The sequence below is a fragment of the Myotis nattereri genome (genome assembly GCF_964212035.1).
Source record: "Myotis nattereri genome assembly, chromosome: 11".
NCBI classification, from domain to species: domain Eukaryota; kingdom Metazoa; phylum Chordata; class Mammalia; order Chiroptera; family Vespertilionidae; genus Myotis; species Myotis nattereri.
The window spans coordinates 29906380-30478481 of NC_138086.1; the positions used below are offsets into that span (position 1 = coordinate 29906380).

Here is a 572102-nt window from a genome sequence, read left to right on the forward strand (position 1 = left end):
GGATCCCAGTAGGGGGCATGCAGGAAGCAGCTGATCAATGATTCTCATCATTGATGTTTCTATCTCCCTTCCACTCTGAAATCAATAAAAATACGTGTTGTTGTTTTTTTTTTTTAAAGACATTCAGTTGAGCTACATACTTGACATCACACAAGTGGAAATGTTACTTACATGAATTTAGATATTTTGGTCATGAATTGGCAGGTTGAGCACGACTATCTGTCTTCCCCCGGTGACTGCAGCCGAGGGGGAGCAGCCTCTAAAGCCAACCGTGACATACCACGGAAGGAGGGCGTGAGGGCGGGAAGGGAGTGGGGCTGAGACAGAGCCCCGAGGAGCACCGGGATGGACAGTATGGGGGGAGGAGAAAGGACCTCCTGTGAGGGCAGGGAGGGAGGGAGAAGGAAAACCTGGACAGAATGGTGCCTGGACACAGCAGGGCAAGGACACTGGGAAGGGAGGCGTGGTCAGCAGTGCTAGCTCTAATGGGAGGTCGCGTCACATAAAGCCAGTCAGGAGGCTTTACGTATTGAGCACCATGAATTATCCGTGAGTGACTCTGGTGGTACTAATTTGAGGGAAATGTGTTCTTAAATTCACCCTGAAAAAAATAAGCAGTGTTTGGAAGTTGGAGATGGGAGGGTGAGGAGGGTTAGGGAGGCACCAGAAGAGGGCACTAGAGAGTCTGCCCCCCCACCTTCCCCAACCTTCCCTGGATATTACTTCTGACATCTCAAAGGTGTGTTAACCTGTCCTAGATGCATAAGAACAATGGACAGGGATGACAAGAGAAAGAGAGAGCACAACATTTGGCTAGAAGTCGTATACATTGCATTTTATTTATTTATTTATTTATTTATTTATTTATTTAAAATATATATTTTTATTAATTTCAGAGAGGAAGGGAGAGGAAGAGATAGATAGATAGAAACATCACCGATGACAGAGGATCATTGATCTGCTGCCCTCTGCATGCCCCTCACTGGGGATCGAGCTTGTAACCCGGGCATGTGCCCTGACCTGGAATCGAATCATGCCCTCCTGGTTCATAGGTCGACGCTCAACCACTGAGCCATGCCGGCCGGGAGCATTTTATTTATTTAATACACCCAGTAGCCCTTAGTGTCCTGAGAAGTTTACAAATATCAACTCACTTAATAAATTCGATTTCTTGCACAACAAGGAGCTCTAGGTTGCCAAAGAACTTTTAACTGCAGTGTGCTGGAGAAACAGTAACAGAGGCAAGAGAACTGGAAACGGTTTAGTAACACCACCTACGCCAATCACCGCTTCTTAGTTGCCTTTCCCTAAAACGGCGTGAGTGGTGTGCTTCTCAGGGGTCGGGAGAGTAAGCACGGGGGAGTTCTTCCCTCGTTCCAAGTTCATTCTGCTTTCAGGACAAGTGACAGAGGGCCCCTCCTTCCTTTATGCCTGTAGTGGTGAAAATGCACAACACCAGTCTCTTCCAGGCCCCACGACGGGGGTCTTTCTCTCCGGGGAGCATGTCCTTATCACTCTCAAGGTGTTCACGGCACGACGGCTGTGCAGCTTGCATCTTATTTGGACTTGGCATGCGCTGCCCTCATTTTCCGGCCTGGCCCCTACTTCTGTGTTGGCGGATCCTGGGGTTTTGTCTTTGAAGGATGCGTCTGGGGGAGGCAGGTCCCTTTCCAGAATGTCTTTCGAGATCACACCCCTCTTTTGGTCTCTCCATCTATGTGTCGGTTTACATCTCTCTTTGTGACCATGATATATCTTTCTATCTCTTCCACACATGACTTCTCTGTCTCCTTTCCCCCCTTTACAATTCTGTTTCTTAACAAGTCATAATACAGACCTGTTTGTTTTAGTTGTTCCTAAGGAATTACTGCAAATTTCTGAATTAAACCTTTGATGGGCTTAAATGATGCATTTTAAAAATAGACCGTGTCAATTTCTTCAGGAACCCTTAAGTAGCAGCTGTAGGGGTAGAGTATTACACTGATGAGGGTGTGGATGAGAAAGCACTGCATTCAGATGAGGAGACCACTGCAGCTCTGGCTCTGAGGGCAGAGAGTAGAGGAGTGTGGCAGGTGGAGGGAGTCTGACTGTGGAAGAGGCAGCCTTTGAGAATTGCACTGGCAGGATGGGCGGGAGCGGGGGTGGGGGGGGGGCAGGGGAGAAGGGGCATAATTCATTGTCTGCTTCTAGTCCTGGAAGAAGAAAAAACAATCAGACGTCTGAACAGGGACACAGGAAAGGCAAAGGGAGGCCAGAATGGCACTCGGAGAAAGCCCCACAGTCAACCTATGAGTGTAAGAGGTGCAGAGGCTGGGAAGGTGGGGTGATTCGGTTGGAGGTTGGGGGAATGGGAGATGAGGATGGGTTTGCACGCGAGAAGCAGTTCAGAGAAGCATTCCAGCCCAGCAGAGAAATTTCCGTGATGCGGGGAGGTGGGTCATAGCCTGCTTTGCCTGACATGCAGTTCAGGCGGACCTTGGACACACGAGGCAGAAATGGCACAGAGAGAAGCTTTAGCCTGAGAGCGGGCGTAGAAAGGAAAGTAGACACAGGAGAAGTCTTTTATTTTTTTTTTTATTTAAATATATTTGTATTGATTTCAGAGAGGAAGGGAGAGGAAGAGAGAGATAGAAACATCAATGATGACAGATGCATGCCCCCTACTGGGTTCGAGCCCACAATCTCGGCCATGTGCCCTGAACAGGAATCAAAAGGTGACCTCCTGGTTCATAGGTTGATGGTCAACCACTGAGCCACACTGGCCGGGCCGGAGAACTCTTTTAAAAGTTAGTTAAGGCAAGTTAAGCCCAGCTCAGTGAAGAGGCGGCGGGCCTATCCATTTCTGCGCTGGGTACGTTTGTATCGTGAAGTTTCCTCCCTCTGGCCTGAGCAGCGGTTCTCAACCTGTGGGTCGCGACCCCTTTGGGGGTCGAACGACCCTTTCACCGGGGTCACCTAAGACCATCGGAAAACACATATTGAATATATAGTGCCATATTGTTTTTGTGATTAATCACTATGCTTTAATTATGTTCAATTTGTAACAATGAAAATACATCCTGCATATCAGATATTTACATGACGATTCATAACAGTAGCAAAATTACAGTGATGAAGTAGCAACGAAAATAATTTTATGGTTGGGGGTCACCACAACATGAGGAGCTGTACTAAAGGGTCGCGGCATTAGGAAGGTTGAGAACCACTGCCCTAGAGGGAAGTTAGGTGATGGCAGAAGGCTGTTCGCACTGACGCTTTGCTCTGACGTTGCCAGTGACCGCTTTGATGCCAAATCCAATGCCCTTTTTCAGTCCCTGCCCTGCCTGATCTCTAAACAAACATCAGTTAGACACTTAATCCCTTCATTCTTCTTGGATCAATCCCCTCCCTGGACTTTTCATAATGATGCACTTTTAAATTCCCCCTTCAGCGTCCCTGGTTATTGCTTCTCTCTTCCTTGTTTTCACCAAGAAATTCAATTCATCAAATGTTCATGACTGCTCCCTGCGTGTTCGATTCTACAGCAGGAACAGAGTGTAAAAGGGAATAAGCCACAGCCCCTGCTTTCAAGGAGCTCAAGTTCAAAGCCATCAGGTAGACTTTACCTGGTGAAGAGTACAGTTCAACCTGATGAGTGCAGCACTGAGGATGCACATGGTCAGAGCTGGCACAGAGCCCACTGACAAGGAGCATGATGGCAGGATGGAGGAGCAGGCACACCTGCGCCCAGAAGCATGAGGTCTGGCAGGGGGACAGAAGGGTAAGGCACGTGTCCAGGACCTGTAAGAAGTCATAATACTGCTAAACGCCAAGGACAAGGCTCAGGCAGTGTTCAGAGACGAGGCGGGGGATAGAGGTATGCCATGCCAAGGGATTTGTACTTATTCTGTACTAGAGGCCTGGTGCATGAATTGTGCACCAGCGGGGTCCCTTGACCTGGCCTGTGGGATTGGGCTGAAACTGGCTCTCTGACATCCCCTGAGGGGTCCCGGATTACAAGAGGGTGCAGGCCAGGCCAAGGGACCCTACTGGTGCATGATCAGGGCCAGGGAGGGATGGGGGAGGTTGGCCAACCAGAGGGACCAAGGGAGGGCTCCAGGGCATGTCTGACCCATCTCACTCAGTCCTGATTGGCCGGACCCCAGCAGCAAGCTAACCTACCAGTCAGAGCGTCTGCCCCCTGGTGGTCAGTACATGTCATAGCGACTGGTCGACTGGTTGACTGTCTGCCCCCTGGTGCTCAGTGCATGCCATAGTGAGCAGTTGAGCAGCCTTAGCATATGATTAGCATATTACTGTTTGATTGGTTGAATGGCCTACTGGTCAACTGGACACTTAGCATATTAGGCTTTTATTATATAGGATTCACCAGGTGTGAGGGATAAATAAGTTCAATTTAGTTTTTTGTTTGTGTGTGTGTTTTTTCTCTTTGTTAATCCTCACCCAAAGATTTTTTCCCATTTGATTATCAGAGAGAGAGAGAGAGTGGAAGGGAGGGGGAGAGACAGAGTGAGAGAGAAACATCAATGTGAGACAAACGCAGGACCCTTCAGTCCAAGGGCCGGCACTCTATCCACTGAGCCAAACTGGCTAGGGCAAATGAGTTCAGTTTTGAACCTGTTGAGTTCCTGATTCCTAAGAGATTGTCAGGCAGGGATGCTCATACGAAGAGTTTGGGTCCTGGGGTGATCTGTGTCAAACCCCTACAGGAACTTTCTAAAGATGCAGATTCCTCAGGCAGAACTCAAGCCCATCGACTCAGGGATCTCTGGGGGTGGTGCCTGGGAACATGCATTTAAGTGTACCCTCTAGTCTAGGGGATGGGATGGTTATAACAGAGAATGCCAACAGGCAGAGATTTGGGAACAGCCACTGGTGTGAGACGCTGAGGCTACAGGATGGGGCTGGGAAGGGGGAGACGCCATCATCTGAGATGCTGTGAGGTGTTCTGGAGTTAGAGGGGCCAAGCCAGGGTCCTGGCGCCTTGGAGACGAACTGACCTTGGAACCACGGACTTCCTGGCCTCTTGCTAACTGAGCGGAGCAAGGTCCTTATCAAGCCACCTGTAGCCGGGCATCCCATTGCTTACAGCTATCAGCATCTTAATTAATACAAGGAAGAATTTGATTTTGTGATTTCCAGATAGTGTTTTATCACAGTCCATGTGGAGATCTTTTACAAATATTTCAACAGCCTCTGCTGTACACCTAAAACCAATCATATTCAAAATCATATTAAAAAATACGTCAACAGCCTCAAAGAGCAATTTCTAAAAAACAAAGGCTCTTTTTGTCACAGAATTCTGGGGGTTTTCATTGTACGTGTGAGCTGAATTTGAATTTTTAAAGATTTTCTGCTGAAATATGGCAGCAGCTTCAGCTCACATCCCACTTGCCCTAGGTGGTACACTTAATCAACATCTGGGAACTGCTGATCTGCTTATCTTTTCTTTAGGAGACACACACTGCCTGGCAGATTTGAGCTAGTTTGTCTGGTTGAGTTAGATATTTAAATAGAAGACAGAACAACAGAAAGGAAGATTTAATATATAGTTTCGAATTTCCTTGCATTCTTTTGATATTGTTTTGTTGATCCTGAACTTCTGAATGTTAAATAACAGCCACTGAGAAAGGAAGGTGGTGAGCGGCAGGGAGGGGTCAGAGTTCTCTCATCAGAGAAGCAGGCTGGTCAACAACACAACAGCCTCACTGGACACCTGAGTCTGAGCTTTGGGCAAAGCTAGGGCCATGACAGGGGGTCGCTGAGGAGAGCATGTGCTAGGAACAGGTTCAACAGGGCATTCGTCATGAGACCAACGCTACCCACTTTATTTAGCACCAAAGGGGAAACGTTCTGAGATATACATCATTAGGCAATTGTGTTCCTGTGCAAACATCAAAGAGTGTTATGCACACCTGGATGCTGTAGCCTGCTACACACCTAGGCTGTACGGTACAGGCTATTGCTACTAGGCTACAAGCCTGTACAGCATATTAGTGTACGAATCAACATGAGATTAAATCAAGCACAAGAGAAAATGATGCAATCGAGAGATTGGTGAACATGAGATGGATGAGGCTGCTGCCAGTGTGACACAGCATACTGTTTTACAGCAAACCTTTTTTGTCATAAGTAGAAAGATTACATGCTAAAATAATGACAAAAATGATAGTATAGTAAATACATAAATCAGTAACATAGTCATTTACTATCATCGAATATTCTGTACTGTACGTAATTGTATGTGTTGTGCTTTTGTACAACTGGCAGTGCACCAGTTATGACGCCACTAAGTTATAGGAATTTTTCAGCCCCAGGATAGTCTTCTGGGCCCACTGTCCCAGGCTGAAACGTCCTCACGCAGCACATGACTGTACTGCAACTTGCTCTCCTACCTGCACTGTCCTGTTACTTAACATTCAGAAGTTCAGGATCAACAAAACAATATGAAAGAACGCAAGGCAGTCTTGTGGAACCTGGGAATCCCTTCCCAGAATAATGTTTCTAAATGCATTAAAAAAGGTATAGTGTTAACAACTTAACAAAAGGAAGATAAACAACCCAATAAAAAAAAAGGGCTAAGGACCTAAATAGACACTTTTTGAAAGAGGACATACAGAAGGCCAAGAGACATATGAAAACATGCTCAAAGTCACTAATCATCCAAGAGATGCAAATCAAAACAACAATGAGGTACCATCTCACACCTGTCAGAATGGCTATCATCAACAAGTCAACAAACGACAAGTGCTGGAGAGGATGTGGAGAAAAAGGAGCCCTTGTCCACTGCTGGTGGGAATGCAGACTGGTGCAGCCACTATGGAGAATAGTATTGGAATTTCCTCAAAAAACTAAAAATGGAACTCCCATTTGACCCAGTAATCCCACTTCTATGAAACCAGAAACACATATCAGAAAGGATATATGCACCCATATGTTCATAGCAGCATAATTCACCATAGCTAAGATTTGGAAACAGCCTAAGTGCCCATCAGCAGATGAGTGGATTAGAAAACTGTGGTACATCTACACAATGGAATACTACGCTGCTGTAAAAAATAAGGAACTTTTACCATTTGCAACAGCATGGATGGAACTGGAGAGCATTATGCTAAGTGAAATAAGCCAGTTGGAGAAAGATAAATATCACATGATCTCACTCACATGTGGGATATAATGAGCAACATAAACTGATGAATAAAAACAGAATCAGAGACAGAGAAACACTGAACAGACTGTCAAACCTCAGAGGGAAGGCAGGGGAGAGGTGGGGGTGGGGGATGGGGGGGAGCGGTCAACCAAAGGACTTGTATGCAAGCATATTAGCATAACCAATGGACATGGTGGCGGCTTGTCCTGGGTGGTGGGAGTGGCCGGGGAGGAGTCCATGGGGGGACAAGGAGACATATGTAATACTTTAAACAAACAAAAAAAAGTATAGTGTTATAAAAGAAACTATGTTTCTTTATTTTTTAAATCCTTACAGAAAGATATTTTTCCATTGGTTTTAGAGGGAGTGGAAGAGAGAGGGAAAGACAGAGAGAAACATCGATGTGAGAGAAACACATCGACCGGTTGCCTCCTGCACGTGTCCTGACCAGGGCCCGGGCCGGGAGGAGCCTGCAACTGAGGTACGTGCCCTTGGCCGGAATCAATCCCAGGACCCTTCTGTCTGCAGGCCAATGCTCTATCCACGAGTCAAACCAGCTAGGGCATGTGTTTCTTAAAAAAAAAAAAAAAAGAGTCCCTTCTTTTATCCTATTCTGCTATTATTGATTTCAGAGAGGAAGAGAGAGCTAGAAACATCAATGTTCAGAGAATTATTGATCAGCTGCCTCCTGCATGCCTTCTACTGGGCATTGAGAAAGCAACCCAGGCTTGTGCCCTGATGGCGAAGCGAACCATGACCTCCTGGTTTATAGGTCAATGCTCAACCACTGAGCTACACTAAGATCTAACTGCAGGTCTAATAGCTACAAAGTAGCGATGAATATAACCATACTTCAGTATACCAGCAACAACTCTCAATATGATATAAAAATACTTGTGACAAAGCCAGAGGCACTGCAATTATTCCCGTGGCTGGTTGCCTACAGTCAGATTTGAAGATTTAAGTTGAAAATAAAGAAGTCATTTCCCCCCATTCAAGTTCATAGATCCCCTGAATTCTAGCCACGAACCCCTTGTGGATATGGGACTCCAGCAGAAGGGTCCCTTCTTTTATCCTGTTCTGCTATTTTTGGGTAGTATTTAATTGTCTTCTAACATCGTATGTCCTGTATTCATCTTTTAAGTCGGTTTTTTATTGTCTGATACTCCCTACTGAAATGTAGGTTCCAAGAAGCCAGGATGCTTGCCTGTCTTGTTCACTAGTATCCAGAACAGGGCCTGGCACTTACCGGAGGCTCCTTAAATATTGGTCCATGAAAGTGCAGAAGGCACCAGCGCTGAGCCCAGGCAGAGTGGCATGGAGTTTTCTTGACTTCTCTTATTTCCCTCTCTCCTGTCTTCCTTCTCTGTTTTCTATCCTCTTTATTTTACCTTTACAATCTTTCTCCTCCCCCCCTCTTCTCCGTTTTTTTTTTTTTTTTTAAATCACATATTTTTCATTTCTCTCTCATTCAACAGGTATGTGCTGACAATACACTTGTGATAAGACAGACTCAGACCTGGGGCTCCTAGAGCTGGGCAGTGGCTAAGAACATGGCCTTCAGGCCAACCCAAGTCCAATGTCTGCCTCTCCATCATGATTGCCATCTGCCTATGGGTAAACCCCTTACCCAGTGGTTCTCAACCTTCCTAATGCCATGACCCTTTAATACAGTTCCTCATGTTGTGGTGACCCCCAAGCATAAAATTATTTTCGTTGCTACTTCATCACTGTAATTTTGCTACTGTTATGAATCGTCATGTAAATATCTGATATGCAGGATGTATTTTCATTGTTACAAATTGAACATAATTAAAGCATAGTGATTAATCACAAAAACAATATGTAATTATATATGTGTTTTCGGGTGGTCTTAGGCAACCCCTGTGAAAGGGTCGTTCGACCCCCAAAGGGGTCTCGACCCACAGGTTGAGAACCGCTGCTCTTACCTCTCTGTGACTCAGTTTCTTTTCCATCGTTCCCTCAATCATTAGGGGGCTGGCGGTGTGCCTGGCGCTCTGCTAGGTACTTGTGCTACTCTGGGGAGAGCGATGAGTCAACACAAGCATATGGTGTGACAAATGTGCTGATGGACAAGGGGCACGTGCTATAAGAGGGTAACTCTTGAAATCCCGAGCACCATGAAATTTGGTCTTAGAGCAAAGCCAAGGGCAGTCCATTAGCCCCAAATAATTTCAAATAAATTCCATTGAGTTTTCTGTATTTCTGGAACAACACTGAGGGGACTTCAAGTCCATAGTGCATGACAAGAATGATTAAACCTCTCTTTACTGCATCCAGACGCTTTCCTTCTCCCATTGGCTGAAACTCTCGCCTTCCTGTTGGGCGAAAGGAAGGGGGCGGGGCACAAATTTCAGGACCGGTGGTTTCAGGGTTCTCCTGGTAGATAGTGAAGAAAGGGCTACGGCTGCCCGCTTGGTGCTAATTGTGCTCAGACGCAGGAGCATATGAGATGGGGGGCATCCTGAAGAAAGTGATGTGTAAGCCAAACCACATCAGGAAGAGAGACGCGCATGCAGGTCTGGAGAACAGGAGATGCTGGCCCTTCGCTGGGGGAATCCAGTCTCCCACGAGCACAAGAGATGAAGAGGAGGCTAGCAAGAGACAATGATGAGACGGTGGAATGGAGAGAGGTCAGAGGGCTAAGTGGGGCCAAGTCACACAAGGCCTCTCAAAGGGTTGTGATTGTCCAGAGAAAACTGGGAATCAGGGAGTGACAAGATCAGGCAGAGGTGTTAGGAGCCCTCAGCGGCTACAGAGTGGGACTAGATCAGACGGCCACAAGACTAGGAGGCAGAGGATGAGAGAGCCCTGGGCCATGGCGATGGCAACAGGAGGAACCACTGGTTTCAGGAGACATTCCAGAGTTGGAACCGATAGGACTTAATGACTAAGTGTGGAGGGCAGGGGAAGTGTTAGGGGTTAAATGTGTCTCCCTCCCCCCAAAATATGTTGACGTCCTGATCTCCAAGGCTCAGAATGTGACCCTCTTGGGGGTTGGACCATGGCAGATGTAATTAGTTAACTTAAGATGAAGTCTATGGAGTGGGGTGGGCCCTGCTTCAATACAGCTGGTGTTTTCATAAGACGATGGTCGCGTGGGGACAGAGACATGGAGAATGCCGCATGAAGACAGAGCGGTGGAGTGGTGCACCTACAGGCCAGGAATCCCAGAAATTACCAGAAAACCGCCAGAAGCTAGGAAGAGGCAAGAAAAGATCCCCGAGTTTCAGAGGGATCGGGGTCCTGTGGACACCTTGATTTCAGACTTCTAGCCCCCAGGATGGTGAGGCAGTACGTTTATGTTACTTAGTTACAGCAGCTCAAGGAAACTGATATAAGGGGAGTTTAGCCACATCATTGTGGTGAACATTTAGGCTACTCTGAACTTTTATTATAAACATTAAGAGCAAGAGGAGCTGGAAAATATGAACAAAAATTAAAAGAAAGCTCTGGCTGGTGTTGCTCAGTGGCTAGAGGGTCTGCCCCCAGACTGAAGAATCTCTGGTTCTATTCCCGGTCTAGGGCACATACTTGGGTTATAGGTTCGATCCCCAGCCCTGATTTGGGTGTGTGCAGGAGGCAACCAATTGATGTCTCTCTCTCTCTCTCTCTCTCTCTCTCTCTCTCTCTCTCTCTCTCTCTCTTCTTCCTCTCTTCCTTTCTCCCTTCAACTCTCTCTAAAAATCAATGGAAAAAAATATCTCCGGGTGAGGATTAACAACAACAACAACAAATTATAAGGAAAACCAGAAAATGCTGTAAATTGATTCAGAGATGCCTCAAGACCCACAAGTGCTGCTGGAACTCAGCACCCTCGCTCCACAGGCTTGCTGCTCAGTTTAGAGGAGGTGATGCGTGTAGCATTGCTTTGTACACATAAAGCACTCTAGTTATGTTAAAGCGTTGTCTCCGTTTTAATTAAATAAAAACACAAGGCCATATGTCGGAGTTGCCTACACAAATAGTTCCCACCCACAGGCCTGGCAACATAACTTGTGGAGCTTAGTGCAAAATGAAACTGTGGGGCCCCTTGTTCAGAAATTATTAAAGAGTTTCAAGTCAGTGACACCAGAGCATCAGGCCAAGCACACAGACAGCCCTGTGACCTGCACGCTGAAGCCGTGCTGCCCTGGGGAGCCCAGGCAGACCTCTGTGGAGACCTTTGAATCCAGAGAACCATAGGGTTGGACACGTGGAGGGAAGAGGAGAGGTGAGGAGGAAGGGCTTAGGGCTGAGAACAAAGGAATGATCATGATGCAATGAGTAGAGACTGCCCCGCCCCAAGAGGGGCAGATGTTAGGTAATAGTGAATATACAATATATTTAGACTGTTAGATGGGCCTGGGTGGGGGAGGGCCTTTGGGGCCAAGCAGAAGTATTTGACTCTGTTTCAATAAGTGATAGAGGAGCACTGAAGGTTTTTGAGCAGGAGTTCAAGTTGGTAGAGAGTGGAAGGAAGGGTTGGAAAACAAAGCTATAAGGTTATAAATTTTTCTCCAAAGCAAAATATAGCCCCTCTCAAAAGAAGAAGACGAAGAAACCCCTTCTCCCCAGATCTGTATGTGTGACACCCAACTGTTTGCTGAATGGGTGGCCTTGATGTGATGATGTCTTTCCAACCTGGTTGCACCCAACCAGACATACAAACAGGATGGGGCAAAAAGGGACTACAGTTGTTCCTATGGAAAACAATACAATAATCTATACTAATAATAGAGGAATATGCAAATTGTTCAGGATGCCATCACGTAACGACCAATCAGGACAGGGGCGGGGCCGCAGCAGAGAGCTCCCGGCACACCTGTGCCGCCGGTCCGAAGGGTGTGGAGAGGAAAGGAGAGTATATAGGCAGTTAGGGGGGTCAGGCTGTCAGGGGAGCACAGTTAGGCAGTTAGGGGGATCAGGCCAGGAGGGGAGAGCAGTTAGGCAGTTAGGGGGATCAGGCCAGGAGGGGAGAGCAGTTAGGGATATCAGGTTGGCAGGGGAGCAGTTAGGAGCATCAGACAGGCAGGCAGGTGAGCAGTTACGAGCCAGTGGTTCCAGATTGTGAGAGGGATCCTGGATTGGAGAGGGTGCAGACCAGGCTGAGGGACACCGCCCCCCCCCCCCCCGCATGATTTTTATGCACCAGGCCTCTAGTTAATAAATAATAATGCAAGAATAAACTTTGTTTTGCATGTTCACAACTGTGAATACAACCATTCACCTTTTTGTTAATAATAATTTGAGAAATTGTAGGAACACCTATAATTTTAGTGTGCTTGATCTCTTTATTAGTGAAATATCTAACCCAGTGGCTAGGAACTGATGGCCGTTTTACTATGGTTTCAACTCACTGTGTTCCGTAAGTGTATTTTTTTCTAGAATATTTTTAGGCCTGAACATGTAATTCTAGGTCAACTCCTTCCTCGACCCACACGGAGCCCTAACTGCTGCTTTGTAATCTGAGCAACATGGTTAGTTAGGCTCACAGACGAAGTGCCAATCATCTGTTTATATGGTCCATCATTTCCTCTTCTCCATAAAGGATGCACATTGCTCTACCATCATTTCCTTTTATCCCACATAGCTGTGACCAAGTGGCAAGCATTCTATCCCAAAGTGCTGCACCAGGACAATTTGTCTTGGCTGTAAAGTCAATGTAGCTTTAGTTTAAAGTGCAAGTCGGGACCATAGGATCCTCTGGGTTTCATGTTTGAATGAAACACTCGAACGTCCCACCACTCCTACTGCCACGAACAGTCTTGTGATGATGTTTGAAAACTAAAACAACCCAAGTCCTGTTCATTTCCTTCAATTTTCTTTTCTTTCCCCAACTGTTTTCTATTTATTCTTTATCCCAACCATAAAGCAAGAAAAACTGAAATAATTACTTAGAAAATTTCCACTGCTGTCAAGATGACAAAAGCTATACAGTGTGGGTGATTAGGCAAGAACAATGGACAAAAAGACAGTGCTCAAAAAGAAAAATGATTTCTTAAACTCCTGGAGAAAAGAAAGCAAGTTGGCACTGTGATCAAACTAAATTAAGTTACATGGTAGTGAGGAAAAATTTGAATGTCAGACCATTCTTTTCTTGATCCTGTGTACTCATTCTCATGGAGAAGGTAGGTAGTGTGTGTGTGTGTGTGTGTGTGTGTGTTTAAAGATTTTATTATTTTTTAAATATTTTTATTGATTTTAGAGAGGAAAGGAGAGGGGAAAGTGAGATAGAAACATCAATGCTGAGGGAGAATCATTGATTGGCTGCTTCCTGCACATCCCCTGCTGGGGATCAAGCACACAACCCAGTCATGTACCCTTGACCAGAATCAAACTTGGGACCCTTCAGTCTGTAGGCTGACACTCTACCCACTGAGCCAAACCATCTAGGGCAAGGTAGGTGGTTCAGGACTTCATAGTAAATTTGTATGAGTTAGTGGACATTAAGAGAATGGGTAACAATGGCTGCATTATTAATTGGTATAGGTTCTGAATTTTATATCTGATCGTTCATAAAAATACAGAAACACTAATATAGTGGGAGCCCTTGCCTCCATGAAGTAACACAAGCTGTTGTAACAAATAAAAGCTGACAGTGGCCGAACACAACGGAAGGTGACTTTTCATTCTTACAACAGCCCAGGGCGGAGTTCAGCAGGAGGCCTTCCACACAGTGATTCAGGGACCTAGCCCCCTCCACCCCACCCCGCTCCGCCCGCCCCACTCCTCCACCACCTCCCCGCCCCGTGTGTGCGGGAGCTCCGAGTCCTTCGCTTCCCACTGGCAGGCAGGAGGAGAGAATGGATCCCCTGTGGGAGGTTGATGGGCCCTGTCTTCCATCCACACTCCAGTGGCAACAATTCAGCCACATGGCTACATGTAAGCCCAAGGGGGCTGGGCAATGGGTCTGAGCATCCACGAGGAAGAGGACAAGCCCTAGAGACTACCACACGGTCCCTGCCGCTATTGCATACAGCTGGACTGCCAACGGTCCAGTTCCCGCACGGGGCCACATTCAAAGACACCTAGGGTCAGCTGCAAGAAAGAAGTAAGATAAATCTAAATGGAAACCCCAGCTGCAGTCGCTCCAGAAAGCTTCAAAGAAGAATTACCTTTTCAATGGACAGGCAAACTTTGCGGATCTTCTCCCACCTCCCTCCTTCTATGCGTGTGTCCACTGCACAAGGCAGCCACCTACTCCTCAGGTCCTCTCCTCCCGCTCCTCTCCAGGCAGCATTCAAATCTCTGCAGCGTAGGCCCTTTCCTCCCCATTACCCCGATTGTGCCTGTTTAACCCTCTGGGCTTCAGTGTCCCCGTCTGTGAGTTGGGAAACTTGAACCAAATGACCCTCACGTATTGAACACTCTAGAATATTTATTGAGTGCCCACTGGGCTAGGCCAGCTCAAACATTCTCAAATGCTATGAAAAGGGCAACACGCTTAAATCGGGGACTTTATTCCACTGTGGCTGAAGTTTTATATGGTAAGAATCCACATCCCTTGCCTTGGCTGGTGTACTCAATGGTTAGGGCGTTGGGCTGAGCCCTGAAGAATCCTGGGTTTGAGTTGGTTTCCGGTTTGATTCCTGGTCAAGGGCATGTATTTAGGCTGTAGGTTCAATCCCCAGCCCTGGTTGGGGCACATGCAGGAGGCAACCAAATCGATTTTTTTCTCTCACAGTGATGTTTCTCTCCCTCTCTTTCCTTTCCTCTCTTCCTTCCACTCTATCTAAAAGCAATGGAGAAATATCCTCGGGTGAGGATTAACAAACCAACCAACCAAACAAACAAACAAAGAATCCACATCCCATGAGTGTAACAGTCCCTTCACATGAGTAGAAGGTACATCTTTTCTGACAAAAATAAGATCCTTATTTTTGTCAATGAAATTGACTGTAATTCATGAAAAACAGCTTATAGAACTGGAACTACCACTTCTGTTAAAAGGAATTGATTCACTTTGGGGAAATATTCATATCTAATAATATAGGCACAGGAGCATTTAATACTTTATTGTTTTTTAGTGGCCAAAAACTAGAATGAACCTGAGTAGGATGTTGGGGACATGCCATGGGGTATGATGCAGCTGTTAAAAATAACGAGCTTGCATTCTATCCACTGACCGAGGACAGTGGTTGGCAAACTCATTAGTCAACAGAGCCAAATATCAACAGTACAACGATTGAAATTTCTTTTGAGAGCCAAGTTTTTTAAACTTAAACTATATAGGTAGGTACATTGTTATTAACTTAATTAGGATACTCCTAAGCTGGCCTTTGCTAAAAACGTCCTCAATCTGATTGAGGTACGTTCGCTGAGGTCGACCCCTTCCAACTCTCCCATCCACACTTGTCTTGTATACTTGTTTCAGATAGATGAGTGTGGATGGGAAAGTTGGAAGGGGTCGACCTCAGCGAACACGTACCTCAAAACAATGTACCTCCCCCGCGCGCGTATCCCGCGGCCCCCCTGCGCTGGGTCTCCCGTCGCCGGACCAACTGACACCCCCTTCTTCTAACGCAACTTCTTCAAAATAGACTCGCCCACGCCGAAAACCGACTTCTGCGCATGGGCCACGAAGTTTCAATCGCACCGTACGTGCGCGCCTGCACGTGGTATTTTGTGGAAGAGCCACACTCAAGGGGCCAAAGAGCCGCATGTGGCTCGCGAGCCGCGGTTTGCCGACCACTGCCCTAGGGGAAGTGTCTGTGATGCATTAAGCAAGAAGAGTAAGTTTCAGAGTGAGGTGCATTGTATGACCCCACATTTGTAAAAGAAACTTGAGAACCTCTAACTGTGACACGGCGGAGAAGGCTGCATGACCCCGTCTCTCCACATCTATTGCTGCCAGGGCTGGGAATGGAGACCGTGGCAGAGACATGAGATAATTAGCTTTTTTTATACATCTTTAGAGTGCTTTTTAGTTTCTTGCAATGATCACAGGCTTTGGAATTAAAAGAATTTTAAGTATGATTTTAAAATATTGAAACAAAGAAGTATTGTATAATGATGCATGTTAATGGGTGGTAGTCCTCATGAAATTTAGAAGAAAAAAAAGAAGCCAAGAGGAAGAATGCGTCTATGTGTCTCCAACATCATGTTCTTTTCCCTGGGAAGATATTTCCCAAAGCAGGCAGGGCTGGCGGGTACATCAGGCTATGCTGTTGTCTATAGAAAGTGCACTCCGAGATGCTGATTTCAAGCTTAGCAAGCTGTCTCTTCATTAGAATGTAATTGATCAGTCTCATGTATATCAGAAGGTAAGTGCCCTGCACCTAAATATTTGGGTCTTAGAAGAATATTCAACTCTCACTCTAAATTAATACATTGTTTTTCTTATTTGGGGGAAAAACAAAAGCTAATCTGTGGTTTGGTTAGAATAGATCAACTCACCAGATCCTGAAAACCTTCGGGTAAACTGACAAAACAGAGTTACCAAAACCATAACGCTGAGACCCGGGCCCCATCTCCCCCGCCCACCCCGGCTCCACAGGATTCTTCAGAGATGCAATCCCTAGGAGGCTGAAAGTCAACCAGCCTGACCCATGATCTGCTTGGTGTTTATTTCAGGCCTGTGTGGGCACCCACTCTCTTGTCTATATTCTCTCTTTAGGTCCCAGAGGTTGAAGACCTTGACCTTTAAGTCAAATTTACTATAGAATATGCCTCAGCATCTGCGTATAGTTTATTGGCAATAAAAACAAATAAACAAGCAAAACAGAGATAGACATAGAGGCATTCTTTAGGAATCCCATGGAGCAGAGTTGGGTGAGTGGTTGGCCAGTCCCCTTCAGCACCAGGGATGTGGGGCAAAGAGAGGAATCCGATGCTTTGTCTCCTCAGACAGGCACAGGAGCCTGCGTTTGCTCTGAGCAAGGGCCTTGGTTACTAAGTTAACTCTGCTGCCAGGGAAGAATGAGGGAGGAGAGAAGGGATTGCTTTCGCGCCTGTCTTCTAAAAGATGCACTCCTTACGTTGTAAGCATCATTTGGTATCATTTGAGGCCCAGTTAAGAGAACATCAATAGGAAAAAAGGCAAAATGATAAATGGAAAGGACGATACGAAAATTTGGTGCAACATTATCTGACCTACACAAAGAAGGGTCTTTAGGTTGTTTGTCTGCAGCCTGCCTAATGCATGGCTACATGGGCAAGATGTTCAGATCAGACGAGTGGTTTCTAGAGATGTAATTGGATGATTATCTTTTATGTGGATGGCGTACTCTAAAACATTGTGAAGAAGAGAAATAGCATAAAACATCCCTGCAGGAATCCTATTAGTCATGAGTACATTTTTTTTTTAATCCTCACCTAAGGATATTTTTCCATTGATTTTTAGAGAGAGTGGAAGAGAGAGGGAAAAACAGAGAGAAATACCGATGTGAGAGAAACACATAGATTGATTGCCTCCTGCACGAGTCCCAACCAGGGCCCGTGATGGGGAGGAGCCTTGTAATCAAGGTATCTGCCCTTGACCGGAATAAAAACTGGGACCCTTTGGTCTGCAGGCCGACACTCCATCCACCGAGTCAAACCGGCCAGCAGTGGTCGGCAAACTGCGGCTCTTTGGCCCCTTGAGTGTGGCTCTTCCTAAGCCTTAGGAGTACCCTAATCTACACTAATAAAAGAGAAAAATGGTAATTGGCGTACGACAATACCCTTTTCATTGGCTAATCAGGGCTATATGCAAATTAACTGCCAACTATGATTGGCAGTTAACTGCCAACTATGATTGGCAGTTAACTGCCAACTAAGATTGGCAGTTAACTGCCAACAAGATGGCGGTTAATTTGCATATGTAGGCACAATGCAGGGAGGCGAAAGGGAAAGCAGGAAGAAGCCCCCTGCCACTGACAGTGATCGGAAACCCAGGGGGGAGCTAAGAGCTGGGGGGCAGGGCAAAGGTGGCCCTGGGGCCGCCTTTGCCCTGCCCCCCAGCCATGATCGGAGAATCAGGCGCCTTTGCCGCCCTGGCCAGTGATAGCAGGAAGTAGGGGTGGAGCCAGCGATGGGAGCTAGACACGGTCGAAGCTGGCAGTCCCGGGAGCTAGGGGTCCCTTGCCTGGGCCTAAAGCGAAGCCCAGGATCGCGGGGCTGCTGCAGCTGCGGGTCCCCGCTGCCCGAGCCGGACGCCTCAGCCAGAGGCGTTAGGCCTGGGCAGGGGTGGAGCCTGCAACCGCGGGAGCTGGGGGTCCCCTGCCCAGGCCTGACACCTCTGCCGGAGGCCTCAGGCCTGGTCAAGGGGCCGATCCGGTGATTGGTGATCGGAGGGTGATGAGGGTCAACTCCTCTGGCCGAGGCATCAGGCCTGGGCGGGGGGCTGAGCCGGGGATTGGGGGGATATGATTGTCCCCTTGCCCAGGCCTGAAGCCTGGGTCAGAGGCGTCAGGCCTGGGCTGGGGGCAGAAGCAGTGATGGGGGAAATGAGGGTCCCCTGCCCAGGCATGATTCCTGGGCCAGAGCCAGTGATCGGGGGGACATGGGGGTCCCCTGTCCAAGCCTGACACCTCTGGCGGAGGTGTCAGGCCTGGGCAAGGGGCCGATCAGGTGATCAGAGGGTGATGGGGGTCTACGCCTCTGGCCGAGGCATCAGGCCTGGGCAAGGGGCAGAGCCAGCAATCGGAGGGGTCTGGGGGTCCCCTGCCCAGGCCTGATGCCTGGGCCAGAGGCATCTGGCCTGGGCTGGGGGCAGAAGCAGTGATGGGGGGAAATGAGGGTCCCCTGCCCAGGCCTGGCACCTCTGTCAGAGGCGTCAGGCCTGGGCAAGGGGCCGATCCTGCGATTGGAGGGTGATGGGGGTCAACGCCTGAGGGCTCCCAGTATGTGAGAGGGGGCAGGCTGGGCTGAGGGACACTCCCCCCCCCCCAACACACACACACCCAGTGCACGAATTTCGTGCACCGGGCCCCTAGTTAAGTTAATAACAGTGTACCTACCTATATAGTTTAAGTTTAAAAAATTTTGGCTCTCAAAAGAAATTTCAATCGTTGTACTGTTGATATTTGGCTCTGTTGACTAATGAGTTTGCCGACCACTGGGCTAGGGCCATGAGTACATTTTAAAAGTATTTATTGAACATCTACTATGTGCCAGACGCCTCTTTAATGCATGGCATACATCAGGGAACACATTTGTCTCACAATCTTGTCATAAAAGACAAAACAGAGATTGTGGAAAAATGAGCAAACAAATAATAGAAGGGTGATATGTGGTACTGGCCAAATGAAAGACACTTATTATAAATTCTATTGACTTTTAGGGAATGGAAAGATCACAATGTGCAGAAATAGTCAGGGAAAGCTTAAATTTTGAGCCAGACACTTAGGGAGAGATTTGATTTGCAGAAGCAGAGGAGAAAAGGCAACATATTTCATAGGAGACGGGACAGCATAGTAACAGGAACACTGGCCAAGTGCTTTCCAGTTTGCAGGGCTTTTTCTCATCCAGGCTGCAGAGGTGAGATGAGCCATGCTTTTCGTGGCCACGTGCTGAGATCAACCTGACTTAGCAGAGGGAAGTCATCCTTCCTTCCTTCCCTTCTGACCTTGCTTCCCTCTCCAGATCAGGGCTCACGGTTTCATAATCACTTGCTAATCTAACGCCCCTTTACAGAAGTGGCAGAGAGTACCAGGAGGCTGTATTTCTTAAATTAAGAGGCAGCATTATTTCTGTATATCGTGTGTGTGTGTGTGTGTGTGTGTGTGTGTGTGTGTACACGCATATGTGCAGCATGAGACTCTACTTGGGGGAAACAAGACCTTTTGTAGGTTATAATTCTAAATTAAAGATCTCCTTGACTTGGGAGGACTTCCTTTCTTAGCCAACCTCAATTCCCATCGCTGAGTAAACTCATTCTTCCTCCCTGTTTCACAGCTCTCCCCCGCCAGCTTTCACATCTCTACTCTGGCTGTATGCTCCTTGCTGCACCCAGCCACGTCAAGCCACCTTCATCAGCTCTTTTCCAGCGGCAAATGCAACTGGTGGTTCTTCGCACCCCTCCTCATCTCTGGGGTTGGTAACATGGAGAGGAGGTATACTATCTCCCGGTGAGAATTTAATGACTGCCCTGGACCCTAGACACATATATACAACAAATATGTGTCTAATTTCAAGAGATTCACGTACCCCTGAAAATATCACTTTTCTAGATCACATTTATTTTGTGCAAACTATATACTTCAATGCTTTAAAATGTACTGGTACATTATTTTGTCTGGCATATGTCTTAGTTTCAGAATTAGATTAGCCTTGGAAATAAAGCTACTTTAGAACTTTTTGGCTAGCCCTGGGTAGAAGGTAGAGCACATGGGGGAGGAGGGTTAGTTCATTTAAAAAAATAATGTGTAAACAAACTGTGGTACATCCATACAATGCAATATCATTCAGTGATAAAAACAAATGAGCTGTTAAGTCATAAAAGGCGTGGAGGAACCTTAAATGTGTGCTACTAAATGGAAGAAGCCCATCTGAACAGGCTACATGCTGTACGATTCCAATGATACAACATTCTGGAATAGGCAAGACTATGGAGATATCAAAAAGATCAGTGGTTTCCAGGGATCTGAGGGGAGGGGGTTCTGACTAGGTAGAGCGAGGGAGACTTTTAAGGCAGTGAAACGATCCTGTTTAATACTGTACATTATACATTTGTCAAAACCCATAGAATGTGCAACACAGAGTGAACCCTAGTGTCAATGGTGGACTTTAGTTAAGAATAATGTATCAATAATGGCTCATCACTTGTAACAAATACTAGTATACCACATCATTATAAGATGGTAATAATAGAGGGAACTGGAGGGGTAGGGTGGGATGGGGTATATAGGATCTCTCTGTATTTTCTGCTCATTTTTCTATAAACCTAAAACTACTCTAAAAAAAAAAAAAAGTCTATTGCCCAGGCACTGTGGCTCAGTGGTTGAGAGTTGACCCATAAACCAGGAGGTCATGGCTCGATTCCTAGTCAGGGCACTTGCCCGTGTTGTGGGCTCAATCCCCAGTGCGGGGTGTGCCGGAGGCGGCCGATCAATGACTTTCTCTCATCCTTGATGTTTCTATCCCTCTTTCCCTCTTCCTTCCTCTCTGAAATCAATAAAAACATATTAAAAAATAAAGTCTATTAATTAAAAAAAGAAGAGTTTCAGATTTTGACTGTAGCCACTAATGACTTTTGGCATAAAGGATGTGAACTCAATACAATGTTTGCATTTTAGCCTTTTAAAGGTTGTATCTAGTGGTGCTGGACTCAGTTAAATTTGCTGCTTGATAAAATGTCGACACAATATCCAGAATTTTTTTTTTGTTTTTGTTAATCTTCACCTGAGGATATTTTTCCATTGATTTTTTTTTAGAGAGAATGGAAGGGAGGGAGAGAGAAAAACAGCAACATGAGAGAAACATCAATTGGTTGTCTCCTGCTGGTGCCCCGACCAGGCATGTGCCCTTGATCAGAGCGAACCTGGGACCCTTTAGTCTGAGGGCAGACACTCTATCCACTGAGCCTAACCAGCTAGGGCCAATATCCAGAATTGTTAAGTGAAGTAACTGAATTAGTGAGATATGCTCCCTTGACATAAATGCAGTCCAATTCTAATGTCCACGAAGACTCAACATTCAACACACACATTTCAAATTTCAGCATGAAAACAATCCATTAGAGCAGCGGTTCTCAACCTGTGGGTCGCAACCCCTTTGGGGGTCGTACGTCCCTTTCACAGGGGTCGCCTAAGACCAGCGGAAAACACATATATAATTATATATTGTTTTTGTGATTAATCACTATGCTTTAATTATGTTCAATTTGTAACAATGAAAATATATCCTGCATATCAGATATTTACTTTACGATTCATAGCAGTAGCAAAATTACAGTTATGAAGTAGCAATGAAAATAATTTTATGGTTGGGGGTCACCACAACATGAGGAACTGTATTAAAGGGTCGCGGCATTAGGAAGGTTGAGAACCACTGCATTAGAGCATATTCAGTGAGTCTTACACATCAATGGAAAGAAGGGCCACAAAGACATGGCTGTCACTTAAAACAGTTCTTTCTTCGTGATCTGTCTTTATATTCTGAACAGAAGCTTTGAGGAAAAACCGCATCTACCCGGACGAAATGAATATTTGGGGCCCCAGAAAATCAGTTCAGTGAGTGACGGGGCCAAAGTCAGTGCCTTGCTCTCAGCTCTGAAAGAACATAGTGAAGGGTGACGGACCCAGATGACTTCTCCCCCAGGTTATGCCGGAGCTGATTATTCTGGAGTCAGGCTAGGATTTTGGCCATCGTTTTAGCACTTTGCCCCATGTGGCTCCTGACATCATCCCATCTTGTTTGGTTATTAAAAAGGCTGAATTGACGGAGTGAGTCCTTCCTATTATTCTGTCCATTTGGACACATACATTCAGCCTATGGTGATTCGGCTGGTGGGGTAGAAAGTGCTTCATTCTGAGATGGGAGAAAAGGAAGGTTTCCTCCCCTCCTCTGCCACCCTTTCCTGTCACAAACAGATCGCCCAGCTCTCACGACACCTTACCTTCCTGTTTGGCTCTGGGTGGGGAAGGAGGGAAAGAGAGAAGAGTTAAGCAAAGGCTCAGCAGGCCAAGACTCCCAGGTCGCACATGGGTTCCTCTGAGGCCCCCCATGTCCCTCAAGTGTTCAAGCCTCAGACAAGGGGCCATGCTGCCTTTGAAGCAACTCCTCTGACCTCAGCCACTAGACATGTGATGCGTTCATTTGAGTCTATTTATTTCCTTCTCCAATGATTATAAAAACGATGCCTTCCAGATAAAACAGAGACTGCATGCTTCAACCCTTCTCCTTGGAACACACATGCCATGCATTCAAAGTGCAGAGCCTGGGGGTCGCCATTGTGTTCACACAATAAATCTTAGTTTATCTGGGATCCGGCAGTCACGAAGCTGCGATGACAAGAATTTTTTTCTTTAACAGACAGAAGTCAGGGAGGGCAGTCATTGCTCAGACAATGAGATTCCAGCAAGTGCTGTTCTGAATCCATGAGCCTTGCAGGGGAGAAGATGGATGAAGCAGGCAAACCGACACAGCCAGAAGGGAAAGGGAGACATCGGTGAAGCCGGAAGGGAAGAAGGCGTTAAAGGGGAGGAAGAGAAAAAATGGAAGCCAGCGGATGGGGGAGGAGTTGTCATCAGGGGAGGGAGCGGAGGGAGAGACCTGGGAGACCAGTGGGCGGGGCCAAGTTTTCCCTCTGCTATGAACAGGGGAAGCCAGGTATATTGTTCTGCAAACCACATGATTAGCTGCTGGCCATATGGTTTCCAGTTATGTGAGGACAGCAAAGGCAGAAAAGAAAATGTTAGTGAGTTGTGCTAACACTGAAAAAAGAAATCTGGCTCTGGCCGGTTTGGTTCAGTGGATAGAGTGTCGGCCTGCGGACTGAAGGGTCCCAGGTTCGATTCCGGTCAAGGGCATGTGCCTTGGTTGTGGGCACATCCCCGGTGGGAGGTGTGCAGGAGGTGGCTGATCGATGTTTCTCTCTCATCGATGTTTCTAGCTCTCCCTCCCTCTCCCTTCCTCTCTGTAAAAAAAAATCAATAAAATATATTTATAAAAAAAAGAGAAATCTGTGTTAATTCCCCTCACCCCCAAAAAAGTGAGAATAGAAACTTTCTAGACAGGAGATCAGCGTCTCTGTACGTTTCATATATCGAGGCTCCCGACCATGGTAGTTCTGATTCAAATTAGGTTGTTTCCTGTCCATGGTAATGTATGTTCCTAATGGTGAGCATGAAGCATGACAAGGACCTAAGGAAACTTCTGAATTTCCAAAGAAAGATTAATCGGGCCGAGTGCGGTTGGACCCCGAGTGCAGTTTGAATGTTAAGCGTGCGTTGCTGTGTTCTGATTTTTGGAAGGTTGTGAATCCAAGTGTGAAAGATAGAGTGACTCGCAAGTACCTGGGACTCGGCCCCCAGTCTGGACCTCAGACCTTCGTTCCAATTCTGTATCTGTAGTTACTGTCTAGGAGCCCTGTCATCATTTTAAAACATTTTCAGAAACAGCCTCATCCTTCCATCTGCCCTTTTCTCAGTCATCGGCACAATTCATCCCTCATCTCACCTTCTTTATATCCACGGGCTGCCACATTTTTCTGCAAATCTCTTGGTCTCCTCTCCATTCTCACTGCCCTGGATGAAGCCCAGGCCTCACTGACCAGCCTCCGTCTCCACTCCTTCTATTCAGCCAGCCCACATGTTCTAGAACAACTTCCTTAACATCACTTCCATTTAGAGGAGTCTCAGAGCCCAGGAGGTTTCCCTGGCAGCCAGCCCCGCCTGCCCTGCTGGATGCATTATTAGTGAGTTGTGCTAACACTGAAAAAAGAAATCGGTGTTAATTCCCCTTCCCGCAAAAAAAGAGTGAGAATAGAAACCTTTGGAGACAGGAGATCAGTGTTTCTGCACGTCACCCTCTAACCCAGGGGTGGGCAAACTTTTTTTTTTTTTAATATATTTTATTGATTTTTTACAGAGAGGAAGGGAGAGAGATAGTTAGAAACATCGATGAGAGAGAAACATCGATCAGCTGCCTCCTGCACATCTCCTACTGGGGATGTGCCCGCAACCCAGGCACATGCCCTTGACCGGAATCGAACCTGGGACCTTTCAGTCCTCAGGCCGATGCTCTGTCCACTGAGCCAAACCAGTTTCAGCAGGGGTGGGCAAACTTTTTGACTCGAGGGCCACAATGGGTTCTTAAACTGGACCGGAGGGCCGGAACAAAAGCATGGATGGAGTGTTTGTGTGAACTAATATAAATTCAAAGTAAACATCATTACGTAAAAGGGTACGGTCTTTTTTTTCAATAGTTTTATTCATTTCAAACGGGCCGGATCCGGCCCGTGGGCCGTAGTTTGCCCACGGCTGCTCTAGCCACATCTCTTTCTCCAGGTGGGGCTCCCACAACTGGGTGCCAAGCCAGAACCTGTGGATCTGGCCATCCTCCCTGTCCTTTTAACCGTCCATCAGCAAGTCCTGCAGATTTCACCCAACGCCGTGGCCCGGCTCCCTCCACGTTCACCACCCTCGTTCAGGTCAACGTCACTTCCTCCCGAGACCCCTGCCACCTCCTCACTTGTTGCTCTAGTCTCCTTTGACTCCCAATCCATCCTCCACACAGTGGCCTGGAAGTAATCTTTAAAAATGCAAATGAGATCATGCCATGCCTCCCGTGGCTTCTCACTGCACTTAGGATCAGGATCCAAAATCCTCGCTGTGGCCTCCGAGGTCGGGCAGGACTCCCCCCTGCCTCCCTCCCCCAGGCCTCTGCCCACAGCATGCAGGGGCCTCGCTACCCCTTCCACAGCCTTCTTCTCACCTCTGAGGCCTTGGCTTCAAATGACGTCTTTAGAGAAGACCTCTGGACCGCCCTCAGCACGCCATCCCCACCTCCCACCATGATTCTCATTACCATGTTTATTTCCTCCAAACCTTTTAAATCACAATTTGCAATGTTTTTGTTTGCTTGCTTGAGTTTTGCTTGTCTGCTCACTGGGCTCTGAATCCCACAAGGGCCTGGGACCCACCTTCTCTGCAGGTTCAGCACAGATGCTCAATACAGGAAAGCCATTATAATTACCATTTTGTTATTCATGTTAGTATTAATTATCCACTTATATTTTATTATCAATTATTATGATGTTTCTTGATGATTCCAGACTTTGTGGGTGGAATATTCTTCCTTCTAAGGGCATTGTTGCCCCTTTCCTACCCCCTCTTACCTCTTCTGGCACTCCCTCCAAAAAGCATCCTGACCGTCCTAAATTTTCAGTCTTTTCATGGCTGTTTAATTTTTTTTCTCTTGCTTACAAAAACTCTCCTATGACTCATTCCCATCTTTCTGCTCCTTCTTAGACAAACCTGCCCTGGAATAGTTTATACCTAACTATTTCCTTGCTTTCATTTATTCCTTTCCTTATATTCAACTTCTTCTAAGCAAATGTTTCTGTTATTCCAAATTAATTTTAGAAACAGTTTTTAGAAAGTTTCCAAAATAATCCCACTGGTGTTTTACTTGGGATTACACTGACTTTGGTTAGTTTAGTTAGTTTGAGGGAAGTCATTATCTTTGCAGTGGAATTCCTACCAATAAGGCCATTCGTGTATTTTTAAATAAAATGTTTCGTTGGTATTGGTCCGTTTTACATTATTGTTAAATTTCCCCTCAGGAGTCAACGGGATCAGTAGAATATGTCTAAATTTTGTTCCCTTTTTATTAATTTTGCCTGACACATCATGAGCTTTGACTTATGAATGCAGGTCTTGCTTCAACTTAAGATTTTTCTTTTCTAATATCTTTTTTATAATATTATTACTAGCAGAAGAAAATTTCCCTGGTCCGTTTTCCCCCTTCTCATTGAAAACTGGATTTTCATTGTCCATCCTCTAGACCTTGTATCTGATAATGTTGATCTGTTTGTCCTTTTCCTCTGTATTATGGAATAAAGTCCACAAGCTTGTCTTTCTTTTCACTGATTGCATTCTCTTCTGTATAATTTCTAACCATCGATTATGCTAAATTCATTTAAAATTCTGCTATGTTATGAAATTATTTCTTTCATTATTTTCTTAACTCTGACAACCCTCATCTCATATTGCTGTCTCACCTCACTTTCACCTTTTATTTCATTGAGTCTATGATTTTTATTTCCCCCTCCATCAAATGTAGTTTAAACGTTGCTTAAATTTACTTTTGTTGTCGATAGTAATTTTTAAAAATATGCAATTTTAACATTGCTCGAGTGCTATGTTTATCTTCGCTCATGTTACAGAATTATTACATAGGTCACATGTTGCTTTTTAATTTTCCTCTTAAATTGTTTTGGAAAGCAGAGAAGATCTATCTTAAGTATACATTCACCAAAAATTAATGTGAATAGATTTTTCACTCTTTACTGGAACTCTATTAACATATTTTTAAAAATCCTAAATTGGCCGAAACCGGTTTGGCTCAGTGGATAGAGCGTCGGCCTGCGGACTGAGAGGTCCCAGGTTCGATTCCGGTCAAGGGCATGTACCTGGGTTGCGGGCACATCCCCAGTGGGAGATGTGCAGGAGGCAGCTGATCGATGTTTCTCTCTCATCGATGTTTCTAACTCTCTATCTCTCTCCCTTTCTCTCTGTAAAAAATCAATAAAATATATTAAAAAAATAAAAAATAAAAAATAAATAAAAATCCTAAATTGGTACTTAGACTAAGAACTGGCCAATGACCCAATAGCCTGCTGGGTGTGGAAAGCAAGCAGCCTGGGGCTGTCCTACCAGAGAATCATAATCAATCATAATCATAGTCAATCATAATCATAATCATAATTGCTCCACCTAGATACCAGGCCTGGTTCTAAACATTTTACATGTATTTCTTTAATCCCCACAATAGTTCCTTGAGGTATAGTTGATCATTATCTCCGTTTTATAGATGAGGAAATTGAGGCTCGGTTACATTATCCAAACAAATAATTAGTGGAACTAGGTTTCAAACCCAAACAGTCTGGCTCAGGATCCCACATTCTTAACTTCTATTTTATATTGCCTCACTTCTGCAGACATGCCTGCTTCTTCTCTGTGTCTGTGGGTCTGCAACCTGCCCTCATACATGGAGGGCAGGGAGAGACTGAGGCCGATTGGTAGGAAGCCAGGAACTTAACACACGAGGCTTGTCTTGGGCTCCGCAAGCCGAGTCGATCCCCACCCCTTCCACCAGAGCCTCAGTTTATATAGAGGACTTAACGCAGTGGTTCTCAACCTAATGCCGCAACCCTTTAATACAGCTCCTCATGTTGTGGTGACACCCAACCATAAAATTATTTTCGTTGCTGTAATTTTGCTACTGTTATGAATCGTCATGTAAATATCTGATGTGCAGGATGTATTTTCATTGTTACAAATTGAACATAATTAAAGCATAGTGATTAATCACAAAAACAATATGTAATTATATATTCAATATGTGTTTTCGGACGGTCTTAGGCGACGCCTGTGAAAGGGTCATTCAACCCCCAAAGGGGTCGCGACCCACAGGTTGAGAACCGCTGCCTTAACGGTTCGGTCACATATTCAGTCCTATTGCTCTGAACACCACCTTATAATCTGAAGGTTGCGACCTTGAAAACATTCCCACTGGGTGCACGGTGGGCACACGGGCATTCACAGGGCAGGGAGGGGTGAGGAGCCCCTGATTGCTCTGGTCTGCTCTTGGGGCAACCAGTGGTCACGACCTCCTGATGACCTCCTTCAACAGTGTCTGTTGAAATTGTCAAGTCAGCTATCTCAGCTGGTTTTAGGGAGGACCCCTACCGCACGCCTGGGAGGGGCCCAGCTGCCCGAGGGCTTTCCTTCTGGGATGGCCAGGCCTCCTCCCTGGGTCTGAGATGCAAGCACTGCTGAGCACGGGGGTGGAAGGGTGCTTGCTTCTCTGGAGGCCTCATGCCATTGTCACCAGCTCCAGACCTGAGGGTCTTGTCTGTTCACTTCCATCCCCTGACACACACATTTTCTGGTGAGTCTAACTGTAGGTCTTCCTTCTCATTTTGGTTCCCTCTTACCTTAATACCTAGGATATATCCCTAGATTTTTTGACAGCCATGTGGCAGATGTTTGCACTTCTCTGCCACGAGCAGGATTTCCACTTATTTCTATTTAAAATAACCTTTGCCGGGCTTGGTGGTGTGGCCTGTAGTCCCTGCTACCCGGGAGGCTGAGGCTGGAGGATGGCTTGAGCCCAGGAGTTCTGGGCTGTCGTGTGCTATGCCGATCGGGTGTCCACACGAAGCTGGGCATCAATGTGGTGACCTCCCGGGAGCGGGGACCACCAGGTTGCCTAAGGAGGGGTGAACCGGCTCAGCTCGGAAACGGAGCAGGTCAGAGCTCCTGCGCTGACGAGCATTGGGATTGTGCCTGTGAGGAGCCACTGCGCTCCAGCCTGGGCAACACAGCGAGCCCCCGTCTTTAAAAAATCAAACAAACAAACAACAAAAAAACACCTTTGGTGCTCTCAGTGGTTCCTGGGGAGTGGGATTGAACACCTGTGTGCCGCTCCTCTTTCTAGATCTCTCTTCCTTCTCTCTTGCTCCTGCTTCCTGGCACCCTCTTCTCCTTTGTCCTGCATTACGCTCATTCTCACCTGAGGTTCTCTGGATGAGCCTCTTCCGTCGCCTCTTCCTTCTGCACCTGCTCTCCCCTTTCTTCACCTTTAGTCTTTAGCCTGCTGCCCTTTTCCCCCTGGGTGCTCTCCTTGGTGACCTCACGCCCTCCAAAGGCCTCCCTACCACCCACATGCTAACGGTCTCCAGTCCAGACCCCAGCCCAGTGCCTCAGAAGCTTCCTTTAAATAGTCAGCTGCCTGCTGGATCTCACAGACCGGACGCCACAAACTCAACAATACTTGTTGATTGGATCAACTGACCAAGTGGATGAGACCATTTGTCGGTATGAATAGTTCACTCACATATATTTGAGGTAGGAGGGTGTGTGCTCTCCTACCTACTCCCCAGACATAGGGTCCCCATGCCCATGACCGTCATGTCTCATGCTAACAGTCTAAGCAGCGTTTCTCAACCTGTGGGTCGCAACCCCTCTGGCGGTCGAACGACCCTTTCACAAGGGTTGCCTAAGACCATCCTGCATATCAGATATTTACGTTATGATTCATAACAGTAGCAACATTACAGTTAAGAAGTAGCAATGAAAATAATTTTATAGTTGGGTCACAACATGAGGAACTGTATTTAAAGGGCCAGAAGGTTGAGAACCACTGGTCTAGAGGATGCAAATTCATTACTTTGGGAAAGTGATCATTTAAGCAGATGTACATTTGATATACTTCAGGCCTCTATGCTCAGACCTGGTCTTTTTCATTGAGTGAAAAATAACATTCTAAACCATCACGTTGACTGACAGAGAACCAAACAGTCCACCAGGAAGTGTTACCTGAACTGAAGAGAACAGGGATTGAGCATCTGTTATGCAACAGGTGTTGTGTCAGCCATGGGCTGGATCAACAGAAAAGGAATGTGTAAATACACTGATGGTACTGGTAATATCTTTTCAGTTTTTCAACTGAATGCTTGTCATTTTAATGACATAGACTCTAATTTCTCAGGATCTTTAGAGTCACTCGTGTCTTTGTAGCTGATTGACCACAGAGGCTGCTATCTCTAGTCACCTAACTTACTGCACATGCAGCCTTCGCTCCAGCCTCACAGAGAAGGGGCAGCAGTGGATTCTCCAGAATTGCCATGTTATACATCACTAGGACGACTATCTTCACTAGGTTAATATATTTATATAAGTGACTCTTTTTGTTTTCCAAGAAGATTCAGCAGTTTCATGGAGCAACAGCGAAAGCAGTAGTCACCTCTCCAGAACAGACCTCAATCTTGGCAAGATTTATGCTTCACAAATAAATATTTAAAAGCAAACCATAACAGCACAAAAACAAAACCATGGCACACACCCAAACCACCCCCGTTAGCCTGGTCCGTTTCTCCTGGGAATTATGTGATTCTGAAACCTATGTCGATTTTACTCTCTCCCTAGAGAAAAGTTTGGTGTCTTTTAGATTCAATCTCCACACACATACTGTTCTGAAAAGCAAAATCACTAAAGACTGAGGCAAATAGAATTTGAAAGAACTTATTTTGTTTACTAGGTTCAACCAGAGAAACATTGAGATTTCTTAAAAATCTCCTTTTACAGGGGAACATTATTTCTTGCCTATGTGGGACAAATTTATATATGCTCTGCACATCGAGTCACTCTTTGTCACACTGGATGATGGGTCACATCTATGGCAAACAGATGATTCTCAAGAGTCTAAGGTTCATGAGCAAAGGTGTGCTGTGGCTGGGTGGTGAGCTATTCTCAGTAGATGTTTTCAAAGAGAGCTGTGCCCCATAATTAGCCTGAAAGCCAAGTTATCCCCACTGGAGAGGACAGAATGACGTGAGCACCCTCTGCCTGTCTTTGAAGACGAACATCCTAGGACAATTGATTCTGTTCTTGACGATTCTGGACTAGAAATGATTTGACGGCTTGATTGGGGCTTTTGGAAAGGGACTTTGTTGAACTTATCTCTGGAAGAAAAATCTAGACATAGTCTTTATTAAAAATCTAGACACAGACTGTATAACGAATTGTTGAAAGAAAAGAAAGGGGAAAGAAAAAAAGGAGAAGGACTTTTTTCACTCAGACAAGAGCCACAGGAGTAATTAACCCCAAAGACGGAAATAGCAAGTAACCTTTGGTGAGGATATTTTCTGAGCATTTCAAACAGGATCAGACTGCTTTATAATTCTTCCGATGGCATGGAAAGTACTCTATTGTGGGTGAGAAATACCCTGTTTAAAATGAGCAAAGCCTTAAATTAATCCACACACGACAGCGTCTCTGGCCAGGCAGAATATTTCAACCCTGCACTTCCTGGCCTGCACCCTTTAGAGCAATTGCATTTCATAAATTTCAGGAACGTGCCTGGTGCAGGTGGTTGAGACATGGGGATAGTCATAAATCCGGGGCTCAATGGCCTCCAGCCTCCACAGTTAAGGCTCCCACGTGCTGGCCTTGCCACAACTGGAATTCATGCCGTAGAACAGCCGTCCACAGGTGGCGATTCAACAGCTCAGGTTTATTTCTTATCGCCATCCTTGAGAAGCAGCAGTGTAGAGGAATGTTAAAAGAGCGCTCTTTTCCCAGCGGGCTCTAGGAGGCTGCATGGAAGCTGTTTCTGAAGCCAAGATAATTAGGTTGAAATGTTCTACATTTTGTGGCCAAGGATGAATTCTAACTGAGCAAATGTGCACGGGCGCGGGGAGATGATACTGAGCCCACATCCCTGGGCTGAGACGGAGAAGGAGGGAGCAAGCACCAAGCACGTTTATTCTCGTATCAGATGTCTGCAGCTCAAAACAAAATTTTCCCTGAACCTTTCCCCCTGTTACAAAACTGACCCATGTTCATCCTAGATTCTAGGACAGTGGTCGGCAAACCGTGGCTCGCGAGCCACATACGGCTCTTTGGCCCCTTGAGTGTGGCTCTTCCACAAAATACCACGTGCGGGCGCGCACGTACAGTGCGTTTGAGACTTCGTGGCCCATGCGCAGAAGTCGGTTTTCGGAAAGGAGATAGACCAAACAAGTATACAAGATGAGTGTGGATGGGAGCGTTGGAAGGGGTCGACCTCAGCGAAGGTACCTCAATCAGATTGAGGACGTTTTTAGCAAAGGCCAGCTTAGGAGTACCCTAATTAAGTTAATAACAATGTACCTACCTATGTAGTTTAAGTTTAAAAAATTTGGCTCTCAAAAGAAATTTCAATCATTGTACTGTTGATATTTGGCTCTGTTGACTAATGAGTTTGCCGACCACTGTTCTAGGAAGTCCAAACACAAGGAAGTGCATTTCCTTTGCTTTCTCCATGGGTATGCGGAAAAACATGTCTTTTGCCTTCTATTTCATTTTGTGGAAGAGGCCTAAATAAAGATAGTACTCTTCTTAGAGACTGGTTTCAAAATGAGTAGGAGGGACATGAACTGAGTGGAGGTGAAATACATCATTTATCCACATGCGCATCCCCATTCGGGGGTTGGGGGACGGACAGGGTGGAGAGCCCCAGTGCTCCTGTGTGATTAACCGTGGTGGACAGCCACTCGGCCGCACCTACAGTGCTTTGAATGTCCGCAAAGCATCACACAGGCCACTCCGTTCACCTTCCGAGGAGGAGCCTTTTGTTTGAAGACAATGAATGAAGAACATCTTGGGCATGGCCTGGTCCTTCCCATGTGCCGTTCCAGAGACCTCCCAGCTTTGGGCCAATGATGTCCTTCTGGGGTATGTTTAACTGCCCATGTCGGAGGGTAGTCACGTTGCCTTCATGCGTAAGTCCTTCCACACCACCACAGAAGCACTGGCTGCGCTCCGGCCAAGAAAACATGCTTCAGGTGAAGGGGCTGAGGAAAATTTATTGCCCACTGAACTGCTTATGGCTTCCTGAAAAGTCTTTGAGATGGAAGAATAAGTCCAGTGTTCCTTAGGGTTGTCCAAATGTTTAGTTATTTTATATCCTGCTTCTTTTAAATAGTAACGCCCATCATATACATATGGACCCTGGACTGGTTTCTTGAATCCCATGTGACTGTTTTTTTCCCTTTCTTTTTAATTATGTAATTGAAGTAACCTTACCTGTGTCAGGAACCCTAGAACTTAAGACTACGAGTTTTCCAGATCTCCTTTAAAACTGTTAACTGTTAACAAATACTAGGTTCAGTGATGATAGACATAGAATGTGCACCTTTTTCTGCCGAAAGCAGGTGTAAGTCAGACGTATGACATTTAGGACCCAGTCTCCAAGCCAGCTGGAATGAATGAGGTGAAGCAAAATGGGGACCTCCCAGGTCCTATGTCCTCTCTCCTCCACACAAGTGCAGTCTGGGATGCCCACCTGTTGGTTGGGTCTGGTCTCCATCTCGCTGTCTGGTCCCCTTGGATGGGTGTTTCCTCTGACTGTTCATGTGGCCTTGACTCTGTTCTCCACCAGCACCTCCTTCGCTTCCCGTCTCTCTCGGATGAAGCACTACAACATGGGATGTAGCATCCCTTCACACCAGAAAAACTCAGTAGGAAGAAATAGCCTCTGACCCCATATCTCTACCCAGTGCTGCAAAGGGCAGGCTGCCCTTTGACCCTCCGCTTCCTTTCCCATCACGTCAGCCCCCAGCTTGGGCAACTGCATCACCCTTCAATTCTGGAGCACACGGCTCCAACCCTCACCTCATTCAGGTTTGCCCGGAAGGTTAGCTGGTTGGTACATTTCAGCTTCAGGAAGCTGGATACAGGGCTGCTCTCAACATGACGGCAAAGCTGTTTGAAGAAAACACCATTGGGCCAGGACTTGAGCGGCCTGAGTTCTAGTCTCATCATTGCCAAGGTTCACTGAACCTGGCCGAGCCTGCGTGGAACGGCTGGTCCAGCGGGGGCTCTGTCACGACCAGATGAAGGGACAGATGCGGGATCCCTGGCACAGGCGGGAAAATCTGATGCAGGTTCTGGGGCTGTGCAACAGGAGACAGACTGCTTCACGAGGAAGTGAGCTTCCCAGAACTGGAGGAACTAAAGCAGAGACCAGGCAACGAGGTGCCAGGGACACTATGAAGGTAGAAGGCCAGACTAGGTGCCTGGAGTCTCGACTTGGTTTTCCAAAGACTGTGGTTTTCCAGACGGTTTCAAAGATAGTGATTCTTGGCACTGACCTGGAGTCCTCACCAGACTCTGCATCCGGTCATCTTGACCTGAGCCTGGTGTCACTGAGCACAGAGCACGTCTCTCGCCACCCTCCTCTCCAACCCCTGCACCTAAGCTTCTCACCTGGCTGGGCTCCGAGCGCTTCCTAAACGGGTGATGGTGTGAGGGTTCCTCTGACCCCAGCTCTGAGCCTAAGTCCTGTCTCAGATCCAAACTGGCTCCACCAATTTACAAAACTTGTTGGGGGAAGGGGAGGTGCCTACATGATACTGACAATGAATATGATTTGAATCTCAGTTTTGCCATCCAGGACTTTTGATGTCAGAGCATGCAAAGTTAAGGCGGACATCGAGACTATGAGTTTAAGACCCCTGGCCTTATTGTTTCAATGCTTCGAGAATAGCATAGGGAGCAGGACAGATGGAAAGACAAGACAGACATGAAAGAGAGAGACAGATAGACAGTGGGCAGAGGAGCCCCCATGTAGCTCCCAGGCCTGACCTTGGCAATTTCCCTAGTTTCTAGACAGTCTGACCAAACAGAATAATTTGGTCACTTCCATGAAGAGTTTGCCACTTTTGAGACGTAGTCCCCCCTTATTCATGAGGGATATATTCCAGCACCCCCAGTGGATGCTTGAAACTGTGGATAGTGCCAAACCCTGTATGTACTATGCTTTCCCCCTCTACATACATACCTTTTCACATATAGGAAGCACTTTATGGCTTTTCTTTGGAATATCCAAATTGCCAGCACCACTGCTCTTGAACTTTGGGGCCGTTATTCAGTACAATAAGGGTGACTTGTACGCAAACACTGCGATACTTCAATAGTTGAGCTGATAACTGAGGCGGCCACTAAGCCACTGACAGGCAGAGAGCGTGTACAGCGTGGAGACACTGGACGAAGGGTGATTCACGTCTGGGCAGGACAGAGCAGGAAGGCATGGGATTTCATCACACTGCTCAGAACAACATGCAATTTAAAACTTACGAGTTGTTTATTTCTGGAATTTTCCATTTATTTATTTTTTTTGGACTGCGCTTGACCACAGGTAACTGAAAATGCAGGAAGCAAAATCGCGGATAGAGGGGACTACTGTCTTCCAATTCATGGCTCATTTGAGAAAGAAAAAGCAGGGAGGAACAAGCCCCATACTGATTTTGTTGGTAAACATCAGCCAACTGTTTCCTTATTAATTTACCTTGGCAACACCTCTCTATTATGTAATTATGTGAAATTTCAGACCCATATTTACTTCTAGCCTACACATACCTTATGTTACCTCATGTTTTCACTACCATCTTGTGAGAAAGGACTCGCTTCTCTTAGTTCCTGCAGACGCTCAAATAATCCCATTGGGAGATAAGACATGTTGGCGCCGAACAGCTGGGTGGCCATGAGGTGCAGGGATGGGGCCAGGGCTGTGGTGGGAGGAGGTCATGTCAGAGAAGGGAGGCGGAGGGTAACAGGACTGCAGAAAGCTGCATGACCCACCCACGGGAAAGGCAGAAGAGGAACTGCTAAAATAAGAGCTAGAAAAAGCCAAGTGTCAAGTGCTTATTGGGAAAGAAGCAAATGTGAAATAAATGATCCTGGGAGGGAGACGGGACAGTTCTGACAAGTTTGGTACACATCTCGGAGCAAAAGGGGAAACTGAGGCCTCATCAGGGCAATCAGGAGGGGTGTTGGAGACAAAATGGTGAAAATTCATGAGCAGAAACCAGAGCATTTGCTAATACTCTTCAGCTCCCACACTGCAGCATCTTCAGCCCTGAGGTGCCCCCAGAGGTGCTGTCTTTGGAGGCGGAGGGAAGCCCTCCAGATGTTCTATGGATTCCGATCCAGGTGGGTTGGGACGGGCTCTGACTTGAGCATTTAGAAAAAACTTCCACTGTGCTTCTAATGCACAGCTGGGGGCGAGAAGCACCCTTCTCCACGCCTGGTCCCAAACTAGCAGGAGCATCACCTGGGAATTTGGTAGAAATGCAGATTCCCAGGCGCCAGCCCAGACCTACCAAATCAGAAACTCTGATGTAGGGCCTGGCAATCTGTGGGTTAATATCACCCCTCCCCTCCCCCAATGTGTATCTGACTCCCCTACAGTCTGAGAACCACAGCGCCAGAGACACCCAAAACTCAGGGTGCCGCTTCTCTTAAAAACAGCTGTCTGCCATCTTGCCCATTCCTCTCAGGAGTCCCTCCCATACCACCCTGTCTCCCTCACCCAGCCTGGGGCCTGGAGATGGCTCTGAGGGCTGCTGAGCAGCAGGGTGGGTGTGGAACGTCCAGGGACACTCTTCACCTAAGAGCGTTGTAAACAGCACGCTTTTCTGCAGGTAGAAGTCAAGTCCCTGGGAAAGACACATCTTTCTTTAATTTGCACAAAGTCAGGATTTAGCCTGAAGGTGGGCCTCCTTTCTAGGCTCTCTTCTCTCCCTCTTCTTCCCATCAGTTGATTTACCTACAGAGAGAGCATCCCCCGAAGCCGCCCGGATGTCCACCCTCCATGTCCTCCACGTGTCCCATGCCTCAGCCCTACCTCCTAGACGGCGGCAGAGATCTCCCAACATCTGTCCTTCTCGGCACCATTTAGCACATGTCCCTACTCCCATCGCTGGGCCCTTTCACTCTCGCACACACATGCGTGCCCACCTGCCTGCCCGCACATGCATGAACACGTGTGCATGACACCAGCATCCTTTCCAGCTACTCTGCCTCGTGGGGGTAAAGTCCACACTCCTCAGCCTGGTGTCCAGAGGCTTCCTCCCGCAGCCCCTCCCTGCTGCTCCAACCTTATCTCTCACCAGCCTTAGTAATGAACCCTCTGTTCTAGCCAAACTGGTCTACTGGTAAAACCCCGATAAGATAAACAAGTAAAATGAGAGCCAGTGAACCCGGAACAGGTACAGGCAGTCACCGGGGTGTCAGGCCGGGACAGCTTCAGACACATCAAGTGCTCAGGAATCTGAACGGATATTCTCGGGTCTTTGAGTTAAATAGTTCCGCCCTGAGGTCACGTGGAGAATGGTACCAAGGACTGGGGTGCTCAATGGAGCGTTCCCTCTCCCTCTTCCTTTCTTTATGGCATTTCATTGCTGTATTTTCCTTAGAGAGGCTAGCTTGAGAAATGATGTTGTGGTTATTTCAATGAACTGATACATTTCACAGAAGATTCCCCACATGCTTGGATTATGGGAACAAACCTCAGTTTACTTCAGGTGTTCTCTCAGAAAGAGCACCCACACCTACCTTCATAACCCAAAGAGCACTGTTGCCATCTGGTGGCTGCTACCTGAAGCACAGGCAGAACTGCATGTATTCATTCAACAAACGTTTCATGAACACCTACCAGTGCCAGGCAGGCTTTCTCCTGGCCACTGGGGGTACACTGCTGAGTCAGATACAGTTTCTGTAGACATACAATTGATTAGGCAACGTCAACAGAGAACGCTTGGGGTGCTATGGCAGAACATGGAGGTACGAGTCACATCATGGGTGGTCCTGGAGCCTTCCTGGAGGTGACATCTAGTCTGGGTGCTGGAAAGGCACAAGAAGGAATCTGGCCCATTAGGAGGGGGTCAGGTTGACCCAGGGCCTGTCATAACTCAGGTGGGCACAGGTATAAGCAGGCTGGGGCCTCAGTATACGGACCAGTGCAGATGGACAGGGAGCTAGGACCATTAAAGACAAAATGTTCAAGGTATAAGGCAGGGACAGCCAATATTTCTGATTCACATTGTCCAGTGGGGTGTGGAGAACTGAGGCTTGATTCAAGTAGCACTGCATCCTAGGAGGGTCTAGTTGGGAGGACCAGCCTTGTCTAGCAGGGTCTAGGTGAGCATCATACATGGATGGCTCTAATGGCTTCATGGAGCTGTGGGCAGGTTCTGAGCAGTGAACTTGGGGCAGAACCCAAGCTAGCAGCTAGGGCTACGGGAAGTAGGCTCAGCCTCCTGGGGAGAGAGTTGGGGAAACTGGGTCAGATGTCAGCTCCATCATCATAAAGGTTAGTTCCTCTTTATCCTTGATCCCTGAACTGACTACAGGGCTTTTGGGGACCTCCATGCCCCCCCCCCCATTCTAGTGGCTTGCTTCCTATGGTCGTATTGAGAATAAATTCCAGGCTGGGACCTACCTATGGCAGGAATGCTGTGTGTTTATCAAACTTGTTTCTTTTTCCTCCTGTGCCTGTCCATTCCCCAGCCTCCTTTCATGTGGGTGTGGCCAAGGAAATGAAATTGGGAGTGTTTACACCACTTCTAGGTCTGATCTGTAAAAACCTGGCCAGCTGGTTGCAGACGATCCAGCAAAGACATCTGAGGGGTGGAAGGAGGTGGGGTCACAAGACTGAAGGAGCCTGCGTTCCCAACTCACTGCATGGAAAGCTGCCCACGGAACACCCAGATTTGGACGGTCAGGTGAGCGAGAAAGAGACTTCTATATTGCCAAGCCCTTGAGATTGGGCTTTTATCCTATCCACTCTCCCCTCAGGACTCAATTTTCATTTCTACTCTGCCATTCTGGGGGCTGGGATCCTCCTACCCGCTCCTCCATACGTCGCCTTGAAAGCAGCTGCTGTTGAAAGTTCTGATTATCTTCTGCTTTGGGGGCCCCACGATTGGGCCCATGCATATGTCACAGAGCCCTCCTTCCTCTGTTGGGACTGCGGGGTGCTGACTTGCCTGGAATTCCACTGCAGTCTGCTGCCAGCCTCTGTGGATTCTGGATTCTGCTTCCTGTGCATGCAGCCGGTCTCCACAATCCCTTCCTTCCTCCCTCACCCGCACCCTGTGACTAGGAGGTGAAAAATGGCTGTTCCAAGCACTAGCTTGACTGAAAGCTCCAAGACTTGCCTGAAGGCAGTCAAGCCATCTGCTGACTCCCCATGTTCACCAGCAGAACTACGCCTCATCGTCAACATGTAGCCACATTCAGCCAGGAGGAGTGCCAGGAAAGATGCGATGACAATTTAGAAAGTGCTAATATCTGACAAGCTGAGATCATGGGTGACATAAATTGATAGAGGGGCTGAAATGTGCAGGAAATAGGATGGGCCATGTCTGGTCGCAATACTAAGCAAGAGCAGCCTGCCGTTGACAGGTTGCCCCGCCTTCTGATGAAACATACAGCCAGGGTCTGCATGGTAGCACTGCAGCAGAGCCCCCACTGTGTGACCGGGGCTCCTGCGTGATGCTGACGTACAGGTGTTAGACTATCATCTAAAGAGCTCCACACTCATTTTAATAAAACCAGGCGGGACAGAGTTGGCCTAGATACATCATGTCACTCCCCTGCTGAAAGGCCTTCCTTTAACGGCTTCCCTTTCCTTTTGGAAGGAGTGGTACACTTTTTAATGGCCCACCAGGGCTTAGGTGGTCTGACCCCTACCTACCCTCAAGTTTGGTTTCACCCAGTTTTACATTTCCCCTTGCTCAATGCTTCCAGGCCCTGCTAGTCTTCCCGACATTCTTCAGGCACACCCAGCACAGTGCTAGGCACTTAGCACAAACTCAACAAATCAATGTCGATGAATGAACGAGGGACAGGGATGCGGTTAGGAAACTGCTGCAATCTAGTGAGACAGAGCTGCACTTTGGGTGGATCCCTCTCTAGATACAAGCGCCGTGGGATCAGAAATCTAGCTTGTTTGTTGTCCCAGGGTATTCCCATGGCCGAGAACAGTATCTAACGCAGACTAGATGCCAATACATTTATGGAGTCAGTGGAATGAATGAGAACGAATGGCTAAAGGGAGAAGCGGCCAGAAGGAGAGAAATCAGTAGGCAGAGCCAACAGGGCCTGGCGATTAACTGGATGTGGAGGTTGGAGCTGGGAGAGAAGGAGGAGTCAAGGATGAGCCCAAGTTTCTGACTTGGGAGCCGAGTGGGAGGAGGTATCATTTACTGAGATGGGGAACATGGGATGAGGACAGGAGGTTAGTGGAGAAAGGAGGCTGCAATGATGAGTCTAGTTTTAGATATTTCAAGTCTGCAGCATCTGTGGAATATCTGTGAGAAGAGGTCCAGTGGGCAACTCGTTATATTAGTCAGAAACTCAGGGATGAGAACTGGGCTGGAGAGGATGGATTTGGGAATCACCAGCCTGTGGATGCTAATTAAAGCCAAGTGAGTATATAAGGTGGCAGCGTAACAGGTGGTGTGGTTGCCCAATGATATATAAAATGTGGTCTCTGCCCTTACAACCAATACACAAGTCAAGATTTGACATAGACCTGAAAACTGTTTACAAACCCATCCATGTCTCCATAGCAACCTTGAAGAGCAGAGACAGTTCTGCATTGTCACAGGGGCCGGGGGAGCACACAGGTGCTGCTGCCTCCCACAGGCCTCCTCACAGGAGATGTTCCCGCTTCACGTGGGTCCCACAGAGAGTGGCCCCCAGAGATTCTACTCTCGCTGGTCCAAACGTGTGCTTTCTCCCAGGTCTCCCCCGCGGGGCCAAAGAGAGAGAAGCAGAGGGTCATCAGTCCTTTCCAACCTCTTTTTCTCAACATCTGCCCCTTCACCAGAGCCTTTCTGGGTGGCAGCAATGGCCTACCTGCTAACTCCTAAGACGCTCTGCTGACCACTTCATTTGGCCTTTCTGCAACATTCCTCACCTTTCGGCATTTCATGCTTCTTTCAACTACCCTCCTGTGGCGCTGGCCAGCAGAACCACAGACCACACGTACAAGTGTCCACTCTGCGTCAGAGCCCCGCTAAGCATGCCACACGGCACCTCATTGTCCTCACAACCACCCTGTGCCGTATGTTCAGCTGTCGCCACTTTACAGATGGGCAGCTGCGGCGTGGAGAAGTTAAATAGCTTCTCAAGACCATCCACGCTGGAGAGCAGAAGTGGCTGGATTCAAACCCCGTTCTTCGGAAAACAGAAAGTGACTCCATTTAAGCACGGAAGTAGGGTGCTGTTCCCGCTCAGATCAGCCCTCCTCCATCTCTCCAGGGTCCCCTTTGCTTCTCCCCTGCAAGGCTGCTCTTGCTAATGTTGTTCCATGACCCACTTCTCAGCACTCTACCTATAATCTGTGGTTAATTTTATTCTCATGGCTTGATCCCATCCATATGCAGATGGCTCTTCAAACGCAAAATTCTTCTCTACCCCAGATTTCTCTCCTGACCTCTCCGGGGCTGGCTGCTTTCTGAGCATCTTTGCCTCCATGGCCACCAGAGGCCTCATGCTTCGCTGTCTCACCACTGAAGCCACAGTAATTTCCCTCCACTTGCTCCTTCTCCCAGGTCCTAACTGCTGTGTATGGCACCACATGACTCAATCAATAGAGCCAGAAATTGAGGAGTTATCCTCAACCACCCCCCGCTCCTTCACCCCCACACTCAACCAGTGACCAAACACTGGTGATTCTGCCTTCCCAGGCCTCTCTTCCCCACACCTAGGCCTACTGCTTTATTCAGACTGTCACCGCTTACCTGGATGACCAGGGGCCTCTTTGCTGGTGTCCCCATCTCAGGCATAACCCATCCAGTCTGCCTCCTGAGGGATACTTCTAAAAGCAAAGCTAAGCACACTGCCACTCAATTTTAGGTCCTACTCTGGCTCCCCACTGATCCCAGAATAAAGTGTAAACTCCTTGGCATGACCCACAGTGCCTTATGGGACCGGTCTCTGAGCATCTCTCCATCCTCCCTCTCACCCCAGCTTCCAATGCCTTTCGCAAAGGTTAGCTATGCTCCCACTGCCCAGCACATCTGTCCCCCCGCATCTGCTGGGTGAAGTCATCCGTCCAGTCTAAGCTCTGGCATCATTTGTTCAAACCTTCTTTTAAAAATATTTTTTTTTATTGATTTCAGAGAGAAAGGGAGAGATAGAAACATCAGTGATGAGAGAGAATCATTGATTGGCTGCCTCCTGCACGAGGGGATCGAGCCCCACAACCCAGGCATGTGCCCTGACAGGGAATGGAACCATGACCTCCTGATTCATAGATACACACTCAACCACTGAGCCACACCGCCGGGCTGTGCAAACCTTTTACAAGCACCTTCTTCCTACTATTGCCCCCTCTGTGCCCTACGTGTGTGTGTGTGTGTGTGTGTGTGTGTGTATGTGTATCACCGCACCTCTAGCACCGATGGCACTTGGGTGTTCACATGTCTGCTTCCCTCTCCTAGAAGCTGAGCTCCTTGGGGGCAAGCCCCGGACTTATCTATGGGGATTCTATGCCCAGTGCTGTGCCTAGCAATTGTTCAATAAATGTTTGTTGGCTGAAGAAATGAAGGAATGGATGAGCCCATCTCACCTGACCCCATGTTTTCAGAAACTGGACAGAGAGTCCCTAAGATATTGCATGGTGTTTAGGAGATGGGGCTGAATGGGGGCCAGCTGAGGTTTGTGCCTTCCAAAAGGGGTCCCAGTATCTCTGCACGGAGATAAAGCCTCCCGCAGGCACACACCATCCCCCCTCTTCCTTATCGGCAACTCTGCACACCAGGAGGTGAACATAGGAACACAGATATCACAGCCGCGGGCTGGCTTGGGGAACTACGGACATTTCAACCAAGAAGTGACTTTAGATTTAGTGGAAAAAACACTGGGTTTAAAGCCAGAGGCTGGGGCTTGAGCCTGGCCTCTAGAATGTGCTAAACGTATGATTTCAGGCAGACTTGGAACATCTCTGAGCTTGTTTTTTCTGCTTGGACCAGGAATGGAAAGTCCTGCTCACCTACTCCCCAGGCTGGCGCTGAGGCTGCAGTGGGGTTATGGTTACACGTAGACGTTCTCTGGATTTGCATGGTGCCCCGGTGTCCTTTATGTGGGGTTCTGCTTGGCAGAGAGAATGTGCCCCACTGTCTCGAACCTCACCAGACACCAGGCTCAGCTCGGCAGCTGGGGCCCGTCAGCAGAGGAGCCAGGCACCGCTCAGACATCTGCACGGGCAGCCTTCAAACACAGGGAACACGGGGGAAATACCACAGGATTTATGGAGTGAAAGCTTTAAAAAGAAACACCAGACTTAAGTCAAAACAGTTGACCCAACTCTGGGGGAGGTGTCTGCCTGGATGTAGGAGAAAAAAAGATAGACTTGGAGTAGGTTGAGGCGGAGGGGAAAAGTGCCGGGGGGTGTCTAACCAAGTGGGGTAACGGCGCACAGCTCGGGGGAGGAAACACTGCGGCTCCTTCACGGAGGGCGGCACCCCCCAGCATTTTGAAATGCACGTCTTTGGGCCCAGCGGTGCCACTTCTGAGAATGTCACGGGATATCCTCACACAAGGCCACAGTGATATGTACAAGGATGTTCACTGCAGCTTCATTGGCAGTTGGGAAAACTTGGAAACATCTTGAATACCATTCAGCAGAGGGCAGGGTAATTATGACACACCCACACGGTGGAATCCTAAGTACCAGAGATGCATATCTCTAGGAACGAGTGCAGAAAGACGGTCTTGACACAGTGAGGGGAAAAGCCATTTTCAGAATGGCATGGATAGGAAGACTTCGCTGTCATAAAAATAAAAAACATAGCCATGTTTATATATGCATAGAAAAAGAAATGGGACGATATACACTCATTCTTAACAGAGTTGGTCTCTGGGAGTTGGTATGTTTCATACAGTTCTGTAGAGTTGATTGTTTTGTTTTGTTTTTTGTTAATCCTCACCTGAGCATATTTTTTTCATTACTTTTCAGAGAGTGAGAGGAAGGGAGGGAGGAAGAAAGGGAGGGTGAGAGATAGATAGATAGATAGATAGATAGATAGATAGATAGAGAAACATCGATGCGAGAGAGACACATCAATTGGTTGCCTCTTGCACATACTCCAACTCGGGTGGGGAGCAAACCACAACCCTAGGTACGTGCCCTTGACTGGGAATTGAGCCCGAGAACCTTTGGTGCAAGGGCCGATGCTCTAACCACTGAGCAACTGGCCAGGACGAGTTGATTGTTTTTAATAGACATAGTATTTAACAGAAAATACCCAGAGAATAAAGGTATAATGTTTAATTATGGTAAATATCATTGCAACAGTTTGCCCTTCATCCTGAAAATATCTTGGCCAGAGAGTCCCTGCACTGTCTCATAGATATAAAAATTATAATACATCCTTAATTATGTTACTTTCCTGATGAAAATCCTTACTATCTCTCATATCCGACCTTTCTACTCCATCTTGGTTAGCTTACTTCCCACAATTCCCTGAGTAGTATCTCTGCTCTGAGGCAAGCATAGAAAGGGTGTGATGATCCCCCTACAAATCACAGGTCACATAGGAAGGGCTCCAAAAATACCAGCTGGAGGAATGAATGGGTGGCCTCGGTGCCACTAGGGGAGTGGACACCAACATTCAAAGGTGTCTCCAAGAACAGGGCAGGACCTGTGCCAGGTGTTTGGGTGACATGCCCACAGGGTGACGTGAAGAATATATTCTAGATGCAGAGCCTAAAAATCGAGATGAGAGACCTGGATTCTATCAGCTATGGGACTTGGTACCAGTCACACCCTTTCTGGGTTTCATTTCCTCCTCTGTAAATAAGACTTGGGCTTGGTCAACATTTTTCAAAGCATGTTCCTGAGGGATGTGTTGATAAATGTCTCTCAAGAGGGACTCTGTGGTCAAATGCACTTGGGAAATGCTGCTCTCGGCATCATACTCTTGCTACGACAAGCCTTTAGGTAAGTAAGCTTGCTTCTGGGTGCTTTACCAGCATTGCTCACATTTATTCACCTCCAAACTTCAGAAGAGAAAACTTTTTCTGAGCCTCTTTCTGGCACACACACTGCTCCCAGTCATACCTGAGGCCCTTCTGACTGAATCTGTGGCCGTGATGAGCTGGCTTCCCCCACACCCACAGCCTCATGTTCTGGGTGTCCCCTGTGGAGTGCAGCTCTGTTTTGTGAGTGGAGCACACAGATCCATTAACATCTCAGTACATACTGATGGGATGGGACGGGACAAAGGAGACTTTGTCTGAAAGGTCTGGGCTGGAGCATGGGGCACTGGGGTCCAGATGGGGTACAGCTGTTGGGGGACACCTAAGTAGGGATGCGAAACAGGGAAGCAGGGCAACTGGTCAGAGAAAAGGGAAGTACTTGGTACCTGAGTGGTTCACTCTCATTTGTGGCTGTAGCTCCATCTATGACTCTGGATTTAAATATTATTTGTATGTTGATGGTGCCCATGTTTGAATATAAACTGTTGTTCAGAGAATGGGCTTTGGAGGCCTACATCCCATGACTTTTCGATAAGATGGGATTAAATTTTACCTCATTGGATTGTCTGCGAGGATTAAGGGAGCAGACACATATGAACACTCTTAGGAGAGTAACTAACACATAGCAAGTACCCCATAAATGCACTATCATGACCCATCCTTGTTACATATATTTTCAGCCCAGATTGCTCTCTGACTTGACAGGGCCGCTCAGATGACTCCCAAGCATCTCAAACTTAACAAAACCCAAACTGAACTTCTTGATTTTCCCAACAAGACTCCACCTTCCCCATCTCAGTAAAGGACACCCTGTACCCCTGTAGATCAAGCCCGGAACCTGGTGGTCAGACATGTTCCCTCCTTCCCCTCCACGTCCCACCCCCCAGGAAACGCTGCGGTCTACCCCCAAATGCATTTCAAATTCACCTGCTTCTGTGCACCTCCCATCCCTGCTGCCGTCTCAGGAGCATCATCTCGGGAGGGAGGTCGCAGTCCTCTGCGTGGCCTCCCTGCACTTCCTCCTGCTCCCTGCCCGTGAATTCCTTACATGTAGCCACAATGACTTTAATAATCATAAGTACAACCACGTCAAAACCTCGGCGGCTGATAAAGTGAAGCCCAGGTTTCTTCCCTTGGCCTGTGCGGTCTGGCCTCTGTGGACGCCCCACCTCTTCCCGGCTGCTCCCTCAGCTGGCCCACGGATTCGGATACACCCGCCCCGTTACTAAAGGTGTTGTGCGATGACTAACAAGCAAAAAAGGATCCAGGCTCCACTAGTCAGATAAGCTCAGCACTAGGACAAAGGATCCATACACGCGGTTACCTATGGATACACTTTCAGACATTTAAGAAATCCTCGCATTCAGGACGAGAGCACTAATCTGGGGCAGGAGTTTTGGTCCATTGCAACAGCCAGTCACCAACAGCCAGCCCCCAGTCACCTCTGACCCCAGAGAGGTCATCAGGCCTGGGAACCAATGAACTTTGCTGGATGGATGCCCTCAGGGGAGCCAGCATTTTTCATCAGGCTGATGTCCACCCCAGGTTTTTCTGGGATATACAGAATCTCTTCACTTAATTCTAAATTAATTTTTTTTTTTTTTGAGAGGAGTCTTTCTTTAAGGACCCCTCGTCGTGGTTGAACCAATCTGTTTCTCAGCCAACATGGGGCCAGCTCTGCTGCCGGTTCCCCGGGGAATTTAACGTAAATGTTTATTGACGGTACAGTCATCAAGAAAATGAAGTTGCTGATTCATTGCCTTACACAGAAACCCTTTGTTTTTCCCTCCTCTTCCTTCCTCTTTATACGGAGACACCCTGAGAACGAGCACATTCTGGAGACCCACTCGAGGTGATGGTTTCTTGGTTGCCTCTTCCTTCTTCTGTCTGCAGAGCGTGATTCCTGTACCGGCAGGGCCATCCGCCGCCTCTCCCCCTGCAGGACAGCCCCGAGGGTCTCGGAGGACGCCGCCTCTCCCCCTGCAGGACAGCCCCGAGGGTCTCGGAGGAGCAGGAGCGATGGAAGGCTGGGGGTTCCTCAGCCTGGACGCCAGCGGCCCGGTGCTGACGGTGACCCTGTCAGTGGTCCTCTTGGCCCTCCTGACGTGGTAAGTGCGGCTCAGAGACGGCAGCCCGGGAGCCCGGGAGCCCTGCTGGAGCCAGGAGGGGGACGCAGGAGTATGTTTTCCTTCTTTCCTAATCTGGAGGGAGTTGAGTATTAACACAGCTTCAGAATGAAAGGCAAACAGCCGGGTTAATCTTTTGCTAAAATGCATGAGATTGAAGTGTCAGGAAAGGCTGGGGGGTCAGTCACTGAGAACGCTGCACATAATTAAGTCTGAGAGCGATGGAAAAAGAAACCAAGCGGAAAGGTTTGGGGAGCAGTATGTCCTCGCGCCCCGTCCTATCTTCTCACCTTGGGTTTCTAAGACCTTCTCCCCGCCTCGGCTGTACAGCACCATCGGCCCCTGGTTCATGTTACGCTAAACACAGAGAGGATGTGGGAGCTCTCTGGCATCGGGGGCTACCCTGCGGGCAGTCATGCCGGGGATTTCTGGAGGTTTAGGGACAAAGTGGTGGAGCTGATTTCCTTGTTTTCTAATATTTGATAAAAGGGAATGGGCATGTGAGCATAGCACACTCAGTGGCCACAAAGTCTGGGACCCTGCAAGGATCGCAAATGTGAACTGGGAGCAGCTCCCTGTGGCAGTGTTAGTTCAACAGGTTTTCCGACGTCTGGCTCAGTCCAAGGTCACACAACGGGCGGCACTTACGCACAGCCACCTGTCAGTCATAAGCACCTGGATTTAGGCCGCGCTGGGTTTGAGGGGAAGGTGGAAAAAATAATGGGGAACTTGAGTTTGAACAGAATTTCAATTGATGTTTCCGGTGGTAATAAAGCCTCCTCTAGATTAATAACTGGGAAAGCACTTTCAGAAGCATCAAACATTATGCAAATGTGAGGTATTATTCTTTTGGAATTTGCATAGCTGAAAATGGGATTCACGTTTGATGTTCTGTGATGATGAAATTATTTCTTGGAAACTGGCTCTGAAAGGCAGCTTCAGTCCACTGCTGTTTTGCCTTTTAACTGGCTTAATTATCTTTTGAACTTTTCTGTGGCAGTGTAGCTTATCTTGCCTCGGGACCAGCCACATGCAAATGGTAGCCCCCCCACCCCATTAATCCATCTTAACATCGTTCCACGCTCAGTGACGCACACAGCACAGCACCGCACCTGACACGTAGGAGGGTGCTTACTTAGTAGATGTCAGCCACTCTAATGACCTGACATTCATGTAACCTAAATGCAGAGGAAAGTAAGTGTTTGGTACTTTAGGCATATTTTTAAGTATTTATTAATATTAATTTCTCATCAAACAGCTAGGCTCTGACTGTGGCGCTCAAAGCATGTCCCACCTGAGTCCTCCAGGTGGTCTCATGGCATCAATGTTTATATTATACCAGAGGCCTGGTGCATGAATTCGTGCACAGGTGGGGTCTGGCTGGCCTGGCTTGATCGGGGTGGGGTGGGGGTTGGGGGGGATGATCAGGGGCGGGGCCGGCTGAGGGGAGGGGCTGTGGGCAGTTGACTGGCCGGCCCCGCCCCCTGGTTGAACTCCCGGTTGAACTCCCCATCAAAAGGACAATTTGCATATTAGCCTTTTATTATATAAGATACTTTCTTACATGTCTGTGTCTGTCGTTAGTGTGTTGTTTTCATTTCTGTATTCTTATGCCCAGCTCAGTGCCTCACCTAGGGCCTCGATAAATTAATGAATCGCATACATTAATGTTGCTCTGGTCACGGAAAGGGGCGTGCGTCCTGACCATAAGCTGCTGTAACTGTAATCAGCGTACATCAGAGTCACACGGTCAATAACACCGCACTGTCCAGCACGGCAGCTGTGCATGTGTAATCTATTCCCGGGGACAGATTAATAACCTGGGTCAGAGACAAGATTAGATAAAAGCATGAAGCAGAGGTGGTAAATGGGAAGGGAGAGCTGACTTCCACCTGTTATCACAAAAGCATTCATTGGTCTGTTCATGTGTGCCAGGCTGTTCATGTGTGCCAAGCTGTTCATGTGTGCCAGGCGTGGAGTGAGGCCCCAGGACAAGGTCAGGAAACAGGAAGTCTGGATCGGATCCCATGGGAGGGGGCATATGGAGGTCCTGGGGTAAACTCAACGTCTGGAGAGAATATTCCAGAAGGAGAGGAGCAGCAGGAGGGAGGAGCTGTGGCTGTGGCTCTGGTGTCCTTGAGTCTATCCCTTGATTCGGCTCCAGGAAAACACCTTGGCCTGTTGACCTTTCTCTTCCAGGCAAAGTTCTAGGTAGCCACTGAGCCACAAACATCATCTTGAATAAAGTGGGGTCTCCCCAGCTTCCTTTTCTTAGAAGGTTACATGTGAGAGAGATGCTCACAGCCATCTTGCCTGAGGAGAATTCGGGGAGGGTGGCACGTCCTGAATATTTCAACTCCTTAGTCTCTCCTTCCAGAGTGACACCTGCCATGAGCCAGGTAAGATCGCAATGGAGAACCTAAACTCAACTCTGAGAGGGTAAAATTATGAGGGACACCAGGATAGTTTCTTGCCTCTCAACCAGCCGGCGGGTTCCTCCCCGGTAGGGGTGGGGTCTCATATCTCATTACAGTTCTGGCAACTTCTGTCCATGGCACAGGTGTTCTGCTAGCATTTGGTTTAATGGGGGAAAGTTAAGAAGGACGCATGTATCAGCCCAGCGTCCAAGACTTAGGGCTTGGCTCTCGCGTCTTTCAGTGGCCTCAGCTGGTCTCTCCCCGACATCCTGTGCTGTTCATGGTTCTCTGAAGGGACACGCTGCAGCAGGGCCTTTGCCCTGGCCGGTCCCCGTGCTTGGATGCCCATCCTCTCTACTCTTCAATGCTAAGCTCAGGGGTGTCTCCTCAGGGAAGCCTTTCCTGGGGTTGCCCAAGGCACATACAAGCCCCCACTCAGTGCTGCCTTTATCGCCCCTCTCATCTCCTCTCTTCCACATGCCTGGCTGGAGCTTGGCACCTAATAAACGCTGGCTGAAGGCTAATTCCAGCCTCTAATCTCTGCTGGCATTTTCCTTGCTGGTTCAACTCTTAGCCCCCGCAGCTCAGTATAAATCTTTTGTCCACATGAACCAGCCCCTTTCCTGAAAGCCCACTGTACGTTCACTTCGTACCCACTTAGTGACCACTTGTCTAATTGTTGCAGGTGGAATGTCCTTGTAGCTCCCCCCACCCCACTCCCCCACACACCTTGTAGAGTAGAGACCATGGCATGTACTTACAAATGAACAAGTCTTAGTTGTTAAGTGTATGTGCAAATTTGAAAAGAGGCAGACAAAATAGTTCATTTCATTTAAAAAGAGTGCATTGTAAAATAGGCATCGTATATGTTGATAGTTTTCCCCAAACTGCGCTTGACATGATTTTTCAGCGAGGATCATTCACATTGGCAGGTAGGTGGCTGCCTGTGTGAATTGGGGTATACGGAGACCAGGGCCACTCCCCTGGGGTGGGAGACGGAGCTGGGGGTGGAGAATCTCTGAGCTAGAAGTACATGAGGCACAGCAAAGGTGATTAACACACGCGAGAAGCATTTTAAGATTTCTGTATAAAGCTGTTTTAAATTCTTACTCCTGGAAGAGATTTGATGTATAAGAAATAAGTTGCATGAGTTGAATATTGCTAGAGGCAGCCTTGACTCCTAGTGCTTTTAAACTCTCAAGCACACCTAAGAACTGGCAGCTGGATTCCTGTTATAAAGATTTCTTTATTCTTTGGAGTAATGGGAGAGTCTTGGCTGATGAGAAAGGTAAATGGAGGCTGTTCCACTAAGCAGCTAAGCAGTTAAAACAAGTGAATATATGCCTGTGGTGGAGGCTGAGAAGAGCCCTTGGGAAGATGGAAGAGCTTTTAGTGCTGAGCTGCATTTAAGGTTCAGGATCCCAAGACAACAGAGGTACAGATCAAACAGACATTAAACTAGGAACCAGGGTGAGTTAGTGTTCTGGTCAAGTCTTAGTCTAAGAGACCAGGTTAAAGTAAAATGTGCTGGGTGATTATTAAGACTTAAGACTTTAACGGAAATGCCTATCACTATATCTGAGAATTTCTTTCTCAGACAGCTTGCTCTACATGTGGGGGAACTGGATTCTGATTCTAGACCCACATCTGGTCCCAGAGCCTATTGAAAAGACACCATTGTTCCCTGGGGTGCAAAGATGGTTCAACATCCACAGATCAATAAATGTGACACACCACATTAACAGAACAAGTATAAAAATCACATGATCACCTCAATAGATGCAGTAAAGACATTTGACAAAAATTCAACTTCCTTTCATGATAAAAACGCTCAACCAACCAGGTATAGAAGGAATGTTCCTCAGCGTAATAAAGGCCATATGTGACAAGCCGACAGCGGACATCATACTCACAGTGAAAAGTTGAAAGCTTTTCTGCTAAGGTCAGGAACAAGACAAGGATGCCTGTTCTCACACGTTTATTTAACACAGCATTGGAAGTCCTAGTCGGAGCAATTAGGCAAGAAAAAGAAATACTAGCCCTCCAAACTGGAAAGGAAGAAGTAAAACTGTCTGTTTGCAGATCCCACGAGTGTGTGTGTGTGTGTGTGTGTACCCTATATAATAAAGAACTAATATGCTAATTAGACCAGATGGCAGAACGACCTTCTGGAGTGACCTTCTGGAATGACCAGTGGAGGTGGGTGGGGCATGGGGCTGCAAGGAAGTCAGGGCTGCTGCAAGGGCAGAGGCAGCCAGGGCTGCGAGGGCTGAGCCCCTTGCATAAATTTTGTGCATCGGGCCTCTAGACTAAAGACTCCATCAAAAAACTGTTAGAACTAATTAACAAATTCTATACAACGGCGGGATAAAAAATCAACATATAAAAATCAGTTACATTCCTATATACGTACAACAAACTATCTGAAAAAGAAATAAAGAAAACAATCCCATTTACAATAGCATCAAACAGAATAAAATAGGAATAGATTTAGCCAAGGAGGTAAAAGATTATAAAACACTGATGAAGCAGACACAAAGAAATAGAAAGATATCCTGTGTTCACGAATCAGAATTAATATTGTTAAAATGTCCACACTACGTAAAGTCATCTACAGATTCCATGCAATTCCTATCAAAATTTCAATGGCATATTCCACAGAAATAGAAAAGAAATCCTGAAATTTGTATGGAACCATAAAAGACTCCAAATGTACTCCACTTCCTGATTTCACACTACAGTATAAAGCTATAGTAGTCAAAACAGTCTGATATTGGCATTTAAAAAAAAAACATAGATCAGTGGAACAGAATAAAGCATTTAGAAATAAACTGATGGATATACAGTCAATTATTTTTTTACAAAAAAGCCAAGAATACACAATGGGGAAGGGAAACTCTCTTCAATAAATGATGCTGAGAAAAGTAGATAGACACATTCAAAGGAGTGAAATTGAACCCTTATCTTTGACCATACAGAAAAATTAACTTGCAGTCGATTACAGACTTAAATTTAAGACCTGAAACTGAAACTCCTAAAAAAAAAACATAGAGGAAAAGTCCCTTGGCAGTTGTCTTGGCAATCATTTTTTAAATGTGACACAAGAAGCACAGGTAGCAAAAGAAAAAAATAAGTGGGACTACAGCAAATCAAAGAGCTTCTGCACAGCAAAGGGAACAATCAACAAAATAAAAAGGCAAACTACAGCCTGGAAGAAACTATTTGCAAACCATATATCTCATAAGGGGTTAAAACCCAAATTACAGAAGGAACTCGTACAACTCAAAAGCAAACAGGCAAACAAAAAATAAAAAAATGGGTAAATGATCTCAACAGACATTTTCCCAAAGAAGATATACTAATGGCCAACAGTTATATTAAAAGGTGTTCAACATTACTAATCATCAGGGAAATGCAAATCAAAACCACAATAAGATATCACCTCCAACCTGTTAGGATGGCTGTCATCAAATGATAGGAGATAATAATTGTTGCCTAGGATGTAGAACAAAGGGAACCCTCATGCACTGTTGGTGGGAATATAAATTGGTGCAGCCATTATGGAAAACAGTATGGGAGGTCCTCAAAAAATTAAAACTAGAACTACCATATGATCCAGCAATTCCACCTCTTAGTATATATCCAAAGAAAATGAAATCAGGATCTTTAAGAGGTATCTGCACCCCTGTTCACTGCAGCATTATTCACAACTAGAGGCCCGGTGCATGAAATTAATGTACAGGTAGGGTCCCTAGGCTTGACCGGCAATCAGGGCTGATTGGGGCTTCAGGCTGCCAGTTGGGGCCTTCCTTTGTTCCACATCACCCCCTGGTGATCAGTGCACCTCATAGCAAGTGATCACACTTCTGGTCTCTCTGTTGAACTCCCAAGGGGACACTTTGCATATAAGCCTTTATTATATATAGATAGCCAAGATATGGAAACAACCTAAAGTGTCCATCAATGGATGAATGGATAAAGAGGTTGTGATATATATTTATATATATATAAATATTAGATTGATATACATATATATATCATGTGATATATATGTACATATATAATATATATGTGTAATATATAATCCTATCTAATAATAGACAAACACGGTAATTAACCATACCTCTGCTATGCTTCCCATTGGCTAATCAGGGTGATATGCAAATTAATTGCCAACCAAGATGGCGGCCGGCAGCCATGCCGCTGAAGCGAACATGAGGCTTGCTTGCTCCAGTGATGGAGGAAGCCAAGGTTTCCTGCCTGCTGTGGCTGGGCTCTGAGCTGCACTCTAAGCAACAATGTTGCAATTATAGAAGCTAAACAAATCCCAGGTACCTGCTTTCAGCCAGCAGGCCTCAGAGCTGGAGTTGCAACAAAGTTTCAATTACAGAAGGTAAATAAATCCCAGAATAAAAAAAAAAAAAGAAAAAAAGGAGAGACTGGGAGCTTCAATTGCAGGCTTGGCCTGCCTGAAAACAGCCCTCAGCCCCTCATCCAGTCTGGCCAGGCACCCCAGTGGGGACCCCCACCCTGAAGGGGGTGCAGGCAGCCTGAAAACAGCCCTTAGCCCCTCATCCAGGCTGGCCAGGCACTCCAGTGGGGACCCCCACCCTGAAGGGGGTGTGGGAAGCCTGAAAACAGCCATCAGCCCTTCACCCAGGCTGACCAGGCACCCAAGCGGGACCCCCACCCTGATCTGGGACACCATTCAGGGCAAACCAGCTGGCCCCCACCCGTGCACCAGGCCTCTATCCTATATAGTAAAAGGGTAATATGCAAACTGACCCTAACAGCAGAAAGACTGGGAATGACTGGTCACTATGACACACACTGACCACCAGGGGGTAGACGCTCAATGCAGGAGCTGCCCTCTGGTGGTCAGTGAGCTCCCACATGGAGGAGCTCTGCTCAGCCACAAGTCAGACTGATGGCTGCCAGTACAGTGGTGGTGGTGGGAGCCTCTCCCGCCTCCTCAGCAGCGCTAAGGATGTCCGACTGCAGCTTAGGTCTGCTCCCCGCTGGCAAGTGGACATACCCCGATGGCAGACGGGCTGCCAGAGGGATATCTGATTGCCACCTTAGGCCCAATCCCCTGGGGAGCAGGCCTCAGCCAGCAGATGGTTATCCCCCGAGGGGTCCCAGACTATGAGAGGGCACAGGCTGGGCTGAGGGACCTCCCCCCGCCCCCAAGTGCACAAATTTTTGTGCACCGGGCCTCTAGTATATATAATAATATATATTATTAGCATTATTTAGCCTTCAAAAAGAAGGATCTCCTGCCATTTATGACAATGTGGATGAACTTGGAGGACATTATGCTAAGTGAAACAAGCCAGACACAAATAGTGCATGATATCACTTATATGTGGAATCTAAAACAGTCAAACTCATTGAAGTAGAGAACAGAATGGTGGTTGTCAGGGGCTGGAAGGTGGGGGAAATGGGGAGATGTTGGTCAAAGGGTACAATTTTTCAGTTATAAGATAAATAAGTTCCAGAGATCTATTGTACAACATGATAACTATAATAAATAATAATATGTTATACTTGAAAGTTGCAAAGATTTGTAACTCGTACGTGTTCTTACCAACACACAGATGGTAGCTGGGTGAGGTGATGGATATCTAAATTAGCTTAGTTGTGATAATCATTACACAACGTATGTATATATGACAGCACCAAGTTGTGCACCTTAAATACATACAATTTCTATCTGTCAATCATACATCAGTGAAGCTGGGGAAACCCACTGGGATAGAACACGGGAGCCCAACTGAGAAACCTTGAGCTGGGCAGAGCAAGGCGGCCGCCGAGGGGTCCCCGGGATAATCAGAGGCAGAGGGAGGGACACCCAGCCACTGAGTGGGTATTGGCAGAGTGAAGATCAGTGCGATCACCGTTTCCCAAGTTCTGCTCCTAAAAATGTCTGGGGGGTTAAGTATAATGACGTGCAAGGCCTTTCTTGGTGATTCACAGCATGTCAGAGGCCCTGAAAGGTTCCATGGCAAAGAAATCTGTTTAACTTTATTTAACTCAGGGTTTCCTGAGCTTGTTTAATTAAGTAACGCCATGCACGACCATAGTGAGAAGGGCAGGAAAGACCGCTGCAGTGGTCGGCAAACTGTGGCTCGCGAGCCACAGGCGGCTCTTTGGTCCCTTGAGTGTGGCTCTTCCTAAGCCTTAGGAGTACCCTAATTAAGTTAATAACAATGTACCTAACTATATAGTTTAGGTTGAAAAAATTTGGCTCTCAAAAGAAATTTCAATCGTTGTACTGTTGCTATTTGGCTCTGTTGACTAATGAGTTTGCCGACCACTGGCTAGGGCGTTCCCTTGGAAAGGGTGGTCAGACGTGTCAGTAGTTAGGCAGCTGCCCAGCTGCTGTAAACAAGGGGCGGCTGGACAGAGGAATAAAACATGGAAATGATCCCTCTGCAAGCTCCCAGGCCCTGGGTTGATGATGTGGATGATGTTTTTCAGGGCACAGAGGGTACAGAGTCTAGAGGGCAAAGTAGGGCCAACGTGTGGGGCTGGCACCAGTTCAACATCAAAGGAAATGAATAACCGCAGCTATCCGGCAGCGGCCTGGGGACTTGTGAGTGCCCCTCGGCGTCCATCAGGAACGCCGCCAAAGCGCTCCTCGCGTGGCGTGGGCAGCTGGCCTAGATGACCACCGAGGCCGCGAGGTCTAGGCTGCAGGACTGTTTCACCTGTTGATGCTCTCACACGGGCAGGTCTGTGCTGAACCTATGTGCTGCCGGTGAAGCAAGTCAGAAAACACCCGTGATCTGCTGGTGTCTGCCCCCTCTCCTGCCTGGCTGCCCTACTCATCTCCAGTGGCATTTCCTGTGGCCCTGACAGTGTCCCAGGAGCCTGGAAACATGCCCACAAAGCAACTCCCATGGGCCTCGTTGCGGCTTCGTGCCTGACCTCTTGCTTCTTGCTTCCCTGTGCCAGTCCCTTGGCTGTTCTGTGTCGCCAGCCATGGGGGTGGCTTTGGAAAGCAGAAGGGCCTCAGGCTGGGTCCTGGAATGCAGGGAGGAATTGCCTTGGAGGAGAGTAGAGGGAGGCAGTTTCAGGTGGAGAAGTATCACAGGCGAAGGCAACACCAGGGCCTGTAACATTTGGTGGAACAAAGCATTCACAGTGTGAGTAGTGGACGCATTTTAGAAATAATGTTAAAGGCCGTGGGTAATTTCCAGTGCCCCAGCGCCTCCAGTGAAGGGCGCACGCTACTTCCCGTTTTTATGTTTTTGTACTTTTGTCTAGGCTGTGATGGGCACTTTGGTTTAATAACTCGGCGATGAGCTTGCAGATAAAATCGAGCCTGCTTATGAAAACGAGGTCTGTGCTTCCTCGAGGACCATTTTCACAGAATATTACTTTTTTTTTGTTTTCTCTCTTTTCAATAGTTATGCACAATATCCCTAGCCTCCCCCCTCGCTTTATTGATTTTCCACGACGAGCGTACGAGGTGTGACTATAAAGTAACGTGACTGATTATTTCAGTACACACACCAGAACGTACGCAGCCCAGTGGATTTTATGACCTGCCGAGGCACGTTCCTGGTGGGTGAACCTTCCTGCACCGGGGCCACTCTCGCAAAACGCGCTTAGCCCTTTTCCATGGGAAGGGCCCGTGGTGTCTGCATGCAGTCTTTTGACAGCTCTCTGGGCAACAAATCATCATCTCGGTTGAGAACAGATTGATTTTTAAAACAGCCCCGATTTGGGGAAATGGATGATCAGACTGGGGAACTATTTTAAATCCCAAACAAGCCCTGACCGGTTTGGCTCAGTGGATAAAGCATCAGCCTGCGACTGAAAGGTCCCAGGTTCCATTCCAGCTAAGGGCATGTACCTGGGTTGCGGGCACATCCCCAGTAAAAGGTGTGCAGGAGGCAGCTGATCAGTGTTTCTCTCTCATCGATGTTTCTAACTCTCTATCCCTCTCCCTTCCTCTCTGTGAAAAATCAATAAAATATAAATTTAAAAAATCCTAAACAAAACGTGATTGTAAAACAATAAGGCATCATTGTTGTTTCCTCAGAAGGTCTGGGAGCCTGGGGATTCTGTGGAAGGGCCACACTTACCGGGCATAGGAGTTGTTCTTAGGTTTTTTTTTTTTTGTTTTAAAGGAAAAATAGTAATAGTATAAATACTTAAGGTCATGCTTTCTCTAATCTGGTAAGGAATTTAGGCTGCTGGTAGCAGTTACTCGCTGGGCAGAGATGAAAGAAGAACCTCATTCCTCCTATAAACAAAGGCCACCATCAGCTTGATGGTGGAGCCTTACTGAGCCCCCTGAGTAAACGCTTGCGGCCGCTCTCCCTGGAGGACAGTGGCTCTTCCAGAAGCAGAGCAGTTGGATGAACCCTTCCCCCTACCCCACCCCCCGTGCCCCCCAACACCATCACCACCACCGAATGGCCGTCATTGGCTATGGAGGCCGAGTGCCCCGTTCTCGGGAACCTCAGCAGAGTAGCAGGAACTTGTTTCTGACTATAAACACCAAGTGCCTTTGAACATGGGATGAGACTCTGGGGACAGAGGGACAGGGGACAGGAGCTCACACTATTGTGGACTGGAATTTCAGTTAAGAGGCACCTTGTTCCTGGTTTGCCAGAAATATGTGATGTTGCACAACTTCCTGGGGGGTGGGCAGGGAGGTGTGTCAGCTGAGCGGGAGATCCCCAGAGCCCACGACTCAGTGTCCTGGGCCTCCTCGCAGGGCCTGTTCCTGGGCCACACTGCGGGGCCACCCTCAGCTGCGGCCTGTGCCCTCACAAAGGTGTGCTTCTTAGGTTTCACGGCGGCACAAGGCAATTCCTGAGTGTGGCCCCAGAAAGAAGACGGCCTTTTTAAAATCGTTATTTGTTCAAAGGTATCTGGAAAAATGGTGTCAGAGATGGTCTAAAAGCAAGGCCAACCTCTATAAACGGTGACTTCACCCAAATCCTGTTTTCTAAGCACTGCACCCAGACACCCGGGGAGGGCCAGCGTATGTACCCAAACCAGCCACTGCCTCCACATCGGGAGCTGAAAGGTGCCTAAAATCCTCCTGCCTTTCCCTCCTACCTGCACACCACAGGCCCCTTTTCTCTGCACACTGCATACCACTGTCCCTGCTGCCTGGATGCCCTCCCCTCTCTGCTGAATCCAATCCTACCCATCCTCCCTAACTCTGTCCAAACGTTGCTCTTCTTGAAGGTCTTCTTAACCAGGCCAGCCCTCCGTGATCTGCTCACTTTGAACTCCAGGAGCTCTTTCTGTCTCTGTTGCTATCTTGGCACTTACTGTATTTTTTAAATTGTTTCTGCATGTGTCCTCTCTTCCTGGCCTGACTATAAGCCCCGGAGGGCAGGGGCTGAATTTTAAGCCAATGAGTGCCTTGTGCACAGTAGCTGCTCAGTAGATGTTAATGATGATAATCCTGCCTCAGGTAACTGGGATAGCAGTCCTGCTTCCAAAAATGCTCGCTGTTACGTGGGTGCACGCATGCACACGGCACAGTGACAGGTAGGATCAATCTTCCTCCGACTGCACAGTAGTGGCTCCATGCCCTCATCGCCTGGCAGAATGCCTCGCACATGGCCCATTGAAGGAGTGGATAAATGACTTCTCCATTCACACACTCACTGAGTGCTGAAGGTTTTCTGGGTTGTGTGCTGGTTCCGCCTCCTTGATGTGCAGTGGATAACATCCCCATGAATTCAAACAGATTCGGGGATTATCACACTAGGAATTGAGGAGCAAGACTATGATGCAAAAGGAGGGGCTGGGACAGAATGCAGGACACAGCCGTTTAGAAGATGCACTCCCCAGAGCACTCGGGGGCTAAGCAGGGTGTCCTGACCACAGTGTGAGGGGGATAGGATGCATCCAAGCCCAGCAGAGAGGCTGCAAAGGACAACCACGTGCTCCTTCACTGTCCTACTGAACCCCAAGGCCCACAGCTTAAAGCAATGCTACCTACACGCTCACCACCTTCCACTGCTTCTAGCATTTCCCCATAGACCCCATGTTCCATTGTTCAAACAACAACATATATTTAAGCAATGATTGATTTATCTTCCCCTTTTAATTATTCAAAGACAAGCTGATGGAAGCTCCGCCAATGAGAACAGCTGATCAGTGAGATAACCAGCATTAGCGTACCGAGTTATAATTCCACTCCAAAGCAAAGAAGCTTGACATTTTAGTTAACCTGCACAATCTGATTGTCAATAAGTGCACAATTTACATTAGGCTCTTTGAAATGCTGAAAGTATCTCAGGTGCCCCCTACACGGATCAATAGGCATCTAGGGACCTCAGGCTGCAAGCATCATAAAGCAGTCGGTTATACATTTATGGGTTTGAACTCTGTCTGTATAAAGAGAGTGACCAAAATTTGTAGCAGCATCTTATGACATAAGGGATGGTTGAGAGAGATCATTGGGAGGTGTTAGGAGAAACACGGCGCTGTGGACATCAGCTAGGCCTTTACAGTTTAGGGTGGATACACCATAATGGGTGGCCTTGGGCAAGTCAGTCTATTCCTACCAGTTTCCTCATTGATAAGGGAGGACTGGCAATCCCTGCCTCTCTGCATGTGGCAGCCAGGCCAGCTCTTCCTCACCTTGACAGTCTACCGACCCCCAATGTTAGGAGGCTGTTTCCTAAGTGACCCTTGAATCGCTCCTTCCTCTCTATCGGCTCTCCTCTACTATACATAGTTCAGGATTTCAAGAGCATCCTTGGCTAGAAATAGCCTCCCAAATGATTTTCCTGCCTTCTGTCTCATGCTCCCCAAATTTGTCCTGCAGCTTTGCAGCTAGAATACCACCTCAGGAGCTTGCCACTCTGCTTCGTAACACCCTCCTCGGCCCTCCCACCAGAGAATGTCTCCCTGGCCGGGCACACCAGGCCCTCTCTGACCTGGCCCTGCCCACCTTGGCATGCTCATCTCCCATCAGGTCTCAGCTGGAACTCTGCTCTCTGGTGCTCATTTCCTGCCACATACCATCTGCTTACCACCCGTTCCCTTCCCTCGACTGGGGTGCCCTCCCCTTTCAGTCAAGAGAGGGTTTCTGCATCCCTGTGTTCCTGGCCTCACCGCACCTGGGACCCTCTCTCTCTCCTACCACGTCCCTGGCTCCTCCATTAGAAGGTGAGCATCTCAAGAGCAGGATTGGGTCTTACTCAGCTTTAGCCTTAAGCACCCAGGATTGTGCCTGGGGCACTCAGTGCTATATTTCTATCAGGTAACAAACACATAGGATTTCACGTGGCATGTGCTTGGCATCCCATGCGTGTTAGTTGTTCTTTGCTGCTATGACTATTATCATAGAGAATTTCCTTTCATTCCTGGAGGCATACCCACTGCAACCAGTTACCACCCTCACTTGTGATATAACAAAGTTTCATGGAATTGAACTCTGAATCTTAATAAAAGAGTTTGCCTTTAAAATTCAGGTTAGACTGGGCTGTGGGTGGAAGTTCATCTCTACACGATTTCTTAGGGAGGATTGCCAAACAAAGTCATAGTGCAGAGGTGGCTGTTGACCCCATTCAAGAAAATAAACTACTCTCAAGCACTTGAGCCACATGCTACTTCATCAACATTGCCTTTAAAAATGTTTTACCCTTGGCTGCCTTTCTCCACTTTCTGTAATAGTCCAGAGCTTGGACGTTCTAACCAGATTCAAATCCTGCCTAGCTTGGTGACCTTAAGCAAGTTTGTAAGGTTTCTGTGTCTCAGTTTGCCCATCTGTAAAATAGGAATAATAGTAGTATATACCTTGTAGCATGATGACAGGATTAAATGAATTAAAACACAGAGTAGACTTGGAGCAATGCTGGGACACTTTAGTGTTCAATAACCAGGCTTATTATCAGCCAATAACTGCAGGCTCATTCTCAGCAACGATTGCATAGATGCTAGGTGGGTAGATTGTGATTGTAATTTAATTTTAAAAACATCATTCAGAATTTTTGCATGATCTCCAGGAAAGCATAGAAGTGAATGTGAAGAGAGCTGCATTTCAAACAAGTGGTCCCATTTGAATGATATTGGGCTTATACACCTAGGTAGCTTTTGACCTTGAACAACTAAGACAAGGTTTAAAAAATACTATTTGAGTTAACTAAGACATCTTAGGTGATGCTGGAGATGGTCACTGATGGTGTGTGTGTGTGTGTGTGGGCGGGGGGGGGGGGGGGGGGCCGAGAACAGATGCCAGGACGCAGCAGGTTTAGAAGTGAGTGGGAAGGAGGGCAGTTGAGAAGAGCGGACTTTTCTTTCAAGAAGGTCGTCTAAGATGTTTCCAAAGATAAAGTGGAGGAAGTTACCCCTTCCCATCTCCTTGAAAGGGAGTACACGCACTTTGTGAACAGTACATTTTACATCAACTTATATTATTATTAGTCTATTGGCACAATTGTTTATCTCTTAGTTGTAGGTGTTTAAAAATAAAAGAAACCTATTTTTTGAAAAGTGCTCTATAAATCCAGCTTTAAACTCAATTTGCTTTCCAGAAATTTTTCTATGATAAACTTTACATTTATCCATTGAGCAGGAGAAGCCTGATTCTATGTTTCATTGGTTGCCAGTTGCCTAGCCCTAGGGTTTGAGAATTTGTAGTCTAAACGATGCATATCAAATCAGTAAGTAAATCCTGGCAAGCCTTATTCTACTCTCTCTCATAGACCAGACTTTTTGTTTCCTGTACACTCATGTCCGAGCCCTTATTTTCATTAGCCCTTAACTATGACACTGTTAAGGTTCCCTTGCAGGTTCAATTCTCTCCCATCTAAAAACATATAAGTAAGTCAGTCATTAGCTTGCCAACTACCCACCTCTTCTCTGTCTATATGTTCCACCCCAGCTACCACCCCATCTATCCTTCCCTCCCAGCCAAAGGGCTTGAAAGAAGATCCCACATACGCTCACTTTCTCACCTTCCAAGTACCCTTCAGCCACAAAATGGGGTTTTCACTCCATTCTCCACTGAGAGGGCTCTCTCTAAGGCCGCCAATAGACCTGCATTCCTAAACGGAACTCACTTCCCAATCCTTCTCTTTCTTTATTGCTTTGCGATATTTGAATCTGGTGTCACTGTTGGGTACATTCCAGAGCCCTCAGGTGTATAGAGGTAGAAAAAAGGTTGAGCACCTTGGTTATTGTCCAATGGCTTCATTTTAAAGGTAAGAAAATGAAGGTCCAGAGAAGTGAGTTGTTCTGTATCAGTCAGTTATTGGTGCAATAATGCTGTATAACAAACCACCCCCAATTCACCTGCAAACATTTATTCTTCTCACAGTCTATGAGTAGCTCTGTTCCAGGCTGTGAGTGGGGTTCAGATCTGCTCCAGAGGTGTTTGCAATGGGGCCCAGGCTGAAGAGGCTACGTCATAGATGTAGTTCCTAGAAATGCAAGAAATGCAAGAGGAATAAGCAAGAGGCCTCAGCCTGAAAATGGCTTGGCATCACTTCTGCCCATATTACTCTGATTAAGGCAAGTCACATGCCCATGCCTAACATTAACGGGGATGGGTGGGGCGGGGAAGAAGACTCCCCCTACTGCGGTGGGAGGCACTTCAAACTCACAGAACAAAGGGTGGTGATGTGGAATGTAGATACAGGGAGGACATTAGCTGGGAGCAGTGATTCAATCTACCACAGGCTCCAAGATGACACATCTGGGTTCTGATCTCTGGCAAAGCAGAAAGAGGCCGTGGATGAGAAGACAAGACAAAACAAGAAGCAATAATAAAAACAAAGAACAAGCAAACTAAAACTTGAGGCTAATGGACGTTTGGATTTTTATTGTAAATGAAAACAATGATCTCTGATAAAAGTACAGACACCGATGGAGCATTTGCCAGCAGAGACGCTGATGTGGTGGGTCAGGGTGGGTCTTGACCGTAGAGTGAGAACTAGCTTCTAGAATGCCAAAAGCAAGGGCTTGAGCTCAGTGTAGGGACTCAGCCTGGAGATGTACCCAGAATTTCTAGCTGAATAAGCAATGGAGGTCAGGGGCTGACTGATGATGGGCGAGTGTGTACTCTGAGAAGAGCAAATATTGATTCAGGAGATGGGGTGTGGAAGGGAGGAGCCGCTACCTGAAGGACCTAACTCCAGTCTGGAGAAGCAAAATTGAGGGGAAGCATTTCTGGGGTCCAGAAGACAAGAAATAGACCTTTGGATTTTGGAAAAAAGCCTGAATGCAGAAAGTAGTGTGTGCACCATATCCTGAATGACAACAACCAGGGGGCATCCTTGCAGATGGTGAGCTGCATCATTTAAGACAAATTCATTGTTCTACACTGGGCAGTAAATTTATGGCTGCTGCTATGCCAAGAAATGGCTGTGGATGTAAAGAGAAATAGCTACAGAATTCTTTAAATATTCTCATGGGTGCTAGAGCCCTACTGGGTTCTTGAAGAGAAAACAGGTTTTAGGATTATGTCTTGCCCTTCTAGAAACTACCCCTTGGTGCTGGCTAAAAGAAGAAAGGGTGACACCCAGCACCACAATGCCTGCTACACAGGGTGAGATCAACCTGGGCTTTCAAACAGAGAAAGTTACCTTATCTCCCTTCCCTGCTCCCCCACCGTATGCGTTTGTACCCTCTCCTCTATTGAGTGTGAACAGGGAAGTGCTCTTGCAATCCAAAATCAGCCACAGCATTTCATTTCCTTTTCTCTATAAAAAGGCTGTGCTGACTAAACTAGAATCTAGCTTAGTTAGTATAATAAAAATAAATAGCCAAAAAAGCCCCCCAAAAGCCCAACAGACAAAAGAAAAAACAGAGCACAATATTGAGAGTGAGTCAGGAAATGAAATGCTTTTAAAATCGTGTCTTCTTTCATTAGGGTTATTTTCTTCCCATCCCACCTCCTCTGACTCCAGGGGGTCAGGGAGAACCCTCGCCATCAACACAGCCCTGCAGATTATTCTCTGTGGGGCTGCTGACAGCTCTGGTGGTATTTTTCTTGGGTTGAGTAGTGTCCCCTCCAAAAATTCATGTCCACTCAGCACCTCAGCACGTGCCTTACTTGGGAATAGGGACTTTGCAGATATAACCAAGTTAAGATGAGTTCATACTGGTTTAGAGTGGGCTGTGATCCATGGCTGAGGCCCTAATAAGAAGAGGGAAGTCTGGACATAGAGACGCATGGAGTAAAGATGATTTGAAGATATAGACACACAGGGAGAGCACCATGTGATGAGGCAGAGACTGGAGGGATGTGGCTGCAAGCCAGGGGCAGGACTGCCAGCAACAACCAGAATCTAGGAAGAGTGAGGAAGACTCTTCCCCTAGAACCCCTGAGAGAGAGCATGGCCCTACCGACACCCTGATTTTAGACATCCGGCCTCTAGGACTGTGAGAGAATCAACTTCTGTTGTAAGCCCCCGGTTTGTTACGACAGCCCTAGGAGATGACTGTGGTCTCCTTCCTTTCACGAGCCTTGCTGAGCCAGGAGAGGCCCATCCGAGCCTCGCTAGGGGCTCAGGTCTTCAGTCAGACGTCCCTGGCCTGGGCTGCAGCCTGGCCACTGAGCAGGGGGCCAGACCCTGGGGCTGGTTTCTAAGTCTCATTTCCCCATCTATATAATAGACATAACAAGGATGTTGATGGAGATTAGAAGCCACAATGTTTATAATGTGTTGGTACACTGCCTGACCCAAAGCAAGTGCTTAGTAGATGTTAGCTATTATTAGCCAGATGGTTTCCTGAAGGCTTTAAATTCATTTTTCACCCAAGTTTGAAGTTTCCCAGATTTTACTTTTCCAGTAAAGCCAAGTAGATCCTATCCGTTCTCCCGGTGATATATGATGGCATCTGGCACCGTGCCTGGCACTGAGCAGGCACTGAATACGTCTTTATGAAGTGAAAAATGGCACAACTACATCTTGTTTCAATACCTCCTCACAGGAGGGAGCAGCTTACAGACCTAACACGGCTTAGTAACCAGCTTGAAAAACCCAAGGTGAAACTCTGGAGGAACGATGCACTTTAATGAAATTTGTTCACACTGGGGCACACGTGGTGTGGTAGGAGCCTCCAAAACGTCCCCTGAATGACCCCTGTGGCCCTCTCCCATTGTACCGGGGCCACTCATGTGACCAGTAGAATAACGCACGTGACAGTGTTTCACTTCCAAGGTTAGGTTATAAATGACTGAGCCTTCTGTAACCTAATCTTGGACTCTCCCTTGGACTGCTTGCTTAGGGGAAGCCACCTGGCCTGCGGAGTAGCCCTGCAGAGAGGCCCACATAGTGACGCCTGCTAACGCTTAACCTAAGTGGGCATGGAAGCAGATTCTCAGGCTCTGCATGCCTTAGATCAGTGGTTCTCAACCTCCCTAATGCCACGACCCTTTAATACAGTTCCTCATGTTGTGGTGACCCCCAACCATAAAATTATTTTTGTTGCTACTTCATAACTGTAATTTTTCTACTGTTATGAATCGTAATGTAAATATTTGATATGCAGAATGTATTTAGGCGACCCCTGTGAAAGGGTCGTTTGACCCCCAAAGGGGTTGCGACCCACAGGTTGAGAACCGCTGCCTTAGATCCTTGCAGCCCCAACGGAAAGCTTGACTGTAACCTCAGGGGAGACCCTGAGCCTCAACCACCAGCTAATCTGCTTCCAGATTCCTGACCCTTGGAAGCTGTGTGCGATAACAAATGTCTGTTGTTTTAAGCCACTTCAGTTCAAGAGTAATTTGTTACACAGCGATGAATAACTAGTGCAGGTGGTGAGAGAGGAGTGGTCAGGACGACCCAGGACTAGGACAAGGGACAGTAATCACACAAGCGATTATAAGGTTCAGGAGGGGGTCAAGACGCCAAATGCAGATGGGCCGGCCACGGGGAAGGCTGGGCAGGTTCCATGTGTCTGTGCATCCGGTCCAGAGCCCAGGGGGCCGAGAGCCAGAACCAACCACACCGGTGAGCAAAGGGCACGGAGACTCCTGGCGATCTTGGACTGGAGCTACTGCCTTTGGACCTTGTTTTGTGCAATTTCCAGTAGAACTTATAGTTGATGACTGTGGCTAAGAGGCGATCAAAAGCCATGAGTGAACTTGGCAAGAGTCAGGTCAACACAAAGATTTCAGGATTACAGTAACAAAAAAGATGCAATGGGATTAAAAATATTTTTGAAATGCTTACAATAATCTTTTGTTATTTTGATTGCCTAAGCTCTTTAAGTCATCCGCCAGGCTGGGAGACAGAGCTGGGTTTCCCAGGCCTGTTCCAGGCTTCTGAGCAGGTCACAGTGCAATAGAAAGACAGAGATACTGACTGGGTTTATGAAGGCATAATCAAATCCAATTGGCCAATATTTTTGAATGCCCACTAGGCTAGATACAAAGGAACTTGGGATCACTCTGTGCACCCACTACAAAGACCCAATGCCCTGAGTACCAACCTTGCCTACTAAGAGACCTAGTAACTCAAAGAAACAGCCCTCTATTCTCTACGCAGGCCAGATCTTCACTGTAAGTTTACTGTCCTTGTTTCAAGTCTCAGGGTCCTGCGGACTCATTAGCTAATCTGATCAATTGATTTGATCCCAGGGGTTAACAGAGCCCTGTGAATGGCATCTGTGAACAAAGGAGGGCTTTCTGCCCTCCTGCCTTGTAGATAGGTTTGGTTCTAGGCAACTTGCTGCTCTGCAGATGTAAAATGAGACACAGTACAGGCTGCTAGCCAAGAGCACAGACTCGAACCAGACAGCCTGGGGTCAAATGTCAGCTCTGCTACCTACTCGCTGTGTGACCTTGGGCAAGTTACTTGGTCTCTCTGAGCCTCTGTTTTGTCATCTGCCAAATGAAGATGAGCATAGCAGCACATTCTGTATGGGGAGGAATAAATGAGCTAACATGGGAGCACTGAGAGCAGCCCCCGGCCCTGCAAAACGTTCAGTAACTGTTCGATATTCTTAAGAAGCACACAGAGGCATGCTAATAGCAAACGGGTCGTTGCCCACTCTGTGCCAGGCACTGTGCACTCTCGGGCTCAAACTGTCATTGGAGTGCACCGAGGCAGATATCTCTTTCACAACAATATCTTAAGGGTTCTTTAAGGACTTCATGAAAACCAAAGGATTAACTACAGATGACTAAGCCCGCACGATGGAAACAGAACCGGGTCCAGTAAATAATGAACTGAAGCAGGATTATATCCCTACAAATAACACACCAAGTCTTCTATTCTTCGTTGGCAATCCCTCTGCATTAGGGAATCGGTGGCCAAGGAAACATCTCCATGTGCCTAGGACAGCCTGGGTGGGCCCCTGGAGAAATCGGAAGGACAATTAGGACCTGCCAGGTGGAGAAAGAGGGTGGACACATCAGGCAGGGAACAGAGTGTACTGGGAGAGGGTGAGGTAAGCAGGCATCTGGGGTGTAAGATTTAAGGAGGCACTTATGCTCAGGGTCATACAAGACTTGCAGGGGTGGGACTTGCATATCGTGGAGAGTAAGCGCTTCCTTAAATTTTGCACCCTTGGTGTCTCCCATGCCTTTTCTTCGACTTGGGACTTGGCCGTGGAGAAGAGCATGGGTTTAAACGCCTGGGAGGGTGAAATAAACTGACATAACTGTCAATGTCCAGGTGCTGCCAGATTGCTGGAGTCTAAAGGTGGGGGACAGCGACCACTTTGAGTTAGGCCAGGCCAGATCATCAAAGGCCCTTCGGGCCAAATAAAGGAGTTTACTGCTTGGTCTGAAAGTGACTGGGAGCCAATGAACTCCTGAAGCAGAGACAACGGTGCCCTGAGAAAGGGCGATGCCAGTTAGAAGGAAGGAAAGAACCCACTCGAGACGTTCTGAAAGCAGAATTGACAGTCCCTGGGGACTGATTGCAGATGAGGATTGACGGAAAGAATAAAAGATAGCACTGCGGTTTCTAATTGGAGACCAGCTTAGAAGCCATGGGAGTTACTAGGTAAAATAAGTACATGGAAGGCTGTTGTCGGGGTTTCCCCAAGTCCAAGGGAAATCGCCCTTTTCCCCATTTGTTTTCCTTAGGATACACTCTCTGGGGGTCCAGATGGTGTCTATACTCTGTAGGTATCGCTGAACTAAACTGAGTGACTTCCAGATCCCATCCCTTCATCTTGCTCTTTGGCTTCCAGGTGGCCTTGTGGTGTCAATGTCCTTTCAAAGGTGGCTGGGATCAGACCAACCTCCGGTTCTGGACCCATGAGATCCCATGGCTCTGACTTGGCCCCCATGACCTTGGTAGGGACCTGGAGAGCCACTGGGTGTCAGACAAGGCCAGACTGGCCCAGGGCTCTGGGTGGAGGGGGAGTAGGAGGGAACAGGTAAAGGGGAATGAGGGTCTGTTGGGAAACTGGGAAGCTTGCGTTGCCTGGTGAAGAGAGCCTTCTGAGACACAATTTGAGATCAGAGTCAGCCAGAGAGCAGGCTGGAGGGTGGTGGATCTGAGGTGCAGCCCGGAAGGGCTGAGGTGGCTACGCTGGGGGCAGGGGGAGGTGGCGGTGGCTTCCCAATGGCTGAGCCTGGGGCAGGGGAAGTGCTGAGACTGCAGGGCAGCCTTTGAGGCATACGTTGGGACTAACTTCCTCTGACCCAGGCACAACCACACACACTGACCTTGTGGTCAACTAAAGCCCCCAGATCCTTTTCTATGAACTTCAGTGAAGCAGGGCCTCACCTTCCTGCACTTGAGAAGTTTGGAAAATACCTGCTGTGCACGAATTTCCCCACATTCTCGTAAAAATAAAGCAGGTGAAAAAGCAAATCTGAGCTCTTTGAAACATTAATTAAAGGCACCAGAGTTTCCTTATTTAACTAAGGGTTGCTACCTCATTTGGGATTATTAGCAAAGCAAGACAGCCTTTGTTGTGCTTGACAAAGTGATTAATTCAGACTCTAGGTGAATTTTGGCTTTCTCAACATCTTTTGATGTGCTAAGATTCCCCAGGGAGGACAACACCATCAATTACTTAAACAAGCCATTACCTGGAGAGCACAATTATCAGGGAGGCCCAGTCTACTAATTGGCAGATGGAGAGATGGAAATGAACTCTTGCTCTGGCCTGGACCCCTACCTGTCTAGGAGGAGCAAGCGTCCCTTCACTTGTCTCATGACGATGCTCCCGCTGATGGGGGCGACCTAGTTATTTTCCCACCTCTGCAAAAATGCATCTCGGGTGACTGTGTCTCCACAACCCAGAAGCTGCCTGTGGCTCTCCGATGACAACTTCATTCTCCAGGGCAGGGCTGTAGAACTCAGCACTGGGGGAACTCAAAAGCGATGAGGCCACTGAAGCAAAATTCTTTTTTGAAAGGAATTTGTAAGAGATTCTTTGACTTGCTTTTTCCCTCTCAGGAGCCAAATTCTCCAGCTCCTGGGACAAGCAGGCTGAGGTGGGGCTTTGGAGATGCCATGTCTGGGTTTAAATCCCCTGACATGGAAGGAATTCAAGAGGCCGCTTTTCATTTTTAAACATAAACATATGAAATGACATTTAAATATATTTGTATTTAAATGCATAAATTAAAATATATTATAATGCATTTAAACATATTTTATTTTAAAATGTTTATTATGTATATATTTTTAAATGCACTAAGCCATTACTCCCCCCACCCAGAAGAGAGGTTTTGGGGGCAGGTTTGGGATTGCATTTATATATGTCACTGTTTTTTTCTGGTGGGGATTAGGGAAGCTTATTCTAGTTAAATTCAGTCGAATACTTTTAAAAAAAATCTAGGAGTGTTTCAAAAATACCAGCCACTTAACCCATTTTATGACTTAATTCAATTGCTTTGATCTATTTTTAAAACAGAAGGATGAGTTGCATGCACATTAATATTGTGAAACTACTCTTTTCTCTACCTTCATCCTTCTTCTCTAATTCTCACTGGCACGAAAGCTAAAGGCATGCTCCCAGCCTCCCTCTGTGACCAGCCCTGTGACGGGGCAGCAGAGACGGGAACAAGGCCGGGGCTAGCCTGGCTCCGGGCCTCACTCAGAGCCCCCTTCCTGCTTAACTACCCACTCCAACAGCATGTCATTTGCTGCCCTTCGTCCCAGAACGTATCAGTTGGTTTTCTTGAGGCGGACGGGCATTGGAAGGCACTGGGCTTAAGGCAGAGACAGCGTTTCCTCCCCCACAATGGCCCCAGCCCAGCCCAGTACCCCCTGGGCCACCAGCCCTTGCAAGGCCTCCCCCAGCGCCATCAGACGGCCATGGGCGATGCAGCCCTGTTTATCCCTCCAGCTTCAACTCCTCTGTCCTCAGTTTAGTGGTTTTCTGGAGATCGATTCTCTTTGAAAGGTCCTATTTTTTGAAAACTGGCCTTGGGGAGAAATAATAAGAGTCAGGACCACTTTCCCTTTTTTTGGATTCTATAAATCCCACCCAACGGTTGGACAGGAGAAGTGCTCCTAAGTGATCAAAATACAAAGTGTGCATTTCAACTGGCACGTTCCCATGATGCTTCTTTGCTGCAAGGATCGTAATGTAAACGCTGAATTAATTGCTTCTCATTAGCCGTTGAATGTCTGTCTGATCCACTAGGTTCCTGCCATGTCCCTGCAGCATTCCTGGCACCCAGTGCCATGCCTGGCACCCAGGAGATGGGCAATGAATATGTGTCGTTCCCATGATTCTCTTCATTGGTCACATGCCCATGAACGTCAGCCCTAACAGTGATAAAGAAGTTCACTATTAGGACCTCTGCCTCTTATGAGGGTAAACACCTATCACAGTTTGGAATAAACCCAGTGTCAAATGCAGAGCAGCTCTCTTTAGTTTTGAGAGAGGAAATACAAGACAATAGATTCATTTGATCTCATTCTCCACACGAATGTTGAACAAGGACTGAATTGTTCTCATTCTCTGGCCTTGGTATTAAACTATCAGCTGAGCCAGGGCGACCTCGATGGAGCACATTTTAAAATGTGGCCTGCTGGGCCCAGCCTTGGCCTGTGGACTTACCTTCAGCAGGTGAGATCTTCACGGGCTTTTGGAATTTTCCATTGTGAAGTATTTATTTTTCACATGAGTTTTTATTTATGGGAACGGTTTTTATTTGTGGTCACGACATAAAGTTTCCTTTGAAAACAAATGCATTTAAGTTAATTCAAAGGAAATAGGAAGTAAAATAGCACAAGTGATTTACAGATAATGGCAAAGACTCTAAAAATGCTATCCAAACAACTGAATTTAGAAGAATAACATCTTAATATCAATTAAGATTTATTGACTCAACTGACTCTCCTGCCCTGAAAAGTTGAGATAAACATGGAATAGTTAACTCTGCACTGCAATGACCATCAACTGGTCAATTGTAGTATTTTCTTTAAAATACTTCTGTAGCCCTGGCCAGTTTGGCTCCGTGGATAGAGCGTCAGCCTGGGAACTCAAGGGTCCCAGGTTCGATTCTGGTCAAGGGCATGTACCTTGGTTGCGGGCACATCCCCAGTGGGGAGTATGCAGGAGGCAGCTAATCGATGTTTCTCTCTCATCGATGTTTCTGACTCTCTATCCCTCTCCCTTTCTCTCTGTAAAAAATCAATAAAATATATTTAAAAAAATAAAAAAATAAAAAACATAAAATAAAATACTTCTGTTGCTCGTTTAGATGCCAGGGCTACCAAAGCCTGGTTCAGCGGTGCCAAAGGCAGAGGCTGAATGTCGTTGGAGCTCTGGGCTTGCCTCCTTTCCATCCTCCAGCAGCTGTGACACCCAGTTCTCCCTAAACAGGAAGCTCTGACAATCCGGACACCAGACACTTCTCCTTTACAGTCTAGGCACAGTTCAAAACTCCACCATAAAATCAGGATCTACACACAATATAAGTTGGTGTGGTAGCTAAATAGTGGCCCCAAAGATGTCCATGTCCTAATCCCTGGAACCTGTAGAGTACCACTTTCAATGGCAAAAGGGGCTTGAAAGATAGGATTGAGGATCTAGAGATGGGGCTAGTGTCTGGATTACCTGGGTGGGCCCTACATGTAACCTGAGGATCTTTATAAGGGGGACCCAGGAGGAGTTGGTCGCAGAAGGCGATGTGATGACTGGAAGCAGAGATGGGAGAGATGTAGCCATAAGTGGCAGAAATAAAGAATCGATAATTCTCTGAATCCTCCAGAAGGAATCGTCCCTACCTGATACCTCAACTTTAGGCTAGTGAGACTGATTTTAAGCTTCTGGCCCCCAGAACCATTAGGTAATAAGTTGTGTTGCTTTAAGCCACTAAGTTTGTGGTTATTTGTTATAACAGCAATAGGAAACAAGTACAGTCAGGAAAGATTAGTTTACGTAAAAGAATTCATTCACTTCTTGGTAGGATTCCCCATATTGATCTTTTAGGTGAGGTACCGCTATACATTTAAAATAATTTTAATTACAAAGGAGTCAATAAACAAGTTTCAAAATCTATTTACATTTTTGAACAGGCATTCACATGGTTGAAGAATCAAATATGGTGTCATGAAGTATCACTTGGAAATACAGTGAAAAGTCTTCCTCCTAGATGCCATTTTACATTAAAAGGAACCAGGGCTTCTTGGGGAAATGGCTGGTCCAGGTTTGGTGCAAGAAATGTGCAAGATAAACCTGAAACATCTTGTTATTTAAGAAAGTAAGGAAGCTGTTCTGTCAAAAGTACTCAGGAACACATTTACATGCACTCAACCAGCCGAAGATGGGATAATTTGATAAATGAAATAATAATTGCAATGGATCCAAACACATAAAAAATATTTAAATCCATGAATTCATCATGACACAAAAATATCATGTCACCACTGTAAGATGTTATGAAATGAACTCTTTAGTTTAGTATCTACACTAATAAAAGAGAAAAATGGTAATTGGCTTACGGCGATACCTTTTTCATTGGCTAATCAGGGCTATATGCAAATTAACTGCCAACTAAGATTGGCAGTTAACTGTCAACTAAGATTGGTAGTTAACTGCCAACAAGATGGCGGCTAATTTGCATATGTAGGCACAATGCAGGGAGGCGAAAGGGAAAGCAGGAAGAAGCCCCCTGCCACTGACAGTGATCGGAAACCCAGGGGGGAGCTAAGAGCTGGGGGGCAGGGCAAAGGCGGCCCCAGGGCCATGATCGGAGAATCAGGCGCCTTTGCCGCCCTGGCCAGTGATAGCAGGAAGTAGGGGTGGAGCCAGCGATGGGAGCTGGGCACAGTCGAAGCTGGCAGTCCCAGGAGCTAGGGGTCCCTTGCCTGGGCCTAAAGCGAAGCCCACGATCGCGGCGCCCCCCGCTGCCACTGCAGGTCCCCGCTGCCCGGGCTGGACGCCTTGGCCAGAGGCATTAGGCCTGGGCAGGGGTGGAGCCTGCAACCGCGGGGAGCTGGGGGTCCCCTGCCCAGGCCTGACACCTCTGCCGGAGGCCTCAGGCCTGATCAAGGGGCCGATCCGGTGATTGGTGATCGGAGGGTGATGAGGGTCAACTCCTCTGGCTGAGGCATCAGGCCTGGGCGGGGGGCGGAGCCGGGGATTGGGGGGATATGATGGTCCCCTTGCCCAGGCCTGAAGCCTGGGTCAGAGGCATCAGGCTTGGGCGGGGGGTGGAGCAAGCGATCAGAGGGAGATGGGGGTCCCCTGCCCAGGTATGATTCCTGGGCCAGAGGCCTCAGGCCTGGGTGGGGGCCAGAGCCAGTGATCGGGGGGAGATGGGGGTCCCCTGTCCAAGCCTGACACCTCTGGCGGAGGCGTCAGGCCTGGGCAAGGGGCCGATCAGGCGATCGGAGGGTGATGGGGGTCAACGCCTGAGGGCTCCCAGTATGTGAGAGGGGGCAGGCTGGGCTGAGGGACACTCTCCCCTCCCCCCCCCCCCACACACACACCCAGTGCACGAATTTCATGCACCGGGCCCCTAGTATTTTATATTCAGAAGTTCCCTAGTAGACTACAATAGATACTGAATGTACTACATTTAAAAATGTGTGAGATGCAACTAAAGACAATACTGAGAGAGAGATTTCAGTCTTAAATGCATTCATTAAAAATAAAATAACATTGAAAATAAGTGAGCTAAATTCTTAAGAAGTTAAAAAAAGAAACAAAAAGTAAAATCAAAGAAAACAGAAGGAAAATGATAATAAAAATATGAGCATAAATTAATGAAATAGAAGGCAAAAAAATAGAAATGATGAATAACAGCAAATGTTGGTTCTTTGAAAAGATTAATAAAATAGACAAAACCATGGCAAGACTAATAAGAAACACTTTTCTAAGTAGGAATAGAAGGAAATGTCCTTAACCCAATAAAGAATATCTATCAAAAATCTACAATAAAATCTCACACTTAATTTTGAAACATTAGATGCATTCCCATAGAGTCAGGAATATGAAAAGCGCACCCTCTTTTACGGCTTTTTAAAAATATTGTACTAGAGGTCCCAGCCACTGGAATAAGAAAAGAAAATGAAAAGTGAGACAAAGTATTAAAAGGAAATCAAGCTGATCCTATTTGCATAACATGTCATTGTCAGCATAAGAAATCAGAGAGATTCCATATGTAAACCAATAAGAAAGTTTAGAAGGCTCATTGATTACAAGATTAGCATAAAAAAAACAATTAGTGTTTCTACACATGAGCCATACCAATCCGTCAGATATACACCAGATGATTTCCAGCCCTGATGGCAAGTGAGAGCAAGGGCTTGAGCGGGTGAGTCATAGGAGAGGCCTTGAACACGAGCCAGAGGACGCTACAACAGAAATGAGGTGTTAAAGGGGAACTGAAATGACCTCCCATAGAAACTCTATATTTCCAAGGAACTCTTGCTTAATGCACAATTGAAGCAAGCTCTGTACTTACAGTTTCTCTATTATAGTGGTGGGGAAAGAGCGGGGAAAGAAAGAAGGATATAGAATTTAAATTTAGCTAATAAGGCTGTAGTTATTAAATGAAAACTGTTCAGACTACAACTGCTCATTTCTTCCCTTTGCCTAAATATGTGCTTGGAGTCAGCTTGCAGTCTCCCGTCAATAACTGTTCATTTTCCAACTAATGCTTTAATTGCTGTGACATAATTCCGCCTGACACCTACATAAACTGTAGTGGAAATGAGGTGGGGAGAAGAAAGAATAACTTCAAAGTTGGGAAATATTTTTGAAATTGGAGAAAAAAGGATGGCATAAATGTTCTCTCTCTTTAGTGATGAGAGAAATGCAAGCATCCAGATACACTGATGTGTCGATAAAAATAGGAAAACATTTTATGAGAGTATTTGGTGAAATGGACACTGACAGTGAGGCTGACTGGGACAAACTTTCTGGAAAGCACTTTGGCAAGTGTACCAACATTTAACACCAGGGACTCCATGGACTTCAGGTTTGGAAAAGCTTCATGTATAAAGTACTAGAGAAGTTTCATGCCCAGAGATGTTCGTTATAGGAGCATAAAAATTAGCAAAAATACTGAAGACACCCTAAATATTAAACAATAAGAATAGTTTAGTAAGTTATATGTGCATAAGAAGAATATATATTGCCATAAAAGTAATATCCATAATGGATTAATAACATGGACATACAGTATTCCTTATGTTAAATGAGAAAAATAGAAATAAAGGGAAATAGAAATAGAAAAAATATTATCCTATTTAATAGAAAGGTAATATACAAATTGACCGTCATGCCCTCGCACAAGATGGTCACCCCCATATGGTCACAAGATGGCTGGCAGGGGAGGGCAGTTGGGGGGACCAGGCCAGCAGGGGAGGGCAGTTAGGGGTGATCAGGCTGGCAGGGCAGCAGTTTGGCGTCAATCAGGCAGGCAGGCAGGCGAGCGTTGGGAGCCAGCAGTCATGGATTGTGAGAGGGATGTCCAACTGGCAGTCGGACAACACCCGAGGGGTCCCAGATTGGAGAGGGTGCAGGCTGGGCTGAGGGACACCTCCTCCCTCTCCCCCTCGGCCCCCGCCAGTGCACAAATTTTGTGCACCGGGCCTCTAGTAGAGAATATGATCTCAAACATATAAAAAATACTCAGAAGATAAAAACTATAAAGACTTACAATAAAATGACAGTAGGCTTTCTCCATGATTGTTCTAACTTTTTTGCTCAAATTTCTATAAAGTAATTCTTCTGGAGAGCTAGCAAACCTCACATCCTGTTCCCTTGTCATAAAACCTTTTGAAAAGGCAATGATTTAAGGCCTTTTTTCTAATGAAGATTTTGATGTGGTCCCAATTTTTTTATGAAAGTTCTGGCAAAGCCTTTGATGGCTATGCATGTGGCGAGAGTAGGGTAACCACGAGAAAGCAATTTTCTTCCCCACAGAGTAGCACAGGTGGGCTACCTGGCACCCCGGGCTTCACCTGTTCCTGGAGCATCATGACTTTTCATCCCAGGAGAAGTGTTATTTGCCAAAGAAATCTTTCACCATTTCAAAAACATCAATAGCCTCTGAAATTTCCAAAAGCAGCTCACCAAGCAGGAATTCTTTCTTTTTAAAAATATATTCTTATTGATTTCAGAGAGAAAGAGAGAGGAAGAGATAGAAACACCAACGATGAGGAAGAATTATTGATCGGCTGCCTCCTGCATGCCCCCTACTGAGGATCTAGCCTGCAACCCGGGCATGTGCCCTTGACCGGAATCGAACCTGGGTCCCTTCAGTCCACAGGCCGATGCTCTATCCACTGAGCCAAACTGGCTAGGCCAAGCAGGAATTCTTTGATAGTGACGGTGAGGATAATGAATGAGCCGAGGAGCTGCTGTTTCCAGAAGCACATAAGAGAAAAACCAACTCCTCTCTGACTGCTTATGATATGCAGAGGCAAATCGTAGAGGGTAGCTTCTCATTTGACTGGTTTTTTCTTTTGCTCCAAGCTCCAATCAGCTTGACCATCTCTTTAATATTCCACTCATCAAAATATTCCCCAATTTATCGTGGGTGTCTTCATTGGCTGAACAATGGGCTGACCACTCTTGTTGAATGCATCAAGAAAAGGCTTTGTCTTGGGGGAAACAGAATGTTGGGAAATTTCTAGGCTTTAAAAATGGAATCTTATTTTGAAAATGAGCCATTTGTCACAATTTATTTTGAAAATTGACAGTATAAGGTTCACCCTGGCATTTGCAAGATTGGGGTCCTGTAGCAATAAATCACTGCGTTATTTGTCACAGTAAAATCAAAGGATGTATCTGAAGCTACTACATACACTTTTTGTTGTCATTTTCCAACTAAGTATCCTTAATGTAAGCAATGATACATGTGCATAGGCATACTAGTAATTGTGAGATCCATTTGCATGCATGCCCATACAAAGGGAAGCTATTCTAAATATCACAGCACAGTTGTGTACCACCTGCTTTTCACAGCAGCATCCTCGGCCACCTGCACTTTTTTGATGACACAGGAATTAATGGCACATTTTAACATAAAAGAGCAAATTTCTCTCACAATGACAACGTTTAAAGTATCAGCAGGATATTTTTAAAAATCCTTTTTCATTCATGGGTATTCTGGTTTATCATTTTGCTAGGACCGCCATAACAAAGTACCACAAACTAGACTTAAAACAGTGGCATTTGCAAACCCCACAGTTCTGAAAGCTGCAAGTTTGAAATCAAGGCAGGTATAGGCCATGCTCCCTCTGAAACCTGGAGGGGAGAATCCTTCCCTGCCTCTTCCTAGCTTCCAGTGGCTTGCTGATGATCTTTGGCATTCCCTGGCTTGCCGCTGCATAACGCCAATCTCTGCCTTTGACATCACTTGACATTCTCCCCGTGCCTCCATTCACGCGGCCGTCCTCTTATAAGGACATCAGTCAAAATGGATTAGAGGTCCACTCTACTTTGGTAGGACCTAATTTTAACTAATTAAATTTGCAACACCCTATCACCAAATAAGGCTATACTCTGAGGTACTGGGAGTGGGGAGTTCCACTTATCTTTTTTGGGGTGACACAATTCAACCTCTAACTCCTGGGGTTCATAGATTCTGGGTTAAGAGCCTGTTGAGAGAGACAGAGGGGACCCAGGGACCAGGGAATATGAAACAAGTGTGCAGAGAAGGAAGAGGGAGGGAGACAAATGCAATTTTGCTCGGTAGTCTGGTGGCAGGGACCTCACCCTGCTGATTTTGGCGCAAGGACTCTAGTTACTCATGGCAACATTTGGCAATTCCTAGCTCAAGACCCTTAAGGTCTACACTTGAGTCTAGGCTGCAAGTGAAGTTGATGGCTGTGAATAGAACATTCTCTGCTGATGCCATCTCTTTGAAAATGTCTGAATTTTGTGCAGGGGCACACAAGCAGTATTTTCATAAGTGGAGTTACATAGTTAGGACATGGACTTGCATAATAATTAGCACGTGTAATTAGGCACAGACTTCTTGTCCTTTAATTAGACAATCAAGACATCTAATTACAAAATTAAGATGTAATTATGTGGCCCAAGATGACATATTTCCTTCTACCCATTAGAGATTATATTTCAAAAATAATTCACAAAAGCTGATGAAGACATGGACCTAGGAGCCAGATTTGAGACCCCAAGGGGAGTATTAAGTGGACTGGTATGCTGCCTTTGCTCTCTCCTCTTAGGTGTGTGGGGAGTTATTTAAACTATCATCTCCGACTTGAAAGAATAACTCTTGCACCCCGTGCTGTCAACCTTTGGTACACACGCTAATGAAGAGGGGTGTGGGCGTGACTGATCCATGTAATTCGCACATGGCCCTCGATTGTGGTTTGTAATTACACTTGCACAGGGACAGAAATGTGAGGTCCTGGGGATTCATTCAAACCCGGTAATGCAGCCATATGGTGGAAACCTGGGTCGGGGAGCTGGGAGCAGAACCCTCTTCCTTTTCTGCCCTGGCCTGGTTCTCCCCTGTGGCCACTTTAAAAGCAGACTCAGCCGGCTGGCGTGGCTCGGTTGAGTGTCAACCTATGAACCAGGAGGTCACGGTTTGATTCCCGGTCAGGGCACATGCCCAGGTTGTGGGCTCGATCCCCAGTGTGGGGCGTGCAGGAGGCAGCAAGTCGGTAATTCTCTCTCATCATTGATGTTTCTTTCTCTTTCTCCTTCTCCCTTCATCTCCAAAATCAATAAAAATATGCTTTGTTTTAACAAAGCAGACCCATTGCTCAGAATAACACAAATCAACCCTTAGGCTGGACTGGCCTTTGCTTGAATATCTGAATGTTCGATTAAAAGTTCTTATTTGAAGTGCTCCTCACTGGACTGTAAGTCGGAAGGTCAAAGACTCTAGCAAGCATTCCATTTTTCTAATAATAAGCCAGTGATTCTTCCAGCAGTGGGTTTGTTTTTCTTGAGTTCCAGGTCTGCTATGAAGCCCAGCTGTAGTGATACCCCATAGTTTTCCTTGCTCCTAAATTAAGATTTGGCTGATCTCTGCATGATGCTAAACACCCAGTTTGACTCATTAATTTTTCTGAACTAACTGAACTTTTGACCTAATTAGCTGGCTGATCAGGGATCACAGCCATATGTCCAGGGCTTTCAGAACCAGCGCTGACTTTCCCGGCGCTCTCCCTCTGTTCCCATAAACTGTTGAAACGTCCCAGTAACTCCAATGTTTTGACAGCCACATGCACTTCTCAGACTGCCGCTCTCTCCTGGAAAGTGGCATAGAAATCTGTCAGGCGGCATTTCCTGATTTTTGGTTAAGAAAATATGTTTCCCATATGGTTTCAGGCCGTGCAAACAAAGACATGAAGAGGTTGTTAGTGGTTGGTGATGAGGTCTCGTCTCCATGGGGTGTTCCTTCCGTCCCTATTTTTTATTTTTAGGGACGGAGAGAACACTCTGTCCCTAAACATGTGCTGTGGGACAAATTCTGTGCAGGGGTCAATTTTGACCAAGAAAATAGACAAATTTGCACAGGGAACTTATCTCTGCCATTGTGACTTTTTACCCCTTGCCTTTTGAAACAATTGTTCATGGTAGATTTAGAGCAGTGGTTCTCAACCTTCCTAATGCCGCGACCCTTTAATACAGTTCCTCATGTTGTGGTGACCCCCAATTTCATTGTTACAAATGGAACATAATTAAAGCATAGTGATTAATCACAAAAACAATATGTAATTATATATGTGTTTTCCGATCGTCTTAGGCGACCCGTGTGAAAGGGTCGTTCGACCCCCAAAGGGGTCGCGACTCACAGGTTGAGAACCACTGGTTTAGAGGCAAAGGGAGACATGTGTTTTAAAGAACAATTTATTGATGGGCATTTTAGGTGGGGAAGGGCATTTGGACATCATGTCTCAGGGGGTCACTCAATCCGGAGTAATTTACGGGGTTCTATGCCACTCACTCCCCTATAGGCTGCTACCTCTTCAATCCTTAGATATTGTCAATGGAAACGGCTTTTCCTACCATTACTTGCGGAGGACTCAATAATTCTGACACCTTATAAAGCCAAAAGCATGAATTCCAACTTCAGTTTCTCTGGTTTTTAATTTGCTTTTCCCCTCAGGTACTCCACTTCGGCATTTTCAAGACTGGAGAAGTTGGGCATCAGACATCCCAAGCCTTGTCCTTTTATTGGAAACCTGACGTTTTTCCGCCAGGTAAGGGCTGTTGTCCATGCCTTCCAGCATAAGACATGCTGAGCCCAGTGCAGCTTTGCCCTGAAGCACTGCTCCTGTCTAGGTCACCCACACCTGGAGTGGTTGGTATGGGAAGGTGCTATGTGATGACAATGACCTATTGCTTATCGCTGATCAATATGCACTGAGTCCTGTCATCCATTCACCCAAAAAAAATGAGTTAGTTAGTGTCTAAATGTGCCAGCCCTGGAGTGTGGAAGAAGTAGAAGTTACTTATGCCCTCAAGGGCACATACCAAATAGTGGTGGACATCACCAGATCAGATCTATCCTAGCGCTAGATGGGGTAGCTGTCCTTCAGAGGAGAGGGAGAGCCATCCTGGAGGACTTCCTAGAGAAAGGGGTCCTGCAGGGGCAATGGACACAAAGACAAGGACACACAAGCCAGATGCAGAGCGACAATGTGTGTGAAACACCTGCCTGAGAACCAGGGCACAGCTTGATGAGCAGCCTGGAAGCCAAAGACTGGGGACTCCTGAGGAATGCAGCTGGAGAGAGAGGGAGGGAAGGGAAGGTGGAACAATTTCCTGACAGTCTAGAAAGGCAAGTGAAGGACCATTCATGTGCTATCATTTGTGAGTAAGAGAGGGACAGCAAAGTGGGCGATTACTCTGTAAGGGAGAGAATTTAGGTCAGGACTGCAGAATCCGACTGTTGTTGAAGTCTAGGTGTGAAGTGAAGACTTGGCCCAGGGTGCTAATAACAGTGAAAAGAGAGGGGTGCTGGGGACAAAATTAGTACCTCGTGTGACTAATTAGGTGTAGAGAATTCAGAGCAAGATGAGTCAAATGTGCCTGTAACTTTGGAGCCAGGGAAACGGGGAAATGGCCATGAGTTGTTGGAAGGGAAGCTGGTTCAGTGAGATGCCTTTGACTTGTCAGAGTGACTGATTAGCAAGTGGAAATGTCTGCATTTGTAGATATAGGCCCAAGGCTCTATGTTCTAAACTCGATGTTTCCCTCTCATTGGGTTTTCTCAGAAGCCAATGGTCTATTCTGCCAACTCACGGGGGTGCTGCCACTAGACGCGACATCAGGAGCCAACAGATTCAGCGTGTGAGAACCACTAAGCCGAAGGCAGGAAGGACCCAATTTGGGCCAGTCCTGATAATAACCCTTTGAGGTCTTTTCAGAATCCCCCCAACCCCGCCCCCCAGAAAGGCAGGCCCTTGGTGCCAGATAGAAAATCACGCTAGCTATTTCTGTCCTGCTTCCTTCTCAGTTGCTCTCTCACATCAGTGTCTCTCTCCCTAAAAATTCAATAAAAAGATATTTTAAAAAAATACAATGACCAATGGTCAGGCCCTGGGAGCCTTCACCATCCCTCACAACAACGGGTGCGTGAAGGTGGGCTGCAATGGGACCAGTGGCCCTCCGTGCGTTGGTCTCATTTGTCTTCCTAACCCATAGCAGGTCTTTCTCCATGAACTTACCTGAAGCCTACATGGACCTGTGTACTGTAAAATATACTGTCAGCTGTATGACCATATCAGCTACCATCCATTCCTCTGTCCCCTTCTCTGTCCGACAGCCACTTTCACTCTTTACTGTTGCTGTTTCTCTCAGTGTTTTTTTAAAAAAACACTTCTCATCTCTATCTCAGGATGGCCAGTTCACAACGTTAAGCCCACAGCTACCTCATCCGGGCTCCGTGTGAAATTCCTGAAGCAAGTGTGAAGAAATTTCTCAGTGTCAAAATAGAACAACAGCCCAGATAGGAAATTTAATACATTCCACATATTTTGGTGTGTGTGTGTGTGTGTGTGTGTGTGTGTGTGTGTGTGGCGATCAGTTGCATTCAGTTGAGTAATTACTTTGGTATTAACATTTGGAGGGAAACAGTCTGACTGTCGATGTGAAGAGAACATTTTGCCCCTCCCTCTGGATAATTTCCAGGATGCTCTTCTTCAGCTCGTCAGCCTTGTATGTACGAACTCTGCCAAGCTCTTTGAGAACACAGCAATTTCAGTGACTGTTTTTATATTTATATATGATTTCCTTGATATATGGCAAACTTAGACCATGAAAGTCGATTTAATGAAAATGGAATGTATTTCCATCAAGGACACCCACCTCTTTGATCTCCCCAACTTTAAACTCTCACCCACCCATCCTGTGTCTGCCCAGATTCTTGTATTCTCCATTCCCACAATACAGGGCTAGCATTTTCCACCTCCATCCCAACCCATGCATGCTTTAATGTAAACTTCATTTCCACAATACAAAGGATCTAGCAATTTCTAACCCTTCACCCATACAATCCCTCTATGTGTGTGTGCACACATACTCCATCCCTATACACAACTCCATCTCTTCAACACAATGAGTTTAGCATTTTCTGAGCCTCCACCCCCATCCCCACACATACCTCCATATATAATCATTCCCCACTATGAAATGTGTCATGTTTTGTCCTATATAAAGTTGCTCTAAGGTTCTGAATATGTTGATTTTAGTTAAAATTGAACTTGGATGACGATAATTCAGAATTTGTGATAATTTGGATAGACCCAGCAGATGTTTACACATAGACTGGCTGTGAAAAGAAGCTTTGCCAAAAATAATAATAATATAAACCAAATTGCAGAGGGGAATGTTAACATAGTTGGGAAAGCAAACAGTTTTCAAATATTTTAGCAGCAATTATACACAAATAGTTTAAGTACAGATGATCTTTTCTGTCCATGAAAGCAGAGCTGATGGAGACTTTTCCTTGGCAACATATATATTTTTAAAGCTTTTAGTTTATTCTAATACTCCAAAGTACTTGAAAGCAATATCACTTCAATTCTTTTTTATTGTTTATGTAATTGCGTTCTCGCTGTTCCAGACTTCTTTTCTGAATACTAAGTTTGAACACTTGACATTTTGTTGAATAGTATTCTTACTCTAGTGTGTGTTTTCTGCAGGGTTCCTGGGAAAGCCAAATGGAGCTCAGAAGGCTGTATGGACGTCTGTGTGGGTAAGAGGGAAACTCCGTTCTTCTACCATTTTGATTTTTGTGTGGTGAATTGTTTGGAAGTAATAACAGGATGGGAAGGTATACGTGTTTCTATCTTTTGAGGATCCACAAAAAGGAGTGCCCAGCAGGTGAGACCCCTAGAAGAGACCACAGAGTTGGCCAAGGGGACATCAGTTAGCCTGAAACACCACCACTTCCCAGGCTTTAAGACCCTGACCATCCCTGGCTGGTGTGGCTCAGTTGGTTGAGCATCATCCCATGCACCAAAAGGTCACTGGTTCCATTCCTGGTCAAGGCACATGTCCGGGTTATGGGATTGATGATCCCCAGTAGGAACATGCAGAAGGCAGCTGATCGATGTTGTTCTTTCACATCAGTCTCTCTCTCTCTCTCTCTCTCTCTCTCTCTCTCTCTCTCTCTTTCTCTCTCTCTCTCTCTCTCTCCCTCTCTAAAAATTCAATAAAAACATATTTTGAAAAAAATACAATGACCAGTTGGTCAGGCCCTGGGTGCCTTCACCATCTCTCACAATAACGGGTGCATGAAGGTGGGCTGCAATGGGACCAGTGGCCCTCTATACATTGGTCTATTTTGCCTTCATAACCCATAGCAGGTCTTTCCCTATGAACTTATCTGAATCCTACATGGACCTGTATACTGTAAAATATACTGTCAGCTGTATGATCATATCATCTACCATCCATTCCAGTATACTTTTGAAAGTGAAAGGGGGTGTTATTAATAACTAGAGGCTTGGCGCATGAAAATTCATGCACTGGAGGGGGGTCCCTCAGCCTGGCCTGCCCCCTCTCACAGTCTGGGAGCCCTCAGAGGCCAGAGGCGACCTGGCAATCAGAGGAAGGTGATGCCCCATCACACCTCTGCTGCTGCCACTGACGGCAGCGCAAGCCTTGGCCAGCCCTGGTTACCTGTGCCTTGGGCCGGCCTTGGGCGGCTGGGCAGCCACCATCCAAAGCTTGCCTGCTCCTCAGGCCGGCCCTTGGTGGCTGGGGGGCTGAGGGGACTGGAGGCCTTGCAGCATGCCTGCCACCCTGGCGGGGCTGAAGGGACTGGGCGCCGCCATCTTTGAGAGCGGGGCAGTCAATTAACATATTCCCTCCTTATTAAATAGGATTACCCCAAGACAGCAGTGGAAATTAAGGTTGGCCAGTATGTACATAGGGTCACCCTAGTTCTCAACCAGGTAAAGTAATATAGACTTCCCTTTATTATTCCCGAATTTTCCCTTTTACACTTCAGAGTGTGCTCCCCACCAACTTTCTAAAAAAAAGAAAAAGAAAGAAAGAAATTCTGGAATCTAATGAACAAACCCATGCTCAGAGCATTTGCCCTATTCAAGATTTCAGACTCGAATCAATTGACTCTCAACATGTGTCTGTCCACAGTGGTGTCCTAATCATTTCAGGCTGTTGTCACACAGTTTATCCTTAGCCACTGGGTAATTTTAGTAGCTCTTTTCTAGACTTCCAGGTCAATGATAACTTTTCTGGGACAGTAAATTTCTGCTGTGTTCCTAATACACATCCTGATGGGGTCCAGTGTCTTGTGAGTCCTCCGGTCCCAGAATACGTGACGCTTGTTCTCCCAGCGATGATTTCTGAAAGGGATTGACTTGTATCCTGCGTGGACACAGCCCTACCCAGGAAACTCAAAGTCTGGCCAAGGTCTGCTTAACCACTCTTTAGTTGGCTATGTGACACCATGAAAGTAATAAATTAAGATGTTATACCCGTTGCTCTCTGTATGAGTTTGTTATTGCTGTATAACAAACTACTCTAGAATGACGTGACTTAAACAACAAATTATTATTTTTTTATCATGTGCCAGAGGGTTGTCTGGAATTGACTGATCTGAGCTACCCTTGGCTGGGAAGCTGAGATGAGCTTCCTGGTGCACCTCAGGTCAGCTGGGGAGGTGGCTCAGGTAGGTCAGGCTCAGCTGGGGCAGCTCTGCTCCACATGCCTCTCATCCTCCTGGGAACAGCAGAGCAGGCTCTTCTCACGGTAAAGGCAAAGCTTCAAGAGAGCAAACTCAATAGCACAAGAGTATTTTGAGTGTCTGCTGTACCATATCTGCTAACATCCTATTGGCCAAACCAAGCTATATGGCCAAACCCAGAGTCAGGGCAGGAAGTTATGTGGCCAACCATGACACTGATGGAGCGGGAAGGTGTATTCTTCTGATGGAAGGACAAGTAGATGTGCATATCTTTCAGTAATAAGCAACTCTACCTCACTCTCTAAGATCTCTTTCAGTTTAGTCTTTCTTTTCTTTCCTGTGTGTGTGTGTGTGTGTGTGTGTGTGTGTGTGTGTGTGTCGCTTCTTGCTTTTGGCATGATAGATACTCAATAGAGGCTCAAGGAATTGAACTGTTTACCTTTCTCTTTCTCCTGTGTGGTTCTATTGCTCTGTAAAGGTTCCCCTTCCACCTTTTCCTTTCCAATAGTCTCACTTTGCAGTTGATTTGACACTGACCTTGCAGACCGTCTCAAACATTTTTGAGGCATCGAACTGACTCAGAATGACAGTAGCTTCCCCAGAATTAGAAAAGGCCTCACTGAGCTTGAATTCTAGGAACTACTTCCCTGAGTACTTCTTGTACAGATTTTCAGAGTAGAGCCATTGGTATTTTAAAGTAATCTTAAAATTTCAGATGAAGAATTTAAAGGGCACTGTAATAACTGGTGGGTGGTGTGGTGCTGTGTGTGTGTGTGTGTGTGTGTGTGTGTGTGTGTGAGAGAGAGAGAGAGAGAGAGAGAGAATAAGAGAAAGAAAATTGGTTTCCTTGACAACAGGATGCCCAATCAACTTTTCCCCAACTTTAACTACTAGTAAGTTAGCACAATTTATCCTTTTCATTTCAAGAAAACTTAAATCAAAGAGAATGATTTTAAATGAGGTTGTAGAGATAGAAATTATAGTAGTATCTCCACTCTTTGTTCCCAGCTCTGGTGAAAAGGAGAGAGAGGGGAAAAAAGAAAGGTGTTGGTATAATTTCTTCACACAAAGATATCACCTTTCTCTCTTTTAGAAAAAAAACATGAACCACAAAATACTGACTTCTTTTGAAACGTGTCCACTCCTGCAGTTAGAGGCAGCGTGGTGGTGGGGTAAAGTCCTGTTTGAGCTCTATAATCTGGATGACACTCAATAGGCTCACCTTTTAAAACAGAAGTGTTGCCTACTTTCAGTCAAGATGGCAGCATAGGCAAATGCAGTACTTGAATCCTTCCACAATCAAATCAAAATCACAACTAAATTACAGAACAACCATCATTCATACTGTCTGAAATCTAGCTGAATGGAAGTCCTATGACTAGGGATTTAAAGAGGAAGAAACATTGAGACTGGTAGAGGGGCAGAGATGCAGAATGGTCTGGTCCCACACCCATGTGTGGCAGATAAAAATTGGGAAAAATATCTTGGCTGTGGAAGTCCTCTTGAGGACTAAGAGGTCCCAGCCTCACATCAGACCCTCAAGCCCAAAGCCAGGAAGAGAAGTCCTCATAACTTTGGGCTGTAAAACCAGTGGGGATTGTGACTGAGAGACACAGAGGCTGCTGGAATCCCAGGCAGTTACTCTTAAAGGGCCAGTGCATGGACTTACTCAAAACTCACTCCCTCTGAGCTTTAGTGCTACAGCAGCAGCTTGAAAGGAGCCATACGGGGAGCTGGGGATGGCAGCTTCCTATCAAAGAGAAGTGCTGGCAAAGGCCACTGTTCTTTTGCTGATCTCTCCTCCACAGAGCTGGCAGGTAGGCACCATATCTGAGTCTCCATGAACCTGGCTCACACTGTTTGCCCTACCCTGGTGATTCCCTGAGACCCAGCCCCACCCAACTTGCAGGCCTACACAAGCCATTTCCCGTGGCTTTTTCATACAAATGACCTCTCTTGCTTCATGCTTCAGATGTTCCTAAAGTCTCTCAAACAAGCAGCATCTGGTCTCTGCGTACCCTATACCTCTTGCTAAGTGGCCCCAGGCACGATATTACTGGAATCCAGCCTTGGTTCACAGCTTGGTCTCTCCTGGGCACCACTAAGCCAAGCACAGGTAGCAGCCATATGAAGATCACTCTGTAGCCTGTGCCAGGTGGCCCAGGCAGGGCACAGGCAGTGGCTGACCTTGCACCTCCTGGGAAGCTCCAAAGCCAGTGCACCCAGGGTAGACCATGCTGGATTACAACACATTCAAGGGGCAGACTCAGTGGGCACCAAAGTCCACTGAAAGTCCTGCTCCATTGGTTCAATTCCTGTACAGCAGCTTCTCCACTGTAGTCTCAGCCAGTCCTCACAGCTGATCAGCCTGGAGTTCAATCCCTCCCAGTGACACCAAGAGTAATCAAGGCTCAACTACAATTGGACAGTGCATACAGCCCACACAGGGGCACACCTGGAGCACCCAGCTTGGGTGAATGTGGAGGCTGTGCCACTGGGCCCAACAGGACATCTATTACACAAGGCCACTCTACCAAGTTATGGAGAAATAGCAGCTCTACCTAATACACAGATATGAGCATAGGGAAGCAGTGAAAATGCAGAGACAAAGAAACAGGTCCCAAAAGAAAAAACAGGAGAAATCTCCAGAAAAAGAACTAAACAAAATGGAGACAAGTAATCTACCAGATGCAGAGTTCAAAACGATGGTTATAACGATGCTCAAAGAACTTAGTGGGAACTTCCTAAGCTGCTGCCCCAGCACTAGAGTTTCATATCTTGAAACATGAAAAAGGACATAGAAACCATAAAAAAAAAAAAGAGCTAGTCATATGGCTTAGTGGTTGAGCGTCAACCCATGAACCAGGAGGTCAGGGCACAAGCCCAGGCTGTGGGCTCGATTCCCACTAGGGGGCAGGCTGGAGGCAGCCAATCAATGATTTTCTCTCATAAATGATGTTTCTGTTTCTCCCTCTTTGAAATCAATAGAAATATATTAAAAGAAAAGAACTAGTTAGGAATGAAGGCTACACTAAATGAAATGAAGAATAATTTATAGGGAATAAATATTAAAGTAGGTGAAACTGAGGATCAAATCAGCAATTTAGAGTACAAGGAAGCAAAACAACAACAACAACAACAATAAAAATATAAATCAGATAACAAAAAGAAAAAAGAATTTAAAAAAATGAAGATAGTTAAGGAGCCTCTGGGACAACTTTGAGTGTACCAACATTCACATCATGGGGGGTGCCAGAAGAAGAAGAAGGAGAGCAAGAAATTGAAACCTATTTGAAAAAATTAAAATAATAACAGAAAACTTCCCTAACCTGGTGAATAAAGTAGACATACAAGTCCAAGAAGCACAGAGAGTCCCAAACAAGATGAACTCAAAGAGCCCCATATCTAGACACATCATAATTAAAATGCCAAAGATTAAAGACAAAGAGAGAATAGTAAAAGCAGCAAGAGAAAAGCAATTAGTTACCTACAAGGGAGCTCCGATACGACTGTCAGCTTATTTCTCAACAGAAACTTTGCAGGCCAGAAGGGAGTGGCAAAAAATATTCAAAATGACCTACAACCAAGATTTACTCTACCCAGCAAAGCTATCAGTTAGAATTAAAGAAAAGATAAAGTGCTTCCCAAACAAGAAAAATATAAAGGAGTTCATCACCACTAAACCAGTATTACATGAAATGTTAAAGAGTCTTCTTCAAGAAGGAAAAGAAACAAAGATAAAAAATATGAACAATAAAATACCCAAAATACATATCTATCAACAGTTGAATCTAAAAAACAAAAAGAACAGAAACAGACTCATAGATACAGAGAACGTCTTGATTGTTGCCAGATGTGAGAGGGGTTGAGGAGAATGGGTAAAAAAGTTGAAGGGAGTAAGAAGTACAAATTTGTTGTTATAAAACAGTCACGGGAATATAGTGCAGCACAGGGAATCTAAACTAATAATAGAGGAATATGCAAATTGTATGGGACACCGTCACAGTAACAGTAACGACAGAACATCATGGGGTGACAAGGCCGGCAGGGGGAGGTTAGCAATGGACAACCAAACTGACTGAACAGCAGGCTGCATTGGGGCGACCAGGCTGGCAGCGGGGAGCAGTGAGGGGTGACCAGGCCAGCAGAAGGGGGCAGTTGGGGGTGACCAGGCCAGCAGGCAGAGGCGGTTAAGGGTGATCAGGCTGGTGGGGGGGAAGTGGGTGGAGGAGGAGGGCAGTTAGGGGCGATCAGGCAGGCAGGCAGGTGAGCAGTTAGGAGCCAACAGTCCCGGATTGTGAGAGGGATGTCCAAACTGGAGAGAGTGCGGGCTGGGCTGAGGGGACCCCCCCTGCTGTGCATGAATTTCATGCACTGGGCCTCTAGTATATTCAATAATATTCTAATAACTATGTATGCTGCCAGATGGGTATGCGATTTATCAAGATGATCACTTAGTAAGTTACGTAATGTCTAATCACTGGGTGTACACCTGAAACTAATATAATATTGCATGTCAACTTTAATTGAAAAATAAAAATGATTTAAAAATAAAATAAAACAAAGGGTTGGACTAGTCTATATTTAGGGTCCTTTCTAGCCCTAAAAATTATTTTGTTACTGCTTCAATTTTAGAAAAATGGGTTCACTGATTGGGAATATCAAGGATGAATTTTGTGGAATGAAAGACCTGTCCTTTAAGAAATGTTTTGGTTTAAATTATGTTAATTTTTAGACTGCTATCATTAGAAAGTATTATCAATCCCAGTCTGGTCTCTCTCACATTGATGTTTCTTTTTCTTTCTCTTTCTCTTCCTCTTTCTCTTCCTCTTTCTCTTTCTCTTTCTCTTTCTTTTTCTCTTTCTCCCTCCCTCCCTCCCTTCCACTCTCTAAAATCAATGGAAAAAATATACTCGAATGAGGATTAAAAACAAAACCAAACTGAAATAATTAACCGATTCACCATACGACAAGTGAAACCCCACACTGTTGCTTCCATACAGAGGTTCCCTGTGTTTTTAGATGACAGGACATAACAGGATATTGGGAGAAATTCAAACCTAAAAGCCAAATATGGTGATTATTTATGCTTATGACCTGGTTGTCATCATAGCAACTCAGTCAGAGTTTAGGTCCCAAAACTTGAAATCGGCTCCTTGCCCATTTTTCCTCTTACTCACTGCTATGGGGAAGATATTTCCAGAGAAAATTTCTGCCAAGAGGTGTTGAGAACATTAGTACTAGTGTTTATTCTCACCACCACTACCATCCCATCATCACTACCATTACTACCACCACCACTACCACCGCCATCATCATAACCACCACAGCCATCACCACCATCATCACCACCACCCACCACTACCACAAACAAAATGTCGTTACCAAATGTCTAATTATGTAGCCTGCTTTGCCAGGCCGTGTGCAGTAAAACTATTTTTATTTGCACACGTTGTCTCTGGCTTTTGTGAACTTGAATGTAAAGCGGGCGGACTGGCACAAACACCTATACTATTTTTACTTATAATACTTGATTAGAACTCTTGAATTACACAGTAGTACCCTTGGCAATATAATATGAAGAAAACAAGGCTTTATCGCCTTAGATAACCTTCAGTCAATTAATGATTACTGGTTATTTCCTTTAGTCTGAGAATGAGCCCTAAGTTGGATTTATATTCCTACCAAGCCTTAAAGGACCAATATCAACATAATCATCATACATTTGTGATTAAATATAAAGAAGAGAGAGATTACGTCCCCTTCAATTTGCAATTGACTTTGTAATCCAGTGGATGACAGCCTTTATTTTGCTGTTACTATTAATTACTTATAAATACTTACACAGCACCCTAAGTTCAGCTCATTAGAAACTTCTAAAGGCTCCAGTCAAAACCCCCTTTCTCCTTATCTCATCTATCTTTTAAGTAACAGCTCTAAAGCTATTCTTTTTTCTAGTTTCATCTCCATTTTTTCTCACGCCCACATCACTTTAGTCTTAATATCTAGTATAAACTGATCTCCCTTTTGTTAAATTTGGCTTTCATGCTTCCTGGTGCCCATCACCTATGCCCCTCCATTAGACTAATAGCACCTGATCCCTATATACCTTCATCAAGCCAAACTTGTTAAGTAACCTCATATACATCATGAGAACATTAAGTTGTAAGTAGGTAAACATGCACAATGCACATAAAGTACAAATAACTACACAGGTAAAAGTAAAACTGACTCCCACCTTGGACCCTTACACTCCTCAGAAACAACCTCTGTTCTCAATCTCTTAATACTCAAATGGATAATATATGATAGATGCCACCCTTTACCTGGCTTACTTCATTCATGATATTTGGGAAATTGTCCCGTTTTAATACGTTCATTCTTGTTAAATGCTATTCTGTTTTTTAAGAATTCCACTGTATGGATGTATCCTAATTTGAAAAAGAAGTTCTCAGTTGGTGAACACCTTTTACTTTTATAAACAGTACTACAGTGAATATTCTTCTATAGACATCATTGTGTCAGTATGTCTGTAGAATAAGTTCCTAGAAATAAAATTATTAGGTCAAAGAGTATCTACACTTTTATCTTGATAAATATTACTAAATGGCTCTCTTTATGGGTTATATCAATTTACACTCCCATTAATAGGTGTATGATAGCACCTGGTTCTCGCTGGTCACAATTACATTTACCTTTTGATGGTAGTTTTAAGTTTTTTACAATAAATTTTTTATTTTTATTGAATTTATTGGAGTGATATTGATTAATAAAATTAGAAAGGTTTCAGGTGTACAATTCTATAATACATCATCTGTATACTGTATTGTGTGTTCACCATGCCCCCCAAGTCAAGTCTCTTTCCATCACCATTTATACCTCCTATACCCTCTCCTACCTTCTCCTACCCCACTACTTTCCCTCTGGTAATCACCATACTGTTGTCTATGAGGTTTTTGTTTTATTTTTGCTTAATCCCTTCATCTTTTTCACCCAGCCTGCCTACCCACTCTGACAGCTGTCCATCTTTTCTCTGTATCTATGAGTCTGTTTCTATTTTGTTAGTTAGTTTATTTTGTTCATTAGATTCCACATATAAGTGAAATCATATGGTACTTGCCTTTCTCTGACTGGTTTATTTCACTTAGCATAACACACTACAGGTCCATCCATGCCATTGGAAAAGGTAAGATTTCCTTCTTTCCTATGGCTGAGTAAATTCCACTGTGTAAATGTACCACAGCTTTTTTATCCATTCATCTACTGATAGTCACTTGGGCTGCTTCCAAATCTTGGGTATTGTAAATAACATAGGGGTACATATATTGTTTTGAATTAGTGTTTCAGGTTTCTTTGGAAGTATTCTCGAAGTGGAATCACTGGGTCATAAGGCAGTTCCATTTTTAATTTTTTGAGGAAACTCCATACTGCTTTCCACAGTAGCTGCACCAATATGTGTCCCCACCAACAGTGTACTTTCCTCCATATCCTTGACAACACTCCTTTGTTGATTTATTGATGGTAGCCATTCTGACAGGTGTGAGGTGATATCTTATTGTGATTTTAATTTGCATCTCTCTGGTGATTAGTGATGGTGAACATTTTTTCATATATCTATTGGCCACCTGTATATCCTCTTTGGAGAAGTGTCTATTCAGGTCCTTTGCCCATTTTTTAATTGGAGTATTTGGTGTGTTTTGGGGGGAGGTTTCTTGGGGGGGGATGTTGAATTGTATAAGTTCTTTATAAATTTTGGATATTAACTCATTAGATGTATCATTGGGGAGCATGTTCTTCCATCCAGTGGGTTGTATTTCATTGTGTTGATTGTTTCCTTTGCTGTGCTAAACTTTTTGAGTTTGATGTAGACCTATTTGTTTATTTTTTCTTTTGCTTCCCTTGCCTGAGAAGATATGTCAGGAAAAAAATAGTGCTATGAGAAATGTCCAAGATTTTACTGCCTGTTTTCTTCTAGGATTTTTATGGTTTTGAGTCTTACATTTAAGTTTTTAATCTTGATGGCAGTTTTTAATTTGCATTTCTCTAAATATAAGCAAGTTTGAGCATCTTTTTATTTGTTTAAAATCCATTATATTTTGTTTTCTGAAGAATCCTTTGCTACTTTTCCATTGCGTTATTGATCTTTCCCTAATTTATTTGTAGAAGCTCTTTATATATTAAAGAAAATCACCCTTTATATTTAATATATGTTGCAAATATTTTCTCCTTTTTATCATCTGTCTTTTACTTTGCTTATTTTGTATTTTTTTTTTGAATCAGAAAACATTTGTTTTTGTGTTGTTGAATTTAATCAGTTTTAATGGAGTTTACATTTTGTATCTTTCTCAGAAAGGATTCCTCCATCAAAGATTTTTCTCATGTATTTTATTTCATTATAAAATGTAGGTATTTGATTTATTTGAGGGTAAAGGTAGGAGTAGGGATCTAGCCTTACTTTTTCCAGATGGTGGTGTTCCATCTGGAAATTCATCCTTTTCCAACTAACTTGAAATATCACTTTTATCATTTATTGATTCCCATATGTATCTCTGGCTTTTCTGCTCCATTCCTCTGCCTAATCACATGCCTCACTGGATGCCCTTCTTTGGATGTCATGCAGGGAGCACCTTCTTGTACCCAGCTGCCGTAGAGTATTCTAAGAACACTGTATCAGAATCTGAAGCAATTTATCTCCCAGGGAACCTGCGGTCTCTGCACTGAACAAATCAATTTAGCAAATAAATCATCTTTCAGCATAAAGGGCCTGCCACTTAGATGCAAGGTCCATGCCCAAAGGAGGTAGAGGTGTTCCGTATGCCTCCAACCTGGAGGTTGTTAGCACTGTTTTTATTTAAGTAGCTAGCACGCATGAACAAATAGCACCTTGTCACCAGGCAGTGAGGAAGCTGAGAAGGTGGGGACACATATGGAAGAGTATATGGCATCAGCAATGAAAACGATAAGGTCGTTTCAATGGTTTCTTAAAGCTCAGATTCCACTGTGCCATCCATTAACAGTGTGTGCTCCAGAAGTGACTAAGGTGTAAAAACTTCTCATTAAGCACCCTTCACCATCATCCTTATGTACTACATAGATAAGGTTGAAGAAGTAGAGACGGTCTACTTTAATGTGGTCAGACGGCTCGGTTGTCAACCCGTGGGAGATTTGCTGGCCTATTTCCATAGAATCAAGGACTCTGGGAATTAATGGGCTCTGAGGGACTCAGCCTGTTGCCTCCCAGTGTCACATGATTATTCGTTAACTTGCAAGACACAAGACACCCGAACACACTGGACTTGAAAAATGTGGCAGAGGATGGGGTGCTTTGTGTAAGAAAATAAAGTATTCAGACCCACATTGGGCAGCTGACACGGGGAGGCTGCTCTTGCTTTTGAATTGGCCTGAATTCAATAGAGTCCTAGATGTGTAAAAACGGCAGGACTCTTAGGTGGAAATATAGCCCAGTGGCAGCAGAGCCTCACAGACACTGATGCACAGGAATTGAACTTGAAGTTTCTGCTGGTGATCTGAAGTTTATGCTTCAGAATGAGACTCATTTACTAAGTATCTGAGCTAAAAATGCAATTCGGTTGAAGAGGAATTGATGAAAATAAAAACACACTATGGTCATTGAGAGAATACAGTATCCTTGAAACTATGGAATTCTGCATGGAAATCCTAAATTATCCTAACATTTCTATGAGGCCTGACTTGGAGCAATATTTGCGCCCCCTACCTGAGTAAAAGTTGAGTCTTTCATAAAAGTGTTGAAAGCAAAACTTAGAATCACAGGTTCAAGTAATATAAATATGAAACCAAAATTAATATGAGACCTGATGTTATAATTACTGAGAAGTAGTCAGTGAATTCAATATCCATATTCTCACAGGTCAAAAACAAACCACAATCACTAATACTTGGCCTGTAAAGGCACAAGTTAAAATGAGTGTTTGTTAAACTATTATTGCATTTTGAAGGGCACATTATTTTATAAAGGCCAATACCCTGACATAATGAGCTGATTTGTTTAGTCCTTTAGGAATAGGAAGAAGGTTGTCAGCAGGAACACACGACAATTATCACCAATCCAGATGTGTAGCCCAATAGGTAGAATTATCAAAGGACCAATTGTGCTCAAATGAATAGGCAACTTAGACCAGAAGGGGACAGGGGGGTTCTATTAGAGTCCCGTTTTTCTTGAATGAACCTTTAATATATGCTTCACCTTGCCTGGCCCTATCAAGGTCTCTGGTTATATCAAGTGGTAGATTACTGCAAAGCTTCCATTCTTACTTACAGTAAAGACCACCTTTCTTCCTAGTCATCATGCAAAGACCCTTCTGAAGTGTGCCCATTTCCCTCTGCACTTCTGACCTCTTCTTTCTCCTGTATTTCACACCACTTCCTTTCCCCCACCTTCATTCTATGACAACCTGCTGGTGATGGTTGCTGCCTATTTTAATGCCTACTGATGGCCAAATCTTTGTGACTCACACTCCTAAAGATCAAGAGTCTACAATAATTCCTTTTGTTTGGGCAGAAAAACACCAAACAGAGCATGCCAACTTTCAATAGAAACCTGAGGCTCAAGTTCCAGCTCCAATTCTCTATCTGCCACTTGTTAGCTTAATGGATCTAGGCCTACCACTCCTCCCCTAAAAGCCCAAGTTCTCTCAGATGGAAAATGAGGGGATTTGGACTAGATCCGCGACTTGACACTTTGTTTAATTATAAGCCTCAGTAAATAATCTATCTCACACACACACACACACACACACACACACACACACACACACATACGAAATACAAGTTTAATAAAATAATATCTTATTTACTATATAAGATGCACTTTGACCTATTCTATTGTATTCTTTCATAAAAAATAAAACCAATACAAGCTGGCCACACCCCCATTAAATTGGTTTCCTTACCACTAGTGAGTCAAAATGAACAATCTGAAAAGCAAAGGCCAGATGATATTTGAAGTCCTTTCCAGTTCCAAACAAGATGACCACAGATTGATGACTCAACCCCAGCAGTCCACATGAGAACATTTTTATGAGCCGCATTTTTGCCCCATTGTGGTTTAAGACTCTGAGAACCTTCTGACAAATTCAGAAAAAGCCCACTGTTGGCAGCTAAAGTCGAACCTAAGCCGAAGCACTGTCCCTCCGGAGACGGCTCGGGCACCTGACTGCGGACCCAGGCCCAGCACTAGCTGCCCCAAAGCGACTCCCTTCTTCTCCTTTAAAATCGCAGGTTTAAGCACAATTAAAATAATTTCCCACCCTTAACCCAGAAAGCTTATAAAAATATATTAGTCGACAATTTAAAATATCTAAGTAATTCACGTGCATATCCTATCTCAGCTATGTATGGCCAGTGGGTTGCTTATTCCCAGGGGATGAGGCAGCAGAAGGAAATGACCTAGAACCTGGAATTGGCCCCATTCACTTGGGTGGGCGAGGTATAGGAAACTGACCAGGTTGTGGGTGCTGACAGAGCAGGTTCCAGCTGCTGAGCAAAGCACAGCACTGACAGAGTAGGAAAGGGACCCTCCCCAGTCTAGTAAACACTGGCCATCTTGGACCATCCAGGAGAAAGCTGCCCACAGAGGTGCCAGCTGGGCAATAGTCAGGCATTCAGTAAAGCAGGGATCAAGAAGGCCTGCCAGTGGACATTAGGTCCCAGCTACAAGGTGTTCTGGGCCCCGAGAAGCAAGTCGGGCAGGAGCATAAGCAGAGCCTCAGGAAGATGGGCCCAGGAGATAAATCCACTGCAGACACTCAGTCCTAAGCCTGAGAGCATGATGTGAAGCACAAGGCTCAGAAAACAGACCCAGCTCCTGCACTCAGCTGGGGACTAAAGGTCCATCCTGGCTGGAACAGATGGCGGCTGAGGATGCTACAGGAACAGGCTGGGACTGCAGGTGGAGGTTGAGCACCTGGCTGGGGAGAGTGGACAGCCATGGAGGCTGGGAAGTCAGGCACAGATTTTCAGTCCTGCATTCCTTGATGGGTGTATTTTCCAAAACCCACCAGCATATCAGGCTCAAGGTGAAAGGGAGCTCATTCTCCATCAGTGATGATCAAATGTGGCAACAATAACGTTGTTTCCCTCCGATGACAGCCCCGTGCAGAAATGTTCCCAAACAACAGAACATCTCAAGTTAAAATCGCATAAAAGCTCTATTTCTAGCTAACATTTTCAAATAATAAATTCCATATTTAATTGAATTGTACCTGCAACAAACCCAAGTTGTCCGACCAAATGCAAAATAGTTATGCAACATAGTCCTGAATCACTGTGGCGCTTGCCAAGGCATACTCCCACCTGGACGCAGGTCCAGCTAACACGTGGCATTATGTACATCTCTTCTGTCAAGAACGCTTTTGCGTAATCTCAAAAACTGTACACATTTAGCCAATCCTTATGGCTCTTAACCCTAATTCATTGAGGATGCAAAGGAAATCCCTTTTTTTTTTTATCCAAAAAGCAAAATGACAAGCCATCTTTGATTTCACAATTAAAAAAAAAATCACTACCAAATCCAAAGAAACAGCTAACTCACAAGTCACATGGAGCTTAAAGTTCTTTGGTCACTATTTTGTGAGCAGAGAAACTTCTTCCAAACAAGTTTTCGGAACTCTTGGACAATTAAAAGAACAGTTTTAAATCTAGTTACTTACATTGGGCAAAAGGCAAAGCTACCTAAATGTCTAAACCAAGTTAAGTCTAGATATATAGTGGAAATTTTCAAAAAAGTATCACGCATCAACCATCACACGTACATTTGAAATTCTCCTAAATTTGGAATATCAAAGTTTAACTTTAAATGACCATATTCTCCATTATTCCCCAGGACTCTTAAATGTTTTAGAGTTTGGGTTGTTTCCTATACATTCCAATTATTCCTGGTCAGTCTTATGTGGAGCACTTCTGTGGCTGTCCATATCAAGTAATTCCCAGCAAGGAGTTGGCAGGTTTTTGATGCCTACATGCCTGAGGCAGATCATAAAAACTTAACTACTAAGAAAAGTTCCTTGATTGTTCATCCCATCTCAAGACCATGCTCCTATCAACTTCTCTACCATCTCACCCCCAAACTGCAAGAATTTTGCAACTTACTCTATGAAGTTTTCCACTCTGGGTAAAGCTCTCAGTTTATTGACCTCTTTTTAAAGGCCTGACTCTTGGACGTGTTCTCCTGGCACTTCCACATTAACCACTAAGGAGACGCTGTTAGCACATCAGGCTATGTTTGCCTCTGCTAAAAGAGGAACTTCCTAACCTTTGCCCTGAGCCTATGGCTGGTGGGTGGCCTGTCACAGCATGTTAGGTAGATGTGGTGAGTGAGGTCTTTTGTGTTGCAACACCCACCAGCCCTGCTTGATATTACTCAGGCTACAGGCGAGATGGGCATCCAGGTATTGATCGAGGCCACTGCCTTCTTTATCAGGACCCACCCTGGGGAAGGAAACTCCGGTCCTCCCCAGGTTACGCCCCTCGCCATCTCCACTGCTAATGCTGTGCCTGGTGCATATGGACCACCAGAGAGGAAACTGTTGAATGGACCTTCCACTTTCCTTTGGAGGTTGTCTGTTACTCTGCAAGTTCCTTCTCTGCCTTATAATTGATACTGCCGCCGGGTCTTTCCAAGAGACTCCGGCCTAAAGACTCTGAACTGCTTCCCCAAAGTCTCATGCTTCTCTGCTAGAGCTTGGTTCCCCAGACACCCCAGAGATAAGAAGCCTCAGCCCTGTCCTCCTTGCCTGGAGGCCGCTATGATGCTAACCCTCCAACCCGAATGGACACAGCACCCTGAGTTCCACCCTCCTTCATCCATACTTGTTCATGAGTAACAATTTCAGAGCCTGAGAACCCAGGCTGATACCTACAAAGATTTTACCTGAGTAGGTAGAATGGGTCTTCGTGCTTCTACAATATGGCCAGTAAGAGAGACTCTATAACCCATGACTGTGGGATTGATGGGTCCCCTGCTTCCCATGGATCCAGGTGCTAAGGATGGCATGCAGGATGTGTGGCTGGAGGACATGTTTTTAAATTATGGTAAAATATACACAACACACACACAACAAGTACAAAATAAGACAACAAATTCAACATCCTAAGCATTTTTTTATTAATTAAATCTTTATTGTTCAGATTATTACATTTGTTCCTCTTTTTTCCCCCCATAACTCCCCTCCACCCAGTTCCCACCCCACCCTTCTCCCTCACTCCCCACCCACTGTCCTCATCCATAGGTGCACGATTTTTGTCCAGTCTCTTCCCGCATCCACCTCACCCCTTTCCCCCCTAAGAACAGTCAGTCCACTCCCTTTCTATGCCCCTGATTCTATTATAGTCACCAGTTCATTCTGTTCATCAGATTATTCACTTGATTTTCAGATTCACTTGTTGATAGATGTGTATTTGTTGTTCATAATTTGTATCTTTACCTTTTTCTTCTTCCTCCTCTTCTTAAAGGATACCTTTCAGCATTTCATATAATACTGGTTTGGTGGTGATGAACTCCTTTAGCTTTTTCTTATCTGTGAAGCTCTTTATCTGACCTTCAATTCTGAATGATAGCTTTGCTGGATAAAGTAATCTTGGTTGTAGGTTCTTGGTATTCATCACTTTGAATATTTCTTGCCACTCCCTTCTGGCCTGCAAAGTTTCTGTTGAGAAATCAGCTGACATTCATATGGGTACTCCCTTGTAGGTAACTGAGTTTCTTTCTCTTGCTGCTTTTAAGATTCTCTGTCTTTTGCTCTTGGCATTTTAATTTTGATGTGTCTTGGTGTGGTCCTCTTTGGATTCCTTTTGTTTGGGATTCTCTGTGCATCCTGGACTTGTAAGTCTATTTCTTTCATCAGGTAGGGGAAGTTTTCTGTCATTATTTCTTCAAATACGTTTTCAATATCTTGCTTTCTTTCTTCTTCTGGCACCCCTATAATTCTGATGTTGGTACTCTTGAAGCTGTCGCAGAGGCTCCTTACACTATCTTCGTATTTTCGGATTCTTTTTTCATTTTGCTTTTCCGGTTGGGTGTTTTTTGCTTCTTCATATTTCAAATCGTTGACTTGATTCTTGCGATCTTCTAGTCTGCTGTTGGGAGTCTGTATAATATTCTTTATTTCAGTCAGTGTCTGCTTAATTTCTAGTTGGTCCTTTATCACAACCTCGAGGGTCTCATTAGATTTCTTGTAGGTCTCATTAAGTTTATCAGCAGTTTCTAGAAAATTCTTGAAAAAACCTTAAAAGTGTGGTTTTGAACTCTATATCCAGTCGTTTGCTTTCCTCCATTTCTGTCATTTGTGACCTGTTTCTTTGTCTCTGCATTTTTTTATGCTTCCCTGTGTTGATAGAGTGGCTTTGTGTGCTAGGTGTCCTATAGGGCCCAGTGGCTCAGCCTCCCCAATTACTTGAGGTGGACACTCTTGGTGCACCCCCTTGTGGTCTTTGTGCACAGTCTTGTTGTAGTTAAGCCTTGATTGTTGTAGGTATCACTGGGAGGAATTGACCTCCAGGCCAATTGGCTGTGAGAATCACCTGTGTCTGCAGTGGGAGAACTTCTGTGCTGGAGACACCCCTCCAGGGCAAGACTTGCTTCAATGGGGCTTTGGTGCTCACTGAGTCTGCCCCCTGAGTGTGTCCTTTATGGTTCCACGGAGCTACAAACTGGATGGTCCCACTCTGACCTCTGGGAACACAGGCTCCTGGATTTCTAGGGAGGTACTAATCTAGCCTCTGCCTGAGGCTATCCAGCAAAAGCCTCCCTGCAGGGCTTGGGCAGGGCGGGTCCCAAGGGATCAACAGGGCAGGGCTAGCAGTTATGGCTGCTCTCAGAGGCTCTGCTTCTCAGTGTCCCAGCAAATGGCTGCAAGCCCCTCCGAGAGAAAGCTGCCCTTGAGTTCGACCGATGCCAGACAGTCCCGCTTCTCCCGTCTGAGTCTGGGTCCCCAAAGACTCGCCCGGAACTGGAGCTCAGAGCCTGAGACTCCCTCCCGATTGAAGACGACAACCACGCCCTCAGCTGCCAGCCCGCTCCTTGTGCGCCTCTGTACCTTAGTATTTTACTTCTGCACTGTGCCTCCTCTGAGTCTCGGTATGCTTTTCTCTTTCCTTCTAGTTGTAGAATTTCCACTCAGCCAGCCTTCCTGTGGTTCTGGATGATGTCCGTTCCATCTTTTAGTTGTCTTTTTGAAGTGGTTGTTCGAGGCAGCAAACTCCGGTGTTTACCTATGCCGCCATCTTGGTTTCTCCTCCCCTAAGCATTTTTAAGTGTGCAGTCAGTGGCATTAAGTACATTCACATTGTTGTCAACCATCCCCACCAATCATCTCCAGAACTCTTTTTATCTTGAAAAACAGAAACTCCGTAGCCATTAAACACTAACTCCCCATTCCCCCTGTCCCCTACTCCCTGGCAACCACCATTCTATTTTTTCTCTCTGTGAATCTGACTGTATTACAATATTTGTCCTTGTGTGACTGACTTAGCTCATTTGGAATAATGACCTCAGGATTCATCCATGTTGTAGCCTGTGTTGGAATTTCCTCCCTTTTAAGGCTGAATAATATTCTATTGTACATTTATGCCACATTTTATTTATCCATTCATCTCACCTTTGGGCTATTATGAACAATACTGCTATGAACACGGCTGTATAAATATTTCTTAGAGAGCTCACTTTCAATTCTTTCAGGTATATATCCAGGAGTAGAATTTCTGAATCATGTGGTAGTTGTATTTTTTTTGTTTGAGGAACTACCATACTATTTTCTGTAGAAACTGTACCATTTTACATTTGGAGAACATTTTATAGCAATGTTTTACTGCTCCCTTTGGCCATGGCTGAGTGGCCATTACTTCTTGCCTTGAAGCCTTAACAGCGAACTCCAGAAGAAATTTAAACTTCTTGTGCTCTGGAACCCAACTGATCAGTGTGAACCACACATTTCTGATTGGAAGGCACAGCCCCAGTCTTCTTGCCCCAACTTCCTGTTGACTACCAGCCAATTAGCACATTCTTTACCAGACTAGCCCTGTTATCAACAAACACATTCACTGCGCCATAAATTCAGTTTGTTTTAATAATTCCCAACAGCCCCTACCCAGGCCTCTTCTCCCCTTATCTCACTGTTTGCCAAACGCTTCACAATTTATGTGTTTGTTTTTCTATTCTGCTTTCAGCCCTCTCTGAGTTCCCTTTTCCCACCAGGTCGCTGGAGCCTTTTTGTCTCATATAAGTTTAGTCTTCTCTGTCTAGGACTCGTTGACTTCTACTTTCTCATCTCTGGGCTTCCTACCTCAAGTAATTTGTCAAGATCATGTCCTTGCAATTTGCAACTTATTCATTTTCTTTCTCTGTGTTTCTTTAGCACAGTCTTTCAGCTCTGTCATGGCATATGTCCCAGCTTTGTGGTCACTTGCTGGAGGAGAACTATTAAATTCCCTTTGTCCCCATAGTCTGTGCACTGAGTGCGTTCACTGAGAGAGCCTAACTAGCTCTATAGTTGCCCAAATGAAAAAGAGATGGCAGGTGGCATGTGTGCCCAGGCACATAAGTTAGGGAGAACGTTTAGAGGTTTGGGCTGAAATAGAAAAAGGGAGGGTAGAGGCTGAGGGTGTGTTAGGAAGGTGTGATGTTTGGGACACCAATAGAGAGGAGATCTTGGCCGTGGCAGGAGAGGAGACAGGCCTAAGGAATGATGCCAAGGAAGTGGGGTTTTGAAGGCAGCTGTGCAGGTGCACAGAGTAGAGAAGGGCAAGGTGAGGGGTGAAGGGGGAAGTGAAACAAACAAGCAAACAACCATCCTAATAGCCCAGGGGAATGATAACAGTGATTCGAATAATCAGCAATGTAAGGAAACAGACTTATAGACACAGAAAACAGATCGACAGTGTTAGAGGGGAGGGGGTTGGGGGCTGGATGAAAAGGTGAAGGGATTAAATAAACAAATAAAAACCTCATAGACACAGGCAATAGTATGGTGATTACCAGAGGGAAAGGGGGCATGGGGAGGAGGTAGAAAAGAGTAAAGGAGCAATAAATGGTGATGGAAGGAGACTTGACTTGGGGTGGTGAACCTGCAATACAATACACAGATGATGTATATAGAATTGTATACCTGAAACCTATATAACTTTATTAACCAATGTCACCCCAATAAATTCAATTTAAAATAAAAATTGAAAAAGAAACATAAGGGAAAGTAAAGGAAAATTTTATCTAGGAAATGTCCTGCAGCAGCAGTATTGGACAACTCATCGATTGATATAAGGAATCGGAGATGAGTCAGCATTAGTCAATGACGCTGGCTTTGAATTCTGGAGACAGAATGTTCATTCCTGCCATAACGAGGAGGTTGAACATGGCAGAGGGAAAGACAGTTCCATCTTTGCCACAGTCAAATGCATGAGACATGGGGTCCAAGGTGGCTCAAGAACCAAGCACTCTAAGGATGGCCCAGCATGTTAGGCGGAGAGGAGAGGATATGAGGCCCAGGCTGTGCCGGGGACCTGGAATCCCCGGCCTCTCAGCCGTCAGCCGTCTAACACGATATTTCCCACGTTGCGTCCCTTGGACCATTTCCAATGACAATAATCATTACATGGAAAATAAAAGGGGGGTTTCCCTTGGTCAAACGCTGGAAACAGTGGGTTGATCAAAGGAACACAGGTCTCTTTATTGTAGGACTTCTTGAAACCTTTCATGTAATAACGTGCTTGGGAAACCTCCAAGTGAGAACTTCAGCATTTGACTACAGAACTTTTCTTGTTGTTTTCCAGAATGTCTCTTGGGACTAGAATATATGGAGAACAGGCTTTCAGAGAAAACATGGATCTAACACATAGCAACATTCTATTCCCAAAGAATCACGTTAAAAACAAAAAAGGCCATTGACAAGAATAGTTTACTTCACCATTGTGAATTATTAATGTTGCGACCAATAATTACTAATTTCCCCCACTTCCAGGTGTGTGTGTGTGTGTGTGTGTGTGTGTGTGTGTGTGTGTGTGTGTGTGTATGTGGCACTGTGGAGCCCTGGGAACACACTGCAATGCTTTGCTTGTCTCTTTGTTCCTTGTATTTTCATACCTTTCTTGCATTCTGCTTCTTATCCCCAACAAACAACCACCCCAATTGTGCTTACTGTGTATTTTTTGGGTACACATTCTTTGCAAACTGTATATCCTTATTTTGTGTGCATTATCTGTAGCTTATGCCAACAGTTAGTAATCTCATTCTATTGCTTAGTGTGTTCACTGAGCACTGTGTTTTCAGGATTCATCATGTCTCTGTCTCCCCCCTCCACCCCCCCTCCCCGCAAGTCTATTGCATCCAACTACTGCCTGTCCCTGCGCAGTGTACCCCCACCCGCCTTACCCGTCCACTCTCCCAGAAGGTGACACACAGTGGCTTCCGGCAAACAACGTTGCAATGGACAAACTTTTAAAGGCCCTTTATGGACCTGTGCACAAATTCTATGGACTAGAGATCTTGCTTTTATGACTGTAAGAGACATATATCTTTGTTCCCTGGGGCCACTTTCATAGTAACTGTCATTGATCCATAACAGTTTTCTAGTTTTCTATATGGGTCCTGTCCCTTTAATACAGTATCTTGTGTGACCCTCCCAACAACCCTGCGAGTTTAGCTGGGCTGATCACATTATCCTCAATTTATACGTAAACATAAGGGACTTCAATTGGGGAATGATAGTTTAGTCAGAGGTGAGCGTAGGGCCGTGTGGGTTCTCCTTATTAACCCAAAGCCTTCCGTTCCACTGTCCCTTATGGTTCCTTGGGCGCTCTTAGCACTCCTGCCTTAGGACTTCGGCCCTGACACTAGGTCACATCATTATGTGTTGACTGTCCTGCTCTCCTGCTGGAATGCAAGCTCTGTGAGGACAGGGACTCTGTCTCTTATTTGCTCTGCTTTCCCCAGTGCCCGGAAGTGACCTACAAAAGGTGCTCAGTAAATATTTGTTGAATGATGAAAAGAATCATTCAGGATAGATATGTCCCCAAGGAAACCTCAAACAGGAAGTCTTGTTGTTTTGCTGATTTCAGTAATGAGTATTATTTCCCAGGGACATACGGAAAGGAATCGCGGAGGTCTGTCCCCTAAAATCAAGGTTTTGGGTGGCGGAGTCTGTAATCTCTCCCCATCAGTGCTCCATCAATTCAGCAGTCAGCCCACAAAAGTACAGTTGATTTACTACCATGTCAGGCCATCTCGGGATCCACAGGATAAGGGAAGGATCTGCTCTGAAGAGCTGCCAGTTCAGTTCCACTCATTCGGGTCATGCCTCGGACTCTTACTGGGCTACTATCTCACGTCTCTTTCCTAGCCTGACTCAGGGGTTGGCCTAGGGTGCCAGAAAGAGCACCAGATTGGGAATCAGATCTGGCTTCTAATCTCAACTCAGCTGTTCCCAGCCAAGGGACCAGAATCATCATACTTACCTTGAAAACACACTTGAGCTCCTGCCTACATCATAGGTCTGATGTGAGAAAGGAACTCTTGCTCTGTCAGAGCAGGGGTTCTAATCCTGATTCCTCCCATCCCAGCTTGCACCCGGGAGCCTGTCCCTGACCAGCCGTGGGTGAGCTTCACTAGTCCCGCACATGGGGCCTCAGAAAGGCCGGGGAGGAGTTTCTCTGGCCTCTCCCACCTCCTCCTGGCTAAGGGGCAGCTCTAGGGCAATGGCACATGTTCTGGGGCACACACACCATCACCTCACCTCGTTGGACCTGCTTTCCTATGAAATGAGGGGTTTGAGCTAGAGCTGTCATCTTGCAGCTTCCATCTGTCTCTCAAATACCATGATCTGTGCTTTAATGTCTCTTTTCTCTGCCTCCTGTGTCTCCCCAACAGGGTCTAAAATTCTTTTGCCATTAAATTCTCCTTTCTTCAGAGCTCCCTATCTGGGCTTGCTAACACCTGGCTCAGGACAGCGCCCTCCAGCCATGGCCTGGGGCTCCTCCCCTGGCCGCACTGTCGCTTCAGAACTGGTTCTAGCTTTCGTCAAGCCCTTCAATTCATATTCTGAGTCCACGTATCATTTGGGAAGAAGAGATTTTGCCATATACTGTCACACAAATATATGTCTTGCACGTATTCTATGCAATAGGCCCCCTTCTCCCCACGGTCACACACACACACACACACACACACACACACACACACACACTTCCCTCCAGTGCCTGAGAATCTACATGCCTGGGCATGACTGTGTGGGCACAAATACTCAGGGACAGCCAATGACTATTTTAATGTTTCTTTGTCCCTGTGGTGCCATCTAACTATTTATTTAGTGGTGTGATGCTGTTTGCATCAACAACTTTGCCTTATAGGCTGTTCTTCATGTTTATGCTTCTTACTGTGAAAAAAATTGCTTGCCTAACATCTGTTCTGAATCCGCTTTTTCTTTATTTTGTTATTTATCTATTCCCTATTGAATTAAATTTGCACCAAGGACAGTAACTGGAATTGGAATCTTCGGTGTCCTCCAGGATTCCTGTATACTTCAATGCATCTCTTAATTACTCTTTTTTTGCTGTTATGAGATATACATATTTACCCACGTTCACGCAGGCAGATTGGCTTGTAGCTTACCTCTGCCTGCCCCCTCCGGGGAATACGTTTTATTAACTGAATAAATTAAGTGGGCACGTATATCCAATAGAGTAGAGAGGTTTTTCGCTATAGGTTTATTTCAGATCATTTTCCCCTGGCTGCCCAGTTCCCTCTTTGAGCCAGAGCTCTGTTCTGGAAGAAGCTTTAATGTAGCTTGATATCATCATAACTCACCAGGACTAGGACGGCCACTGTGTTTTACAGATGAAGACGCTCTTCCAGGCTGGTTTGTGTGTAATTGGACCCGAATCCCCACTAACCCCCTACTCCCACCACTTAGAAACTCCCTTTGGGACCGACCAAGCATATGCCCAGCTGTAGCCCAGACGGTCCCTAAAGAAGGGCGGTGAGACCTGCTTTTCTTCCTGACGCCTGGGAAATCCACCAGGTGTAAGCCTGTGACCCTGAGACTCAGGGGCTGGCGCAAAGTCACTAAGTTCTAACTCCAAAGGCAGTGCTCACTCTGGGAGAGGGAGGGAGCCCCTTTCCCCTCTTTATGACCTTTCCCACACTCATCTCAGGGTCGGTGTCCATGTCTTCTAAAGCCACAAAGACAGAGAGGACGACTTCCCCCAAGTCTGAGAGAACTCACTGCTGGCCCCACTCCAGACATTGTCCACTCAACAGATATCTCAGCTTCGCTCTGTGTAGAGCACTGAGCTGATGGTAGTGGGAGAGACCACGCCTCCCTTCCAAAAAAGTATAATTCCTGTCTCTTTTCCTGAAGACATTTGGTATCTACTTTAGAAGAAACACATGAACGTAGGCCAAGTTGCCCAAGCATGCCAGGTAGTAAGTGTCTGAAAACCACATGATTGAACCACCACCCTGAAGCCACAAATTCGGTTGGTTTATGGGCCAGTGAAGGCAGAGAAGGCTTCTAGGCGGAGACAGTACTTGAGCAAGGTCTTGGAGGATGAATAACAGGGAGATGAGAGGGAAGAGGGAAGAACATACAGACCTGAGACTCACCTGCACCGGCCTCCAAGGGAGGCCCAGAGTAGAGCAGACCTGCAGGCAGATGCCCCTTCCACAGTGTGGAAGAGAACAGAGAGAGTGGACCACGTGTTTCAGAACGGGCAAGGACTGGGTGACTTTTGGAATGGCTAGATAAAGGTGAGTACAGAGAAACAAGGTTCTGAGGTTTCAAGTCTGGCTTCAAATCCGAGGGAATTGGGAAGCAGGAGGATAGGAAGTGATTTCCCAGGACCAGAAAGGCAGGCTCGAAACCATCCTCCTAATCACTCGTATGCACAGATTGCTCTCTAGCTTCTTGGGGAACTGAAGAGACAATAGGACAGGGCTTTGTCCTCAAAGAATTCACAGAGCAGTAAGGAGCCTGTCAATAAAGAAAACAGAGTGAGATGCAGATTAATAGAGGAATGGAAAACGAGCTATGGAACCTGAGAGGTCCACAGAAGAGGGGACAGGTGACTTGTCAGCCTTTTCCAAACTAATGAGATGAAGACCAGAGGAAAAATCATGTGCAAGGTTGGAGAAATACTGCCAATTTTGAGAGCCACAAATAACTATTTTTATAGCAATGATGAGGTTATGATTCCCAAACTATGTGCGAAGGCACCCCAGGGTGCCACAGTGAATTCATAGGGCTTCTTGGGATATTTTAAATATTCATGGGGAACACAGCGACATCTGTTGGTCACTGTGAGAACCACTTTCAAGTATGTGTATTTTTTCAAATGTCCACTAAGCTGTTAGAATATGAATACTTATTAAGCTGTTTGGAATTAACTGCTTAAAAAATAAGAGTGTTAGGGACTTCTTTTGGCCTTGGGAGGCTATGAAAAATTACTAAGTCATTAAGGGTGCTGTGAATTGAGAAATTTTGGGAATCATTTTGGAAGAGGAATGAGGCAGGAAGAGAGGGTGCAAGCTTCGGCTGGGACCCTTGTTATGGACCAAGAGGCTCGCATTAGTTGCTTCAATGGAGAGTTTTATCTGGAGTGGGACAACATGGTCACCTTCTGTTTTACAAAGTTAGATTTGTCCTTGAGGTGGGAGTTGGTTTGGAGCAGGGGTGGGCAAACTTTTTGACTCTAGGGCCACAATGGGTTCTTAAACTGGACCAGAGGGCCAGAACAAAAGCATGGATGGAGTGTTTGTGTGAACTAATATAAATTCAAAGTAAACATCATTACATAAAAGGGTACGGTCTTTTTTTTTTTTAGTTTTATTCATTTTCCGGCCCGCGGGCCATAGTTTGCCCATGGCTGGTTTGGAGGCAGGGAGCCCCATTGGGAGCTACTGCAGTGGTCCTAGTGAGAGAGATGGGGGTGAACCCACAGCATTAGGATTAGCATGTCCATTAAAGTGATGGACCTCCTACTGCATGCCCAACACAGCAGTAAATGCCAGACATCAAAGATAAACGGGACAAGGGCCCTGTGTTTAATGCACTCATAATTAAGTGGAAAGGCAGCCAAGGAAACAGACCACTGCAAACCAGCAGTTAACCAGGCAAGAGAAGAAGAAAGAGTGCTGTTCCAGGAAGCTAGAGGGAACAGCATGTGCAAAGACATGGAGGTGAGAGGTGGTGAGGGTTTCAGTAAATCAGGTTGATCATCAGCACTGGCTCTTGGGTGATGGGGAATAGGGAGGGAAGAGGCCGAGAGCAAGGCAGGGGCCAGGTTGTGAAGGATGCTAAAGACTTCCAAAGCGCTAGATCAGTGGTTCTCAACCTTCTGGCCCTTTAAATACAGTTCCTCATGTTGTGACCCAACCATAAAATTATTTTCGTTGCTACTTCATAACTGTAATGTTGCTACTGTTATGAATCGTAATGTAAATATCTGATATGCAGGATGGTCTTAGGCGACCCCTGTGAAAGGGTCGTTCGACCGCCAAAGGGGTCGCGACCCACAGGTTGAGAACCACTGGGCTAGATGGTGGCAAACCACTGAAGGGTTTTCAATAAAGATACAATGAGATTTGCATTTGACAAAGTCCTAGGTCAGTGATGGCAAACCTTTTGAGCTCGGCATGTCAGCATTTTGAAAAACCCTAACTTAACTCTGGTGCCATGTCACATATAGAATTTTTTTGATATTTGCCACCATCGTAAAACAAAGACTTATATTTTTGATATTTATTTTATATATTTAAATGCCATTTAACAAAGAAAAACCAACCAAAAAAATGAGCTCATAGTGTCATAGGTTCGCCATCACTGTCCGAGGCGGATAGACTGAGTTGGGGCCCACGTGGAGACAAGCAGCAGATCAGATACACAAGCTAGAATGATGGACCCATAAATCTCTGAGTGGGAGGTCCGAAGTCCGGCAGGAAGTGAGGGACCGGAGACCCACCAGTATGACGAGGGCAGGAGAACAACGCCACACGGGCCTCCGGCGCCCCTGAGAGGAAAAGGGCTGATTAAGGGCTGATTCTGTCCATCAAGCTCTGGCGGGTCTGTGAGGTCAGGGTGGGCCCCCAGGCAGGCGTGTCCTGAGGCCTATTTCCCCACTGAGCTGCCTGCCACTTCCACAGCGAGAGTCCAGGCTGGAGGTTAGACTTAAGGCCAGGACAAGAGTCAACCTGCTGGGAGATCAAACTGTCACCCAGGCGAGGACTTATCAGGTGCTTAGTGCTTAGCAGTTGTCAGAGTTGCTGGCGGTCCTCACTGACCCTTCAGTCTCTACTGGAAACCAGGTCTCCAGGCTCAGAGTCCTTCTGCCGACATGGGGAGGGTGTTGGCATGTCACCTGGTCTCCAGGGGCACTCCGAGCCCAGCTCCTTCATCCCCTATAAAGTAGCACTCCGCCCACGGGAGTGTGCAGGGCCCCTCGCTTTGATGGGGAGGTGATCATGCCAAAACTTTACTGTGGATCAAGCATTCTCCCGTTTCTCATCTGACCCACATAACAGCCTCTTTTATCAAAGAAACTGGCTCCAGAAGGCTGTGGTTTGCTCAAGGTGACACAGCTGCTAACTCATAGGACAGGGTCGTGAGCCCAAGTCCCTGTAGCTGCACCACTGCCAACCTCCACCCTGAGGCTCGACAGATGCGGTGGGAACAACCCAGTGACGAGTCTCTCTTTTCCCTTTTTTTTTTCTTTCCTTTTTCTTATTGCAAAAGTCACATGCACTCATTATAAGCCACTAGAACTTGAAAGAGATACACAATGTGAAAAGTAACAGGCCCCATAACTTCCTGCTCCAGATACATGCCCCGTTAGCCAGCTAATATGTCTTCCTCCAAATCTTTTCCAGGAATGTTGTTCACAGCTCAATAAGTGCTTGTTGAATGAACGAATAGAGAGACGACCATTTACTTACAGAACTATAGGGACCATTTCACAACGTGCTTTTCTACTCAGCTGTGACATTCGGACATCCTGTTGTGTGCGTGAGCACAGGTGCCACCGATGATCAGCCGCTAGCGTGGTCACCCCGATGGGGGGCAGGCCCTCTGGAACAGGGCCAGGCAGCCCCCAAGCTAACTAACACCAGCCGCCCACCCACCTCAGCTCCCGGAAGGCAGCTGTGAACTATTTTGGTTGACCTGACTGGTCAGTTTTTTTTTTTTTGAAAAAAGATAACTACAAATTAAGTCAAACAAGTGTTATTTTTATTTGCATAATACTTCACTGATTTGCCTCAATTTTCTCTTCAATCCGGTGCTTTGGGGTTGCAGAAGCAAATTCTTATGTGCATAAATAAATAGAAATAAATAATTGGCCGAGAAGTTTTTTCACTGTGCATTCACAAGTAATGAATCTAACATGTAGATTAGAGGAAGCAAGAACTTACCTCGGTCACTGGGCTGGTGTGGTGGTTCTGGCGGCTTCGAATTCCTACCTTAAAAGACACGGTGCACACAGTGGCTCCCTCCTCCCGCACAATTACTCAGCCCTGGGCTGCTCCGCGGAGGCCGCCTGGGCGAGGAGAGCTGAGGGAGCAAAGGGCACAGGGTCAGTGGCAGGGGCTCAGGCGTTGGCAGCTGTCAGGCTGGGATCAGGTCCCATGGGCAACTTACTCAAACTCTCTAAGTCTCAGTTTCCTAGTTTGAAAAGTGGGTACAATAACTACCCCATCCATTTCTAATGAGGATTAAATGAGATAATACAAGCAGTGCACTTAGAACAAGGCCCGCCGGCAGTGAGCATTCCATACATGCTCACATGGGGGTTACCTCGAAGGCTCTGAGAAGCGTCCTCAACCTTCTCCACTGGCCGATTTCACGGGTATAGGATGTCCCTTCACACCCTACAGGGAGTTGCCTTATTATTCAAAGACCACAATGTCATTTCCTTTTTCATTCATAGGAACTGTAGGATTTAAAGCTACTGCAGCCAATTGCAGAGTCCCAGTTTCACTCCCATATTTCAGGGACGAGGAGGCTGAAGTGAGGGGTGTTTACGGAGTTTGCCTGGGACGGTTTCCTGAGCTGGGGAATCCTGACCGAGCCTCCTGGGCTCCAGTGGCCATTGTTTTGCAATGCACCCCCACCTGCACCTCAGGAAGAAGGAAGACGCTGCCAGCCATTCATACGCCTGCACACAGCTGAGGGCAGGCCCTCTGGGGAAGCCCATTTTGAGGGGCAGAATGACATCGGCATTCACAGGGTTGAGAAGAAAGGGGGCACCATATTCGTTAGGACTTCAGGATTACAAGGACGGAACCCAATTCAAATGAACTTAAGTACAAATGAAAGTGAGCTTGGAGGATCCAAGGAAGACTGCAGGAGGCCAAAGGCCTTCAACCAAACGTTGTATGAACTAACTCAACACTCTCTGTTCACCTCAAACCTCTGCTCGTCTCTGTTAGCAGCTTCTGCAGAGAGTTCTTGCCCCGGGGCAGAAAGATGACCACCAAGAGCCCTAAATTAATATATTCCGTTCAGCAGCACCAGGGGAAAGACAGTGTTCGCCCCAGCCTCCATGCACTCATCCCATTGAAGGATTCTGACTGGCCCGGACTAGGTCATGTGTCAACCCTGTGGACCAGTCACTGTTGCCAAGGAGATGAGGTACTAGGATAGGCCATGCCTAGATGGTGAGTCCATTCTCATGCCCAGAGGGACAGAGTGCTATCACTGGCAGCAGCTCCAGAGCTGCCTGGAAGGGGGAGGTGGTACCTCGAGGAGAGCTGGGCAGACAAAACAGTGGAGCCATCCCAGGAACTGCAAAGGAAGTCCTGAGAAATGAGCTTCATTTACATGTTTTTCTTTTCAAGATCTTTCCAGGAGCTCCTCAAACTACAGATGAGCGTTTGTATAAATATAAATTCACAAGATTACACAATTTACATGTAAAATGGGGCCAGTTTTCTCAGGAGGTTCATAAACCAGCTCTGAAGCAATTCTAAAGGAATTGTGACAAAATGGTTTTTAGCATTAGCAATATTGCAAGAAAAACACATAAAGACTCCCAAGATGCCCACCAGGGAGGACAACTTTCCTTTGAATGTAGGAGTGTTATTTTGGGTTTTTGAAAATCCAGACTATGTGTAAAATTATTTGGCAATAACTAAATCAATACAAATATAGTATTACTAAAATATGCTTGCACCCTAGTGTAAATGTTTTCCTTGTAGAACTAAGAATGCAGGGAAACAGGAATGGTATGAACTTTGGTTAGATATAGAGCAGGGCTTTTTATTTGGGGTTTGGACCCCAAACTGATTATTGTTATCACATCAGGATCCCCTGGGGAACCTGTTAACATGAGAAGAGACTGGGTCCCACTCCAGAGATGTGGTCAGGTGGGTCTGGGCAGGGTCAGGCAGCCTTGTTTTCTGAATGCTGGACAGATGGTTTTGACTAGCCACTGCCCTCGGACAGTGTTCCTTGGGGTGGAGCCATCAGAACCTCAAGAGCCTGTTAAAATGCATTTGCTTGGGCCCCACCCAGGCCTGCCAGATCCGACTCAGTGAAGAGCAGAGCTATAACTCTATAGTCTATTAAGCTCCCAAGTGACTTTCCTAAAAATAATTTTTATTTTGAGACACTTATAGATTCCCAAAAAGTTGTAAAACAAAATGTACAGAGAGGTCCCAGGGACCCTTTGTCCAGTTTCCCCCAGTGCGGAATTGGAGTACTTTATTGAAACCAGGAATTTGACATTGGTATAATCCACAATGCTTATTCGGATTGTATTAGGTTTATATGCACGTGTGTGTGTGTGTGTGTGTGTGTGTGTGTGTGTGTGAACAAGAGAGGGAGAGAGAGAGAGAGAGAAAGAGAGAGAGAGAGAGAGAGAGAGAGAATAGCATTTTATGCAAGTACATCACGTGTGAAGTTTGTGTAACCGCCACCGCAGCCAATGTACAGAGCTGTCCCGTCACCACAGGCTCTCTAGTGCTACCCTTATAGCCACACCAACCCTTCACCAACCCTTCTCTCACCTCTGGCAACTACTAATCTCTGCTCCAATCTCTATATTTTGTTATTTCAAAAATGAAAAAACTGTGGTACATTTACACCATAAAGTAGTGTGCAGCTGTACAAAAAGAAGGATCTCTCCTGGCCAGCGTGGCTCAGTGGTTGAGCATCAGCCTGTGAACCAGGAGGTCACTGTTCGATTCCCTGTCAGGACATATGCCTGGGTTGTGGGCGTGATTCCCAATGTGGAGGTGCAGGAGGCAGCCAATCAATGATTCTCTCTCATCATTAATGTTTCTCTCTCTATCTCCTTCTCCATTCCCCTCTGAAATTATATATATATATATATATATATATATATTATTATATATATATTATTATATATATATATATATATTTTTTTTTTAAGAATAATCTCCCTTGGCGACACCATAGAGGGACCTGGAGAGTATTATGCTAAGCAAAATAAGCCAGTCAGAGAAAGACAAGTATCACATGATCTCACTTATATGTGGAATCTAATAAACAAAATAAACAGATGAACAAAATAGATCCAGAGACATAGAGGTATGGAGCAGACTGCAGAATCTCAGAGGGAAAGGGGAGGTGGAGACGGGAAGAGACTAACCAAAGAACTTATATGCATATATGTATGGCCCATGGACAGACAGTGTGATGAAGGCCTGGGGTGGGGCAGGAGCCAGGTGGAGGGGAGCAAAGAGGGAATAATAGGGGACAACTGTAATACTCACAACAATACAAATAAAATTTAAAAAACTCAGGGGGGAAATGTTATACAAGTGGAATCATATAATATGAAAATTTTCCCTCAAAAGCAGGGGCAGAGATTATAAAAGATTTTTTAAAAATAAGTATGAGAATTAAAAATATATATGAACTCTTTCCAGAATGGCTTTTTTTCACTCACACAACTCCCTTGAGATCCACCCAAATCAGTGTAAGTGTTAATAGCTTGGGGCCTTTTCTTACAGCGTAGCATTCCATTGCATGGAGGTAGCACTCTTGTTCAGCCATCCATCTGCCGAAGAACATTTGATTTGCTTTCAGTTTTTGTCTATTACAAATGAAGCTGCTATGAACACCCATGTCCATGTTTTCTGTGTGAACATAAGTCTTCATTTCTCTGGGATAAATACCCGGGTGCGATGGCTGGGTCAGATAGTGAGTGCATGTTTAGTTGTATAAGAAACCACCAAACTGCTTTCCAAAGTGGCTGTACCATTTTCCATTCCCACCACCAATGTAGGCGTGATCCAGATTCCCCACATGCTCGTCAGCATTTGATAGTATCACTTTATCTTCGCCATTCCGATAGATGTGTAGCAACAGCTCACTGTGGTTTTAATTAGCATTTCCCAAATGGCTAATGGTAGTGAGCATCTTTTCATGTGCTTACTTGGCATCTGCATATCCTCTTTGGTGAAACATTTGCCCACTTTTTTATAGAATATGTACTCTAGATGCAAATTCTTTGTCAAATATATCGTTGGAAAAAAATTCTCCCAGCCTGAAGATTACCTTTTCATTAAAACAAGGTCTTTTAGGGAGCAAAACATATTTTTGTTGGATGAAGTCCGTTTCATTAATTTTTGTCTGTGATAGGTTGTACTTTGGGTGTCAAACCTAAGAAGTATTTGCCTCCTAAATCCCCAAAATTGTCTCCTATTGTTTTCTAAAAGTTTTATGTTTTACATGTAAGTCTGTAATCCATTTTGAAGTAATTTTTTGTATACGGTGTGAGGTCATTGTTTGGCCAGTGTATGTCCAATGGCCCCAGCACTACTTGCTGAAAAGGCTTTGCTTTTGTATCTTTGTCTAAAATCGATTGAGGATATTTGTATGGTTGTACTTCTGGGTTTTCTACTCTGTCCCATTCACCTATGTGTCTACTTTTCTGCCAATACCACCCAGTCTTGACTACTGTGGTCAAGTCTTAGTAGATGGATTCCTCCCACTTCATTCTTCTTTTTCAAAATTGATTTAGTTATTTTAACAACTTTGCCTTTCCATATAAGTTTTAAAATAAGCTTGCCTGTGCCTAAAAAAGTTCTCACTGTGATTTTGATAGGAATTGCATTAAACCTATGGACCAGTTTTGAGAGAATTGACATCTTTACAGTGTGGAGTCTTCCAACGCATGAACATTATTTATCTCTCCATTTATTTAGGTCTTCTTTGGTTTTTTTAATATGCATTGTAAATGGTATCGTATTTCAATTTTGGTTTCCACATGTTCATTACTAATATACAGAAATGCTATACTGATTTTGCATTTGTATGTGTGTTGATCTTGAATTCTGCAACCTTGTTGAACTCATTTATTAGTTCAGGTTTTTTTTTATGTCATCTGAAAATAGGGACAATTGCATTAATTTCTTTGCAATCTATATGCTTTTAATTTACTTGCCGTGGTGCACTTGCTAGGAGTTCCAGCACTATGTTAAATATCCTTGCCTTGTTCCCAATCTCAAGAGAAAGTATTCATTCTTTCACCATTAAAAGTGAAAGCTGTGACTGGCTCTTGGTTGCTTTTGTCTCCTCGACACTTTAATAAATAAATACAACAAGGCATATTCGTAAGCACTGCCTCCAGTTAGAATGCATTAGCACCAGCTGACTGACCAGTCCTTGCCCTCATTTCTTCCTTACGTCCAAGTATCTGTGGCGTTCCTTCATATGCAGATGTGGCAACCAGATGTTCAGCCCTTCCCCAGCAGGTTTAATCTTTCCTGAATTCTCACAAATGCTTATTAATTCACTTCAGACTTTTTCCAAGAATCTTATTTTTTTTTTCTAGAATGACTCCCTCTCTCCACTTTTGAACAATGTGGACAATACTGACCTCCGCCATTTTCTTTTTGGTCTTACCGCTGGATCTTATGAATTCCTTATTAAGGTGTTTAAACTTACAGATCTATCTTTTCTATCAGGCTATGAGCTCCCTGGATGCAGGGAATCTCCAGGGACGGGTACAGGTAGGATTCTATAAATGTCTGTGGAATGTTAGTTAGATCATCTCGGCTACACTGCTCCTCAGGATTAGCTCTTGCACGTCCTCCTCTACTCTGCACCTTTACTGCCTGTTTATCTTTTATCCTTCTTCCAAGCCACTACGAACTCTTTTATGAAAGGATAAATGGATAGACAGATACAACATATTTTAAACTAATTCTTTTATTCTCCCAGATACTACCTCGGCCGTCGGATGTTTATCGTTATCTCGGAGCCAGACATGATCAAGCAGGTGTTGGTTGAGAACTTCAGTAATTTTACCAACAGAATGGTATGTAGTTTTCTTTCTGCATATGGATGGGTGGGGGATTATTCTCAGATGCAAGGACTGCACATCACATCTAATAGGGTCATGATTGGGTCTCTTATCAGGTTTAGATCAGCTCAACTCAAAATTGAGCTCCCCGGTGAATTCAGGTTTTCAAAAGAGATGTACAGGACTGGTGGAAAAAGAATGGAATTTACCTTTAAGAAATGCTTCAAGACAGCTAAAGAGCAAGAGAAGTTGTGGTTATAAAAATGCTAAAACCAGGAGGGTTGTTCAAAGCTAGAGGAATCTAGAGGGCACAGGTCAAGTGACTGAGGAAGACCCAGCAAGGTTAATAAATGACAGAGAAAAAGCAAAATTTTGAGCCTCTTGTGCTGATATCTTTCCCAGAGAGTATAAAATCTTGAGGCTGGAAAGGAAAGACAAGCAACGTGAAGAGGGAAATTTGTCCCCAGAGAGCAGGGGGAGCCTGTGAGTGACCCCTTTATGTCAGTTCACGTCTCCGACCCAGTAAAGGGTGCACATACTCCATCTTTCTAAAAAGCATATTTCCTACTTTTTATCTTTGATGAGAAATCCCAAGGAATGGAAGAGGTGACAGAGAATGGCAGAGGTCAGAGTAGTCCATATTTTCCAAAAGTGGGGAAATAAGAATTCTAGCAGAGAAGACAAATAGCATTTATGTTGGTTCTTAAAATGAGTCTAAAGTGAAAAAAAACTTGTTTGTGAGACTTCAGAGAATCACTATGTGCCAACTTTTTTTTTTGGTCAAATTAAACTCATCTCCCATTCTTATGTGGATGGTTGGTAATGTAGTCACTCTTGTTGGTTATTTGGCAAACTTTTGCCATATGCCAGGCACTGTCTGGGTGCTGGTCATAAAGAGATAGAAGACTCAGCCTTGTCCTCAAGGAGCTCAAGGTCTAAGGACAGAGGAAGAGGGACCAGTACACTATGGTAGGGTGAGCGTACTGCTGTCGAAAACACTGTGACACCCCGGATGGGGACAGAAGAAGGCTTATTAGATGGGAGATCTCGGGGGTTGAGTCTTAAAGAGAGTTGCATAGCCCCCCTGTGTTCTGTGCTGATTGAGCCACCCAGAGTGTTTTGTTCTCATTAAATTTCATAAGAACTAATGAGATTGGTACAATTATCATCTCTATTGAACAGACAAGGGGACTAAGACCTGATGAAGTAACTTCCCTGGTCACATGACTAGTAGGAAGAGCAGGGATTCACATGCCCTCTCCCAACTCAAGCCCAGGGCGCTTTTTCCTGCCACGACTATGACAGTTGCCTCAGGGGACATTTCTGGACCGGCGAGGTTTCACTGAGTAGTTGGCTCCTCACCCAAACATGCTCATTGTCCAGCCCCGAGCTTCATGCCCAGTTCCAGACGCCGCATGGCCACTGGAAGGTGGCTGGAGGGATGGCTGAAGGACCTGCAGAAGTTCACTGTGCTGCCTCTAGGTTCTCTTCCCCGAACATTATATTGCTGTTCCCCTGTTCAAGTTCAAGGTCTTCTGTGGCGTTGGACTCTGAGAGACTGGGCCTGATAGTAAATGCAGTTGTTGGTTTTGGCTCAAAGAGTGTTGATTATAGAAGTGGCCGAAGCCAGTGAGTCACAGGGCCCAGACCCCCAAGCTGTGTCTCAGCAGACAGCGAAGGCACTCCGAGAGCCTGCCACGGTTCTTGAGTACCCCTAGCCCCTAAGCAGTGAGATGGGAAGTGGCAGCCACGTGCCTCCCTATTGTTTCATGTGACACCCAGATGCTACCAAGATCCTGACGGCTGACTTGGAAGAGGGCTGCCCTCTAATTGATATTTAGGGGCAGACATTCACTCAACATACACATGCACGCAGTGTGCACCAACAAATTTGCCCCACCTTCAGTCCACTTCTCTAAGTCATTTGTCTGTCCTCTCTAATTTTTCTCAACCCCAGACTAAGGTTTACAAGCCCCAAATTCAGAATATGGTTCTAATTTCCTTCTTGCACTCAACACAGTGTCCTCAAGATGAAGTTCAAGTTCCCCCGATGGGATGTAAGGGCCTCTATACTTTAGATACATTTCTTTCTTTCTTTTTTTTTAAATATATTTTATTGAGTTTTTACAGAGAGGAAAGGAGAGAGATAGAGAGTTAGAAACATCGATGAGAGAGAAACATCGATCAGCCGCCTCCTGCACACTCCCCACCGGGGATGTGCCCGCAACCAAGGTACATGCCCTTGACCGGAATCGAACCTGGGACCCTTCAGTCCGCAGGCCGACGCTCTATCCACTGAGCTAAACCGGTTTTGGCTAGATACATTTCATATCCTCCAATCTCACCTCTCACTGCTCCCAATACAAGCTGTCACTCCAGCAGGACCTGTCTCTCCATTCTCTCGGTAACCTCCTTTGGAAAGCCCTGCCCCAGGGCCTTTGCTCGTGCTGACACTCCCACTAGAATTGGAGGCAGCATAACAGTGGGTTTTGCATTTACCAGTGATGTGAACTTAAGAAAATTACTTAACTCCTTTAAGCCTCTCCTTCCTCCTTTGGAAGGTGGGGAGATGATCTACCTTTGGGCTGGTGAAGGCTAAATGAGATCACACACATAAATCACACTTACATGCAGGCAAGACAAGCACTCAACGAGCACTAGCTGCTATTAATAGGAAGACCTCCACCTCTTGGCATCTGTCCAATCCCTAGCTAATCTTCCAGGCTGTCCTCCAATTCTGCCTCCTCCATGAAGCCTTCCCTACTTTTCTCCTTCTCTCAACTCTTATAACGCTTATCATCAGCGTCGCTCAATTTCACAACTGAGCTTCTGTGCCCCCTACTACTTACAGTACATGAACATATGGCTTTCACCCTATTTTGATCATTAGCTCTTTAAGGCTTGTACTACTGTTTGTACCCCATGGCCCAAGCACATAACGACTATTCAGTATCCAGTATGTCCTTGTTCAAACTGAACTGAATCCCCATCAACTTGACACTCTCCCTAGAAGTCCTAGGCATTACCTGAACCTGCAAGTCAATATACGCTTTCACTTCTCCTCTTCATAAACATGGAAGAAGACCCATCAAAGATGAGAGCTCTAGGAAACGCCGACGTTTATACTTTTCCATCTGGGGACACAGCCACTTCTCTAGCTTTGTTTACAGACTTTCAGCCAATTCCATATTGATGACAAAACAATCCTTCGTGACTCCATTTTTAAAAAACCATCTTAGAGTGGGATTTTTCTCCCAGGCTTTTGAAAGTCAAATCAAATTGGGTTCTGTGGTTCCCTCTTACCCATCTGCTTATTTATCTGCTCAAAGAACTCAAGATTAGTGAGGCGTGATTTCTCCTTGCGACACCAGGCCGCCTCCCCTCCAATAAGCCATGTTTATGTAGGTGTTCCGCTACTCAGCTTTATTATACATTCACTCAGTAAACATTAACCGCTTACTCCATGCAAGCTTTTACCAAATGGTCCCTTGTGATACAGAAAACACTTCAGCATATTAGTTTGCTACGTTAGGTGAAAAGGAACTTAAATAATGCATGGCTTCACTTTCTGTTGTGAGAACCCATGTTTGCTCACAAATTCACACTTGATGCATGTGGGCCCCACCGACCTGGTGATGTGGGAGGGTGATGTGAGCTCTACGCACCCATGAGGAATTGATAGAGTATACTGGCTGGAAGTGGGGACACCACAAGGAACTCCTGGACATATGTTGCTATTGAGCAAATACTTGAATTCAGAAGTTGCTGAATGAAATGATTATTTTTTCAAACTCCAGAACACTGAGCTGGACAGACTGTGGGTCAGACCCAGGGTGGCAGTTCTTACAACATGTCCCCATCACATCTATACATATAAAAGGCTAATATGCTAAGTGTCCCTCCGACTGTCTGCCCGGTTGCTATGACACGCACTGACCACCAGGGCGCAGAAGCTCAACACAGGAGCTGCTGTGTCGTGCACTGGCCATTTACAAAGAAATTTTAGCACTGCAGACCTGGTGCTAACAAAGCAACACTTGGCTTCCCCCAAGTGGGACACAGGCCCCACCACCACCCCATAGTGACAGCCCACCAAATCGCAGCCAACGCTGCCAAGACCCCATGGCACAAAATGCTGCCCGCAGCCCAGCCCAGCCCAGAAATGGTGGGTGCCGGGTAATGATGTCACGTAGCAATGCCTGGCTTCCTCTCCCTAGTGACTAGCCTCCTTGGAGTTTCTTCAGCCCAGGAACATGACTTGCTTTATAGCCAGGTGCAAACATTTCACACTTTCACCAAATGTCTGCGAAGCGTTTTCCTGTGCCTCATCTCATTTGATCCTCACAGAAGTCCTGGAGTAGGTAGATAGGAGACTCAGTGGAATCCTACTTTCTTTTCATTAACCAGAAAATGGAGATTTAGAAAGTTTAGAAACTTGACCCGACTGAAAGAAGTAAGAAATGGTGGACCTTGAAAATGACTTCAGGTTTTCTCACTGCACAGACTATAGTCAAACACTGCTGCAGTTAAATATTTTACCCTTTGTTCTTCCTGCGTGATATACAATAATAATCTGCTTTGTGTTGATATTTACTGCTGTGCTGCTGACAATTACCTGAAAGAGAAGTTGGGGAGCTTCACTGGGCTGGAAAAAGTTTAGCTAAATCAGAAAGCAGGTCTAATTAAGCAAGTTTATTCTATATCTATAAAAGGCTAAGTTGATTCATGCATGCGTGATACATATAAAGCTCTCACTGGCGCCAATTGCATGCATGTGTTTCGATCTGTCATTGTCAATTGTTAATTTGGTTGATACTTCTATCATAGAGAAAGGGCAAATAGCGATATTAAAATATTTCTTCTAATTAATTTCCTTTCAATATGCATGAATCCATGCACTGGGCCACTAGTTTTTTTATAAATATATTTTTATTGGTTTCAAAGAGGAAGGGAGAGGGAGAGAGACACAGAAACATCCATGATGAGAGAGAATCATTGATCAGCTGCCTCCTGCAAGCCCCCCACTGGGAATTGAGCCAGCAACCCAGGCAGGAGCCTTGATTGACAATCAAACCCGGGACCTCCTGGTTCATAGGTCGATGCTCTACCACTGAGCCACATGTGCTGGATCCCCATCACACTTCTTAAAAAAATATGTTTTTATTTATTTCAGAGAGGAAGGGAGAGAGAGAGAGAGAGATAGAAACATCAGTGATGAGAGAGAAACATTGACTGGCTGCCTCCTGCACACCCCCTAACTTTGTGCCCTTGACCAGAATCGAACCTGGGACCTCCTTTCAGTCTGCAGGCCGACGCTCTATCCACAGAGCCAAACTGGCTAGGGCCCCATCACATTTTTTGAGGCTCTCAATTCTATGGAAAGACTGCTCTAACTTTCCCAGTTTCCAAATGGACTCTTGGCCTCTATCAGTGCCCTCAGCACTTCCTGATGTTGCTTCCTGGTCATGAACCACAGTTTACCATTAAACCCAAACCAATCTTCTAACGTTTATAGACGTGTTGTCCCATCACCTCGAGACTTGGTTGTTTTTATTTAAAAATGTTTAATCAGCTCCTCTTTGCTATCAGGCACTCCATGGATCCAGGGCAGCTCTTACTTTAATATCTGCAGAAACTGGAGCTGGGCCCGCATGACTCAGCAGGGATGGTCACAACCCGCGGCAGAACTTCCCATCCCGGGTCTCTCCCCAAGCCCGGAGCTGGGGGAGCTGGGGGAAGGGTGAGCGAGGTAGGGGGTCTGTGGTCCAGGGCAGGGTCTAATTGGAAGGGAGCATGGAGGGGTGCGCTCAGTCACTAAACCTGCTGCCGGAAGCTCTGAGTTCTAGTTCAAATGTCAACACGGAGGGTGGGTCCGGCTGCGGCGTGTGCATCTTCAGGCTCTGCCTGGACGTAGAGTGGAGATGGAAGGTGCTGGGAGTTCAGTGTGTGGTGGGTACCAGCCCTGAGGTCCTCATGGGTGACACAGGTTCGCCACTCCAGGCACAGGTCCGGGCACACCCTTGGCTCACAAGAGACACGTCGGAAGCCACGGGATGATTTGTGGGTGGTTTTATCCAGAACCACAGGAACCCAGGGCCCTGGCTGCCAGGGGCAGCCTCTTCCAAGGCCACATTCATCCTCTCAGGAGACTTGCCCTTCCCAGCCAAGTGTGAGAGAGGACATGTCAGAGACACCCCGCCCTCCTTAACACCACTCCTACGAGAAGCTGCTGAGGGCCAGTGAAGATCTTCCTCAGGAGGCACGATTTCCCAAACCCTCTCACCTGCTTCCCCAGTCAGGAAACCCCACGCCGCCATCTGGCATGGGGCCAATGCAAACACAGATCCAAGCATGTGGTTCCCCTCCTTGGAGGAAATGCTGGAAACCCTATCAGCAGGGCCACCCGAGTCCATAGCATGCCTTTGTCCAATTAGGTGATGAGTTGGCAGATGGAGCCCAAGCTGGACCTAGCCCCCATTGCCCCCCTGAGCTGTGGACACACCACACACCACACCCCCTTCCTCAGAGGCCATGCTCTCTGGCCGGTCAGTGTCGGAAGCCGAGACAGGGAAGATCAGATCGTGTGACCTCTGAGACCCTCTTCCACTGGCGGAGAGTGAGTGGGTGACGATCGTCCAGTGGGGATGGAACACTTCACTATGTCAAAGCACCAAGATGGAAGCCCTGGTGGCTATCTCTGTGCAGGTGCAGCCATGTGTTGAAAACAGTATAGATTCTCCGGGATAGAATTTGGGGTTCTCCGAGGGACAGAATTCTAGAGTAGTTAGTTGTTGGTTATAATATAATGAGGGGCTGGGCAACATGCTGCACCTGCCACGTGAAGAGAGAGACAGATGGTGCCAGGAAGCCTCTCATCTGTGCATGGAAGGTTTGGCACAGTGGTCACGGCATACTTTCTTGTATTAATATTTTTTCAGCCTACTTGACACCCCACTGAACAAGTTGGCAATGCTCACACCAGGACCCCGAAGTCTGACAGTATTTCTTGGCGTCTTTAAAAGCACCTCATTCTGTGTACGCGACCTGCAGCTCAGCGTGGCTGCCTGAGAACCATTGGCTTCTATGCCACAGCTTCACAGGCATCACACGGATCCAGAGTCGATGTTCTTGCAGGTCCCAGGACACAAGGAAACATGTAGGCTACGGCCTCATGTTCTGTTATGTCGCTTGTGCCCTTTCCATAACAACCTGCACACTCGGGCACAGCAGAGGGCCCTGCACAGGCTTCGCAGCGCTCTGCGCGGCTCTCCAGGTCAGCTGAGAATCCGGTTTGGCCCAGGACAAACACCCAATTAATGGTTTCTCTCTTCAAGGGACCTCAGAATGCCAAGGTGTTCGTTTTCTTTAATTACTTGCTCCCCAGGACTGTGGCATTCTTCAAAGCTTAAGGTTTATGCTTAGCCGGTCTAGTAAGAAGTCAGGCTCTGTTTTATGAGATCTTAATTGAAAAGATAAACCCGATAAGCTGTCCAAGGCACACGTAGCATGGGGGCCACGGCTGGACCATCGCTGCTTACCAGGACAGGTCTCCCTATTGCTGGAGAATTACCCCCAAATTATTGAAATGACATAGAAAGGACTTTCATAGCTGTAAGATCAACAGATGTTGGTTAAAAACCACCCCATGAGCCCCTTGAGGACAAGAGTCCCATTCTTTGCTAACATAGCACCTGGCGCATAGTAGGTGCTCAATAAATGTTGACACCCTAATAACACTTAGACTGAGAGGGTATTAGTTGAGGGAGAGGCCAACTCCAAAATTTGGTGTTTTGGTTACAGTAGGTTTTTCAAACTGTTTTTGACTGTGGCCTACAACAAGAAACACATTTCACATCATGACACAGAACAGTCACTGTCTCTCTCTCTCTATATATATATATACCACACACACATACTTTTGAATAAAAGTTTTACAACAACAAAATAGCCGTACTTTATAAAACACTCCTCTATCTTTCTACTCTGCTCTATTTATTGCTTCTCTCTCTCTCTCTCTCTCGCTGTTTGCCACCCACTATACTGATTCCACCAATTCCACTGGCCACGGCTTGCTGCCTGGAAACTCCTGCCCAGAAAACGATTGAAGATGCCTTCACTGAGACTCTGCACATAGAGCTGGGCGGACAGACAAGAGGCTAGAAAGCCCTGTTTCCCTGGTCCCGCCTCCTTTTCTGCTCCGACACTCACAGTCCTGCCCCCAGCAAATTTCCCGGTCCGGTTCCGTTGCCCATTTCTTTGGAGAAGAGCCCTCTGTGTCTCTCGAGGCCTCCCTCAACAAATCTCATCAATTGTTACGCCTAGAGGACCTGAGGGACAGGGTGGTAGTTATTGTTCCATAGGCGGAGTTTCAGTTTCACAAGATGAAAGAGTTCTGCGGATGGGTGTGAGGGGATGGCTACACAACAACGTGAACGTACTTAATACCGCCGAACTGCATGCTTAAAATGGCTAAGATGGCACATTTTACATTATGTGTAATTGGCCACAATTAATGTGTGTGTGAGAGAGAGAGAGAGAGAGAGAGAGAGAGAGAGAGAGAGAGAGAGAGAGAACTATTACAAAAATACCTGGAGGAGTGTTCTGGAGAGGAAGTCTCAGGCTTGGAAGAGTTTTTAAAGGTCATTTAGACCAACCCCCTGACCCCTCAGACACTCAAGCCTCCTGTGCAGGATTTCCAGGAAGGGGTAAGTCTCCAGCAATGAGGACTTATTTTTTCTTTAAACAATTCTGCCTTTTGTTTGTTTGTTTTGTTGTTGTTGTTTTTATTGATTTCAAAGAGGAAGGGAGAGGGAGAGAGAGAGAGAAACATCAATGATGAGAGAGAATCATTGATCGATTGCCTCCTCCACATCCCACACTGGGGATCGAGCCCGAAACCCAGGTATGTGCCCTGACTGGGAATCAAACCGTGACCTCCTGGTTCATAGTTTGATGCTCAACCACTGAGCCACGCCAGCCGGGCTAATTCTGCCTTTTGACTATTGGGAAGTTCTTTAGATATGTAGATCTTTCCCCATAGCTTCCCCTGTTGAACCCAATTCTACCCGTTCAGGTCTAAAAACAACCTAAATTTCCTCTCCCATGTAACATGCCTTCGGTAAATATATTTTGAGCTCACATTAAGTACTGTTCTCTGGTCATCCAAGTTTTCTATTTGCTGCCGAACATTCCAAAATTTGACAACTATTTTATATGACATCCATTCACATCTCCTCTCCTGAAATGACTGATTTTTGCCGCTCTCCCTCTTACAGTATGACATCTAGAAATGAAAACATTTCTCTAACCAATGCCCCCGAAATCCTCCATTAAAACTGGGGAATCCTAATGGAAGCTGTGGGCTGGGAAGAGTATCGTCCGGCCGATTGGGGAGGGGGAGGTTTGAGGGCTATGCTGACATCGCGCGGAGGGCTAGATTTGTCCTCCAGGTGCCAGATAAAAAACGTCTTGGATCCAGTCCTAGGTCTGATGGATGGATACAATATCCAATCAATCTTGACTCTTATCTCTAATTTATTCGGTTTCATCAGGACCCCATAAACCACCACCCAGCCTTCCTTGGAGTGAAATGCTTTATTGCCTGCAGCTTTGCACAGGACTGGGTGTTCGCCAATATATAAATATACCTAATGCGTGCTTTCTCCTTTGACTCTGGAACCTAAACAAATGGGTTATGTTCCCATAACTCCATAAAGCCACCATTCTGCATGGTGACCATGGCACTCCTGAAGAATTTCATCCTAAACACGAGAGGATTCCTCTGCAGAAAAACAGCCCAGCCCCTTGGTTCTTATATATAATTAATTCCCCCCCCCCACACCCAGATACTTTGCAGTTATGTTTTATAGCTTATTCCGAGTGTTCATATTTTATCAGAAAATTATAATTTTCCTCTAAATAGGAGTTTTTACAAGGCTTTTGAATTATGATGGCTGGCTTCATGTTTCAGCTATAATTAAAACGGGGAAAAGAAGTAGTGAAACCGTACATCACATGTGGTTCTGAAGAGTGCTTGGGCCTCCAATCCCCCCCCTCCTCACACCCTGGGGCCTTGGGGCGGGGGAGGGGGGACACACTGATCAGCTGGGGGGGTGGGGGTGGGGTCCCAGCTTTGACCACTGGGTGGGAGTAGCTGGTTTTAGGAAGAAACAGAATAGCCTGGAAAGAAGGGGTGAGGAGGGTCATCCTTTGCATGCTTCCAGACTCAGCTGACTACCTCCTCCTCCGAGAAGCCTTCCTGACTGTTTGGTCCCCTATGATGTTCTCACCTTGCTGTGTTTCCTCACTTCATAACTCTCACCTTCTCATGAGCAGTAATGACACCTGTTCGTTAGTCTATGAGCTCCCTGTCAGCTTCCCCACTGGACTATCAACTCCTTGAGGGCCAAACCTACGCCTTCGTTATTCAACCCTGGAGAGCCATCGCCTGGCATATATTACATAGTCAACAAATGTTTGCTGAATGAGAAAAACGAATGAATGAATGAGTGTGTGAATGAGTGGAAATACACAGGAACACGGCTCTCTCGGAAGCAGCTCTGTTGGGATAAGCTTCTGAAGAACTTTCCTTTCCCCCTCCCGTCTCCCTCCACACTCCCCACCTTATCTTCCCCCATTCCCTGCCCCCTCCCCACTCCACGACACACACACCGAAGACCCAGACACATGAGTCTGTCAACTCCCGGCCCAACCTGACCAATCCAGCCACACAAAACTTCTTGCCATCAAGTTCAGGCCTGAAACTCCATCCCAGGGGAGACTAGCCCACCCCGAGAAGCCTGCTGCTCGGTCCTCAGCAGAGAGACTGCAGAGCATACAGGACCGCTGTGTTACTTATACAGCGGTGACCACATTGTCGCAGGGCCAAGTGGGCCAGCAGAGCGTCTCCACCTGCTGCCCCCGCCCTCCGCCATGAATCTTCAGGTCATTATCCTTAAGTCTTTATATTCTTCTCCTGTTTCCTTGCAAACGAAACCTCCCCGTTTGATGGTCGTTGGTGAACCTTTGACTAGAATGTTTATCATGGGCCTGCACTGCTGCCCAGGTGGCTCGGGCTCCCTTGTGGTCTAACCCTCTGCTTGCTGTTTTCCATCAGGCCACGGGTTTGGAATGCAAACCAGTAGCTGACAGCATCGTGTTTTTACGTGACAAAAGATGGGAAGAGGTCAGAAGTGTCCTAACTTCTGCGTTCAGTCCTGAAAAGCTGAATGAGGTAAGACCCGGGAAATGCAGACTCTCTTCCTTAAGGGACAGGTTTCTTTTCTTCAAATGGTGATGGAGAGCTGGTTCACCCTGCATCACTCGTCCACGTGGCCCAACAAAATGCCCTGCCTCCTGGGGCCTTTAGCCCTTCCTATTCTGCGAAAGCGCAGGACACTGCATCGGCGTCTTCCGTTTCCCCAGCCTCCCACATCCTCAGAGGCCATGACCCATCGAATCAGCAGCTCTGAGGGCATCCCCTCTATGTCCCCAGACCCTGCCCCAGGCACTCTGGGGGCACACGGGAGAAAACTGGGGCAGTGTCCCTCACACTTTCACTTATAATGGACCACCCGGTGGTCTTGTCAATGGGGCCCGAGACTCTGCTTTCTAACAACCTGGCAGGTGATGCGGATGCTTCTGAACAGTGAGGCTTGCCTTACACAGCGAGGGGCCGGAGAACAGCCTGAAACACAGGTGGGCTCCGATCAGACCCGAAACGGGAGGAGATGGCCATGGTTCCTGGGGAGGAGTGGGGGTGCACGTGGGAGAGCTCTGGGCGCGCAGGCAGACCTGGTAAATGAGCGCCCTGGTCATCCTTCCCGGCTGGCCAAGGCGGAGGGAAGGCTGGCATCCCCAACAGGCTGCCAGCTCTGTAAGCCCTGGGCTCCCCCCGCCCCCACCCCTTCTCCCCAAGTTCTCCCACTCCTGATCCTCACTGATGGCCCCTCCATGGCCGATCTGGCTTTAGTTTCTGTTCCAAATTCTGCAACCACTGAGGAGGAGGTCTGGAGCCCTTATGTTCGGTGGCGAAGGGGCTGCCTCAGTTTGAGTCCCAGTTCCAGAGCCGCCCACCACGTCTAGCTGTTCCAAAACGGCTGGGCTTGGAGTGGCCTGTCGTCAGCTCAATAAATGAAAGCTACTCTTAGCTTCAACTCAAGACGTTCACCCCTCTGGTTCTGTTCAAAGCCTATGAATTTTCTGAAGGCCCCAGGAGAGGAAAGGGTCCCATACATCATAATTAACTCCATCCAAGTGAGCTCTCTCAGAAACCCGTGATCCTGTCCATCTTCAATGAGGTTTAATTTGTTTCCACCACGGCCTTTGGTATCTGAGGTCAGAGGGCATGGCCCCAGCTCACCAGCTCACACTCACAGCTCTTACTGTGCCAGGCACCACTCAAAGGGCCTCCTATTTGTATTAACACACAACCTTCACCACATTCCTGTGAGGTAAATACTATTATTATCACCTCGTTTTACAGATGAGGAAACTGAGGCACAGAGAGACTAAGTAACACGTCTCATGTCACACATGTAAGCCAGTGAGCGGCAGAGCCAAGATTAGAATCCAGCTCCAGGATTAGAATCCATGAGGACTGATGAACCTTCCAACTGACCACGTCTCTTCTTAGCTACGTGGGACCGTCCCAGGGGTTGTCTGGGGGTGGGGGAAAGGAAGTAGAGCAGATGGGGCCCCTGTGGAAACCTAGGCGGGTTAGAAGCAGCTCTCCTCTCTCTATTTTATACCCAAGTTTGGAATCAACTGAGGTACGGAAACAGGTTTCAGACAGAGGTCATGGCAATGTCTCCTTTCTTACCAGTAAAGCGGTTTGAGAACAGTGGCTCCGCCATCCAGTCCCCGAATGGGCAGGTTGCAGCCTCCCCCGCAGGAGGGCGGCCCAGAGCACACACTGGGTCAGGGAGGGAGCGCTGCTCCGCTCTCAGCCTCCTTACATATTGAGGTTTCAAGGGAGAATTTGTTTGAAGGAAGGGCCTGCTTCTTTAAAAAGTTGTAAGCACTGGACAAGTTCAAGGGAGGACTCCTTTACGACATTAGTCACCAAAATGTTGAGTTAACCAAAGAAGGGGGTGACGTCCGCTGGCCATGGTGCATCCTATTTCTTTACTCATGAGTCAGCAATGGCGTGGCGGCACTACAGATGCAGCGAGAATCTCATTTGTTAAAAAGACACTGATGAAGTGTATTGATTGGGGAAAAAAACAGTAAGAAAGGAAAAGAGTTTTCTTGTCAGTCTTGAGCTGTTTCTTTGAGGGGAAAAAAGACCCGTATCAGGGTCTAGATTTCTTTAGCACCTTACAGGGTATATTCCAGAAACTGGTACAATATTGTTTCCCAAACAAATCTAGTGCTGGGGGACCCAAAGCATCTCCTTCCTCTGGTTCAGAAATTGAAATCTTAGTGTCTGAATTAGTTGTGGAAAATAGAGGCTCTCGCAGTGGTTCACAGCACTAGGGGAAGGGGTTGGCATAAATGAAAGAGGCGGGGGGGAGGGGGATGGCATAGACAGATCCCCTGGGTTTTGTCAGTTCTAGGCCACTGTTTAACATATACCCACAGTGACCTTAAAGCTCCACAGAAAATCATCTTCCTACTAAATACAGGTCAGTTTACTTTCCTGGGTTTCCATTTGAGAGGAGGCCATTCCGGGGGCGGGGGGGTCCCTCTTCCTCCCCCTCTCTAGAGAACTGACACCTGGTGAGTTTAAGGTTCCTGGGAAACAGATAACTGAGCAGATGCACCAGGGAGATGTTGGCTGCAGATCTGGAGCTCGGGAGATAAGGGTAGGAAAGATGGTCATCAGACACACAGACATGGGCGAGGTCGCCTGCAGCACCAGAAGAGACAGGGGGGCTGCGGAGAGCCACACTGAAGTGAGGGGCAGAGTAGAAACCTACAAAGAAGACTCAGGAAGAAGAGCTGCAGTAGAATTCCAGGAGAACGGGGAGGGGGAGTATTTCAGGGAGGAAAGAGGTGCTAAATGCTGCTTAAATGAAGGAAACATGAGGACTGAAAGGGACGTGACAAGGATAATATTTTTCCAACATGAAACCAACGTAAGTGTCTCACGCTCCATAAATCGTGTCCCCGTGATTTCCTCTCCCCGCCGGATCCGTGGCTCTCACTGCTTCAGAAGGAGACGGTGGTGCCGTCCAGAGCAAGGAGGTCGTTGCTCAGCTTGGAGCTGCACACCAGGCTTATGTGATCCACACAGAGACAGGGGTCTTGGAAGCCAAGATTTGTTAGGGGGATAGAGTTTTCCTAATCCCAAAAGCAACTTCCCTTTGCATATGAAGAACAAGCAAGGTTTGGGGCCCTGAGCATGGACTCTATGACAAGATGCAGACAGGATGGAGGATATGGGAAGAGCCTGGCTTCTATTCTATGGAAGATGGAGGGAGGGGTGGAAGAGAGAAGAGCAAGCTACCAGACGTTAGTGTCTCTGACTGCCTCTTTCCCCAGCATATATAACCCCCCCGCCCCCCCCCCCACACACACACCCCTGGTTTCTGGATGCTTCCTTGGACTTAAACCTCCCACCAGCCTCTGGTCTCTAGATCACTGGTTCTCAAACCACGGGCTTGTGACCAACAGCTGCACCAGAATCACCTGAAACCCTTGCTAAAAATACATAATTCTAGCCACCCTAGGACCTGCAGGAGGAGGACTTCTAAGCGTGTCTGGGAATCTGTATATGTCACAAGTCCCCTGGCATCGTTACAATAAGAGCCAGAGTGGAAAGCACTGGTGATCTGTCTGACGCTTGGTCCCTTGTCCGACCATCTGGCCTGTGGTTACCCACGTTCTCAGAATCTGGGCCCCAGGACCCCAAACCCTTCCCTGCTTTATTCTCCTCTGTAGCTCTATCACCAGCGAACATTCCATTTACTTGACTTGGTTTATTTCTTTATTGTTAACTGCACGGCACTAGGCACATAATGGGCCCTAAGTAATGATTTGCTGAATGAATGGATGAATGAAGAATCAAAGAACCAGGAAGCTTCCTATGGAAGGATATATGTTAAAACTGAGAGAAAAGGGAAATAATTTTATCAAGGAAAAATTAAATACAAGGATGCAGCCAATTGTTGGCTTCCTCTTTAGAGAGTCACCAATATAGATATTAGATATATACGGAAGTAGAAAAAGTAGGTCATGCCCAGCCGTCATGGATCAGTGGTTGAGCATCAATCTATAAACCAGAAGGTCATGGCTCAATTCCCGGTCAGGGCGCATGCTCGGGTGGTAGGCTCCATCCCCAGTGTAGGGCGTGCAGGAGGCAGCCGATCAATGATTCTCTCTCATCATTGATGCTCCTATCTCTCTTTTCCTCTCTGAAATCAATAAAAAAATATATTTAAAAAAGGAAGAAAGAAAGAAAAAGCAGGTCACAAGGACACAAAGAGGAGAATGAGGTACACAGGGTCTGGGTGGAGGAGGCAGAGCTGGGAGAAGCTCAGAGAGCCAGCAGGAGCCTGCACTTCACTTGGTTGCTGGTTCCTAAGTTAGTTTTCCCAGAAATAACTTTGAAATATCCATTATCTTCAGTCCTTTCTGAATTTGTGACTAGCTTTTGGGCTTTGTTTTCAAACTTCAGAGTTCATTCTTGAAATCAAGGTTTATTTTCCCTGGGAAGTCTCAGGCTTTTTCCCATGGCACCTTGGCAGCCCAAGTCCTTTACTGTATCTGTGTCATTAATATTCAAATAACACTGGCTTTATTTACGTGGATATTAGGCTGCCTCAGTCAACAATGCTTGAAAGTCACTTTAAAATCAGCATTATATCACAAATCCATATTTTTTATTTAAAATAAAATTGGTTTCCGGCTTAAGTTGTACCAGGGATAATATAGAGAGATAGAGACACAGTGAAAATGGATTGATTCATGCCTGATTCCGGAATCAGAGAAGACCATCAAATCATCGCCCAGTGACAGGCGAGTTATTGAGATTTATATTAAAGGATGGCTAAGTAGTGAGGGGGAAACAACTGATGACTTTATTGGGGGGAGATTTTGCCAAGTTAACCTGCCAGAGTTTTCACCCTCTCTCCTAAAGGATTAATTTTTTTTAAGGGGCAACTGGTAGATTTACTTAGATTTTTAGAGCCTTTTTTAGATTCTTTACCAAAGGCTATTAATGAGTAACCCTGGGATTGTGTAAAACTTTATTATGGGCCAGGAAGTAAATAGATTTATCTTCAGGAAACAAAACTGGGGGCTAATTTAATTCTTCTCTGAGGGAAACATATAAGTAAGGGGATTCCCTGGAGACCCAGGTGAGCACTAATTTTATTTCTAAATTTTATAACTCATCTGAAAGAGGGAGAACACCGGGAAATCTATACATTTGTATATTCCTCTAAGCTCTCTGAGTTGAAAAGTATTAAATCAATTGAAATAAGTTGCTAAGACTGTTCTAAGGTTGTGTATGTCAGCACAAAAGTGGCAGCTAAACCTTCAGTGTAAGCAAGAATAAAATAATACATCGAGGAGAAAAGCATTTCGACTATACTTATGTGACGATGAACTTCAAACTAGGAATTACTACCAAGGAAAAGGATTTGAAATCACCGAGGGCCAAAAAGGCCTAATGGTCATACAGTTCAGTAAAATATTGCAAACCATCTTCTTAGAGATTCATCAAGTACCTTAGCATATTAAAGGCTTGGGAGAAACCTGCAGGAGGGAGATCTTTGTCTCTTTGTTTATTCTGGGTGCAGATAAGTTTGCAGTAGGTGAAAGCGTGGGTAGTTAATGTCATCGCCGGCTATTGAGAGAAATGAGGCAAGTGGGCACTATGTCTTTGGAGGTAGAGTTCATGGGCAACTCCATTGTCAAGTGCCTCCTGGGCAGAGACCAAGCTCCAAATTGGATGGACCATGGACCATGGACCCAACCCAATATGGTGGCTGGTATATTCTCAGTCCTCAAAGCTGGACAGATGTGATGGACATTCTCTCACTCACCCAGATAATTAAGCTGGTGGAGGCCCACTGAGCTGGCAACTTCATACATGATTTCCTAAGGCTACGTGTGTGTCACTCAAGAGGAAATGAGCCCATTGTATATCTGTGCTTGGGGACTCAAAGAAAAGCCAGACCAACTGGGAAGGCTGGTATCTCTTCCAGGCACCGAGAATCCAGCTTGATGCCTAATTTTTCACTTTCGTCCAGATGTTTCCTGTCAGGAAGGCACAGTCCATAACGTACGAATCTTAAAGGCGGAGGCAGAAGTGGTTATTATTCCCTCTAGGCCTGTCTTGCCTTGGAGAAGACGTATTACTCCAGGGTGACTACAATTTTTAAAAATTTAAGTTGATAAAGCCAGCTTATGAGTAAATGCATAGTTACAGCCATTTCAGTGCAAAAGTCTTTGCAGAATTACAGTCATCACCACAGTTTAGTTTGGCCTTCAAATTTTCACTGTAAACTCTCAGACAGTCACGCCCAAGGGCTTCTAAAACAGACCCAATGATGTTAGAACAAGCAGTGTCCTCTTGGCTGTATCAGCCTCCCGCTGTCTATTTTTAATATTTGCTTAAATTTCTGAGTCCTTCCAAACAATAAAAATGAAAGTCATTATAGCCAAGTGCGGCTGTGGTGATAAGTACTTCGGAATCCAAAAACACATTGTCCCTGCCTGCCCAGGTGCCCGTTTTCCAGAATGTCTGGGTATTTATCTAGCGGCAAGAGGTCCTTATCCTGCAACACAGTTGTATTCCACTGACACTTAATCTCCTAGTTAAAATCAATATAATGATGAACTGATTAAATTCTGGTTAAAATGTTCCTTTTCCATCTGCATTCAAAAGAAAACACACTCCTCATCATGGGTACCCCATCCTGGGTTATAATTTGGCTCTCCTTTGCCAGAATTATAATGTCACTCCGACTTGCCGCTGGTTAAATCTAAGAGCATCTCAATGTGCCTCCTAGCTTGTCTGTTGCCTGGCAACTCCAGCAGCCACCTCCTCGTCAGGGTGAGTTCTAATTGGTCAAACTCTTGACAGGAGCCAAGAGTGATTAGAAATGACACTTTATTATTCACCTAGATGGCTAGAACTGATATATATCAGCAGGAAATTTTGCATGAAAATAAGTCATGGATGTTTTCAATATCTGGGTAGCAGAGGGAGGTTGTAAGTTTTGTTAACTAGTATGAATTTTACATTTATTAGTCACCTGTTTAGAGGTATTATTTTTTCTATTTTTTAAATCAACAATATAGTTCAATACCATTTCCCATATGTATTAGCTGACCTTTATTTATTCAGAAAATCACCCTCTAACGTCCATGCCAAAACAGCAACAGTGCCCACGGGGCTAAGCATGCCAAATAGAATGAAACATTAAATTCATAACATTCAACTGATATTTATTAGTTCCCATCTTTAAGGGGTTTATAATGTAGAAGGGCAACAAGATGGATGTATTTCTACGTCATTTCCAACTCGTGGGAAACGGTGGCACTTTGGGGGTTGGGGGGTGGGTAGCATTGGAACGGAGCCCTGGAGATTTTGCTGAGTTTTGACAGAGGGAAAGGTGCTTTGCAGGTGGAATGAGCTGCAGGAACAAAGTCATCTGGACGAAAAGGTACAGGGTGTGTTTGGGGAATAGGGAGTATAAACTGGCTGGAACACAGAGTGCGCGCAAGCACTGAGTGAAAGCAAATGGGAAAAGTAGGTTGAGGCACATAGAGTTCCCAGTTCTCTGCTGGGGGTGGGGGAGTGCTTGGTGCACACTTCACTGAATAGTGACGAGCTATTAAATATTTGAAAGTGGGGGATTGAGGAAAAAAAGGGTTCCAATTCAGTCATTTAGCTCCCAAGATTTTACACACACACACACACACACACACACACACACACACACACACACCGACTCGTGGGCAAACACTTCTGGAGCAGGTGAGAACAGGTCTCCACTTTGCGTGGCCCCAAAGGGGTGGCTCCTGGGGGCCACATATTGATCTCAGGGTGGTGGCCTGCACAAGGGCTCTTTACTGAATCTTTCTTCATAGATGACACATGAATCACCCAGCCTCCACACCATCAATGTGTGGGGTCATTTCTGTTTAGAAGTATAAAGTGACACAGAAGAGACCCTCTCCTCCAGCTCCCCTGCCCTCCCCCCCCCCCCCCAAGGAAATGTGTCTCTCCTAGCACTCAGCCTGTCTCCATTCTCCAACCGTCCGGGGCTCCAAAGGCTTCATGGTGTTTGTTTCTCAAGTTCATGGCATCAGAACTGGATTGAGTGAGATTATAACCTAGATGTTAATTAACTGAGGAGCAAAAGGATTATGCATCCTGAATTTGGAGAAAAAAGGCAGTATGTCAGAAGTCAAAGAATCTGGTGTCCTAATTCTCACTTTTATTTAATTATTTGAGCATAAAAATCACCAGAGTCTCTGCCTTTTAGGTCTTCATGTAATTCTGAAATAAAACAGATACAAAAATGCTTTTTTAGGGATGTCACATGGTGGAGCAAGTAGACAGGCCTACCGAGCTGGCTGTCTACTGCCCTGAACTAGGTAGGATGCTGCCTGCTCTTTCCATGGCTCCCAAGCAATGGTCTCAACCTGGTGTCTACTGACCTCCTTGGAATCCCACAATGCCCATGGAAAGGGACTTTATAGCTCATTGCAATGAGCCCCACATTTCGGGGTGAGGACCCAAATTCAGAGAGATTCCAATGACTTGCCCAGAGTAAGAGGTAGAACCACCATGGGCCTCAGGTCTTCACTCAGGGCCAGCTCCCAGGAAACTGCACTGCACTGCACGAGCACTCAATGTGTTAATGTTTCTTGGATACTTTCTATGTGAAGGCCCTTAGGGAACATTCAGCCAATCAGTCATCACATCGCTATTTGCAGAGAATCAACTTGATGCGTTGCACTGTGCTCATTCCTGTAGAACAAATGCCAAGAACCTCAATAATACATGACAACATGTAAGAGTGGCCACAAGATAGTAACATTGCAAGTGGGTTCGTTATCTATTGCTGTGTCATAAATTACCCCTAAATTTAGCAGTTTAAAACAACAAATTTTTATTAGCTATTAGTTTCTGAGGCTCAGGGATCTGGGCATGGCTTAGAGGGGTGCCTCTTTCTCAGGGTCTCCGTAGTCAAGCTGCCAGCTGGACTGTGGTCTCATGGGAAGGTTGGACTGGGGGAAGGTGGGCCTCGACGTTTACCCACATGGTTATTGGCAGGGTTCAGTTCTTAATGGGCTTTAGAAAACAGGATCAGAAGCTTGTTCTACATCCTTCAGTCAATGGGGCTCTCCGAAGGATTTCAGCAAAACATTGCTCAGGTAACAAGTATTTTTGGAAGGCCAATCTGGTGACTGCAGACAGGATAGATTAGAAAGTGAAAAGACAGGAGGTAAGGAGGCCAGAAGGTTCTTTTGGAAAAAAAACAACAAAAACTGTTAGTACACCAATGTGCCAGGCACTATACTAGGTACTAAGGCTACAAATATGCTCAAGATATAGTCATTGTTCTCAAGAAGCAAGATAACAACCACATTCCAGGCAACCCGTGGCAAAGCCTGAAGTAGCGTGGTCACTGGGGAAATAAAGATGGAGAGACAGATCTGAGAAAGGAGTGATGACAACTAAGAGCACGTGGACCCAGTGGGTGCTGTGAGGAATAAGAGATGAGAGACTGATGCCTGGCACTCAAACCAGTCTGGGAGCATGGGCATCCCAGTGCTTGCAACTTTCACTGCCTTCTAGCGCTAAATCTTTTACCTATTTTGTTTCTAATCTTTGTCATGACTCTTCAAGGGAGCTATTACTATTCCCATTCTGCAGATGAAGAAATTGATTCGGTGAGGTTAGGTCAAACACAACTACGAAGTGCCAAGGAGAGGAAACCTAACAACTGGCACTGGCCTTGAATGTTTTCTCTCCCTGGGGCCAAGTGTATTTAACAAGGTCAAAGTCTTAGCCTCGAGGAGGAAACTCCAAGGATGAAATTCTAGGGATTGCCTAGAAGGGGAGAGGAACGCCTTTGAGCAGGAGAATGTCTGAGCCTTCTGGGTCTTTATCCCATACGCTGTCTCTTTTGCCCACTCACAGAGCCCTCTCCGGCTTCTTGAAGAGCTCTCTGGTCCTCGGGCTGCACCTTGATGCAGAATTCCTCAGTCAGTAAAGATTCCATCTGCTTTGTGTTTAACTGGGCCACTTTGATTATATGGTAAACTGCAGGTTACCAAGAGCTTCCTTTCTTGGGGAATTTCCTTTACCCTTGATAGTTACTGCCAGTTACTAAATAGCTGACCAGCCGTACACTCAGGATCATCTATAATGAAGATAACCAATGTGAGAGCAGACAGAAGCAAATTGGGAAATTTTCTCCCCAGGCTTGGCTGCTGGACTGATCCCCCCCAAGAAGAAATCGTTCTTTAAAAGCCCAATAGCAATAATATTTTATCTGACTCTAAGTGTAACATATGTGCATTATGAAAAACAAAACAAAACAAAAATCACTCATTATGCTACGAAGATGGAAAGGAACAGCCAAATGAGAGTCTTCTATTAAGATGTGTATGATGATAGCATTGTGTGCTCATCTGTGCGTGTGTTTGCACAAGCCACCTCTACCTGCTTGTCTGCAAATCTAGGCGAATAACTGCGGAGTTTGTGGACGGTATGAAGATGATCGCAAGCCCATCAAAGCGAGCTTCTGTTTGTATGCGGCTCGTGTAAGAGTAAATACTCCGTGACGGCCTGTGTAGGATGCGAGGAAGAAAACCTGAGACGATGGCTACTGGCCAGCACGCAGCTCCTGCTCTCCTGTCTGATAATATTTTCCCTGCATTGCTTTTAAAAACATTTTTCATAATTCATGCCCCATCTCCTATCACATTAACCCAACTAAAAATGTCATTATCCATTCGGTTCGACAGACAGCAGGCAGAGTGTGGTAGAAAATTACAATCACGCCAGCCAGCAACAAAGAATTCCAGTCACAAGCACGTGGAGGCGCCGATGGTGGGCATCTGGCCCACCCCCTCTGCACTGTCCAGGCAGATGAGTAGGTTCCGTATGGGTGGAGACCTCTTCGTACACACAGCATGCTTCTGAAGAGGTGTATGTAAATCAATTTTATAATGCATCCCATTTTGGTACATTAAGGAGGCTTTAAGCTTGACATCTAAAGAGACTTCCTCTTTTTTTTTTTCTTTATTATTATTTTTTTTAGAGATAGAGGGAGGGCTAAGGAGAGAGAGAGAGAAACATCAATCAGCAGCCTCCTGCACACAACCCAATGGGAGATCAAACCGGCAGCCCAGGCATGTGCCCTGACCAGGGATTGAACTGGCGATCTCTCAGTGCACGGGATGATGTCCAACCAACTGAGCCACACTGGCCAGGGCCTAAAGGGACTTCCTTTTAAACAGTAGTTTTCTTTTTGCCATGTTACTATTCTTCTAAACTACATCTAAAAGATATTTCTGCACAGGTGATTTGACTGAAGCAGAGTTCAGTTGTACCACTAAGTTTATTAAAATAATGGAAGGAGCATAGCTGGTGAAGCCAGTCATAGAAATGCAGCTTAAATAGTACCGAGTCCTCCAAATACTAAGGTGGCCTGAGATTTCTTGAGAGTAACGAGCCTCACACACACTTTTGTGCTGACGGATTATTAAACGGATGGTTTGTGAGGATTCAGGGAATAATTCAGTGGTCATGAGAGTGCATCCAGAATTATCAAGAGTAAACCAGGGTAGTCATTCTCATGGTTTTTTTTTTTTTAGTGGACTTCAGGATATGGAGATACGATACAGGACATTTCTGCTTCAGCAAATCATTTGACAAAGTCTTCCCCGCCCCGCCCCGCCCCCCCCCCCCCCCCGCCCCCGCACCCTCACTTACTGATAAGATGCTGCCTGGCTGAAAATTTACTTAGGCTCCTGCACAGCTGCCCAGAAACAGTGATAATGACCATTTCTGTGGCTACCTAGAGTAGCCGCCTGGTGGAGGGCCTCGGGCTCTGTGTTTGATCCTGTATACATGCTAATAAACTGAATGAAGGCTTGGAAGACACATTTACCAAATTTCAGTCGGAACAAAGGAGTAGCCACATTGCAGGAGATAAGATTTGAATGAGTGAGTACACAGCTCGGCCCACACACACTGAGTACAGACGCCCAGTGCTCTGAGCTCTTAAGGCTTCATGAGCAGAAAATCCTCTTTTCCAGGATCTCCCTGTCCAGATACTCCCTCCAAGTCTTGGCAACAGGGGAGGGCCTCAGATGCTCTGCCATCTCTCTACTGGGGGGGGCGGGGGGGGGGGCCGGGGAGGTGTCTGCTGAGCTGCCCACAGGTGCTGCCCCTGCCACTGTCCCAGCCCTGGGAACCCACGCAGCCCTGAGCTCAGACCATAGCTCACTCACTTTCACACAACAGCAATGCCCTCTCTGCCTCTTACACAGCGAGGAGCTGGGCCCTGGTGACACAGTTCCTTCCTTACACCCCAAAGCACACGGGGCTGGCTTGGAGGGAGCAGTAGGAGGAAAGAGTCCAACAAAGCCATGTGTTCCTCCAACCTCAGCCAACAGCCACCCAGTCTGTCCCGCTCTGCCAGGCTTCTCCAATCACCTCAGTGTTTTGGGGAAGTTAAGAGATTGTTCCACTCAGAACACATGGTAGGACTTTTTAAAACAATACAAGCAATGTAAAAGCAAAGCCTTTCAAATGAATGGACCCTAAAGGGTCAAAAAATCAATTGTACATGGTGATGATTCATGGAGAAAGATCTTGTGGTTTTCATTGACCTGAACCTCAATATTTGCCTGTTATATGTCTCCTGAAAAAGTCAACATAACCTGGTTTTGTGCTTGATGTGCAAGGAAATGGCCTATTTATAATTTATAGGATTGCTGTGTTCCGTTCATGGAGTTGCCTTTCAGGTGTGATGCAGGAGAGAGGAGAGGAGAGGAGAGGAGAGGAGGGGAGGGGAGGGGAGGGGAGGGGAGGGGAGGGGAGGGGAGGGGGGGGAGGGGAGGGGAGGGGAGGGGAGGGGAGGGGAGGGGAGGGGAGGGGAGGGGAGGGGAGGGGAGGAGAGGGGAGGAGAGGAGGAGAGGGGAGGAAAAAGTTAGATTTCGCCTCAATACAATATACCTCCTAACATTTTAGGACTTTTTCCAAATGTCTCAAGGCTTTATCAGCAAAGAGTGGATCTTATGTAAACATTAATATCCATTCATTCATTCATTCATCATTCATTCATTCATTCAACAAATAATTACTATGTGCCAGGCACTGTTCTGGTACCAAAGACACAAAAATGGACAAAAATCTCCTGAACCCAGAGGAATTTATGTTCTTGTGTCAAAAAGGTAAACTCTAAACATAGATAACATTTCAAAATATGTTCTCCAAAGAAATGCTCAGAACAATGTAGTCCAGCATGTCGCTTTCCCTGTGATGTTGCTCTAGAATGCGCCCTGGATAAAATGGCTCCCCTCAATGCTTCCAACTTGGCTTTCACGTGGGTGCCCATCAGGCTCCAATAAGAATCCCACCCACTCAAGCCAGCCTGCGGTGGGGTCAAAGTGGTGGGCAGCCAAAGTGAGATCTAAATTTGTGGAAGCTGGATAATTAGTTACATGAATGTGCGTATGCTCATGACACCGTTCTCTCTCTTAGAAAATTTCCATAATAAAAATATTTTACTATTAAAAGAGAAATTCAGCAACCATCCTGCATGGGCATAAAAGGCCTCTTGAAGTCACGGGTTCCCCTGATTTGAAGGTTATGAGCAATTTAAGCAGAAATGAACAACCAGCCATCAGAAATGCTCTAAGAATGACTTTTGTATTGAGTGAGAAGTATGGAAAGGGGCAACCTTAGTTCCTTGGGCTACTCGGATTTTCTATTTTAGTGGAAGATCTAAAGTATAATTGAAACCAAGTTAACATGGATTTGGGCTAATTCCAGAGATAGTACATATGGATTGCGGTCTATTTACTCTCTAATGCTAACCAAATGTCATGAAACCAAATACAGATTGTCATTTCCATCGCAGCACTTAACGATCATTTTCACAATTATTTCACAGCATTTACTCTACATCCTTTCTTCTTTTTGCTTCCAAAAAAACAGATTGCTTAAGCTAAAATAGAAATTTTACAGCTATTGTATGTCATGATTTCTGTGAATTTTAGCCCTTCCTCTTGAATCTTAGCTGCATGAATATTATCTTCAAAACAATATCCATTTTCCAGAAAGCACCACACATAACCTCTTTATCTGCAGCTCCTGTAGGCATGCTCCCCGCATGGTGTCCTAATTATACCTTTGTTATCCGCTATCAGATGACGCCCCTAATCAGCCAAGCCTGCGACCTGCTCCTGGCTCATCTAAAACGCTACGCGGAATCTGGGGACGCTTTCGACATCCAGAGGTAAGGGCTGCCTTACAGGTGAGAAGTCCCACTTTCTAATCGCTGCTCCTTGTAACGGTACATAATTACCGGACAATGACCTCGGGACCAGCAGAGGATGGAAATGCTAAAAGCTCATAAAAGCACTGGCAGACTGACCAACGAGTAGACATGAAACCCGTATGCAACGTGAAGCAGATGTGAATACAGCCCAAGGGGAGTGCGGCATGTTGAGGGAAGCCTCGGGCGGGCAGTGGTTTGTGAGTGGACTTGTCCGTTAACCTCTGCAAACCTAGGAGTGGGCAGGATACACCCGGGAGAAGGGCAGGGTCCTGGGAAAAGTCCCTGCATTTCCACTTCCGGAGAAACTGTGGTGCACCTCAGCCTCGAAGCCATGACTTAGCGGGGACACCAAATTTAAATGACTGACGATCTGCCTCTTCCCCCAGTTGCCCTATGCTCACTTATGGTAGACTCGGGGTAAGGTGGGGGCGGCAGATAAGCCGGAAGCTGACTCATTTTTATTATCATTGCTAATAAAATGATAACATAATCGTCACTGGCATTTACACTGTACCCTGCTGTTTACACAATTCTCTTGTACACATTCTCTCTGGTCATGAGATGCGTGAGTTGGCCAAAGATAAGGTGGGCACAGCAGCTATAAAAGCAGAGTAAACAACTCTTAAAACCCTTAAATCTTCCATCATTGGGATCAGATGAAATCACATTCAGTTGTCAAATTGTTTCTGCAACAGGAGCAGGGAGATGTGTAATCAACTGTAGGGACATTTTCAATAACAGCAGTCAAAATAAAATAAGTCGTCTGGAGACGTCCTTTACTCCTCATGGTTGGTTATAGAATTTATGAGGAAGAGGAAGTAGGTATGGGCCTACATCAAGCCCTGAAAATAGTCCTTTTAATTACAAAGGGATATGACTACCCAGTTGCTGGCCCTTTCAGAATAACAGAAAAAAAGATCACTCTAGTTTAAATGGCCATTTGGGGGCAGGCATCCCAGAGCCCGAGAAGTTCATTTTTCGGGAGCTACTGCCAGACACTTTCCCATCTGTTTGTTTCTAAAATACGACGTGTGTTTTCTGTAATAATATAATATGTTCATGAAGCTGGTTCCAAAGTTTGTCTTGTATTTCTTTGAGTGACGGGCCTCTGTGTGTGTTTGTTTGTTTGTTTGTTTGTTTGTTTGTTGCCCTTATGAAAACTGCAAACCCACGAGGAGGGAGCGGGGATAAAGCTAATCCAACTAGACAAGCAGGCTGTTAATGCACTCATCACAATTTGCTCTGTCTCGACTGATCATCAGATGCTGGCTCTGAGCAGCTTTGGGGTGACATGCATAGGCTTTGGGTCCACTGTCTTCCCTCGGTCGCGGGAGGAAATTTACAGCGCGGTTTGGTGTCGGACCGTGTCTGGCTGCCACAGCTGCCACAGCCTGGAAGCTGCGTGACGCTGTCCCCGCTTCCCGTCTGTGTTCGGATCAGCTCCTGGTGGTGTCCTGTGTCTCCTCTGATATCCCGCTGTCCCTGCTCAGAGGGTCTAAGCCAGGGGTGGGCAAACTTTTTGACTCGAGGGCCACAATGGGTTCTTAAACTGGACTGGAGGGCCGGAACAGAAGCATGGATGGAGTGTTTGTGTGAACGAATATAAATTCAAAGTAAACATCATTACATAAAAGGGTACGGTCTTTTTTTTTTTTTTTTTAGTTTTATTCATTTCAAACAGGCCGGATCCGCCCGCGGGCCGTAGTTTGCCCACGGCTGGTCTAAGCCCAGCCGCTTCCTCCCACCCCCTCCCTCAGGCCTGCAGGAAGCTCCTCTTTTGAGTACGTGGACGATGGAGTCCGACGGGTGGGCCGATGGCAGAGTCCTCTTGAAATTCAAATGGGCCCCTCTCCCGCAGGTGCTACAACTGCTACAGCACGGATGTGGTGGCCAGCGTCGCCTTCGGCACCCGCGTGGACTCCCAAAGGGCTCCCGAGGACCCCTTCGTGCAGCACTGCAGGCGTTTCTTTGCCTCTTCCACCCCCAAGCCGCTCCTGGTTTTAATCTGTACGTATAGCCCCTGCCGAGGCGGGGACACTGGGCTCCTGCAGGTGGGCACGTGGGTGGTGCTGGCGGCTCTCAGGACCCAGCCTCTGCCACTAGGAATGGTGCCCAGGGGTCTCTGGGAGTCACCCTGCAGGGTCTGCCATGCAGAGGCCTTGCCTCCCCAGAGCCCCTTCTCGCCCGCCCAGGTGGCCTCTCTCCACCGCAGCCACCGGGGGACAGCAGCCGAGCCCTCTGCAGCGTGTGTTGCATGCATTGCCTCAGGAAGGGCTTGAATTCATCCTGTAAGAGAGGTGTTCTCATCCCCATTTTATAGATGGGAAAGCTGAGGCTTAGAAAGGCAAGGCCGATGCTGGAACCCAAAGCCTTTCCCGGGCATATTTCTCCCCGCCAGCAAAATCCTCTGCAGAAGCCTTCTCTGCCTGAGGCCCAACGCACAGCAAACCAGATCAGATGTGACAGGCGGCGTGCAGGTTACCTATCGCCACGGAGACCAGTCAGTTCACTTTACTTTTAGAAGTGAGTTTTTACCCTCTGGCCAATTCCAGTATCTTCTTGCTTTTACAAGAGTATCGAAGTGTTGAGTTCATTGTTATTAATTATTGCCATCATTTCTAACCATTTGCAGGGCTGGTAAATTTTATTCATTCCTCGGTCAGCTTCATTTCCATTTCTGAGTCAATGTCTATGGGCATTGCTCTGCATCTGCTCTGCACTGACATTGTAGGAGGAGTTGCAAAGGGTTCAAGCATCGTCCTCCTTTGCCCCCCACCCCTGCACCTCAGGGAGCTGCTCCAGCTGAGTTGGCCCCTCTTGCCATCAACCACAGGGAGGTGGTTCCATGGTCCCACACTGTTGCCACTCAGCTCTCTGCCACTCGGAGCCCATCTCCCTGCCGTGTCTCTGGTTCAGGCTCTGGTTCTTGAAAATGGGCAGAGCATTCGGGTCCAGAACTGCCCTCCCCAGCCCAGCTTCCGCACAATGCCTGTGCATAGTAGGCCCACCGTGAACGCCGAGGAGCTAAACCAAGCTGAGTTCCCTGTCACCACCCAGGGGGTGATAAGCATCCCTGACCCAGGTAGCCCTGTCCCAAGGGCATGGCAGCAATGGCCCAGGCTGCACATGACACACAGGGGAGGTGCCCACAGGGGGTGGGGCCAGCATCCTTGCCAGCAGCTGCGGCGGCAACACTTAGGGACGATTCAAGTGGTAGCTCTGGGGACAGTTATCCAGTGGGGGCGGGGGATGCACATGGCCAGAAAGCTGAGAAAGTAGATCAGCTTCTCCCACTTGCTAAGACTTGAAACATGGCCTGCACTCTGCTCTTTCTTGATGAAGTACAAAGAGCGTGGGCCCTCATATCTAGGTCCTGGAAAATTAATTTCGAGGCATGAGATTGACTTCTGGAGGGGAAGATGGAAGGGGGGATTCAGGCGTATGAGTGTTTATCAATGTGCAAGGGGCGGCGAGGAGTCCAGGGGTGGAATGAGACGCGGCCCCTCCCCGAGGAGCCAGGAGCGAGGAGCGAGGAGCGGCAGTTCAGAGGGGAAGACGGGCCTTCAAGCGACTCTAATTCAAGGCCGGGGCTTGCTTCCTGGCAACAGGCCTCTAACAGCCTTGGTTTATTATCGCCCCCCTTTCAGTGCCATTTTTGTTTTTCTCTTTCAAGTATCATTTCCATCCATAATGGTCCCACTGGCCCGGATTCTGCCCAATAAGAAGCGAGATGAACTGAACAGCTTTTTTAACAAACTCATTAGAAATGTGATTGCCTTGCGGGACCAGCAAGCAGCAGAAGAGGTAACGTGCTTTAATAGGACACAGCTTCGGAACGGAATGGAACCTAATTTGGCATCGTTCGTGGTCTCTTTTTTCTCTCTCCCCTCCCTGCCCCACCCACGGCACCCTGCTGTCCTGCATGGGGCTCCCACCCAGAGCTTTCCAGGGGCAGTAGAAAGAAAGGAGAAAGGTCGAGGAGGAGCAAACAGGAGAGAGAGAGCAGGCGGGAGGCACTGTGGGGAGAGGTCCGGACAATCTGTCCACACTCCGAGGTCAGTAGAATTAAAGCTGCCCCCCAATCTCACCACCTATTTCAAGCATCACCCCCCTGCACAGGTCAGAGCTGCTCCCAAAAGAATTCTCCAGATAAATGTGCTTTTCATCAGCATGTTCTTTACATTGAAAAAATGGCAAGAATGAGGTTTTACAGCATGAGCAGCATCAATATTAGAGAGGAGGTAGGCAGCCCCCACCAGTCCCACGCTCCCTTTCGGCTCCCAGAACGCTCCCACATAACCTGTGGCTGGGGGCCCTCTCCGGCTTCATCGGAGACCCAAGATTCCTTTCCTCCTCACAGACTTGCACCACGCTCGGCACAAAGTAGGGACTGAGTAAAATATGTGTTCATTGAACATGGCTGAGAATGGAAGTAGGAATTTTTAATGTTAGGGAAAATAATTTCAATGTTGGATATGCTGGTTGCATATGCAACGCTATGCTTTAAGGGGCCTGTTACATTCAAGAAAGTTGCTTAAAAGAGAAAAAAAAAACAAGGCAAAATGTCTTATACAAAATTGACTTGGGCACAATGTTGCTTTCAAGGGGTTTCCTCAAAGGCTGGGTGGCTCAGAGAATTGACAAGAAAAGGGCATGAGGCCCAATGGTGGCAGCCTTAGTGGAGGATGAAATCGGGGGGTGGGGGGCAGGCTGGATGTGCGGAGCTGGCTCGGGGAGCAGCAGCCTCGCCCCGCCCAGCTGTGTCCTCTGGAGACTGGGCAGCCAAGGTATCCAGGTCCAGAAGGTGGGGAAGGTGTAGACAAGCTCATCGCCCCTGGGCCCACACCACCATGAACTCAACTTGATGCCCTGGCAGGTGTGGGGAGGATGATCTAACGGGCACCCCCGGCCAGGCTCTGCAGCCTAAAGAGACAGGGCGCTCAGCCAGGGTCCGGTTTCTCGGGAGTGAGGCTGGGTCCTGGGGCAGGAGACGGGGGAAGCCCCATTTTCAAACCTCAATGCTGCTAGAAAGGTGTGGGTTTGAGTGAGCATTTGGTCACTCCCACCCACACCCCCTGCCCCAACGCAGCCTGGAACCCACTGGCTGAGGAGTCAGGCCGAGATTCTCAAACTGTCGTACCCGAGTGGCTTACGAAGAGGCGAGGGTTATTAAAGATCCAATTACTGGGATTGCCTCGAGCTTTTCCTTTTATAAACTCGAGAGCTATTTGTTTCAAACAATGAGTTGATCTGAGGAAAAACCTCCCAACCACAAATCCAGGACTGCCCGTGTCAAGACAGGGCTATACCGTTACTAAGAAAACTCACTTTAAACCCATCTGAACTCTGCAGACATTCCATCAAGCAGATGTGTGTTTGCGCAGTGGAAAATGCGGCACAGATGTTAAAAGGTAAATATTTTTCTAAGCTCTAGCCGATGGGTGGATTAGACACCTACATCTATCAGGGTGCGTATTTTTCTTGGATATAACCATAAACCAGCAGTGTTCGGGTCCTAAATGGGCAGTGTTCGAATAGCCTGGTGATGCAGTGCAAATAAAAGCAAGCCATCTGCACTAATGCCCCTCTCCAGGCCGGGGCCCCAGAGAGCAGCCCTTTCTGGCCTCCATAGCTGGAGGTTAAGACTGATTTGTAGAAGGCTCGAAGGCCCTCTAGCAGCCTGCCTCGGCCCGGAGGCAAGGAAAGGATGCCAGCTGCGTCTGCCCCTGGGAAACTCCAATAGTGTGGATGTGCTTGTGCGCCCCCTTCTCTCATCGCCTCACCCCACTCCAGCAAAGCCACAAGCAAGCCTCAGGGACCACAACTGTATCACAGGCCGAGGAGTTTCAGATACGCCCGCTGACAGGCCTGCAGATATTCTGGGGTCCCAGGCCGGCATCCAGGAGCTGAGGTAGCAGAGGGGATCACCTGCCATGCATGCCATTATGCCCCCACCTTGGCCCCATGGGACCAAGCTAGTAGTGGGGCCACCACAGCCATCCAGGTGTTGACCAAGCAGCAGGAAGGATGCTGGGGTAGGCCATCCCTTGAGGATGCCATTGGGAAAGCAGAATGAGCAGGGCCAGGGTAGAAAGAGGCAGCCACCTGGGCTGGCCCTTGGCTATTCTCTCCACTGTTCCAACCCGAGCGGGCTGGCCAGATACTGAGGCCCTGCCTCTTTGGTCCCCAGGTTCTTGACACCCAGGCCTCGCTGTGAGCCCTGCTGGTAGCTCAGCAGACACCTTCCAAGGTCACAAACCTGGGAAGCAGAAGAGCTGCAAAGGTCTCATGATCCAAGGTGGCTGCTCCAAACAGCATGTCATTGTCAGCAAATCCAGCACAGCCTTCCTCAGAATGCATTCAGCGCGCTGCATTTTTATTTATGGAGCTGTGTGTGTTGCGTGCCGAGCATGCACTCCGCACCACACCAAAACTGAGGTGGGGGTGCAGGGTCCTGCCCTGGAGACACTCCTATTTTTATAGAAGGAAGAAAGCAGCCACATGGGAAATAACAGCCATCTTTAAGGATAAAGTGCTCATGTGTGTGACACAGATTATTCAGGCAATAGAAACCCAGAAGCCAATAATAAACTGAGGAAATTCTACAACAAGCAACGTACTTTAAAATTAGAATGTGTTGGTGGTGGTTCTGATACTCTCCTTTTGCTGTTTAATTCTATAAACATCTGAAAAGAGTAACCTATTGTTTGCCACTCATCACATTAAAGGGCTTTTCAGAGAAGGGATGTGCCAGGGATATACTCAGTCAAGGCTAAGGACATATGTAAGCGCTTCTATGGTTACAATTAGTGATAGTAAAACTGTAAAGAAGATAAGGAAAAATGGCAAGACGGCTCTAACCACTTAAATGGGCTACTGATTACTGAGGGGAGAAAGGAGCCCGAGATGAGGAGGCTAGGCTAGGAGATGCAGAACACAGGCTGGAGACTTTGAAGACAAGCTTCACCAAAGCTAGTCTCCCGCCCCCCCACCCCCACCCCAACCCTCACCCCACCTCCAGGTTCTGTTAACTTCCTGCTGGTGAGAAAAACACGGCCATCATAGAAGCCCTGAACTGGGTGTGAGTGAACAATGGAGCACATACTTGGACTTAAATCTACATGATGTTGTGTTTGTTTTGTTGTTAGAAAACCAACCAGCCAATGAATAGTACAAACATGAGTAAAGTGCTAAAAGCCCCCTGGTTCTCCCATCTCCTCCAGCTCACTGGGAACTGTTGAGTATGGATGTTGCTAAAGATTTGCTCTGCAAGGACAAATAGATGCAATTAGGTGCCTTGTACATGGACTGTTTTTACAAATCCTGCCGCAACTTGCTTTGTTCACTCACCAGAGTGGCTTCACATCTTTCTGATCAGCCCAGATAGGCAGACGGCTTCATCTTTTTGACTGCAGCGCAGCCTGCTCTTGGCTGCACCAGTATGTGGACCAGTGCAGACAGAGGGACATTCAGGGGGCTCTCGCCATCTCAGATCATCCTGCAGCAGGAATCCTTGTTCTGTCCTAAAGCTGCATGTCCACGTCCTGTTTTGTGCCCCAAGAAACCCCACTTATGCGGCCCTGGGCCATAATGTGCATTTCTTCTTTCGTCCCTTAGAGGCGGAGAGACTTCCTCCAAATGGTCCTGGATGCCCGCCATTCTGCCGCCTCCGTGGGCGTGGAGGGCTTTGACATCGTCACACAAGTCTTCTCCGATGAACGCTCGGCGAATCCTTCGGAGAAACACCAGCCCAGACGCCCGTCCAAGCCTCTGACCGTGGATGAGGTCGTGGGCCAGGCCTTCCTCTTTCTCATCGCTGGCTACGAGATCGTCACCAACACTCTCTCCTTCGCCACCTACCTACTGGCCACCCACCCCGACTGCCAGGAGCGGCTTCTGAGAGAGGTGGACCGGTTTAACGAGAAATATGTGAGTACAAGTTGGGTCCAGTGGCCCATGTGAAATCCACACAATTGTGTGTTCGTGGAGGTGAAACTTATTTTTGTTAACTGCCTTGCTAACATCACATCCTAAGTTTATAAGATGAAATAGGGCCACAGCCCACATTCTCCATCTCTCGGAGTTAGCAAGTAAGATGTAGTGCTCAGAACAACAGAAGAAAAAACAACAAGAAAAAGAAAAATTGTGCGCGTGCCTTCCCTGTTTGGGGCCATCCATGAAACCAGGCCTGGCTGCCAAGTCTTCCGTTGGTCAGGGGTGGGGCAGAAGGTGTTATTTCCCGGTGTTCTGGCTGTAGAGGCGCCACGCTCAGGGAGGCAGGTGTGAAGGCAGGAGTGGGCGTAACGCAGGCTGGGCGAACACAGAAGAGCAGGTCTGTAAATGGAGTCAGGTAAAATGGGGCCTGGTAGTGCCGAGTCCAGATTCTGGTTCTTTCTTCTAGAGGAGGCCCCTCCTTGCTGGACTTGAAGCACATGTTCAAGGGCGCTGAGTTAGGCTACTTCATGATGCCATTATTTTTTCTGGATGCTTATGGTGTATTGCTCTGACTTATGAGTTGTTAAAGAAAATCATTGTTAAAATATGTGCTTTAAAAGGAGGACCACCATCATGGAAGCCTTTCTACTACATTCTGATGTAATTACTGCATTCACAGTTTTGGGAGGTGGCCCATTCTGTTATTGGAACTATTAGAATTTTTTTTCATATATTGAGCTGAAAACTGTTTCCCAGAAAATTCTGCTTCTTTATCCCACTGGGGAACTAAATGCAAGGTTAGCCTTTCTTCTCCAATGCATTACCTGTGTTACTAATTGCTTCAAGTTTTGGCTCATCATGAGCTATGGTCAGCCTAAAGTTCCATGATGTTATGACAAGTGCCAAGCTGGACCTTCCCAATCCACTGCTTATATAATTGACTTTTTTTAAAGCCTAGATGCAAGCGTTTATATTTATTCTTATTATTGCTCAAGTCAGTCAAAATAATTTTGAATCTTGATTCTGCCGTCTGTCATATTAGCAATTCCTCCAGCTCTGTGTCATCTGAGACTTGCTAAGCATGTCTCCTATTTCATCCGAGTCATTGATTAAAATGTTGAACAGGACAGGGCTTCCCTCCAGGTTGACATTGATCCATTAATCGATATTCTTTGGGCATAGAGTCTCAACAAGTCATGAATCCAAATCACCCTGCTACCCACTCCCGCCACCTCTCAGCTCCTACTTTATTGATAATTGTGTGACTTTTTTAATTGAGGAGGGGGAGGAGAAGGAACCAGAGATGACTGGGGTACATGCTGCAAGAGAAATAACAGACACTGAAGGGCACATCTATTGGGAAGTATTTGCTGGCAGGCAACAAAACCCCAAATAAAACTGATTTAAAAGGGGGCGGGGCTTATTAGGACAGAAAACTGAACAACTCAGGAATAGATGTGGCTTCAGGCACATCTTTATAAAGGCCTCAGTGCCATGCTCAGGCCCCAGGTCTCCCGTTGTTGGCTGTGCCTCCGGAGTACGGCCTCATTCTCAGTTGTGCTCCAAGCAGCCTGCCAACAACGTCTGCACTACTGGCTTCCTTGCTCATAATCAATGGAGCAAAGAGTGTCTGTGGCCCCAGCTTTTCGGCAAGAGACGTGAGGTTCCCTCTGATGGGAATGTGTAGGTCACTGCCCATTCTTAAAGCAACTACTGTGGGGGACTGGGGTACAGACGGGCTTGAAGCAATTAATCGCACCCCCAGAGTCAATCATCACGTTCTATGACTGAGAACTTGGGAGAGCACCTCCCAGAGGAAGTTCTGGTTGTTATCCCAGGAAGGCAGTGAAGACTGGCCTTCAGTAAACCAAAGGAAGGTCGAACTAAAGCATCTGGCTAGTGGCCAGCCGTTGGCAGATATGGCAGTGGGTTACACAGGTAGAAGTCACGCTCCTTACCTTCAGGGAATTTAATCACTAATTGAAAATAAAAACAAAAACAACAAAAATGGGGGGGGGGGGAATAAGAAGTTATGTCTATTAAAATAATATCTCCCTTCCAAATAAAACTCTCCAAGGCAATCGAAGGCAGCAAATAATGAAGTCTAGACGGTGTGGTGTGAAGCAGAGAGCATGGGCTCCAGGAGCCTGGCCCCCCAGCGCCATCATAACCACATCTGGTTGTGTCCCTCTCCCAGGAGGCCACAGGGAGTGTTCCACAGGCTTCCCGTCCACGGCCCTCACAAACACAACCCCCACCTCCGACATGGCCTTCACTGACCACGACCTCAAGGAGGATGGCATTGTCGCGTTAAACCCTGGCTCTTTCAAATCCCCCCAGCCTAGCATGGGGGCTTCTTTCCCCAGAGGACCACCTCCCACCAGGCTGTGCAGAGGTTGCCGGGCACGGAGGGCCCACGGGCAAAGAAACACTCTAGGAGGTAAAGTTCTGAAACTTTCGCAAACAGGAAACCATCTGGGAGGAGTGTCTGGAATGCAGGTTCCAGGCCCCTCCCTCAGGGGTTCTGATTCCATGAAGTCTGGTCAATGCCCAGGAGTCTGCATTTTAAAATGAACAGCCCGGGAGATTTTGATGTAGGCGGTTCCTAGTTACACCTTGAGTAGACAGCTAAGACTCTCAGGGTCCAAATCCCAATTCTAAGAAGAACCAGCGCCCAAAGCCCGACCCCAGTCGTACAACCCCCCAGGCCATTTTCTTTCTCTAGGTAACAGTTGGGACTGTCTCTGAGAAATAGGAATACAGTGTGTCTTTTTAAACAATTAAATTTGGTCGTCACAATGGTGCTACTAGTAGTATAGCCTCCCACATGGTATGCACTCAATAAACATTAGTAAGATCTCTTTTTTTTTTTTCCTTGTTCTTCCTTCTTTCTTCTCCTCCTTCCAATAATCAGTTTTGTTAATACGGACCATCTGTCAGGATATGGAAGTGCAGATTATATATGTTCACACATTAGATATTTTCCTAAAAATTAGCATGTCAAGAATGACTTGTTATAATTTCCTGCTGGTTTGCATTCAACAAATATTTCTGGAGTGCCAGTTAATGCCAGACTCGGCTCCAGCAGCTACGCAAGGAAGGCCCTGGCCTGGCTTTCCCATGATGTCCCTGTAGAGCCCCACACGCCCCAGTAGATGGCCTTCCCTTGTATTTGTCAATGAGACCGCTGGATTTGAACTCTACAGTGTCTTTTCCTGAGTCATATCCTTTTCCAGCAACACCCTAGGTGCATCTCATGAAACTTCTGTCCCTCTTTCCAAAAAAAAGAGTGCATATGTGCCCTGTGTCAGTTAGGATTTTTTCTGTTGACAGTTAGAAAACTCAAAGCAGATTGGCTCAGGGGGCTTATTGACCCACATATCAAAGAAATCTGGCCTGGCCGGTGTGGCTCAATGGCTTGAGCGCCGTCCCACACATCAAGAGGTCACTGGTTCGATTCGTGGTCTGGCACATGCCTGGGTTGTGGACTTGATACCCAGTAGGGGGCGTGCAGGAGGCAGCCCACCATTGATTCTCTCTCCTCATTGATGTTTCTCTCTCTCCCTCTCCCTTCCTCTCTGAAGTCAATAAAAAGGTATTTTTAAAAGGTTTTGGGAGATTCAGGGGTTCACACACTGTCGCTGGGACCCTGGGTGTTCTCTCTCCCCATCTCTCAGTCTACTCTGGGCGCACTCCATTCTCAGACAGGACTCCCCCAGGGGTCTCACGACACCTGTGTAGCCAGTATGTGCAATAGTCTGAACTAAGAGGTACCAACATGGAACCATATTGTGTTTTCCCCAATTATTTCTTTTCGAAGTGCTTTCATGAATCTTCTTCCTCTTTCCTTGATGACACCTCAGACAGATCTCAAAAGCTTCTGGTCACTTTTAGGCATTAGAAGGTCTTAAACCACTCCGGTACGGTTTACAACTTCAGTCTCAGATCCAAGTCAACCCGCTGCCACCCTCTAGCTCAGGCTGACCTGTGGCCCGAGGAGCTGCCCTGAGGAGGGAGTGTGTCTCCTCTTCCATCCTTCCTCCTCGCCCCCGCCCCTTGCCCCTTGTGGGCCCCTTCTCCTCCCAGGGTTGGGTCCGTCGAACAGATCCCCAAATCCTGCTTAACTGGGGCTTCTCTCCGTGCCTAACTGCAGGGGCCTCTGGCATGGAGAGGATGCCGGTTATGCACAGGGCTCCTGGGGCCTCCTCGCCATACCATCCCTGATGGGGGAGGGCGCTCCAGCCCCCACTGCAGCTCCTGCCCCACAGCCTCTTGGTGGGGGGAGGGGGTCTCCTGGTGGCAGTCAGGCCTCTTGAACAGCTTTGGTGCCTTCCTCAGTGCCCACGTGGCCCACAGGAGGCACACCCACAGTGGCTGCTCCCTCCATGTCCCCGCTCTCTGCCCTGACATCTCTCCCAGTTACTTTTCTTGTGCTTACCTGGGCAGAGAGGGCAAATGGGCAATTCTGCTACATCAGCCGGCGACCCCCTGGAGAATGGCACACCGGCTCAGGCTGCTGCCCCGCTCTGCAGAGTGGTTCCATCCGAGACCCCTTCCTTGGCTCGGGACAGGGAACGCATCCTCTCTAGGCCAGTGATGGCGAACCTTATGAGCTCGGCGTGTCAGCATTTTGAAAAACCCTAACTTAACTCTGGTGCTGTGTCACATATAGAGATTTTTTGATATTTGTAACCATAGTAAAACAAAGACTTATATTTTTGATATTTATTTTATATATTTAAATGCCATTTAACAAAAAAAAAAATCAACCAAAAAAATGAGTTCGCGTATCACCTCTGACACGCGTGTCATAGGTTCACCATCACTGCTCTAGGCTGATGGCTCCCTCTCCTCCCCTCAGAGGCCGAGGCTCAGGGGCATAAGAGAGCAGATTCGGGTCCAGCACGAAACAGCAAGAGCCTCTTTCCTGGAAATCTCAGGGAGAGTATCGTGGCATCTCCCTGACAGACTGGGTCCCGAGCCCAGCCCCCAACCAATCACCGCGGCCGAGAATATGACCCTTTGGTTGGCTTACACCTGAGTCTCTGCTCCATCGCTGAAGGTGGTGTCCTTCCGATTTCCAGTGGATCCCCAAACCTCTGTTACTGGAAGTGGGGGGAATGAATGCCAAGTCCCCAGAAAACAGTGCGTCCTCCATGTACATAGAATCCGTGGTTCCCTGATAGAAGCTCCCGCTTTCAAATTTCTTGTTGTGCAGTCACGCCCACCTTCCTCTGAACTTTTAAAAGCTAACTTTCCAAAGGCAGCGGTACACGTCCAACCGCGCTTACGGCTGCCCGCTGTTTGTGCTTGTAAATGATCTGCTCTCGTGAGCTTCCTGCAAAGGATGCGGCGTTTCATACCGGAGCCAGTCGCCGCTTCCCTGCTGGTAGAAAGAAGCCCGGGCAGACAGCTGGCCTCGTTGCATCCTGTCCCAGTCAGGGTGTGAAATTGTCAGAGGTGAAAGGCAGTGATTCAGGTGCTGTACCTTGAGCAGAATGGAATTTCTGGCACATGTAACGATACTCAAAGGTCTTCCTTCACTACCGAGGATTCTCTTACACTACATGCCTTACAGCTCGAACATTCTGCCCAGTGCCGCCCCATCTCTCACCACCTGTTTAGACCCGAGTGACCTTGACTGCCTTTCTCCTTTGAGGGCACAGGTGTCTGTTTCGGTTTATAGTACAGTCATAACCCACTTTACCTTCCTTAAGCCGTCTTTGTTTTCTTCCGAATCGTCTGGCTTTGGACTTTTGTCTGGCTTTTCTTCCTCTCATTCCCCATCAAACTGCGGCTTAAAACCTTCTTTCTCAAGTCACCCAATCTCTTGGAGAGCTCTCTCTTTTCTCCGTGGCTTCTTCGTCATATTGAGGAGGAGGTACGTTCATTAAATTCGAGTTGAGAAGGGGAAGATTTGTAGCACTTGTGCCACGCGTAACATTAGGAAAGCACACCAGTGATTTAATAAGACCTTTGTGATGTGGATGCTTCATTGTGTTCTCCAATATCTAATTTTGAAAAGGATGAGAGAGAGAAAACAACTTTCCATATAAATTGTTTTTGCTATAGCGTTAGCACTTTATGTGGAAATTATCGACTTTTGATCTAAACCATTCTCTTTTTTCTCGTCGGTGCCGGACTGTGCCAGCCAAAAATTTATGACCCATTTTCCTTCCGCTTAATTGTTGTTATAAATCTGTGCAGAACCCAGTTGTAAATTTATCACAAATTGGGCTAGATTGATAGATAGCCTCTCTTTAGGGTAATTTGAACATAGTTATGCCTTAGAAGGAAGGCCAAATTCTGAAAATTTCTCTTGAAGAGCTGCTTTGTAACCATTATAAATATCTAATTAAAATGAACTCGCTCTTTTTCTCGTAAGGATAAAAGGGCGTTCCATGCTGGGTATTTCAGCTGATTAGCTCATGCTGCTCATGTGAGCAAGGTTGAGGATTTGTTCCTTGAAGCAGCCAGGGGATCTCAAAGGAAAATAGCATATTCTGTGGCTACATTAAAAGAAAAAATAAAGAGCCATTTGCCTCCGACTAGCTGTTTCATAAATACACATCCTTTGTGGCAGGGGGAGGGTTCGTGGAAAAAATGCAAGTAGCTTAACAGAAACTTACCCTCACTCTGGGGGGAAAAATGTCTCCCACTTTGGATCCCACCCAGGGCAAATTTTCAGGATCATGTCCACACAGGGAGTGGGGCATAGCTGACTTTGAGTGAAGAACTGGAAATGGGTTTCCCTCCTGGGAAGGGTTCCTGCCTAGGTCTGCTCGGGTCTTGCTGTCACACATTTAGGAGGATACATTCGGGTGTCCCCAGCCACGCGGGGCAGTCGAGGTTCATCTGACGCATCCCTTCCCTGCAGATCTAACCGCTCAGCAGGACACAGATCAATGCGTCACAAGGAAAGACGAGGAGCAAAGGACAACTTGCAGCCCTAGAGCCAAACTATAGAACAAGACAAGAACTGGGCCACGGGCAGGGCCACAGACGGCAGCACCAGACGGAGGTGGAGCTTCTCCAAGTTTAATGGGGGGAGCTTGTTACCTGCAGGTGCTGACTCATAGGTGAGGGGCGAGGCCTGAGAGTCTGCATCCCCAGCAAGCTCCCAGGTGATGTGGCAGCTGCTGGTCCGTGGCCCGCCCTGCGATCAGCCAGCTCCTAACACCCACCCCGTCTCTCTCGGTTGTGATGTATGTAGCACGTAACTGTTTCTCCTGATAGTTAACGTACTGATGTTCTGCAGTGATCTACCTGCTGTTAATAAATGAAAACAGCCTCAAAATGATTCCAAAAATAAGCACGCCACTCTCACATTATTGAGTGAGAGATAAAGTGATGAGGGAATTACCCAAATCCTGGGTGTTTTTAGAAGTGTGTTGCCCATAACCCTAAAACTGTCTGGCCTCCTTAAACAACTTTCTCCAGGGTGGGGAGCTAGGGAGAGCTCTGGAGTGGATGGAAGGTCACTTACAAGGCGGATGGAGATGGCCACCAGAGCCTTCTCTCAGGGTGCACGTGCACTCGGGGGCCCATCACATCCAGCAGGCACCCGCCAGGCCAGGTCTTCTAGGCAGAGAACTGTGTCTGGACCGCAGCTCCCCCGATGAGCCCTTAATGTAGATGCCAATCAAGAGGCCACGTCCAAGTATTGTGATCAAAGCAACTCCCCTGATGCGGCTTCCCTGGGAGCCTAGAGCAAACCTGTACTATCCTCGCTGCAGGAACAGGAGCCTCAGTGGGGGCCCTTGGAATGTGTCCAACGTGCCCACTTCCTGTCCTTCATTTTGGAAGTGTCTGCCCCCAGAGAAATAGACTCTCTCACCCTTCCCTGGCATCCCAACACCGAATAGCAGCGCAGAGAAGTCTTGACGGCCTGCAAGAGAGGCCTCCCGGTGTGTGCACCTGGAACTCCATCTTGGAAGTTACCATAGGTGGCTCTGCTACCACAGCACCCACTCCGGGAAGGAAGAAGGAAGACAGGGTGCAGGGCACTTCTGTGCCCCATCAGTAGACAACTCAAGTGTCCCCAAAGCGGGGTGACCAGTCAATCTGGATCAGGTGGCAGAGCCCAGTTGTCTACTGCCCATGTGATTATTAGACACACACAATAGCCTTTGCGATCCAGGTCATCTGCCCATTCTCTCCTTGGGGACACCTGCAGGAAGGTAGACTGTCCTCTCTGTGGCCATCTGTGCTGTGAATGTGTGCTGCTCAGGGCCAAGGGCTCCCTCTGCCACCACCCAGGGGTCCACTCTTCCATATTGTCAGGGACTGTCAAAACCCATGCCCACCTGACCACTGCAGAAACTGACCCACTTTGACTTTGAACTGCTCCCAGGGGCCTTGGCAGTGGCAGCCACACCCCCAGGCCTTGTGGATCCCTGCCTCTTCTTCTCTTTCTTCTCCCTTTTCCTCTGGCCCCACTTCCTGGATTTCTCTTCTCTGTCCTCTATAAGATTCGCAGCACTATTTCGTCTTCTTGATTCTTGTTCTGGCTCTGTTCCCCGAGGTCCAGAGAGACAGAGCTTCCTGCTTCACCTCCTGACCCACTGTCCCCTTGGGGCCCCTGGCTGTCCCGGAGCCTGTAAATTTGCATAGTGATGTCTTGTGTGCATCCAGCGGGGATGGTCAAGTGGGAGGCGGGTTGAAGAGCAGGAAGAACGTGCGGGTGTGTTTCTGGGCCACCAGGTTTAATCAAGTGTAGCACTTGAGCACTTGCAATTTTTAGCAATTAATGCTCCGAGTCCCCCTCCGCTTTGAGTCCCCGCGGAGCAATTCTGTCTCGGCAGAGGGAGAGGTGACCTGCAAAGAGATGGTCCTCCTGGGAATGGACCACGCCAACCAGCATCTATGTGGCGACTCAGAATATTTTATTCCCACTACCTGGGCCTCTGGGCTGAGCTTTACTAAGCCAATAAGCTGCCAGGGTCAGTTCACATCAATCCAGAAAAGCAAGAATTAAAAATAAACTTGGGGAAGTGAGCTCTGCAGGTGAAGCGTTGCGTTCTGTGGGCCCACTTGACATGGAGCTGGATTCTCAGCTGAATGGCTCATTTATCTGACTACTGCTCGCATTATAGGCTCTTCAAACATCAAAAATATGGATTTTATGCCCAACAATTAGCTCTTGAAATAAGAAATAAACACACACATTTTAAAAAACAAAAGTCACTGGACTCTGCTGACCAAACCATTTGTCTCCCTGTGGAGCCGAGTGGGATCGGCTGCGGCAAACTTACTAGTAAAGACTCCTACTCCCCGAGGACCCAACCCATCACCAGGACTAGGATTGCACCATTAGGGGTTCCTCCTTTGTTTCGGCCCATTACCCAGGATTAAAATGCCACCACTCTTGGGAGGGGTGATATACTCAGTCCCCACAGGGACTGTCTTCTGCCTGGCACACTGGTATGTCTCAGGGCCTCCAGCATGCCTGGCACATAGAGGCTTGTGATGAATGGGTGTTGAATGAATGAGTGCCAGTTTGCCCACTCTCTTCTAACTGGTGACTATCTGCACGCAACCTGGAGGTGGGAACCCACAGGGACACTCCCGGCAGAAAACACGTGGTTCTCCCCCTGGTGGACTGGAGTCAGGGAAGGCCACTGCCAAGGTAGCTGCAGTGAAGGTAGCACTCAGCACTGCCTACAATCCTACAATGGTGTCCCCACAGGACTCCCGGGGCTACTTCACACACCCACCACTTCACGCCCAGAACTGTCTCATCAAAGGAAGGAAGAAACCGGATGTCTGAGGGGATCTCAGGGGCCCTCTAGGGCAGCCTCCCATCGAGGACAGAGGTCTGAGAGATCATGTCGCTCTGCTTGAGTGCTCCCAGGAACAGGGAATTTATTACCTATGGCCCCCCTGTTGTCCTTGATAAAGTTCTTCCTGCCTCAAGTTGAAATCTGTCCTCACTAATTGCCCACCTACTCACCCTTGTCTCTCCCCTCTCAGTTCATGGTATTTATCTACTAGCAGTCAGCAAATTCATAGCTTCTCCCTGGGGTGTGGGAGCTACTTCCACCCCCACTAACAGCCAGTCACTGGGCATCTCAGAGACGGAGGGGAGAAGGAAAATTGGAAAATCAGTAAAGAATAAGGGGCCTTTCTAAAGTGTTTGCTTGTGGTGTGGTCCGTACATTTAATTTAGTCTCAGTTTTCTGGTAAATCTGTTTTGCCCCAGGGCTGTGGACAGCATGATGTTTGTGGTGTGTGGGTGCGTGCGTGTGTGCGTGTGTGTGTGTGTGTGTGTGTGTGTAGCATTCTGTGTTACAGCTGAATATGGTGTGTGTGAAAACATCAACTGCATGAGCCTGTGCAGCCAGGCATATGAATCTTCCAGATCAGAAAGGATATTTGACTCCCCTGTGAGTTGCAATGTGTAAGGTTTATAAAGTTAAGCACTTAGAATTCTGTCTTTAAAATTTAAATATTTAGATTGGGTCCCTAGGACACAAAACGCAATGCCTGCTTCTCAATCGCTTAATTTGATTTTTTTTTTCCCCTTTTTGGTAGCATAAGTTGTTTTTCAAAGCCTCGTTCCTTGAATGTTCCCTATAGGAGGAATGTAATTAAACTCCCCTGGCCTCCCCCTGCTGGGACCTAACTGGGGCCGGAGCTGTAGGAAGCATAAAACAGATACCCCGCGAAAAGAATCCTTGTTCTAAAGATGAGAAGAGGATCGACTTCCCTCTGGTCATGAACAAGAAGCTTTAGAAAGCCACCCAGGCTCTTTTGGCAACGGGCTTAGTCTCGAAGACATTTTAATTAGTAATTTAAGGCTGGAAGGAAGAGGATAAACGCCTCGCCTCCTCAGCTGTATGCAAGAAGTTTAACTCAATGGGAAACTCAATGTTTGGAGTCTGAATTGCAGAGAAGGAGGGAGGCCCGGGGGAGGGTGATTCTGGAAAAAGAACAAACTTTTTCATGAAAATGGCAGCATGAGGTACACTGGCCTCGTCACCCCCTGTGTTTGAGTCCCCTCTTTGGGGGCAGGCACGCTCTACCCAGCTGAGACAGAGTCACGAAGCGCTCACTGAGGGAGCGGCTCCCCTCACACTCAGACCAACCTAGACTTCGCTCTGACCAAGGAGCATTGCCACCCAAAAAGGGGCCCACGCCGTGGGTGCTGGGCCCGTCCTTCCACTAGCGCACTCAGAGACACTGAGCTGCCACTCCCTGGCAGTGTGACAGGGATGACTGGCACAGTCCCTTTGCTCCTCCTTTTCCTGTCTGTAAAATGGGAATATGAGCTCTGGCCAGTATGCTCAGTGGTTAGAGTGCCGGCCCACACACCCAGGGGTCACAGGTTCGATTCCTGGTCAAGGGCACATACCTGGGTTACAGGTATGTAATCCCCTGCCCTCATTGGGGCATGTGCAGGAGTCAGGCAACTGATATGTCTCTCTCACATTAACGTTTCTCTCTCTCTCTCTCTCTCTCTCTCTCTCTCTCTCTCTCTCTCTCTCTCTCCCCCCCCCCCTTCCCTCCCACTCTCTCTAAAAAGCAATGGAAAAAAATATCCTAGGGTGAGGATTTTCTTTAAAAAATGGGGATATGAGTATATAGCTCATAAGATTGCCATGAGGATTAGATGAGTGAGCCCATTCATGATTCTGGGCACAGTGGCAGGGGTACATACAATGCTGGGGTCACCCCCTTGCTGTGCCTCAGTTTCCTGGTCTGTGAAAGGAAGGCATGGACTGGACTTCTTCTCCTCTGGCAAAGATAATGATCCGTGGGTGTGTACATGCCAGACCCTAAGCCAAGTGTGTCACATGCAAGTGTTAACTCTTTCCTCACCATAACATTCCGAAGCAGGAATTGTCACACCCATTTAACCCGTGGGGGAAGGGAGGGCGTGGTCGGGAGTCGGGAGGAGCAGGGCCACAGGAGAGAGAGAGGCCATAAGGAATTGACTCATTTGATGGTGGGGGCTGGCAAGGGCAGGCCAGCAGGCTGGACACTCAGCCGGATGCGATGCTGTGTCTTGAGGCAGAACATCGTTGTCTCCAGGAAACCTCAGGTTTTGCCCGTAAGGCCTTCAACTGACTGGATGAGGATCATCCACATTATCAAAGGCAGCCTCCTTCACTTACACTCCAAGCCAACCACATGGGCAGGGCACCTTCACGGCAACACTGAGACTCCCATGATTAAATGACTGGGGACAAGTGGGTGCGAATGACCGGCCATCCCAGAGCCCTCAAGAAGGTCATTTCTCAAAGGTTATACACTAGGAAGGGGCCTGGCCTGGCTTGGCGCTCACAGCTCCAGACCACTTCATATATATATATCTCCTTCAAAAAAAAAAAAAAATGACTGAGTGGCAGTTTGCCCACTCTCTTCTAACTGGTGACTATCTGCACGCAACCTGGAGGTGGGAACCCACAGGGACATTCCTGGCAGAAAACACGTGGTTACTCCCCCTGGTGGACTGGAGTCAGGGAAGGCCACTGCCAAGGTAGCTGCAGTGAAGGCAGCACTCAGCACTGCCTACAAGCCTACAATGGTGTCCCCACAGGACTCCCGGGGGCTACTTCACACACCCACCACTTCATGCCCAGAACTGTCTCATCAAAGGAAGACATGTATGTGTGTGTGTGTGTGTGTGTGTGTATATATATATATATATATATATATATATGTATATATTTTTTTTTTAAATGACATTTTAGAGAGAGGAAGGGAGAGGGATAGAGAGATAGAAACATTGACAAGAGAGAAACATCATTGACTGGCTGCATCCCACATGCCCCACACTGGGGATCAAGCCTGCAACCCGGGCATGTGCCCTGACTGGGAATTGAACTGGTGACCTCCTGGTACAAGGACGATGCTCAATCCACTAAACCACACTGCCCGGCTCCTCGCTGTTCTTTTCAACATTATCGCAGCATTCGGCGATGCGCTGATTCGGAAACTGTCCCTCGATGCCGCACGGCCCGGCCTGCTCAGGTCAATGTCGGCTTCAGCACTTCTCTGAGGGGGGCTTCCAGGCTGCCTGCTGGGGAGGGGCCTGAGGCCATGTGGGCACGGCACTGCTATGGCGTTGAGGAAACGCCACCGCCCAGGCGGATGCGGGCACACATCCTCATCGGACACCTTTGCTGGCACCACCTCTAACTGCCATCCTGGCTCTCAGCCTGGGGATGAGAAGTGTTCCTGGATCTGTTGTGGCTTTTCCGCTCCCGTGTGGAGTCCGGTCTCCGAGTTCGTGCATTCTCTTTGTTCGCGGCCCACCATGGGCCGAGGTTTTAGATTAGACGCCAGCCCACCGCTAGGCAGAATCTGACTTTAGGCAACTGGAGACCTTCTAACAGTTCCTTCTCCTACCCACCTGGCCGCCCAGACCAGGACCCACATGCACATCAAGGCCCAACAGCAGCCGTACATTCGTGTCTGAGAACTTCTACCAAATGGCGGGTACTTCTACACCCCAGGAGATTCTACAGCGAGGCCGGCACCCCACTTCTTTAAAAGCCCCCGGTGACTGTAAGGTGCAGGTGGGGGGAGAACCGTGGCCACACTCCCTTGAGATGTATGTGCCAACTTCACTTTAGTCCTTGGGTTGCATTGTGCACAACGTGACTAACTGTATAGATACTCGGCGTAATTACTGGGGTGCTGTTAGCTCTTTGGGAAACACTCACTGAGTGACCAGGAAGTAGTGGGTTTTCGGTGACTGTGCTGTGGTTCAGGTCTATCCACAGAGCCACGAGACCAAGGCCTGGCAAGGCTGATGGGGACTGCGCTTAGAAAGATGGCCCTTAGACATGGAAGATACCAGAACACAGGAGGCCATCTGCTCTGTGCCCCACATCCAGGAGCAGCAGGGCTAGTTCTCCATCTCACAGATAAGACAACTGACGTGTAGGGAGGTTCCCTCACAAGCCACATGCTACCTCAGAATTCAGGGAGTGTTTCTAGCTGCCTGGAGCCTCTCTCTCTCTCACACACACTCTTTTTCTCTCTCTCCCCCTCAACCTCTCTCCTTTCTCTGAAAAGCTCATTTAATGATTCTCCAGCCTGGCTGCAAATGAGTGATTTGTAGACCTGAAAGATGCTAATGATGGTGGTCACCAGCACCATCATCATAACAGTAAACATTTATGGGGCACCATAATTAATCATAATAATTTTTATGTGTAAAATAAATCTGACCCAACTCTATAAAGAAATAAGTCCTACTAACCAGGAATGTTATGTAAATTAGAAAGCTCCTAGAAGCATCTCACGGAAAAGTCTCTGTCCGGTTCCAGTGGTGTTGTTTCTGAGGTCAGTTCCCTGTGGGCCCCTTACTCAATGTTAAGGGTATTGTCCATCTTCTCTGCGCTCAGTCTGTGGCCAGTGGCTGATGGTAACCCCCTGCTGTCCGTGTGGGCTGCGTGAGGTTCTCCTGCAGAAACACCCTGTTTTCCAAGTGTTTTTATCAAGGAGTGATTCTTTGGAGTCAAGCACTCAATATCAATGAATATTGGTAATGATTATGATAGAAATAATAAGAAGATGAATTACTATTTATTGAACACATGCTCTGTGCCTTGGGCTGGGCCAGACAATTCTAACAACGAATTTGATATTTCCCCCATGTTAAAGATTAGGAAATTGAAACAGAGAGCAAATGACTAGCTCAAAGTGGAAGCAGAGTCTACATTTGACCCCAGGTCCACAAACCCCAACATTCCTTGGTGCTCTCTTGGGAATGACCCCAAGGTCGATGTGGACAGGTCTCTGAGAGCCGGCAGCTGTCCAAAGTGATTTAGCTCCCAGTTGGACCCATTTACGACCACTTGCTGGCCCTGTGACCGCCAGGTCCTTGTCCGGGTGTTGGGAAGATCCCAGTCATTTTCCCCTCCTGTCTCGGGCGTCCTCTCCCTGTCCTCTGCCACCCAGTACCAAGGACACGATCAGGATAAATGGCATTTTCACTTGTATCTTCAGCTTTGATAGATCAAGAGATCCTGATAAGCCAAGATGTGTCTTTACCATGAACAGAAAAACTAAATTAACTCGCTTCAACAACCAATAAACAGATCAAACAACATAAAAGTCCATAGCAAAAGAAACCTAAGCCAAAAAGTATACTGTTACTTTTTACTTAACATTTGACAAATTGACATGCCCTTGTCTGTCCTTAAAATAAAATCCTATCAATACGTCCATGTACAATTTTTTTCTACATGAAGTCCAACAGATCAGGAATTTCTCTATTCACTCTGTCCCTTGGGTTTCAGGCAGTTTCTTCCCTCGAGAATAATTCGTTACACCTGCCATCTATCACTGCATCTAGTAGCTTTTTCTCTCTGTCCCTCAAAATTCTGCTCACTTACTAAGGCCTGTGGTTGTCCTGACAAACACCCCTCTCAGGCTCCGTGAGATTTCTGGTGATACAGGCCGCAATCTAGCGAAACAAATCCTGCCCGTGGCTGTGTCTAAGGGGCATCCTGCTGAATGCCCATGCTTGCTTTTCTCTTCTGCAGCTGAAAGGAGGGGTGAACTTCCCCCCCAACCCCCGCCCCCAAGCCTCCAAATCTCATTTCCCATATCAAACTTCAAAGCCTTGGGAGATGCAAGGCAGGTTTTTGCTGATTCATTCATTCATTTCCATGTGGATCAGCTGGAACAAGAAGTGGGCCCTGGGTTTAATCCATTCCAGCGGCTGCTCCGTCTTGGACAGAAACTTCCAGAAATCAGATCCTCCTAGTTGCCCGTGTCATTAGAGGCCTCTCCCTCCTCAGCTGGGAGAACCAGTGACCAAAAAAGCAACAGATTTTGCCTCTTGGAATTTGCCTTTCTGAGTCATTTTCAGAAAGTCAGAGTCAGCAACCTGAGAAGGAGTTTCCTATTCTCTCCCCGGCTCCTCCTCCTCCTCCTCCTTCCCCTTTTCTTAGACACTTCTGCTTGTTGACCCCTAGACAAGTTCCCCTCTTGACACCATGAGTGCAAGGTTCTCTCTGTCACCACATCCAGGCACATACTAGGTGCTCAAGGTTAGTGGAATGAATGAATGAATGAACGAATGAAAGCTTAAGTTGAAAGAAAATTAGAAAACCTTCAATCTAATGCCTTTATTTTATAGATGAAAAAACTGAGGAAAGGACATCAGGAAGCTAGCTAAGGTCACTCTGGGTGTGGATACTCCCAGGCCCATGCTCATTCCCTAGCCTCGTGGCCGGCAAACCGCGGCTCACGAGCCACATGCGGCTCTTTGGCCCCTTGAGTGTGGCTCTTCCACAAAATACCACGTGTGGGCGCGCACGTACAGTGCGATTGAAACTTCGTGGCCCATGCGCAGAAGTCGATATTTTGTGGAAGAGCCGGTATTTTGTGGAAGAGCCACACTCAAGGGGCCAAAGAGCCGCATGTGGCTCGCGAGCCGTGGTTTGCCAAGCCACAGTTTGCCGACCACTGCCCTAGCCAGTCACAGGGTCTGGGAAGAGTGAGTGTAGACAGCGTGCCTCTGCCGCCGCCCCCACCCGGGGCAGGAAGAGTCTGCCTGCTAGAGGGGAAGTGGGCCCAGTTACCGCCCAGCACGCCACTGTGACTTTGCCCTCGGAGTCTGCATTTTCTCTGCTGGGTGAACAAAGAGTCCTTTTTTAATTGCATCAGCCTCACCTGCCCTCCTCCCTGCAATTTCTGCTGCAAGCAGCCTGTCTTCCGAGCCTGGCCTGGCATTCTTCAAAGATTCCTTACAGCCATCTGGCTCCCGGCCCTCCTTGCAGCCTCCGCTCTCAGGACCACTTTGAGGATGTAATGTGCCCTGAGCAAGCTCTTACCCCTCCCTCCCAGCACAGACACCAGCATTTCTGCCCCAAACAGGATCCCACAATTAGAAAAACAAAATTATAATTGCTAAAAACAAACACAAAAGGCGGTGGCATGCCAGGAGCTGCAAGAGAAGAGGCCGTCGTCATTTGAAAAACTAAGCAGATCAGCCTGAAGATAAGCCATCTATCTCTGTTATGCTCTGAATATTCAATTAGCCAACTGGTGGGCATTTCTACCGCTACCTATAGCAAAGCAGCAGCAGAAAGTGGGGTTTCCCCCTTTGTGTACAATCATCAAGAAACAGGAAGGCACAGAGATTAAAGACCAAATGATCTCCCTTCTGCTCGTCCAGTGAAGCTAAGCCTCGCGAAGCACAGTTCTTATTGGTGGGAAATCGCCAACTTCCAGATGAAAGGCAGGGGTGTTCTTGCCCGTTATTTCATCGCCAAGCTGTGTTTCTTCAAAGGCATTAACATGGAGGAAAGCAACCACAGGCCACTCACTGGGATTGTTCTCGAGAATTCTGGAGAGACCATAAGTAATTCAGTGAGACGCTCACAAAGACCCTGGCTCTGTGTATCGGTGGCTGCGGCATTCGGCGAGCCCGAGGTAATCAGCGCCACCGAAATGCAGAACCAAACTCTTATCAGAAGATGTCATTTTTTTCTAAATGTCATATATACAGTTTTTATTGGAGCATGATGACAGATAGCGAATAACTTAACATAAATTTGCATAATATGATACAGCTGTTAATTTATGATCATATGAAAGCACGAAGTTTTGTAGTTTGGGGCACTTAGAAGTCTTAATCTTTGGAAACTTTCCCTCCAGTTTCCTGTTTATTTATTGCTTACCTAGGGCTGCCACATAAAATACAGTTGTCTGGTTAATTTTAAATTTCTGATGAACAGTGAATCTTTTTTTTTTTTTTAGTATAAGTATGTTTCATGCAATATTTTGGACATACTTATACTAAAAAATGATTCCTTGCATATCTGAAATTCCCATTTAATTGAATGATTGTATTTTCATATGATAAATCTGGCAACTCTATTATTACTTAATAATCACCATAAGCCCTACGGGCTCTGCTGGCAGGGAGGGGGGCTGTTGTTCAGGGACGGGCACCAGCTGCTGGGACTTCTGTACTGTTAGCAGAGTCAAAGGAATCATTTATAACGGCGCCAGTGAATGAGGGAAACTGAGGCAAGCAGCACCTGAGGATATTAGAGCTATGTTTTTCAAACTTTTTTTTTAACCACAACTTATCACTACAGCTCAGAAAAGTGAATGAGGAGATTTTTAAATTTTATTTTATATTTTTTATTGCTTTTTAGAACAAGAGGAAAGGAAAGAGATAGAGAGATAGAAACATCATCAATTGGCTGCCTCCCTCACGCCCTCTACTGGGAATAGAGCCTGCAAATCGGGCATGTGCCCTGACTAGGAATCGAACCAGTGACCCCTTGGTTCTGGGTCAACACGCAACCCCTGAGCCACACCGGCCAGGCAGGAGATTTTTTTTTAAATCCACTTTACAAATAAGGAAACACGTCAGATCAGTTAAGAGACTTCCTAAGCCCATTTCACTAATTTGTGGCCAAACTAGGAATAAAACTTAGACCTCCCAACTCCCAAGCTTGAGCCTTTGGTTTCACTCTACCACACTTTCTAGTATCTATTTTCCTGGTCTCCAAGTTAAAGTACACATTCTGGGCTCCACATTTTTCAGTTTTATTTGATGGAATTGTCTTACTTCTATACCATTTTATCACTTCAATTTCTTCTAAAATTTCCAAGATTTACATCATTTCTGATCTAAACTGAGAATATCATTGCTATGGCATCCACTTGACTTATACCAAATTTAAGTTATTCCGTCTTGGTACATCTAGTATCTTCCTGCTCTCCTACCTGAACCCTATCTTGGCATTGTGGTACCTCAGGGGATCTAGACCAAGCAACTGGCTCCATTTTCTCCACTGGGATGTGCACTGTCAGGATGTAAGAAAAGCACAGTAACAGAAACTATTATTCGTTACCATTTATTCTCCCTAATCTACGAAGTTAGTAGAGTACCTATTACAAATATTCCCGTTAGAGTTCAAAGGTAGGCTCAGAGAGGTTAGGTGTCTTGCTCAGGGTCACACAGCAAATACAGAATTCAAACGATCTTGCTCTAACTCTTATGTTCAGTTATCAGGACAGGAGGCTGCTGAGCTGAGGTGCCTACGAACAAGTACTCTGGTGGGGAAATTACATGAATACAAGGGCTATCTATTTTGTATGTTTTTCTCGTATACTAAGTCTAGATATTCAAACCACATACAGAACCTTCTGGCATCTTTCAGTTTACCATCCTCTAGATCAGTGGTTCTCAACCTTCTGGCCCTTTAAATACAGTTCCTCATGTTGTGACCCAACCATAAAATTATTTTCGTTGCTACTTCATAACTGTAACGTTGCTACTGTTATGAATCATAATGTAAATATCTGATATGCAGGATGGTCTTAGGCGACCCCTGTGAAAGGGTCGTTCGACCGCCAAAGGGGTCGCGACCCACAGGTTGAGAACCACTGCTCTAGATCCTCTCCATGCGCACACACTCCACGGCTTTTTCTTTCCAGTTGTGATAGACCATTTCCCAAAAAATGCAGGTCTCCAGAGCCTCTTTTCAGAACCCACGCTTCCTCCTCTGCTGTCTCCCACAGTTCACCTGGGCTTGCAGAATCCAAATTCAGGGGCTCCTTCCAATGTTTCTATTAGCTCAGTAGTCAATCAGTTTACAAAGAGAAGTCCATTGGGCTCCCTCCCGCCGACCATCCCATGGAACAAACTTGCCAGTTGGCTCCTGCCTGAGCCCCTGGGGTTGAAAGCGGTTCCCTGCCAGCCCCGCTAAGCCCCAAGGTTCAGCACAGAGGAGCCACGCCCACCTCTTCAGGGTGGTGCGAAGCGAGGACGCTCACAGCAGGACTGACCCACAGGCGGTGTGTTCCAGGTCCCACGGCCCTCTACCAATTTTACCTTGGCCCAGCCTGGATGCAGCCAGGCTGAGGGCTAAGAGCACAGGCTCTGGGTCAGTCTCCCCGCCTCAAAGCCAGGCTGAACCCCCTGCCAGCCATGGGAGACTAACCCTCAGCTTCCTAACCTGGCAGAAGGGGTTATGATCGTACCTGCTCTGTTAGGTTGGGGATGATGAGCTGGGATAACATGGAAGCATGGAGCCCGCAGCTAGTGGCTCTCCAGAAACATTTGTTTTTATTTTGCTGCTGTTGTTGCAAATCTTCCTGTTATTCCCATTCTACAGATCATCTCAGAAACCTTAGGTAGACAGAAATACGTCACTTCCACACGTCTCTCCTCACCTGCCACTGAGCATCAATGCCACCCAGGGTCTCAGCATGTGCATGTTGCTCACCCCACAAACAGGGTCCCTCTGGGCCACCCTGAGCCACCACTGCACAGCTCCTCCGCGTGCCCCTTCCTTTCAGCTCAGAACTTTTTCTACCCTCCTTCCTTTCCAGCAAAACTCTCTTTGGCCCTCCGATGTGTCCAGGACAGCAGTTTGCTAGGGACCAACAAAATGATCAAATAGCCAAGATCTGAGGACTTTAGAGATTGCTGCCGATCCCAGCAACCAACGGTCCCAGGCAGGACCCGGGTTCGCCCTCCGGCTGAGTTTATGTCCCTAACGAGGCGCCCGCCTCTGGCTGGCCCTCAGCCCTCGGCGTGGAGAGCGCACCCTGGCACGACCCGCTTGAATGAGGGAGAAAAAGGCCTCCTGTGCCGTCATCTCTGCCTGGTGCTGTCCTTGCCATTGGAATCAGCACACGTGGCTTTTTACTCGCCCCCGACTCCATCCTTCTGCTGGTCTCCCCCCTCTCTGCCCAGTGATCTGCCACACAAACCCCTCTGAGCCTCCGTGTCCTCGTCCGTACAGTAAAAATTCAATGAAATGATGCAAGTGGAACTCACCCTGTGCCCGCCCCAGTGTAGCCGCAGAACTTTCCCTTCCAGAGATGTCATAGGTTCCGCTCTCGGTCCCCCACGGCCGGGCTTCCTCTGCCCGGTCCCCACGGCGCACCCGCACGGCCTGTGCCCTGCTTCCTGGCCCTCACTCCGGCCGTGGCTCGGGGGGCCGCAGAGGCCTCCGCAGGGCCGCAGCTGGCCTCCTCTCTCATGGACGCACACGCGGGTGCAGCCTTTACGGGCAGGACACACAGCTCCGGACGGACAGCCCGTGCCCCATGGGAGTGGCTGCCCGGAAAGCGCGGAGCTGGAGGGCCGCTGGCCTCTGGCCTGTTTCCTCTGTGGCCACAGATGACCCGCCTGTCTTCCAAGGAGCCCAACCTTCTTCGTTAGGTCTGCTGGGGGGTCATCCCCACCCCTCTAAGCCTGACCCCTGTGACCTCTTATCCTGGACCCGCCGAGGCTGGGAGGCTGTCACCCAGGAGCTGCTGGGGGCCCATCTGCTGTCACCCTGTGAGGGTAGGCAACAGGGCCCTGCAATAGGCTGGCCCTGCTCAGCCATGCCCACCCTCTCAGGGCTGCTTCTGTCCCCCAGGTGCCCACACTTCCCTCCCTGCCCCCTCCTGCCACCACCTGGTCCATGGATGTGGACTTGACCCCTGGCTGCCTGGACCATGATCCTACAAAAATCTCTCCAGCCCGCTAGTCCCGCCCCTCAGGGCCTCCTTGTGTGACCCTGTCACTCTGGCCCCTGGAGGGCCCCGCCTGCCCCACCCTAAGGTTCGGTCCCTGGGAGAAGCCTCAGTATGTGGGAGGGGGGAGAGGGAGGGGGCACGGTGTGGAGGGGAGTGGACTGCGGCCGTGGGCACATGGAGTGCTACAGGGAGCAGCAGACACGGAAGACAAAGGAAACGAACGATTCCTTAAGATCCGCGGCCAAAACAAATTGCCGTAATTAACGCCGCCGCTGCCAATATATCCCGGCCGCCACGTGGCCGGCGTGAGGCAGGGAGGCGTGAACCGCAGAGCACGCGTTCCAATAAAACAGCCGTAAATGGGCGGCTGCGATAGAACTCGTTTCAGTTTTGTTCCAAAACCTTGTTTAAGTGCTTTTATTGTTTCTGTGTGAAAGAACACAGAATGCCTTTTGAAAATTGCTTCGGCGGGAGCCTCGCCTTCTCTGGGAAGGCTCTCCGATCCCACAACCCGCACCCGGGGCAGTTCCGTGGCCCCAGGATGCCACCGCGTGTTCCCGGGACGCCCGCTCTTCCTCCGCAGGGGCCTGCTGGGCTTGTCCCATCCCCTCCCCTCCCCCCTAGAACGGGTATACAGCAGGCAGTGGGGGCCATGCCCCGCAGAACGCTGGTCAGGGGATGGAAGAGGCAGTTTGTAAATATCAGGGCGGCCCAGAGGTTGGGAAGGGGACCTGCAGGACTGGTGAATTCTTGTTAGAAAGCATCCATCAGCAAATCCCTAAGATAAATAAAAGCAATAAAAAGAAGAAAGGAAACCATAGACAGGGGACCTCCTCTCAGGGCGTGGGGAGAGCTGGCTTGCCCCCCTGGGCCAGTCATCCTCTCGGGGTTGAGTCCCACGTTAGAACAGCCCCTGTATGAAAAGTTAACAAAAGTGGGGCCCAGGGTGGGGCCTGGGGTGAAGCCCCCTGGGCTCAGGCAGCTCTGTCCAGATGAGAGGACACCCCTAACTGAAGCTTTTGCCTGATGTTTTGGGGTCTGCAGGCCCAGCTTGCCCAGCAGATGGGGGAAGGAGGAGAGGGGCTTGACTGGGAGCACTCCGCACCCCATTCCCCTAGACATGGAGTGTGTGGGCCTCACTTGCAGGGGAGCCTCCGGCACCCTCCCTCCCCTGCCTGCGGGCTCTGGGGACACATGCAGGAAGGATGGAATGGGGTAGCCCTTCTCCCCTCCATGCCCACCTTAGGGAGGACAGCCTCCCCATCTGGGATGAGGGGGAGGGTCTGCCAGGCCACTGCTGACCGGGACCACCTGCCGGCCAGCTGGTGGGAGCCCTGCCGTCTGTCCATCGTCTGGGCAGCTTCCCCTCGTCTGCGGCCGGCCGGCACCCAGCAGACAGAGGCTGGGCAGGAAGGCAGAGTCTCAGCTACTCTGAGCAGAAGTCAGCCACCAAGGCTCTGAGACACATGCTGAGGCCCTCGCACCCCGATTATTTTATAAGCATTTCCCTCCCCAGGAGCCTCATTCTCACTTTTCAGCTCTGAGAGGCGGGGAGAGGGCTTTGTGTGGACACGGCCCACAGCCACGGGAAGCTGTGTCAGCCACTGCCTGGGCCTGTGCGCACTTAGCCTGCCGCTGCGGAGGCCATTCTTGCCCAGGAGCCCTTTCCACTAAAAGCCACCTGCCATGGAGAGAGGAACAGGGCCACCGCCTCAGGTGGGGCAGGTGGGAAGCCAGGCCATGCGGCTGAGAGGTGGCCCTGCTGTCGGGGGCCTGGCTGTGTGGCCGGGGGCCAGTAGCCTGGGCTCCTGGCACCTCTGTCTCCTCCTGTGCAAAGTGCAGTCTTGTGAGGATCAGACGGGATGGCAGAGAGGCGTGCTCTCCGTTCTTGTCAGACGAAGGTTAACAGCTCTGTGCACACCCAGGGGTTTCACCACACAGGCACCCCAGGGACAAGCACCCTGAGGGCGGGAAGGAAACAGATGGATGGGCTATGAGAGGCGCCTGCTGGGAATGTGCCCCCCCCCCCACCCCCCTCATCTCATGCCCCAAAGCAGAAGAATTACAAACAGAGCCTCTGAAGAAACCCTATCGGTGTGGGCCTTATGAGGGCTCCTCACGGCAAGCTTCGAGGTGTGACTGCTGCCCAAGTTACAGATGAGCTGACTTAACCCTAGGACAGTGATGGCGAACCTATGACATAGGAACTCATTTTTTTGGTTGATTTTTCTTTGTTAAATGGCATTTAAATATATAAAATAAATATCAAAAATATAAGTCTTTGTTTTACGATGGTGGCAAATATCAAAAAATTTCTATATGTGACACGGCACCAGAGTTAAGTTAGGGTTTTTCAAAATGCTGACACGCCGAGCTCAAAAGGTTCGCCATCACTGCCCTAGGAGGCTTACTGACTGGCCATCTTCCATCCAGAGCTGACGGATGCCGCATCTCCGCCCTTCCATTTTGATAGTGAAATTCAGAATCTCAGGAGTTTGTTATAAAAGAGAAAAATGATAAATTGCTGTCTAGACTTCTGATTTTTAACTTCAAAACTTACTCTTAGCTAGGGTTGGGTATATTTTAGCTGGTTTAATGGAATTATTTATTCTCTTAAAAGGAGTAATAAGTGAGGATTTCGATGTGGGCACAGTGAGGGCCAGTCGCCCGACCCCTCTGGGCTGTGGTTCCTCATCTGAACATGAGAGGGCTGAGCTGGTGTGACTCCTGGGCCTTGCTCTTTTTTATTTTACCATCATCCTGTGGCTGTTCTCCTCGCCTGACAGCTAGAGCACTGGTTGACCCTGCCCTCAATTGGCCAACAGATGTGCCTCACTTCTGGGCATTTGTTAAAGTGTGGTTCCAGACACCACTTTAGGTCATTAGACATGGTTTTGGGGCAAAGGAGATTTTGTCTTTTTTTTTTTTTTTTTTAGCTTGCCCTCCCCGCTTATATCCTAAGATGTGAAAATGGACTGAGCAGGCAATAGGGAATTTAAAATGAGCTCGGCAAAAACCCCAAAGCCCTGCTACAATAAATCGTATCACAGTGGAGATCTCTATCTAACCAGAAAATTCTCAGCCCAGACAATGGCTCATTTATTTCCAACAATATTCAATACAGAAGCATTCCCGGCCAACAAAAGGATTTCTACAGGTTCTTGGAGTTGGTTACAAAGGGATTTAACCTACATAGAAGAGAGAGCTGTTCAGTTATAGATGCCCATGCGTGAGGGAAACCTTTGTAAATAAATTGGAAGGTGGGCTGCTGAAACACGGTACCTCCCTGGGGAGCACCTCACCTCCTGACAGTGGGAGACGAAGCACCTCCCTGCTGGGGGAGGGCATTTGGGTGAATATTTGGGTAGCGATGGCTGCTGCTGGAATGGTAAGCAGAGCCAGCTCTCCGAGGAAACGGTCCCTTCCTTCCCGGCCCTCAGATGATACGTTTTTATAAACATTCAGGCAGGCGGCCTCTACAGGCTCCCGGGCTCTCCAAACACGTTTCAGGTTCATGGTCAGCGAGCCTCTGTTCTGAGCATGGGCACTGAGGAGGAGGCAGGAAACCAGAGGGTGGGAGGGGTCTGGAATCAGCCTTCTAAATTTAACATGCAGTGGCTTTTAGGCCGAGTGGATAAAAAATAAATTCCAGTGCTTAAAGCTCTTATCTTTGTTTACCATTCCCCAAACAGTGAGTGACCTGGGCCCTGACTCAGACTGAATTATCAACGCCATGCACACAGGACCAAGGATGGGAAGGCTGGGGGCTGGGGGCGGGGGCGGGGGCTGGGGGCTGGGGACTGGGGCGGGGGCTGGGTAGGGGTGGGGGTGGGGGATAAATAGAGCAAGTCGATCACTCTCCACATTCCTGTGACATTTGTGACATTTATTCGGCCTGGCAGAGTGACGGGGATCTACTAATGCAGCAGGCTGTCCCTGGGGGAGAGGGGGGAGGTTGTGATGCATCAGACCGTCCCAGATACGAAAGGCACCATGGACTTGCCCAATGCCACCTCCTGGTGAGTGATCCATGAATATCCTACAGAGACTTTGTCAGATGCTCAATAACAGCTTTTGGAAATCTCCAGTGGGCATGGGGCTTGTCTAGTTGCCTGTTAAGCTCCTTTCATTTGGCTTGGCCAGTGCGGCTTAGTGGTTGAGCATGGACCTATGAACCAAGAGGTCACAGTTCGATTCCCAGCCAGGGCACATGCCTGGGTTGTGGGCCTGATCCCAAGTAGGGGTGTGCAGGAGGCAGCCATCATGAATTCCCTTCATCATTGATGTTCCTATCTCTCTCTCCCTCTCCCTTCCTCTCCTTTCATTTGAACACCATTCCCTACATTGAGTCAAAGTCTTTCTCTCTGGGACTTAACCACTGGGCCTGATTCCGCCCTCAGTAACTACAGGGGAAGTCCTTTCCCTTTGTCACACGCCTGCCGCCCAGCCACATGACAGCGCCCTTACTTCTCCCCTTGGCTTGCTCTGTAGCACACCTCCTAGGAGGGGTGTCGGTCCCTCCTGCTCCATCCCCTCTCCCCCTGCCCATCCTTCAACCCCACTGATGCTGGCTTTGGCGACCCCTCCCTCCCCCAGTTGGCTGATGCAGTGGCCTCCCCTAGTTCTTAATCTCCTGGGACGTGTCCAGGAGCTCGGTGACACTGTCTGGGGTCCCTTCCTTCCCAGTCTCTCTGTCACCTGTCCCTGGACAGTCCTTATGGTTCAGCCCTCAGCATCCAGCTTTCTTTCCCACCCCCATCCCAGAGCACTCATTCATCTCCCCGGACCCTCCACACACCTGCCAGGCGGAGCTCCTCCTGGGGGAGGCAGACCCACCGGCTTTGTCCACCCAGGAATGAAGCCTGGGGATCACTCTCATCTCGTCACTCCCTCACCCCTTATCTCCAAAGACCCACCTCCTTTAAGTAAGACAGATATTACTTAAGTAAAATATTTTTTTAAAAAAATTTTTTTTAAAACCCACCTCCCCTGGTAAGTCTTCCCTTATTATAATGTATATCCTAGGGAGCTTTAAGACAATACCAATTCCTGGCCCCAACCCACACCAATTACCACTGAGTATTCTGCGGGGGAGGCCCTGGCCTCAGTGGGGAGAGCCAAGATGGAGATGACTGCTCAGATTGCTTCTCTCTTTCAACCCCTTTTCCCATTCCGAGGCGGACACTGGAATCGGAGCTCATCGCTTTTGCCTGGACTATCGCGTAGTCTCTCCTGTCTCATTTCCAAGCTCTTCCAAACATCCAGCCTACACATCATTGCAAGGTCACGAAATACCCCCTTCAGCGTTACCTCCACTCATCAGAAAGCGTCAATGGCTCCCTGTTTCCCAATAATAAATCTGTGAATGAACAAGTATATGGTTTCCCAAATACGTAATAAGTTGTATGGTAGGTGATGTATCTTTTTTTTTTTTTAATTGATTTTTTACAGAGAGGAAGGGAGAGAGATAGAGAGTTAGAAACATCGATGAGAGAGAATCATCGATCAGCTGCCTCCTGCACATCTCCCACTGGGGATGTGCCCGCAACCCAGGCACATGCCCCCGACCAGAATCAAACCTGGGACCTCTCAGTCCGCAGGCCGACGCTCTAGCCACTGAGCCAAACCGGTTTCAGCTGTAGGTGATGTATCTTATCTCTCTTCCCCTCCCAACCCTCCAGCTCTGCAAAATGTATGTCAGGTGTCCAACGTTTACCTGGGAGACAGGGAACAAGAAGAATTTGTCTGCAAATTAAATGCAGAGAAAGTGGGCTGGGTGATTTAACTGTCACTTACTTAAGGGCTTATTTCTTTAAACATTACATACAATCAATGTGAATGGTCCATGGCAATGGAGAGAACAGAATCCTAAATATTAAAAAGCAGCAGATAACCCAAAGACTCAGATCTAGTTGATTTTAGTGTATGTTTTATGCTTATGACTGCTTGTGCCTGATCATTGGGACAACTTTTAGAAATTAGGTAATTAGATGTTCCTAATTTGCCACCTCCTCCCCCCCCCCCCCCCACACACACACACACATTATAGGAATAAATAACTCAGCTCCCCAAATAATGCACTATTTTTTCTCTTGACCCTTTCCCGGAATAGAGATAGTGGTTAGATTGCAGCCCATTGGAGAGGGTGGGCAGAGAGAGGAGAGGAGGAACCCACAGTGAGAGAAAATAGAAGGAACCGGAGGGGGTGGTGACAAGCTGCTTTCAGCTGATTCACGGTTAAAGTTTTAGGCAGTATCTACAACCAATGTGTAAAACCGTTCAAAATATCTACAAAAGCTGAACGTGCACATCCCTTGTGACCCAGCAACTTGGTCCTAGGTATGTGTATCCCCAACAGAAACGTGCACATCTGCTCGCCCAAAGTCACATACAAGAATGTGCTCATAATGACCCCCACACTGGGAACAGCCAAACGTACAGAAAGGAGCAGATGGCGAGGTGGCACGCCGAGAGCGGGCACAGTACCCCTCCATGCCAGACCACGGATGATTTTCAAGACACAATACTGAGCATGAGAAGGCAGATGCAAACACCTACATATGTAAAGTTATTATAAAGACAAAAGGAATCTTTCGTGCGAGAGGACAGAATGGTTACCCTCGCGGGTGCCTCAGAGCTCTGGAAATCTTCCGTGTCTCAAGCTGACGCTGGTTACGCAGGTGTGCTTGCTTTGGGAAAATTCACTGAGCTACACTCTTGTTTGTGTTGTATTTTGTTGTATGTATGTTATGCTTCCAGAAATGGAAGGAAGGGAGGAAGGAAGGAAGGAAGGAAGGAAGGAAGGAAGGAAGGAAGGAAGGAAGGAAGGAAGGAGGGAAAGAAGGGAGGGAGGGAGGGAGGGAGGGAGGGAAGGAAGGGAGGGAGGGAGGGAGGGAAGGAAGGAAAGAAAGGGGGAGGGAGGGAGGAGGGGAGGGAGGCAGGGAGGTCTAGGCAGCACAGCATGATGGGAAATGCTTGGCATCTGAAGATTTGGATTTAGTTCCGACTCTGCCATTTACTAGCTGTGTGACCCTGGACAAGCCATGGACCTCTCTGAATCTCTGCTTTCTTCATCAGTAAAATAGGCAACAAAATCTGCCCTAACACCTCAGAGTGCAGTTGTGAGGACCAACAATACAATGGATGTAAAAGTCCCTCGGGCAGTAAAGTGTGGCAGGAGGCAAGTGCTATTATTATAGATCTCTAAAGACAGACATTCCTGTGGGGCGAGCGCTATCAATAAAGCTCAAGCCAGGGCCATGGGCTGAGCGTGCTGCCTGTGTGTGTTCGCGCACTCAGGCTGGTTTATGTTCTTTCATTACATCTCCCCCTCCCCACCAATCTCTATGGCCTGGACCTCAGAGCACAGAGCACCTGGAATAAGCCATGTGTTTATGTGAGATGAGCCTGTCTCTTTCCTTTCAAAGTGGATATAAATAGATGCTATATATACTTTCCTAATTACTTTTTCTGATGTATGCATGTCTGCATCTAAACCTGCCAAATTCTTTAAACTAGCACGTAGGACTTTCTGGGCATTGGCTAGGCAAGCCAGCGCTGTTGAAAGACCCTCCTCCGGCCCCTCTGTAACCATGACCTCCGCCCCCCATTGCCTCTTGCTCCAAGCCTGAACCTGCTCACTAGCCACGTCTACGGGAGGGAATCTCCGCGCTGAGAGTCAGAGCTGAAAGGCCCTCAGCGCCTCTGCTGCAGGACTTTGGCAGTGAGGAGCCCCGGCCTGCCCGGGCCTCGCCCTGAGGACTCCCTCCTCACCTTGGAGGCTGGCGGCAAGGGGAGGGGCTTCTCTTCTGGGTTTGTGGGCAAAAGGGCAAAGCCAGTGTCACCACACTCCCCTGGACTGGTTTCATGTTATAGTCTTATGTCCCCCGGAGAATCTGAGCGAATGGAAATCTGTTCTTCATCGGGCTGCATGGCCCGTGGCTGTCCCGATGCTAGAATGCTGCATCCTAAGGGATTCCAAGTTCCCTGCCTCCTGGAGGGGAGGGAGGGCTGGGATGGCTAAGCCCGCTTTACATAGCGCTATGGCGGGGGGGAGGAGGGGGGTCGGGGCAGAAGCACCCATCAGCACTGCCTCAGGCCGCTGTTGCTGCGACTTGGGAGGCACAAAACTGAAGCCACCCTATTTCTATTTCCTTTAGCAAAATAGGACAATGATAGCATTCCTATTAGCTCCCTGATCTCCAGGAAAAATCTTTTCTTCTTCTTTTTTTTTTTCTTTTTTGTTAATCCTCATCTGAGGATATTTTTTCTATTGCTTTTCAGAGAGAGTGGAAGGAAGGGTGGGAGAGGGAAGAGAAAGAGAGAGAGAGAGAGAGAGAGAGAGAGAGAGAGAGAGAGAGAGAGAGAAACATCTATTGAAAGCATGTCAAACTCAAAGGCTAACATGGGCCAAATAAACGAGGCATGTGGCCCGTGAGCCATGAGTTTGACCTGCTTGATCTATTGGTTGCCTCCCACATGCAACCAACTGAGGGTGGGAAGCAAACCTGTAACTCAGGTACGACCCTTCGGTGCGTGGCCGACACTCTAACCACTGAGCCACACAGGCCAGGGCTCTGGGGAAAATCTTTTTTTCTTTATATATATTTGTATTGATTTCAGAGAGGAAGGGAGAGGGAGAGAGATAGAAACAACAATGATGAGAGAGAATCATTGATTGGCTGCCTCCCACACACCTCCTCCTGGGGATTGAGCCTGCAACCTGGGCATGTGCCCCTGATGGGAATCAAACCTGGGATCAAACCTGGGACCCTACAGTCTGCATGCGATGCTCCATCCACTGAGCCAAACCAGCCAGGGCTGGGAAAAATCTTTTTGAAATCAATGACATTTTTTATTTTCTTTTTCTCATATATACTCCACATCATATTTAGGGTGTGTGTGTAGATGTGGGTGACTCAGTGTGTGTGTGTGTGTGTGTGTGTGTGTGTGTGTGTGTGTGTGTAGCTAACAGAGAAAATGTACACAATAATCTAAATGTAGCAAAGCGATATTAATAGGAGAGAGCAGTATGATTTCCTCTTCAAGGGCTTTATCTAAAGATTTTCCATGAAGTTCCTTTAACCATCAGTTTACTTATTGCATTTAGATATCGGTTTACAGATCTAACCTATATGATCTAAACACTAAGAAAACAAGAACCTTAAAAATAAAATTCGAATTACTGCCCATTCAAAACCAAACGCAGAAGAAAAACATCTCCCTAGAAATGAAGGAATGCTGGATTAGGAGTGTAAACCACAACACAAAGATCCAGTTTACCGTTTAAGTTTCTATTTTTCCCGATATTTATCCAGTAAGTATTTAGTAGATATTTCCCAATGTTAAGTATTAGTAAATATTTAATACTGATTTTCAACCTTCTCAGGGCAGTTACTTATCCTATGAAGTAAGCCCCAGCTGAAGTAAATGCTATCAGGTTTTAGAATCACTCTCCTCTTTGACGCATCCTTACGGTTTCATACACAACGGAGGGCCTCCCGATGAAATGAGCTCCCTGCTACTGAATATGTCCGAACAGAAGTATCATCAGCTTGTTTGGTACATTCAGTTTCCAGAGACCTTTCACCGGCTCATCCGTCCTGCCCTAGAGATGGGTGGGGACTGTCATGACCCCAACTTACAGACCAGGTGACCTGCTGATGTTGCCTTGGCAACTGGCGCAAGGCCACAGCTGATGGGCCATGGATCCAGGATGGAGACCCGGCCGAACCTGGTGACGACTCCAGGCAGGGCCACAATCAGGGACTGAGGCTGCAGGACACCCTGTCGGGGAAGCAGGCAGGCTGACTTTAAGAGTCCTCTCGGTTCTGATTCTGAGTTCTTTGGTCTGTGCAGCAGGAGTCAGGGAAAACCCCTGGGGACCACTTTTTAAGATGCTTCACATGCATCCTGTCTGGACATAGAGACTATTCTGCTCAGATCCTCCCAAGGCCCCCTGACACTCCAGGCAGGCAGACCCCGCCTGACCAGATGGACAGGGGGCTGAGCAGGCCCAGGCAGGCAGCATGGGAACGCTCAGCCCACGGTCCAGCCTCCTGCCTGCGAGACGCTGCTTCCATCTTCAACACTCGGGGTGAGCGGCCAGCCTGCTCTTCAAGGAAAAGCACTTCCTTGACTAAGCATCCCTTCCTTCTCCTCTTCACTTCTTGTGGATTCTCCTCCACCCCCCAATTTTTTCTCTCTTAGTTTTTTCTAGATGGCAATGAAAAATGTGTAGCATATCAACCCACATTGCATAACGGCCTTTGCCTTGCTTTTCTGACAGCCCTCCACCACTGTGTACAATCCCCTCCACATTTCATCGACTTCTGACGCTGCCCGAAGGCTTGTCCCGGTGGGAGGCCTTTCTGCCTCCTGTGCCTGGAGACCTGTTCCCTGTTGTCCAAGATTCAACCCCCAGTGTCCCCTCTCCCACTCAGCCACCCAATGCAATCATTTTTAATTCTTTAACACAGCTCAGAGTCTTTGCAGAGGCTGTTCCACCCACTCCTGCTGTTTAAATGTCTATTTAGTAGTTTAACTTTATAGGAAACAAAGCTTTAACCTACACAAATTGGAAGAGTAATTGCATAAACCCTGGGTATACCCATCACCTGACTTCAACCAGAGTCAACTTATGGCCACTCTAGTTTCAGGTAACTCCCATCCTACCCCACTTCCATTAAAGAGGAATCCCAGGCATCTCATCACATTGTCTGTAAATATTTCGGCATATATCTCTAAAAGAAAAGGGCTCTTTTCTAAAACACGCCCACCATACCATCATCCCACTAAAAATAAACCATATGTTCCTAAGCACACAGAATATCCCCTCAGGATCCAAGGTCCTGTGATTGACTTTTTTTTTATTGGTTTGAACCAGCATCCCAACAAGTCCACCCACTTTTCACCTGCTTCTTCTTATTCACTGTAAGGATCTCTGTTTAGACATCACTTCCTTCTAGCAGCTGCCCCATCCAAATGCCAGGATGTGTGCCCCTTGTCAGTTCTCCCACAGTGGGTCTCAAAGTAATGCCCCTGTGCCTAGCACAGTGCCTGGTCAATAGTATGCACCAACTCTCTCTGGGTTGGATGAATAAGTAAATAAATGAGCTCCCAAAAAAGAGCTATAGTTCCCGTTCCTAAGCCCACATTCAGTATAAGGACTTACTTAGGAGTCTGTTTCCCCATGGAGCAGAGACTTAATCCTGTTGGATCCCAGCACCTAGCCCCCCACCTGGCACACAGTAGGTGTTTGAGGGATTGCTGAATGAGTAACACCTGGGTTTCCATTCCAAGTTCCATCTGTGTGACTTGGAGGTTCATGGCTTCCCTCCCTGGGGCTCGTTTTTCCCACCTCTATGATGAAGAATCTGGATTCATGATTTCTAAGGTCCTTTGGGGTCTAACTTGTGATTCTGAGTTGGGGCCCAGCCTCCCGGGGAGTCCCCATTTGCCATACATTTGCTGCCCTCTGCTGGCAGAATTGGCTCACAACCCCTTTGTCCCAGATTTTCCTGAAAAGAACTACAGGCCGGCAAAACTAGGTCCCAGAGGGTGGGCTGGTCTGTAAATGGGACGGGGACATAAAACATAGTCCCATTAAAACACAGAGGCCTGCGCCTCCCTCCACCCCATCCCGAAAGGAGGATCCTGAGGTAGCAGACAGACAGGAAGACTAGCAGTGGTCTGACCCCTCAGGCTACACACGAGAACCTGGGGAGGGAAGGACTTCAAAAGAAAAGATGGGGCCCAGGCTCCCCTTCAGACCAATAATCAATCAATAGTGTGGACCAACACTCCCTGGGTTGAATGAATAAGCAAATGAGGGGGCGGGGCCCAAGCATCCATCTGTATTAAAAGCCATCCGCTGCAGCTCATGTTCCACCACATCAGAACTGCTGGGCCACACGAATGCTCACATGGGTAAGTTGAGACAAAAGCTTAGAAGCACAGTTAAAAGCTCCTCCAGGGAAAGAATAAATGAAGGCTTTAACTTTATCATACAAATATCCCTTGGTCCATCTTAGCACATTTTCTTTCAAACAGGCTCACCCAAACCCACAGTAGGCTGCGAACCCTCAAAGACCTTCAGACCTCCGTGCCGAACACACTCAGTTTGGCGGGGCCTCGAATAATGTCATTTGGGTCACTGTCATTTCGCAGGGTGAGGGCCAGAGCAGGACGGTGCCACTGCAGTGGAAGTCGTCAGGGGGTGTCAGGGTTCCCCAACATGGGGTATGATTAGCTCCATACCTCCCTCCCGCCCCAGCATCTAATCAATGTTTCCCAACTTTTTCTAATCTGATAGGTGACAAACGGACTCTCATGATTTTCATTTGAATTCTTATCATGACAACTTGTATTTCTTCTTCCGTGCTTTGCCTCTTCATAGCCTTTGACCCTTTTTCTAATGAATTTCTCTTCTTAGCTCTTTGGGTTCTGCTACTATTATTAATCCTTTATAAATGTTGCAAACTTTTCTTTCTTCTTTTTCTATTTCACTATTTGTCTTGTAACTTTACTAGTCCCTACAACCACAGTTTTCTCATTTACTAGCTGTCTGGCCGGTTTGCTGGGAGGATTAAATAAGGTAGTGTCTGTACAATGCGTAGCCTGCTGCATCACCAGGTCTCCGTAAGTGCCAACGATGTTTCATAACTGAACTTCTCTATATGACCCTCAGAGACCGCCCCCCCCCCCCAGCCCCGGCTGGGCCTGCCTGGCCTCGATAGTATACTAGTAGCCCCGTGAAACAAGCACAGAGGACATGCTGCTCAACAGGACATGGGGCGCTCATCACATGCCATCGCGGTGGTGTCAGCTTTGGATCAGGTGGGGGTTCCGTTTAAGTGTTTGCTCAAGTTGGAGCAGGACTCTAACGTGAAGGGAAAAGACAGAAGGCTGTGTCCTTGGTCTAACTCGACACTCTTCCTTTGTCACATCCCTCGGTCAGACGGCCCCTGAGTACTGCAGCCTCCAGGAAGGCCTGCCCTACCTGGACATGGTGATCGCAGAGACCTTGAGGATGTACCCACCGGCTTTCAGGTAGGCTCGCACCCCCCCCTGTGCCCCAGGTCCCTTCAGCATCACTGCTTGGGGTCCTCACCTGTCCAGTCTGCCACCACCTGTGTTATCAACAACGCTGGACTCAAGCTCCTTGGAGGCAGGATCTGAGTCTTACGTTTCTTTGTATCCCCTGGGGGCACCAGGTGTAATGCCTTCCATGCAGTAACCACAGCAATAAGCATCTCAACATGACCTTCCTCCCCACCCCAAGCTGGTCTCCTTGGCCTCCCAGCGTTAGATGGCTTTTGCCACTCCCCTGGCCCATTCCTTCCTTCCTTCATTCAGCAGCTTTTATTGAGCATCTGCCTTGTGCCATGCACTAGGAAATGAGCCACGTACAAAACAGAGACACACCCGTGCCCTGGAGTTGACATTCGGGGGGGGGGGGGACGCCAAGGCCTGGTCCCCAAGAGCCCACACCTGTTCCGTCTTCGGAGTTCCAAGCCAAGGTCTGACTGCGCCATGCTGCACTGTTCCTCATTGCCTCCCTCCCCGGCACTTCCGGCCCTAACTATGCTTCGTGTTATATTTGGACACATTTGAGCTGCTCTGTAAAATGTCTCCACTGTACATCCGGCCACGCTAGCCTTGAGAGCAGGAACCAGGCCACCTGCTTCTTTCAAAGTCCCCCTAAACCAGGCATCTCATGGAGCCAGGCTCCCTTCAGGTCTAGATTTCAGGCTCCAGAATCAGAAGCCACACAATAAAGTCCATCCACATTTCTATGAATGAATAAACCACAAGGAGATATAAGAAAATGTGGATGATTTGCAGTTATCTTGAAATTATATTCCAAAAACATTACTAGAGAGTGTGTTTGTAGATATTGTCCAATATGTTCAGGCCCAGAGCAAATGTAGAGAATTCCAGGGTGTGAGTCATGATACGTGGTCCCCGAGCACACGAGGCTTCTGTCACCTACCTGGAAGCAGTGGTGACGCCAGGCCTGCCTGCTCCCCTGGGGCCAGGGTGAGGAGTGACTCCATGGGCCTTCCCTGATTTGGAGGGAGCCACAAAGCAAACTGTATCCAATCTTTGTTTTTTAATGATTTATATCCAACATCCTTCTAATAGAACTTGGGCGGCTGCTATATACATTAAAAGAAAATTCAAAATAAGACATTCAGGGACACAACAAAGACTGTCAAAAGGAAAGAAGCCTTTAGGGGGCCCCAGAGACACCGGTGTCCCAGGTCAGGCCCGCGGGTGCCGGGGCTCCTGGCACAGGGGGAACTCAGCTGAGTTGAACAGTCGTGTTCTCTAGGGGGAGGAAAGTGTATAAACTCATCAAAGACACATCATTTCCTGGATCTAAACTCAATCAAAAATTCATCACCAGACCTTGAATAGATGACGTGTTGAGTGACAAAGTGAACAGGCTCTTAAACACAAAATGCCGCGGCCAGTTCTCCAGTCCTCCTGCTGGCCTGTATCCGCAGCACCATGTGAGCAAGTAGGCAACAGCATCGCGCCGGGGAAATAGCACACTGGCGCTCCCACCCGGGACAGGACAGAAACCAGAGTACCGGGATGCATCTGTTAAAATTCCCCCATAAAGTCGCATACAGTGCAGTGACCTATACTGACAGAATGGGTCTCGGCCAGTGATTTTTCTACCTCTTTCATGGCACACATTAACTAATTACTAAAATTCTGTGGCATGCCAAAAAGTATAATTTTTGCAGGTCTGACAAAAAAAAAATAGGTATAATTTTTTAGCTATTGTTGTTGGCTGTTGGCAATTTTTAATTTGACAATCTAAAGGAAAAGAGGTCAGAGCCCCTGACTAGTCAGGTATTGCACGTTTTAAAAAGTCGTATGGCACGCCAGTTGAAAATCGCTGGTCTAGATATAAAGTCAGGACAGTCTTGGCCCAGCCCTGAGTTTACTGTGTGACCTTGGCTAAGTTCTGTACTGCTCTGTGCCTCTGTGTCCTGAGTGTTCAATGGGCACATGTGCCTGCCCCACGGAATACAGTGAGAATCAGTGGGATAGTGATGGGAAAATGCACTCCCCTCTGAGCAGCCTGCCATGGAAGGTATGAGGTAAAGAGCAAGAGGCACTGAGCTTCGAGTCGAGTGGCCAGCTTCCAGTCCTGCTCCAACCCCGGGCACTCCATGATCTCCTGAGCCTCACCTTCCTCTACCCCTACTCCATTGGCATTTTAAACTGTATCAGCTCTGCTGATTTCTGTTACCAAACAACAAAAATGAGACAGGCAAACCATCATTATTCTCACCCAAACAAGAGGCCAATTCGCTTTGGCCCAGGCATAGGATTTGAGGTGAATGTAAAGAGAGTGAGAATTTTATTATTCTATTCTAGTCTAGTCTAGTCTAATTCTATTCTTCTATTCCATTTTATTATTCCTTTAATCTCAGAAAAAGCCTGCTAGCTTTTCCCAAGCACTGATACAACTTGACTGACACCCTCATCTATAAAAATAACTCAGAATGGCCCTTGTGAAAAACATAATTCTTATTGAAAGGTTATTAATGAGTCCAATTTCTATGCAGTAGGATTCAGAGATTTTTTTTTTCTGGCCTTTTATGCAGCCTAACCGAGCCAGAGAGGCCACCATGTTCAGAAGGGAGGCCCTGTTTTCTGTTTTGTAGGGGGCTTTGCATCCAGGTCCAAGCTATTTCCGGTAAAGAGGACAAAGAAGGGATGCCAGGGAGTGGCCTTGTTTGATCCTTTTTGAGCTGAGGTTGTACACCCCTCCCCCCATCTTCCTGCTCAAAACTGGGGTTTTGCTCCCAGATGCATACACATATTAACTGCATTAGTAACTGAGGATCTGAATGGGGCCCCACAACCCTGCCTCTCAGGCTCCTGACTCTTACATTAAATGCTCATAACAGAGTGATGAATGCTGCAAGGAGCTGTGGTTGCTGTTAATATCTTTTATAGCTATAATTAATATAATAATTTTATCTCCTCTAAGATATTGAGGGAAGCTCAATCCTCCCACTTGAAGCAAAAGCCAACATAGATTATTTTTAATTTTTTAAAAATTATTTATATTACCAAAACAATATGCTTATACCTAAAAAATACCCCAAAAAACTAAACAACACAGAAGGATCCAAAGAAAAAGTTGTCAGCCTGGTGCCCTGCCATCCTCCACCCCAGTCCCATCCCCTAGAGGAGATAATGGGAGCAGTTTAGGAATTCTTCCAGAAATTGTCTGTCCATATGCAAACATAGTCTAGCCCTTAAAAAATAGAACATAAAAGACATTATGCCATGGCCATTCGATAAAATAAACCATCTGACCAGAAGCATTTCTGGTGGAACTTATCCATAGTGACACAGACAATATATGGGGAACAGATTTTCAAACTCAAATTTCCGTTAGGTAAAGCGAAGGGTGAGGGAGGGTGTGGCCATGTAAGCCCTTATCAGAAATAAGCCCTTCAAAGGCACCCATGTGCCCCCAACCCAGGCATAAGATGGGTTTCAGGCTGGATGAAGGAAGGAGCAGTGACTGCGCTTTCACCAAGGGCTAGGCCAGTCTAGAGCCTAGAGCAAGCATGTCAAACTCGTGGCCCTCAGGCCACATGCCTCGTTTATTTGGCCAGTGTTAGCCTTTGAGTTTGACATGCTTGGCCATGGCTGCAGGGCCCTGGGCAGTAGAGACTTAATGGGGTGGGGTGGGTAGGTCTTTGTCACCCCCCGAAGAGGACAGGGCCTGCTCTTCCCTTGTCCCTCATTCCATACTTCAGACCCAGAACCCCTTTGCCCCGGCATCACCCCACCCTAGCTCTCCTCATCTCTATTCTGCATCAAGGCCGGGGTGACCCGTTGTTCCCCCCTCCCTCCCCGCCCCTTAGGTTCACACGGGAGGCGGCACAGGACTGCGAGTTGCTGGGGCAGCGCATTCCCGCGGGCACAGTGGTCGAAATGGCTGTGGGCGCCTTACACCATGACCCGGAGCACTGGCCACGTCCAGAGGCCTTTGACCCTGAGAGGTGAGCACCACCCCTTCAAATGGGCCCTTGAGGGAGGTGAGCGAAGGGGAGAGATTGTAGGTGGCTGCCTAGAGACACAGATTTGGTAAAGATCTAGTACCATTGTCCCCTGTCAAAAGCCAAGGCAATCATACTGTACCACTTTTAAAAGCCCCAAACAGAATCCAAAGAGTTAGCATTTCAGCAGCACTGCACGCAAGGAACAAGGCAATTTCAAGTGGGTGTCTTCTGTTTGTTCAAACCAGGACACAGGACACCGGATCATATTTCAGGTGTGCACGGGAAAGTAACACAACATCTTTTCCTTTTTAAAAAATGGAGCCTGATCCAAAACAAGAAGATCAACACAATTTCTCCAGGAATTCATGAGAACCAGCTAGACTAACATGGCAGACCTGGACCCCCTCCGGCCCCTACGTGGGATGTGGTCCCTTGTTTACACTTCATTTCTAGGCTCCCAGGCTTAAAATGTCTGCACCGGTATCCACAGCCCCTCCTCAAAAGAACGCATTTCTATCCCTTCCTGTGCGATCTGGCCAGGGAGGGCTGGTCAGGCAGCAGGTGGGCTCCATCTTCAGCGCTTCCAGCTTCCCGGGGACCCAACCCCAGCTCTACAACCAGCCACAGGGAAGCTGTAGGCAGCGGGGCCTAGACAAACTATACCCTGCTGCACAGCAGCTCCTGGAAATAAAGATCGGGAACCATAAACAGTGGCCACCGGGCTTATAGCATCATCTTTGAAACAAACATTGCATTAATATTCAGTTGAAAAAGGGGATAGGGGGCCCAGGGTACCTTGGGCCCAGAAAAGTGTGGAGGTGGTAAGACGTGAGCTGGCTACCACACAACAATGGCTGTCACCTAGCTTTACTGCCACAGAACACGTGCGGCACACGCTGCCATGTGTAGCAGATAGGCAATTCCTCTGAGGAAGGCCTTCCGTGGTTCAAGTACCACAGCCTCCGGTAGTTCAATTTCACTGCTTGAACCAGAGGGGCAAGGACAGCTGGCAGGACCTGGCCTTGGGGCAGGAGAGGAGGACCAGGGCCCAGGGACCCTTCTTAGGAAGTATGGCTGGTGTCACCTCTGGCTGATGGAGAAGGTGGAGCCCAGGGTCCAGGTAAGGGCTGTGGTTTCTGTAAGGCTCTTACCTTTCTGGATCATAGTGAGCCCGCAGGCTCGTTAACAGCACGATGGGCTGTAGGAGGGCAGGAGGGCAACACTGACTGTCCAGGTGATTCTTTTCATTCAAAATGCCTTTGCAGGAAGGGAGGAGGGGAGTGGAACGAAAGCTCAGGGATTAGCAGCCACCAGCTCCATAGTTTGGGGACAGGCCCGAGAGAAAACGGGATTCTGTTGACTTCGGTGGAGGTTAGGCCCGCTTGGTAGGATCGTCACCTCTGATGTAGGGGACCCTCAGCCAGACCCAGTGGCTGAAGAGGCCCCGAAGTGGAGGCAGGTGTCCTGGGCCAACCCTGACTGCGCTGACTCACAGGTTCACAGCTGAGGCCCAGAGGTGCCGGCGACCCTTCACCTACCTGCCATTCGGAGCGGGTCCCCGGAGCTGCCTCGGGGTGCGGCTGGGGTTGCTGGAGGTCAAGCTGACACTGCTCCACCTCCTGAGCAAGTTCCGGTTTGAAGTCTGCCCTGAGACTCAGGTGAGCCCCCTGCTGGTGAGCCCTGCTGCTCCTGGCTCAGGCGTGTTCACTGCGTTGTCTGCATTGCAGCTGGCCTAATATTATTATTATTATTCTTTGTACAGTAGGGTTAGCCCTCATGATGCTATAGCCCTTCCCTCCTTGGCAAAGAGAATCCAAGGTAGGTTTTATTATTCCCATTTTCAGACGAGGAGCTAAAAAGAGGTTAAATAACTTGCCTGAGGTCAAACAATTGGACTACAGGCTCCGTGAGGACAGGGAACAAGTTTGTCATATTTATTGTTCGGTGCCTCAGCATCCAGCTTAATGCCAGGCACATGGCAGATGCTCATTCATTCATTCAACAAACATCAACAAGCAAATGAATGACTAGCCAGAGTGAAGAAACTGGGGTTCAAATCAGATCTTGCTCATTCCCAAGTCCTCCCTCTCCTCCACATCCAGCAGCCTGCCTGCAAGGGGCTAGCTGTTCCCCACACAACTGGAACTTCGCTCTCCTGCATGCCTTTTTGGAACTCCCCTGCACAGCAGTAGACCTGGACCAGAGCGCACAGGGGACAGATAAGGACATAGTGACAGATGGTGACAACTTCTAGATCCAGAGTGGCACTGCCCCTCTCCCCCAGCAAACAGGGAGACTGGGGTGGGTGCTGGTCCAGGAGGAATAAGGAGTTCAGTTGGGCTAAAAAAGATATTGGATGTGAAAATGTCCACCAAGTTCTGATGGTCACTGCTGGAGAGAGGAGGGACAAATTGGGAGCACAGAGTTGAGCCAAAGCAGATGAGGGAACAGAGAAAGAAGGCAGGTCTGACTGCCCTAGGTCTTCCACGTGTGCAAGACTTCCTTCTGGGGTTTGCCTCATTACCCTTCATCTTGACATACAGTACAGTGGCTGGACCAATGTCCCCAACCACTGCTTATGCCTGGCACTTCCCAGCTCAAGAACCAGCCATGAGTCTGGAGCCTGCTGATCTGGGGAGAACTTATCTGAGCCCATTTTACATTCCCCGCCCCAACTTCCCACTCTAAGAGCGTTCTACCTGCTCAGGCTACTGCCCCGACCTGGAATGTCCTCTCTTCAACTTTCCACCCCAAGTCTAGTCCCATCCTCCACATTCCTGGGTGTTGCCTCAAATCCCGAAGTGACTCCTGAGAAGTTCTGCTCACATGACTTCTCCCATTCCTAGACCCACCTCAGGAGTCACCTCCTCCAGGAAGCCCTCCCTGACTTCGCTAGCCCCAAATGACCTCCTTTTTTTTGAAGTCCAATGGTGTTTCTAGTTTGTCTAGGCCTGCACTAATACAGGAGCTACTAGCCACATGTGGCTATTTAAATGTTAATGATTAAATCAAATAAAAAATTCAGCCCCTTTTCCACTAACCACATTTCAAGCATTCAACAGCTACATAATGCTAGTGGCTACCGTACAGGATAGCACAGGTCTAGACCATCTTGCTTCTGGGGCATAGAACTGGTCTCCCATCTGAACTATAATCCTCAAAGACATCTGACAATTCCGCCAAGGCCCCAGTAGTAAGGCCTGGTGACTCTTCTTTCCTCGAAAGGGTTCACATGAGCCACTGAACCATCATTTTACATATGGTTCCAGGGGCTACCCTGCTTCTTAAGTATTTCTTTGGTGTTTCTTCCAAGACCCCAGCCCACCAGGAATCTTCCTTTTAAGACATAAGGAAAGCTTTCTGCATGGCACTGAGGTCAGACCACAGCACACTTGAGCAGGGAAGAGCATGAGGCCCAACTCCCCAAAGTCCTTCCCAGAGAAGCTGCTCAGTGTCTGGCTGGGCACAGGGAGGGAGATGGAGATGAGAAGAGTTTGAGGCTTGGCTCTTTATTTTCTAATCATGTGACCTTGAACAAGTCACTTGGCCTCTCTGAACCTTCATTTCTTCATTTGCAAAGTGAGCCACTACTACCTCTTTTGCAGGGTTCTTGGGAGAATAAATGGGAATTGTTAACACAGGAAAGGGGGGATGAGCATCAGTGCTGCAGGGCCCAGTGCCTAGTCCTGTAGAAGCAGCTCTGCTGGGTCCGAGGGGTCCTGATGGGAGGCCGCATTGCTTGCTCCTGGGTCAACTCTCTGAGACCTCAGCCGAATTTCCATAACCCTGCTTCAGGCCCGGTTCCAAGAATGTTTTCCTGTGGATGTGTTTAACTGTGACAAATATTTTAATCTCCTCTACCTTAGGTACCACTGCAGCTAGAATCCAAATCTGCCCTAAGTCCAAAAAATGGTGTCTACATCAAGATTGTCTCCCGCTGACAGTTACAACAGCACCTTCTAATTCAAAGAAAACCCTTGTGGAAATTCGGATTTGGGGGGAACGTCACCTAAGTAATTTAAAGGGTGCCTGGCATACAAGTATAAAAGAGGTCATTTCCGTAACATTTCCTAAATGTTTAATAAACGTTTGTTACACTTAGTTTTATCTTTGTCAATGGTGTTTGAACGACAGATCCCCCTCTCTCAATAAGGAATTGCTGATAAATAAGTGAAACTGTAGCTTTGACAAAATGACTGAGAACTTGGGGTTTTGTCCTGGCCTCGAGATGGAAGGAATTGACACAGGGGCACTGTGCTGAGCTGTCCTGATGGTACCAGCTCATAGGCCTTTTCAGCTTCTGGTGCTTTGCAGTATTTGACTAAGGCAATGACATTCAGAAGTTCAACTTCAAAGGTGGTTCAAAAGCTTTATTATTCTTTGATATTTCTGGGTAGGGTAATACTGACTTCTTAAGTTTCAATGTGCATAAAAGTGATAGAGGCTAAAGTGTACTTTTTCTTTTTAAGAGCATCATCGTTTCCTCATTTTGATCAATTGAAACACAGAGGTGAATGTTAGTAAAAAGTAGTTATTGTATTGCTGCGAAGTTTAAATTCAACAAAGAACTTGCAAATTGAACCCCAGATCTCCCACCAGCAGCCATGCTCTGGCCACCTCCCTGAGCCTCGGTTTTCCCGTCTGTAAAGCAAGGAGGCTGACCAAGACCAAAGACTTCTTCCTCTATCTGACCTCTGAGCAGCATGAAGGGGCTAAATGCCATATAGATAATAGGAATCTGTGAGCATGGATGGGACACCCAGATGCTGACCCACCTTTAGAAAGTTCAGGCTGTTTCAGGTGAGCTGGCAGAATAGGTTGCCACATATCCGTGGCTGGAAATGCTGCCTCTGCTGTGAAGTCTTCTCCCTCCAGCCCAGAGCTCCCCATGCTTCACCCAAAAGGCTCCCCTAAAAGTTCCTGGGAGGAAGGCAGCCTTGTTTCCCAGCACTGCCCCAGCCCTGGTTGTTGCCCATCCTCTAGGACAGTGGTCTGCAAACTGCGGCTCGCGAGCCACATGCGGCTCTTTGGCCCCTTGAGTGTGGCTCTTCCACAAAATACCACATGCGGGCGCGCATGTACAGTGCGATTGAAACTTCGTGGCGCATGCGCAGAAGTGGGTATTTTGTGGACGAGCCACACTCAAGGGGCCAAAGAGCCGCAGTTTGTGGACCACTGCTCTAGGAGGTCCCACCAGCCCATCATAACCCTCTCACACACTTGCTGCCCACCACCTGCTCATCTCTGGAACCCAGCCCCTTTGAGATGCCCAGCCCAGGGCTCAGACTCACTGGGAAAAACCATCCATTCCCACTCCCAGTGACCCATTTGCTCCCCTGATGGCCCCACTTGTCTCCCCCAGTGCCTGACCCCCCATGGCCATCACAGAACCTCATCCTGCAGAAGGGCCCAGCTGAGCACCTGGCTCCCTAGTTGAGGTGCAGGTCCACACCTGACACCCCAGCCCATCAACTCTGTTGGCTTCCCTCCCCTTCTCCATCCAGGTGGTCACAATCTCCAAACACAGCAGTCAAGCTTCCTAATGGGCTAGAATCGCTGGACTCACACATCCCCGGGCTGTTTAACGCCCACTGTTCACACCCAGCACCAGCTAACAGGGGTCAGGAAATGGCACTGACAGGTCCTGAACAAAACCCTCCAGCTGCATTCCAGCTGGGCCTCCTGACAACTTCTTGGCTATCACACACACACTTGCCCTGGATCCCACTACCTCTTTGCATTAACATTCTGAGTCGTGGTCATTTTGACTTCTCATCACATTGCCCACTCCCTCCTGTGCCCACACAGGAGGAACAGCTTTCCCCATGCCCACCCTACAACCTGGCCTCATGGACCCCCATTCCTCTTGAATTTCCAGTCCATGTAGTTGCTTTTCCTGACTTGCTTTCTCAAAGGTCAGCCAATCCATGTTGTCTGCAGTCTTCATAGCTCACATGACTTTTCTGGAGCATGTGATACTCTCCCATCCCAGGTTTCTCTTGCCATCCTTCCCACTAAAATTCCCCAAAAGACCATTCCTGCTTCCCACTCCTCGGCTCCCAGGAGCATGGGATCAGTATATCTACATTTAAGACTTAATAGGCAGCCCTGGCCAGGTAGCTCAGCTGATTAGAGCAACATCCCGATACACCAAGGTTGCAGGCTCAATCCCCAATCAGGGCACATACAAGAAGCAACCAATGCCTGGCCGGCACAGCACAGTGGTTGAGCATTGACCTATGAACCAGGAGGTCACAGTTTGATTTCAGGGCCCATGCATGGGTTGTGGGCTCAATCCCCACTGGGGGGTGTGCAGGAAGCAGCCGATCAATGATTTTTTTTCATCATTGATGTTTGTATCTCCCTCTCCCTTCCTGTCTGAAATCAATAAAAATGTTTACAATTTCAAAAAGCAACCAATGATTGCATAAATAAGTGGGACAGATTTTTTTCTCTCTTCCTCCCCCCGACTCTCTAAAATCAATACATAAATTTTTTTTAAAAAGACTTAGCAGGCAAGCACCTGTTCAATGATTCTCTGACATCCCTCGGGCCCCCCACCTACACGGTAGGAGGACTAGTGTCCTAATCAAAAAGCAAAGGATGAAATTTCAAGATTAGTCAGGATGTGGGGGAAATATTTGGGAGGTTCTGAAAATCATAACATATACACCTAGGTCCTGCTGGTGAAAAAGGTAGTATTGTCATTGCTTCTTCATTTTTCTGGCCATTTAACTCAGTTCTCTTCCGGTCTGATTAGCTGACCTGTGTCAAGTTCCAGATCACTCTCTGGGACAAACCAACTGAACTGAAGGCATCGTGTGTAGAGTGAGCATATTGTATTAGGAAGGTGAGGGGAAGAACGGTGCAGGTCAGGAGAGGACTGTGGCTGTAGAATAAACCTGGGGGGCCAATGGGTACAGCACCCAGGAAGAGGCAGACAGTCTCACATCCTGGAGCTTCCCTGACAGCCCTCTGCCTCTGGACAAGAGCCAGCCAGTGTCTAGCAGACTCCACAACCCGCTGTGTGTGGAAGACACACAAAGGACATACCCACCTCCTCCATGTCCACAACATACAGTGATTCTAGGTTTGTGGGGCTTGGAACTTGTGTGAAATGGGAAAAAGAAAAGAAAAATACTAAGATGTAACTTGCAAATTTAACCAAAATGTATGACCATGTGACCATATAGCTGGGGCCCCTCCTAGGGCTGTGGAAGGGGCTTCTTCAGCTTCATGATAAACTAGACATAGCACCCCCGAAGCCAGTAACAGGGGCTCTGTGATATTCCAACACCCAGAAAAGCTCCTGTACCCAGCAGGAACTCAATACACGATGCTGAACAATGGACTTCAGTCGTCACCCACTTGAAATAAATACTATTTTATTTCTATATTGTGACATCTGCAGCACAAGTATTCAAATCTCATGAAGATATAAAACCCATATTCGGAGGATGTCCAGTGCGCTTAGAAGATGCTGGGACAGGCGTTCACGCACTAGGCCCATGACAAAGGAAAACCACAGGGACTGAATGACACCCCACAGTAGCCATGTGTCTGACGATGTGATATATGGACCAATTCCAAGGCCAGAGCCCAGGAGAAGCAGCAGAAGAGCTGCCTGGATTAGAACCAGAGCAACAGACACCATGTCTGCACCTCCCTAGGCCACAAGACAGGTTTTTCTGTACATAGGCTATAAAAAGTTGAATAATGCCACCAAGACCCTGAAAAACCGAATCACTAGAGATAGACAGAAATTAATAAAAATTAAAATCAATCCATAAAATAGTTAACTAGAAACTCTGTGCCCGATGCCAATCAGTAGCAAAGTCAACAAAAATAGTAAAATGTAAAACTTACCCTAGTAAAAAATCTCACCTACAATCACTATTGGTTAGCCCATATCAAGCTTAAAAATTACTTAAAACCAAAAACTATCATCAGCAAGAGATTAAGAAGGTAACTTCATTGAAAAGTCAATGTTAAACAGTTCATTAAAAGCTTTTTTGTTATAAAAAAAAAAAAAATCCCAAATAGCTATTTCAAGGAAGACAAGCCTGAAAGGTATGAAATGCATCCTCGTGCTCACTGCCGGATACCAAAAAAGGATGCCAGGGATAACAGGGAGGAGGCCCCGTCCAGAGGCTTGCTGGAGGTGTACTGGATGACATACTCTGGATAGACCTGGTGCTTCTCAAAGATCACGAAGATAGACGGGTCTGACATGCTGTTCACACAGCTGTCGTAGAGAACGTTGCCCTGGTCCTCCTTGGCTGGGGGGCGGACTAAGGAGGCATTGCCTCGGGTGAACTCGCCCACCAGCACCCGAGCCAGGAACATCGTGTAGCACTTCAAGTCGGGTTTGGTGTAGTGGTGGGAATATGCAGCATCTCGGGCAAAGTAGCTCCCTGCAAAAACACGCACAGGCTTAATTGGGCACTGGGAGGACAGCTGCAGCCAGGCAGGAGGGGCTCTAGCATCCTGCCCACCAGGCAATGCCAATGGCCTCTGCTCCTCTGTCACCACATCTTGCTCCTGTTCTCCATCCTCCCTCTTTCTCCAGCCTTCCCCATGAAGGGCATCAGAGAGGACACAAAACAGACAGAAAACTCCTTTCACATTCTGAATATGTCAGTCAAATCATAAGGCTCTCTGGGCATAACACTACTTAACCCCCAAACCTGTTTCCTCAGCTATAAAATGGGGCTGTCATGCCCAACTTCATAAGGTTGGTGTGGAAAGTGACCAAGATCCCATACATGGAACCACACCGGCAGCCCAATGCATACAATTATGAACCCTGTTTAATGGGAACTTGAGTTGGAAGCTGCCACCTATACATTTGGATTTATAACCTTCCAGTGGCTCTCGTCCATCCTGACACCTAGTCATCATGCTGGACTAAGGCTAAGTTGTGGACAACTGATGGAACTGGGACAGGGATTGTTGATTATACTATCACATCACTATAAGATTTTTTCAATTTAGTAACCATGTGATGACAGAAGATAATGTCCTTTTTCTTAGGAGGTGTTAAAGGGTGAAGGAGTATGACATATGTCACACACTTACAAATGGATCAGGAAAATAATGGGGGGTATAAAGCCAACATGGCAAAATATTAAAACACGTGAATCTAGGTAAATGTATGCAGGACTTTTCCCAGGACTTTTAAAAATATTATTCTTGCAACTTTCCTTGAAATTATGTCCAAATAAAGTTTAAAAATAACCAAGAGACAGAAAAACACTCAGACAACTCACCAAATAGCTAGAATGGCATATTTACATGCATATATCTGAGGTGTTCAGAGTTCTACTCTTACAAAATAGTGCAGGCACAGGGTTGGTTGGGTAGGCACCCTTCCTCTCCTGACTCGTGCTCACCATCTCCCGAGGCCTCCACTCCACAGGGACATAGGCTCATCTCTTAAGGAAGCAAAACCCCAGCCTAAGCAGGACTGCCCATGCTAACCCTTGGGTCAGGCTCCTGGTTGCACACAAATGAGTGAAAGGAAGGGTGCCGCCAACAGCTGGGCATCCCCACAGATGGCAGGGCCATTCCTCACTGAGTATGAACTGGCTTATCAGCTTACACTGCGCCCCCGCCCCACCCCCATCAACTGCTTTAAAACGGTTTCCTGAGCCCTGGATAGTACAGCAAGGCCTGATTATGCTGGTGCAAGCTGCCCTCACCCTTACCTTTGCCATAGGAAGTGCCATGAAGACCACAGACCCTCCAATCAAAATTCTGCTGGCAGATGGCGTCAACCAAACCAGTGCTGGTGCCATGAAACAGCTGCCTCTCATCCACCGCCTTCCCTCCATTTCTCTTCTGCATCTGCCCTTTTTGCCTAGAATCACAGGAGAGAAATGTGTGCTGGAGACAGACAGCACTTACAACCAAATACATGCCACCTGACCCAAGAAAACACATTTTATCATAAGTGTCACAAGGCCAGGAGATATGGATCCAAGTCCATGATACTCTAGCCATGGGCCAGAGAGGGAAAGGTAGAACACAGGACCTGGATGAAAAGCAGAGGGAAGCCTTTCCCTCCACAGCCTTAGGCCTCCAGCAGCAAACTGAACCTCCAAAGCAGACCAGCCTTGGGAAGACAGATGTGCTTTGTGCCTACCCCCTTGCTTCCTCATGGAGCTTAGCAGGGGGAGCCTGAGACAGCTGCTCACTGGGGGGTCATCTGTGTCCCCTCTCCCATAAGTTCCCAGCACCATGAGGCTTGATTTTATCACTGGCCCAGAGCACAGATGAGACTGCTCCAACCTTTTGTGGGGACAGGTCAGCAGAACCCAAGGCCTGCCATGGTGACCTGCTGTGATTCTCCTCCCCAGCTCACGTAGACAACTGCCCAAGAACATGCTGGTCTTCAGGCCAAAAAGAAGGTCCCTACTCTCTGGGTGTCAGGACAATAGCTTTATGTTCTCCAGAGTGTGGGTGGCTTATACTGGACCATCCTGTAGATCTTTAGGGAGGCAGAATACAAGTGCTGGCTTTCTCCCCTCGTTTCTCTGAGGGGACATGCAGCACTAAGCTATAAAGATGATGAGATAGATTAAAAAACAGGAACACAGTTCCCAATTCCAGAAGCACTGGGCAAGCAGTGGCTGCCATCTGGAACTGTCCCTGACGTCCAGGGCCCATTTGGTAAGCAGCTAGCCTACTATGTACGAGTGTGAGGGGACAAAGTCATCAGCCTGCCGAGAACAAGCCCTTGACGTACCACTGGTAGACTTCCCAGAGAGCCAGGTTCTGGACTCGCTCGATCTTCTGAACATAGTAGTAGGGCAGCGTATTGTTAAAAAGATTGCAAACCTTCTGATATTCTTCTGATAAAGAACTGAGGGTGATCAGCTGCAAGGGCAAAGATTTTTATTATGTTATCATCAAAGTATAAAGTACAGATCAATCTCTTTCCAAGGCTACTCCTAAAATGCTAGAACTGTAAAAGCAAGCCCTGAAGGTGATTACCACTTCCCTTTACCCCGAAAGTCAGTCTCTCCAGGTACAGAATGTGTACTATTTGTGTTCACTGTGAAACCTGCCTGAAGGACAGGTATGATGCTTACATCAGCACCATCCTAGGTATGCCCAGGATGTCCCTGCTCTTCTGACCCCATACAAGGCAGACTACATAGTCTACAAGCCCAAAGTGTTGGTGTCAATAAATGTGGAAGGCATACATTTGGTGGAGAGGGGCAAACGCTGTCATGAGCAGCAACATTGTGTGCACGCCCCACACCACAAGCACTGACAGAAAGGCCAGGCTGGTAGACGGGCACATGGCACCTCAGGAGCATGGCCACTGCATCCCTCCCAGCTGAGCCCAACTCTCCCTTAGCCTCTTGTTCAGGGAAAACAGCACTTTGATGGGCCAGGAGAGGCCCCTGACCAAGAGCAGGCGACTGTCAGAGTGACGATGCTCAAATTCCTGCACTTGCAGCCTGGACCATATAATCAGCCTCCCTGTTCCCAGCGCCATGAGGTTTGATCCAGTGATAGACCAGATGAGGATGTCTGGTGAGTCCCTTTATAATACCATCCTCTTCCTCTACCCCATGTACAGCCTTGTAATAGCCACATCACCATCACCCCCAAAGACCCTACATGTCAGGACTTGGCATGCATGTCCATGGGTCTCCTGCAACCCAAATTCTGACTCTGGTTTCCCTGTTCCAATCTCATGGGAGCTGCTAAGCTCCTCTTCCTCAAGTATGGAAACCAGCCCTGCTCCTTCCAGACCAGAGGTCCTCAGGGGTTCCCATACTTGTCATGGCCTCTGCTCGAACCCATGATCAAGGCACTGCACAGCCCAGCCCTGACCTCTCTCCTGCTTCCCATGTCTGTTCACACCCTCCACCCAAGATACACCTGACACCCCATGTCCTGACCTGGGCTGCTTCACGTGCAGTTCCCATCACCCTGTATGTTCTCCTACCTCTACCTGTGCAAGCACCAGCCATCGTTCAGATGTGGACCCAGTAGGGCCTTCCCTAGTCCCCTCAATATGGTTGCCTTGTCCTCTGACATCTGAGTGCTGCTGTCAACTCACCCTGCCTGTCACTGGTCTTGCCTGTGCCACTGGTGTCTGTGTGAGCTTTGTCAGCTCAACAAGGCGAGTCCTCCCAAGGCGGTGACAATTAGTTGTAAAAGCTGGCTGCAACATGCTTGGCACCAAGTTAGCCATCAGAGGCCAGTCTGAGTGCCCCACATACATGGGACAGATCTTGGCCTGAGTACTCTACTGAATTCAGCGCAATTCCCAAAATCTGACAGGCCTTAAAGGAGCTGCTGAATTGAGTGTTCCTTCTCTTGTCTTCTATTATCTAGCACCTTCCAACAGAAATTTCCCTTCTAGATGTCACTTGTCATAGTCAGTGGTTTCTTTTCCTTTTCTTGCTTAATGTAACTAATATATATTGGCTGAGCCCAGCTCCTATTTCTACCCTTTCTAGAAATTTACCAGCTCACTGTCCTCCATCCACAATACATCCTCTCCCCTCAAGACCACAGCCATCTCCTGGGTGGTCTCTAGCCTTAAAATCCCCAAAACCTGAAAAAATAACCACACGCATACCTCTTCTGTCCTCCCTCCTGAGCCCTGGCCTCACAGCTTCCTCAGTGGTGGAGGAAAGAGCATGTCACTCACACTCACTGATCTCAAAGAACACTCTCCTCCCCAGTCCAAGACAACAGGAGACCCATACCTTAAAGCCAGGATCTGGCAGGGCTGAGGGGTCCCAATGGTCTGGGATACTCTTTGGGCCTTGAAACTTGACATTGCTACAAAATGTAAACAAAAGCACTAAGACATTTGGTTTGCACACACCAACAGACTATCACACACAGGTGGCCTCCACTAGCCAATACCACCTGTCTCAAGTATCAGCATCTCGCTTTTTAAAAGTAGGGAGGAAAGGAAGCACATAAGCACACTATCCATCTTGTGAGAGCACTTTCCTCTTTGCCCAAGTGGCTCAAACTGTAACAATGAGGATACTCGCCTGTATCTCAACTCCTGTACACAGAGAGAAAGAATATAATTAAAGCAGCACAGACAGACCATTATCCATGATTTTTAAATTCAAAGAGCTCTGAATTATTATTACAAACCAGAGGCCCAGTGCATGAAATTCGTGCACTGGTAGGATCCCTAGCGTCTGGCGGCAGCTGGCAGGGTACTCCCTCCCTTCCCCCGGCCACCTGCCACTGGTCAGGGCCTCCCTCCCTTCCCCCAGCCAGCCTTGCCCTCTGGTCAAACTCCCAGAAGGACTCCAGTCAAGGGGACAATTTGCATACTATACTTTTATTACATAGGATAGCCTCAAAGAGGTATATCTGGCATATAAAAACATAAAACGGATGTCAAAACTCATTTGGTAGTAGAAATTTGACTTGAACTGCCCGAGGCTGCTTGTGGTCTCTATATATCTTTCTTAAAGTGACTGTGCATATTTTTTACTCAGAAATATTAACTACAGGGTGTCACATGATACAAACAGCACATGATATTTCTAACAATAAAAATTTTAAAAAGCTGAGTTATAAAAGACATGTGTCCCGAAGGGTTTAGGAACAAGGACTGGGAAACCAATTCAAAATCACTGCTACTCAGTTTCAGAATGCTCTGTTCTTCCTACACTAGATCTACCTTCCATTTCTGCTGGCATGAGACCTTCATCCTAAGCCTCAAAGAGCTCCCACAAATAACATGCCTAGGAAAATAGCACAGTTTAAAATAACTAAGCAATAAGCAAGAATCAGTCAGAAATAAGCCCACAATGAATTAAGTTGCTGAAATTATTGAACATAATACAAAATAACTAGTCTTTCTATGTAAAAAAATAAAACACAAACTAAAAACATATGCAAGGCACAGGAAACTATAATATGACCTGGAGGATCTGAAAAAGAATCAAATACAACTTTTAGAAATATAAAATACAATCCTTGATAGTAAAACTTCAATGGACATGCTTACTAGCAGATCAGACCACCTGAAGAGAGAATGAGTAAGCTGAATGGTATGGGAAATAGAATTCTCCAGACTATGGCCCAGAGCAGTAAGAGGATAGAAAATATTGGGAAGAACCCGAGATGTGGAGAAGAGAGTAAGAGGACCTGAATTTGGTCAGAACCCAACTGAAATTCAAAGAGAGGACAGAGAACAGGGTAAAGGCAATCTTCAAAGAGAACTAATGAGATTCACCAACTCACAGGTTTAAGAAGCCCAAAGTATCTCCAACAGGAAAATTAAAACACATTCTGAGACATGCTGTAGTGAGAATCCGTATACCAAGATAAACAGAAAATCTTAAAAGTAACCAAAGGGAAAAAAAGAGTGATTCAGGCAAAGAAGTACCCAGTTAAACTGGCAGTTATTTCCCAAAAGCAGCCATGAAAACCAGAGGACAGTGGAATGACATCAATGTTCTGAGAGGAAACAACAACAATGAAAAATTTATACCCAGAGAAAATACCTTTCAATGTTGAGGGCAAAATAAAGACATATTCAAAACACAGTTTTCTTACAGCAAAATAAAACCATCAACAAAATGAAAAGACAACCCACTGAATGGGAGAACATATTTGCCAATGATACATTTGATAAGGGGTTAATATTCAAAATTTATAAACAATTTATAATTAAAAAACTCGACACCAAAATACACCAAACAATCCAATCAAAAAAATGGGAAAAAGACCTGAACAGATGCTTCTCCAAAGAGGACATACAGATGGTCAATAAACATATGAAAAGATGCTCAACATCAGTAATCATCACAGAAATGCAAATTAAAACCACAATGAGATATCACTTCAGACCTGTCAGAAAGGCTATCATCAATAAATCAACAAACAACAAGTGTTGGTGAGGATGTGGAGAAAAGGGAACCCGTGTGCACTGTTGGTGAGAATGCAGATTGGTGCAGCCACTGTGGAAGCAGTATGGAGTTAACCTCAAATAATTAAAAAACAAACCTGTTTTATGACCCAGCGATTCCACTTCTGGAAATTTATCCAAAGAAACTCGAAACACTAATTCAAAATAATATATGTAGGCCTATGTTCACTACAGCATTATTTATAATAGCCAAGATTTGGAGCAGCCCAAGTGACCACGAGTAGATGAGTGAATAAAAAAGCTGTGGTACATTTACACAATGGAAATTTTGCCCATGGGTTTGGCTCGATGGTTAAAGCGATGGTGCGAGTACTGAAGGGTCTCAAGTTTGATTCCTGGGCAGGGGCACATACCTCGGCTGCAGGTTCCCAGCCCCAGTGGGGGTGCATGAAGGAGGCGACCAATCGATGTATCTCTCTCACATCAATGCCCCTCTCTTTCTCTCTCCTGCTCCTGCCTCCCTCCCACTTTCTTTAAAAATCAATGGAAAAAATATCCTCAGAAGAGGATTTAAAAAAGAAAATAGAGACAGACTCATAGCTAGAGAACAGGTAGACAGCTCTGGTGTGTGGAGGGAATAAGTAAAAAAAGAAAAAAAGAGAGAGAGAACTCAAGGACATGGGAAACAGTGAGGTGATTTCGGTGGGGTGGGGTGGGTGGAGGTATAAGAGGACACAGTGATAAATGGTAAAGTAAAATAAATTTTAAAAAACAAATCAATAAACACCCCCTCCCCCAATAAAACAAAACCCTCCCCCCCGCCAGTTTTCCAACAGACCTTCATCTAAGGAAATTTGAAAGGACAAAGAAAATGGTAAGAATGTGAGTAAATTTAATGAAACGTTCACAGTATAAAATAACAGTGCCTCATTAAATTAAAAAATAATATGTCACCTAGCTGGCATGGCTCAGTGGTGAAGCGTTGACCTATGAACCAGGAGGTCACGGTTCGATTCCCAGTCAGGGCACATGCCCAGGTTGTGGGCTCAATCCCCAATGTGGGGCAGCCAATTAATGATTCTCTCTCATCATTGATGTTTCTCTCCCTCTCTCCCTTCTCCCTTCTCCCTTCCTCTCTGAAATCAATAAAAATATATTTTAAAAAAATAAAAATTTTAAAATAACAAGTCAAGAGAAAAGTAAATGGAATTGTGTATAATAAAAGGCTAATTGCCCGGCTAGCTCAGTCAGTAGAGCATGAGACTCTTAAAAGGCTAATATACAAATCGACCCAACGGCAAAATGACCAGTCGCTATGATGTGCACTGACCACCACACTCAACGCAGGAGCTGCCCCCTGGTGGTCAGTGCACTCCCACAGGGGGAGCACTGCTCAGCCAGAAGCTGGGCTCACAGCTGGTGAGCGCAGCAGTGGTGGAGGGAGACCGCGGCAGCGCTAACGATGTCCAACTGATGGCTTAGGATAAGCCGTCAATTGGACATCCCCTAAGGGCTCCTGGACTGTGAGAGGGCGAAGGCCAGGCTAAGGGACACCCCCCCTCCCCCGCAAGTGCTCAAATTTTGTGCACCGGGACTCTAGTAAATTATATAAAGCTCCTTATATAATTTAACAGGAGAGCAAACAAATTAACTGACTTGTACCTAAGTGAAGAACACGTGTTGTAATTTCTAGTGTGGCCTTTAAAAAAATAGTAACACAATGTATAACTTCCAAACTAGTGGAAGGGAAAAAATTAAATAACAAAACAAAAAAAATCTAAAAAAAGCTTTAAAAAAAAAGGAAAAAATAAGACCCAATTACATGAATAAACCGTTTCCATGGAGGATGGAAAGACAGTAAGGAACTAAACCAGATACCTTATGCGTAAATGCCATTTTGAACTTTCCATTAAATAACTGTGACTCTATTAACTGTTTTAAATAGAGAACTTGTTTCTGAAAGTGATCAACCCTAAGAGTCCCAGGTGGCCAAGGAGGCTCAAGCAGATTTGCCTGTTGGAGTTATGACAACAGGTTAGAGGGAAGAACCACACGTCACTGCATCATATACAACTCTCAGATTATGGAGAGGGAAGATCCTGAATCATTCATATCATAGTCTGAATTTGAGCAAAATAACCACTTTTATTTCTGATGTGTGGCATTTGATTATGGCCCCCTTAAGACTAAGAGTGATGATAAAAGAGATCTAGCTTTAGGAAAAAGACAAACTATGCCTACATTAGGCTCTGGAGAGTCAAAAATGACTTCCAGAAGTGGGAGCAGTCATAGTTGACCAAAATTCTAAATCCAGAAGCAATTAGAAGAGACTGATACATTTAACTAAAAAATAAATACATAAAAAATAAGTATTTCTGTGTGGTAAAATACTTCATAAACAAATCCAAAAGACAAATAAACCAAGAGAAAATATTTACAATTTATATAACAAAGCAAGGGTTCATCTCTCTAATAGATAAAAAGATTCTCCTATTTAAGGAAAATACCAAAAGGTTGACAGAAAAATAGACAAAAACACAAATAGTCTATAGAAAGAGATAGGAAAATGGCTCTTACATGTTAGGAAAAAATAGTAAGCCTTACTTATAAGAAAAAGCCAATTAAAATGCACAGCTATATCCTTTCCCACCTATGAAAATGGCAAAGATCTAAAAGCTTCACCACTCTGTTGGCAAAGTCAAGGGAAACTGGCACCTCATGCGTTCTGGGACAAATGCATAATGGTTCAACCTCATGAAGAGGAACCTGCACTGACCTTTTAGGACTCTAATCTGATGACCCAGCTCCACAAATATGAAACGGCACATACACCAGATCATCCTTGTGGGGTTATACTTGTAATAGCAAAAACTCCAAAAGATCAAGGGCCAGGCCCAGAATACTTAGACACCGAGAGTGCTTGGGCACTCAGTTACACAGCCAACAAACCTTTTTAATGCTCTAACCAGTCTGAAGGTTTTTGTTCTTAGCAGAGCACACCCCCGAACTGATACACACCGTAAGTGACAAGTTCCCCAACCCCACTCACCTGGTTTGCTTCACCTTTACATCCTGAGGAGACACGTATTTGGGTCTCCGACAAACCTTTCTAAATGTACCATAGACCAGGTTTCTCTGAATAAATACTGCAAAATAAAAAATAAACACACACACACACAAATGTCAGTGTTCAATATACAAATTAAATGGGTTTGAAAGCTAATCCAAACATATAGACCCCAGAATAGTCTGTTAAAAATAAGGCATATTTACCTATTTCAAATATTCATAAATAGCAATCCTTAGGAGACTGGGTTTAATGAACAGATGAATGATTAGTAACTGACACATCAATTATATATGAGTGCTTTTAAATTGTTCCTTCCCATCTTGTTTAAACTATTATTTTGCTCAGCAATTTTTCCCAGTCTGGATATAAAAAAAACTTCAGCCCAGCCTGAGACCAATTATCACATCTTGAGCCAGTGGGATTTAGAGTTAATATAATAATTTTACTCTTATGACTTTTCTTAAATTGACTCTATAGCAGTACAGTATTTCTCAACCTTGTAAAACCCGTACCATTATTTATTTATTTTTTTACAGAGAGGAAGGGAGAGGGATAGAGAGTTAGAAACATCGATAAGAGAGAAACATCGATCAGCTGCTTCCTGCACATCCCCCACGGGGATGTGCCTGCAACAAAGGTACATGCCCTTGACTGGAATCGAACCTGGGACCCTTCAGTCCGCAGGCCGAGGCTCTATCTACTGAGCCAAACCGGTTAGGGCCCATACCATTTTTAATCAGCAAATTTCTTGTCCCATGCCCATCCCTAAGATCCTGAGATTCATCCTGAGGGTGAAAGGGACAACACCCTTTGAGTTGAAAAACCATGAATACCTCCTACAAATTAGATTATATGTCCCCACCTACCAAGAAAACCTTGTCAAGTCTTACTTTCTGCACCTAGGGTACAAAAATAACTTTTTTTCATTTAAAAAGCATTTTAATATTAATTTGTATATATCTGTAACTTATCTTACTGCACTTGAGGTGTGTGTTCCCTATGCTACCGCCCAGGAGGTCATCAAGATCAGGCACTCCTGAGCCGATCGATGATTGTCTTTCATCATTGATGTTTCTATCTCTTTCTCCCTCTCCCTTCCTCTCTGAAATCAGTAAAAATATATTTTAAAAAAAGGTCAGGCACTCCTAGGGGTTCCCCCATGTTCTAATGGGAGCCCATAATCCAGATTCTGCTACTACAACCCCCTTTGCTATCCACTGTTCAATTTCTCACTACTCTGTTCATTAACATACAAATTTTATTGACCTGTTCACTAACATTGTGATGAATCTTAAATGGGCTTTTCACTAGTGAAATTAAAAGTTATTCAAGACGTGTATGTGAGACTCAATCCCTATCCTCCCATGGGCAGGGTAAAGTGAGGCCTTTTCCGAATTTACCCTTAAAGAGGATACACGAGGTTAAGTCCCTAAGCAAGCCCTGCCTGTGGGGATTCTGTCTAACTGATACCAGCTAACAAATGCCAGAATTCAGCCTCTCCTCTAGAATCTTGGCATTACCTTGAGTGACTCTTTTATGACAAGAGTCCCTAAAAGGACAGCTGAGTCTTTCCCAATCCTACAGAACAAGTCATTTGGTTTGTTGTGTGTTTAAATGTACTTGCTTCCTAATATTTAGTTCATAACTGTGAGTGGCAGATTTGGGTCTGAAACTTGCTTTCATTATACCTAGTAGTGAGTTTGTGAGGAGAGACGTTAACTCATCTCAAGCTTCTTGTGACTACTGTTGTCTCAAGCTTCTTGTGGCTACTGCTATCTACCACCAACACAAAACTGTGTCTACCAAGGTGAGCTTGAAGCAGTCTGCGGTGAACATGTTTTTCCTGCAGTTTGCAGTCAACTGCATGTTTGCGCTCTTATCCAGCCTCACCTGACTTTCTGTTCTGTCCCCTCGAAGTGTGGCCTAGGTTGAGAGTGATCAAGGTTGCATGACATTTTTGGTTTAGTTGTTTTGATATTCCCAATAGTTTAACAAGTATTTCAAACAACAGCAACCAGATAGGTGATAGTTATATAGACTTGATCTTCAAGGCAGTTCTGACTTTCAATATTTTACGTATCTCTCACTGTCCCTTTTGGGAACCTGCATTTACCAGACTGGATTGGTTGGTGTTTGCCAACAGATGCTAAGGCTGGTAAGCAGTTCTCACTGAAGAGTAGTTGACACTTTAAGATCCCTGTAAGGGCCCATCAAGGCAGCAGCCATTCTACCTTAAGCAAAACCACCAGTGCTACAAAACCCAAGCAAAAACAACTGACTAAAAACAGGCAATTAAAGTGGCTTTAGGGCAGCCGTGGGCAAACTACGGGCCGTTTGAAATGAATAAAACTAAAAAAATAATAAAAAAAAGACCGAACGTACCCTTTTATGTAACGATGTTTACTTTGAATTTATATTAGTTCACACAAACACTCATCCATGCTTTTGTTCCGGTCCTCAGGTACAGTTTAAGAACCCATTGTGGCCCTCGAGTCAAAAAGTTTGCCCACCCCTGCTTTAGGGTAATTCACTAAAGACACTTTGTTGCCCTCCACACAGAATGAAGGTCCACAAAAATGGAGAAAACAGTCAACTGTGTTTAAAAGAAAGCCCACTTTAAATCCATCTGGAAATGGCTTAAGAGAAGTTATAGAAAAACTAAAACTTAAAAATAAAAATCCTCACTCTTTGGCCAGGTCACTGGAAGACTTAGCCAAAGAGTGTTTGGCCTGCTTCCGTCTGTCAAGGCAAAAGGGACAAGTCATTTAAGGCCCAGTTTCAGGTCACCATAAGCACAAAAAAATATGCTTCCCAGCAACTTTTAGTTAATGTATGCTTCTACCATGTGTTTAGCCTGGCAACCCATCAATGCCGAAGGTGCCTATAGAAAAGATGATATTAATGTTACCACGCTGGGGAGTATAAGGCCAAGCTGCATAGCAGAACCACTACGACACTTGTTGGGGACTAAGGTTTGTCCTCAGACACAGAGGGACTCGGCCATGGCCAACAGGACAACCACCAATGCACAGTGCTGACCCTGCTTGTCCCTCCCTCCATTGTTTAGGCTCCTAGCCCCTCCTCAGGGTCCTCTTCCACTCCCCCTCACCCACTCTTCAGGCAGTTTCTCTCTGATTCTGCTGGACTGGCATCATCTGTTTATAGGTCTGTCTCCCCTTCTATATGGGAAGCATTTCAGAGCAGAAATCACACATCTAGGAACTGGCACAGCCAGCAGATGACCAGGCCCAGTTGAGTGAGGGCAGTGAGTCAGTAAGTACCTCTAAAGTCTAACTCGTATTTGTGCTTTCCAGCCTGGAACTTGAGAATGGCTGCCTGGGTGTCAGATCCTGGTGTGCAGTATGCCAGGTAGGCCTTCTCCAAATCGCTGCTGCTGACAGTGGTTGTGGGATGCTCCATGCCCTGCAAAGCAAAAAACCAGATACTTCATGAAGGCAAGAACCTACAATGATGAAGACAGACATTGGTGCTGTCCTTGTCAATGTTGCAGACTTGGTGACAGTGGAATGAGTATTATGGGGGAGGCATGAAAGGAGCAGGGATATGGCAGGACAGGGAGGCACGAAACAGAAGCCAACACAACTGCTTCCTAAAAGTTGCCTGAAAAAATAAATTATAAATATGGGTGCTGCTAACCAGGATAACCATGATGGGAGCAATGGAGGAGAGAGCATTCAGTGACTCAGTGGATTACACAGCATTCAAATAAAGGGGAAACATCAACAGAGAATCCTCAAACACTGCCTGACTGGATGGTCTGAGCAATGCTGCCCCCTTTCCATCTAGTCTTGTTCCTGCCATCCTTTAGTCCAGTGGTTCTCAACCTTCCTAATGCTGCGACCCTTTAATACAGTTCGTCATGTTGTGGTGACCCCCAATTTCATTGTTACAAATTGAACATAATTAAAGCATAGTGATTAATCACAAAAACAATATGTAATTATATATGTTTTCTCCGATGGTCTTAGGTGACCCCTGTGAAAGGGTCGTTCGACCCCCAAAGGTGTCGCGACCCACAGGTTGAGAACCGCTGATTTAGTCATAGGACAGCCCTCCTTGTTTTCTTTTTTTTGATCCCTTGGAGAGCTCTTCTATTTTTTCAATTATCCATTGTGATCTCTCACTCTCATTCCAATTACAGTGGGGCCTTGACTTACGAGTGTCCCGACTAACGAGTTTTTCGAGATACGAGCTGTCTCTCGGCCGATTTTTCGCTTTGAGTTGCGAGCTAAAATTCGGGTTATGAGCCAGCTTCAGATACCCCACCACTAGTTGGCGCAGCAAACGTCACAGTGAACGCCAACATCAGCCCAGCAACACATGCCTCACTCATTCACTGTTGATTTGACATACGAGTAATTTGAGTTACGAGCTCCGTCACGGAACGAATTAAACTCGTAAGTCAAGACCCCACTGTACCTATACGATATTTAAGATTTTGGGATAGACTGAGCTTGAATTCTAGCCCCCAACCTATTTCCTCTATAACCTTAGCAAGTTATTTTAACTTCTCTGAGCCTCGATTATCTCAACTCTGTAACAGGAGTAATAATAGTACTCCTATCATTACAATAGTATCATACCATCCGCAAAGGGTTGGAAAATAATTAAAATAAGACATTCAGGGCACTTAGCACAGTGCCTGGGGAAAAAAAGCAAAGGTAGGCAGAACTATCAGGTGGGTGCCTGGATACACAAGTCTGATAATTGAAGAATCTGGTCTGGAGACAGAGACATAGAGTTCACTTGAGGTGGGCACCCCTGTCAGAAGAATCTATGTGATCACCCCTGAAAACACACAACTGGAAAGAATGGTGTTTTCCCAGGAGTGTGGGCTAGACCCTGAGAAACCCCTACATTCACCAAGGGGACTGGAAAAGAAGCCCAGGAAGGACATGAAGGAGAAGCAAGAACGCCAGGTGTGTGAGGAAGGAATGGACAGCACTCTGGGCAAAGGCTGGAAGTGCCATCGGATTTAGCCCAAGCCCTCTCCCCTTGACAGCATCTGTGCCTGGCTGGGTTCCACCTCCTAAAAGTACTCCTGAATAGTGACCAGATAAACAGTAATGGGAATAGAAGTCAGGTTCTGGCAAGTCAGATGGTTGGGTTGTTCAGGTACAAAAGGATGAAGGTAACAGTAGGGCTTGTAGATCAAAGCAGAGGAGATCACAGGAAAGGGGGGAATGAAAAAGGTAAGTTAAAAAGAGAAGCCTGTTGAGAATAATCCAATGAGAATATAGGTCAGAGTAATGCATGCTGGAGTCCAATACCTCGGGGACATCGAGTTTAATGCAGGAAACTTCAATGGGCCAAGAACAATAATTCTTGCCAAGCCAGTGTGGCTCAGTGGTTGAGCATCTACCTATGAACCAGAAGGCCACGGTTCAATTCCCGGTCAGGACATATGCCGGGGTGTGAGTTCTGTCCCCAGTGTGTGTGTGTGTGTGGGGGGGGGGGGGGGGGGCGCGCGCAACGGTTCTCTCTCACCACTGATGTTTGTATCTATCCCTATCCCTTCCATCCTGAAATTAATTTTAAAAAATATTTTTTAAAAAAGAAAGAACAGTAATTCTTTTATATACAAGATTAGGTTATGGGTTTGTGTTCCCTAATCCCCTGTACCTGAAAAATGTGACCTTACTTAGAAACAGGATCGTTGCAGATGTAATTAAGATAGGCCCCTAATGCAACATGACTGATATTCTTACAAGAGGATGGCCATCTGAAGACACACAGGGAGAACACCATATGATGACAAAGGCAGACTGGAGTGATGCATCTACAAGCCAAGGAACACCAAAGACTGCCAGCAAACCACAAGAAGCTAGGAAGAGGCAAGAAAGGATTACCTACTGGTTATACAGGAAGCATGGCCCTATAGCAGTGATGGCGAACCTATGACATGCATGTCAGAGGTGACACACAAACTCATTTTTTTGGTTGATTTTTCTTTGTTAAATGGCATTTAAATATATAAAATAAATATCAAAAATATGTCTTTGTTTTACTATGGTTGCAAATATCAAAAAATTCTGTATGTGGCATGGCACCAGAGTTAAGTTAGGGTTTTTCAAAATGCTGACACGCCGAGCTCAAAATGTTCACCATCACTGCCCTATAGACACCTTGATTTCAATTTCCAGCCTCCAGATATGTGAGATAATAAATCACTGGTATTCTAAAGTTTGTGGTACTTTGTCATGGCAGCTCTAGGAAATTAATAGGATGGAAGCAATTTGGACCTAAAATTTGGGTGTACATGCTGAGCTCAGGCATAAAAGAACCTAGCTTTTCTGAGAATCAAGAAAACTATTTTGAATGGCAATTAGCAGAAAACCAAGAAAGAAATACAAATATGGGTGACACCAGAAGTGTGTGGGAAAGGAAGGGCTAGAATGGACAGGTCACTTCATGAGGTAGTCCCACTGATGGTACAAACTGAGACCATGCAGTGGACCATCACCAAACACACACACACATGCATCTGTACCCACCCGCACATAGTGTGTCTATCATACCTACATAGTCATCTCCAGAGATTCTTTCTCACTGTTCTAAAGAGGTTATGCACTCTGAATACACTGCATTAAAGAGTAGTGGCACAGCACTAGCTGGTTTGGCTTGGTGAACAGAGCGTTGGCCTGCGGACTGAAGGATCCCAGGTTCGATTCCAGTCAAGGGCACATGCCTGGGTTGCGGGCTCGATCCCCAGGAGGGGGCGTGCAGGAGGCAGCCAATCAATGATTCTCTCTTATCATTGACGTTTCTATCTCTCCCTTCCTCTCTGAAATCTATCTACCTATCTAGCTAGCTAGCTAGCTACCTATCTACCTACCTATTTATATATACACTGAGTGGCCAGATTATTATGACCACCTAACGTTTGTAAGCAAATTAGCTATAATTTCCCGCTGAAGTTGCTATAGGGCCAGACCATTATAAATAGGGAAGCAGGTTGTTTACCACAGTAGAAGTGATTTTTTTCTGAAGATACGGGTAAACAACGCGATTTAACAGCCTTTGCATGTGGGATGATTGTTGGCGCTCAGAGCCATGGAGTGAGTATCAGCAAAACAGCCGAAGGCCTGTTCGAGCACCTCTGCTGTCTGCAGTTACCAAGATAAAACGTCTCCAAATCGCACAGGAACATAAGGATTGGACAGTCAAGCATTGGAAAAAAGTCATGTGGTCCGATGAATCTCATTTCCAGTTGCATCATGCAGATGGCAGAGTGAGAATTTGGCGGAAACAGCATGAAAGCATGCACCCCACATGCATGAGTACAACCCTTCAAGCTGGTGGGATCAGTGTTATGGTTTGAGGCATGTTTTCCTGGCATGATTTGGGCCCTTTAATTCATGTGGAACAACGTCTGAATAGTACAACATACCTAAGTATCGTTGCTGATCAAGTTCATCCTATCATGTTGATGGCGTATCCCAATGGAGATGGCTTCTTCCAACAAGACAATGCGCCATGCCACGGTATTGTGGAGGAGTGGTTTCAAGAACATGAGGGAGACTTTACCTTGCTTAGGTGGCCCCCACAATCACCAGATCTCAATCCAATTGAGCATTTGTGGGATGAAATTAAAAGAGCCATCAGGCAGCTGGTTCCACAGCCATCAAATCTCACAGAACTGGACAGTGCTATTCATCAGGCATGGTGTCAGATTCCTCGCATCACCTTGCAACATCTTGTGGAGTCAATGCCAAGAAGAATCACGGCAGTATTGAAGGCAAAAGGTGGCCCAACGAAGTACTGATAGGGTGGTCATAATAATCTGGCCACTCAGTGTGTGTTATGTATGTACATGTATGTATGTATGTATGTATATGTGTATATTTATACACACACACACACACACACACACACACACACACACAGAGGGAGAGAGAGAGAGAGAGAGTAGTGGCACAGAAAAGAAAAGGGGAGCACCCTAAGAGTGGGCTGTCTGAAGGAGAAAGGCCTCTAGTCCCCAAAGTGACACCCAGTTTGGGAAGCCATCCAGAGAAATGTACTTCCTCCAGGGTTACCCATGGGGTCCCATGTTATCCCACTAGGCTCCTAGAGAGTTTATCCCCCAGAGGGAGACAAATTGACAAACGAAAAGTGAAAGGCTATCACATTTGCTAAGTGTTTCTTGTCTGCCATGCATCCCTCCATGTTGTCACCAAATAAACTCAATTCCTGGCGTGTGACCAACCTGTCACCCTTTTCCCCTCCTCAATACAGACAAGACCTCTCTCATCCTGCTCCTGACCAAATTGAGAGCAATGCTAGAGAGCTTCCCTGAACAAATCCACATGACAGGAAAGGTGAGAGGAATCCCAGGATGCTTGAGATGGGGAGATAAGTGGGGAAGAGGATGGATAGAACAGTCAATGAGGACAGGCTATCACTGGAAAAAATGGAGGTGAAGAATGAGACTCAAGTCATGAGGTCACCAGAGAGAGTGAACAACTCCAACTGACCAATGGGCCTAATGCAACAATATCTCTTTCCTCAACTGGCCAAAACCTTTTCCCAAGGACCTGCAGGCATCATCTTTGGCACAAGGGCACATCAGTGGCAAAAGAGAGACAAAGCTTCCTAACCTTATGATGCTCACATTATAATATTTCCAGAAGATCTTCTAAGTACATCTGAGAATAAGAAACCAGAGCTTGAGCATAGCCTCTTACAACCCAAAAAAGTGCAAATGTGCATTGGGCCACACACCCCAATTTCTATTTCGGAGAAGCTTTCCCTACAGAAATGGTGACCTTCCTATACTTTGGACCTCTAAGGTGACCAGGGGCCTGCCTTTAATCTAATCCATCCATGAACATCTTCAAATAATTGACAACAGCAGTTATTTGCTCCATATTCCAAATCAGTATCTGAAATAAATCCATTTTCTTATTCTTGCCCACCTTCTATAAAGTTGCTGCTACAAGTAAGGTGAAAAGCCAGCTTTGAAAAGCCTTAAACTTTATCCTGCATATGTAATCTTTATCATACATACACTCCCATACACACGTGCACTCGCTCCAGAGTTACCTGTTTAACAGTAAAAGAAGCATCTTTCTACCCCCATTTAACAAAACCAATGAAGAAACGTGATCTCACTACAACTTTTACTCATTCTGATCTTGTGAACCAACAGATACTGAATCGTTCAAAGATAAAACCTCAGACAAATGAACTTCAAATTAGCTAGTTTTGCCGAAATCCCCTTCCTACCCCCTCTACCCTCCACCCCAGAAACAGGGTGAGTCAGGAGATCTGGAGATCTCTGGCTTTTTCACTAACCCGAAGAACAATCCTTATGCCTGTGCTTAGAAGGGCTTGTCTATATAGCCCCAAGGAGGAAACATTTGCCCGCTTTCTATTACACTTACTTGTTTTCCAAATTCCTGCCAAGAACCAAAGTCATCAGTCCAGTACCAAATCCACTCGGTGGTGAGAATGAAGTGTGGAGGTTTGGTGACAGAAGACGGTGTGGAGAGGCGGCGAGCCCGGGCAGTGCCGAACTTCATAGAATCAAAGTTCAGATAATCAGAGCGAAAGATACTGACCAAGTCAGCACATAAGATCCTGCAAAAGAATACAAGGGATATACTTAAAATTCCACCAATCAGATGAACATAAGCCCCTCAACTTCCACCCATGGTCTTCGAGACACTAGGATGCTAGGTGTGAACATACTAGTAAATTTAACATGCACATTAAAAAAAAAGTATTTCCAAGTGGGGAGGGGAGGACTGCTTTTTAAGATCGGTTTTGCCATGCAAAAATAAAATCAAACTCATTATCATGACATTCTTTTCACAACACAGAAAATGCTGCTTTAAAAAAATTTTAATGCACTGCTTAGTTGGTAAGAAAGGGAAATCCTTAGAAGCCAAAGTAACAATAGTTAACATATAATGAATGTTTATTGTGTGAGTGTGGCCCTGTTGACACCTTAATTTCTAACTTCTAGCCTCCAAAGCTGTGATAGAATAAATTTCTGTTGTTTTACGTCACCACACGGTAAACTGCTAAGGCAGTCCTAGGAAACTATTATACCTATATTTAGACTTATAGCTAACTTCTAAATTGAACCAATGGAAGCCAGAAAACAATGGAATAATCTTTGAGGAATTCAAAGAAAATACCCAATAAAATGATCTTTCAAAAATGAGGATGAAATAAAGATACTTTCAGACAAACAAACAACACATTTGCCACTATACTCTTACTAAGGCAACTTCTAGGAGATGAACTTAAAAAGGAAAATAATCCAAGAGGAAATATATGGCAAAGGAATGTTGAGCACAAAACAAAATGATAAATGTGTAAGTTGAAGCAAATACTAACCGTGTAAAATTATGCTAATTTCCAATATCTGGAAAATAAAAAAAAGAATAGAGGCAACATGTATATAGCACATGTTACATGCTTAGCACTTTCCTGAGTGTTTTATGGATATTAACACTTAATTCTTAAAATAACCCTTTGATGTAGAAACTATTTTATCAACTTGACATATGGGGAAACGGAGACACAGGAAGGTTAAGTAATTTGCCCAAATTCATATACGTAGTAAATAAGTTTGAATGGAACTACCTCAGAATTCAAATGTTCAAGTTTCTTTTATAATTCAAGAGAATGATTAAAAGTATACATTAGTTTGAATTGTTAAACTAAAGTTTGCTATAAGTTAATGAACCTGTTTAGATTTCTAGAGTAACCAGTAAAAGAACAGATATTCAGTATATGCTAGTAGATAAGAAAAAAAATTAAATGAGGAGAAAAAAATCTTAAAGAAGACCAAAAAGAGAGAAAAGAAATATAGAAAAAGCAGGTCAAATAGCAAAAAAATCAAGATGAACAGTGAAAATTAATTCAAATGTACAGGTAATCACAATAACTGTAAGTAAACTAACTTTTTTTTTTTTAAATATATTTTTATTGATTTTTTACAGAGAGGAAGGGAGAGAGATAGTTAGAAACATCGATGAGAGAGAAACATCGATAGGCTGCCTCCTGCACATCTCCTACTGGGGATATGCCCGCAACCCAGGTACATGCCCTTGACCGGAATCGAACCTGGGACCTTTCAGTCCGCAGGCCGACGCTCTATCCACTGAGCCAAACCGGTTTCGGCAGTAAACTAACTTTTAATTAAAAAACATTGTCAAGCCGTAACCGGTTTGGCTCAGTGGATAGAGCGTCGGCCTGTGGACTGAAAGGTCCCAGATTCGATTCCGGTCAAGGGCAAGTACCTTGGTTGTGGGCACATCCCCAGTAGGGGGTATGCAGGAGGCAGCTGATCGATGTTTCTCTCTCATCGATGTTTCTAATTCTCTATCCCTCTCCCTTCCTACCTGTAAAAAATCAATAAAATATATTTTAAAAAAAACAACAAACATTGTCAAACTGAAAAAAAAAGTCCTAAGATGTTTACAGGAAATATATCTAAAATATAAGGACAAAAAAGCTTGAAAGTAAAGAATAGTAAACAGTAACTAAAAGCAGTTGGCATCATTATATTAATATCAAACAAGACAAATCTAATGCAAAAATAATTACGGGGGGAGGGGGGATTAACCAGGGAACTTAAATGCATATATGTATAGCCCATGGACACAGACAATAGTGCAGTGAAGGCCTAGAAGGGGCAGGTGCCGGATGGAGGAGGTCATGGGGGGAGAAAGGGGGGACATCTATAATACTTTCAACAATAAAGATAAATTTTTTAAAAAATCATTAGTAGAAATAAAAATCATTCACTTTACATTAACAGGCTGAAATTACTAAGAAGATATAAATGCTAAACTTATATATGCTTTAAAGGACTTTTTAAATACATGAAACAAAAATTGATGGAATTACAAGGAGAAACTGACAAATTTATAATGTTAACATATCTCTGAGGGTAACTGATTAAAGCAACAAAAAATCAATAAGGATATAGAAGATTTGAACCACATAATTAATATACTTCATCTAAACTGTATCAAAAAAAACTTTTTGCATACATAGGACTTTTACTAAAACTGACCCTGTGCTACACTCATAAAGCTAGTCACAATAAAATTCAAGGAGCTTATTATTATATGCTCTTTACTTTCTTTTTTTCTTTTTTTTTTTTTTTAAATATTTTATTGATTTTTTACAGAGAGGAAGGGAGAGAGATAGAGAGTTAGAAACATCGATGAGAGAGAAATGTCAATCAGCTGCCTCCTGCACATCTCCTACTGGGGATGTGCCCGCAACCCAGGTACATGCCCTTGACCGGAATCGAACCTGGGACCTTTCAGTCCGCAAGCCGACGCTCTATCCACTGAGCCAAACCGGTTTCGGCTGCTCTTTACTTTCTGACCACAATGCAAATCATTTAAAATTAAATAAACACATTTTGAAAATATACTTAAGAAATAAACCATGGGTCACCTAATATATGAGATCAAGAAAGGACAAAAGTTGGTTCTTTTAAAAAAGAAAAATATTAGAAAATTAATAAATCTGTTAGATAGATCAAGAAAAAAAGAAGGGGGACATATTAGAAATGTAAAAGGGCCCTGGCAAGTGTGGCTCAGTTGGTGACGGGTTCGATTCTCGGTCAGGGCACATACCCAGATTGTGGGTCCTTAGTCAGGGTGCATGCATGAGGCAACCAATCCATGTGTCTCACATCGATGTCTCTCTCTCTCTCTTTCTCCCTCTCTCTGTCCCTTCCCACTGTCTCTGAAAAGCAATGGAAAAAATATCCTCAGATGAGATTTAACAAAACAAAATTAAAAAAAGAAATGTAAAAGGGATAAAAATTAAAGATGCCATAGACACAAGCAACTTTATGACAATTACTTTGAAAATAAATAAATGAACAAACTCCTGGAAATAAACTTACCAAAATTGACTCACAGAAAAATAGAAAACCTGACTGGCCCTATAACAATTATCAGAAATTGGGTCAGTAGTTTAAAGTCTTCCCACAAATTAAACATTAGGCTTAGACATTCTTATGATCAATTATTAAGAATTCTAATTTTATATCAATTTTTTTCAAAGAACGGAAAAGGAGCCATCCCAATCCCATTTTTAGAAGGCTATGAACTTAAGATAAAAAACTAGGCAAAGATGCCCTAGCTGGTGTGGCTCAGTGAATAGTGTTGGCTTGTGGACTGAAGGGTCCCAGGTTCAATTCCAGTCAAGGGCACATGCCCAGGTTGTGGGCTCGGTCCCGAGTGGGGAGTGTCCAAGAGGAAGCCAATTCTCTTTCTATCTCTCTCTCTCCCTCTCTGAAATCAATAAAAATAAAATAAACTAGGCAAAGATAATATGAAACAAGTACAAACCAATCTTACCAAACATAAATGCAAAAATCTTTATCTAAGTACCTGTAACCCAAATTCAGCACTATGTGAAAGAGTCTGAGTGTGTCAGCATGTGTATCCTGACTAAGTATGACTTAAGTCCAGGAATGTGGTAGCTTAACATTAAAAAATTAATACAATTCACTTCATTAAGGAGACATGGGCTCCTAATTAATGCAGAAGCAGCACTCAATAAAATTCAATTTCCATATACAATTAAAAAAACAACTGCTAGCATACTAAGAATAACATTAGAATTCCTTAACAAGGCCAAAAGTTCCAAACATATATTCACTAGAGGCCCGGTGCACAAAATTCGTGCACTGGGGACAAAGGGGGGGGGGCGGGTCCCTCAGCCCGGCCTGCACCTTGTCACAGTCTGGGACCACTCGGGGGATGTCCGCCTGCCGGCTTAGACCCGATCCCCCTGGGGATCGGGCCTAAACTGGCAGTCGGGGGGGGGGGGGGGGGGATTGGGCCTAAGCTGGCAGTGGGACATCCCTCTCACAATCCGGGATCCCTCGCTCCTTACTACTCAGCTTGCTGCTCCTTAGCTGCCATGGGGGCAGGAGAGGCTCCCACCACCTCAGCTGCGCTCACCAGCTGTGAGCCTGGCTTCTGGCTAAGCAGCACTCCCCGCTGTGGGAGCGCACTGACCACCAGGGGGCAGCTCCTGCATTGCGTATCACAGCGACCAATCGTTCTGCATTCCGCCGTAATGGTCACTTAGGCTTTTATTACATAGACTAGTGGCCCGGTGCACGAAATTCGTGCACAGGGGAGGGTGTGTTCCTCAGCCTGGCCTGCACCCTCTCCAATTTGGGACCCCTCAAAGGATGTCCTACTGCCAGTTTACAGGGATCGGGCCTAAACCAGCAGTTGGACATCCCTCTCGCAATCCGGGACTGCTGGCTCCTAACCGCTCACCTGCCTGCCTGCCTGCCTGATTGCCTCTAACCACTCTGCCTACCAGCCTGCTCACCCCCAAATGCACCCCCCCGCCACTGCCGGCCTGCTTCCCCCAAATGCCCCCCCGCCAGCCTGGTCACCCCAAACTGGCCCACCCTGCTGATCTGCTCGCCCCTACCTCCCCTCCACTGGCCTGCTCATCCACAACTGTCCCCCTGCTGGTCTGCTTACCCCCAACAGCCCCGCCCCCCACCAGCCTGATCACCCATAACTGCCCTCCCTCTTGACCTCTAACCACCTCTACCTCGGCCCCGACACCATGGCTTTGTCCAGAAGAAAATCTGAAAGGTCTCCTGGAAGGTCTCCTAGTCTAATTAGCATATTACTCTTTTATTAGTATAGATATATTTGTCTGTAAATATGATTATGATTGCAGATATGAGTAGGACCAGGTAAAATTTTATAGAATAGGCCTTTTATTACAGATGGTTTGCCATGTATGCATTTTTTCTAAAGAAGTAAAAATTACTTTAAAAAATGTTTCAGGAAGACTTTGAGAAATTTACAGTATCTGCTTTTCTTCCAAGAAAGTTGTCACTTTTATGCCAGAGTGAGAATTATTTGTATGCTTTCTATGTCAGCATTGGGCCACTGTGACTGGGGGCACTTAGCTTGACTTGAGAGTAATTATCTTGCTCACTGGCTGGGAGGGAGGGTGTGTGGCAGAGGAGATAAATACTCAGTTCTGGGTTATTCATAGATTGCTGACTTTCTGGATTTATTGTGCAAGCCCCTCCTTTTATTGATGTCCACCTTCTATTGACAGACATCTACCCTGGGAGAGAAATGATGAAACTCTTTCTTTTCATTGTAAAAAGCATTTGAAATCCTAAGATGTGAAAAGGCCACCCAGCCATCCACAGTCAAGGTACACATTTTCATGGAGGATGTTCCCACTCTTGAATAAATTAAAACAATTTTTTTCGCCGAAACCGGTTTGGCTCAGTGGATAGAGCGTCGGCCTGCGGACTGAAAGGTCCCAGGTTCGATTCCGGTCAAGGGCATGTACCTGGGTTGCGCACATCCCCAGTGGGGGGTGTGCAGGAGGCAGCTGATCGATGTTTCTCTCTCATCGATGTTTCTAACTCTCTCTCTCCCCCTTTCTCTCTGTAAGAAAGAAATAAAATATATTTTTTTAAAAAAAAACAATTTTTTTCTTTTAATTTAAACTTTCTTCTATAACTGTTTTCTTGTTACTTAAAAGCTAGTTTTTTTGAAACTACTTCCAAAGCTTTTCAAGCTGTGTATGTCCTTGGAATGAATTTATAAATAAGAATTGAGCCCAGCCAGTGTGACTCAGTGGTTTAGCATGGACCTATGAACCAGGAAGTCACAGTTTGATTCCAGGTCAGGCCACATGCCCGGGTTGTGGGCTTGATCCCCAGTACAGGGCGTGTAGGAGGAAGCTGATCAATGATTCTCTCTCATCATTGATGTTTCTCTCTCTCTCCCTCTCCCTTCCTCTCTGAATCAGTAAGAATATATTTTAAAGTGAGAGAGAGAGAGAGAAAAGAGTATATATGTTTGTAAATAAGAAAACATGTATTTGATGCTCTTAGAAAGTCTTATTTTCTTTCATTAAAACTTGTGCAGTATAGGGAACTCCATAGATTCTCTTAATTTGAAGAAAGTTAGAGGGAAAGGTACTAATTCAGAGTTCCTTGGGAAAATGTGACACTTATATATTTTTTTATGTTGTTTTTTTTTTTAAATCAAAAACTGTGCCGGGAGCCGGTCCATGCTTGCTGTTTCAAGGGACCTGGCATATATGGCATACTGTTCTTAATATGTTTGCTCACCTTCTTGGCACTATGTGTTTTAACCAAGGTCTCTGAGAAAGGTTGTTTCCCCAGGTAGGGATTTTCCCCTGAAGTTAGGGAGGGAATAAAACCTCTTAACTAAGTGCCAGGTGGGTAATTAATCACTTTAACTACGAACAATCATGCTTAAGCTACATAATCTTTACTCCCTGGAATGGAGATAAGAAACGCCCTAACCTTTGAAATAGAGATTGATAGGATTGGAATCAACTGGTATAAATACAGATATAAGAAGACAGAACACAGAAAGAAGAGAGACAGAGAGAGACAGAAATTGGCACAGAACCTACACAGAACGTTCTCTAGAGACAGAAGAACTTCGCTGGAGAGAACATGGCAAAAGATCCTGGACTGAACCTGACTACAGAAATTGGCAAGAGAATCTGACTAGAACCTGGTGACTGAACCTGGCTGGAGAACCTGGACAGTACCTGGCTGGAGAACCTAGCAAGACAACATGGACACAGAACCTGGCTGGAGATCCTAAACAGAACTTCGCTGGAGATCCAGACCAGAACTTGGCTGGAGATCCTGGCTAGGCTGCTGATCAACTGAACGCTGTCTCCGTGTCATTCCTTCTTCGCCGACTCCGTCCACACCTTTGGGGACCCCTGGACCTGCTGGGGTTGGACCCCAGCAAAACTGAAATATTTTCTATTCAGAAAATATATTTGGATCTAAATATCTTCGGTAATTTTAACCCTAAAATATCAATTTAAATATTTTAAAAATGGTTGGGATGCCGAAACCGGTTTGGCTCAGTGGATAGAGCGTTGGCCTGCGGACTAAAAGGTCCCAGGTTCGATTCCGGTCAAGGGCATGTACCTGGGTTGCGGGCACATCCCCAGTAGGAGATGTGCAGGAGGCAGCTGATCGATGTTTCTCTCTCATCGATGTTTCTAACTCTCTGTCTCTCTCCCTTCCTCTCTGTGGGAAATCAATAAAATATTTAAAAAAAAATGGTTGGGATGTTTGTTTTTTTAAATAAGTTAGGTTACTGGAGTTCTACATGTTACTGAATCACCTGGGGTAATTTTCTGATTGGAAAATTAAGAATTATAGTCAGAGGGGAGGACATGAGAATTTTTAAAGAACAAATTCAATTTACTTTAGAAGCCGAACCTCTCTTATCATGTGACTTGTTTTGTATGTTTGTTAAACTATATTATCACATAAGCATTGCTGCTATTGGGACAAACAGTGACAGTTGATTCGGGTCATTTGAATGTCCACTGTCTGTCTTAATTTGTATGTTCGTTTTGACTCTGTCATATACTCAAACTTCAGTGGAAGTCATGAGAACCTATTATTTTTGCCTGTTCCCTCCTCTACGTTGGAAATATTCTTTTTTAATCAGAGGGACCTTAACTTTGATTGTTTCCGTTGCCAACTGTTTTCTTCCTAGCCAAGTAAGAGAGTCTTCAGTGATGCCTTCCCCAGGATATTTGCAGATGTGGTTGGGAAAAGTCATTTCATCCCCGACCTTTGCATGTCAGGTGCTGGGGTGCTGGGGTGCCACCCGGCCTGCACCCTGGCTCTCTCTCCCTCTGATCCATAGCGACCACTGTTCTTCCGTCCTTCCCCTTTCGCCTCCCATCAATGTGCCTACATATGCAAATTAACCGCCATCTTTGTTGGCAGTTAATTTGCATATCACCCTAATTAGCCCATGGGAAGCATAGCGGAGGTATGGTTAATTATCCTTTTTGTCTTTTATTAGATAGGATGATTAAGTGAGTACCATTTTAACATTTAAAGTTATTAATTTTAAAATCAGGGGGAAAGAATGATATTTCAGCCATTACCACCCCTATTTGGCATGATATAGGAGGTCCTAGCCCAGGGGTAGGCAAACCTTTTGACTCGAGGGCCACAATGGGTTCTTAAAGTGGACCAGAGGGCCGGAACAAAAGCATGGATGGAGTGTTTGTGTGAACTATTATAAATTCAAAATAAACATCATTACATAAAAGGGTACGGTCTTTTTTTTTCAATAGTTTTATTCATTTCAAACGGGCCGGATCCGGCCCACGGGCCGTAGTTTGCCCACGGCTGTCCTAGCCACTACAATAAGGCAATAAAAAGAAATAAAATGGCCGAAACCGGTTTGGCTCAGTGGATAGAGCGTCAGCTTGCGGACTGAAGGGTCCCAGGTTTGATTCTGGTCAAGGGCATGTACCTGGGTTGCGGGCACATCCCCAGTAGGAGATGTGCAGGAGGCAGCTGATCGATGTTTCTCTCTCATCGATGTTTCTAACTCTCTATCTCACTCCCTTCCTCTCTGTAAAAAATCAATAAAATATATTAAAAAAAAAAGAAATAAAATGCATATGAATTTAAAAGAAATAAAAATATTATTCACCAATTATGTTGATTTCTGCATATAGTTACTAGAATATATAACTATATAGATAATTCACATAAATTAACAGATCTTTTGAGTTAAGATATTTTAGGAAAGTTGCAGGATATAAGATTATACAAATGTCAGTTGCATTTCTATGCATCAGCAGAGAGAAAACATAACTTAAAATTTTTTTAACTGGGATGTAAAGTATAACATGATGACTACAGTTAACAATGCTGTATGGCATATTTGATAACTGCTAAGAGAATAGATCCTAAAAGTTCTCATCACAAAGAAATAAAAATTTTTTATAACCATATGAGGTGATGGATACTAACTAAATTTATTGTTGTAACCATTTTGCAATATATATATGTCAAGTCATTGTGCTGTACACCTTAAACTTAAATAGTGTTCTATATCATTTATATCTCAAATAAACTGGGGAAAATACATATTTTTTAAAATTTTTTAAGTGAAGGAACTAACAGATCCCAAAAGAAAAAAGTCTAACAAAAGATATATAAGACCTTAATGGAGAAAATTATAGAACTATATTAAAGATTTAAATAAATGGGATGCTATTATACATATGAAAGTCTCAGCATCATAAAGATGCCAATTCTCCCCAAACTGAGAGCAGTCAATGCAATTTCAATTTTAAAAAGTCACAACAGAGGTTTTTTTGTGTGAAAATTGAGTAGATTTTCAAATTTCTAAGCAAAAGACCAAGAAGAACCAAGACAATATAAAGAAAATCAAGGTGGGGATTTGCCTCACCAGATGCAACTAAAAAGCATTATGAGGTAAAACAGCATGGTATTGATACAAACAGACCAATGAACGGAAAAGACCAGAAACAGACTTGGGTGTGTATTTGCTAACTTGGCATCTAACACAGGCGGCATTGAAAACGGGTGGAAAAGAAATGGCCTACTTTTAAAAAGTAATATTTGGCAGCTGAATGTGAAAATAAGCTATAAAATGTGTTAATGTTCTGCCAAATTTGGCTCAGTTTTTATTGATTTAAAAATAAATTAACTTCTGGAAATGGCTAATGGTGATGGTTGCACACAATATGAACGTACTTAATGCCACTGAAGTGTACACTTAAAAATGGTTAAGATGGTACATTTTATGTTATGTATATTTTCCACAATTTTTAAATTTTTATATTAAATACATTTATAACAAGTGGCCTTTGGCAAAACTGGTAATTCATCTGCATAAGAAACTGAACTCATATTTCACACATACAGGAAGAAATTAAATGCAGACCTTAATACTTTTTAAAGAAAATTTCTTTATGGTCTTGGGTTAAGGAAGGATTTCTTATGACATGAAAAGTATAAAACAATAAAAAAAAAAAGATGGAAAAATACTTCTCTTCATTAAAAGATACCATAACCTGACAGGAAGAATGCATTTTCAACACACATTTAGTAACTAAAATTTTTTAAATTCCTAAAACTAAAATAATAAAAACACAACACAACCTCCCCCTAAATTCTGCCAACACAGGCAAACTACTAGGACAGAGATTTTAATAGCAGAGGAAGCACAAATGGCCAACAAATATATAAGGATACACTTTGACTCATTGGATATGCAAACGAAGATACCAGTTACACCCCCCAGACTAGGAAAAGTTCAGATGCAGACACTAACAAACGTTAGGGAGACATGTCACTAGAGACTGCTAATAGGAGTGGAAAGTGGCATAATCCCTTTGAAAAACAACTTGGCATCACCTGGCAGAGTTGAGGATGGACCCAGGCTACCCCCCTACAGCAGTTTCATCCCTGAACAACTGCCCTAAGGAAGCCTGTGTGCATGTGAACAAGACATCTTGGAAGAGTCTCAAGAACAGAGTGCTGACAGAAAGACTCCAGCCACAACAGTCCAGTGTATAGTTGCGCTTAGCTGTAGGTCAAGAACAGGCAATCTATGGTGATAGTCATCAGAACAACAGTGGCCTACGGGGGTGGGCACTAACTGAAAGGGGACAAGAGGAAACTTGCTGGGGTGATGAAAACGATCTATACCTGAATCAGTGTTGGCTACACAAGTGAATGCATTTGTCAAACTCACTGAACTATACACTCAGTATCAGTGCACTTCACTGTGTGTAAATTTTGCTTCAGAATAAAAGAGAGGGAGAGAGAGACAGGTGGTTTGTGAGCCATTTAATCCTCCTAAAGGGAATAATTTGTTGCACATACTTTGCAGTAGCAATTTGCACATAATTTGCACATAATTTGCACATAATTTGCACATAATCTAAGTACAAATTTATTTTATTCACTCAAAAAATCAATGCAAATTCTCTTCTTGACAACATATTTTAGCAAGTTCAATCCAAGACATGATAAGTATTTGAAAATAAAGATACCCAGGCTTTCCATTTACTCTGAATTGACTAAGTGAAAATATTGAGACACATTTAGAAAAATAAGAAAGTTAAAGGCTGGATAAACAGCAAGTCAGCCATGACTTCATAGGCAAAGGCTAAAATTTCACAAATGATTGCTCTTGCTTTTCTGCACTAGTCAGTTAAGATATATGTAAGTGATCAGTCCCAACAACAAATAATTCAGAACTCACTTGTTACCACCATTTCCTTCCCCCACAGCTTTTCCCTGAAAAACGAGGAAGGTGGAAGAACAGAGGCACCAAACCTCCAGTATGAACATTAACTTCCAATTCTGCTTACTAAGTGTGTATGTGTGAGAGTGTGTGTGAAGGCCATCAAAACTAAATCCTGCTGGCCCACCTGGTGTGGCTCAGTGGTTGAGGGTCGACCTATGAACCAGGAGGTCATGATTCCATTTCCAGTCAGGGCCCAAGTCCGGGTTGCAGGCTCGATTCCCAGTGTGGGGCATGCAGGAGGCAGCTGATTGGTGATTCTCTCTCATCACTGATGTTTCTACCTCTCTCTCCCTCTCCCTTCCTCTCTGAAATCAATAAAAATATATTTGGAGAAAAAAAACGAAACTAAAAACTAAACGCTTGTGTGTGTCTAAACTTCCCACAACACACACAAAAGCCCAGGCACAAAGCAGATACAAATGACGTATTTCCTACCTGTTTTTATTAGGATTGCTATATGCCTCTTCAATAAGCTCCATTTTGTCCAAATCCTTCCACTTGCCTCCATCCAAGAATTGCCAACGATACGGCAAATGGAAATGAACTCTATTGCACTTATCTAAAACGAAAATATAAAGATATTTGGCATTAGACAGCATGACCTAGTCCCATGGTTATCAATGAGTATGGTGCTGCATGCTGACCTAGGAATACTTTGGAAATTTGTGGAGGAGTCTTTTTTTAGTACAGTCATATCTAAGCATTTAGTTATTTAAATACTATGTATTTTATCATATACATTTTCCTTTTTATGTCTCTCTTTTTAACAGGACATTACAGATTTTTCAAATGACATAAGTTGGCAGATTACATTATATATGCATTTCATCTCATGATAGTAAAGAAGCTGATCATGAAGTCAAAGGCACCATCCCAGCAGGTAAAATTCTGACTATGTGTTACTGCTATTCATGTGGCAGGTGGACAGGTAGCGTACATGCCAAAAACGGAGCCAGCTTTATCTCTACCATCCCAACCCCAGACATGTTTGATTGCAAGTGGGTCAGAAGCATGGTTCTAACACACACTGATCTTTCTGGACACACACACACACACACACACACCCCTAAAGGTCTTTATACACTGCTCTGCCCCTGCAGATATACACATAATAAATGGCCTAGGTCAGTGGTCGGCAAACTCATTAGTCAACAGAGCCAAATATCATCAGTACAACGATTGAAATTTCTTTTGAGAGCCAAATTTTTTAAACTTAAATTACATAGGCAGGTACATTGTTATTAACTTAATTAGGGTACTCCTAAGCTGGCCTTTGCAAAAAACGTCCTCAATCTGATTGAGGTACGTTCACTGAGGTCGACCCCTTCCAACGCTCCCATCCACACTCGTCTTGTATACTTGTTTCATCTATCAGTGGTCGGCAAACTGCGGCTCGTGAGCCACATACGGCTCTTTGGCCCCTTGAGAGCGTCGGCCTGCAGATTGAAGGTTCCTGGGTTCGATTCCAGTCAAGGGCACATGCCCAGGTTGTGGGCTTAATCCCAGTAGGGGGCACGCAGGAGTCAGCCAATCAATGATTCTCTCTCATCATTAATGTTTCCATCTCTCTCTCTCTCTCTGAAATCAATAAAAAAAAATTTTTTTTTCAAAAAAATAGACCCAGAAGTCACAGAAGCATGAACAGACTGTTGAACCTCAGAGGGAAGGCAGGGGAGGTTGGGTAGGAAGAGATCAACCAATGAACTTATAGGTATATACTAGGGGCCCGGTGCACGAAATTCGTGCACTGGGTGTGTGTGGGGGGGGGGGGGGGGAGTGTCCCTCAGCCCAGCCTGCCTCCTCTCACATACTGGGAGCCCTCAGGCATTGACCCCCATCACCCTCCGATCGCCTGATCGGCCCCTTGCCCAGGCCTGACGCCTCCGCCAGAGGTGTCAGGCTTGGACAGGGGACCCCCATCTCCCCCCGATCACTGGCTCTGGCCCCCGCCCAGGCCTGAGGCCTCTGGCCCAGGAATCATGCCTGGGCAGGGGACCCCCATCTCCCTCTGATCGCTTGCTCCACCCCCCGCCCAAGCCTGACGCCTCTGACCCAGGCTTCAGGCCTGGGCAAGGGGACCATCATATCCCCCCAATCCCCGGCTCAGCCCCCCGCCCAGGCCTGATGCCTCAGCCAGAGGAGTTGACCCTCATCACTCCGATCACCAATCACCGGATCGGCCCCTTGACCAGGCCTGAGGCCTCCGGCAGAGGTGTCAGGCCTGGGCAGGAGACCCCCAGCCCCCCACGGTTGCAGGCTCCGCCCCTGCCCAGGCCTAACGCCTCTGGCCTAGGCGTCCGGCCCGGGCAGCGGGGACCTGCAGTGGCAGCGGGGGGCGCCGCGATCGTGGGCTTCGCTTTAGGCCCAGGCAAGGGACCCCTAGCTTCTGGGACTGCCAGCTTCGACCGTGCCCAGCTCCCATCGCTGGCTCCACCCCTACTTCCTGCTATCACTGGCCAGGGAGGCAAAGGCGCCTGATTCTCCGATCATGGCTGGGGGGCAGGGCCACCTTTGCCCTGCCCCCCAGCTCTTAGCTCCCCCCTGGGTTTCAGATCACTTTCAGTGGCAGGGGGCTTCTTCCTGCTTTCCCTTTCGCCTCCCTGCATTGTGCCTACATATGCAAATTAGCCGCCATCTTGTTGGCAGTTAACTGCCAATCTTAGTTGGCAGTTAACTGCCAATCTTAGTTGGCAGTTAATTTGCATATAGCCTTGATTAGCCCATGAAAACGGTATCACCGTACACCAATTACCATTTTTCTCTTTTATTAGTGTAGATGCATAACCCATGGACACAGACAATGGGGTAGTGAGGGCCTTGGGGGAGGCGGGGAATGGGAGCAGGCTGGAAGAGGTTAATGGGGGGGGAAAGGAGGACCTATGTAATACTTTCAACAATAAAGATCTTTTTTAAAAAAAAAAAGAATGACTCTTTTGGGGTAAAAAAAAAAAATTAGAGATATTTTGTCTAAATACACATCTGTGCACATTATTCCTTGCAGGGGGAACTGGATGGCCAGGACAGAGTTATAAGGGGAGATTTCTGTTATTTTTTGTACCTTTTAAATTTTGGACCAAATCACATATTATATATTCAAAAAAATTAAATGTCTAATGAAGTGAAAAAAGATATCACAGTGTGTATAGCATGCCTGTGTAAGAAGAAAAAAGATTAGACATATACACTTGTTCATGTATAAAATTTTTGTGAAAGGATATTAAAGGAATTGATAATAATGACTGTTTCTGGGGGTGATCTGTATACTGGGTAAAAGGTGTGAGGGAGACATTTCTTAATGACTGTCCTTTGCACATTTTTAATTCATCTTTCAAAACAACAACAATGAAGCTTGGCTAATTTGACACTTGAAAATAATAAAATTATAAGCATTGTTTCAGGTAAGTCTCAATACCACTTCTTTCTCAAAGATTCTACAAAAGATGTGGTGGTGTGGGGAGGACAATGAAGGAAGGTGGGAGGCTGCCTGGGCTTGTCAAAGGCCAGGCCTAGGGCCAGGCCAACTGGGTGGAAGAGAGCACCTGGCTGAAAGGACAGAGAACAAAAGGATGACCCCAGTCAAGGGAATCTCCTCTGAGATCAGCAAGGCTGGACACAGCCAACTGGGGGATCTCAGGACATCCTGACTTGTCCAAAGTTAGAGCCTCTAAGACTCCTGACTAGGGATATGTACAAGAGTGATAATGAAGGATTCAGCCTGAATAGATGAGGTCATAACTTTGGTCCAGAGTTATGACAAAACTAGAGGCCCAGTGCGCAAAATTCATGCACAGAGCAGGGGGGGGGGGGTTCCCTCAGCCCAGCTGCACCCACTCCAATCGGGGACCCCTCGGGGGATGTCTGACCACTGGGCATCGGGCCTACACCGGCAGTCAGACACCCCTCTCACAATCTGGGACCGCTGGCTCCTAACCACTCACCTGCCTGCCTGCCTAATCATCCCTAACCTCTCAGCCTGCCTGCCTGATTGCCCCTAACTGCCTCTGCCTGCCTGCCTGATCGCCCCTAACTGCCCTCCCCTGCCGGCCTGATCGAGCCCCCAACTGCTCTCCCCTGCTGGCCTGATCAAGCCCCCAACTACCTCTGCCTAGCTGATCCCTAACTACCCTCCCTTGCCGGCCTGATCTCACCCCCAACTGCCCTCCCCTGCTGCCTGATCTCGCCCCTAACTGCTCTCCCCTGCTGGCCTGATCACCCCTAACTGCCTCTGCCTGCCTGATCACCCTAACTGCCCTCCCCTGCAGGCTTGATCTCGCCCCCAATTGCCCTTCTCTGCTGGCCAATTTGAGTCTGACTGGTCAGTTTCTATGCCAGTCAGCGTCAAAAGCTCTACCTCCTAGGCAGCCATTGGCTCCTTACATTCACCCAGATTTGGTTCTAATTGGTCAGTTTCTATGCCAGTCAGCATCTCTGGGCCTATCAATGGGGCCTGATCAGAAAGGCGGGGCTGATCAGCAGTCCTGGTGTAGGCCTGGAGAGAAATGGAGGCAAGGCTGTTGGCCAGGCCAGGAGAGAAAGAGAGGCAAGTTCTGATCAACAGCTGCCACAGAGGCTACGGATCAGACCCTGCCTCTCTCCAGGCCTGATCTGCAGCCCCCTAGGCCAGTAATGGAAAACGTATGACACGCGTTTCAGAGGTGACACGCGAACTCATTTTTTTGGTTGATTTTTCTTTGTTAAATGGCATTTAAATATATAAAATAAATATCAAAAATATAAATCTTTGTTTTACTATGGTTGCAAATATCAAAAAATTTCTATAAGTGACACGGCACCAGAGTTAAGTTAGGTTTTTTCAAAATGCTGACACGCCGAGCTCAAAAGGTTTGCCATCACTGGCCTAAGACCATTCTGCATATCACATATTTACACCACGGCAACCCAGCACTGACTTCCAGTCTGGTCAAACCTTCCATCGTAATTGGTCGCTATGACCCTGGCTCTTTATTATATAGAGATAAGATTTCCTGTTTCCTCCTGAGAGGCATTAAGGGAAATGACCCTCGGTAAGTGTTCAGTTACTGCATCTATAAACCCAAGCACAGGTGAATCCTGGATAGCCTGAAGAAAGGTCCTCCCTAAAGAAGGCACCTCCAGGTGCACCACCCACTGCCTTCCAGGCTGATCCTTCATTGAGAAGGACATGAGGGCCAAGGGAAGGCACTGTGGTCAAACAGCAGGTTCAAGCCTTTGGGTCTTAATCTGAGCTGAGCATGGAGACCCCACTGCTCACAAGTCAGAAGGCACAAAAAGAGGGTGCTGGCCAGAAGGGGGCAATAGGAAAAAAGGTGGTATCTGTAATACTTTCAACAGTAAAGACTTTTTAAAAAAAGCACAAGGAAAGGAGGGTGCCATATAGGCCACCACAGCTACAGTGGCTGGCAAGAGTTGAGTCCCAGTTCAGTAATGAAGGCATGAGACCCCTTCTCTGCCACATCTGCCCTGGTCTTCCTGTCTCCTTTCTCAGTTTCCTTCCATACTTCAGACATTCCCCACCTCACTGTGTCATTATAGAGTCTAGGCCTTCTAGAAGGTGAGACACAGAAACCAAATCAATTTGGCAAAGTACCCACATCTATATCCCCTTTCTCTCTACAGCCCTTGAAATGATAGGCCATAGACAGGATAAATCCCAAAGCACTAGAAAACAATAAACCATTCCATCAAAAGACCAGATTTATTGAAGAATTCCTAAAAATATGAAACAGACAGAATCAAACTGAGAGAAAAAGGAAAGAGGAAAACACATGCAAAGTAAGCAGAGGAGAGCTACTGCAGAAGTGGGAAGGGTCTGAGGGCTTCACAAACTCAAGGTTCAATGTAACAAGAAGCAAGGAAGACACTCAGGCAATGGCAATGAGAGTTATTGGGATCCACCCCAGCAGACATTCCCTCAGTGCCTTACTTGTGCACAGCAACCTTGCTATTTGTCCCATGGAACACTGAGTGTAGATATAAGGGCTGCAGAAAGAGAAGCCTATGAGAAACTCTTGCAACTCAATAACAAAATCAAACAACACCCCACATATTGTATGATTCCATTTCTTTGAAATATCCAGATGCCCTAGCCCAGTGGTCGGCAAACTGCAGCTCGGCAAACCGCGGCTCGCGAGCCACATGCGGCTCTTTGGCCCCTTGAGCGTGGCTCTTCCATAAAATACCGACTTATGCGCATGGGCCACGAAGTTTCAATCGCACTGTACATGCAAGCCCGCATGTGGTATTTTGTGGAAGAGCCACATTCAAGGGGCCAAAGAGCCGCATGTGGCTCATGAGCCGCAGTTTGCCGACCACGGCCCTAGCCAGTTTGGCTGAATGGATAGAGTGTTAGCCTGTGGACTGAAGGGTCCCGGGTTTGATTCCAGTCAAGCACACATGCCCAGGTTGCGGGCTTGATCCAGGTGTGAGGCATGCAAGAGGCAGCTGATGGATGATTCTCTCTCATCACTGATGTTTCTATCTCTCTCTTCCTCTCTCTTCCTATCTGAAATCAATAATATATATATGTCAATAATATATATATTATTGATTTAGTATATATATTATATATTATATATTTATTATATATATTATTGATATATACACACACATACACACACATATATATACACACACACACATATATATGTACATGTATTTAAAAATATATATATCCAGGCAAATCCATAGAGATATAATGTAAATCTGTAGTTGCCAGGAGCTGGAGGGGAAGGGAGAATATGAGTACAGGGTTTCTTCGATGAAATGTTTTAATACTGACTGATAATGGCTGCTCAATTCTTTGAGTATATTAAAAACTATTAAATAGAGGAATTGTATGGTATGTGAATTATACTCATTATCTCAATAAAGCTATTATCTAAAACACAGGCAAAAGATTTAAATAAATACTTCACATAAGACATACAAATGGCCAATAAACATACGAAAATAAATGTTAAATACCATTAATCATCAGAAAATGCAAGTTAAAACTACAATGCGCTATCACTACTCTTATCAGAACAGCTAACATTTATTTTTATTTTTTTAATATATTTTATTGATTTTTTACAGAGAGGAAGGGAGAGAGATAGAGAGCTAGAAACATCGATGAGAGAGAAACATCGATCAGCTGCCTCCTGCACATCTCCTACCGGGAATGTGCCCACAACCAAGGTACATGCCCTTGATCGGAATCGAACCTGGGACCTTTCAGTCCGCAGGCCGACGCTCTATCCACTGAGCCAAACCGGTTTCGGCAGAACAGCTAACATTTAAATGGCTGACAATACCAAGTGTTAACAAGGATGCAGAACAACTGAAATGCTCACACATTGCTGGTGGAAAGTTAAAATAATATACATACACTTTGGAAGACAGTTTGGCAATTTTTTATAAAGTTAAACACACATTTATCACATGATCCAGTAATTGCACTTCTAGGTCTTTACCAAAGAAAAGTGGAAACATATATCCACATGAAAACTTGTACATGAAGATTTACAGAAGCTTTATTTGTAAAAAAGCCAAAAACTGGAAACCCAAATGTCCATCTGAATGGTTAAACAAATTGTAGTCAATCCATGCAATGAAATACTACTTAGCAATAAAAAGGAACAAACTATGGATATTCCAACATGACCAAGGCTCAAAAATATGCTCAGTGAAAGATGGTACCGGAGAATATATGCTGTATAATTCTATTTACATGCAATCCTAGATAAGGCAAATCAACCTACAGTAACAAAGTAGATCAGGGATTTCCTGAGAAAATTGGAGGGGGGGGGGGGGAATTAACTATAAAGGGGCATAAGGGAAACTTTTGGAATGAGGGAATTGTTCCATATCTAGATTATAGTCATGGCTATATTTATTTAGCAGCCACATTTACCAAAACTCAGAGTGTACATGGCAGATATACTTACCAAAACTCAGAGTGTACACTTAAAATGGATTCAATTTATTGTGTGTAAATTAGATCTGTGTTGATTTTTAAAATATACACATATATGTATATACTAGAGGCCCGGTGCATGAAATTCGTGCACAAGGGGCGGGTTCCCTCAGCTCAGCCTGCACCCTCTCCAATCAGGGTCCCCTCAGGGGATGTCCGACCACTGGCATCGGGCCTAAACAGGCAGTTGGACATCCCTCTCACAATCCAGGACTGCTGGCTACTGACCACTCACCTGCTTGCCTGCCTGATCACCCCTAACCACTCTGCCTGCCTGCCAGATTGCCCCTAACCGCCTCTGCCTCGGCCCCTGCCACCAGAGCTTTGTCCGAAAGGAAGGCAGGACGACCGGAAGATGTCTGGTCAACCCGGTCTAATTAGCATATTACCCTTTTATTAGTATAGATGGCACCTATTCTTTGATTTACCATTCCATTTCCAGGAATCTGTCCATGGAAATACACATGTATACTCAGATGTTCAATGGAACATCACTCTAATTGAATACTACACAATTGTTTTTAAAAACAAGGTGAATTTACATGTACTAACTAACCTGGGGAAAAAACCTCCAAGACACAATACTAAGTAAAGGAAGCAGGTTAAATAGTATGTCATAAATATCATAACCACATGGCATGTGTTTACCTTTGGGGAAGGCTGGAGGAGGACTTCAGACTTTACCCTGTATTAATAGACTCTTTTACAAAGTGAAAGTATTCGTGAATTGCTTGGGTAGTTTTTAAAGACTGAAAACGAAACAAGAAGTTGTGGTGTTTGCTTTTTAAGAGAAGTCACCGAATTTGAAAAAGAAACATTCTTCAAAGCCCAGGACAGCGATAAGAAGAAAACAAACGTTTAGTAAAAATATAAACACACACATAGATACAAGAATTGCTGCCGAAACCGGTTTGGCTCAGTGGATAGAGCGTCGGCCTGCGGACTGAGGGGTCCCAGGTTCAATTCCGGTCAAGGGCATGTACCTGGGTTGCGGGCACATCCCCAGTGGGAGATGTGCAGGAGGTGGCTGATTGATGTTTCTCTCTCATTGATGTTTCTAACTCTCTATCTCTCTCCCTTCCTCTCTGTAAAAAATCAATAAAATATATTTAAAAAAAAAAAAAAAGAATTGCTACATCTGATAAAAGAGGGACTGTGGAGAGAAAACCACAACTTAAACAATTACTCATCTCCCAAGAATAAACATGGGTCTAAGGCATCTCTAAGTCTACAAACACACTGTACAAAAAACACTTATCTTTGTTCCACTAGACTAGGCATCTGTGACTTGTGCACATCTGTGACTTCATACTATGCTGGCCAAGGTTTCAGCCACTGCATGAAATAACAGTTATGGTCCCCAAAATCATCTAGTCTGATTTTTAGAAACTTAAATAATTCCTATCATCCCCAACTCCCCAACAAACTGCTGCAGAACTGGTGTGACCAAATGCCACACCAGCTTATGATTAAGAAGGCCCGACCCTCTCTGAACAGCGAAGAGGACTTTGTGGGTGGCCTCAGAGCAGAGCTCCAGGAATGAGAAGCAGTTATCCCACCCACACAGAGATGAGAGGTTTTCCTGGACTTACCTTGAAAGCTACAACTTTTCCGAATATGGTACAAGCAGATCTGATCACTCTCCTCTTGGTGAGTAGTTGTTGAGGACACAGAACCTGAACTGTCTCTTCTTTCTACAAACAAACACCACAAAGATGTATCAGCTACTGGATTTAATTCCAATAGCAGATACTTGTTAATGAACTATTAGGATTGGGTAACAATACCAAGAAAAAAGCAATAAATGGAAAGTCTATCTCTCAAAATAAAACCTCAATTAATTTTAGGTTAATTATAATAAATTTAATATAAAAAGAACATGTAAATGATTTCAAAGTTTACCTTTACTAGTGCTACAATGAGCCTTTACCTAAGAGTTACATTTAATACTCCCCACCTACCACCATATAAGCAAGCATATAGCAAACCCTCTCTACTTAATGTCACCTGTAATCTTATTATTCCTCTTCATTTTTCTTTTTATGTGCTCCTCAGACATATATAGGCTCAACCTCAAAACCTACACTTGTGGGACCCTGGAGGTTGCCTCCCTCTGTCCCCAAGGGCAGGTATCCTTCCATCCCTTACTAACAAGGCCATAATCCAATTGAACTCTTCAAGATCTATTTAAAGTAAAACCTTGTCTACTTCTAGGCTTTCTACTATTAAAAGAAATTAACCAAAATTAATCAAAGATAATGTGAAGGGAAAATACATATAGCAAGGATAATTGTTAAATATAAAAAAATCAGATAAGATTAGTGTGATAAGTTTGTCTGCTGGTAGTCCTGACACCTGATATTTTAAAAAGGGGTCTCTATACTCTGGTTTCTCTTCAGATCGTATAAATCTTTCGCCTTTTAAAAAGGGGCCTATTAAAAATCCTAGATATCGCCCTAACCGGTTTGGCTCAGTGGATAGAATGTCGGCCTGCGGAATGAAGGGTCCCGGGTTCGATTCTGGTTACGGGCATGTACCTTGGTTGTAGGCACATCCCCAGTAGGGGGTGTGCAGGAGGCAACTCATTGATGTTTCTCTCTCATCCATGTTTCTGACTCTCTATGACTCTCCCTTCCTCTCTGTAAAAAATCAATAAAGTATATATTTCTTTTTAAATTTAAAAAAAATCCTAGATATCATTGTAGCTAACAAGTGGGTTTGATTGTGCATCCCTGGTGGAGCCATGTCTCATAGTCACCAAGACATAGCCAGGCCCAGGACAGTAACTATCACTAAATGGCAAGCACTAAAATTTGTTGAATAAAACAATGGATAACCAGAATAGCCAGCCAACAGCCAATAATGCAAGGGACACCAATGTATCATGACCTCTGTGAGGGACCACATTCTTCATTTCCCACACAACAGGTACTCAAGAAATGCTTATTACATAAATAATCTCTGCTCAGAATTTCCCCATGTTTCTCTCACTAAGTCTGACATTATTTTTATTACTATTTTTTTTAATCCACACCTGAGAATATTTTCTCCATTCATTTTTAGAGAGAGTGAAAGGGAAGGAGGAAGGGGGAAGAGAGAAAGAGAAACATCGATGTGAGACAGACACAGGGCCTGGTTGCCTCCTGCACACACTCTAACCACTGAGCAACCAGCCAGGGCCTGACATTCCTTTTTTAAAAAAATACTTATCTTAGCATGTTCATTCATTCAACAAATGTCTGAGTGCCTACTGTGGGCCTGGGCACTGTCCAGGCACTGGAGATGAGCAGTGAACAAAGTAAATTTACAATGTCTAAAAAAATTCCATTTATTCATCTCAAGAAGAGACCAACATTACTCTATGCTTTGTTCACTTGTTTTTAAAACAATCAAAACAGAATGCAATGCAAAGGATGCCCCTAGAGCTGTGCAGGTCTCCAGGGGACAGAGGGATGACTGCACAGAGAAGCAGTCTCCCATCTCAGTGCAAGAAAGGCCCAGCAGGAATTCATTCATTGTCAACACCAACTGGCATTTTTGTAGAATGTCTTGCTTGTTCATATCCATGATTTCAACTCATCTTTACAGCCCCCACCAGCTAGAAAGGGATCACTAACAGCATTTTACTAAAAGAAGCACCAACTTATCCAAAGTCACACATTCCATTTAATGGCCAACTGGAATCCAGGAGCCCCAGCTGAGGGCCTTACCAGAAGTCGCCTGTGGGACAGTGGCAGAGCTCTTATTCTTGATGTCATGAGCATTTCTATAAATGGAAGGCAGCCTCCTCACCAGGTCTGAGCTCATGCCCAACTTCTGCAGTTTTTCCAGATTTTCAGAATTAGAGAAATCATGGGATCTCTTACAGCCTGTGCCAAACTTGCATTCACCCTGTACAAAGTACTGGCAGACATGGAGTTTGACACATTGCTTTCTAAAGGAACACGAGCCATGGTGTCCATCTCCTTTGTTGTAGTGAAGGCAGATCTATTGACAGAGAAGGGAAAAGACAGCAGTTTAGGAAGGCTTCACACATTACACCATCTTCCTACTGACCAGTCCACTGGTTAGAAGAGGTTCCTCTAGAGACCTAGCAACTGCTGTGATTCCATCATCCACACAGCCCCACACAAAATGAGAACATCCCTCACTCTGAATGTCTGTTAATAAACACCCTTGGCTAAAACAGAAACTTGGTGGATAGCAGACTTCTCAAAACAAGCCCCTCCACTGGGAAAAGCCAAAAAACTTCAAACTGATCAGCGCTATTCCTTCACAGGAGACATTTGAATGTAAGCTGCGTAACAGTTCCTAACAACCCTTACATTCTACCTACATCCTTCCCCCTGATTCACCAACTCTCCCCAACTCATGCCCCAGCTTCTCCCAACTCTTTTTTCAACAACTCAGGGTCAAAGACGTTCTTAGGGTTTAAAGCATCTTAGAGAAGGCCAAATGCAGTCCTTTTTTTCTCAAGAGAGCATGCAGACTCAGAGAAGTTAATCCACTTGCCCTAGGTCACACAGCAATCTGGCACACACAGTGGCTGTTGAGCTGGGTTGTTGGCAAAGCTGGGACTTGAATCAATTAATCCTTCCCCTCTACTCTCAAATTCCTGGGGATGCAAACAAGGCCAGAGACCACTAAGTGTTCAACCACTTAATTCACAGGTATTAGACTGAGCATGATTTAGCAGGGACCCCACTCAAGGAATGGAAGCCCCAAAGGGAAAGGCCAGAGAAGGCTGAATCCTAACACTGATTCTGCCACTTACAAGCTGCCTGACCTTAGGCAAGCCACCCACCAGCTCTGAGATTCGGTTTTTCAGTTCCTTAAAATGGGAATAATCCCATGTACATTGGTGGGCTATCGTGCAGATTAAAAGGGAAATATAAGGAGTGGCTAATATATACAATGTCTGGAATACAGTGGGTGCTTGATTCATGGTGATGGCCCCCAACTAGTCATTGGATGAGGAGTCTAGCCTGAGAGTAGACATCCTGACAGAAATGCCACCCTGGGTCTCAGCTCCCATTTGCTGGCACTGTGTTCTGAACCAACCTGTACACCCAAGCACACAGATGCTACACACTCCAGACTGTTCATCTTCTGATTCATTTTTCACACTAATAACAAGAGGATCTCTCCAAAATGTGAAAACGCACTCTGCAAACACAAATCTCCCCCGCCATACTCCTTCCCTCTGCCTACCCATTTCTTTTTCTCCCCTCTCTAACCCTAAATCCATTGACCTACATGCTATCTCCTAACCATGCCAAGTTCCCTCCTTTCTGTGTCTCCCTATTCCCAAACCTTCATCCTTCAGCTCCCAGAGCAGGCACTATCTATCCCAGGATGTCTTCCCCAGCACCCAAAACTGCCCCTGTTACAAAGCACTGATTAGAGCATCTAAAACAGCACCTTACAATTATTCACTGACTTGTCTGTTTGACCCAGTAAATGTGCCTCCTGGAAGGGTGGAAGAGGGTCTTTTATCTCCTTATCGCCCATGTCTGACTCATAGAGAATATTCAATAAAGATTAGCTGAATTAAATCAATATTAATTTTCAAAAGAAAAAAAACACCTATTATGTGGCAGTCCCTGTGCTAGGTAGCACCTTTCTCAAATGAGTGATTTTAATTGAATCATATAGAAGCCTTTTCATTAAAATATGCCAATCTAATCTCTGTTGCCTCATTGTAGGCTGTGTCAGAACATCCCATATAACCTGGCTGGCCACAGGAAGGCACTGCTCAGATGTGCTGCAGACCACAGCTAACTCTTGGCCCAGCTGCTACCCTCTGGAGCTACTACCTTATTCACACAGAGGCCACACTCCTGCGGGATACTCCCAGCCAACAACAGAGCATGCCATTCTGGGGAGACACCAGCCACCTCCAACAATGAAGATTTTATATCAGAACTGCCTGTTGGTCAGGTAGAAGCTTTCTTAGAAATGGGTTAGTCAGGATATCTTTCTGCCCAGTCCCCTTCCTTCCCTTTCTGCTGCCACAGATGTCAGACCTACATCATTGCCTGAAGGCTCACCCCAACTTCTGCTCATCCCCCAATAAATCTCTCACACTTATAATCCCATGTTGGTGTCTGCTTCTAGGAAGACCCAAAGACTTAAATAACTAACTATTGCAATAAGTTTTTAAACAAGTGGATACCAGAAATGCAACATCAACTAAAGTTCAAAATCCTGGGTACAAATGAATTAGTAAATAGCACATCTGCCTGTCAGCAGCCCTAGAAAGCTTTTCTATAGACCCAACTGGGTCCCGTGATATCTGCATGGTTCCAAGTCCTGCTAGACAGGGAGGAATTGACTGGAGTCTCTCATCTCCTCAGCTGTATAAATAATGTCTTGCTGCAGCCACTGGCCAAACGGGCTCCCCCAACCTCACAGACGCCCTGGAAAGGCAGTACAGCCCAATTGATGCAGAAGGAAAGGCTTCAAGGGGCAAGTTCAGTCCCCAAGGTCACAGAACTGGGAATGCAAACTAGATCTCCTCCAAGCAGATCCCAATGATCATGATGGGCGGCCTGGGCTTCTCTTCTGCTATAATATTTCCTATCTTCCAACCTTCTGGCCTCTTCCCAATTCCTTGCTCACATACCCACCTCCTCCTAGCACTCACCTCTGGCAAAAGCCAGGGGTCGTTCTGAAACAAGAGCTGGCAGAGTTCACTGTAGCTGAGATGATCAACGCCATGAGTTTTCAGCACACTCAGGTTATGCTCAGTTGTCAAGGTGTGACTGTTTCTACAGTTCTTCCTGCAAAGGAGCAGAGTTAGTGTCACAACTGAATTGTGTCTCCACAAAATTCTTATGTTGAAGCCCTAATCCCCAGTACCTTAAAAGTGTTTGTATTTGGAGACAGTCTTTAAAAAGGGGTGATTAAGTTAAAATGGGGTCACTGGAGGGGGACCAATCCAATCTGACTGGTATCCTTACAAGAAGGGATTAGGACACAGATTCACGAAGGGAAGACGATGTGAGGATATAGGGAGAAAATGGCCATCTACAAGCCAAGGAGAAAAGCCTCAGAAGAAACCAACCATTGATGTCTAACTTCTAGCCTCCATAATTGTAAGAAAATAAACTTCTGGTTTAAACTCCCCAATCTGTGTTAACTTGTGTCCTAAGCAAACTAATACAATTATCAATCTTTAAGATAATTACCAATTACCAATTATCAATTTTTAAGATAATTTTACAAGAATAGTTCCTTACATTATTTAGAAGCACTGGAGAAAAAACAGCATTTCTATGCAAAGATCAAACATAAAGCTTATTTACAAAGGAAGAGATGGTAACTTGTGAATTGTAGAATCTGGAACAGCGCCTCTCAGCAGGTATCTAATGAGAATGACAGGGTCATTCCCCAAAGAAGAGTCACAGCATACCAGTCACTGGACATTTAAACAACAGCTGAATAAATAAGTATAGATGCCTTATGGTTACAAGGGCTTACACACCCTTGAGGCCCAGCCCTTTCTCCTCTCCACTCCCCCCACCCGCTCCATTTTTGGATCAACAAGCCCTTGTTAAACACTCACTGTGAACCAGGCACTGGAACCATGCCCCAATGATACAAAGACTTCAACTGACTGCCCTGATCAACATGACTGAGAAGAATCAGGCAAATACCATTTGCTTGACTCAGACACTGCCGTACCTCATACATCAAGCTTATTATAAGCATCTCAAAAGAAAACCAAACCCTTGATCGACTCCTCCAAACCTGCACCTCCCACAGGCTTTGCCATCTCAGTAAAAGACCATTTCCCTCTCCTCTGGAGTCATCCTGATTCCACTCCTTCTCTCATCTAGTGGAGGTGAAAGACATAGAGATGACTCTAAAATGGAGTGGGAAGTGCAAGGTCAGCTGTGTTTAGAATATATCAGTGTGGAGAAGAGGGGCACCTGACCCTGATGGAAATTTGGAAGCCAACTAGAGGGAGCCTGAGCCGAATTCTTAGGGTTGAGGATCCAGGCAAGGAGAGAAGGAAAGAACATTCTAGGCAGAGGGGCTAATAATCGGTGCTGTCAGAGCCAAATCTATCTAATCATTATAATGATAATGGCTGCTAAAACTTTTTGAGCATTTACAATAAACCAGGGATTGCCCAAACATTTTCTTTGTTAATTCATTTAGTCCTCAAAAATTCTATGAAGTAGATGGTATTGTTTTTTAAATTTACCTTTACTGTTGAAAGTATTACAGATGTCCCCTATTTTCCCCATTGACCCCCTCCACCACACATCCCCAGGCAAGGTAGGTGGTATTATTATCCCCATTTTGCAGATGATGGAACTGAGGCTCAGATATAAAGTAACTTGCCTAAGACCACTCAGCTAGCAAGGAACGGAGACAGGGTTGGAACAAGGTAGGCTTGTCTTCAGGGCTGTGCACTTGGCCACAATGCTCACTATCCCCCTAAGCACAGGAAGGAAGTCAGGGACCCGAGATCCTTCCCAGGTGTCACCAATGAAAAGCAGCAGTGAGAATCTATTTCTGAAACAGCTGACCTGAGGTTCAGGAAGACCAGTAGAGATGCAGGAAAATACATAGAAAATACAACCGGCCACATACACTCTCCTTATGTGACCCAGAAACAGAGAAGGGGCAAGGAACTTTTGTGTGAACCTCAAGGAAAAGGGAAAGGTGAAGAATAAAGAAGATGTGGAATCTAATGAATAAAATAATCTAACAAACAAAACAGAAGCACAGACACATAAAACAAATTGGCAGCCGTAAGAGGGGTTTTGGCAGGCTGGGTGAAAAAGGTGAAGGAATTACGCAAAAATAACAATAATAATAATAATAGCCATGGCCAGTGTGGCTCAGTTGGTTGAGCATTGTCCCATGCACCAAAAGGTCCCCCCGGTTTGATTCCAGTTTGATTCCCGTTCAGGGCACATGCCCAGGTTTTCAGTTCGATCACCAGTCAGGGTGTGTACAGGAGGCAACCAGTCGATGGTTCTCTCACATCGATGCTGCTTCTTCTCTCTCCAAAATCAATGAAAACATATTTAATAATAACAACAATAACACATACACACAGACAACAGTATGGTGATTGCCAGAGGGAAAGGGGGTGGGGGAAGGTGGAAGAGGGCAAAGGGGGAATAAACGAGGACAGAAAGAATATACTTTGGGCAGTGAGCACATGATGCAGTATGCAGTTGTACACTTGAAACCTGCATGGTTTTATTAACCGATGTCACACAGTAAATTCAACTTAAAAAAAAAAAGGAAACTCAGAATCATCTAGGCCAGTAAACACCAGATGTCCAAATTTCCAAGACGAGTAAAATTCGACCCCAAATTTTGGGAAGCAGCCTAAGAATAGAGCTGCCATCTTCAGCTTACCAAATACAGATATTAGCATTAACAAGATTCACTAATTACCCCCATAATATAATCCACCATCCACCATTTATTGTGTCTGCCTTCCTCTTCAGCTGCTGCTCCTCATTGTCCCAAGATGCCTCTTCTCCACACGTCCCTGAGGGACCAATTTCCTCATGGTTCCACCCTCAGACTCCCATCTCGGATCTGACCCACTCCTGGAGCCGGGCCTATACCACCCAACAACTCCCCAACTAGCCAATCAGGGCCCTGGCCATCCTCTCAAGCTTCAGACCCCTGGGCAGGTTTCAAAACAAAATCCTCTCCTGCTCTCTCAGCCAACAATAAGAAATGAAAGTAAGAGTCATCTCTCAGTCAACAAATGGACAGAAAACTGTCAAAAATTTGGGGAGTTGGTGAGAGTGTAGTGACGGTACTGTCACTACACTCTCACCAACTCCCCAAATTTTTCACACATACACCCCTGGAGGATTTTCTCTTTTCCGCGTCGATCGAGGATAGAGAGTGGTCTGGTTCTTTGAGTAGGGGCGGCTAGGGATTGAGAAAATGAAAGAAAGAGACAGACACAGAGATGGAAGGAAAAGCTGGAACTGGGTGGGACCGCTGCCCTCTTCTGATGAAGAGAGAGATACCAAATACCAGGAAGTTTCACCAAAGGTCAAGACAAAGGAGATTATGTGCATTCTTGTAGTGTCAGTTCTGGGTGGGCCCGGAGTCGTATTCATTCCTGGTGCTCGGCTGGATTTACATAATAAAACCCACTCCCCAGCACCTGGGCAGAAATGAAGGTCAACCTGAGAACACTTCTGCCTTTTGGCAAATTGTGTTTCCAGGATGTGGCTTTGCCTACCGCCCTGGATTCAGCTGACAATTTATTAAAGAAATGCCCATGTGCCTTCCCAGGGGCTCTCTACACACCCCTTCTTCTTAAGGCCTCACCTGGGCCTTGCAATATTCTAATCCAGATATTTCTGGGCAGCTGCTTCCCAGAAACTACATTCCCAGCCCCATCTGGTGGGACCATGAGACATCTTGCGGTCCAGAGGATCTAGGTGGAAAGCTGTCTACCACTTCCAGAGCTGGTCCATAAAAACCTCTCTCCACCCCTCTACTGTGCATCTTCTCCATCTGCTTTCTGGAACCTCATACCCAGAAGCAGTGGTTCTCAACCTTCTGGCCCTTTAAATACAGTTCCTCATGTTGTGACCCAACCATAAAATTATTTCCGTTGCTACTTCATAACTGTAATGTTGCTGTTATGAATTGTAATGTAAATATCTGACATGCAGGATGGTCTTAGGCGACCCCTGTGAAAGGGTCGTTCGACCGCCAAAGGGGTCGCGACCCACAGGTTGAGAACCCCTGTGAGGAGGGCACAATCGAGGTCAGCGGGCATGGGTTCCCCAATGGCTGCATAGATCAAGGGCCCTACCCCACACTGGCTATTGAGCCTGATATGAGCCAGAAGTAATGTCTACTGTGTTAAACCAGAAAAAGAAAAAGAAAGAAGGAAGGGAGGAAGGAACGAATTATTTCAGATAAATGAACTAATTTCCAATCAGGTCCCCATCGCATTCTCCTGTAAATCAGCATCCACACAAAGATACACCTCCCTAAAATGCAGACCTGGTGGCTGCTCTCTCCTGCCATTTCACAGGCGCCTATCACCTTCAGGGTGAGGCCCAAACTCTTAGCCCAAACCGAGTCCATCCCCCTCAGAGAGCACCTGAGGCAGGCAGCGCGGGAAGCCGCCAGCCAGGGCCAGGGCCAGGACAGGGCCCGCACCCGCCCGCCCGCCTTGGCCTTCGGTTTCCGTCCTCCTGGGGCGGGGGGTAGGGCAGGTGCTATGAGAAAAGAAACAGGACAGCGTGATGGAGAGGAAGAGGGGGCTCAAAAAGTAAAGGGATCCGTGAGCTAAGGCCGGGATTCAGGGGACAGACCGGGAAAGGCGCTCACGTTCCACGCAGGGCAAAGGCCACCAGGTGGGCAGAGGCCGGGAGTGTTCCCGGGAGCAAAGGGCGCCTGCAGGGGCGGGGCGGCGGGCCAGCTCCCCGGGGACGCTCTGGCCGGGGGAGAGGAACTAGCATTTTATCCGAAACGCCGCAGAAAGCTCTCCCGCTGGCGAACTGGCGGCAACAGGCCGAGAGGTCCTCCGGCCGGGGCCGAGGAAGCCGCCCGTTTGCGGCCCTCAGGGCTCGGAGGCAGGGCGTCGCGCGCAGCGGGCCGCGGCCTGTTTTCTTCAGAAGAGCCCGCCCCTCCCCCCGCGCCCGTGCCCGCGCCCCTCCCCCCACGCCCACGCCCCCCCGCGTCCCTCCCCCACGCCCACGCCCCCCCGCGTCCACGCCCCCGCGCCCACACCCCCCCACTCCCGCGCCCACGCCCCCCCGCGCCCACGCCCACGCGCCGGTGCGGCCACACCCAGGTTGTCTCAGCCTCTAAATCACTCTCTGCCGGTCAGGAGCCTGGAGGGCACGGCTCCACCCGAGTCCCTCCCACACACAGTGCCAGGCATTCAGTAGGTGCTCAATAAATGCTCACTGAGGAGAATTAGGGGCAACGGCCACCAAATCACTTCCCCAGACTTTAGAAAGGGCTCAAAGCGGGCGGACGGAGGGGACGCGGCCCTCGCCCCACCCGACCCCACCCACCCCGGCCTCACCCGGCCCGCCGCCCCCTTCCCCCCCTCGACCCCCTCCACTCGGCCGCGGGGCCTTACCCGGTTTTGAGGAACTTGCAGGCGCCCAGGACCATAAACTTGCAGAAGTGCAGCTGCCCGCAGAGCCCCGCGCAGGTGGGCTTGAGGCCCTGGTGGCCGCGACACAGGCGCAGCGCGGAGACGGCCAGCACCACCCGCTCGGGGACGGCGGCCGCGCCGCCCGCGTCCGCCCGCGTCGCCACCAGGAGGCCGGGGGACTCCCGCAGCAGCCGCTCCAGCGCGTCCGCGCCGACGCCGCCCCGCAAGCGGCGCCGCAGCTCCGACAGCCCCAAGGCGCCCCCGGCCGCGCACAGCACCTGGGTCACCTCGGCGAGCGCGACAGCCTGGGCCATGGCCGCGGCGGCGGGGGCGCAGTGCCCGTCGGGCCGCCGGCTGGCGGGGCGGGTCCCGCGGGGAGGAGACGCCGGCGGGAAACGAAAGCAAAAGCTGCTCCGGCTCGGGGTAAAGCTGAACCGCGGCAGCCTCGCCACGCCCCCGGGCCCGCAGCTGAGCGGGGCTCGGCGCCTTCCCTCGGCGCCCCCGGCGGAGGCGGCCGGCCAGCCCGACCAGGAGATCATCCTCGCCGTCGGGGCCCGGTGCTCTGGTGGCGCCCGGGCAGCTCGTCGCCCCTCAGGGCAGCTCTCGGGGCGCTTCACCTCGAGGATGGACGGCGACGCCGCACGCGCGCTCTCCTCCCGGGGCCGAAGTGTGAGAGGCTCCACGGAGCAGAGATTTAGCGCGTCCGTCAGGTGGGATGTGGCGCCCCCTGTGAGGCTGCGACGTCGCGACGCTCCCTGGGGGGCTGCGTGAAGCTACGACGTCGCGACGCCTCCTGGGGGGCTGCGTGAGGCTCCGACGCCCCCCGGGGGCTGCGTGAGGCTGCGACGTCGCGACGCCCCCTGGGGGGCTGCGTAAGGCTCCGACGCCCCCCCGGGGGCTGCGTGAGGCTACGACGTCGCGACGCCCCCTGGGGGGCTGCGTGAGGCTCCGACGGCCCCTGGGAAGCCCGGGGGACAGGCAAGCCGCCCAGAGGGCTTCGTGGTCGGCCCGCGAACCAGCTCGCGGCCCCAGGCACAACTATCACCCGAAGGGCGAGAGGGGCGAGATGTAGTGTTGCTTTCTCCTCAGTTTTGGCAGCGAAATCATTTTAAACATCAGAGGATACATTACTTTAAAAAGCCGTTACGTGGCTCCGCACCCTGAGTGGAGCGTGAACAAGTCGTGAGACACCTTTCCGAGCACAGGGGCACGTTGAGGATAGAAATAGCTACTTACATTTTCCATGTGTATGACCTTTGACCCGGCGACCCTTCCTCAGAATCTTCTAGAACTAAAAGGAACAGCACCCAGGTTATGTAGCCAAATGTTTGGGGGTGGGAGTGGGCACAAGGTGGGTCGTTTCCCACACGGTAGACGGCGTGCACAACCTCCTGTCACATCTCCGACTGCCGACCGAGGCGGCCACGAGCGCTCCGGGAGGAGGAAGCGGGTGCAATCAGTGGCCACGACAGACCCGCTGAGCGCAGGCGCCGGGGTTTGCCCTGAGCCGGCGGCGGCCGGGACGGCGAGCGCCGCTGTTCCCTCCACACGGGGAGCGGGGAGCGGGGAGCGGGCGGGAGGGACCGGGAAAGTGGGGAAAGGAAGATGAGAGGTGGAAAGACGGTGGGGAAATCACAGTATTATGTTAACTTGAACATAAAGTTCTATTTATAAAAGTACCAACAAAAATGTCAGAATCTATGTCTGGAAGAAGAGTAGACAGTAACATGGACAAATGAAAATGAATGAATTAGGGGATGGGATGAGGAGCAATTTTCCTTTGGATTTTTTCTTTTCAATTTGTGTGGGAAAGTTCTTTTAAAATTTTAATTTATTTTTTTAAGTTGTGGTTTAATGTTGTACAATCAAATAACGTTTTTCTTAAAGGAAGGGTGATGTCAGTGAAAATGCTGAAGTGAAGACCTCATAAAATTTGCCCTTGCGTACAAGCAATGAAAAACTGGCAAAAAAAAAAAATATATATGGTCAGAATGAATGCTTTCAGAGCTCTGTAAATTGACCCGTCTTGCAGCAGTGGGTCATTTAGCATTTAGTCAAGAAAAACAGCTAATCTGAGTAGGAACATCAAGCTTTGTAGCATTCTAATTTACTCCAGTCCTGCCGCCGCCTTGAAGACTAACAGCCCAAATTAACAAAATAAACTGACGAACAGAATAGATCCAGGGACATGGAAGCATGAACCAGGCTGAGACATCTCAGAGGGAAGAGGGGTGTGGGGGGAGATTAACCACACAATTTACATGCGTGTACTGTATGCATAACCTTGGGCACAGACCACAGTGCGTGGAGGTCTGGGGAGGGAGTGGGGGAGTGGGATTCAGGAGGGTCACTGGAGGGGGGGGGACATCTGTAATACATTCAACAATAAAGATAACTTTTTTAAAAAAGAAAAAAAAAACTAACAACCCACCCTCCTGGTACCTGTAGCAGACAGCATAACAGAGCGGGAGCTCTTTCAAAGCCTGGGTCCCAAGTAAGTCATGATTTGACCTGTGGGACGTCCTCTGGAAGACTTCCGAAAAAGGCTGGTCTTTATCCCACTGCACTAGGGACTAGCCCAATCCTAATGGCTTCTCTCCATAGGTTGTTTACCATGTGAATGCTTTTATGTCCTGGCTGCTGGAGGCAATGGATAACAGTAGGAGCAAACAATAAACTAACCAAAAAAAAAAAAACAAACTTAAAAGCTGAACAATGAGATGTCCATTGGGGCTTTTGCAAAGCTCCAACTTCTTTCTTAGAATCTAGAAGGCCACCCGCACCCCCACAATGGATTCTCATTATTCCTGGTAGTTATATTCTATAAAGTCACCATGAACACTGAATTAGAGAATACGAAATCATTGCTTCTAGGGGGAGTACAGGGCTAAGTTCCTGTGAGCCTCTGCTCACATTTTTGGGATTTGGGTTATTGCACAACTGATAGATCCTCCCTTTCCCCAACTGGTGGGCGGAGTATGACATAACCTGCAGCAGGGAAATACCTGAGTGACTAACCATGTACCTTATATGGACTATACATTGGATCACCAATCCACACCTGCCAAATACCCTAAGCCCTGTCCTACATGGACCATACAGTAAGCCACCAATCAGAGTGCGCCGAGTACACTACGCCCCCACCCCTTCCCATTCTGCCCCTCAAAAGGCGTGCTCACCCCTGCACGTGCTGCTGTTCTCCCCTTGCGAGACAGCCAGCAGGTCCTTCTCTAATAAAGCCTGTAGTACTGGTTTTCGGCCTCTGTCTGATTTTTCATTTTTGGTGCCAAAACCCGGGGTGTTTGTTGTTCTTTAAAGATGCCAGTGTATTATCTTGATTCATTAACATTGAACTTACAGCCCACATCACTATAGCCCATGCCTGAACAAAACTTACCTAACCAAGGGATTTTCCCCACAGGCACAGCAGAGCCTGCTTGCTCTTAGAAACACAAGCCAGCCCTTCAGCACAATGCTTGGGGATCATTTTAAACAGTGAAATGACCAACAAAAAGCACCAAAGTGTAAAAAACATGGCTGTAACCGGTTTGGCTCAGTGGATAGAGTGTCAGCCTGAGGACTGAAAGGTCCCAGGTTCGATTCCAGTCAAGGGCATGTACCTTGGTTGCGGGCACATCCCTAGTAGGGGGTGTGCAGGAGGCAGCTCATTGCGGGCACATCCCTAGTAGGGGGTGTGCAGGAGGCAGCTCATCGATATATCTCTCTCATTGATCTTTCTATCCTTCTCCCTTCCTCTCTGTAAAAAATCAATAAAATATATATATATATATATATATATATATATATATATATATTTTTTTTTTTTTTTTTTTTTTTGTAAGACAACAGAAATTTATTCTCTCACAGTTGTGGAGGCTAAACGCCTAAATCAAGGCGTCAGCAGGGCCATGCTCCTCTGCAGGATCGAGTGGAGGGATCCCTCCTTGCCTCTTCTAGTTTCTGATGGCTGCTGGCCCTCTTCACATTCCTTAGATTATAGACACTCACTCTCATCTTGGTCGCTGTCTTCACGTGGCCTTCTCCCTGTGTTTGAGTCTTTGTGTCCGAATTTCCCTCTTCTTTTAAGAAAATCAGTCATATTGTATTTAGGGCTTACCTTAATTCAGTATGACCACATCTTATCTTTACTACATCTGCAAAGACGCTATTTCCAAATATGGTCATATTCACAGGTTCTGAGTGAACATGACTTTTGTATGGGCACTATTCAACCCAGTACACTTGAGTAGCAGGAGGCCCAATGCCAGGCAGTCCCTCACTACTCCCACTTTGCGCCATGCAGTGGTTAGCAGGGGTATCTGCCCCGGGGGCACAACAGGCAAGGCAACATTTAGGAAGCTGATGATACCCAGGGACAGAGAGCCTCCCCACACTGAGAAGGCCAGCTATGGGCCCATCCCCAGCTTCCTCCCCAGCTGTTGCTTGCCGGGGTCCAACCCCAGCAGGTCCAGGGGTCCCCAAAGGTGTGGACGGAGTCGGCGAAGAAGGAATGACACGGAGACAGCGTTCAGTTGATCAGCAGCCTAGCCAGGATCTCCAGCCAGGATCTCCAGCCAAGTTCTGGTCTGGATCTCCAAAGAGGTTCTGCCTAGGATCTCCAGCCAGGTTCTGTGTCCATGTTCTCTTGCTAGGTTCTCCAGATTCTCCAGCCAGGTTCTGTAGCCATGTTCCCTTGCTAGGTTCTCCAGCCAGGTTCTGTCCAGGTTCTCCAGCCAGGTTCAGTCACCAGGTTCTAGTCAGGTTCTCTTGCCAATTTCTGAGGCCAGTTTCTGTCCAGGATCTTTTGCCATGTTCTCTCCAGTGAAGTTCTTCTGTCTCTAGAGAACGTTCTGTGTAGGTTCTGTGCCTAGATTCTGTCTCTCCAACATATGTTTTTTTAAAAACATGCACTAAATAGACAACAAAAAGAATACTTGTTTACCAGGTGTACTGGTTAATAATTCGGATTTTTTTCAATAGATGGAGTTACACATATGTTGATATATATGCTATTTGATATGTATGCTATTTTGTTGTATTGACAGCAAGCTTCAAAACTTCATATGTCAAATTTGCTGAAGGTGTTAACATCATAGATATTTTTATGCTTAAAAATGTCGAATCTCGTGCCAAAAAAAAGCATTTGCAGGAAGTTTTAATTCATTACTTCATTTTAAAGAAAAAGTTATCGTATACTTCCAGGAAGCTTACGGTGAACGTGCTCCATCTCAAGATACTTGTGACGCTGGTTTAAACACTTTAAAGGTGATGATTTCGATGTAAACGACAAAGAACATCCAGGTCAAACGAAAAAGTTTGAGGACCAACAGTTCCAAGCATTATTGGATGAAGGTGCGTGTCAAATGCAAAAACAACTTGCAGAACAATTAAACATTGCTCAGCAAACAATTTCTGATCGTTTACAAGCAATGGGAAAGATTTAAAGGAAGGAAAATGGGTGACACATCAACTGAACGAAAGACAAATGGAAAACCAAGAAGTTATCAGTAAAATGTTGCTTCAACGGCACAAAAGAAAGTCTTTTGTGCATTGAATTGTGACTGGCGATGAAAAGTGGATTTGAGAATCCCAAACGCACAAAATCATGGGTTGATCCAGGTCAACCATCAACATGGACTGCAAGGCCAAATCGCTTTGGAAAGAAGACAATTCTTTGCGTTTGTTGGGCTCTAGAAGGTGTGGTGTATTATGCGCTTCCAAAACCAAGTAAAACCATTAATACTGATCGTTACCAACAACAAACAATCAATTTGAACCACACTTTGATCGTAAAACAACCGGAATGGGCCAGAAGAATCGGCAAAGTATTTTTGCTTCATGATAACGCATCATCACATACTTCAAAACCAGTTAAAGAAATGTTAAAAGGGAAGTATTAACCCACCCGCCGAATTCACCAGACCTTGCTCCTTCAGATTACCACTTGTTCTGATCGATGGCACACGCACTTTCAGAGCAGCACTTCAAAACGTATGGAGAAGTGGAAAATTGGGTCTCTGAATGGTTTGCCTCAAAACAAGAAAAATTCTATTGGGATAGTATCCACAAATTACCTGAAAGATGGGGGAAATGTGTAGCTAGCAATGGACATTACTTTGAATAAAGTACTTTTGATGTTTCTGTTGAAATTATCGTATTTTGATTACAAAATCTACATTATTAACCGGTACACATGGTACCTGAAGAGCTGAAATAAGAGTACAGTGTCACCTCACTATGTGTGTGTCCTGGAATGACCATGAAAGTACCACACAGTGATTTGGGGTTACAAGTAAATTGTAGTGCATAGGCAAATTTGCAAATATGGAATCTGAGCATAGGCAGGGTGGAGTATAAATACTGCCCAGAGTGTGTCCCTCTAGGCTATCATTTCCCTGTACCACCATCCATCAGGCATTGGCTAAGGCCTGAGGGGGAGCAGGGGCAGAAAGAAAACTCTGGGCCCTTCTGGCTCTCTGTACCTTATGCCCCTGGGCAAAGTGGCTCCAAAGCTTGCAGTTGGACAAAAAGGATCCAAAAGCACCTGGGCAGAGCAGTGTCCACAACACACTCAGCTCAGGACACAGGAGCATCACTGCTGGGCAGCGATAATCCCCAGAGAAAGGAGGAAGTCTGCACTGCTGCAAGGCTGGACACCAGGCACGGGACAGCATGGGATCCCAGACCAGGCTTCAGTGCTGCCTCAAGGCTAGCAGTGCTTTTTCCTAGACTGTCACCCCCTGCTCTGACAGAGGGGACCCTGTCCTGTTCCCATTGACCTACCCAGAGCCCAGCCAGTACGTAATATTCAATAAATATTTGAGAAAGGAATAAATACAGCAAGTGTCACCCATAATCCCACTACCCACATGGAACTGTATTGATCCCTGGGGATTTGCTCTGGACATGGGTAGGGCTAGAAGTCCTGCCCCAAGACTTCATCTGGCCCAAGGTAAAAGGATCGTTTTAAGGATCATAAGCAGGCCAGTGACTCTGTAAAGGGGCACATTTCTTATTCAGTGGTCACCACTGATCTGGTCAGGGGATAATGTGGTAATAAGAAAAATGTTTCTTGGATGTGAGGGCGATCTGGCTGCGACATCTGTCACCCCATTGATCGCCAGGGTTGATTCGGCTGATCTGGCTGGCTAGGCGGGTGTCCCCCTCCTCCCTCACCGATCCATGTGCGTCCCTCCCGAAGCTGCGTGCTCGGTCGAAGAGGACGACCTTCCCCCCCGAGGAGAGGACCGGTCTTTGGTCAAGGGTATACGAGTAGCTGCGCTCCCCTGCTAGAACCTCCAAACAAGCTCTCAAGAAAAATGTTTCTCTTTTTTTAAACATGGATTTATAAACTTGCCCTGGCCAGCATGGCTTAGTGGTTAGAGTGTCGAACTATGCACCAGAGGGTCACAGATTCGATTTCTGGCACATACCTTGGTTGCAGGTCCGGTTCTTGCCCTCATTTGGGGCATGTACAGGAGGCAACCAATTGATCTCTCTCACATCAATGTCTCCCCCCTCTCTCTTTTCCCCCCTCCCCCTTTTCTTCCACTCTCTCTAAAAAAATCAATGGAAAAAATATCCTCACTCCTCGGGTAAGGATTTAAAAAAAAAATAAACATGGATTTATAAACTTGACTCACTTAGAGTTATTTGTATATGTATGAGTTGATCCAGTAGTGTTATGGATTGAATTGTGTCTCCCCTCAAAGTTCCTATGTTGGAAGTCCTAACTTCCAATAGCTCAGAATATAAACATTTTGGGGTACAGGGTCTTTTAAGAGATAATTAAATTAAAATGAGTTTATGCCTTGGCCAGTGTTGTCAGGTGGTTAGAACGTCAGCACAAACATGGAAGGGTCTCTGGTTCAATTCCTGGTTCAAGTCTGGGCAAATTCGGGAGGCAACCAATCTGTGTCTCTCACATTGATGTTTCTCTCTTTCTGTCTCTCCCCACCCCCCCTTTCACTCTCTCTAAAAATCAATGGAAAAAATATCCTCGGGTAAGGATTAACTAAAAAAAAAGGGGGGGGGTAATTAGGGTGAACCTGAATACAGTATGGCTGGTGAATTTACAAAAGGGGTAAATTTGGACACAGACGCAGACACGTGCTGAGAGGGAAGACGATGTGAGAGACACGGATATGATGGCCATCTGTAAGTTGAGGAGAGGCTTGGAATGGATCCTTCTTTTATGGCCCCCCCCCCCCCCCCAGGCAGAATCAACCCTGCTAACACCTTAGTCTCCAACTCTAACCTCAAGAGGGATGAAAAAACAAATCTGTTGTTTAAGCCACACAGTCTGTGGTACTTTGTTATAGCAGCCCTAGCAAACTAATACCAGTAGTTAGCCCCCAGACCAAAGAGAATAAGCACAGCTTTGCCTCCCATTGGCAAAACCTCCAATATGGTAATTGACTTTTTTATTCTCTTTTATTCTTAAGGCAGACTTTGGGAGAATCACTGTTGTAGTTATTGTAGACTATTGAAGGCTGTGCCCCAAGTGATCTCCTGAGTAGTTGGGGAGATATATAGAGAGATAGAAAGAGAGCCCTAACTGGTTTGGCTCAGTGGATAGAGCGTCGGCCTGCAGACTGAAGGGTCCCAGGTTTGATTCCGGTCAAGGGCATGTACCTTGGTTGCGGGCACATCCCCAGTAGGTGTGCAGGCGGCAGCTGGTCGATGTTTCTCTCTCATCGATGTTTCTATAAAATATCAATAAATTTTTTTTTTAAAAAGAAAGAGAAATATGGATGGACTTCTTTCTCCTTCCTTATCTGGGCTGACCCTTTTACCAGAGCTGAAGGGCAGGAAATGATGCCCGAAGAGGTTGCAGTGTGGGAAGGGCAGTGGTAGACGGCTGTGCCGTCCTGCAGGGCCATGTCCAGTGGAAGGGGTGCACTAGGCACGGCCTAACTCTGGGACTTTGGGAATTCATGTTAGGTTCATGGATTCTAACAGTATCACCTGTCCCTTGTGTAGAGTTCATTCTTCACTAGAAGGTGGGATCCTAGAAGATAAACAGCATGCTTTCATCTGTACCCAGCCCCTAGGAAAAGGACAGACTCAAACTGTGAATGATAGAAAACTTCTGTAAAAAGATTATTTTCAGTCCAAAATGGCTGCCTATAAGTAAAATTTTAGAATACAAATCATTCCTAAAGACCATCTATTCCTTTTTAATAACTGAAAGTAAAACACAAACTCAGAGAGAGCAGGCAGACAGCTCTGGTGGAAAGAGGGATGTTGGGGGAGATTGGAACTTACAGACATGGACAGCAGTGTGGTGATTGGGGTGGTAGTGGAGGTGGACGAGTGTATGGGGGGTGGATAAAAGGTGATGAGGAAAAATAAAGGAAAATAAATTTAAAAAATAGAGAAAAAACAATTCATAAAAAATGATGTGGCTTTTAGAGTTAGGCTTTTGATTAAAATCTCAGTTCTACTTTTTAGCAGTGTGAACTTGCACATGTCAGTTACTATCTCTGGCCTCAGTTTCATCTGCAGGATGGGGAGTATAGAACCTACCTCGCTGGGCTGAGAGGAAGAAATGAAAATATGCCTTTTACACTGCAAGTACTCAAATGGAAAATAAAGACAATGAGGGTTTCTATTCAAAAGCCTGTCTGCAACATAGCACCCAATTCTTCCCACTCTAAAATGAGGGGTGGGTAACACCCCACTTTCCAGTCTCACTGCTTCGTGGAAACACAAAGGTCAGCTAAAGATCAAAGGAGTGTCAGTCCTGATAATTACTTGCTAACATGCAAACTAGAGGAAGGGCAAACATTCCACAGGTTCACAGATGGCATGTGGACTTTTACAAAAGAACAGATTTATTCAGACTGTTTTCAATCAGCTGGAATAAACAGGCCAGTAAGATAGAGGAGATGTGAATGTGCTTTGGGCACCATTCTTGTAACAGCTGTTGAGGTGGCTTTAAGTGGGTGCACTCTGGACCACCTACTCTCTTGCAGGTATTAGTACAGGAAGAGCCGAGGCCGTGGGTCCGTCAGTGCCTTGGTTTCCACCAATCTGCATTCAGGCTCCTCCAGAGCAGATCCTCCTACCATTTCCTGCCCCTCCCAGGCTCTTCTTCTGCCCTGAAGTGCTGCTCCCCGTGCTCCTTCCTCCTTGGTCCTGGCTCCTCTCCTGGGCCCAAGTTAAGCTCAGCTCATCCCAGACCTGGCTCTCACACCCTGAAAAGCACTATGTCCACGATGAACTGATCTCACTGAACTCACACTTCCACTCCCACCCCCCCTAGGCAGCCGGGTCACAGCAACCCCTTGATCTCCCCTCCTTTCACATCTATCACAGGCTCCTGCAGGCCTGGGGCTTGATCTTACTCCTGTAGCTCCAGTGCTAGACAATGCCTGGTATACTGCAGGTGCTCAAGAAGTATTTTGGGGTGCCCAGGTTGGGGACAACAAATGCTTTTAAGTGTCCCCCAGTAGCACCAGCATCCATGGCCATAGCGTAGCCTCATCTTGCCAACTAATTACCCTTTTGTCTTCTTTCCTCTCTTTCACTAATTGCTTCCCCAGCAATACATCTAATAAAATGACACATTACTCTGCACATTTGAATCTTCAGAAATACTAAGGAGCCTATACAGTTTTTCACATACTCTAATAATTCTCCCATGAATCAATAAGCAGAAAAAAAGAACAGAAAACCAGAATTGGATATAGAATTCAATTATTTTTCTTTCAAAGACACATTTTATACAATTTTCAACATTTATACTTTCAAACAAAATGAGCCAAAAATACACCCAGCACTAAAAAAAATCAAAACAGAAGTAATACAATTTTGATTTCAATATTTTAAAATACAGAAATTGAAAAGAATACCAAATACAACTTTAAACAAGTCACTTGTTCTCCCCTCTAATAACCAATTAAACTATTTAAAGACTTACAAATTTAAAACAGAAGCAAAATAAATACTGTACACTTTCCCTGCCTGCAGGCAAAAGATGGGAAATACTGTTAAGAGTAAAAAAAAAAAAATGCTCTTTAAAGCTTCAGCATCCCGTTTCCCAGCCACACCCCACTCTGTAGTCACACAGTGTGCTTCTGTATTCAAAGGACACACGTGCACACACACTGACTGCCTATACAAACAGACAAGACACTACTCTGCAGACACCCCAAACAAGAAAGGGTACCAGTCTCCTTGGACCATGGGCATAAAAATCAGTTAAGGAAAGTCAGTCAGGCTAGCAAAACATTACTACAAAACTAATAAATACCATAGCCAACAACTGTCTCCTTTTCAAATTTCACAGATTTGAAATCTCTAAAATCAATACTACCCCACCCTATCACCTCCCTCTACCCCCTCAAAAAAACAAACAAACCTGCTGAAGCACTGGAAAAGTTAGACATTTCACAGTAAATGTGAAAATTCATATTATATAATCTCTTCAAATGAACCTTTCACCCTCTTTCCACAGCATGTAACTATTATGGCTTAATTTATATTAAAAGTAGAAAAGTCTTTTCGGAAGGAAATACAGTCTGCAAAGTTGCACACGCATTTCCTGATCAGTGCTATTTCATACCTAACAACTGCATGACGCGTTTGCAGTCAGAAGCTATTTTGGGAAAAATTGAGGTTATAGCTTTTGATTCAGTCTAACCATAAATGTAAGGCCCTTAGTTTGGTTTAGGTTTCTTTTGCAATATAAAATAACCTGGGGTTCACTTAGCAAGTGACACCTCAGGTCCCTGACTATAATGTGGAAGTTATATGTATGCTTTGTAAAAATAAAAGGTTACGTATGAATCTTTGAGGGAAGAAATGATTCTAGGCAAGGAATTAAGGAATTAATTCCTCACTATATATTCCACTTAATAATGGTAACTGTTACCAACCAACTACCACAGGAATATAAGAGTATGTCTGGGTTATTTCATTCCTGCAAGATATTATATATTTAAGCACTTATGATCATTGTTTTGGTGAAATACCTTGGGGGAAAATAGCTGGCATTTTAAAAAGGAAATGGCCAAAATAAAAGTAGGTGGAGGCAAGGTTTATTGTTATGATTAAGTTCCACTTAGGACTGCTTTCTGAAATAAGGAAACGTGAGTTCAGAATGTCACAGGTTTTGCATAGGTAAGCTACTTGGAGGTCAAGGGCTACGTGGTAGCCAGGGTTTATTAGTGAAATAGTGCAGAACAGATCAACTTGTTGGAAGAATCACTGAATATAGTTCTGAAAGGGTTTTAACAAAAATTTAATGTTGCACTTGTTAAGACAAAGCTTTAGGACACTAGAGAGGGCACCATGGGTGAGAGGGAGACTCTACAGGGTAGAATGCAGGTAAATGAGCATTATTTTCCCTACCCATTAAAGAGGAGAAAAATAGTATAAAAGAGTAAAACCACAGTCAAATATGATAAGCTAATTGCTTTGGAAATAGGCATTTGCTTCTTAATGACCTTAATTATTAAAAATTTAATGTAAGGGATATAAAAGATTTGACTTTTATGTCATGATTTTCACTGAAGAACAAATAAAAATAAGGGCAGGGTTTTTAGTAAGGCTATAGTATCAAAATTACTTTAGTCCAACAGCAATGTAGTGAGTATATTACTTCTCCTTTCTTTCCATCTGGCTTCTAGCAAGCATATCAACATCACCGCCAGGACAAGCAGAGGCTGCACAGCATTGCTGTGGTAGGAAGCAAGGTACCAGAGGTCTAGATCTAGAATCTACTATGACCCCAGGCAAATCACTGCCCTATTTGGGTTCCATTTGTCTTCTTTATTTACCGGTAACACGTTTTTCCTAATGACCTGATGCTCAACCTTCTCAAGATTGCTTTAGATACAGGTCTAGGGCATCCAGAAACAACTGGTGATCTTTAGCTTTTCTTTTTGGAGGGAGCAACTGGCTTAATATTTAATGAGAAAAAAATGAATTTTTGAAAAATGTTCAGATTGACATTATTAAGCCTTCATCTCCATGTGAAATCGTAAAATGGTGATACACTGCAATAGTTACTTCTGGCAGTGGTGTACCGGGTGGCAAGGTGATTCAGGAGCTCTTGGGGGAGTTACTATAGAAAGCAACTCTTGAAACAAGCAGAAAGAATCTTTCCTTAAGTCATCTTAATGATTACTTGAGGATTAACAGTATCATTCTTATCCATAAACTATTTCACTTTTCTTTCACTTCAAGCACTAATTTTAATTTTAATTCAGCACCTTGTTAGAGACTCTTCAGGTTTTTTAGGTAGCATGCTCTGGGCATAGATTTGACATAAAACAAATTTTATGAGTAATAACAGTTTAAATTTAAAATGCATAAAAATGTGCATTCATTATCAGTGGCAACTTAAATAATGATAAATTAACTGCAAGTATGAAGTGTTAATAGATTAAGAAACACTTTTCCATGTATTTGTTAACTGCATTTTTATCCAAACTAACAAATGAGAAAACTAAGATGTAGTAAGAATAAGCAACTTATTCAAGGTCACACAGCTGACATAAAAATGGCAGAACCTGGGCAAAAATCCAAGTTGTCTGCTCTCTTTCATACTAAACCATGACCCTCTACTGCCAACATTAAATTGTTAATTTCTGAAATGTTTTTTAAATTTTAAAAATTACTTCCACTTCTATATACCATAGTATATCTCAATTGAAACAAATGAAGTTAATGCTTTTTTAAATAAATGGGCTCTCTTTTGCTTATGTTTGCTTAGAAGTAAAAATAACACTGCTTATTTCCTGACGAAGATACCTTCAAAGGCAGAGACCACATTTCAACTTTACACTTCCCCACAGTACTATGTAGTGCTGGGCACATAGTAGGTGTTTGATAAATACCTGCTGATCTCATAAGAATAAATACAGTAGAGTTCATTTAAAAGGCAATAATTGGGATTATTAAAAAACAGAACAGTATTCAAGCTAAGTATTTAAGTAGTAATAAAGATGGCCTTGTTTTCTGAGTTTATAAGATGATTTCAGTCAGAATTTTCAATTTTGTATGCTTTAAAAATTAACTGATGCTTATGAAGTTCAATGTATTTCTAGGATACAAAACTATTATAAGTGCCAGCTTTGTACTGTTTACAACATTAATCAATACTGGAGAGCATTATATTATGTGACATTATGAATTACAGTACAGTGGATACTAGGTTAACAGAAGTTACTTACTTGAATCAATACAGGAAAATTATCTACTACTATAATTAAAAATGCATACATTTAATCATAATTCTGCTTTACATATTTCTATTTGCTTATAACTAGCTAAATGCCACCACTGCTGTCTTCCTAAGTCGTAGTATCTGTGCAGTAGTATTGTTTATAATGAGACCAAGGGAAAAACACAAGGTTGTCTGTTACAGTTGAGTCCAGATACTGGCTGCAGTTACCTCAAGGTTCAGTCATTTCCGAGCTACAGGGGATGCATCAGAGCCAGTAACTGTAAGACTAGGAGAGTCCCTGGACCAGTGGCTGAATCTGCACCAATTCAGAAGAAGATACATGTGTTCTGAGTAGTGGTTATATTTATGACCCTGCTGAAAGTTTTTTTTTTAACTTAGCCAGTTAATGGGCTAAAATTGCCAAAAATGAATCCACAGTACCTTCACTTAAAAGTTCCACATACTGTCTACTTAAAATAAGTATTTACCAGCCTAAGTACACAGGGTGGATACTGGCCACAATTTTAACTCATAAAAAGAAATTGTTTTATTTTAATTTTTATAGTTAAAGAAAAAAATTCAGGTAATTAAAAACACTTAGAGCTGTGAGAAGAACATAAAAAAAAGAATCCAGATCATGATGTAACTGAAAAAAAAAAATATATATATATATATATATAGCTCTTATTTCTTAAACAAAAACATGTTCTATAAACACTAAAATGATGTCTACAGAAAACGAAAACATCACAGTAATATACTGTGTGGGAAGGTGGCACAATCAGTCAAACCCAAATTTTTACATTTTTCAAATCTAATCATCCATCAAATGACTAACCATGCCCATCTCTTAACTAGTTTTGGCATCGTGTAGAATTTAAGTAGGCCACTTATAGGCATTTAGTATTTCCACAAAATCCTTCCTGACACCAGGTAAGATCCAGACTTTGATTCAGTCACTTGGGTCAAAAAGACTAATTCATAAGCTACTTCATATTTATTCCATGAAATATTGGAATGAAGGCAGAGTAAGAAACCTCTCTCTTTGAAAATACACATTTGAATGCAACCATGGAGGAGGATGGTATGGATTTCTTTTTCTTAGCACTGCACATGATACTTAATATAGAAGGGAAAGTTCTGCTACCTTGGCTCAGTAAATAAAAGGATATCCATAATATGGCCATATTTCTTCTTCATAAAAATAAATTTGATCTTATTTGCCTATATTTTCTTTGTAGGAACTTGTATAATGCTCTCCTGTCAGCATTGGAAATATCTCCACCCCACCTCACCCCAGCCTTGAAAATACTTATTTTTAAGCCATGGGGGTTAGGGGGAAATATTAGCTATTATTAGCTGGCATTTAGTAAAAATTGTGCATAAAAGAGATATATGATTACTTTAAAGCTCAATCAGATACTTAACCTCAATATGCACTGGCTAAGTTAGGATAGATGGAAGAAACTACAAGAAGCACCCATTTTACTTCAAATCCATGTCTTAAATAATTCTTTAGAAGGTTAAGAAATAAAAAACTAAACACACACACACACACACATCCCTGCAAAAGGTCTACTCCAACATGCTTGCTTCTACACAATTAATATAGTATAGTCCTATTATATTACGGCTTATTATGAAGAGTTGAACAACTAAGTCAAATCTTATTTCCCAACAAATTAGGTACACAGAATAAAAGCGTCATAAAATATAACCTTTGTGGCAGGTGTTGGTCCTGCCCTCTAATACCAGCAGTATGAAGAAGGCCCTCTGTAGTTACAAATGCATTTGAAAAACTAGAAATATGACAATTTAATCAAACTTATAATACTTTTTCCACAAATAGGAAAAAGATATTAAAGCTGTTCTCTTTGGAACCCAGGTCATCAGCAAAAATGAAAATGCAAGAAGCCTTTGTTATATTTAGGAAAAAATTGCAATGTCAAACTAAATGAGAAATGTTGGGGTCTTTTATATGTAGGTCTAACACATCGGCTATGAAAGTGTTTCCCTGCAAAGAGAAGAGTCTTGTATCATCACAAAAGCTGGAAGTGCAGAGGGGGAAGGTGGGATATAAGGTCATCAACCTGGATAACAGTATGCACCTTGGATGTTAGCAAAAGCGAAGCTAATAGCTTATAAAAAACATGAAATATATAAAATAAAATGATTTCCATATACATCTTAATTTAAAATAATTAATGCATCAAATCCCTGTTTAAGACTTTAACCTGAATATCAAATTTAAGAGTCCAGACTAGTTACTGTTACTGTGGCTCTTCCCCACATGTAACACACACACTATCAAAAATAATTTAAAAACCTTCACATTCTTAAATCTAAATTAGTGAGATATTTCTCCAGAAATCTTCCAAATAAATAGCTTTAAAAAAGAAAGAATTTAAAAGCTGTTAACTTTTAAAAAAATCTGTTAAATAAATTATTGATAATTCTTTACCACTGAAAATAAATCAAGACACTACCAACAACAAAGTGAAATTCAAGCCCTGACAAGAGACCCTTTTCAGTTCAAGGTCTCCTTTTAAGGTTCTACCCTCCTTCTTCCTCTCCCCCACCAGGTCCAAATGGTTATTGCTGAGTGGGTGTGGCACAGTGAAAATGCAGCATCAGGTTCATTTTGTTCTCCAGGCAGTGTTCTCTACTGGACATGCATGGCGGAAGCTCCAGGCTCCCACACCCCCGAGACTGGTCTCCAAAGGGAAGAGTGATCCTAACAGCAGCTCCGTCACACAAAGAAACGTGCATGGCCATTTCTGTTCAACTTAAGGATCTTCCCAAGGCGTTGTTTGGCTGTTGCCATTCCCTTTTTTGGACGTTTACCTATAAAACACCAATAGCAGTGTAAGTAACGATGCAAATGATACTTGGCAGCCAGGACCTGGAAGATTTAAAGGGAGGGCTCTGTGGTGAGCAAGCCTTCCAGGTGTTCTGAATGGGCAAAGTCACACTCCTGGAATTCTACTGTTTAATCCCTGCGATCTCCGCATGTGAAGGATTAAGGCCAACCTTCTTCACAGGTCTTGGGTGGCCCTCACACAGTCTGATCCCCACCCACCTCTTCAGCATGAGCTCTTACCATATTCTGCAACAAACTATGTTCAGCAACAAAATGGACTGAAGTGCTATTTCTCACCTTTGTATCATGGGTCACAGTAGCTCCTTTCCTTCAATGCTATCATGTCACTTCCCCAACTCGCCAGGGCTAACTAACCCCTTACCATCTTTTTCAGGATCTACTTCCTCCGCCCAAAAGCCACTCCTGATCCTCAGAGGTGACTCAGTATCCTGCTATTCCCACAGTAACCTGTACAAACTGTTATCACTGTGGTGTCCACAGTGCACCAGGCTGTGAGCAACTAGACTACAGACACTACCTCTATCAGAACTGCCACTCTCATCATCTTACACAGTCAAAAATATACATAACCTACAAATGTGCAAAAGTTACCTTTTGTTGCCTGGTTGCTGATAGGTGGTGGGTTTGATGCAGGTCTCTTGGTGGGGTGAAGGGGCACTGAAAAGGAAGTTTCACCAACTGGCCTTTCTGGGCTTACACTGCCATTACTTATCTGGCATGCCCCTGAAACCAAGCTTGAATTCTGCATGTACTTTCCATTCTGAGGGCTGGAGCCACTGCTGTCCACAGAATTCCTACTGTGTACCTTTTGACTGATTTCTGATGAACCTTCCTTTTTGATATATTTATGGCCTCTACTTGGATCCTAAAGAATGAAAATAAGGCTGAATTATTAAGGTTCCTTTAAAAGAAGTGAAGTTTTCAACCTCTCTATACATTACCAAGCCAAGAGAGAGAAAAATTAGACTACTGAACTTTGGTTTTCTTAACATGTAGTGACCACAAAAGACTACCCTTCATGATAGCCCATTCATTCCAAAAGCTAAAAGCTCTGAAGGATTCAAGTCGTGAAGCTGCATCAAAACTGAACCCAAGAAGCAAGCATTATATATGGATGGGGGGAGGGAGAGAGTGGGGGAGGGGAAGAGGGAGAGGGAGACAGAAAGAGACAAAGAGAGGCAGAGACTGAGAGGGAGGACGGAGGGGAGGAGGAAACGGGAGGGAGGGAGAATGAATGTCATTTCAACAAGCCATCCTGAACTCAGTGAGCATGTGCTGTGAAAGGAAGCCAAGATGGGAGAAGTGGTCCTACTGCCTCCTTATCATGGCATGGCACAGTTCCCATATCTCTCTCACTGTGTTATATGCTATCTTTTTTAGAACGTACCTTCCGTAGGGCTCATCTCTACTGTATTTAAGTTGGTTACTAAAAAACAAAACAAACCTAGATCCTGAAGTCTCAGGTCTGTTTTTTCTGTAACCATTTTTCCTTCAGTCTCTTAAGATTACTGAGTGAACTGTAAGGAAAAAACAAACACTGCTACTGGTTGACGGGTCTTGAAATCAATGGCGAGAGCCATGACCAAAATTAAACAGAGAAAGAAAAAGACAAACTTGAAAGACAGCGCCACTGCAGATGTGATGTTTCACAAAGTCAGCTTTACTTATGTGGGTGTGAGATACAATGTATCTCTGATGCTCTTTTTTAATCTTACTTTCTTATAGCTCCAATTCTGTAATGATTAAATAAGTTTTAAAAACAGCATTAAGCACAGACTTGCTTTAAATTATTTTACAGCCCTAACCGGTTTGGCTCAGTGGATAGAGCGTCGGCCTGCGGACTGAAAGGTCCCAGGTTCGGTTCTGGTCAAGGGCATGTACCTTGGTTGCAGGCACATCCCCAGTAGGGGGCGTACAGGAGGCAGCTGGTCGATGTTTCTCTCTCATCGATGTTTCTAACTCTCTCCCTTCCTCTCTGTAAAAAATCAATAAAATATATTTTTTTAAAAAATAAAAATAAATTATTGTACAAATATGCTTGAGCATGAAGAGACAACTGCTATGATTTGACATGCCTCTAAAATATCTCTCAATTATAAACAAAAGAAATTATTGTCTCCAAAATGATCATGCTAATCATCTATCTTCATTTTCAAAGACAACTATAAAAACAACAGTTAGATTTAAAAAATAGCTACTTTTAATACTGAATCCTATAGTGAAATTATAAACTCCATGACCAGCTATAGTGAGGCACTGTAAAATCATACACTGAATAAGTGAATGATAACAGTGAAGGGATTTCTTACCTGATCTTTGAGTCTGGAGGATACTGTTAAAAGAACTTGCACAGACAAAACTGCCTTGAAAAATAACCTGGTATATTGGTTTCTTTTCTTATTGTAAAAGCGGTTGGTGAGTATTTAGAAAATATGGATAAGCCAAATGAAGAAAATAAAAAACACCCATAATTCTATTACTCACGAGTATGCTTGGAGTCTAGGAGGTTTAGGGACCCCAATCTGCCACATGAAAATTTTGATTCTTTCTTTGGCTGTCATTTTCTAAGATTTGCAGCAAAAAGTCATATTACTTTCCTTGCTTAGCACTATTGGTAAAATTTTGTCTTTTTAAAAAAGCTATTTTGGGCCCTGGCTGGTGTGGTTCAGTTGATTGAGTGTCATCCCGTGAATCTAAAGGTCACTGGTTGGATTCTACGGGTTCAATTCCCAGTAGGAGGCATGCAGGAAGCAGCCAATCAGTGTTTCCCTCTCACATCCGTGTTTCTTTCTCTCCCCCTCTCCCTTCCTCTCTCTCTAAAATCAATAAAAATATTTTTATTTTAAAAAAGGAAATTTTAAAAAGCTATAAGGGGTTCATTTTGCTTGGTATGAGTATTAACACGCTGGGATCCAAATATATAAAGTGTCCTCTCTTAGAGCAAGGATTCTTAATTTGGAGTCAATGAGTGGTCTGGGGTCTAAATCATAAGAATATGTAAGCAAAAGTTAGCATTTATGATGATCATTTTCTGGAAAGAGAATCTATAACTCTCATCAAATTCTCCAAGAAATTAAGCATCTAAAAATGTTCAAGCCCTAGCCAATTTGGCCCAGTGGATAGCAAGCATGTCAAACTCGTGGCCCACAGGCTGCCAAGTTTGACATGGTTGGGATAGAGCGTTAGCTTGTGGACTAAAGGGTCCCAAGTTGGATTCTAGTCAAGGGCATATACCTTGGTTGCAAGCTCCTCCCCAGCCCAGGCCCTGGTTGGGGATCCTGGAGGAGGCAACCAATCACTGTGTTTCTCTCACACTGATGTTTCTCTTGGTCTTTCCCTCTCTCTTCTACTCTCCCTAAAAATCAATGGAAAAATATCCTCCGCGAGGATTAACATAAGTAGGTAAATAAATAAATAAATAATAAATACAATTAAAAAAAAAAAAGAAATTAAAAATGTACAAGAAACAATTTCAGAGATTAAATAGAGATCCTCTAGTACTTTCCTTTCCTGTTTCATTCTAACTAAACACACCAAAAGGTACTGGCAGCCAGTATTTTTTAACTACTTCCTGGAATAAGCTATTCTTTTCCAGATCACGATATATCCATGAGCTTTGCATTAGTCATTATATCAGAATCTCTAAAAATGGATAGTTGTTCAAATGTGCATTTAATTGTAATTTTTTACCTTCCCAGATCTAATGGTTGATAACTAACTGCAGTTAAAAAAAAAAAAAAAAAAAAAGAAGGAAGGAAAGCAATAAGAGAGTTAATGACAATTCTAAATCTCCTTTTAATGTTTCAAAGCTTGAATATACCTGAAGATTAAATCTGGAAGTTGTATCAAATTGTTTAACCCAAGAGGAACGCCTCAAGTCCTGATCTTCAGTCTTGACGTGGTACCCTAGAGAGAAGTTTTAATCAATTATCTTCACACAAACTTGATCTCAAAGAACAAAGTTTGCTAAATGCTTAAAACTGAAAGCAAATTTTTGTTGCATTTTATTAAAAACTGAGTATGTTAATTCTTTAAATATTTATTCATATATGTTTACCACATTTCTTTCCCTCTCAAAAACAAAACAGTCATCAGCTCACTGTCTTACATGCTAATTCCTTCAATCTTCTCAAAGGCTGTCTTTATATGGCAGGTTTTATGCCAGATGCTGGAAGACTAGAGTAAAATTTTATGGCCATCTGCTGTAGATATAAAACCAAGTGCAACACACACTCTAAAAATGATATATTTTCCCATATAGAATAAAGGCATATGTTTGTCTGAATTTTGCAGTATTTGCACAGAAGCTTTCTTTTCAAGGGACCAAACAGATTATAGAGAGACAAAATGAAAGGACAGACTAGAAATCTAGATTTGAATTTTAGTTCTCCCATTACCAATACATTTTTAGGTAAATTATTTAATCTCTCTAAACTTCAGTTTTCTCTTAGATAATAAGCAAAGGGATCAGACAGTCCTGGTTCAAATTCCAACACCAATGAATACTAATTATATAAGTATGGGGAAGTTAAATTAACTTCACTAAGTCTATTTCCTTTATCTGTAAAGTTATATTACCTACAACAAAATGTTGTTTCAAGAATTAAGTGGAATAATGTCAAACTCCTGGTACATAGTTGACATTTAATTCCGTGAGAACAAACACAAATGCTATAATAGGCATTTGGTTTCAACATAATACCAGCTCCTCCCCACACTTTTAGGGAAACAAAATTTCCCTTAAAGGCACAGAGAAGAAAACACTCTGTGGCACCACTGATGTTACTACTGAGTTTCCTCTTTCCTAATTCTTCCTTTAAAGCTGAAGAGAGAATGTCCCTAATCATAAAGTTCCCTCCTACAAAAGAAAATAATGGTGATTGTTCAAGCTTAGCAGACCATTTAAAGGCCCTGGCTGGTATTGCTAAGTGGTTTGAGCATCAGCCCACACACTGAAGGGCTGTGGGTTCACTTCCTGGTCAAGGGCACATATCTGGGTTGCAGGTTCAATCCTCGGCCCCAGTCAGGACACATTCGGGAGGCAACCAATCAATCAGTCTCTCTCACATTGATGTTTCTCTCTCTCTTTCTCCCTGCACCCCACCTCCCCTCTATTCTCTCTAAAAATCAATGGAGAAAATATCCTTGGGTGAGGATTAACAAATAATAATAATAATAATAATAATAATAAAGCACCAAATATTCCTTCCACTGTAATCAACTTATAAAAGGGAAATAACACTATGGTTTAATAGCAATGATAAAATTATGCTGGTGAACATGACTCTCAATCCCAGTTAATTTACATTTTGAATTCTTATACTTGCACCTTACATAACTTGTCAACATTACGTATATTTTGGCCAATATGCTTAATACCATTTCCAACTAAAACTGTGCAATAAACAGTTATTCATAATCTCTAACTTCAACTGGGATTATAGAGCTATTACATTGGGGGTCATGAGTTACTTTTATATTTCTTACCACATTCCACTGGTTTATCATAGCGGTACAGCTGCCTAACCTCGTGGTTACTGCTGTGACAGCTGCTGGGATCCTGGAGAGAGTTTCTTTCACTGCTGCAGCCTGTGCTTTGTACCTGCCTTTGTAAACATGTGGAATAGTGCAACCCTGCCATAGAGAGCATGCCCTGAATCGCTTCTTCCTCTGTGCTCGTCGAGGTAGGACATTCCCTAAAAAGCAGATAACCAAAAATATAAGAGCCTATTTAGTCTAATGGCATTTTGGTAAATTTTAAAACTAAAAGAAATGTTTTCATGTCTTTATATCACACTAGAGGCCCGGTGCACAAATTCGTGCACCAGTGGGTCCCTTGACCTTGCCTGCAGAATCGGGCCAAAACTGGCTCTCCGACATCCCCTGAGGTGTCCCGGATTGCTCGAGGGCACAGGCCAGGCCGAGGGACCCCACCTGTGCACACTTGGGGCCGGGGAGAAATGTGGGAGGTTGGCCAGCCATGGAGGGACTGTGGGGAGGGCTCCAGGGCATGTCCGGCCTGTCTCACTCAGTCCCGATCGGCCCAGCAGCAAGCTAACCTACTGGTCAGAGTGTCTGCCTCCTGGTGGTCAGCGCACGTCATATGACTGGTCAACTGTCTGACCCCTGGTGGTCAGTACACGTCATAGCTAGTGGTTGAGCGGTCTTAGCATATCATTAGCATATTACGCTTTGATTGGTTGAACGGATGACCAGATGACCGGACACTTAGCATATTAGGCTTTTATTATATAGGAATGTCATGAAAATACTACCATCAGCAAACCTACCTTTTAACTGGAATTTCACTTCTAGATGTTTTCTGGCTCTTTTGAAGAAAGTTCCTCATCACATTAGATTCCTCCTTGAAGTTTGATGTTATCTTTTGTTTCTTTTCATCACCTGAACTTTCAGACTCTTCAGTGGTAAAATTATTTTTCTGAGATAATAAATAATTAAATGAAAGAAAAGCTATATAAGAAATCTGACCAAGACTGTACAAACTAACAAAAAATACTTTATTTGTCTAGGGTAAGTTAGAATCTTAATTTATCATGAAATTATTTCTGTATTTCATACGAAAAAGTGAAAATCTCCATAACTATAGTAACATAATTCTGTAGTAAAAAACACACAGTACATGTTTTCTTTAAGGTAAAATGAAATATAAAACCTAGGAGATATATGAGAAACGTAAGAACAGTATTTCCCTCCACCATTTCCAAAATCAGATAAAGCTACATTTAGCAAATGTAAACAGTCACGCATGTGTATTCGCGTGTGTGTGAGAGAGAGATTATTACAGGGAAAGACCCTGAGCTACAAAGGTCAGAGAGACAGGGAAGGAAAGTAGGTGTTCATTTTTCCACCCAAGAGCACCCAGCACGGGCCTTTGGGCATACCAGAGCAGTGCAATCAGGTCCAGAGTCTTCCGAATCAGAAATGTCAGAATATTCTGATGATCGATTCCTGAGTTCTGACTTCACACTTGTAAAAAACCCTGAGAAGTAAGAGTCAAAGAGAAGGTCATGAACAGGGTGATATTGAAAGTCCATCCAGCTTCGTGTCTATGTCACTCCTGTTCTATCCTCCTTTCTTTTCATTCATTCTTCCTCCAAGAACTTTCTCCCCAACTGACCAAGATGCAAATTGAAGTGTATTCTACAAACATTTCTAGAATTTATTAAACATAATTATACATTCCTTATTTGAAAATTTTAAAAATATTTCTTTCCAGAAAAAAGCCTCCAACACTAACATGAGCTACAAGAAACTTCTCAATTTCCCTTTTGCATTATTTCTCTCAACAGATAACAAAAGCATTCAAGTAGGTAGTGAATTCAACAAGCTTATAGACGGCCTTAGCACTGCCTTTCTCTTCCATGAGGCACTACTTCAGAACTACCGCTTGATGAATTCTACTGATTAACCACCTTCCCCATCATGTGAACAAATGCAATTACCAACTACAGCAATATCACATTTACCTGAAATTAACAGGAATTAAGGTAACTTTGGATTAAATAATGTGAATTATCTGGAACACTTACTTGTCAAATATCAAAATATTTAACTGCTCCTTAAAATTGAGGAGGAAGAGGTATTACTGTTTGTCACACTAATGATAAGCAATTAACAGCCAAGTAGAGGCCCTCTTGTCAACAGGCAGCCAAGAAAAACAATACATGGATTACTAATAGTTTTAGGTCAGCCAATTATGTCTCCTACTTCTGAAAACCATATACATGTTAGCTAAAATTATTTGTGAAATCCCATTAAACTTGGGACTGTTTTATTTGGAGTAGAGCAGGAGCTTTCGTGTGACGCCTGTAAAAACTGTCACCAGACAAGCATGTCACTAACCTGCACATGTCCTCATCATTAATAATGCCTTCCCTGAGCTCTACACCTCTCTGGGCATTCACATTCAGTATTTCCCCAATGGATACATTATTCAGAAATACTTCAGATTTCTCAAAAGAGTACAAATGTAAGAACTTGCAAGTTACTTCACATGCTATCACATTAGTAATAAAGAGACCTTTACAATGACCATTAAAACAAACATACTGTTAAGGGGTTTCTGAGATTCTTCATTCTCCACTGCCTCTATTCCTGAACTCTCTTCTATCTTCACTTTTGCCTTTTTTGTCCTTCTCTTATCCTCTTCATTTTCACTGTCTACTGTATAAAGACTCTGATCTGCGAAGGGGTGTCTTTCGTCTCTGTATATAGAAGGAAAAATAAGTCAAAAAATAGTGCAACTTGTGTGGCCAAACAGTACACTCCCCCTTTAATTTACAGAGAGAGTGGAGAATTGAGCCACTTGGCCCATATGTGGTTAGCTGAACAACAAATGGACTGGGGATTCAGTAAACAGAGGGAACCCCCTGAAAGAAAATCAGTTGGATACTTTGATCTGGTTTACATACTTAATTATCCTTCCATTTGTCAGCAGTAATCGTAGATCATTATCTTTTGCTCTCCATTCGGGTACGGTAGAAGATGGCTGGAGATGTTTGTTGAATTTACCATTCAGTTTAGAGCTCAAGATGTCCTAAAATATAAAAATAGAACTTACTTAATCTCCATACTCAACTACACCCACTGGACTAAATGAATAAAGTCAAGCCATCACCTCCTCCCTTAGCTCTGCATCCCAAACTGGACTAGGCAACCACCCAGGCCAGGAGACAGGCAGCAGTGTGCCACTAAAACCAAATGGTTCCTAAAGCCTAAGCAGGAATGTGGTTTGTCTTTCTGTAGGGCCTGTAACAATAACACACAATAAAGTAGAATGTAAAACTTGTGTAAAGCGAATTCAAAGACATTTCACTCTTGCAGAAAGCTGGAGAGCTGGAGAGCACTGCCCTAGTGCATAGTGATTCTCCTTCCCTGACTTGTTTAAGTGCCAGCTGCTGGTCCTTCCCGATTACCCTACCTTTGACCTACTCCCTAGTCTTCCCACCAGGCACTGGCAGCAGCTTACAGGTCACCACACTGCTATCACTAGGAACAAAGGCCACTATGTGACAGAAAGGCATACAATAACTGGTTTTAATACATACAGAATATTTCCTTTCTATGGAAAATGTTTCTTTAATAATAAATAGAACCTTTCATAACATGCTAAATCTTCTCCCAGATGGCTATGGGTTAAGGAGGTTTAGAACAACAAAATTTTTAAAAAGTATAAAAAAAATTCTACACCATTTAAAATATTGAAGTTAAAATTTCTATATTGTTTTAAAATATTTTAATTCAGAGATACCTCCATTTTGTTCATTTTAAATTGTTGCCTATCCTCTATTTAAGATGTAAAATTATGTATGATACAGATCTCGTTGCAAACTCATTACCAAGTTTCACAAGGCCCTATATTGATCAGATTACTGCCTGCCCCCTTGTCCTTTAGGCAAGCATTTCTCAAACTTTAATGGGTTTATTCTAACAGTCACTCATGCTGATGCTATTGGGTGAGGGATAGGCTTTTTGCACTTGCTTTTCCCTCTGCCAGCAATACTTCTCCTCAGATCTGTGTATCCAACTTTTTCCCATTATTTGTCAGTTCAGATGTCACCACCTGAGAGCTCTCTAACCACCCTAGCTCAAGTAGCCAGCCATCCCAAGCCCCTTTACTCTATTGCTCTATTATTTTGGCTTCCTTCATAATGATTATTTGAAATTGTATTATTTTAACACTAGAGGCCCAGCACATGATATTGCGCAAGACCCAGACCCGCAGCACCGGCAGGACCCAGACTGACTCCTCCCTGGTGACCGGTTGTGGTCATGACGTCGTAACAGTGTCACGACCACAGGCCTTTTATGATATAGATATCTGTCTCCCATCCTTCCAACCTGAGCTAGGATGGAAGCTACACAAAGGCAGGGACTTAAGTTGTGCTCACTCTGGCATCTTCTCTAGAGCCTGTAAGAGCATGGCCTTCGTAAACGCTCAATAAACATGTCAGTAAATGAATGAGATCTAGTCATCCTACTTCTGCACTGATGCCCAGAAAGTTGAAGCACCACCGCCCCCTTCTACAGGCATAAGCACTGTTGACCCCTACACAATGCTAACGGAAGATTAGATAACAAGACTGGTCAGACTATTCTCCTTTGAGTAACCGTTTGAAGAACTTTAAGGAACAACGAAGTCTCTCTTTGTCATCATGAAATATAATACTTGCCTCTTCCCAAGGACACATCTCTAATCTTCTGAGGACCTCCCTTGTGTGGAGCTCTAGGATGTCTAGGTTAGAAGGAGTTCGGACATTATGATCTCGAAGTTTCCTCATCCTTCGTCGGGAATGGTATGGGGAGGTTGCTTCATTTGAGGATCGTGAAGCTGGACACACTGTAGGAATTCCCTGAGATTTAACTGGCTTGCTGTTTTCCTCCTTTAAGAATTCAATTCAGAGTATTTTTATAATAAGGCTACATACATACCTAAGTAATCAGCCACAGAAATATTTTAGGAAAGAAAAACCATTCAATTTAATTATATAAAAAAAGACCCAATAATAAGATAAACAGCTTTGCTGAGACCTTTATTTCCTTTTCTCCCCCACGTAATTATATACTATGAACATATTTCCTTGATTTTCAATATAATTTTAAAGGCTGTGTAGTACTTTGGTGTATACCTATAGTATGATTTACTGACCTAAAAATTACTAGGAGTTAGTCAGTCAGGCTGCTTCTAATGTACTTTTTCTTAAAATATTATTTTTTAAAAAAATATTTTTTTATTGATTTCAGAGAGGAAGGGAGAGGGAGAGAGAGAAACATCAATGATGAGAGAGAATCATTGATTGGCTGCCTCCTGCATGCCCCCTACTGGGTATTGAGCCCGCAACCTGACCTGTCCTTGACCTGAATCGAACCTGGGATCCTTCAGTCCACAGGTTGATGCTCTATCCACTAAACCAAATCAGCTAGGGCCCAATGTAAATTTTTTCACATACATAGTTGCATAAATCAATAACTGCTTTTTACCAAGAGACCAGAAACACCAATCAGAAAGGATATATGCACCCATATGTTCATAGCAGCACAATTCACCATAGCTAAGATCTGGAAACAGCCTAAGTGCCCATCAGTAGATGAATGGATTAGAAAACTGTGGTACATCTACACGATGGAATACTATGCTGCTATAAAAAAGAAGGAACTCTTACCATTTGCAACGGCATGGATGGAACTGGAGAGCATTATGCTAAGTGAAATAAGTCAGTCAATGAAGGAAAAATACCACATGATCTCACTCATTCATGGATAATAAAGACCATTATAAACTTATGAACACAAATAGATACAGAGGCTGAGCTGCCTCAAACTGCAGCGGGAAGGCTGGGAGGGTAGGGGGGCAGAAGGAGGGGATAAGAGATCAACCGAAGGACTTATATGCATGCATATAAGCATAACCAATGGACATAAGACACTGGGGGGTAGGGGAGGCCGGGGGATTGTCAAGGGCGGGGGAAAAAAGGAGACATATGTAATACCCTTTGTAATACTTTAAGCAATAAAAAAATAAATAAAAAATAAAATAAAATAAAATAAAAAAATAACTGCTTTTTAAAGCAAAGTCACACATCTATATAGTTTTGAAAAATTAAAATTCTATAAGCATATCATGAAAAGTTGCAATCTACTCTTCCCCATGCCAATTCCCATTCTCTGGATGGAATGGGAATTATACATATACATATAACAAATGTGGTAACAGAGATATAATTTACCATTCTAACCATTTTTATGTACAGAGTTCAGTGGCATTAAGTACATTTCGCATTGTTGTCCAACTATCACCAGCATCTATTTCCAGAACTTTTAAGTTTTCCCAAACTTAAACTCTGTACCCTTTAAACAGTAATTCCCCATTCCACCTTACTCCTAGCCCTAACAACCATCATTCTACTCTGTTTCTATGAATTTGACTGCTTTAGGAACCTCATATAAATGCAATCATACAATATGTGTTCCTTTATGACTGTCTTATTTCACTTAACATAATGTCTTCAAGGTTCATCCATGTTTTAGCATGTGTCAGAATTCCCTTCTTTTATAAAGCTAATATTCCATTGCATGCATATACCACATTTTGGTTATCCATTCTCCCATGACATAATCTTTGATTGCTGTGAATAATGTTGTTATGAACATGCATATACATATATCAGCTTGAGTCCCTGCTTTCAATTTTTTCGGGTATACAGCCAGCACTTGCAACTCCTGCAGCTGTTTTTGTTGTTTGGTTTTTTTCTTTCAGTTATTTGCCTCTGAATTTCTAAGTAACGTTTATACTGTTATTTCTTGGTTTTTTACCTGTAGCTATATCACTGAATTCCTACTATGCAAGATGAAGGAAGTCTTAATTCTGGCATCCTCTCCTAAATGTACACATACTTGCCCTGCCTTCAATATTCAGTATTTAAATTGGACTCAGTAAAAACTATTTACAACCCAGTGTTACATAACATTATTTTCCTTGTTACCCTTTGATTTTTCCCTGAGTTCATAACTGCCTCACTTCCATCAGCTTGTTTTCTAGTATGTACTTATCACTAATTAATCCCAAAATTCTCCACTGGAAGAATACAAACATTCAAACACATTAGGTAATTAATCAAATTTATATTTTTCTTTGGAGACATCCTCCTGGATGGGATTGCCAGATAAAGTATGAGGCATCTAGTTACGTTTGGATTTCGTTCTCCTGATCCATCCTGGACCGGCTGCTCTCTGTACCTGCACATGTCATCACAGACCCTTCCTGACCTGCTCCCTCTCCACCATATAACACTGCCGCCACCACCACCACCTCTGACCTCCCTTCTTTATTTTTCTTAATAGCACCTTGCCAATTCCTGATATAACAAAATCTATGGGTAGCCTCTTACTTCTAAGCTCCATTGCCAGGACCTTTGTTCACTGCTCTCTGCCTAGCCTACCTGGTACAAAGCTGCAATAGGTACTCAGTATTTGTTGGAAGAATGAATTCCAGGGAACCTTCCTTTTTGGTTTACTCCTTCTTTCTTAGAACAGCACATGGGCAGTACATTGTTTGAGAATTGCCTCTTTGACATCTTTATTTTACCATCATATTTGGTTTATGGCTTGGCTGAATACAGACATGTATGCTGGCATTCCCCAACCCCAGGATTTTAAGGACTTTGCTCCACTGTCTTCTAGTTTGCAGTGTTATTGTTGAGAAATTTTATGTTATTCTGATTCCCAATTCTTTGTAAACGACCCATATTATCTTCCCTAATGCTTTTTCAGATGTACTTTATTACATATGCTCTAAATTTGACCATAATGTGCCTTGGCTGATGTCTTTTTCACTCACTGTACTGGCATTTTGGAAGGCTATCAATTTGGGAAGATGTGTCCTTGAATTCTAAAACTTATTTGATTAGTCCTCTGAAAATCTTCTGGTTTTCTCTGTTATCTTTTTCTGGAGCTCCTATTATTTTGATGATGACTGTATAAAATGACCTTCTAATTTTTCTGTCCTATTTCTGTTTCTTTTTAACTTTATGGGAGATTTTCCCAACTTTATCTTCCAGCCATTCTACTAAGTTTTGTTTCTATTAATTTCTAATTTCCAAGAACTCCTTTTCTTTCTTCTTTGAATGCTCCTTTGTTGCACCCTCCTGTCCTTTTTTCATAGAACCAATTTTACTTTTTTCTCCCCTAAGGATATCAATTATACTTGGATTTGAGCTGAAGGCTTATTTAATGATTGTCTCCTTTGAATACTTTTCCTTTTTCTGATTTATTTTTGGTCTTTGTCTTTGAAACTCTTATGGGCTCTCCATGTATTTTTAAAAGGAAACATTAAAAAGCTAATGATTTCAACTAATGGTGCTAAGAAAACGAGATAAAGATATGGGGGGAAATGTCTTTTTTTATCTTATGCAATACACAAAAATTCAAGACTGGCCATTTACCTAGATGCAAAAGCTTTTTGGGAAAAAAAAAAATAGAAAGTATTTTTAAGACCTTGGGGTGGAAAAATATTTCCTCGGGAGGTCACAAAATAACACTAACTAAAAAACAAAAAGAGTTGATAGACTAAACTTTCAAAATTAAAAGTTTTTGCTCATGAAAAGATACAAGCTGTAGGTAAATGTTAGTTATTTTATATAGATATGAATGATTGCATGCCAAATGACAAAGAATTTGTGTCCAGAACATATAATGAACTCCTACAAATCAATAATAACACAATAATTTTTAAATGGACAAAAATTTAAACTTCCTAAAAGTATACAGAAATGATGTGCACACAAAAAGGTATTCATCTTTAATCTTCAGGAAAATGCAAATTAACACCACACTGAAATAATATTCCATATTCTCTAGAATAGCAAAAATTTAAAAGGCTGAAAACAACAAATATTGGTGAAAATACGAAATAACTACCATGCCTGCACATTACTGGTGAGGATGTAAAATGGTATAACCACTCTGGAAAACTGGCAGATTCTCACAAATTTTAAATTCACTTCCTGTGGCTCAACTCTATTCTCAGGTATTTATCCAAGAATATAAAACATATATTTAACCCAAAAGAGATATAAGAATGTTCATAACAGTCTCATTCATAATGGCCAAGTCTGCATATAACCCAAATAGCCATCAACAGAAGAATGGAAGACAAATTGTGGCATATTAATCAATGGCATACCATACCACTCAGCAATAAAAAAGAACTGACAAACACAACAACATGAATGAATCTCAAAAGCATGTGAGTGAAAGAAGCCAGACACCAAAATAGTACAAACTATATGAATGTGTTTATCTGAAATTCAAGTATAGGCAAAACTAATCTATGATGATAACAGGTCAGAACAGTGGTGGCCTGTGGTAGCCAAAGATTGACTAGAAGGGGGCAAGCAAGAATGGACTTTCTGGGATGATATAAATGATTTATATCTCATTGGTTATACTGGAGTATTGGTTATACAGGTGTACACATTTGTCAAAACTCAAGTTTTCTTAGAATTGTACATTTCACTGTATGTAATAAAAAGCTGATAGGGAACTCTGTGAGTGGGGCTTTGTCAACTGGTGGGTTTCACCAATGTTCAGTATCAGTGGATATACTTCTGGTCCTGAGAGGTCCAGGCCAGACTGCCAGTCTTTTTTTTTAAAATATATTTTATTGATTTTTTTACAGAGAGGAAGGGAGAGAGATAGAGAGTTAGAAACATCGACGGGAGAGAAACATCGATCAGCCGCCTCCTGCACATCTCCCACTGGGGATGTGCCCGCAACCCAGGCACATGCCCTCGACCGGAATCGAACCTGGGACCCCTCAGTCCGCAGGCCGACGCTCTATCCACTGAGCCAAACCGGCTTCGGCAGACTGCCAGTCTTTTAGAAGCCAAATGGAAGAAGCAGTCACTATGCAGACTGTCACTTAATCCTCGTTTTCATAAGATACCTACCTCCCTCGCTGGGCTCAGTGTTCCAAAGACCACAAGCTTGCCTTAGCCCAGTGGCTCTCAACCTTCTGGCCCTTTAAATACAGTTCCTCATGTTGTGACCCAACCATAAAATTATTTTCATTGCGCCGAAACCGGTTTGGCTCAGTGGATAGAGCGTCGGCCTGCGGACTGAAGGGTCCCAGGTTCGATTCCGGTCGGGGGCATGTACCTGGGTTGCGGGCGCTTCCCCAGTGGGGGATGTGCAGGAGGCAGCTGATCGATGTTTCTCTCTCATCGATGTTTCTGACTCTCTATCTCTCTCCCTTCTCTCTGTAAAAAATCAATAAAATATATTTTAAAAAAAATTATTTTTGTTGCTACTTCATAACTGTAATGTTGCTGTTATGAATCGTAATGTAAATATCTGATATGCAGGATGGTCTTAGGCAACCCCTCTGAAAGGGTTGTTCAACCGCCAAAGGGGTCATGACCCACAGGTTGAGAACCGCTGCCTTAGCCAATTTGGCTCAGTGGATAGAGCGTCGGCCCACGGACTGAAGGGTCCCAGGTTCAATTCTGGTCAAGGGTGCATACCTTGGTTGCAGGTTCAATCCTCAGCCCTGGTCCTTGTACGAGGCAACCAACTGATGCATTTCTCTCACATTGACATTTCTTTCTCTCTCTCCCCCTCCCTTACACTCTTTCTAAAATCAATGCAAAGTCTACAATCTCAAATTCAACTTCTCAAACAATTACACCTTTAGTTTTCTATGTGTGTTAAGGCAGGGATTTGGAGAGCAATTCATTTCTTAAATAGACCTTTAATCAATCCTGTTCAATCCTACCTCCACTCTCATATTGAAGGTCCTTCAAAAAACTCTGGAAGATTTTTTTAAGATTCTGTATAAATAAGACCTGTTCCTGGTCTTCCCTTATTTCCCACAAAGGTTTCAGGTCTCTGGTCTGCTAAATAAGTCACCACTTGTACATTTCTTTCCAGCTTCCAAAATTTCGTTGGAATCTTCATCTCTATTATTCTCTCTGTCCTTAGAGATGTCTTTTTTTATTCTTTTTCTATCATTTTGGTCCCAAGCAGTAATAATGGTAAGCACATATGTTTAATCTTCCAAGTTCAACTGGAATCCTCTTATTTATTAGATTAAAGTGAAACTGCTAGATGAAGGGACATGCCATTTAGAAAGCATAAACTAATCTGTACTCCTACTATCAATGATAGACAATAGGATTTTATTTTTGCCATCTTGATAAATGATCATATGAAATCGTAAGTTATTTGGCAAAATGTGATTAAATACTTTTTCATATATTGAGATTATTTTTCATACTTTTATTGGAATAGCCATTCTTTTTTCTTCTTTAGTGAAATACCTATATATTTTCTTTGCACATTTTCTACTGGCCATCTTGCTGTCTTCTGTACTCCCTACACTTCAGTTAAAAAAACAAAACACTATGTTTGCTATTTTTGTCCAATTATTCTTTCAGGTATATTTCACCATTTAAAATTTATAATATTAATTTGAAGTTGACATATTTCAGAAATTTCGTATCTCTGAAATTTCATTCAAGTATTTTTACTTCCCAAAGTAAAGATTTATAGTTTTTCATATAGACCAACACCGTCCTTACTTTGGGTTGTTGAGATTTATACAGATATATATTTGCATATATATGTGACTTTTGATTAAAAATCTGTATGCAATTACTATCATCTTTAAAATTAAACAAAAAAATTTTCGCCCTAACTGGTGCGACTCAGTGGACAGAGCATCAGCCTGCAGACTGAAGGGTCCTGGATTTGATTCCGGTCCAGGGCACATGCCAGGGTTGTGGCCTCGATCCCCAGTAGGGGTGTGCAGGAGGGAGCGGATCAATGATTCTCTCTCATCACTGATGTTTCTATTTCTCTCTCCCTCTCCCCTTCTCTCTGAAATCAATAAAAATATCTTTAAAATTTTTTTCTACTGTATCTGAATATAGTGGGAATTACATGAACTATTCTAGTCAAGGATAGCAAATCCTTTTAATATTTCTTAGCTGTACCCCTTTCCATTCCCCAAACACAGACCTAATCTGAGCTGTTAAATTGAGTTAGCCTCCATTCCTCCACTTAATTTCCTTTCAGTTCAAGCTAAACATTAATAGAACCACCTTCTTAAATTAGTTTAATTAAAACCTCCTTTCTTTAATACCTAAAATAGCTCCTAAGTGATTAATTAAAACACCTAATCTCAGATTCTGTGGGCTTTTATCAAAGGGCATTTGCTTAACCAACTTGTTCTAATATTTCCAATCGAGCAGCTCTCCTTGCCCCACCCCACTAATATCTTCCTCTTTCCAACCTAGTTCTACTCACTCACCTTACATTTCCTCTTTTCCTAATCACTAAACATGTATTCATCTCTGCACAGCTAAAATGAACTGGATTAGAAAGTTTAATTCTGTATTTTTTATTTTTGGAGTAACCTGAAATAACTTCCTTATTACCTCATCATGATACAACTCTCTAAATTTCTCTCTAGGACTTTAGAAACCTGGGAACTAGAAACTGTTTCTAAGACTTACTCATTGTCTTTTTTTTTTTTTTTAAGTGCATAAGAACATTCAGAGGTTTGTAGTGTAGTGGTAGATCTATTGGTTTCTCAAAGCAGATAATAACCAAGAGTTTAGATGACAGTTTGTACTCTTACCTCTATTGCTCGAATTACTTTAGAAAGTTCTTTAATAAGATGTCCAGGTCTAACGTTGTCTGGAATTTCAAAGGCATGTTCGGATACAAGCTGTATTTGGATTAACAAAGACAAAACAACCAAAGTTACTTATACTTTAATATGTAAAAAACTTATTAAGCCAATTTTGGGGTTCTCCAGATTTTATAGACACAGCTAAATACTAATAAGCCAGGACTCAGAGTTCATGTGGTTGGTGTGATACCTCCTAAGGTATCTTTATTAAAAGATCTTCTAAGGAGATCTTTATCTACACTAATAAAAGAAAAAAATGGTAATTGGCGTACGACAATACCCTTTTCATTGGCTAATCAGGGCTATATGCAAATTAACTGCCAACTATGATTGGCAGTTAACTGCCCACTATGATTGGCAGTTAACTGCCAACTATGATTGGCAGTTAACTGCCAACTATGATTGGCAGCTAACTGCCAACTAAGATTGGCAGTTAACTGCCAACAAGATGGCGGCTAATTTGCATATTGTAGGCACAATGCAGGGAGGCGAAAGGGAAAGCAGGAAGAAGCCCCCTGCCACTGACAGTGATTGGAAACCCAGGGGGGAGCTAAGAGCTGGGGGGCAGGGCAAAGGTGGCCCTGGGGCCGCCTTTGCCCTGCCCCCCAGCCATGATCGGAGAATCAGGCACCTTTGCCGCCCTGGCCAGTGATAGCAGGAAGTAGGGGTGGAGCCAGCGATGGGAGCTAGACACGGTCGAAGCTGGCAGTCCCAGGAGCTAGGGGTCCCTTGCCTGGGCCTAAAGCGGAGCCCACGATCGCAGGGCCGCTGCAGCTACGGGTCCCCACTGCCCGGGCCGGATGCCTAGGCCAGAGGCGTTAGGCCTGGGCAGGGGCGGAGCCTGCAACTGGGGGGAACTGGGGGTCCCCTGCCCAGGCCTGACACCTCTGCCGGAGGCCTCAGGCCTGGTCAAGGGGCCGATCCGGTGATTGGTGATTGGAGGGTGATGAGGGTCAACTCCTCTGGCTGAGGCATCAGGCCTGGACGGGGGGCTGAGCCGGGGATTGGGGGGATATGATGGTCCCCTTGCCCAGGCCTGAAGCCTGGGTCAGAGGCGTCAGGCTTGGGCGGGGGGTGGAGCAAGCGATCAGAGGGAGATGGGGGTCCCCTGCCCAGGCATGATTCCTGGGCCAGAGGCCTCAGGCCTGGGCGGGGGCCAGAGCCAGTGATCGGGGGGAGATGGGGGTCCCCTGTCCAAGCCTGACACCTCTGGCAGAAGCGTCAGGCCTGGGCAAGGGGCCGATCAGGCGATCGGAGGGTGATGGGGGTCAACGCCTGAGGGCTCCCAGTATGTGAGAGGGGGCAGGCTGGGCTGAGGGACACTCCCCCCCCCCACACACACACCCAGTGCACGAATTTTGTGCACCGGGCCCCTAGTTAACTTATAAAATCCTCTTAGATTGAGATAAAGATGGACTGGTCTCATAGTAAATTTTGCTTTATATTGAGTAGTAACCTTGTACTCTAGACCTCAAAAGACTACTATAATTAGTAAAGTAACTAATTAAAACTAACAATTCATAATACATAAGGATTTATAAAGGGCAACACAGGCACTGAAATAATCCTAGTCCACTGGCACAAGAAATGTGCAATGGAAGCGTAAGGGAAGGACATACCAACTCCAAAAGGAGATCTGGGACCACCTCTTAGAGAAGGAATTCAAATGCCAACAACTAGACCACATTTTAGTGAAAATGGAAAGCTCCGGCTTGAACTCTGCCTCCCTTTCTTTCATTTTTTCCTAAGTCTAGCAGAGGGATAAGAGCATCAGCTTTGCAATTGCAGGGACCTAGATTTAAATCCTAGCTCTGCCGGGTCTCTTGGGCAAGTTACTTAAATTCCTTGAACCTCAGCTTCCCCACATGTAAATGGGGATTATAACAGCACCCAGACTTCATATAGTTGCTTTGAAGATTAAATTAGTTTATGGATATGAGAACTAAGCACAGTGGTTGGCACACTATGAGAGCTCAGTTACTTATTATTAGTCTACATTTACATGTTCATTTCTTAGTCAGTACCCTAAGTATACTTGAATTACTTTCCTTTCCAGCTTTAAGAAATACTGAGGTACTTAATTCTCACAGAAACATAAACCATTTGTATTACTGTACGTAAAATGAAGGTTGTACTATATAGAAAGCATGGTTTCTAGTCCTTCTACTGTGGCTACTCCTGCCACACAGCTTGAGGACTCCATTCTCCTGAACTTACCATATAAAAAATAACAATTATTTCACCAAAGAAAACGACTTACTTCTTTTTTCATCCACAATTTTAAAGCAGTATGCAGTGCTTTCACGCCCTGTACTAGGTAAGTCTGAGGCTGGAAACCATCTTCTTTCAGTTCTGTGGGATGGAAGAGGCAGGGAAAGGAGTTAAGTGTTTCAAAGATAAATGAATCAACTTTACATTTTGAGTAACCACCAAATGTCAAACTGCATAACTTCCAAATTAACAGAAAGGGAAAGGTTAATAAACAACTGATTGAAAAAGCAAAAAAACAAAAACAAAAACAGAATTACACTAAGTGTCATTGTACTAAATGCTCAAGTTAAAAGCAAGCTCACAAACATAACACTGAGTAAAAAACAGGTCACAAAAAATGTCAGTATTAAGCTATTCATAGATGTCTAGAAATTAAACTATTTTAGTTTATGACATAGGTGATAAAGCAGAAAAAAAGAATTATCACAAAGGTCAGGATAATAGGTTCTCTCTTAAAGGGAAGGAGAGGGTGCAACAAGAAAAATAAGGAGCATGACTAGGGTGCTGGCAAGGCTGTTTCTGCCCACCCTGAGTGACAGGCTTATAACTCTTTAAACTGTACGAGAGTGTATGTGTAGGCAATGTGTGATCCATACACCTCACTATGGGCATGACATAATTCACTATTGCAAATACACACCCACACCCACAAACCCAGACTCTTCTGGGTTTTTAAACCAAATTGATTATCTAAAATTCATATAAAATACATTAGATGTGGTCTACAACTCAGGCAAGTTGAAGCAAAAGTGAAAGATTTCTATTTCTGCCCTGTGGCTAATTTACTTACATAAACCTCAAACTGGTCACTGCTTTATTATTACTGACACTAAATTTAGTTAAGAGTTTCCCAATCCTCCCACATTTAACCTATCATATAAGCCTATAACAGTCTAAGAGCTGGAAATAACAGGCTGCAATGGAAAGTTACAAGGTCAGCGATGAAAGGACAATATAAGATGGGGTAACAAGACCACCATTCCTGATTCCAGGACGAGTGTGTAGATGTAGCACTGATATAATGGTCCTTTGGCTCTATCCTCAGTGGGATTGAAGATACACTAGTAATGCCAGGTATCCTGTACTGACCTGGCAGATGAAATGAAAACACTTTAAACCTGACCTGCAAATATCTTTTATAGTAATCTTTTTTTTTTTTTACTTTAATGTACAGGATTATGTTTTCTAATCAGATCTCAATTGTTCTTAACTCTCAATGGACTAAAATAAAGGCTAACCCATTCTCAGACTAAACAATCTGCTGCTTATGACTGCAAGAACAGCAAGATTTTGTCTTTCAGATAAATTCTTAATTTGATTGGTAAACCCCTCTTAGAAATTAGGGGAAAAGCATCACCTAAGGGCGTGTGTGTGTGCATGTGTGTGCTGTTGAGAAAAAAAACAATGATAAAAGTACTCTGAAATTTCCTGAGTTTTGAATTGCCAATCTCTAATCTGGAGGGTTCAGTTATTGGGTTTTATTTCCAGAAAACAAGAACATCTGTAAGTGTTTATGTATATATATCTAGGGTTCTACTTGGATAGGAGACTATGAACTTTAATGTCTAGAATTTTACTAGAAACTATAGATGACAACTGTACGGTCCATTGTGACATTCCTGCAGCCACCAAAAACACCTGAAAACACTGGACAAGGCGGAGACTCAGGATAAGGAGTTGTTTGTGGAGCAGAGACTGATCTGGTGCAGAGAGCACCTGTTCTTCCTCATCCGTGGGCTCCTACCTCCATCACAGACATTTGCACCACTGACATCTCCCTGTATGCTGTGCTGCAGGTGTGGGATGGGGTTATTATTCTTTCCTCCTAAAGACAGTGAGACCTTTCATTGAGCAAAGAAACCATAAATAAGGTTTATCATTTGTCCAGCTGGTGTGCTCAGTGGTTGAGCATCGACCTATGAACCATAAGGTCATGGTTTGATTCTCAGTCAGGGCACATACCCAGGTTGCAGGCTCGATCCCCAGTGTGGGGAGTGCAGGAGGCAGCCGGTCAATGATTCTCTCTTATCATTAATGTTTCTATCTCCCTCACCCTTCCTCTCTGCAATCAATAATTTTTTTTATTTTATCATTTAATTCTGTGCATGCTATCCTGGGAAGCAAGTTCTGGTTGTTTCTTTTCATTTCACCTTTTATTCTCATGTAACTTTTACATGGAAAAAGAAATATGTGTAGAATAGACTTTACTGTTTAATCTGCTTATATCTGTTTCTTCTGGAAGTTAATTATAATAGTAGCACTATTTGCAAATGGACTGGACAAGTTAGACAACACAAAAACAGATGAACTGCATTCTCAAGGGCACAACTGAATGAAAAGCAAAAAAAAAAAAAAAAAAGAATAAAAGGAAATGTGATATGCAATTTCCAATTTGCTTGCTTAAAGATTTTTAAACCAAAAGATAAAACACCAAATCTGAAATTCCACATAAAAAAGGTAGCTTTCAAGTTTAAAGGGATAACTAACAACCTCTCCTTTCCCCCATCAAAACCCCAAACATTTTTCTTCCACTAGACTCAGCCTGACATCCAGTTGGTTTGTATTAACAGGTGCCTTATACTGGCCAGCATAGTGGGCATAAAATGGTAATGGCACAGGCACTACCTCATTCTCTCAAGACATGAAAATTATGCCCTGGAGTTTTAAAAGCAAATATTTGGGAACACATCTATATATATATGTAGTGTGTGTGTGTGTGTGTGTGTATATATATATATATATATACACACACACACACGCCTAGGTGACCGTTCAACCGATAGCTATGATGCACAATGACCACCAGGGAAAGACACTCAACACACAGGCATGGAAACATGGAACAGACTGAGGAATCTCAGAGGAAAGGAGGGGAGGGGGATGGCAGGAAGAGATTAACCAAAGATCTTATATGCATACTAGAGGTCCAGTGCACGTATTCATGCACTGGTGGGGTCCCTCAGCCTGGCCTGCAGGGATTGGGCCAAAACCAGCAGTGTGACATCCCCCGAGGGGTCCCGGATTGTGAGAGGGTGCAGGCCAGGTCAAGGGCCCCACCAGTGCATGAATCCATGCACTGGGTCTCTAGTATTACATAATAGTCTTGGCTTAAACTGCATTCTTGCAGGCGAGACACTTTTACATGCCTGACAGTGTGTACAGGCCACTAGAGTCCCAGGTGAAATGAATATTCTCAACATTACCTGTTCTGATGCAGCTCTTCATATATCTGCTTTTTAAGGTTTCAGCGGTTGCCAAATGGTGTTCTGTGGACCACTAGTGGTCCGTGAGGTCCGAAAGGTTGGCGACCGCTGGACTAGAGACTACTTTGTTAAAAAGGTTCTTGCGCCAAAACCGGTTTGGCTCAGTGGATAGAGCGTCGGCCTGCGGACTGAAAGGTCCCAGGTTCGATTCCGGTCAAAGGCATGTACCTGGGTTGCGGGCACATCCCCAGTGGGAGATGTGCAGGAGGCAGCTGAGGCAGCAAATCGATGTTTCTCTCTCATCGATGTTTCTAACTTTCTATCTCTCTCCCTTCCTCTCTGTGAAAAATCAATAAAATATATTTAAAAAAAAAAAAAAGGTTCTTGGTCAAGGGAAATCATGCATTTAAAAAAATAACATAGCAACAGCAACACTATACTAAAAAAGGGTCACTGTCACTGGCTTTTAGTGAATTTACAAACAGCATGTATTATATCACACTGCAAGATGGACAGATTATTAATTACCTTTCAGGGTTTCCAGCAAGTTTTTGGCTACAAACCAACATATGGCTTCAAAGAAAGGGAATTTGAAGAGATCTGGTGTTTTTAGCCTTTTTTCCATCTCATAACACCTGAATAAACACAATTTAAGAAATTTAATATTTATATTAGCATTTCAAAGTTAAATGAAGGCAACCAACTTAAGGAAAATAAAATAAGCAGGTTCTGACATTACATAATACAAGAAGTACTGTATATTACATAATACAACATTTGGATAAGCCTGAATTATGGCCTTATCCAGGTCAGACCTTAACAAATTTGACAGTATACTGAAGAATTACATTGGTCTTCAAAAAGATCAGACCTTGGGATTCTTATCCTAATCTTAACAGAAGGAATTTCACAAGGGTTCCACTATAATAAATAAGACAATATGTTTATAAGTCAACTCCATGTATTGAACAACCCACTCAGGTTTTCTTTAGTTTCTACCGAGCACTCAAGCTCAAGACCACACTTGGTGCTGGTCAAGGGGAGGCGCTAGGAACCACAGCTTGCCACAGCGTTCATCTTTTGTGGGAGTCCTTGCAGCCATCCATACAGCCAGGAGCGACCTTTCCTCTGGGGACAGCTCAGGCATACAGAAACAAGATTCACAGCTGGCAGTGTGGGAGCTGTCCTGACTTAAAGCTTCATGCCTGGTAAGGGCCAGTACTTCATGTAATAACTCCACAGACACGTAACATCCAGGGTCCCCACGGGCAAGTCAAGATACAAGATCACCATACTTAGGAAAGCCCAAACACATGGTTCCTACTAGGTTCTCCCAGTCCTGATGTGGTTTATCAATCAGGAGTCATTTCACTGTAAGCAGTGCTGCCTAGTAACATTCTCCTCTCATCAGGCTACCAGGGGCACAGAGTTAGCTAAAGGTCAACTTTTCACACAGAAAGGGAAAGAGCTGTTAATCCTTTCCCCATGTAACATTACAGGTGTTCTGACAGCCATCTGAACCTAGGGTTGCTTTTCCCAGCACCATAGTTACACCTGAGATTGACTGGATTTAGTTCATCTCCCTCATTGTAAAAACAGCCAAGGAGAACCCGTACATTTTTATACAATTTTGAAAGTTGGGGAGATATTTAGTCTCAAATTGAATAAATATTTTTTTAATTTTAGATTTAAAATGCATCAAGCTATCCTCCTGACAAAATTTTTTAAGACAATACTTTTGTTAAAAGTTCCTATTCTTGCCCTAGCCGATTTGGCTCAGCAGACAGAGTGTCGGATTGCTGACTGAAGGGTCCCAGGTTCGATTCCGATTAAAGCAGCGGTTCTCAACCTGTGGGTCGCGACCCCTGTGGGGGTCGAACAACCCTTTCACAGGGGTCGCCTAAGACCATCGGAAAACATATATATAATTACATATTGTTTTTGTGATTAATCACTATGCTTTAATTATGTTCAATTTGTAACAATGAAATTGGGGGTCACCACAACATGAGGAACTGTATTAAAAGGTCGCGGCATTAGGAAAGTTGAGAACCACTGGATTAAAGGCACATGCCCGGATTGCAGGCTCGATCAATGATTCTCTCTCATCATTGATCGTTTTTATCTCTCTCTCCCTCTCCATTCCTCTCCGAAATCAATAAAAATATATATTTATAAAAAGTTCCTGTTCTTAATAATTTCTCAGGGCCTATCTCCATGAGATCTCAATTACGGTAAAATATGTTGTTGAATTTAGTTTTTGAAACATCCTGTTTAAAAGAAAGGACAAAAGATCCTTTAAATACTGATGACACAAACCTGAGCTGCATGCCAATGTTAAGGTTGTGCAGAAAGTTCCCCCCAAAAGCCATACAATCCTGAGAAGTGAGCACAGCATGAATCCACCCTGAAATGGTTAAAAGTATATTAATCAGTGACTTCTCAATATTTAAAGCAAACAAATGTGATATCTACCTGTGAGATAAGAAACTCAAAATATCAACATCAATTTACTTCATACTCCAGTGCTAGAAAAGTTAATATCTATAAAAGCTATAGATTCATTCATTCACTCAAATATTTAGTGAAGGCTTATTATATACCAGCTGTGTGCTGAGTTTGAGTAAATAAATGCATTGACCTAATTAGATAAAAAAGTATGGTACAACATAGGTAAAGGCTTTTGTGGTTGTTGTTGTTTTAGTTTAAAGGAAAAACAATCCAACTTAATATTAAAGATTTTACTGTGAGACAAGTCAAATCTGGTTAGAAGGACACAGCATGATTCCATTAAGTGACCACTGAGACTGGCTGATCATTTCACTTCCCTAGTATCTGAAATGAGCACTGGGGGACGAAGCAGAGGAGGATCAGTGGAACTCAACCAGATACCTGCTAAGAAGGAAAAGGTAGATTACCCAGATTTCATTATGGAGGGTTTTGGTCCCATAAATATAAATGTTGGCAATCCAAATGATGTCTTATTTTCCTATAAAAATATTTTCAAAGAGGGAAACATTTCTGAGAGATGACACCTAGCTTTTGAAAGAAATGTCCATAGACTAAACATGGACTTCATGTAAGTATAAATAAATATATACATTTGCATGTAAAAATTAATTGTTAAAATAAGTCTCATTTTTTTTTTACATTTTTCATCTTTTAATTGCTCACTGTGCTGTGACACAGTATCAAAAAACTCCTCAAAGATTCACTTTCAAGTGGTGCCCTTTTGTGTACTCAAAGGCACAAAGCCTTGAGCTTGACCCTGAAATCACAAATTAGAAGTCTGTCAGCTACAAATCCTATAGATCAGTGGTTTTCATAAAGGCCATACTGCCTGTAGAGGGCATTTGGAAAAGTTTGGGGGCTTCTTTTGATTGTCACAATGATCAGGAGCCACCACTGTCAATTTTTGAGTGGGAGCCACGGGTGTAAAATGCAGGACAGTTCCACACAGTAAGAAACTGCCCTGCGCTACTCAGGACAGAAATTTCTGCTGTGCATTCATTTAGTACAAAATCTGCCATGAATTATCTGAGCCTAGAAACTTCAACTCCATTATATATATATAAAAAGCCAGTGAGCTTAACGCCGGAATGACTGAATGACCGGTTGCTATGACGTCCACTGCAGCCAGTGAAAGGGCCCAATCGGGGGATGGGGCCAGCCGGCCAACCTCCCACGGCCCCTTCCCCCAGCCAGCCCCACCCCTGATCGCCCTCTCCCACCCCGATTGAGAGTGGGGTGGCCGGCCAACCCCCCCCCCCATGGCCCTTCCCCCCAGCCAGCCCTGCCCCTGATGGGTCCCCACCACCCTGATCAGCCTGCAGCCCCTCCGCACCACCAGCCCCATCCCAGATTGGCCCCCCCCAACCCTGATCAGAAGCAAGGCCAGCTGGCCAACCACCTGTGGCCACTCCCCCAAGCCAGCCCGCCCCCGATGGGCCCCCACCACCCAGATCGGCCAGTGGCCCCTTCCCCCCAGTCAGCTCCACCCCCAATTGGCCCCCCCATTTTGATCAGGGACAGGGCCAGCTGGCCAACAACTCATGGCCCCTCCCCCAGGCAGCTGACCCCCAATCGGCCACTCCCCACCCCATTTAGGGTGGAGGCCAGTCGGCGCACTGCCCACAGCCCCTCCCCATGGCCAGCCCTGCCCCCAATCAGCCCCCCACCCCCAATCTGGGGCAGGGCTCGCCAGCCAATCACCCTCAGCCCTTACCCCCAGCCATTTCCTCCTCTTGACAGGCCTGGCCCCGATCCACCCCGATTGGGGCCGAGCCGGCCAGACCCCACCCCGTGCACGAATTTAGTATATATATAAAACCCTAATATGCAAATAGACCGAATGGCAGAATCGAACAACCGGTCGCTATGACATGCGCAGACCACCAGGGGGCGCGCATGGAACACGGCAGGCATTGGCAGCAGAGCGTGGAACATGGACATCAGCCACAGTGGGATGGTGGAGCAGGTGAGCGGGGGCACCAGACCAAGGCAGTGCACCGGTCGCTGTCATCGGGGCAAGCCTCTGGTGGTTACTGAAAATTCTTTGCTCCTGCACGCCACTATCCCGCCCGGTGCTCACACCTGCTGCCGGTGCCGGCCCCACTCGCACCCCTTGCTGGTGCTGGAGCCGCTGCTCGCACCCGCTGCCAGCGTCCGGTGCAAGCCCCAATTGCTCCGCGCCATCAGCAGGTGCGAGCAGCAGCTGCCAGCCCCAATCACCCCTCAGGGCTTCTCCACCCCCCCCCTGCTCCTGAGGGGTGATCGGGCAGGGGTGGTGGCAGGAGCAGTGCTGCCAGCAGAGAGGGGACCGGAGGCCATGGCAGGAGGGCCTGGGTGGGGGGCACAGAGGATGGGCCAAGACCTGCCCCTGTTCCCACTGCAGTCTCGTGGCCCACAGTTCCTTTCAAGGTGCATGAATCTGTGCACTAGGCCCCTAGTATGTGTATGTGTGTGTGTGTGTGTGTGTGTGTGTGTGTGTGTGTGTGTGTGTGTATATATACAAGGTAATTTTTGCATGGTTTTGGCATAATTTTCCAGGAATACAACTACTCTGTAATTTGAAGGAAATTGTACTTTAGTTTGTTTGGAAGTTTATCAGTTGACAACTACCTTGGGGAAAAGTGCAATGCCTACAGCAGTGGTTCTCTAAGTCAGACCAGCAGCATCACCAAAGTTATAGAAATTGAGTTGCCAATCATATACCTGAATTGGTTGTGCTGGCTTATGCATCTATTTTTTATTTTTTTATTTTTTGCCTTTTAAGGCTGCCGTGTCAGGGCAGGCACATTTTGAAATAGTATTTTATTATAAGTTGCTTTTTAATCTGTTCTTTATATTCTAGTTAGGTCATTACATCAATTTTTAATTACTGGTGTAGGAGGTTATAGCATTGATAAATTTGAATTCAAGATTTTGAAGAGGGCACAACTAAATATCTGTTATAAAAGGGAGCACTGGGAAGAAAATTTGAGGGAGGAGCTTAGCCCATTCAAATGAAAATGCTGATACTTACCTAGGTCCATAAATTCTGATAGTTTTAGGCATTTATTAATTCATTTATTTGATACAAATTTATTTATTATATATATGCACTGGAAGCAAAGCAAGAAAGCAGGGCCTTTAGTAACAAATCCCTGTGAACTCTATAGCCTTTAAGGTTACTCACGTCAGAATAACACAATTCTAAAACTCCTGGCCTGGAGAGCTCTGCGTCCCATCACATCTCAAAACGACACGCTTGGTAACGATACTTGAGCTGCAGCTAAGGTTGGTACTCAATTTCTTCCTCAGGTCCCTCAAAACATACTCCTAACTGTCCCAGAAAAAAGCCCAGTCTCACTGCTGGCTTGGCCTTCCATAGCTTTAGAGCTGACCAGTTAAAGTTAAAGGGAACTTCATCAAATTTTTTAAATTTTTTGCAAAGGACATTATCAAGAAAGTAAAAAGACAACCCACCAGAATAGGAGAAAATATTTGCAAATTATATGTTTGATAAGGGTATAGTATACAGAATACAGTATATAAAGAATACTTACAACTCAACAATAAAAAGACAATCCAACTTAAAAATGGGCAAAAAATTTCAATAAACATTTTTCCAAATAGATATTCAAATGGCCAATAAGCACAAGAAAAATGCTCAGCATCATTAATCATAAAGGAAATGCAAATCAAAATCACGGTGAGATACCACTACTTCATACCCACTAAAATGGTCAGGGCGCATGCCTGGGTTGTGGGCTCAATCCCGTGGGGAGCATGAAGGAGGCAGCCAATCAATGATTCTCTCTCATTGATACTTCTATCTTCCTCTCCCTCTCCTTTCCTTTCTGAAATCAATAAATTCATATATTTTTTTAAAGTAATGAAGTACTCATACATGCTGCAATGAGGATGAGCCTAGTAAACATTATGCTAATAAAGAAGCTAGATACAGCCCTGGTTGGTTTGGCTCAGTGGATAGAGCATTGGCCTGCAGACTGAAGGGTCCTGGATTTGATTCTGGTCAGGGGCACATGCCCAGGTTGCGGGCTCAATCCCGGTGTGGGGCGTGCAGGAAGCAGCCGATCGATGATTCTCTCTCATCATTGATGTTTGTCGCTCTCTCCCTCTCCCTTGCTCTCTGAACTCAACAAAAAAATATTTTTAAAAAAAGAAGCTAGATACAAAAGGCCACATAGTCTACATATATACATGATATGTCCAGACCAAGCAAATCCAGGGACTGAAAGTACCCTAGGGGCTTAAAGATGGGGGGAATGGAGATGTGACTGTTAACTGATATGGGGCTTCCTTTTGAGGTGATGAAATTAAAATTAGACGGTGGTAAGGTTGCACAACCTTATTAATCTAATAAAAACCACCGACTTGATTGCTTCTCAGTCTTTTGGCTAAAATCAAGTGTAAAAACCACTGACTTGTACACTTTAAAGGAGAAATATTATAGTCTGTGAACTTTATCTGAACAAAAATCAAAATGACGGAAAATGACATAAAACACCACAAAGTTGTGCAAAGCTACTTTCCAAACAGTTCAAGCAGAGTTTCTCATTAACAGCTGATTTAATGTGACTGAGTATCAACAATGGGCAGCAGGATGGAACTGAAACCTTACCTGTAGGAACAAATAAGGTATGTCCCTGCTTTACCACACATTTGTAGCATTTATCCACCTTATCTCCAAAGAACACCTCACTCTGGGTCACAGATGAACTCCAAGACTCATAGAGTGCCAAATTTTCATCTGTTGGCTTTATCAAATAAAAAATCTTCTCACCCTAAAAGGAAATACCACACAGTTATTAAAAAGAAAAAAGCCATTCTTAGGATGGCCTACCTTGATGCAATTTCCCAATACAATGACCTAAATTAAATAAGATAATTATTAGATTTTTTAGGCTCAAAAAGACATACTTCACATACCTGATCAAAAGCTATTGCCCTTAACAAGCATCTTCACAAGTGCTAAAGCTCCCCCTTCCAAATATGACAAGGAGTCAATAAAGTAGCGTTGAAGAAATAGTTACGAGAAGAAGGTAAAAAAAAGAAATCACAAACATCCTACTGATCTCATTTTCAAGGTATAGAAGTAAGTACACATTAATAATAGACCCCAGGTTACAGAGAGTCATTTCTAAAATTTTGCCCTTTCTCCTAAGATCTATAATGTAATGATTATTTTTAAAGACCTGCAAATCAACTTCCTTTAATGAACTAACCCTTGGCTTTCTCATGGAGAAGAGAAATAGGAGCTCGAGGACATAATATCATATACTATAGTATAGAGCATTGCTGATGCACAGGCATTTAATATAGACAAAGATTTGGTTCTAGATCAGCACTGCTCAACAGAATGTCCTATGATTATGGAAATGTTTTATATCTGTGCTGTCCAATACAAGTCATAAGCCACATGTGGCTACTGTGATAAGTCAGGAAAGCCATAAAATACTAATTCGTAAAATACTACTTTAAAATTCAGTTCCTCATTTGCACTAAAATTCAGTTCCTCAAGGGAGGAGCTGAATTTTCAATTATATTTAACTTTAATTATTTAAAATTTAGCCACATGTAGCTAGTAGCTACTGTGAATAGTATAGTGCCAGATAAAATAAGGTGAATATAAGCTGCCAGGAAGAATTAGTATTTCATGGACTTTCCTGACTTATCCAACTAGCTGTCTTAGCCTAATTTTAAGGTCAGAAGCAATTATTATTACTGTAATTTTGCTCCTCAGGGATTGATACAGGGATTAAGTGATAATTGATGAGGAAGAGACAAAAGGCTACTAGAGACCAACTTATAAGATAATGGCCCAAAAAAGGCAATCTAAATATAAATTAAGCACTCACAGCTCCTTTATTACTTGGGATTAAAAAAATTCATAACATTTAAAGGTAAAGTGACAGATCCTACTTAAAAAGTACAAATACTTCCCTCTTTAAAATGCCATTTTCAGCAAATAAATGCACCCCTGGAAAAATAGGACTATATATTTTTATCAATAAGAGAACAAAGAAATACCCCAATCTTACCCAGAGGACATGGTACCAAACTGAAGTTCCACCAAAGTCAATGTGGAAATCTGTGTAGCTGTCTTGAACTCCCATTAAGCAGTATTTCTGAACAAATGGCTTGGGAAAGACTGAATCATCTGGCCAATAATTTTCCACCCAGGAAAGTTTTCTGGCTATGTCAGGGACCTCCACCAATTCAGACATCCTTTAAAAAACAAACACACATACACACACACACCCACATCACGCAAATTAAAACTTCTTAAAATGTCATCGCCCATCTCAACCCAAACCAAGAGATTAACTGGAAATCAAGGTTAACAACAATACTTCTAGTTTAAACCCACTGTATTTCTAAACATTCTCTGAGGATGCCAAAGCAAAATTTACAACACTGCTATCACTGGAGCGTTTAAGAAGTCGCAATTAATCTTCTTACTAAATAAATTTAGCATTTAACTACATTTAACTAACACTCAGAAGGCTAACCCAAAATGACCAGAACTACTCACTTTGTATCTGAAAATTCAAGGCTGATCACATTTAACACTTTTGGTCTGTTAGGGTTCATGAAGTATTTAACATAATTGTGAAGTGTCATTTTGCTGTCTGCCTGCCTTGCCACATCAATGACATCTATCACTTTGTCACCACCTGCAGAGAAAAATTATAGTCTTATTATTGGGCTTAAAAGTTACATCAATAGATGCCCTAAACAAAAATATCTAGCTTAGACAAAGAGTCCTCCTATATCCTTAATTTTTAAGTCCAACTGGGACTTTTGAAAAGGAGGATGGTTTTTGAAGGAAAGAAAGTAATTAAGACAGAGATGCATAATTACTAGTAATACTGAGTATAAAAACTTGTATGTTTGCATATGCCAATGATTTCTTGTGTGCAGCTCATAATACAAAAATACATTAGACTGGTCTGTAGAAACTACCAGATGCTCTGAGTTTCATTTCTTCACGTATAAAATGAGGGGGACTGCCTTTTCCCTTTCACCTCTATAACACCTAACATTCTAAGTCTACCATTTTGAAAAACTGATTAGTCATTGGGGGACAAGTTAACTAGGACAAACAATTTCTGCTTGCCTGGTAGTCTTCTCTTCTAATACTCTGCTTCAAGAAAATATTAGCAAAAATCACTCATATTAGTGTCTGTGGAATGAGTTCTCAATTGGGATAAATTTTACAAATTTCCTGTAAAATCATGAGGTGTTGCTTGCACACCACTGCATCACCACCCTAGGAAACACAATCAGTATTACTATGTCCTACAGGACATTGTAAATATAGCAATGTTTAACCAATCTGAACTATAAAACAAATAAATGCCATTTTTTAATTTTAATGTAATTTTATATATGTTAAATACCTAGTAGACTTTATTTTATACTTAAAAGGCAAGACAATTCTGTTAAATGAAGAGCTTTACAGTACTAAAAAGTTAACTATCAAATAGTTTGAACATTTTTTCCCTATACTTACATTACACTATATTTATTTTACAGTGCTAAGTAGGCAAACAGATTTAGGTCAAACCTCAGCTTCATCCCCTAATTTATCAAATATTCAAAATCACCTGAAGTGAAGTCATGCTGTTTAATTGAATCTCCTCTCTGAAACAGTTATCACTGAGAACTGTCAAACTGAAGGCTCAATAAAAGGACAAGCTCTCAGATACATAACGTACTACAGTGGATGTGCAGTTTTGAGTCAAGTTAAATTTGAGATCTAATCCTCAAATAATACCTATCTATTGCTGATGAGGAATGAGATCTATATGTAGTCAGCTTTATCTATAAATACCATGATGAGAATAAATAAAATAACTAAAAATGTCAACAGATGAATGATTTTGCCCTTGTTTCTTATGCCTTTCTGGGCTTCAAAGTAACAAATTAGGTCCAGACATCATTAAATGGCAACATCACCAAGTCATAAATATAAAAACAGGTTTGAAAATATCTCTTCTTGCACCTGAATGCTACAGGGGCCTAAATCCAATCCAGTTCCCCACTGTCTTTTTCCCAGTATCTGTAGCTACTCCTCAGTAATAGTTTTTCCTAGAAAGTACCAGAAAATTTGACAACAAAAAAAGCAGCAGGGTGAATCTCAGGAAATAAGAATAGGCAAAATGTTTCATTCTGTTTTTTTCACAATGGTAAACCTGCTGAGAAAAAAATAGTTTTCAACATAGGTGATATTGAATTGCATCTTTCCTGATCCAGGAAACTGAACTAAATTAACCTGTTTTCATTCAATTTTTAATACTGTTAGGACAATATCATTTTTACTTTTACCATGTATTCACAAGTACTTAAAGGAATCAAGTTCGTACCTACATGACGTTCCACATCCATAACAGAAAACGTAGCTGCAGGGAGCCTGAGTCCTAGGTCATCTAACTTGGGGACCATAATAGGGACCTCAAATCCATGTTTCTCCAGATATCTCTGTGTCAGCTGGCTGCCGTGCATCTTCACAATGATCTCATCAGCACTAAGGAAATGGAAGAGTAAAATGTCATCTTTGTTAATTCAGTTTAAAAATAACTCTGGTAATGAGTTAGTTCATATACTACATTATTATCTATATCAGTGATTCTCAACCTGTTATACCTAATTCCTCTTTTTAGAACAAATGTTGTTTAAAGTAAAATTTATAATTACTTCAATATATATAACTGAAAATACATCCTATATAATAAAAGCCTAATATGCTAAGTGTCCAGTTGACTGGTCAGCTGTTCAACCAATCAAAGTGTAATATGTTAATGATATATATAAAAAAATAAATATGTTCATGATATGTTAAGGCCGCTCAACTACTCACTATGACCTGCACTGACCACCAGAGGGCAGACGCTCCGACTGGTAGGTTAGCTTGCTGCTGGGGTCCAGCCAATCGGGACTGAGCGAGACGGGCCAGACACACCCTGGAGCCCTCCCACGGACCCTTTCCAGCTGGCCAACCTCCCATGTCTCTCCCTGGCCCCAGTCGTGCACCAGTGGGGTCCCTCAGCCTGGCCTGTGCCCTCTCATAATCCCGACCCCTCAGGGGATGTCAGAGAACCTGTTTCGGCCCAATCCCACAGGCAGGCCAAGGGACCCCACTGGTGCACGAATTCGTGCACCAGGGTTCTAGTATTATATAAAATGCCTTAAGTATAACAAGAGAAAAAAATAGTTCATAATAAAAAATGTATTTCAGTATGTAAATGTTTACATAAGCCACAGTAGAAAAGATAATAGAATAATAGGACGCAGATTCCAAAATGGTGGTGGAGTAAGTGAAAGCTACACTGACACTCTCCCAGGACCAAACTGGAAATATGACTAAAATACAGAAAAACCACTCTGAAAAACCAACTGAAGACTAGCTGGAGAGAACCCTAATAACCAAAGATGGAAAGTGGAAACCTCATAGAGACTGGTAGGCAGTGCAGAGGCACAAAAGGGCTGCCCGGGCTCCCACAGAGAGCAACTGAAGTTCTGAAGGGATATCTCAGAGCTGTGAGGGGGTTCCCACTGCGAACTCTGGGGTCTTTTTTTAAGATATTAATTCATTTCAGAGAGGAAGGGAGAGGGAGCAAGAGATAGAAATATCAATGATAAGAGAGAACCATTGATTGGCTGCCTACTGCACACCCCTTACTACAGGTGGAGCCCTCAACCTGGCATGTGCCCTTGACCACAATCGAACCCAGGACCCCTCCAGTCCGCAGGCCAACACTCTATCCACTGAGCCAAACCGGCTAGGGCAGAATTCTGGGGTTTTAAACTCCAAGCTGGGCTCCCCAGCCCAGAGAACCAGAACTGAGAAAGGTGCCCACAGAACATCTGTCTGTGAAAAGCAGCAGGGTTGCTGTCTGCCAGCAAGAGAATGCTGGAAATGCAGGCACCCTCTTAAAGGGACAATGCACAAAATTTTCTGTGTAGCCACTCACTTTGGGCTCCAACAGAGGGAAGATAGAGTGGACTGGAGCAGTGTGAGCAGAAGCCAGGATTGAGGGCTCTAGGGTTGGAGATCAGAGGGCAGCCACCCCGGTTTCCTGTCCTGAGTCATTTCCTTGCGCTGCTGAGGACATATTTCTCTGGCTGTGGACCTTTGCTATCCAGGAGGTTTTTGCCTGGGTGGAAGGCAGTTACCCTACCCTGCTGGAGACCTCTTGCCCCACCCTGTGGTCAACAGCCTAAGGCTAATAACTTTGAGTGTCAATGGGACTGCAAGCAGGAAGAGTCCCTGGAGGCTTTGAGTCTTTGCCTGATCTAATCCCAGGCCAGGGGCTAGGAAAAGCATATCCTGGTAAACATTTTGGTTCTCTCCAAAGACACCCAGCCCCAGCAGAGGAAGCCACAAGCTATGGACTGCTGATAGCTCCAAACAGAGTACTCAGGGCCAATCACAAACAGTGTCTAGCATTGTCCTGCACTAGAGACTGGGAGTAGTAGCAGATCTACCTAATACAGAGAAACAAACCTAGACAAGTAGCCAAAATGGGGAGATAAAAAACAAGCCCCAAATGAAACTCCAAGCTCGGCTCCCAGAACTGAGAAAGGTGTGTCTGGCTGTGGGCCTTGAATTATCACAAGATAATTCTCCAGGAGAAGAATTAAATGAAATGGAGATAAGAAATTCATCAGACATAAAGTTCAGAATAATGATGACAAAGATGTTCAACAGCATGAGAAAAGATAGTAACTATGAAGAATGACATAGCACTAATAAAGAACACAGTGGAAGGAACACACAGCAGATCAGGGGAAGCCGAGGATTGGACCAGTGAATTAGAAGATAGGTTAGAAAAAAATTACTCAATCAGAGAATCAAAAAGAAAGAAAAAAACAATTTAAAAAACAGGAAAACAACTTAAGGGAGCTATGGTAAAACATGAAACTTAACAATCTATACTAATAAAAGGGTAATACGCTAATTAGACCAGACATCTTCCAGACGTCCTTCCGGACAAAGCCACGGTGGCAGGGGCCAAGGCAGAGGCGGTTAGGGGTGATCAGGCCAGCAGGGGGGAGCAGTTAGGGGGCGATCAGGCCAGCAGGGGAGGGCAGTTAGGGAGTGATCAGGCCGGCAGGGGAGCAGTTGGGGCATCAGGCCGGTTGGCAGAGGTGGTTAGGGGTGATTAGGCAGGCAGGCAGGTGAGCGGTTAGAAGCCAGCAGTCCCAGATTGCGAGATGGATGTCCGACTGCCAGTTTAGGCCCTAAACCGCAGGGATCGGGCCTAAACCAGTAGTCAGACATCCCCCGAGGGGTTCTGGATTGGAGAGGGTACAGGCCAGGCTGAGGGACACCCTCCCCCCCCCACATGAATTTCATGCACCAGGACTCTAGTATTTGCATAATAGGTGTGCCAGAAGAGGCAGAAAGTGAGCAAGGGACAGAGAATGTGTTTGAAGAAATAACAGCAGGAAAGTTCCTTAACCTGGTGAAGAAAAAAGTCACACAAGTTCAGGAGGCATAGAGAGTCCCAAGCAAAAAGAACCCAAACAGGCCCACACCCAGACATATCATAGTTAAAATGCCAAAAATTAAAGACAAAGAGAAAAACTTAAAAGCAGCAAGAGAAAAGCAATATGTTACCTACAAAGTAGCTCCCATAAGGCTGTCAACTCATTTCTCATCAGAAACTCTACAGGCCTGAAGGGAATGACATGAAGTATTCAAGGTAATGAAAATCAAGAAACCAAGATTACTATATCCAGCAAGGCTATCATTCAAAATAGATGGTGAAATAAAGAGCTTTACAGAAAAAAAAGGCTAAAGGAGTTTATCAGAACCAAACCAGCACTGCAAGAAATGCTAATGGGACTGCTATAATGAGAAGAAATAGAGAGAAACATAGGCATAAATAACTAAAATGGCAATAAATTAATACCTATCAATAACCTTAAATGTTATTATTAAGTGCTCCAATTGGAAGATATAGGATAGCTGAACGGATACAAAAACATGAACCAATTATATGCTGTCTACCAGGACCCACCTCAGAACAAAAGACTCACACAGGATGAGAGTAAAGAGATGGAAAAAAATTTCCATGCAAATGGAAATGAAAAAAAAAAAAAAGCTGGGGTACCAATACTCATATCTGACAAAACAGACTTCAAAATGAAGATCATCACAAGAGACAATAAAAGTCATTATATAATACTAAAGGGATCAATCCAACAAGAGGATATAACCCTGCAAACATATATGCATCCAATATAGGAGCACCTAAATATACAAAAAAATCTTCTAGAGGACTTTAAGGGAGAGATCAACAATAATACAGTCATAGTAGAGGACTTTTAACACCACACTGACTTCACTGGATAGATCTTCCAGACAAAAAATTAACAAGGAAACAAGAGACTCTAAATGACACAATGGATCAGACTGGTTTAACTGACATCTATGAAACAGTTCACCCCAAAGCTACAGCACATACATTCTTCTCAAGTGTGCATGGGTAATTCTCAAAGACAGGCCACATGTTAGGACACAAAACAAGTATCTACAAGTTCAAGAAGACTGAAATCATATTAAGCATCTTCTCAGGTCACAGTGGAATAAAATTAGAAATCAACTACAGTAAAAACATTCAAACACATGGAGGCTAAATAGCATGTTATTAAACAATGAATGGGTTACCAACAAGATTAAGAAAGAAATCAAAAACTTCCTGGAAACAACTGAAAATGAACACACAACAACCCCAAATCTATGGGACACAGCTAAAGCAGTCCTGAGAGGGAAGTTCATAGCACTACAGGCCTACCTCAAAAAAAAAAAAAAAAAAAAAAAAAAAAAAAAAAAAAAACAAGAAAAATTAATAATAAACTATTTAGCCCTACAACTTAAAGAAGTAGAAACAGAAAAACAAGAAAAGTCCAGAGTAAGTAGACGGAAGGAAATAATAATCAGAGCAGAAATAAACAACAGAGGCTAAAAAAACAATACAAAAATATCAATGAAACCAAGAGCTGGTTCTTTGAAAAGATAAACAAGATTAATGAACCATTAGCCAGGCTCATCAAGAAACAAAGAGGATCCAAATAAATAAAATCAGAAACAAAAGTGGAGAAGTAACCATTGACACCACAGAAATACAAAGGATTGTAAGGAGTTACTATGAACAACTATTTGCCAACAAGCTGGACGAAGTGGATGAAATGGACGAATTCCTAAAAATATACAATCTCCCAAAACTGAATCAGGAAGAATAAGAAAATCAGAATAGGCCAATGGCAACTGATGAAACAGAAGCAGTAATCAAAAAACTCCCAGCAAACAAAAGCCTTGGTCCAGATGGCTTCACAGGGGAGTTTTACCGAACACATAAAGAAGAACTAACATCTATACTCCTCAAACTATTCCAGAAAATCCAAGAGAAAGGAACACTTCCAAGCTCGTTTTATGAGGCTAGCATTATCCTAATTCCAAAACCAGATAAAGATATTACAAAGAAAGAGAACAATAGGCCAATATTCCTGATGAACATAAGTGCTAAAATCCTCAAGAAAATATTAGCAAATTAGGTCCAGCAATATATTTAAAAGATCATACACCATGACCAAGTGGATTTATTCCAGGGATGCAAGGTTGGTACAATATTCACAAACCAATAAACATGATATATCACATAAACTGTGATTATAAGTAGTAAATTATGTATAAGACAAAAAACACATAATTATCAATAGATGCAGAGAAAGTATTGGACAAAATCCAATATCCATTTTTGATGAAAAGTCTCAGCGAAGGGGAATAAAGGGATCATATCTCAACATAATAAAGGCCATACATGATAAACTTACAGCCAACATCATACTCAATGGGCAAAAACTAAAACCATTTCCCCTAAGAGCAGGTACAAGACAGGATGTCTGCTTTCACCACTCTTATTCAACACTAGAGGCCCAGTGCATGAAATTCGTGCATGGGGGGTGGGTCTCTCAGCCTGACCTGTACCCTCTCCAATTTGGGAGCCCTCTCCAATCCTGGAGCCCTGATGACTTAGGCCCACTCCCCGTGGTTCTCTGCTCTCTGCAGGGCCTGGCTGCTCCACGCCCACTGCGCAGAGGCTCTCCACAACCCAGAGGCCCCCCCACAGCCAGGGCGGGATGCACCTGCTGCCCAGAGGCCCTCTGCGGCCCGGGTGGAACACTTGCCTCATCGCTGCGGCAACAAAGCAAGCATTCCACCAGGCCACTCACACTGCCCGCTCTCAGCAGCTGCCCCCCCAGGACTGGGGGACTCCGGCAAGGCTGAGGGGACTGGGTGCCGCCATCTTGTGGCTATGGGCACCGCCATTTTTGTGATGCAGTGATGGTTAATTTGCGTATTACCCTTTTATTACATAGGATAGTACTGCAAGTCCTAGCAACAGCGATGAGACAAGCAGCAGCAATAAAAGGCAGCCTTTAATATCACTAAAATCATATGGAAACCCCTGTGTTTACAAGGTGTTTGTTTTTTCTCTCAGTAGACCTGAGGGAGCCAACAGGAGCTGCTTATATTGTATGTTTCTGTTTAAGCATGAAGGAGGAGGGGGATATGAATCCTAAAGACTGTGAAGAAAAGGGTTGTATAGATATAAGATCTGAAATAATTCCCAAATAAGTTGCATGTACGTGATTTAAATTTAAAATGCACTTTCTCTCTTTAACAAACCTAGATATAATCTAGTGTAGAAGCTTATTTTGTAGTATCAACTTAGATGTCAGGCAGTGAGCAGGGAATGATCTAAATTAGTATGTTTAAATTCTGTATAATGCTTTTGACTCTCTTTGAGCCACAGGTGACTCAAATACTTTCCACTATCTTTAAAAGATCAAAAAGCCCCTTTCTGCTGCCACCAGAGGCTGAGCAATGAGTACTTCTGGTAGGGCAGAGGCAGGTAGGAAAACAACATAAGAAAAAATAGGAGTAGGCGAGGTGAAAAAGAAGCACTAGCTGCTGTGGTAAGGAACAAGTACTTGGAACAACTGCCTTAAATGATTGTATTTCAGACTTTTTGGACTGGGATCCACAGTTAAGAAATATATTTTTACAAAGTGACTCAGTACACATGCATATAACAGAAGTTCCATGAAACTATACTCATTTAATCCTATTACTTGCAATGCACTAATATTTCCAATTTCGCTTTTTTAAACTGACTTTAGAAAGGGGGAGAGAGAGAGGGAGAGAGAAACGCTGCTATGAGAGAGAAACATCACATTAATCTGTTGCTTCCTGAATGTGCCCTGACCGGGAATCAAACTTGCCACCTTTTGGTGTATGGTATGATGCTGCAACCAACTGAACCACCCGGCCAGGGCTCCATTTCATTTTTTGATTGAAATAATGATGGGTCATAACCTGACATTTGAAAGCATTGCTTCAGATACGTCAATTTGTCAGGTAACGTTCTTAAATTTTCTTTGGTCAGAACAGGTTTCCATACCTTGGGAAGACTCGAGAACGTAGTTCCTTCACAAAAGTCCTAGTTCCAGCTTGCACTGGTTTGGAACCATCATCAATTTCGGTGTAGTCATGCCTGTGCCAGTTCCTTCTCTTTTTCACTGGATTTTTAGATTAAAAAAAAAGAAACATTTGTTATGTAGTGATGCTATGTACTTTCTAATCATTAGATAATCAAACATAACAATTTTTAATACAATAAAAACACTCATTTTTTATGCATTTCTAGGCTGAAGAAGTAAATTTTACTTTATATAATATAGCAACTATAGGCAACTAACTCTTTTTTTATCTGCTCTTTTTATTTCATAATAATTTAAAATTAAATCAAGGAATTCAAACTAGCAGATGGAGACTTTTATAAGATCTGCATTTACAAATACTATAATATCTCACAGTTATTTAAAATCATGGTTTTTCACTAGGACACTAGGTCATAATATGATTTTTACAGATCATCCATCCAAATCATTCTCCAGAATAGGGCCTTTGATCCCACATCGGAAATCTATTTTTAACAGTACAGCTCCCTTCTCTTTTATGTCAAGATTTATTCCCCTAATAAGCGTGGTTATACCAACACAAAAAAGAGCAGGTGACTGCATCACAATTAAAGAAAGACAAGTGGAATCACAGAATAAATGACTTTATGGTTACTTCTAATGTCTAGCTCCAGCAGGCTGTAATCTTGAATACTCACAGCAGTCAAAATCAGGAGACTATAATTTGACTCCTAGTTTGGCCATAACTACTCTGCCACCTTGGGCAAGTAATTTAACACATCTGTCTCCAGTTTCCTCAGCATGGAAAGGGAGGGGATGAGTGATGTGTTTCCAACTGTGTTGAGGAACCCTTAATAAAGGGGAAGAAGGGGAAGAGGCCAAGGGAGGAGCTCTGGACCTGATTCCTCTTTCCCACCAGGGTGGCACCACCTACTTATCTTTTGTGTGGTATTAATACAAGATTTCAGTTATATATATATACATTTAAAGTTTAAAAAGCACTCTTAAGCTTTGTAGTGATGTCTGCAACTTACTTAGAATGCATAAAAATAAGATGAATAGACAGTGAGATAGTTACATGGACAGATATGTGGTAAAGCAAATAACATAAAATGTTAATAGAATCTATATAATGGATTTAGAGGTACTCACTGTAAAATTCTTTCAACTTTTCCTGTATGTTTGAACACTCTCAGAACAAAATGTTGAGTGGGGGACAAACTCTATGAATTTAAATTACTTCACACCTTCACTGTACAACAATCATAATAATATAATAATACTGATTCCTCATATGGATAAGAAGAAGTCACACTAAACAAGCAATAGGGTTGGACTTATTCATATCTAAGAGTCTAAAACAAGATTCCCAAGAGATTTATGGCCGTCAGACCATCAATATAGAAGACAGTAAATTCCTTTTTTTAATCTCATGAGAAAAATTGAGAATCATAGAACAACCTTCCTAGAAAATCTGATTAAGGTATCCTTTGTGTCTTATTTTTTCTTATTTAAAATCATTTCTAAAATTCAAATGTATTTAATTCCGGGCTTTTTCCCTTACATGTATGTATAGATAAACACCCCCATTTTATTTTCAACTAGGATCATAATTCTGCTTACCTTTCTTATTATACCATGACCATTTTCTCGTTAATAAATACTCAAAAGCAATTTAAAGTGGCTTAGATTTTAAGATATAGATGTAGATGCATCATATTATAATCATTTTTTAATTCTTATGCACTTTGTCCATCCTGAATCTTTCTTCAAACAAAGTTGGGATTGATATTCATATACATAAATATGTTTCCCTCATTAATTCCTTGGGAGAAATTCCTAAAAATGCGAGAAGAAATACTCAAAATTTTAAAGATACTAGCTACAAATTGCAAAACTAACTGCCTTCAGATAAGTGGCAGGTGACTCACACTCTTACCAATGTATATACACAGCCTGTTTCAAAGCCCTGGGTCAATCGTTATTGGAAAGAAAAGGAAAGGCTGCTCATTTGATAAGTAACTATGATATTACATTGTTTTAATGTTCATTTTTGCAGAACAGATTAGAATTAGAACAGATTGGGATTGGACAGCTATGGGTTTGAACTCTAGCTCTGCCAAACAGCTACATTAAAGAGCTATTAGATCACTTTTCTCACATCACGCTGTTATAAATATCAAAGGAGATAACATAGATCAAGTACTTAGTTAGCATAGTGCCTGACACCCAATAAGGTGTCGATTACTAAGGTTTCCTTTTAAATGTTCAGACTTGGAGGATGTTAACAGAAGGATATGACTATCCTGTTGTGTCAACACATTTGACACACAAAATCAGCCACTGTAAGAGCTAACTGAATCTCTTAAAGGAAGGAGGCCAATGAGGAAATATTTCAGTAGTGTTCATGGGGAAAAGAGAAAATTTTGAGTTTGGATTGCATGTGCCTGAAGAGCACTGAGAATATATGTTTAGGTGTTAGGCTTTTTTTTTGATATCTGTCTTCCAATAGAGTTCTTATTTCCCATAAAAGGGTAAAGTCTAAATTCACCATGTTAAGTGGGTATCATACTGTCTATCAGTGGTTCTCAACCTTCTGGCCCTTTAAATACAGTTCCTCATGTTGTGACCAAACCATAAAATTATTTTCGTTGCTACTTCATAACTGTAATGTTGCTACTGTTATGAATCATAATGTAAATATCTGATATGCAGGATGGTCTTAGGCGATCCCTGTGAAAGGGTCGTTCGACTGCCAAAGGGGTCGCGACCCACAGGTTGAGAACCACTGGTGTAGATGGTATCTATAATAATAAGGATTCCTGGGGAGCTCCAAAAGGAACAGGAAACCTGAATGGCAAGCAAAAAAGGCTTCATAGTAGACGGAAAGGGACCAAGTGGATTATCCAAGTTGGGTATGGAGGATAAAGAGTAGGGAAAACAAGTCTTAAATCAAAATGTAAGAGATTACTAGATCTTGGTCATTTTCCCTTGGGTACTCAGAGTTGGACTTCTGCCCAGAAGATAGCCAGTGCCTGATCTGTTATTCAAGGAAAGAAGCACTGAAGGGCCAGGTAATATAGTCTTCTCTCTGATGCATCGTTATTTAAAATGCAGGTCGTGATCCATTATGGATTGTGAAATCAATTTAGTGAGCATGACAAGCTTTTTAAAAAATTAAATCATATAGGAAAAAAATAGGGTACATCACACGTACATTACTCTGCCTCATAGTAACCTACTTAATATTTCATAAAAATTAAATTATTTCATTTTGGGATTATGTGCTTAAATTTTAAACTAAAACTATTAGCAATTTTAGTTCTGTTTTTCTTTTTCAAATAACAAAACAGTATTATTTACTTCCTTCAAGAATCACTCAGTCAATAATTATATCAAGTGATATAGTACATGTACTTCAATGCTACATAAAATAAAAACCTTTAAAAATATTTATGCAATTAGCCAATTACACAAGTAACAATTCTATCAACCTGCTAATCTCAAATTTTATGTGTAGTAACAGCAAAATAGATATTCTGTATTTTACAAGGAAATATTTTAATGCATTAATATAGCTTAAATTTCTAAATCTCTTACAAAGAAATTTGGTAAATTAATAACATTTCTAACAAAACATATGAGCAGTCAGTTGCTAGTAAGTCTCTAAAAAATTACTTGCCCATGACCTCAGAACAAAATTTCTATTTTTTTTTTAAGGAATAGAAAAAATTCTGCATTCAAAATAAAGAGGTTGTATATACAGGTTACCTATAGCTGATCCAAGTGTTTATCAAGGCATATTGAGTAAAAGGTTCCTTTCTGTTCTAAAATGACTAAGTCTAAAGTTTTTCCCTTTAGTTTAATGGACATAAAAACCCATTTGCAGTGTAAATTTTTAAAAATATATATTTTATTGATTTTTTACAGAGAGGAAGGGAGAGAGAGAGAGTTAGAAACATCGATGAGAGAGAAACATCAATCAGCTGCCTCCTGCACACCTCCTACTGGGGATGTGCCAGCAACCAAGGTACATGCCCTTGACCGGAATCGAACCTGGGATCTTTCAGTCTGCAGGCTGACACTCTATCCACTGAGCCAAACCGGTTAGGGCTGCAGTGTAAATTTTAAAGGAAAAAGTAGTAAGAACCTATTTCAAAGTCTTTAAATCTCTACTCTCACATTTGTACAACAATAATATTTCAATCTATTCCTCTGAAGCATTTGTAAAAAGCTAAGAATAAATGTCATCATCTCTGTCTGCTGGTTCCCTCCAGAGGACGTGAGAGCTTCCCTGGCTGTGCTCTGCCAGCTCAGGAAGAAGAGTATCAGCAGAGACTTGGTCTGGACCCTCTGTCATCTTCTGGATAGAACTGTTGGGGACTGGCTTCAAGTAGATAGGATGGCTGGGACAGGACTCCAAGTCAAACTCAGTATGATGACCAAATTTGGGAAGTAGAAGTATTATCAGGTCCACATTAAGTACTCAACTCCAATTTTTTTTGAGCATCTAGTACTTACTCAAGGAGGATCCATGTAGAACTGCACAGTTGGGACAGTGATATAGGTCAATGTCAACAGCATGATGTTCTTCTACTCCAACACAGCTAAGGTAAAGAAAAATAAAGCCAATAGGTAAATCAGTTTAAAATATTTACTTAACTATATTTAGATTGGTTGGAATTTACCTGAGAAATGTACACCAACTCCCCAATAAATTTTGTAGAATACATGCAAGGATAAATTTTATTCTCTACCCTACACACTTGCTAAATAATTGTGGGGGAGAATATATCCAAATACATGGGAAGTGAATTACTATAAGCAGAGCAGAGACATTAAAAGTAATGCAATTATAAGCCATAAGACCCTCAACCATTATGTAAGTGCCAACTGTTATGGTATTTAATGTTTGTGCCCCCCGCCCCCACCCCCAAATATACCAGCTGAAACTGTAACCCTCCAGTGCAGCTGTATTTATTTGGAGATAAAGCCTCTGGGAAGTAAATGAGGGCACAGGGTGGGGCCTTGATCCCATAGGATCAGTGTTCTTATAAGAGACACCAAAGAGCTTGCATTCTCTCTGCATGCACATAAAGAAGAAAGGCCACATGAGTACATAGCAAAAAGGTAGCTGTCTGCAAGCCAGGAAGAGAGCCCTTCTCAGAAACCAAACTGGTGGACCTTGATCTGGAACACCCAGCCTCCAGACTGTGAGAAAATAAATTTCTATTACTTAGGCCTTCTAGTCTTATTGTATTTTGCTATGGCAACCTGATACAACTAAGATACAAACTAACTTTAAAATATGGCTGTCATCAGCTAGAGGTGGTTAGTAAATTTGAGTGACATCACTGACATGGTAAGAGTACTGAGTCCTAACAGTTCTGCTTTAGGTCTCAGAGCCCCCATTAATCAGTTCAATTAGTTTGAGGCCCTGTACTTAGAATACTCTATCCCATGGAGTATATAACAGTGGCACTTAAATAAAGTTTAAGGGAACCAACAAGGGACTGAAAAAACTATATTAGTGACATCTTGAAAACAGGAGTAATTTATTAAAGACAGACCCCAGCAGTTTTGCTACAACCCAAGTAATTTATTAAGGTAAAATTTTATAACACTGGCACTCCCAAAAAGTAATAGGAGGAAGTATTTGTAGACAACCCAAAACAGAGTTCACTTCCAGCTAACCCACAGTAAAGGAAATACAAAAGGATGTACTTCTTGCAGAAGGAAAATGACCACAAAGAGATCTGGGATGCAAGGGAAAAGGAAACTAATACATATGTGGGTAAATTTACATGATGAACACTAACTACATGAAACAAAATAATGTCATGTGAGACTTAAAAATATATAAAGGACTAAAACACATGACAACAGCAACATCTGAGTCAGGAGAGGACAAATGGGAGTCACAGGGTCCTAAGGTATTTGTACTGGCAGGAGAGGAAAAAATAATGATTAACAGACATCAATAATAAGTTGAAGATGCCTATTATAATTCCTTGGGAGATGATTAAAGCAACAGAAATGCAGAGTATAACTTCTAAACTAGTCACAGAAAAAAAGGAATAAAAAATTAATTCAAAAAAAGGAGAAAACCAGAAAAACCAAAACAAAGTGGAGGTAGACATTTAAAAATATATTTAATTACATTATATGCAAATGGACTAAATGCTTCAGTTAAGACATTATCCAGCCCTGGCCAGTGGTGCTAAGTGGTTAGAGCACCAAAGGGTCATGGGTTCAATTCCTGGTCAAGGGCACGTACCTGGGTTATAGATTTGATCGGGAGCTCATGCAGGAGGCAACCAATCAATCAATGTGTCTCTCTCACATCTCTCTCTCTCTCTCTCTCTCTCTCTCTCTCTCTCCTCCCCCTTCCTCCATGTCTCCCTCTTTTTCTAAAAATCAATGGAAAAAAATATCTTGGGGTGAGGATTAACAACAACAATAAAAGACATTATCCAGATGACTTAATATAATTCACCATTTATAAGAAAGAAGCATAAAACAAGGATACAGAAAGATTAAAAGTAAAAGGATGGGCAAATAAATACCATGAAAAGTATAATCAAAAGACAGTATAGCTATATTAATATTAAGCTACATAAAATCTAAAGGGAAAAATATGAGATAAACATGTTCAGTAATCATAACAATTTCAATTCACCAGGATGATATACTAGGAACTGTAGTGGGAGATTTTTTTTTTTTAATATATTTTATTGATGTTTTACAGAGAGGAAGGGAGAGAGATAGAGAGTTAGAAACATCGATGAGAGAGAAACATCGATCAGCTGCCTCCTGCACATCTCCTATTAGGAATGTGCCCGCAACCCAGGTACATGCCCTTGACCAGAATCAAACCTGGGACCTTTCAGTCCGCAGGCTGACGCTCTATCCTCCAAGCCAAACCAGTTTCAGCTACTGTAGTGGGAGATTTTGACAACTCTCTCGGTATTCAATAGAACAAACAGGCAAAACAAAAATCTAGGAAATAGACAAGTTTGAATTATCAGTATTAAAAAGCATGACCTATCTTGGGGAAAATTGGGCAGATACATGCTAAAAGAAATGAAACTAGACCACCAACTTACACCATACACAAGAATAAACTCAAAATGAATGACAGACTTAAATGTAAGTCATGCCTGACTAGCGTGGCTCAGAGGTTGAGCGTTGACTTATGAACCAGGAAGTCACGATTAGATTCCCAGTCGGGGCACATGCCCAGGTCACAGGCTCGATCCCCAGTGGGGTGCATGTAGGAGGCAACCGATCAATGATTCTCTCATCACTGATGTTTCTGTCTCTCTCTCCCTCTCCCTCTCCCTCTCCTTTCCTCTCTAAAATCAATGAGAATATATTTTTCTAAAATGACCTAATGGACATTTATAGACTACTAGGGGCCCGGTGCACGAAATTCGTGCACTGGGTGGGGGGGGGGAGTGTCCCTCAGCCCAGCCTGCCCCCTCTCACATACTGGAAGCCCTCAGGCGTTGACCCCCATCACCCTCCGATCGCCTGATCGGCCCCTTGCCCAGGCCTGACGCTTCCGCCAGAGGTGTCAGGCTTGGACAGGGGACCCCCATCTCCCCCCAATCACTCTCTCTGGCCCCCGCCCAGGCCTGAGGCCTCTGGCCCAGGAATCATGCCTGGGCAGGGGACCCCCATCTCCCTCTGATCGCTTGCTCCACCCCCCGCCCAAGCCTGACGCCTCTGACCCAGGCTTCAGGCCTGGGCAAGGAGACCATCATATCCCCCCAATCCCCGGCTCTGCCCCCCACCCAGGCCTGATGCCTCGGCCAGAGGAGTTGACCCTCATCACCCTCCAATCACCAATCACCGGATCAGCCCCTTGACCAGGCCTGAGGCCTCCGGCAGAGGTGTCAGGCCTGGGCGGGGGACCCCCAGCTCCCCGCGGTTGCAGGCTCCGCCCCTGCCCAGGCCTAACGCCTCTGGCCTAGGCGTCCGGCCCAGGCAGCGGGGACCTGCAGTGGCAGCGGGGGGCGCCGCGATCGTGGGCTTCGCTTTAGGCCCAGGCAAGGGACCCCTAGCTCCTGGGACTGCCAGCTTCGACCGTGCCCAGCTCCCATCACTGGCTCCACCCCTACTTCCTGCTATCACTGGCCAGGGCGGCAAAGGTGCCTGATTCTCCGATCATGGCTGGGGGGCAGGGCAAAGGCGGCCCCAGGGCCACCTTTGCCCTGCCCCCCAGCTCTTAGCTCCCCCCTGGGTTTCAGATCACTGTCAGTGGCAGGGGGCTTCTTCCTGCTTTCCCTTTCACCTCCCTGCATTATGCCTACATATGCAAATTAGCCGCCATCTTGTCGGCAGTTAACTGCCAATCTTAGTTGGCAGTTAACTGACCAATCTTAGTTGGCAGTTAATTTGCATATAGCCCTGATTAGCCAATGAAAAGGGTATCGTCGTACGCCAATTACCATTTTTCTCTTTTATTAGTGTAGATTACACACACCATGCATTTGGACCTTCCCACTCCACACCATATACCAAAAAGAACTAAAATAGATCATATCCTATATAATAAAACCCTAATATGCAAATCGACAGAACGGTGGAACAACCGGTCACTATGACGTGCACTGACCACCAGGGGGCAGATGCTCAACGCAGGAGCTGTCCCCTGGTGATCAGTGTGTTCTCACAGGAGGAGCGCCACTCAGCCAGAAGCTGGGCTCACAACTGGCGAGCAGCGGGAGCCTCTTCTGCCTCTGCGGCAGTGCTATACCTCTTAAGGGATGTGCTATGCCAGCAGGCAGACATCCTCCGAGGGGTCCCAGACTGCGAGAGGGTGCAGGGACCCCCGCCCCGTACATGAATGTTGTGCACCAGGCCTCTAGTATCCTATATAATAAAAGGCTAATACGCAAATAGACTGAATGACGGAACAACCGAACAACTGATCACTATGACATGCGCTGGCCATCAGGGAGCGCGTGCGGAACATGGCGGGCATCAGCAGCAGGTGGCAGAGCACGGAACATGGCAGGCGTTGGCCGTGGCAGAATGGTGGAGCGGATGAGCAGGGGTGCCAGACCAAGGTGGGGCACCGATTGCTTTTGGTGTAGGATAAAAAAAAAAAAAAATTCTCATTCAGGAACATGAAGATTTACTTCTATGATTTACCCACTCGCACCTGCTGCTGGTGCCCAGTGCCAGTCCTGATCGCTCGGAGCCGTCAGCAGGTGCAAGCGGCTGCTGCTGGCCCCAATTGCCTCTGAGGGCTTCTCCACCTCCCCTTGCTCCTGAGGGGCAACTGGGGCAGCAGCCGCCACTTGCACCCTCTGATGGCACCGGCCCCACTCATGCCTGCTGCTGGCGCCAGTCCCAATTGCTCCACGCCAACAGCGGGTGCGAGTGGGGCTGGCGCCATCAGTGTGGGAGTGGCTGTGGCAGGAGCGGGGCTGCTGGCAGACAGGGGACCAGGGACCGCAGTGGGAGGGGCCAGGCGGGGGCACAGAGGATGGGTCGAGACTTGCCCCTGTGCCCACCGCAGCCTCACGGCCCACAGTTCCTTTCAAGGTGCATGAATTTGTGCACTGGGCCCCAAGTCTAAATATCTATATATATAAAAGCCAAGCGACTGGAACATTAGAAAAACCGGAATGATTAGAATGACCAGTCGCCAATCAGCCCGATTAGAGCCCTGATTGGCCCCCCCAACCTCCCATGGCCCCTGCTCCTGGCCGGTCCCACCCCCAATTGCCCCCCCACCCCAATCAGGGGTGGGGCCAGCCAACCTCCTGCGGCCCCTCCCCCCTGCCACCCGGCCTGATGGGTCCCCATCAGGGCGGGCTGACCAGACCACACCCATGCACAAATTCGTGCACGGGGCCTCTAGTCTAAATATAAGAGCTAAAACTATAAATCTCCTCAAGTAAAGCATAGGAGTAAATCTTCATGTTCCTGAATGAGAATTTTTTTTTTTTTATCCTACACCAAAAGCAGAAGGGACAAAAGGAAAAAAAAGACAGGTAAATTGGGTGTCACACTACAGTTCAAAAGCTTGTTTTCTCAGCTTACTTGGTGTAAGATAATCAGCTGAGTTTGGAAAGTGGCAGAAAGGTGTGAGGAAAGAATGGCATAAAATAGTTGATCTGAGGAAAGGAAACACAGTAGCAGAGTACATAGGGTGTGTGTGGGGGGGTGAAGAGCTTAGAAACTGGAGGGTCCCTGAGGTCAGTGAGAAGGAATTTCACAGTGCAACTATTTTTGCACAGTTGAGTATTTGTTTTCCAGTGATGTTCAACCATGGGGTGCAGGCCCAGAGAAGGCTGGGCCCAGCCACAGTGGGGTTTTGTAGGCAAAGACTAGAAAGGAAGTTGAGGATATTAACAAGGGAGTTAATCTATAATAATAAAAGTGTAATATGCTAATTAGACCAGACGTCCTTCCGGAGGACCTTCCGGACAAAGCCAGGGCTGCAAGGGGAGCCTGGGTCCCAGGTGCCTGCCAGCGCCCAGAGGGAAGCCTGGGTCCCGGGTGCCAGAGCGAAGCCAGTGCCAGCAGCAGGGGGTAGGAAGGCCTACTCTTGCACGAATGTCATGCATTGGGCCTCTAGTATAATGACAAGCCATAATATCTAAGCTGGGGCATGAAGGGGCATGAAGACAGAAGAAAGTAGTAAGAAGATGGTGAGATAGTCTGAGGGTGTCATTGTGTCCCTAGCAGTGACTCAGTGGAAGGCCTTGAGCAAGTGAGCAGTAAGAAGCAGAGATTATGCTCAAAGGTAGAATATTCAGAATTTTAAATTTCTGAAGTAGTAGAGTTTATAATCTTGGTAAGGTACACATGTAATATCAGCAGGTCGCTAAGATGGGACAAAGAAAAAATTCACTGAAGATAAGTGAAAAGATATGTGAGGGAATCTCTACATTCAATGACATGAGTTCAAAATCAAACTCCTGATTTTGAAAGTGAGGTTCATTTGGACAACTCTTTTTGGGACCACTCTCACATGCTGAGAATTTTGTTACTTTCACTGTAATAATCTTCCCTTTGCTGAGAGAGAGAGAGAGAGAGAGAGAGAGAGAGAGAGAGAGAGAGAGAGATTGAGAGATTGACTGAGATTCATTTGGTGCTATACTCAGACCAGAACTGACACTCAAGGCCACAGATGCCAATCTGACACTTCTAGACATCATGGTTTGTCTTGTCATACCTTGATTATGACCACATTCCTCATTCGTAAAAAGTGATGGCTGCACCAAATCAATTACTGAGAAAAAACTGTTAGATGTGTCTTGGAAAACCTAAATCAGCACATATCATAAACTCATCCATGAGTATCTAAGATATATAAATAAGGGTGACTGCCACAAGACTTATGGAACGAAGAGAACATACGGACATCCCAGTTAATTAAGGATACTTGGGGCAAAACTTACCTAATAGTCCTCAAAGACCCATGGTTCCTCTCTCCAGTTTCTAAGTTCTTCACCCCCATATTCACCCTACATACTCTTTTACTAAAATGTCAGAGCTATCTCCAGGTTTTGACCAATTCTAATCAACTAGCAAAACATTTACAGCTTTCATTCATCAAAAATTTCAGAACTTGACAGTGAATTTAATAAATTAGTAAGTCTGAAAAGCAATCTTTTAAATTAACCATTTTTTAAAAATCAAATTATCAGTCTCATTAAAAAATCAAATCAGCCGAAACCGGTTTGGCTCAGTGGATAGAGCGTCGGCCTGCGGACTGAGAGGTCCCGGGTTCGATTCCGGTCAAGGGCATGTACCTGGGTTGCGGGCATATCCCCAGTGGGAGATGTGCAGGAGGCAGCTGATCGATGTTTCTCTCTCATCGATGTTTCTAACTCTCTATCTCTCTCCCTTCCTCTCTGTAAAAAATCAATAAAATATATTTAAAAAAAAAATCAAATCAAACATAAAATTTAAATGTTCCTAAACCAAGAAGGTCATTCAGATCTCTGAAGGGCACTAAAAGGAGTTACTATATACATTTCAGTTTCTCTCTCAGAGGATGAGATGACTTCTCCCAGCCCTGACCCCCATTAAAAGAATTTTAGAATCACTAGAGCTTTAAGAGAAGAACAAAGGCAGCAGAACACATAAAGGCAGAACTCTGAAAGCAAATTTTGTAAGAATCATTTTCAACTTTTCTTTAGTTTCTCCCACCATTTATTTCTCTTATGAAACTGTCCTTCATATTCAAAGCACCCCCTTTTTCCTAACAGCAAATGTTCAATGTTTATTAGATGTGTGTGTGTGTGTGTGTGTGTGTGTGTGTGTTGTGCAGGGGACAGGGTTTCCTACAGGGTTGCCAATCTGACCTTTGCTGAATAGCTTCCATCAATAGCCTCAATGCCATTTGGTAAGTGGGAAAGTGACAACTTTAGCACTTTCTATTGTCTTAATCTTCTGAAATTGTTGCTTAGCTGGCATTTTTTTTGACACGTGAAGAGAACACAATTGAATTAATGACTAACCAGAATACCCTATGATCTACCAAACATTCTCTTTTTCCTTCTCAGATAATGCTCCCATTTATATTCTCTACTCTTGGTGTTAGAAGAGTGGGTGGCCAAATTCTTTAAGATCTTACTGTCAGTGGACTCCAGTGGATATTCCTCTGGCTTCAAATACTCTCTCCATTCGTCATCAACAATTCTTGTCAACTCAAATTCCTCCTCCGTGGTAAAACTGCACTGGCTCACCCCACAGAAAGCCCTTTGACATTTTATTGATGCCCATTTTCATTCATTTATGCCTAATCTTGAACTATTTTATATACCCTATTTCTGGAATTGAGCTCAAGATCTCTCTCAGTACCAAGTACAGTGCCCCCCAACACGATGACCCCAGTATATTTCTGTTGATTAACAGTGCTGAAAACTTATTTGGCTACAGATATGTTGTGGTAAAGGTACAAGCAACTTTTTAAAAAGTCTATTCAGCTTGAATTTTGTAAGAATTTGAAATAGGAACTAAAGGCAACAGTTGGTAAAAAGAGAAAGGTCTTTCAACATATAAATTAGATATTTTTCATCTTTCCTTAGAAAAGATGAGGCTGTAGTAATAGAATTCATTCATTTAAAAAAATTTTTAGTACAGTTTTCACCTATGTATCAAAAGTTCACCTTCTGCCCAAGCACCAAACTATTCCTAGTCATGAGAAGACTGAGTCACTGTGCGACCTCCATAGGCCCACACTAACATCATCAATGGGGGTGGTGAGTGGCCTTTGAGGTGAATTAACTCCAGGAGTATTGACAGCTGACAACCTGCTGTTCATATATCCTATCATTGAACTCTGGCATCAGTTAAGGTCTAGGGATAGCTATAAGCCAGGCAAGGCTTGCCCACCATAGTTTCAGATAAACAATTGTCAGTTGGCTTCAGTGGGATGTGTATATTTTGGAAATAGAAAGGCTTGGTTTGATTTCTAGCTCCATTAGTTTTGACTTTGAGCAAATTTCTTAATCTCCCTGAGCAGGACTTCCCCTAGGATTAACTAGGACAAGAAATGTAAATATACAAAGCACAGGGCTTGACAAAGTAAATATATTAAATAATAAACGGCAGCCATTACTATTTTCATGTTTCTATTACGAACCAGTCACAGGTCATATAGCTCTGAGCTTATTACCTATAAGATAATAAGAAATCTGAGCTTCAGCAGGAAACTTGGCTTTATAATTAAGCTTAATATTTTTTTCTTCTATGAGAATAAAAAATTTTATGTTTTTCAGAGAACACTTAATTAGATACTCAAATGGCCATTCTTTAAGGAGAAAAAAAAAGAATGTTTTCAATTTTTAATTAATTTTTGATGTTTGAGTTCTCTGGAGTCAGTCTGCCTATGCACACTCCATCACCAGTAGGGGGTGTGCAGGAGACAGCCAATCAATTATTCTCATCATTGATGTTTCTCTCCCTCTCTGAAATCAATAAAAAAATATTTTTAAAAAAGAAATTTAAGTTAATACACATAAAATGCTTAGAACAACAGTTTTGCTAGTCCAAAGACCTTAGTTTCCCCACCAGCGTTGGTTAGGTTGACATTCCTACTAAAAGTACTAGGATGCTAATAGGCATTTTCACCTTTAAATAACATTTTAAGTAGTGTTTTAACCCTGAGATACTGTATTACCAGAGAGCAGGTAAAGTAAAAATTTATAATTTGCATATATGAAATATTTTCAATGAAAATCAAACTAATGACTTGTGATGATTAAGTCTGTGGTTCATGAAGTACTCAACTTCTGTTATTTTCTTGCTGACATCAAACTTTTCATAAAATTAAGTGCTTTTCTTTATAAATTGAGTATAGCAGAGTTCAATTTTGGAGAAGATTTTATATTTAATACATTAAAGCTATTTATTGCTATATTATGTGCTTAACTATATTTAACAAGGGTTTTGAATGAAGTACAGACTCTGAATCAAATTTCTTCAATTCATAATAATTTTAGAAAATTAGACATTTTCCCCAACTCCAACAGCTGACTCAAGCTTCCAACTGTCCCAGGGCTTCCTGAGTTATTTCCAACCAGCTGACTATGAACATTTATGCTAATAAGGGTGAAGGAGGAAGACAATAAAACAAGGAATTGAACAAAGAACATGAGAGTAAAATAAGGAGGAACTGAAGATCCAATAATAGGAGTGCTCATTGGTACAAAATGCACCCCTTTTTAAAAAGCTGGAAATCCTGCTGACAAGCTTCTAATTAAATTTGTTCCAAGATGAACATATGAAATATAGACATCAAATATAATTTACATGCTGATTGCTACATTATACAGTTTGCTTCTTGAGTGAAGAAAACATGCTTGTTCTGCTTGTCACTGTCTATCTGACACTGAAGTACACAGAATAGGCAATGTAAAGGGTAAATGGATTAAACAAATTTTTATGCTTAAGCACAAACTGTTCTCTTGAAGGTAATAATTTCTACTAGAATGTTCTAAGAAAGAAAAGGTATTTGAAATTTCTGAAATATGCAAAAAGCTAAACATGTGTGCTTTTCATCATCCTATAGTCATTCCACCTCTCAAACTAATACTCTTCTTATTCCTCTTTAGCAATTTACTATCTGCCTGTCCAGCCATCTATGGGGTCTGTCTATGGAAACTATAGGAAGTTATAATGCAAACAGTGCCCAGTAAATGTGCCATTTCATGGAAACAGACTAAACTTCTACTTATAACGAATAAAAGAGCAAATAAATGCCACCCCAAATGAATGTTATGTGAGAATTTAAGAACTTTGAAAATCATCTTGGAGGAGAAAAAGCTTGCCATGATGATAAAGGATAAATAATAGCAATTTCGTAAAGGTTTGCTTGGCACTGTTCTTAATAAAGGAAGGATTTTTAAAAAGTATATTATGATAAATTCTACCTAATAACTGTAATAAGAAAGAAGAAACATTATGCGAAAATCTGTTCTAAAACAACCTGTATCTAGAAATACATGAAATGCTTTGCTGAGACCAGTTCTTTGCTGTGAAATGTAAGACTTAAGGAATTAACATTTCAAGAAAACTTTCTCTAAACTCCTTTAACACACAGTCTCTCTGTGGCTCCCAAACCTGGCAGTGATTAGAATCCCCTGCGGAGCTCTTACAAGCTGTTAGAGGCAGCCTTTCAAAAGAATGAGGCAGCTCTGTAGGAAGAGATAGAAAGATCTCCAAAATATGCTGTAAAGAAACAAAAGCCAGGCACAGAACTGTTTGTATATTATGTCCCACACCTCCAACCAAGCACACACACATTTTTATTTTTTAAATATTTTTTAATTGACTTCAGAGAGGAAGAGAGAGATAGAAACATCATGATGAGAGAGAATCATTGATTGACTGCCTCCTGCATGCATCCTGACCAGGGCTACAGATCAAGCCTGCAACTGAGGGACATGCCCTTGACTGGAATCAAACCCGGGACCCTTCAGTCCAAGGGCTGATGCTCTATCCGCTAAGCCAAACCAGCGAGGGCCACACACACATTTTTAAACACATAGTATATGTCTGGAACAATGTGTAAAATATGGTAAAAGTGGTTGCCCCTGGGAAAGAAAACTGAATGGTTACAGAATAGAGAGAAAGAACTGTTTTCACCATAAAACCTTCTAGTACATCTTTTGTACTATGCATTGCTTATTTAAAAAGAAAAACACATACTTGAACCCCACATTAGATCTAGGGGGGAAGTTAATGGGTGAGGCCCAGTGCTCTTTATCCTATCTAATAAAAGAGAAACATGGTAATTGGAGTACAACCGTTAACCTTCCCATTGGCTAATCAGGGCAATATGTAAATTAACTGCCAGCCAAGATGGCAGCCGGCAGCCAGGCAGCTTGAAACTAACATGAGGCTTGCTTGCTTCAGTGAGAGGACTCCAACGTTCCCTGCTGCCTTGCCGGCCTCTGAGCCTGCAGTTTAAGAAACATAGTAACAAATATAGAAGCTAAACAAAACCCCAGAAACCTGCTTTCAGTGAGCCCGGGATCTCAGAGCTGGAGTTGATACAGAGTTTCGATTATAGAACCAAAACAAACCAGATACCTTCTTTCAGCAGTGGAGGCCTAAGAGCTGGAGCCTCAGAGCTAAAGCTGGCCCAGAATTAAAAAAAAAAAAGAAAAAAAAGGAGCAGTTGGGAGCTTCAGTCACCCCCAGCCTGAAAACAGCCCTCAGCCCCTCACCCAGACTGGCCAGGCACCCCAGTGGGGACCCCCACCCTGAAGGGTGTGTGGCCAGCTGCAAACAGCCATCATCCCTTCACCCAGGTTGGCCAGGCACCCCAGTGGGGACCCCCACCCTGATCCAGGACACCCTTCAGGGCAAACCAGCCAGCCCCACCCATGCACCAGGCCTCTATCCTATATAGTAAAAGGGTAATATGCTTCCCAGCACCAGGATCAGCGGAGCCGAGAGGCCTCCCAACACCGGGATCAGCGTGACAGAGGGCAGCGCTTAAACCCCCTGATCGCCCTGCGGCTCTGTCTGTGACAGGGTGCGGCGCCTCAACCCCCTGATCGGCCCTGCTCTGTGTGTGACAGGGTGCGGTGCCCCAAACCCCCCCTCCCCCACGGGCCCTACTCTGTGTGTGACGGGGTAGAGCCATAACCTCCCCATCGGCCCTGCCCTGAGTGTGACAGTGGCGGCGCCCCAACCCCCTGATCGGCCCTGCTCTGTGGGTGATAGAGGGCGGTGCCCCAACTCCCCTATCGGCCCTACTCTGTGAGTGACAGGGGGGAGCTCCTCAACCCCCTGATCAGCCCTGCTCTGTGCATGACAAGGGGGAGCTCCCCAACCCCCTGATTGGCCCTGCTCTGTGCGTGACAGGGTACAGAGCCCCAACCCCCCTGATGGGCCCTGCTCTGTGCATGACAGGGTACGGAGCCCCAACCCCCCTGATGGGCCCTGCTCTGTGTGTGACAGGGGGCAGCGCCCTAACCCCTGATTGGCCCTGCTCTGTGAGTGACAGGGGGCAGTGCCCCAACCCCCTGATTGCCCTGCTCTGTGTGTGACAGGGGATGGCGCCGCAACCTCCCCATCGACCCTGACTTGAGTGTGACAGGGGGCGGTGCCCCAACCCCCCAATCGGCCCTACCCTGAGCGTGACTAAGGGTGGCATCGCAACCTCCCGATCCACCCTGCTCTGTGCATGACAGGGGGCAGCGCCCCAACTCCCCAATCGGCCCTGCTCTGAGCCTGACCAGGGGCTGCACCTAGGGATTGGGCCTGCCCTCTGCCACCCGGGAGCAGGCCTAAGCCACCAGGGCATTATCTCCCGAGGGGTCCCAGACTGCGAGAGGGCAGAGGCCAGGCTGAGGGACCCCCCTTCCCCCCCCCCCGGAGTGCACAAATTTTTGTGCACCAGGCCTCTAGTCTATATAATAAAGAACCAGGGTCCTGTCAACCCAAGGCTCGACCAGACCAGAAGTCAGTGCTGGGTTGCCGTGGCGACCCAGCACTGACTGGGGCCACTGTGAGCGCCCCAACCCAGCACTGACTAGGGTGCTGCGGATCAGGCCTGGAGAGAGGCATGCAGAGAAATGCAGGGTCTGAAAGAACTTGCCTCTTTCTCTCCCAGCCTGGCCAACAGCCTCACCTCCATTTCTCTCCAGGCTTCCACTGGGGCTGCTGATCAGCCCCGGCCTTCTGATCAGGCCCCATTGATAGGCCCAGAGATGCTGACTGGCATAGAAACTGACCAATCAAAACCAAATCTGGGTCAACTGTGAGGAGCCAATGGCTACCTAGGAGGCGGAGCTTTTGACACTCACTGGCATAGAAACTGACCAATCAGAACCAAATTGGCTGGTAGAGGAGGGCAATTGGGGGCAAGATCAGGCTGGCAGGGGAGGGCAGTTAGGGGTGATCAGGCAGGCAGAGGCAGTTAGGGGCAATCAGGCCAGCAGGGGAGAACAGTTAGGGGCAAGATCAGGCCAGCAGGGGAGGGCAGTTGGGGGCAACCAGGCTGGCAGGGGAGGCCAGTTGGGTGCGAGATCAGGAGGGGAGGGGAGGGCAATTGGGGGCGAGATCAGGCAGGCAGGCAGGCAGAGGGGTTAGGGGCAATCAGGCAGGCAGGCAGGTGAGTGGTTAGGAGCCAGCGGTCCCAGATAGTGAGGGAGGTTGGACATCCCCCGAGGGGTCCCCCAATTGGAGTGGGTGCAGGTTGGGCTGAGGGGATCCCCCCACCCGTGCATGAATTTCATGCACTGGGCCTCTAGTTTTTAATAAGTTCCCCAGATGATTTGTTTACAGCCAGCTCAGCAGAGAAGGGGCACTTAAAGAACAATTGCTCTAAAGTCCTAGCAGAGAGACTGGCACAGCACCTATTCATGGTAGCTTCTATGAAAACTTTATTACTCCAATTTGAGTTTAAGTTCCTTAAAGACATCGGTGATATTTAATAATTCAGAATTTCCTATTCCCAACAGATCTAAAGCTAATTACATAGTAGATGCTCACAAAATATTTACTGGTTGACACAAAACAGGAATTGTAAGCTCAGTGGGAAGGCATTAGTTTGGGCTACTATCCAGGAGTCTGTTTAAATATGAATTTTGCAAATATAAAGTGGTAGAAAATAAACGTGAGGCGGAAACATAACTGGTAAATTTTTCTTCCAAAACCTTATTCTGAAATGTCCATACATTTTGTCAATGCAAAACAATGAAGTACTTTTTTTTTAATTCTCACCAGAGGATATGTTTTAACTGATTTTAGAGAGAGGGGGAAGAGAGACAGAGAAACACCAATGTATAAGAGAAACATTGATTGGTTGCCTCCCATATGCACCCCCACCAGGGATCAAATATGCAACCTAGTATGTGTCCTGACCAGGAATCAAACTGTCAACCTTTTGGTTCACAGTTGATGCTCCAACCAACTGAGCCACCTCTGCCAGGGCAAATGCAGTATTTTTGACCACTTAGGTTCAACCACAGGTATAATTCTACTGTACAGAAAGGGTCCCTGTTCATTATAGATTTATATATTATGCCTATTTATTTTATTTTCCTTTCATGTAGTTCCTAAGTGTCCCTATTTTAACTGGATTTTCCAAATAGGGTATCCATTACAAGAATACATAGATTAAATAGATTATAAACAGAAATGACTAGATTTTTAAAAGATGAATCAATAGCCACCAGACTTGTTTCAACCCAGTTGACAATTTTACTTCCCATCCTGAGTATGGGAAGGAAAGCTATATTTTCTAGGGTCTAATGATACCTACAGAAGATTTAATATATTCAGGGCTAAGAGATCACACCCTGGGGATAAAAGATAACAGTAAATCATAACTTTTAATATTGAGGACACGTAGTGATGAGTCAGCTACAAAGGACAGGAGTCAACTCAAGCAGACCTGGTTCCCTAATAACCTTTCTCTGCTTGTAAGTAGTCTTCAGTGCTGGCATCTAAGGGGAGAGACCTCATGCCAAGCTAAGCCAAGAGAAAGGATTCACATTAGAGAACTTTCTGTTGGGACAGAGATTAATGTAACCTCCTTAGCAGGCTTCTTAATTCTTGATGAAGGATGAGTTAGACTAGGGGTTTGTACCACAGAAACCTTGGCATAATCCATAATAAATATCCCTACATGAAATTGTATGGATTACCAAGAAGGTCTCAAAGAACTTCAATACAATTACAAATCAGTATTCATGGGTAGTATTGAGTTGTCCAGAAAAGGTCAACCACAAACAATGGACCATTCTATTTTAAATCATACAAGTAAAGGCAAAAACATAGTGTGCATACTATGTAAGAAGGACTTTTTAGCTATTTATGTTAGATTCATTCAAAAGATAAATCACTATGTTGTACACCTGAAACTAATATAATATTGTATGTTAACTGTAATTAAAAAATAAATTTAAAAAATATATCCTCTATTCACACATACATTAAAAACCTATGCTTTTATAAAGAATAACTTATTGTAAGTTCCTCAAAGTACATTTTGTAATTCTTCTTAACTTCCACTGGAGGTAAGATGACAGATGATTGGCAAATATAAGAATACAGGGAGTCCTCACTTAGCATGGTAGTGCAGAAGCATAAAAATAATCATGCAAGTTGAAACTATACAAAGCTATCTCAATAATCAATGGGAAAATTACATTGTTTACTGACCTTTAAAAATGTTTGTCAAAACATTAAAAAAAACTCTCTTACTGTTGGTTATAATGTATAGAGAAGTGAAAAATAGTACAACTGATATTTATATAGTTTAAGCACCTTCACTGAGTGCCTCTGGCTGTGACTCCAGAGTCTAGCGAAAGGCTCTGTGTCAACACTGCTACCGGCAGTCATTATTCCACTTAGGCCCAATTTAGATTTCACTTCCAGAATCACCACTTTTTGTTTTTTTTTGCTGCACTTTCATCTTTATTGGCCACTTCCCTCTTTTGATTACCCTGTTTTGTAAAATGTCATGTGGGTTTATACTGGGAGACGAGGCAGCGCAGGACACACTTCCCTGTCTGCGAACTGAGCAACAGATAGGCATATGTTATTAACACACTAATTTGCTGATCTGTATACTGAGGAGTTAGCAGCCAACTTTGTACTTTATAAAGTTAATATATCATGGTGACTGAAATCTGAATCTTGTTATTGGGGGACTAGTGTTATTTAACTAAATCATGTGATACTGTGACATACTAAGAAATATGTTTGGTCTTCATCTCTGGTTTCTGGCAAAAGAGTGCCTGAAACCCTTGTAATTACCTGAGTGATAGTGTGAAAGGCAATCTCTGATTATGCACAAGCCCCTTTCAACCACACCTGAGTGCATGCTAAGGCAGTGCACTGAGTGGGCTCCCAGATAACTTCAGGATGGGGGCTGGTTGCCAGAGGAACCAACCAGGTGATTAGAGGGTTAGAACTTTCCACCCCAGCCCCCTAATTATTGAGGTGGGGAGCAGGGCTAGGGATTGAGTTAATCACCAATAGCCAATGATTTGATCAATCATGCCCCCATAGAAACAGGAAATGCAGGAGTTCAGAGTGCTTCAGGGTTGGTGAATGCATCCACGTGGCAGGAGGGTGGCACATCCCAAACTCCAGAGGGACAGAAGCCCCTGCACGTGGGACCCTGTAGGCCTCGCCTTGGTCCCTCCCTCTTTATCTAGCAGGTCATTTGTAACCTTTATAATAGCAAGTAAAGTGTTTCCTTGGATTCTGTGAGCCATCATAGCAAATTATCAAACCTGAAGGGGGAATCAGGGGAGCCACAATTTGTAGCCAACTCAGAAAAAAAAAGTGTAGGCAACCTAGAAACCCACTATTTGCCGCAAATGTCTAAAGTAGGGGGCAGACTGTGGGACTAAGCTCTTAACCTGTGAGGTCTGCACTAACTCCAGACAGTAAGTGTCACAGATGAATTAAAATTGTAGAACACCCACCTGGCATTATAGAGAACTGAATTATTGCTTGGCGTGGCAAATCCACACATTTGGTATCATGAGTGTTGTAAGCAGCGACAGTATTCCCTTGCATGGTAGTTGAAATCTGTGCATATCAGAGACTGCTATATAACACTAGAGGCTGGTGCATGAAATGTGTGCACGGGTAGGTTCCCTAGGCCTGGCAAGCTATCAGGGCCAACTGGGGCCTTCCTGCTGCCGGCCAGGGCCTCCCTTCCCTGGCTGCTGACCGCTAGCTGGGGCCTTCCTTCGTTCCACGCCACCCCCTGGTGGTCAGTGCATGTCATAGTGAGCGATCAAACTGGTCCCCCGGTGGAACTCCTGAGAGGACAATTTGCATATTAGGCCTTTATATATATAGAGATTCTCTAATAGAGCTTTTCTTAAACTACTCCACAGGAGTTAAGATTATCCAAAAGACTGGGAGATGCTGGGCTGAGAACAAATCACTTTAGGTTCCAGCTGGACTTCTCGGAGAATTCAACAAGCTGATGTGCACTTTGCATAACCAAGCTGGGAACCTAGCCCAAGTGATAAATACAACAATCCATCTCAGATCTTTTTCTTTTTTCATGAAACACTGTGGAGCAATTATATTCCACCCTGGGAACATGTTTTAGAAGTTAATTTTCAGACTCACCAGCTGTGAAAAGTTTATTACAAATTTAATGTTTCTATAATTGCAATTGTGATGATTTTACAATTTAAATTTAAAAAATTTTAAAAGTCTTACAATTTTAAAATTGATAGAAAGTACCAGTAAGTCAAGAATATTGTAAAACCACTCCCTTAACAACATAAGATACCAAATTAGTGACAGCATTACCAAGCATTTACTGCACACATTATTGGAACACATATAAGTAAAAAAGTCAATAACTGAAAACACACTAAAACTTTTTAAACTCTTTCTTTCAACCTCAGGAGAAACCTAGCAATGATGCTTGTCTCACATTTCCCTTATCATGATATACTTAACAAGTAGCTATAGGGCACTGACTAGGCTTAAGCCTAAAGACAGAGCACCCTTACATTAAACAGCTAACACTGTCATAATACATAATCTCAAAGAGAAGCAAGATACACCATGTCCTTATGCCAACCATATGATTATTGTCTTCTGGGTAAAATTGCCTGTGATCCAGCACTATCCTTACTCACCAGGCAAGCTTCAGTCCTTTGGTAAGAATTCAAAGCTACTATCTAGCACAGGGGTGGGCAAACTTTTTGACTCGAGGGCCACAATGGGTTCTTAAACTGGACCGGAGGGCCGGAACAAAAGCATGGATGGAGTGTTTGTGTGAACTAATATAAATTCAAAGTAAACATCATTACATAAAAGGGTACGGTCTTTTTTTTCAACAGTTTTATTCATTTCAAACGGGCCAGATCCAGCCCGCGGGCCGTAGTTCTAGCATCATAAGCACTCTGACTTCAAAGATTCTAACCTTGCCCACCAGACCTATTTAAGTGGTAATTACAAAATCCCTTCTGCACAGTGTGCCCCCATTCTTGACTAGGCCCACCCTATTGTCACCAATGTCTCAGGATGACAGAGTGGGCAATTTAAGAAGGCTTGTTGTCTGATTCCCCAATGAAATCCTAAGCTTGCCTCTCGTTTAGAAAACACAGATTAGAAACAGCAGTAGGGGCTGGTCAAGGAGATCAGCGGTCGCCAACTGGTGGTCCGTAAGCTCCAAAAGGCTGGCGACCGCTGAAGTAGATCACAGACAGCAAGAAAGTGCAGCAAGGACAAAGATGAAATACTATCAGATCTCCACGGGTCTGCAGCAATTTCATCACCAACCGTCCAACATGTGCCAACAGCCCAACACAGCACAGCAAACTAAGGCCCACGGTACGCAGTCGCCAAAACTAAACAGCGCAGTATCCTACTAAGATGTATAATGCACCTGTCAAAGCGCATCTGAAAGTAGTGGACAGAAAAGGGCTTTATCTCCCGAGTAACTTCTCTGAGGACACTCAGCCACATTTCACAAGTGGGACTTCCAGTCACAGGAAAGTCCTATTTAAGTAGACCTCATCATATCATTCCTCCAAGATGGTAAAGTGGTTGCTGGTTTTTACATGCTAATTAATCGGGGAAATGTTAACACTTCACTGCAAATGTTCCCATGCTAAAAGTTACTTACTATAGAGTGTTTCCAATTGTTGGGGGGCGGGGGGGGGGCATTTTATAAAAAGGAGGGGAGAAATAAATTAAAACAGCACCAGTTTCAAATTAAAATAATATCACACACATGCTTCAAGGCAAGACATCTTTTCAAGGTAGCAAGACTAGAAAACTATTCTGAGAGGTAAGTAAGCAGCAGCTTTAAGAGTCATGTTCCCAGTAAATGTGCATAGACATATAAATGAAAGCACACTTATGACACAGACATTACTACATAAATATGACTATCATGTAAAAATGTTATCTGCTATTTAATAAATGGAATCCAAACTCTACTTTCAAATCCATTCTCTCTCACTTATGACCTTTCTTCTCATTAATAAATTTCCACTGGTTGAGGCTGGAGTCTCCCAGCAGCAGATCCTGACACACAAATCTGAGTGCAGGTGTTCATATGTGACCATGGAAGCACTGGTAGGGGAATGGAAACCTGAGACAGGGAAGGGGAGGAGGCCACAGCATGATCCCACCAAGGAAGAGGTATTTATACACTATCTCCCAATACACAATGGTAGATGGCTCTCCTAGAGCCATTAACTTTTCAGAATTTCCAGCCTGCATCAAGTGCAAGCGGCTGAGCTCCCGTGGCCTACAAAAGCCCTCAGGCCACATCTCAAATGCTCTTAGCAAAAAAGTCTTCAAGAGATAAAGATAGATAGAAGAGATGGAAACAAGAGAGCCAGGGGATAGGGATGGGGCTCCTACAGAGCCTGCTATGTAAGTGAAATTCTATCTAAACAAACTAATATGCATACTTACCTAACTTGTTCATTCTTTGTACACATTGCTCACCATAACATCCACTCCATTATTCTCTCCATTATTCCTCCATCCTCTCCAGGATAAATACTGAACAAATATATATAGATATTATATAATAAAGTTGTCCAGTTGGCATGGCTCAGTGGTTGAGAGTCAACCTATGAACCAAGAGGTTACGGTTTGATTCCTGGTCAGGGCATATGCCCAGGTCATGGGCTCAATCCCCAGTGAGGGGCATGCAGGAGGCAGCCAATCAATGATTCTCTCTTATCATTGATATTTCTCTCTCTCTCTTCCTCTCACTTCCTCCCTGAAATCAATAAAAATATTTTTAAAATAAAGTTATAGGTAAATAGGTATAACTTAAGTAAATAATACTACATAATATTAATTAATAAGTAATATTTAATACTTAGCTCCTGAACAAAGATTAAAGACAAAATTGTCCAACTTGAAGAAACACACAACTGATTTGTGTAGGAGAAAGAACCACTGCTGGACCTCAGTAAATCTCCAGGGGAAAAACAATCATTCCTAGCAATTTATTATGTATCAATTCCAGAGGACATACATTAGATTGATGGGTTTTCAAGACACATTTTGTCTCACCACTGAGGACAGCCTCAGCTCAGCTGAACTATGGTGGGCTGAGCCAGCATGAATCTCTTGTAAGACTGGACCATCCATTCTGCAGAAGAATAAAATGTGGAACAGGTGGAAAGAGGGCAATCTTTTAGACAAAAGGGATTAAATTATTTTAGCTATCTTAAGAGACTTTCCACAGAGAAAGGAGCACTCCAGGAACAAAATTTTAAATGAAGGAAGACGAAATCATGGTGATGATGAGGGAATTTCCAGAGACTTTTCTTAAGAGGAAAGCGTTACCCTAAATTACACTGATGTATCTCATGGTAGGAGGGAGGTGCAGAGGGAGGGTAGAAAAGGCGGTGTAGAGGGATCTCTGATAATGGTCAAGAACAACAAAAGAGGCTAGCAGGTAGAAGAGATTAGGTCAGGAAGAGTCACCTACAAGGCAGTGTGAAAGTAGGGGAAAGAAATACTAGCAGGTCTGGAGGTGCAGGCCATATCAGTTTCATAGTTTAGCAAGTGGAGACATACTAGTGCAGTTGGCAATTACGTATTTAAGACTAGAGCTCAGATCTACAAAGGAGATAAAAATTTAGGAATCATCCACAAGCAGATGAAAGCTGAAGTCATGGGATCAGATAAATACTAGAAAAAGACCTACTGAAGACTGAACCCTGGGGTACTCCCATGTTAAAAGATTGGGGAGACAGGAAGGACTGTGATGAGGACTCTGAAGGAGGAGTGAAGCCGTAGGAAAACCAGCCTGGGGATTTCCTAGAAGCCAAAGAAGGTGAAGCACACTGGTACCTCTGACAAGAGCTGTGTCATGGGTCGTAAAGATAAAAGCCCGATTCCACTGGGTTCAGAGTGAACGGCACCTCAGTTAGAAAAAAGAGGGGAAAACAAACCCTAACAACTGGAGGTAGCAAATACGGACACTTTTTAAAATAAATTTTGCTATAAAAGGAACAAAGAAATAGGGTTGCATCTGAAGGGGAGATGTCAGGTCAAGAAAGTTGGGGGTTTTTGTGATTTTTAATAAAGGTTCTATACTATTTGCACACTAATGGGGGGGGGGGAATGATATGGAAGGAGGGGAGTAACTGCTGGAGCATGTCCTTGAATAGGTGAAAGGGGGTGAGAGCTAATATAACTAAAGGTAATTTCCAATCACTTTGCGGTTTCCTTTTCTTTCTGAAATTACATTCCAGAAATTTCCTAAATCTGAAAATAGACCTCTCCATACTAGTAAGCAAATTCTGGCAACTGTAGCTCACATATAAATGGCTGAATGAATGCAAGATGTATAGCACTGACACTTCAAAAAACAATGACTAGAATAAAAAGTTATAAAGGGAAAAATTGTCATTTAGTTCAAGAATATATGCTATTTTGGCAAAACAGATATGCTACTTCTACTCATTTAAGGATCCCTTCTTTCCAGTGAGTGTAATATTATTTAATGAATATTTAATACTTAACTCCCGAACAAAGGTTAAAGACAAAATTGTCCAACTTGATGAGGAACTCCACAAGTGATTTGTGTACAAACCTTCTAGTTACTTTTTATTGATCTAGTTCAAGGCCGACCAAAGTGTAGAGTTAAGTGTACCTGGAGGAATAGATGACATGCGGGCTTGAAGCCTGCGAGGAAGACGATACATCTGAGATGCTGATCTTCAAGTTACCCAATCTTGCCATAAAAATTGAGGAATGTGCTGAGGTTGTGAGCAGTTACTCACACTGCTGGGCAGGCAAGATCACCACTAAAACAGAGAGGAACCCAGAGGACCCAGCACTGTCACCACGGTGAGAATAGCTGGGCCTGAGGGAGCCAGTCCCCAGAGGGCACTATCGTTGGCAGCAGGGCCTGCCTGTTTATGAGAACTGACAGCCGGGGCAGCTGGCCCTGCCAATGGGACAGACTGCTGGGCCTCCTGCTCTGTAGAGCCATTCTCCTCGGGTTAGGTCCTTTAATCCTTTACACTTTCCCTGAGTCTGTTAGTGTCCTTTCATCAACCACCAGCACCCTTCTGACACCTTACACATGCACATTTTATATGATAAAGACTATTTAACTCAATAAATATCTTTCTCACAAATATTAAAATTTGTGTTGAGCATCACTAACACATGACTTAACAGATACCTCTGTTTAGGACAAAATTAAATTTCAAAAATCAAAATCCTTTCAAAGTGCTGCATAGATATGGCAGAAGCTGTGATGATAGTCAAAGAAAGCCTGAAATGTGACAGTGGTAATGAAATAAAAAGTCCCTGATGTGGATGGTGGAAAGGAGGGGAGAGCAAAGGAGGAAAAGTCACCCATCTCCTAACATCACTTAATCTTAAAGTCCTAAGAAGCGTACTGTCCTCCTCTGTCCTGTCCAAGAAAAGAAAAAACCCGCAGAGCAGTGAAGCGGGTGAATGAACCAGGCAGTGCAAGGGCCAGGAGTAAGGCTGAGTGCAAGCTGGGTGACTGGCAGGAGGTGAGTGGAGAGACTCCTGGCAGCCCCAACAAAGTGAGGCTGAAGGAAAGAGCTGTGTGAAAGAAAGACTGGAGCTTTCAGAGGATACTCGATTCCAACAAGGGTTAAGAAATGAGAAAACAGAGAAAGCAAGTTCGGTTCAGAGGATCTGATCTCTCCTGCCACAGGCTGGATGCCCATAAAGGCAGAGGCAGGAACAGGAAAATTAGGGGAGCAGAGTCTAGCACTGACTAGTACTTGGCATTTGAATGGTTGAGAAAGCTGGTTTGTGGAAAGAAGTCCCCGAATCAAAGAGAAGGGCCTCTGCTCTCTCAGTAACCATGGGATCTTAGGAAATGTTTGTTGATCATCTGACAGAAAATAAGACAGTCTAGCAAGAAAGGGAAAATAACTCAAAGAACCAGGCACAAAGAAAATTAGCCTTAAAAATGTACTGAAATAAGAAGAATGCAAGAGTGGAAGATGAGTCAGACCTGTAACAAGTTAAATTAAGCACAAAGACTACAATTCCTCTAACCTGCACATAGTTTATACATACCCCAAGATTCCTTCGTAGTCAAGCAAAAAGGACTGACCACATGTCTACAGTGTAGCGTGTGTGACAGGTGAGGCACTGTGGGAGTCCACAGAGCAGAGGGAACCCAGGAACCCACAACCCAGGTTCTGAGGAAGAAAGCTCTAGTGCGGTCACCCGGAAAGTTTCCCAAGTCACTGATGGGAACTGGCCAGAAAGCCTCTGCTTCCAGGGTGCCTGTGTCCCATGCTTTTGTCACAGTGGGCCAGTTAGGGTGCTAACAAACTGTCTCACTGTTCTTTTATTCACGTGTCTTTAAATAGTCGGGGTTCCTGGGCAGTGGGAACATCTCCAGGACCTCCAGGCAGTTCTCCAGGACCACTTAATTTTCTTTTGTATATAAGAAATTTTTTATTAATATAAAGTACCCATTAGACACTGTATAAATCAAAAGGACCATAGTGGTTCACACTCCAATTTCTCTGTCAAATAGTGACCACTTATCTGACAACAGCTTTTACACATTAAAAATGCCGAACAGGTAGTTCAGTTGATTAGAGCATTGTCCCAATACACCAAGATTGCAGGTTTGATCCTGGTCAGGGCACATACAAGAATCAACCAATGAATGCATAAGTAAGTGGAACAACAAATCAATGTTTCTCTCTCTTCCTCTCTAAAGATCAATAAATAAATAAAAATGCCAAATTATTTACAATGGGATAGGTTCCCCCAGCTTTTGCAATCTCATAATTTACTGCACATGTCAGACTGTTAGGATTACTAACTGATAAATAGGAGTCACTATTAGATGTTTAAATTTCCTGTGTTTTGTGCCCAAGAAAAATGATACTTCTAAGTACAAAAGAAGAGAAGTTCAGCACTTCTCCACAAAACATTCTGAATGTTTTATTCCCCGCTCCCCATAATAAAACACAAATTGAATATGTCATTATATTTTCTCCAACACTGATTTCTGATATATTAGAATGATCAGATAAACAGTCTTACAGCCCTGACAGTGTTCCTATGCTCCCTTTCTTTAGAAAAAATTTAAAATATGACTGCATATAAAATAATTCAAAATGTATAATACTAGAACATTACCTTAAGAATAAACAAATGCTCATCAAGAACAAAGACAGACATACAAAAATACACTATAGCATTAAGTACTAAGGAGGGAGGGAGGAGGGGAGGAAAAGAGAAAGGAAAGAAGAAGGGAGGGAGAAAGGGGCTGAAGAATCTATTAACAGAGAACCAGACAAATTATGGTAAATCCACAGAATGGAATTCTATGCAGCCATTAGGAAGAGTGAAACACCTGTATATGCTGATATGAAAAGCTCTCCTAGACCTCCAGGATATTTTAATAGTGAAAAAGAGAAAGGCATAGAATCATGTACACAGCATGACCCCTTCTTTCTGAATGAGAACTCAAAACTTAATGATGTTTACCACTGGGGAAAGGGGACTGAAGGAAGGAGACAAGATACTTTCACTTTTCATTTTTTTATCTTTCTATATTACTTGTTTTGTTTTCTAAATTATAGGCTAGATGGCCAAAGGAGACATGAACTCTTTTTTGTATTCATCTTTTTTACATCTCTATATTGCTTAAAGCTAATAATATTACACATTAAAATTTTGCTTTTTAAAAGAGTAAAGTTGGCATACATTATATTTGTTACAGGTGCACAACATAGTGATTGGACATTTATATACCTTATGATGTGATATCCACACTAAGTCTGGTGATGATGCGTCACCATGCAGAGATACTACAATATTATTAACTATAAGTTAAAATTTTCCTTTATATAATAATCTATAGAAAATTCTTAATAAAAAAAAAAAGAAAATTCTAATGAGCCAATTAATGTCAAAACTAGTGATAAACGGAAAGAATCAAGCCATTTAATTCTGCTTCTCCTATATAGAATTGTACCACTAGGTAGTCCAAAGAGCAGATGAAGGAAAATTTTCTCTTTATAGAAGTACTAGAGGCCTGGTGCACGAAATTCGTGCGGGGGGTGGGGGATTCCTCAGCCCGACCTGCACCCTCTCTGCCGGGAGCCGGTCCATGCTTGCTGTTTCAAGGGACCTGGCATATATGGCATACTGTTCTTAATATGTTTGCTCACCTTCTTGGCACTATGTGTTTTAACCAAGGTCTCTGAGAAAGGTTGTTTCCCCAGGTAGGGATTTTCCCCTGAAGTTAGGGAGGGAATAAAACCTCTTAACTAAGTGCCAGGTGGGAAATTAATCACTTTAACTACGAATAATCATGCTTAAGCTACATAATCTTTACTCCCTGGAATGGAGATAAGAAACGCCCTAACCTTTGGAATAGAGATTGATAGGATTGGAATCAACTGGTATAAATACAGTTGAAACAAGACAACAGCAGACAGAACTTAGGAGACAGAGAGAGAGACAGAAATTGGCACAGAACCTACACAGAACGTTCTCTAGAGACAGAAGAACTTCGCTGGAGAGAACATGGCAAAAGATCCTGGACAGAAACTGGCCTCAGAACCTAGAGACAGAACCTAGCGAGAGAACATGGCAAAAGATCCTGGACTGAACCTGACTACAGAAATTGGCAAGAGAACCTGACTAGAACCTGGTGACTGAACCTGGCTGGAGAACCTGGAGAACCTAGCAAGAGAACATGGACACAGAACCTGGCTAGAGATCCTAACCAGAACTTCGCTGGAGATCCTGACCAGAACTTGGCTAGAGATCCTGGCTAGGCTGCTGATCAACTGAACACTGCCTCCGTGTCATTCCTTCTTCGCCGACTCCGTCCACACCTTTGGGGACCCCTGGACCTGCTGGGGTTGGACCCCGGCACCTCTCCAATCCAGGAGCCCTCAGGGGATGTCCTACTGACGACTTGGGCCTGCTCCCCATGGTTCTCTGCTCTCTGTGGGGCCTGCCTGCTTCACACCATGGCAAAGGGCAATCAGGCCCTGCTGGGTGCTGCCTGCAGGCTGCGCTTGGCTGCTCCTGGGACGCTGCGGTGACAGGGCCAAGCAGGCCCTGCTGGGTGCTGCCTGCGGGCCGAGCTTGCCTGCTGGGCTCACATTGCCGGGGTGACGCTGCCAGCGTCCTGCCCCAGCCGCTATGGGCACCGCCATCTTTTCAGAGAGTGACAGTTAATTTGCATATTACCCTTTTATTAGATAGGATTCTAGCTTATAGTTGAAGAAGTAATTTATAATTACACTAGAGGCCCAGCGCACAAAATTTGTGCATGGATAGGGTCCCTAGGCCTGGCCTGCAATCAGGGCCGATCTTCCCCAGCTGCTGGCAGCCAGCCCCACTCCCCACCCACCTCTGTGTGTGGGGCGACCAGTGGGGTAAACAGACCTCAGCACCGCCCACGTCATCGCCACTCCCCAACCCAGTTCCCCATCAGGCGATCGGAGCCTGCCGGCCGGGGGTAAGGACCACGAGGTTGGCCATTCCTGGCCGCTCACCGGCCCTGGTTCCCCTACCCCCACTGCCACTGTCAGTTTCCCTGTGTGTGGGGGGCGACCGGCGGGGCAACCAACAGGTGACCAGCGGGGCAATCAGGGCACCAGCGCCACCCGTGTCCACTGCCACCCCCGGTTCCCATCAGGCGATCAGGGTCTGCAGGCTAGGGCAGCTCCTGAGTTGAGCGTCTGCCCCCTATTGGTCAGTGCATGTCATAGCTGACTGGTCATTCCGCCGTCCAGTCGATCTGCATATTACGCTTTTATATATATGTAGATTATCATCATTTTGCAACCACTAGTGAATAAGTGAATGGATACTGGGATTACACCGTGGCAACAGGCATGACCAAAAGAGAAACAACCATTTCTATTTCCTGATGGAAGACTACACCACCCACTTATAAAATATTCTTGGGGGGCAAACCTGAATTTGACCAAACTTCTCTGGATTCAAATACTAATTCACAAGAAAGACAAAAACACGTTCAAAGATGTTTCAGGGATGTAATAACAAAATAGAGAAAGTAAAAAACTGTATAGGATAAACAACAACTTTCTGCAACAAATAAATTGCAAGGGAAAAGAGAGACACGAGGTGAGCCTATGGAACAGGGTTTTCCAAAAGCACTGTGGAGTCTAGGGCTGGATTATCCTTTTGTTGAGGGGACTGTGCTGTGTGGAACATTTAGTAGCAACTATGCCCTTATACCTACTAGATTCCTATAGCACCCTCTCCCCAATAAAAATAATCACTATCTTTTTAAAGTGTTTCTAGATCTTGCCAAGTCTCCCCAGGGTGGGAAGTGCCAAATCCCATCCAGTTGAGAACCACTGCTACAGATTAAGAGACTTCCAGGACATATCAGCTAATCACAATGTGCAGACCTTAACTGGATCTTGATTCAAACAATAGAAAAAAAATTATAACACTTAAGAGACAACTGGAGAGAAAAAAAAAATGAAAAAAGAAAAAGAGACAATTGGAAATTTGAACACTGAGTATTTGATGTTATTAAGGTCATGATAATCACTGAAGCAGAGTGATGGTTCCCAGGGAGCACATTGTACTATCTGTGTACTTTCGTATATGTTTTAAATTTTCTCTAAAAACAACAAAAATTAAAGTCAAGACCATTATGGTAGCTAGCAGCATTCAGCTGAATGACAAAACAACCCAATAACTGAATCTTGAGAACATTCAACTGATTTCCACTAACCATCCCATGTACTCTTGCTCATGTAGATGTAGAAGAGGCTCTCAAAACAAATCCATTTTAAAAGGAAAATAATCACTGTCTTTTTAAAGGACAAATGAAAAGTGTACTCCCAGGACAGTTTAAACCCCTAGGGTTCACAAAACACAAGTTAGGAAATGCTGCTTTGGAGAAATTCCTGGGTCAAGAATGCATTAGAGATTCCTATTATATTCATTTACTTGTTCAGTGTTTGTTCCTCCATGTCTCTTATATTTGTCAATTTTACTAAATACTACCAAAGGCAGTGGTATTTTCAAATTTAGATACACAATATTTTAAAATGTAAGTACAAAGCATCACCAAAATACAACTTAAATATCCAACAGTGCAGAATATTTTCCCATGTGGCTGATATTCTTAGAGCTAATGAAGTACACTTAAAAACACAATATATGCAAAGAACCATATGATTTCACTCATATGTGGGATATAAAACAGAAAGCAAAAACAAACAAAAACTCATAGACAAAGACAAAAGTATCATATGGTGGTTACCAAAGGCAAAAGGGAGTGGGGAGGAGGTAGAAGAAGGTAAAGGGGTTCAAATATATAGAGTGACAGAAGGAGACTTGACTTTAGGTGATGAACACACAATGTAATATACAGCTAATGTATTATACAAATGTATACTTGAAACCTATATAATCTTAATAACCAACGCTACTCCAATAAAATTTTTAAAATACGTTATATGCATATGAACTTATATTAGGAAATAAGCTTATGGTTCCCCATAGATGCTTAAGAAGTCTTTGATACAATTCAACAACCATTCGTGATAAACACTTTAAAAAAAGAATTGAGGGCTACTTTCTTAATATGATAAGAGGCCTAAAGCTAATATCTTACTTAGTAACGAAACATTAGAGGTATTTCCACTAAAGACAGGAACAAAGTAAGGATATTCATTCTCTCCGCCACTATTCAGCATTGTACTACTGGTATTAGCTTATGCAGTTAGAAAAGCGAAATCACTTAGAGGCATAAGAATAGATAAAGAGTAGTAAAACTACCTCTATTTGCATATGATAGGAACCTCTAGTGAACTGATGATACAACTAACTCAATTACTTCATTATTAAAATAGCAGAATATAAAGCAACATTTAAAAATCAAGTAAGTCTTCATATACATACCAATAACCAATCAGCAAGTAGTAGAGAAAAATCTCATTTATAATAGTAAAAAAAAAAATTAAACATTAAGAAATAAACTTAATAATTGTGCAAAATCTATACAAAGAAAAAGTTTAAACATATCTGAAAGGCACAAAAGTAGGTTTAAATAAACAAACAGCCTGTTCTTAGATAGAATGACTCAACATTACAAAAATGTCAGTTCTCACTATGTCAGTTAATCTATAAGTTTAATGTAATACTAATAAAATATCAATGAGCTTTTTAATAAAATTAGACAACATGCTACTAAAGTTTATATGGAAAAATAAACCTGCAAGAATAACAAATAAACAAAAAAATCCACCCGAAAACAAAAAAACACAAGGTTGGGACTTGTCTTACCAGACTTAAAAACTTACTATAAAAGCCTCCATAATTAAAACAGTGTGGTGGAGAGAACCAAGATGGCGGCATAGGTAAACACCGGAAATTGCTGCCTCCCACAATAACTTCAAAAATACAACTAAAAGACAAAACGGACAGCATCCAGAACTACAGGAAGGCTGGCTGAGTGGAAATTCTACAACTAGAAGGAAAGAGAAAAGCACACTGAGACTCAGAGGAGCAGCGGAAGTAAAGTGCAGAGGTACGGAGGCGCATGCGGCAAGGGCTGGCAACTGAGGACGCGGCTGTCTTTTTGAATCGGGAGGGAGTCACAAGCCCCTGACTGCTCTGAACTCCAGTTCCGGAAAGTCTCTGGGGACCCAGACTCATACAGGGAGAAACTGGACTGTCTGGCAGCGGGCAGAACTCAGAACTCGAGGGCGGCTTTCTCTCAGAGGTGCTTGCAGCGATTACCCAGACACTGAGACGCAGGGCCTCTTAGGGTAGGACTGAGGAGCAGCCATAGCTGCTTGCTCCGCCCTGTTGATTCTCTGAGACCCCGCTCCACCCAAGCTGCGGCAGAGGCTTTTGCATATCAATGCCCTGGCCCTTTGCAATCTGAAAATTACCTAACAAACTGCAGCTGGGTCAGACAGACCCAGAACTTCCAAGAAAAGGCCCAAGGCCCCACAGCAGTTTGCACTGCTTCACAGCTGGGCCTCATCTGGGCACCTCCAAACCCCAAACAAGGAAGGGGAATCTGCAGATCTCTTCAAAGCTCCTGCGGGGTAGCCTCAGGCAGAGGCTAAATTAGCACCTCCTTAGATCCAAGAGCCAGTGTACCCAGTGGTCAGAGCGGGACCATCCAGATTACAACTCCTCAGATCCATAAGGGACACACTCAGGGGGCAGACTCAGTGAGCACCAAAGCCCCACTGAAGCAAGTCTTGCCCCATAAGGGTGTCTTCAACACAGAAGTTCTCCCACCGTAGACACAGCTGATTCTCACAGCCAATTGGCCTGGAGGTCAATTCCTCCCAGTGATAACTACAACAATCAAGGCTTAACTACAACAAGACTGTGCACAAAGCCCACAAAGGGGTGCACCAAGAGTGTCCACCTCAGGTAACTGGGGAGGCTGAGCCACTGGGCCCTATAGGACACCTAGCACACAAAGCCACTCTACCAACACAGGGAAGCATAAAAAATGCGAAGACAAAGAAACAGGTCACAAATGACAGAAATGGAGGAAAGCCAACTACTGAATATAGAGTTCAAAACCACACTTATAATGTTTTTCAAGAATTTTCTAGAAACCGCCAATAAGTTTAGTGAGAACCTGGAGGGTATGAAAAAAGACCAACTAGAAGTTAAGCATACACTGACTGAAATAAAGAATAATATACAGAGATCCAACAGCAGACAAGAGGATCCCAAGAATCAAGTCAAAGATTTGAAATACAAAGAAGCAAAAATTACCCAACCAGAAAAGCAAAATGAAAAAAGAATCCAAAAATATGAAGATAGTGTAAGGAGCCTCTGGGACAACTTCAAGCGCACCAACATCTGAATTATAGGGGTGCCAGAAGAAGAGAGAGAGCAAGATATTGAAAACCTATTTGAAGAAATAATGACAGAAAACTTCCCCTACCTGGTGAAAGAAATAGACTTACAAGTCCAGGATGCACAGAGAATCCCAAACAAAAGGAATCCAAAGAGGACCACACCAAGACACATCATAAATAAAATGCCAAGGGCAAAAGACAAAGAGAGAATCTTAAAAGCAGCAAGAGAAAAACAGTCAGTTACCTACAAGGGAGTACCCATATGACTGTCAGCTGATTTCTCAACAGAAACTATGCAGACTGGCAATGATTAAAAATATGAAAACGCATCCTGATGGCAAGAATGTGGTGGAAGAGGCACTCTCATACGCTGCTGGTGGGAATGCAAACAGGCCCAAGCATCAGAGGGAAATCTGGTAATCCTAACAAAACAACATATGCACCTATCTTTGGGCCAAGTAATCCCACCTCTAGTAATCTAACCTGAAGATATACCTCCAACAACATGAAAATACATATGCACAAGATTATTCATTACAGCACTGTTTTTAATTGCAAAATACTACAACCTAAATGCCTATACACAAGAAAAAAGATGAATAAAACAAGCTACAGCTATTCTATATAGCTGTTAAAAAGAAGAAGGAAGAACTCTGAATTAACATGGAGTGATTTCCAGTATATACTAGTAAGTGAGAAAAAGCAAAATGAAGTATATTTATCATAAGCTACCCTTCATATGAAGAAAACAGATACAATAAAAAAAACAAAACATACATCTGCTCATTTGTGGGAAAACACACCAAAAACACAGAAAAGATGAGCCAGAAACGAGAGATTACTTACAGGAGGGGGGTGAAAAAGGGATGGAAAGGCATAAGAGGGGTGAAGAGGGCATGACACTTCTGAGTATACCTTTTCATATAACTCTGACTTCTTAGAATGATAGTAATGGTTTACATATTCAAAATATAAACTAACAATTAAAAAACCAACCAGGATGTGAGAGGACTCCAAAATGCAACACAAAAGAAGGAGGTAACCTAACTTTGATTTGACTAGATATTATCAGGCTAAAGACAAAAAGAACTATAAACAAGTACTGTAACCTAGTTAGCAGATTTCTTTATTACAAGGGTAAGGGTTAGCAATTCTAGAACCACTTTATGTATACACTAGGAATGAACAAATAAATCTATTAAATGTAATAAGAGCTGGGTTTCTCAAAGTTGGACAAAAAGTTACAAGCAAGGAAAGGGAAAAGGTTAAAACGAATGCTGTGGTATTGGATGAGAATCAAAGGTATATAGATAGATGCAACAGAAATAAATCCAGATGTGAATGCATGTGTGTGATTTCTGTATTTCTCAGCTCTGTCCACTGGGAAGGCCTAGAAGCTATGAGCCCACCTAGTACCAGACCTTGGTTTCTTAAATTCATTCTCCAAAGAAACCAGGACTCACCCAAACACATACAAAAATCATACAAGTTACCATTAATTCAACTATAATTAATGGGAAAAGAATAATATTAATATTCATGGAAAAGTAAGTAAACAATCATTAGAGTAATAAAATGTAACTTCCAAAAAGAATCAGAACTTGGTAGCAGCTACAAGATCAGCACTGGCCAACTGTTCAAAACTGCACAACTTATTGTGGAGTTCCAATTGCTAGAACCAACCAAAGCCTGCTTTATAAATCAAACTAGAGCAGTGGTTCTCAACCTTCTGGCCCTTTAAATACAGTTCCTCATGTTGTGACCCAACCATAAAATTATTTTCGTTGCTACTTCATAACTGTAATGTTGCTACTCTTATGAATCGTAATGTAAATATCTGATATGCAAGATGGTTTTAGGCGACCCCTGTGAAAGGGTTGTTTGACCACCAAAGGGGTCACGACCCACAGGTTGAGAACCTCTGTTCTAGATAAAATCCTTCCATTCTCATAAACTAAGCTCTTCATTTATTCAGGCTTCAGGAAAAAAATTAATATATAACATTTATAAATTACCAAAACTGACTCAAACTTTTAAAATCATCTCTCACCTGGACTGTTGTTACAATAGCTTCTTACTGATCTACCTGTCAGCCTTTGCCTCCCTCCAATCTATTCTCCATGTAGCAGCCAAAGTGAAACTTTTAAAGGTTAAATCAAATCCTTTACTCCTCAAAATATACCATCTGCTTTATGTAAAATCCAAAATATTCTTGTGTTCAAATGTCTCCTTCTCAAGGCACTCCATAATCACACCATGTGAAAGTAGCCTTATACTACCCCCAGCCCTCTTTTCCCATGACACAACTTTTTTTGTCATACACTTGTTTATCTATCTGCCCCCAGTAAGTCAGGACAAGAAACAAAGTAAAATTAAAACATACTGTATGGCAGCTACCAAATTGGTAAACATAACTCTTTAAACACTGAATGATTGAAGTACACTTAAAATAAAGTTTAAAAAATCTTCAGTGAACATACAGCTCAGTGAATTTTTACAGCTGAATCAGTCACGCTAGCACCACACAAGATCAAGATAGAGAACATTTGCTGAACCTCAGAAGCTCCCTCGGGCCTTCTCTCAGTCATGCCCCCCAGAGGCAAGCACTAGCCTGACTTCGCATCCAATTATGCCTGTACTTGAATTTAATATAAGCAGAATCAAACATTGCACACTTTTGTGTCTGGCTTCTTTTACTCAACTTTTTATCTGTGAGATTCACCCATGTTGTATGCATCAGTAGTGCTTTTTTTTTAAATCACTGATGAGAATTCCATTTTATAAATATACCATAATTTATCCAGTCTACTATTAATGACATTTAGGTCATTACATTTTGGGGACAATATAAATAGTGGTGCCACAAATAATCTTGGGTACTTCTTTTTGGTGGGAATATTCATTTGCAGATTGACAAAGTGTTTGTTTGGCTTGGTTTTGGGGTGACAGGGTTAATAATACCTTAGATTGGAGAGGATGCAGGGAACTAGAAGTGGACACTGTTGGTGAAAGTATAAATTGGAATAACCTTTCTAGAGGACAACCTGGCTGTAGGCACAAGAAGCCTAAAAATATCTGTGCCTTGTGACTACTAATTCTACTTCAAGGAATTTCTTATTGACTACTTACACACGTGCCACTTCTTCTTCGTGTTTTACCTGTATTAACTCATTTGATTTATTCTAAGGAAATAGAGATACTCACAATGGTTTGTTTAGAATGATGTCACCTATCCATTATCATTAGGAAATACACGAAAAAGTAGTAAACAAGGTAAAAAACTAACAAGAGGGGAATGGTTTTAAAATATATAGTACTCCTGTAAAATTAAACACTATACAACCACTGAAAAATGCTTTCAAAAAACTTTAAAGATACAGAAAAAAGTATATATTAATGAAAGAGGTTAGGTAACACTGGAATGCATAAAATGAATTCCAGGTTGTTTTCAATACATACATATACCTTAAATGTTAAAATAGTGGCAATCTCTGGGAGACATGGGTACTTGCATATTCTTGATACTTTTCTATACTTCCCATTTTTCTATAATATATTACTTTTGTCAATCAAGACGAATATATTACTAAAAAGTCTAACAAACAAGGGTATTTACAATCTAATAGAGAGACAAAGACATTAAAAGTAGAACAGTGACGCAGTTTTACATAGGATGACATTAAGTGTGCTATGGAAAGACACATAGCCTAGACATTGGCATTACAAGAAAGCTCATCTTACTTCCAAGACTCAAAGAGGAAAAAGTCCATCTCCAATTCAGAAGGAAACTTCCCAGGAAAATCCTGTTAATTCCTCAGCTCACGGACCCTAAGGGTATCATTATACATTGTGCCCAGCAAGTGTTTTCCCCGCCTCCCCTCACTTAAAAAAAAAAAAAAAGGCTTAGGCAGACTGAGGGATGAGAATTCCTGAATACCAAGGATACAAAGTTCAACAGCCTCACACCTGGAGGAGGCTGGTTCCATCCACCCTGCTACCTGGCTAAAAAGCATCAAGGCAGGGCACTCCTTCCCTGTCGGAATAAATTAGAGGAAAAACTTTTCAGATTTTCAGATGTCAGAAACTTCAGGCAGATTAAACCAAAATTTACATCAAAATTCACTGAGTTTAAAAAATTTTACTTGAATAATAAAATTACTAAGCAATTATCCAGCTGGCCCTGGCCGGGTGCTCAGTGGTTAGAGCAGCAGCCTAAGGGTCAAAGGGTCTCAGGCTCAATTTCCAATGAAGGGCACTTACAATTGCAGGTACAATCCCCAACCTCAGTCTGATCACGGCATGCAGGAAGCAACCAATCCATGTGTCTCGCACATCAATGTCTCTCAACGTCTCTCTCTCTCTCTCTTCTTCCCCTCCTCCCTCCCTTACACGCTCTCTAAAAATCAATGGAAAAAAAATATCCTTGGGTGAGGATTTAAAAAGAAATTATCCAGTTAAGGCAATCCTCTGTACCCACTCGTTTCCTCTTTCTTCCTCTACAAATAGACTACCCCTGGAAACCAAGGAAAAGCTGAGCATGAGAATGAAAGCTACACCTCAGGACTTCAGGGGCCAATTCTCACATAAGCAAGTGGTACTAGTTTAATAATTAATACGTAAGGAACATTTTGTTGTGTTCAAAAAAACAATCACTCATTTTATGGTACTATAAACATTAAAGTAAATATTAATCACAAGAAAAATATATAAACCTCAAATTACCAATACTTCATTAAGAATTAAACTTGGTATTAAGATACTGCTTTTATATGGTGGAGCAGTATCACTAAATTTTCTAATTTCTGATATCTTAACCAGAGTAACTGCTCAAGAACTGCTGGTCTAAAAAATAAAATAAAAAACAACCTAGGTTCAAAATATAGTGCATCCCCCAAAAAATGTATACACACATTTTGAATAATTATAAAGGTGGTGTTTATTAAAATACATTTCATTTTCAAAAACTGAGGTATCAGCTATTAAAGTGTGTATATATTTCAGAGTCACTTCCACAGATACGAAGTCACACAAATTTTTGTGACAAATTTATGTTTTGGCCTTGTTTTCTCTTCTTCACATGTGCCCTCTTCTTTTTCCCTTCAACTTCTCCTGTTTTCAGATGTATACTTAAATGCATTACAAAATTCTCCACAACTTCCTGCAGCTTTTTATGATTATAGTGTTGTTACCCAAATTAAGATAAATAAAATTCTAGTCTAAAATTTATTAACCTATCGAATCTTTACATTGGACAATGGAACAAATTTCTTATACAGCTAAAAGAGTTTTTTGAAAAATAAGTATTTACATAATCACCAGGGATTCTGGCTTTATTCTATATGTCACCTAGATTTTTGGATAATCTCTACTCTGGTTGCCTAGGGTATGAGAACAGAGGGTGTAGAAACAGAATTGGCAAAGTTTGGTATGACCAAATTTCAGTTTTATGTATAATCTAAATACAGAAAAATACCAGTGTACAGTAATGAAAAAGAACTTCGGATAATTTATTCTTAGTTACATGTGGCAAGGTTGTAGTAATATTCCCCAAGCATAGACCAGATTGTTAAAGATTATCTGATACAGTGACAACGTTGCCTTTTTCTCTGGTACTGCTGTCAGAGCTGTGCAAACCGAGAACTGATTAAATAAAACTAACGGTACTTGAAAATTAAGCAAAACTAACTGTACCTAGCACTAAACACCGAAATGAACGCTGTCATTGAAGTGGTTTTCTCTCCCAGGGCCAGTAGAGGGAGACGAAGACATCTGGCCTGGTCGTGCAGTGTTTCTGTAAAATTGGGGAGGGGGGGAGCGGAGGCTGTATTTAAATGCCCTGCTGTCAATCAAAGGACACTTCCTACAATCACAGTCACCATATCTGCTACCACCCGTGAGCGCACTCTCGCCAAGATGCAACCCCGAACGGGGCTCGGGAAACCTGCTTCGCCCGAAGGGGACCGCAGGCTCTCCCACAACACCCAAATAAGGACTTTGGGAGCCCAACCCCAACTAGTTTCTTTGTTTAAATGCCTGCGAGTCCCTCCCACGCCGGAGTCAAGAGGCTGTGGCGCCGCCCTTTATTAGCCTCACACTTTGATTACAAAACACACGAGTCGGCGGCCTGGCGGCGGAGGCGGCCCGAGCTCTCACAAACGTCAAACCCCGAAACGCAGGCGGCCGCCCCGGCGCAGGGCGACGCTCGCCGCCCCCGCCACCCGGCCCGAAGTGCTCACGGCCGGCCAAAGTTCGCCCGCGCCAGGCCCCCGGGCGCCGGCCCCGCGCCGTCTGGGTGTCGCCAGCCCCTCGGGGGACGGGAAATTTCACTCTTTGTAAAGTTTGAGCGGCGGCGCGGGGGCGACGCGAGGAGAGAGGGGGGTGAGACGAGGCTGTCTCTTCAGGCCCCGCCGCCCACTCCATCCGCTCCGCCCCCGCCAGGACGGGGTGTACTGGGGCGCTGGGCGGGGGGCACCGTCCGAGCCGACCTGCCGCCCCGCCCGGGACCCCCGGCCCCAAACTTCCGACTGGCATCGTTAAGTCCCGAGCGCGCCTCATCTGTTGCTGTTTACTCCGCGAGCCCCGCCGGGCAGGCGCTGCCGACGCCCCCGGCCCAGCGCCCGGCCCGGGAAGTTTGATAAAGACCCAGGGAAGGGGGCGCGCCGGGGACCCGCGGGGGAGGGGACGGGGCGATTTCTGGAGACCCCGAGCTGGGCGACCAGGTCCCCGCCGAGAAGGAAGGCGCGGCGGCCGGCGGGGCAAGGCGGCCGGGCGGGCGGCGACTCCGGACCCGGAGTCCCGGGCGGGCGGGAGGGGCGGCGGCCGGGCTGCGGGCGCCGCGAGGGGTGGCGGGGCCCGGCCGGCGCTCCGCCCGCCACCTGCGCCGGCGCCTGCCCCGGCCGCGTCCCCTCGCCCTGTCTCCCCCTGCCAACTTCGCGGCCGGCCCCCTTTGTTCCCGTTTGTTGTGGCGACTCTTCGCCTGGCCGGGCGATCCCACCAGCCCCACTCAGCCCGCTCGGCGCCCGGCGAGCCCGGGGCCCCGCGCGTCCCGCTGCCCGGCCGGGGGCTCGGTGCCCGGACCGCGGGGCGCGCGGCGCGGCGGCCGGGCGGAAGGGGATGCGGGCGGCCGGCGCGGCGGCGGCGGGTGGCCGGTGCCCGGCGGCGGCCGCGGGGCCGGAGGGGGTTTATTTACCTGCCGTGGAACCAGTCCTTGCAGATATCGCACTCGATCATGAAGCGGTTCACGTCGTACGGCTGCCGGCACACACAGTACACCGGCGGGGGCGGCGGGGGCGCCGAGGCCCGGCCCGGAGCCGCCACCGACACGGCTGCCGCGGCGGCTCCCGCTGCTGCTCCCGCGGCCACCGCCGCCACCGCTCCGGCCATCTTTAAAACACACACGCTCGCTCGCTGCTCCGCTCGCCGACTGGAGCGAGCGCCGCCGCCAGCCAGCGCCGCCTCCTGCAGCAGCCGGAGCAGCAGCCGGGGAGGCGGCGGCGGCGCTCAGTGCGCGCGCGCGGGGCCGCGGCGGGCGGCTGGGGGAGGGCGCGCACACGACGCGCGAGGCCCCGCGGCTCCTTCCGGCGCTCCGCGCGGGGCCGTGCGTCTCGCGCACGTCGTCCGGCCGCCTGCGCGCTCCGCTCCCCCGCGTCGGCGGGGCGCAGGGACCGGCTGAAGGGCACGCGGGGCGGGGGGAGGCCGAGGATCCCTAGGACACGCGCGGCGGCGTGGGGCGTGGGGCGCGTGGCCCCGGAGGGCGGCGGGCGCGTGCGGAGCCCGAGTCGGCGTGCGGAGTGGGAGCGAGAGCGAGAGCGAGGCCGGGAAGTTCCTGCGCCCCGACAGCGGCACGCGCTGTGCGGTGCTCGGAGGAGGGGAAACGAGGAAGTTAGAGCCCCCGCCACGGCCCCCTCCCGACGGGAGAGAATCTTCCGTCTATTAGCAGCCACCCCGCCACCGCTGCGGGCCGAGCCCGGGGCTAACAGTGCTCAGAGCTGGTTGTGCCCCGCTGGGTGCAGAGGTGCGCTGGGGGGTCATCCAGACTTGGAAAACCACCTACCCGAATTCCCACCGACCCGCTAGGACATGCAAGTGTCGATGGAGCCTGTTAGGTGAAGGAGGGTGTTCCCAAGAGAGTTCATTCGTGGCTGTGAGCCCAGAGGGACAGCCTTGAAATGTGGTTGGTGGAGAAAGGACTGGAGAGGAGCCCCGCGAGTTTATAAATTACATGACTTAGATGCGAATGCTCTCGGTCCCAGGTTTGGAAGATAGGGATAAAATTCGAAATGACGCTGACACCTCGGAAAGGGGATACTGCAAAACCCAAATAAAAAGTACTTGGCATATAATAATAGGCCTTTAATAAATGTTTTTGAGCCCTAGCTGGTTTGGCTCAGTGGATAGAGCATCGGCCTGCGGACTGAAGGGTCCTGGTTTGATTCCTGTCAAGGGCAGAAGACTGGGTTGCGGGCTTGATCCCCAGTAGGGGGCGTGCAGGAGGCAGCCAAACAATGATTCTCATCATTGATGTTTCCTATCTCTCCCTCTCCTTTCCCCTCCGAAATCAATAAAAGCATATTTTTTAAAAAGAATAAAAAATAAATATTTTTGAATGAAGGGTGAGATTGATAAGAATAAAAACAGATTAATACGAATCGAGAGGTTGCCTTGGAATCATAAATATGAAGATTGGAAGGGGTGTTGCGGGTCATTGAATCAAGTAATTGTACCTGAATTTCTTGGGCATTTCTATCACTGGGAAAAGCCCCATGGCGCCTCTCTCAGCCGCCTCAGGCAAAGAATCGCTGGACTATTCTAACATTTTCATAATTGAGGAGAGTAACATGCCTAAAGTCTCAGATCTGAGCTGAAGCTAAAGTTTAAGTTTCTTTTGTGTCCAATCCTTTTTCTGCCACACCACTGCTTGGCACATATTTTGCAGGAAAAGAAACACCTGGAAATCAGAGTTGACTACAAAGTCAATGAGTTTGAAACATTTCTACTGGAGAAAAAAGGAGAGTAATTTTGGCCTTTGTTGAGAGGCAGAGAGCTTGCTTTCTATAAGCTGTGTGACCTTGGGCAAGTCACTCCATTTCTCTCGAACCTAGGTCCTTGAAGACTTACTCTGAGAAAAATGATGGATAATAATACCTTCCATAACTACTTCACAGAGGTTTTATAACGAGCAAAAGAGATCATGTATCTTTTAAAGTACAGTGTAGGTGCCCGGCGGGCATGGCTCAGTGGTTGAGCATCGACCTGTGAACTAGGATGTCATGGTTCGATTCTGGTCAGGGCACATGATCCCCAGTGGAGGGCATGCAGGAGGCAGTCCACCAATGATTCCAATGATTCTCTTTCATCATTGATGTTTCTCTCTCTTTTTCTCCCCCGCCCCCATCCTCTCTGAAATCAATTAAAATATATATATTTTTAAAAATCAGGCGTAGTGATGCTGGAAATTTGAATATGCTAAAAAGAACATAAACTTTATCATAGATATGTACTAGTATGTATAGGGGGGATAACATTGTAGGAGATGTGTGTTATCAGGACACAGCACAACAGTGTGTCAGGGAAGAGGAGGCAGGCAAAGCTGTCATGTTGGACACTGGTGAGGAGGGCATCCTCCGCAGGAAGCGCCTGGTGTGGGGTGTTCTCACCTTCCTGCCTGGAGGGGCCACCTGGCTCTGGGATGTCAGCAAGAGTACAGCCTGGCAGAGGAGTAGGCAGCAACAGTGATGGGAGATTGGTTATATACAAGAGAATTGATCAATAAGTAAATATGCAGTAAGTAAAAATAGCCCCCTCCCTTTTTCTGAACTTTTGCTTTTCACAGTTTCAGTTGAAAATTCCAGAAATATACAATTCATAAGTTGTAAATGGCACATGGTTTGAGTAGTGTGATGAAATCTAACCCATCTACTTCATCCCACCCAGGGCGTGAAGCATCCCCCGTCCAGCGTCTTCACACTGTATACACGACCCGCCCACAGTCACTTGGTACTGTCTTGGTTATCAGATCAATGTCGTGGTATCACAGTACTTGTGTTCAAGTAACCTTATTTCACTAAATAATGATCCTAAAGCTCAAGCGTAGTGGTGCTGGAAATGTGGATATGCTAAAAAGAACATAAACTTTATCATAGATATGTATATATAGGGGGAAAACATATATACATCAGTACTATCTGTGGTTTTAGGATATCTTGGAACATATTCCCCTCAGATAAGAGAGGACCACTATACTAAGGAAATGGGAGTCAGATTTCTCACTGTTGAGGAAGAGAGTTACAATTATGGAAGGATAACCGGAATGAATCTTTTGATGGTGAATTGGTAATGGAGGTATCAATCTATTTCTAATTACAGAAATTGATATAGGTGAATAAGTACATACATGCTCTTTCCACTGAGAGGGTCTGAAATTAATGACACAAAACACAATGAGCACATCTAGCATAGATCTTGGTTTCTAAACACCATTCTCCTCTTCATTTTTTTCTTCTTGGCAAAATGGTTGATTCCAGAACTAGAGAAGAGAAAGTACAGGGTGAGCCTGGAGCCTCTAGTTAATGGAAGAAAGTAAGGACATGCTCAAAGAATAATGAGGCGTGTCAAAAGGGCACAGGCCATCGGGCCCGTGTGTCTCAGTGGCTGAGTGTCAACCTATGAACCAGAAGATCACGGTTCAATTCCCGGTCAGGGCACATGCTAGGGTTGCGGGCTCAATCCCTAGCGTGGGTCATACAGGAGACAGCTGATCTATGATTCTTTCTCATCATTGATGTTTCTATCTCTCCCTTCCTCTCTGAAATCAGTAAAAAAATTTTAAAAGGACACAGGCCAACTTGTGTTCCACTGGCCAAATCTGGGACAAACTGGAGTCTTTTCTCCAATACTGTGCCTAGAACCCCAGGAACATGCTTCCCGGACCTTAGGGAGACACCTCCTACCTAAGAGACCTCTTCCTTTCTGGAGCTCCTATAATCCTCCCACAGGCTCTGGATTTAGGCACACTGGTGCCTATATAACCCATTGAATAACATAGGAAACCATACAGATGTAAATGAACATAAATTAAAAGTTTGAAAAGGATTGGAAGGTTTACATAGTTTCAAAGTATCACCCCCATAAAATTCTTATTACTTACTAAGAAAATTAGAGTAATTTTATAGTGAAGTCTGGCAGACAGCACCTTAATCACGTGATCAAGTGACATCAGTAATGGGACAATAAAAATCATGCACAGCCTGCCCTTACCAGGAGGTGCAGTGGGTTGGAGCATCATCCCATACACTAAACAGTGGTGGGACCCATTCCTGGTCAGGGCACATACCCAGGTTTCAGGGTCCATCTTGGGTTAGAGCCCATATGGGAGGCAACTGATCGATGTTTCTCTCTCACATCAACATTTCTCTCTTTCTCTCCCCTCTTCCTCTTCCTCCCTCTCCTCTCTCCCCTCTTCCTCTCTCTAAATTCAATTTTTAGAATATCCTCAGGTGAGGATTTAAAAAAAGAAGAAATCATGACCATCTAATAGGCTCCAAAGAGAAGAATCCTAGCATCACTCTGTGTGTTTCTGCCTGGTGGTCTACTTGGTTGAGTCTCCAGTTTGGAAATGCAGCTAGTTTTAAAGGTACATCAAAAAATCAGCAAGAATAGCCCTGGTCGGTGTGGTTCAGTGATTGAAGCATTGGCCTGAGCACCAAGGAGTCTTGGGTTCGATTCCCGGTCAAGGACACATACCTGAGTTGCAGGTTCTGTCCCCATCCTTGGTCAGGGTGCTTATGGAAGGCAACCAATCCATGTCTCTCTCACATCAATGTTTCTCTCTTTCTTTCCCTCCCTCCCTCTCCCACCCTTCCACTCTCTCTAAAAAGCAATGGAAAAAATATCCTTGGGTGAGGATTAAAAGTAAATAGAAATCACCAAAAATAAAAACACTCTAAGGAACACAAACCTGTAAGAGAAGGTTAAAGAAATTGCAAACACAAAGATTTGACCTTGAGAAGAAAGGGATAAAGTCTAGAACTCTGACTAATGCCAAAATCTTAGTGACAAGCTTCATACACAGTAATTCAGAGCACAGACTTGGATTCCATAATCTCTCTCTGTTGAGTTGTAGTTCTCTCGTTTTCTCTCTCTCTCTCTCTCTCTCTCTCTCTCTCTCTCTCTCTCTCTCTCTCTGGACAATCTTCACCAGAAGATATTTTTTCATTGATTTTTAGAGAGAGTGGAAAGGAGGAGGAGGAAAGAGAGAGAAACATCTATGTGAGAGAGATACACATCAATTGGTTACCTCCTGCAACAGAGGTCCTTGACCAGAATCAAACCTGGGACCCTTCAGACCACAGGCCTAGCTAGCTGTATCCACTTGAGCCAAACCAGCTAGGACTGGTTTTCTCATTTTAATGGGGATGATAAGAGTACCTCACAGGGTTGGTTGCATTAAGTGAGATAACAAAGTGCTGCCCACAATTCTTGATAACCCATATAGCTGTCAGTTGTAATTATGAGTAATTATTTATTGCTTAATAATAATACAAAGGCCTGAAGAGGACCTAGAGAGTTAGGAGAAAAAATTAGGAGAGTCTTATCCTGAAAACAAGGGAGGGAGAGAATTTCAAAAAGAAAATTTATCAAAGAAAGACACTCAGGACGGTGGGGGGGAGGGGGCGAGACCAACCAAAGGACGTGTATGCATGCATATAAGTATAACCAATGGGCACAGACACCAGGGGGTGAGGGCACAAGCAGGGGGTGGGGGGCAATGGGGGGATAAGGATGCATATGTAATACCTTAGTCAATAAAGAAAAAAAAGAAAGAAAGACACGCAGCTCCACAGCAACATTGGTTGGCAGTGACTATGGGAGTCCCTCTTTCTTCTCTGCAGGTAATCCAGTACCTTCAGATCTTTCTTAATTTTTATATCAAACCTAAGCTGCTCCGTTGTTTGTTTTTAACATTCCACTTGTCCTTAAACCCCATTTCCCTGAAAAGGAATGTTTGCTCCAACCTAAAAACTCTGTTTCCTGCTACTACTGACATTCACCTATCTCCGTGACCATGTCTGCTAGCCTCTTCCTTGGTATTCCCTCTCCCTTCTCTTTCTTCAAAACTCTGTTCAATATATCTGCCCAGGGAGTCTCCTAAACGCTCCCAGCGCTGTGCCCCAACCCGGCCATCCTTTATCTAATGAGAGGCCTTGCTCATGGGCGTGTGCCACACGTGTGGACACTGTGGGAGCAGAAAAAAAGTTGATGGCTACTGTGTTCGACTGTCTCCTTATAAAAATCTCCACCTGTGCCCAGTCTAACCATGAGCAAAACATCAGACAAATTCCCATAGAGGGACCTTCTACAAAGTACTTGACCAAAATTGGTTAAAACTGTCCAAGGTCATGACAAACAGGGAAAGCCTGAGGAGCTGTCACAGCCACAAGGAGACATGACAACTAACTGTAACCTGGTATTCTAGATGAGAGCCTACAAAACTAAGGGAATTGGGTTAAAACTAAGGAAATCTGGATAAACCATGGGCTTTGATCTTAAGGTATCAATAGTGATCCATTGATTTTAAGAAATGTGTCAGACAAATGTAGGACGTTAATAATAGAGGAAACTTGTTATATGCATATGGGAATTCTGTACTATCTTCTCAATTTTTCTGTAAATTTAAACGTGTTCTAAAAAATAAAGTATTTAAGATTAAACAAAAAGGGTTTCTATTTCAGGGGCCTAGAGCTTAGAGCTATGCTCTAAATTTGTGCTTATATAAATGCTTTAAATTTGTATATTACTTTGGTCTATCAAAACACTGCTGTGTGCGTTACCTACAAAGTCTCCGTGTCTCAAATACAAACCCAGTTACTGAAAAATAGTTAGTTATGCAGGGCACTAGGTCATGGCTTCCCATTCTGGGTTCTGTGGTACTTCATCGCAGTCTGGGAAGATATTTCTGGTGGTGTTAGCAACATATTGTTAATAATGAGGAGGTCTAGAAAATTATGCTGTCTGTGTATGTGTGCCTGTGATTAGCCTGAGAGCTTGGCTAAACTGAAAAGTAATGTACTCATCCATCCATCCATTCATTCATCTTTGTTTAGTATCTACTACATACCTATGGTCGTTGCTAAGACTACAGGGATAAAAGGCACATTCCCTGTCCTCAATGGGCTCTCACTGTAAAAGAGATAAACAAGTAAATATAAAATTGAAACACAATATGCTAAGTGTGTGGTGAGGAAAAACACAAAGAAATACAGCAACATGTGGGAGGAACGTCTAACCCAGACTGGGGTTGTTCAGGGGATGTTCACTCCTCAAGGACAAACATGAAAAGAAATCCTTTGTCTTTCACCATCCCTATTTATGAAATACTTAAAATTTTACCTTCCAAGCAATATAAGGAAGTTTTATCCCCACCTCAAGTAGAGTTGGGATATATAGAGAGATAGACATGAGGTTTTGGTTTTTCAACTAATAAGAAGTGAACCACAAAATCAAGGTAGCGCTGACTTAGTAAATGAGGTTGGGGTGTGTGTCTTTAAAGGGGACTGAATGAGAGACAGTGACAAAATCTCTGATGTGTCAACAATCACAAACACTTATTAAGCACTCAAAGCAGTGTGTTTAACAATATTGCAGGTATACAGAAAAAATGATAAATGCTGCAATAGAAAAGTATAGACAAGTTCTTAATATATTTTGTTTCCCATTCTTATTTCCAGGGTGATTCACTCATCTTCCTTTGTGTTTATTAGTAATCACTGGTCATTCCTAGTGATCAATAAACAAATACTTTTAAAATGCAAAGAATCTCTTTCAAATTAAGCCCAAATGACAAGTAATTTTTTTGTAACCTGAAAATTGCAGCATTAAATATATCTGTAATGAGTTGAAATATTGTCCATTGTCTTTAAATTCCTGATAGATAACTTAAAAACCTTTTTGCCTATGGATAACTAATTTAAAATATATTAAGTCTGTAGATTTAATTAAATTGTGAGTCCTGCCTCTTAACTTTATTGCCTCACAGATTTATTCCGTTATAGGTCCTAATTAAGAAATTAACATTAAAACCAAAGGGGGTTTAAAGTTTTCATTTTGCTTTATAAGCACAAAAAAAGCTGTAAAATGCCATCAAATATCTTTCTTCCTTGGAGACAGAGTTTCACATTCCCAGCTATCTTTTGCTTAAGTACTTAAAAATAGGAGTTAATGTAGAGTTAGCCTTAATATTCAGGGCCAGCTATGGGAAAGAAGGTTTTATCCCCATATGTTTGAGAAAGAACAGCTTTTTTTTTTTTAAAAAAAAAAAAAAGCACGCTAAAAATATTACCTTAGCATGTAGCAACAAAAATAAGTTGGGTTAATAAGATCTTAGTGAGGTCTGTTTCGTGCTGAATGTCATGGGGAAAAATGAAAGAAATGTACAAATGGTTCCTGCCTTTAAGAGTAGAAACAGGGAGCAAAGGGTTAATCATGAGGTACGCAGGGTGCCCTGAAAAGCCAAGATTTTCAGAGGACTTGAAGAAAGGGACATTCAACCCAGAACAAACACAGAATTGCAGCACAGACGTATGAAAAGGTGTGAGGAAGATGAAAGCCTAGGATGAGCTGGGCTTTGCCAAAATAAGTTAAGGACAACTGAAAGGGCGCTTTAATCTATATTTAGAGGGAGAAGAAGAACAAGGAAGGTGTGGGCATGAAGCTGGGGCAGATGGTGTAATATTGACAGATGATAAAGCAAAATTGCTCAACACTATTTAGTTTTTCTCTCTCTTATCAGAAAATGTCTTTGAGCTGGAAAATGTGCTCTGCTAAAAAAGACGGCATGTGGGACTAAGTATTGACTTGACCCATTTATCTGTAGCAGAATTGGGAAGACTAGAAATGTTCTCTATTTGAAACTAGACTGAGCTCCCAAGTATGGGAGAGGCAGAGGCAACTGGTGCTGGAGAGACAGACCCAGGGCAGATGCGCGAAGGGTCAGTTTGTCCAAAGGAAACGGTAAAACCAGATGACAACGTCCCCAAAGCTGCTGACAGTGGGACCAGACACAAGGTAATAAAGAATGAGGGCCCAGTAGGCGTGGCTCGGTAGTGGAGCATCAACCTATGAACCAGGAGGTCACGGTTTGATTCCTGGTCAGGACACAGGCCCTGGTTGTGGGCTCCATCACCAGTGTGGGGTGTGCAGGAGGCAGCCCATCAGTGATTCTCTCTCATCAATAATGTTTCTATCTCTCTCCCTCGCCCTTCCTCTCTGAAATCAATAAAAATATATTTTTTAAAAGAATGAGGAATAAGCTAGTATTTATGTGCAGGAATTACTGTAGATACTTAATATACATGTTTTCATTTAATTCCTGCATCAATCTTAATAAGAATAGTATGACGAGCCTTGGACTTTTCTAATGTGGAAAAGAAGGCTCCCCAAAGGTTATGCAGCTAGCAAGAGGGACAGGTGAGATTTGATCCCAGGTCTGTATGACTTCACAGCCCATGTCTTTCCTCCAGATCAGTGATTTTCAGCCTTTTTCATCTCATGGCACACAAAAACTAATTACTAAAATTCTGTGGCACACCAAAAAAAGCTATTATATTTTTTTCCAATTTGACAAAAAAAAAATGGTATAATTTTGATTTATTCACACCAGATGGCTGTTGTTGTATTGGCTGTTGTCATTTTTTTATTTGACAGTCTCAGAGAAAAGAGGTCAGTGCCCCTGACTAAATAGTCAAGTATTGCATGTTTTAAAAATTCTCGTGGCCTGCCCGTGCGCTACGGCACCCCGATTGAAAACCGCTGCTCCAGATACTGGAGACAGCACCATCTGGAATCCAGGGGTCACGAACTCAAGAATGAGAAGCCTCCACTGGCATCAAGGAAGTCTGTGAATGGCTACCACGGCCATGTCACTGGACTGGAGGTGGTGGGTAGGGTGACCTTCCCTGAGCAAGAAGACTGCGAAGGACAAAATTAGGTACTCGGCCTAAGTTGTCTCGGATATAGCAAAAGAATGACCTAATCACAGGGACTAGGACAGAGGCCAGGAATTCAAAGTACAATTCAAGGAAGGATGACTTGATGCTGAGCCGCTGAAGTACTTCCTGCCAAGATTCGTGCAACATGGGAGAATGGTAAAGAGGAACCTTGGGATTATAGCTGATCAGAGGCCTGGAGAGCAACCTGCCAGATGGGAGAGGGGGACAGAAGGACAGGAGGACAACACGAAGGACTCCAGGGGTTAAGAAATGACAAAACTGATCAAGTGCTTAAAATGGTCTTTTTAACAATAGGGGGAAAATAATGAGTGTGACAGATATATTAGAGCTTTGCGGGGGGAGGGGAATTAATAAATAGCACTTAGAAAACTAAGCAAATAAAAAATAAGTTTATTTTAACTTTAGGACAAACTAAAGTTGTAAGAGAAAGGAAAAATCAAAGAATACTATGGGGTTCTGTAGTGAATCCTGTGTAAACTCTGGCTATTTTTTTTTTTTTTACTTGTATTACTGGAGGCCTGGTGCACAAGATTCCTGCACTGGGGGGGGGGGGGGGGTGTCCTTTAGCCCAGCCTGCGCCCTCTCGCAATCTGGGCACCTCGGGGGATGTCCAACTGACAGCTTAGGCCCGCTCCGTGTGGGGCAGCGGGCCTAAGCCATCAGTCAGACATCCTTAGCACTGCTGTGGAGGTGGGAGAGGCTCTCGCCACCACCGCTGCGCTTGCCAGCCATGAGCCCGCCTCAGGGCTTCTGGCTGAGCGGCACACCCCCTATGGGAGTGCACTGACCACTAGGGAGCAGCTCCTGTATTGAGTGTTTGCCCCCTGGTGGTCAGTGCATGTCATAGTGACCGGTCATTCCGTGTTCAGTTGATTTACATATTAGCCTTTTATTGTACTGGATAACTGTACTTAGGATGGAAAATGGAGAATGGGGGCAGATGAGGTGAAAGAGTTTTAATTACCTCAATGGCAATAACAGGAAGTCAGTAGGTGATGTCCAAAACTGATAAATTGAGAAATAACCATGTAAGCATTTTATTTAGAAACTAGTGGCTCAGTGCACAAATTCATGCACATTGAAAGGAAATTAATTAGAATATTTTAATATCACTATTTGCCCTTTATAATAGAAGTGTCAACCAAATTCACCATCGACAATGACAGATCGAAACACACATGTGTGATTGGCGCCAATGAGAGCTTTATATGTCAACTTAGCCTTTTATAGATTTAGAACAAACTTGCTTAATTAGACCTGTTTTCTGATTCAGCTAAACTTTTTCTAGCCCCTAACTTCTCTTTCGGGTAATTGTGGGCAACACAGCAGTAAATATCAACATGAAAGAGATTATTATTGTAGATCAAGCAGGGAGAACAAAGGGTAAAATATTTAACTGCAGCAGTGTTTGACTATACTCTGCGCAGTGAGAAAACCTGAAGATTTTCAAGGTCCACCATTTCTTACTTCTTTTCAGTCAGGTCAAGTTTCTAAGCTTTCTAAATCTCCATTTTCTGGCTAATGAAAAGAAAACAGGATTCCACCGAGTCTCCTATCTACCTACTCCAGGACTTCTGTGAGGATTAAATGAGATGAAGAACAGGAAAACGCTTTACAGACATTTGGTTAAAGTGTAAAGTGTTTCCACCTGGCTATAAAGCAAGTCGTGTTTCTGGAAGGAGGCTAGTCATCGCTAGGGAGAGGAAGCTGGGCGTTGCTATGTGACATTATTACCTGGACAGAGGGCAGGACACTTAGCATATTAGCCTTTTATATGATAGATTTGAAGTCAAATAGCAGAAAAGTGGCTAAAAGAGTTCAAAATCGTTGCCAGTAGAGAATGGGTGTGGGTGGCATGGGGTGAAGGAGAGAGCAAAGGCGTAGTACTGTTAACAGAGGACTTTTTTTTCCATTGTAAGTCATTTTGTACTATTTGATTTATTACTTATATCCTTGTATTATTGTGACAAAATTGCTAAATTTTTTTTAAGCTGATGGAATTTGATTGATTGGAAGAGAGAAAAACCACACCAAAATTCATCGTGGGTCTTCCCAAGAAAGCTTCAAAGAAGCTTCAAGTCAACACATGTTCAGAAAATGGGACAATCACCAGGACAACTTATTAAAGAGCCTGTGAACCACACGGAGCAGGTGGACCCCCGCCTCTCTCCTCCCCAGAAGCAGAACTGCTGGCAGCAGTGAGTGACCTTGCCCCAGGCCAATAGTTGTCCAACTTCCGGGCGAGCTTTCAGGCATGTTAAACCCACAGTGCCCAGCCCTACCCCAGCGTCTCAGAGAGTCTGCATGTCTATCCGGTTCCCAGGTGATGCTGGTGTTGCTGGTCCGGGAGGCACTGAGAACCACTCATCAAGGCTGACGCCAGAACTGCCCTCTGCAGGAAATGGGCAACACACCTAAGGAGGGCTCTGAGGGAGGGTGCTGAAGGCCGAGAGGAACTCGGCAGGGCTCCAGGTAACGCAGGCCTACACACAGGTGCCAGGAAGAAGACGGAAGAGGAGGAGGAGGAAAAGACAGGGACAGAAATACACCAAGCTGCTGTCCTCCCAGAATAAAGCCCTCTCACTTTAATCACTGAGAAGCTCCCCAATCTGCCTGCGCCCACATGCCTGACCCGGAGAATGCTGCTAAACACTCCTTCCCCAGTCACCTAAAGCCACAACCCAGGCTCCCATTCAGGGAAGGGCTGTCGACAAACTACAGCAGAAGCTCAAACCAGCTACTTACTGGTAGACAGGACATATATTAGAAATGTGAAGGGACAGAGGCATGTGAGGAAAATCAACAGCATAAAAGGACTAAAATGAAAAACAAACACAAAAAGGAACAACTCACAGTGGAAGTGTAGTTCAGGCACATAAAAGAAATACAAATTTTTCTTAATTTTAATGAGTAGCCTCAGGAAAACTTGAGTGAAATTTTCAAGAAAACCAAGCTGCTAGGGAAAAGGAGCCTTCATAGCTCCTTTCTTTCTTTCTTTCTTTCTTTCTTTCTTTCTTTCTTTCTTTCTTTCTTTCTTTCTTTCTTTCTTTCTTTCTTTCGTCTTTCTTTCTTTCAAATATATCTTTATTGATTTCAGAGAGGAAGGAAGTGGGAGAGATAGAAACATCAATGATGAGAGAGAATCATTGATCGGCTGCCTCCAGCACGCCCCTCTCACCCCCCCTCCCCCGCCCCAAGGGATCAAGCCCACAACATGGGCATGTGTCCTTAACTGGAATCAAACCTGGGACCCTTCAGACTGCAGGCCAACGCTCTATCCAGTAAGCCAAACCAGCTAGGGCCATAGCTTCTTTAATAGGTCCTCACAGAGTCTGAGGAACCTAAAAAATATGACAGCCAAAGTAAAAAAAAACACACACACAAAAAACGTGAATGAGTGGAATAATGAATGAACAAAGCTAAAGGCCAAATTAGTGATCTGGAAGATAAACCTAAGGACAGCTTCCAGAACATTATGCAAAAAGACAAGGAGATAAAAGATATGTGAGGGAAATTGAGACATAGAAGATAAAGGAAGTTCAATATCCATCAAATTCAAGTGCCACAAAGAAAGAAAATAGAAAAGGGAAACAAATCAGATAAACAATAGAGGAAAAATTACCTAAGCTTAAGAATGAAATGAATGATTTCAGAGTGAAAAGGCCCACTGAATATCAAAGGAGAGCAATGTAATAAGACCCACAGCTAGGTGCGCATTGGTAAAAATCCAGAATAAAATTCAGATAAAAATATAATGTTTATGTAAATTGAAAGTTTACAGAAAGAGAGCATGTTGCCTACCAAGGAATAAGAATCCATTGAGCTTCAGAATTACCAGCATTGCTAGATGCTTGAGTGTCTTCTAAGATGGACCAGCTTCATAATTTGCAGGGCTCAGTGAAAATGAAAGTGTGGGAATTCATGATCAAAAATGATTCAGAAATTCAAGATGATGACAGCAGAACCTTAAACAGGCCCTTCTAAGCATGGGGTCTCTTGTTTTCTTCCATTTCCTTTGTTTCCAGGTCATTCTCATGCCTGCCACTTTTTTTCTTGGAGGGCACAAGTCTCATGCCAATGAAGGAAGCCCTGAGTCAAGTTCTGAGAAGCAGAGACTTTGAAACCTAACATTCTTTACTCAGCCAAACTGTCAATTAAGTAAAAGGGCAAACAGAGATGTTTGGAGCTTGTAAGAATTCAGGGGAAAAATGTAATTGACATCTACCCTACACGAGAGAAAGTATTTGAGTAAATTTAAAATAAAAACAAAAAATAAAAACAGAACTTCCAGAAAAATGAACCAGGACTCCAAGAAATAAAGTGATTTGAAAAGCCAGACAGTGTTAGCTGAGAATGACCTAAAGTAAAGGGAGATAAGAAAATAGGAGATATATTAGATATTGATGCTTAAGTGAGTTTTCTTTAAGCTTCAAAGATTTAATGGCATTGGATTACATTCCTTCTCTAAAAAGCCAATCACTGTTGGTTCACAGGTGAATAATATTTAAATAATTATCATATCAGAATGGATTTTTAAATGATTTTTATTCTTAGACTCCATCTGCAATTGAAACACGGAAAACTATATGTAATAATGTTATGGAACAGAATGTGACTATCATAAACCTTGACAATGTAAAAAAAGAAGTCTAATAAAGAAATGAGAGGCAGATGAGTAAAGAAAAAAGAGAGTATGCCATTTTCTTGTCTATCAGAGCAGAGAGTCAATAGCATCTGCCTGAATTTGATAAATACAGAAATGAAGGCTTACTGTTTTACTTGCAGTTATAAACTATACCGCAAAGGAACTAAAATAAGATATCTAATAATCCTGGTTGGGAAAAGTAGGCAGCATTACAGATATACTAACATCCTTATTCTCCTATCATTGATAAATCAAGAAACAAAGGTATAAGCAAATTATTTTGGGTTCTATGACAGAGAATCTTGCAATAGTGACTTCTGGGAAGTGGAACTGAGGGAGCAATTTGGGAAGGAGTGTGACATTTATTTTATTTGTATTTATTTTATATATTTTATATTTATTGTGTTATTTTTATTTTATACTTTTCTGTATTGCCTAATTTTATGTTCATTAATTATGTCTATACTTAAAAATCAGTTGAGCAAGATGGCAACAAGAGAGACAGGGATCAGTAGGAGCCAGTATGCTCCATGAACTTGAATTTCTTTCTGATTTCCTGGTTACTAGACTGGTAGACTAAGAAAACTCATTTCTGCTAGGTCCCAAACTCTATTCTAAGAATTGGGGGTGTGGCAGCAACCTTTAAAAAGAAAAATAAACTAAAAAACTGTCCTCATGAAACTTGCATCCTAGTGCAGGAAGCTGACATCCTAGGGCAGTGGTCGGCAAACTCATTAGTCAACAGAGCCATATAGCAAAGGTACAACGATTGAAATTTCTTTTGAGAGCCAAATTTTTTAAACTTAAACTATATAGGTAGGTACATTGTTATTAACTTAATTAGGGTACTCCTAAGCTGGCCTTTGCTAAAAACGTTCTCAATCTGAGGGGTCGACCTCAGTGAACATACCCCCACTTCTTCTAACGCCACTTCTTCAAAATAGACTCGCCCAGGCCAAAAACCGACTTCTGCGCATGGGCCACGAAGTTTCAATCGCATTGTACATGCACGTCCGCCCAAGAGCCAGCTGCATGTGGCTTGCGAGCCACGGTTTGCCGACCACTATCCTAGGGCATAAGTTCTAGAGCAGTGGTTCTCAACCTTTGGGTTGCGACCCCTTTGGGGGTCGAATGATCCTTTCACAGGGGTCACCTAAGACCATCAGAAAACACATATATAATTACACATTGTTTTTGTGATTAATCACTATGCTTTAATTATGTTCAATTTGTAACAATGAAAATACATCCTGCATATCAGATATTTACATTACGATTCAAAACAGTAGCAAAATTACAGCTATGAAGTAGCAACGAAAATGATTTTATGGTTGGGGGTCATCACAACATGAGGAACTGTATTTAAGGGTCGCGGCATTAGGAAGGTTGAGAACCACTGATCTAGAGAAACTTTCATTAGGGAAAAGTCAAGGGCTGCCTGGACATGGGGAATGAGGCATGGCAGTCTTAGATTGGGGGTCAGGTTTGGCCTCACTGATAAACTTCCTAAAGGCATGAAAGGGATAAGAGTGGTCATGTGGTTACCTGGGGGGAAATCCTCCAGACAGAACAGCCAGTGCAAAGGCCCTGGGGCAGGAGTTACCCAGGAAGTTCTAGGAACAACAAGGAGGCCAGAGTGGCTGGAGTGGAGGAAGCCAAAGGGAGTGTTGTAGGGAATGATAGGAGAGACATAAGAGGGTAGGGGCAGAACACACAGGCCTAACTGGCTCTTTGAAGGGTTTTGTTTTTTCTTCTGAACAAGATGGCAAGAGAAAGCCCTGAGACGTAGAAGAGCACAGTGCTTCTGAAACGAATATGTACTTGCATATCTGGGGATCACATGAGAATGCGGATTCTGATTCATAGGCTTGAGGTGGGCACTGAGATGCTCCCGTTTTCACAAGCCCCCTGGTGATAAATTGCTGCTGGTCTGAGGACCACACTGTGAGTAGCAAGGGTCGCTCACCAAGCAGGAATAATAAGCCTCATAGACAGCTTTTGATAGAGAGGGACAAGCTGCTCTGAAAAATCTCTGAGCGCTGGAAAACTGACTCATAGGGTTGGATATGCCATGAGGAGCTGAGGTACTCAGGCCAACAACCACTTGAGTGAGCTTGGAAAAGAACCAAGCCTCCTTATCAAGCCAAATCAGACCCCTTGATTGCAGCCTGTGAGAGACCTTGAGCCAGAAGACCCAGCTAAACTGCACCCAGAGTCTAGGCCCAGACACTGTGAAATAATCAGTGTTTGCGTTTTTAACTGCTACATTTTCGAGTAATTTGTCACACAGCAATAGGTAACTGATACACCATGAAAATTTCCTTTTAAATGTATGAGGCATTTCTAATTCTCTATACTGCATTATCGAGCATATTCCTAACAGCAAGCACTTCATCCTCACGACGCATTGATGACAACCAAATCTTCTGTATAGAAATGTACATACCTGATGACCGAAAGAATTTTCCACAGACCAGCTTTGGGCTCTATACATTTTTTTGTTTCTTTGTTAATCCTCAGGATATTTTTTCCATAGCTTTTTTTCACAAATAGTGGAAGGGAGGGAAGGAGAGAGAGAGAGAGAGAGAGAGAGAGAGAGAGAGACATCGACTGGTTGCATGTGCCCTGACTGGGGCTGAGGATCGAACCTGTAACCCAAGTATGTGCCCTTGACCAGGACTCAACCCCACAACCCTTTGGTGCTCAGGCGGACCTCTATCCATTTAGCCACACTGGCTAGGGCTGGCTCTATACACTTAAAAACCTAGTTCCTTCTCCCTTACTCAGATATTTCATATCAGGTTCCTAACTCTAGCCCCGCTCCTTCATGTCCCAAAACATGGTGAATGAACAAGGCGGCAGGAGGAGTTTCCCTGGGGTGCAGCGGTTTGATGGAGTTGGTTCATCTTGGCTCACAAGAACTCATTGTTAGCTTTCCAGGAGTTTTGAGAGGCAGTTGTTAAACATAGACATTATTTATTAAAAATTACATAATATAAACTTACAAGTAAATAAATAATACTAAAAACACAAATAATAAATACTCGAAACCCATCATTTCCCAATGATTTCCCCCACAATTTGCCATTACTCTGCTCTTGGGATTATTTATATCTACTGTGTTTATATGATGCAAATAGTATATAATGGTGTATAGTTTTCCCAGCTCCGTAGGCAGTGATGTCACACTAACAGCTTGAAATAGGCTTCGGTGGAGTATTTACTCCACAGAAATCTGCAAACGCTACCAATCCAGTCGCTAAATAGCTAGCCATAGCATAAATATACACAGGTCTGACCACAACCTTTATAAATAGGTCCCCAAAACCCAAACCAAATGAAACCCCAACTTAATTTTCTGTTAGCTGGAGGCCAGCATGCCTGTGGCTACTCCTGCATCCCTCAGCAGAGGGAGAGTGTAATGCAAAGGAAGTCACAGGGAAAGAGACAGCAGTGTTAACCAATTGCATGTAAAATATCTTTTGCAAATTTTTAGCAAACAAAATCACCTGAACATCTTGCTAGGGCCCCACTCAACATTGGAAGAAGCTCCAGCAAGTCAGGGGTCCTGAAACTTAAGCTTCATTAGCTTCATTAGTCCACCTTTGCTCTAGAACTTTCTGGGTATTTCCATAGCCCCTCAACAGCTGCAGGCTAGGGAACCTGGGGTGGGGACAGTGAGGGCACTTGCATCTGACGTGTTTCTCCTGTCCTCTGTGCCAGTGCTACTCGGGTGGGCTCTCCATACACACACCCAAGGACTTCACACTTTCCTGTCTTCCTACCTGAAAGCAACTGCCCGTGTGGCTTGTCCTTCTTATTCTTAGGTGCCAATCTGTATTATTCTGCTGCAGCTGCCACAACCAAGTACCATAGGCTGGGAGTCTTTAACAACAGAAATTTACTCACACTTCTGGAGGCTAGATGTCCAAGATCAAGGTTTTGGCAGGTTTGGTTTCTTCTGAGGCCTCTTTTCTTGGCTTGGAGACAACTGCCCTCTCTCGGCCTCTTCCTGTCCCTCTGCGCACAGGTGCCCTGGGTGTCAATTCGTGTGTTTAAATTTCCTCTTCTTATAAGGACAGGTTGGATTAGAGCCTAACCCCGAAGACCCTGATATAACTGAGTCATCTCCAAATACAGTCACATTCTGAGGCATGGGGGTTAGGGCTTCAGCAGACACTGCCCTTCCTGAAGACACCAAGCTGCAGCCTCTTGTCCCGGCATCGACAGTCAACAAAACTGTTGAGGAAGGACCTCAATTACCAAAATGGAAAATACCGCAGTAAGTATTCTATCTTTTCTTATTTATTTTATTTTTCAACTACAATTGGCATTCAATATTATTTTATATTAAGTTCAGGTATATAGCATATTGTTCAGAAAATTGTGTAATTTACAAAGTCTTACCCCCACCCCCATGAATCTAGTACCCAGCTGGCTCCATGCATAGTTATTGGCTGTACTCCCTATGCTGAACTGTACATCCCCGTGACTATAGCAGTAAATATTTTATTTATTTATTTATTTATTTATTTATTTATTTTTATTTCAGAGAGGAAGGGAGAGGGAGAGAGAGACAGAAACACCAATAATGAGAGAGAATCATTGATTGGCTGCCTCCTGCACAACTGCCACTGGGAATCAATCCTGAAATCCGGGCATGTGCCCTGACTGTGAATCAAACTGTGACCTCCTGGTGCATAGGTCGACATTCAACCACTGAGCCACTCCAGTCGGGCAATAACAGTAAATATTTTTAAAACTACCATCCTGTAACAGAATGATCCAGTAGACATTCATAGAGAATAGGGATCAGAATGATGGCTTCAGGGAGGCAGGTTTTAGCTTGGTATGAAAGTACGTACTGTACAGAAGCTATACTGCTTGGTACCCAAAGGCCCTCCATCACCAGAACCCAGCTGTCAGAGAGAGGTGCCCAAGCAGAAGCTGAAAAACTAGTCTGAGGGTGTTCACACACCAGAAAAGGTATGGAACTAAATGATTTTCAAGACTCTACTAACCCCACAATCTCCAATTTTTTCACAATCAGATTACAATCACGCCACTATTTAGCAAATCTTCTATTTTAAAAATGTAGAGCAAGTTACAATTCAAAACATACTTCATAACTTTGAGCTATTGCTAACTAATTTTCCTTTAAAATTTTATCTGGAAAAGTTCTGAAATGGTTGAGAGGCAAAACAAAAACAAAAATTCCCCAAGCTCCAAGATTTGAAATTCAAAAAAAATGTTCCAGATCTTAGCATGAAATAATCCAAAACAGGGAATATAATTTTCACATCTCTCGGAAAAATACTGAGTCATATTGCCCACCCACAGCTTACAAAAATAACAGAAATCCAATGATTCAAGCAAGATACACTCTGCCATTGTCTGCAGCGAACATTTGAGTCATTCAGGAAAATGAGGAGCAAGCTCTCGTCAGCGACAAAAGTTTAAATTACATGTCCCCAGGAGACTTTTACAATGAGGCCTTCTTTCCAGCCCCACACATACCTTTCCCTCACATCCTGGAATACCTTCAGGTCAGAAATTGCCATGAGAACAAGTAGGCAGACAGAGCACGGCCACAAGTTCAGGGACCAAGGATTAGGACCCAAGGAACAAGGCCGAGCAGCCTGGGACCAAGAGCAGGAAATGCTTCCGGGAAGCCCTCATGACTCACAGGGCGGAAGGAGGCCACACTTGTTCACCCTCTGAGCTCCCTGCATCTCCCAGACTTTCTCTCCTTTCTGGACTCAGAAGCAGCAGGCGAGCCCTTCACCGGTGATTATACAACCCCGGCCCTCCCTCCTCTGGCCAACCCTGTCTGTGCCTCACCCCACTTCTTTGCTTGCGCAGCCTTCTCTCCAGCTCCCCATTAACCCCTTGCTTCCCTGTATGCTGCCTAGCTGTGTCTGATGGCAGTAACTGCTCAAGGAATGTCTGATGTGGAGAAAATGACAACAAAACCAGAAGCAATTCTAAACAAGTTGCGCCTGAGCCCGTCGCTGCCAAAGGAACTACCTTAACTGTTCCTTCTTCCACGAGGAACTTCGACCCCTCCATTCCCTCATTGCCCGTCCCTCTCCCATCCCTTGGCTGCTGGTTGGTACCAGCCCTGAATCTGTAGTGGCATTACTGAAACGGCTCCTGGGATGGCACCAATGGCCTCTTGATGCTACGCGAGGGGCCTGTTGCCCATGCTCATTCTGCTCGATCACAGTGGTGATGACCCCCTGCCTAAAAGAATTCATCTTCTTTGTCTCGTGGCGCCCCTGGCTCCCCTCGCTACTATACCAGCTAATGTCTGCACGGCCCTTCCCCTCCACACCTTCTCCTTGGCCTGGTCTTCTTGCTGCCTCCTCATTCTTTCCACTCTCCACCTCCACAGAGCCCATCCTCTCCCCTCAGAGAGCCCCCTCAGCTCCTTCCAGACCCTCACAGGGAGCTTTAGCCTTTCACTTCGCCAGTTCGGCCCAAGGCGTCTTCCAATAGCAACTTACTGGCCCCTGCTGCCCTGCCCATGACGCTTCAGTGGGTCTCCATTCTGCCCTGAGTTAAAAAATGGATTGTTGTTGTTGTTTTTACAAATTCGAAAATCTGCAGGGTAGGCTGGCAGGCTGGACACTCAAAGACAGTCTGCTGGCAGAATTCCCTCTTTCTTGGGAGAAGTTGATCTTTTTCTAGGGCCTTCGACTGTTTGTTTCAGGCCCACCCACATCATGGAGGGCAATCTGCTTTCTCAAAGTCCACCCATGTAAACATCAATTCCATCCAAAAAATACTGCCTTAGTCAGCTCATGCTGCTAAATCAAACACCATAAACTAGGTATCTGAAACAACAAACATTTACTTCTCACAGTCAGGAGGCTGGGAAGTCCAAGATCAAGGTTCTGGTCAATTTTCTTCCTGGTGAGAGCCCACTTTCTTTTATTTAAAAAAAAAATTCTTTTTGTTAATCCTCACCTGAGGGTATTTTTTCCATTGATTTTTAGAGAGAGTGGAAGGGAGGGAAAGAGAGTGAGGAGAGGGAGAAGGGGAGAGAGAAAGAGAGGAAGAGAGAGGGAAAGAGACATCAATTGATTGCCTCCCACACATGCCCCAACTAGGGGCATCGAACCTGCAACAGGTTTTTGCCTTTGACTGGGAATAGTGGTTAGAGTGCAGGCCAACACTCTAACCACTGAGCCACTGCTCAGGGTGAGAGCCCACTTTCTGGTTTGCAGATGGATGCCTTATTGCTGTGTCCTCACATGGCAGAGAGAGAAATCGTCTAGTGTAGTGGTCAGCAAACTCATTAGTCAACAGAGTCAAATATCAACAGTACTTCTTCAAAATAGACTCGCCCAGGCCGAAAACAGACTTCTGCGCATGGGCCACGAAGTTTCAATAGCACTGTACGTGCGCCCGCACGTGGTATTTTGTGGAAGAGCCACACTCAAGGGGCCAAAAAGCCGCATGTGGCTTGAGAGCCGCAGTTTGCCAACATCGGGTCTAGTGTCTCTTCTTTTGAGGCACTAATCCCATCATGGGGGTCCACCCTCATGAGTTAATCACCTTCCAAAGCCCCTCCTCCAAACACCATCACATCGGGGATTAGGGCTTCAACATATGAATTAGGGGGGACACAAACATTCAGTCCAAAGCAAATGTTTTCATAGAAACATCTAGAAATATCTGGGTATTCTGGCCTACCCAGGCTGACATAAAATTAACTATGATAGTCTCCCTAAACTCACATCAGCTCCCTCAACTCAGACACCACTGGGCTCATCTGGGTCCCGCCCCCCTCCCCAACCCCCCTGCTCACTGCAGATTGAAACTCTCTCCAGGTAGTCATCTGGGGGGACTTCATGGTATCCCTCCCTTGTTTATATTCTTTCAGGTATCACTGTCTTGCATTGCATGTTGTACAATGTCTGAAAACTGTACTTACTGGTATACATTTTGCCTGGTTTTAGGTGCGAAGGTAATCCTGCTCCTTGGGCAGAAATCTATCTCTACACCATGCTATAAAGAGTGCTTTGTTCATAACTAATTGATTGCATTATAAAAGAGTACTTTTATTTTCTGGTTTTAAAATTAATCTGCTTATCACAGAAAATGTTTTAACTAAGAAAAATACAAAGAAAAAACCAGTTCAGACATAAGTTCCCACCTTGGGCTGTATAATTATCCTCTCTCATGAATATATTATTCTCTTTCTGAATACATTTGTATTTTTATTATTATTACTATTAGTATTAACTCAGTAAACACGTTTGAATGCATACCAGCGAATTGGTGCTAAAGAGTCAAGGACCACACACAGATTCTCAGAGAATCCATCCCCTTTACTCCTAAGAGAGCAGCCAGCCGCTGCTGGGCAGGGAGGTGCGGCTGCTTACCAAGGCCTTCTTCAGGAGGCCGCTGGGGGAGTCTGCACAAGCAGAGTCTGAATACAGGGCCTGAACCCCATCAGCTTTTGTTTGTTTGTTTGTTTGTTTTTTGTTAATCCTCGCCTGACAATATTTTTCCATTGATTTATTTTTTATTTTTTATTTTTTTAGAAAGAGTGAAAGGGAAGGGAAAGACAGAGAGAAAAAAACATCGATGTGAGGGAGATACATCAATTGGCTGCCTCCTGCACACGCCTCCACCGGGGCTGGGAATCGAGCCTGAACCGAGGAACGTGCTCTTGACTGGAATCGAACCCAGAACCCTCAGTCCACAGGCCGATGCTCTATCCACTGAGCCAAAATGGCGAAGGCACGATCAGCTTTTGAGGTGTGAGTTGCCCTAAGTTGGCAGGCACCAAAGTTCTCTTTCCAGAACAAAAATTACTCCCATCCAGGGAAAGAAGGGAGCGAGGGCTAGTGAGTCTACTCTGAAATAACTGATGGGAGGCGGGGAGACCAAACCTGAGAGGTCACAGGTGCTCAGCCCTCTGAGGCGACACCCCACTACACCACGTGGAGGAAGGGACATCCCAAGTCTTTTGACTTCGTGGATAAAATGCCCTTCCCTCCCTCCTCCTGGTGCCCTGCTCACAGACAGCAGACCACGAGCGCTGCTTGGAATGGTGAGTGGAATGTATGAACACGATAATAGCAGGGCTCTGAGAAGCAAATCTTGTTTCTGGAAAGCTCTGCCTCTCTGTGATGGTTTCACCTCAGCCAGCATTTTGCTGGCTCTGCCCACAGGATCCGGGTGTTCTGCACTCGCTCCCAGGAGCAGGGTCCAATGGATCGGCTCACGAATGCAGAGGTTTTCATCACCCTTTCAGTTTTCAATGTCTGACCCTCAACCTTTGTTCAGGGAACCAGGCTGGTGTCCTTTGACTCCTGCCTTGACCTCTGACCTCTCAATTGCTTTTGGTGGCTGTCTGGGAGTATTGGGGGGTTGGAGACAGGGGGAGAAAGGACGTTCAAGAGTCTACCAAGCAAAAATAGAAGAAATTCCCTTTTGATGAGAATCCAAAAGAAAGCTTAAAATATATAGCAACAGAAGAGAGAGAGAGAGAGAGAGAGAGAGAGAGAGAGAGAGAGAGAGAAGGTCCTATTTTTCCTACATTAAACACTGGTGACTCTAAGGCTGGAGATAGCCAAGTGTCATAACACATAAGCTCAGCCAAACACAGGCCAACATCTTCTACGGCAATAATATCTCAGTCCCCATTGACAGAGTTTAAGCAAGCGCCCCTTTCCCCTCTTTTTCATCTCGGTCATGGAAGGTAGGCAGGATGCTATGGTAGCTGAGAGCACAGGTGCCAAGAGTTACACACCAGAGTTTGCATCCTGGCCCTACCACCTAACGCCATGAGCAAGACATGCACAAGGTGGAGCTGAGTTTCTTAGCACCAGCCTCAGGAAACAGTGGTGACGATTCAGTGAGGTCAGAGGTAAAGGGAAGGTCCCTGGTACTTAGTCAATCTCACTAAATCTGAGCTATTATTATTCTATTTTCCAGAACTTTCTCCTCGCATGCTCCTTTAATGATTTCGTTTTATTTTAAACAAATTATGAGGGTAGAGTGGTAGATTGTTACGAAAAGTTGAAGACATGGTAAAGCCAACTTTTCTAGAAAATAAATGAATGGGGAAACTTGAGGGAATGAGAAATATATTCAATGGAAAAGATGCGTAAGTGCCCTTTAAAAGAATGAAATCACTTTGATGTTAGGGAACATTAAATTGTACTACGTGCAACTTTCTCGTAGAATTTTTATATAATAACTCTAAGAGCAGAGCTCCCCCAAGCATTACCTATAAATCTATCAGTTCACTTTAAGGTTACATGTTTTGAATTCTTGTTGTGAATGGAGCTACAAGATGCTGAAGGAATCCAAGCTGTCAGTTTTTGCCTCTTATGAGAACAGACAAAATCTAAGAAGTGGGGCAGAAAGTCAGCCTTAGAGTAAAACAAAGAAAGTCATTATGTTCCCTGCACTCAGTGAGCGCCTCCGTGTCAGAAAGATACAGAAGCCCTGGTTTCCAGAAGAGGAGCCGAGAATAAAACCAGCCAGGTTCGCAGAGAACATCTTTTTTCCAGCGCTCTTGCCAGGCTTTTCTTGTGTGCTGCCACTAACACAAATCTCTGCTTTCTTATGTGACCTTTTTTCATCACCTTCAAGGATTTTGGAAGAATCAAGTTTTGTCCAAGCTAGAATAAATTGCCCTACCTTTCCCATGCTAGGTTCTTTCTGGAACAAATATATGTAATTTGTTTGTTCACTCAACAGTATTGACTAACTGCTTCCGATGAGGCAGGCACTGTGCTCAGGGACGTAAAAACACTCGTGGCCTATGAACTTGAGGATTCACAGGCGGGAGAGAGACTTGGAAAGAAGTAAACGTACTAACGAGCTGCAGGAGCTGTGCCTGCCGTTTGGGAGGAGAACTCAGGGACAGTGCCGATTAGAAGGAGAGGAAGCTAAGTCTCCCCATTAGTGAGAGGGTTAGGAAATCTTTCGGGGTGGGGCCACATTCGATTCGTTTCAGATGCACTTTCCAGACCAACCTTTTCCTTTTCCGCAGGGTTTGGGAGCCTCTGAGGTCGCCAGAGCCCACGACTTGCAAAGGCCTCGGGGAAACATGGTGGGATATTTTCAGTCTCAGAGTGAGCTGATGTCATCAGTGTATCGCTTAGAAATGACTGGCAGAGAGGCTCAGCCTGCCCCTCCATGGCCCCCTCACTGTGTGCCTGGCTCCTTCAGGGAGTTCCCCAAGTTGAACGCCGTGGTCATGCTTACCAAGGACAACCATCCTCACATCTAGAAGTCCTTTGGGCACCTCACATCAAACTTTAAAGAACTTCCTTTGCTTTTTGTAAACTCTCTGAGCACATTATCAGGGGACCCCTACCAAGATTCACTATAGAATTTCAGTGTCATTTCTCCCCCAGACATTCTATTCTTTGTATCTCTTACTTTTTTAAAAAAATATTTTATTGATTTTTTACAGAGAGGAAGGGAGAGGGATAGAGAGTTAGAAACATCGATGAAAGAGAAACATCTATCAGCTGCCTTCTGCACACCCCCAACTGGGGATGTGCCCGCAACCAAGGTACATGGAATCGAACCTGGGACCTTTCAGATCGCAGGCCGACGCTCTAGCCACAGAGCCAAACCGGTCAGGGCTGTATCTCTTCTTGAAGATGGCACCTACTCAAGTGGCTTTTATAGGGATGACAAAAGGTCACAGCTGAGAGATGAGTTAGTATAAGGAAGGGTGTGAGGGGAGCAGGAGTCCAAGTGGAAGGGAGGTGAGCAGACAGGCAGGGGTCAAGGTCAAAGGAGACAGCAAGCTATGAACCTCAGAGCCGGCTGCTGGGGGCACAGAGCAAGGAGCCAGTGCGAGCCAGGGTGGGGACAGGCAGCCGGGCCCCGTCAATGCCCTCCTCCCTGTGTACACCAGGTCCTGATGCCAGGGCCCTCCTCTGACTTCTAGAAGCATATCTCATCTGTACCAGCTTTCCAGACTGAGGGATGAATAGGTGTCTCGGTCCCCAGGCAAACAGACCGAGACAGACCCCGGCACACAGGAAGTTCACTGGGAATCCCAGGTTCAATCGCTGATGGGGCGCGAAGGGAGCAGCTCAGGCAGAGCCAGAGGCTGAGCGGTGTTGTGGCCACAACAAAGGCCTCAGCAACCCCCTGGGGAGCTCAGGAGCTGGGACTGCCCTTCAGAGTGAAAAGGGGGGCCCTACCCTGACACTGACCAGTTACTGGGTGTGGGCTTCCCCGGGGGAAAGAAGGTGACCTGGAGCAAGGAAGGTAAATTCCAGAAAAGAGACTCAGCTTGGAGCCGTCAGCCACCGTCCCAGCAGCTCCCACAGAAGGCACTTCTGAGGGGTGTGATGACTAACCAATGAGTAGCCATTGCCTGTACTTGTCATTCTGTCTCTGCACTGGATGGCAGTCACTGCCCTGTGGGGAGACTCGTCCTTCTCTAAGTGTCCCCCACCGGGCTTTGCCTGTTACGGAACTCCAGGCAGGATAACCGATCGCAACGACCATACCTACCGGTCAAGTCCCTGCTACCAAGACACAAGCCACAATAAATGGGCCTGCAGAGGACTGTCGTCTTGGCTTGGGGTCCCCTCTTCCTAGAGCAGTGAGGGTCATTGGTGCCTCTCAGAACCTCAACTCCTGCTGACCCAGAAACATAAGCACAGTGGGGCTCAGAGTGCATCGCCTGGGAACGCGGTGGAAATGCCCATTCTAGGGCCCCGGCCCGGAACTGCAGAATCGGAAACTGCAGGGGTGAGGCCCTGCGACGCGTGTTCTGACCCCCCGCCCTGTGGCCCAGGCTCACTCGTGCGAGAAGCGCGACTTTCGAACCACAGCACAGGCGATGTGGGGGCAGGGCACAGCCTGTGACACGTGTCGCTGCCAGGGAAGGACAAGAGCAGCAAGGACAGGGTGTCAAGGGCCAGTGTGTCCATCTGAGGACACAGGGAGTCCACCCTGGCCCAGGGCACAGGGAAGAAGCCAGGCAGGCCCTGGCACAGGCCTGATGCCACCTGAGATGAAGCATAACAAAGTTGTAAGAGCTCTTTGTTGGCATCCTGCCTACTGTTCTGTCGGTTCTAACTTAGGTCTTTGGGCTGGTTGTCATTTCCTCCTGGCAGCTAAAGGGTGGGGCGCTGGGTGCTACTTCCTTGGCTGAGAAGAAACAACAGCTTCTGCCCAAGCCACACCCTCTGTGTGTTGGGGGGGTGGGGGGTGGGCGGGGCTGCCGCTGCGGAGGGTGGGGCTGGCTGGGGTGCTCTGCCCCTCCCCCCCCCATGTTCTGGTTCACTCTGACAGCACCACCCAGCCTTGCGAGAGAATAGTAGTGGCTCCCTCAGAGCTGGTTTCATTTCTGCAACCGCTCACACAGCTGGTTTATACTGAAACCTGTGCACGCTCCGGACACGGAAGACGGAGCCCTGTGTGACAGGTGCGGTGAGCGCAGTTAGAGAGCACGTTCACTCACCTGACAGGCCGGACGATTCAGGGCTATGTTCTGTGCTAGGGACTCTGAGCGCAGGGAGGGCTGCGAGGAACCCCAGGAGGAGGCGGGAAGGAAGGACAGGCCTGGGGGCCAGGAGAAGGGGTGAGGCGAGGGGGTGGGGCATGAACATGCAGGACCAGAGGCAGCGTGGAGGCAGGGAGACCAGAGAGAAAACCATCCCCACTGGAGCAGAGAGCGCTGCAAACTGGGCTGCCATGGTCCAGGCCAGCCTGGGAGCCTCCTCCACGGGCTGCCAGACAACAGACAGGATGCCCAGTTCATCTGGAATTTAATTTTTAGTATAAGTATGGCCCAAATATTTCAATCCCTTTTGTTCTAAAATAGTATCCCTTGTTGATCAGAAACTCAAATTGAACTGAGCATCTTGCATTTTTATCTGCTAAGTCAGGCAAACCTACTCCCCAGGTATGGAAGTTAGAGTTTATAGTCCCTCACTTGCTCCTCAATAGTGTTTTATGAGGTATTTCTACCATCGCCATCATGCCCATTTTACAGATGAGAAAACTGAGTCATAGGGCTGACCACAGCCACATGACGAGTGAGTCTGTTTCCGTAGCCTGTGTTCCTCACCTCCAGGGTACCTGACAGAGTTTGCAGTCCGTCAGACCTCGATTCACAGTCTGGCTCTGCCACTGACTAGGAAATGGCCTAGTAACCATGACCTTTGGTACGTCATTTAACCTCTCAGACCTCAGCTTTCTCACAACAATTCCTGCCTTACAGTGTTTTATGAGAATCAAGTGAGGAAATTGAGCAAGTGGGAAGTACCCAATAAATAGTACTTTGATGAATATGGTGATGATGATGGTGGTGGTAATGGGGAGCCTTGAAACTCCTTAAGAGGAGCCACATATGATATTACAGAAAATGAGGAACCATGGGCAGGCGCCTGGTCATGCTTGCCTCCTGCCTATACCTGGCCTGCCCAGGTCTCTAACTGATCTCCCTGCTCTCAATCTGTAGGCCCTGAGTCCCCCCCCCCGGCCCCAACTATGTCACAGGCTTCGTGCCCAGAACTCCCAGGAGCCTGAGTCCAGAGGCCCTTGTTGCTGGTGGCAGGGCCTCACTGCCTGCACATGTAGCTCACGTTCCTGACCATAAGCAGCCCAGGCCTCCCTGGCTGGCAGCCCCTCCAGTCACTGCCCAGATGTGTGTGCCTCCTTCCCAGGTCTTGCTGCATCAGGCAGAAAATCCAACAGGCAGAGCCTTTTAGGCCCATCTGCAACCACGTATGACAATAGGTTTCCCTCCCTGTTATACAACTCAGCCTAATTCCGACCGCTGGCACGCATGCTCCGAAGTCCTCGACTCTACATATCTACCGAGTAAGATAAGACAGAAAATGACTGGTGATTTGGTTCAGTTGCAGTCATTTCCTGCCTCCTCGGGACAAGTCGGGTCTAGAGATTCGTTCCTGGCCCCTCAGCTTCCACGAAAGGCCCCTCCCTTGTCTGCTTAGCAACCGGCATTCCGACCAGCTGCCTCACCTTCTCCACCTGCGTTAGGTGTCCCAGGTGCTGGGATCCTGCCTTCGGCAGGATCTCAGCCCGGGACCGTGACTGTTTGCATGTTTACCCTTTGCTGTGTTTTACTCTCCGTGCATCACATAGGTTTCAGTTGTAGGAAATACACTAAAAACGTCATGGCCAGGTGTCTGGCTGGAACTCTCTCTGAGGCTGAAACAGCTGTGACCCTGTCCTCCAGGTCGCCCTCCGACTCCAGCTCCCAGTCTGACCTCTGCGACCCTCGCTCCCCGTGGGACACAGCAGAGAAAGTGAGAAGATTCCTGCTCTCCTGCCAACCATGTGGTCACTCCCAGTCCCTATTTAACTCACTTTTTCAAAAAAATAAAAAATATTTTTATTGAATTTATTGGGATTACATTGGTCCATAAAATGGTATAGGTTTCAAATGTGCAATCCCTAATACATCACCTGTATGTTGTATTGAGTGCTCACCACCCAAAGTCTAGCCTCCCTTTGCCCTTTTGACTTGCAGAACCAATGGCCCCTGGCGCCGACTGCTCACCGGGCTCTGGTCCTGTGCTCTCCTGTCTGCACTGACACCCATCTCTGGTCTCCTCGGTTCCCGTGCCCCTCACCTACATGGCCAATGTGAGAGTCTGGCCTTCCTCAGACCTTCCCAGCTCTGTGCTGAGTCTTTCCCCAAGACTCTCAGCCACCGACCCTGCCACACTGGCAATATCCGGCCGGCGGCCGGCCATCTGGCCCTCATAAACCGTCCCGGCTCCATGCTGAGCTGCACCACAGACTGGCTCTTGGTTCCCTAGGAAACTGTAGGCTGCACTGGCTGCTAAGTCAATGGAGGGTTTCGGCCATGTGGCTGGCTGGCCACCGGGGCAGAAGCCTTGCTGATGCTGATTGTTTTCTTACCTGGCACTTCCCCTTCCCGAGCTCTGGAGCCCAACCCTATCTGAGTCACCTGGGCCTGGAAACCTGTTCCTCTGTAGTCATTTGCACCTTGGAAACCCAGTTCTTCTGGGTCATGGGCACCTTGGCCATCTGATGAGTACCCTGCCTTAATTAAGGCTTTGGACTCTGCAATGTTTCATCTTGTTCCTAGTGTTCCTCCTGGATGTCCTAGCCCACGAGAACTGGCCACCCTGTCCCTACAGCCCACGTCTCTGAGTCACAGAGTCTCGGTTATTTTCCCGAGATCAACAAAACCCTGCAGCTATGTCAGCATCCTGTTCCCACTCACCCCCCTCCCCCCCCCCGCCACGCCCACCCCCACCAATCCATTCACAAGTGTTTATGGAGCTTGTTGTGTCCTAGAGCCAGATAATGTGCTAATTCAGGTTTCCCAACCAGAATGGGTAAGGCCCGGTTCCAGGACTGGAGGAGTCACAGTCCAGTGGAAGTTGTCGAAGTAGATCTAATCCATTGCAACAGTGCGAACAGTGTCACAGGAGGGTGGGGGCAAGTCCAAGGTCCTGGGGAGCACCTGGGTAGGGCATGCCATGCCCAGGGGTGCAGGGAATGCCTTCTACAGCACATGATATGGAGTCTAAGCTGAATTCTGAATGGCAGCAAGAGCTGGTGAATGGGTGTGAGCAGGGGGTGGCATTCCAGATCTCATGCCCAAGGGGAGAGCAGCTCAAACTGGAAACTAAAAACACCACGTGACCCAGGCAGCTGGAGAGGTCAACAGGGCCTGACCTTGAAGAAGGAGTTGGTTGGTGTCCTGAGGCGGGTGGAAAGCTCACTCTGCCATCACAATGGAGAATGAGTTAGAGGGAAGGCCAGGTCCTGGGCAGGAAGAGGTGACTATGGCAGGATTCCAAGCATACAACGGTAATGGTCTGAACCAAGGGAGTTGTAGAAAATATTGGGAACGTAAGATCAATGGGACTTCGTGGCTGATTGTGCATGTGGTGTGAAGGGAAAGGGGAGTCGAGAATGACATCCAGGATGATAAAGGATGGGAGCGAGGTGATGCTATGAACTGTCATCAGGGGACAGAGGAGGAAGGGCAGGCTCGTGGGGGTGAAGGAATGGGAGACAAGGACCTGGAAGAGGGGCGGTGCTGAGATTAAGGTGGCTACGGGACGTCCTGCGAGGGAGCTGTGTCTCCAGGAGTCGTCTTGGCCAAAGACGGAGGGCTGAGAGTGACCGAAGCCATGAACACTTTCAGGGAGAGCAGAAGGCTGACTATGGAGCCTGAGAAAACATCAGCATTTAGAGACAGACTGAAATTGACACAGTGCAAAGTATCTCCCCGACATGATACCTATTTCTTAACTATGACCAAAATGCAACTTTACCAGGACAAAACCTGGCTGACAACACCTTCACCAAGCGATCCAAATGAACACTGCAGGTAATGGGTCACCTGGCGACCATGTCCCTCCTCACACGATGCACTGAGAGGGACACAGCCTCACCCCAGGAATGTTCCGCCCACAAGGCACCCTCTGAGGCTAATCACGAGGGAGCATCAGCCAAACCACACTGACGGGCAGTCTATAACATCATGGGCCTGTGCCTTTAAAGCGTCAAGGTCATGAAAGGCAAAGAAGGGCTAAGAAACTGCTCTGGGTGAAAGGATACTAAGGAACAAACATAATAACTAAAGAATTAAATGTGTCATCTCAGATTAGATCCTGGACCAGGAAAAATATAAAAGCCTTTTTTATTCCTTTGCTACCATTACTTTGTGACAATTAGCAACATTGAAAATAAAGTTTATGAATGCACAATAGGAGCCGCCAGGGGCCGTGTTCCAGACCAATAGAATGAAGCCAATACTTCAATAAAGCGTAATATTTTTCCTGGTGAAGGGTCTTGCTTTCAATTTGTAAAAAACTCAACCCCCTGCGAAGAGCAATAAAGCAGAGCACAATAAAGCGAGGTCTGCCTGCACTGTGTCAGCATTGTTCTAATTTTGATCTAGTTTTCATCATTGTACTATGTAAGAAAATGCCTTTTTTAGGAAACACTAATTATTTTATTTATTTATTTATTTTTGTTGTTAATCCTCACCTGAGGATATTTTTCCATTGATTTTTTGTTTTGTTTTGTTTTGTTTTGAGACAGAAAGGGGGAGAGAAAGGGAAAGAGAGAGAAAGAAAGAGAAACATCAATGTGAGAGAGACACACCAATTGGTCGCCTCCCACACGTGTCCCAACTGGGGCTGGAGATCAAACCTGCAACCCAGGTACTTGCTCTTGGCCAGGAATCAAACCTGCAACCCTTCGAAGTGCAGACCCATGCTCTAACCACTTAGCAACACTGGCCAGGGCTATGAAATGCTAATTTAAAGGAGAATTATGTCTAGACATCACTGGTTCTGGAATAAAGTAAGTCAGATAGATGGATGATGGGTAGATAAGGACAAAGCAAATACGATAAAATGTTGACATTGGGGAATCTGCATGCAGGGGTAGTAGAATTCTTTTTAGCATCCTTTCCAACTTTTCTGGAAGTCTGATATTGTTTTGAGGTGTATATTACACAGAGTTAAAGCTGACTTGTTAGTTGTTCCTCCAAGAATTCCAACTTCCACCGGTCCCCTGCCCCTCCCCTTCGCAATCTAACGATGCCTTCGAGTAGCATTCTTTTTCTAAATTGTGGTTTAAAAAAACATACAACATTAACCTTATCCTAATCACTTTAAAAGTGTATAATTCAGTAGTGGTAAGTATATTTACGTTGTTGTGCAACAGAGCTCTATAAATCTGAAGTTGTTTTAAAATAAAAGTTTGTTTAAAAGAACGATAGAAGAGGAGGAGACGGAAAGAAGAGGCACGGGGGTGGCAGGAAAATCTGGAGACTGTGATGTGATGACGGCCCAGGGCAGTCGGGCAGTCGTCTGGGGGCTGAGGGGTCAACAAGGGAGAGACAAGACAAGTCTGCCACACCCCGCAGACTCTAATAATAGTAGCTTTAACAAGAATTGTTTTTACCCAGTGCCACTGGGTGAGTGGGGCCCTTGGAAATTAGAGAGAGCTGGGCAGCCCCCCAGGAGTGGGGCTGAGATGGCCGAAGCAATGGGGATGGGAGCAGTTTGGGAGGAAAAGAAACAGCAGGAGTTGAAAGACGTACACATACCCATATTCTCTCTGAGGTGGGACAGGTCCTCGGAAATACTGAGGAACACACTGCACGTCACGTGTTGCTTAGACCTACACGCTGAGCTCTCCTCTGTTACAGTGAAGGTTGACCTCAGGAAGCCAAAGGAACGAGGGAGGTTCAGGCCACAGATTTGGTGGAGAGATTTGGCACAAACCGGCTCACAGGGAGCCAGGAGGGCATAGATGGGGAGAAAAGCCAGGCAGCTGTGTAGACAACGAGGAAAAGGTTCTTGTCTGTAAAGGAGGAAGGACATAGTGGAAATGATGGTAAGGAGGCAGTTCCAGCAAAAAGAGAAAATAATGGAGATTTAGGGGAGAAAGTGAATGATGGCAGTGGGATTCGGTTGACCCTGCACGCACATCATAAAGCACACCAAGCCCATGGAACAGGGCTCTGCCCAGGCACCGCTCGGGGAAGTGCCCAGAGTCCCAACACCATCATTTTTATCCTGAGCCTTGGGAATCCTTAACCTCTAGGTGGTGTGGGACCCTCTGAAGAGCGCATGACATTGAGGTAGACTAACATTTCCTCAGAGCCCACTAAGCTTCACATACTTGATTACATTTCATTCTCACAGCAGCCTCAGAGTGGGCCTTATCATCCCCATTTTACAGATGAGCAAATTGAGGCTCAGAGAGACCGAGTAACAAACAGCAAATCGCAGAGCAAGGAAACAAGCTGGATCTTATTCTGAAGTTCATTTTCTCTTCACTCCAGCCCTGAGGACATATATTCTAGTATCCTTGAGTCTAGAAAATTATGTCTGAGTAGCTACAAAATCACAAAAGTATGACCAAGCCTTTTTTCTGACACCTCCCTGGATTTTCAGAATTATAGAAACGTGTCCCTCTGTCTCCTGAACCACGGAACCCTGAGCCTACATAACCTGTCCTATTTGCTTCTCTCAGAAACTTTCCACCATCGCTCCTGAAGCTTCTCCCCTGACCATGGAGCACCGAGGTACGTAACAAACCAGATAAAAAGGATCAGATCTGGCTCGGGTCCTCTCCCGTCTCAGCTCGAGTTGCTCCTGTTGACTTCCGCGGTGCCTCCAGGGACGTCATGGAACACAGCAGAGCAGCCAGATAGGTCTAACTTAGTGTTTTTTTAATGAAGATACTGAAGCTCACAGAAGTAAAGGGACCTGCCTAGGGTCACAGAGAGTTGAGTGAATTACTGTGTATGTCACAGCTATTAAATGCAGCTTTCTCTGACAGAGGCTGCTAGCTGCCTGCCCACTCAACAGCAATGTCACTTCTCCCCCTGAGTAACAGAGCCCCAAGTTTATTCAGAGTAGCTCTACCCCGTGCTGAAGGACTCATTTTCCCAGCCTCCCTTTAACGTGGTCTGGCCATTAAGTTCTAGCCAACAAATTGTAAGCAAAAGTATCGTATAGTCTTTCCAGCAAGTCTCTTCCAAAGAAGGTATAGCTCTTCTCCCTTTCCCCTGTCCAGCTGCTTGGAAGTCAGATGTGATGGCTGGGGCTCCAGCAGTCAGTTTGCACCAGGAGGTGGAGCCCACACAGTTGAGAAGGGCAGACAGAGTGCTGGGAAGAGCCTGTCCCTGATGACAGTGAAGCTGACATAATAAAACTGTACTGTGTACCTGAGAAGCAATTTAATATATCTTCTTGGAGCTGTATTGTTGCTTAAGCTAAATTTAAACTCATTGATGAAATCAGGGGCAGGTTCAACTGTTTTCTCTATGCCCTAGGGACCATTCCCAACTGCTTAGGCTGGAATGCATATCCGGGGCCTGAGAAGGCACGACCAGCAACTTTCCATTCCTTCTCAAAGCCCATGTGTGCTGTGTTTCCCAAGGCCGAAGGCCAGGCTAATAGCACCACTCAGCCCTTGGAGGACCAGGGCATCCAGGCTCCTGGAGGTTTGGTCAGTCTCCATTCCGGGCTCTGTTTCCAGAACTCCCGGAGCCCAACCGCTTCTGGTGCCTTTGCGCCTCTGTTCACACTTAACCTCAGGAAACCCCTGAGGTTGTGTGATTGTGAACTCCAAGCAGGGGTCACGGAAAATCACAAGAAGCCGGGAGAGACGACTGACCCTTTTTCAAGAAACCAGTAAAGATGCATTTAGTAGCCGTGAGTCAGGCAAAGCAAATTGGTAAACGCAAAGAGATTAGAATCCAACGGTGATTACAAACAGTGAGAATGGGACTCTCGAGACTTCAGGAAAGTTTCCCATTAAAGCAACGGATTCAATCTTGCCTGGAGAGACCAGAATAGAGGAAATTTCCACCCACTTCCCAGCCAGGAGGAGCCCGTTAGGGAAGGCAGCCCCGAACGGATAAGCAGCCCCTCAGTCTCTCAACCCCCGGGGCTGAGAGCGAGGCGAGGTTGCATCTGTCAGCTAGAAGACACACAGCAGCTCTCGGTCCCTCTCCCAGCGGTCAGGGGAGCTGGCTGGGGTGCGAGAGAGAGTCCTCCTGCATTGGGCCCCATATTCACGCAGCTGAGGCAAAACAAAGTTTACTCCCTGACAAGGGTGAATTAACCATGACACATGCAACCATCTCAATGACAAAGGCTGCAAAAGAGGTACCTGGCTGTGGAGATTAGCCACATTGGAGGGGTTTTGCAGGCTGGCGAGAGGCACCCTCACCCACGGCGCTGAGCGATGCGTGGTGTGCAGAGGCAACACTGGGGACGCTCTGGAGAGAACGCTGCTTCCTGGCGCTGTCAGCACGATGGGGAGATCCCGCTGGTGATGGGGGGTATGGGTATGGGACATTATGCCTCACAACCTCTTTCTGCTCCACCTGTTGCTGTGGCAACGGGGTGCCTGGGGGCGTCATCTACAACATCTGGCCTCAGCTGCACCCTGTATCGCTTGCTGTCTGCCCCGGTTTTCTCTGCTGTCAGGTGTGAAATTGGGAGCCTGCAGGAACCCACTCATGTGGGACGACTTCTTTTCATACTTGAAAACAGTCCTCCTGGCTTTTCTCCTACCTAAATGCTTTCTGGTCCTCCACCTGCTTCCTAAATGACTTGGTTTCCAAGACTTTCATCAGCCCCAGGGCTCGTTCATTCATCCGACAGATAACTACTGTGCGCCTGCAATGTGCCAGGTGGTGTAGGGCAGGGGGGATGCGACGTTGTAAAGGACAGACTTGATCTGTCTTAGTGAAGCTTATTTTAGTCTAGGGAGCGCTCTAGTTTCTTCTTGTTCCTCTTAAAATGTGAACGAGGTTATACACACGGAACAAAATAAATACTTCATACCTAGGAGCTGCATGATGGGCTGTTACACAACCTGTGACCTCCGCTGGCTTCAGGTTCCCATTCAGCGGGAGTCGGAAAGCACCAGCCCAGGGGTCTATTCCATCTCTGTCCCTGAAGGACAGAGCCTTGTTGAGGTTTTGATTCTCCATCCACAAATTAGGGATCAAAATGCCCTGCCCGTCTCCATGAACCATCCTGAAGAAAACATGCAGCCGGGGTAGAAATAAGATCCCTGTCTGATTGTTACTCTAAATCTCAATGGTCCTGAGGACCCAGATGAATGCAGGTCCCTGGCCCCACCCCTGCAAAGTCTCCTGGTCTCTCGGGGAGTCCTCACAAGGGTTCCCACAATAGTCCCGGTCATTACAGGGTCCTGCCCTGGCGTGTCAGGCTGAGGTCCACAGCACCCAGACCCCAGGAGGAGCCCTGGCCACCATTGCTGATGGACGGTGCCTGTGGTGATGATGCCAGGCTCTGGGCCGGGGGCTGCTTCCCTGCGGCTCGAGCCCCCACGCCCCGCATGACCCAGCAGCACAGATTCTGTGCTCAGGTGGACAAAACACACCTGCCACCTTGCCCACCCCACATCTTCTGTAAGCAACTTTCAGCAAACCTCAAAAAAAACAACTAAACAAAACCCACAACCCTCAACCAAACAACAGGCCCGGATGGCATGGCTCAGTGATTGAGCGTCGACCTAAGAACCAGGAGGTCACAGTTTGATTCCCGGTCAGGGCACATGCCAGGGTTGTGGGCTCGATCCCCAGTGCGGGGTGTGCAGGAGGCAGCCGATCAATGATTCTCTTTCATCATTGATGTTTCTATCTCTCGCTCCCTCTCCCTTTCTCTCTGAAATCAATAAAGATATATTTAAAAAGAAACACCAGTTTCCACAGGAGTAAGTTTGGAAATCGCTGGCTCTCCAGTCATTCCCAGCTGTAGACAATGCCCTTCCTCCATTCAGATCTGGCTCAGTCGATGGGTGAATAACATGCTCAAACCAGACCTGTCCCCCTCTGCACTCAGTGAGATGTACAGTGGCTGGCTGGCTTCCCCTGGAGTAACCAGAGTGTGCCTGCCTGTCCTGGGGGCCTTCATGAAACAAAGAGACTTTGCCCCCAAGGTGAAAACCAGAAAACTAGCCAATTTTAGAAGACAGCTTCTCCTGCACGCTGGGGCCTGGGCTGCTCTGCAGTCTGAGCCACCTGCGCACCCTGAGCAGGAGGCAGCGGGCAGCGCCTAGGGAAGAATGAAGGGCCCGCTGGAACACAGCAGGCAGTGGGGCGGCAGGGATGCTGGAGCATCTGGGCAGCATACAGGTTCAGGGGAATCAGACCACTGAAGACAAGCTGTTATCAGCTGCAGGGGGGAAAGGGTGTCGGAGAGCGGGCTGTGGCCTGGAGCACCTCAGGGGCCCACAGCATTTGTCTAGTCCAGCCGTGGGCAAACTACAGCCCGCGGGCCAGATCCGGCCCGTTTGAAATGAATAAAACTAAAAAAAAAAAAGACCGTACCCTTTTATGTACTGATGTTTACTTTGAATTTATATTAGTTCACACAAACACTCCATCCATGCTTTAGTTCCGGCCCTCTGGTCCAGTTTAAGAACCCATTGTGGCCCTCGAGTCAAAAAGTTTGCCCACCCCTAGTCCTAATAATGTGACTACTAGTCAGCACATGTCGTTGCATAGGGACATGGCGGAGGAGCCGAACTCCTCAGCTACCATGGCTGGAGGTCAAGAGGCAATGGGTAAAATGGAAAAATCCAGAAATAGTCATATAAGCGTGCTATTTAGAAACATGAAGGTTAATATAGAGATAAGAGGAGTTTCCTCTGGGGAGAGTCCAGGGGGCAAAGGCTGAGGGTGACTGTTGTTTTTTTCATGACAATTTTTATATATTTACTAGATGCCCAGTGCATGAAATTTGTGCACAAGTAGGGTCCCTAGGCCTGATCAGGGCCCTTTGGCTGCCAGCCGGGGCCTTCCTTCATTCTGCGCCACCCCCTGGCGGTCAGCACATGTCATAGCAAGCGATCGAACTCCCAGTCTCCTGGTCAAACTCCCAAGGGGACACTTTGCATATTAGACTTTTATATATATAGATTCCATTTCACATTTTAAACTATGTACACTTAGCATTGAGAGAGAGAGCAAGAGAGAGAGAGAGAGAGAGAGAGAGAGAGAGAAAAATTGTTTTACGTGAAACAGATCCTCTCAGCTTCCACAATGCAAGGTTTCAAAAATCTTAGGGCAGCATCGCAGCCCTGGCACCCATCAGCTATGTGGCCACGTGCATTACTTTGTCATGACAGAGCACCACAAACTGAGCAGCTTGCCCAACAGAGACGTGTGCCTCCCAGGCTGGAGGCCAGTCTGAGATCAAGGTGTGGGCATGTTGGTTCCTCCTGGGGACGGTGGGGCCAATCTGCGCAGGCCTCTTGCTGAGCTTCTGGTGGTTTGCCGGTGGCCTTCCCTGGTTTGCAGACACACCACCCCCATCCCTGCCTTTGTGTTCACATGGCGTTCTTTCTATGTACTTGGCTGAGCCCAAATGTCTCCTTTTTGGGACACCAGTCATTATGGATTAGGGTCCCCTTACTCCAGGGCCACCTCATTCTAACTTAGCTCATTACACCTGCAAATCAACCTCATTTCCAAATAAGGCCACCTTCTGAGCTACTGGGGGCCAGGACCTCAACATGTGAATTACAGGGGGCCACAATGCCACCCATAACACTGTGTTAAAACTGTGGGGTGCTGTTATACTTTTAAACAAACTGGCCACCCTGCAGGTCCAACTTCTTTTTTTTTTTTAATATATTTTATTGATTTTTTACAGAGAGGAAGGGAGAGAGATAGAGAGTTAGAAACATCGATGAGAGAGGAACATCGATCAGCTGCCTCCTGCACATCTCCTACTGGGGATGTGCCCGCAACCCAGGTACATGCCCTTGACCGGAATCGAACCTGGGACCTTACAGTCCGCAAGCCGACGCTCTATCCACTGAGCCAAACCGGTTTTGGCAGGTCCAACTTCTTAGTGTGGATGCCACCCTGTGATACTCGGACAATTCATGACACCTTCCACCCTCTGCTCTTGACGCACCTCAGCAAAGACTCCATCTCTCTTCATTTCTCCCGAGCACCCACACTCGCTCCCGCCCCCCAATGTGTCACTTGCCCCAATTCCTCTCACAGATCCCTGCTTGGCCACCTGATCTTTATATATTCTCCCCGCCACCCCCTCTGATTAAGCCAACTGCTTTTCCAAAGTGTCTTCTCTTCAATACACTCAGACCAATTAGTTCCCCCAACAACAACAATACAACAAAAGCAAAACCCTCCTTCCACTGCCAGGTGGCTGAGTTACACGCCATGAGCAGGGTCCTGACCAGGCTACTTACTAGTTGGGTAACATTGGGCGACTTTACCTCCCCCGGCTGTTTTCTTACCTACGCAGTGGGGATAATTACAGCAACCTCCTTCACAGGGTTAAATGGCAGAACACTTGTGAAGCCCCTAGCATGGTGCCCAGAACACAGTACGTACTCAATAAATACCATTCGCTATTATCTCTATCATCACCATGTATGACTCCCTATACCTCCTTCCATCTTTTCATGTTAAGAGCAAAGCCTGGCTGTGTTTGACCTCCCACCAGCCTTTGACTAGAAAGGCTGTGACCTCAGTCATCTGTGCTGTGGCTCCTGCCCCTCTCCGCACTGTTGGGCGGCCCAGCCTAACTGCTGCCCTGAGCTCCCCGGGGCACCTGTCTCTAGCCCTGCCTCACACGGTTCCGTAGCTCTCTTCACTTAGCGGGGCCTTCAGGAAGACACTCCCACTCCAACAGTAGCACTCTTAGAACACTATTTAAAAAGCAAATAATTTCATAAATAATGTTGATTTGCTCTGTGAAATTTTAAAAACCAAGTTACCTTCTCCATGTCACTAAAACACACACTCCATTCCCTTCTAAGCTCATAGACACCAAAGCACCCAGCTGAGGTCTGAATAGCATGATCTTGATAACCATAACGGTTTCCAGTTGGGAAGGAGGAACAGACCGAGTCTGGGAGCAAATCCGCATGGAAAACAGGCTGTGCAGTTCGTCTCAGAGCGGCTTGCTCAGGAACGCCACTCCTGTACCATTGGAGACACTTGAACCAGAGACAAGCAAAACCCTAAACATTTCTAAAAGAAGGCACCAAGGTCTGCAGCGTGTGGCTGCTAGAGAACTTGCACCGCAACAGAGAGAACTTGTATGTCTCTTATTTGTAATAAGAACAGTGATTAGAAGAATAGCTAGCCTTTCCTTGTGCAGTCTGTGTACCAGGCACTGTTGTGCGTGTGTGGTTTGATCCACCCAATTAACTGTCAGTGAAGGAGGGGCTCGGAAAGGAAGGCCTTCCACAGGCAGCTGTGTGACTAGGGCCCCACAGACCTTCAATTTCTCATCTATAAAGTGGGGATAATGCCCGCCTAACAGACTTGTGAGCATGAAGTGAAGTAATGTAGAGCACTTTACCCCAAGGTTTTCCATTGCAATTTCATAGAGAACGGAATGATATATATGAAAAATATGTACCGTATTAACTAAACACACACACACACACACACACACACACACACACACACATTCCATTCCCTTCTAACAGCAGGAGGTGCGAAAACTTGAGATTTCTTTCTGGAATATTTAAATCTGTCCTTCAGTATGTCTGTCCTGGTGGAGGTGAACTTGGAGTGGTCTTTGACCTCTTGGTTCCCATAGCCAGTCACTGCTAAGCAGGGCGTCATCCCACATCAAAGAAGACAATGTGAAGTCAGAGGAACTAAAATGCCACCCACACTCCAAAGAAATTCCCCTTCCAGAAGCCAACACAGCCCTTCAAGGAGGGTGAGCAGCAGGGCAGCTCAGGCGACTCACAGAGACGAATGGCTACCTCCAGCTGGCTCCCACAGGGCACCCCAGAATGGAGATGCCGCTGTGCAAGGAGAATGTTGGCCCCCTGCCTTCCCAACTTGCCTCCTTCATCCACAGCAGCCAGGAAGCCCTGTCACAGAGTGGGCCTAGCTGGTCCCTGCAGGCAGTGCCCTCCCGCCGCCCCCGGCCACACACACACACACACACACACACACACACACACGTCCTTTCTGCCCACACCAAGTCCTCTTGGACAGCTGATTCCTGGGCTTCTGCCCTTCCACTTCCACCTGATGGTTCTGTGTTTGAAAATCACAACCAGAAGGACCACACCTCTACTTCAGCAGGGGGTGGGGGGAGTGAGGGAAGTGAAGGGAGTGGTGGTGAAGGAGGTGCTGAAAATGAGCTGCTTTCTCCTAAACAGGTGCTCTGCGCCCCACATGTGATGTCCCCTCGCCCTGCCCTCCGGCCCTGGGCCCTTGGCTAAGCTGGCAGCGAACCGGCAGTCAACAGCCTGATCCCACCCACGTGTGGTCCAGGTTCTAGTGCGAGACAGGGACAGAAACAAGCTGAGACTGGGAGCTTCCCGGCGCTCCCATAATGGGCGAGGAAGGCGCCTGGGAGGCGGCACACCCTCCAGTGGGCTCTGGGGTCCGTCTGGACCCCAAAAGACCCTTAAGTACTCCCCTGTGAACCTCTCCAAATCCTGCTCACCTGAGCCCACTCGCACCCCCAGGCCCCTGAGCAACTTCCCACGCCAAACGCTCACATCCCCAGAGTCTGCGCACCCCTCCGACCCATGCGCGTGGTCGCACCCTCCTCGCTCCATGAGCACTTCCCGGCTTCGGCGCGCTCGAACCCAGATCTCCACGCACACCTCGGACCCCCGCGTGCACCCCCGAGCCCGGCGCGCGCGGTCACCCCTCCGACCCCTGCGCAACCCCCGCCAGCGCACCCCCAGTTCTCCCGGACCCCGCCTCGCCCTCGCGGGGCTGGAAGCCGAGACGTGCAGCACGTGCGCCGCGCGGTGATTGGCAGCGCCGCCAGCCCACGCCCCGCGCCCGCGCCCGCGCCCCGGCCGATCGCCCGAGGGGAGTCGCGAGGCGCCGCGGCTGCGGCCAGTTCCAAGGGCGGGGCCAGTCCGGGCGCGCGGGCCGGGCTGCGGTCGCCTCCCGAGTCGCCCGGGGAACAATGACAATGATGGGGAGGGGGTGGACGGAGGAGCAGCCGCTGGGAAGCGCATCTAACTGCGGGCGGCGCTAGAATGAGCTCGGAGGCGCTGTCGCCGCGGAGGGAGACGCTGCTGTAACTGATGGAAAATCCCCACTGGTTGCTGGTCGACTGGCCCCGCGCCGAACCCCTGCGTCCTTCCGGACAGAGCCCGGAGGTCCACCGCAATCTTCGACTTGCGTGTTTGGGGAGGGGGGGGGGGGGCAGGGCCGGGGTGTTAAGAAGGAACCTAAACATTTAAACGCAGCTGGCGGGGAGCCTGGGAAAGTGACAAAGGCACAGCTCGCGTGCGTGGCCGGGGACGCTGCGCCTCTGATAGGGAACCACCAAGATGTCCATTAAAATACTGGCGGCGGCTGGGCTCGGCGGGAGGGCTCCCAAAGGCGGCGATTTGAGCGGAGGCGGTGGGCGCCGGGCCTAGGAGCGCGCAGGGCTGGCGGGGAGGAGGGTGGCCGAGCCTGGGCGTGCGGCGGAGGGCGCGGGGCTCCCACGGGCTGCTGTGGGAGGAGGGGCGGCCGGGGTGCAGCCCTCGCTGATTCTCGGCGGGGAACACAGGGGCTGTCTCTCCGCTTCCCAGCAGCAGCCAATGAAATGTGAGGCAGGGTCCGGAACCAATGGAACCCTGCCGGCTGCGGGGGCAGCTGCCGCTGGAAACTTGTGTAGAGAGACCTGGCCTTCCGGGGGAGGGAGGGGGGGCGCTGTTTTCCCAGGAGCCCGGGACAGGTGTGCATGGGGGCCAAAACACCAGGAGTGCATCCATTTACCCATCGATTTGGATCAGAGCGCCTGCTGTTGTAAGGCACGCGCCCCGGCCGGCAAGGGGGCAAAGGAAGAGAGGGAGGCAGGCAGAGGGGAGGAACCGCGCGTCCTGACCTGAGCATCTCAGAGGCTGGGGAGGTTTCTCCCTCTGTTCAGGTCCTGCGTTATTTCCCCTCCTGTATACGTTAACGTCTTACATTTGTGGAGTGCTTTACAGTTTCCAAATTGCTTTCACGTGCCAGGTCTTACCCAGCAATCACAGAAACCTACAAGACAGGTATCATTACTCGTCTGGGGGAAGCGAGGCTCAGATAGGTTAGATCACATGCCCCAGCAACTCAGCTGTCATCGCTATCTTTGGGAGTGGAACTCAGGTGTCCTGGCTGCAAATCCAGGTCTTTAAACTCATCGAAGGAAGGAAATCAGGCCTGCTGTACGATCCTGGTGCCCAGGGCACACCCAGCAATTAATATGAAACCCAGAAGGACTGGGTTACTTTTTCTGGGCCTTAGTCATTGTTTAATTGTCCCCCTGAAACACAGGTCAGCTCTGCCATTATACACCTACAGGTGAAGAGGAGATTACACTGACTCACTGCCAGGAAAGCCAGTGCCAGAGGTAAAAACAGAATGAGGGGCGCCCCAGCTGGTTTGGCTCGGTGGGTAGAGCGTCCACCTGCAGACAGAAGGGTCCTGGGTTCGATTCTGGTCAAGAGCACATGAGAGGCATGTGCAGCTCTATCCTCAGTAGAGGACGTGCAGGAAGCAGCCGATCAATGATTCTTTCTCATCATGGATCTCTCTCTCCTTTCCACTCTGAAATCAATAAAAATATTTAAAAAAAAAACAATGTGAGGAGTGAGGGTGGGTTACCCACTGTGGATTTCCTCCTCACCCACATCCCTCAGCTCCACACCTGCCGCTTCCTCTGCCTCCTCTCATGTGGGTCCCCAGCCGGAGACACTACTCCTGCCCCAGGGGCCAGGCTCTGCCTGCCTACAATAGGCTACACCCAAGGGAACCCTGAGGCCTCCACCTCTGCCACTGCCAGCACCCTGGTCCCGAGGAAAAACGTCCCACCCCTCCCATGACCACAATGACTTTGTTAAAAGTTGTAAAAGTTTAGCTCCTAGAGGATCTGTCACCCGGGACTCTCTGTGTCTCTGTCACGGCACCAGCTGAAGTCTGACCTGCTCAGCGAAGCGGAGAATCCGTGTTTCCCAGAGCCAGTGCCCACCACAGTCACGTGTCGAGCTTTTTAAGAAGGTGCACCACTGAGCATCTCTCTGGACTAGGAGGACTCAGGAGGTCCTGAACGTGTATTGTTTTGTTTTAAAGACTCTGAAGTGATTCAGCCTGGCCAGCATGGCTCGGTGGTTGAGCGCTGACCTATGAACCAGGAGTTTCGGTTCGATTCCTGGTCAGGGCATATGCCCACATTGTGAGCCCGATCCCCCGGTGGGAGGCATGCTGGAGGCAGCTAATTGATGATTCCTTCTAATCATTGATGTTTCTATGTCTCCCTCGCCCATCCTCTCTGAAATCAATAAAAATATTTTTAAAAAATAAAAATAAATACTCTGAAGTGATTCAGATGACCAGCCAGGTCATGTGTTCATCGTTCAAATGAACACATGTAGAATCACTTCCATCAGAAAAGTCTGCGATAACTCAAGGGTGAAATTGGCGAATTATAGGTATACCTCAGAGATACTGTGGTTTCCACTCCAGACCACCGCAAAGTGAGTGTTGCAATAAAGTGAGTTTTAATCTTTTTGCTGGTGGAGGGTTTTGCTTTCAATTTGTAAAAAACAAACAAAACATCTGTAGAGCGCAATAAAGTGAAGCAAATACAAAGAGGTCTGCCTGCATTGCTCAAATAAGGAACCTGTCATTCATAAGAGAACCCAGAAGGGAATGGAAACCCTGTGGTAGGAAAATTCTGTATTGAGTAACCTAAGACCTTAGAGGATACAGAGATAGGGAACTGAGATTGGATGGGAACTTATTTTCACTAAATAAGATTCTTTTTTACATTTTATTTTTTAAAAAAATTTTCAATTATAGTTTACCTTTAGTAGTATTTTTCATTAGTTTTAGATATAGAACATAGTGGTTAGACAGTCATATACTTTACAAAGTGTTCCCCCTGGTATTTCCAGTACCAATCTGGCAGCATAGGAAATAGAATCAATAATATTTCACTAGATAAGAGATGAAGTCGGCAACTCACACCCTACCGACTTTCATTCTGATCAATGGACACCACACCGTTTGCTTCATTCCCATTTATCCACCTTACTCACTAGACCTGCACTGTCCATATAGGAGCCACCAGCCACATGTGACTTCTGAGCACTTGGAACGTGGCTGGTCCAGACTGAGACATGTGGCCAGTGTCGCACACTGAATTTCAGAGACTGAGGCAGGGGAAAGCTCATTAACACCCTTGACATGGACTACACGGTGAAACAATATTCTGGATCTGTTGAGTTAAACACATCAGTAACATTAATTTCACCTGTTTCTTTTTACTTGTTTTAATGTGGCTACTAGGAAATGTAAAATTAACATACATGGCTTGTGGGTGCTGAAGATATTCTTGATCTGGGTGATGGAGATATATGTGTATGTGTGTGGGTGTTGAAATTCATCAAACCGTGCTCTTAAGCCTTATGTACAGTACTGCTGTGTCTAAATAAAAACCAGTTTGAAATTTTGAAAACTAACAATGGCTTTCTGTCGCATTTATAGAAAAATCCAAGCTCCTCTCCTTGGCCACCAAGACTAGGCCTATTTCTCTACTTCCTTGGACCCCATTGTCCCCATGGCTCACCGACCCTCCTGTTTTTTCAATGTGCCTGGCTCCTGCCCACCTAGGGCATCTGCATGTGCCTTTTCCTCTGCTGGGAAGGTTCTCCCTCCAGATCTGTACTATCATTCACATTTCAGCTCAAACATCTTTCTTCTTTGACCATTTTAATCAGTTAAGATGTCTTGATCTAAAAGAAACAAAGAATGCAAATTGCCTTAAATATTGAAGAGAGTTTGTTGGCTTGTGGAACTAAGTACGGAAGCAAATCAGGCTCCAGCCATATGGTCAGGGCCCTGGGTCCTTTTCTCTGTGATTCTCTGGTTTAATGGGTCAGCTTTAACCTCATGGTGACTTCCTGAACTTTAGCAAAACGGCTGTGCAGTCCCTGGCCTCACATCCATATCCCACCCCATCCAGGAAGAGAGTTTCTTGTCTCCTAACACTCAAAGGAGAGTACTGGACTCCACTTAACTAATCACTTAGCCCAGGAGAGTCCCAGGTGCTGACTGGCATAAACCTGAAGCAGTCACTGCCGATAGGACCCTGATTATTTAGGCAGTGAAGGCCCCATCCCACACAAATCTCAAAGCTGCCATGTATGTGGGAGATGTGAATGGGTAGTGGAGAGACAACCGGCAGTGTTCACTAGACCGCCTACCACCTCAAGTCACTGTCTAGGCCGGACGAAGTGGTGCATAAGTAGGCCTGTGTACATCCTAAGGGTGGGCTTTGTTTGAGAGCCCTTTAAAAATGGAAAAAGCACTCTTTAGCTCACGGACCTCACAAAAATAGGCCAAGGGCCATAGTGTGCTCACCCCCAATCTAGGTCATTATGGTGCTTGTGGCACCTAAATCTACCTTGTTAATTTGTGTCCCTGTGTAATGGAAGCTCTGTGAGAGCAGGAACTGTGTCTGTCTTCCTCACCAAACACCTACAAGAGCACTGGGACGCAGTAGATGCTCAATAAATATTCACTGGATAATGACTATGAAGACTTTATGGCAGGGCACATCAGGACCCAGTGCCTAGCTCTGACCTGGGTTTTTCTGCCTTTCCCGTCTACGGGACACAGCTGCCCCCGTACCGACCAACATGGGAATGGGCAGCTTCTGCTGGTCTACAAGGTGTCTTTATGCAAATCGGGAAAAGGTAACACTCTCTGGCTGATGCAGCCCAGCACCCTGGAGCATGGTGAGTGGGCGGGGACTGGACTCCAGCCCCCACCTGCCACCTTGGAGGGCACCCTCGGACAGGACACGTTCTGTGAGCTACGTACAGCAGCTGTGGGGTGGAGTTCTAAGTCTGAGTTCTAAGACCTCACCTCCTTTTATTGTTCCAAGACTTTGTTGCAAAATCCCTTGCTTGTGCTCTGCCTATGCTTTCTCTTTCACCAACTGCCAATCCCCTCTTCTTCCAGTTTTCACAAAAGGACTGTGATTCGCACGTATTGAATTGCAATTCTCATTTGGCACTTGGAAGTGCTTCCAAGTATAATAGAGTGTGGCATGGGGCGGGGGGGGGGGGGGGGGAATGGGGGGGGGGCTGTTGTGGTTGGGCCGGGACCCCTGTCCTTGTGCTTACAGTGGGGACTGGAAGAGTCCCAGCCCACGTTGTCACAGGAAGGGGAAGCGGCTGTAAAAATACAGTAAAACGGTGAGGGTTCTTCCGTCTGGAAAGATAATGGCTAAGAAGGAATAACATGCTGGATCATGAATGTGATGGGGAGGGTGGTCACGAGCTCACTCATCAGATCCTGAATTAGAACCAGGGGGCTGTGCTTAACACTTGAGAGAATTGTGTTCAGAAATAAAAGGAGAAAATCCGACTTCACTCTGTAGGTGGTAAGCTCATGGAACTCATTACCCCAAGCAGGAGTCAGAGCAGAAATAAAAATGCCCAGAACGCCGTGGAAGACTTTGCTGTTGACAGACCGTATTGACTGATTAAAGGAAACGCGGCTGCTTGGGATATCAGGACTGTAGTCTCGGGTTGTTGACGGGGCGTAACTGGTTGTTCACAGTGTTTTCCTTCATGCCTCCCTGCCTGCCCACCCGACCCCCAGGAGACAGTAAGACCAGGAGCCCAGGCTGCCCCGCCCCCAACACACACCCTAGGCAGCAGGAGAGGGGCCTCCCAGATGAAAGAGTGGCTCCCAACCTGGGTTTCCTTGGGCCAGTCACAACCTATTGCTGGGAATCTGGGGGCCACTGAGACGGTAAACTGATGTCTGTGGAAACTTTACAGAGATGTCTACTCTACCCCATATGAACGCACCTGTGGTCATTCCTATAGCCGACATACGTTATGTACAAGATGCTGTTATAAGCACTTACTCATTGAGTCCTTATGACAACCCTGTAAGACGGGTACTATTATTCCATCATCCTATTCAGCAGATGAGAAAAGTGAGGCACAGAGAAATAGCTTTGTCAAGGTCCCACAGCTGATAAGGGATCCAGGGTCTCAACTCATTCTGCCTGACTCTGGAGTAAATAATTTCTTCTTCCCTGTAAAACTGGGGTTGGGGCCACTCCTATAATTCTGCCGGGGAGACACCACTCGCCCCATCAGTGCTCATGAAGGGGTGCAGGCCCGTTGTGGCTGTATCCGTTTTTAAAGAAGAGTCATGAGGGTCAGCACGGGGTGCGGCGAACACATCCAGCTAAATCAGCTCAGTCGCCTGGCTGCGGACCTCCGCTCTACTCACACCGCCTCTCCCGACACGCCTGGGGACGGGATGCTGCTGCCCGTGTCCATGGATGACACAAGTTACTACGATGGGCTCTGAGCAAAGCAGAGGAGACTGGGGGGATAAACATATGGAAGAACCTCAGGGACAGAGGCCACCAGGCTGGGGTGCTTCTGCTCTGGAGATCTGCCCCCAAGGGAACAGGTTTGGTCCTCCGGCCACTCAGCAGACATTAGTGACATTTCTGGGTCCCTTGCAGTCCCAGGACTCAATGAATCTATGAATTTTGTCACAGAGAGCAGCATCTGAGGCTCTAAGGCACAGAGAGCTGTTGGATATGTGGGAAGATAGATTGTGTGGCATGGAACCTGATTGTCATTACCAAGCACATAGACCACACCAAGTGGGCAGAAGCCAAGGTTACGCCTTCGAGTTGGTGCGTGCTGAGACAACTGGCAGGGCAGAGGCAGGGCAAGGAGCCTGTGGCATCATCAGGTGGAGCCTGTGCCATTCGAGGTCACCTGTAGGGTTGGGTGCTACACATCAAAGGCGCAGGGAGGGCCAGGCCTTTATCCAGTTTGCTCAGAGGCATTGTGTGTTAAGCTGAGCACTTGCACTTGTGAGGCTATGTCTGCCCAGAGGGACCTTTTCTCATTCACAGCAAGGCCCCCTGTGTAGCAGCGGGACCCTGAAGAAGTTTGGGGTGCTGCTGCACCCTTCGACACCCCCTTCACCATTCTATTTATTTCTTTCTTTCCATCTTTTCTACTGTGGAGAGTGCAGGTGGGATTTGGGTACCCCTCCCTTCCCGAGGGTCAGCACACACCAAGGATAAAGGCACACAGCCTGACATGCCGCCTCCGGGCAGTGCCCCAGGCTTGACGGCAGCACTGAGGACTCCAGCATCCAAGGGGCCCACTCCCCTCCCCCACATAAGCCCCAAATAGCCAGTGGTCCTGGGAGGAAGACTTGGGAGGGCAAGGGGGCCAGGCTGCAAGAGGACGTTGGCTCAGCTTCCTCATTCTGTGCAGGGAGTTGGGGAGCCCAGTGCGAGCAAGGTCCACCCGCCCAGCCCCTGGAGCAGGAAGTGGAGAAAAGGCCACACCTGGGCACAGGAGCCTTTATCGCACAGGAGCCCCACCCCTCGTCACTGAGGCTGACCCAGTGTCCTGGATCCTGCCCAAACACGTTGCCGCTCTCCCTGGAGGGAAGCCAGCAGAGGAACACAGTCTCACTTAATCCTCACAATTTCTCTTTTCACAGATGAGGAAATTGACCAAGGTCACACAACTAATAAATTGCAGAGCTGGGCTTGGAACCTGAGGTGGATGCTGTGGCCTCTTCCCAGGTTCCCCCTCCCCAGGAATAGCCTTGTCTAAAGGTTGCTGCCTCATTCAACTCCACGATGCAGGGGAGGGGAAGTACAGAAACCCGGGCCCTGGACTCTAAAGGGGGATCCTGGCTTCATGGATCCAGGACGGGGCTTTTGTTGCAACCCCATTACATTTCAACATCTCCCTCTGCCAGTCGCTTCTCTCACTCTCTCCCGGCTACTGCTGCTGCCCCATAAACTCTCTGCACCCAAACCTCACTCTTACAGTTGGCTTTTGGGGCATTCCACCTAAGACATCTGCACCACCACCCCCTCTATGAAATGCTGCCTCCCCACCTCAAGCTTACCAGGATAGAAAAACCAGCCATCCAGAGATGGGCAACAGCAGGAAGCCACCACCACCCCTAGCCAAGGGAGGGACAGAATAGGGGGCAGTGTTTCCTGAGCCCGGGGATCACCCAGTGGAAGCTGGAACCACAGCGGGTGACAGTGGGGCTGTCTGGGAGAAACAGAAGCCCCTGCTGGTGACACACCTGAAGTTGGGGATAATTGGGTAAGACCCTGGCCGCTTCTTTCCTTCCTGCCTGAATTTTATGATTATGAGACTACTTATCAGCACACACAGTTTATACCTTGGTTTAAATTTCCACGTATTCAGGTGATACTTAAAAATGTAAGTCAGTTCAGGGTCCATAAAAATATGTTCATGTCAAAGAGAAACATTGATGTAAAATGATATGCTGGGGGCCCAGGGTGTCATGAGTCCCAGCCCCCGCCCTCGCACCCTTACAGGCCAGAGTTTTCATTGCTGTCATCCCTCCCAGATTGGGCATGAGTAGCCAAAAATACCTCTGAGAGCCCTTTAGCACAGCTTGGACAGTCCATCCTTTGGAGGGTCCCTACAGCTGTGGAGTTTTGGGGGACTCCTGGGCATTAGAGTCACCTCAAGGCTTTGTAATCTCAGCCTAGATGGGTGCTTGTGTGTGTGTGCATGTGTATGGATGTATGAAGTGTGTGTGCATGTGTATGTGTGTATGAGGTGTGTGTATGCATGTATGAGTGTATGAGATGTGTGTGCTTTTGTGTGCATGTGTATGTGCCTGTGAGGTGTGTGTGCATGTGTATGTATAGTCTCTTATAGTTCACATGATGTCCACGCACATCTTTTAAACATCTTTTAAAACTAAGAGGGCTCGCTGGCATTTATAATAGATAGAATGTGAATGTATCTGATTTGTATTCGAATGAAAAGAAAGCGCCTCCGGCCTGTCCCCAGGGAAGGCAAACAAGATCCATGGAGAGATGAGGAAGGAGGAGCCCAGCCTGCTCCTGGCTCCAGGAAGCCAGGCCCAGCCCTGAGAGGGCTCTGATCAGCTGCCATCCCAGTTTCCTGCTTGCAGTGGGCCGGGACCAGGGCTGAAGGCACATCTGCTTCTGTTTATTCCTCCTCTTTATCCTAGTGCCCCACCCCCACCCCCAGCCCCCGCCCTGCTCCCTGGAATACCCCTCTTCATCAGGGAGGTACCGGTGCTCAGGTACCTCCCTGCCCCTGCAAAGACCCAGGGAGGGAAGGTAGGAGAGGGCAGGCTGGAGACTTACTGTCCCGGCCCAGGCTCCTTACTAAGCACTGTCCGGGGCGTAACTGCGCACTCAAGTCAAGGGGGAAAGAGGAAAAGGCCAAAGACTCTCCTGAGAAGGAAAGCAGGAAATGGGCAGGTTGCTAGGGGCGACCTTAGCTCTCAGAGAAATGTAATTACATTTGAATTTCGGGTTACACCTAGGCTAATAACTACAACTGGAAATTCCTGTTGGGAGGAGGAAGTTTCTCTCATTCAGAGATAATAGAAAGTCACTCGCCCTTGAACCAGGACAGTCCGTTTTGTTCTACAAGAACTTTAGGGGCTCTGCTAGTCGGTAGGGCGCCTTCCTTCAGGCATTCACAGCCCATGACCTGGCAAGTCCCTCGCCTCCACTTCCCCAGCACGCTGGGACCAGGAGAGCCAGGACAGTTACATAATCAGAGCAGTTCTCTCCTGGATGTCCCTTTCATTAACCTGGGCAGCACCAGCTTGAATAGACCAGGAGCAGGAAAACTGCTTGTAGCTGTGAGAAGCTTGAAAGGCTTTTAACACTCACTTGATCCAAAATCCCTGCTCCAGTTAATTCCATGCTAAGGTGGAGTTGTAGGAAGTCTTTCTGATCTCATGCCAGGCCTGACCCAGGTTATCCTAAACTGTGATTATTGGCAATTTAGAATTAATGAAAAGGGACCAGATTTCTCAATGACTTTTTTCTTTAAATTTTGCTTAACGCCTAAAAGCCTGTTGTTTGTTTGTCTTTTCTCAATTGTAGGTATTTTGCAGTTCAGTTCTTTTTAAGTTGTTTTATTTTTCTGTAGCAAACTTGGCAATATAGCATGATGGCTCCAAACTAGATTTTGGAATCAGAAAATCTGAGTTCCAATTTTAACTCCTCCACTTGCTAGCTGAGTGGTCACATGCAATCAACTTAACTTCTCCGCACCCCGATTTCCTCATCTATAAAATGGGGCTAAGAAATGGTAAGAGTGTTTACCAGAAAGGATTTGTATGTGAACTAATGAGGTGAAGCATGGAAAACACTTGCACAGCGCCGGGCACACAGTACCTAGGAAACACTGGTTGCTCTTCAGCTCACTGTGAATGGGTAAGGAGAGTGACACCTACGTATGGGCAGTGGAGAAGGATGGTTGTTTTCTGTCCCTTGGAGAAATGGCAACCGCAAGTCGAGGGCAGGGAAAGTGAGCCTGAAGCATCAAATTGTTTCAGGAGACAAGGAAGTATTCAAAGACACAGGAGCTACTGGAAGGAATTCTCACTGGCCAAATTTGGAACAATTTGAGCATCAAAATGAATAATGGCTATAATGGGTAACACAATAAAAAAAAATACACGTGTCCACTGTGACATTCAAAACAGGAGGAAAAAGAAGGGAAATCCCAGCTAATAAAAATAGTAGAAAGAATGATAGAATTAGAAATCACACTTTTGCAGGCCCCCAAAAAATAAGGCAAAATCATCTATCAGTGGAACCACTGGATGAAAGGTTATTAGAGAGTAAGATATTCACATTAGATTACTGTATCACTTACAGATGGTTTATTCATTACCCTTTACAATGGAGAGATCCTGTGGTTACCATCTTAACCAAGCTATCAAACTGAACATCACGAATAATGCAACAATTATGCAGAATCTGAAATACACAATACCACCTATGAATTATTCCTGCCAAAATGATGATCATGAATCTAATCAAGCCTCATGACTATGATCTCGAAGTATGGAGATCGAGGGACAAATTAAATTACACCAAGAGGAATTGAAAGGACAGATGCACAGTGTGGAATCCACTATTGGACACTGACCTGTGACAAAGGCTCTCTCTCCTTGGCCAGACTTGACGAAGCCTCTTTTGAACCCTCTTTCAACTAGGCCTCCACCTTGGTCCCTACACTGTCTTGGGCCTGCCCAGCCCAGTCTTAGCAAAGAACCTGACAAATCCACCTTCCACTCTTGATAGCTAATCAAGTTCCTCATCTCCTACCCTTGATGTCTATGCCCTTGACCTGTCTTTAGCAAGAATCCCCCTACCCTTGACATCTCCTCATCGTACTTTTTAATCCAGTGACCCGCCTCACCCTACTCTTTGGCTATAGATCCCCACTTGTCTTTGCAGTATTTTCAGTTGAACCCAATCTCTCTCCTCAATTACAACAATCTTGACTAAAATCTTCCTTACTGTTAAGAATAATTTTTTAATACCCAGACACTTCAAAAAGTTAATCTTATAAAAAAGATACAGTAGGGCCTTGACTTATCAGTTTAATTCGTTCCGTGACGGAGCTAGTAACTCAAATTACTCGTATGTCAAATCATAAAGTGAACGAGTGAGACACGTGATGCTGGGCTGATGTTGTGGCGTTCACTGTGACGTTCGCTGCGCCAACTAGCGGTGGGGTATCTGAAGCTGGCTCGTAACCCAAATTTTAGCTCGCAACTCAAAGCAAAAAATCAGCCGAGATATGGCTCGTATCTCAAAAAACTCGCTAGTCAGGACACTTGTAAGTCAAGGCCCCACTGTAGATTACTTTAAAACAGCGGTTCTCAACCTGTGGGTCAAGACCATCGGAAAACACATATAGCATATCAGATATTTACATTACAATTCATAACACTAGCAAAATTACAATTATGAAGTAGCAACGAAAATAATTTTATGGTTGGGGGTCACCACAACATGAGGAACTGTATTAAAGAGTCGCGGCATTAGGAAGGTTGAGAACCACTGCTTTAGAATAAAATTAATTAGAGAGATATAACAATCAAGTGAATATAAGATTACCTTGACTGAATTCTAACCAAAACAAACAAACAAAAAAATATCTACCAAAGGTATTATGAGGACAATTGGATCCTTTTAATTATGGATTGGCTATTATAGAATTGTTGTTAATTTTCTTAGGTGTGATAATATTGTTAATAATGGGGAATATGTCCTTACTCCTATGAAATACCTGCATTTTTGGTAACACCTATATTTAGAGGTTGTATTAATTTTCTAGAACTGCCATAACAAATTTCCACAAGCTGGGTAGTTTACAACCACAAATCTATCTCTCCATCACTTCTAATCTCTCTCTCTCTCCTTATAACAATGCCAGTTATTGGATTTAGGGCCCACATAATCCAGTACACTCTCATCTTAACTTGATTACATCTGCAAAAACCCTATTTATAAATAAGGTCACATTCACTGGTATCAGAGGTTAGGACTTCAACCGACCTTTTGGGGAAATGTAATTCAAACCATGACATAATTCAACCCATGTCAGGATGTATGACACTTAATTTCAGATGTCTCAGCAAAAAAAACTTATAGCTAGAGAGAGGGGGGAAAACACAAATGTAGTGAAATGTTAGTAACTGTGGAACATAACAATAACAATTTATTATTAGATGTACTAGAGGCCCGATGCATGAAATTTGTGCAAGGGGCTCGGCCCTCACAGCCCCGAGCAGCCCTGGCTTCATCCGGAAGGTCGTCAGGATGGTTGTTCTGCTATTTGGTCTAATTAGCATATTAGCTCTTTATTATATAGATTATTTCACTATAAGTTAATATATCCAAAGTAAATTTATTTCTACTGAACATCAGAATTTTTTTATTCCTCTCTCAGCCACTCTTATCTCTCTTATGAATGTATGCTATTTTTTTTTAGAGTCTAATAAATGTATTTTAATCCTAGGAAGCAAGAATAGAAATAATGAAGAAATTTAAATCCATGTTATTAGCAATTTTGTAACCAGTTTAGTCCTAAGTACAGTGGTTAATTTTGGAATCACGCTGTGTGGCTTGACATCTACTTCTTAAGTCATTTAAACACTGAGAAGGCAATAGTAAACCTTTCATTTTAATTAAATACGCAGAACAAATTTTGATTAAATAAATTTTCAATGAACAGTTAAATATTTAGAAACAACTAATGTACTAAATTAGTAAGTTTTACTTCATTAGTTGTGCAATGTAAATATTTAAGAGTGTTGGTTGATGGTAAAAGAATGTCAATTGCCCAATAAATGAGAAAGATGAATGAAGGGGACCTTAAACAGAGTGTACTTAGTTGTGGATAATCCTCTCCACACAAAATCTCCCTGGACATTAATGAGTTCATCCACTGACTGGCAGGAGGTTATCCATTTCCTGACACCTTCACATTGTAGTGGGGTTGGGGGGTGGGGGGCGGGCACCAAGGCTTATGCACATGTTTCATCTGCTATGTTTAATGGGAAGTCCTCAGAACAGTTTTCAACCCTAGTGTTATTGAAGCAGGCTTCCTCATGGAAACCTAGTCCCAATTTCAAAATGGAAGTCGCGGAGAAATATGACTTGATTCACATAGTTTGAAGACCACTTTCCAAAAATGTTTTTGGCCTGCATGGTCGTCTGAGTTACCAGTCTAAGTATAATTGTCTGACCATCATGTGTGGACTGTGTATACACAGCTCAACCCCAAAGCCCCAGCCTTGTTCCTTCTCATGAAACACCAGTGCCCACAAACAGAAGGCTCCCCTTCTCTCCCCCTGGAATAAACAGGAAGGTCCCTTGGAACTGTGGTCTTACGGCTTTAGCCCTGCCCCTAATTTCTTCAGACTCTTTACTAAGAACTGAGTCATTGCAACATCGTTCTCGGCCAGCTGTCTCAGCACAAGAAAAGCTTTGCTATGGCATGAGGTTTTGTGGGCTGCAAACTACATCTAGGTCAGCAAATTAACTCCACAGTGTGGCTATGGAGTCCAGCTGCATCTAGCTGAGGGCTGTCTCAATTCACCCTCTGGGCACTGGCTCTTCTGGCGCTTGGGATACAAGGCCACTCTGCGGTGTCCAAGGTACACTTCAGGCCTCAACCACTGGAGGACACAGGCCTAAACTCAGAATCTTATTTTCTCCTCCAGGGCTCCAGGGTATGTGAGAGTAGCAGGACCCATCCCTGCAGGTATTGAGATTCCTGGGTGTGTTGAGACATAACTGGAAGGTGCAGCTGTATTTCTTTGTTCCTCAGTTTCACCTCCCAACCACTAGTGTCTCTTTCCTGCCATGTTGACCCAAACACAGCCTTTTGTCTCAGTTCCCTTTCATGGAAAGTTTTAAGAATGATGTCACAACAGATGGCAAACTGGTCTACCTGGATGGGGCTTTACAAAGGGCAGTGTCTTGATGGGGTGGCGTCACCCTGGTTTGGGAACTGGGTCTCAGATTTATACTGGATTAATCCCTCCGCGACTAAATCATGTTAAAAATCCAAAACAAGGCCTAGCCGGTTGGGCTCAGTGGATAGAACATCAGCCTGTGACCAAAGGGTCCCGGGTTCGATTCCAGTCAAGGGCATGTATGTCGGTTGCAGGCTCCTCCCCAGCCCAGGCCCTGGTCAGGATGCATGCAGGAGGCAGCCGGTCAATGTGTTTCTCTCACATCGATGTTTCTCTCTGTTTTTCCCTGTCTCTTCCACCCTCTCTAAAAATCAATGGAAAAATATCCTCGGGTGAGGTTTAAAAAAAATAATAAAAAAAAATTCAAAACAACTCAGAAAATATTTATTTGAGGGCCTGCTGCCAACCAGGGCTCCCAAATACAGACGTGAAAACCAGAGTTGCTGCCTTTCAGGAGCTCCTTGACTATGGAGGAAGACCAACATTCTAGTGGAGGTACATATTTTACTACACAGCACTCATTCACACTTCTCCTGGTAATAGAACCCCAAGTTCACTCTGGGGAGAACGCCTCCTCCATTCAGTCTGTGTGTTTTCAATGGAACAGAATCTACCCCTGGCTCTAGAGCTGAGGTATACCAGGTAGACGTAGGCCTGGTCACAGTATTAGGGATGGGTATAAAACTTAATCAGAGCCAATGATATGCATGAGATGTTTGCCAATATTGTTCAGGGCGAGGTACTAGCTACTTTTGCTAGGGTTGCTACCAGAGCCTAAGAATGAGGCCAACACAGCAAATGACAGATCTGAATGAGAGAAACTGAGCTCCTTGGTCAAGCCATTCTTGATGTTCCGTATATTCCTAGACTTTCCTGCTAGCTGTCCCAGTAATTATTTTTATTTGTTTAAGCTAGTTAGATGGAATTTTCTGTCATTTGCAACTGTGTAGTAGGTTGAATAGTGTCCCCCCCACCCCACCCCCAGCCCCGCAAAAAAACCCAAAAAATTCTCATCCAGCCAGAACTTCAGAATGTGACCTTATTTGCAAATAGAATCTTTGACGATATAATTAGTTAAGGATGTTGAGATGATACTATCCTGGATAGAGGGTGTGTCCCAAATCTAATGACTGGTGCCCTTATAAGATGAGGAGAAGACAAAGAAAGACAGACACGGAAAATAAAGCCACGTGAAGAGAGAGGCAGAGAGATGCCACCAAAGGCCAAGGAATGCCTGAGGCCCCGGAAGCTAGGAAGGGGCAAAGAAGGATCCTCCCCGAGAGCATTCGGAGAGCGTGTGATCCTTCTGACGCCTTAAAAAAATCTTTTTTTTCAATTACAGTTGACACTCGATATGATATTCTGACACCTCGATTTAGAACTTCTAGCCTCTAGAGCTGTAACATTTCCATTGTTTTAAGCCATCCAACAACTCTCTGCTTCTCCCTTCCCTCAACCTCATGCAGCCACCTTCTACTTCCTGTCTCTGTGATTTGACTACTCTAAGTATAAGGTAGCTTTCTTGTATAATTCCTTGCATTTCCCTTACACCACATTTCTGGCACCTTTATTGAGTGTTCCCACAAGACAGCCAACAGTAACAGTAGCTACCATTCGTTGTGTCCAGGCATTGTGCCCAGGGCCTTATGTCCAATCGTTCTAATCTTCCCGGTATCTCTACAAAGTAGATGGTATTCTGCCCATTTTATAGATGAGAAAAGTGTGGCCCAAAGAAATTACACCGATTGCCTCAGTGATGAGTTTCACAGCTCTTAATTGGAAGAGGGAAGATTTGTGCTCATTTCTGTCTAAGCCAAAGCCAGGGCTCCTTCAATGCTCTCTCGGAAGCCTCACGCGGTGACTGCTTTTACACACTGTTGATCTTGTTTCTCAAGTGTTGATTCGGGGCTTCACTCTCACAGGAAAACCTCATTTTCAATAGCGGCACCTTTTCACCTTGGAGCCTAGTTATAAAATACAACTCTATTAATTTCATGGGAGAACAAAAGGAAGTCATTATAAAAAAGCAAATTCTATCGCCATGGTCACAATTCCAAAGAGCACTGTCCCACCCCACCCCCCCGACCTCTGACTTCAGATGAGATAAGAAATCTGCTCTTCCTGGGTCTCTAGCCTACCAGCTTCCAGACTGGAACTTACACCTTACATTGGCTCTCCTGGGTGTTCAACCAGCCAACTGCACATCTTGGGACTTCTTAACTTCCTCATGAGCCAGTTCCTTATAATAAATATCTTTATTATTATTAATGTATCTATCTCTATATCTAAATAGATGTAGAGGTAGAGATATCGCTATAGCTATAGATAATATAACTATAGATAGACATAGACATAGATACAGATATACTAGTAGATACAGATATAGATATAGATACAGATCTATTCCCTAATGGTTCTGTTTCTCTGAAGAACTCTAATACAGATACCTTAGGTCATTAGGACTTATTTCTTTCCTAGAACCCTAGTTGAGAAATTAGACGATTGGGTTAAGGTTAACCATTTGTGGCAAGAACATTTCACATCCTGTGACATCAGGAACCCCATTATGTGTCGTAGTCCCTCTATTAATGATGCTAAATGTGGCCACTCGATCACAGATTTCTAATGTATAAAGTCACTTTCCCCTTTGTGATTAGCAAGTAATTCTGTGGGGTGGCATTTTGGCACCATGTACGTATCCTGTTTCCCAACTAGTTTTCACCTAATGATCTTGGTACTCATCGACAGTCCTTGCCTGCCCATCAGTAATTTCATTAGGTGCCCTCCCAGCAACTTAAACTTGAGAAAGTTTACTCCTGCCCTAGCTGGTTTGGCTCACTGGATAGAGCATCAGCCTGGGGACTGAAGGGTCCCAGGTTTGATTCTGGTCAAGGGCATGTACCTTGGTTGCAGGCACATCCCCAGTAGAGGGTGTGCAGAAGGCAGCTGATCGATGCTTATATCTCATTGATATTTCTAATTCTCTATCCTTCTCCGTAAAAAATCAATAAAATATATTTTTTTTAAAAAGAAAGTTTACTCCTTATAAGGCTAAAGCAATAGCTCAACATACAGTGATTAGTGTGTACAGTAGGATGAAACTAAATCTCTCACCCTTAGAAGACCTTCTCTTTCCTGCAAATCCTCTAACTCCTCAGTCTGTGGAGACCAGGCCTGGCTGGGTGGTTCCCAGTGACTGGAAGCTACTAGTAGAACATTGATTGTGGTACCTAAAAACAAGAATCAGGACCATTTGTGGGGTCAGGTGGAGGGGAGGGGAAGTACCAAGGAAAAATAAATCGAACTAAATAGATGTGAGGCTAAGAGCAGGAGAAGCTGAAGAAAGTACCTGAGGCTGACATGAGTGTCCAGCAGAGATGAGGGGCTCAGGGAAGAAGAGATGTTGATGCTCCTGAGAACTGGCCAGGGGAGCATCTGCCTCAATTCTAGCGGATTTCCTTTAAATGAGGCTTCTCTGTTCTCCTAGAGGAGGGCAGGTCCACTGGCAGGGGTGGGAAGACCAAAGGATGCCTGAAGGTGCAGTAGCCAGGCTTGGGCCAGGTTGAACCCACACCACACTCCGTCCAAGCAGAGGAGGGGTAAGGTCAGAAGCCAAGGAAGGTCAACAAGCCACGCAGGTGGGAGAGAAGCCGTGCAGGTGGCCACAGAGCCAAGCACTGCATACGGAGGAAAAGCGGGCCTTTCTGGGAGGAATCCTGTGAAGGGCAGGGCGCCCTGGAAAGTGTAGCTTCTGTGTGCAGGCCAGAAGGGAGGGGCTGTTCCAGGGCTCCCAGGAGGGGCAGGGACCTCAGCACTCCTGTCCCACCTCCCTCCCTCCCCCCACACACACCCCAACACTTGGAGCTGTAGGATCCCCAGGAAGTGCACTGTTGGAGCTTGTGGCAACCCATGGCAGCAGTCTGGCTCTGCTCTCCCAACTGCACTTTGCTCCTGCCCCTGCTGGGCATTTTCCAGCCCCTCCCGGTAAGCGCTGCAGCAGCTTCCTGCAGTTCCCAGGACCTTCGTGCTTTGGCACCTGGAAGAGATTAGCGCGGTTGGCAAACCTGGAGAGCTCATTGTGCACTTCCTCTTCAATGTGATCTGTGAAAAAAATGTTGAATGAGATCAGTTCCAGCACTTTCCCTAGAGATCCATGCAAAATCTACAGCGAAGTGTTCATTTATCACTACCCTGGGGTTTCCTGTTTTGAACCTGACCTGTTCTTGGCGGACACTCCACCGGTTTCATCACATTGAAAGACGGGGACAGACTTAGCTCTCTCTCCCCCCCTCCCCTGCCCCGCTCCTCTGAGCTGCAGGCACTTGGGCAGGACCCAGGCCTCTGGGACCCACAGGCAGGAGATGTGACTAAGTCACTTTCTAGTCACCCCCACTTTGGTCTCTGCGTCACTCTTACCCATGTCTTTCCTAGGTAACATTTCATGAAAGTTGGGAGACCACCTCCTTTATTTTGCGGGGGGTGTGGAGAAAATGCAGGCCCATCTGGAAAACTTCCCCTGGTATTCTCAAGGCAGAGCAATCCTCAGTGTGGGTGTGCCCTGCCAAGAGGGAACAGATCAAGTTCAGGGTAAAGACCTTGCCGGGCCTGGACTGTTCAGGAAAATGTAGAGAAAATAGTCATAAAATGGTGAAGGTGAGTAATGGTGTTCTATCTACAATCCCCCTGGAAAAATGGTCAGGGCACCCTGAGTTTGTTTCCTTCTGCATTAAGTCAGGATTTGTTTCTTGACCTTCTAAGGGTACTTGTCTGTCCCAGAGCCCAGTGTGCCCAGCCTGAGACAGGTAATGGGTAGTAGTCCCATGCCCCTCTGGTTACCAACACAGGTATGGCTCACTTCAAGGGAACTTTATAGCTAAATCCTAATAACAAATGCCAGTGCCCATCTACCTAGTGCCCTGCCCCCAGCTTCTCCTAGTCACAGACCTCACCCCCAACTGAGGGTGAGCACCTGACCCAGGGTGTCCAATTATGGTACCCCATTCCCCTGCCCGGCTGCTCAACGAGGGAGATCTAATGTGATTAAAAAACAGGAATGGCTAAAAAAAAAAAATTTTAAAAAAAGCGCCAAAACCGGTTTGGGTCAGTGGATAGAGCGTCAGCCTGTGGACTGAAGGGTCCCAGGTTCGATTCCGGTCAAGGGCATGTACCTGGGTTGCGGGCGCGTCCCCGGTGGGGGATGTGCAGGAGGCGGCTGGTCGATGTTTCTGACTCTCTCTCTCTCTCCCTTCCTCTCTGTAAAAAAATCAATAAAATATATTTTTAAAAAAAAAACAGGAATGGCGAGCCTGCTGCTTGCCTATCCTAATATTCATTTTCTTTTCTTTTTTTTAATATATATTTTATTGATTTTTTTACAGAGAGGAAGGGAGAAGGATAGAGAGTTAGAAACATCAATGAGAGAGAATCATCGATCAGCCGCCTCCTGCACACCTCCCACTGGGGATGTGCCCAAAACCAAGGTACATGCCCTTGACCAGACTCGAACCTGGAACCTTTCAGTCCGCAGGCCAACGCTCTATCCATCCACTGAGCCAAACCGGCCAGGGCTAATATTCATTTTCATCTCATTCCTTAGTAAGGGAAGTCTAATTTTTTAAATTGTGGTGAAACAAAGTTCGCCTAATTCTCACCAGAGGATATTTTTCCATTGATTTTTAGAGAGAGTGGAAGGGAGGGGAAGACAGAGAAACATCAACATGTGGAATAGTTTGCCTCCCGCATGTACACTGGGGCCAGGGATCAAGCCTGCCACAGAGGTACATGCCCTTGACCTTGACCAGAATCGAACCAGCAGCCTGAACCAACACTCTACCCACTGAGCCAAACCGGCTCAGGCACAAAGTTCACCATTTTGAAGTGGACAAGTCAGTATTTAGCTCACTGACATGACTGTGCACACCATCGCCACTGCCTAGTTCCGGAACGTTTTCATCGCTCAGATGATTTTACTGGGGCTGGCAGAGCTGCCAGTTGTAAGGCTTCATTGCTCCAGTGCCCTTGCAGTGAGGTGTGGCTTTGTTTTAACCAAGGAAATGTAAGCAGACGTGTGAGGGACTCCCTGGAGACTCCTCTGCAGGAAGTGGCACCCAGCCTGCTCTCCTGTTTCTTTATTCTGTTGACCTTGAACATCGTTGTTCATCGCTTGCGGCCTCAGCGTGGTCAGTACAGGCTTTCTTTAGTTCCCGCTGCCACATGCTGCTCATGAAGGCCAGTCCCGCCCCAGCCCAGACCCACACAAGGGTGTGAAGACAGCAGTGTGGCAGAGCCACCAACGTCACGGGCTCCCAGCCCTGCCCGGGCCCTGTGTTGTCTCAGCAGGAGAGCCATCTCTGACACACACCCTTTTGATGTGTCCTTTCTGATGGAACCGATTGTCTGTCTCCAAGAGGCTTCAACCTGGACCACCGGAGCCCCTCCCCTGGCTGATGGGCCATGTTACACATGGTACCTGGATAATGAGCTTACATGTGCCCACCCTGCCAGGCTCTGATCTAAGCATTGACATGGATCAGCTCATGGAACCCCAGGAGAATCATCATCTCCTTTTCAGAGATGAGGAAACGGAGGCATGAGGCACACTTATTTTGCTGTCTGTCATTTTGTCCTGAAAGACACAGAGGAAAAATGCCATAGAATGAAGCACACGCACATCCTCCTTCCACTCCTGTTCTCCTCCACCCCACTGCTCCCGGAGCTCCACAGCACAGGCTGGGGGACTTACACACAGAAACTTCTTAGCCGTCCCCTATTGGCTGTTCCCAAACTTCTGCTATTATAAATAATGCCGCAACAAATCTCTTGGCAGAGACTGTATAATTTTGTCCATGCATTTACCTGTTGGATGAATTAGTAACAGTGGGATTTCTGAGTCGGTGGGCATGTGATTTGTAATGCTGGTGGACGCTGCTCTCCACAGAGGTTGAAGCCATGTGCCCTCCCATCAACAGTGTTTGAAAGCACCTGTTTTGCCATAGCTTCACCAACACACCTACAAAGTGTTATCAAACTTTGCCAAATTGATAAGCCAAATAAAAGAAAATAGAACTTCACTGCCCTTTAAATTGTCACCTGTGGGTTATGAGTTCACTTGAGCTTCTTTTTACATGGTTTAGGGCAATGACCCCAGTCTGGGGGTGGGCCATGTCCACAGACAGACCTTGGGCACAAACATTCCATCCCTATCTCAGTGTCCACTGCGCCCATCCCAACCAGAATAGCTTACTTTCTTGCCTCCTAATTTTAATATTTTTCTAGTGTTAAAATAACACATGACCCAAACAAAGAAATACATATGAAAGAAAATTTAAGTGGCCATGATTGCCTGACTTTCTGTTTATTTTTCTAAGCATGTGTTGCTTTTTCTTTTGAAAATTGTATTTATTTTTAATTTCACTGAAAATACAGGTATATATGCTCATAAAAAAAATAGGACAAATCTGCTTCAAAAAAGAAGGAAATTCTGACACAGGCTACAACATGGATGAACCTTGAAGCCATTATGCTAAGTGAAGTAAGCCAGACACACAAAGACAGATACTGTACATTCCACTTATATGAGGTACCTAGAGTGGTCAATTCAGAGAGACAGGAAGTAGAGTGGTGGTTGCCAGGAGCTGGGGAAGGAAAAAAATGGGAGTTGTTTAATGGACATTCGAGTTTCAGATTTGCAAGATAAAACGAGTTCTGGAGATTGGTTGTACAAAACTGTGAATGTACTTAACACTATTATATCATACACTCAAAAATGGTTAAGATAGTAAATATATGTTGTTTGTATTTTACCACAATTTTAAAAATCTTTTTAAGAAACAGATTTGTGTGCCCAGCCGGTGTAGTTCAGTGGTTGAGCGTTGACCTATGAACCAGGAGATCACTGTTCAATTCCAGGTCGGGCACAGGCCCAGGCTGCAGGCTCGATCCCCAGTGTGGGGTGTGTAGGAGGCAGCTTATTAATAATTCTCATCATTGATGTTTCTAGCTCTCCCTTCCTCTCTGAAATCAATAAAAATATGTATTTTTAAAAAAGAAACAGATTTGTGACTTTGGGGGTAGAGTGTACACACAATGCAATATACAGATGATGTATCATAGAACTGTACACTTGAAACCTAAATAATTTTATTAACCAATACCACCCCTAATAAATTTAATTTCCTCTCTCTCCCCCAAAAGATAGTACAGACATAGGAAAGTACCCTCTTGATGATTATTATCAGTTGAGTATATATAGGGGGGTGTCCCCAAAAATGTGTACATTCACATTGAATTATTACAAAGGCAGGGTTTACTAAAATACATTTCATTTTCAAAATTGAGCTATCAGCTGTTAATGTGTGCATACATTTTGGGGGACAACCTGTATATGCTCCCAGAACTCCATTGTACAGACATACGTATGTGAACATACAGAAATACACCCTTTCATTCTGGGTGGGTGGGATGGAGATCTCAGCACTAATGCTGTTGTTCTGATGTTGTTTGGAGCCTTTGCCTGCTCAGCACATGGGATATAGAGCTGTGTCCGCAGCACAGGATAGACCAGACTTTCTGTTTTGTTGTTGTAGCCCCCTTCCCTTTCCTCTGGACATTTATAGGAGTCTCACCTTTTACCTCGTAGATAATACTCCAGGAACATCCTTATGCCTGCTTCCCTGTGCACACGGGCAAGTGTTTCTCTGAGGATAAAGACCAGCAAGTGTGATTGCTGGGTTGCAGGGTGCGTACATGAAAATTTAATTAGATTCTGCCAAGTCACCTTTCCAAAAAGGCTGCGCCAATTTCTACTTCACTAGTCATATGTGAGATGACCCAACCTCAGCAGCACTTAATAATGTCTACCTTTTCAAGGTATAATCATTTTTCCCAATTTATTTTAAGTAAGTATATGTAGAGTTTTATATATATATATATATATATATATATATATATATATATATATATATGTATGTATATAAAAGTTTTTAATGAAAAAACAGCAGGCTCTACCTCCCAGAGGCAGCCACTGGCAACTCTTCTAAAGCCACTTTCTCTGGTGTTTATCTTCATATTTATGAATACTATTCCTCTACTGCTACTTCTTAACTTCCCACTTATAGAAATTATTCGCTGGCTTCCGTGCGTGAATACCTACTCTCCCACATGTACACCCATCACCCAATATCACTTTATTACACGTTTTGGATAAATAGTTGGCATTTATATTGTAATGACGATGGAAGTATTACTCACTGCTAAGCCAAGTAACATTACTTAGCTTCATTCTTGTGCAACCTTCCAGTACTCCTAAGTTAATGATGGCCCGGTTTTTCATTCACTTTATTTCTATTACTTAGCATTAGTGTCCTATAGGAGCCTTCAATTAACAGCTCTGCCAAAGGCCTTTCCATGGTATTTTCCAGATGCTCAAGCTCATCAGTGCCACTTCTTCTTCCCGGAGCCTCTCAGGAGTCCTCCCTCCTATGCTCTGAGCTGGCTGGGCTCTCCCTTCATGTTGCACTGTAGTCCTGCAGCTCCTCTTCATACCCTCCAGTGCTGGTTACTCCTCCCTCCCCGGCCCCCCCTCACCTCTCTCTCTCTCTCTCTCTCTCTCTCTCTCTCTCTCTCTCTCTCTCTCTCTCTCCACTTTACTCCCCCCCTTTGATGAAGCATATTTTCCAGTACAGTATCCCCATAGAAGTCACTGGGGAGTGTACTTGGAAAATGTTGTGCTTCCTTGAAAAACCACATTGTTTACAGCACATCCTTTCTTGATTTTACTTCTGTGGGGGCTCTGTGCCTCTCATTGCCTTGGGGCTACTTTACCACTCTGTAAATTGTGGATAACTAACAGCAATGCAAAAGTAATTCTTACCTATAGATATGCAAATAATAGCCCACGTCCCTCTCCCAACCCCATACAAAAAGGCAGTTTCATATTTGTAAATTGATTTGCATATAACTAGCTTCAAAATTGCTTTATTCCATAAAAATGTGTGCTTTTTTTCTTTTACTTCTTTAAACTGTTTGTAACATCATACTGGTTCCCTCATTCATAATGAACTATGAAAGATATTTAACACATGTTCATTTTATATTTGTGTATGAGTCATGATTTTTACCCTTTAAAAAAAATAATGTGTTAAAGCATAATTATTTTAAAAGAAGCATATTTTCAAGTCCTGAAGTCTGAAAATATCTTTGTTCTATCTTTACACTTGATGGATAGATTGGCTGGGTATAAAATTATGGTTAAAAATCCAATGCCAATTTGACTTTTGTTTCTTGGCATATAACTAGTTTCCAACACTCCTACCTATCCTAGTTTTGTTTTTTGTTTTTGTTTTTTTTTTAATATATTTTATTGATTTCTTACAGAGAGGAAGGGAGACAGATAGAGGGTTAGAAACATCGATGGGAGAGAAACATCGATCAGCCGCCTCCTGCACATCTCCCACTGGGGATGTGCCCGCAACCCAGGTACATGCCCTTGACCGGAATCGAACCTGGGACCCCTCAGTCCGCAGGCCGACGCTCTATCCACTGAGCCAAACCAGTTTCGGCCCTGGTTTTGTTTTTGTTTTCTTCTTTTATCCATGAGATTCAGAATTGATCATATGCCCATGATCATATGCCTTGGTGAGGGTCTTTTGCATTCATTTTGCCATGCACTTCAGTGGACCTTCACATCTAGAGACACACACACTAGGTCTGGAAATATTTTTGTATTATTTCTTTGGTGATTTTTCTCCTCAATTGCCTCTTCCCTCTCTCTTCCTGGAATTCCTTATATTTGGATGTTAAATGCCTAGATTTATCGTCTTTTTCTCTCCTTTGCTCCACTCCCATTCTCACTGTTGCATTAATTTGTTCCCTGTTTATTAAATGAGGTTGAGTAGCTTTTCATATTTAATTGGCCAATTATTGCCCTAACCGGTTTGCCTCAATGGATAGAGTGTCGGCCTGTGGACTCAAGGGTCCCAGGTTCTATTCCGGTCAAGGGCATGTACCTTGGTTGCGGGCACATTCCCAGCGGGAGATGTGCAGGAGGCGGCTGATCGATGTTTCTCTCCCATCGATGTTTCTAACTCTCTATCTGTCTCCCTTCCTCTCTGTAAGAAATCAATAAAATATATTTAAAAAAATAATAATTGGCCAATTATCTTCTCAATTATTCTTTTTCTTTTAAATAGAATTATGATGTAAAACAACTAAATATAAACCAATAATTTGTCATATGTCATTTCAAAGGATTCCAAATTTGAACAGGATTAATAATATATGTATCACCTAGACAAAATTGGTGCCTTGTTTTACTAGCCACATTGGATACATAGTCTGGCATATAATAGTTGCCAAATATACCTTTGTTGAACAAATTCATAAACTATTACTCAATCTTAATCTAGTTCTTCCTCCAGGGTTAAAGAGTGATGATCTTTAACACTCTACTCTGGGAGGAAAACCCCTTATTGAGTATTTACTATTTGTCCTGTTCAAAGCTGGTAATTATTCTAACCCTTATAACAATCCAACGAGATAGGTACTTTTATTATCTACATTTCAAAGGTTCAGAAACTTATCTGAAAGAGTAAGCTGAGATTTGGCTCCACAGACTACACTTTTAACGGCCAGGCTAGAGGCCTCTAGAGTTGGCTCAGCTCACATGCCAATTCAGATCTATATATAGTAGCTGTCAGGCAGGCGCACATTGTTGGGAAGAATTCTAGGGCAGCATTTAGGTTCCATGGGAAAAAGAAATCTGCCTTGATTGATTAATGATGTCTGCCACAGGCCCAGGAGTGGGGTGTTGGGGTTGCTTTCTTTCTTTCTTTTTTATTTTTTTACTCAGCTTAGTCAATCCTTGGAGGGAAAGATTATCTTTGGGGTTATATATAGCTCTAGTGCTTTTGAAATTAGGGCATGTTCACATCGAAAGTGTTTAAAGGCTGGTTTGTGTCTTTACTGTAGCAAGAGAATTCTTTAAGCACCTGTTCGTAATTTATCTGAGAGAAGCCCTGGTGATTCGCATCTGAGCGCCCCTTTGATTCCCTTGCCTCTTCCTCTTCCTGTGGCAAAAACAGAAAGTCAGAAAATAATCCCATCGCATCACGATACCAGTGGGCCATATAAAAACCCTGTGATGTTATTTTTCCAATCATCGGTTTCCTGGGCAGCCAGCATTTAAACCGTTCCAGATCGTTAGAAATGACCTTACCGTCGGTCTCTTTACTAACCCTTCTACGTCCCAAACAGCTTTACAACGTGGCTTCAGCTGCGGGGCAGCCCAACTGTTAAAGGAATTCTATCCTTTCCCCAGAATATCCATTAGACAGCTTCAAGAGAGGCATAACGTGGTTTTCTCCCACCTCTTCCCATTTTTCGAAGTGCACTTCTCTCTTACACTCAGAACCAGCATCTACTTGCTTAGGATAATTCTAGGAGGTGTTCAATATTCACTCTCCCATCCTTTAAAAATATGTTTTCAGCTAAAATAATATACATTTATTGAGAATTCCCGGGATGGCTGTTGTCTCCTCTACCAGACTGGGAACTGAGCAGAAAAAAAATCACTGAGAAATCACAGGGTCCCCATCCCTCCAGCTGAGGAAAGGGAAGTGGCTCTGAAGTCCTTTTCATGAAGCCAGCAGGGTTCTGAAGGAGGTCTGTTGAGAGGAAGTCCTATGACACCAGGAGTGGGTGGGGCTATTCTTGCCCACCACTGGTTTCTCTGGCTGGATCGGTTTCTCGGGGGAGCTAGTATACCTAACCAAATGTTGTTGAGTTTTGAAAAGCTGGGTGTTAAGCACAAATCTAGTTGAATCATGGAAGGACAATATTGCCACTTCTGGGTGAAGCCTCCAGGATGAGCTATTCCAAAAGGGTCTCCAGGTCAAAGTGCTCAGAGCCCCTGTAAGGAATAGTGGGTACAGCTTGGAAAACCCAGGACCCCCCAGGATTAGAGCATCTGTGTGGACGAGATACAGGGGTACATTTGTGCTCACCAGCTCACCCCACTTCCTGAGGTCCCCTACACTGCCTGTCGTATACCTTCTGAGGACTCCATGGTTCTCTGCTTTTCCCACTGGCCACATGTGACTCTGTCCTCAGGTCTGCCACTTCACCCTCCGGGTGGGTTTCTATCCCTTAAATCTCTTCGCTGTAGTTTTAGTGGGGATTCCTGCATCAATCCCCATCCTCACCTGGAACCCTTTCTCTTGGTCTTACTTTTCTACTGAGCTGTGTGAGGATTGCTTCGTCCACTCACTCACCAAATGTCCCCTGAGCTCCCGAGTCTGCAACCCGGGCTGTGAGGAGAAGGGAGTCCATGGGCCTTTCCAGAGCGGGCACTGGCCGGGGAGACAGAGAGGAAACGGGCTGTTACAGTGCAGCAGTGTTGCTTCAAACATGGTTCGGGGGCCAGTTCTGCAGGCATCTCCCTGATGCTCGTCCAGGATGTCGAGCCCTGAAGGATCAGGAGTGAGCCGGGGCGGGCGCTTTGGGGCAGAGGCCCAGGGAAGACAAAGCCTCAGGGGAGGTAGGCGCCATCTGGGGGAGCTCACCAGGAAAAGGGTAAGGGGGTTCACTGGCTAAGGCTGAGTAGTGAGGACTGGGTAGGGAGGACTCACTAGGGAGGACCGAGTAGGGAGAACGGCAGCACCTGTGGGCTGAGCACAGGCAGGAGGCCCCAAGAGGGACAGAGGAAGCAGCCCCGGCAGTCAGAGGGTGGCATGTGCACTGTGGCCATCATGCAGGTTTCAGAAAGTCCAGGCTTCCAAAAGGAACCTAGAAACCAATCCTGTCTGATGCCTCTTACATGAGCTATCTGGAGCGGTCATGTTCACAGGAACAGAAACTAGAGTGGCGGTTGCCCGGGAAGAGAAAAGCAGTTGTTTAATGAGTGCAGGGTTTCAGTTCTGCGAGATAAAAAAGTTCTGGAGATTGGCTGCAAACAGTGTAAACATACCTCACACTCCTGAACGCTTAGAGATGGCTAGGTGGAAAATGCTGCTATGCTTTTGTTCCCAAAGTAACGCAGAAATCACAGCCTGTTTCTAACCTTCCAAGGTTGCTTGATTCGTTACCCCTCTGTGAGCAAGCTGACTCCATGGACCAGCATTTCCCAAAAGGGGAACGTGTCTGCTCATCGCCACTGGAGCGTGAGAGACTTTGGCCGCCCCCCGGCCCCACTTACCCATGAGCACCCCCAAAAACCTCATGCTGGTAGACAGCAGTCTTCAAAAACTCAAGCCAGGGCCCTTAGCCTCCTCCAACTACATGGCTCCCTTTGCACCTGGCGCCTCTAATAAAGAAATTCTGCCCGGCCAGTGTGGTTCAGTGGTTGAGCGTTGACCTATGAACCAGGAGCTCACAGTTTGATTCCCAGTCAGGGTACATGCCCAGGTTGAGGGCTCCATCCTGGGTGGGAGGGCATGCAGGAGGCAGCTGATTGAGGATTCTCTGTCATCACTGATGCTTCTATCTCTCTCTCCCTCTCCCTCTCCCTTCCTCTCTCTGAAATCAATAAAAACATTTTTTTTTAATTTAAAAAAAATATAGAACAAAAGAAATCCTACCACCTCTCCAGCTAGTCACCCAAAGCTCCCACTTGTGCAGCCACACGGAAGCTCCCCAGTGGCTCAGGCCTCTGCTTCGTCTCCAAAGGTGCCAATTGCACTTTGGGTCCCATGGTCCAGCCCCTGGGAACTCCTATGGGCTCTTCTACATGTTATACTCTGCCTCTTGGCTCTCTGAGTAGGCCCAATGGGGGGCATGATGGGTTATCAGGATAGTGGGGCCAACCAAGAGGGGAAAGTAACCTGAGCGGTCCAGGGGATGGGGGCCTCGAGGTGGGGTCTAGCTGCAGGTCTGGTTCTGGGAGCAGCACAGAAAGGTTCAGAGCTTGTCCAAGGAGTCACAGACTCTAATACAGTCATTAGAGCCAACACCTCACACCTTCAGTTGTCAGGAGTCCTTCTAAGCCAGTGGTTCTCAACCTTCTGGCCCTTTAAATACAGTTCCTCATGTTGTGACCCAACCATAAAATTATTTTCGTTGCTACTTCATAACTGTAATGTTGCTACTGTTATGGATTGTAATGTAAATATCTGATATGCAGGATGGTCTTAGGCGACCCCTGTGAAAAGGTCGTTTGACTGCCAAAGGGGTCGCGACCCATGGGTTGAGAACCGCTGTTCTAAGCCCTTCATCTGCTCCAACTCAATGAATTCTCACAGCTAACCTGTGAGGTCAGTCTCTTTTGGGCTTATCTACTGTGAGAATAAAGACCATTCTCAGCAGCCAGACTATTCACATTCCAGAAAATGTAAGTGGCACTGACAGGGATACACAGGAGCTGGGCAGGGAGCCGGGGGGGGGGGGGGGGGGGGGGACCCTGCAGGAGGCCTCAAATCACATTGGTGGAGAACTCAGTCTCTTTGGCAAGAAAAGAGGACCTGGATTGACAGTGGTGGGGAAAGAGGAAGGAACTGGCCAGGGTTTAGACTGGCTGTTGTTAGACACAGAACACGGTGGAGGGGGTTACCCTGGCTTCCCTTACAAGAGGAGGTGTGCTCACTTCCCTATCACTGTTGTCATTCAGAAGGATGGGTCTCTTGCTGAAATCTGAAATTTCTTGAGTGAGAAATAAACCATTGGTATTTGAATGAGGCCAGGCACGGCTTGTTCAATATTTCAAGCCCAAAAAGATGAGATAATTATTAAAAGATGTTGAACTTGAATCAAATTCAGGTGCTACTTTGATCCTGCAGCGACAACAGTTAAAAGCGAGAATAACAGAATATTTTTGGATGGTATCTAAGTCTCTGAAAAAGGAATAGTTCAGGCTGATGGAGACCTAAGAGTAGTCCAGTTATAGAAATAACAAGATGGCAGATCATTCTTAAGAACCTTTTAAAAATCCATTTAAAGTTCTCATTGAAGAAGAAAAAAGCACAGGGAGGATGAACTACTTGTCCAAGGACACACTGCAAACCCAGAGGGGTCAGCTCCCAAAATGGCAACCTTACCCACCAAGCAACCACTCTCCCAGCTGCTGTCCGATGGCCTATGAGACAGATGGCCCTTCAGTAGAGGAAGCCAGGTGAGCCTAGAGCCTAGCGGAGGTCAGTCATGGTTCCAGAGAATCCAATGGTGTGAGGCAGGGATCAGCCAGTGAGGGGCTGGATCACAGGCTGAGGATTCAGGCTCCCAGAGCTCGGCAGGAGACAGGGAACGCTGCAGTCCCAGCAGAGGACACCTGGGCCCCATTTCTGACCTGAGCAGCAGGAGTGCTGTGTGGGGCTCAGCCACAGCTTTGGACAGGTTCAAGCTTTGGACTACTGCGAGGGCACAGTCCTCTCATTACCACATGCAAGTCCCAGCTCGGATGGCAGAGCCCTCCCAGCACAATTATAGCCAACAGCTGTAGTTGTAAGCTTGAGCCTGTGGTCCGAACATGTGGCCCCACGTGCCTGAGAGATAGAGTTCAGGTGCATGTAGTGGCGTGGGATTGAAATCAATGAGAATGTTGTAAACAACTTGATCACGCCCTTACTCTGCCTCATGGCATCTGCTATAAAATAAAGACACGGCTTGTGGGCGTGGTCGCTGTCTCTCAGAGACCCAGCTTTCGTTCTCATGTCTGTCTTTTCTTAATCCTTTCATCACCCCCACTTGGGTTCACCCTTGGCCGTGCTGGCGCGGCACAGTGCTGGGACACCACAGCTACGACAGGGGCCTCCAGGGCTTGACCTAGGGTGCATGATCCAGAGTATCAGAGCAGCAAACATAGCAACATGGGTGAGGTGGGTGGCACCAGGCTTCTGGGTCAAGGACAGTCACTCAATGACAAGGCCTCATGGGTTAGTAGAGATCAAGGAGCAAAGGGCAGACCTGCAGGTGAGAGCACCAATGGGCTCATGGTGGGGAAGGAGAGGTTCCAACACAAAGCAGGCGTGACAGAGTCATCAGCAAAGGCTGCTGCAAAGGCCCCAGCCCCTTTAAAAACCAAAACAGCCTGGCCTCAGTGGTTGAGCATCAACCTATGAACCAGGAGGTCACAGTTCGATTCCTTGTCAGGGCACATGCCCAGGTTGCAGGCTCCATCCCTAATAGGAGGCGTGGAGGAGGAAGCCAATCAATGATTCTCTCATCATTGATGTTTCTATCACTCTTTCCCTCTTCCTTCCTCTCTGAAATCAATTAAAAAAAATTTTTTTTAAAGAAAGAAATACCAGGACACATCTGTGACCCCTTCGGTCCTAAGGGTAAGACATCGCTAGAGTCTTGTAAGTCCTGATCCCACAGCTCCCCTCCCACCTCACCTTGGCTGCTCCTCACCATGCCCAGCATGCTCCTGCCTCAGGGACTCTGAACTTGCCAGCCGTGGCCTAGAACACCCTTCCCCAGATAGCCTCATGGATCATTTCCTCATGCCCCTCAGGCCTGTGCTCAAAGGGCACCTAATCAGAGAGGCCTTCCCTGCAAAGAGCACCTCTCTCTCCTGCTTGCCCACCACTCAGTATCCCCTTATGTGTGAACTGTGTTTTCCAAAGGTGCCACAGCAATTCTATTCCATGTTTTCTTTCTCCAGCTCCTAGAATCTTTAACCAACAGAAATGACACTGATCCAGGTTCTAGCTGCCCTGGCCGCCTCTGCTTCCTGCTTCTTGGAACACTTGCTCTTGGAGAGCTCCTTCCAGAGCCAAGCTGCCATGCTGCAAAGCCCAGGCCACGTGGAGAGGCCACAGGACGTGGACTGAACTCCCAGCTTGTGGCCAACATCAACAGTGGCCAAGTGAGTGAGCCACCTCGGATGTCCCACCCAGCCTGTCCTTCAGATGACGCAAGGCCTGGCCAACATCTGACAGCACCACGTGTGAGACCCCAGCAAGAACCACCCTCATGAGCCCAGTCCGCCGAAGAACCATGAGAGATAATACGGAATCGTTGTTTTAGGCTACTAAGCCTCTGGGTAGTTTGCGTCACACCAACAGTTACCTGGAACATTTACCCTGTTTACCTTTCACTGTGCCCATCACTACCCGACACTCTGCCATAAGCTCTTTGTTTATTGTCTCTTTCTCCCTCTTGTTTTTTTTTTTTTAAATATATTTTTATTGATTTTAGAGAGGAAGGGAGAGGGAGAGGGAGACAGAGATAGAAACATCAATGATGAGAGAGAATCATTGATTGGCTGCCTCCTGCACACCACCCACTGGGGATCAAGCCCGCAACCCAGCATGTGCCCTTGACCTGAACCAAACCTGGGACCCTTCAGTCTGCAGGCCGATGCTCTATCCACTGAGCCAAACCAGCTGGGGCCTCCCTCTTGGTTTTGTTTACCACTGAGTGCAATACCTGACATGTAGTAAGCCCTCAATAAATATTACCTGAATGAGTGAATGAATGAATAGATCCAAAGACATTTTCAAAAGAAATCATAAAGCCAGTCAATGTGATTTCATTAGCTGTCAATAGGCCTAACACTGGATCATTTGTAAGCACATGCTAAGTGTCAGATTTGATTGTATTTACTCACTCAGCAACTATTTATTGAGCTTCTACTATGTGCTAGGTCCCAGAGGTAAATCAGTGAACCAAAGCAAAATCTCAGCCCTCATTCTTAAAAGAAAAGACAGGTATCACAAAAATTAAATAAGGAAATTATGCAGTATATTAGAAGATAAGTTGCAAAAAAGAAAAATAAGCAAGAAGAGAGAGAGAGGGTGTGCTGGGGGGCTGGTTGAAATGTTAAATAAGGTGAGGTATATTAGTTAGCTAGGGCTGCCATAAGGAAGTACCACCTAATGGGTGGCCTAGACAACAGAAATGGATTGCCTCACAGTTCTGGAGTCTAGAATCCAAATAAGAGCGATTCTCTGCAAGTGTTTAGCATTTTAAAACAACATAATAGGATTTAATGTAATAACATAAAAACTAAAAATTGAGATAATAAAGTAACAGAATGAGATGAAAAAGGAGGTTGAAGAGCTAAAGGAATACACTGAAAATCAAAATACTGAGGAGAAACCAAGATGGCGGCACAGGTAAACACCGGAAATTGCTGCCTCGTACAACTACTTCAAAAATACAACTAAAAGACAAAACTGACATCATCCAGAACCACAGGAAGGCTGGCTGAGTGGAAATTCTACAACTAGAAGGAAAGAGAAAAGCACACTGAGACTCAGAGGAGATGTGGAAGTAAAGTGCAGAGGGTACAGAGGCACACGTGGAAAGGGCTGGCAATTGAGGACACGGTTGTCTTTTGCAATTGGGAGGGAGTCTCAAGCTCCCGACTGCTCTGAACTCCAGTTCCGGTTGAGTCTCTGGGGACCCAGACTCATATGGGGAGAAACTGGACTGTCTGGCATCGGTCGTAACTTGAGGGCGGCTTTCTCTCAGAGGTGCTTGCAGTGATTACCCGGACACTGAGATGTGGGGCCTCTTAGGGTAGGACTGAGGAGCAGCCATAGTTGCTTGCTCGGCCCTGTTAATCCCCTGAGACCGGGCCCCACCCAAGCTGTGTGCAGAGGCTTTTGCATATGAAAGGCCTGGCCCTTTGCAATCTGAAAATTACCTAACAAACTGCAGCTGGGTCAGAGAGACCCAGAACTTCCAAAAGAAGACCCAATGCCCCAGAGCAGCTTGCATTGCTTCACAGCTGGGCCTCATCTGGGCACCTCCAAACTGCAAACAAAGAAGAGGAATCTGCAGATCTCTCCATAGCTCCTGCTGGGTAGCCTCAGGCAGAGGCTAAATTAGCACCTCCTTAGAGATCCAAGAGCCAGTGTACCCAATGGTAGAGTGGGACCATCCAGATTACAACTCCTCAGATCCATAAGGGACACACTCAGGGGGCAGACTCAGTGAGCACAAAAGCCCCACTGAAGCAAGTCTTGCCCCATAAGGGTGTCTTCAGCACAGAAGTTCTCCCACTGCAGACACAGCTGATTCTCACAGCCAATTGGCCTGGAGGTAGATTCCTCCCAGTGATACCTACAACAATCAAGGCTTAACTACAACAAGACTGTGCACAAAGCCCACAAAGGGGTGCACCAAGAGTGTCCACCTCAGGTAATTGGGGAGGCTGAGCCACTAAGCGTGGGTGGAACTGGGTGGAGGGGAGTTATGGGGGAAAAAAGAGGAACAATGTAATAATCTGAACAATAAAGCTTTAATTAATAATAAAAAATTTAAAAATATAAATAAATAAATAAATAAATAAATAAATAAAAATAGACTTCAAGCCCAAAGGAAACAATTCACAATGAAAGGCAACCTATAGAATGGGAGAACATATATGCAAACTATATGTCGACTATTTTTAACACCAAAATCTATAAGGAACTCCTACAACTCACCACCAAAACCCCCAAATAACTTGATTAACAAATAGGCAGAGACTTGAATAGACATTTCTACAAAGAAGATGGCCAACAAGCATGTGAACTGGTGCTCAACACCTGGAATCAGCAGGGCCATGCAAATCAACACCACAGTGGATAGCCCCTTGCACCCACTAGATGGCCACTAAAAAACAAACCAAACCAAGTTGGCAAGGGTGTGGAGAAATTGGAAACCTGGTGCACTGTTAGGGGAATGTCACCTGGTGCAGCTGCCATGGAAAATAGCATAGAGGTTCCTCAAAAAATCAAAAGTAGAACCACCATCTGATCCAGAAATCCTACTTTTGGGTATATATCCAAAATAACTGAAAGCGGGTTCTGCTAGCAGCATTATGCTTACTGCAGCATTATTTATTATTGCCAAGAAGTGGAAGCAGCCTAGGTGCCTATTTGACAGATGAATGGGTAAAATAAATGTGTATATGTGCATATATAAAAAATATATACATATATACACACATACAAGGGAATATTATTCAGCCTTAAAAAGGAAGCAGATCTGTCCTACTGTCTGTCATATGCAACAACGTGGCTGAACCTTGGGGACATTATGACAAGTTAAATGAGCCAGTCACAGAAAGACAAACACTGTCTGAGTCCACTTACATGAGACGCCTGGAATAGTCAGGCTCCTGGGAAGTAGGATGGTGGTTGCCAGGGGCGGGGGGATGGGGAGCTGTTGTTCCGAGGGCAGAGTTTCGGTTTTACAGGACAGAGAGCTGCAGAGACCTGTTGCACAACCATGGGCATCTAGTTAACACTACTGAACTGCACACGTAAAAAGGTCAATTTTATGCTATGTGTGTGTGTTTTTGTTTTCGTTTTGTTTTTTACCACAATAAAAACAACAAAAACTTCAAGCCTCATGGACACTTACAAAGGAAAAAACAACAAACCATCCCTAGCTGGTCTGGCTCAGTGGATGGAGCGCTGGCCCATGTGCTGAAGGGTCCTGGGTTCGATTCTGGTCAAGGGCATGTACCTTGGTTGCAGGCTTGATTCCCAGCCCTGGTTGTGGCGTGTATGGGAGGCAGCCAATTGATGTATCTCACAGCGATGTTCTCTCTGTCTCTTCCCCTCCCTTTCACTCTCTTTAAAAGTCAGTGGAAAAACTATCTTCAGATGAATATTAACAATAAACAAACACACATACAGCCAGGAGGAAGAGGAGCTAACTCATCTCTGGAGTAGCCCACCGCACAGGGTTCATGTCCACCCACTGCCCTCCTACCTTTGCTCTTGCAGAGACTGGTTTTGTTTGGAGTTTGCTCTCCAGGGGGTGCTCCAGGAAGGGGTTCTGCTTTGGGAGTGTATTATTTACTCTTAGGAAGAGTTTTGCAACATGAGTTTTCTGCCTCTGCATGTTGTTCTTTATTGTTGGATGTTTTGTTTCTTCCAGGCAAAAACACCCACCACCTACGGGGACAGCTGCACCCTACCTCTCGCTGTGGGAAGGACCTGGAGGACAGTGATGGGGAAATCTTCCCTGGTGGGCAGCACTTTAGCACTTCACCTGGTTGTTCATTTTGCCTGGAAGGAGAAATGGCTAGAGGTACGGTTGGCATCAGTTCGTGGGCTCTGGCTAATGGTTTGGCTGGTGGTCAGGGACTTGGAAGAATAATGATTGAAAAACTGATGATAAGGAGGTCTAGGGAGCAGGTATGTGGATAGATTTCTATGAGTGGGAGTGAAAGGGTGGTCTCAGCAGAGGAGCATTTTAATAATCAGGAGGATAGATTGATCCATTCTGTGGATGTCATTCAGCCTCCTTCCCCGGCCACTCCAGCCATTGCCCAATATCAGGGGTAAAGGTCATTCCTGGGCTCTGCACATGGACTTTAAACACTGTCTGACAGCGGGACAAAGGCATAAAGGCTACGGTAACGAGAAGGTACCTTCAGATCGAAAGACACTGGCAGCCTAGTCGGTGTGGCTCGGTAGTTGAGCGTCAACCCATGAACCAGGAGGTTAGGGTTCGATTCCTGTCAGGGCACATGCCTGGGCTGTAGGCTTGATTCCCAGTAGGGGGCAAGAAGGAAGCTGCTGATTGATGTTTCTCTCTCATCATTGATGTTTCTATCTCTCTCTCCCTCTTCCTTCCTCTCTGAAATCAATTAATACACACACACACACACACACACACACACACACACACACACACACTCTGCAGGCAACTCTATAAAGTACAATGAGATATTATGGGCTAATTGAATTATAGGAATGTAGGATCAGCTTAGACAGATGACCTAGCAGTTCTATACAAATTATTCTCCACTACAGACCCCTGTTACTGTATTTTTTAAATAATATAACTCAGTGCCGAAACCGGTTTGACTCAGTGGATAGAGCGTCAGCCTGCGGACTGAGAGGTCCCGGGTTTGATTCCGGTCAAGGGCATGTACCTGGGTTGCGGGCACATCCCCAGTGCGGGATGTGCAAGAGGCAGCTGATCGATGTTTCTCTCTCATCGGTGTTTCTCTCTCTATCTCTCTCCCTTCCTCTCTGTGAAAAATCAATAAAATATATTTAAAAAAATAATAATAATAATAATATAACTCAGGTACTGATGATTAACAAGACAAAGGGACAAAGAGTGCAGTGGCGCCAGGGGACATCCCTCCTGGTGGTCTTGTGATGGATGATTGTTTATAATCAATACTACACCAGTTTGATATTCATCTCAGTCGTCATGCCATTCCGGCTTAACAAAAATATTTATGGTTACATTTTATGGAACACAAACAGATAATGATCAACTAGAAGGCTTTGATAAGCTTGCTAAGGACAGTGAGGTTGGTCAGAGATCACAGCATGAAACTTAGAAATGAAATGAAATCCAGGACACAGAGATGGAGTTGGTTTTGTCCACATCTACACCTATGAACTCACCAAGGCCCATCCTGCTGGAGCCACTGCGGAGTGCCCAGTCTGCCAGCTGAGACCAACAGTAATATGGCACCATTCCCCAGAGTAGTCAGCCAGCCGCCTGGTGACAGATTGGTTCCATTGGGCCACTTCCACCAGGGAAGCGGCAGTGTTTGGTTCTGACCAGAATAGACACTCTGGTCATCAATTTGCCTTCTCTGTCCACGATGTTTCTGCCAAAACTACCATTTGTGGCCTGGCTGGTGATGCTCAGTGGTTGAGCATCAACCTAGGAACCAGGAGATCACGGTTCGATTCCCCGTCAGGGCACATGCCTGGGTTGTGAACTCGATCCCCAGTAGGGGCCATGCAGGAGGCAGCCAATCAATGATTCTCTCTCATAATTGATGTTTATCTCTCTCTTCCTCTCCCTTCCTCTCTGAAATCAATAAAAATATATTTTTAAAAAGAACAAAAAAACAAAACTACCATCTATGGACTTACGGAGTGCTTTATGCACAATCAGGATATTTCACACAGCATCATTTCTGACCAGAAACTCATTTCACTGCAAATGGGCCCAGTGCTTATGGAATTAATTGGTTTTAGCATATTCCCCATTATCCAAGATGAGTTGGGTTGATAGAATTATGGAATGGCCTTCCAAAGACTTGGCTATGATGCCAGCTGGGTGGCAACACTTTTGGATTTGGGGCAGTATTCTCCAGGATGCTCTAACTCGGCATCTAATATAGAGAGCTGAGTCTCCCATAGCCAGGATCCACCAGGCCAGGCAGGAAGGGGTGGAAAGGGAGTGGTCCCTCTCTCTATTCCCCTAGTGACCTTTCCGTCCCTGCAACTGCAGGCTCTGCTAGTGTAGAGGTCTTAGTTCCCAAGGAAGGAATGCTTCTACCAGGAACACAACAGCGATTCCATCAAACTGAAAATCCATACAATCACCTGGCCACTGTGGATACCTTATGCCATTGACTCATTAGGCAAAGAAGGGAGTTACTGTACGGCCTGGGGGAAGCGATCCCGACTACCAAGGGAACTTGGGTTGCAGCTATACCATGTGGGTACGAAGGAATATGCCTGGAATATAGCTGATCCCCTATGGGATTTCTTAGTACTCCCATGCCCTGTGGTTAAAGTCAGTGGAAAACCATAGCAACTCAATCCAGGCAAGACTGCTAATGGCCCAGACCCTTCAAGAATGACAATTCGGTCACCCCAGCAGGCAGGGAACCACAATCTGCAGTGGGCAAAGGGGATGTGCAGTGGGAAGAGGAAGGTAATTAAAAATATCAGCTATGATGCCCAGTGGTGTGGCTCAGTGGTTGAGCGGCGACCCAGGAACCAAGAGGTCACGGGTTCAATTCCCAGTCAGACACATAGCTAGGTTGTGGTCTCAGTTCTCAATATGGAGCGGGCAGGAGGCAGCCGATAGATGAAGTTTCTCTCTTTCATCGATGTTTCTCTCTCTCTATCCCTGTCCTTTCCTCTCTAAAAATCAATAAAAACATTAAAAAACATCAGCTATGCCCACATGACCAATGGCAGAAAAGGGGACTACAACAATTATGATCTTGATATGAATATGTTGGTATATATCTATAAATTAACCAACTGTCTTTGTTTTCTTTCCCTCTGTTGATTGCAATTAATCTTATAGCTCAGTATTTTAGTTACAGGATCATGGAGGGGGAGTGTGAGTTAGCAAGAAGAAGAGACATCACTCAAAGACAAAGAGGGGGTTTGCATCCTTCTGGGGGAAGGGTTGGCGTGCTTTTGGTGGTATGTGGACAGCCGTACATGTTAGGTGGAAGCATTACTATGTTTAAGCACGGTTTAGAGTCCCAATCTGAGAAGGGGGTACTCCGGTGACTTTATAATGTATTCACTTGGCTAAGCTGAACTACATTTCTCAGACCCCCTGCTCTGTGTGTTACCGATTAGTGGGCCACAAGAGAGAACTGGAGGGTAGAATGAAGCAGCAGCCATTTGATAGCATACCAGTTGTCACCCACCTGCTGGCTCGCCTCATTAAGGCGCGGCAGCAGCCCAGCCTGCAACTGCTCCACCTTCCCCTGATCCTCCAACTCCTGGGCCAGATGTGCCATTGGCTCCAAGACAGAGGGCACTGACTGCTTCTGCAAAACACCCAGCCCTCAAGGTCAGGGGTGGTGAGAGCTGACACAGTTTCAGTTCATTCCAGCTGCTCCCAGTTTGTGCTTGTGGGTTACAGCCTGTTCGTGCTAGTCTTCCATTTCACATCATTTTCCTCCTAACTGCCTGTGGACCTCAAGCTTCAGCACCGAACTTCATACATGTGAAGACAAATACATACATCATTTCTTAGCCAGCTCCCATGATTGCTAAGCTCAAATCTTTGCAACAAATCTCTCTGTCTCCCTCTCTCTCTATACCTAATTATCAACTTTTGGATGGACTTATAGGCTTACATGGAGAGCCTGAGACCAAATTTAATTTTTTCCTTCCTTTAAAAGGGATCTGCTTTATTTTATTTTATTTTTTTATTCCTTCTACCAGTGTGTCTGAGCAATTCTTTTTTTCCCTTTAAATCTTTGAAGCTCAGAATCTTAATTAGGGCAGTCAATGTTGGGGATATTAAAACTTTTTTTTTCTGGCAGATACACTATCTTTTCAATCTTCAGATTGAATTTTTCATTCCAGTCAGAGAAGTTTTCTTGTATTATATCTCTAAGTTCCTTTTGTTGAGATCTGTACACAAAGGACATCAGCTCTGACCGGTTTGGCTCAGTGGAGAGAGCGTAGGCCTGCGGACTGAAGGGTCCCAGGTTCGATTCCGGTCAAGGGCATGTGCCTGGGTTGCGGGCATATCCCCAGTAGGGGGTGTGCAGGAGGCAGCTGATCGATGTTTCTCTCTCATTGATGTTTCTAACTCTCTATCCCTCTCCCTTCCTCTCTGTAAAAAAATCAATAAAATACATTTTTTAAAAAAAAGCACATCAATTATCCTTAATTAATAGATCATCTTTGGCTTCCATATCTATCACATTCTTTCTAGTTGCTTCAATCTTTTTGTTTTTTCCCTCTATATCCACTATTATCTTAAGTCTTCCCTCCATGATGTTAATTTGATTTTTAGCCATGATTTTCTTTTCTAATTAATTTATTATACCTGTTATCATAGTATTTTGATTTTTTTAAAAAAAATTAAATCTTTATTGTTCAGATTATTACAGTTGTTCCTCGTTTTTTCCCCCATAGCTCCCCTTCCACCCGGTTCCCATCCGACCCTCTGCCCTTACCCATCCCCCCCCGCCACTGTCCTCATCCATAGGTGTACGATTTCTGTCCAGTCTCTTCCCACACCCCACACACTCCTTCCCCTCCCCCCGAGAATAGTCAGTCCATTCCCTTTCTATACCCCTGATTCTATTATATTCACCAGTTTATTCTGTTCATCAGATTATTTATTCACTTGATTTTTAGATTCACTTGTTGATAGATGTGTATTTGTTGTTCATAATTTGTATCTTTTCCTTTTTCTTCTTCTTCCTCTTCTTAAAGGATACCTTTCAGCATTTCCTATAATACTGGTTTGGTGGTGATGAACTCCTTTAGCTTTTTCTTATCTGTGAAGCTCTTTATCTGACCTTCAATTCTGAATGATAGCTTTGCTGGATAAAGTAATCTTGGTTATAGGTTCTTGACATTCATCACTTTGAATATATCTTGCCACTCCCTTCTGGCCTGCAAAGTTTCTGTTGAGAAATCAGCTGACAGTCTTATGGGTACTCCCTTGTAGGTAACTGACTTTCTTTCTCTTGCTGCTTTTAAGATTCTCTCTTTGTCTTTTGCTCTTGGCATTTTAATGATGGTGTGGTCCTCTTTGGATTCCTTTTGTTTGGGGTTCTCTGTGCTTCCTGGACTTGTAAGTCTATTTCTTTCACCAGGTAGGGGAAGTTTTCTGTCATTATTTCTTCAAATAGGTTTTCAGTATCTTGCTCTCTCTCTTCTTCTGGCACCCCTATAATTCGGATGTTGGTATGCTTGAAGCTGTCCCAGAGGCTCCTTACACTATCTTTGTATTTTTGGATTCTTTTTTCATTTTGCTTTTCCGGTTGGGTGTTTTTTCCTTCTTCATATTTCAAATCATTGACTTGATTCTTGCAATCCTCTAGTCTGCTGTTGGGAGTCTGTATGATATTCTTTATTTCAGTCAGTGTACGCTTAATTTCTAGTTGGTCCTTTATCACAACCTCGAGGGTCTCATTAGATTTCTTGTAGGTCTCATTGCTTTTATCGGCAGTTTCTAGAAAATTCTTGAAAAACCTTAAAAGTGTGGTTTTGAACTCTATATCCAGTAGTTTGCTTTCCTCCATTTCTGTCATTTGTGACCTTTTTCTTTGTCTCCACATTTTTTATGCTTCCCTGTGTTGATAAAGTAGTTTTCTGTGTTAAGTGTCCTTTAGGGCCCAGTGGTTCAGCCTCCCCAATTACCTGAGGAGGACACTCTTGGTGCACCCCCTTGTGGTCTTTGTGCACAGTCTTGTTATAGTTAAGCCTTGATTGTTGTAGGTATCACTGAGAGGAATTGAACTCCAGGCCAATTGGCTGTGAGAATCAGCTGTGTCTGCAGTGGGAGAACTTCTGTGCTGGAGACACCCCTCCGGGGCAAGACTTGTTTCAATGGGGCGGCACCACGCGCATTCACACACTGGGCTCCTAGTCCTATATAATAAAAGCCTAATATGCAAATTGACCAAACAGCAGAACAACTGGTTGCTATGACATGCACTGACCACCAGGGGGCAGATGCTCAACACAGGTGCTGCCCCCTGGCGGTCAGTGTGCTCCCACAGGGGGCGCACTGCTCAGCCCAAAACTGAGCTCATGGCTGGTAAGTGCAGCCACGGTGGTGGGAGCCTCTCTTGCCTCCGTGGCAGTGCTAAGGAGCAGCGAGCCAAGCGGTAAGGAGCAGCAAGCAGGCGGGTGGTAAGGAGCGAGGGGTCCCGGACTGCGAGAGGGCGCAGGCCAGGCTGAGGAACCCCCCTACCCTGAATGCACGAATTTTGTGCACTGGGCCTCTAGTAGTTATATAAGAACTTAGCATGAGGAGAAGCTGGATGAAGGGTACATGGGAACTTTCTGTACTATCTTTACAAAATTTTCTGTGAATTGAAAATGATCTCCCTCCAGATATATATGTGTATAATGAGTCCTAATCTAAAGTGAAATAAAATGGAATAAATACCTACCCTTAAAGTTGATGAGAGATCAAATGGGCTGGTGTCTGCAAAGCACACACACAGGGTACATAGTTGAAAAGCCAATAAATGCAGGCTGTTATGATAGCTGTTATATTACCTCTAACTCCTTTCCCGCCTCTCGGATTCTGTGAGCACTGTTCCTTGGTGGTAGTGAACTTACAGCTTCAGTTTTTGGGAAAGTGAAGTTACAACACAGTTCCACTTGCGAGTGTCCTCCTAAATATGACACAGCACCGTTCTGCTTCCCTTTACCCAATTTCTTTCTTTGAAAGCCACAGGAAGATTACCAAACGAACATGCAATGTATCTGAAAACTCTCTGAAGAACTGTAGTAGGTACTACCCATCCTTCTCATCTTCTCCGGGTATCACTCCTTCTCCCTGCCCCCTGTTCATTAATAGTTGGAGTACTTTGCAAACTCCTTAGAGCTGGATACCAAGGCAATGTCTTCCTTCCCAATGTCTACACCTGTGGTCTCAGCCTTTTGAATGCCACAGACCAGTTAACTTTTATTTTATTTTTTATTTTTTGCTTTTTTTTTAAGTTTAATAGGACAGTCTCATGTCCAAATTTTTTTTAAATATGTTTTTATTGATTTCAGAGAGAGGAAGAGAGGGATAGAAACATCAATGATGAGAGAAAATCACTGATTGGCTGTCTCCTGCACACCCCCTACTGGGGATCTAGCCGCAACCCAGGCATTTGCCCTGACTAGAATGGAACCATGACCTCCTGGCTTATGGGCCAATTAACTTTTTTTAAAAGGAAGGGGTGGGGCAATTTACACTTGTCAATTTGTTATTTTACCTACAAGGGAGCTTTTTGTTTTTCAATCCCCAATATACAGTTACTATCATCAACATTTCATCAAAATGCCATACAAGGAAACGGCAATTTTAACACCAAAAAAACAAGAGGGGCAGAATCTCAAAATAAAGTGCCCTTCCAAAAAAATCACCGTTACCAACTTACTCTGATACGTCAAAACTTTTAAAATAACAGCGTTAAAAAGTCCTAAAAAAAAGTCAAGTCCTAAAAAAATCCCAACATAAAATGCATCTTAAGATACTACATTGCATTTCATTTTGGGATTGTGACCATCGCATAAAGTAAGAGAGTACTTATAAAGTGTACAAGTGCTGTTTCCAGAGTAACAGACTGCACAGCTGTGTGCCCATCACGGTGCATAGACTGGTCCCGGCATGTGGAAGGCCCTGGGGCCCCTGCACCTTCCTCTCCAGCTCCAGGGGACACCACCCCTGTGGGATGCGGAACCATTTCCTTTCTTCTCCTCATATTTTACTCCCTATGTCTCTATTCCTAACAAGGCACTTTTTTTTTTTCTGGTTTTACTACTTCTAGGAAAGGAATCATATTGTGTGTGACTTGCCTTTTTTTGCTCAGAATGGTTTTTCGTGATACAAAGGTGGTGTTTAGAGACCTGTACCTGACGGAGTTTTGCAAAGAGGAGCAAGGGTGTCCATCTATTTGTGTAGCATCCATGGTGGCTAAACGTCCAACTGTGCCCACACCTGTGGATGGAAGGGGAAGCCAAGCTCCCAAAGCTCTCACCAGGCTCTTTGGGCCAACAGCCTCTCGGTCTCCAGTGGTTTTTATGAGACGGGCAGGCTCAGGGACCTAATGTGGGCTGCGAGGGGGGTGTCACTTCACTGGAGTGGCACAGCTCTAGGCTCTGATCGCCCCCCAGCAGTCAGAACATCACCTGTGAAGGCGCCGTGAGCAGGTGGATTTCACAGACCCACAGGAAGGCCTGGGCTGGCCTTGAAAATCACCACTCCATTGGTTTATAACTTCCTAGGTGAATATTCCTACCCATTGTCTCCTTCACATGTGCAAGGAGAGGCCTAGGATACTTTCATCAGATTCCTGGAATGTCTCTAAAGAAACATCCTGAACATATGAGTCCCTAGGTCTCTCTAGAAACGCAGACTCGCACACCCCTCCCAAGACCAAATGAATCAGAATTTTGCATTTTAATGAGATTCCCAGGGGACTTGTACACACACTCAAGTTCAAGAAGCATTGGCCTAGATCCTTCATTTGGGAGAAGGAGGTGGTGTTCAAATGAATATTTTTAAGCATAACACACAGTGAGGAAAGTGTTACATCCTAAGAGTGTCATTTGAGAAGTCACTACAAAGTAAACCCACAGGTGTACCCAGCACCCAGATTAAGAACTGGAGCTCTGCCACACCCTGGATGCCCCATTTCCCACATGCCCTCCCTCACTAAAACCCCTGCTCACCCAAGATAACCAGAACTCCAGCTTCTAAGGGCACAGGTTAACTTGGTCCATGTCGGCTCTTCATATAAGTGGAATCATACCATATGTACTGTTTTGTGTCAAACTTCATTTGCTCGACATTATGTTTGTGAGAGTCTAAATCACTCCTCAGGAGCCCCACTGCCTACTGTGTGCTTACACATTGTGTACTGATCTCCCTCCAGCTTCCTGCGTCTCCCATCTCCAGAAAACTGTCATAATGTTAAAGAAAGCCCATGTATCCAAATGACTATTTATTGAGCATCTAGACTGTGTTGGCATTGCACTGAAGGCTAGACCCCCAACATATGTTGCCAAATTGAGACTACTGCTTCAATGCCCTCAGTGATGTGGGAGATTCACGTTGGGATGTGAATTCAAACTTTGAAAGGAATTTATTACCTGCCCTAAAAACACCCCAAACTGCAGGTTAGCACACAGCCACCAAGAAGCAGCAGGGCTCCTCACTTACGTCTTTTGTACACATCACGAAATCCAGGTACAATAAGTTCCTGCCTCAACTATTTCTACTTCTCTTCAAATGTTATTGGGGTAAATATTGGGGTTCTCCCAGCTAACAGTTCTAACTCTCGCAAAAACCTCTTGGCGCTTGTGCTTCGCAGGGCCTTTGGGAGTAAAGGATGTGCAGACACTCACCTTGGCTCCCCGTGGACATTCGTGGCACTCAGATCCTCTTGCCTAATTAGTTCACCATAAGCGTTGCTATGAGACCAGTGGTGGAGCATCTTTCTGGGCTCAGTTTTCTCACCTACAAAAACAAGGAAGCATCACAGGTTTTTACCTAGAAATCCATGGGTCCACTAGAGCTGTGGTCGGCGAACTGCGGCTTGTGAGCCACATGCGGCTCTTTGGCCCCTTGAGTGTGGCTCTTCCTAAGCCTTGGGAGTACCCTAATTAAGCTAATAACAATGTACCTACCTATATTGTTTAAGTTTAAAAAATTTGGCTCTCAAAAGAAATTTCAATCTTTGTACTGTTGATATTTGGCTCTGTTGACTAATGAGTTTGCCGACCATTGCACTAGAGAATCTGTTAATACCTGGAAATTACATGAAAGATTATAAATGTGTGTTTTGGGGGAGAAAGAAGCCCAGAGGACAATGACCCCCCACATTAAACACATGTTAGGTAATCCCCAAGGACCTTTGCACTTACTAGTCTGCAGTCAACGTGGCTCTCTGTGTCAACAGGAGGACTTGATTTTTCTCAGTGTCCAGCTCCAGCTGAATCTGAAAAGAGAAGTTGGCCTTGCCTTTTTCGTTCTGTAGCTTTCTCTGCCCTAACAGGGAGGACTGTGATAGAGCTGTGCCACACAATAGAGTCTCTCTCATCTCTACGGGTGAGATAACATCAAGGTCATTTCATTTAAAATAGCATGGCCCTGAATCGAGTCCCTTCGTTTTAATATGACCTCAATCTGGGTTGTATTGTATTCAGTTGGCTTGTTTTCTAAACATTGTGTCGATCCAAACCCCCAGAGCGCAATGGCAGGTCGGGTTCTCATAAGCAAATAGATGTGAACATACTGATGTCTTCTGGACCAGCGGTTGCCAACCTTTCGGACCTCACGGACCACCAGTGGTCCACGGACCACCGGTTGGCGACCGCTGTTCTGGACAGTTCAACCGTCCAGTTTTCTCTACCCAGAGGAAGGGTCTGCAGCACCCCCAGGGAGCAAGGCACCCAGGTTGGCCCAGCCAGCCCAGGGTGCTGGCCTGTCACCTGAGCAAAAGAGTGAAACCAGACCCTTCCTACCTGTCTAAGGTCAGAGCTCGTTATTTTAACCCAACAATAATATTGGATTACACATTCCCTCTGTGTGGCTGGTTCCCCTGGCAGCACCCTGGCAACAATTGAGCCAAAAGCTTTCATGACAAAGCCACGTTGGTCAGTAAAGGAACACCTTGTATTCCTTACGTGGAGCAAGACACGCTGGACAGGTAAACAGTGTTCTTAATAGACACACTGGTTTCACTGCAGATGAAAAGAGGTGGTTTCAGAACTCCTGGCTTCCTACAAACACCCTTTTCTGTTCTCAGTTATCTAAGGAGGCAGAGCCCCACCTTCAACGCTTGCTGCTCCAAGTGTGGGCCAGGGACCAGCGCCACCTGGCAGCTTGTTAGAAATGGGAAAACCGCAGCCCCACCCAGAACTGCTAAACCGGAATCTGCATTCTAAGCAGATTGCCAGGTCATTCCTAATCATAGACGCATTCAAATTTGGGAAGCACTCCTGAGGAAAGCCCCGAATCTCACAGGCAGCCGCACCTCTCTCCTATCATGTCTGCGTCCCTCCAGCAACTAATTAATGATCAATAAATATGAGCTTCCTTCTTCTCCCTCCTAAAACCCAGAGGACCACCAGGGATGATTTGAGGGAGGGGAGGAGGAACAAGCCCAGAAGAGGAGATACTTAGAAAGGGAAGAAGGAATGATGAAGAAGGAGAAAGAGCAAAGAGATTACTTCTGAAAGGAAAGTTTACATCTTGGGTTTTATGGGCTTGTTATGTTTTTTTCTGTATTTATATTGAAGTACAGTTGGTATACAAGTTATATTCATTATATGAGTTTCAGGTGTACAGTATAGTGATTCAACATTTTTATACCTTACAATGGGAACACCTCACTAATTCTAATAATTGTCTGTCCCTATGCAAACGTATCACAATATTATTGACTAGATTCTGCTTCCCCTTTTCACCCATCGCTACACCTGCTCCCCTCTGGCAACCATCCTTTTGTTCCCTGTTTCTATGAGTTTGTTTTTGTTTGGTTTGTTCGTTTGTTTTGTGTTTTTAGATTCCACATGCAAGTGCAGAATCATGGCTATTAAGATTTTGTTTGTAAGCCCTTCAGCGATCCCTGGTGGTGTGCGTCCCATCTGGGACACAGAGGAATGGTCGATCATCCAAGTGCAGCAGGAGGTCCGTGAGAGTCGTCACAAAAGGCGCTAGGAGGGCTCTCCTTGCCCTCTTTGTAAACTGCCCTGCAGGGCCCGAGGGTGTGGTATCGCATTGTCATTCAGGCTGAGGCAGCAGTGGACAGCGGCTCACACTTTAGAACCGGTTGCATTTTTAAGGGTGTTGACAGAATTCAGGGTACAGACCTCAGAGTCACAAGTGAATGTCCATCCAATGCTCCGGGTAAGTGAAGGGTGGGGACATGAGAGAAGCAAGAAGCCCTCATCTGACCTCCTGTAAGTTGTCACAGCCACTTCCCTTTTCACTCTGTCTCCACAGAGTTCTCAACAATTGAAGGAACTCACTCTTCCCTGTCTTCTGGGAAAAGGGAGATGAAAAACAAGGCGAGGAGACTAGAATGTGCCACTTTTTAACAGAAATATGGAGAAACCAAAAATTCCAATAGAAAACAGAAAATGACCAAGAAGTCGAAACACGCATAAGAAAGGAAGGTAGCAATTATGTAAATGTGCCAGTTAGCCGGTTCTCGGGAACTTAACAGATACACAGACCCTGGAAGGTGGCAGTGTCTGTGCCATCTCCACCGAGAATAGGACATGAAAGGAATAGGCTCAAACCACAGCAGGATCGCAACAGAACTTAGACTGGTTAGGGCTCCTGGACTCTGATCCAAACGAACAAAGGAAATAATGGGCTCGCGCGGAAGATCCTTTCTAATGGGTTGTTTTTTAAAAGCCACCGGCTCTATTGTATGTTAGGTGAGGTTCTGACGGGCTGTCAGGGGTGCATGTATGGTTCCTCTAATCCAGTTCTAAAAGGCTCCTGGGACCTCAGACCCAGTCCTTTCTTGTAGGGCAATTAATTCTACTGCATTAAGTATTCTTGTGGCAAGTGAGCCACCAGTGGGCCCTGAGCCTTTCCGTTATTCATGTTTCTGTGCTTTCAAGAAAAAGGGTCTTAAAAATAAAAAAGAAAGAAAGAAAGAAAAAGGGTCTCCTTACCAAGCCCTCTGTAAACAGACTTTCTACAAATTACACACAGTGTGTTAGCTGCACCACAGGAGGAGGGAAGAACAAGCTTTACCATCAAACGCAGACCCTTTTGTAAACCTGGATTTTGAAAGACACAATGGAAGAGCCCACCCAAGGTAAAGAAATGAATTGCTCACAAACACAGGACAGAAATTCAGGGCAGCTGGCAGGTACCTAATGCACGTAAAGCTGTTAGCACAATGCCTACTCCTTAGGATGCAGGCAAGACATGGGGTGCTCTTAAAACATCTCTACTCCACTATTGGCTCTAACCTCCACTGTACACAGGCCTTGGGATCCAAGGGTCAGTATTTCACCTAGTGCACCCAGGCTCTTCAGTCTCTGTCTGGGAACCCACAGTGTTTCAAACTCAGGCTGCACCAGAGTTCCCTCCAGCCTCCCCTCCCTGCCCCGGGGTCAGGCAGCCTCCTCCCTGTTCTCTGCAGAACTTCAGCTCCTTCCTGTCCAGCCTTTCCCACCCTTCTGAGAGCCATGAGATGAAAACAGGCTTGAAAACCACTCCATCAAGCCTTGGCTGGTGTGGCTCTATGGTTAGAGTGTCCATCCATGCATCGATTCCCAGTCAAGGGCACATACTTGGGGTGCAGTTCCATCCCCCACCCGGTTAGGGGCATGTGCAGGAGGCAACCAATAGATTCTCTCTCTCTCTCTCTCACTTGCTCTCACTCTTTTCCTTTCTCTCCCTTCCTTCCTCCTCCCTTTCACTCTCTCTAAAACTCAATGAAAAAAAAATCCTCAGATGAGGATTAACAAAAAAAGAAAATCACTTCATGGACTGGAGCTGAAATAGAGGGTAAAGATAGTGAATGAACCCAAAGTCCAGCCCCTTCCTCCTTCCTCCTCCAACCTCTACTCCCTCCGCGTCCTCTGGATGGTAACACACACTCCGGGCCCATGCAGCTCATGCAGGATGGAGGAGCTCACACTGCCTCCAAGTGACGATCTGAAAGGACATGGCGCTCATCAGACATCTGGTTTACTAGGATTAAATTATATATATTTTAAGAACCATTTAACGCAGGGGTCTGATTTTATTGTTTTTGGTCAAAGGCCACAGTAAGATTACAGAGCAAAGAAGAGCACAATGTAATCCTGAGTTACGGAGTCAGAGCCATAACATTCAGAGGAAGATTCAAAGGAGGCATGGTTTCTGGGTCCACTTAACTGTGGAGTCCAAAATCACTTCCGCAGCCAGCTCAAAAGATAACCGCTAAAGGCAATGTGCGTGTCCGAGTCCAAGTAAGACACTGACCTTCACTGCAACCTTCTCAAGTGAATGCTGCTAGAATTATCCCGAGAACTTTCCGGTGGAAGGGCTGATAGACTAGAAGAGTCTACACATGCCACGCATCAGTCAAGGCTGCCGAGTGGAAATGGGTCCCAGAAAATTCTTGTCTCCGTTTAGACAAGATGAAGCTGGCCAGGGAGCAATGCATTTTGGTGAAGTCTAGCCATTGTCTACACCAGCGGTTCTCAACCTTCCTAATGCCGCGACCCTTTAATAACAGTTCCTCATGTTGTGGTGACCCCCAACCATAAAATCATTTTTGTTGCTACTTCATAGCTGTAATTTTGCTACTGTTATTGAATCGTAATGTAAATATCTGATATGCAGGATGTATTTTCATTGTTACAAATTGAACATAATTAAAGCATAGTGATTAATCACAAAAATAATATGTAATTATATATGTGTTTTCCGATGGTCTTAGGCGACCCCTGTGAAAGGGTCATTCGACCCCCAAAGGGGTCGCGACCCACAGGTTGAGAACCGCTGATCTACACTGTGTCCACCCTCCCCTGCCTATGGACCACCAAAGACCCAGCATCAGAGATGCGCGCTGCTAAGGGCTTCCCTTATGTTTCTGCTTCTTCTGCCTTGTGTCCTTTTGTGGGTAGAACTGTGTGCCCCCAACCCTCCCACACACACAAAGATACTTTGAAGTCCTAACCCTGCGACCTGTGAATGTGACCTTATTTGGAAATAGGGTCTTGGCGGATGTAATCAAGTTAGGACGAGGTCATACTCAATTAGGGTGGCACCCTTACATGTAGAGAAAGCAGAGTTGGAGACAGACACACACGGAGGGAAGACGATGTAGAGAGGGACAGGGAGAACCCCATGTGACAACAGAGACAGAGATTGGAGTGGTGCACCTGCCAGCCAGAAGCAACAAGGATTGCTGGCACCGTCACAACATGAGGAACTGTATTAAAGGGTCGCGGCATTAGGAAGGTTGAGAACCGCTGGTGTAGACAATGGCTAGACTTCACCAAAATGCATTGCTCCCTGGCCAGCTTCATCTTGTCTAAACGGAGACAAGAATTTTCTGGGACCCATTTCCACTCGGCAGCCTTGACTGATACGTGACACACATGTAGACTCTTCTAGTCTATCAGCCCTTCCACCGGAGAGTTCTCGGGATAATTCTAGCAGCATTCACTTGAGAAGGTTGCAGTGAAGGTGCAAGGGTGGAAGAGGCAAGGGTGGATCCTGCCTTAGAGCTTCATAATGAGCCGGCCCTGCTGACACTTGACTTTTGGACTTCTAGCCTCCAGAACTCAAGAGAATAAATTTCTATTGTTTTGAGCCCCGTTCCTTTTCCCTGCCCCCTAGTTTGTGGTATGTTGTACAGCAGCCCCAGACGACACCTCCCCAAAGTGCTTTGGCCCCTCCTTCAGGTAAATCCTCATTCTTCCTCACCCACACAGATACATGTGCCCGGCTATAACCACATGGGGTCCACAATCACAGCCCTCCACATGGAGCTCCCCAAAAAACAGACATACTTTGTGTGTATCTACTGAACTACAGATGCTTTTCTCAAAATTTATATTATGGGAAAAATTTTTAACATTCACAAAAATAGAGCAGTATAATGAACTGCTATGTGTCCACCCCACAGCTTCAAAAATTATTGACATGTTGCCCATTTTATTTAATCTATCTCCTAGCCAAGTTTATTTTGTGTGGAGGGGTGCCTGGAGCATTTTACAGCAAACTCAACACATCATTCCAATTCATCTGTAAATGCTTTAGTCTCGACTACATCATATACCTTTTTTTGTCATCTTTTAGGATTGTGTATTTTATTAGTTATGTTAAAGGAATGAATAGCATTTTATGTCTGGGTCCTCTGTTTTTTTTCTTTTTTACAGTTCAGTAGTTTTTAATATATTCACAGAGTTGTGCAACTATCACTCAACTAATTTTAGAGCATTTTCATCACCCCAAAAAGAAACCCTGTACCCATCACTCCCCATTGTACCCAGACAACCACTAATCTACTTTCTATCTTTATAGATTTGCCCATTGTGCACATTTCATATAAATGGACTCATACAATCTGTAGTTTCGTGTGTCTGACTTCTTTCACTCATCATAATGCTTATAAGATGCATCTGTATTATGGCATGTATCAGCACTTCATTCCTTTTTATGGCTGAATAATATTTCATTGTATACGTTAAATAGACATTTTGTTCATCCATTCACTAGCTGACAGAAATGTGGGTTGCTTCCACTTGGAAGTTACTATGATATTACTGCAATGAATGGTTATGTATGATATATATATATATATATATATATATATATATATATATATATATAACTAGAATTTCTGGATCATATGTTCAACATTTTGAGGGACTGCAAAACTGTTTTCCAAAGTGGCTACACCATTTACAACCCCACCAGTAATGTATGAGGGTTCCAACTTCTCCACAAATACTCTAATGTTTGTTATTGCCATTTTCTTTATTTTATAGCCATTCTTATGGGTATGAAATGGTATCCCATTGTGGTTTTGATTTGCATTTCCCAAATAACTAATGATGTTTAGCTTTTCCATGAGCTGATTGGCCATTGATATAACTTCTTTAGAAAACTATCTCTAAAAACCACCAAGATGGCGGCATAGGTAAACACCGGAGATTGCTGCCTCGCACAACCACTTCAAAAATACAACTAAAAGACGGAACGGACATCATCCAGAACCACAGGAAGGCTGGCTGAGTGGAAATTCTACAACTAGAAGGAAAGAGAAAAGCATACTGAGACTCAGAGGAGGTGCGGTGCGGAAGTAAAATACAAAGGTGCGGAGGTGCACGCGGAGAAGGCTGGCGGCTGAGGACACGATTGTCTTTTTCAATCGGGAGGGAGTCTCAGGCTCTGAGCTCCAGTTCCGGGAGAGTCTCTGGGGACCCAGACTCATACGGGAGAAACGGGACTGTCTGGCATCGGTTGGAACTCGAGGGCAGCTTTCTCTCGGAGGCACTCGCAGCGATTGCCGGGGCCTCTGAAGGCAGGACTGAGAGCAGCCATACTGCTCACTCCACCCGCCCTGTTGATCCCCTGGGACCCCGCCCCGCCCAAGCTGTGCATGGAGGCTTTTGCATATGGAAGGCCCGGCCCTTTGTAATCTGAAAATTACTTAACAAACTGCAGCTGCCCCAAGGCCCCAGGGCAACTTGCATTGCTTTACAGCTGGCTTCTACTGGGTAGCCTCAGGCAGAGGCTAGATTAGCACCTCCTTAGTACTACACTTGATCTTAGCCAAAAGGCAGAGAAGCGATTAGATTAGCACCTCCTTAGATCTAAGAGCCAGTGTACCTAGTGGTCAGAGTGGGACCATCCAATTACAACTCAAATCCATAAGGGACACACTCAGGGGGCAGACTCAGTGAGCACCAAAGCCCCACTGAAGCAAGTCTTGCCCCATAAGGGTGTCTTCAGCACAGAAGTTCTCCCACCGTAGATACAGTTGATTCTCACAGCCAATTGGCCTGGAGGTCAAATCCTCCCAGTGTTACCCACAACAATCAAGGCATAACTACAACAAGACTGTGCACAAAGCCCACAAGGGGGTGCACCAAGAGTGTCCACCTCAGGTAATTGGGGAGGCTGAGCCACTGGGCCCTATAGGACACCTAACACAGAAAGCCACTCTATCGACACAGCAAAACATAAAAAAATGCCGAAACAGGTTCCATGTTTGCATCCGCCTGGCGGGGAGGAAACTCCATGTTGTAACAAAGTTTCCTCCGCGCCCCCTCCCTCCCCCTCCCCCTAAGAACCTGGCTCCCCTCCCCTCCAAAGCTCGCGGGGAACCCTCCCTCCCACCCTCCCCTCCCCCCCGCGCCCCGATTCCGGCCCGAGCCGGGGGGGGAGGTGCGGGGGGGGGGGGGGAGGCCGGGCGCCGGCGTCGGGGCCAGAGTCCGGCCAGAGCGCAGCGCGCCATGGACAGCTCGGCCGTCATTACTCAGATCAGCAAGGAGGAGGCACAGGGCCCGCTGTGGGGCAAAGGTGACCAGAAGTCATCCGCTTCTCAGAAGCCCCGAAGCCGGGGCATCTTCCACTCACTTTTCTGCTGTGTCTGCCGGGATGATGGGGAGGCCCTGCCCAGCCACAGTGGGGCACCCCTGCTTGTGGAGGAAAACGGAGCTGTTCCCAAGACCCCGGTCCAGTATCTGCTCCCCGAGGCCAAGGCCCAGGACTCAGACAAGATCTGTGTGGTCATTGACCTGGACGAGACCCTGGTGCACAGCTCCTTTAAGCCAGTGAACAATGCTGACTTCATCATCCCCGTGGAGATCGATGGGGTTGTCCACCAGGTTTACGTGCTGAAGCGGCCCTATGTGGACGAGTTCCTACAGCGAATGGGCGAGCTCTTCGAGTGCGTGCTGTTCACTGCCAGTCTGGCCAAGTATGCAGACCCAGTAGCTGACCTGCTGGACAAGTGGGGGGCCTTCCGAGCACGGCTGTTTCGTGATTCGTGTGTCTTCCTCCAGGGGAACTACGTCAAGGACCTGAGCAGGCTGGGCCGAGACTTGCGGCGGGTGCTTATCTTGGACAACTCGCCTGCCTCTTACGTCTTCCATCCGGACAATGCTGTACCGGTGGCCTCGTGGTTTGACAACATGAGTGACACAGAGCTCCATGACCTTCTGCCCTTCTTCGAGCAGCTCAGCCGAGTGGATGACGTGTACTCAGTGCTCAGGCAGCCACGGCCTGGCAGCTAGTGAGGCGCCCTGGGACCAGGACCTGCCCCTGACCACACCTACACCTTTCACACATGGACTCTTCCTTAGGAAAGCCCAGCAGCCTGGGCCACCTCAGTGCCATGGGGAAGTGGGCGTCTCCCCCACCAGCCTGGCCAGGCTGCGAAGGGGGGCAACAGGCTGCACAGAGGGCAGTGAGACCCTGGGTCCCTGTGTCAGTGCCTTAGAACCTCCTCGCTCTTCTTGGGGGACCTACAGGGCCCTGCATGCTGCTCCCCTTTCTCTTTCTATTCTGCCATGTTTCTCTGCTGCCAAGTTAGGCCTCTCGGCCCTTTCGGTTCTGCTTGGGGGAGGGGCAGGGTTCCTGCTGCCCCCTGCCTTGGGCCCCACCTGGGAACGTGGACACCAAGTGCCTTGCATAGAGCCCTCTTCCCCGCCTGGCTTTCCCAGGGCCAGGTCAGGTCAGCTCTTGCCTGGAACAGTCTCCAGACTGTCAGTCGGAGAGAAGCTAGTCCTCATGCCTCCTCTGTGGGGGCTGCTGCAGACCCCGCCACCTCTGCCTCGGGGGGCACAGGAGGGGAGATGATCTGTTGCCACTTGTGAGAGCAGCAGGGGTTTGTCCTTCAGGACCCAGTCCTGCTTCTCTGGACTCCTCAGCTGAGGGCTGCTTCCCATTCCACCCAAGGCTCTGCAGCTCAGCTCCCCCAGCTCCAAGTGTGGGGGCATAGGCAGGACCCCTTTATGGTGCCATATGGAGTAGAGACAGCCCTTCCTCACCCCTTTCCCGGGCCCATAAATTGGGGGGAGGGAGGAAAAGGATTTTTACATTTTTAAACTGCTATTTTCTGAACGAAACAAGCTGGGCCAAGAGGCCCCAGGCCCTGTCCTCTGTCACCCACACCCTCTTTGCTTCATTTAAAACATTTATTGAGCACCTTCTCTGTGCCCAGCCTGTGCTAGGCCAACCAGCTGAGTGTGTGTGTGAGGGGAGGGGGATCTCTCTCCACCACCCACCCCATACTTCACCCGTGCCTTTAGGGGATCTGTAGGAGGTGGGACACTTGTGGGGTTTGGGGGGGTACTCCTGCCAAGCTACACCCCTCCATGCCAGCCCACTCTCTGCAGCCCCCTGCCTCATCCCCAGCTGGCTGAGGGCTGCTCCCAGGACATCTGCCTTCCAGCTCTGCCTCCTCTACCTGGAATCCCTCCCCCAAATGCTGAGTCTGGAGGTCAAGGCCTTGGGCTCTTCCCAGGGCCTAACAGTTATGGGGGGACCCACATACCAGTGCCAAGGGGGATGTCAAATGGAGATGTCCTTGTTTCCCGCCAACCCCCAGCTGGGGGCGGGAGGGAGGGCATGGCTGGTCCAAATCTGATGACCCTCCCATTTAAGTGCCTCCTCTGTGATAGAGAGCCCCTCAGTGTGACGCGAACTAAAGAGAAAGCCAAACCCCACCCCACCCCCAAAAAAAATGCCGAAACAAAGAAACAGGACACAAAATGACAGAAATGGAGGAAAACAAACTACTGGATATAGAGTTCAAAACCACACTTTTAAGGTTTTTCAAGAATTTTCTAGAAACCGCCGATAAAATCAATGAGACCCTCAAGAAATCTAGTGAGACCCTCGATGTTGTGATAAAGGCCCAACTAGAAATTAAGCATACACTGACTGAAATAAAGAATATTATACAGACTCCCAACAGCAGACCAGAGGAGCGCAAGAATCAAGTCAAAGATTTGAAATACGAAGAAGCAAAAAACACCCAACCGGAAAAGCAAAATGAAAAAAGAATCCAAAAATACAAAGATAGTGTAAGGAGCCTCTGGGACAGCTTCAAGCATACCAACATCAGAATTATAGGGGTGCCAGAAGAAGAGAAAGAGCAAGATACTGAAAACCTATTTGAAGAAATAATGACAGAAAACTTCCCCTACCTGGTGAAAAAAATAGACTTACAAGTCCAGGAAGCACAGAGAACCCCAAACAAAAGGAATCCAAAGAGGACCACACCAAGACACATCATCATTAAAATGCCAAGAGCAAAAGACAAAGAGAGAATCTCAAAAGCAGCAAGAGAAAAACAGCTAGTTACCTACAAGAGAGTACCCATAGGACTGTCAGCTGATTTCTCAACAGAAACTTTGCAGGCCAGAAAAGAGTGGCGAGATATATTCAAAGTGACGAATACCAAGAACCTACAACCAAGATTACTTTATCCAGCAAAGCTATCATTCAGAATTGAAGGTCAGATAAAGAGCTTCACAGATAAGGAAAAGCTAAAGGAGTTCATCACCACCAAACCAGTATTATATGAAATGCTGAAAGGTATCCTTTAAGAAGAGGAAGAAGAAGAAGAAGGTAAAGATACAAATTATGAACAACAAATACACATCTATCAACAAGTGAACCTGAAAATCAAGTGAATAATCTGATGAACAGAATGAACTGGTGATTATAATAGAATCAGGGGCATAGAAAAGGAGTAGACTGGCTATTCTTGGGGGGGAAAGGAGTGAGGGGGATGCGGGAAGAGACTGGACAAAATTCGTGCACCTATGGATGAGGACAGTGGGTGGGGGAGGAGGGTGGGGTGGAACTGGGTGGAGAGGAGTTATGGGGGAAAAAAGAGGAACAACTGTAATAATCTGAACAATAAAGATTTAATTTTTTTAAAAAAAGAAAACTATCTCTTCATACTTTTTGCATATTTTTAATTGGGGTATTTGTATTTTTATTGTTGAGTTGTAAACGCTTTTTCTATATTGTAAATACAAGTTCCTTATCAGATATATGATTTTCAAATGTTTTCTCCCATTCTGTGAGCTTTTTCTACTTTAATAGAGTCCCTTGTAACACAAAAGGTTTCAATTTGGTGAAGTCCAGTTTATTTATTTTTTGTTGTTGCTTGTGCTTTTGGTGTGTATCTAAGAAACCATTGCCTGACTCAACATCACAAAGATTTACTCCTATGTTTCCTTCTAAGAAATTTATGGTTTAGCTCTTAAAAAGTGATGGTCCATTTGGATTATTTTTATATGCAGTTTGAGATAGGGGTCCAAATTTATTATTCTGTGTGTTGATACAGGCATTACATTTTAATTCTATTTCTTACTAACTTGTTCTATGCTATTGTACCTCAGTTTTCCAGAAATCACCTTTTAGATGGCTTTCTACATAGACTGGCCTAGAGTGACACAAAACAAAACCCTGATGGAGAAACATTTCAAATGAGGAAGCGGCAGCCCTTCCCACACTGCCTGTAATCTGGAATTCATTTCCCCAAGTTCAGACTTCTTTCCATTTTCTTATAACATTCCACAATGCAATCTAGCACTTGGTTGACTCAGTCAGTCATAACTGTGCAAATTAGTTCTGCCCTAAACCTCAGATATTCAATTCAAAAATTCAATATACCAAAACTCTGGTTACCGACAATGTGCCGATCAGTCCTGATCAATCACAAATGAAAACAGTCATGCTGACCTCAGACAACTGCAGCCTAGATGGGAAGGAATGGCATGTACACAAATAATAGAACAAAATGATTACAAACACGGGAGGGAAAGAGTGACTGAAGGGAGGGGATCAGAGCGAAGGCTTAGAACTGGGCCCAGGAAGGGAATGCCAAGGTCTGAAGCTGAGCAGATGAGAACCTTGTTGAGCTGAAGACCGGATGCCCAGCTACAGGGGTGGACCCTCCTCCTCTCCAGCTGCTCATATCCCCACAGAAAGGTGAACCCAGGAGTGATAAACTTCTAATTTTTTTCAAGAGAAGTTGGGACAAAAATTTTATGTGTAATCCCTCAATTTTTAAAGTTGTCAAGTAATTTCAGTTTTAGAACTCTATAGTGAGTTCCTCAAAAAGCTAAACATAGCGTTACCATATAACCCAGCTAATCCACTCCTAGGTACATACCCAAAATAAATGAAAACAGGGACTTAAACAGATACTTGTATGCCAATGTTCACTGCAGCATTATTCACAACAGTCAAAAGGAGGAAACCACCCAAGAGTTCATCAATAGATGAATAAACAAAATGTGGTATATCCATACCATGGAATATTATCTATATACTAGTGGCCTGGTGCATGAATTTGTGCACATTGAAAGGAAATTAGAAGAAATACTTTAATATTGCTATTCACCCTTTCTCTATAATAGAAGTGTCAGAGATGAAAGAAAATTAGTAAAATGTACATGAAAATAATATATAAATTGATTAATAAACAATAACAGCATGATATAACAAATATTTTCCATGAAATTGTTACTGTCAGAATCTTCATTTATCATTAATCTTTTCAAATATGCTGGGTTGCCCTAGAGTTTTGTAGACAGGTTGAAGATAAGGCTGAAAATAGATTATGAACAAGAATCTCAAGAACACAAAAGATGAAACAATTTCATTTGGAGAGTTTTCTTGGGATTGAAAACTAGAAGGGATGGGCGAATTAAATTGGAGTGAAAAGTAGGCTTTAAAGAATGAGAAGGGCCCTGACCGGTTTGGCTCAGTGGATAGAGCATTGGCCTGTGGACTGGAGGGTCGCATGTTCAATTCTAGTCAAGGGCACATGCTCAGGTTGCAGACTCGATCCCCAGTAGGGGGTGTGCAGGAGGCAGCCAATCAATGATTCTCTCTCATCATTGATGTTTCTATCTCTATCTCCCTCTCCCTTCGTCTCTGAAATCAATAAAAATATATTAAATATGCTGGGTATTCTGGAAAATTTTTATCATTTGGACAAACTTTGCCTTTGCTACAACATCGAGTAAATTTTCCATCACATGGTTTTTCATCAAAGAAATTTATGGATAGCCAAATTGACATGTAACAGTCATTCCATCACAACTGTGTTCGATAATTGCATCCTCATTTACTTCATTTTCGCTATGAAGGCAGTTCCTACCGTATTGGTAGTACTTGTCGATGACTGTTCTTCAGACATATTCTGTCAACGACATCACTTTCTTTCGGCTTCAGAGGTACGTTGTGCCAATAGTTGGTCTTCAGACATATTCTGTTGACAATTCCGGCTTCAGAATGTCAACAAAAACTTGACCTCAGTACCTGGCGCCCACAGCCACCCTTTGCGGGCTGGGCTGGGGGCTGCATTTTGCACCATGGCAGCATCGGCTGCGATTTGGTAGGCTGGCACTTAGGGGTGATGGCAGGGCCTGTGTCCCACTTGAGGGAAGCTGAGTGTTGCTTTGTCGGCTCCAGGTCCACGGTGCTGTTTCTCTGTCCGCGTCACAGCAGCTCCTACATTGAGCGTCTGCCCCCTGGTGGTCAGTGCACACCACAGCAACCAGTCAGACAGTGGGAAGGACATTTAGGCTAATATGCTAAGTGTCTGACCATTTGACCATTCAACCAGTCACTATGACACGCACTGACCACCAGGGGGCAGACGCTCCGACTGGTAGGTTAGCTTGCTATTGGGGTCTGGCCGATGGGGACTGGACAAGACAGGCCGGACACACCCTGGAACCTTCCTGTGGTCCCTCCCTGGCCCTGATCGTGCACCATTGGGTCCCTTGGCCTGGCCTGTGCCCTCTCGCAATCCAGGACCCCTCGGGGGATGTCAGAGAGCTGGTTTCAGCCCAATCCTCGCAGACCAGGCTGAGGGACCCCACCTGTGCACAAATCTGTGCACCGGGCCTCTAGTTGAGCTATAAAAAGGAATGAGTATTGGTATAGGCTACAGCATGGATGAACCCTGAAAACATTATGATATAAAGCAGACATAAATATTGCATAATTCCACTTATATAAACTATCTAGAAGAGGCAAATTCATAGACAGTAAGTAGGTAAGAGGTTACCAGAGGTTGGGGAGTTATTGCCTAATGGTTATAGAGTTTCTGTTCACGGTGATTAAAACATTTTAGAAATAGATAGTGGTGTTGGTTGTACAAAGTTGTAAATGTAATCAATGCCACTGAAAAGTGTACACTTAAAATGGTTAAATGAAAATTTTATTTTTTACCCCATCTAGAGTAGCTAAACAAAACATGTCAGGGTTACTACGTGTTCTGGGAGCCACCAGTTTGGGACCTTGGGCTCCCAGTGATCAACACTGGACCCCACATGTGCACTGAGCAAGGACCCGGTGATAATGCAAAGCTCTAAACTAGACACCAGCATTGTGGCAAAGCAGAGATAAAATTAAAAATATGTATCCCTTATCCTCAAGGAGAGTAAAGGCTAGAAATAGACCTAATAGTAGTTCTACGACAGGGTTTCAGGAGGCTCCAAAAATGTGCTTCGAGAGATTGAGAACAGAGGTCACTCCTGGTCGCGATCATGAAGATGATGAACTTGAACTGCCCTTGAAGGTTAGGTAGGAAGGTGAGGCTGCTTCAGAAGAAACAGCATAAGTAAAGATCTAGAAGGTGTATTTTAGTATGGAGTCTAGTTTGGCTGGAGAAGAATTCAAGTAGGGAGGTAGCTGGAAATGTGGTGGGGGTAGGGGGGCAGAACCAGGTGCCATGTTGCCGAATCAAGTATTTTCCACTTAATTTTGAGTAGAAGAATGAAGTTCTCAAAGCTGTCCCTGAGACTGATTAGCTAGGCATCAGTGTCTAGCATGGGCTGGAAGAGGAGACAGAGGCTCCTGTGCAGCTAGGTGAGAGTTAAGGTAGGTCTGGGCCTGAACAGTGGCAATGGGATGGGAGTAGTGAGGAGGGTGGGGATGGAAAGGGGGCTCTTGGGAGGAGTAATAGATCAATAGATTGACACTGATGGTGGGAGGAGAGAGGGAGTGTCAGGACGGGGCAGAGGGTGGTGGCTACATTTTTTAGGGTGTTGATGATTTTCGATTCATATAGCAATGAAGATGAAGAGAGCTGTATGTTGGGGGGAAGGTCTTTTTTACATCATTTTGATTTGTGATTTGTGATTTTTGTCTGTTTTTTAGGTTAGGAGAGACAGAAGGAATGGAATCGGTAGCATGGAGGATACTGGAGATCGGAAAGAGAAAGAAAAGTGAATTGATGGAGCAAAAGTTAAGAGAGGGAGCTGAGTGGAGACTTGGCAGAGGGTTACGATGATGCAGACAGAAGGAAGGAGAGAAGGGTGGGAGAAAGTAAAGAGTCAGTTTTTCAGAGAGGAAGGAAGATGGCTTCATACTTAAGAAATGAAGTTCCTACTTCAAGAGAGGGGCCAGGAGTGACTCTGATGGCTCAACAATGGCACGTCTATTGCGGAATGTGACAGAGGGAGCCAACAGAGAAAGAATTAAGATGAGGCTGGAGAGCACTGACATAGCAAACCCACCCTGTGTGCCCAGCCACCAACGCTTGGCGCTCCAGGTGGGGAGAGTTAAAACCCATGGCAGGTAGTTTCTAAGTATGCTCAGGATTAGTGCTAAAAATCCAAGCAGTGAGGCATTCTCAGATCATAGAAGGCACATCTTTGAAACGGTCAACCCTGGGGTTTTCTGAGTTTTTCAGAGAAACAAGAGAAGGTGGCCTTGGAGTGGCTGGGAAAATGAGATCTAAGGCATCAAGGTCATGATGAGTGGAAGTGGAAAGGAATGAAGGAAGGAAGGAAGGAAGGAAGGAAGGAAGGAAGGAAGGAAGGAAGGAAGGAAGGGAGGGAGGGAGGGAGGGAGGAAAGGAGGGAGGAAAGGAGGGAGGAGAGAAAGAGAGAGAGAGAGAGAGAGAGAGAGAGAGAGAGAGAGAGAGAGAGAGAGAGAGAAGAGGTGGGGAGAGAGAAAGAGGTTGTAACCTCTTGGGCCAAATATGAAGATACAGGGGCACTAGTGTTTCACGTGAAAAAGGACTTTCAAACCTGTGTCCAGGCTCAGTTGGACCAAGTGCCCTGGCCATCGATTAGTGATGTCTGTCAAAGAAGAAGAGAGCCATCAATCCTGTGAAATGTGGTCAGAGAGATTTTGAGTTGAAAAGACTGGAGGAGGAGCAGTCCCACATGATGATGAAGTCCAATAAGCCAAACTGCCCTCCTAGGACTGAAATGTCCTACAGGGGGAGGTACCACAGTGAAGGATGCCTAGAAACCAGATGGGGGGATGCTGGATGGTCAGTAACAGGGATGCCCAAGGCTTTGGCAGCAGAAAGGGTGGGACACTGTCAGTTCGGTACTAAACTCGTCATGGGAAGAGTCCTCGAAATCAGCAGATGGAAGTGATGATAGGTGGTGAATCAGAATCCGGGACCTACAGGAGAAAGGGGTGTTGAATAACGGTGATGGAACACGGATTTGTTTCCAATACTAAACTCTAATCCTCAAGGGCAGCACCTCTCCTTCTCTCTGTATCTACAGACCTAGCAGAGAGCCCAGCACACAGCAGGTGCTCAATAAAGATTTGTGGAATGAAGGGGAGCATCTCTAGGCAGCAAGGAGTATTTCACTCCCTCTCCTGCCCCACAAGTCAGGGTGCTGACAAGAAAAGGAGCCAGTGTGGTGGGAAGTGGCTCTTTCATGAGAAAGTGAGGAGGATGCTAGCAGAGCCGAGTCTGGGGAGGTGTGGGCGGAGACAGAGGAGTGGAGTCCTGAGGGCCTGCAGAGGGAGCCTGCTCCTAGGGCTTAGGATAAATTCCAGGTGATAAATATACCACTCCATGGAATAGCATGTGGATAACTCAGGGAAACCCTTTCCCCCTTTAATAAAACAACTCAGAGCACAGGTCCTTCTGAGGGTAGATTGTCTCCTCTCTTATCTAAAAGAGGTTTCTGGTAAAGAGAGCGGCCTGAGAGAAATCAAACACAGGTCACGGGTCTAATTCCAACTGTACTAACCAAGTCCATGCCTTTTGGAATAAATGCTGAATGACTCCATTCATTCATTCATTCATTCATGCCTGTGCCTCAGTGTCCTCCTTTTACCATGGGCTTAAATCTCTGTCTTACCCATTTCACAAGATTTCTCTGATGATAAAAATGAAAGCTACCTCAAAACATTTCACATTTAATTTAAGCGCCCTGGGTATCCCATCGAAATGAAGTTTAGATAACTACCTTTTGTGCTTTAAAACGTTGTGTAACACGTTTGAAATAAGTGGGTCATCCACTGGGGATTAGAATAAGCCATGATCCAGGGACATGGTGGTATTTATTACAGTGCTGACCCTCGCACAAAAGTGAAGCATGACTCGCACCCAACCTCCTGTTTTCCGACGTTGCGCAGGGTGTAACCCACACAGCCAGTGCTGCGTCTCATCACGCGAGTTTTGGAAATAAATGTGTTGGATGTTTTGTTACTAAAGCTGCATGATCCTCAGAACATGTGTGCTGTGCAGCCACGAGGAAGGGAAAATAGAAACGTCTAACGCAGTAAATTACCACTCACCCAGACAAGCCATGCCACTCTAGCCTGGCTGTGCCTGCATTTCTCTAACCCAGCGGTTCCCAACCTGTAGGTCGCGACCCCTTTGGGGGTCAAACGGCCCTTTCACAGGGGTTGCCTAAGACCATCCTGCATATCAGATATTTACATTACGATTCATAACAGTAGCAACATGAAGTAGCAACGAAAATAATTTTATGGTTGGGTCACAACATGAGAAACTGTATTTAAAGGGCCAGAAGGTTGAGAACCACTGGGCTAACCCATCCTGGGATGACGCTGCTGACAGGCACAGGCGGAGCTGGAAGCAGGAGCTCCCACTGTGGGAGAGGAACAGGGGCACGTCAGATTTAACTGGAGTAGACCCCAGGAACTCAATGTTGGGAAAGAGGCAGAAGACAAAAAGCGCGTTGCTCCACGGATAAAGCAGCAAGAGCTGGGCGCTGACGAGAGAATGGGAAGCTGGGCTGAAGGAGACCGCGAGACCGGGGCTGTCTCGGGTGGACCGATGAAGAAGGATCCGTTTTTAAGCCCGATTCGGTGTTAGGATGATCTTTAAACTCGTGATTCTGCTGTGCGTCCTAGGGGGACAGATGTGCTGGCCTCTGGGCCTGGATGCACAGGAGGGGGACAGTGCCGAGAACACTGGGATATCCTCTCCATTAGGGCTAGCGATAGGCGAGGACCAAGAGATTTGGATGCGCCTGGTTGAAAACTATCCTGAGAAGGAAAAATCCAATAGCTGTGATTTCTTTGTGTGTGTGATTTCTTAGATATAAATTCTGCCTGAGCAAGGAGAGAGAGAGAAATGCAGAGAGAAAAGAGTGGGACAAAGAAAGTGAAGAGAATGCCAATCGGATTAACAGGTGCCGAATCTAACCATGAGGGATACTGTAAAGATGGACGTAGGAGCACTGCTCAGCTCAATGGGGTCGGTAGGCCCCAAATTTAGATGGGTCCCTAAAACGATCGCTCTCTTCCAAGTATCAGGATTCCCTTCCTCGCCAAATGTCGCTAGAGCTTCATGCAGATGGAGCAGGAAGCCCTTCCAGAAGGGACGGGCCACAGCAGGCACCTCTCCTCGGGCACTGCCTCCTGCATCCTCTGCTGGCAGCGCAGCCGGGAGGAAGCTGCGGGAGGCTGACTCACGCTGTCCTCAGCCACTCTGATCACGGGCGGGCGGGCAGGCCTGCGCAGGATGAATCACCGAGAGCTGCGAATGCTATTCTGAGCTCTGCCGAGGACACGGATGCTCTCGTTGGCACCCTTCACAGTTTCTCTCCTTTCTCTTCTGGCTGTCAGGAGATGAGTAGAAATGGAGTATTTGAGCTTTTTTAGCCCAAGACAGGAACTATGAGAACCACTTTCTATTCCTCCTGCTTCCCTTCTCGGTTCTTGGAAATCACTGATAGGAAACTGAAACGAGAGCCACCTCCTTCAGGCCCGGCTGCGGTGGCCTTGCCTAGCAGCCATTTCAGGGAAGGGCAGGGGAGGGCAGGGCAGGGCATACCTGTGGAATTTCCCAAATGAATCACCTGGCTATTTATTTTGACTGAAAGTACCTAAGAAGTGTGTAAGTTCCAGCTTCAGATTCTACAGGGGAAATCAGACTGGTCCCGAGAGGTCTGCACAAGTGCATGGCACTCGGCTTGATTTCTCCATCTATCGGGCCCCAAGGAGTCCATGATGACTTACGGCCATACAGACCCTGCAAAGCCAGCATGTCAAACTCAAAGGCTAATATCAGCCAAATAAATGAGGCATAAGGCCCACGGCCGAGAGTTTGACATGCTTGCTGTAAAGAGTTAAGTGCTGTGTAGATGAAATCAACCAGGCATTTAAATAAGAATGTGTCTTTGTAGACCGGCCTGAGTGGCAGATGCCTGGGTTGTGGGTTTAATCTGGATCAGGGCATGTGCAAAAGGCAACAATTGACTCTCTCTCTCTCTCTCTCTCTCTCTCTCCCCCTCCCTCCCTCTCTCTCTCTCCCTCCCACCCTCCCTCCCTTTCTCCCTCCCTTCCTCTCTCTAAGCACGTCCTCAGGTGGGGATTAAAGGAGAAAAAAATAATGATTAAATAAATAAATACATACATACCTAGAAAGAATGTGCCTTGGTGATGTCGTCATACTATCTATGTTAAATTTCAAGAGGCTCCACAGGAGAAAGTCAGCTGTCCTTCGTCCTCACTGTCTGTCTCGCAGGCCCTTGGGCACGGGCACTTGGAAAAACAAAGCTCATGCTTCAGGAAGATGAGAAACGTAGTACATCCCATTGACTAATATTTATTAAGTGCAACGAAGGCATTTGGGGGTTTACAGGGATGAAGGAGGCACCCTCAAGAGGATTAAGCCTAGCAGAAGAGGTAAGGTATGTACACAGATCATTTTAAATCAGCGCCAAGTCCTACAGGACACGGAGAAGGAGAACTACCTGGTTTGGTGAAAGTCAGGCAGGATTCACAACCTGTGCCTTGGAGAAAAAGTATAGTTTCCACAAGGGAAGACACAGAGGTGATACCAAAGGCACAGAAAAGCCCAATTTTTTCTACGAGAATGCAGGGAGCGAAGACTGGAGGGCACCTTGGGCTCGGACATGCAGAACCTTAAATGACAAGCTTGGGCTTGGTCTAGCGGATGTGGGGAACTCACTGAAGACCCTCAACAGGGTGGGGTCATGATCAAACCAGAGTCTCCACACACTCAGTCTGGCAGCTGCCTGCCGGATGGATCAAAAAGGAAGGAAGTCAGAGGTACAGAACTTGTGCTGTATTTCAGATGGGAGTGAGGAAGCCTGAACAAAGGCGGTAACTGTGGGACAGAAGAGGTGTGTTCAATGCTATGGGCAGGGCTAAACTGAGCCTGACCTTTCACTGTATGTGAGGAATGAGGGCGAGACAGAAAGACATCACGACAACTGGAACACGAGAAACCACCAGAGATATGTGTGTTTTTCAACTAGAAAAAAAATTATTTTAAGCTGGTTTGGCTGAGAAAATGACAGTGTCAGTAAGAGGCCTATGGACATGAGGAGGTACATGAGGCCTATGGATTTGGAGGATGGCTCTCCCTGTGAGCACTGAGAGGCTCCGAATACAATAAAAAATACAAGCGAGGTCAGGACAGAGAGAGATGTGGGAGTTATCCGCACAGGGGGAATGGTGGGAACTGACGGGCACAGCAAAGAAAAGCATTCTGAAGATGGAACTAACAAAATGAAGACCGACATTTAGAGAATGGAAGAAACAGAAACAAAATGAGGGGAAAGAAGAAGAATGGGTATTTATTGAGTCTCAATCACATTCTTATGCACAGAGATTTGCATATAGTATCTTTGAAATATTTTCCCCTTTACAAATAAAAAAACTGAATATCATGTTAGTCCACCAAACAAGCCAGATGCCCACATCAAAAACTTGAGAGTCATTCTCTCCAAATCCATCTTTTTCACCTTACTCATCTTAGTCAATTATAACATGCCTTGTTAATTCTACCTTCAAATCTTCCTTGACCTATTCCCTTCCATCAACCTACTTTAGGCCTTCAATTCTCCCCTGCTTTGGCAATAATCTCCTGTCTCCAGGTTTCCCCATTCATGGCCTCACCCATCACCAACCCAATCTCCTTCCCCACCACTCAAGTGTTCTAACACAAATCCGGTCCTCACAAAGCCTGCAGAAGGTGCAAGGCCCTTGGTAAGATGCTCCGCTAACTCTTTGGGATCACCTCAGGCCCCTTACTTACAAGCACCCCACATTCCAGTCCCACCTTACCTGTGACTTAACTGTGGTTTGCAGAATCCAGCCACCTCCCCCATCTCCTACAGTTGTTTAAGACTGATTCAGGCACCAAATCCTCAAGTTGCACTAATCTTCCCAGGGGCCCACTTTCTGTCCTCCTCACTGCCTGGCCATCCTCCCATCATAGCACTTATCATACCACAGCATTTAATCCCACCCAACAGTCTCTCTAACTGACCCTTAGTAGTTTTGGGGAAGGGGTTTTCTTTTACATGCTGGTGTCTAGCACACAATATTTTTTTATAGAATTCATAAAACAATCAATTCAGACTCAAGTCTGATTCTGAGGTCTACATTCCACTTATAAAGCCAGAGAGTAGAAAAGAAAAAAAGAAAGGATAGTGTAGGATGACAAAAAGGCAAGAGGCCATCTATGAAAAACCCACAGCTAACATCATACTTAATGATGAAGACTGGATGCATTCTTCCTAAGATCAGGAGCAAGAAGTGACCACTCTCACCACTTCTATTCAACACTAACCAGGCAAATTAGACAAGAAAAAGAAATAATGGCATCTCAATTGGAAAGGAAGAAGTAAACTTTCTCTAGTCCCAGGTGATATAATCTCACATATTAAAAATCCTAAGGGATTCCATAAAGGAATTATTAGAACAAAAAATAAGTTCATCTCGGTTGCAGGATATAAGATCAATACGCAAAAATCAATTGTATCTCAGTATACTAAGCAATGAACAAGATGAAATTAAGCAAATAATTCCATTCCCAATAGCATCAAAATGAAAAAAAATATATATTTAGAAATAAATATAACAAAAGAAGTGTAAGACTGTACACTGAAAACTATGAAACATCACTTGAAAGAAATTAAAGGAGACCTAAATAAGTGGAAAGATATCCCATATTCATGGACTGGAAGATTTAATATTGTTAAGATGGCAATACTTTCCAAATTGATCACAGAGTCAACACAATCCCTTTCAAAATTCCAGCTGCCATTTTTTCCCCTTTTGGCAGAAATTAACAAACTCATTCTAAAATTCATGTGGAAATGCAAGGGACCCAGATCACCAAATCAAAATTGGGGGGGGGGGGGGAGAACAAAGTTGGAGGACTCATACGTCTAGATTTCAAAACTTACTACAGAACTACAATAATCAAGACTGTGTGGTATTGGCATAAGGATAGACATATAGGTCCATGTGGACAAATAGATCAATGGTACAGAATTGAGAGTTCAGAAATAAATCCTTACATTTATGGTCAATTGATCTTTGACAAGAATTCCAGAAAATTCAATGGGGCACTAACTATCTTTTCAACCAATGATGCTGGGACAACTGGATATCCACATGCAAAAGAATGAACTTGGCCTCCCACCTGACCCGATATACAAAAATTAACTCAAAATGAACCTAAATGTAAGGGATAAAACAACAAAACGCTTAGAAAACTTAGGAGTAAATCTTCATGGCCTTGGGCTAGGTAAAGATATCTTATAAAGTCCGCATTACTCCACTTCAGTTTTACGAAAGACCTACATTAGTACCTGTTTTCCCTACCCAAAAGAAATCCAAACGGGGTTTTTATGAAGAAAGCCATTACCGTACCAATGTCTCCTGTAAAAACGAAGTGGCCTACCGTGAACTTAAGGAAAGCAGGGGATACCTGTATACCCAAGAAACCTGAACACATATATCCACACAAAAAGCTGTACACAAACACTCATGGTATCATTATTCATACTAACCAAAAAGTGGGACTAGTCCAAATGTCCACCAACTGATAAATGAATAAACCAAGTGTGGTTTACATATACAATTCAGTCATAATGTTACTTGTTGCTACAATATAAATGAGCCTTTGTCTCAACTGGACCTGCAGGATTTTCGTTTATGGAGGTGGCTGAGTGATGACACAGAGAGGTCCATGCCATTTTAAGATCTTTATTACTTAAAATCCCTTAGGGGGTGGGGCACATCACCACCACATGGGGCCGCGTGGGAAGCTCTCATTTGGTCAGGAGGCAGAAGGAGCAAGCCAGAGCCTGCATTGTTTTCTGACGGAAAGGCGAGGAAGGACAGAGTAAACAGCTTAGGACTGGCTGGTCTGAATAATTCTGGCAGGCTTTGAGAAGGGGTTGTCCCTAGGTGTCTGGTACCTGGCCTGGGGTTGATTCAGGGCAGGGGAAATACCAGCTTGGTGTATGAGGGTTCGATGAAGGAGATGGCTGGTTAGGGTGTGGGCTCTGGACTAGGTCATTTGCATAAGAAAAGTGTGCTCCAGGGTGAGTCCTTAACTGTCTCTAAGAATTGGATAGCCCTGGGAGGGCAGTTTCTGCCCTTGAGTCAAGGAGGCCACCAATGCCAGAGCATCAAGAATAGAGAAAATTTTAAAATATAATTAACACAGTTAGTCCTCTGATGAATGGATGCCAAAATAGGCAAATACAGAATCTAAGAAAACCCAGTTAGAACAGCCCTGAAAACATTATGCTAAGCGAAAGAAGCCAATCACAAATGACAACATATTATATGACTCATTTATATAAAACTAGTGACCCAGTGCACAGATTCATGCACATTAAAAGGAAATTAATTAGCCCTAACCGGTTTGGCTTAGTGTATTGAGCACTGGTCTGTGGACTGAAGGGTCCCAGGTTCGATTCTGGTCATGGGCATGTACCTTGATTGCAGGCACATCCCCAGTAGGGAGTGTGCAGGAGGCAGCTGATCGATGTTTCTCTCTCATTGATGTTTCTAACTCTCTATCCCTTTCCCTCTCCCTTCCTCTCTGTAAAAAAATAAAATATTAAAAAATATATATTTAAAAGGAAATTAATTAGAAGGTGGCTGGCGGGTGGGACTGGGCAAGACGGGTCGGACTCACCCTGGAGCCAACCTCCCGAGGTCCCTCCCTAGCGTCCATGGAGTGAGCGGGGTCCCTCCAGCAGGTGGGGTCCCTCAGCCTGGCCTGCGGGGATCAGGCCAAAACCAGCTCTCTGACATCCCCTGAGGGATCGCAGAGTTCAAGAGGGCACTCTGCAAAGTTGCTCTCATACAGGGTGTAGAACGCAAACACAAATGTGCAATAAACCAGATTCGGGGCCAACAGTGCCCCAGCAATAACATAACCCACGGCCAAAGGTCGCACAGCCCCGCGAGGAATCAGGCTCCCTCCTCTCTGGTTTCGGGCACCTGAGAACCACTGCTGCCAAGTCACTGCAGCTAGGCAGCTCCTGTGCTGAGCATCTGCCTCTTGGTGGTCAGTATGTGTCATAGCGACCTGTTGGACAGTTGGACACTTAGCATATTAGCCTTCTATATGTATAGATGTCCAGAATAGGCAAATCCATAGATATAGGATATAAACCAGGAGTTGCCTGGAGCTGGGGAGCGAGGAGAAAGGAGAGTGACTACTGATGGGTGTGGGGTTTATTTTGGGGGTGATGAAAATGTTCTTGACAGTAGTAATAGGCACAGACCTCTATGAATATCCCTTAAATCACTGCACACTTTAATTGGGTAACTTGTACGGTATGTGCAAATTATACCTCAATAAAGTGGTAATGTTAAAAAAAAGACAAGGGGAGCCCTAGCTGGGTTGGGTCAGTAGATAGAGCATCAGCCTTTGAACTAAAGAGTCCTGGATTCACTTCCAGTCAAGGGCACGTACATAAGTTGCAGGCTCAATCCCTGGCCCTGGGGGGACAGTCTCTTAACTGTAGGATGGTGTTACCACCACCAGTTAAGGAGAAACCAGAAAGTGTGAGGATCATGGCAAAATTGAGGACTGGTAGTCCAGTAATGAGAGAGAGCTACTTAATGAATAATAGTCTAAATATGCCTTGATGCCAAAGGTAACTCAAAAAAGCATTTTAAGGAGTTTATTAAACAAAGACCAATAGGAAAGTTATATGGGTAGTGGGGTTTGCAGGGACTGGGGTGAGAAAATGAACAATATTAAATTGGGCTGCCTGCAGATATCTGATCTCCAGGCAATTTAAAATTGGAAAATGATAAACAAATTGGGGCTAGAGATAAATATTTGATAGTTACCTGTAGGCTTTGGGGAAATTTAAAAAGTGAACTTTCTGAAGGAAGTATTGGCAGTAGAACATTAGCAAAGTTCTACCTTCCACTTACTAACTGCTCTATGAAGGGATTTTTCAAAAATGATCAGAAGATAGTACTGACTTTCTAGAGTTTTGTAGACAGGTTGAAGATAAGGCTGAAAATAGATTATGAACAAGAATCTCAAGAACACAAAAGATGAAACAATTTCATTTGGAGAGTTTTCTTGGGTTTGAAAACTAGAAGGGATGGGGGAATTAAATTGGAGTGAAAAGTAGACTTTAAAGAATGAGAAGGGCCCTGACCGGTTTGGCTCAGTGGATAGAGCGTCGGCCTGCGGACTAAAGGGTCCCAGGTTTGATTCTGGTCAAAGGCATGTACCTTGGTTGCAGGCACATCCCCAGTAGGGAGTGTGCAGGAAGCAGCTGAATCGATGTTTCTCTCTCATCGATGTTTCTAACTCTCTATTCCTCTCCTTCTCCCTTCCTCTCTGGAAAAAAAAAAAATCAATAAAATATATTAAAAATAAAATAAGAAGGTAGTCAACAACTTCAACAGTAAAGAACGGGTCTGTCAGCTCTGCTCAGCCACAAGCTGGGATTACAGCTGTGAGCACAGCAGCAGTGGCAAGAGCCTCTCCCACCTCCTCAGCAGCACTAAGAATGTCTGACTGCGACTTAGGTCCGCTCCCTACGGGACATCCCCCGAGGGCTTCCAGGCTGCTAGAGAGATGTCTGACTGCCAGCTTAGGCCCAATCCCCTGGGGAGTGGGCCTAAGCTGGCAGGTGGACATCCCCCGAGGGCTCCCAGGCTGCCAGAGAGATGTCTTATTGCCAGCTTAGGCCTGATCCCTAGGGAGTGGGCCTAAGCTGGCAGTTGGACATCCCCCAAGGGGTCCCAGACTGTGAGAGGGTGCAGGATGGGCTGAGGGACCCTCTCCCTGAGTGCATGAACCAGGAGGTCACGGTTCAATTCCCAGTCAGTGCACATGCCCCAGTTGTGTGCTTGGCCTCCAGTAGGGGGCATTCGGGAGGCAGCTGATCAATGATTCTCATCATTTTTTTTTTAAATTAAATCTTTATTGTTCAGATTATTACATTTGTTCCTCTTTTTCCCCCCCCATAACTCCCCTCCTCCCAGTTCCCGCCCCACCCTCCGCCCTCACTCCCCACCCACTGTCCTCATCCATAGGTGCACGATTTTTGTCCAGTCTCTTCCTGCATCTCCCACACACCTTTCCCCCCCAAGAAGAGTCAGTCCATTCCCTTTCTATGTCCCTGATTCTATTGTAATCACCAGTTCATTCTGTTCATCAGATTATTTATTCACTTGATTCTTAGATTCACTTGTTGTTAGATGCATATTTGTTGTTCATAATTTGTATCTTTTTTTTTTTTGAGAAGCACTCTTTTATTTTTTTTTTAATTTATTGCTTAAAGTATTACAAAGGGTATTACATATGTGTCCATTTTATCCCCCCGCCCTAGACAGTCCCCTAGCCTCCCCTATCCCCCAATGTCTTATGTCCACTGGTTATGCTTATATGCATGCATACAAGTCCTTTAGCTGATCTCTTACCCCCCTACCTCCTGCCCCCCAACCCTCCCCGGCCTTCCCGCTGCAGTTTGACAATCTGTTTGAGGCAGCTCTGCCTCTGTATCTATTATTGTTCCAAAGTTTATAATGGTCTCTATTATCCATGAATGAGTGAGATCATGTGGTATTTTTCCTTCATTGACTGGCTTATTTCACTTAGCATAATGCTCTCCAGTTCCATCCATGACGTTGCAAATGGTAAGAGTTCCTTCCTTTTTAGAGCAGCATAGTATTCCATCGTGTAGATGTACCACAGTTTTCTAATCCATTCATCTACTGATGGGCACTTAGGCTGTTTCCAGATCTTAGCTATGGTGAATTGTGCTGCTACATAATTTGTATCTTTACCTTTTTCTTCCTCTTCCTCTTCTTAAAGGATACCTTTCAGCATTTCATATAATCCTGGTTTGGTGGTGATGAACTCCTTTAGCTTTTCCTTATCTGTGAAGCTCTTTATCTGACCTTCAATTCTGAATGATAGCTTTGCTGGATAAAGTAATCTTGGTTGTAGGTTCTTGGTATTCATCACTTTGAATATATCTTGCCACTCCCTTCTGGCCTGCAAAGTTTCTGTTGAGAAATCAGCTGACAGTCATATGGGTATTCCCTTGTAGGTAACTGACTTTCTTTCTCTTGCTGTTTTTAAGATTCTCTCTTTGTCTTTTGCTCTTGGCATTTTAATTATGATGTGTCTTGGTGTGGTCCTCTTTGGATTCCTTTTGTTTGGGGTTCTCCGCGCTTCTTGGACCTGTAAGTCCATTTCTTTCACCAGGTGGGGGAAGTTTTCTGTCATTATTTCTTCAAATAGGTTTTCAATATCTTGCTCTCTCTCATCTTCTGGCACCCCTATAATTCTGATGTTGGTACGCTTGAAGCTGTCCCAGAGGCTCCTTACACTATCCTCGCATTTTTGGATTCTTTTTTCATTTTGCTTTTCCGGTTGGGTGTTTTTTGCTTCCTCGCATTTCAAATCATTGACTTGATTCTTGTGCTCCTCTGGTCTGCTGTCGGGAGTCTGTATAATATTCATTATTTCAGTCCGTGTATGCTTAATTTCTAGTTGGTTCCCCAACATAACATCGAGGGTCTCATTAGCTTTCTTGTAGATCTCATTAAGTTTATCAGCGGCTTCTAAACAGTTCTTGAGAGACCTTAAAAGTGTGGTTCTGAACTCTATATCTTCCATTGACAATTTTGTCCTGTTTCTTTGTCTCCACATTTTGTTATGCTTTCTTGGTGCACCCCCTAGTGGTCTTTGTGCGCAGTCTTGTAGTTAAGCCTTGATTGTTGTAGCTAATACCAGGGAGGGTTTGACCTCCAGGCCAAGTGGCTGTGAGAATCAGCTGTGTCTGTAGTGAGAGAACTTCTGTCCTCTAGGGAGGTGCTAATCTAGCCTTTGCCTGAGGCTACCTGGCAAATGCCTCTGTGCAGGGCTTGGGCGGGGCGGGTCGCACAGGAGCAACAGGGTGGGCCGGAGAGAGCAGTTATGGCGGCTCTCAGTCCGGTCCCCAGGGGCTCTGCCTCTCTGAGTCCCAGCGACCGCTGCAAACCTCGGAGAGAAAGCTGCACTCGCTCTGACCGAAGCCAGACAGTCCCGCTTCTCCCGTTTGAGTCTGGGTCCCTAAAGACTCGCCCGGATCTGGAGCTCAGAGTCTGCGACTCCCTCCCGATTGAAAACGCCAACCGCGCCCTCCGCCGCCAGCCCGCTCTGCGCACTCCGCACCTCAGAATTTGACTTCAGCACTGCGCCTCCTCTGAGTGTCCGTATGTGTTTCTCTTTCCTCCTAGTTGTAGGACTTCCACTCAGCCAGCGTTCCTGTGGTTCTGGGTGATGTCCGTTCCGTCTTTTAGTTTCACTTTTGAAGTAGTTGTTCAAGGCAGCAATCTCCAGCGTTAACCTATGCCACCATCTTGGTTCTCCTCGATTCTCATCATTGATGTTTCTCTATTTCTCTCTCTTTATCCCTTACTCCATGAAATCAATAAAAATATTTTTAAAAAATTTTTAAACGCTGAAAGGGAGAGACTGAAATTATCTTCAAAGATACCAAGAGAAAATATATATCTGGGTTGCTTCAGAAGGAAGAATTAGGACCAACAAAGGACATTATAAGGAGAGTTCCACTCTGTAGGAGCAAGAATTTTCTAACAATCAGAGCTATTCCCATGGAATGGCCTCACAAGGGAGACTGTTCTGTGTCTCTGGAAGAGGTCCAGGCCATGACTGTGTCCAGGATGACACAGAGGAATCCACATACTGGGGAGGAAGAAGAAGGACCTCCCTTGAGCTCTAACCTCTGTAACTCACAATTCAAAGCTGGAGTCCAGATTAGGGAAGGAATAGTTGGTGAATGAAACAAGGTTTTCAGGGGTGACCATCAGGTTTAGACCATCTGGGTTTGCATGGGTGGGCTTCAGGGTTGCTGGGTAGATCATCCAGGTTCACATGGGTAGATCTTCCAGGAATGGTACCAACCAGGCATAGAGGGGATGGTTGAAGGTATCAATTGAGGAGCCTGCAGAGTTTAAAGACTGAAAAAAAGGCCCTGGCCAGTTTGACTCAGTGGTTGGAGGGACGGCCCACAGACCGAAGGGTCATGGGTTCAATTCCCAGTCAAGGGCACACACCTCAGTTGCAGATTCCCCAGCTCTGGTAGGGGCACCTGCAGGAGGCAACCAACCCATCAATGCGTCTCTCTCACATCGATGTTTCTTTCTCTCTCTTCCCCTGTCCCCTTCCTTCCACTCTCTCTGGAAATCAATGGAAAAAATATCCTCAGGTGAAGATGGAAAAAAACAAAACAGTGGAAACTAATCAAAGCAAGTGGGATTTCGAGTGAAGTTAATTCCTCTGAGAGACAGAGAACTGTCCAAGTGGAGAAGCTCCAGATAATCTTGATCTTTCAGTAAGACAGGCTGTCTTCAGTCCTCAGATGATAGGAGGCCCGGGCAGGGGGAACTGAGAACTTCAAAGAGAATAACTAGCCAGGAGGGTTTCAGAACAAACGGATATAAAGTAATAATGAAATAAAGAACATGCGGCCGGTGCTAAAAAGTACAGCAGGCACCGTCTTTGCAACTTTGTCTCCCCCTGCTGAATCAAGATGTACATGTGGCCAGAGATACAGAGATACGGAAAGGGTGTAATAGTGAGCTGTTTCTTTGGGGAGTAGGAGGAGGAAAACATAAATGTTGACCTAAAATCTTACAAATTTAGAATCACCGTGATCCTGCAGCATCAAATGAGCTGGTTACACAGACTGTGCCAAAGCCACACTGCAGATGTGTGTGTGTGGTGGGGGGGGGGGGGGGGTGCAGGGACCAGGGGAGAGGGGAGCACACGGGGGGAGGGGCGGCTTTGGTCTTGTTTTAACCTAATGAGGAAACTTGCCTTCAGTGATGACATGGGCTTGTTTCTCAAAAGTCCTGTTAAGTGACCATCTGGGTGATCATGCAGCACTTACATTCCCTCCAAGAGCTTTTTCACAGAATCACCTTCTGTGTGGACCCAACTAGTGCGAACAATGATCAGACTATTTCAGGACTATGAGGGACCTGGGGAAGGAGCTCCCTGCTGCTCTCCCTCCCAGCTCCCCCTCCGGGCTCCTCAGGGGTTGTCCTTTATTTTATAAGCCCTTGAACATCTTCATTCCACCAAACAAAGGCAAGTCATGTATGCTATTCATTAGGTACAATTTTTTAATGGAAATCAAGTGCAAAACTTTTTGATTCATGAAACTTCCTAGGGTGAGACTAGGAAAGCAAACAAAACACTAAATAAATCAGCAAATGCACACACGCACCTACAAAACCTAGACCTATGATATCCTGATGTCACTCTTTAGGGCATGATAATAACTATTAAATAAGGTGAAGGCCTTTGAAGTCCTCAGATGAAAGGTTTTACCTAAATACAATTATCCCATTAAAATCCACAACAACATTCCCATCAAACAGGGTGGCCCTTTTATAAGCATTTCACTGATGATGAAGTTATGAGATGACAACTTCCTTGTGATAAAGGGGGTTTAAAATAGTCTCAAGTGATTTTGCTACTTCTTATCTAATTTCTAAAAGGGCAAAGGGAAAAAAATTGTTTCTTTAATCAGCAGGCAACAGCAGGCAGGAAAAAGCTGACTAATGGCATCTTAGAGCCTCATTCAAAGCGAATGAAACATTCATTACAAGGAAGGGGAAGAGTGGGACCTTGGTAACGAGGAGCGAGTCCGACTGGGCAAAGGTGGGATCTGCCCTATCCAGGGGCCGGGGAGGAAGGAAGAGATTACACAATGCAATCCTCCTGAGCTTCAGACAGAAGGACCAGGAAAGAGAGGGAAGAAGTGCTTTTTAAAAAGCAAACCTGGAGCAGAAGGCACTGCAGAGACGCGAAGGTGTGGGTGCAGGGTGGCTCTGACGGGCTCTGGGGGCAGCTGACCTGCAAATCCTCACAGGGTCAGATAGGCCTGATCATCCTCCAGGAAACTGGCTTTCGGAAAAGAGGAGAGTAGTTGCACAGTTGATAGCTTGCAAGTAAACCTAGGATAAGATGAAGTTAAATGAGATGAGGCCACATGGCATAAGGGAAAAAACACTGGCGTTAAATCAAAAGGCCTGGGTTGTGACTTAGTCCTTGTTCTGTCACTTGTCAGATTGTGTGACCCTGGGCAGACCACTTAACCTCTCTGAGCCTGTTCTCACATCCAAGGAACAGAAACAGCTGCCCTGCCTACCTTACAAAGATGTGGTGGGATAGAGTAGTGAACGGAATGGCGTTTTAAGAGAGGTGTGTGCATGTGAAGTGTTGCATCCAGTGCTCATGGGAAGACCACACCACTGGTGCTCAGGTACAGAATTCCTTCTCAAGTATAAGACTTGAGATATACGTACATACTTATGTATGTGTGTGAGCATATACTTATATGCTGAAGTTATACTTGTATACATAAAGTTACATAACATACATATAACATACGTATAACATGTAGCCACATGAGTTACCTATACTAATACACAGGCATATAAAATCATGTAAGTGATTTGTATCATCGCATATATAAACAGCTGTTTTTCTCATTTAATTTGACTTACTCTGGATATAGGCTGAAACAAACTTCGTCACCAAAAACACTCAGGGCATTTCAGGAGAAGCACAGGAAGATGACCCTGAATCTAACGGTCCAGAGTCCACATAAGATCAGCCTGCTGCCTGGATGAAACAGCTACAGCGTCCTTGGACATGGAACTGACCCTTGGACGCTCACAACTTAATTGAGGAAATGACAACTTACCCAGAAACAACCCGAGAACAAAATAAGGCAGTAAAATCAGCCAGCCTGCGGCAGGCTGTGAGTTCTACCTGGAACGGCTCTGGACTGTGCGGTGGGAGTAAAGACGGCAGCCTGAACCGCGGACAGCGGGATAACCGGGCCATTTGCTGCATCAGGAGGCTGTGTCCTGCGTTATGCAAGGCAAAGGGTCATTTGTAGAGTCAGGGAGTCACAGCCCGCTTTGCCCACCCTCTCATTTTCTTTCCACCTTTTCTAGCATGATCAACATTTACTCAGGACCAACCACACAAGGAACTAGGGGCTGGAGTAAAAGAGCAACATGGTCCCTGGGGAATTAGATATAAAAATAGGTAAGACAGAAACAGCTAAGCACCAAACAAGTAATATCGATACTGCTACCAAAGCAAGGTGAGGCAGTGGAGGCCCACGTGGGTAGGAAAACCTACTGTCTGGTTGAAACGCCTAATAAGTGGAGGGCTACTAAGGCTGGCTGCGAAGGTTTCCTGGATTAGATGGGGCTTGGCCAAACCTTGAAGGAAAATTAAGATTCAGAAAGCTGAGCATTAAAAGGGGTATTATAGACAAGAAGTGTGAATTGAGACAAAAAGGTATGCACCACAATGTGAATATAATTACACTATTCGACCATACACTTACAACAGTTAAGATGGTAAATTTTATGTGTATTTTACCACAATTAAATTTTTTCAATTTTTTAAATAACAGGTGCTTCCTAAAAAAATAAAACTAAAAAAAAAAAAACATGTAAAGACAAGAAGATATGCCCAGCTGGTGTGGCTCAATGGATTGAATGTCGTCCCATGGACCAAGAGTTCCATTCCCCAAAAAACCAAGATGGCGGCATAGGTAAACACCGGAGTTAGCTGCCTCGAACAACCACTTCACAAATACAACTAAAAGACGGAATGGACATTGCCCAGAACCACAGGAAGACTGGCTGAGGGGAAATTCTTCAACTAGAAGGAAAGAGAACAGCATATGAGACTGAGAGGAGGCGCAGTGCGGAAAACACAAAGGTGCGGAGGTGCGCGCGGAGCGGGCTGGTAGCTGAGGGCGCGGTTGTCGTTTTCAATCGGGAGGGAGTCTCAGACTCTGAGCTCCAGTTCTGGGCGAGTCTCTAGGGACCCAGACTAAAATGGGAGAAGCGGGACTGTCTGGCATTGGTCAGAACGCGAGAGCAGCTTTCTCTCCCAGGTTTGCAGGGGTTGCTGGGACTCTGAGAGTCAGAGCCTCTGGGGACGGGACTGAGAGCAGCCATAACTGCTCCCTTCACCCGCTCTGTTGATCCCGTGTGACCTGCTCCGCCCAAGCCCTGCGCAAAGCCATTTGCCAGATAGCCTCAGGCAAAGGCTAGATTAGCACCTCCCTAGAGGATAGAAGTTTTCCCACTGCAGACACAGCTGATTCTCACAGCCAGTTGGCCTGGAGGTCAAATCCCCCTAGTATTAACTACAACAATCAAGGCTTAACTACAACAAGACTGCGCACAAAGACCACTAGGGGGTGCACCAAGAAAGCATAAAAAATGCGGAGACAAAGAAACAGGACAAAACTGTCAATGGAGGATATTGAGTTCAGAACCACACTTTTTTTTTTTTAATATTTTTTATTGATTAAGATATTACATATGTGTACCCTCTACCCCCCCCTCTCCCCGCTCACCCCCTAACCCCCCCGTTGTCCGTGTCCATTGGTTAGGCCTATATGCTTGCATATAAGTCCTTTGGTTGATCTTTCCCCCTTGCCCCCACCCTCCCCTACCTTCCCTCCAAGGCCCGACAGTCCAATCAATGCCTCTCCGTCTCTGGATCAGTCCTTGTTCATCAGTTTATGTTGTTCATTATATTCCACAAATAAGTGAGATCTTGTGGTATTTATCCGCTCTCCAGTTCCATCCATGCTGTGGCAAATGGTAAGAGTTCCTTTTTCTTCTTCCTCTTCTTAAAGAATACCTTTCAGCATTTCATATAATGCTGGTTTGGTGGTAATGAACTCCTTTAGCTTTTTCTTATCCGTGAAGCTCTTTATCTGACCTTCCATTCTGAATGATAGCTTTGCTGGATAAAGTAATCTTGGTTGCAGGTTCTTGCTATTCATCTCTTTGAATATTTCTTGCCACTCTCTTCTGGCCTGCATGGTTTCTGTTGAGAAATCAGCTGACAGTCGGATGGGTACTCCCTTGTAGGTAACTGACTGTCTTTCTCTTGCTGCTTTTAAGATTCTCTCTTTATCTTTTGCTCTTGGCATTTTAATTATGATGTGTCTTGGTGTGGTCCTCTTTGGATTCCTTTTGTTTGGGGTTCTCTGCGCTTCCTGGACTTGTAAGTCCATTTCTTTCACCAGGTGGGGGAAGTTTTCTGTCATTATTTCTTCAAAAAGGTTTTCAATATCTTGCCCTCTCTCTCCTTCTGGTACCCCTATAATTCTGATGTTGGTACGCTTGAAGTTGTCCCAGAGGTTCCTTACACTATCTTCATATTTTTTGAATCTCTTTTCTTTTTTCTTTTTCGGTTGGGTATTTTTTGTTTCTTTGCATTTCAAATCTTTGACTTGATTCTTGGGATCCTCTTGTCTGCTGTTGGAGCTCTGTAAAGTATTCTTTATTTCAGTCAGTGTATGCATAATTTCTAATTGGTCCTTTTTCATGACCTCCATGGTCTCACCATACTCCTTGAGGGATTCATTAAATTTATCGGCGGTTTCCATAAAATTCTTGACAAACCTTATAAACGTGGCCTTGAACTCTATATCCAGTCGTCTGGCCTCCTCCGTTTCTGCCAATTGTGACCTGTTTCTTTGTCTCCGCATTTTGGCTGCTTCCCTGTGTTGATAGAGTGGCCTGCGCGCCAGGTGTCCTGTAGGGCCCAGTGGCTCAGCCTCCCCAGTTACCTGGGGTGGACACTCTTGGTGCACTCTTGGTGCCTCGCTTGTTGTAGGATCACTGGGAGGAATTGACCTCCAGGCCAATTGGCTGTGGGAAGCAGCTGTGTCTGAAGTGGGAGAATGGACCCCCTCTGACCACTGGGTACAGTGGCTCCTGGATCTAAGGAGGTGCTAATTCAGCCCCTGCCTGAGGCCACACAGCAGGAACTACGAAGAGGCTCAGCTGTGAAGCAATGCAAGCCGCTGCGGGGCCTTGGGCCTTCTCTTGGAAGTTCTGGATCTGGCTGGCCCGGCTGCAGTTAGGTAATTATCAGGTTGCAAAGTTCTGGGGCATTCACATGCAAAAGCCTCTGCCGCAGCCCGGGTGGGGCGGGGTCTCAGGGAGTCAAAAGGGCGGGGAAAGAAGCTATGGCTGATTCTCCGCGCCCGGAGTCGCGCGTCTCAGTGTCCCGGCAATGGCTGCAAGCACCTCCGAGGGAAATCTGCCCCCAAGTTCGCCCGCTGCCGCCTGAGAGAGCAGCCTCTGCCCGTATGAGTCCTGGGTCCCCAGAGACTTCCCAGAACCGGAGATCAGAGCAGTCGGGAGCTTGTGATTCAAAAAGACAGCCGCGTCCTCAGGTGCCACCCCCTTTCCGCGCGCGCGAGCCGCCGCGTACCTCTGCACTCAGCCTCCGCAGCTCCTCTGGCTCTCAGCGTGCTTTTCTTTTCTTCTAGTTGTAGAAATTACACTCAGCCAGCCTTCCTGTTGTTTTGGACGATGTTTGCTCCGTCCTTTGGGCTAATTTTCAATTGTTGTGTGGGGCGACTATTTCCCGGTGTTTATCTATGCCGCCATCTTAGTTTCTCTTGAAGACCTCTTGTTCCAGAACCACACTTTTAAGGTCTCTCAAGAACTGTCTAGAAGCCGCTGATAAAGTTATTGAGATCCTCAAGAAATCTAATGAGACCCTCGATGTTGTGATAAAGAACCAACTAGAAATTAAGCATACACGGACTGAAATAACGAATATTATACAGACTCCCAACAGCAGACCAGAGGAGCACAAGAATCAAGGCAAAGATTTGAAATGCGAAGAAGCAAAAAACACCCAACCAGAAAAGCAAAGTGAAAAAAGAATCCGAAAATACGAAGATAGTGTAAGGAGCCTCTGGGACAGCTTCAAGCGTACCAACATCAAGAGTTCCATTCCCGCTCAGGGCACATGCCCGGGTTTCGGGCTCAATTCCCAGTAGGAAGCGTGCAGGAGGCAGCTGATTGATGTGTGTCTCTCATCCATGTTTCTCTCTCTCCCTCTCCCTTCCTCTCTGAAGTCAGTTTTTTTTTAAATAAAAATAAAGACAAGATATGAAAACAAGCTGCCACTGGTAGCAAGTAATAAGCTGACCTGTCTGATTTTGTAGCGGGTTTGTGAAGTGGCAATGGGAAATTCAGTAAAGTAGATGGAAACTAGATGGAAAAACCTTATGCCAGGTGGTATTTAACAAGCGCATGCTATACCTCTCTTTAGTGGTTTCTTACTATTTAGCAGAGCTAATGGCAGATTATGAGAACAGCTCAACAGAAAAGTTGGTGACACCTACTGTAGGAAGGAAACTAGCAGAGGGTGAGTGGAGAAGAGAACCCAGTAAAAGGGAGGAGGTAAGAAAGTTCAATAAATTAAAATGCCATGGAAGTCAAAGGGGGAAAGTCCAGTGTCAAGTACAAGAGCAGGATTAAGATAAGGAAATGTCTAAAAAAGATCTCTAGCCCAGTTACTGTAGCTCAGAGGTTGAGCATTGACCTATGAACGAGGTCATGGTTCGATTCTAGGTCAGGGCACAAACCCAGGTTGTGGGCTCAGTCCCCAGTGGAGGGTGTGCAGGAAGCAGCCAATCAATGATTCTCTCTCATCATTGATGTTTCTATCTCTCTCTCCCACTCCCTTCCTCTCTGAAATCAATATATATATTCTTAAAAAAAAAAAAAAGATCTCTAGCCCTAACTGGTTTGGCTCAGTAGGTAGAGTGTTGGCCTGGGGACTGAAAGGTCCCAGGTTCGATTCCGGTCAAGGGCATGTACCTTGGTTGCTGGCACATGCCCAGTGGGGGGTGTGCAGGAGGCAGCTGCTTGATGTTTCTCTCTCATCGATGTTTCTAACTCTCTGTCCCTTTCCTTTCCTCTCTGTAAAAATCAATAATTTTTTTTTTTTTAAAAAGATCTCTAAATGCTATGACCTTCAGATGCACAGTTTCTGTCAGTCTCTGTGGGATGATGAAATAAGGCGTCAGAAGATAAGGTGTCCAAATTGAAGAGCAAAGAGAAGTACTGTCAGAATATCAGGCTGAAGCCAGGACGCCCTGGGCAAACAGATCTAGTTAGTTACGTAGTTAAGGAGGAAGGTGGTAGTACAGCCAGGAAGGCAGCAGACACCAACTCAAAGGATTTGGTCGTGAAAAGATAAACAGGATGTGAGTCAAAAGAACTAGTAGAGATAAGAGAAGGCTTATCAGTTATTTATATGGGAGGCAAGGAGGACTTCTGGAGGTTTTACAGGAGAAGGGAAGCAGATGGGAGCATCTTGCATCCTTCATCCCCCACATGGAGGGATGCAGGCATTTCTTGTGTGAATGTTCACTGTGGGCCTCTGGTCCTCCAAGTAGCAGGAAGGAACTGAATAGGCAGGAAGGGGGAGGGGCTTTTCTTCCTTTGAAACTATGTGGAAGGAGAAAATGTTTAACATGAGAAGGCAGGCCAGAGCATTTTACTTCAACGTCGTGAACATCAGAGAGCAAGCTGCCAGCGAAGAATGCATTTCCACTTCTGAATCAGCCTCACTATGGCCTTTTCTTCAGGCAAAAACAGTAAGAAAGTGAAGTTAACTCTTGGGAGTTCTTTAACACTAATCCCTATGTAGATGGTCAGAACTAGAACAGTAACGCAATATATCCGGAGTGCAACAGAGAATGTCATTCAGTGCTGAGCAGTTATCTGTAATTTCATTTCAGGTGCATCTAAGTTTAAACTGGTAAGAAAACAACAGTTGGTGTTGGGATAGAAAGGTGTGACCATACCAGGCAAGGCAGAGGGGACGCGCGGGGGGAGATGGAAGACCAGCAGGCTTCGGGAGAGACGGCTTTTTTTGAGGAAGTGAGCAGAATTATAAAAGAGGCTGCAGCAAGTGCCATCAGTGGCAACACCGAGCAGCACAGCGAAGTGAATTAGTGGACCACAAGTGCAGTAGAATAGACTTGAAGCCAACTCACTACGCTGGGAAAACCATTTTAATACATTGCCACCGTGTAACTACAGAAGGGAGCAGGATTCCACACACAAGTTCCTGCTTCTGGGACAGCTCTGCTGCCGGGAGCCGCCCCGGGTGACGGCAGAACATGACATGTGCTGCAACGCCAGTGCCCCTGGACTGCCCATCTGACCTCCTGGTCTGCCGGCTCTTCCTCTTCTTGTCTCCACATTTCTCATCCATCTTCTAACCACCTGCCGTGAATTCAGTGAACACCTTCCCCACTCTGTTTTTGGTGGCACTCAAAATGCAGAGGAAAAACCCAAATGACTGCACTGTTCTGATCAGCACACCCTCAGCCAGAGGAATCGTGCACCTGAGGCGGTCAGAGGCCTAGACTGCCACCTGTCTCCACTCTGAATAGCTCTAAAAACTCAAATCTGCCAGTGGGAAAGGTTGCTACTCTCTGAAGTGATTCAAACACACGAATTTTCCGTACTCGCTCAAATTCCAGGAAGAGGGTAAAAAATCAGAATGGGGCCGAAACCGGTTTGGCTCAGTGGATAGAGCGTCGGCCTGGGGACTGAAAGTTCCCAGGTTCGATTCCGGTCAAGGGCTTGTACCTGGGTTGTGGGCATATCCCCAGTAGGAGATGTGCAGGAGGCGGCTGATCGATGTTTCTAACTCTCTATCTCTCTCCCTTCCTCTGTAAAAAAATCAATAAAATGTATTTTAAAAAAAAAATCAGAATGGTGTTCATCTAGACAATATTCTTAAATTACAACCAGGCAACTCATCCAAACACAGCAGCACCTCACACAAGGGGAAGAGCATGGAAATGGCTGGCTCTGCACCTACAGGGGAGAAACTGTACAATCTGCCGACACTGTAGGGCTGGTGAGTGGTCCCCAGGGAACACTCAATAGCAGGAAATCATAAGGCATGAGTCACATCCTAAAACATGGAGCTCAGAGAATAAATTTAAATAACCAGATGGACAGACATTTATTATAAAAGTCAGTTTATTTTCCCTTCCTGTGTTTCATATTTTCCCTTTTTGTCAGTAATGAGCAATTAACTGATTGGAAATCCGCTTGATTAAATAACATTAAGTTCACAAACATACCACATTTCGGAGTATAAAGCAGGAGGCTGAAAAATATTCCCTAACCCAAAGCAAATTAGGCAGGCCTCACAATTGCACATTTCCCCCCTAGTTTGCTTACATAATTTAGAATATTTATCCAGAATGGCCTTGAAATATTGATAACCAGTCTAGAATTCACAGCCCTGAAGACCGACACTCCACAAACCTCTGAAGAATAGATGTGCAAACCCCCCCAGGCCCCAGTGGTCCCTTAGTGCGATTCCATGTCACACGCTACCGCTAACTAGGACGAAGGTCGCTCCTTCCTTCCTTTCCTCTCTAATTCTAGGCTCCTGCCGAGGCTACTCAAGGCACCCGGCTGGGACAGAGGTCAGTCCTCTGAAAACAGGGCTGAGCAGATTCACTTCCTTGTGGATCCGACAGCAAACCTGGGCTTGAGTACTTGTGGGTGACACGTTGCAATGTTCACAACTGATACACCTTATGGTCCTTGAGGTGACTCCATCCTGCCAGGAGCCAGAGTTAGTTTTGAATGAAGGTGGAGAACAAGTTGACAGCAATTTGGAGCTAGTCTGCTTCTGCATGTAGCATGATTTTTCCCACCATGATTAACAAAGGCATTCTTGGTCCAAGGCAAGCTTATTCTGGATCCAGCTGGAGCACCTTCTCAGGATTTGATGCTTCGAAGATGAGCTACCCCCTGCAAACTCATTTCCAAAGCAAAAGGCAACGAGCCTTTCTATTCACGGAACCCGACTTTGATATAAACCATGCGCGGCTGCTTGTGGTCACTCAGCTTCCCAGGCTGGAGAACAAAGGTCCAAGTCCAATGTAGCCTTTAAGGTTAAAGGGATAAACCTCAACAGGCCCAACAAAGACACTGGCAGATTCACAGGCCATTTGTACGTTCATGAAACAACAATAAAACTCATCAGCGATCATTCCTGTAGTGTAGCAAAATAACCCACCTCGCTCTGGTCAGCATCGCAAGAGGCTGACACTGTTGAAAGAGGCTTGGCCATCTGAGGTTATTTTGGAGCTCTTAAGACAACTCCAAAATGGGACAAATTAAAAGAAATTATAGTCCTAATGTGTCTCCTATTATTCTTGTTCTTCTGGAGCACCAGTCATCCACTCAGTATGCGAGCTTGTCGTCTTTGCATAAGAGAACGCATTTCCCTCACTATTAATGGCGAAATAAATACAATTGTACAACTTGTCTGTGAAGAGAAGAAAAGCATTAAATGTGCGGTAACAATTTAATTAATTCTGTTGGAGCATCATGTTTTGAACATAATGACTTTGAACAATTACATTCATTCTGACTTCATACAAAGATAAATCTAATCTTCAATGAATTAACAAATAACTTTGAAAATTAGTTAAAATTAAAAAATACTTAATGTTACATTATAGTGTCCAAATAAAAAAACTAAGGTACACAAATTAAATAATTTGTGACAGGTGGAACAGAAAATCGATACTGGGGCTCAGATTTTTTTTTTTTTTAAATATATTTTATTGATTTTTTACAGAGAGGAAGGGAGAGAGATAGAGAGTCAGAAACATCGATCAGCTGCCTCCTGCACATCTCCTACTGGGGATGTGCCTGCAACCCAGGTACATGCCCTTGACCGGAATCGAACCTGGGACCCTTCAGTCCGCAGGCCGACGCTCTATCCACTGAGCCAAACCGGTTTTGGCTGGGGCTCAGATTTTAAAAAGTGTTTCTCGCCTGGCCTGGCCGAGCACCAATCTATGAACCAGGAGGTCATGATTCAATTCCTGGTCAGAGCATATGCCTGGGTTGCAGGTTCAATCCCCAGTATGGGGTGTGCAGGAGGCAACCGATCAATGATTCTCTTTCATCACTGATGTTTCTCTCTCTCTCTCCCTCTCCCTTCCTCTATGAAATCAATAAAAATATTTTAAAAATGTGTTTCTTATTATAGATTCTGGGTTTTTTTTTCTATTAGAAGTTGTAGTGTGATCACAGCAGCAAGTTCATCAGGAGACACTGCCCTCTACTTAGCATGGGTGTCGGAAGTGGACAGAGTCCCATGCCCCCATCTCCAGAAGCTAGAAGGCAGCTGGGCGGAAGGAAGCATCCTCTGTGACAGCAGAGAACGTAAACCTGCAGGCGGCACCAGGGAACTCTGGTGCTGAACTGCCCCCCGACTCCCTGGACAAGATGCAGTGTCTGGACTTGGGACGACTGAGGCTGCCTTCAATTAGGAAGCCCTAGATTTAGGGACAAACTGAATGCATCCCCTGGTGGACGAAGCTATCATAGACGCTCTCAAACAGACCTGTCTGGAGCACTGTCTCACCAATAATGGACAGACTCCATCACATGCCTATTCAGCAGAAAGCAGTATTTCAAAAGCACAAGGCCTTACTCTGTATTGGCTATTTCCCAGACAGGATAAAATTCCAGCCAAGAAGGTCTAAGGCACAACAGGTATTTTCTCAAGAGACTCGGGTTCTTTTTAGAACCTACACGACACAGTGTTAATCACAGCTTCTTTTTTAACCCTATGTGGCTTGGTGCCCGCCCACTGTCATTTCCTTCAGAATTCCCCAATTATATTCACCAGACACAGAGTACCCTGGAAGAGACCGATTAATGATTGGTGATACTTTAAGTGTCTTGTCATTTTTTCTGGTTTTATAAATGACAATACTCATTAGACTCGGGTCAAGGACAAACTAAGGGCTCTTTCCTTCCTTAAAAAAAGAATGTTTTTTAGACTGACAAAAATCTTATTTTTTACAAAGGGTTTTTATTTTATTTTATTTAAATATATTTCATTGATTTTTTACAGAGAGGAAGGGAGAGAGATAGTTAGAAACATCGATGAGAGAGATACATCGATCAGCTGCCTCCTGCACACCTCCTACTGGGGTTGTGCCCGCAACCAAGGTACATGCCCTTGACCGGAATTGAACCTGGGACCCTTGAGTCCGCAGGCCAACGCTCTATACACTGAGCCAAGCCGGTTACGGCTACAAAGGGTTTTTAAAAGCAATCAGTAATTTTTCTGGTTTAAGAAATGATTTAAGTAAATGCTTTGAAGTAAATCAGTAAGAAAACTTACTAGTTCAAAAAAAGGGGGGCACACACTTACCATGAGAATGAAAAAGTAGAACACCCACATCCATCCAAGGTTGTCCTGGATCAAAGACACTAAATACTAAAATGGAGAAAAAGAAATTATTACGTAATCCTTCATGAATTAATAAAATCAAGTAGCTGTAAGCAGATTAAACATGGCTCTTCTAGAAAATAAGAAGGGAGTTAGGATTTGCATAGTGTTTTGCAGTTTACAAAGCCCTTTCACATACATGTTCCTATGTGAGCTGCATTAACGGCCTTCACTTTGTAAGCTGGCAGAGTCCCAAACTGCACAACAGAAGACATGAGTTCAGAAGGTTTCTCTCTATTCACTTTGCTATTGAGAGAGGAAGATGAACATCCTCAAGTCACTTCCGTTCTTTCTTCCAATGAAAGGTATCATAATTGATGCTTTCAAAAATGCTTTGTCTTTTAAGGGTATCACTCACTTTACAATTATGCTGTTTGCTTATAAAATTACTGTATCTTTAACATTTTTCAACATATTCTTTTAATTTACTTTCAATTAACAAAAAGGATCTGATAGCATTTAACCCCTTTACTTTTTTTATTATGGTAAAATATGTAACATAAAATTTGCCACTTTCACCATTTTTTGGAGTACGACTCAGTGGCATCAAATACATTCACAATGTTGCACAACCATCACCACCATCTGTTTCCACAATTTTTCAGCACCCAAACAGAACCCCTGTGCCCATTAAGCAGTAACTCCCCATCCCCCCTTTTCCCCAGTCCCTGGTAACCTCTAATGTGCTTTCTGCCTCTGAATTTCCTATTCTGGATATTTCTGGTTAAGTGGAATCACACAGTATTTACCCTTTGTGTCCGGTTTATTTCACTTAGAATACTGTTTTGAAGGTTCAACCATGTTGTACTACGTATCAGAGCTTCATTCCTTTTCATGGCTGAGTAATATTCCATGAAGATACTAGAGGCCCGATGCATGAAATTTGTGCAAGGGGCTTGGCCCTCACAGCCGAGGCTTCGTCCAGAAGGTCATCCAGTTGTTCAGCTGTTTGGTCTAATTAGCATATTATGCTTTTATTATTCTAGATACCACATTTTGTTTCTCCAGTCACCTTGAGTTGTTTGGTCAACACTTGAGTTGTTTCCACCTTTTGGCTATTATAAATAGTGCTGCAATGGCTGAAACCAGTTTGGCTCAGTGGATAGAGTGTCGGCCTGCGGACTGAAAGGTCCCCGGTTCAATTCTGGTCAAGGGCATGTACCTGGCCAAAACCGGTTTGGCTCAGTGGATAGAGTGTCGGCCTGCAGACTGAAGGGTCCCAGGTTCAATTCCGGTCAAGGGCATGTACCTGGGTTGCGGGCATATCCCCAGTAGGAGATGTGCAGGAGGCAGCTGATCGATGTTTCTCTCTCATCGATGTTTCTAACTCTCTATCTCTCTCCCTTCCTCTCTGTAAAAAATCAATAAAATATATTTAAAAAAAAAAAAAAAAAGATTCTCTCTTTGAAAAAAAAAAAAAAGGGCATGTACCTGGGTTGCGGGCACATCCCCAGTAGGGGGTGTGCAGGAGGCAGCTGATCGATGTTTCTCTCTCATCGATGTTTCTGACCCTCTATCTCTCTCCCTTCCTCTCTGAAAAAAATCAATAAAATATATTAAAAAAAATAATAAAATAAAATGTTTAATAAATAAATAAATAAATAAATAGTGCTGCAATGAACGTTGGCATACGGATATCTGAAACCCTGTTTTCAATTCATTGAAATTCCACTCCTAGAGATATATACCTCAGAGTGGAATTGCTGGACCACACGGCAATTCTAATGTTTAACTTACTTTAGAACCACCAGTTTTCTATAACAGCTTTAACATTTTACATTTCCACCAGCAATGTATGAAAACTCCAACTTCTCCATGGCTTCATAAATAGTTGTTATCTTGTGTGTGTGTTTTTAAATTATACCTATCCTAATTGGTATGAAGTGGTATTACACTCTGGTTTTTATTTATATTTCCCTAATGACTTAGAATGTTGTAGGAAGCAGGGAAAGTGAGTCAGAGCAGCTGCAGATCCCTGGCCACTTCTGGTGGGGACCCATGTAATGAGCACATGTACATGTGTGTTTGGTAGGGTTTACACGTCAGGTGGGGAATAATGAGAAGCATGTGTCTCATGGCCTCCTTGGGGTGCCAAGTTCAGGCTAGAAAGCAGGGGGTAGCAGGCTGGGACTGAAGGATCTATCTGATGAGGTGTGAACTTATTTCCAGAAAGGAAGAATCTGGAAGTAAAAGTGGAAAAAGGGAACTAAAAATGTAGAGGCACCTTCCAGATGGACCTCAGAAAGGACTCAACCCCAGAAAGGGCTTCCAGTACAGCTGGCCCTTAGAGAGGACTCAACCCCAGGCTCCCAGTACAACTGGCCCTTAGAGAGAACCAAACCTCCAGGTTCTCAAGCCCAGGCTCTCAGCACATCACACTACAGCACAAGAGTGCCACCTGCTGTGGCCCAGCGGGCAGTTATAAATTCTTCCACTAGATGAAGGACTACTTAAACACTCAATTTCAAGCCCTCTCCCGCTCACTTACCTGGCCCACCGCAGCTCCAATGCTCCCAGTTCCGTCAACAATTCCTGTGACCGTCGCCAAAGCCTCACTGCTGCCTTGGATGAGCTCTTGGCGACCCAAGTCAGCAGAGATAGCAGAGCTAATCATATTAGAAGGTCCGCCAATAAAAAATCCTAGTCATACACAGAGAGGTTCTTATTAAAACACTATTCATAACCCCACTAGGAATCCAGTGAATAAGGCAAACACTTATCCCACAATTTTAGTCACTATGTCGGAGAGAAACAGAAAAAAAAGGGAAAAATAACCAGTAAAAATGAAAACTCTCCCAGGTAGTACCATCTTCAAATTAATTACCATACACTTTTCTGAAATCCCTTCTTGAATTACATGACACACTAGTATATTTTACAGAAACCAAACATATAGAAAATATAGTGAACACATAGTCTTTCTAATCCTGTGAAGTGTGCATTCATTAATAACTAGTTGCACTAGCTTGTCAAGTTATGTCATAGAGGTGGATCACAGAGCATCTGACTACCAAAGTCAACCAAACATAATGAAAAAAGGAGAGAGAAGAGAAAAAGCTATTTAAACGGTGCAGGTGGTTCTATCTGCACTGCTCTCAGGGAAGCCATCCAAGGACCGTGCAGGAGTTGGCCCGCGTGAATCCCTTAACACGCTGCAATCAGTTCCATGAGCCTCGGGTGGCATGAGCAGCTCTCCCTATGCTGAGTACAATCTAAAGTTTAAAAATAAGGAATTTTTCTATAACATAGCGCCTATACACACTCAACTGTTTCATCTAGGGCTGAAGTGAAGAGATACTGACCAATTCCAACACAGGAGGAAAAACTAGCTATACTGGGCTTTTTGAAAGCTGCTGAATTGGTTTCCAAGGTGGCAGCTTCCTAGGCCACTTCCAGAAGTGATGTGAGAAGCTGAGGCAGCGATCAAAACAGTTAGGACACCTCTGTCCAAAGGTGATTCTGTAACTGAAGGACTGAGGAGGTCACGTAACAGCAGAGAAACAGAATCTGCTGTGTCTGTCTTTCCTTTCACCAACTGAATTCTCTGTAATTAAGGTTTTAGTGTAACTCAAACTAAGGGAAACCGTTTCCTTTTTCCCTTTTTGCTTATAGAGGAAATACAACAGTGAAATGGAGCCAGATGCCATACCTGTAACAGCCATCAGAAGTGCATTGATGGACTTGTTGTTTGGAGAACCTGTGAGGAAAGACATGCTGACTTTAGAAGCGCATCACGTGTGCCTCCACAGGACAGTCCACAAAGGCCTGGGTCTCTGTGACCTTGCAGATCACACCCAGACACAACAAAGGGATACAACTCTTTCACGGCCTCTTCCAACTTTTATTTGTAATGTCTGTCTCTTGCTGGTGCTCAAGCTAATGAGACTTCTAAAAGCTACGGAAAGACCCTACTCCAATCTCAGCAGCATCTTAAGGGACATACACCAAACTCACTAATGACCATCTTTCCTCTTTTGAAACCTTTTCCCTTTTATTGTTTTATTGGCTCTAATGCCGTTCCTCTGGAGCCGACCCTCAAACAAAGCATATACCCTCCCAAGCAACCTTTTAAACAAACCAACAAAGCAGAAGAGATGCCAGTTTCCTTCCCAACACAAATAAAACTACGTGATGATACTTCCACCAGGTAGTCACGGGACAATACAAAGGTCTCCAGCATGCCCCTGTAGCTGGGCTCCAGGATCACCCCCGGGCTGACCACTGACTCAAGGCAAATGCCTTAGTCCTAAGAGATCAGGACACTTAATTGCAAGGGAATACTCACGACTGTATCCAACCAGGGACCCAATTGCCAGAAACAGACTCAGAGCTAAAACGGGTGCTCTCTTCTGTAACACATCAGAGATGAAGCCTTGCAGAGTTCCACCTTTAGGCACAAAGAGTGCATCATAGTCAAAATCATTTATAATTTAGCTCGGTTACCTGAAACGTGCTCTTCAGGTACCCTCCGCCCGCTATCCAGATCCTAACACTGGTCTATGCAGAAAGATGGCGGACTCTCCTACGTTTCCTCCAGAATTTCCCTTCAGGAAGATGACTCACGATGGCTGACGGGGACAGGGCACCACGAATCAGACACCAGAAAAGGAAAAAGGGAAAATCACCAAGGCCGCCCACTGCCCCTTGTTTCTCTTCTCTAACCGGCTGTGAAGGTTTTTCGGATTTTTTTTTGCTTTTTATTTAAAAGATGATTAAGGACCATGCCTCATAGGCTATTAGTAGCAGCCAATAAATATTCACTACAATTAAATGCAGAAATTATGGCCTAATAATAACTACCAGGTCCTGATGTTTAAAAAGAGGTGACATGTTACCCTGGCCAGGTGGCTCAGTTGGTTGAAGCATCGTCCCAAAGGTTTGCAGGTTCGATTCCTGATTAGGGCACATACTTATATTGCACATACAGAAGGCAACTAATCAATGTGCTACATCAATGTTTCTCTTTCTCTCCCCTCCCGCCCCATCTCTCTCTTTTTTCCACCCTTCCACATTCCCTCCCTCTCTCCCTTCCTCCCTCTCTGGGATCAGTAAGTGTATCCTCTGGCGAGGTTTAAAATAAATAAATAAAAATAAAAAGAGGCCCTAACCGGTTTGGCTCAGTGGATAGAGTGTCGGCCTGCGGACTGAAAGGTCCCAGGTTCGATTCCGGTCAAGGACACGTACCTTGGTTGCAGGTACATCCCGTTTGGGGTGTGCAGGAGGCAGCTGATCGATGTTTCTCTCTCATCGATGTTTCTAACTCTCTATCTCTCTCCCTTCCTCTCTGTACAAAATCAATAACTATATTTTTTTTAAAAAATCAATAAAATATATTAAAAAAATAAAAAGAGGTGATATGAACTCTTCAAGCAACACAGTTGCATTTAAATACAGTCCCATGTTAGTTCTAGGCGCTAGGGGACATCTGGTACATCTTCATCAGATAGTAAGACACAGAAGTATGGTCAGGTCTAAAGGTGGCAACCTCACCTTTGACTCTGGATCTAAGAAGAGGGCAAACAAGTTCAAATACAATGGTAGTATATCACCTAAGGCTACACCAGGTGGTTTCACGGGCTCAGGGTAGTTCAGTCTTACCACAATTCTACATGTAAACATTACAGAAAGGATGTTAAGGCTTTGTCATAGCCATTTAAGTCACACCCACTAAAATGCATTCTGAACGCCTATCTTAAAGTTTCTTACTTCCCTGTTTATACTTCCAGCTATAATTAAAAGTCATTACTAAAATCTGTGTACAAAGCAGCTACAAAATATTCACAAATATCAATCCCTGCTATTATTCTCACCTCCATGATCTTACAATCTATACACTAACTAATGTGCATAGCTAAGAGCTAAGATTTACCAAAAGTGTATGCAAGGGTTACATTAAAAGAGGTCACAGAGGGAAACATCCTAAGACGACAAGAGAACAGATCCATCAACAAAGGTCTGAGCGTAAGGGCCCCATAAGTCACAGGCTGCCATAGGCTGGATCTTTTTTTTTTTTTTTCCGCCCACCCCTAGGCTGGATCTTTTATACAAACTTTTTTTTAAGAGTTTGACTGTTTACTGGTAGGACAGTTTAGGGGAAATGGCTGTAGAATAAGTAATAAAACTTGAAATGATGTCAGACTTCATAACTACTATAGAAAAAGATGCATCACAGGCATTACCTATAATCCCTCCGACATCGTACCAAATGGACAGCTTGTCAGCTTCAGCCTCCTTCCACCCAAAGTTGTTGCTCAGGTAAAAGGGCAACCAGAAGAAGAAGGAGTAGTTCACTAACTTCAAGCAGGCATAGGCGAGTGAGTACTGCAAGAAACACATTCAACCATCAGTAAGGAACAAACTGCACAGCAGGGCCACAGTTTCTAATGTCACTAAACAGCAAAACAAAATGGAGAAGTTTGGGACGGATAGCCTTACTGTAAAATTAAACTTTTCTACAAATTCCTATTGGCCTGAGTTTCCCTGGTCTCCCTCTTTTCCTTATCCCCATTAACTTCTAGAAAGGCATTTACAACAGGCCTTGGGAATAGAAAACACAGACGACCATCTCCTAACCCTCCCTTTTTTTCTCCTTTCAGTTCTCTGGTAGAAGCAAACCAGTGTTTTGAACCTGTAAGGCAGGGCACATACTCATATTTCTTAATTTAGACAAAGATTAAAGGTATTCATGCCACCAACTAGCATTAACCATAGCAAATAAACCCAGTAAACCTCACAGCTTCTATTGCAAGCAGCCAAACTATTTTGGTTCTTCTATTTCCTGCAAAGTTAATATTATGAACCATGGAGAATAACATGACTAAACTATAGTTCCAAGGTCTAAGAAAAGCATCAATATTACAACTACTTTCACATTATAGTTTCCAAAAGCTTTACATTCCCACATCTAGTGGAAAAGCAAAGAATATTTAAAAAAAAAAAAAAAAAAAGAGTATCTTTAGTGAGTCAAAAAGAAAGGAACATGATTGTCTTGGGCCTTGTGGTTCTACTTTGAGGAATAAAAGGTGCCGCTGCCTTACGATGGCAGTGGCACTAAGACTCCTATATTCAACACATTATTGCCAGGAAATCCTGACATTTAGCATCAAAGGAAAAAGGGGGAGGAACAGAGAGACTGACTTCAAAGGGTGTCTGGCTAGTATATTCTTTTCCCTGGAGCTGCCAGTTATTCCCTAGGTATCACTTGTTTAAAACAGCTTCCCTGGCCGGGCCACAGCCACCCCCTAGAGAGCCAAGTGAGTGCATTCTGTCCAGACAGCCTGTTACAGAGACAAAGGAATTAAGTTAACTAGATTTCCTTTACATCCCTATCCATGTCAGGAAAAAACAGCTTGGGAAATACAAATGAATAGTGAAAGATTCCATATTTAATCACACAAATTTTTAAGGTCTCAGAAATGAATCTATTACTAACTAGTAATCTATTTAATAACTAATTAAAAATACTGATCTTTAGCATAAGAACAGGACTAAAGGAACTTGCATGAACCTTATACATCATCTTTTTAAAAATCGTGGGAACTTAGATTTTAACGTATATTAACAATCCATTTGCAAATGTCAGTTCTCTTACTGAGCTTGCGGCATAGGCAGAAGGGAACTGATGAGCATGAAATATGACAACCTGCAGACTCAGTCTAGCTCAGGGGCTACCACTGAGCAATTAAATAAGAGCCAGTGCGTGTTCACAGTGCCATAGCCCATTCTAGACCCAGGGAGGACTGGTGTGCTCCACGGGAAGGGGAACTGAGACACAAGGGTGGGCTGAGTGACTTACCCCAGGCCTCACAGACAGTTAGTGGGTAAGCTGGAAACATAACCTAGGCCTCTTAACTTCCACTCCCGTGCTAGAGCGCCCGAAACATCAAGACAGAAAAACTGCAGCAGAAGGGATTTAGTTTAGACGTTAGAAAATTCTCCTGGCTATAAAGGTTGTGGAAACACTGGAATGCATTACCAAGAAATACTGTGGAGTATTCTGCTCTGGGCCTTTTCATAAAAGGGCAAACAAGTGTTTCTTCCTAGAATAAGAATATCAGCAAATAGGGCAGATTTAACGACCCATTCAAAACCCCTCTTGGTTGACACATAATTTTCTAATACTGTAACAGGACATAAAGTATATATTTAAAAATACCAACTTTGCCTTCTTACTCAAATGCTAGGTCAGGGTCAGCAAGCTAGGGCTCAGGGCCAAATCTGGCATGCCCATTCATTCATTCATTCATTTTGCTCTGGAGTTAAGTCGTTGTAACAGAGACTGTGCAGTCCCCACAAAGCTAAACACAGTACTCTCTGGCTCTTCATAGAAAAGGTTTGTCGACCTCTGCTTAGATGTGAGAAAAAATTTCCAGTGTTGCTAATATAAAAAGTTGAGGGGCACTATCCACTATTCCTCTGAAAGTATTTCTAAAATAAAGTATCCAAGAGAATCTAAATACTTAATGATGCTTTGTCCCAGGTAGAGGTCATGTCCAGCTATAATAGCTCACTGGTTGTGGCAAGGAGATTTGAACGATCCTTACCGGTATAACTCCAGGAAGGCAACAAGCCTGATAAAAGCTTATTGCCTTGACTTGGGTGATAGTGCTGCCTTCTTGGACTGAATAATTAGGCTCATATTCATCTTCATTTTCAGCACCATTGATTAATGGCTTGTGCGAGTCTTCTTCAACGTTTTCTTCTGCCTCAATACCTGGGAGACCTAAAACCACAGTAACAGCATCATTTACAGAGCGCCTTCTAGGTGCCTGGTGTTGTGCTAAGTGCTTTGCAATAAGCACATAAGTAATGTATCATTACTTATGGGGTCAATATTATTTTATTTGCACTTCACAGAAGAAGCAACCAGGTTCACTGGCCAAGTTCAACTAAGGTCAATTAAGGTCAATAACACAACAAACCTGGGATTTTAATTTCACTTTATCTGGCTTCAAAGCAATGTGTTCTCAACTAAATCACTCTAGCTCTCTCATGTACAAAAAGGAGTCAATTATATACTATTAACCTGATGTACCTCTAATAATATTCAAAGGATAGAATCATACATGTATTTGCTTCTGTGGTTTCGCTTGTACAAATTCTGTATTTAACAAGAGATAAATATCACACTAAATTATTTTTATGAAAGAAATCTGTCTCAAGAAGTGAAATTAGAAATACATCTCAATTATAAAACTCACTTGCAAATGAGTTTTCCCTAGATCTGTAACAGGTGAGCCTCACTCCCCTCAAACACGTGCAGCTACGGTGGGCTTAGCTGGGCCCAAGACACAACAGCAATACTGCTCCTTTAACCCACTGCAAGTAACTCACAGTTCTCCTAGGAGAACAGAGACTAACTGTCCTGGCCTCAGACTTCTCTTCGCCCATAACAGTAACAGAAGCAACAGCTTGTCCTCACCAATTTCTTCAGGTGACACCAGGAGTCCAAAGAAGATGACGACCCCACCAGCAAACTGCACGGCCGCCGTCACCAGGAAGGCGTACTAGAGGGAAGAGGGCAGATGCTCCTTATGTGTCTGGGACACTCATCAGAGACACGTGTGCAAGGTGGGAGGCGGAGGGTGAGGAACGGGGAGGGAAGGATGGGACACTGGGAAGAAAATGAGTGTTGAGTGCTTAGCCTGTGCCAGGCAGGCACTGAGCTATGTTTCACTTGTGTTTTCTCTTAGATTTTCCCAATGACACTCTGAGGCTCAGAGAGGATAATTAAGGTCCCCTGAACACTGAGTGGTATGACTGTGAAATCTGGACTAACTCTAAAAATCTTATTCTTTGCATTGCACGGCCTCCCAAAGAGACATATCTGCCATTGATGATATTCTACCCAGTTACGGGGATCAAACAATAAACACAACAATAATATAAGGCAGCATGTAGCTGAATAAATGAGGAAGCCAAATCCTAATAAAAAACCATGTACAAGAATTTAGAATAAGGAAACCGCTTAAGAGGCTGAAGTAGCTGCACAATGCGTTAAGGAAAAGCTGAAGATCAAAGCAATTGACCATCTTTCTGGGTACAACCGAAGCAAAGGCAGAGGGTGGGAGTGAGATGGAAAGCCATCCTCACAGTCAAGGAAGAGGGCTTCTGCTGAGACGTAACAGGAATATAAAACTGATTTGGGCCAGGCCGGCATGGCTCAGTGGTTGAGCATTGACCTATGAACCAGGAGGTTACAGTTCGATTCGCAGTCAGGGCACACGCCCAGGCCATGGGCTCCATCCCCAGTGTGATCCTCTCTCATCATTGATGTTTCTATCTCTCTCTCCCACTTCCTTTCTCTCTGAAACCAATAAAAAATATTAAAAAAAAAAAAGAGCAACTTACCTACTTTTAATTATTTAGGTTTCTGAATAAGCAACACATTTACATGATTTAAGCAACAAAAAGATGTAAAAACTCTCCCCACACCCCTTCTCCCATCCACTCAATCCTCATTTCCCAGCATATAACCATTATTACTGTATTTTTACTTTCCAGAGATTGCTTTAGAAACATACAAGCCAATACAAATATGTACTCTTGACTTCTTCCTCCATTTTACATATTGAATGGCGTCATTCAATACTCACTGTTTAGCATCCCTGCTTTTTTCACTTAATATACACCATTGAGATAGTTCCCTATCGGTACAGAGAGAGCTTTGCAATCCTATTTCACAGCTGCACAGCATCCCACTGAACAGGTGTATCCCAAGGTAACTATTTCCCTTTTGGCTGACATTCATTACCAACGTTCTGCTGTGGCACACACTGAAATAAGTGACCTTGTCGCAGATCACTGTGCCTGCCAAAGCAATTTCACCTGTGGGGTTCATTCCTGGGGGCAGAGAGCCCCTCCACGGGCAGAACAGCTGCAGTTTTGAGAGACTGTCCCATACTGACCCCGAGAGGAGTTATTTACTTTGCCAACTGCAATGCCGGTTTTTCCACATCCTCATAAACACAACGTATTATCACACTTTTGGGTTTTTACCAGTCTAATAAACATTCAGTGCAGTTTCTTTAATTGCATTTCTCTGCGGACTACTACCTAGCTCCATAAAGGGCAAAGAGTTTTAGCCCCATGTACACTCTCTACTGCCTAGAGGCCCTTAGAGGAGCTTAATGATATTAATGGAATAAAGTTATAAGGGAAGTGGAATTTCTTTTCATGTGTTTGTAAGGTATTCCTAGTCCCTTTTTACCAACTAGACGTCCAAGTCCTTTACCTTTTTTCCTGTGTTGTTGGTCTTTTCTTATCAATCTGTGGGTGCTTGTTTATATTAGGAAGATCAGCTCTTTATCTCTAACGAGTTGCAAATACCTTTTCCTGATTATATGTCTTTAGACTTGGGTATTCTTCAGGAATAATGTTGCTATATGTTTCCATTTGTCAAGTTTTCTTTATTTTCTTTTTATGATTTTTAAAAATATATTTTTATTGGTTTCAGAGAGGAAGGGAGAGGGAGAAAGGGATAGAAACATCACTGATGAGAGAGAATCATTGATCAACTGCCTCCTGCACACCCCCTACTGGGGATTAAGCCCACAAACTGGGCATGTGCCCTGACCCGGAATCAAACCGTGACCTCCTGGTACATGTGGGTCAACATTCAACCACTGAGCCACTCAGGCTGCGCAAGTTTGTTCACTTTTATCACAAGCCTTGTCTTACCAAGACACAGCTCAATGCGATTTAAATGGCCACAGCATTATTTCCTAAAAAAACCAAAACATTTATGTGCTTGAGAAAATGCTAAGAAAGAAATACCTACCTCATAACCATACTGCAGAACAGAAGAGGCCAGGCACGCTCCCAAAATGTTGCCTACTGAAGCACAGGCACTCCAGAGACCAAAAACAACGCCTCGGCTAAGATGGAGACAGCAGAACACAGAAGACAACAGAATAAGAAGGGATTTGATTCAGGGTTCAAATACAAAATTGCCAAAACAAAAAGGTTCACAACACAGAGAATTAACGTTCTATTTTTAAGATTTAAGTACACCCACATGACAAAACATCACGTCTCTTCCAACTCTATGACTATTATACTAAAGTTTAATTTGGGGCTCATCAAAAGAAACTATTCAGAGAATTTAAAAAGACAAGCCACAGACTAGAAGAGAAAATATTACATATCACATATCTGATAAGATTTGTATCTGACATATAAAGAACTCTCAAAATTCAATAATATGAAAACAGACAATGCAACAAAATGTTAGAGTATGAATCTTCAATCATCTCAAAATAAAAATTTTTTTTAGAAGGGACAAAAGATTGTAATAGATACTTCACATATAAAAAATATGATGTAAATAGCCGAAACCGGTTTGGCTCAGTGGATAGAGCGTCAGCCTGCGGACTGAGAGGTCCCAGGTTCAATTCCGGTCAAGGGCATGTACCTGGGTTGCGGGCACATCCCCCATGGGGGATGTGCAAGAGGCAGCTGATCGATGTTTCTCTCTCATCGATGTTTCTAACTCTATCTCTTTCCCTTCCTCTCTGTGAAAAATCAATAAAATATATTTAAAAAATAAATAAATAAAAAAATAAAATAAAAAATAAAATAAAAAATATGATGTAAATAGCACATAAAAAGATGCTCAACAGCCCTAGCTGGTTTGGCTCAGTGGATAGAGTGTAGACCTGCGGACTGAAGCGTCCTGGGTTGGATCCCAGTCAAGGGCACATGCCCAGGTTGCAGGCTCAATTTCCAGTAGGGGGCGTGCAGGAGGCAGCCGATCGACAATTCTCTCTCATCACTGATGTTTCCATCTCTCCCTCTCCGTTCCTCTCCTGGTGGATATAGATAAAGATGCTCAACATCACACATTAGGGAAACGCAAACTAAAACCACAATGAGGTATCATGATTCAGCTACAGGATAGCTAAAATAAAAAAGACTGAGCATACCAAGTGTTGGCAAAGATATACAGGAACTAGAACACTTTACACTCTGCTGGTAGAAATGTAAAGTGGTACAACCACATGGAAGAGACTACCAATTTCTTAAAAAGGTATAAGAATACCTATCATATGATCCCGCCAATCTAGTCAAGGTATTTATCCAAAGGAAATGAAAGCATTTGTCCATACAAGAATTTGAAATGAAAGCGTTTGTCCACAGTGGCTTTATTTATTCAGCCAAAAACTGAAAACACCCCAAATGTTCATCAGCACGTGGACAGATCACCAAACTGTGGTACAATGAATTATTATTCAGCTATGAAAAGGAATGGACTATCAATATATGCAACATGAGTGAATCTGAATCTCAAATTATCATGAGTGAAAGAAGACAAACAAGAAAGAGTACAGCCCTAGCTGGTTTGGCTCAGCATCGGCCTGCGGACTCAAGGGTCCCAGGTTCGATTCCAGTCGAGGGCATGTACCTTGGTTGTGGGCACATCCCCAGTGGGGAGTGTGCAGGAAGCAGCTGATCGATGTTTCTAACTCTTTATCCCTCTCCCTTCCTCTCTGTAAAAATCAATAAAATATATTTAAAAAAATAAATAAATAAATAAAAAGAAAGAGTACATAGTGTGTGACTCCATTTATACACAAGTTTAGACAATCCTAATTAACCTAGAGTGACAGAAAGCAGATCAGTAGTTGCCTGGAGATGGCAGTGGGGGTGTGTGTTGGGAGGAGGAATTGCCAAGGAGCACAAAGAAACTTGTGGGGAGGGGGTGGATTGTCCAATATTTTAACTGTGATGATGGTTTTACGGGTGTATTCTTGCCAAAACTCATCAAATAACACATTTTAAACACATGCAACTTATTGCACAACTCAATAAAGCCATTTTAAAAGATGGATGGGGAGAGGAAGAGTCTGGTGGAAGGGAAACTAGCTTTTACACACGTCTTGGAGAAAAATGAATTAGCTCTGAACATAGCCACTGGCAGTGAGGCTGGTGAAAGAAAAAGGGATTAAAAAGTTAATTTTTGAAAAGTTCACATTTGTATTTTATCTATTTGATACATATTAATAACACACTGTGCTAGATTATCTAACTCCTTAAACATTTTTATTGTCTCATGGAGACAGAAGGAATCTTAGAAATGAACAGGGAAGCCACACTGAAAAATACAGGTTGTTCACAAGTATGAGGCTGCTACCTCCAGCTGTTAATTTCAAGTAAATTACAGCAAAGGCTCAGTGTTCTCAACTGGGAGAGCCTGTGACAGCTCTGCAAGGACTGAGTGCAGTCATGTCCTGGAAAGGGCTCCGTGCTGCACACCAATGTGTGTGACTAACTCTGACCCTGACTCCCTAACCAGAAGGGGCCTGACTCTCCCAAGGGAACAGCTCTGTGGGCAATGGCCTCATCTGATCACTGCATTCCGCTGAGCCCCAACTTCTTTCACTTGGAAACAAATGACTTGAACCAGATGATCTTTATGCTCCTCCCCGGTGCTAAAATGCCCAATCCTCTTAAATATTAAGATCTGTCAAGAGTGTTCTGGAGGAAAGAGAAGGCCAGACTGAACCTGCTGGCCGAAGACATGTGTTTACAAAGCTGGCTGAAAATAACTGTGACTTTAAGTTGTCACAGTCTTATTAGCACTTTGTGGTTTCCTGTTATGTTTCATAGGAAAAGTCACTGTGTCCCAAGCAGTGCATTGTCAACTTCACTCACTAATGTTACCTGTTTAAAAACAAATGTTCTTACTTTCAAACAGAAACTGTGACAACTTTCTTGAATATTTGTTTCTTTGTAACTGATCCAAAGAAATAAGGAAATGATCAGCCTGCCCAGTCACTGCTATCAAACACTCAGTGTCATCCAATTTATAAAAACTCAGCTAAAAATGATCTCAAACTGATACATGTCAAAGTAATTATCTTTAGTTGATAGGATTTCAGGTGGTTTTATCTTTATTTCTCTTTGCTCATTTATATTATCCAGTCTGTCTACAATAAACAAGTAGCATCTGTATAATTTTAAAAAATCGTATATGGAAAAAAATTACCTTAAAAGTCTTAATAACAATAAACAGCACATGAGCAGACAGCATCATCCACTCCAAAAGAAAACTAAAGTATGATAGGGGGAACAAGAGCCTCTCAAAATCAATTCTGTTAACCAGTGATGCTAGAGGAAGAAATAGAATTACTAGCACACTGAAATATCATCAGAGCATTCTCATTAAGTGGTGCTTATTCTGATCACAGACATTTTATAGGTGAACTTTCACAATGTTACAGCCAGCAAGCCTCCCCCATTGTGAAACCAGGGAAGCTGGAAACCGAGAGGCTAGATCAGAGCACGTGCAGATCACTGAGCTGGTGGACAATGTCTGGTGCACAACTGTCCCCGACGTAAAAGTGTAAACAAACAGAAAAGACAGAGCCATCGATAAGATAAATGTGTATCTCACAACACAAATATTTATCTACAAAAATTATAGGAATTCAAATTAATAATATTCCTGAAATTGGAGTGTCACATATAATGGCATACAACAAAGCCAAGTCTTTGGGTGTCTGAACTTATCTCCATCCTGTAAATTAAGCGTGGCTCTTCTTCCTGGTGGCCTAGAAGATACTTTAGCGGGTGCCTATCCTCACGCACATCCTTGGCCCACACCACACACACAAACTCAAATACAATCTAATAATTAAAGGTGTAGGGGGAAATGCCCCAGTTTGGCATTCTCCATTGCATCTTATTAGAGCCTTTGGTTATGTGACTTTAGGCAAGTCCCATGGATCTCTTTGGCCTCGGTTTCCTTATATTTAATGGAAGAAGGCTAAAGAAGATCACTAAGTCTCAAAAAAGGGAAAGGAAGGCAAAACCCCCAGGAAGAACCTGATGGGACTGCACCTGAGATAGTTATGCTCTCTCAAGGGAAGATTAAAGAAAAAACGAGACACTCAAAATCTGACTATGGCCAGAGAGTGTTGTGGACGTGATGGGCAGGGGTGGATCATCACTAAGGTCGACACTATTTCCAATACACTTTGACGTGAAACCTCTCCCTGAACGATTCTAACTTTCTAAATGAAGGGAGAACGTGGGTAGTGTTGAAGGGACCGAGTTAATTGACAAGTCTGAATAATCCGGTATTAAAACTACTTAAAAAGAAAAATTAAAGAGGAAGGAGGCGGCATACCCAGCTTTCCCAAACCAGTTGCCCATGACAGCAACCACACAGGGCCACCCAGTGGACTGCAGCAGGCCATTCACAATCCACAGGCAGCAGTACAGCCACTTGTTGTAGAAATGCAGCCATTCTGTGACAGTGCCAAAGATAAACACCTTGGGGAAGAGGGAAGAAAGAGGGACATGTAACATCCATGTGGACACCTGGAGTACACTCAACTGCCAAGCACACTGTGTTTCTGCATGAAGAGGCTAAGGAAGTGGACATTCAATGTCTCGACCTACGAGACATGTGGCCGACTCTTGGGATGCTCCTGCTCAAAGCAGCACTGAGTGCGTGAGACAACCACCAAACCACTGCCAACCAAAGAGGCAAAGAAGGCAAACGGCATAAAACTCATTAGTGATCATCCCTCCAACTGCTGTCTTCAACTCTAAAAAGTCAAGTCCTCATTGTCTGACTTCCTTTTATATGTAGATCACTGTGTTTCAAAAAAGAGAAAGGAAGGCAAAACCCACAGCAGGACACCTGATGGGAGGGCACAGGAGAGTGGACCTTGAACAACATGGAGGCCAGGGCTGCTGACCCCCAAGCAGTCACAATCCATGTTTAACTTTTCACTCCCCCAAAACTTAACTTCTAATAGCCTACTGTTGACAGGAAGCCTTACCAATATATTGAACAGTCGACTAATACATATTTTGTGTGTTTATGTATTATAGGCTGTATTCTTACAATAAATAAGCTAAAGAAAAGAAAATGGTATTAAGAAAATCATAAGGAGAGCCTGCAGGCGTGGCCTGGTGGTTGAGCTTCAACCTATAAACCAGGAGGTCACGGTTCAATTCCTGGTTGGGGCACATGCCCAAGTTGCAGGCTCAATTCCCAGTGCGGGGCGTCCTGGAGGCAGCTGATCAATGATTCTCTCTTATCATTGATGTTTCTATCTCTCTCTTCTTCTCCCTTCCTCTCTGAATATATAAAAATACATAAAAACGCCGAAACCGGTTTGGCTCAGTGGATGGAGCGTCGGCCTGCGGACTGAAGGGTCCCAGGTTCGATTCCGGTCGGGGGCATGTGCCTGGGTTGCGGGCATATCCCCAGTGGGAGATGTGCAGGAGGCAGCTGATCGATGTTTCTCTCTCATCGATGTTTCTAACTCTCTATCTCTCTCCCTTCCTCTCTGTAAAAAATCAATAAAATATATTTTTAAAAAAAAATACATAAAAACATATTGGGGGAAAAAAGAAAATCGCAAGGAGAGAAAATACATGTACAGTATCTATTGAAAAAAATTCCCATACAAGTGGACCCACGCAGTTCAAACCCATGTTGTTCAAGGGTCACCTGCGTTTCCGTTTCCTCTTCCTCAGGCCTGTGTTTGTGCAAGGCTGTCGTGGGGACTGGGAAGCGCCAGCTGTCACTACTAGTGTCGCTGCTAAGTGAATCTGAGTAACCCTTGATAGACTCAGTCATTTAGCAGCATTCATGCCTCTGCTTTTCTTCCCAGGCATATTGCTCAAGTGGACATTTTATTTGCGGTTGAAGTCTCTTTTGGGAATACCTGGCATGGGTACGTAGAATACTGTGTAATGCCAGTTACATGGCATTCTGAAATGAGCAAAACTCTAAGGACAGGAAAATGGTCAGTGATGGTCAGAGACCAGGGGAAGGAGGAGAGGTGGCAGTTACACACTATACTCGCTGGTCAAACTTCAGGATTATACACTAAAAAGGGTGAGTTTATGTACATACTTCAATTGTTTTCAAAAAAAAATTGTTTTCATATGTTTTAAAACAGGTTTTGAAATAGTATGTATATATGTGTGGTGAGCAGCTTGTGAATAAATAAAATGGTTCAATCTCTAAAATTTCTAAGGAAAATACATTTTTCCCTGTACACAAATGGCAGACAGTGAAAAACAATAATAAAATAGAGTCTAACTAAACTCCATGCCTTTATTCAATCAACAAAAATTTCTCACCAGACCCTCGTAAGCAAACCAAGATGACTCACAGGGATCTTGCCCATGTACTGCGCCAGGCACTGTTCCAAATGCCTTACACACAGCAACTCGTCTAACCCTCACTGCAGCCCTAGGCAGAGGGATTCAAGCGAGGAAGCTGAAGCCCACAGAGATCGCAGCTAGGAAATGGCAGGGGAGGGACAGAAAACAGGCAGTGCCCTCTCAGGAAGCTTGTGATCTAACCACTGGGCTCCACCCTCCCAGGAAAGCAGGACTGACACAGACCAAGCAGGCTATGCCACAGACAACATTCATGCCTTCAAAGGAAGAAATGCAGGCAGGGAGCTCCAAAGAGGAATGGCGACTTCCGGGGGGGGACGAGGGGGGGCGGCAGGAGGGGGGGGGGGTTAGTAAAGTAAGGCATTATGAAGGAAGTATCACTTAGCCCAGGGACTTGCAGGAGACGCTGAGTGAGACTGGAGAGCTGAACAGAGGGCCATCCGGGCAAGGCAGAACAGCAGGAACAGGAGTGAGGCAGGAAACAGCCAGACATGTCAGGGCGACGGAAAGCAGTCTGACCACGCAGAGCAGTGAAGCACCGTGACAGATGCGACGGCAGGCGGCTGGGACCTGGCTCTGGGCAGCACTGAACGGCATGCCATTTATGCACTGACTTTGGTGGATGAGAGTCAAGGAAGGGGCACGACCCAAATCATACTTATAAGACTCCCCAAACTGAAAGGGCAGGCAAGGGATTCAACAACTGAAGATTAATTTATTCTCTTCTTCATACAGAAGTAGGGGGACTGCTTGGATCCTAAAAACCTGACAATCATCATCATCATTTTTTAAAAACATTCAATGCCGAAACCGGTTTGGCTCAGTGGATGGAGCGTCAGCCTGCGGACTGAAAGGTCCCAGGTTCGATTCCGGTCAAGGGCATGTACCTGGGTTGCGGGCACATCCCCAGTAGGAGATGTGCAGGAGGCAGCTGATCGATGTTTCTCTCTCATCGATGTTTCTGACTCTCTGTCGCTCTCCCTTCCTCTCTGTAAAAAATCAATAAAATATATTTAAAAAAAAAAAAAAAAAACATTCAAACTTACCACTAATGCAGAAGAGCACATGCCAAAAGATAGAACATATCGTAAATTAAGCCGATCCCCAACAATACCGCTGATGAAAAGGCCCTAAGAAAACAAAGCATTTTATTTTTCAGCCTTGAATTACAACACAACCTGAAAAAAAAGAGGCACTGCAAAGCAAATGAGGCAAGCAATACACTGAGATTACTTCAAATTAAATCTCATTCTCATGCCCAGGCGAGCTGTCTATAGCAGTTTCACAAATGTTTCATGAAATGACACGGCTTCTGCACACCCTGGGACATTGCAATTCAGTGCAAAACTTACGTTCTACTTGATCCCATCCCCTAACTGCCTAAAAGGAGAGTGGGAAAAACAAACAAAGATTCTTCCAATAACACAAGCGGACAATTCCATTTCCTTTTCCAGGAGAGAGTAACTCCTAACCATCCATAATCTGCCTTCCCAAAGGCATTCCTCTTGGCCATTTGCATTCTGAATGAAGATCTGGAGCACAGGTGCTGCCTCTTTAATCTGACCCTTGGGTTTCATGACACCACAAGGCAAGGAGCTAGGGAGGCAGAGGCAATAATTAGCTGATCAGACGTACAAATGTTCTGCCTTCTGCTCTCCTGCCACGGAGTAGCAGAAATTAAAATGCTCAGATCATAGCAGCAAGCAGACTAAAGAGCTTTAGGTTTCTTCCATAAATATGTAAAATGAATAAAAGTCCCTACTAAAAACCTAGATTTTGATACAAGTATTTCTGATAAATTGACAATCTGTATTAGAGAAAATGTAGATGACAAATACCATAATAAACGTTTCTCCCTCATTACGGACAAGCTTTCACTAACTTGAAAGAGGCACCCGCAAACACTGGAGAAGATTCTATGTTCTGTAGCTGCCACCTATCCATGGTCTTATGCTACAGAGAATAATGAGGATGAAGAAAATTTCTATTATGTTTCAGATTAGAGAATCAATTTATTCTGTGCTGCTCCAACTGCCTGCACAATACCTGGAAGTTATAGAAGAAAACACAGCTCAATAGAAGAACCACAATCACCAATTTTCCATGGCATTTACCTTTTACCTCTGAAATCTATTTTATCCTATAGACAAGTACTATCACAACCTTATAGACGAGGAAACTGCATATCAAAAAAAGGTTAACCCCGGCTGGGTGGCTCAGTTACTTGGAGCATCATCCCATATACCAAAAGGTTACAAGTTCAATTCCCGGTCAGGATTTGTACAGGAGGTAACCGGTTGATATTTCTCTCTCAAATCGATGTTTCTCTCACTCTCGCTCTCCCCCTTCCCTTCTCTCTTTAAAATCAATAAACAAACATATCCTCAGTGAGGATTTAAAAACAGGTTAAACGCCACTGTGAAGCCAAGTTTAACACAGCTAGTTGATAGTGGTAGAACTGGTTTTTCCACTAGACTCCACTGATTCTTAAAGTACTTCATAAAAGGCCTTAGCCAGTGTGGGTGTGGTTGGGTGTCCTCTTGTGCACTCAGGGTTACTGGTTCCCTGAGAGGATGGTGCACATGCCTGGGGTGGGGGACCTCGATTCCGGTCCAGGATGCAGCTGATCGACAGATGTTTTGCTCTCACATGAATGCTTCTCTCTCTCTCCCTCTCCTTTCCCTCTAAAAATCAATTTTAAAATCTTTAATTAAAAAACACTTCATAAAAGGCTCATAGAGAAGCCTCACTCAGAATGACCATATATGTCCAGGGTGAGGAGCTAGGCTACATGATCTAATTTCTGTTCCAATTTTCTAACTGTCCTCTTTGAAGGTATTCTAATAACTACCCAAATAAATCTTTAGAAATTACTTTGGGACTTTCATTCAGTATTTCACATCACTGGACAATTTCCAAGACAGGAAAAAAGATGCTGGGAGAAAAGGTCAGACTGCTCCCACAGTGCCCAGTGCCAGCTGTTGCCACCCTTGGCCCCACAGTTCTAACTTGGCAGCCACCACTGACATTCCCTACGACCAGACCCCCTGGCTGCCCAATCCGAGGATGACCTCAGACAGAGTCAGCCCCTGCCACCCTGGGATGGCTCCCAGGACTCCACCCTCTCTCAGCACTCTTGCTCCCCGCAGCTCCATCTCAGCCTCCCTGCCCGTTCCTCATCTTCCCTACCTCACTTCTGGGGTGGGGAACCTTTCTGCCAAGGATATTTACAACATTATTCAGGGGCCATAAATTATCAACTTAAAAATTAGCCTGCTAGCCCTGGTGGGGTTGGCTCAGTGGATAGAGCACCAGCCTGGGGACTGAACGGTCTGGGGTTCGATTCTGGTCAAGGGCACATTGCTCAGGTTGTGGGCTCGATCCCCAGTGTGGGACACGCAGGAGGCAGCTGATCAATGGTTCTCTCTCATCAGTAATGTTTCTATCTCTCTCTCCCTCTGCCTTACTCTCTGAAATCAATAAAAATGTATTTTTTTTTAAATATTGTCAGAATTTTTTTTTAATTAGCCCGCTATATTTGGTCAAACATTTAATTAACTCACCCCTAATGCCTTGGCAAGGCTTATATGGCCCAAGATCTGGACGTTCCCCACCTCTGTTCTAAATGCTGGAAACCCATGGCTCAGTCTTCACACTTCTTCTCTATCTTCACCAACTCTCTCTCTTTTTTTCTTTTTTCTTTTTACAGAGAGGAGGGAAGAGGGATAGAGAGTTAGAAACATCGATGAGAGAGAAGCATCGATCAGCTGCCTCCTGCACACACCCTACTGGGGATGTGCCTGCAACCAAGGTACATGCCCTTGACCAGAATCGAACCTGAGACCTTTCAGTCCGCAGGCCAACGTTCTATCCACTGAGCCAAACAGGTTAGGGCTTTTTTTTTTTTTTAGATTTTTTAAATTGATTTTGAGAGAGAGAAGGGAAGGGAGGGAGAGAAACATCGATCAGCTGCCTCCTGCACACCCCCTACTAGAAATTGAGCACACAACCCTGGGCATGTGCCCTGACCAGGAATTGACCCGGCAACCTTCAGTGCATGGGACAATGCCCAACAGCTGAGCCACACAGGCCAGGGTTTCACCAATTCTCTTGATGATTTCAGTCTCATAATTTTAAAAATCAGATACACGCAAAGGAATCTGAAATGTGTGCCTCCAGCCTACATGTCTGACCTCATTTACCCACTTCAGGTCTCTGTTCAAATAACCCCTTCTTTGTGAGGTTTTCCCCAGCCACCCTACTCAAATTACACCCCCACCTGAGCTATCTGTTCCCCTTTCCATGCTTTATTTTCCTCCACAGCACTTACTACCTTTAAATATATTTCATAATTTACTTATTTGTAGCATTTTGTGACTGTTTGTCTCTCTTAGCTCCCACTCCAAGATAGAAGCTTTATAAAGGTAGGTTTTTTCCTATGTTGTCCGCTGATGAATTCTCATTGACTGGAACAGTCCCTCCCTGGCACATGCTATGTGCTCAATTTGTCAATGAATGGATGGATGAGAAGGACACAAAATATAAACTTCTGAACACTCCTCAGTCAGTAAATTCAAAATGTCTTATGAACTTCATAAAACTTGGAGCCATTTCCTTCTACATCTTTCTTTAAAACCCTGGAATTCTAAAACTTACCACGGCATAGGAGAAGAGAAAAATAGTATCCAGTGTTCCGAGGAAAAGAGTGGCTTCCTCCGCACTGGGGAACAAATGGTTGCTGCTCCAGATCTACAGGAACACACAAGAGCAGGTCAGTCCCACTGGTATCCGCCAGTGCTTTATATTCCTCCAGGCACCTTCACGTACAACCTCCCCCACTCTCAGAGACCTGGTGATGCTGAAAAGAGCACACAAAGTCCAACTACTTCATAATTCAGTGGCCCGCCCCCCTTACCCTCAGTCAAAACTATTCACTTAATACAGGAGCCCCCCTTATCCAAGGTTTTGCTTTCCACAGTTTCAGTTACCTAAGATCAACTGAGCTCCAAAATATTTCAGTATATTGGGGGGGGGGGGGGGATTATGCACATTCAAGAACAGGAGAGTGGAAGGAAGGGAAAGAAAAAGAGAGACTACATTCACATAACTTTTATTACAATACTAGAGACCCAGTGCACAAAATTCGTGCACAGGTGCGGTCCCTAGGCCTGGCCAGCGATCAAAGCTCAAGCGTCTGACGTGGAAGGACAGGTCCCAGCTGACCTCTGGGCCCTGGGAAGCACCTGGGCCCCTGGGCCCCCAAATGCCCCCCTTCGCTTGAATCACCGCGCCCAAGTCCCCACCCAGAGATGCGGTAAGCACAGCTGGACGCCAAGGGCCAGGGCGCAGTGTGGGCCTCTGGGCCACCAAGTGGCACTGCACAGAAGTTGGCAGGCAGCACGTTTCTCCTGGCCAGCCTCACAGACCAACTCCTGCGCAAACTCATAGGGAGCCCGACTGGCCTCTGCAGTCCCAGCAGCTGTGGCCCGGCTCACCCAAAAGAGGCCACGCAGGTGCAGGGCAGACTCCTCGTGGGCACCCGGTACTTGAGTACGGAGGCTTTCCCGGCACGTGAGCCCTGGCATCCCAGGGGAGGTTAGCAGGGGGAGTGAGAGCGAGCTTGGCGGACACCCCACATTCTCACTGCAGCTCCGTCCCCATCACCTCTGCCCCCAGGTAGCCGGTGAGAGGTCACAGTCCCCTACCCAGGCACCACATCGCCGACACCCGCCATGTTCCACACCGCCCCCGGTGGTCAGCGCATGTCATAGCGAGCGGTCAAACTCCCGGTCTCCCAGTTGAACGACTACCTGAAGGGGAAATTTGCATATTAGGGTTTTATTATATAGGGTATTGTTATAATTGTTCTATTATATAATTAGTTATTATTGTTAATTTGTTACTGTGCCTAATTTATAATTAATCTTTATTAGAGGTATGTATATATAGGAAAAAGGATAGAACATACAGGGTTTGGTACTATCCAGAGTTTCAGGCATCTGCCAGGGTCTTAGAATGTATCCCCTAAGGATACGGGAAGACTATCTATATATACAAAAGCCTAAGCGACCACTCGACTGGTAGCTATGACATGCACTGACCACCAGGGGCAGATGCTCAACGTACAAGCATGGAAACATGGAATAGACTGATGAATCTGAGAGGGAAGGGGTGGGGGGAGGGCGGGAAGAGATCACAAAGATCTTATACGTATACTAGAAGCCCGGTGCACGGATTCACACACTGATGGAGTCCCTCAGCCTGACCTGCGGGGATCGGGCCAAAACCAGCAGTACAACATCCCCTGAGGGATCCCGGATTACGAGAGGGCTCAGTCCAGGCTGAGGGACCCCACTGGTGCACGAACCCATGCACCAGGCCTTTAGTCCTACTGTAGTTATTTTCTTTTTCCCCTTCAACTTTAACATTGATGAAGCAAAAGCTGTGGTGGGTAAAACTGCTGGGCTTTGGCATGAATCGAGCAGTTACACCAAACTGTGCTATATTAATTACTGTATTCTTTATTGCCACACTGACAGTAAAGAAAAAAAAGGTCAATTTCCCTTGAGAATGTTCTTTTTTTTTTATATATATTTTATTGATTTTTTATAGAGAGGAAGGGAGAGAGATAGATAGTTAGAAACATCGATGGGAGAGAAACATCGATCAGCTGCCTCCTGCACATCTCCCACTGGGGATGTGCCCACAACCACGGTACATGCCCTTGACCGGAATCGAACCTGGGACCCTTCAGTCCGCAGGCCGACGCTCTATCCACTGAGTCAAACCAGTTTCGGCGAGAATGTTCTTAATGAAGTAGTAAAAATTATTAATTGTATTAAATCTGGCCCCTGAGTATACTTACTTTTACTATTCTGTGTGATGAGGTGGAAAATACACATACAGACTCTGCATACCAGCGTGAGATGGCTGTCCTGGAGGAAAGCACTGCGCAGCTGTGTGAGCGGCAAGCTGGTATGTCATTTTTACTTGAAAGAATGACTGACATAAACCGGTTTGGCTCAGTGGATAGAGCATCGGCCTGTGGACTGAAAGGTCCCAGGTTCGATTCCGGTCAGGGGCATGTACCTTGGTTGCGGACACATCCCCAGTGGGAGGTGTGCAGGAGGCCACTGATCGATGTTGCTAACTCTCTATCTCTCTCCCTTCCTCTCTGTAAAAAAAAATAATAATAATAATAAAAGAATGACTGACAGACAGAGGGCCCAGTTTTGAGTATTTGAGTACTGTATTTGGCAGATTTGAGTATCTGGCAGATATTTCCTCAAAAAAGAATGAAACAAGCCTGTCACTTCAAGATTCATTTAAAGTACAAGATAGACAAATGGATGTTAATGTAAGGTTATAAAAAGTTAATTAATACAGTTTCAGATTCCACATTGCAACTACCCTTCAAGAAATTGCTACTTGTCAAATTCTGGTGTAATATCAGACAAATACCCACAATTAACTGAAAAGGCTGTTAAAATACTTCCCCCCTTTCCACCATGTATGTGTGGAAGACAAACTCTTCAAAGACTTGAAATTCAGAAGCAGACATGAAGACCCATTGTATTATATTCAGCCAGACAGGAAGAGATTTGCAAGGATGTGTCAATCAATGCCATTCTCCTCACTAAGTGATTTTTTTTGTCTTGAAAAAGTCATTTTTCATAAAATGTCATTCATGTTGCCCAGCCAGCATGGCTCAGTGGCTGAGCATCGACCTATGAACCAAGAGGTCACAATTCAATTCCTGGTCAGGGCACATGCCCACCCGGGCTGCAGGATCAGTCCCCAGTCAGGAGTGTGCAGGAGGTAGCCAATCAATGACTCTCTCATCATTGATATTTCTATCTTTCTCTCCTTCTCCATTCCCCTCTGAAATCAATGAAAATATTTTTTTTAAATGTCATTCATGTTAACATGTTGTAGGTTAATTCACTTGAAAATAACTTAATCATGTATTTTTTAATTTGTTTTAATTTCTAAAATAGTATATATATACGTGTGTATGTATGTGTATGTGTATGTGTGTGTGTGTGTGTGTGTGTGTGTATATATATAAATACACATAACCAAAAAGTTCAAGAACTGCTGGACTAAATGATTTCTGAGATGGGTTATTAAAGAAGGAAAAAAAAAATTTTAATCCTCACCCAAGGATATGTTTACTGATTTTAGAGAGAGGAAGGAGGTAAGGGGAAAGGAGAGAGGGAGGGAGGGAGGGAAGAAGGGAGAGATAGAGAAACACCAATCGGTTGCCTCTATTACATGCCCTGACCAGTGATCAAACTTGAAACCTAGTCATGTGCCCTGGGTGGGAATCAAACCCACAACCTTTTGGTGTACAGGAGGATGCTCCGACCCACTGAGCCACAATGGCCAGGGCAAGAAGAGAAATTCTGACTTAGAATAGTAAAAAGAAAAATCACAATGAACAACTAAAAAACATGTATCTTCAACAGGAAGTAAAATCTGAAATTATAAGAAAATATGTAAAGTGTGATTCTAAAGTACTGGGACTCGTTTCTGGTGGCTTATGGCACCGGTCTTTTACTTTAACAACAGGCACTGCTTTCATGATCGATAAGAAACCAGCTCACATCTAGATCAATCAGTATTTCAGCGTGCCAACTGGGGCCCTAAATATCTCCAATTAGTTATTTTGCCACATTTCCCCTCTAACCACAATCTTTGATCCCTGATGTCATGTGGGCTCAATAGGACCCAGGATTAAGCCCTCTTGGGCACACACCCAGGTGACCTAGAGACCCAGGCCTCAAGGAGCTGCGCAAGTTTCAGGATTTTCTTTTCTCTTGGGGGAAGCCACCGAACTCCCGAGCACATGGTTTTCCCAGGAACTGACAGACTGCAAACAGCTCTTTTCTGTTTCACTGCCAGAATTCAGCTGAAATATACTTCTGCTTGCCTACTTAACAAGCGTAAAAAAAAACAGAACCAAAAACTAAAACAACAAGGTAGGACTAACAAAAAGAGTCAGAAAATAGGTTAACAGAAAAAGCCTAATGAAGAAAGTTTAGGTCCATAATATAGCTCTGATCAAGATGACTATACCAGTAGGTGAGAAATGGTCCAAGTGCACTTAGTGAATCGTCCAATGTTTAATGAAAGTCATGGACAAAATGGCTTCAAATGTTCCGGTGATTCAAGCTGTCCTGCAAGCATGTACAATTACCACGTGAATATACCGGCCTGCATGTATGTAAGGTTTCCTTGTGTTGTGGGGGAGGCGCCGTGCTAAGTCACTACAATTGCTACATATTGGGACACTTCCTGGAAGCATGACATTGTGGGCACATTCAAAGGTCACGGTGAGAATGTTTGTCACAGAGTAAGGGCTGTGCACGGAGGTGGGGGAACCACGGACGTGAAAGAGCTTCCTGGTGCACAGAAGGGAGCTCAAGCGACCTGAGTTAGGGTTTGCTCTCCGTCTCAGGTGAGAATCTGAGGGACAGGAGCTGTGATGTGGTTGAGATGGAATGTTGAGGACACCCTGAACCCTGCATCCTTCTCCTGAAGAGAACTCTAGAATCTCTTAAGCTATTCTCTCTCTCTCTCTCTCTTTTTTTTTTTTTTTAAACATGTTTTTATTGATTTTACAGAGAGAGGAAGGGAGAGAGAAACATCAATTGGCTGCCTCCTGCACGCCCCCTACTGGGGACTGAGCTACAAACCCGGGCATGTGCCCTGACCAGAAATCGAACCAGCGACCTTTCAGTGCACGGGATGATGCCCAACCAACTGAGCCACACTGGCCAGGGCACTTACACCATTCTCAAAGAAGGACTGTACTATCTAGAGAGGTAAGACTTTTTAATTTAATAGAACAAATTTTTGTTAACAATTTTCAGTCAAGTTGTCCTCAAATATTAGATTTAGCCATTACCTCTTTATTATCTAGAAACAGAGATTTCATGCTAGCTTCACTTAGTATTTCCAATGTTTGTCCATGTCAATGGAATCCATTATACATTCTCAAGGTATAGAGACTGGGCCTGCTTAATTCACCATAAAGTACCTAAGATAGCTATGCATAAAAACAAAAGCACCCTGGTTGGAGTGTCAGCCCTCGCACCAAAGGATCTCCAGTTCGATTCCACATCAAGGGCATGTAACTGGGTTGCAGGTTCAATCCCTGGCCCTGGTCAGGTCACATGCAGAAGGCAACCAACCAATGTGTCTCTCTCACATCCATGTTTCTCTCTCTTTCTTTCTCTCTCTCTCTCTCTCTCTCTCTCTCTCTCTCTCTCTCCCTGCCCCTCCCTCCCTCCCTTCCACTCCCTCTTAAAAAAATCAATGGGGGAAAAAATAAAAACAAAAGCTGTAATAAATACTTTTTGATGATGCTATTTAAGGCATTTAAGAAATGTTTAACAATATATGTAAACAAAATATTTTTTAGAGTGCATACTCATTTACATATACTTCTGCCACTAAGTTCCTTTCCACTTCAGACAAGAAGGAGTCTCAAAGGGAAGCTGGAGTAAAGGTGTAATACACCCCAGCACAGGAGTGAGGGTACATGCCATCTCTGCACTCCCAGCAGTAGTCTTCAGGAAACAACCCTGGGTTTGAAAGTCTAAAGAAAGAATGGAAAGTCAGCACTGCTCTCCACGAGGCAGGTCCACATACACACAGCTCTCCTCAATGAGTCAGCATCTGACTTCTGCAAAACCAACCCATCCAAACTACTTCATCCACAGTTCTAAAACAGCGCCACAGTGAAACCTATCTTAGCAGCAGAGTAAGTAAATAAGTAGCTAAGCAGAAAAGTTAATGCCTGTTCAAAACAAGCTAATAATGTAACATGGTCCCTGGCAGGAAAGAGTTAACACAACAGGCCTGAGATTGCTATCCTTAAAAAGACCTGCTTGCAAGGCTGGCCCTTGCCTGGCATCTGGAAACTTGGATTCCCCAGAGGGTTCCCATAATTCCCTGCTAAGACTGGCTTACTGTGTCTGAACTGTTCAAACAATGTGGTTTATGAGTAACACCTGCTTTCCTTCTGGGAGTGTGGGATTTTCGTATCTGCCAGGCAGAGTGCCTCCACGACCAGCTCCAGTAAAAATCGTGGGCACCTTGTCCCTATCGGGCTTCCCTAGTAGACAGCTTCTCACCTGTGTTGTCACAACTTGTGCTGGAAGAATTAAGCACACCCTGTGTGACTCCTGGAAAAGGGTTCCCGGAGGCCTGTGCCAGTTTCCTCCAGGCCTCAACCTATGTGCTTTTTTTCCCCTTTGCTGACTTGGCTCTGTATCCCCTGACCTGTAATGAACCACAGCTTTGAATACAACTATATGCTAAGTCCTGTCAATCTTCCTAGCGAATCGTCAAACCTGGAGGTGGTCTTGGGGACTCTCAACCCAGTTATCTAAACACGAAGGCAGCCTTAGGCAGTACAACCAGAAATGTAGTGCCTAAACCAAACCCTATCGTTCTGTATTTATACAGACGGTACCTGAAATACCACATTTAGTGTTCAGTGTCACTAAACTACAGTTGAAGGAGCCGGGGATGTTTTACCTAAACAAGAAGAACTTGGGGAGACAGGCTTTTGTCAGAGATACAACAGGCGTCGTGCAGTGGGAACAGACTTCGTGTACATGGCTCAAAATTAAACAGCAGAACGTGTTTATGTCAATAGAAGAACTTCCTAATAATGAGAGTTGGTGAAAAATATAATTGTGCATCTCAGAAAAATAGGGAGTTTCTTCTCCCTACAGGTTTTAAAACAGAAGCTAGGTGGTCATCTTCAATAACCACAAAGAAAGACACCATACTGGTGGGAGGCTAGGGTGCATGACCTCTCTGAGGCCAGGCCATCCTGAAGGTTTGTGATGAGTCAGTCAATGATCATTTAGAGGGATTCGCTGTGCACACAGCACAAGTCAAGCATCCGTCGGAAATCCAGCTCTCTATTCTTAACACCTTTCCTTTTAGAAGTCCCTATCAGGCCCTAGCCAGTTTAGCTCAGTGGATAGAGCGTCAGCCTGAAGACTGAAGGATCCCAGGTTTGATTCTGGTCAAGGGCACATGCCTGGGTTGCAGGCCTGATCCCCAGTGGGGGGCATGCAGGAGGCAGCCGATCAATGATTCTCTCTCATCATTGATCTTTCTCTTTCTCTCTTCCTCTCTGAAATCAATAAAAATGTATTTAAAAGAATAATAATAAAAGTTCCTATCAGGAACTTATCAAGTTAAATTCGGGAAAACTGGGAGCCTCCCCACTAGAACATCAGCTCCATGATGACAGGCTCTTTTTTTTTTTTTTTTTTTTGTCCTCTAGGCTTTTACTCTCTGTGTCCTCAGTGCCTAGAACAGGGTTATGCAAGATAGACCCACAATAAGCAATTGCCTGAATAACACATTTACAGTTTGGGGGCAGTATATATCCTTTAGATCTCTGTCAACTTTAAATTGGTCCAAATCAGGGAAATAATTCTTAAGAAATAAAACACGCTACAAATATAAATAAACAGCTATAATTCCACATAAGCAGAACTCAAATAACGTGGTAAAGACTGAGTGGAATGGATCTGTGTATTGAGGTAGGTGCTATAAAGGACAGCATCTCTTTCCCAGTCATCAAAGAATGTTCTTGGCCCATGTGAGTACAAGGGACTAGGCTGCATACTCTCTGAACTTAAGCAAGATACAAATGAACAAATGAATCAATCAGAGAGCATGCAAATACTGAGACATTAAACTATGTAATACACAGTGTGCACAGTTTAGGAAATAAAACACAGCAGAAGCAAGAAAAAAACTCTACTTTTTAAAAAGTGACATTTTATCTTGACACAAAGAGAAAAGCACAATTTTGATAAGTGGAAAGAAGGTAAATGAGCTTACAAAAGAACATGAGCAAAATCTCAAAGACAGAAATAAGCATAGTACTTGTGAAACTCAATGAAAAGATGGCCTAGCCAGAATTGTGTGATTTCAAAACAGTGAGAAATAAGCTGATTGGAGTGGTATTGAATCAGGGCAAGCTAAGGAATCAAACAGAAGAGTCTGGACTGTATGCCACAGGAAATAGTAAGCCATTTCAGAGTCCTAAGCGAATGAAACAAAATAGAAGACCTTGGGAAGAATTCAGAAGTAGGCACGGTTCCCTTAAATCCATCCCAGCACTTTGTTCTACTTACCTCTACAGGTTCAATCGATCTGTTAAAAGCACTCGGGGTCCACTGCTTAGAGATGCTGACTTTGACATTGCTAAACGTTTTTCTTGATGCATGGAGCAACGAGTAACTACAAAAGAGAAGAAATACAGCTGAACGAATAGCAAAGAAAACAGCCTTTAATGAAATCACAGACATATTCCTATTTGTTCTTTCAGTTTTAGAAAAAGAGAAATACTGCTTTATAAGGACTATCAACTAAATTAGTCTCTGCTAAGCAAAAGAAATAATTAACTAATCTTCAACATCAGCCCCCATGTTCACTCATAACTTATCCCTGGATCTAGAAGATGAAAATGCAACTGATCCCAACCCACTTTAAATTATGGTTCAGTTCTGGCCCAGCCAGTATGGCTCAGTGGTTGAGCATCAACCTATGATCCAGGAGGTCATGGTTCGATTCCCAGTCAAGGTACATGCCTGGGTTGTGGGCCCCATCCCAAGTAGAAGGCTTACAGGAGGCAGTCGATCAGTGATTCTCTCTCATCATTGATGTTTCTATCTATCTCTCCCTTCCTCTCTGAAATCAATAAAAATATATTTTAAAATAAATAGATAAAAATAATAAATTGTGGTTGCAGTTCTGTAAAAAATTTTAAGTCTTTAACAAACACTGACTGCTCATTGCACTAGCCATTCAGTAGCTTTTTGTTTTTTTATTTTTTATTTGTTAATCCTCACAAGAAGATATTTTTCCATTGCTTTTCAGAAAGAGTGGAAGGGAGAGAAACATCAATGTGAGAGAGACGCATCGAGTGGTTGCCTCCCACATGTCACGGCCAGGGATGGAGAGGGAATCCAAAATCCAAGTACTGTGTCCTTGACCAGGAATCGAACCCACAACCCTTAGGGAGAAGAACTGGCACTCCAACCACTGACCAACACTGGCCAGGGCAGTAGCTTTTTCTTTGGGTCCTGCATTTCCTCATACTACTGCTTCCTCCCACCCCTCACAAATGGATATCCTCTAAACCAAGCATCTAAAACTACCTATCAACTCTTACATAATTAGAGAACCATTTTCCTAGTTTCTACTTGAAAATAAAACAAACAAAAAAGCCATCATCCTCATTTGTGGTACCTTTAATAAAGAAGAAAATCTATTCAGAAAAAATAATCAAAATAGTTGAGTCACAGGGTTATGAATAACATGCCCCTAACATCAAAAGGCCAACTTTGTGTCATCAACAGACCACTAAAGAGGGCCACTGAGGGCCACAGAATTGACTCACAAACATGGACGATTCTTTAATCACGCTGACTGGGCAGGGACCTCACATGAGTTACCAGAGTTCCTCACAACTGTCTCATACCATTTTTACTACTCAAGGAGGTACAGGGCGGTCCCTGAACATGCACACCCTTTGTTCTCAAGCTCCTCATTTTAACAAATATAGGGCTTTATATTCTCAACCACAGCACCACTGATATTTTAGGTCCCAAAATCCTCTATTTGTGGGGGGTTGTCTTGTGCACTGTAGGATGTTTAGCAGCATCCCTAGTCTCTACCCACTAAATGCAAATATCATGGCAACCAAAAATGTCTCCAGACATTGCCAAATACAGGCAAAAGAGCCCCTAAGAACTACTTTATTAGAACTATCAAGAAGTACAAGAGGAGTAACTAGTCTATTTCATGATAAGTCCATACAAGTTCCTGCATGAGAAACTCGCCATGAATAAGTATTTCCCTCAAAAGGAAAAAACAGCAACAGCTGCAGCAATCCACTTACCTGAAGAAGGTGAGCAGGAACACGACAACATGATGATGGCTGAACTGGGACAGCAGAGTTCCTCTCTGAAAAACACTTGGCCAGGCCATGTTCTTCCTGATCTTCCTTCCAGTCTTTGACCTTAAAATTTGGATAGTGGATGGCTTACACCATTTCTTCTTCCTGGAAAGGCAAAACACATTATTAACATTACTCCGTTTATCCCAACACTGAATTACTTAGGCTTATAGCCAGTCAGCATATAACCAGGCCTTGAAAGAAAAAAAATGTGTGCTAGCTGACACCAGAAAACCAGGTGGGTAATTACATTTTACAGCAGTTCGCTAGTTCTAAAAAAAAAAAAGGAATCCTTGACCAAAGGTTACACCCTAATAGGAAGAACTCTCATGCAAACTGATAAGAAAATCACCCACTTTAACAGAAAAAAATGAGCAAAGAAAATGAATAGACAATTCAGAAGAAATGAAATGGCTATTAAACTTACCAAATAATATCTCACTAGGAATATAAAAAATGCTAATAAAGGCAAGAAAATGTTTGCATAGTTAAAACAGACTGTGGCCTAGGGGACATCTGTAATACTCTCAACGATAAAGATAAGTAAATTTAAAAAAACACAACAGATTGTGGCCAATACAGCTCAATGTCCAATGATTTCTGAACTCTCATATGATGTTGATGGAAGTGAAAATTAGTACAGTATTACAGGAAGACAATCTGGCCAAGTTCATCAAGAGTCTTTGACACAGTCCCGCCGGCGTGGCTCAGTGGTTGAGTGTCCACCTATGAACCCGGAGGTCACGGTTCGATTCCTGGTCAGGGCACATGCCTGGGTTGTGGGCCTGGTCCCCAGTAGGGGGTGTGCAGGAGGTAGCCAATCAATGATTCTCTCTCATCACTGATGTTCCCCCTCTCCCTTCCTCTATGAAATAAAAATACATATATTTAACATGATGAATTAACTTTTTTAATAACATGAGAAAATGTCAAATGAAAAAGTATAAATATAATGAACTCCATATTTACATACTATTTTTTAATAATTCTTTACTGTTGAAAGTATTACATATGTCCCCTTTTTATCCCCCATTCATATTTACATACTATTTACAAATAAGTAGGGAATATACTAGTTCTTCTTAAGTAGTGGGATTAGGATTAATTTTAATTTTCTATATACTTCCCTAAAAATTCTACAATAAATGTATATATCACTTTTTTTTATTTTATAGTTTATTGATTTTTTACAGAGAGAAAGGGAGAAGGATAGAGAGTTAGAAACATCAATGAGAGAGAAACATCGATCAGCTGCCTCCTGCACACCCCCTACTGGGGATGTGCCCGCAATCAAGGTACATGCCCTTGACCGGAATCGAATCTGGGACCCTTCAGTCCGCAGGCTGACGCTCTATCCACTGAGCCAAACCGGTTAGGGCTGTATATATCACTTTTATAATCAAGAGGGAAACATTCAACAGCATTGAACAAGTCCTATAATTGATCTGCATATTAGGAAAAATTAAATTAACAAAATGACTTGTATGAGAAATGCACTATAATAGTCAAGGTAGGAGACAAACTCAAAAGCTCCCAATACTTAAATTAGCAAATCATAGGGCATTGCTTTCAAGGCTGTGCTCCCTATAACTGCTATTATACTCCCATTTTCACTAGTCACAGCTTGGTGACGTATCCAAACTTTAAATGATGCAAGACCCAGGTGAAAGGCCTTTCTTTATTTTTTTTAATCCTCACCTGAGTATATGTTTTTGATTTTTTAGACAGAGGAAGGGAGAGAGAAAGATCAATCAGTTGTCTCCCATACGCTCCTGACTGGGGATCAAACCCACAACCTAGGTATGTGCCCTGACCGGGAATTGAACCTGAAACCTTTGGAGCACAGGCTGACGATCCAACCAACTGAGCCACCTGGCTAAGAGGCCATTCTTGATAAACATTATAACTGCTTCACTTACTGGCTGTGAGTCCTTGGACAAGTTAATCTCTATAAATTGCAGATGGCCTATCTCTAATAGTTATGAAACTAAAATAAACAATTTATGCAAAGGTTTAAGATAATTATTTTAGTCACTGATCTGCCCAGGATTAATCCCACGTCAGCAGAATGTAACTAACTTCATTTAACCATTGTCCTGAAATTTTTTAACAAAATTATGAGTTGAGTAAGACTGTAAAATTCCATTTACAAAATGTAACAAATAAACCTGCTGTCTGTAATTCCAGAAAGTTACCAAACTGAGAGCTATTAGCGTTACTGCTAAATTTATCTCCACTCCCAAAATTAAACATGCGACCCAAGTGGGACATCTGGAAACTTCAGCCATTCTTTATAAAGAATAGCTCTTTGAACACATTCACACCTCAAAACACTGGGCTGAGTATTTCAGGAAAGGTTATGGGTTATGAAATTCAATAATTTGTCAGGGAAAATAATTCCAAAAATTTATACTCCAACAAGTTAGGATTACATCGCTTCGGCAATAATGGTTGTGTATTTCAGGGCTGTACAGTTACATTAATAGCTTTAATGACTAACAAGCTGTTTTGGACCATCTGGATTTACTTTCTAAATAAACCACCTTTTCCTTGGCTACAGTGATGGGGGAGAAAAGGCTTAATAAGTACATGGAGAAAGTGGTTTTAAATATTCACCTGCTACTGGCAGAATGACTTTTAAAATGAATAATACTATAACATCTGGTCCTATGTAATTATAATAATACCTTGCACTTCTATACCCGACATCACAGAAGTGATTTCTAATAATCTATGAGCTCTGGGGAAGCACACAGAGTTTTTGCCAAATCTGAATCCATCAAGCACAGCCTACTTTCTGAAAACCATTTTCTTTCCTGCTCTAAATATAAACAGATGTCTAAATTTTTCAAGTGTATATAAATGCTGTTATAATTAATCCAATCAAAATTCATTTCAGTGTTTCTGAATTCACAGTAGGTTGTCATTTAGTATTTTCTCAATGGATACTGAATAGATAGATACTCAATTGATACAACCAACTATCACGTCAGAACAAGAATTATCTTTAAAAAAAAAACACAAACCTTATTAAAAATAAGATCCTTCCCATCATAGAGGATCCACAATCACTGAACATGTTTTACTTTTCAAAGCAAGTTCATATCACTAACATCTGATTTATAATGAAGCTTGTTTTGGGTTCTAGCATATCACTCATACAAGGTATTTTCCAGAATGGGACATATTGTATAATCAACGCTTAATAAAATATGGCTTCACATGTAACGTGCCCAGATAGAAGGCAATCTTTCCCTTATGAACATTGCCTTGGAATATAAAAGCTTCTAAAATTTTCACTTTCTGTTGATGTTTACAGTCCATTCCAACCCAAACAACACAATTTAAAGTTGTCTTGTATTAATAAGACTATGGGATTACAGAGTGGAAAGGGGAAAGACTGGCAGGAAAGGCGATAACATACCTGAAGCATCTAGCATACATCTCATGTGGCTCAGTCTTCACCCAACCTCAACAGCTGCCATGCTCTCTAGGAATCTAGATAAGCTGTTAATAAACTCTTATATCACAGCAAACTACCACCTGCCCTGGATAACCCTGCTTCCTCTGAGGTCTCTCAAGGAGGAGCAATCTTTTTCTCACACCCACTTTTCCTCCTTGTGAAACCCCAACTTCTTTGAAACTCACGCCGTGGGCTTTACTGCCCGCTGTGCTGACAGCTGTCACTGTCTGATCTCCCACCAGGGCCCTGTCCCTACAGACAGTTCCTGCCTTGCGCTTCCTCCCACCACCGCCTGGGTCTCCTGTCAATATCCAGGAGGTATTCGATCACATCCCTGTCCTCTTCACCACCAACTTCTGCCTCTACCCAATGAAAACGTACCCCATGATCAAACCTGGTCCCTGCTATGGCCAGTAACTGAATCACCTCCCCAACTGGATTTCAAACACCCTTTCCTTCCAGAAAACTGCTTTCTTTCATACTGCCCCCTCCGGCAGCCGTCTTACCTCAGCAAGGCTCCCAATTCGGTCACCTCATCATTCTTTCCATTACCCAATACCTTCCTCTTGTCCTCATCTCCTTCTTCACCAACTTAGAATCGGAACTATCTCCCTACGGGACTCTCTTTTTCTTGCTTGCCCCTGTCCTCCTTCCCTGCGCTCAAGCAGTTGAGTTCTGCCAGAGGAAAATCACACATTCCGGCTGGTTTCACTTTTTAGATTCAAAACCACAAACCTCAAAGGACATGCAATACTGCCCAGCAAGCCTACACTTCCCTAATCATTTTGCTTTCTCAACCTCGAAGACAGAGATTTCACACTTCTCTCTTTAAACTTCCAACACTCTCTCTCTCCTCCTCCATTGAATACCAGGGCTTTCGGTCAATGACTCCCAGATCTATAGCTCAGACACTCCAGGGTTCCTGAAGGTACGGCAACCAACCACGTGATACCCCTCCCTGCATCTGAAACAGATTTTTCTTCATCCTCCCTCCAAACCGATTCCTCCCCCAGTATGCCCCACTTCAGCAAACGGTGTCACCATTGCTCCATTTCCCAAGGTAACTAGGCCGTATCCTTCATTTCTCCTTTTCTCTCAGCTTCCACATATAACCCACTACTAAGCTCAGTCCCTATGACCTCCAAAATACACCCCGTCCAACCTTTTCTCTCCATCCCCACTGTCATCGGTAAGATAAACCACCATATCCCCCACCAAGCCAACCACACAGCCTCCTGTGTGGGTTTCACTGTTTCTACATCTACCCGGCCCCCACTATCATTTTCCACACATGGGCCAGAAATATATCTTTAAGCATACGTTAGCCGACATTCCTCTGCTTAACACACTTTGATGGCTTCCCAAGACTCAGATAAAAACACAAACCTCTTTGCCATGGCCTTCAAGCCTGTATAGTAGGGAGGTTAAGGGGTGGGGGGCAGTAGAGTTGACAGCTGGGGTTGGCAGAAAGAACCCAAGGATAAAGGAGGGGGCTGCCGAAGCAATGACTGAGAAATTGGGCTTTTTTTAAATTAGTTTTCAATAGGTTCTATATGCACAGAACCTCTAGGTGGAAAGTTCACAAGATAGCAAAGGATAAAAAAAAAAAAAGTTTAAAAAGTTAAAAAAAAAAAAGAAAGGCAGCAAAGGGTCTAACAGTGACATCTCACTCCCTGCTCTTGTCACCCTTGCTTCCGCATCCTACCCATTCCAGCATAGGCCTTCACATTCACACATACAGAGATGGCATGTGACACACACTATTCTGCTCCATTTTTTCCTTCACCTATCAGAGGTTGGGGGGGGTCTATCCACATCTTCATCTGCAAAGTTGCCACATTCCATCTACAGGACATTCCAATCCTTGGCCAGTGTACAGTGAGGTGCTGCCCTCTGCCCTCCTACTCCTTGCCCACCTTGCTCTGCACCCTCACCAGTACCTTAACTCCACACTCACTCCCTCTCCCCACACTAATCCCTTTCTTGGCCCTAAACCCACCAAGCTCCCTTCTTGCTTTGGGTCTTTGCATTTGCTGTTTCACGGCCTGAAATGTTTTTCTCCTGTTTCTTTGCAAATGGCTTGCTCTTTCCTTTTCTTGGCTTGTCCTCAAAAGTAATCTTCTAGAGTGACCTATCCTGGTCACTCTATTTTAGATGGCCTCCCTCAGCCCGGGCCAATGTGACTCAGTGGGCTGGGCGACTCCCATTCACCAAAAGGTTGCCAGTTCAATTCCAGGACGAGGTATATGCCCAGGTTGTGGGCTCCATTCCCCCCTCCCCCAAGGGGGCATGCAGGAAGCAGCAGATTGATGTTTCCCTCTCACTCTCCCTTCCCCTTCCGCTCTCTCTAAAAATCAATTTTCAAAATAGTTGAACTTTCATCAAAAAAGAAAAAAAATGGCCCTGACCGGTTTGGCTCAGTGGATAGAGCGTTGACCTTCGGACTGAAGGGTCCCAGGTTTGATTCTGGTCAAGGGCATGTGGCAGCTGATCAATGTTTCTCTCTCATCCATGTTTCTAACTCTCTATCCCTCTCCCTTCCTCTCCGTAAAAAATCAATAAAATATTTTTTTAAAAATGGTTTCCCTCAGTTACTACTACCTGTCTCATCTCATTGTTTCTTCCCTTCATAACATTTCTCCCAATCTAATTACCTGGTTTAATTGTTTACCCCTTTATTGTTCATCTGTAAGTTCTATAAAAGCAGTGGCCTTATCTGTCTTAAGCCGGAGGCTATATCCCCAGCACCTAGCAGGACATTTAGAACGATCAGTAAAGATGTTTTTGCATGAATGATTCTTTGACTGAGGGCCAACACTGAAGGCTTTCAAAGTGCCAGGCACTGTCCTAGGTACTTGCCATGCATTCATGCATTTAGTTCTCATAACATCTCACAGACGAGGAAACAGTTTAGAAAGTAATCTTTCTCTCAAAAGATGATGCGAATAATCAAACCCAGACCTGACCCTAGCCCCTAGGTTATACTGTATACGAGGAAAACGTTAAAATATAACATATCTCACCTTAAACTTAAAACATATAAATCCAGGATGGGGGGGGGAAAATACACCTTATTAGTAACAGTGGTTCTCTTACACACTACTCTTAAATGAGGACACTAGATGAGCAGTTAGTTCCCTTTCTAGACTTCGGTTTTTACATGTGCAAAGTACAAGTATTTTAAGTACTCAAAGTATAGAGAGGTGGGTGAAAAACTATTACATGGATAGGTGAGTTCACCTGTTTTGACGGTACTGCCTATGCTGTAATTTAGCAGCCCAGTGATCAACATTTATACAAGTGTCTCTTATCCCACATGATCTCATTTGAAGCCGTTTACCTGTAACACATAAATCCTTTTATTCAAAACTCAAGTCTTCCTGTAACTGTTCTCTCTCCTCAAATTGTTTCATTACCACAAATGTAAAATACCTAGCAGTTATCTGTAAATTCTCTCATCTTATTCTAGGTTCCCCAAACCACATTCTTCCCACCTATTTTGAACACATTCCAAAGACAAGATTTCCCTCTCCTAGAGTCTAGTTAATGGTGGTTGCTGTGGCATTTCATCATCACACATGAATAGAGACAAAGTAAAACCTTCAGTGATACACTTGATCCTAACAGCTAGAGAGCAACAAATATTGCCCTGACTTTACTTTTAAAGTGCTGCTTCTGGGTCTTCTGATGGAAATCAAAAAGTAACAGGAGAATGATGTCACCCGAAGCCACGTGTGGCCCACACAAAAGCATATACAGTTCGAGTTGGAATCCAAGACCCTCCACCTAGTTGAATTCTTTGAGCCTCAAATTTCTCATTTAAAGATCACATGAAAGCCCTGACCAGTGTGGCTCAGTGGATAGAGCGTCGGCCTGCGGACTCAAGGGTCCCGGGTTCGATTCCGGGCAAGGGCATGTACCTTGGTTGTGGGCACATCCGCAGTGGAAAGTGTGCAGGAGGCAGCTGATCGATGTTTCTAACTCTCTATCCCTCTCCCTTCCTCTCTGTAAAAAAATCAATAAAATATATTAAAAATAAAGATCACATGAAAAAAGAAAAGAAAAAAAGACCACATGAGATAATTATAGAGAGTCCCTAGTACAGAGACTGACAGAGTCGGACACACAGCAATCAGCCAACGAATGGGAAAGAAATAATTCAAGTACCAAGACATGGAAGAAAGAAGGTTGGAATTAAGAATGAGATTCTGCTCATCCCAGGAACATATTCTCCCCCCTATAAACGTTTCAGTAAAAGCTGCCGTGACATCACCCACAATCTCCTATTTCAGAAAGCCTCGTGGACACATTCCCATTGTCCTCTTGTCAAAAGTGAGAATAAACAGACCACATCTGCAAATAAGAGCACCGAGGGAATGGCGAATGCGTAACTCGACCCAATTCCTGGACTGAGACCATGTCACCGAGAAACAAAACCCGGGTCCCCACTAACACCCCCCTCCCTCTTCGGCCTCTGCACACCCTTCCCAAACGCTTCCCCTTCCCGCCTGGAAAGGACACCTTCACCCGGCAAAGTGCGAGGCGCACGGGAGCCCCGCCGCGCGGCCCTCGGGCCTCCCGGACCTCCAGCTGCCGCCCTCGCCCGCCCCGCCAGGCCCGCAGCACCGGGGGAGGAGGGGGCCCGAGGAGCCAGGCACCGGGTGGAAGGAGCGCGCGGCCGCCCCGCGGCGCCACACCCACCGGCCGCCACCCTCGGCATCTCCGCCTCGCCCTCCCGACTCCTGGAAACCCCTGGGACCTGCCCTCCCGTGCGGCGCCCCCACCCCGCCGTCGGCCCCTTCTAGGACTGCGCCCCGCGGCCGCGGCTCGCGCACCCGAGACCTGCAGTAATCGCTGCTCTCCGACCAGCTGCTCCGCTCACTCCGCTTGGTCCCGTTGCCCGCTGCCCGCCTCCGCCGCCACCTCACCCTCAGCGCTGCGGCCAGGGTTTCCGGGCGCCCACGTGACCCGCGCGGTCCCCGTGGCATGTTGGGAGTTGTAGTCTGACCGCGAAGGCCGGGGGGGACTGGGTTGGCGGGGGCTGCTCCTAGCGGCTGCGGAGGTCTCTGTGGACCCCGCTGCTGGGCGGAGCTGGGACAGGGGGTTGGGGCGGGGCGCAGCGGGGGCGGCGGTCGGGGGAGCAGTATATGGTCCAGGAATGTTAGGGAAAAAAGCAGTGAAGGAGAGAGAACATATAATTTGATATGATGTATACATCACCTTTTTTTCAAAAAGCTTTATCGCTCTTTCTTTTTATAGAAAGCAACGTGTTGCTAAGGGTGCTACTAACCTGCCACGAAGGCATAAGCTTTAGATTGTTTAAATACAGTTGCCCATAGTCTACCAGTATCATTCACTGTTCTATGTTGTACCCCACCTACTCAAATAAATGAATGTTCTGGTCCTGGAGGCCTCAAGCAAAAATTAAAGGTCTTACAACACTTACCTTTGAACAAGGATCTCTGTCCTCCTGGGCTGCTTTCAAACTATTGGGGAAATATAATTAGGAGGAAAAAACAAAAAACTCCCAACCCAGAAGTCTTTCCACAAAAGTAATAGACTAGGAAACCGTTGTATTATTAAATAAACTTTAATCCAGAATGCGATGCACTTTACAAGCAATGCACTGAGATTGCAAAGACGGAAGGAATCTCCCCTTTATATAGCCAAGCCAGGATAACCCACCAAAAAGCATACTCTCAAATGAGAGGATGTGACAAGATCACACATCCTAACTTTATCAGGGAAACTGGGGAGACAAAACCTGTGTTGGCTTAACCAGAGGAGAAATAAATTTCCATACCTTTAGGACAGGAGATAGTCTTGCCGATTGGAGCAAGGTGCCCACAAACGTTAGGCTGTTAAGCTGATGCCATTTTGGGCAGCCCATCTGGTTTGCAGATGATTTAATAAAATTATAATCCCTTAAAAAAAAGGTAGGCTCCTACCCTTACACAGGAACTGGGTATTAGGGACACTATCTTCCTGGTTGTTTGCATTTCAAAGATGGTTGCCAGGTCCTGGAGGAAACATTCCTGAGCTGTGAGACTAGCCACAGGTTATTTAGCCATTATAAATATATACTGTACATGTATTTTAAACATACGCAGAAAGAAATTTTGAAAGAAAAGGGAGGAAGGGAATGTGTGCAATGCAGTAGTAGTTTTGTTTCTAGTCACCTAAGGGTGTATCTGGGGGAAATGTGGTATCAGCGTGAGCAACAATAAACCAGCCGAAGGTTTCACTTTTATTTTTAAAAAATACATAGTAGAATATTACTCACACACTTAAAAAATGAATAAAATTCTGATACATGCTACAACATGGGTGAACTTTGAAAACATTATGCTAAGTGAAATAAGCCACACACAAAAACAAATATTGTTTGAGTCCATTTATGTGCGGTACCTAGAGTAATCAAATTCATAGGAACAAAAAGTAGAATAGTGGTTACCAGGGGCTGGGAGGAAGGGAAAATGGGATTACTGTTTAATGGATATAGAGTTTCTTTTGGGGGTAATGAAAAAGTTCTGGAGATGGATGGTGGTGGTGATTGCACAAAAATGTGAATATATGTGTTATTATTGAAAGGTACAGTTAATTAATTAATTTGTTGTTGTTAATCCTCACCCGAGGATATTTTTCCATTGATTTTTAGAGAGAGTGGGAGGGGGACAGACAGAGAGAGAGAAACATCGATGTGAGAGAGAAACATCAAGTGGTTGCCTCCTGCCAGCACCCTGACCAGGGTCCAGATCGAGTCTGCAACTGAGGTACGTGCCCTTGACCGGAATCGAACCCAGGACCCTTCAGTCTGCGGGCTGATGCTCTATCCACTGAACCATACTGGCTAGGGCAGAATGATACCCTTAAAATGGTTAAAATGGTAAAATGTATAAATTGTGAAATACATGTGTATATACGTATATGCGTGTATATAAAGTAAGTATATAACCTGGCTGCCACCACCATCCAGAAAGCCTTTTCCCCGTGGCCCAAGCTATGCTCTTTGCACTGATAGTCATACTGAGGGAGAAGGTCGGAGTAGGGAGAGGCCGAATCTCTCCTTGGCTTCCATAACCATCTGGACATTTTACCACCATTTGATGTTACTCTAGATGTTCTCCAAGTAGTCGGTCTGAATCCGCTGACTTTTTTTTCTTTTCTTTAACAGTAAGCATTACCGGGAGAAGAAAACATTTGATGGCTAACCTCATTGACATTGACATTTAATGGGCTTTCTTTCCTGCCCCCTGCCCATACATTTGCGGTGGGTCTTGACTAGGAACATTTCATTTCCTAGTCACATACCTATGACCATGGCTCTCAGCAGTCGGCTGCAGCAGCCTGTGGCAGGGTCTTTTGTTTTCTTGCTCTACCTGCCAGCATTGGGGTTATTTTATTCAAAGGAGCAGTTCCCCGCAATTTATCTGTAAGTGGAATTCGGAGCAAAATAAATCATATTTTAAAGATCATCTGAAGGAATCGTGGGGGAAAGGTGCTGTTGGATATTGAATAAATTGTCCTCTGTTGCAGGGCTTCTCAATCTCTCTAGACCTCAGCCACAGGAAGAAATGCATTTTCCCTCACCCCCCTCCCCCGCCCCCCTAGATACAGGCAGGTCTGCAACTGACCCGAACATTTCACAGAACAATCCTGAGCCTGATTACGTGAGATACATTCTGGAATTTTTTTTGCGAACCTCTTCTGTAAAAATGCTGGTTGCAACCCACTAAAACTGATTTCAGGACTCGGGACTAGGTCTCAGCCCACGGTTTGAAAACACTATACCAATTTAAATATTTTATAAACAGGATGCCTCTGTTTTGCATATTGTACCTACACGGCTTAACTGCCAAATGTTACCTTCTCCACAGGGGAGAAAATCTAATCCTATGGTCTGAGAACCAGCGACCCTCCCAGGCTCTGCAGGGGGAAAATTAAGGAAAATTCACCCCGGCTTTGTCTCTTGTGCCAGCATCGGGGCCTGGTAAACCCTGTTTCCCCAGACCTAGAAATTACCTCTGTTCTGTGGTTGAATATTTGAGGGAAAGAAACAAATGCTTTTTCAGCTCTTTCTTCCGTACAAATGCAAAGTTATTTTCGTTTTTTAATTTTCTCTTTGGAACACCTCCTTTCTCTTAGTGCAGCGGTTCTCAACCTGTGGCGGTCGAACGACCCTTTCACAGGGGTCACCTAAGACCATCCTGCATATCAGATATTTACATGACGATTCATAACAGTAGCAACATTACAGTGATGAAGTAGCCACGAAAATAATTTTATGGTTGGGTCACAACATGAGGAACTGTATTTAAAGGGCCAGAAGGTTGAGACCTACTGTCTTAGAGGCTCCTCAAGAACAGTAATTCGAATCCACAAGACAATGCAAAGACTCAAGGCCCAGCTCTGTATCCTTTACATTGTATTCTCGCCACTGGAGCCCCCACCCCAGCCAAAGAAGGGACATCAGGAAAAATGGGGGGGGGGGAGTGGTAGGGGGCTGCATAAGAGGAAGTGAGTAGAAAGAAGGACCCGGGTGGTTTATAGGTATTGGCTCAGTTAACTGGCTTTGCAAGAGGACGAGTGTCCGGACTCGGCGGCCAGTGCTGGCCAGCGCCTCACCTGTGCTCTGTGCCCAACGGCGGCTGCGGGCTCAGGGGCAGTGGGAGGGCTTCCACTTCCTTTCACTTTCTCAGGCCGCCAAACCTGGCACCTGGGGACAGAACTACAGTTCCCACCGCGCAGCGAGGCAGCAGGAAGAAGGGGCCCTGAGGGCTGAAAAGGAAAACAAGGAGAAAAAGAAAACCTTTCCCGCTTCCAGAAGTGAGAGAGCGCGACAGGTAGGCGACCGTGACCCGGGAGGGTGGAGGCGACCGGATGCAGGATGGAGGGCGTCCCAGGCGGACACTGCGTTCTCCTGGCAGGACGTGCAGGCTGAGTAAAGGGGCTTTCGTGGAAATTCTGAGGGCTTCCTGGGGTGGGGTGGGGTGAGGCACAGAAGGAAGATTTCAGCTCAAGTTACGGCGATAAGACACGGAAGTGGAATGGCTTTCTTTATTTGAAAGGTCAGAGGGGAACAAAGGGCTGCAGGTGTCCACCGTCTGCTGGATCATTGAGCCACGGGTGTTTTGGAGGCGAGAGAAGCATGGGGTTTCTATAGGCTGGATATCTGTGTGCATTTTAATTTGTGTAACGATATAGATTTGTCCTTTTCCATGACTTTAAAGAAAACCAAAAAGTACAGGTGGGGGGAAGTGAAGAAGGGAGCAACTTGCAGTGCAGCACATCAACTTTAACCATCCAATGCGGGTAGGTTTCGTGTATTTTTATGAGGAGACCCAAGACGATAGTCTTTGAGGAACCGTTGAGGGCCTGAGGATATTTGCCTGGAGGGGATGTGGTTGGCGCTCCAAATATCTGATGGGCTGGCATGTGGAATCGGAATCTGCCCAGTCCTGGCATAGCACAAGGGTCAACAGATGGAACCCTGGGAGATAGATTTCAACCCCAGGTAAGTTAGAGCTGCACACAGAATGGATTTTTGCAGGAGGTAGCGAGTTCCTCGTGCTCAGTGATATTGAAGCGCAGGTGAGTCGTTGGGCAGACACGCGGAAGGTGAGAATAAAATGTCAGGCGCGTGATTGTGTGGATCAGTGTTTTCCAAACCTGCCATCAGAGTCACCTGGTGAGTGCGTGCATGTGTGTGTACACGGGTTTTTAAATATCTTTAGCAGATCTGGGATGGGCTTGGAAATATGTATTTTTAATTATCTCCCCAAATAGTTTTGATAGAATTCGTTAGCGTGGGAAACACTGTCATTTAGAAACTTTATTTTCCAGCTTATGGTGAAGTATGCCATAAACATCCCCACTACAGTTTTCTTTTTTGATTTTCTCAAAATCCTAATTTCCTCGTCAAGAAAAAGTAGGTGCGAGCCGGAAGAAAAAGACCATGTCACTCTTCCGTAAACTGACTTCTCAGTCCGATCTTGTCAGTCCTCTGTAGCTGGTTGCCTGGACATTTGGAGTCCTTCTCCCCACGTGAAAAGCTAGGCATGTCTATGAACTGAAGAATGGCAGGAAAAACACCCCTGTGGGCATCTCCTCTGCCATCATCCTGCTGAGTGGGCACTCCATGGGGCACGGAGCCCCTGGTCTCAATGACCAGGATTTCCACCAATGCTGTCATCTGACTCTGATGACGGTGTAGTCCAGCAGAGAATGGCAGTAGGACCTCTTCATCCTGAGGGTACCCCTAAAGTAATGTGCACCCACCTAAGGCAGGTGTGAGCTTAGGGGGGCAGCTCTCTTGTACCTGACCGGTAATTAGTGTCTTTCAACCAATATTTTTTTTTAATATATTTTATTGATTTCTTACAGAGAGTAGGGGAGAGGGATAGAGAGTTAGAAACATCGATGAGAGAGAACCATCCATCAGCTGCCTCCTGCACGCCCCTTACTGGGGATGTGCCCGCAACCAAGGTACACGCCCCTGACCGGAATCGAACCTGGGACCCTTGAGTCCACAGGCCAATGCTCTATCCGCTGAGCCAAACCGGCCAGGGCTCAACCAATATTTTTATTGATTTCAGAGAGGAAGGGAGAGGGGAGAGAGAAACATCAATAATGAGAGAGAATCATTGATTGGCTGCCTCCTGCATGTCCCCTACTGGGGATCAAGCCTGCAACCCCAGCATGTGCCCTTGGCCGGAATTGAACCCGGAACCCTTCAGTCCACAGGCCAACGCTCTATCCACTGAACCAAACCAGCCAGGGCCCAAGAGGATGTTAGTGCAATGAAAGCAACGATCTCCCCTGCCTTGTCTTGTCCTGGACCCCAAGTGCCTTGAACAGCGCCTGCGCCTGGTCGTGCTCACTAAAGAGACGCTGAACCCCTCCTTTTCTGCCCAGTTCCACTCTAGGGAGGCAGCGCCATGCAGTTCTCCAGCTCAGCCAGGGCAGCAGATGAGAACTTCGACTATTTGTTCAAGATCATCCTCATCGGGGACTCCAACGTGGGGAAGACCTGTGTGGTGCAGCATTTCAAATCCGGGGTCTACACGGAGACACAGCAGAACACGATCGGGGTGGACTTCACTGTGCGCTCCCTGGAGATCGACGGCAAGAGAGTGAAGGTCAGAGGGGCCTGGGGTTCGCTCCCCCTAGTTTAGCCAGAGTTCCTAACCCCGAAACACATGCCTGAGGAATAAAAGATCTGAATGTAAAACATGAAATCATAAACCTACCAGGAAAAAACATAGGTGTATTCAGTTTTATCGCTGTGGAATGAGGAAATTGGGCTTTGCAGTAAGACGAGAAACCCAGGATGTCTGTAACAGTGTCAACAATAAAAATAAAAAATAAATAATGTGAAAAAGACAAGAAGCCCAGAAGCCATAAGGGAAAATACTGCTCAATCTATCTCAAGGTCAAATGTATATATTTCTATGTAACTATATAAAGGTAACATTTCTACATATTCAAAAACACTCTGAACCAAGTCAAAAGATGAATGACACTTGGAAAGAAATATTTGCATATATGGGACTTGACAAATGGCTAATTGCTTTAACGTGAAAACAGCCCTGATAAATAGCTAAGAAAAGAAGCTAAACAGCCAAGCACACACAAAAAAGTAGGCTATTCACAGACTGAACAAAACTGCTGTTTCACAAATTTTATAAGAATGAGCTCATACATTTATGTAAAGGTGCCCATCCTCATTCATAATTAAATAAACAATAAGCTAACGGTGAGATTCTGTCTTTTACCCATTGGATTAGAAAAGATCGAAAAGTGTGGGTAAAAATGTAATAAATGGATCTTGTTTGGGATCCTGATTTTGTAAAAATACATTTTGGAGACAATTAGGAAAATTTCCATATGGACTGGGCATTAAATAATATCAAGGAGTTATCAAAAAGTTTATTAGTGATAATGGCATTGTGGTTATGAAAGAAAATGTCCGTTTTTATAGGGATGTACATCAATGTATAAGTAGGGATGAAATGACATGAAGTCTGGGATTTGCTTTAAAATAATACCTCAGTGCCCTAACTGGTTTGGCTCAGTGGATAGAGCGTCAGCCTGCAGAATGAAGGGTCCCAGGTTTGATTCTGGTCAAGGCCATGTACCTTGGTTGCAGGCACATCCCCAGTAGGTGGTGTGCAGGAGGCAGCTGATCGATGTTTCTCTCTCATGGATGTTTCTAACCCTCCATTCCTCTCCCTTCCTCTCTGTAAAAAATCAGTAAAAAATATTTTTAAAATAATTATAAAATAATAATAATAATACCTCACTGACCTAAAGTAAATCCCAGGAGTAGTTCTTCCTGGGCTTTGAATTGCAGTAACAGGTGTGAACATTCTAGAGGCAGTTAGATGATTATGTATGATACTGCAGACAAGAAAAATAAATAAAATAATACCTCAAAGAGCCCTGGCCGGGAGCTCAGTGGTTAGAGGGTTCAATTCCGGGTCAAGGGCACGTACCTCGGTTGCAGACTCAATCCCTGGCCCTGGTTGGGGCACATATGGAAGTGCAGGAGGCAACCAGTCAATGTATCTCTCTCACATAGATGTTTCTCTCTCTCCCACCCCCTTCCTTCCCTCCTCTTCACTCTTCTAAAAATCAATGAAAAAAATATCCTCAGATGAGAATTTAAAAACATTAAAGAATAAGGACAAAGAAATCAACAGAACAGGCTAGATGTAGCAAAAGTGGCAAAATCTTGATAATTATTGAATAACTAGAGGCCTGGTGCATGAAATTCATGCATGGGTAGAGTCCCTAGGCCTGGCCTGCGATCAGGGCTGATCAGGGGCCTTCCGGCTGCTGGCTGGGGCCTTCCTTCGTTCCATGCCACTCCCTGGTGGTCAGTGCACATTATAGTGAGCGAGTGATCGGTTTCCTGGTCGAACTCCCCTGTGGTCAATTTGCATATTAGGCTTTTATATATAGACCAGTGGCCCGTTGCACGAAGAGATTCATGCAATAGGCCTTCCCTTCCCCTGGCTGCCGGCACCGGTTTTCCTCCAGCACCCGGCACCCAGGCCTTCACTCTGGATGGAGCCTTCAGTCTTCGCGGCTCCAGATGGAGCCTTCAGTCTTCGCAGCTCTGGACAGAGCCTTCAGTCTTTGCTCCGCCACTTCGCCCCTATGTATGGAAATTAACCGCCATCTTTGTTGGGTTAATTTGCATACTCCTGATTGGCTGGTGAGCATAGCGGAGGGATGGTTAATTTACATGCTTGTCTATTATTAGGTAAGATTATGGTATCTGGAATGATAGGTATATGAAGGTTCATTGCTCTATTCTCTCTAGTCTTGTATATGTTTGCAAACTTTATTTAAAAAATAAATTTTGTGCCTGGCTGGCATGGCTCAATGGTTAAGCATCAACCTATGAACCAGGAGGTCATGGTTTAATTCTGGTCAGGGGACACGCCCGGGTTGCAGGCTCAATCCCTAGTAGGGAATGTGCAGGAGGCAGCCAATCAATGATTCTCTTTCATCATTGATGTTTCTATCTCTCCTTCCTTCCTCTCTGAAATCAATAAAAATATTTTATTTATTTATTTATTTTATTGATTTTTTACAGAGAGGAAGGGAGAGAGAGAGTTAGAAACATCGATGAGAGAGAAACATCGATCAGCTGCCTCCTGCACATCTCCTACTGGGGATGTGCCTGCAACCCAGGTACATGCCCTTGACCGGAATCAAACCTGGGACCTTTCAGTCCGCAGGCCGATGCTCTACCTACTGAGCCAAACTGGTTTCGGCTATTTTTAAATAAATAAATAAATTTTGTAAATAATGTAAGTATATGAAGAAACAGGTACCCATGACACTGTTATGTGTATAAGTTGGCGCCATTGCTCAGGATGGTGGTTTAGGAGGTGATATTATGAGGATACTCCTGAACATAAACAGTGGAGTGGTCATTTAAAATCAAAACAGTTCAGCCAACATTACTTCCTTTTCCAGTGTTAATAGCAATGGGCAGGGTCAAGAGATAAGGCCCAAAATCTGGAGGAAGGGATGATTGCGATGCAAAGGGGAAAGAACACCAAACCCCAGGACACTGGGTCCCACTCTCCGACTAAGCGTCCTGGCGGTGGTGGCTCCCAAGCCTGCGAGCCCGTCCAAATTACCCTGGGGCGCAACTGCAACAACAGACTCCTGCGCCCCAGCCCAGACCTCCTGAATGTGGATATCTCCAGGTAAAACCCAGGAAACTGCATTTTGCAGACAATCAGGGAGCAAGTCCCCATCGGCTATGGGAGCTCCTGATGCCATCCCCTTTCCCGCCCGTCTCCAGATGCAGGTGTGGGACACCGCAGGCCAGGAGCGCTTCCGGACCATCACCCAGAGCTACTACCGCAGCGCCCACGCGGCCATTATCGCCTACGACCTGACCCGGCGGTCCACCTTTGAGTCCGTTCCTCACTGGATTCACGAGATAGAAAAATACGGAGCTGCGAACTTGGTCATTATGCTGATCGGTATGGAGTTTTCAAAGGGTTTAACTTTGTTTCATTGGCCCCCCTCTGCTGACACTCAGCTTTTTGCGTGTTTCCGGTGGCAGGGAAGCATGAAATCATAGAGTGCAAATGGTAAGAGGGCCTGGCCCAGAAATTCCATCAGATTCACTTGGAAATGAGAGGGGGTGGTGTGAACTTGTTAAGAAAACAGATCCCAAGGCCCCACCCTAGAGTTTCTCATTCTGGAGACTTGCTCAGGATGGTGGTTTAGGAGGTGATATTATGAGGATACTCCTGAACATAAACAGTGGAGTGGTCCTTTAAAATCAAAACAGTTCAGACCTCTCCGTGCAGGAGCCCCAGCTGGTTTGCTGCACAGTCTGTGCAGACCACACAGAAAGTACTCTGTAGGCTGAGGTTCCCAGGCAGCGGCCCCAAACCCCTGAGGGAGCCATTCAGATGAATGTAACTGACTCACCCAACACACACTTGAATGACTTCTTTTTAAAAAAAAAAAAAAAGTTTTTATTGATTTTTGAGAGAGAGAGAGGAAGAGAGAAGCATCAATGGGCTGCCTCCTGCACGCCCCCTACTGGGGGTCGAGCCTGTAACCTGGGCATGTACCTTGACTAGGAATCAAAATGGTGACCTCTTAGCAGACTGGATGATGCCCAACCAACTGAGTCACACCAGGGCTTGAATGACTTCTTTTTTCTTTTTTTTTAAAATATATTTTATTGATTTTTTACAGAGAGGAAGGGAGAGAGATAGAGAGTTAGAAATATCGATGAGCGAGAAACATCGATCAGCTGCCTCCTGCACATCTCCCACTGGGGATGTGCCCGCAACCCAGGTACATGCCCTTGACCGGAATCGAACCCGGGACCTTTCAGTCCGCAGGCCAACGCTCTATCCACTGAGCCAAACCGGTTTCGGCTTGAATGACTTCTTATACCTGTTAAGACCCTAAGTGAATCTCAACACATCAACATCAAAACTAACAGGAACTTCAACTACACAAAGTGAACTTGCAGCTGGAAATGTGAGCCAGTCCTCTTGTACATTCAGAGAGAAGTGTTAATGTTTCTGTTATTTCTCTAGTAGTGTTTTCATTTTGCAGCCTTTTGATGCACAAAATGATGCCCAACCAACTGAGCCACACTGCTCCAGTTCTTAATTGATTCTAGAAATGCCCCTAAAGATGACCTGGACATGTCCCCATCACCCCAGAGCTAATACAAGGGGGCTTTCTGTTTTCTGTCATTGGCCTCCATGCCTTAATCTAGGAAAGTCAAATGTCTTGTTCCCTTATGGAAGTGTTCCCGTCCCTTTTACTATTTTTCCATTCTGTCTACCCCAGCCCCTGGCAGCCACTTCCCACCACACAAATGGCAAAGCGATGACTGTGCGTTGATTCCTACTGTTCCTCCCCCTCCAGCCACTCACAGGAAGCTCGGCTCCTTGGTGATGTGATGCCCCTGTTTAAAATCCTCACTGGTCCCCCATGGTCCCCCAGATAACACACAAATTCCTGAACCCGACTGACAAGGTTCCTGCTTTCTTCCAGAGATGGCTGACTGGCCTCGTATCTTTTTCTTGTCCCCTCAGCTCTGTTCCTGACCTAACTCTTCAGACCTTCTATCAGAGTGAGGGGTCAAGAAGCCAACTTTCTTCTGTTGGTTATACTGGCTGCTCTGTCTCATAACTTTCTTCAGCATCTGCTATTTGTCCCCTTAGGATCTTGGGCAAACCTTTCACTGAAATTCTTTTTTTTAATATATATAATTGATTTCAGAGAGGAAGGGGGGGGGAGAGAGAAACATCAATGATGAGAATCATTGATCAGCTGCCTCCTGCACAACCCCTATGGGGAATTGAGCTCAAAACCTGAGCATGTGAGCATGTGCCCTTGACCAGAATTGAACCTGGGACCCTTCAGTCCGCAGGCCGAAACTCTATCCACTGAGCCAAACCAGCTAGGGCCACTGAAATTCTTTTACAGTTACAGGTCTACAGTCTCTCAGTGAAAACCCTGAAGGCCAAAGATTTCAGAGTCCAGAATTTATTTATTTTTATTTTTTTAATATTTTTTATTGATTTTTTACAGAGAGGAAGGGAGAGAGATAGTTAGAATCATCGATGAGAGAGAAACATCGATCAGCTGCCTCCTGCACATCTCCTACTGGGGATATGTCCGCAACCCAGGTACATGCCCTTGACCGGAATCGAACCTGGAACCTTTCAGTCCGCAGGCCGACGCTCTATCCACTGAGCCAAACCAGTTTCGGCAAGAGTCCAGAATTTATTGAATCTTAGGAGGGTGCATGCTATGTTACCTAACACCCTCAGTAGTTTCTGGGCCAACATCCCATGGTCAAATGCATTAATATATATGCAGTGAAATATATGGTCATACAAAGAAGGTTGAATAAAAACTTCAAATGGCCAGTGCAGGGCAGATTTTACTGTCAGATAAATTACCAAAAAATGTAGGGGTTTCAGAGTTTTTTGGATTTGGGAAATGTGGATAAGGGATGGTACACCTGTAAGGTTAACAACGTGTACCATTCACCTGGTCCTTAGGATGTGTTGTTTCATGGCCTGTCTTGGATGGGCAAATTCTTATATAACTATTTTTTATTTTTTAGATGTTTTTTGTTGATTTTAGACAGAGAGGGAGAGGGAAAGAGAGACATCAATAGCAGCCTCCTGCACACACCCTACCAGGGACAAGCCCGCAACCTGGGCCTGTACCCTCACCTGGAATCTAACTGGCAAGCCCTCGGTGCATGGGACAATGCTCAACCAACTGAGCCACACTGGCCAGGGCATTTGGCTCTTTATTTTATTTTATTTATTTTTACATATTTTTATTGCTCTCAGAGAGGAAGGGAGAGGAGAGACAGAAACATCAATGATGAGAGAGAATCATTGATCAGCTGCCTTTTGCACGCCCCACACTGGAGATCAAGCCCACAACCCAGGCATGTGCCCTTGCCCGGAATCGAACCTGGGACCCTTCAGTCCTCAGGTCGATGCTTTAGCCACTTGAGCCAAACCAGCTAGGGCCATTTGGCTCTTAAATTGTCCAAGTGTCTCTCTTGCCTCCCTAACAAGATGAAGAACCCCTTTCTCGGGGGCAGGGCCCATGCAACTCTGGTGTCCACACAGAACACTTAGAGAGCAAAGTCTCAAACTGCTGGAGCAAGCACATGTTTCTTTCCCTCCCACCAGGTGTCCTGGCTTGTCCTGAGGTGTGCAACCACCAGCTGTTGGGAGGCAGAGCAGGGGACGGTCAGTTAACCAGGGGTGGTCCTGGGGCAGGTGGGAGGAGCAGTCAGAACCAGTGCAAGCAGCCCAGAAGCCACAGATCAGGGTGAGGGGTGGCCGAGACTCCTGGCTCAGGATTCCTACTCTGGAAGCATCCCTGTCCCAACCAAGGGACTCTCACACCTTTCTTCTAGAAGCAGGGCGATGCCCTGAACTTAAACCTCACAAGCTATAAAAACGCGTACAGTTTTCTTGAAGCTACATACCTGAGTTAGTTTCCTGTAGCTGCTAATTACCATCAACTGAGTGCCTACTTGTGAAAACAACAGAAGCGTGTTCGCACTCCGTTCTGGAGGCCAGAAATCTGGGATCGGGATCCCCGGGCAGAAATCACGGTGTCGGCAGGGCCATGCTCCTCTGAGGCTCTCGGGGGAATCCGTTCCTGTCTCCTCCAGTGGCCGTCAGGGTTCTGGGCTCGAGGCTCCCTCTGTCTCCTTCATGCGAGACTACACATGATTGCACTTGGGCCCACCCAGCTAATCCGGAATTAGCTCTAGGGCTCAAGATTCTTCACGTAATCATATCTGCAAATATTTTCGCAGATAAAGTAACATTTACAACTCCCAGGGGGTAGAACCATGTGTCTTAGGGACCATTTGCCGGCCTACCACAGTCCCAGGAAGGGTAATAGCCCTTGGATTTAACCTTATTTGGGGAGAATTATGATAAAAATCTAGCTTTGTCAATGACCAGGCTGGTGCCTTTGATGCCGAGTATTTTTTCTTTATCTTTTCTTTTTTTCCCCATCACCATTTATCCCCCTTATACCTTCTTCCGCCTCCCCCGTCCTCCCTCACAATCACCACACTGCTGTCCATGTCCACGAGTTCCCTTTTTTTCCTTTTTGCTCAATCCATCCACCTCACTAAACACCGCCCTCCCGCCACAACAGATCTGTCTGCCGACTCTCTAGGAGAAAGTATTTTTTCAATCTTTTTTATTGGGAAATAATGCATAGAGAGAAAAGTATGCAAACACTGATACATCACAAGGGGAACGCTTGTGTAAACACCACCTGGGTCAAGAAAGAATGCACCCTGCCCCCCAGCTCCCCTTCCTGTCCCTCCCAATTGCCTCATCTTCTCCCCCAAAGTAACCCCATCATGGCTTTTATGACATCGCCCCATTTTCTTTATCAGCCGTTCTACTTTGCTATTGTTTTTGAACCTTCTATAAATGGCATTGTACTGAGCATTGTTTTGTCTAAGCTTCTTTCCCTCAACATTACTTTCATTTCTCCCTTCTGTTGGTGATGGACATTCGAGTTGTTTTCAGTTGGGACAATTAGGAAAATTGCTGCTCTGAAGGCTCTTGTATGTGTATGGACGCACATGGGCTCATACTTCCCTTGGGTACATACCTGAGCAGAACTGCATGGTCTTGCAATGGTCTCACTCTAGTGAATAATCTCAAACCACTTGCATACTTGGTACACATTCATCAAGACCCACGGAGTGTCCAGTCTGTGCATTTTGTTGTATGCAAGTTACAACTAACAGAATAAGTCCTTCATTATACATTCCACAGCTTCAACCCAAGAAATCCTGACAAGTTCCAGCTCGACCAGGTTCTATCTCGGTGTCCAACACTTTGTAGTTAGGGAGAAAGAGGAACGAGATCTGAAGGGAGAAGAGAGAAGCAAGAGGGAATCGCTCTGGCACCGTCTTACCTTGTCACACGTAGGAGAGACGGCCCCTCCCAAGAATATGGAGGCTCCACCGGTCCCAGCCAATAACGTGCACCCGTGGTCCATTCCTCACAGCTCTTACAGATCTTAAGAACAGTGATTAAGACAGTGGCTCTGTTTCCGCTCATCTGTGGTTTCATTTGCATTAAATTTGGCCTCAATTACTATTTGGAAAGAAGTGCATGCATGCATATTGCTGAACTAAGATGTTCTTTCTAAAGTTCATTTTTAAAAAATCAGATTAAGTTACTCAATGCAATATTTGCTTCTCTCTCACTCCCAGGGAACAAATGTGACCTGTGGGAGAAACGGCATGTTCTGTTCGAGGATGCCTGCACGCTGGCTGAGAAATACGGCCTCCTTGCTGTTTTGGAGACATCAGCTAAGGAGTCCAAGAACATAGACGAAGTCTTCGTGCTCATGGCCAGGGAGCTGATCGCCCGCAACAGCCTGCAGCTGTATGGGGACGGCGCCCTGAACCACCTGCCCCTGGACTCCAGTCCAGTCCTTATGGCCCAGATGCCAAGTGAAAAGACCCACTGCACTTGCTGAGTGTGGTCACCCAGCCAATAGCACCCGCCAGGGGGCATCGCTAAACCAAAGGTGGCGGGTCTTCTAGTGTCTGCTGAGTAGCATTTCAGACCCAAGTGTAGACTTGCCACTAGTTCTCAATCCTGGGTTCAGACCAGAGGCCACAACAGCTGACTCTGAGGCCAGGGGATACCACTGTCCTTTCCGATTTTGCCTTGGACCTAAAGGCACAGGGTTAGGAGGACAAGGTTTGCTCTTTTTCATCTCTTTTCTGTCTCCCCAACCCTTCAACCATGTTTCCACTGACTTTTGCTTCTCACTTGAAGAAGAGAGTAGTGAGGAAAGATCAAAGAGGGGCGAGGATGCTTGGAACACTCCGGAACAGTTTAAAACAGCTTGGTCATGGGTGGATGAGAAAAAAGCCTGCAGTGATAAGCCAGAATGCCGTTAACATTTGCTTCCTGACAGTCACACCTCAGGGTTTTAGTTTGGGGAGCAAAGCCTTTTGATATAAAGACCATAAATACCTCTTGCCAAATGGTCAGGAGCCATGTGATGGAGACAGAACTGGATTTCACTTCATTCTATTTGGGCTGATGTGGGAGATGTCTACAGTTCCTTTCCAAAACACCACATTGGCTGCTGGGTCAGAAGGCATTTCTGAATAGTAATTAATTTGGCTCACAGATGAATAGCAAACCAATATTGACCTCACAGTATGGCCCTGGGCACACCATGTACCTGTAACACACTGTGGTTTTTCCAAGTTCCCCCGATGGTTGTTGCTGAACTGCATCTTACAGTCACAGTAAGAACCACAAAGGCCTGTCCAGCCACATCAGCTCCAAAAAGGGCAATGTCTCTGGGAGCTCTCCCCGGGCCCAGGTGAGTGCCCACAGGCATTTCTCATCGATAGCAGCACAATCGATAGGCTGAGACCTACCTTCACGTGTGGCTACTGAGTGAAGAGAGGCTGAGCAGGACACGCCATTAATGGCTCACACCAATTTCCCTTCATTTCTCTGCACATCGGTCGCAACCAACACTGAAAACCTCATCAGCATCTAGGGTTATGCACTCAGGATTACCTGGAATTGAAATGTTCCTACCAACAGGTTAGACATGTGAAAACGGGGTCGCCTGAACGCCAGGAGCCTGTGATTAGCCACCTGGGCTTCTGTTGAAATGATGGGGCTGTGACAGAAACCCTCGAGGACACGGAAAGGGCTCGGTGTGAGGCAGCTTCACTAGATTCGGGCGCCCGAAGGTCGGCTCCAAAGAGGCAAGGCTTTTCCGAAGCTGAGCGGTCTGGTTACCTGGCCTGGGAACCAGCTCAGGCAGGCTCCTCTCTGTAGCTGTGGTCTCAGAAAGCTACATGTTGGCTCAGTTCTGGCATCTTTCTCACACTCCCAAAGCTGTGTCGTTGGTAACAAGTTATGTGAAATTAAGTTACAAAAGAGACATTTTGGAAGAATAAAAAGATTGTGTCTCCATATTTTGTTCGCCAGTGTCAAGTACATTTCCATGTATGCAAAAATCTGTTATCTCATTGTTCACAGACTGTTCCTGAACCTCTTCCCCACTCTATTACTAGTAGTAATAGGAATCTATTTCTATATATATAAGAAGCTAATATTCAAAGTGTTCCAATGGGAGTTTGACTTGGAGTTCTATTGCTCACTATGATATGCGCTGACCACCAGAGGGCAGCGCAGAACAAAGGAAGGCCCTGGCCTGCAGCCAGCAGCCAGGAAAGGGAGGCCCCAGTGAGCAGCCAGAAGGCCCCAATCGGCCCTGATCGCTGGCCAGGACTAGGGACCCTACCCGTGCACGAATTTCATGCACCGGGTCTCTAGTACAGTATATAAAAGGCTAAGTGACTGGTAGTTATGACGCACACTGACCACCAGGAGGCAGACGCTCAATGCAGGAGCTGTTGAGTGACAGCAACTTTGCAGAGTGCCCTCTTGCACTCCTGGACCCCTTGGGGGATGTCAGACTGCCCGGTTTCAGCCTGATCCCCATAGGCCAGGCCAAGGGACCCCACCAGTGCACAAAAATATGCACCAGGCCTCTAGTATTACTATAATGGTATTAATAAAGACAAACAAACAATTAACTATATATGCCCAGCACTGAACCAAACACATTTATACTAACTCAATGAATCTTGTCAACTATCTTTGAAGTGGGAGATATTTTTAATTCCTAATTTTAAAATGAAGATACAAGTCCTGGCCAGTGTGACTCAGTTGGTTGAGCATTGTCCTGTGCACCAAAAGGTACAGGCTTGATTCCTGGTCAAAGCACTTGCCAAGATTGTAGGTTTGGTCCCCAGTTGGGGTACTGATGTCTCTCTCTCTCCCACTCCCTTCTTCTAAAATCAATAAAAACATATCCACTGACTGTTTTGGCTCAGTGGATAGAGCATCGGCCTGCGGACTGAAAGGTCCCAAGTTCGATTCTGGTCAAGGGCATGTACCTTGGTTGCAGGCACATCCCCAGTAGGGAGTATGCAGGAGGCAGCTGATCAATGTTTCTCTCTCATCGATGTTTCTAACTCTCTATCCCTCTCCCTTCCTCTCTGCAAAAAAAATCAATAAAAATATTAAAAAACAAAACATGATACAGAGAGAGTAAGGTCAGTCACACAACTAGGAGGTGGCAGAGCCAGGATCCAAACCCAAGCAACTTGGTTCCAGAGCTCACTTTTTTAAAATTTGAATTTATTGAGGAAAACATCAGTTAATACAGAGCCCATTTTTTTTGTTGTTGTTAGTCCTCACCGGAGGATATTTTTTCCATTTTTTTTTTTAAGAAGGTGTGGAAGGGGGGGAGGTGAGAAAAACATCAATGTAAGAGATACATCGATTGGTTGCCTCCTGCATGAACCCTGAGTGGGGCCAGGATGGAACCTGCAACGCAGGTGTGACATTGATTGGAAATCGAACCCGTGACCCCTTGGTGTGAGGGCTGACACTAACCACTAAACATACCAGCCAGGGCCAGGGCCCAGGCCCACTCTTATTATGCTACACTCCCTCTCAGATCAGATTTGGGTTCTATCATGTTAACCTCTCATCCTCCTCCACACACAAATGCACACAAAGAGAGAAACATATTCATTACAAGATATGCTCACACATACATTTCAGCATCATAAACGCTGAAGGGCAGCCCTGGCTGGTTTGGCTCAGTGGATAGAGCATCAGCCTGCGGACTGAAGGGTCCCAGGTTCGATTCCAGTCAAGGGTACATGTGTGGGTTGTGGGCTCAATCCCCAATAGGGGTCGTGCAGGAGGCAGCCGCTCAATGATTCTCATCATTGATGTTTCTCTCTCCCTTCCTCTCTGAAATCAATAAAAATATATTTTTTTAAAAAAAAGCTGAAGGGCATAAGACACAGTGGGAGGTGGTAATATTAGGCTAGACCTATCAAATATAGAGCAGGGTCTGAAATATGCCAGGCCCAGCCTGAGTTCACTTCTGTTTAACATGGATGTGGAGTCTCCAGCTCACTCATGTGCACGGTTGCATGGGTGACCCGAGGCAAACCAGGCTGGGTTCTCTCAGCCACTCCAGCACAAGGCTCAGATGGAAAGGATGGGGAAGAACTCAGCAAAGCAAGCACACATCAGTGCTCCTGCGGGCAGTGTGCAAGCCTCCAGGGATGGAGCATTTCAGAGGATTCACATCAAAGGCGTAATAGTGCCTGCTTCAATTTTTCATTTTCAAATATGTCATCTATTCAAGAGCCTGTGCTCAATTACTGAGTAACGCTGGCAAGATACACCTAGTTGGTTTGCCATTCAGTAGGAAATTGCCAGCTACTAAGGTGGTTTTGACCTCAAATAGCTTCTTTTGTGTTTATTTTTATTTTTTTTAAATATATTTTATTGATTTTTTACAGAGAGGAAGGGAGAGGGATAGAGAGTTAGAAACATCGATGAGAGAGAAACATCGATCAGCTGCCTCCTGCACATCTCCTACTGGGGATGTGCCCGCAACCCAGGTACATGCCCTTGACCGGAATCGAACCCGGGACCTTTCAGTCCGCAGGCCGACGCTCTATCCACTGAGCCAAACCGGTTTCGGCTTTTGTGTTTATTTTTAATACATTGTTTAATTTATAGCCAGAAATAATTGCTAAAGACTGGAAGCACCAGGAATGCTGAAATGAAAGTAAAAGCACAGAAGAGATATAATTCTGCAAAATCATCCAAAGATTGCTCTTCACCTGGCATATAATCTGCACTTATTATCACCTGCACTTACTTATTCTTATATACAGTGTATCAAGATGGCTCTAGAACTTCGAAGACCAACATTTGACCCGTGTAGCTTGGTTGGGCTCGTCCCATGTACTGAAAGGGTTGCTGGTTCACCTAGGGTGCCAATCGCTCTCACATTGATGTTTCTTGCTCCAAAAATCAACTTAAAAAACCTTTTTTTTTTTTTTAAAAAGAGAGACCATAGAGTGATGATTTTTATATTTAATTAGTTTTTCTCACTGGGAATAAAGGCTACCCACTCATAATGTGTTCATGTTTATTTTACTTTATTGGGGTGACATTGGTTAATAACATATATAGGTTTCAGGTGTACATTTCTATAATACATCACCTGTATAATGTATTGTGTGTCACCACCCAAAGTCAATAATGTGTTAATTCTTAGAAAGTTGATTGAAAATAGCAGCCTGCAGCCTTCTCAACTAATATAGAAACAAAATTCTAATTTCAAGAATAAATTTTATTAATTTGGAAAAACACCAAAACATTCTTTAAGCACAGAATACAGGCATTCGCTATATCAGAGCACAGTTTTGTGTTGTGGTTGCCTACCTCTATTTTATTGTCTATTGCCAAACCCAAACATGGGTTATTTTAAAATCCAGCAATACTCTAAAATAAATAAAAACAACTTAGGCAGTGGGCCTCACTGTGGTAAATACAAATATAAAGAACTGCACTTTCTGAATTTACCACAATTTAAAAAAATTTAAGTGGGCAAATTGTAGGCTATGTGCATTATGTCTCACTAAAACTGTTCAGCTGTATTTCTTTTTTTTTTTTTTTTATAAATATATTTTATTGATTTTTTACAGAGAGGAAGGGAGAGAGATAGAGAGTTAGAAACATCGATGAGAAAGAAACATCGATCAGCTGCCTCCTGCACATCTCCCACTGGGGATGTGCCCGCAACCCAGGTACATGCCCTTGACCGGAATCGAACCTGGGACCCTTCAGTCCGCAGGCCGACGCTCTATCCACTGAGCCAAACCAGTTTCGGCTGTATTTCTTTTTAACTTTAACCATTATACACCATGACAAACACTGAAACTATTTTTGAACTTCTAAGGCAGTGGTTCTCAACCCGCCTAATGCTGCGACCCTTTAATACAGTTCCTCATGTTGTGGTGACCCCCAACCATAAAATTACTTTCGTTGCTACTTCATAACTGTAATTTTACTACTGTTATGAATCTTAGTGTAAATATCTGATATGCAGGATGTATTTTCAGGGGTCGCAACCCACAGGTTGAGAACCGCTGCAAGGGAATTACTAAGATTACCGGTCCTGGCACAGTGTCTGGAAGGCAAATACTTTAAAAACAGATAGTTACTTTCATCTTATTAAAATGTTATTCAGCCCTGGACAGTGTGGCTCAGTTGGTTGAGTGTCATCCTGTACACAAAAAGGTTGCCAGTTCAATTCCCAGTCAGCGCTCATGCCCAGATTGCTGGGGCTCATCCCCTGGTAGGGGGTGTGCAGGAGGCAGCTGATCCATGTTTTGCTCTTACTTACACATTTCTCTTTCTCTCCCCCTTCCTTCCTCTCTCTAAAACCAATTTACAAAATTTTTTTTAATGTTAACAGTTTTAACACAAGAAGGGCAGGGGAAGAGTGAGTTAGTGCATCTGCATCTACATAGAAGGAAAATAAGGCCCCTTTAAAAGGGCAAATTTGCCCGAGCCGGTTTGGCTCAGTGAGTAGAGGGTTACTGGGTATGATTCCAGGCAAGGGCACATACCTTGGTTGCAGGCTCCTCCCCGACCTGGGCCCTGGTCAGGGCTCATGCTGGAGGCAACCAATCGATGTTTCCCTCACAATGTTTCTCTGTCTTTCCCTCTCTCTTCCACTCGCCCTAAAGAAAAAAAAAAAAAAAAAAAGGAAAAATATCGAGGAAGGATTAAAAAAGATACTGAAACCGGTTTGGCTCAGTGGATAGAGTGTTGGCCTGCGGACTGAAAGGTCCCAGGTTAGATTCTGGTCAAGGGCATGTACCTGGGTTGTGGGCACATCCCCGGTGGGGGGTGTGCAGGAGGCAGCTGATCGATGTTTCTCTCTCATCGATATTTCTAATTCTCTATCTCTCTCCCTTTCTCTGTAAAAAAAAAAATCAATAAAATATATTTTTAAATAAATAAATAAATAAATAAAAAAGAAAGGGGGGGGGGACAAATTTCTCATCAGAATTGGGTCTTCCTTAAATTCTTGTCTTACTAATTCAGTTTTACATTTTAGATTACTTCTCCAGTTAACAAAGACAGGCGTTGATACAGCCTTGTAGAAGTCAATGTCTAAGTATTTACTAAGGGGAATAAGCTTCTGATTAAAAGAAAATTAAGTGCATCAGTTGAACCTAAAAAATATTTATTTGTTCAGGTACCACACGGTATGTATCTCTTCTATGCACTGCAAGGAAGCAGCAACAGAGAGACCTGGTAAGACCTCCGGTATTTTCTATTATCAGCATGAGATCTCCTCCTGTCACACAATACAAAGAAATACTAGTAAGCACCTTGTCAAAATCTAAAAAGTAAGGCTGTTTGAATGTTTGTGAAGTAAGTCCTAGACACTGTGGAAGTAATAAAGCTGCCACCTTTGGAGACAGTAATACTGTGTTAATCACTTCAGATATAAATCACAAAGGATTTACTGTTTAAATATTTTTAAAATCCTTTTCCCACTTAGAGGTAAATCCCTTTGCTGCTGAAGGCCTGGAAACCCTCACACTGCCTCTAAGAGATTTATTTTGAGGGCCATTTAGAAACAGCCTCTAGCCCAGTGATGGCGAACCTATGACACGCGTGTCAGAGGTGACACGCGAACTCATTTTTTGGTTGATTTTTCTTTGTTAAATGGCATTTAAATATATAAAATAAATATCAAAAATATAAGTCTTTGTTTTACTATGGTTGCAAATATCAAAAAATTTCTATGTGACACGGCACCAGAGTTAAGTTAGGGTTCTTCAAAATGCTGACACGCAGAGCTCAAAAGGTTCGCCATCACTGCTCTAGCCCTAGCTGGTTTGGTTCAGTGGAAAGAGCATAAGCCCATGGACTGAAGGGTCCTGGGTTCGATTCCGGTCAAGGGCTCATACCTCGGTTGCAGGTTCCCTGGCACTGATTGGAATGTATGCAGGAGGCAACCAATCAGATGTGTCTCTCTCACATCGATGTTTCTCTCTGTCTTTCCCTCTCCCTTCCACTCTCTAAAAAAATCAATGGAAAAATATCTTTGGGTGAGGATTAACCAAAAAAAAAAAAGAAAAGACTTAACCTCTAGCTTCCTTATTTACAACAATTTAAATAAGTGCTACTGACTTACTTAACTATTGCACAAAGTTTCCTTCTAAAAAAATACACATTTTCAGTAGTAATAATTAATGCCTAAGAGTAGGCCAAAAAGCAAATAAATTTGTAATGTTTTTCCTACTAACATCTATATACCACGGAGTGATTTCAAACTAGTTTAATGATTCACTCAAACACCTTACAATTTACTTATCTAGAGGCGCCTAAAAACATTAAAATGAGTATTTCAAATATTTAGATTTCCTTATTAAAAAAAAAAAATCTTTCAGCAGATGGTTTCAACACGGGATAGCATGTTAGACTGTGACAACAAAGATTCCAAATCTCAGCGGCCTTTCACCCCAGGGTTTATTTCATGCTCAGGTCCTATGTCGCTCTGGTCAGCTGAGTGTCCTGCTCTACCCCTCACCCCACTGCACCCAGGCCACCTTCTCAGAAATGGTCGATTGCCAGGGAAATGGGGAGAGTGAGGGAAAGTCATGAGCTGGCTCTTAAAATTTGCATCAATTCTGTTCACATTTCACCAGCCTAAGGAAGTTCGATGGGCTCTGCAACTACCCAGGGGTGGGCAAACTTTTTGACTCGAGGGCCACAGTGGGTTCTTAAACTGGACCGGAGGGCCGGAACAAATGCATGGGTGGAGTGTTTGTGTGAACTAATATAAATTCAAAGTAAACATCATTACATAAAAGGGTACGGTCTTTTTATTTTTTTAGTTTTATTCATTTCAAACGGGCGGATCCGGCCCGGGGGCCGTGGTTTGCCCACGGCTGGACTACACGGTGCCCTCCGAAAGCAGATTTGGAAATCCGGTGAACGGCACGAAGCGATGCTACAGACACCTTTACCAGCATCAGACTGACAGGCCAGTGAGCCAGGGCAGGTGGAACAGGGAAGCTGAGGCAGAGAGGGAACAAACTGACAGCAATTTACAGCAGACATGGGTCACCTCCCTAGAAATACTATCTAGGCCTCAGTTGTATTTCAGCTCCAGATCCAGAAAAGCAGCAAAACCAGGTGTGCAACACCAGGACCAGCATCAATGACTGAGGACCCCCTGCCCTGACACTGACCAATCAGTGAAGACCTGGCCCTGGAGGACCACACCCAGAAAACTGATTATTCTGCTGAAAGCCTCTCCCTTGGGCCCTCCCCCAGCCAGGGAGAGAAAAAGCCCCCAAAGCCTCAGGACAAAGGACCCAGCACATGCTCTCCTTCTGGGAAGCAGCACTCACCATTCCCCTTCTTACTTCCCCCAAAGGCATGCAACTCCTAAACCCTAGACCCCGCAAGGCTTGCAACTAGGGGAGCCACGGGGCAGCGGCAGCTTGTCCCTGGCCAACTCCTGAATCTGATCTCAAGGCCCCCTTTTCTCTGACTTCCCAGAGAGCTGGGGCAGCCCAGCCTAGGCTCTCCTGTTGCTTCTTCTACGCTAAGCCCTTCCTTGTTTTATGACCCCAGCTTTAATAAATGTTCCCCCATTAGTCACCTGGACTTATGCTGTGAAATTTTTCCTGCACAAAGTCAAGAACCCACACACTGCCAGCTGGCTCTAGGCAGACCTTCAAAGGGCCAGGTCCCCTTTCTGGCATTAATACCTTCCTCCCCCAAATCTTCAGCAAGGATTTGCTTTACCTTTTCCTCCAACCTTCTAAATAATGTGTCCACAGGAGTTAGTCACAGAGGTAAGCATAACTTATCTTGTGGTGGCAGGAAAGAGGTTGAGATTGTTAATTTGTGCAAATGAGAAAGTTTGACGTTCCACCCATCACTGTTGGTCCCCCAACCCTTTTTGCAATTGGCAACCACACTGAAGTGACAGCCATTATGAATTCGCTAAAACATGAGCTTCGACTGCCTCTTCTAAGACACAAAGGAGCTGCTCCAAACAAACCTACGGAAAGGCCAGCAACTCTCATCACGCCTATACCCTTCTCCCCAGACTCAGGTATGCTCACAGGGTGGCTCCTGCGGAATCTCTCCCATGCTTTCTGGACACCAAAAAGCAGAAGTCTCTCCCCCTCCACTCATGCCTCAGGCTCGCAGCATCCCTGGGGGCATGTGGCCCCCAGCCTGAGCAGCAGCTTAGGGTGGATGCCTGGCATTTCTGGGTGGGGAGCAGCTGGTCTGTGAGCTCACAAAGGCTACTTGGGGGGTCCACAAGCTGTTACTATGGCTACAATAAGCCAATATACACAACTCCTACATGTGGAAACATTTTCAATAGCATAAATTCTTAAATAGACATCAAAACTAGAAATGCCAAAAAGGTATTTTAATAATAAAATTTCATAATAGAATTAGGCAGAGAACGGTACCTACCTGTTCTTTGCAGGTATGAGGCAGGTTCACGTATGGCAGTGCCTGTGGTGGCCTAATAGCTAATCTTACAAATTCTAAAATACAGACTAGTTTGATGATCCTGTTGGCAAGGTTCCCCTCTCACACATTTCTCAGCGGGCTAGATGTCTTAGGAAAGATGTCACTGTATCCACAGAAATTTGACTCACTGATGAACTGATCAAAGAGTCAGTGAAAGAAAAACAGTATTTCAACCAGCTCATTACACAAGACAGAAAGACAACTTAGGGTTTTTTATTGTTTTATTTGGGAAAGTGCTTCTTACAAAAGGGCAGCTGTAAAATACAGAGACCTCTGTAACAATGACTTGTTTTTCTTAAAGTGAAAGAATGGGTAGGATCCAAGGAATCAAAAGCAGTCGATGGGACAACTCAGGAGCATCTCCAAGTTATTTTCAGGAAACAGCAACAAAATTCAAGCTAAAATTTTCAATCAAGGAATTCTAACAATTTAGCTTGTCTTGTGAATTACCAACCCAGCCCCACCCCCCTTGAGTGGGAAAGAATAACTTATTACTGCAAACCAATGACTCCACTACAAGAAACACCTTAGAACACAGTTTTGAATCACATCTGTCTACCTGCAAAGTACAGGGATGGAATGAGGCACATACCCACAAAAACACAAAAACCTCACAACAAAACCCCTCAAACGAGGACAAAGGTTTGCCAAAAGGTGCCTGAACTGGAGAGGGTAAGAGATCATTAAGCATTAAATACAACTGTGTGTCCACAACCCCGTTTTGTGTTAAGATATGGGATAACCAGATAGTTTTACCCTCTATGGCTAAGCCCATTTATCCATATAGACAGACAAAGCTAGCACTGCTCTAGTAGCGGCTACCAACACACCGCTTTGTCCTGTAAGATCTAGTTACCACACGAGGCTGAATCACTAAGCCAAGGTTTTCCACGAAGGCTAAGAACACTGCACCTCGGCAGGGAACGAGGCTGACCACACACTCGCACTCACACACGCCAATCTACCAGCTCTTGGGAGTCAACCTCAATTCTGCATTTCTTTTATGCCAGTAAATCATTCTTTTAGAATCTTCCTGTCATACTGAACAGTAAAAATTTCCACACATTCGCACCTGCTTATTGTTATCCAGTAGTCATTACTTGTGTGCAATTATCAAGAGACCAAAACCACAGAACAAGTGCACAGGGTAGGGATTGTGGGGTAGGGAACATATAAAAACACAGATGTGCAGATTTTAGCAGAAACCTCAAGTATCCGCCTCTAGGTCTGTAGCACAGGCTACTTGCCACAGTTCAGATCCTTCACCCATCACCTCTTCTTGGACCCCCCGAGAAGGGCCAAGGCTGTGGCTTTTGAACCTGGGTCCTTAGAATGAGTGCAGCACGTCCATGAACACCCTCCAACTGTGTGAATCTGGTTGAAAACAGATGACGCAACAAACCTACACTAACTGTCTGACAGTTAAGTTCGTGTTACAAAAAACTAACTTTAAGGTTTATTTTTGTAACTTTTTAACCAGAGGAAACAACATACTCCTTGGGGAAAGGTGAGGGAGTAAGAAGACAGGCCCTGGGTACGAAGTATTACGACAGCACCTGGAGTTGCTAGGCCTGCCTAGGAGACACGGGCACTGCCACACCACCACAGGGGACAGCCACTGTCTGGGCTCAGCAGACCAGTTCCCACGCCACGCAAAGCTGCTATAGGTCCAAGTCATAAAAGTCTTCCAGCTCATCGTGAAACAAGTCCCACTCGTCTTCAGAGTCTGTCAGCTCGTCGTCGTCGTCCCCACCTGCAGCCAAAAGCATAAGCAACATCTCGCCCAGCTCAAAGGTGACAACCTCTTCTTCATCGTCAAAGGGGTTGCTGTTCTCTCTTTCCTCAATGAGCTCCCAGAAGTGGTTCCTTCGTTGGGCCTGTAAAAAACAAGGCCATGATAGGGGTGGCACTGTCGAGTGGTATCTTCTATTCTCTCCTTTCTAAGGCAAAGCGTCCAGCACACCAGGGGGCATGGCGAACCCGACTTCTCATTTAGGGTTCCATTTTACCAGTTCCTCCCCTCTGGCTACATGATGCACAGGTTTAGACTAGAGTTTTAAGTGTTCTAGCTCTTCCTCTCATGCCCCTCCCCGTCTCCTGAGGTTGGTTTCCTGCTTTCATACTCTAGTTTTGCTCCCAGACCTGAGTGTTAACTTTCTCCTTCCCCTACCCCAATCTGTGCAGGACTCACTGAGATGGTGGGATTTTCCCTTCTTTAAAAAAAGTGAGAATTACCCGGTATCTGCTTGATGTTCCCACTTTCTGTCTCTGTGGCTCCTCTCTACGGCCATCAGGGTACGCATGCTTGTAAAAACAGTTCCCTCCAAATGGGCAGCTCCCACGTCCTTCATCAAAATACCTGCACGCCTTGTTGCTGGAAAGGAAAATATCGCAACCCTTATTCACGGTGGATTTCAGGTCTGTATGCAAGTAGCATCCAGGATTTCTCTAAACAGCTAGGGATAGAACCAGTATGTCAGTTTATGGCCCTCCCCAAGGTGCGCTCTTAAAGGTGTGTGTGCTAATGCATGAAACACTAGCTAGAAACAGATACTCTGTCAAAGTCTAACTAGAATCTAACAGCTCTACCATGGCAGATCCAGCAGAGAGAAAACCTTCTAGAAAGCACCCCACCACCCTAAGAGCATAGGACAAGTATAACATGGATTGAGAAAGATGGGGCCCTAGTCATGGGGCTTTAGTTACAAAAGCACAGACTTCACTGTAACATGTTCCCTTGGCACACACCCCAAGGACTGCGCTATGGCAAGACACGTAATGGGTGTTACCGGGGATGACAGAATAAACTGTCCTGGGAAGTAAAAGGAAGGGTAGGAAGGAGGTAGGAGTATATAACGCAGCCTGTTCTTTTCAAAGTGAACCCAAGCTCCGCTGGGATCTTGACTGAAGAAAAAGGCTGCAGTGCTCATACCTCATTGCCTCCTTGTATTTCTGAATGAGTTTCTGCTTCTCTTCTTTCTCCTCCACCCAGTACTCACTTGGAATGACAAAGTTAGATGTGATTCGGCATTCTGGGCAGGACCTGGGAAACAATGAACAGGCTGCAGTGCAAATTCCCCTTCACAGGCCCACTCTTCAAGGACACACCCTGGTGTGTCACCTCCAGATTTATAGACTTAAACTACAAGTCAGTGGGCATCTCCTGAAAGTGCTCCCAACATTGTCACACAACTGACCATTTCCTTTGAGGCAAGACAAGCTCCTTTATAAATTCAGCTTACTGGCTAGCCAGTTCATTTAAAAAAAAAAAATAGAACTTAGGTTAAAATAAGCAACAAAAGAAGACATTTCACACAGACTCCTTTTTCTTTCGTTTAAATAGATTTATTTCTTGTAACTTTGCTCTGTTTAAGTTATGTTGTTTTTGTTCAGTTATGAGAACAATCTTTAAAGGATGGTGGATTATTGGCTAGCTTAATGGATGAAATAGGAAAGTGGCAAATGTAAAACGTCAGGAAACATACATTCAGAGCTAGGTAAGCTTGTTCACTGAGCCTAACGGGGCTAATCCGTTAAACAATCTCCTCAGAAAAAGCTTCTACTAACTGTTACATAGGGTTCCCTCATTCAAACAAAAGTAAATATACCAACTAACCTAACCTATAAGCTAGCTGAAATACAAACAAGAAACCCCAATTCAAAGAATACCCCCGTTTCAAGATAAAATGCATGCATTTAAATGCGGTCCGTCTGCTTGAAAGCTGGCACAAGACACTAAATTCTTCCCCAAAATAGAAAGCACAAACGAAGATTGGGGAGGAGTCTCACTTTATGATCTTGCTCTCAAATTGCTTAGCACTCCTCCACTTGCGAATACACTTGAGACAGTAGGTGTGGCTGCAGTTGGAGAGGATCCCGAAGCGGCGCTCACCAGGGTTGGCTTTCTCGTAGACCACCTCCATGCAGATCCCACACACTTTGTCCTTACTGCGCTGGATGGCAAACGAGAGCTCCATGTCCTTCTCATGGGCCTCAATGCAAGACTGGAGAAAGTGGAGAGAGAAGTGTAAGCAAGTCACTGGACAATGCGAGACTTCACCGGACAGTTATGACTCGTGTTCAGAGACCCAGCGTCAGCTGAAGAGTCAGTGTTCCCAATCTGACAGCAGCTTTGTTCGTTCACAAGTACAGGTACACTGACATTTTGGGACTTGACATTACCACAAAAGTCACACAATAAGGACTTAACTTCAGGAACTGAAAAATTATACAATTTTCTCAATCCTGCAGGCCAACCCCTGTAATCTTCATTAAAGACCGTTTGCATGCTAAGTTTGTTGACTTTCTCATTTCTAGCTGGAAAATGCAATTGGGATTAAGGCCCTAATTTATAATCCGTCAGAAAACAGGGTGAATGAAACTAGCATTTATTAGGTGGCAATTATGTGCCAGGCACATAATTTGCACATAAAAAAACAGCTTTACTGAGATATAATTCACATACCAGGTAATTCACTCATTTAAAGTGTACAATTAGCCCTGGCCAGTGTGGCTCAGTTGGATGGACTGTCAGGTCACCAGTTTGATACCCAGTCAGGGCACACACCCAGGTTGCCATCTCCATCCCCAGTTTCCCAGTTTGGGGGGTGGAGGAGCATGCAGGAGGCAGCCTGATGTTCCCTTTCACATCAGTGGTTCGTATTCTCTCTCCCTCGCCTTTCTCTCTCTAGAGAAAAAAATCTCTTAGTGTGAGGGCCTTATTTCTTGATAAAGCATCCAAAAAGCCCAAGAAGGAAAATATCCCTACTGACCAGTATTTCAATTCACCAAAAGTTTCTCTGAAATGAACCAAACAAACGGGCAATGCTGTGAAAAGAAAAATATAGTCCCCATACCTATTAACATTATGTCATCCTAAAAACTTACTTTTATGTGCTGTGATCTCTGGGCTGCGTCCACTGGGTGTAGGACCTGCAGCCCGCACATGTCACAGGAGTCTCCGTGGAGATACACGCAGTTCTCCCCGTAGCGGCACTCTCCCACCGCTGCATAGGGACAGAGCTGCTTCTTCGTGTCCACGGCCGCTGGCTCCTTCTCTGGCTCTTCCTTGGTCCCTGAGCCCTGCAGGGGTGCTTCAGTGCAAGAAGGGGCAGCTGAAATGTTTAGGAGAGTGGTAAAGGTCCAACATGGATCAGGCAGATAAACCGAGAGCCTAACTGAAAAGAACTTTCATTGAACTCCAGAACAGTTTACTGAACTAATTTTCTTACTCTTGGAAGGAATGAATTTTTTCCTAATGCTGGTATTTCCGAGATTAGGCTGGTAAAAGGGGGGTGGGGAGCTCTTTATGTATCTCTTGTGCAACTGTACTGATAAAGGGAGGCTTCAGTTTTTCAACATTCTAAATTCAATACTAAGGGGATTCACTTACTTTCACTCCATCTGTCAGTTTCAGGTAACTCATTTAGACTATCACAATTAGGCTGCACATGAAGGCGGGCAACCAGAAGGTTGTGAAAACTCAGTTAATTGATGCACTACTATCTAGCCCTCTGACTTGTTTTTATTCTTCAAAATACTCACTACGGCCACAGTAGGGCTGCCCAGGAACAAACTCAATGGCATTCACCCAGTCTTCTGAACCTGCTCCTACAGTTGCAAAGTTTGAATTTGACTCAGCCTCGCCTGTACTCATTTCAACAATCGGTCCAACTACTGGTGAGAGGCTTGAGGAAGCAGCAAGGGATGGTTTTGCAGTTAGATCTGTAGCAGTTGCTTCTTCCTGTTTCAATGGTTTGCTATGTTCGTATCTAAAAAAAAAAAAAAAAAATTAAAAGTCAGTAGTCGCAGTCTAAGCAGAACCCTCTAGATAGGATTTCTATTCCCTGATCCGTCCTTGGGTTCTTTGTAAACTGCTATGCACATGAATCATCTGGGAAATTGTTCGAAGGCAGACACCTATTCTGTACCCACGTGATGCTCACATTGCTGGCCCAGGGACCACACTTGCGGAACAAGGTCACAGACAAGGGACAGACAACATTGGACTGTGTGGCCAAAACAGAGATTCAAAGCAAGGCTGACACTCAAATTCAACAAGTGGAAATATGGAACACATTTTACCAAAAAATAAATTTAAATGTTCCCATTACTAAAATCCAAACTGTTACCTTCATATTCCTACTTTGCTTTGTAGTACAAATCATTTTGAGTTTCCTGCTATCAGCTACAAAAGCCAATGCATTTTATTCCATAGCCTGCAATCATGCAAACTGAGCACTGACAGGAAGGAACTATCATGAATATGCTTTTATCATCTTACTGCCTCCTCAAAAAGCATGAAGGAAGTATTCTTTCATCATTTTAGAGGTGACATAGACGATGAAATGGTCAAATAAGTGGTATGCTAGGTCTCATGTAAATCGTAAGCTACTTTTCACAAAATGGCAACCATTGGCCAAATCTAGCTACTTATTCCCCCCCCCCTTTTTTTAGTATTTTATTTTATTTTTGGTAATCCTCACCTGAGGATATTTTCCCATTGATTTTTAGAGAGTGGAAGAGAGAGGGAGACAGAGAAACATCGATAGGTTGCCTCCTGCATGTGCCCAAACCAGGGCCCCAGCCAGGGAGGAACCTGCAACCGAGGTATGTGGCCTTAACCGGAATCAAACTCACGACCCTTCGGTCTGCAGGCTGACGCTCTCCACTGAGCCAAACCGGCCTGGACTAGCTACTTATTCTTTTCTTTTTTAAAAAAATATATTTTATCGATTTTTTTAGAGAGGAAAGGAGAGGGATAGAGAGTTAGAAACATCGATGAGAAACATCGGTCAGCTGCCTCCTGCACACCCCCTACTGGGGATGTGCCTGCAACCAAGGTACATGCCCTTGACCGGAATCGAGCCTGGGACCCTTAGGTCCGCAGGCCGATGCTCTACCCACTGAGCCAAACCAGTTAGGGCTAGCTATTTATTCTTAAATGAAATTTAGAACTCAGTTCCTTGGCCTGTGCAGTAGCCACTTTTTCAAGTGTTCCAGAGCTATACATAGCACATTTTCACTATCAGAAGCACTGCTCTGGTTTAGTTTAAAAACCACAGGAAACCTCGGAAATCTAGCCCCAAATCCTCACTTTTCAGATTAATTCCCTGACTTGAAAGGGGATAGCAGAAAAACATTTTATTTATTTTCACAGCCTTCAAGTTAGAAGAGGACCTGGGCTTTGTAAAGAAGATAGGCTTTAATTTAAAATGCCCCCTCCAGAGAGAAAGGCTTCAGGGCTTTAGGAATTAAATGTCAAGATCCAGAAATAGCCTTAGCCAGGTAGCTCAGTTGGTTAGAGTGCCATCCCCATACACCAAGGTTGTGGGTTTAATCTCCAGTCAGGACACATACAAGAATCTACCAATAGCCGAAACCGGTTTGGCTCAGTGGATAGAGCGTCAGCCTGCGGACTGAGAGGTCCCGGGTTCGATTCCGGTCAAGGGCATGTACCTGGGTTGCGGGCACATCCCCGGTGGGGGATGTGCAGGAGGCAGCTGATCGATGTTTCTCTCTCATCGATGTTTCTAACTCTCTATCCCTCTCCCTTCCTCTCTGTAAAAAATCAATAAAATATATTAAAAAAAAAAAAAAAAAAAAAAAAAAAAAGAATCTACCAATAAAGGCATAAATACATAAAACATCAAATCAGCTTCTCTTTCTCTAAAATCAAATTTGAAATTTTTAATAAAAAAAGATGCATAGCCCAACCAGTTTTGCTCAGTGATTGAGCATTACCCTATGAACCACAAGATCATAGTTCGATTCCTGGTCAGGGCACTGCCCAGGTTGCAGGCTTGATCCCCAGTAAGGGCCGTGCAGGAGGCAGCCGATCAATGATTCTCTGACTCTGATCACTGATGTTTCTATCTCTCTCTCCCTTCTTCTCTGAAATCAATATATATATTAATATGACACCCATATTTTAGTTCTTTCTCCTTTAACATATTCATTTTAAGGATTTCAGGGTAAATGACTTCAAAAATCATTAGACACTTAATAGCTTATCCAATTGCAAATATAACTTTTGAAAGAAGTGCATTTTGGTTTTAAGGCAAATTTATCAATGAATCAACAAAGTATGGTAAGTTTTTCAAAGCACAGAATATTTCCTAGAAAGTTCACATCTGTACATAAATTTTCTTGCTTTCTAATATTCTACAATTTTCTATGGGTATAGAGAAGAATGTTTTAAGAACAGACTAAAAAGGAAAAAAAAACAGACTAAAAATTTGAGAAATATACTGGGTTACTTTTTTCTTTTTTTATCAACACCTGGTTATAGCCATGCACCATACGTCAAGAACAGTACCATCTACTGGGAAGTCAAATGTGAATAAAACGAGGTCCCTACTATTAAATGAAAATTTATTTTGAACATTAACCTTTTAAATTAAAAGTTCCTCAGGAAAAGAAATGTATAACAAACAAAAACAACTTTATTCTAAGAGATTACATTGAGGAGAAAATACAGTATTTAAATTTAGACTAAGACACTAAAAAACATATGTTCTAAACAACAACAACAAAAATATGTTCTCAAGTCTACCTATTTAGGCAAAGTTATTCCCTTAGTGCAGTGTAGATCTATATAAAATGTGTTTCCAAGTAAAGATTTGTAAAGACAAAGCAAGAAAAAAAGAGTAAAAGCCAAGACTTACAATTCTGAAAGGTGTTTACCAAAAAGTTTCAAGGGTCAAATATAAGGTGATGGAGGAGATCAGACTGGTATTGAGCACACAGTATAATTTACAGAGGATGTATTATAAGAGTGTACCCCTGAAACTTGTTATTAACCAATGCCACCACAATAAATGTAATTTAAAAAGTGGTTTGGTGAACCATGGACCTCCTTAAGAGCAGAGATGGCCAACTAGGCCCTCAGGCCAAATCCAACCAGCGCTAACAATGGTCAAAACATCTTTAAGTGGTTGAAAAAAATACCATTTGGCCGAAACCGGTTTGGCTCAGTGGATAGAGCGTCGGCCTGCGGACTGAAAGGTCCCAGGTTCGATTCCGGTCAAGGGCATGTACCTGGGTTGCGGGCATATCCCCAGTGGGAGATGTGCAGGAGGCAGTTGATCGATGTTTCTCTCTCATCGATGTTTCTAACTCTCTATCTCTCTCCCTTCCTCTCTGTAAAAAAATCAATAAAATATATTTTAAAAAAAATACCATTTGATGGCACACAAGATTATATGAAATTCAAATTCAGTATCTCAAACTAAAGTTTCACTCTACTCCTATCTAATATATCAGCTTATATGTACTATCCATGGCTGCTTTTGTGCTACAAAAGACCCTTGCTGAAACCGGTTTGGCTCAGTGGATAGAGCGTCGGCCTGCGGACTGGAAGGTCCCAGGTTCGATTCCGGTCAAGGGCATGTACCTGGGTTGCGGGCACATCTCCCAGTGGGAGATGTGCAGGAGGCAGCTGATCGATGTTCTCGCTCATCGATGTTTCTAACTCTCTATCTCTCTCCCTTCCTCTCTGTAAAAAAATCAATAAAAATATTAAAAAAAAAAAAAAAAAAAAAAAAAGACCCTTATGGCCTGCAGAGCCAGAAATATTTCTTCTCTTGCCCCGTGGAGCGAGTATGCCAACCCCTGCTTAAGAGGATTCTCACATCTATTAGATTCACAGTCTGTGACAGTAGTTTTGTTATAGTTATTATTTCATGGATTATCACAGAACCACTGATCTTTTTAGTCACAGTGTTCAGTGATGAATTAAAGCTAAGCTAAAACTGAAACAAGTATGAACTTTTCGTTCACCTTCTGCAAAAACTCTGATACATACAATCAATTTCTACCTAAGGACATTTTATCAACGTTTCCCCTCGTTCTAAGCAAGAGAGACTTTTCTCTAGATTGGCTTGCGACCCGCTACTCCCAATCACTCCACGGTCTGATGTCTGCCTGTAAAAATTTTAATGTATGAGATTTAATAGGTCCAGAGGGCAAAACCCTTCCAAAGCAGTTGTCAACCAAGGCAATACTGCCTCTTTCTCCAGGGGGTGTGTTCAGGAACAATGATGACCTGGCCTCACTAGATGACAGCACCACCACTATGAAACACTGATGTGGTACCACTTCTGAACTGCTGGAACTAGAATACTATCTTTCACTATAAACTATCCCCTGGATGAGGAGTTAATTATTTTAAATCCCTGGGCATTGGTGAAGTTGTATAAAAAGATCCCTAGAGAGTAAAAGTGAAAGTAGATTTAAGTCCCTAAGCATAATTTTAACAAAAAAACAAGCAGTCATGGAACCAGACCCTCCCCAGGATTCCCTCCTTGCCTGTCTATAATCCAGCTTGTAATAATCACCCTCATCAGCCTGCCCCAAGGATATCACCCAACTCCCCTTTCAGGCAGAACCCTAGTACATAGGTTTCCCTAACTCCTTTCACTTTATAAGTGCTCTACATCCAGTTCAAAACAGCATCATTCCCCAAAGAGGGAGTTGTAGCCTTATTATAAAGAAAACTTAAGGACATACTGGGATTTTCTGAGGAGAGTATCACTGTGCCACTTTTTCCTTTCCAGTAATATTGCAATGAAAAAAATTAAAGCAAATTATTGACTGCTACTCTCAGACATCAGGAGTTCTACTTCTAAGCTCCTACAGTCACATGAAAAGGACCTTTTTTTCTCTATTCTTGCTAGATTTCCTAATAAAACATATGTGATGACCTAACATTAATGTCTCACCCGTCAATAACGTCTTAGTCTTTTGAACTCTAAGCATTTGAACCCAACAGTTGACACAATTCTTATCTAATAGGGACACTCAAATTAGCTATGACATTGCCAATCTGTCTTACCATACTCCGCCCTTCAAAAGGTGGAGCCCAACCTCCTCCTGAACACGGGCTGGACTTAGTGACTCGCTTGTAATAAACAGAACATAGTGGAAGCAACAGTGAGGGCTTCTGAGACGAGGTCATAAAGCCATTGTGGCTGTGTCCTGCGCTCTCTTGCACCACTGCTCTGGGAAAGCCAGCCGCCAAGAGGAGGGCACCACAGGAGCCCCAAGAAAAGGTTCCTGTGGTGAGAACTAGTCTCCCCTTAGTAGTCATGTGAAAGGTGATCCTCCAGCCCCCAAGACTTCAGATTATGACAGCCCTGCACCAAATCTTGACTATAAATCTAAGAGTCTGGGCTAGAACCACCCAGGGAAACCACCTTCACATTCCAGACCCCCAGAAACTGATAATTGTTTTTAATCTGCTAAATTCTGGGATAATTTGTGTAGCATCAATAAATAACACATTCATACACCTAGATATTTTCTGAAATGGGAATATAAAGAAAGCTCTACTCAATTCTGAAGCAGAACCCACCATTATTGAATTGCAACTTAACAGGATTATGGTGCCAATTCAACAAACAGAAATTACTCAATTAATTAATCCCTCTTGGCTCCCTAACATTCTGAATTAGATGCTAGAGATATTCTTGAAGCACTTTCCCTAAATCTTAGCTTATAATTATTCTTGGGAGCTGGGATGGGGACAGGTTTAGGGAAGTTTGGTTGGAATGACAAACCCTCATAACTAGCAACCTAATACACTCACTTTTCCAATGACTGTGAGACTGAAACCAGTTCTCACCATAGAGAATTGAAAGCAGTCCCGCTTGGTTCAATATGCATCTCATTCTTGGTTTAAAAAGGAAATGTCATACACAAACATACTTTCACCGCTCCCTATCCCTAGGTTTGCAGAAGTTGCTCCTTGGGCATTAATTAAACTTAGAATTGTATTACAAATTCGTTTTTTAAAAAATATATTTTATTGATTTTTTACAGAGAGGAAGGGAGAGAGATAGAGTTAGAAACATCATCGATGAGAGAGAAACATCATCGATGAGAAACATCAATCAGCTGCCTACTGCACATCTCCCACTGGGGATATGCCCGCAACCAAGGTACATGCCCTTGACCGGAATTGAACCCGGGACCCTTCAGTCCGCAGGCCGACGCTCTATCCACTGAGCCAAACCGGTTTCGGCACAAATTCATTTTTTAAAATGTATTAATATTCCTTCCAAGTGAGAGATTTCTGTCACTGCACTAACATTCCTAAGAAGTCCTTTATTTTAACCCTAGAAATTATAAAGCTATTGGGATTATGAATTTTATTAATTTTTCCAAATCCACCACTGAACACAACTGATTGGTGAACAAATTCTTACCTGCAGCGGTCTCCGTAAATACAGTACCCTCGCTGAAAATACTTGCACAGCACACCGTATGGACTGTCAGAGAGGTCATGCGAGTAGCGACAGTTATCTCCTTCCTTACAAACCCCGTGCATGAAATACCTGTGAGACAAGGAACCACACAGCTGGATTAAACGAGATGGAGCCAATACTCAAAGAATTCATGACCAATATATTCCACCAGCAATACACTAGTACTGTATACTAATCCTATACCCATGATTATATTCTACACAAAACATGTAAAATGCACAAAGAAAGTAGAACTAGACTACGACCATAAAGTTATCCACTAAGGCACCACAGGAGGCTGCCTATAGACACAAAGTTTAAATTTAAACTTCGATGTTGTCAATCTTATCTTTCCAGGTTAAGTCTGACAACTGTTCTCTAGTTATAATCCTAATGGGTACATTCTTGTTTTTCACTAACTTTAGCCATAGTGGCAGTTTTATCTGCTAAAAAATAAATAAATAAAAACCTAAGATTAAAAGCAAGAAACAGTGTGGTGATTGGGGAGGGGGGATGGGTGGAGGTGGAAGAGGGTACAGAGGAATAAATGGTGATGGAGGAAAAAATAAAAAAGCAAGAAACAATGAAGACTGGACCAGGTCAGACTATTGCTTGTTTCACTTCAAGAAACTATTTTAATTATTTAAAAGCCACATGTGCCGAAACCGGTTTGGCTCAGTGGATAGAGTGTTGGCCTGTGGACTGAAAGGTCCCAGGTTCGATTCCGGTCAAGGGCATGTACCTGGGTTGCGGGCACATCCCCAGTGGGGAGTGTGCAGGAGGCAGCTGGTCGATGTTTCTCTCTCATCGATGTTTCTAACTCTCTATCTCTCTCCTTTCCTCTCTGTAAAAACTCAATAAAATATATTAAAAAAAAAAAAAATAAAAGCCACATGTAACCATACAAGCAAAATTTGCTGCAAAGGTAGGGAAGAAGGCAAACCATTGTATGTCCTCGATTAGCAGAACGATCTCCCTGCGCCTTAGCGGAGTGCCCGTGTACTGAACTAGCAGTTTCCCTCTCAGTGTCAGAGCAGGACTCAGCGGCCGCTAAGTGGATCAGGACCAGCATCGCCAACAGCACGTGGGGATTTGCTAGAAATGCACATTTTGAGACTTTATCCCAGACCTTCTAATCTATAACTGGGCTAAGAGGGGGCTAAGGCAAGCAGCAACCTGCATTTCTCTAAATGACTGTGGATCAGGGAAGCAATAAGGGTTTCATTTTAATCCTGAAAAGTGAGTAGAACCAAAAAACACACCAACCCCATCATTCCATCACTGACTTATTAGGATTAGTTTTTCTTCTTTTAGTCTTTCTCTTGAACAGGGTTATGAAGATTTAGTTTTGGCAGGCTACACCTCCCCAAATATGCACCTTGCACCACTGGTACAGAGTAAAGGAAAAAGTGCCTATTTCCTGGGTGTAGGTAGAATATCAGTAAGCACATTCCACTTTGCCCACTAATTTGGAATGATACACAGAAAATAAATTCACATTTATCTAAGGCTGTCCCCAATTAAAATGTGGAAGGTTATTCAGCACAATTTCCTGCAAGTAGATCTTCACAGCAGATAACATGGAAAGAAAGAATACCACTCTGGTGGGAAGTTGTTAAGATCCTTAAATGCCCTAGGACTGCAAATCCATCTATATAAAAGCCTAAGCGACCATTATTATGGTGGAACGCCAGACCAATCTGTCGATATGATGTGCACTGACCACTAAGGGGCAGACGCTCAATGCAGGAGCTGCCTCCTGGTGGTCAGTGCGCTCCCACAGGGAGAGCGCTGCTCAGCCAGAAGCCGGGCTCACGGCTGGCCAGTGCAGCGGTGGTGGTAGAAGCAGTGAGGGCTCACGGGCTGCGAAAGGGCACAGGCCATGCTGAGGACCACCACCACCCGACCCCACCCGACCCCACCCGACCCCACCCGACCCCACCCGACCCCACCCGACCCCACCCGACCCCACCCGACCCCACCCGACCCCACCCGACCCCACCCGTGCACCGGGCCTCCAGTAACAAAGCACATGGTAGGTCAAATTATACTTAACCTATCCCAGCAAAAAACAAAACAAAAATTATACTTAACCTAATCAAACTTGGGTTTGAACTTTCTCTCAGCTACAGGGCTACTTTGTGTAAGCTTTAAAGCTGTTTGTGAGCCATATCACCCAAATTTGAGCTACATTGTAGCAACAGATAATTTTTTAAAATCTATGTTTACTGATTTCAGACAGGAAGGGAGAGGGAGAGACAGGAGCATCAGTGATGAGTCATTGATCAGCTGCTCCTGCACACCTCACACTGGGGATCGAGCCTGCAACCTGGGGATGTGCCCTCAACAGGAATCAAACCGTGACCTTCTGGTTCATAGGTTGACATTCAACCACTGAGCCATACTGGCTGGGTCCAATAGATAACTTTTGACTGCATTAAGTGAAGTGATTAAAACTTAACAAAACTACTATGCAAGTAAATAACTACATTGTAATCACTACTATGGAGTAGTCATGCTTTTGAGTTTCTATAAAAGTATCCACAGTTGAAAATAGGTTATTCTTTAGAAACAGTGTCACTGTTTGAATACAATTGCTCTCTGTCCCAACCCCAGTGGGAACACTTGCTCTTACATTCTAAGAAAGACAAGCGTGCCTATACCCTCACTATTTATTTGGGGTCAATTTGATGTCAGAGATGCCTGTGTTTTTAAGGCTTGATAAAACATCTACCTAGAGATAAAGCTGGGCAGTAGCTCCTAAATCTCAGGCACAGTACTTGGAATTTCAGGTTTGTTCTTAAACCCTATTCTGCCATGGTCTTGTTCAGTGCACTGTTGCACTTAGGTTTATGATGCTCTTCTTTATGTCAAATTAAGTCATCCAGGAATCACTACCTGACAGCTGCTGACCTTACTTAACCTTGTTTCCTCAATCAGTTGCTTCAAGGACCTCAACTCCCTAATACCTGCATCTTAATGTTCAGCATGACACCTTACCTTCACACTTTTGCAACACCTACACCAATATTACTTTTTAATATCCATAATGGATGGAAATTTTCCTAGAATTCAAAATAAAAGAGTAAAAAATAAGTCAACAAATAGATTGGACTGAGAAATAGAACCGCCGGCAATAGAAGTTCCTGAGGTCCATAATGAGCATCACTGGAGGAATTCAAGCAGGCACCAAGTCACCTGATACTGCAGAATCAACAGAAACACTAGAATACAAGCCCTAGTTAGTCAGGGCCAAATACGTACTAAGCATTATTTCACATTTACTTGGTATGTGTGGTCTGGGTTTTAGGTTCTTGCCTTTTGCCTTGCAGTGGTACTAACACTGTTGGTATACCCAGAATTATTGACATTTCTCACAGTGAAATCCCTTCTTGCCAACCTATCTCTGTGTAAGTCTAAGCAACTGGCATGATAGTGTAAGTTATAACAGATAACAACAAAAGGCAACCCACTCCCAAGAATTTCTCACCAAAACCAAACCAATAAAAATGACACCATTAAAATCCACCTTATGCCCCTGCCCAGGCTGAGCTTGCCCATCCCTGAGGTGAAGACTTCTGAGCCATAGATTTCTGCAGTTCCTTCCACCTGGAAGATTCTGTGACTCCAAACAGACACTGTCAGGTAATAAAGACATACCATTGACGAGAATCCCGACCTACCTCTTGGAAGCCTAAGCATGACCAAGATATATTAGCCTGCTCACAGTTCCTCTAGCATCGTAACAATCTAACAATCTCTTTAGGAATTTATAGAAAATTACAGATCATTAATTAATTTAAGATTTAATCACTTAATCTGCTATTACATTTCTCACTTTGATATTTTAATGTGCCCTATTTCTCAAACTGGCTTGTAAATTCCTGGTGGTTAAGAACCATGCTTTATTCTGCTTTTACCTCCTCGGTACCCATACACATAATAGGTTTGTTTCCTAAAAGACACCATTCAAATTCGGCTGATGCCCCTGTAGAAGAGAGCTGGGGGCCGTGGTGAATCACAGTGACAGTAGCAAATTAAATCTCCCTAGGCTGGAGGACTTCAAATACCGTCCCTTCAAACCCAGAGTTGTAAGCAATGAATTTCACCTACTGATATCAGAGCACTTAAAGACCTTCTGAAATTTTTCCTTCATTTTTAAGCTATACTAACCACACTTAACGGCCTGGTGGGGGCAGCATAATACAGTTTCTTGAGAAAGAGATACCTAGGATTTTCTTAAGCTGCAGAAATAAAACACAAGATAGAATTTGGAGAGATTCTGAGCAATTAAAAACAAACATCCATCCTCCAAACAAGTACTAACTTCTAAGAGTATTATACTCTAAGAGGTGAAGAAAGCCAAAATCCTAGGAATGAGAGGGAAATGGACACAAACACTAGAACACATCTTGGACTCAAAGAAGTTTTAGCTATCAAATACACTGAAACTATTTATAATACAGTGTTATCACTTCTTGGGCTTTTGGCTAAGATCAAGTGTATTCATAATACAGTGCATTTCTGCATTCCCTTTAACATCTAGCACACTCTCGTGTAGGCGCTAATGCTTATTCACTGAATAACTGAATGAGGTAGTCCCAGAAAGACATATACATATGTTCCATTTAAGTCCTTTGTCTTTGCTAATTCACAAATGGTGTTTTCTTGTTGTTTTGTTTTTTAATGAAAGCAGAGGAACATTACTAGTCTATACTGAAGTGGATAATTGTAGGTGTGGATTTAACAACATCAATTCAAGTAGTTACTGAATATGTCAGGTACCTACAAATAGGATGAAGAAATAGCCCTGCTTTCAGAGCTCAAGTCTAGAATAAATGAAGATATCATGATACTCCTCTGTTCAATAAAGTGTTTGTTTTTTTAAATAGGTCATGTTGGTACCTAAAATAACTGAAAACAATGTCAACCAAGACATATCAACTAATCTGCACATTTTTTCAGATAACTGTCTAGCAAGCTATTGACAGGTTTATGTAAAAATAAAAAACAAAACCCCGCACGTCTAAGCCTGTGTAGTGTTTTCTCCCCCCAAATACTAGATTACTCAGGTATGTAAATTTCTTTAATACATAAATCAATTGGTTCATGGGCAAAGAACCACCGCTGGTCTGGGAACAATCAGGCTATTTCATTAACTCAAAGATCCTAAATGCAGGCAAAGAAGAACAATCAGTTGGTAAGCTGTGTTCTGAATTCTGATGTTACTGGTGAGGAACTAGAAAAAGAGAACCAGAAAAGGAAAAAGCACCTAACAGCGGGGAAAGTGAAGCACAGGAAGTGACAGTGAATTCTGTGCAGAGATGTCAAGTTGGGCTCACGCTACAGACACAGCAGGATCACCTGGAGGCTAAGTATGTCAGGCTGGTGAGAGGTTTCAGAGCCTATTTAGATTGGAGATGGCGAGGGAAATGGAGGCACTGGATGAAGTCCTTAAAGAGGTCACATCTTCAAGGGAGATTAAGTTCATTGTATGAATGTAGAGTGGGGCTGCAAGGCGAATGACTGGAAAATTCAGGAATATAAAGTTACACTAGCACTTTAATTTTTTTCAAGACTCAACCAGAACATATCAAGCAACTGCAGCACGTAGTTACATGGATGGGAATTCTTAAATTACCACTTGGGGGATACCGCACTCAATTCCTTTCCTAGGGTCTACCTAAAACAGCCTCTATGCTTCCCCCATCCTGGTACTCAAAGTAAAGGCAATTAAGCTTATCATCTATGCGTTAACTGCATCATGTTAAAGACTGGCAGGGCCTCAAACTCGCTGTTAATGCTAGAACAGTGAGTTCTGTATATTAGGAATATCTTTGCGTCTTAATTATCTCACCCAGATGAAACCGGCATTTCGGATGGATTTTTGCAAATGAAAGCTTCTGCTCCTACTGATCACATTTTTAAAACCCAAGCATAACATCCAACTAAATGCTCTAACCTTATTTCATATATAGATATGTTATATTTGACAGCTTGACAGTTTTTAACATGCGTATACACGTTCCTATAAGAGCCATCCACTAACCACTCAAAAGGGAAAAAAAAAGACTTTTTCCTCTGACATACCAAGCCAAAACAAACCCTCTCCTCCGGGCTGCAGGTCTCTGACTCCCTGCAACGGAGAGAGGCGTGGATTTCAAAAAGAGAAACATTTCGCCCCGGGAGGGGAACAGCAGCTCGTAAAACTCAGGGGGCGGAGGATGCCGACCCAGCCCGGCCCGGCCGGGCCCAGCCCGGCACACGGTTCCCAGACAAAGCTCAGAACCGCCAGCCTCGATAAACATACAAAGAAATAACAAAAGCTACTTCTCCGGGCGGGGCGGGGCGGGGACGCGAGCAGACGTTACAATCCGATGACACGGCGGCGGCGGCCCCCCGGCAGCCAGGCCACCTCGCCGGCACCCGCGGCGGCGCTCCCGGGTCCGCAGCTCTCCCTCCCCGCACCTGCGGGGCCCGCGGCAGCGGGTGGGACCGGCGACAATGAAAGGAGGGAGGAGTCACCCCACCTCTCCCTCCGCGCGCCGCGCCGCACGGCCGGGCGCAGGGAGGGCGGCGGGCGGGGGTTGACGCCGCGCGGACAGGGAGGCGGCGGCGACCGCGGGGACGGCGAGACGCCGGCCGCCCCGCTCCTCCGCCCGCCCTTCCTCCGCGGCCCCGGCCCCCTCCCTGCACCAGCGCCGGCCGCGCAACGTCTCACCTGCAGGTGACCTGTTTCGTCCAGCCGCCGCCGCCGCCGCCTCCCCCGCCCCCCGCCCCCGCGGACGGGGAGGTGGCTGTGGGGATGGGGGTGGGGGAGGCCGCTGCCACCGCCGCCGCTGCCGCTCCTGCTCCTGATGGTTTGGCTGTTGTTCCGGGAGCTGCAGCCTCCGCCATTACTGTTTATCCCACACAGCAATGGCACCGGAACTTCCGGATCACATAGTTCCGGTCCGGCTGCGGGGAGGAGAAGGCGGCGAGGCGACGGGAAGGGAGAGGAAGGAGATTGAGGCGCTGGCTCGCTCCCCTGGGCACCGCGTCGCGTCTCCGAGCGCTCTCGCCGCTCCAACTGCGGGCCCGAGCCGGAGCGCCCGCGGCCCGCCCCCCGCGCCCTCTGATTGGTGGACCGGGCCGCCCCGCCCAGAGGGGCGGGGCCCGGGCTCCGCCAGGTGGGCCCCACCCCCGACTGCCCCCAGGCTCCACTTCGGGAACCGAAGTCCAAATTTCCAGGGGCTGGCCCCAGGGAGTACTTCCTGGCAGAGGCCGGTTCCGTGGAGTGGCGATGAGGGAGCGGGGATTTGAGATCTGCTTAAATTCCCTTTCCCACTGACTGGCTCTTCCAATTACTAGCTGTAGGAATCTGGGCTAGAAAGATACCCGTTTTCTCTGAGCCTCAGTTGTCCCATCTCTGGAAGGGGATGGTAATAGGCGCTACCTCATAAGGTTGCTGTGAGGATTATAAAACAAGCGTGGGGACCACTGAGCTTAGTGCCTGGAGCCTAGTAATAAACACAATAACTCCTATTCCTAGCAATTTGTCTCTGAGCAGGTTAACTTACCTCTTAGTGCTCCTGCCTGATCTCTAAAAATAAGCTTAAACAAATATTTTTACAATACCCACCCCAAAGATGGTTGCGAAAATTAAATGAGTCCCTGTAAAACCTTGATCACTGGGCTTCACGACGCAGTTGATACTTAATAGATAATGAACAAAAGGTGTCCAAAATATCCCAGCTTGAACTGATGAACGGAGTGGATCCAAAGACATGGAAGCATGGAACAGAGTTTGGAATCTCAAGAGTGAAGGCAGGGGGAGGGTGGGGTAATCAACCAAAGACCTTGTATGCATATATGCATGGCCCAGGGACACAGACAATAGGGTGGTGAGGGCCTGGGGCGGAGGACGGGGGGGATGGGTGGGCTGGAGGGAGCCAATGGGGGGAAAAAGGGGACGTATGTAAGTAATACTTTCAACAATAAAGATTTAAAAAAGAAAAATAATAGTCCTAAAAAAGTAAATAAAAATAAATCCTGAGCTTTCACAGACAGGTTTCCATAAGCCCTTAAATTTGCTTTTCTCTAGTCTCTACCTTGAGAGTGAAAATCCACCCCACTGATAATCAGACCACGATGTACCCAACTGAAACCAGGACAGTAACAAAGTGGACAGAAAACAATGTTTCTCTCAAGGCCACACCAACGGCTGCAGAAGGACTAACAGTCCCTTTTGAGTAATTGCAGCTTTTTTATGAGTGACTTCCCCAGACCCACTTCATTCCTCCCTCCCACCTCCCAAAGATTGTCCAGACGCCCAGTTCCTAAACTGCCCCATCTCAGGACAGCACCCAACGCAGAGCTGGCCTGCTCTTCCCTCAGAATCACCCAGCATGAGCTTCCACCCTGTAAGCAATGCCCCCAACGCCCCTTTCCACGAGGCACCCCCTTCCCTCTCCTGCATGGCCTCCCCTGCCTCAGCAGGTTCGTAAATTTAACTTTGTTGGACTACTGGTGTATTTCTGGTAGTCTATCTGTGAGGTATTACTAGTCACGTCATAAATTTGGTTTGTTTTAATGGGGAAGGGGAAAGCAAGCACCTTAAAGTGTCTCTTATGTTAAGCAAAAGGGTCACTTACACCTAAAACAATTCTATCCTAGGAAATCTTCTTGAAGATTCTGGGCTCTTTTTGTCTCTTTACTGTTGTGTTGCCCTCATCAGGAACAGTGGCACCCAGCTCAGAGCCCTCGTGGGCGGACATGAGACCACAAAAGATCCGATTCCCAAAGAAACACCTGGGCCTGAACTTGGGAAGTAATCCAGCGTGGTGCGAAAATGGAGGGAGGACAGCACCCAAAGCCGTCCCCAACCTCCGAGGTAAATCCCGGGGCTGAGAGACCAA

General features: G+C 45.1%; 7 protein-coding genes across 14 annotated transcripts; 3 read left to right on the top strand and 4 right to left on the bottom strand.

Moving 5' to 3' along the window:
- Window positions 1–46938: 46938 nt before the first annotated feature.
- Window positions 46939–194471, top strand: TBXAS1 (thromboxane A synthase 1). 5 transcript variants are annotated; one of them, XM_081102469.1, is made up of 14 exons: window positions 46950–47063; window positions 47109–47225; window positions 81120–81213; window positions 84160–84212; window positions 118376–118472; window positions 129574–129690; window positions 143808–143896; window positions 145797–145945; window positions 147612–147742; window positions 151556–151867; window positions 186288–186379; window positions 190234–190371; window positions 191867–192029; window positions 194238–194471. In XM_081102469.1, the coding sequence occupies exons 2-14, from the start codon at window positions 47137–47139 to the stop codon at window positions 194310–194312; spliced, it is 1599 nt and encodes a 532-aa protein (XP_080958595.1). In that variant the 5' UTR covers window positions 46950–47063; window positions 47109–47136; the 3' UTR covers window positions 194313–194471. The 5 variants fall into 5 exon arrangements, with proteins under 5 accessions (XP_080958598.1, XP_080958599.1, XP_080958596.1 ...); XM_081102472.1 differs by having other exon boundaries at window positions 46939–47225; XM_081102470.1 differs by lacking the exon at window positions 191867–192029 and having other exon boundaries at window positions 46944–47063.
- A 3265-nt stretch (window positions 194472–197736) lies between these two features.
- On the bottom strand, window positions 197737–251493 carry PARP12 (poly(ADP-ribose) polymerase family member 12). The gene is made up of 12 exons (XM_081102475.1): window positions 249517–251493; window positions 244063–244198; window positions 241127–241403; window positions 239009–239110; window positions 229898–230021; window positions 217715–217910; window positions 211592–211733; window positions 208290–208386; window positions 203103–203178; window positions 201119–201249; window positions 200079–200230; window positions 197737–198785 (listed from the first exon to the last, which is right to left on the bottom strand). Exons 1-12 carry the CDS (start codon window positions 250071–250073, stop codon window positions 198463–198465), a joined length of 2313 nt encoding a protein of 770 aa, XP_080958601.1. The 5' UTR covers window positions 250074–251493; the 3' UTR covers window positions 197737–198462.
- A 14010-nt stretch (window positions 251494–265503) lies between these two features.
- Window positions 265504–352034, bottom strand: KDM7A (lysine demethylase 7A). The gene is made up of 20 exons (XM_081102476.1): window positions 351765–352034; window positions 312798–312883; window positions 308258–308375; window positions 301151–301311; window positions 299317–299458; window positions 298823–299009; window positions 297403–297565; window positions 292596–292683; window positions 290805–290911; window positions 287063–287154; window positions 284749–284838; window positions 276785–276994; window positions 275024–275148; window positions 274662–274816; window positions 273494–273591; window positions 272882–273030; window positions 272079–272287; window positions 270412–270497; window positions 267183–267456; window positions 265504–266554 (listed from the first exon to the last, which is right to left on the bottom strand). The coding sequence occupies exons 1-20, from the start codon at window positions 351956–351958 to the stop codon at window positions 266460–266462; spliced, it is 2829 nt and encodes a 942-aa protein (XP_080958602.1). The 5' UTR covers window positions 351959–352034; the 3' UTR covers window positions 265504–266459.
- A 97070-nt stretch (window positions 352035–449104) lies between these two features.
- LOC308526707 (carboxy-terminal domain RNA polymerase II polypeptide A small phosphatase 1-like) lies at window positions 449105–449887 on the top strand (the record flags this gene model as incomplete). The annotated part of the gene is made up of 1 exon (XM_081101900.1): window positions 449105–449887. One exon carries the CDS (start codon window positions 449105–449107, stop codon window positions 449885–449887), a length of 783 nt encoding a protein of 260 aa, XP_080958026.1.
- Window positions 449888–481028: 31141 nt separating this feature from the next.
- Window positions 481029–525910, bottom strand: SLC37A3 (solute carrier family 37 member 3). 2 transcript variants are annotated; one of them, XM_081102477.1, is made up of 15 exons: window positions 525776–525910; window positions 517421–517582; window positions 515652–515757; window positions 507136–507228; window positions 503526–503609; window positions 500462–500607; window positions 496112–496208; window positions 493754–493838; window positions 492876–493054; window positions 490512–490653; window positions 488618–488719; window positions 487982–488029; window positions 486821–486972; window positions 484255–484320; window positions 481029–482346 (listed from the first exon to the last, which is right to left on the bottom strand). In XM_081102477.1, the coding sequence occupies exons 2-15, from the start codon at window positions 517507–517509 to the stop codon at window positions 482254–482256; spliced, it is 1482 nt and encodes a 493-aa protein (XP_080958603.1). In that variant the 5' UTR covers window positions 517510–517582; window positions 525776–525910; the 3' UTR covers window positions 481029–482253. The 2 variants fall into 2 exon arrangements, with proteins under 2 accessions (XP_080958603.1, XP_080958604.1); XM_081102478.1 differs by having other exon boundaries at window positions 525783–525874.
- Window positions 525911–529562: 3652 nt separating this feature from the next.
- RAB19 (RAB19, member RAS oncogene family) lies at window positions 529563–542468 on the top strand. The gene is made up of 4 exons (XM_081102073.1): window positions 529563–529783; window positions 531855–532078; window positions 535264–535447; window positions 540727–542468. Exons 2-4 carry the CDS (start codon window positions 531878–531880, stop codon window positions 540993–540995), a joined length of 654 nt encoding a protein of 217 aa, XP_080958199.1. The 5' UTR covers window positions 529563–529783; window positions 531855–531877; the 3' UTR covers window positions 540996–542468.
- Window positions 542469–551167: 8699 nt separating this feature from the next.
- On the bottom strand, window positions 551168–570254 carry MKRN1 (makorin ring finger protein 1). 3 transcript variants are annotated; one of them, XM_081102075.1, is made up of 8 exons: window positions 569927–570254; window positions 563167–563295; window positions 556505–556731; window positions 555848–556074; window positions 554750–554964; window positions 553893–554003; window positions 553196–553334; window positions 551168–552713 (listed from the first exon to the last, which is right to left on the bottom strand). In XM_081102075.1, exons 1-8 carry the CDS (start codon window positions 570100–570102, stop codon window positions 552690–552692), a joined length of 1248 nt encoding a protein of 415 aa, XP_080958201.1. In that variant the 5' UTR covers window positions 570103–570254; the 3' UTR covers window positions 551168–552689. The 3 variants fall into 3 exon arrangements, with proteins under 3 accessions (XP_080958201.1, XP_080958200.1, XP_080958202.1); XM_081102074.1 differs by having other exon boundaries at window positions 551168–552837; XM_081102076.1 differs by having other exon boundaries at window positions 551168–552837; window positions 553960–554003; window positions 569927–570125.
- Between the last annotated feature and the right edge of the window lie 1848 nt (window positions 570255–572102).

Bases quoted from the DNA above. Each gene is read 5' to 3' on its own strand.
- KDM7A (XM_081102476.1), bottom strand. From the start codon at position 351,958: ATGGCCGGAGCGGTGGCGGCGGTGGCCGCGGGAGCAGCAGCGGGAGCC. The intron at 274,817-275,023 runs GTATGTAAACCA...TTCTATATACAG, and splicing joins ACAAATGGAAGGATAATTAA to AGACGAAAGACACCCCTTCG. The intron at 266,555-267,182 runs GTAACTTTTGCA...GGTGTTTTATAG, and splicing joins CAGCAACCAGGCAACAAAAG to GTAAACGTCCAAAAAAGGGA.
- TBXAS1 (XM_081102472.1), top strand. From the start codon at position 47,137: ATGGAAGGCTGGGGGTTCCTCAGCCTGGACGCCAGCGGCCCGGTGCTG. The intron at 47,226-81,119 runs GTAAGTGCGGCT...TTTTCCCCTCAG, and splicing joins CTCTTGGCCCTCCTGACGTG to GTACTCCACTTCGGCATTTT. The intron at 151,868-186,287 runs GTGAGTACAAGT...TCCCTCGGTCAG, and splicing joins ACCGGTTTAACGAGAAATAT to ACGGCCCCTGAGTACTGCAG.
- MKRN1 (XM_081102074.1), bottom strand. From the start codon at position 570,102: ATGGCGGAGGCTGCAGCTCCCGGAACAACAGCCAAACCATCAGGAGCA. The intron at 563,296-569,926 runs GTGAGACGTTGC...CTTGTCTCACAG, and splicing joins ACGAAACAGGTCACCTGCAG to GTATTTCATGCACGGGGTTT. The intron at 554,004-554,749 runs GTGAGACTCCTC...ATTGTTTCCCAG, and splicing joins TTTGAGAGCAAGATCATAAA to GTCCTGCCCAGAATGCCGAA.
- PARP12 (XM_081102475.1), bottom strand. From the start codon at position 250,073: ATGATCTCCTGGTCGGGCTGGCCGGCCGCCTCCGCCGGGGGCGCCGAG. The intron at 241,404-244,062 runs GTGAGTGCTAGG...CTCTGTCAATAG, and splicing joins ACCCCTGGCTTTTGCCAGAG to ATCTGCCTTCACTACAACAA. The intron at 201,250-203,102 runs GTATGGGTCTCC...TTGCCCTTGCAG, and splicing joins TGCCAGATCCTGGCTTTAAG to CTGATCACCCTCAGTTCTTT.
- RAB19 (XM_081102073.1), top strand. From the start codon at position 531,878: ATGCAGTTCTCCAGCTCAGCCAGGGCAGCAGATGAGAACTTCGACTAT. The intron at 532,079-535,263 runs GTCAGAGGGGCC...GCCCGTCTCCAG, and splicing joins TCGACGGCAAGAGAGTGAAG to ATGCAGGTGTGGGACACCGC. The intron at 535,448-540,726 runs GTATGGAGTTTT...TCTCACTCCCAG, and splicing joins CTTGGTCATTATGCTGATCG to GGAACAAATGTGACCTGTGG.
- SLC37A3 (XM_081102477.1), bottom strand. From the start codon at position 517,509: ATGGCCTGGCCAAGTGTTTTTCAGAGAGGAACTCTGCTGTCCCAGTTC. The intron at 515,758-517,420 runs GTAAGTGGATTG...TCTCTTTTGTAG, and splicing joins TTCCTGCTCACCTTCTTCAG to TTACTCGTTGCTCCATGCAT. The intron at 482,347-484,254 runs GTAAGTGTGTGC...TTCTCTTCACAG, and splicing joins TCTACTTTTTCATTCTCATG to ACAAGTTGTACAATTGTATT.